The sequence below is a fragment of the Chelmon rostratus genome, chromosome 22, assembly GCF_017976325.1.
Source record: "Chelmon rostratus isolate fCheRos1 chromosome 22, fCheRos1.pri, whole genome shotgun sequence".
NCBI lineage: Eukaryota > Metazoa > Chordata > Actinopteri > Chaetodontiformes > Chaetodontidae > Chelmon > Chelmon rostratus.
In genome coordinates, this window is record NC_055679.1 from 13622533 (window position 1) to 14073098 (window position 450566).

Below are 450566 nucleotides of genomic sequence, written 5' to 3' on the forward strand. Positions count from 1 at the left end.
TTGTTCAGCCTACAACTGCAGCCACATTAAAATGATGCTTGCATGTTAAACAATAATAGTAATCCAATATTTGGAATAGAAAACATACTGACAGGGGCCATATTACTGCCAAATGGCAACCTTTTGTACTTAAATACACTCTGGTGGTACTTTTACTCAAATAACATTTTGAATGGAGGACTTTTACAATGGTATTGCTAATTTTACTAAAGGATCTGATTGCTTTATTCAGTGTTAATGTTAATCTCAGTAGTTCTTGATTTTTGTATTGTTGGTAAAATTGGCTTTTTTAGCATGACAGATTCCGTCTCAGAGGATTCACAGCAACGTATGTTGTGAGTAATGCATTTTTTTAATGGTGTTTATTGTGATGTGTTATTTACAGAGCACATCTGGTGCAGACACAGTGCATGCAGAGTTAGGTGGATGCACAGGGTTGAAATAGTAACCCCTGATTGAAAACTTAACGCCTTCATTTTCCTGTACTTGGAGAAACGTTGTGCTGAGTTTAAGCAGCGGTGTCTGAATTTTGGTCACATGTCAATCATGTAAACTGGATTAAGTGCACTGAAAATTTTATCCACATGATCAGTTGCAACGCAGGCAGGAAGCAGCGTGTAACGAAGCGTGGCCATGGCCGACTCCAGGAAAAAGTCTGTAAAAAATGGATATAACAGTAATTACTGTAGCTTCCTTCTGTGTGTTGTACTGCATACAGGTGAGGAAACAGGACCAAGTTCAACCAGCATAACAGACAGCTGTTCTATTTTAGGCTTTACCAAGAATTCATGGGGTCCCAGAGGAGAATGACATGGGTTAAAAAGAGGACTTTCAACTCTTACTTCATTAGTTACTGTGAAATCTAATTAGAACAGTTGTATTTAGTGAGAAGCAATCTGTTAAGAATATAAAAAGCGTTACCAAAAATTGCTCAGTGCACACCCACAGTGCTTCCTGGAGACAAGGGTTGGACAGCCACTTTACTTTCTGGCAAAGGGAGGCAACATAAAACCACACATACTCTCCTCTTTCCAGCATTGCAGTGCACAGGCGTGCACGTTCACATTCCTTGTCAGAATGTCGGCATGCCTCTCCTGTCATCGAACTGCCAGCAGCACTAATAGCTGCGATGACAGAGAAGCACTGATGCTTTCGCACAACTAAAAATGTTAGGGTCACTTTTGTCACCTCTTCTACAGCGTCGTGGAGCAGAAGTTCAGATTTAAATATGTCACCACCATGTTTTGTCACGTGTGCTGCCAGATAAGGAGGGACATGGTTTATGTCTTGAATTACATCAAAGGGTATTTTTACTTGAACTACAGGTAATCAAATCCAGTAGTCACTTTAAATAATCTTGCATAATCTCTAGTTTGTGCAATGCGGCTGCTGAAGATGGCGTAATAAAACACCTGCATATCTCTCTGTCAGAATTTAGGCTTCCGGTTGCCTTCAGCTTTGGCAGGCAGTATGTCAGACATGCATTTTGAACCTACTGTCTACATATGCACAGAATATTTAATTCCATTTGTTTAATTCTACATTACAGTTCAGATATTGAAAACAATAGAAAACCATGAGGTCTTCCCTGTAAATCAGTATGCCTCACAGTCCTCTCTTGTTCTATATTCATTTTAGGTTCCTAGATATGTCTGCCAAGGTGACTCAGGGGCATCCGTTTTCCCACTCTGTGTTTGTGTCAAATTAAATGTGGGTCATTGCAGATATGGGTCAGTGGTTCCTTTATGGCACTGTAGCTATTCTGAGCAGTTGATTCAGCCGTGTTTATCCCCCCTGCAGCACCCTGCTCACTCCTGCCTTGATGTTGCGTTGAAGAATTGTCGGTGTGCTCACAAGGGGCAGGAGGGCCACATTAAAAATAGCACCTGACAGCCTTTTTTGTTGTTTTTTTTAAATAATTTTAGCATATGCTCATAAGCCAAAGGTATTAACTTGAGGGCCTTCAAACAAGTGAAAAATTAAGTGTATCAATCAAAGCAAGGGATTTAACCTCAAGGGCATTTGCAAACTGATCTAAATGCAAGTGTGTGCTGACGTGTAAACTGACCCGATGGCATGAAGTTAATTTACATGCGAAGCCTTGTGAAGGCACAGGCAGTGAAGGCTGGACTGACATTATATTGTGATTCTATTTCACATTGGATATTGGCACTGAGGGTTAAAATTATTGTGGCCTTTATATCTTTGCTTTTGCATTTTAACACTTGTCTTTTTAGAACCAACACTGATCATAAATCTGGAAATTCTGGAAAAAATTCGACCTTTTATTCAATTTTGTGCAGAACTCTCACACTAGCAGGTAAGAAATTAATTTTGCAGCAGACAAATAGCCTCAAAAACCATTTCTGACACATTCTGCAAATATAATAAAACAAATAGACACATTTTAAACAAAATACTGCTTTAGTTATACCGGTGGCTCATTCTCCCAGTAACTCACCTCTCCGGGCCTAGACCAGCCTGGATGCGGGTGGCGCTGTATCTCTGGCCTGCAGTTTCATATCTGTGGCCATGCGAGGTTTGACGGACATAACCTTCCCGGGATGAAACGCTGGTTCGTGGGACCTGAGTGTCTCCCACAATTTTCCGATAATCCACCTGCTGGCTCTCCTCCTCTCCATCTGCACCAAAGTGCTCATAACCATACCCCTCCATGGTGCGACCAAGGTCAGTCTCTGAATCCCGTGACTGTTTCGCCTTCCTTTGCAGCTTTTCAAAGGTAGCTTGCCTTTAAGCAGACTTTCCAAAGTCAGTGAAAATATCCAGCTGAAGGTTACATATGAACTTCATAACCCAGGTTTAGTTAAAGTTATCTGAAAAACAAACTCCCTAGTTTCTAAATATTCTCATCTGAATTCCTGTGTCTGCTCTATTTACTCTGTTGGTGCCCTCCAGACGAGATACTGAGCTGCACAGGTGTTCCCACAGAGAGACGAGCAGAAAAAAAGACCTCATCAGGCTACTCCGTCTGCCCCTGCACGGGATGCACCTGCCTACAAAAAGACACCAGCCACCTCTAGGCGTGTCAACGGAGGGCGTCACCTAGGAGATTCTCCCACTGAGAGGGCGTCGCCGTGGAAATGATGCCAGCAGCAGAGCATGTTGTGGAGAGGCTGTTGTGCTGATCTCTTCGAAATGTTGGAGGAGATTTTCTGTCATGAAGGCAAAGGCTAATGGACAGGCTAGATGAGCACACAGCGCAGCCCTGTATTGTACTTATATGTGGGATAAAGCAGTCACAGCCCTGAGCGCTGCCAGTTCAATGGAGTGAGTGGTACTGTCCTGCTGAGTGCTCTCTATGTCTTGCTCCCTCACTATGTATGGGTTAATCCTGCTTTCTATCGGTGGCACCACGGAGCTTTCACAAAGAGGATTTCAGAATTAGTATATGAACAGGACAAGAGATGAGCTCTGCAAAGAGAGCAGCACGTTTTAACGCAAGATCGTCACTGAGGAGTGTTATTTTTATTCGTCTCAGTGGGCTTCTGCTAAAACCCAAACGTACAGCAAATGTAGCATCTCTGCAAATGTCCACATTTTTTTTAACGTCTCCAGGCTTAATGATGAATTTAGCTCCTGACACCAGGACCTACTTGCTCAAGCTTTGTGCAGGCCTCGCAGAAAATGTTGGTTTCCAGTGCATAGCTAAGCAAAACCGGGGCCAAACAAAATGAGCCTGTATGAAAATAAGCTCTGGTGTAGCCACTCCACCTCCTAAAAAAAGCCAGAGGCTGCAGAGGTTAGACCCGCGATCGAACACAGCGTGTACTTGTGCCTTGATGCTGCTGAGTGAAGCTTGCACCAGAGTGTCAGAGTGTTACATGAATTAAAGAATGTTTCAAAAGAATAACCCCCACGGTCTGCAAGCATGTGTCTTTGCACACACCACCACCTCCTTCACACGTCAAGGTGGTCCTCTTTGGCATCACGGTGTAATTTCGTGGGATGTACATACAGTGTGCAATGCAAGGAATTACGTTTTGGTGTGAAACATTTGAACAGCTTAGCCAGTGGAAAGGATTCCCCTCCACACACACACACACACACACACACACACACACACACACACACACACACACACACACACACATACGTGGGGCCTCACTCTTCTCAAAGGGATCACCTCCAGGTGACTGACTGTTTGTGACAGTTGGCGAGACGTTAAGATGGAAAATCCTCTTAGCTGGTCCTCCGAGGCTCTGCCAAGTTCCCCACTCACATGGTTAACAAACAGCAACGGAAACCCCTCACCAGCACAATGTGATAACAGATCAGGAAACTGCCTTTCAGCACCAGGAACGCGTTCAGAATATAAACACGTGTTTTCTATCACTGCCATAGTACCTTGAAATCATGGTCATGATGTGTGACATTAAAAGGTTAGAGTCTCATGCAGAAGGCACGAGAGGACACCGCTCTTAATTTCACATGTGCATGTCCTCAGGTTGTGCACGGTCCCGGCTCTCATTCAATTACCATAATGAACCTCATGTGGACAGTGTGGATACTCATTGACTGGCTGAGACAAATCAGAGTCACAGGATTTAACACAAGGGTAACCATTTCCAACAAAAGAGCACTCCTCGTGTGTGAATGACTGACCACTGAAGATATCATCTGTCAGATGATGGGAATCGCGCAGGGAGTTGTAATTAATTTCACGTCATAAAAGAGTAAAAGTAAAAAGAGGACTGCAATCATCTGCTGCTGGTTTACTGGAGTTAGTGATATTTTTCCTCAGCTGTGCAATTGATCAAATTACCAAAACCCACTGACATGCAGAGAACCTTTTGGGGCCCTGGGGGGTCTTTTTTGGTTTTAAGCCAGGCATGAAGGTGTTTAACAGGAGAGGAGGGTCTAATGAAGCACTGCTGTCCAGCTGCATTAGGGTTCAGTGTTTCTGGACTAAAAGCAAGTATAACTCCACCTCTGCTCCATCAGTATTGACCACATTATCAAATCCACCAGTCCTGAGTCCCCCCCAAATTCTGCAATCGCTGCACTAAATTGTTCAAGTTGCCTGAAAATTAGGAAGGTAAATGTTTGACTTTTTACGTCTTTGCTTCAACAAAGAATAAAAGCATTGTTAGAATATGTTCAAAGCATGCCAGAGTTGATATAAACATGAGGCAATGCATGTGTTAGGAAGCAAGCGGCAAGACAAAGGACGCAGAGCAACTTAAAACGGACCTCAGCAAAAGAGGAAACTGACCTAAGTGAATATCAAACAGGGGGAACATATATACTGGCTGGCCAAACCATGTAACAGACACAAGAGGGGATAAAAGGCAATAATTAAATTAACTACAAGTAAACACTATCGAGACAGTTTGCTACTAACTTCATATTAAATATACCAAAAGTAACTTTAAGATAAACTTGCAAAATTAACTGTAAAATACAGAAACAAAAAGCTCTCTCCTCAAGCCCCCCTTGCTGTGGTTGGTGCTTGGTACAGTCCGGGGCCCAGGTGTGGGCATTTAACACTGCTCCTTGTGCTCAGTCACTTACATGGTGAAGTCCAGATGTGCCAGCACAGGTAAACAGCACAGTTGCTAAAAAAAGAGCACGAATGCACCTTAAAGATAACAGAACTGTTATTTATGTCAAATAATCAAAAAATGCAAATATATTTAAATGTTGAATCATAATTTGTTGGTTGTGTAGTGATGAAAAATTGTCTGTAACTGAATGTCAACTTGATTGAAAAGGTGAAATTAAAATGGAAATGAGGGTGAGGGGAGGCTGTGGGCGCGGTGCAGCATGTTTTATTAACCTATAGACCTTAATCACATCAGATATTTAACTTAGCTGAAAAAGCACAAGTTGGACTACAGTAATATGATTAATAATAACGTACAAACATGCACAAAACCTGGAACCTGCCGCACCTACTTTTTAATTGCTGTGACATGTTGAAATTACTATTACGATATAGTATAACAGACAAAGACAACATACAAACAATAATGCAATCGGCGTTTTCCACAGAACAATAAAATAGTAAACTGAATGAAGGGTGAATCCCATTTAGCTGTTTCAAGTTTCAGGGTTCTGGTTTTGTGCATGTTGTAACACAGTCGCAGCTCACCGGGACACGAACAGAACATTGTTAATGTTACTGCCAGCAGCTTTTCCACCGTGACAATCTGTTAAGAAAAGCTCTACTATGATACATTATCCTATCATAATATTAAATATGATACGTTGCAAACAGTATCGTGAGGTTTTGAATGTTGAATATTGGCCTTTACTAAGCTGTACTAATGCAGGACGACTCTTCAAGCCTGAAGCCGTGAGAGAGATCTGACCTCTAAACTGTCAAACACTGACATCTAGTGGATGCTATGTTTTACTGCCCCAAAACACCATCATAGTCCTTCATTGAAAATGTAATTTTTTTTTAGTATTATCAGGAAAATGTACTTAAAATATGAAAAGTAGTCAATGCAGAAAAATGCCCCCTCTGAGTGTTATTCTATTATATTTCATTACATTATTATCACTTGTGCATTCATGTAAAAGCAGGATTTTACTGTTGCAGTTGGTTGAGATGGAGCTAATTTCTAACTATTAATGCAAGTAAGGATGATTTTAATTATAGATTAATCCGTAAATTATTTTCTTCATTTATCAGTTGATTGCTTGGCTTTCAAAACTGAGAGAATTAATGAGAAATGCCATCACAATTACCCACAGTTATGTCCAAATTATTAAAGAATCTTTATGCATCGCTGAGGTGGAATGCATGTTTTAAGCATTAAGTAATGCTTGTACAGTATAACATGATTTATAGGTTAGATATAAGTTAAGCAGTCTTCTGTCAATGGAATGGCTTATTTTAGTAAGCACATTATATTTATTAATATCTCAATTAACATCTGAAGCCCTAATAAATGTTAACAAGGGACATTAGTTTCTTAACTTAAATGCTTCTTATTGTATCCAATAACTGTTAGTTGATGCATATGACTGGATTATCTAATGTTAATTAGCAAACTCTTATTGTAAAATGTTACCAGATTAGACTCAAGTAAAGTACCTCAAATTTGTAATAAGTACAGTACTTGAGTAAATGCAAGTCCCACCCAGAGTAATTGTATTATTAATTACTAGTTTATTCTGAGTCGGTCACATAAATCACCATAATGTGCTCATTTCTTCACTCTGAATGGTCGCCTGACAGCAGCTGGGTTAATTCTGTGTCAAATAACTAAAGGGTTTCCTCTGATTCACGGTCTTGTGCTCTCATTGTTTGCCAATCGTGCTCCGTCAGCCGCTCAGTGTTTACACAGTAGTGTATTCAAAGTAGCCTCTGATTAAATCTCATGAAATATGCCATTGTTCCTCCTTGAGGCTTGTTTTAACTCCGGTCAGTGAAATGAGAAACAAAAGGATTTAATGCCTGTGTGTGCAGATGAGTAATCTGAGCTGCTGGCTGCCTGTCAGTTGTGGTCGTGGGAGCAGAAAAGTCTGGCGGAGAAGAGCAGACTATCAGCTTCAAGTCCCAGACTATAAAAGCTGCTTACACAACTCCATGCTTTTTTTAACCTTGGCAAAAAATAAGCCTCTATCCTCCGGAAAGCAACCATTATTAACAAATAATCAGCACACAGAGGACGTCATTTCCACCTCTGCAGGCTTGTCAGAGTTAATATTTTACATCATGCTCAACTTTTTAGAAGATGCCAAACTGGAGACCAGGACAGAGTAGTGAGGAAGTGTAGGGTAGTGTGCCTCATATCACATGTTTGGCTTTGATTTGAGAGTTACTCCTACATCTGTGTTATTATCCTTCCAGCGAAGTGTCTGCTTTGTGCTGGAATTTCCTCAAAAACCCAGGCTGCCCTCAGGCAGCTGAAATGATCACTGCTATATGAAACGCTGCTTTTTTGCTGTGCTCATTCTTCAGAGTGGGGGATTTTCCATAGTGAAAATCTGGAGTTTCCGCTCTGGCACATAAATAAACTATTACATCAGTGGCTAAAGACTCCTAACAAGTCTTCTGACAAGTTTATCCAGTGTGGAGAATGAGCGTGGTGGGGTAGGAACAGGTCTGAGCGAGCCTGTCGAGCTGTGTGTGTGTGTGTGTGTGTGTGTGTGTGTGTGTGTGTGTGTGTGTGTGGCAAAAATGCAATGAATACAGAATCTCCCTTAATGTTCTTTTGCTGAGTCGGTGAGAACAAATGTCAAACTTGTTGCTCAACAGCCAACATTTTCCTCTTATCTTCAGAGTCTAACCCAACTGATTAAACAAACACGTCACCGTCACTCACTGACTAACGTCTAGATCCGAAATAAGGAAGTGAAAGGTATTTCACGAGGTATCATCTCACCCTTAATCCTCTCGGTCGCCTGTGGGACAGGATTTTCCATCAGGGCCTAAGCCTTTGAAACACTTAAAACAAACTACAGCTGTGACCGAACAGGAAAACCTAAATGACAAATAAACAGGGCTCTATCGTGATCACATCTAACAGCGCCAACAGCTCCCATTAAGAGCGCTGAGGTCACGTCCTCCATCATTTTAGCCATGCTAGCTGTGTGTGTTTAGGGTTAGCAATGCTGGTTGTTCGGTCAGTCTGTCCACTTATTTTCTCCAGACTGAAATATCTCAACAACCATTGGATGGATTGCCATAAAATTTTGTACATTCATTGTGCACAGAGGACGAATCCTGTTGACACTGATTGAAGTTGGTATTTGTGGTTTTAGGTGAACTGTCACAACAACTACGGGAGTGATTATCATTAAATATAGCTCAGACATTTATGTTTGCCTCAGGACCACTTAAAAACTTTGGTTCCTTGAAAGATTTCGTAGCTCGAGCCACTGCTGCACAGCCGCACAGAGAGGCTAGGGTGGCCTAATTTGGGATCATGGGATGCGTCTCTGCCGCCGCCATCTTGCGCTGCTGTTCTGACCAACTGTGAACCCACTGTGACGTCACCCACTGGATTGTGGACGACCGTTTTGAAGCCTCGAGTTTGGCATATGGCCGTGGCCATCTTGGTTTCCTGGAGGGTGGACGAGTTGGGACAGGAGCAACAAAAGACTGGGAAAGTTGTGGAACGCTCCAAAAACACCTGTTAGGATCATTCCACAGGTAAACAGGTTGATTGGTAACAGGTGATAGTATCATGATTGGGCATGAATGGAGCATCCTGGAAAGGCTAAGTGGTTCACAAGCGAGGATGGAGCGAGGTTCTTTGTGAATACATGATTGTATAAAGGATGTTACGATGTGAGCTCAGAGTCACTTTGTAAGACTGTTGTCAGCAAACAGTTTGTTTGCTTTCTGCTATTATTTACATTTTACACAGCATGACAGCTGTTTTGGAATCAGGGTTTTATTACAGATCCTATAAAAACATGGTATGAAATCCAGATCTTTCCATTATAAATACCTGAACACATAAAGACCTCCTGCTTTACAGATATGCATGCGTTCCCCCGTACCAATATGGCGGCCTCCTGAACGCATCACTCCACTGATGGTATGTAGGTGAACCTTTTTCCCAGGTGTCCTCATCTGTGACAGAACCACAGTCTCAGGAAAGAGTGCACAAACGAAGCATTTAATCCTGACAAGACAGCTGCAAAACACTGACACCACATATAAAGAGATTTAAGCATAAAATACGGCGAGGCAACCCACGGGAAATCCCAGAGCCCTCCTCAGACCACAGACCGTGAAGATTCAGGAAACTGCCTCCTTGCGCTTACAACGTGATGTCACCATGACGCATCACAGTTTCGCATTGGTTGACGCGGAGCTGACAGCACAGAGGGAGGCAGAGAGCAGCTGGGACGACGGGTCCGTGAGCGTTTCACAGGAGAAAACTTGTTCCCGAGCGACAGAAACATCAGCGGATCACTCCTCAGGGGCGACGACAGCCTGGACACACTGGAGACAGAGAGGGAGACATCGCAGATCGGTTGGTAAGTTTTGACACCAAACGCACACGGTGCTCCTGTATCAGTCGTGGTTGAAGGAGAAGGACGGACCGAGATTCGGGCTCGTTTTCGCCGTGTGGTCCCGTGTTTTGTCGTCTCCAGAAGCCATGTGCGCCGATACCGCTCGGCTGCTGCCTTCAGGTCGCCTGCGTTTGAGTTGCGTCGGTTTGAAGTCGAATCGGTCAAGACGGCGAAAACGACAGTGACTCTTAAAACAACTGGTGAAATGCGACTGATGTTTTTGGAAGAGGAACAATAACAGAGTGCAGGATGTGTAAAATCCAAATGAAGATAGAAAAAGAGTCGTGTGCGTCTCTTTGACATTCAGACACTGAATATTTTCTACTTCCCGCAAACTAAACATTAATTTCGGCATCAAAACATTTTTCAATCAAACGCGGTCCAATTTGGGTTGCTCATCATTAAATTTCGATATTTCCAACAGCGTGTAAATGCACCAGTAGCTCTTCCTGTTGATGTGGTCTGTCAACTTGCAGTTTCCTAGCACACTGGTTTTGTCCATAGTCCTTTTTGCTGAATCCTCTATCGATTCCTGCACTGAATGCACTGCAGAAAAAAAATAATTTAGCATGTGCATGTTTAAATATATCCGAAAAATGTGTTTTTGCATGTATGACTTCCTGTAAAACTGTGACTTTCTATCTATCTATCTAATCACCATAAATCCAGGTAAAATAACAGCCTCACTGTGATTAATCTGTTCATTCTTTTCCTTTTGCAGCCAGCTGTCCTTCACCACAGTAGCCATGGTGACAGCAGTCCTGAAGCTGTATTTTATTGGAACGGCGCTGAGCATCCTCGCAGTCCTCTTTGGAATAGTGGACTCCTTTGGTGGTCTCATGTACGTCCAGGACCATCACTACACTGTGGAGCTGGACCACCAGTCAAAGACACAGAGGGAGGCCTCCTCGAGCAGCCACGAGAGAAGCGCATCCGTGGCTAAACACATCGGCTCATAAGGGGAACATGTTGGGACTTTATAAAAAGAAATGGCTGCTGGATGCACATGCTGGATACGCTGGATCAACAGAATTGTGCTGCATCTGTTTCCAAATAGCTCTGCTCAGGACTAGTGTGACGGTTTGGATGCAGAATCCCACAGCAAGCCTCTGCCTGAGCCACTTCGGACCACCTGCTGTCGAACACTGTAGCAGCAGCGTAGTGTGTGTTATAGCAATTACAGATGTGATGTAACTGCACTATACTGAACAATCATTTGCACTAAACACGAGGAATGTTTTGTCTCTTGTCAGATAAGTGTGTGTGCTTTGAGTTTTATATAATTTTTTAATAAAAGGAATGATGAGTTGCAATGGACAAGTGCACTGCAGCCTCTTACAAGAAACAAAGAGGTCACACGCTGCTGGTTAGCTGGGAAATGTATTCCTGGGAAGCGAGCTGACTCACGACCATCAAATGTTGTGAAAATTTCCCGAAAATACTGAAACCATGTCTGGAGTGATTGAACTAAAAGGCTGATGCAACAGAGCGTCACACCATTGCCCTACAGTCACCACATAGTGGGTTTAAAACAAATGACCACCCTCATGTTTTCAAAATAATGAACATGACAGGTATATTCGCTTTAAATCGAATAGTCAGATCAGACAAGTACAAGCCTGGCAATGACGCTGCTGTGCAATTAAAAGCAAGTGTGTAGAACATACAGCAGTCAGGTTGTGTCAAGTTTTATTTGTACTGATTCCACCGATATCTCTTGCAATCTCTTAGATGGGTTCACGGATAGAGGGACGGGTCCCAACACAGCCAAGGCACAACAACATGTAAGAAAACAAAAGAGGGAACCTGAGAGACAGATCTAATTGCTCTGCGGAGCGATTTAGCCTCTTTCGGGATCTGTTTTTTTGGGGTTGGTTCAAGTGTTCCTTTATGGGTCTCATCTCTCTCACTTGACCCAGATATTTCTCACATGAGTTGGTGAAGACAAAAAGAGAAAGTGCACACTGTGCTTTCAGCGCATCCATCAGGCAGAGGTGTTAGTGCATGTACAAACTAAGTGTTTAACAAAACCTTCAAGCTGACCTGTGAGTCACTGTTGACTCAGGACCGGCTGGGTTACGGCGGCCCGCGCTGCAGACTGAAGGCGCCGCTCTGAACTGAGCCATGACACAGTATGCAGCCTCCTGGTTTCGGTCAGCGGTGGAGGAAGTATTCAGATGCTTTAAGTAAAACTAACACCACACTGTGAAAATACTCCATTCCAGGTAAAAGTCCTGCATTCAAAATCTCAATTAAGTGAAAGTATGTAAGTATTCTAAGCAAAATGTGCTTTAAGTTGTTAAAAGTAAAAGTACTCATGCAGTTTAATGGTCCCTGTCAGTGTTTTACTATTAACTAACTACGCTATATACTGTTAGCTAGTTTAATCAACAGCAATGCATCATCCTCTATAAGGCCATCATGTGTTTGAAGCTCACTGTCCTGTGAGAACCATGTATCTCTGATAAGAATAAACAGCCTGTTTTCATCTTTGTGAGGATACATTTTGCAGCTAATCCAAGAGGGTTTATTGAGCTTTTTTTTTCAAACCCATGAAGGAACACTTAATCTTTCAGTTTGTCACAAACAGTCAAAGTCACCATATTTGGAGATGGTTTTCCCTGGACGGGGAGATTACGCAAAAAAAAAAAAAAGCCTCTGAGATGTGGTGGAGAAGGTAAAGGTCGCAGTTTGAATCAGCCAAGTCCCCTTCCATCACCACACGGACAGAAACATGGCGCACATGAAGGCTGACGCTGCTTCGTCTCCTGTTTTTTAGACTAAATAAGAAAGTAGGCCTTTTGTTAGTGCCTGTCAGTGCGGTCCGTGTGCTTGGTTTGACCTGCTTTCGCTCTGTGTTTTCCGTCTCCAGGCCTGCAGGGCGGCATTAGTCAGTGGCATGGGACGCACCTGGCCCGCTGCGCCCCGTGCGTAAAGGCTGGAGCAGCGGCCATTCCGGTTGACATCTCCTCCACACACACCTCAGCTGGCATGTGCACCACCAAGTTGCTGTGAGTAAGCTGTTATTCACCGATCTCTTGTGTTGGTCCCTGTCTAATATTTGGGCTGTGTTTCAAAACAACACTTTTCCGATCTAAAGCCTTTGTTGGCAGGGCGACAATGTTTGTAAGAGCCTTCCAAATCTGTTACAAACGACCCATGCAAAAGCATTCCATATGTCGGGTGAAGCCCTCCCCAGTGGACACCTTCCTTCGTCCTCTGTCCGCAGTCTTCCCTCTGCCACAAGGGCGAGGAAGCGCGCCAGCTTGCTCCGAAGCTTTTTCATCACCAGGGGTTCCAGTAGTAAGACCAGCACGTACTCACATCCTACACAAAACAGAGCCATCCAAGGTGAGTCATAACAAGCCCGTTATGGCTCATGTTTTGACATAATGCGCCACTCGAAGTTCTCACAAAGTCTTTGCGGATTTGAACTCTTCTCGTTTTATGCGCGGTTTCCTTTCCTCTTACCAGCATGAAACCAACAGGCCTGCAACAAATAGACGATAATTATATACTTTGGTATCTAATTGGGTCTCATATTATTTCAGAAATTAAACATCTGGATAAGATTAAAGTGTATATGAGCTGAGCTGCGAATAAACTTCATTCCGGTTTAAAGGGCCAAAAACAGTGTTTGTTTGTTTTTTTTTGCTGTGGTTTCCTCTTCATCCTCCTGCTCTTTTATTTTATTAGAATTATTATTCTTATTATTTACACCACCTATTATTATTTCTATTTATTATTTGGGCACACAAATGCAAATGTAAAAAAGACAAAAACTCAACATGAAGGTTGATCAGTTTCCACGGTAGTAAGATAAAATTAAACAGCTGGATTTCCAGATCAGCCCGCGGCTAAACAGCTGCGCCTCATCCGCGGCGCGGCTCACACCGCTGTCTGCAGCGTCCACCGCTGTTCTTGGGAGGAAGCGTCTTCAAGCACACACTGCTCGTTTGACTTTCGGGCACTGGCTTGAAAGATATTACAGCTGCACTGCAGGAATAATAAACGCTTCGTCGCGCGTAAAAAGCGCGAGACTGAGGCGCATTGGCACATGACGGAGTCAGGCGTCCACTCAGCTGTTGACGTTATGAGATGCATGACGTCCCCTTGTGTTCAGTTGTGCCCACTCGGAATAAATCAAGGAAGAAAACTCCAATATTTTTGACAACATTGAACGCACCACTCGTTATCCCCTCAGTCCCACGCTCCCTCCTCGCTTGCATTGGTTGCAAACGGCCACAAGGCGCGTTTCCATCAGAAACACTGGAATCGTAAATCCTCCCAGCAGCTCAGGTCACCTGGATGCGGGCAGACACACCTGCTGGCGGAGGACGCACCACTTCACACAGCACTTTTTATGTTAATGACCCGTCCAAGCACGTCCCACCCCGACTCGCCTTCACAGCGCAACACTAAAAACAGTCAGTACAGGCAGGCTTTTCGGTCACTGGAGCTTTTTAGTGAGCTCCTCTCATTTCGTCGCATCGGATATGATCTGGAGACTTCTGGTGGTCTTGGGCGCGGTGGGCGTCCTGCTGCTGGGTGCCGAGGGCAGAAGCCGCGGGGGGAGGACGGTGACTTTCCGTCGGACTCAGCAGGATGAGAGCCAGGGCAAGGCACGCGCACGCCCCAGGAGGGATACCAGCGGCTCCTCCGGCACCTCGAGGCCTTCTCACGGTCCGCCCTTCACCCCCTGCCGGACCCCCCTCACCCCCGCAGAGCACAAGGTCCTGGATGACAATACGCATGAGGTGAGGTGTGTTTGAGTTAGACATTGTTCCGAAGCTGAAGGGTTTTGTGAACAGGCGGGAGCGAAGTCCACCAAATAAGTCACGTAACCTGTGGAGCCCTGCACTGATGAGCTTTATTAAACTGAAAAGAATGAAAAAATGAGCACAGATAAACGTTTTCTGTGACAAATTATATTTTTCTTGCTTTATCTGCTTTTTTGCATTGCTTCAGAATATTCAAGATTATTCAAAACAAAAACATAAACAAGTGAAACTGTAATTTGTAATAAGTGGACACCAAAATAACGATTTTAAGCCTAAACTTGACACTAAATGGCATGTGTGCAAAGTGGTGACTGTGTTAATCGACCACTGAACATCAAACATGTTTGAGCAGCTCAGAAAGAGGAAATTATTTGAATAAATGCAGTTTATTTTGTAAATTTAGAAGTGATGCTGCTGTATGTGTGAGTGTCTCCTCTCTCTGTCACTTAGACCGGGTTTAACGGTGATGACGGCTCCTATGTGATCCTCACATGGGTGGGCGATGGCACAGGAGTGAGTATCTCAGTATCACAGCACCACAGCTGTTTTACTTTTACCTCTACATTGAAAACTCCTGTTATTACTCACATTGAAAGAACTGAGAGAAGTATCTTCAGATAATTTTCCATCACTTTTAACAGCCTTGCTGCATTTCCTAGGTCGTCCTGGTGCTGTCAACATTTAGTGCTCCAATAGATTCTTTCTTCGAGGGAGGCTCCTCGCGCCTTTATCGGAGGTGAGTCAGTATCAGGCGTGCAGCGTAACACGAGCAGCACGTCCAGCTCACCCAAACGTACAGTCAAAACCGGACTCTCTTTCTCTCATCAGCACGGATTATGGAAAATCGTTCCATGACATTTCCCATCGGATCAACAACACCTTCATCCAGGAGGAGTTTGGAGTCAGTGTTGGACCGGGGAACTCTGTGAGTGAACAGCAGGGCAGTTACAGTGAAGATAAAGAGAATGCATGACATAAGATGGAAACTAACACCACTGATTAAGAGTAATAGAAATATCTAGCGAGCTGCCTTCAGTGATATCTGCAGGTGGTGTGTTCAGGAGCTTTTGGGCTGTAACTGACAGTTGGCCGGCTGTGTTGCATGTTTCTAGACGGGGGGAGGAGTGAGTGATGTTGCCTCACGTAAGTGTGAAGACATCTCTCATGCTGCTCCGCTGTCTGACCGACTCGTGCCACATCTGTACTGTCAAAAACACTTTTGCTCTCGTCCTCAAAGCGCTGCGGCCGACAAGTTCTTAAATGCACCCACATGAACGCACTGATGTGTAGACATTTTTTCCCAAGAACAGCATCATGAAACAATTTGGATGTGTTTTTTTTTCTTTTTCTCCTCATTGTTTTCAGATTTTCTCCCCCACATAATGTCTCATGCTCTTGAGATGAGGGAGATTTGTGGACTGGGGGAGGTTTTGCTGTTACAAAATAGGCGGAAAAACATTTGAAAATTTGTGAATCGATTTTAATTGACAGGTTATACTGACGGCAGACATACCGGTGGTGGACAACCGAGGCGGGATCATCTTCACCTCCACGGATGCCGGCGCCACCTTCAAGTTCATCCAACTGCCCTTCCACCTGGCTCAGCCGATCACGTACCACTTCCTCAACCCTGACTACCTCGTGGCCCTCAGCATCGATGTGAGTCACGCGGCTGACTGCTCTCTATCTGCCCTTTAAATGCTGCCCCTCTTTTTTATTTCGACCTCAGGTCAAGGGTGTCTCCTTTGCTGTGTCCTCGGCTGAAAACCCCTGTGCGCACACACTCATCGAGCACACACCTTGATGTAAAGGTAAACATTCCTCTGTTCCTTCCTGACTGGCAGGGCGGCCTCTGGCTCTCTCTGGACTTTGGCGCCAAGTGGACAAAAGTTCACGATGGAGTGCATTCTTTCTCATGGTGAGCATAAACAGGAAACAAAACCAAGAACCAAATCAAAGCGAGGGAGATGAGGCATACGTACTGTAAAATAATGCACATTCACCGGAATGATTTGCACATTGCTTTCTGTGTTGTTCTGGAGAAGCTACGTGGAAAAGGTTGTGACATTTTGGGTGTTTGTGACATGTCGTGAACTTCCTCTTTCCATCAGGGGGGGTGGCATCAATTTGTTCTTCAGCTACAGTCGAGTAGACACAGGTAAGAAGCTGCGAGAGATCCAAACAGCTTGGGAAAGATGAGACCAGTGATTAAATCTGAAGGACAAACATGCAAATGTTTGTCTGTAGCATCTTTTAGTTCTATGGTTTTTGTTTTATTATGTTGAAAAATGGGCAAAAAAAACCTCAGAGAAACCTGACAAGTGCAATCAAATTTCATCTAATGTTAAGCTTAACACCATCGTATCGCTGCTTGTCACGTTAGATCTTTATTGTCCCATTAAAGCAAATCCTCTCTGCAGTCAGGCAGCATCAAAATTAAAAAACACAACAAAACAATAGATCATTAAAAGTCTCATTACTGCATGCACAATAGAAGATACAATAAAAAAGTACATAAAAACTGCACTTGATAAGAAAAAGAATAAGATGTTATTGGGGATCCAAGAGCAGTTTATGGCACATATCTAATTATCTCTGATCAGAGGCTCCCCTCGAATTCGTTAAGCAGAGGTTGGTGTGGATTCACCAGCTGTGATCAGAGAGCATCAGTCTTCACCTCAAAGTCTTTCAAAATAAGCTTGAAACAAGTGGTCAGTCTTACAGCCTGAAATCCCACATTTGCCTCAGAAGGCTTTAAAATCTGTGCAGCATATGACGCCGTCTATTGTTAGACCCTCAGTCCGCATGAGGAAGTACTCCCCCCAACTAAAGTACCAAGGTACTTCCCAAAACTTCTCAGCCTTTGAAAATGTCAGATCTTTTGGTTTTGGAAGTGTTCTTATCACGCCTGCGTACAAGCTCATTAACTTGTGTGACGACTCGTTCTTGTTGCTGCAGTTGAGGCGGATGAGAGGGGGGATTTAGTGCTGAAGAGGACCAGGGACCTGGGGAAGACCTTCACCACGATCCACGAGGACATCTACAGCTTCGGCTACATCGGCGCCTTCCTCTTCTTCTCCGTGATGGAAGATTCGGTAAGCCGACGCGAAGCCTCGTCCTCACACACATGCCGGCATCTGAAGTGTTGACACAGTGCTGCCTTGTTTCGCAGAGGTCCCCCCGCGTCATGTACTTCTCATCAGACCAAGGAGACACCTTCAGTCAAGCGCTGCTCCCCTCTGCCTCCAACGAGCAGGTGAGGAACAGGTTCAAGCTTCTTGTTTATTACGACTTCAGTCTTATTTTCGTTGTTTTATCCAACCATTCAGTTGGTTATGATCACAAAAATAAGACCCAACTTGTTGTCTTTTATTTTTGAGTGATTGTGATCATTGAGTTGTAAAATGGCCACATCTCCTAGCCTGGTTAGCATCTTTAACTTGAAGATTGGTTAATATTTGCTAAAATTACAGCACATCAAAAGAAGAAATGTCAAGTATTTGATCAGATAGTTCCTGATTTCAATCAAAATTTCATCAAATTTAGACGTTTGGTTTGTTGGTTTGATTGTTAGCAGGATTACAGAAATACTGCTCTCCCGATTTTCTTGAAATTAGCTAAAAAGATGTAGCATAGGCCAATGAAGAATCCCTTCTATTCTGGTGCAGATCCAAATTACGGGTTGGATGCACAAAGTATGTTTCACTTTGAGTTAGCATTGCGAGATAAGGCATTTGGCCCTGGAGGAATAAATGCCATACATCTCAAAGTCCTGTAGATGGCAGTAAAGTTCAGTAGCGACAAATTGAAGCCAATTGTTCAAATACGATGACAATCCAGATACACGGCTACATGTAATCCTCTGGGGCAGCCCCACATATGCAGTTGATAAACTTTTATACTGAATCTGCAATTAAGTCCACCAGAGATGTTCATTCAAAATGTTTGAACTTCACGCTTCAGGAAAAGAAGCAGTAATATTGACTGTGAAGTTCGTGCTTGGAGATTTGAGTGAGTTGACTGTTGGTCTCTCTGTTTTTCTTGTTCTGCTGCTTCTTTTGTCAGCTACTGGCTCTAGTCATGTTTCAAGCGATACCTGCTCTACCTCTGGAAATGCACGGATGTGAACATAACACAGCTGTCAGACTCTGAGGTTTTAATCTCTCCTGTTGAGTCCTTCAGTTTCACACACACATGCTTTTGGTGGTTGGACGTTGTCGAGGTGGGCTTGCTCCGAGTAAAAAACATCAGTGGCGACATTTCCTTTTTCAACACCAACTGAGCACACATCTGTTCTGTTGAAACACCAACCCACACACACACACAAACACACACACACATGCGCGCGCGTGCACGCTACATCTTGTTTACAGCACAAACACACACTCTCTCTCACGGTGATTAGACAAGGTTTACAGCAACGATTAAATTAGTCATCACAAAGTTGTCTTTTTTTTTTTTTATTCGCAAGTCCAGATTGTCTCACGCACATGTACCCTATCTCTCCCTCGATGTGTGTGTCTGTGTGTGTGTGTGTGTGTGTGTGTGTGTGCAGTTCTACTCCATCCTGGATGGAGATGAAGATATGCTCTTCATGCACGTGGACAACCCGGGAGGTAACGGGCAAAAAAACACACACACACACACCTTTTCACCCGCTTGCCTGCACAAAGACTACTTTAAAAACACTCTTGACACATATTTGCAAAAGCGCCCGTGTTGTGAGGACGACACGGCAGAATTTATAGCTCTCTCAGCCCCTTTTGTTGTAATGGAAAAGCTCAACGGTAAAGGCCGGACTGGTTTCACAAGTTCTTGGCGCTGCTGACAAATCATTCCATCATACCGAGTGTGTGTTTGTGCATGCGAATCCAGCTGCCCGGTCTTTGTTCCTGTCCCTCACCCCTCCTCCCACGCCTTCACTGCCTCTTTCTCATTCACGTCTATTTCTGCTTCACGTTATTATTATATTTCTGTGTCCCCGGCTTTAGCGCTGCACGGGTCAGCTGATGAGACTGTTGTGCTGCTGAGATAAATAGGGGAGATATGGGGCAGAGGGGCTTTATCTTTTGTTGGCTGGAGGGAGGGAGATTTAGTTTACACTGCAAAAGCTGACAAACATATCTTGGGATCAGGGTGTAACACAAGCACACACACACACACACACACACACAGAAAAAGTAAACCACGTCCATCACCTCCCTCAGCTCAGCTTGTCCTTCATGGCTTTAGCTGACGCGAGTGCGAGCGCCACACAGGTAAAATATGATTGATGATGACTTGTTGTTGTTATCGCGCGGATGTTGAAAGGTTTGTGTCAGCTGTTCTCAGGTCAAATCCTCCCCGCGTTCAATCAGAGGCGATCATTCGCCGCTTCTGCGTGCTGTTTCACCACCTGTGCCAGCGGGTTTGTTTCGGTTAGAAACTTGCTGGATGGCAAATAAAACTGAGGCGTTTTCCGTCACATCCTTGTGAACGCGATATTTCAGGAAGGCAGTGAGAGAAATTCAACACCATTACTCAAGAGCAGAAGGCTGATTGGGACCATAGTTCACATTTTGTCCGATACTGAATCGGTGACGCTAATCTTTGTTGACCGCCTTTAAACTGTGCTGATCGCACAGATCCTCTGTGCTGCAGGGTTGAAGATAGGGATGCACGATAACTGTTTTTTAAAACCCATACCGATAACCGATAACTTTCAGCTCCTAAAGTCCGATACCGATAACCGATAACCGATAACACACACATATACCTAACATCATGACATCAATACCACGAACAAAACCAAAAACAGTTTTGACTCTTTAAATGAAGAGATATTTATTTTTCCAATGAAAAACTATTGGTAAGCCTCTCAAACATGTTCTTAAAGCTATCAAACAAACCTATTTGATATCTCACATCAATTTAAATAAGGTGCATTACTTACTGATATAAAAAATAAAGGCCCCTTAAAATGATGCAAATACATGCATCAGGATTACAAACTGAAAAAGTGTATTCCAGAAGTTTACAAAAAATAAATATACATAGAAAATGAATGCACTGGCACAAGTTAGATTCAAACATTTCTATTTAAACAAACTGAAAACGTGCATTCCTCAATGACAACAAAAATAATGCACAGTGCATATTGTACTGACAGGAGTTAGAAGACGGCACTCTTGAATGCTCAATTCTGATTGGTCAATTGCGAAAATTCAGCGGTGCTCCTAACAGTCACAGACTAAAGGGGCAATCCCTTAATGTACCAAGCTCAATAACACATCGCCAGCTGATTTGAGAGGCAAAATATGCAAATTTCTTGGACTTTTCGAAAGCCTCGCCGTCGCGTAAGTCCTGGTGGCTTCTTTGCGGCTGCCTTGCTAACGTTAGCGTCTTTAGCAGGCCGGGCGTCCTCATACACTTTCAGGTATTAAAGCTCGTGCCATTTCTCGCTCCTAGTGGAACTCCCTTGGAACATTTGTTACGAATAACCAGCGAACAATCTTCTTCGGAAACTTTGAAGAAGTCTGAACTCTGTTCATTAGCACGCTGTGCCGCATGCTGCATTCAAGGTGTAACGTACCTTCCCTCGTTTGCCAGTCGTTCTTTCGGCCTATTTAAGTTCATGTTTCTATTTTTTGTGTGTAACATGTGGAAAAATACTGCGAATATTAATTCAAGTCAGCAACTAGCAAAATTATGACCGAGTTAACGAGTTGTTTTCTGGCATGTGGGGGTATTCTTGATTTTTCCCAGTGAGAGAGTTTTTCTGATTATGCCAATGTCACTTGAACGCAGCATTCACTGCAGGCCATTTGGGTCTCATAGTGGGAGCTAGGCACTGCCGTGCTGACAAAAACATATATGTTATCGGGGCTATTCGTGATGATATCAGACTTATCGGAATGACGTCATAATTTCTTGTTATCGGCCTGATAATTATCGTGCATCCCTACAAACTAAGATTTAAATATCTCAGAATGATATAATTAGAAATGACCATCACAGTGACATCACACAGTGACATCACAGTGTGACATCACACAGTGACATCACAGTGTGACATCACACAGTGACATCACAGTGTGACATCACACAGTGACATCACACCCTGACATCACACACTGACATCACACACTGACATCACATGTAACAGTCGCAAACTACAGCTAAACTAGCCAACCGCCGCAGAGTTAGCCGTGTTGTGTCTGGTTGCTCGCAGTGCCCGCCGCTCGAAAATGACATCATCCACGTTAGAGGTAGTTTCCTCGAGACTACACATGGTGATGTCAGTGACATGACACGCTGTGACATGACACGCTGTGACATCCCATCACACGGTGACATCACACGGTGACATCACACGGTGACATCACACAATGACATCACACACTGACATCACACACTGACGTCACACACTGACATCACACTGTGACAGCTGGCCAAAATAACAACAAACGGCTGCGCGTCCACGAGAAAACGGCAACTGGTGGTGTTCTTGTGGACAATGTTCATCGATGACAACAGAGGAGGAATGCCTCTGTTGCTCAGAGTGGGACTTGCGGCCAGGAAATGCGTTTGTTGTTGTTTGGCCAGCTGTTCCTCTCTCTGCCTCCGCATCCTCCTTTCAACGAGCTCCTCGTCCGTGTACTCTAGCTCAAAATGGTAAGGACGTCCATCGTAAACAAAGTCATCGTCCACCACCTCAGAGTCGGAAAAATATTCATCCATTTTGTGGAAAATAACAGTCGCAAACTACAGCTAAACTAGCCGACCGCCGCAGAGTTAGCCGTGTTGTGTCTGGTTGCTCGCAGTGCGCGTCGCTCGAAAATGACATCATCCACGTTAGAGGTAGTTTCCTGGAGACGCTGTATATTGATAACATGCCATCAGGGCTCAGAGGGGAATAGCGCCAGCATATCACAACAAAATATTGGAATATGAACGAGTTTCGCCGCAGATTATGCGTTTATAGAGGCTACGCACGGATGCCCCGATTACTTGCATTATACGGATATACGCACCGCCCCTCTGGGGCTAATTTCTTCAAAACGACTCCAAGTGCCACCAAAGTTGTCTGGGTGTCTAAATGGTCGTAATTAATGCTGCAAATAAAGTCCAGGTTGTAAAAAGAAAGTTATCCTTTAATGTACCAAGCTCAATAACACATCGCCAGCTGATTTGAGAGGCAAAATATGGAGCAGTTTCCGTGCATTATTTTTAATTTGTTTGGAGAGGACCAAACACTTGGCTGGAGAATGATGTCCCCAGCAAAAAAGACGAGAAAAGTAAAAAACAACGCTGGACCAACAGGAGGAGCGATATTAAGACACAAAAGACTTGAGGACGCAGAGATTGACCAGATTGAAGCTGACAGACACGAAAAAAACACCAAAAGAAACACAGCATGGACGATCGGTCTGCTAAAAGACTGCTTAGTGGAGACAAAACTGGAGTCAGATTTTTTAATGTCTGACGCTGAAAGCAGAAATCAGCTGATGCAGGACTTTTATCCATCAGTCATCCATCAAAAATAGCGGTAAACCAAACTCTGTCTCCAGCTACGTCTCTCTCAGGTCTGGGATATCCTGTCACTTCTCCACATTTGACATGATTTCGCTGAATAGCTGTAAAGAAATAAGTTTTCCTGCCAGCCTGCGCACAGTGACAGGCGGTTGCTAGGCAACATACGTGTTTACTTTCAGAGCCGCTGCGCAGTGAGAGCGGTGACAGGCAAGAGTAGACTCATTTTAAATCAATAAAATATGTTTTAATCAGTATTTTGTGTCACACTATTGAATGCTTTAGTAATAAGCCGTGTTCTAAGCGCTATAATGTATAGTGAGCAGTTTCCCACGGAGAAGCGTCACGTCGGGCTTCTATGTCATCCTGAAGGAAGATACATGATCCCTTACTTCGACTTATCTATGTAGACAAACTGAAGAAGGGCAGTCCATAGTAAGTCAAGCACCATCACGTCCATGATTAAATCTTCAATAACCTTACCCCGTGGGTCATCTTTGGCAAATTTCTTGGACTTTTCGAAAGCCTCGCCGTCGCGTAAGTGGGCTGCCTTGCTAATGTTAGCGTCTTTAGCAGGCCGGGCGTCCTCATACGCTTTCCAAACTCCGTCAAAGCGGTGGTTATGTTTCAGGTGACTGATCAGGTATTAAAGCTCGTGCAATTTCTCGCTCCTAGTGGAACTCCCTTGGAACATTTGTTACGAATAACCAGCGAACAATCTTCTTCGGAAACTTTGACGAAGTCTGAACTCTGTTTTCATTAGCACGCTGTGCCGCATGCTGCATTCAAGGTGTAACGTACCTTCCCTCGTTTGCCAGTCGTTCTTTCGGCCTATTTAAGTTCATGTTTCTATTTTTTGTGTGTAACATGTGGAAAAATACTGCGAATATTAATTCAAGTCAGCAAAATTATGACAGAGTTAACGAGTTGTTTTCTGGCATGAGTGGGTATTCTTGATTTTTCCCAGTGAGAAAGAGTTTTTCTGATTATGCTAACGTCACTTGAATGCAGCATTCACTGCAGGCCATTCGGGTCTCATAGTGGGAGCGAGGCACTGCCGTGCTGACAAAAACACATATGTTATCGGGGCTATTCGTGATGATATCAGACTTATCGGAATGACGTCATCATTTCTTGTTATCGGCCTGATAATGATCGTGCATCCCTACAAACGATGATTTAAATATCTCAGAATGATATAATTAGAAATGACCATCACAGTGACATCACAGTGTGACATCACACAGTGACATCAAACTGTGACGTCACAGTGTGACATCACAGTGTGACATCACAGTGTGACATCACACTGTGACATCACACTGTGACGTCACACAGTGACATCACACTGTGACATCACACTGTGACATCACACTGTGACATCAAACTGTGACATCAGAGATAACACAGTGACATCACACAGTGACATCACACACTGACATCAAACACTGACATCAGAGATAACACAGTGACATCACACAGTGACATCAGAGATAACACAGTGACATCACACAGTGACATCACACCCTGACATCACACACTGACATCACATGTAACAGTCGCAAACTACAGCTAAACTAGCCGACCGCCGCAGAGTTAGCCGTGTTGTGTCTGGTTGCTCGCAGCACGCGTCGCTCGAAAATGACATCATCCACGTTAGAGGTAGTTTCCTGGAGACGCTGTATATTGATAACATGCCATCAGGGCTCAGAGGGGAATAGCGCCAGCATATCACAACAAAATATTGGAATATGAACGAGTTTCGCCGCAGATTATGCGTTTATAGAGGCTACGCACGGATGCCCCGATTACTCGCATTATACGGATATACGCACCGCCCCTCTGGGGCTTATTTCTTCAAAACGACTCCAAGTGCCACCAAAGTTGTCTGGGTGTCTAAATGGTCGTAATTAATGCTGCAAATAAAGTCCAGGTTGTAAAAAAGAAAGTTATCCTTTAATGTACCAAGCTCAATAACACATCGCCAGCTGATTTGAGAGGCAAAATATGGAGCAGTTTCCGTGCATTATTTTTAATTTGTTTGGAGAGGACCAAACACTTGGCTGGAGAATGATGTCCCCAGCAAAAAAGACGAGAAAAGTAAAAAACAACGCTGGACCAACAGGAGGAGCGATATTAAGACACAAAAGACTTGAGGACGCAGAGATTGACCAGATTGAAGCTGACAGACACGAAAAAAACACCAAAAGAAACACAGCATGGACGATCGGTCTGCTAAAAGACTGCTTAGTGGAGACAAAACTGGAGTCAGATTTTTTAATGTCTGACGCTGAAAGCAGAAATCAGCTGATGCAGGACTTTTATCCATCAGTCATCCATCAAAAATAGCGGTAAACCAAACTCTGTCTCCAGCTACGTCTCTCTCAGGTCTGGGATATCCTGTCACTTCTCCACATTTGACATGATTTCGCTGAATAGCTGTAAAGAAATAAGTTTTCCTGCCAGCCTGCGCACAGTGACAGGCGGTTGCTAGGCAACATACGTGTTTACTTTCAGAGCCGCTGCGCAGTGAGAGCGGTGACAGGCAAGAGTAGACTCATTTTAAATCAATAAAATATGTTTTAATCAGTATTTTGTGTCACACTATTGAATGCTTTAGTAATAAGCCGTGTTCTAAGCGCTATAATGTATAGTGAGCAGTTTCCCACGGAGAAGCGTCACGTCGGGCTTCTATGTCATCCTGAAGGAAGATACATGATCCCTTACTTCGACTTATCTATGTAGACAAACTGAAGAAGGGCAGTCCATAGTAAGTCAAGCACCATCACGTCCATGATTAAATCTTCAATAACCTTACCCCGTGGGTCATCTTTGGCAAATTTCTTGGACTTTTCGAAAGCCTCGCCGTCGCGTAAGTGGGCTGCCTTGCTAATGTTAGCGTCTTTAGCAGGCCGGGCGTCCTCATACGCTTTCCAAACTCCGTCAAAGCGGTGGTTATGTTTCAGGTGACTGATCAGGTATTAAAGCTCGTGCAATTTCTCGCTCCTAGTGGAACTCCCTTGGAACATTTGTTACGAATAACCAGCGAACAATCTTCTTCGGAAACTTTGACGAAGTCTGAACTCTGTTTTCATTAGCACGCTGTGCCGCATGCTGCATTCAAGGTGTAACGTACCTTCCCTCGTTTGCCAGTCGTTCTTTCGGCCTATTTAAGTTCATGTTTCTATTTTTTGTGTGTAACATGTGGAAAAATACTGCGAATATTAATTCAAGTCAGCAAAATTATGACAGAGTTAACGAGTTGTTTTCTGGCATGAGTGGGTATTCTTGATTTTTCCCAGTGAGAAAGAGTTTTTCTGATTATGCTAACGTCACTTGAATGCAGCATTCACTGCAGGCCATTCGGGTCTCATAGTGGGAGCGAGGCACTGCCGTGCTGACAAAAACACATATGTTATCGGGGCTATTCGTGATGATATCAGACTTATCGGAATGACGTCATCATTTCTTGTTATCGGCCTGATAATGATCGTGCATCCCTACAAACGATGATTTAAATATCTCAGAATGATATAATTAGAAATGACCATCACAGTGACATCACAGTGTGACATCACACAGTGACATCAAACTGTGACGTCACAGTGTGACATCACAGTGTGACATCACAGTGTGACATCACAGTGTGACATCACACTGTGACGTCACACAGTGACATCACACTGTGACATCACACTGTGACATCACACTGTGACATCAAACTGTGACATCAGAGATAACACAGTGACATCACACAGTGACATCACACACTGACATCAAACACTGACATCAGAGATAACACAGTGACATCACACAGTGACATCAGAGATAACACAGTGACATCACACAGTGACATCACACCCTGACATCACACACTGACATCACATGTAACAGTCGCAAACTACAGCTAAACTAGCCGACCGCCGCAGAGTTAGCCGTGTTGTGTCTGGTTGCTCGCAGCACGCGTCGCTCGAAAATGACATCATCCACGTTAGAGGTAGTTTCCTGGAGACGCTGTATATTGATAACATGCCATCAGGGCTCAGAGGGGAATAGCGCCAGCATATCACAACAAAATATTGGAATATGAACGAGTTTCGCCGCAGATTATGCGTTTATAGAGGCTACGCACGGATGCCCCGATTACTCGCATTATACGGATATACGCACCGCCCCTCTGGGGCTAATTTCTTCAAAACGACTCCAAGTGCCACCAAAGTTGTCTGGGTGTCTAAATGGTCGTAATTAATGCTGCAAATAAAGTCCAGGTTGTAAAAAAGAAAGTTATCCTTTAATGTACCAAGCTCAATAACACATCGCCAGCTGATTTGAGAGGCAAAATATGGAGCAGTTTCCGTGCATTATTTTTAATTTGTTTGGAGAGGACCAAACACTTGGCTGGAGAATGATGTCCCCAGCAAAAAAGACGAGAAAAGTAAAAAACAACGCTGGACCAACAGGAGGAGCGATATTAAGACACAAAAGGACGCAGAGATTGACCAGATTGAAGCTGACAGACACGAAAAAAACACCAAAAGAAACACAGCATGGACGATCGGTCTGCTAAAAGACTGCTTAGTGGAGACAAAACTGGAGTCAGATTTTTTAATGTCTGACGCTGAAAGCAGAAATCAGCTGATGCAGGACTTTTATCCATCAGTCCGAAAAAATAGCGGTAAACCAAACTTTGTCTCCAGTTACGTCTCTCTCAGGTCTGGGATATCCTGTCACTTCTCCACATTTGACATGATTTCGCTGAATAGCTGTAAAGAAATAAGTTTTCCTGCCTGCCGGTCTGCGCACAGTGACAGGCAGTTGCTAGGCAACGTGCATGTTTACTTTCAGAGCCGCTGCGCAGTGAGAGCGGTGACAGGCAAGAGTAGACTAGGCACTGCCGTGCTGACAAAAACATATATGTTATCGGGGCTATTCGTGATGATATCGGACTTATCGGAATGACGTCTTATTTTCCTGCTATCGGCCCGATAATTATCGTGCTTCCCTAGTTGAAGATGCGTGTGACGCAGCCACGTTTTACAGTTTGTAGCTTCTTTGTGGTCCAGCACAAGCTCATTGGACAACATGAGTAACAACATCCTCTTTGCACCAGAGAGCAATGTGGTTTGCCACTGACATGAAATAGACTCTTCTAATAATCTGGATTTCAGATATGAGTATTGGCTTCATACTGGTGACTCGATGCTAAGATATGCTACATGATCTCCCTTTCTGCATTTCCAACAATGTATTTCCATTGAATAAGAAAATATGCTACTGGCTAACTGTGACCCTCGACGTGTTTCTCACTTCACTTCTTTCGCAGACACCTTCTTTGGGACCATGTACACGTCGGACGACCGCGGCATCCTGTTCTCCAAATCGCTGGAGCGCCACCTGTTTGACGGGCAGAGGAAAAGCGATTTCACCAACATCACCTCGCTAAGAGGAGTCTACCTCACTAACAAGCTAGACGACGGTAGGGTTTGCAGCCTGTGTGTCTGGCCTTCCAGCACACAAACACATCCTTACAGAAGTAAGTAAAATACTGATGAACACATGATGTGGTTTGTTGCAGATGGCCGTATACGATCCGTCATTTCCTTCAACAGAGGTGGGACATGGAGACAACTGAACAAACCGGAGAACGTGGACTGTGGAGAGCAAGTGCAGAATGTATGTCACATGGAGGAAATGTGTTGTAAGGCTTCATATTAACGTTATACGCTACCCGTTAGTCGCTAAAACTTTCTCTGTGTTATTTTACATCAGTGCAACCTTCATATTCACGGAGAGCACAGTCGCAACAACCGCATCATTCCCATGCTGGCTCTGTCCGAGCCGACTGCTATCGGCCTGGTTATCGCTCATGGTAATTATTCTCCGTGCAAGACCTCATAAAAACAAATGGTGTCAAACTTTAGCTGCACCTTTTAGCAGCTTTAAACATCTTTGAGTCATTTTCTAATGCAGATAATTGGTTATAAATGCATTTAGCTTGTCTGAAACCGAATATAATGATGATTTAAAGCTGACTTTATATGATCTCCTCTCTTCTCCAGGTACTGTGGGTGACTCTCTGTCATCGTCTCAGCACCCAGATGTGTTTGTCTCCTCAGACGGGGGTTATAACTGGAGGGGGACACTGAGGGGTCCTCACCACTACAGCATATTGGACTCTGGGGGTCTCATTGTGGCTGTGGAGGCCCAGCGTGACAGACAAGTCAAGACCATCAAGTACTGAGCAGACAGTTTGTTTTATTTGGTAATGGCGGGAGAATGTGTGTGTCTTTAAAGTCGCCGTGCTTCTGCTGTCACCAGGTTTTCCACAGACGAGGGCCAGTGCTGGAAGTCCTACAACTTCACCGAGCAGCCCTTCTTCTTTGCCGGCCTGGCATCCGAGCCGGGCACCAAGGCCATGAACGTCAGCGTGTGGGGCTTCCGGCCTGAGGAGGACGGCCAGCCCATGTGGGTGGCCGTCACCATCGATTTTCAGAGCCTCATTACGAGAGAGTGTGAGTCAAGATGCCATAACTCCGTCTTATTGCTGCTATCTGTCCTTCCCAGGGCTTGCCACGCCTTTACATTGCATGTTTAACGCCGGGGGCATCTCGCTGTCTCCAGTGAGGTGGAGCCTCGCAACAGTTTACTATTACAGAAAAATCACAGCCCGTGAGCCGGGACTTTCCATGACTTTTCCATAACTTCTAAAAACCCATGACTTTGGCTCTATGTTCCTCTCTTTACGCTCCACGTTTTACAAATGTGTACAAACATGAGACAGTTGGCCAAAAAGGCATCCAGAGCGTCAAACTATTTCACATTTTGCTGTCAAGTCTTCTGCTTGTCTTGTGGTCTTTCGGACCATTTTTTTTTTTTTAAAAAGGCCTTGAAAACAGATTTTTTCAATCAGCTTCTTATATTGAGCGATGGGATCTGACAGGAACACAGGATTTTATGCTCAAGTTGGAACAGCTTTGGTTATTTCTTATGTGAGATTTCTGTTTATATGTTTTTTTCTCTGGTTTTGAAAGGGGCGGGACTTCGGTGGAAAAAGTGTTTCCGTGCACCAATCAGGATTTGAATCAGGCTCTGATGACAGTTGAACTAGCTTTTGACTGTTAAACTCTTAAGAAATAATACCTCAAAATGATTATATTTTGCTTTCTTGCTTTTTGAGTCACCCATATTTAATGTTATGAAGAAATACTTTCTGCAGATTTAGTAGTTTTATCTGCTCACATTTATCATGTGCCTACAACAGAGGTTGCTGAAGTCACTTTGCGCGTCATTTTACCTGACGTTTTGAAACGATAGCCGGTAACAGGTGTATTCTGCCCTGGTCTCATTCATCAGGTAATGACCAAGACTACGAGGAGTGGTTTGCTCATTCCACAGATGAGGGAGACCTGGAGAGAAACGGCTGCGTCCTGGGTGTCAAAGAGACTTACAGGAGGCTGAAGAAACAATCTGTGTGCAGGAATGGGCGAAGCTTTGTGGTGAGCAGGAAGCAAAGCCCCTGCCTGTGCACCAGAGATGATTACTTATGGTACGTCAGTTTGTATATTTCCTAAGGAGACCTGGCTTCTGAAACGCTTGCATAGGAACATGCAAGACAGCGTGAAGAATATTCCCTTTCTGATGCTCTAACCTGTCCTTTTCAACAGTGACTACGGTTACTATCGTCATGTGAACACCTCGGAGTGTGTGAGACAACACGGCGCTCCAAATAAAACCTTGGAGCTCTGTCTGAGCGGAGAGGAGGATGAGCTTCTGACAGCGGGGTAATGACGCTCACGCCTTTTTGAACGTGAACAGACACACCTCCTGTGGGCGCTCACACGCTTCTGGTTATGTCTGCAGGTACCGTAAGGTCCCGAGTGATAGGTGTGAGGGGGGCTTCACTCCCCAGCTCGCAGTGCAGACGGTCATCAGACCCTGTGGTGTTAAAACCAGCCCCGGCCCGCCTGCCAGGTCCTCGTCTTCAGTCCCGCACTTTGACACACCGGTGAGTAGATTTGTTGCTCGTCCAGTGTGGAATAGTTCATGTGTAGTTTTTGGGGCTATGACAGCTGTTGCATGTATTTTTCCAGCGGGAGAGGCTGGTGTTGATCCTGGTGTGCGCAGGAGCAGGAGTCATTGTCGTGGTGGCTGTCATTTCCGCCGTCTTCGCTGTCAAGAGGGTGGTTTACAGAAACAGGTGAGCTAGATGCACATCTGTGCTGGGTGTACACCTCCATACGGACAATATCAGCTGACCACTGTGATTTAATGTCGCCCTCTGCAGGACACCGGCGTATCGTTTCTCCAACCTCCGGATCCAGGATGACGATAGTGGCATCACAGCCGATCCCGAAAGCGCCACCAGCAGCAATGGCAGGGCCTGCCAGCAGGACTCAGATGATGTAGGAGTTGTTGAGCGCTTTTGTTTTTAGTTTTTTGTGTTGTTATGAGCTTTTAAAAACATTCACATGGTGTGATTCTCCCATGTTGACCCACACCATTTTTGTCCTTTTCTTGACAGGATCTCATTGAATGACACATGACACATTTTAATGGAGGCAAAAAATATTCCAGATTGAAAGCAGCTGTGCTGAAAAAGACTGCCAATGGCATTTCGTTGGACTTATCCCTGATTTTCGATGGGAGCACCCTTCGTGGCTAATTCTGAAGATTTGAATGACAAGAAAGAAAATGTTTTAATTTATTGATCGTGCTTCATTTCATCGCTTTACTTTGCTTACTCTTTGACTTGTACAGTATTTTTTATTTGAATTTTATTCTGTGTTGCACCACCTTTTTACTTTCTGTTCAATGTGAAAACAAACAAGACAATCCTGAAAATGTGCATTTGTAAAAAACAAAAACAAAAACAAAAACACAAAACAACACGCAGCATATTATTACGTGTCCTTCATACCTGTGTGTGTGCTATGGTTTAAAATGTGCCACGATCGGGTTAAATGATGAATAAACTTTTCGAAGTGTCTGTCCATCAGAGGACACTGGTGGCGCTGCCACGTCTCCCATCTGTTTCGAATTGAGAGAAGAAGAAAAATGAGGAAGTTGTTGTGGCGGAAACAAAGATAGATTATTTGTAAGATGTCTCACTCAGATCATTGCTTTACAAACCAAAGAATTATAATTTCCCATATTTCCAAATTGCAAATAAACTCATTTTGAAATTCTAAATATATTTCATTCCAAAGAGTCATTAGACTCAGATTTAGACTTGGATTTAAATAACTGTCTTCTGTGAATCTGCTATAGAAATATGAACTTTTTCACACTTTTAATTTCCATCAAGAATATGTGATGTGTACTCATAATTTGACGTGAATTATAGAATGTTGAAGTGTTTTTTTTTAATAGATACAGCTTATTGATGAAAAGGGCAGATTTTTATGGCGTATTGGCTGTAAGTAAATCTTCATTTAAAATAATGGATAAATACTCTCTGAACCGGCTTGTTCGTCTTCAGTTTTTTGGACAGAGTGGCGCATCTTACCGTCTCTTGGCCCACTGTGCAGCTCAGATCCCTAACCCTACTGCACGAAAAACTACTATCTGACCAGAACATCCGGGATTGGTTGAGTGGTTACCGTGACGATTAAACAGGTAAGCAGGTGCTAACGTTTGTCCTTTTTATCGGTGCTTCCAAATGTTGTCTCCCGTTAAGTTTCCGCTGGAGTAATTTCGGGGTCCGTCGGCAAACTAAAGCAGAGACGAGGAAGTGAAGTGACACAGCAGACGAGGCGACGTAGCGTCCGTTTTAACGTTAAATGCTAACTTAACACTTAACACGCTTGGTAGCTAGCTTGTCAGAACTTCACAACTCCTAAACTGAACAGTATCTCTCAGTCCACTAACGGGTACCGGTAATCGCATTATAATGGCCTACAGCCGTGTAATAACTAATCCAGTCATGCTAAAGTGACAGTATATTATCCAACTAACTTTCTCCGTATGTGTCAGCTAACTTATTAGCAGCCGAAGCATCGTCGGCGAAAGTTAAGGACACCGTCTATAACCCGGTCGCCGGACGCTGATAAATACTAATAATCTGACACACGGTTTGGTTTATCACGACAGGTTGTTAGCTGTGGAAAAGGTGGCTGGAGGTGCACGATGATGGTCAGGGCTGGCGGTAAGGGCATTGATATACAGTTATAATGTTAACAACAATAGTATAAAACCATGAAAAGTCTTAGTGTGGTGTTAAAATTAGCTTCAACGGGCATGATTAATGGCTGACAGTATGTGTGTTGTGTGTGTTTTCAGGTATTTTGAAGTTGGCAGCGCTCGTCTTTGCCTTCCTCCTTGCTGTCTTTCTGACTTTTCAGCTGCTGGAGATAAACATGGATTTTAAGATGGGCAGTGTGTTGTGTGAGTAACGTTTCCAGTATAAGGAAACTAAATTACAATTTCAGATACTGCCCTGCCCTGCAAGAAGTGGGGGGAAACACGACACCTGTTTCTGCAGCTATTGTTAGGGGATATTTTGTGCTAATGATGTGGCCTTTACGTGGCCTGTGTGTTATGATCACATTACTGAAAGTAAAAAGGGTTTAGTGTCATGTTCTGTTTAGAACAGAGCAGTGGGTGACCACTGAAAACCTTCTTTAACATATACATGTTTATATATTTGCTTTTCAGCCAGATCTTTGCCAGTGAATGAAGGCTGTAAGTATGCTTTAATTATTGTCATTTCATCCTTTTGCTTTATTTTCTCAAAGCTTGATCTGTTTTTTTTCTTTTACATTTTCTTCCATTTTTTTTAGTCTCTCTGTACCAGTCGACACGATGGTAAATAAGAGCTTGTGTCACACAGTGCAGTGGTTATGGCTAAATCTAAATAATAGAAAAGTACGACATAGTTTGTGGTGTCTGCTTGGCTTAGTGCATTGCGTTTACCGTTCAGGTTGAATAGTCCGTGTTTGCTGTGTGTCTGCGCCTGTTTGTGGATAGGCTTATGTGACAGCACCACCTGCTACCTGATACATTTCACCAGTTAAGTAACGTGTAAATAATCTTTACTAATTGCAGCAACAAAGCCAGTCAGGTTCAAGTGTGGGCTGTCCAAGCCATGTCCTCTCGGACACTTCGCCTTCAAGATGGCGAGTGGAGCGGCCAGTGTGGTGGGGCCCAGAATCTGCCTGGAGGACAAACTGTAAGTGATACTTACTTACAGGAGAACAGATTACTATTTATGTTACATTATGTTACCAGCAACACAGACAAAAAAAACTTAAGGCTTAACTCAATAGCCTAATGGATAATGACATTACTCAGTAGTTGCAGTGATAGCCGATCCATTGTGTACACGTATCAGCATTGCTATAACAGCTCAGCTTTGAAAAAACCAGGCTGTCATAATGTTTAATGAAGGCGGCACAATGGAACCCACGAACACCAAGTACAGGAACTAAAAGTACGTATGTCTCGATTAGGTAACACCTTCCTTAGAGCTCTTCTGCTGAGCATTTCTAAGCCCTATATAAACATGTAATGAATTCTGTCAATAGGTGTACACCGCTGTGAGCACATTTTAATGTGTTTCTTCATGTGCTGTGTTTGTTCACAGCTTCTGCTATGAAGACATAATTTGTATGACTGCACTTGGGTTTTGCAATATTGTTCTTCATTACTTTTTTGTACACCAGCCTCTACTTATAGTTGCCCTCAGGAGGAAATATAGTTGTTAACAGATACCTCAACAAAGCTTATATCTGCTAACAGAAACCTTTATGGTGTGTTATCAACCGCTAATAAAAGAGTTATATAGATCTTATAAATGCATAAAGTATAGCCCTCCTCGGCTATAAACGTCACTAGCGTGTGTCTTTTCCTGAAGCTCGTGTGCTGCACAAGTGAAAACACCCATATAGGCTCATCTCTCATTGTCCTTGTTTGCTTTGATTTAGACTAATGAGCGGCGTAAAGAACAACGTGGGGAGAGGAATCAACATCGCCCTGGTTAATGGTAACGTTACGAGCTGGACTTCATACTTTGTAATCAGTTTGCTCAATAAATAAGCCACTTCTGACAGTAATATAATACTGCAGCTGTGATTTTCTAGAACGATGAATGGAGCCATTTAAAAAGACATCATGAACCTTTGGGCCAGCAGAGTAATGTGGTTCCACGTGTAGATTCTCATTATGTATTGTTACTTGTCGATCAGGCTGGTTCACATGCCGACCCTGAACCTCTGCAAAGAGTGTGTGCTTGTGTTAATTTAAGCTGTTAATGAATGGTAATTTGAAACATGGTAATTAAGACTGTAATTCTCATACACTTTACATAGAGAGAATTAGACTTAAAGTGGTCTAAACTGGGATGTTTTTCCCCCCACAGGCAGAACAGGGGAAATTATCAAGACAGATATGTTTGATATGTGGGGAGGAGGTGAGTATGTTTCAGAACCCTTCTGTTTTGGACATTTAAAAGCACACATACATTATGCTAACCATGCGTGTTCAATGCTTGTTTAGATGTAGCTCCCATGATTAAATTCCTGAAGGAAATTGAAGAAGGCACAGTCGTGATGATGGCCTCGTTTGATGATCCCTCAACAAAGTAAGGACTTTTACCACAATGTCCCCTCGCTCGCTGATACAATTTAGATTGACACGATGAATGTAATTTGCTTTAGTCATCCCTAATATTGGCTCTGATGTTGCTGTAGATGTGGCCATGAAATAATATGTGTCTTCTTTGTTCTTTAGGCTCAATGATGAAGCCAGGAAGCTAATTTCTGATCTTGGCAGCACAGCTATCAATAATTTGGGCTTCAGGGATAACTGGATCTTTGTAGGAGGGAAAGGCATCAAGACCAAGAGTCCATTTGAGCAGGTAACACAAGCCACAAATTGTTTAAACTCACTTTAAACAAAGTTTCTGCTGAATGATAGAGTAAACTTGCCTTTATACAACTCTAAATATTTACATTTAAGGGGATAATTCATCCCGAAATCAGCCTTACATCAAATGAAGCTATTTATGTTTGTACTACGAGCAAATCCACAGCACATTAGCTCAAGAGTAAAATATCAACGCTCATCCCAACAACTGCACTAAAGAGCTCCCTATCAGATGCCTCCAAAGAGCTCTGAAAGAGCTCAGCAGCATTGATGTTTATCCAGTTTGGTGAGTTCCAACAAATCGTTCAAAGCTGCCAATTAAACAATGTGACACACCCAGTAAGAAAATGTGGCTGTTGCTGGATCAGCATGCTGCATGACAATAAAAAGACCTGTTGTGCTTTGAAGTCCAGTTAGAGTAACGGTCTGTAATGCTCCCAGGATTATCTGACGTTGGAAAGACTCAGACACAACAATCGTGAGACCAACAGCAGAAGTGTAACGCTCACATCACAAAGTGATCAGGATTCTGTGGTCGAAGGTCACTGTGACCTCGCAAAACACACGTTTGGCCATCATGACACAAATGCCTCAGAGCATGAAATGATGGCATTTTTAGTCCAAAAGGTTAATAATAATTTCGTCATAATGTTTCACAAAAACACCTTTCTGGCCATTGTTCAGCACCATAACTCAGGAACAGAAGGGGAGATACTGACCATGTTTCACATTTGGGCCAGATACTGAACTGGCGACAGTTAGCTTCAAGCTGTGGTGATTTTATAGATCATCTGTGTGTGAAGCATCGGCGCTGCAGCAACATTCATGTTCGAAACGTTGTCTACTGTCATGGAGCTTTGTGTCATGTCAGAATCAGCGCTTAGTATTCCTTTCATGGAAGGAATTTGACTGTGAAGTGAACTTACACACTCTTGCACTTGCATTAGTAAAAGGTCAAAATGCAGGTTGAGCCGGCCAGGTTTGGGGAGAATGCTTTGACCCACATGTCAACCAGGCTTTAAATGCATTTTTGCATCAGCAACATAAAGACTGTTAATGTAAACAGAACCAGTCTTGCGTTACCTAGCGTGATCTGTAAGGTAGAGAACACTTGTGATTCAGAAGCTGGTATGTGCTTATCAGAACAATGAACAGCCCGATCCTGTTTGCGTCAGTTGTTGGTAGTAAAAGCAATCATGTCTGTCATCCACCTTTTCACCTGTCAGCACACAAGAATGTCGCACCCCGCCTTTGGTGCAACAGGATGCTGTATTCATTGGATTACAAAGACCACGGGGACTGTTTGGTTTCCATATTAAACATAACACGAGCGCTTGTGTTTACCTCCTCCAGCATATAAAGAACAGCGCGGACACCAACAAATTCGAGGGATGGCCCGAAGTGCTGGAGATGGAGGGCTGCGTGCCTCAGAGGCAGGACTGATCGGAGCTCTCGTCCGCCTTGTCCTCCTGACATTCCTGTCCTTGTGAGACCCCTTAGTGGTGACACTTCTCCGGGCTGAGAAGGGTCATTTTACAGCTGCCCCCCCCCCCCCCCCCCCCAAGCCGTTTGTTCAGATTTCCCAACCAGAACATCTCAGCTGAAGATATTAGCGGGAAAGAGGAGCTGGCGTGAAACTTCATCCCCGGGCCGGAAAGTGAAGCTCGCGCCTCTCGCTCTGTTTGGATCCCATTATGTAGATGCTTACTGGGGCTTGCAATTGGAATGAAGTAGGTAGAGTGCACTGATTAGAAGGGACTTACCTTTGATTATTGGCATACTATCACGCTCTATCTGTAAGGGCCACAGACGTAGCTGTGATAGTGTTGCATTGTTGCACTGTTGCTGATGGAAGTGGATGTCATAGCCCAGTTTTTTTTGGGGGCTAAATTTCCATAAGCCGTTACCTGCCTTAACCTCCATAACCTAGTCATTTTTTTTAACTTTTCCTATGGCTTTATGATAACGTTTGTTCCTCTCAGAGTTAATTTTGATGAAATGATTATTAACAGGGTTTTGAGGACATTTCCTTTCATGATATTATAACCAAATGTACCACATCCACTGTGAAATTTGTAAATATGTGTTTAGAGGAGGGTCCACATTTGAAAAGTCCTAATTTAATGAACATTGTAATAATAATATAATTTCTTAAAATAAATGAGTGAGAATGAGAACAGTAAGTGTGTGGATTAAACATGTTTTGTTATATCTAGTGGTTAAGTAGTCATTTCTTTGCACTGCACTGAACAGTACATGAGAACTCTGAGCAGCTGTGGATCAGCTTAACATTCAGTATCAGTTTCAGCCGAGGTGTTAATCATTACGCTGTTAGATTTCCATTTTACGAGCTGTTCTTGTTCAAGCAGATTAAGTTCATGTATTTCACGGACACACACCTGTGACTTCCTGTCTTATTATCAGGTCACAGTTTCTGTGGAAGTCCTTTACACGACAACGTTACAGTTCAGCAATCACATTACTTAAATTGCAAAAACTTATATTTATATTTTTTATGCTCTAATGAGCAGCATTTAAAAGTTAGGAGTAATTAAATAAATAAATTCTCTCGCTGTTTCCCTTTACTTTTTCCATCATGTGTCTTGATGTTGAAGGACTGTAGTGGGCACATACACATGTTCACAGCACACATACACCACTGAGCTACTTCAGTTTTTAGAGAGTGAATTAAGCAACATCACACTGTGTTGTCGCAGCTCATTTTAGCACCTTTATTTGAGTCTGGACCGTTGTTTTTTTTTGCGCTGAACAGCTCTGGAGCATAAAACACAGACCTGCTCGTAAAGAAAAAAAATGTTTGTTGTCTTGCAGAACTGTGGAAAAAAAGGAATGTGATATGTTTATGTTATTAATATTTTGCACAACTTGTTACTTATATGTGCAGATATCTTTGTCACACCCTTTTCCTTCCTTATTTATCACCCTCACAGTGTTCCCCTGCTTGTTTTAATGTGCTTCGCAAGAAACTCACTGGCCGTGTCTCCTTATTTAATGCACTCTATTGTGCTGCCTAAAAGTTGACAAGCAGGGGGCGCCATTGCCTCATTTAAGCCAGCCCTGTGTGCATCTTGAGGCACGGTGTGTGCAGTATTCGCTGTGTTTGAAGTTGTGCTTTTGCAACTCAGTAGATCAAACATGCCCCAGTGGCTTGTCTTCTTCTCATCAAAGCGTATTTTCATTGTAAACAACACAATCACCTGCTTGTGCTCTGCAGGAGATTTTATTAGCAGATTTTGCACCACCTGTGTAAAATCAGCATAATTGTGGCCTTCTTTTGAATAAGAATTGGGTCAAATTTAAACTAATATTTGATATCTGCTGAGTGCATAATTTATGTGCCAGACATGAGAAAAGTAATCAGAAGTATGTGCTGTGAGTAGCCTTGAACAGAGAGTGTGAGAGAATTCAAGGCTCGGCTCAGGCCTCTGTTTGTGTCCTTCATATCGTACATGTGCTTTGTGTGGAAACAGTTGACCATCACTGTTGCTCTGCTGCACCATAACAGGTTGGACTGGACTTCTGCCTCAACCTCACGCAATGTAACGGGGAATTTTCTCCTCCTACTCAAAAACACCGACATCGTGATGCCTCAGTCACCATCGATCTGCAGTAATCCAACCGCTCCGACATGTACTTTCACTATCATTTGTGTATTTCTAGTCAGTCACACAGACACACATTATGTACTGCATGTGACTCCTCTCCAGGTTTGTCCCTCAGCCAGTGGAGTGACCTTCTGAGTTCCCCTCAGCACAGAGCCCTTCCTTATTCCAGTGAATGAAAAAACACCATGGTGCTCTCCCTCTGAGCTCCATGCACGACAGCCCTCTGACATTTCATACTCCCGTGTGTGTTTCCACTCTATGTATTGTTTATGCTTCTTGCATGTGGCGTGCTATTTGGGGTTACCGTTTGTCTCTGTGCAGTTAGGGCTTGTGCAGCCTTCAAAAAAGTGTATGTTCGTCAGCATTCGTGTAGGCTGAACCTCCTCTGAGCTCCCATGTTTCTGCACCGAGAGAAGAGCTGTGGGAGTGAATTGTCTCTAGCCCGTCTTATATAAGACACGTTATGTGATGCATTATGTATGAACATAGAATATCTCCCATCGCATAAACTCCTAATGATGAGACATCTCGTGGGAGCCTGAGGGCAAAGCTGTATAAACACAGGAGGACTATGAGGATAACGTGCACTCACGAAACAAGAGAGGAAGGTACTTTTTTTTTTTAATTGTTTTGAAGTTTTTCTCTTCTTTCTCCCCCTCTGCCTGCTTCCCAAAATAAATCTGCCCACTAAACAAAGCCTCTCAAAGAACCTCTGAAGAGCTCAACTTTCCAATTCCCTTCTGCCTCGGTGTGACCTCTGACCTCTGACCTTTCACCCCGTGACCAAGTCACTCTAATGCTTCTGTTTGCTCCAAAACAAGCCTCAAAACAGCTCCGCTCACCATAAAGCTTAAAGGCATTAAAATGCATTTCCTGTCGACTTTTATTGCCCAACTTCTGTGATCTGTGATTAAAACACACTCATGGCCTTAATTATACAGCAGAAAACCATCTGTCACGCTGACTGTAAAGCAAACACTATTAGCCTCGCAGCTGACCACAGGCTAAAATGCACACGCCGACACAGTCCCAGACACCCATTTACACCCAACACCTGCTTCATCTCCTCTCCTACGCCGTGCCTTCCCCCAACCTCCACCCCATGAGTCAGCTGACCAAAAATCCCTTGGTGACCCACGACCTTTTCAAAACACTCATACACCTACACCACAAATACTCTACTCCGAAACCCAAACATCTATTTAATTCAAACACCTGAAACATGGGAACATCACGCATATCATGACCACTGGTGGCCAGAGGTTATATTACAGCAGACTACACTCCAAACATGAGTGTTTTTGCAATACAGTTTCTGGCCAGCAGTGGCAGCAGAGAGCATGATGCTGCTTCCTCGCTCCTCTCATTGAGAGAGGAGGAAACCTTGCAGGTTCTTATGTTGTTGCAAAGACTTAAAACGTAAAATCAGAAACTAACCTTTTCTGTTGCATTCATTTGGTGGACATTCAAATCCAACAAGAGACAGACTGACACCAGACTTTATTAGACTTTGCACCTTAATGCTCCCAATAGTTTGTATCTTCTACATTCTTAAATCTCCAGGCTCCCCCTGATATCCACATAACATGTAGCATGAAGGTCCTGGAACAGTGCTACTGCTTTCCTACCATAAACAGTTATTTGTGAGTTCCTGTATTGTCTGTAGGCCGTGACCACCTCCCTAATCTGTCTCTTATCTGTTACTGAACCGCAAACAGAGCCCTGCCCTCTTGTTTACGCCCAGCTCTGCACATTAACCCTCCGACTCCCTCCAACTTTTCCCACAACCGTTTCTCTCAGGCTCCTGAAGCACCATGCACAAGTCAAGTCATCACTAATTAGCCTGAAGGGTTTCACAAGCACCCTCAGATTAGCCTCTATGCTGTGGGTGAACAGTAAACAGCGGCTGGGGATGCTAACTGAAAACTTTGGGTAGTGGAGTCTCATATGACTAGCATGCATTGTTTTTAACCCCGTCAGCCAGGGTGGAAAAGCAACACAGGCTAACTAGCTGCTAAGGCTATGCCAACAGTGAGCACAAACCAATCATAACACAGTTAGCAAGGGTTAGCTGTAAGTGACTAGAGGCTAAGCTAGTAGGCTCGGCTAGGGTTGGAGCTAAGATACCAGCTAACTAAGAAGTTTAATATGATTTGGACTTAGCACAGAGAGAGTGACACAGTGAATAAGTGAAAAGGTAAAAAAAAAAGAAAATTGAGGAGAAAAGATTAAAACAGAAAGCTGGATATTGATCTGACTCCACACAGGAAGCGGCGTCATGGCGCCGACGCAGCCCTGCAGAGGTGCAGCGCCCCCTTCCCCCTCTAGCTCAGCAACGACCTCACTGCCCTTGCTTTCCACCCCACCTCCCATCACATAATTGCCTCTGCAACACACACACACACACACACACACACACTGGTCCAGACAGCTGTGTTTACACTCTGTGGGTCTGTGGGAACTTGCTGCTGACCTCAGCACAGACACACAAACACTAGGCAGCCCTCAAGACGCTTAACCTGATCGATAGATGATCATATGGATCCTTTCACACACAGTCTGCGGAGTTCAGAATGGACGACCACAGTCACACAGGCCACGCTTAGGGTCCCTGAATGCCTCACAGTCAGTTTCTTTGTTGCTGTTATGACAGCACATGTTTTTGCTCATGGGTTCATATAATCCATTCAAGACCTTTACAGGCAAACCTGAAAACCTAATCAAGTTTTTCCACTATGACCTGTGGAACAGCACGAACCTTTTCACCCTCATTTATGTCTAACAAGGCTCACACACAAATACACACATGCTCCCTCTGGTCTTGTCTGTAAAACAAAGGTCTCATTCACACTCGTCCACTCTGACTTTCTGGGACTTGCAGCTCAGGGGCAGGAAGTCGAGGTGGATCAGTTCACCGCCGTTGGAAAATAGACACATCCCGTTTTTTCTTTTTTCTTACTGTGGACCAGTGGAAACCAGGAACCAGTATGAGCATTGCTTCCCTGGTACGTTGTTACATCTAACTCCCTCAGAGTGGCATTTTTTCAGATGCAAACTGTGCTTTGTAAACTTTTATTGTATCTATTAACAGGATCATATTATATAGAAGCAAATGTAAAAATGTGTGAATATTGTCTTTCTTCACAGCTGGATACTATTATTGTGGCTGCACGATATTGTGACTACAGTATGAATGCAGTCCATGTGGAGTTTTCTTCTTCATGTTAATAAATGGTGTGTTCAGGAACTGGATCAAATCTTTTCTGACATGCAATTCCAGTAAAAAAAAAACCTCCAACACAAATCCACAGACACTGTATGATAAACCTTATTACTACCTGACTTTATAAAACACTCATTTGACTTTTGACATGCTAAATTGATCTTATTTGAAGTGTTCAGAGAGCTGTGCATCAGTTTTGGGGGTTACAGGCCTCCATTGTGTTTACATTTGTACATAAGCACAACTTTTTTATACCTACAGTATGTACACCTGGTTTGTAAGTGAGTGCATGCAGACATTAGACCACATAAAAGCTGTCTGGAAGAATATTGTTAACGTGACCACAAAGCCGGCTTCATTCATTATGCAACAGTCTGCATGCAGTCTCCTGCGCTTTCCCTGATTGAGCACTATCACTCTGCAAGCTGCTGTTCACTCCCAGAGTAAATGCACAGCGCTTTAGGTCATCAGTGCACTTGACACTCCATTTACTATCTCGTTTGCACAACCGGTATTAAGTGGCTGGAATGATCACATGCTGTACATTCATTTTGGCCGGTTTATTCACGAGGCTGTAAAGAAAAAAGCAGGTGAGAGATTAACGCCATGAACGCAAGTCAACACGTGCAGAGGTGGAGGAAGCATTCAGACACTGTTATCAAGTAAAATCACTCATGTTACATTGGAAAAATATTCTGAAATGTTGCTACGCATAATTATATCTGGGAAGTACGAAAAGTGTCAGAGAAGTAATCTATCTAATGCTATATATATATATATATATATATATATATATATATATACTATATATATACAATTATATTATGTATATTATCATTATTGCATGACTATATTTTTATCATTATTGTATTGTTGTATGCATGCATGAATGTTTAAGTAGTTTAAGCAGCATTTTGTTGTTGCAGCGGGTTGAGATGGAGCTCATTTTTAATGATTTCATGTCTGTCTTTTGTCCTGTTTCAGGCATTTTTTGTATGAAAAATGACATAAACGATGAATCTGTTATTGAAACAGTAGCCTGTTTTTTTTTTTTTTTTGGAGAAACAATTTATGTTTAAGCTAAAATTGACATACTGTTGGGTAGTGTAATATTTTAGAGTGCATCAAAATGTAAAAGTTCTTCGCATGTTTTATATGTAGAAGTTTGTAACCAGTAACTACAGCTGTCAGTGTGCACTGGAGTCTTGAGTAAATGTACTTAGTTACTTCCCACCACTGGGAACATGCGGCACATGAGAGAGTTGCTGTCCTCACCGAATCAACGAGCGTGACCAGAGTTATTACGCTGTTATACGTATCTGTGGCATAACAAGTCTCAGAGTGATTACATGCTTACTCACAGAGCTGCAACTGTGCCAGCCGGTCCCGAGAACAGAAAATCACATTATGTTTTTCTGGCGAGCCGCTGCAGCCTTTTCCCATAAATAAAGCCACCTCATAAATTTCACTGCATCAATTTGCATCTTTCATGACCTTCGCTTCGCAACACATTCTTAAGCACAGCATACCATAAAAACTGATGCAGAGCTACAAACAGCAGCACTCTGAGCTGGCTGAATGTCACTCCAGTCAGTTCATGCCATCGTACGTTCGGCGTGATCGGAGCAGAGACGAGCAGCAGCAAGGCCGACTTCAGCCTTTTGACTCATATTAACCTCAAATGCTATCAGCTCAGGATAAAAGTGTGTGGATTTAGTGTGGTTGAACGGAGAATAATCATCCAAAAGATTCTAAAATTCTCAAACAAAGCATTTCTTTATTTTTTCATTAATTTAATAGGGACATACCACAGCATTTATAGCCTAAGTTACTGCACAACGCCCGTCCCTAGATGAGTTTTACATATTGTAAAAGCACAGCAAGAAAAAACACACAAAACAGTCCAAAACACAAACAATAAAATGATCAGAAATGATTCTTCAGATTGTTTTTGAGGCTACTTTTGGAACATATATTTTATTTAACTTGCCTTTACCTGCAGTGCACCTTGGCTACGACTCTTACTTTACAAAACTTTTTTTTTTAGAATCCTGAACTCAAGAAATGATATATTGAAAATGTGGCAGAATTACCCATCTGCCTTTCAGGTCTACTGTATGCTAACTGTCGTCATAAAAAAATAACTCCAGGTCAGACCCCGTGGACCGAACGAGCCCTCGCGACGAAAACACCCGTCTGCGAGCGTGCTGCTAAACTTTGGACCAGTTTCTGCCCCAGCGGCCTTGCGTGAAACCTCAGGAGCAAAACCACGTCGAATGTGAAAACACTGGTGCAGGGGAGCCACCGGGCAAGGGTGGGGTCCTGCGCCACGGGTCGGCCCTGCCTCGCGGTTTGGCTGCAAGTGTTTTCGATGATGTCCATATGTGGAGAGAGAGGGGATGTATTGCCTGGATAAACAGTCCCTTTGCAGCATCATAGCAACATTATGAGCAGTATGAGCGTTATGTATGTACCTCTACTCTGCACAGTAACGTGTACATTTCTATTACGCCCATGGAAAAGTCGCTTTAGCTGTGCAACTGTGACATCTCACTCTACTGCATTACTGACGTGGTATTCTTTTACAGTGTAACTCCTCGAACAAAGTGCAGTAAATCGCACCTTGTGACCACATTTATCTGTTCTGAATCTGAGGTCGACTGTTTTGAATTCACAACGTTTCACACAGTAAAGGCTGCATAATTCACCTGAGATTCAGGAGAAACAGAACCTCAAGGGAACATGATTCATACTGATGAATATGCTGCAAGGATTTCCTCTCATTGTACCACTGCCTGTCTTCTTAGAGCGACACAGAGGGTGTTTTTGTCTTCTAATCCCTTACTATATTTCACATGGGTGTGGGCACAAGATCCAATTACCATACAAGGTGTTAAAAGTAACAGGATGTGGCTATTTGAGACCAAACTTTGATTCTCTCTTTACCTCATACGTTAAAAGATGTACTGTAATAAATATACTATGGCATATTGTTTGGGCTATACATATATTTAACGTGGTGTTACTTCCATGGTGGTTTCATTCTGTGAAAAACAATTTCCTAGCAGGCAAAATTACATGGTTTCCACACCAGAGATGTTTTGACTGGAAAGACCTCAGACTTTAGAGCAGACTGAGCAAACAAAGTCCACTATTGGCGGCCATGTTGCTTTACCATTTGTGCGTGCATACTTTGAGACGCTGCCAAGCCAACTGTATACACTGTAGGTGACGGTATTTCACAGCATCCACCCCCTCTCTACAAACGTGGAGCTGTCTGCCGTGTGTTTTTGCTTCCATAAAAAGGACGCAGGTGTGTAGGTTTAACCTGCACCTACACCCCAACACACACAGACACACACATTCATATAGATCCTAGAGTGGTGTTGCCTCACACTCCCAGGTGGATCCCTGTAAAAAATAACTTCAGGCTGTTCTGAACCCTGAGGGTGTTTGAGCGTCGACGGAGCCTCACACCTCCATAGCCAGGAGTTGTTTTTATTCAGCAGGTTTGGTCTTACTGTCCAAGTGTGCATGCGTGCAAAAATACATTCACACACATGCATGCAGAGCACGTCTGCATGCTTTGTTTTGGAAGTTATATCGAAAAGAGTCAGAACTGAAAGTCAAACAAGCTGCAGAGTGTGCAACCCTACACATTACACTTAATCTGTACACATCCAGATAGTATGTGTGTGTGTTCCAGCTGAAGCTTTACCAAACAAGTGCCTTCTAGAAAAACAGCATTAGTCACTCAGCTGACTTCTCTCTGAGTCACTCGTCAGATGTTGATGTTTCGTAGTAACGCCGGGATCGGAGGACAATGAACCTGCGGAGGGTGTCGCAATCTCTCTCCTCAGGTGACCAATGGGAATCCAGAAATACCTGGTGATCGGAGAGCAGGGGGGAGGAGACGCACAGCTCTCGCTGACAAAACACTTTGTTATTGTGCATGTATCAGAATGTATGTCAGAGGGTGTGGTGGAGGAGGGGGTGGCGGCTTACGGGATTGATAAGGTGATGGAGGAAAACACAGTCTGAAGGTGATTGGACAGCTGACGGGGCGCGTCAAACTGATTCCAAATGTTTTGCCTGAGCTGGATGTGTGTGTGTGTGTGTGTGTGTGTTTATCTTTGACCTGTATGTGCAAGTCTGTGTTTGGGTTTCATTGTCTGCCTGATTGCCTGTGTGCATCCGCCGCCGCTGCAGCCATATGTGTTGCATTTCAGAACCAACACAATCCCTCTCAGATCGCTTTTCATAACATCTCTGATCTCTGCCCCTCGCGGCAAATGGCCTCCCATGTTACACGAGCCGCGTGGAAACACAACACCGTTTGGCCCGAAGCTGTCCAAATATGGCCCGCAGCCCGTTTGGTCACGCCGGCCCACGACTCGACGGCGAGCGAAAGAAATCGTTCATCATGTTCCTAATTCAATCGGCAGCAGTTTCATTACTGGAGCACAACAGAGACAGATAGTGATGGTTCTTAGTTTCTCTTTTCAAACCATTCAAGTGTTTTTCGGTGGCAAATGTAATTACCAGCAGCACATCTTGTGCAAAATGCAAATAGCTGCCAAGGACAAAAACCCCCTCTGTCTTCACTGGCGAGGCACGGGGAATGTTTTGTGAGCCATAGAATCAACTCATTTAGGCTCTATTTGCCTTTATTATGTGACCTCAGTATCAAGCCTATCATTTTCTCTGCCATTGTTTGAAGCCCTCGCCGCTGTTTCTCTCACTCTCCCCCTTCTCCAGTAATCTGCGTCAGTTTGGTGATAATTATAGCTTACTGGAAGAGATGTGGCTGGCTGTGAGCGCTGCCTCTTGGGTAGGAAAAACAGCAGGAGAAACAAGGAGACTTCCATTTTTCCTCACTCCCAAAGGAGGCAGGACAGTGTGAGTGACTTTGGGGTGCAAAGGATACTGCTGCCGCTCTTCTATCCCCTTTTCTTGCATTAACTTCCTGCCATTGAGGCAGATGCTCGCTGCGGTCATAATTTTATCCTCTTTCTCCCTCAATCGTGCATCCATATACTCAGACACGTACAAAAAACTGAAGGGAACAGCGGTAATGGTTTCCAGTGTGTCTCCGAGTGTGTGCACATATATGCATGTGTGCAGTCAGTCTCTGAGGGTCTCAGTGGTCTGATCCTGTTACACTAATGGCTGTAGTCCTGCCATCCTTTAATGGCATACAGAGTTCACCAGGGACGGATGGATGACATAGGAAAGACACACACAAAAACACACTTGAAGACCAGCATGTCGCATGCATGCTCGCAGTGTATGAAGTAACAAAGGAACGCATCTCCATTACTGGGGACTGTTACTGAGAGGGGCATTTAATCATAAAGATAACGTGTCTTTCACCTAACAAGATCTGGCAGTTTAAAATCCCATGCAGCCCTTCTTCCTCTTCATATTTCCCTGCCCTTCCTACTCCTCCTCCTCTTAGAGGACCACTTTATCAATTTAAAGCAATTGCCCTGTGGACTTCTGCATATGGGGCCTCCACTTGTGTATGGTATATTCCTGATTCCTCTTTTCTTTGAAAATAGATCACAATTCCAGCAGAATGGAAAGATCTCTTATCTCTTAAATCCACTTCAGTCATGCAGTGAGGGCGCAGATGATGTGGGGGATATGCAGGGATTCAAGCTCAGTCGGTAAATGCTCCTCATATAGGGGTGTTTTCCTCATGTTTGGTACAGCGCGTGCTGCTTTTTTGTTCACTTCCCCTATATTACTATTTATAACTTTCCGGCTCCCTTGCCTCAGAGGAAGAGAAGTACATTGTTGTTGTTTATTTACACAGGACGGGAAAGGCTCACGTACAGTATTCCTGTCATGAGGGAGCGGCTGCAGCCTTGAGGTTAAAGAAGGGGGGATTATGGTTGAAAAAATTACTGGCAAGGCTGGGGAGACGTCAGGGGGAGAGAATGTAAAGCTCTCCTGTCCTTCAGTAAATAATTTTAAGATCCACTTGAATCCATGGTTGCTTAATTGCAAACATTAGTATAGGGGATGAAAATTTGGGATGCAAACTTTCCAAATTTCCTCCTTGAGGTTTCTTATTTTGAAGTATCCTGGTACACTTTTAATCCTTTGCGTTGCTCTTGGACACAACAGGATGTAATCATCCATCTGTTCTTGCTCACATATGGAGAAACACCTTCCTGGTGGTGCAGAGGAGCTAATAAACATTTTTTTTTAGTCTCTGGGATTAGCTCTGTTTAACAGTTTGACAGTAAGCTATGACCTGTGACCTTGGTTGTTAGACAAGACGAGCTCCTCCCTTGGTGACAGAGTAACCGCTCACTTGTGTTTTGCGAATGTTGACATAGTTAACCATTTTACCAGCGACCCAGCAGAGAAGGGAAAGGCTCCACTATGGCCATAAAACACAGCTTAGGCTGAAGAGGGGCCTAATAAATTTGGGTATTTGGTTGCGGTTTGTGTGTGTTTCAGTTCCAGCATGTGAGTAGGTGTTCCTGTACATGTACAGTACCGCACATACAAGGACACTTACAGATTTATGTACATGCGGCATGTTTGCAGGACTCGTGTCCACGCCCTTTTAGTTTAAAATTGAACAGATCTTTTTAGTCAGCCGGGGTGGAAATTTGACTTCAGCTCGCCAAAATACAAAAAACACAGACAAGCAGTTAGTAAACCAAACACAGTTTATCAGGTGTCAGCGAGCCAGAACTGCATCGTTATAGGCTGTATAAAAAAGCCCAGGCTCAGCTTCCACAGCGGGGGCTCACTGTTACGACCCTGAGGTCCTGGCTCACAACATCACGGAGCAACCCCAGAACAGAAGACAACAGAAAAGAGCAGATTGTGACATGACACATCTCCTAGAAAAGACATTTATATGCTATAATTTGTTTTTCCAGTTATGTTTTGAGAGTAACATAATTGTGTTTAGGCAACTAAAACACGGTTACGGTTCAGGAAAGATCACTATTTTGGTTAAATGTTCATAAAATAAACGTGTCTCATGCTCCAGCTCACTTTTCACTTTTTCAATATTTAAAAGGAAAATTCCACTGATTTTTCACACCAAAGTCTGTTTACAGGTCTTGGGGAGTACTAGTCTGAGTCTGAGGATTTGCCTCAGGTGATGTCACTAGAGGCAGCGTCGGTTGCGGCCTAAAGTTTGAAAATGAAAGAAATCTGGAGGTGTGGTGTCAAGAGGAAGTGAGCTTATCAGACCTCTGTGGCTGGCTCCTCATGTCTGTATGAGGCTAGCAGCTCAAGGCTACATTAGCCGCTACTAGCATCACACAGCAGAACTTCCAAATCAACTGTGAGTGGTTGAGTTGGATTGTGGGTAATGAGGGCACGGAAGATGAATGGGTGGAAAAACTTACTTGATTTCAATTTTGATAGTCAAAACAATGCTATACGTGTGCAATGTTAGGCTAAATGGAGCGCTCGTTTAAGACCACGATGCTCCCTAACCTTAAAAAAGTCATGACTGCTCAAACACAAGCATGAAAAAGTTGATTCACGCTTAAAGGTGCAGTGTGTAGGATTGAGTGGCATCTAGTGGTGAGATTGCAGAATGCAACCAACTGACCGCCCCTCGCTCGAGAGGCGTACTCTCGAGCCAGTGTTTGGTGTGTCCTTTCTGGGTTACTGTAGAAAAATGGCAGCACAACTCCAATTCCGTTGAGGAGACAGAAGATGTTTAGAGCTCCTTCTAAACAAAAGCAACGATTCAATCCTAAAATCTAAATCGTTCACACTGAACTTTTAAGTCATCTCACAAAAGAGGATATTATTGCAAAATGAATGAAATATCTTGCCAGTGACTGATTTGCATTTATGTTCAATGTCAACATTTTGCGACTTGCAAGACATGTTTATTAAATTTCCTCAATATGTTGACAGAGAACATTATCTGGGCAGCATTATCTTTCCTGCAAAATATATTTGCTGTTGCAAATTAGTGCAACACAAATCTAATTTCTGGAAGACATGGTTGCAGAAAAAGTGGCTGGATTGGAGAAAAGATGTTTTCCTATAATTTGTATACATCTGGAATGCTATCCCATGATCATTAAGTTGTTTTTGTCCTCGTAAATTGCATTTACGTCCTTTTCCCGTCAACATAATTTCAGTAAATGTCAACACCTGTGTGTGCTGTGTACAGTAAAGTCGCATGTTCCAGATTTCCTGGAACATTAGCAATAGTGAGTCATAACATACTGAACATATTAAAGCAGCCAATTACATTTGAGTTGTGATACCAAAGAAGGTGACCCTCTAGAGACCAAAATCACTCTAAACAGGTGATGCACGGGTGGAAAACTCGTAATGCCAGAGCAGCTGCGACACTCGCTCCATTCATGGTCACCTTTGGGTTCTAATTTTGTCACTCTTAATGGTCTTGTCTTGTTTGTTTATCAGCTCTTTCCGACCCATGTTTCCATTTGCAAAGAGATACGCCTGTGCTATCAGGCTACTTAGGCTCATCCAGGAGCCTTAAACACAGATCCTCTGTCTGTCACTCAGGCAACACCCACATCACTCGAAACCCCACTGCGACCACAGCTGCGGCGAGTGTGCGTCTGCTTCGGATTTGCAAGGCCTCCCGCTAATCCGCTGCTGATCACCTCCTTTTATCCACACTTTCCAAAAATGCCACACACCCCTCTGCTCTCTCTCGTGAAGTCATTCATAACTAACCCCTCAGAATTCATGCCTCACATAAAATCGAGCATGTCGCTAGGTGGTCGTGCAGATCATCAAATTTTGTACGTCATATTTGCTTTTCGCACCCACAACCCCTCCAGTTCACACACTGTCGAACAGGTGAGGTCGGTTCCCGCTGATTACGCTGGGAGAACAAACAATGTATTTAATTTGCTTAGGGAAAATTGCCTGGCCTTCTGGAAAGTGGATAGCTGATGTTTGTATAGTGCGAGATGTGGAAAAAGGACTCCAGGTGGCTTGTTCTCACTGTTTGATCTGAGTCTAGACATGAGCAGTCGCACCTCAGTGCACGTAGATTGACTGTGAGACAATAAGAATACGCAGTACAGGCTCCTGACAAAGCTAGCTGTTTAATAAAATGCTTTGTGGGTAAGTCACAGAGCATTTTGACCATATGAGGAGCTGAAACATGTTTTTAGAGGAAGGATTTCTGGTTTTATCAAACCGATGTGTGGGAGCACTCGCAGCTTGAAATAATAGCGTTTGCTTGTTGTTTATACGCTTTTTATCTTCTTCTGCACGTCTCCGCTCTCATTCAGCTCCCGGGCCCCACTCGCTGCCTGTAATGAAATTGCTCTCATACCCTTTCATTCATCAACTGCAGAGTCACTAAGAGTAATGGTAATGAGGTAATGGGTGATGTCTGTCTCTCCTTCCGTTGCCTTTCCCAACACTCCCCCGTTATCCATCTCCCTGCCTTCTATTACGCACCAGTCACTGCCTCTTTAATGGAGTGAAACTCAGTGTTGTTAATTACCTTTTTTTTTTGCTTTTGCTTGTTGCAAACTTTAATGTATGATGCTGATTTTATTGAGGTTTGGGCTTCTCATTCAACTCATAACAGCAGCTCTTACTTGTGGGGTGAAATACGATGAAGACGGGGCCCCAGATCTGAAGAAGCCACCAAAAATCACAGGTGGAACTATTATCCTGTCAAATGATTAAACGAGTTTTAATTTTCCCATTTGTGCTTCTTCATCAGGAATTAGCCTATAATATAACCAATAAAAATTAACTTTTCGCTAAGATGCTACATGTATCTGCCCATTCTAGTGCTACACGTATATTCAGTTTACAACGTTAGCAGTGGCAGATTAATTACTTGAAATTCATCCTAACTGTTGAAACAATGGGTCCTTTACTTTACAAAAGAATAAACAAAAGCAGGCTTCTCATTTTTAGATGCCGACGATCAATTGTGGCGTCTGAAATAACAACAACAACCGCTGGCAGATTTTATTAGCAGCAGCTAGCTAGCTAGCTAGCTACCATTGCCTGTAAGAGTTGGTTTAAAACTCTCTGAGACCTCATTGTTTTAGGAAGAAACAAGAAAATCAGAACCCTGCAAAAGGGTCTTAGATATGCATTTGCTAGGCTACATACACGATATGATGCTAACTCACCCACAGGTCCCAGGTTAAAGGTTAGCATCTGCAGTTGATAATCCATGAGAAGACATGGAAATAAAGAAACAGTATTGTTCTTGTACTGCAGAACAGCACTACTTAGCATTTTAGCAAATTAGCTAATTAAAGTTACTTGGACGAGAACAGAAAGATAAGATTTCCGAAATGGGCTTTTTCTAGCATAGCCACACATGACAATGTAGCTAGCTTTATGCTAACTCTTCCTAACAATCTAATTAGCCAACATGCTAATATTTGCAGCTTGGAGCAGACAAACGCATTCATTTCTTGCGCTATCCCTAATTTATTTTCTGTTTTGCAGGGGTGATTTTTAAAAGAAAAATTCTGACCATCAGGAAGCTGCACACACAGCAAATTCACACCGCTGACGACATGACATGTAATGAAGAAGGGACGCGTTGTAAGACTTCTGGATGATTCTGCATCTCGCTACCAGCTGTTAGATTTTGGAAGAGGCAGCATGGTGTTAGTTTTTATGAAGCAATGCTAAGTGCAGCCTGAATGTTTTCCTTGGCATAGCTGAGAAAGAGAACAACGACTGCCTGCTGCAAAATGACTGCGCTCCAACTCCGAGTCACACTACATCGATGGCAACCATCGCCTGGCCAAAATGATGCTTCGAGGAAAACACTGTCAGCCTGCGCTCAATACACTGAATTTTATATTCCCACAGAAAGCACAAAAACACAACAAGCTTTTATAGACCTTCCATGTTCATGCTACCCAGTAGCTGCATCAGGATGTTTGCCTGACGTGTTTTTCCATTGTAAAATATATTTGTTTTTTCAACTAATAGCTGAATGACACAAAGGGTCCTTATTAGATATCAACATTCAATTCGAAATTGACTGCTGATTTAAAAGAAAAATCCACATATAGAGCACAATATCGGGTTAGAAATGTCCTCATGTGGATGCAGAAGCACTGAAAATATCAGGTGCTTTTGTATGCATCACATTCCTCAAAATATATTTCACTTCCCCTTCTCTTTTAGGTCATGAATGCTATCTTTACGGGACAAATGCAAATCTAATCCATAAGGCATTGTGTAGCAAAGAAAGACACAGCACACCCAATCAGAGACAATACACTTGACTGACACACTGTTCTTGTAGGATCACATTTCCATGGCTTTCAAAACCAAAGACGCTAAGCTATGAGGCATCCCGTATTCTAATGTATGTAAAACCTCTCGTTCTTACAGAGAACGTCCTTGCAGCAAGGTGAAGACGTGCAAATTGTGTTACAGTGTGTCCGTAGGAAATCAGGTTATTATTGAGACTGGAAGGGGGGGGTTCAATCATGGTGCTGATTGCCAAGTGCAAGTGAAGAAGGGCAGAGATTGATCACAAATGTAATTTTCGACATATGTGATTCGAGCAGAGAGAGCTGATCTGAATATCTCAAATCAGGTTGTGTTGAACTGCCGGCTCTATTTGCAAGTGTGATTTTAGCATGTGTGCACGTGCATCTATTCTTCATGTGCAAGTGCAGTTATTTCTGGGTGTTTCCTGTTTCAGCATGTCATTATTTTAGGCATGAAAAAAGGTGTTATAAAGCTTGAGTGCTCCTTCTGTTTCTTCACCCAAAGCAGACTGATAACATACAATCAGAGGATGCAAGTGTCCACGCAGAGGAATATGAGTTCATGCATGCGGGGGAAGCGCGTCCCAAAGGTCATTAATAAATCCATCGATTTATGAGGTCAAATGTTGGTTTCTGCTGCTCAGAATAAACGTTTTTCAACCAGTGAATACTAACAAATAAAATGGCCTACTTTTCTACATCAGTGTCGATCAACAACCCCAGCCAGAGTCTTATCTGGGAATGATAAGGTATCGCAGAGGCAAAGGTCATGTATCATCACAAGCCCCCCCCCCCCCCCAACCCCGCCCTCCTGGCTGGTGTCGGAAATGACTTTGTGCTGACATTCATGACAGTTTTTAAGTCCTCCTGGTGGACTTTACTGGGACAATAACATCAAGATTTGGGATTCAAAGTTGCATCTGACCTTTTCTGACTTATATGCATGGAAAAAAGCACAAATAATTTAGACTGTAAATACAACAAAATGAGGCACCTTTACAATAAAAATTATGCTTCTTTCTTCATATAAAATTAGAAAATGTGACCAAACTCCATAGACCGTCCTCTAAAGATTCAAAAGAGGGGATGTCTGTCATCACTTTATATTATTTTGTGAAACTTTCTTTCGTAAATGACCAGAAAAGCTTGAGTGGAGTGGTTTCCAATCTGGGTGCCAGCACACCCTCCCAAAAAAGAGACAAGACAGATGATTAACAGGATACAAAAGAGGATAAATCCATCAGACAAGGAGGGATCAGGAGGGTCAGAAGGCAAAAAGGATGGGAACCACTGCTTGAAGTCCCCTAGAGGCAGAAAAGCCTACAGGTCCTCTTTAGGTCTTTTATCTTCCTCTTCTTACAGCTCTCTTCTCTTTTGTCCAGCTGCCTCTGACTCACTATACATTAACTAAATTAGTGGTCAGATTGATAGCGTGGATAACAGACGTGGCATCGTCCCATCTGAGGGACCTATTCACCAAATGACTGCCCATGTGCATGTGACTGACTGCGAGGCCAGTTCTGAAGACCCCTGTGCTGTCATTCCTCTCTCTGAGAGGCCCTTGAAGAGCCACTTGCAGAGCCTATCTGAAGTCTAAGAGGCTGGTTGCATACTTATCAAAGTATGCACTTTTCCCTTTCATAAGCATAAAAAAACCGACTTGGCCTACTTGTTTTCATCTCCAGAGGAGTGGTAGTTTTCTCTGTGTGGTGGCAGAAGAGCTGGTTTCTTCTTTCAGGGAAGTGTGGGGATTTTGATTTCAGTGATCCAGCTTTGGTTTGTGGTGTAAATACATTTAGAAGAGGGGAGTTTGAGAGATGAAAAAAAGGGAAACCGAAAAGCCAGAAATGGATTTGCAGAAACGGTTCATTTCAATGGCAAAATAACAATAGCTAAAACAACAAAACCACATTATTCCCTTCTGCTAAGGTTTTTTTTTCTCCCTTACTGTAAACTCATGTCGTGGAAACATCTTCTCTTTGGCAGTCAAACAGCGACACACAGCATTCTGCAGAACTCTCTTTGCAGTGCAAAGGTCAGCCAGTCTGCAACAGATGTTAAAAGGTCAAATCACAAGCCAGCGTGAGTGTCAGGGTGGTGAATACGCTCCAGTGTTCCTGCTCCATGTCGGCTGCCTGTCTCAGCTAAACTTGGATTGAATCATGTGAGGACCAACGCAGAGAGAAAGGTGGATGAAGCAGACAAACACACAGACTGTTGTGGTACCCTAACTGTGCTTTCAGACGGTACACAAAGTGAATTTTAGAGTTAGACCTTAGACTTAAATTCACCCAATGCGACACAAAGAGGCATCTGTCTAAAATATAAAGAGACCAGAGGTAAAATAGACTGGAGGCAAATAACAGAAAGAACTGGAGTTTCTGGAGGCTGAGCTGAAAACAAAGGCTCACTGCCACAGATGTGGTTGGTGCGTGTGTTGCTACCTAGCTTTTTGCTAATGTCTGTGCAGTTAGATTGCAGGTAGATTGGCTGCTTGGAGTAGATAAACACAAATCATCAAGTGGTCAAATGTGTGTGAGGAAGTCAGTGCCAAAAACTGCAGTTCCTCAAACGGCCACTTGAGGCTCCAGCTCCAAAATCAAGTCAATCCTCATAGACCTTCACCTTAAAAGGCCCAACTTTACAGCAGAAATAAGCATGTTTACAGACTGGTACAAACAGTTTTGGTCTCTACAGCTAATTGTCTTGTTGATGTCATGTTTCTGTGGCCCCAAACCCTTAACCTTAACCTTTCTAACCTAACCCTTAAAAACAGGTCTGAACCTTTAAAAGCCCTTTGAAGATCTGTGAGGAGCGGCCAAAAGTCCAGACTTTCCAAAAATATCCTCACTACCAAGGTCTGAAACTGAGGCTGGTTCCAAGCGACAACCTCCAGAACTTAAAAATGAAGCCAAAAACTGCAGTTCCTTGGATGGCCACTTCATGCTGGCTCCAAAGAGTCAATGGAACACACGAAGCCCAACTCTAACCCTAACTGAACCCTCAGATCACCCGAAGATCATTACATGCAGTAAAGAACAGCCTTGTTTCCTCTGTCCTCACATATCGAAAACAGCACTAAAGGGAGATAAAGGCCATGAAATCACCAACATGGGTGGCTGTAATTTTTTTTGGTGAGCTGTTTATGGCTCTAAAGGCCTAAAAGGTGAAATGGCAACAGTTGCAGGTATAAAGGAACGACCAGTTTCGGGCAATATGGCTTCCAGGCTATCAGCTGCTCATTATCAGATTCCTGGCCGCCACAAGACACTTACTCACCCACCTTTGAAGCGTAATAAACAATGATTTCATCACGTGGGAGAAAACCAGCGAGCAGCTACGTTTGGTACGCTCCGGAACGGAATCTGCCAGAGTTACAGCTTCTCATTCTGCAGAGCGAGCAAACACGTTATCAGAACGCGACGACTCCAGACTTGGAGTGCTTTATTTGTTCTTGAAGGGCGAGTTTCATTCAAACTCCTCCAGCGAGTGAGTTCATCAGCATCACATTTGTTTTTAGGACTGAAGGCCGTCCTTAAGGACAAGCGCGAGTTAACCCGAGAGCTTTTCCCTCTCATAAACCTTCATCTTGTGGTCGCATTTACTAACAGCTTCTACTTTGATGCTACCAAACGCTAAACCTCAGGCTTCAGGTTGTTTTCTGTGTCGCGATGAAAGCAGCTCGCCAAGCCTACATCTCACTGATCCACCTTAATTGTGATTCTCCTGTCTGCGAGGCAGCTGGAGAATGTGAGCAGACTTGATAACACTCAAATAAGCACTCCCCAAAATATCTCTACACATTTTACTGACATATCTACACACACACAGACACACACGTGTGCTGGATCAGGGTCCACAGGAGGTATTTGGCCTCTAGCTCTGCAGTCAGAGACCTACCAGGCTGCACGGCTCATTACAGCTCCTTAGCCCTCCTCCTTAGCCCTGTAATTATAAATCCCCTGACAAACCATCCACGTAAAGCCTCTCATTAGCATACAGAAGGAGGAAACTATGAGTTCATCATTGTCCAAGATTTCCATCGAACCACCCCCGGCTGTTCTCAATTTGCATGGGGGAAAACGGCCTGTTTGTTGACGGTGCAGCTGAAAGGGGAAGTCTGCACCGGCTCAGATCTGCTGTGTTTGAAGCGTTGGCATATCACATGTCTGTGCAGGGGCTGCGCGAGTGTTTAATGTGTGCGTTGCCTCAAGAAGGGGCAAGGCCGATTTGGTTGGAGAAGGCGAAAGGAGATGTAATCAGCGTAGGCAAATGCTACAGTCTGAGAGGACTGTTTACGCTTATCAGCCGCACACATGGACACACAATCCATTTTGCACACACTCATGCAGATGCTCTTACCCTTTGCTCTCATGCACGCATTCAAACACACACTCCGTCTTCAGCAGTGCAGGGATTATCAGGCCAACTTGTTATGGTACACAGAGTGACAGATAACAAACTGAAATCCACACATCGTCTGCTGTCATTAGTCGGCCTTTGTTGATTCAGAGACAAGTCCTTGGTGATACAGTCAGCTGTGTGTTTTTCCAACAGACTCGCTGTCCCTGGGCTGTTTTGTTCCCCAGCATGCCCCCCCAGGACATGCAAACACAGCAGATACTATCTCCCCACTCAAGGCATCCCTGTGGATCCTCACGAAACTCGATGATTTGCATCCCAAATGGACGGCCATTTTGCGACGCTGGTGTGGATTACAGCCTCATACAAGCGGATATTGTATAACCTCTTTTTCTTTTATGACCTATTGCAAATCCACTGTGTTTTAAAAATTTGTTTTTTTAAGGAACTAAGAGTATGTGTCACTTTGAAGCCACGTTAACTGTATGAAGGCAACAGTTCATCACTCAGGTTCAGAGAAATTACCTTGAAATTTGGTACAAAGATTGATTATCATTGTCATTCCTCAGACAATGATTCATAACAGGGTTTGTCACCTTGTGGCAACACGAGCAGCATAGTTCCAGCTGATTGGTCAGTCTACTCTGATTCATTCACAGCTGTTGTATGAACTGCCATAGTCCTGAATCACTCTGACGCTGGTGATCCCCACTCTTCAGCAGCGCCGCCAACAGGTGAGGTTGCCTTAGCAACAAGTGCCTTTCTTGGGGATATTTGCTCTCAGACTACAGAGAGAAAAATAATTCAACTTCTCTATCGCAATCAAGGTCCAGTGTGTAGGATTTAGTGGCACCTAGAGGTGAGGTTGCAGATTGCACCCAACTGAAAACCCCTCGCCCCCCCTCCCCTGCGGTGGCTGCTAAAAACATGATCTGTTCTGGGCTACTGCAGAAACATGGTGATGTAACATGGCGGACTCTGTGGGAGAGGACCGGCTCCCTCTGAGCTCTTATATGATCTCTTCATGTGATTGTACACCAATGAACACATACCCACGGATATTAAATTCCATATCCATATAGAATTGCTTGGATTTTACACACTGGACCTTTCAGTACTAATAAATGAAAACCATATGCATATGCAACATTAAAATAAAACACTTTAAATGGGTTGACAGCTAAAACAAAGTAACAATGATAATCTCAGTTCATTTAAACATCCACGTTTTGGAAAAAGATGAATAAAACCTGTTTTTCTTATTTATTTTGAACACGTATTGTTTGAAAAAATCTCTTCCGTAAAGTGATAAGGATAAAATGCCAAGTGTTACATGTTCGCGTACAACCCATGGGCATGTTACTATTGTTAGGATGCTATTTTTAGCATTCAGCTGAAAGCACGGCTCGGCCTGATCAGGCTGATTGGGTACATTTTTTATTTTTCGGTATGCTTCAGACAAACTAGAGGCATGTCATGTCTAAAGTGAAAAATATTTGCACCTGTATCTATCACACTCAGAGGCAGAGTGAAAAGCCTGCCGTCAGACAACAGACGTGATGATGGCGCACACTTTTGGATGGTTTCTGTTGGTGTTGCGTTCGCTTGCACATGTGAAACTAATGTGAGTAGTTGTGTGATGAGTGAAAAAGAAGGCCCCGACCAACTGCAATGTGAAGTGTGTATGAAAGCTGGATTGTCAGTTTTTGGAAAGTTGCAAAAACCGTTCGATGCAGCAACCCCACATCTGTCAGAAACGTGTCAGACAAAGAAGATCGTCCAACAAGCAGTCCAAATGAAGCACACTGACTCCTTTACATATACTAAAATAATAAGAAAACAACCATTTCTCTTCCACCACCCCCGGGCCAAACTTTGCATTATCTTGGTTGTTTGTTTTCGTCCTCACTATTGGTGAATGGCGAGCTGTCTCTCCATTTTTCTTCCATTCACCAGTTTTGTTCACGGCTACGAAATGAGCATCGTGTCACATGGGGCCGCGAGCACAGACTTTCCCTCCAGACTTTAATCTATCAATTTTGTCTACTGTCTGCCAACACCCCCATTTAAAAGTCATTGTGTTGCATCACGAGACGAGCGGCGGATCGCCCATGCTTTTCCCACGTGCCCACACTGTTCCCTCTCTGTGCCAGTCTTGTTTTGGCACTGGCTGTTTGCCTCTGCAGATATAAGAGGCCCATTGAACTGGCGAGGCCGCGGCAGACAGTTCTGCGGGGGTCGGGACAGCTCGCTAATAACAAGCCGCCTATTATGAGTCCGAGACAGATGCAGGTTGTGGCGTAGTATGTTTGCTGGAAAGTGATAGTAGGCCTGTGTGTGTGTGTGTGTGTGTGTGGAGAGAGTTGTTGTGGAGTCTCATCAAATAACCATTGTTGATTATGTCTAGGATGTAGGTCAATGGAGTTCTCCGCCCGCCCCTACTCACTGGACTTTTTGACCTCGTGCTTTGTGAGGCTCCTTTTAGAGCCACTGGCCTGTGGAGAGGGCGGCCCAGGAGGGGGTTTTGTGCGTGTTTGTGCGTGTGTGTCGCCCCGCCGAGAGAATGAATGATGTCACCGATCCCCGTAGTACAATCGGCCCCGTTGACGTCTCCGGGCAGACTGAAAAGAAAGGCAGCGTTCATTGTCCCACCCTGAGGCTACACTACACTGTTATTGCCCACTCTGGTCACCACCCAGGATTAAGACACACTATAAACTGTACTTATCTCTTTGCAGCAGCAGACAACGGTGAATTAACCATAAAGGAATATGATCCCTTAATGGGTTGGTGTAGCATGTCTTAAAGTGACTCAGCTGAATAAATCAGGTGCTGGTGCACAGAAGTGGAAACTACATCGCAACACTGCATGAGAAGATTTCTAAAATAATTTCTGGGTGCTCAGAACTAATTGTACTTCATTTTGAGACATTTTAAAGCACGTACTCCTCCTTTTACTCGCGTGAGTTATAATATGACTAGCGGGCGCTGTGATGTGTCGTATTTATGCTCCATTTTGCTCTGAGGTGGAAATTACTGCTCTCATTATTTCCGAATGTCTTTAATTTTCAAGGATAAATTCTGACATGAGAAGAAACGAAAACAAATGCTGGTTTTCTCTCAAACTTTTTTAGCAAGCAAACTAAGTTTTGTTTACTTTTGACCTGTCATAACAGGATATGGCCATAGCGTGGACAAAATGTGATTTCTCCTCCTCCAACTGCATAATTTGAGGCAAGAAGAGGTGTAAGTGTACATAATTTCACAAGAAAAGACAAAAATAAACATAATTTGAGGTAATTGAATGTTCCTATTATTTTCCTTTTCTATCCCTTTAATCTTCTTAAGATCCTTCGGATTTACCCCCAGGTTCACTAACCTCCAGCTTTATTATTCTGATATCCTTGAATGTGAAACATAAATGAGAATGCATTAAAGTTAATTGCCAGTTATGATGCAATAAAAAGATGAGTCAACTTTGGCCACCAGTCAGGCTTCATCTTCATCAGATATAACCAAATGACTTAGAATTTATGATATTATTAACACTGTGTCCTCTTTAGCATGTACAAGTAGTTCATAAACAGTGTTTATGTTTTTATCTGCAACTATAACTCTTTTAGACAATATAGTGTGTTATAAACCATTTACTCATTGTGATTCAGAGTAAAAATTAAGTAACATCTTCATGAAGCTGCTGTAAAATACAACCTTAAAATGAAAAATAACAACCAGCTAACCAACTCCTTTCGCAAACAAAAAAGAACATGATCTGACATCCTTTCACCTCGCTATTGACTTTTAGCGTCTGTGTCATGTGATAGCATGAGCGCACAGTCAAATGAGAACAGCCCGGAGAAACCCTGAGAGGACGTTTGTCCCCAAGTACCCTTTGTTTACTCCCCGGAAAGCTAATCTTTTACCATCAAGATGTTCTGCATAACACTAAACTGATTTATGGACTGTAACATAGTGGCCACTTGTGTGCACACAACAGCATGAATAAATCAGCAATGAGTGTTTATGTATGCTCCTCCATGCACATATGCAAGTGTTGGTGGTCAAGGAGACTGGAACTTGTTACTCGCCGTGAAGGTCGTTTTTGCCTCTAAACTGCTCTCCTACATGTAATTAGGCTTGATGGAGTGTGACACATTCTTCACGATGCCGTGAAAGGTCAGACCCGCCGAGGTAATGGGACAAACCTGATGACCCCTGCGCATCGGGAATAACAAGAAACAAAAGGCGTACACATGTAAATGAGCATAGACATATGAGTTCTATGCCATGAAAGTCCTCAGCTGGTCTTTCAAGGCAGGTCATGGCCACCTTCTGTCTGCTCTATCAGTGTAAATCCCATATTCCTTGAACCAGACCCCCTTTTATCCCCGTAGCTAAGAGACACTAGGTGACATTGGGATGTGGTTAGACCCTGGATCCCACTAATCTCTGGGCATTTTTGACCCCTGGCCACCCTCCAGTCATGACTTAATCATCAAAATCCCGCTGACTTTCTCTTTATCCTCTTCCACAAAGTTACATATGTACATAAAGCACAAGCAAGTGTGCCAATATATACTGCACACCAACACATCAATGCATATAGCATGTGGTGCACATGCCATGCAGGCTTTTGTGAACTGAAATGCTGAAAACCTCCACACGTACTTTATGGATAAATGATCATTAATGAGTTGATATACTGTAATCACCTCTACTGTAAAACATTTTCTTTTCTTTTGTTATTTCGTTCAATGTTCCAGGCCAGCCCATCAAATATTCAACACAGCAGCAATGTGCACTCTCTTCTCTGTATATTTATGAGTTTTTTTCCACTGTGTTTTTGGGAACAGGTGAGTTTTTAAAGCCGATTTGTGAGCGCAAGTATGATTTTGTGTAAAGATGAACGATGCTAAGCCATGCTACAGTCATGCTAGCGGGTTTGTGAGGCTGCACTAAGGCGCAGTGCTGCTTTGAGCTAAATGCTAACACTAGCACGTTGTTGTTTTTGGCATAACATTTACCGCGTTCACCACTTTAGCTGTGTGTGAGCATGCTAACATTTGCTAATCACAAGTTCGGAGATGATGTTCATGTGCACCAAATTTCTATCCATCCAATAATGTTGACCAGCAATGTCATGCATAGGGCTACAATGCTAACGTGGCTAAAAACATAGCAAGGAGAGGATGATTTTCAACATGTTGCACCATCGGATGGACTATTTGAAAGCAGGTTCTGTTCTGGTCATGATCTCAAGGTTTAGCTTGAGGATACACACCCGAAGGCCCTGTAAACACACTGACTCATAATGACGCGCAGCCATATGCTGTTGCTTCACTCAAACACAGTTTAACTTAATTAATCTTGGCACGTGGTAAAAAGCGAGATGCAGACAAACAATGAGCTCATATGGATTCAATCCTCCCTCTGGTCCCGGACCATTGATAGCTGCCCCGCCCCCTGCCTGCTCTGAAGCATCTGACGGGTTTATCTCTTATTTATAAGACTTGGAGGTCAGCACCGTTTTTGTGTTTTACTCTTTATTTTGATGACCTTTGGGTCCGACAATAAGTGATTTTCTTAACGACAGCATGTGACAATCCATCAGTATATTGGCATTTTCTGACGCACCCTGTCCTCTATTAGAGGAGGGCATAGATGTGTGCGGAGGACATGCAGTCATGTAACCCCCCCGCTGCCACTCGGTTTCACCCCAGAGGCTCCTGCGGCATATGATGCTAATAAATTTAACAGAAATCACATCAAGCAGACTCCCTGCTCCATCGATTGCAAGGATGACATCATCCCTCTCACCTCTCAGCCTTTTACTTCCCCAGAAAGAGGAAGCAAAGTCTGGCGGGGAATCTTTAGAGATCCTCTTTCAGGAGGGGGTGGTGTTGTCTACGCTCATTTTCACCACCTATATGTGCACGCTCGTGAGCATTCACGCTATGGGGGATTTTGCTCTGGAATAGAAGTTTCCATATTAGTCCGCTCGAGGCAAGGAAGACAGTCAATGAGACAATTACATTAGAGCGCCAAGAGCCTGTGGAAAAGCCTCTCACACACTTAGGGCAAGCTAATGAATATGAGCCTGTGGGTGTGTGTTGGAAAAGAGGTTGGCTGGTGGTGATGTTAAGGGCGAGCGAGCGTGCAGCTGTGCTTATTTTCAGCCTTATAAACGTTCTTGTTCCATATGAAGTTTTGCAACATATGGACATTTAGAGCTAATTGGTTTTGAACGCTAATGAATGAAGGGCGTTTTGAAAGGGTGCGGGGCGTTCTGGCTGCTTGGAGGGTTGAAATATTTTCATTGGGTTTCAGGCTTGGGCCGAAGATCACGTTTTTGTTTTGTTTTTTTTTTTGTTTTTTTAATTGAAAGAAACGTCAAACATCAATGAAGAATCTGTAAAGTAGCCGGAAAATGTTGAGCCACGGATTAGCCTACCCTTGGATAAAAAAGCACACTTGTGTAATAAGAGACACAAGCTAAATAAAGGGTGTGTGTGTGTGCGTGTGTGTGTGTAGGTGAGAATTTACGACCTGTGATTTTACAGTAGATTGTGTTACCATTGCTATATTCTCTGCGTTACCCCTCTGTTACTGAGTGTGGCTGCGTTTGTGTCTTGTGTGTAGTTTCTGTGCAGTTGCATGTTCGTCCCTGTGTGTTTGCGAGTTTGTGCGTGTGTGTGTGTGTGTGTGTTCAGAGTGCTGGGTGACTCATCCAGGGCGAGCACACCCTGTTCTGTTCCCATCAATCCCAGCCTCATCGACTCTCCGTGCCCAGGGGAGCTGAAGAGATCTTGTGCCAAAATGCACGTGACCACCTGCACTCACAGATACTCATCGAAGGCTTGATCAGCAGAAGACTCAAAAACCACCTCAGGTTACCGTTTTCAAAGCCGACAGAAGGCAACAGTTTTACTCGCTGGACGATTTAACCTTGTTTTATGTGTAGATTTCTTTTTGACAGTTGTGACAAAAAAGAAAAAAACGCAACACAGACCAGCAAGACTTCCAGAACTGTTAAGAAAACATGCTTACCCGCAAATCCCTACTTGAAATGAATTCAGTTCGATATGATAATAAAGTTCAGCTCATTTAACTCAACTCAAAAAGTGAAAACAAAAAAAGATAGACAAGAATTACAAAGATAAACAAGTAAAGTGCTAAAAATCAGTGACATAGAATAAATAAACACAATGGATAATAATGCACGAGGAACATGATTTAAAGCTATAAGGTGGCAAATGATGAGGCACCTTAAATAAAAGCCGGGCTAAAAAAGATAAGTCTCAAGGCTTCTTTTGAAAATGTCCCTCAGATCCACTGATTGTCCGCTCCAGAGAGCAGGGCCACGCTGGCTGAAGGCTGACTCCTCGTGTGCTTTTACTGAAGTCCTTGGGATGAGTAAGAGGCCAGCTGCACAGGATCTGAGAGCTCTGCAAGCCACATATCTAAAAAGCATGTCTGAGAGCCATTCAGGCGTACAAGAAAATCTTCAAATCAATTCCAAAACTGATAAGCAACCAATGCCATGACTTTAAAACAGATGTTATAGGTGCTCTCACAGGCTGTAGGTGGCCAACATCTGTTTTAGGCAAGAAAGTATTACAATAAGTAATTTACATTTCCTATTTTCTGCTCTTTTTTTTCACATGAAAGGGTAAACGCCATCTCAGCCACACACCCAATCGTTGGCTGAAGCGTCTGAACACATCTCAGAACCAGCTCCAGAGGTGCTGGGCCACGGCTGCTCCTGACCTCTGAACTATCCATTGAGGGGGGCATGGGAAAATAAATGCTTTGGCTGCAGTCAGACTGACATTAGCATTGCGTCAAAGACACGCTGCCCTCCGCATTAATTTCGATTATACCACTGTGTTGGCACAGCGGGGGCTCCAGATGCAGAGGGCTGAGAGGCACGCAGAGTTAGCCGAGCACATGCAAGCACTCATTCCAGGGGGGCAAACTTCATAATCAGCACAGAGATCTGTTATCATCAGGATGATAATGTATTATCATTATGAAAATCTGTGTCGCTCTCAAGCCAGGAGACAGTTAGCTTAGCCTAGCGTAAAGAGCAGCAAGCTTAGCTCTGTCTGTGCTAACCCTGGATGCTTGTCAAACAAACAGAGACAGCAAGAAGTCACTGTGTCGGGCCATGAAATAGTCCCTTAACCCACAACTTGTTGTTTTTACGCTTTGCATTTGCAATTTGATGCAACGTGCCGACTGGTTAGCTTTAAAGGTTCTGGTCAGCTGATTTCTTTTTACCTCTGGACAGAGCCAAAGCTACAGTTTCTAGTGTTTATGCTGACCTAACAGCTGCTGGCTGTAGTTTCACATTTAACAACGAATCTGAGAGTGGTATCGTCTTCTCTTCTAATTCTCAGCAAGAAGGCAAATGAGCATGTTTCCCCCAAATGTTGAACCACTTCTTGAGTCACCGACACCAAAGCAGCTGCTTGTGTTATTTTTGGTCCAAGGTGCAACTTGCTAGATAATTGTCGCTAAAACATAGGGAAACTGTATTTCTATTTTTTTACTGCGAACATGGTGGGAGACAGTAGAACAAAGCAGCTGTCGATACGCAGCATCCAGTTACACTCTCCAAAGCACAGCTTGCTGAGAAACATTTCAGGTTGCAGTTTGGTTAGATTTAGGCACCAGAACTACTTAATTAAGTTTGGGAAAAAATCATTTTTTGGCAAAGTCGTGTGTGTGTGTGATCCACCACTCCACCCTGACCTCCACCCCTGAATGGACTTTGTTGTTTTTTATGCTACATTCGTCCTTTGCGTCCATCATTATCGCCCCCTGCTGGCACCTTCATACACGTTTATACTTCTCATGCATAGGCGAGGCAAGCAGTCACGCTGACGCAGGTCTATCATATGCTTCAGCACGACACTGGGCTGTAATATTTGTCTAGTGCTATTGGTTGTAAAGCCATACTGACATGAATGCCGCTCCTTTGTCTACATCAGCTGCGTGCATATATGTTTTTTTCTGCATTACATGTTTACACCAATCTGTATTAGCTTAGCTGTGATTTCTATCAGGGAAATCTTCTTGGTCTGTAGCCACGTACAGTACTTGAAGGGAAAACCCTGTTAGAACTGTGCACCTCCAGGAGAGGACGACTGGTGTGTATATCTATGTGACCCTAAGATTAAAATGCTCTGACCATTCGTCTCTCTGTCACATCTATCAAATATAACAAAGACACACACAATCCCTCCTCTCAGTTCCTGTGTCTCTCCCATACGTCTGTTTACATTCCTACAATCAATATTTGTTTCTCTGCCCACCATTTCTCACCTTCCTCTTTATTAATCTCCTCTCCTTTAGTATATATGACATTTAATTATAAATGGATTACGAATTCAGGTTCTGACGATGGGGTATGGGGGAGGAAACTAAATAGGCCGAGGGCTTCACACACACCGTGACACAAGACGAATGGGCTTTGTGTAGGTTGTTTCCATTAAAGCCTAATGCAGACAAATTATGAAGAAAGATTGATTAGCTCCGCTCTGAATCACAGTCGTCGGTAACTCTTTGGAGTCAGATGATTTCTTCAAAGAGTCGCTGTGAGACAAAGCCCTGTGCAGGACAACAGAGTCCTCTGTGGTGGAATTACTGCCTGGTTTAAATCTGCTGGAGGAGCCTCTGGTAGCAAGAAGCCTCTATCATCTTGTTCTCCTTTTCATTTCCTCTTTTTTTCTCCCCTTCACTGATTCAGATGCCGAATTAGAATTCCCGCTCAAAGTAGGTCAGCGCCCCCTCTCTCTCCTTCTGTTGCCCCGTTCTCTCGCTGTGTCTCTCTACCTCCCTGGCACGGTTCCCTATGTAATCCCTATCCAAAGAGCTTCTGTAAAAAAAAAAAAAAAGAAAAAGAAAAAGCTAGAGATGAGAGCGCTTTGATTCTACTTACTCCGCTTCAAGCTAATTTCTTCTTTCCCTTTGTGGCTTTCTTCCCCGTCCTCCTCTTGATGTCTGCTTTGCTTATCTGCCTCGAACCTTTCCTTTTCTTCTCCCCTCTCTGTGTCCATCAGACCGTCGTTTCTCCTCTTTACCCTCTCCTTGGGCTATCCATCACTGTCGCAGCGCTCCTCTCCAGAGCTGCTGAAATTATGCATCAAGGCTGACCCCGGTCTACATCTCTCTGATAGCTCCTACACAGCAGTTCAGACAGTTTAGCTAATGCTCCTATTAATGGGGCTCTGAAGGACACTTTGGCTGGATAGCTGTGGCTGCTGCAGCGATTGAAAGTTAGATCATTTAATCATGGGACTATGTTTATAACCACTGCTCTTAACTCTTATCCTAAGCATAGCTCTGTCATAAGCTTAATTATAGGAGTTTTGCAACTTTTGACCACAGTGACCAGGACCACCTCAAGGCCAGTGTTCAGCAAATTCAGTAATCACCCCAGAGCCCATCCTGCGATGGGATCAGAGCAGCCCGTCGTAATGTTGATGTTCTGGCCTGTCAGTAGTTTGCAGTCATTACTTCATTATTACATGAGCACTCAGTGCTTGTGGCTTCTTTGAATTCAACATTCATTTTGATCTCAACAAAATAATAACTGTCAGGTGATTAGAAGAACCAATCAATCAGATCAACAAACCATATGACTTAGTATGAGAGCAAAACTCCTGCTCCTCTTCCTCAGTGCCGTTCTTCGCTCTTCTTTCAATGAGCTAATACTCTCCAGATATGATGAATTTATTCCATGGCATCATCTACGCTAACTGCTTTAGGACCATTGTTGTTTTCAAAGAGTCGCGCTGTCGCTACATCTAAACCCCGCCCACCCCTAGCTGCCAGGTGTTCCTTGCGTGATGCCGAATGGGATGAAGGACTGTCGCTGCGTGATCACGTGTGATCTCGTGAGCTCACAAATCCAGCAGCCTCGCAAGGCAAGACAGACATATTAACACCTGTCAAAGTACCCAAACCCCTTCTGTGGACAGACCATGACACACACACACACACACACACACACACACACTCACAAGGTGAAAATAATACCAGCCATTCTGTCACGGTTGATAATTATAGTTACTAATCCCAGTGATCCCTCTGTTACTTCGACATTTTGGGGGTTGACTTGTTTGCTGTCTCCCTGGGAGTTTGAAGGAGGATTATCTTGACACAGGGGCTGCAGATGTGAGGAGGCAGCTCGTCTTCGCTAAAGGGGGAGAAATGCACTTCATGGTAATGAGGCTCCGAAGTTCACCTTTGGCTAATGGTAAGGCTATTTTCAGGAGTCATCTGGTTCTGTATAAAGCTGGAGTGTGTTGGGGCCTAAGGGAGTTTCTGGATTCTTGTCATCACCGTGAGGTTGCTGGGCAACCAGGGAAAAAGCCTTAAAGCTAGCTGTGTCCACATTTCTAACAGTAAGCTAACTAGGCTAAGCTAACTGGCTGCAGCTCATGTGTGGTATCAATCTCCCCATCTAACTCTCAGCAAGAAAGCGAACATGTGCATTTACTAAAATGTCAAACCATTGCTTAAACCTCATAAAAGTTAAAACACATAATTTATATTGACCGTAGAACTGGATCTTTTAACGATCCATCCTGCTTGCGTGTTTTAGGGTTAAGAGGACATAAATGATTATGACCCTCTTTTGATAATTAATCAGTTTGTAGCTGTTTCTCCTTCAGCGTATTTTGATTTGCATTTTCAAGTAATGCATTTGAAAACGCTGACGGACACGACGAAATTCTAGGAAAAACGTATTTTCTGAAAAAGAGTTCAACCGACATAGTGAACATTTATCCCACATGACTGATCAGCTGTTTCTGCTCCGAGAGAAGAAGAAAAAGCTGTTTCCTCCATTGGCGACTTCCTATATGGTACCAATGTTCCTATTACACGCGAAAATTTGGCTTGGAGTAGCAACAGGTGAGTGCGGTCCAATGAGGAAACGTAATTGTTCCTCAGCCATGCCTAACATAGCCAATATTGCCGACTTCTGACAAAACTAGGCTTTACGTAGCCTATCTTATTTGCTCCAAACCAGCTGATGTATAAACGTATAATTAGTCTTTTCTTTTTTCCCCTTTTTTTGTGACATTTCAAAAGTTTGCCTCAAATTGACAATTAGATGGAAACACACCTACCGTCTGTCTCTCTCTCCTACTTTAATTGCTCCAGTTGAAGCCCTCTGTAAACACTGGAAGAGAATGTACGTCTAAAAGAACTGCAGAGTGGGGGGAACCTGATAATCCATTTTAATTACAGAGAACAATAGCAAAACACAGTCACTTGAAGGTGACGCAGGGACGTTCTTCAAAGGGCCCGTCGCCATGGCAATAGCTGCGGGCCGCGCAGACCCCTGTGGCGCGCATCAGCCTGTACATGGTGAGCTTCTGTCGTGGTCTTGGGAATGCTTCAGAGTGTCATAGATGTCATCAAATTAATAAAAGAATTAGCTTGAGGACGCCTTAAGTGTAAGCTGTACCGTACAGCTCATGAAACCGACTTGAATGTTTAACTTATATTCCTCAGTCGCAGTTAAAAACAGACCCACAACAGCTTTCCAATGTCCATGAAGAATTCAAAAAGCATTTGTTCCATTGTTAATGTGACTTTTTTTTCTTGACAGCCCTCTCTGATGGTGGGTACAAATTGCAGAGTGTTCCCTGAAGGCAGCAGCGCCACAGAACTAAGCTTTATCTTTTACAAACACATGCTGTCTCATTTCTCTTGCCTGTTGCCGCACATGGTTGGATTTCCTCGGCCAGCCTAACTCATGAATTGGCTGCTGCTAATGAAGGGCTGTGTGGTGATGTGTGCACAGGTGACATCATGCCACTTATTATATGATCCATAAAAGAGCAGGTATCTTCCCTCGACTCGCCTCTCCCTGTAATTTCATGCTGCAGTTTGAGGAGTCTGTGCCACGTTGCTTCATAGATACTGTAAAATGATTCAATGAGTAGAAGTAAAACTAGTTTTGATCTTGTGAACATTTATACCCAGGCTCGTATCACTGTCTTTATCTCTTCATTTTCAAAGTTAAACTCTGACATAACAGCTGCGCTTGTTTTTTTATATGTATTATTTTAGAGCAACCAGTAAATCCACAGGGGTCATGAGTACACATGATACACATTCATATGCTTCTATATTTAGCAATGCCAAATACAGCTAGCTAGCTGCTAGTATTACTGTTATTTTGCCAACACATAGAGATAAAGTTGCTTTTATTCTAATTTTATGAGAGTAGAGAGAATTTAATGAAAATGTTTATTTAATTGTGAACTTTTTTCATGATGTGCCATATGTATTATAAAGTGCAGACACTTACCCGGATGTCTTACAGTAAAACACTAGTTCTTTGTTTGCTTTCTTGCTTGCACATTACAAAATGAACTTAGAAATTATATTTAATATGTTACTTTTATGGTCTTTGGGGAGTGTTTTTGCAGGTTACAGTTTAACTTTGTGGGAAAACGGAGTCACATTGGAAACCATCTTTCCAGTGAACGAGTTAATGTTTGCCTGAGTGGAAATGTTCCAACACACTTGATTTCCCACAATCAAAGAGCTTCTTGAGTGGAGGCACTGGAATGCCACTGCCTGAGCCAATTACAATCAGCTGTCTCTCTTTTTCGCCACTTTAATCATCCACTTTTTGACACTTGCTAAACCACACACACACACCTTCACTGACACAAGCTCTTATTAGGGAACTATTGGCTGCAAAATGCGATTTTTTTTTATTTCAGGTGCACACACTGCAACAAACGATCTTCACAGAACAGCTTTGTTATACACGAAGGGGGCATTTTACGCTCCGCTAACCTGTTCCTTCCCTTACTTAATACCACGTGCTAGGAAATACCCTCACAAATACAGAGGGCTCAGCTCAGGCTAGACACGGGAACAAGGAACCCTGTTCTTGTACGGCGATGACAGATTTAGTCTAGACCGAGGCTGTGTCTGGCTGCCGCGGCAGGTGTGTTTTCTGGTCTGTATGCTGTAAATGTAAACATGTGCACATGTGAGATTTTGTAGGCGGCAAGCTAACAAATGAAGCTGCTGGAAGTTGTAGTTGTTGTTAACCCATCCTCGCCAACCAACGGCCGAAACGAAAAACAACTTGATAAGCCTCCGGGCAGCGGCTGGACACTCACAGGTGTGTTACAGCACTTAGACACACAAAAACTACTTATTGAGAGAATCCGGCTCTTAGCTCATTGTTTTTCAGAGTATTTGCGGTATCGCCTTCCATGCAACATGTTTGTCATGCTGTGGAGGGTGTTAAAATGATGCAGGCAGAGTAGGAAGGGGTCATTTTAAGATGTGAATTAAATGTGATGTACGTGTCATACATATGTGCTTTTAGCCTTAAAGCTGCCCCGATTTTTTCATCCAAGCCTATTACCCTGAGAGAGAGTGACACGCACGCACATAGCACACGAACACAGATACATAAAGGTATGCATGAACACATTTTCATATCCTGCACGTGTACACACTGTACATATAGTCACAGATAAATATACAATTAAACAATAAAGGCACATATGCATTCATTTACATTTTCATACACATGGATGCAAACGTGCACGGATAAAATATGCAATAAATACACCCCATCATATACTCACGCGCACGCACAAACATGCAAAACGCAGGTATGCACATGTCGTCAGTCTGTGCACATCAGGTCAGTGATTGGTCCGTTATTATCAGCTTATGCTAATGACACATGTCGACTGGAGTTAGGAGGACAGCTGAAACAAAAAGACACTGGCTTCCAAGCCCTGACCTGTACACGACACTGCCAACGCGCCCTGTGTTCGCTTTCATTTATAACTCTACTGTCATTTGTATTGTGTGTATTATCTGCTAACCATCGGGCTACCACCTCTTCTTGCTTTTTTTGCTGCCTGATTGCTTTTATGCGCTCCTTCCCTTATTAGGCTACAATTAGTATTTTTTTCCCTCCTCCCTTTGTCTTCACCTTTGTCCTTTTCTGCTCTCCTCCACTAGCATTTAGTTAACAGGCCACTTGATTTCCCTGCCTCTGCTCTGCATATCACCTTTCACATCTCACGCCCTCTGCATCTCCTCACCGTTCTTTTATCTCGAAGCAACCTTGACATTTAATCATTCCTCGTGTCCACTGACCACCAACCTCTTATCCTATTAAAAAGGAATAAATTAAATAAACGCGCCGCGTCTTATCTGATGATCGAACACCAATAACAATAGCAGAGGGTGGCCTGTTCTGATACCATCAGCAAATCCTTACATAGTGCGAATATGTCTTGCCTCCCAAGGCGTGCAGCGTGCCAACACTTGATCAACAGCCTTGCCGCTGCAAGTAAAGAAGCCAATTAACTTCCTCTGTCACCTTACAGCTAAGTGGAGCCATCGCTGAAGGGTGTACAAATTGCAGCCAGGAATCTAATTTCAGATGAACACACACCTCAGGCCCTCTAGAAGAGCAAAAAAAATCCAATCTGAAGAAACATGATGACTTGCACTTGCTGCCCAGTCCTGGGTTTGGCCCATCAAAGTTGTGAAGGCTGGGCAGCAGCAAAGGGAAGGGAGTCCGAAATCAATGCAGGTACAGTTATTTTAAAGGAGCAGCTCAAAAACATTCAGTACAGAGGTTGGGCCATGAAAATGTGTAGCTTAGCTTAGCATAAAACCTAAATTGCCAGGCTCCAAATTGACACCTTCCTACAACTGCTGCTAACAAGCTAAGCTACGGTACAGAAAGAGGTCTTATAAACTGTCATTTGCATTTTGTTTACAAAGTTTAGAGAGATCACAAGCCTGTTATGAAGAGAGGAGTTTTGCAATGCTGCATGCACTCAGTTTGCTTAGCGGTTGTTGGTCTAAAAATAGCTCCATCAAACTGCTCTTAAAACCGCAATGTGTTGTTCTTACATTTCTAAATATGTCAAAGGAACAGTTTGGGAAACATGCTTTTTCACTTTCCTGCCATGATTTGGATAAGAGGATTGATACCACTCTCACGTCTGTGGGTGAAGCGGGAAGCTAGAGCTAGGAGGCGATTAGCATAGCTTAACATAAAAGGTTGGAAGGAAGAGAAAACAGCTTGCCTGCCTCTCTCTAAAGTTCAAAAACAAGCATACTACTTGTAAAGGCTCGCAAATTCACAAGCTGTATACTGAAACAGAAACGTAGCGAGATACATGCTAACGGCTCTGTGAGGTTGTGATGGGGAACACAGGAGCTTTGAGCTAAGCATGCTAGCATTCTCACAATGACAATGCTCGCATGCGGATGTTGAGCATGCTTAATGATCACCAGATTAGTTAGAAACGGACGCTGGTGGCAGCATCTGCTAATTAGCGCTAAACACAGTGCACAGCTGACTGGAATCACCCAGTCTCACTCACAACAACAACAATATCTTTAATCATTTAATCACATCCTTTATGACCGGAGTTCAGAGGTGATTAGACAGTGATGCAATGCTTTATGGCATTTATTTTACTGCTTGTTTTTACAGTTGCTTTTACTGCAGCTAAATAGCATCCCTCTGCTCTGACTCTTAAGGCCACACTCCCCGTCAGCACGACTCGATCGCTCTCTCCTCTGCAGTCGTCTCGCTAATTCTGCAATGACAGCGGGTCCTTCTCTCCATTACGCAAAACTTCACCTCACCCTTGTCCTCAAAGAACAAACTGACATGCGCACGGAGGCACACCACCAGGCTGTCACCGGCCGGGATGTGGCATCACTTTAATACTCTTGTGAATGTACAAGTGGGACGGAGAGCGCTGTGACATTCACACTTCCTCCGCAGCGCGCCCATTTCCTCTCAAATCTCGGCGGACGTTTCGCGCAAGCTCTTCGTCCCTCGATCCAGATCGTCTCTCGATTTGTCACTCCCCTCCACCTCGCCTTGTTGACGTTCCCTCGTTCGCTCTATTTTCTACCTCGCAGCCATCGACCTCTGCCGCTTCCACCACCTGTGCCCGCCTCCTGAAAACACTGACAGCAGAGACAGGAGCTGCACAGGGCCAATTTCCTGAGTGCTGCTCACCACTGGCACTCATTTAATTACTGCAGAGACAGAGGTGGGAGGCAGGGCCTGTCACAGCTTAAGCCTGGATCAGTGTGGTCCCTCTGTTGCTGTCCTAGGGGATGGCGATGGGGGAGTTGGTACCTGTCATATTCTATAGCTTCTATATGGGCCTCAGCTGACAACTCGAGATTAGCTTTCTTTGTTGCAGTCCTGAGAGGCTTGCTAACCATATGGCCAGAATACTGGATGAATGGCTTTGATTTTCAGTTTTTTTTCCCCTTTCTTTTAGCACACTCACATATCTGAACCATTTCTGTGGACACCTACTGAGATTAAAAATGGTGTCAAAGAGGAAGTGAAATGTGTCTCAGTGGGAGCAGTGGCATCATGTGCAAGCCTGTGGCAACAGCATGTGCAGATAATTCATTTACCATAGTCTCTGGATCCCTGTGCAGCTCTAATTTACCAAAATTAACACAAATTTAATTGGATAAATAATCAGCTTATCCAGTTTGTTTGTATGCACAGTTTACCTAAATAAAATAACCTATTTTATCCTACATTCAGTTTAATACCAACATTTTCTCAATGTTGACAACGATTATAGAGCACTCGTGTCCCCTAAGCATAGTTTTCCCTTTTTTTTTTTTTTTTTACCTTACTTATTACCTTTATTGCAATAGCATATCAGTGAATATCAGTGTGACGCGTACAGGCCATTGGATCCTGGAGTTTGTGCTGCTTTCAAAAGATAATTGTTGCTCTCACCCAAAGTGCTTCACAATTTGCTTCTCACCCATTCACTCACACACTCACACACTATGCAGACTGCAGCGTCTTGCTCAAGGACTCCACAGCATGTGAACAGGAAACTGCCAACTCTGTGGTCAGTGGACGACCTGCATTTTTAACGGAAAATTTCATCACACCAATAATAAATGAGCAATAAAAAACAATTGCGGCATATTCAAAATCCTGTTATGCTGCAGCCATCACAGCTCATGACTGCTTGTTGTCATAGTGATGCAAGCTTTCTATTGGATGGATTGGCATAAAATTTTGTACAGACATACATGACCCCCAGAGGAAGACTTGGGTAATCCTCTGATGTTTCCCACAGGGCCTGTAGCAGATGAAAGTTTGCACTTATCCTGAGAGTCTTCTCACGTCTATTGGATGGATTGGCATATTTTGTACAAATAGTTATGGCTCCCAATTTGGCAATATGGCAATCCTGACTTTTCCTCTTGTGCCACCACAAGTCGACATTTGTCGGCTCTGAGTGAAATATCTCAACAACTATTGGATGGATTGCCATGAAATTTGGTGCACACATGTCCCCCTGAGGATTCTCTGAATGTTCATCTAACATCACCATTATGACGAAAGACTTGAAAAACTAATGAGCCTTGGCTGTACTTTTGTGTAATTAGCAAATGTTAGCATGCCAGTCTAAGATGTGACCATGGACATCATTATAACTGTTAAACATTGCCATTTTAGCATTGTTATCGTTAGCATGTTAGCATGCTGATGTTAATATTTAGCTAAAAGCACCACAGTGCTACAGGACAGAGGCACAGAGCTGCTACCATGGCTGGAGCCATTAGCTTTGTTTTACAATGTTTGGCTGCCTTTTACATGTGTTTTCCATATATAAACCAAAGCTAACATGCCATATTGTTAGTATTACTTTTACAATGTAATTTCTATATATAGGTAACAGGGTCACGTTGTACCTGGACCCCCCACAGTGCAAGATTTCCATGCATTTCCATTCTAAGGAAATTGAACCACTGAGATAAAATAAAAGAAGTAAGTAGAGAGATGATGGTAAGCAAATTAGAAATGAGAAGAAACGAGCTTTAACATGGAAAAAGGGTTATTAAAAAGCAGTTTTGGGGCTTTTTATGATTTTTCAATAAATTTTTTAGTCTCAGGGGCCACATGACATTCATTGTAACGGCACCACATCCCATTGTTGAGTCTGTACGTGATCACATTCATTCCCTCTGCGTGGTTTAATTCGTCCTCCCGCAGGAATGCTCTCCGCGACTGTTCTCATGTGTCTCAGCCACGGCTTCTCCGTCGTCTCCTGGATTGAACTCCCTCTGTGGATGGGAGCGGGATCTGTGGACATCGCCATGGCAACTGAGACCACATGTTCTCCCTTTGACACACTGAAAAAGCAGTGTTTGTTTGCTCTTTTGAAAAACATTATAAACACGGCCACACATCATTTTGAAGATGGCTGATGCTGAGTGTTGGTTTGACAGAGAAACTGTCGCCCCTGCTGCTTCTTTTTCTGTGAACTCTTTAACCTGACACCACAGCGGCCTGTTTTCCTTAAACATGTCGCGGTTTGGATCCAGCCTGTCGAGTCTTCACAGTATTGTGTCTGTGATGTCTAATGAAGTCGAGAAGTTAGACAGGTTGAAGGAACCGAAGAGTCATTAACACCTCCTCTGCAGACAAACACACACCATACTCACATACACCTTCGGAAACTCTGTTGGGCCAAGTCCCAGATTCAGCTCAACATGTCCTGACATAACTCACCAACACACCATCCTGTAACTAGCCAGAGCAGAGCTTGAACTCGGGTTGGAGTTCAGTAACACCTCTTCACACTCACACACACACACACACATACACACACACATGCTAAAGTCTGCTTACAGCAGAATAGGAAAACATCTGCAGATATATTTGATTTGTCTATCACCCAGAATCCTGTTATCTCACCTATTAGATTCTAAGATCACAGCGTGGTTGTGACCACAGAGGATTAAAGTGAAATTTGAGCTGATTGGCTCTGAGTCTCGTTCACCGCCCACCACCCACTTCAACCCCAGCCGTCACACAGTCTAACCATCAGTCTGGCAGGTCCTCTACATGCCCTGGCATGTTTCCTGATACTGAGTCAACCAGAAATAGCCTTTACTTTCATACAGTCAAGTATGTTCTGAAGTGCTTGTCACCAAAATAAGATGGAAAGTTATATTTCTAAATGGTAGAGAATCCCATATACGGTTGTAGTAAAGTTCAAACATCTTGTTTAATTGCTATCCTCCTTATTTTTTAGTTAAAAGGATAACAGTGACCCAGGGAAAGTCCAAAATCAACAATATGCCAATCTGCTTCCTCTGCTTCCTGATCTCTATCCTATCTATAACTACTCTAAGAGTAAAACATCAAATACATACTTTAATTTTAAAAAATGCAAAGTGATTTCCTAAATCAGCTGGGCACTGTGGTTTTTAGAGAAAGTTAGTCAAACACAAGTTAATAGTGTATTTGTTGGGAACTATTTTCAGCTGCGTATTAATACACATTTGGTGCAGTAATATTTACAGCAGAGGGACAGTTGGTGTGGGGCTTATTCAAAATAAACTACATTGTCCATGTTGGTGGTAATGTCAGCCAGAGCAACAGTGTGGTTAATTAATGTGACTCTGATTAAGCTCTTAAAGTACGCAGACTGTAGGGCTTGTTGACAGTAAGAAAAAAATCCTAATGTAAAACCACCACACCACATTATCCTTAACGTGTGAGTGTAAAGAGTGATTAAATGGTTAAAACAGGATGGCTGAAAAAAACAGCAGCAGGTCAGTGTTGCTTGTGTGGCGAGAGAGGCAAAGCTTTGACAAACCACCGATTTCTATGCATGAAAACTGTACAACACTGCTTTAGCCAAACATGCTTACGCTGCAGAAGCAGCTGCAACTTCAGGGTTCCTGTTAAATCTTAATACCAAATCACATAAATCTCCCTCTCATCGTGCGTGCATGCTGACGTCTATGCTCTCACTTCCTTGATCCGAGTTAATGTTTGCCGGTCTCAGCTAGCTGGCGAAGGCACGGAGGCAGTACATATAATCAATAACTGGTATTCACTGGTTCCCAAGCATCATTAATTCAAAGTGTCTTCTGATAGGCTGTGACAGGCGGCCGCTGGCTTATCAGGCTGCAACAGGGTCAGAAGGCTATGTCTAAACCAAACCTATGCAGCTTTAATGATACGCTGTCAGTAATTGTAGGGGAGGAAAGCTAAACTGGTGTTTAGGTGCATGATAGGACTGCTTGGTATTTTATTGTGCAGAGAGTGAACACTGGAAATAAAATATTAGCGCATGAGTCAGTGCATTTTATTTTACATGACTAACATGGTGTATAATCCATAATTAAAAAGCGTCCTTTACAAAAGGTCAGTGCTTACAATTACAGTGTAGGCTGTGAGTCACAAAGTAATAATGCCAAATCAAACAGAAATAGTAATTATAAATCACAAAAATAATCAGCTCCTTACTGATATAAGTGTTTTTTTCCTCTCACTAAGTAAGTTGCTCATTTGAAAGTCTCCTTTTCAAATGACCATTTTAGTCGTCGTGAGTCATTCATGTCAATTCCTCGTTAATGAACAAAAGATCCCAAAATTTCCAACACAAAAGGCAGTTAAAGCCAAAATTGTGCTTGTTTCGACACTGGGTGATTTTGACTTTCCTATTCCCGACTCGTTTCAACACCAGCTCTTACTTCTTCGATGGACTTCACTTTCAGCAAGACCGTCTGATTTAATTTCATGCAATTTGGTTGATTGCTTGAATGAAGTCATGAAGTGGCTCATGGCTCAGACAAAGGAAGGAGAGCACACAAAAGGCTGGATGTCAAAGGCGTATTGAATAAAGCTATTTTTGAAGCAAATCCACACAATCAGTAACACTGAACTCAATGCATGTGAGCACCGCGGTGGGTGGGAAGTAATATGTGAAGAAGAAAAGGCGAGTCAAAACAAGGCAACCAAACCAGGAAAGCATGTGGGAGCTGAAGGAAAGCCAGGCAGGCTGAACTGGCCGGCTTTAAAGGCTCGTCAGCTCGTCAGCCCAGGTGAGCCGGCTCAGTAACCACCTGCGCCCTGCCAGCCCTGCAAGAGTAGGAGAAAACATGTCCTTCATTCCTGGCCCATTTTGTTAACTCTCTCAAGTAAAAATTCTTGTGGCTTGTCTAAAATTGTCCATCAAGTAAATATCTTGCTGTTCTTTTTAAAATAATTACTGCAATACGAGGGAACATGCAGGCATGAACCGAAGCAAACAATTAGTGGTAAAATACGTTTAGTGCGGTGAAGCCTTGTGGACAGAACATTTACACTGCTCAGTATTTTCATGGGAAACATGCAAGTGCCCTGCAGGCATGACTGATACTGCCTACAAGTGTTTGAGAGCCTCTATCTTCCGTGCACTCCATGACGGTGGCAGCACGGATACAGCACGGAAAATCCAACTAACTCACGACGAGGTGTCGTGGCCTCTGGTCGGGACAGCGGCGGGCTTATGCCTCTGCTCTGGGTTCAGCTCGTCTACACTTACGGCCCCGTGTAACTATAGCTTGTGTCGTGAATAGCAGCTCGCAGTGAAATGACAGCTTACGTGGGCCCAGACTAGATTTGATCCCCAGCTGTTTGAGGTTGTTTAAAGTGTGAGTCATGCTGAGGGCTTTAGGCGGCACCGCCACTGACTCTCGCTGACACATGTACACGCTTGCTTTCTCTCCCTCTTTCGGCCTCCCTCCCTCTCGTTTTTAGCTCTGAGAGAGGGTGGATCCAGGTTGGCAATATTTCCTTCAAGTTGAGACACAGTATACTGACGCGAGTCAATGATAAACCCTGTGTGTGCGCGTCTGTGTGTGTTCCCTCTTATCTACCTGAACGATAAGGTTATCATACACTTTCAGTTGGTGTTTGAAGTTATACTGTGTGTAATCTTGTTACTAGGCAGACAGAGAGGCTTCCTGGTAACAAAAGGGAGCGAGAAATGAACATGGCGAATCTGAATTAAGCTGATTTTGTCTTCTTACACTCTCTTGCGATCTAAGATTATGGGGTTATTGTAAGGTGTTTTTTTTTTTTTAATGAATAGTTCAACATTTTGAGAAATGGTCTGATTTGTTCTCCTGCCAAGAGTTAAATGAGGACATTGACATCTGTCTCATGTCTGTATGGTTAACATAAGGCTGCAGCCAGCTTATCTTAGCATAAAGACTGGAAACAGGGGGAAGCAGCTAGCCTGGGTCTCTCCAAAGGTTACAAAGTCTGCCTTTCAACACCTCTAAAGCCCACTGCACCCTGTGCACACTATGTCTCATATGTGTAATGTGCACAGCAAACAAAGTGAAAAAAATTACATAATGTGTACTTTTTTATGCTTAATTCAGAGCCTCTGTATTAATTTTGCACTGGCTTGTCTGCACAGGAATCCTATCTGTTGGTCATATAACAGTATTACTCACAGTATAACTTGTAAAAGCATATTTCCCAAAATGTCAAACTGGTCCTTTAAATCTTTTGTGATCCCATATGGACATTAGTGGAAACCCTGATTCATGTGGCTTTGAATTAAAATTTCTAAGGACCTAGAAACACATTTAGCCAAGGTAATACTGTATGTGCCCTCTGTAAGAGTCCATTTCAGCAAAACAAAATAAAAATAATGGCCTGCCTTCAGCCAATCAGAATTAGATATTCACTTCGGGCTTAATATACTATGGCATTAATCTAGGCTGAGCTGCAGCACACAGGATGCCAGAGTCTAACTCCTCACGCAGCAGAGTTACATTCAGTATGTGTGAAGACGCTGTCCCAGATAAAGTGCGAAGAACATGTATGTAATATTCATTGAAATGTTACATATTTATATCTCACACAAACGTGCTCCAGTCAGACGCTGTGCTATGTGGCTTGCTCAGGCTCTGTGTGTGTGTGTGTGTGTGTGTGTGTGTGTGTGTGTGTGTGTGTGAGTGTATAATGACTCAGTCGTGCAGCACTGAAACTTTGCCATTCCACCAGGGAAAGTCAGTAAGTCACTGCACGAGACCAGCAACGTGCCACATGCAATATGCCACATACACACCAGCCATCCAGCGAGTGCACTCTCTCTGCAAAGCTCCACACACAACATGCGAAAGTCAGAAATCATACGACTTTTAAATGGGGTTGCATCTGTTTACACGGTGAAATAATCAGACAGAAGGCTGAAGAAGTCACAGAATGTGGCGCTAAGACACGTAGCCACGTCTTGCCTGGAAAAAATGGAAATGCTCAATCTTGAGGGATGTGCTCCACCAAAAATCTGAGTATCAACCAGGCTGCGACTCTTTAGCCACGCTGGCAGCGATGTGAGACTGAACTCAGGCACAACGGTGCTTTGACCTAAATGTCAGCGTGCTAACGTGCTCCCAATGACTAATGTGAAATGCCATAAACCGAAGTATCAGATTAATTAATAGTTAACTAATTTAGACCAGATGATGACATTCGATAAAAAGTCAGGGGATCACCAAAGTTAGTACATTTGTCTGCACCAAATTTCACAGCAAGTCCTTCCAACTGATGTTAAGCTATTAAGCCATCCCTAGAGCCATGTAGCAGACATGGCTACAAAGTGGTTTGACAAGTTTCTAAGGATTTTATTTTGCCGTGGCTCTGGCTCGACCATTTGAATCCAGCGCAACTTCTGTACAGCCTTTCCAGAGGCAGCTTTCACGGCTGTGGGCAGCGTGTATTTAATCCTCGATAGATCGATTTTCGGTGGAGTATTCCTTTAAGGGCACCGTGCTCGGCGTCTGGATCTTCTGGTGGTGCGGGAGAAGTTAGGCCTTTTTTATTATGCAATGGCACAAGCTGAGCCTCCTTAAAAGGTGATGCAGGTCATCAGCAAATAAGTTATATGCAGCCAAGCAGGTGTGTCTTACATCATGATCTTGCAGTTTGGAGCCTGGACGATTGCAATATGGCAGCTTTGACCGTACAGTAACTGCTGGTGGGATACATATTACAGTATGTGTGCAAACCTCGACACAACAAGACTATTACACATATGCTGTGGCTTTTATTTGACGACAGATCATTAGAGTTTGAAATGTACACATTTATCACATGAGCTGTTCAGTTGAGCTATGTGTCTGAACCTACCTGTGACTCGCAACACATGAAGGTGTTGAAGGGAACATTCGAGAATCGTCTTTCGGTACTGGGCTCGACTGGTCTTGGCAGGCCCCTCGCTATCTCAAATGTCACTGCTATAAATACCCATACAGACACACAGGGGCATACGCACACACTATAGGGGGTTATATTGTTAAACTCAAAGCGCATATAAAGACACGCAGAGTATGAGTCCTCTCTTTTGCCTCTGGCCTCAGAATGCTGAGGAACTGAGTCACCTGGCGTGGAGAGCTTCATGTACCGTATGAGGTGGAAAAAGGAACTGAATAATTTGTACATCAATATGTGCAGCTACGGACAAATTTAATCCTTCCAACTTAAAGCTGCTGCTTGCAGCGTATTTTGTCCTGCCAAGCACAGAACATGAATAACTCAAGACGTTCTGGAGAGCTATGAGTGTGAGACGGAATAATGGAGTTTAGCTACAGCAAAAAAAAAAAAAAAAAAAAAAAAAAAAAAAAGCCATATACAGTGGTGCTTATTCTCAGGGAAGCTTTGCTCGGAGGATCCATCTGGTCTTAAACCTCAAAATGAATTAAGTAAACACGGAGAGTTAAGCCGAATCAGAAGTAGGAAAACTATATTACAGGAGAGCAGGGAGAAGCAGGGCTCCTGAGGCATTCAGTGTGCACGTCGCTCCATTTTTTGTGAACATGTCAAGGCCAAGCCACAGCACACACAGCAACAGTCCAGCGGTGAGCGAGGCTGGGACAGCTTCCTGCTTGAACTAACATCAGCAGAGAGCATCATGGAAAGTTTGTGGCTTTCTCAGATGAGTCTCTTCCTGGTGACTGAGGTTCAAAGTGGGAAGGGCGGCGAGAGTTTCTCCGACTTGTTTTTCTGAAAGGTGATTGCCCTGTCTGGGCCACACCCAGCACAGTGACATCACTCGAGTTTCAGACCTATACGTACCGATGTCGGATGCCGTTTCACATTCTCCGAGTCACACTCCACGAGTTGTTTTGAGGTTTTTTTTTATGTTCACATTGGTGACGAGCACATCGGCTGCTCTTTGCTCCCCCAAGCAAACAAGAATACACTGTTCCAGCCAGGACATAATAATGTTGTAATGTTAGATATGAAAGCTCCTATGAAGTCAAAATCCATGTTTAAGTGTTTTTTACTATATGTATCTTCTGCAATACGTCACATATACACCAACATCTGGCTCAACAATGGCAAAAAAAAACTTGTTTCGTAGCTATTATTAATGTACTTTTAGAGGTTGTCATTTCCTGGAAAACATTTTTAAAATGTCGATGACTCATCCTGCACTCAGGGGCGTATATGAATTTTACATCCAAACACTTTCTGAGTTAATATGATGCCGCAATGGATGTGTAAAGAGAAGGATGCCTGAGTTGAGTGTTTCTGGGGGCCAGGCCTTATGGATTACTGTCCAAAAACACAACTTTATAACTGTAGTCACTGATTTGGGTGAAACTGGATCCAATTTTATAGAGAAAACACTTTTTGGTTTTCCCTCTGATATCCTCCAGCTGCTCTGCCTCAACTCTAGACAAATAACTTCACTTGTAGCTAAAGTAGCTGCTAACTGCTGCTAATTTAGCTGCCGTTAGCTAGTTGGTCCGATTAGCTGACTGAGCCCCTGGGTGCAAGGAGCCAAACCCACTCGGTTATGGGATAATTGCAATTGGCTAAAACATTGTGTTCGGTAGCATGTGAGAAGAGTTTGAAATTCCTAACTCAGTAAGGCCGTTTATACCACATCATCTACTTAAAGTTTGCTAATGTTAGCTAAAATAAGCCACTGGTCAGACCGAATAGAGCCATAAAGTCCTGACTCAGTATCGTCAGTTATACAGCAACATCTGGCTAAAGTTTGCTTATGTTAGCTAAGATCAGCCACCATAACCTACCGGATACGCAATTCTACCTTTAGTTACAGTGCGAAGTCCACACTAAATGATGCATTACACAAACACATAATGATAGCTTACACTGGCAAACAGTTAGAAATTAGTAGCTGTTAATTAGAAAGCTATCTAACTCTTTATATTTGCTTACCAAAACTACAGCGTTAATGTCTTTGGTGGATGAGTCAAGCTACCAGTTTAGCGAGCCCTATAGCAGTATAATGCTATGTTGACATTGACATATAATTGCCGGTATAATTCATCCTCCAAGTTATCCCACTTTTTGAAATTGCGTTCAAACGAGGCTACGTTTGAGTGTACACCTGGCTGGTGCAACCCAGTGCTGATTCAGTAATGCCCTTGCATGCTGTTATCCTACAGCATCTACCTAAAGTTTGTTTCCTTTAGCGAACATTATCTTGGATGAAGTATCCCACTACAGTATCCAATTATAATTACTGTTCTGGGTGCTTAATAATTCATTAACCTGTAAGCAGCATTTTAATATTATAGCTGGTCAAGGTGGAGCTAATTATGACTGTATACTGCTGGATAGTTTAATTTGTAAAACATGCCATATTTTATAAAACCATAATAGCTAATTTTTAGAAAGGCTACATGTAGTGAAGCAATATTTCCAGCCGAAATATGATGGAGCACTTATATAAAGTTGAATAAACACAAACACCTCAAAAGTGTACTTAACTACTTGAGTAAATGCTTATAGTTTCCACCACTGGGAAGGTATAACTGATGGTTAAGGTACTGTATAATCAGGTTTCAGGTTTTTGTACAGTGGACACAAACATGCTAAGTGGGTCAGGAAGTGAGGAATCCCAATTATTTTACTGTGCAAAGGCACACACGCTGACTCTGCACTCAAATGATAAGCTGGATCCTGCCCAAAGATGTATGATTATCTGTCAGTGTAACGGGAATGTTTCTCAGATGTGTGTGCTGGGAACATCAGGGGAGTTGTTTTGACTTGAGCAAAGCCTATGTTTACTTAGCTTTTGTATGACCCGCAGATGCTGGCGTACTTGCTGGTACTGGTTTGTGTGTGTGTGTGTGTGTTTATGTCTTTGTGCCCTCATGTACGTCCAAGCATGTACGTATACACCCTGTGTGTTCACCACCATAAAAAAAAAAAAATTTGGAAAACTCTGTCCACGCTGGTGCGCAGCCAAGGCCTCTCTCTTCATTGCCCAGCCTGACATTCTTTCCTGTAGTTCACGTGTGGTTTCATGATAAAAGCCTCCATTCATTAGTCTAACTCAGGGCCCAACATAACGACAGGATACCCCACCCTTGTCTGGCAACAACCAGGGCCATATTTTACCCAGTGCTGGTGGCCTTCACATTAAAAACAACCAGTAGTACAGAGCATTTTCTGCAGTCTGCGTGTGTCTGTTTCAGGTGCACTGTGTCCACAATACTTCTTGTACTTTAAACATATCAAACAGAAGCAGGGAGGTTCGGGGTTTTCCAGGTTTAATTGCTCGCCATGAGCTTGCTCTGTTGTTGCAAGTACTTTCTTTCTCTTTCTCTTTTATCCTATTTGACTTTTATCTCCCCTGCAGCCAAAAAGTCAACCACACACCCCCACACGCTGTCAGTAATGAGGCATTTTGCCTGTCTACAGTTGTGTGTGCGGTGCAGATGTGTCCTGTCGTGCTTGCTTGCAAATCTCCTGCTCGCTCCGCTGCTGCTGCCGCCGCCACTGCGTTCCCAGGAGGAGAATCCGGCAGGGTTAACAGGGACAGAAGCTGACTTCCTCCAGCACCCAGTACCATGTGGTGCTTGTCAAGTGATATTTAATTTGAACTCAAGTTTCAAAACTGACCAATTGTCATAATGCAAAAGAATCAAAAAGTGCACAGAAGCTTCGCTATCTCAAACAAAAACAAACAAAACAAGTCAAGAAAGTTCAGAAATGTTGCACTTTTGCTTTAAGATCACACATTTGAGTTACAGCCATATGATCTTTCATTGGTTTCTATCCATGCTCACTCATTCGCCAGACTAATGAACGCAACTCCTGGCTTTTTCATTTGTCTTAATTTGCCATTTGCAGGACCGATTGGCTCTCGGGTGCCTCACGAAAACAGTTATTTCCTCTATAAACAATACAAGCCACTAATGAGCTTCTCTGAGCTGTGCATGAGGATAATGATCAGAATTACTGCTTGGCAAAAATATCAGCGTTTGCAGAGAATAGATGATGCTCAATGAGTGACTGAGAAGTTTATGCAGGTTTTTTGAAACTTTTTTCAATTGTGAAACTTCTTATTTTCTTTCATTTTTGTTTGCATCTTCGCATAAAACATTGCAAAAACAAAGACGTCTGTGCAGTCTTGTACACTGATGGCCGACTAAGTGGCTTTGTCCCTGGAATTAGCAGACTTCTGTGTCTCTGAAACACGACTACCAACAAATCCAGGTTGCCTCCTGAAGCCTTTGCCTACAAGCTGTTATTACAAAAATATTAAGTACACAAAAGAACTCCTGATATTGTAAAGTCAGTGGATCCAAAGAGAGAAACAGAACAAAAGAGACAAACAGCAGAAAAAAAAACACAAAATGAGAAAAAAAACTAATTTTCAAGCATAACCTGAATCTTTAAAGCCACAATCTACCCATTGCTCCAGTGGTCACACATATGGTCAGATCTCTAAAGTAAAACAGACATGTGGAACATTAAATTATCAGCTGCATTCAGGGGTGTAGCACTTAAGGGAAAAAAAGCTCCAGGATTTTGTGTTACGCCCCCTGACTGTTTCAAACCACAACACATGGTGCATGTATTAGTTCAGTAAAACAGAAATATCCGGGGCCTTCTGCAACACAACAAAACTCACCACTATTTCAGAAAATAGCAAGCCGGTGCGTAACTGTGGGTGAAACTGTGACTGTGTGTGGTGGAGAGATGGGGGCTTATACATGTGTGAACTTGCACAGACTATCCTGAGCATATGAGTAGACCTTAATGAAACAAGACCAGGAAGAGAATCTTTTTTTTTTTTTTTGGCTGTGTGAGGCATTTTTGTTTTGTGTACAGGTGCACTGACACCATTTACAGAAACATTTAGTATTTCTCATCAATAAGTAAAAACCAGAACCTTAACGTCAAATAAACCCTTTAACTTTTTATAATTATCTTCCTATATAACACATGTGTGGTGTGTGACACTGTGGTCACAATATTCCAATATTTTGCTAAATGGATACTTAATCCAACTAACCTTATAGTGCATGTATTCATACACAAAGTTCTACATACATTTGCCATATATTTCGGGTGTGAACAGAGCACAAATACACTCATTGTGTGTGAAGTAGCAGTGAAAACTCACACTCTTGGGCTTCATGTCAATTTACTGAAGGGATTTAGACTCAAAATGCTCTCAAGACAGTTGAGTGGTCAGATGAGTGACAGGAGGTCAATCCTGGAGTATATCCTGATTCACTGATAGCGACCGTGTGTGTGTTCTGGACAACACATTTTGTTTCTTTACACCTTAAGGTCAGTGGTTGAACCAATCAGTGTGGCCCTGGTCTGTTTGATTGCATCATGATTGGAGCACACAGCGGGTCATCACTGGCTGTGTCTGCAACAAACAAAGCACAGCAGCCTGTACTTTTCCACTGATTTTAATGAGCGCACAGGGGCCGGCCTCTGAAAAGACAGCAGATTTCACTGCTTCCTGGCACCGTGTCGCCTCCTCGCCGTTCGACGGGGTCACGCAAGATGTGCTTTTCCAGTCGCTCAAGAGTCGTCCTGTTTCACATCTGCGAACTGCCACAAATCTGCTCACCTGTTGACACACACACACACACACAGAAAGAAAGAAAGCAAGATAGAAGCACCGAGGTGATAGGCTGAACGACAGCCTGGCTCTTTTCCTATCTCTGTCCCACACACACACACACACACACACACACACACACACACACACACACCTTGTTCTCTAGCCTGCCGACCATGCCCTGACCTCAAAACAAGCAGCAATAAAATCAAGAGTTTATATCTTTGGGACTAACAACTCCCGATCTATATAATGAAATTTTATTGGAATGACATACTGCTTTAACATATTTCCATTACTTCCAGATACTAATTACGGATGTCTGTGAAAAGTTGGAGAATTGCTGCGCAGGGAATATTTTCAATAGGACGATGAGCTTTCCAGTGAAAAACTACATATTTCCATATTTGATGGATTTGAATTTTCAAATAAACTGATGGATGAAAGTTCTCCTACTTCCTCAGCAAAATAAATTGAAATGTTGGATTATTAGAAAAATGCATTGCCACAAAGCTGAAAACAGGGTTGTCCTTCTCTGCTCATGAACAGCTGATGTCCTGGAGATACATGGTTGTCTCAGCAATTAATCAACAGTGAAAATAATCATGAGTTGCAGCCCTCATTTATACAATTCAAAACCGATCCATGAAGGATACTATCCTCTCCTTATCCTTAAAGTGATGCAAACTGTTTTTTTAGACATAATTCTTCACTTTTATCTAGACATTTTAAGCAATCCAAGACTAGTTTATTTTTTAGCACATTTCACAAACAAGTCAAACATGAAATGTTACAGAAAAGATTAAAATCAAAAAAAAAAAAAAAAAAAAACGACAACAAACAGAATCGGGTTTTAAGAGGAGTCAAACTGGAGTAAATCTCGTTTATTCAGAGAATTTCTTACAGCTCTGAGGTGCATAGTAACTTAATGCTACGTTTCCGTGTTTAGTGAAACAACACCAGACCATCAGAGACGCTCTGTTGTTCCTAAACCATTGAGAGACTGGATTTTAGGATGAGCAAATAAAATGTAACTTTGTGGGCCTACAGCGATACATTTTCTGCACAACAGGCCTAAGTAGTGTAGTTTTAGTGTATCCTATTAGTAGCCCTGCTCCAACTTCTTCGACCAAGATCGTGTGAGTTTTTCTTTGTTGTCGTTTGCTTTTGTTTCCTTCTCTTTTTTTTCTTTTTTTTGTGCCCCCCGTATTTCCGACAGCCTGTGAACGCAGCGTTTCATGCTGCGTACCACTGTTTATTTTCAGCGCGGTGACGTGAAGGCCGCACTCCTCCTATATGTGGCTCGTCAGACGGAGGCCGGCTCGTGATTGGCGGGCTGTTGTTGCTGTAGCAGCCTGTGTCGAGGCTGTGGGGAGGGAGGGGGCGCTATAAAAACGGGCTCCCCCACACCGAGAGCCTCACTCTGGAGGAGGAAAGTAAGAAGGGAGGGTTGGACAACGTGGCACCAAGGGACCCCCCCTCCAACCCCCTGTATTTACCAATAACAGGCGTCTGTTTCCCAGCACTGAACCGTCCTGGCGCACGGACTCCCTCTGAAGAGACAAAACATCCTTCCCTCTACCTCGACTAATAAATGCCAAGAGACACAACACAGCAGAAAAGGATCGCTGCTCAGAAGTGGAGACGAACAGTCGGACAAACACGTCGAGAAAAACAACAAACGCGCGCGGACCGTCGCCGTTGCCTTTCTCAATGCATACCCTTTGTGCCCGGGGAACCATGAAACCAGAGATCAACGCCGCCGTCGGATTTCTGTCGAGATTTCTGAGGGTAAAAGGACACGTAAACGATCGACAGGTCCAAACATTCAGCCAAAGCTTACAGGACATTTTGGCAGGTAAGAAAACCAGAAAATTCCCCACTTACGCGCACTAAAACTCACTTAAAAACGGCCCACATGCTAACGCGCAGCTCCACGCGTTGAGTTTAGGTTTTCTTCAAGCTTTGAGTGCTTAAATTCGGCTTGAGAACGAGTCCGAAGAAGCCTCTCTTTGTTCTCCCAACTATCACTATCAGCGATACGGACGCGCAGCGCTGTTTGCGCACGTCAGCGAGGGGGGGGGGGGGGGGGGGGGGGGGGCGTCGAAGTGTACAAACGGTGATGGTACGTCGACGATTAAAAACGCTAGAATCGAGTATTTTTGACGAAGAAAGCGAGTAAAGCGGTTAGATGAGTTACTTTGTTTGGAAGAAGAGGGGGGAGGAGGAGGAAGAGGAGGGGGTGGGGGTGGAAAGAGACGCTTGGCTCAAACAAGGAAGTGCGCCTCCGTCGATAAGAGCTCTAAGAGAACTCAGCAAAACAGCCCCCAGTGAGCTCAATTACGTAATGCAACGGATGAAATAGGTTAATAATGAAAACACGTCCGATTTTAAACCAAATTTCAGGAACTGGGGTTGAAAATATGACTTAATTTATGTTCTTTTATGTACACAAAGCCTTTAATCAAAAACGCCACAATTTGTTCCAAGTAATTTCGAGTTCTTGGTGACCCCATTCCTTCCCATTAATTTAAATGCCGCTAATTACAGTTATTGTAAGTCTAATCACCTTCTCCCATTAAATTGAACCTATATGTCCTCCTTGCTTTCACCCCCAGGCCTCATTTGACTATTTTAGTGTTTTTAGAGAGCGATGCTGCTCGTGGCCTGTGTCTGATTTCCTGTTGTGAACACATTCCAGTCTCGAGGCTCTAAAGCTGCCATATATCTGCCTCACTCCGTCCACTGGCCACATACGGCAGATGACCTACATTTCCTACATAAGGAGCTCACTTGTGCTGGGTCACGGCTGTTTGGTTCTCAGAGAAATGTATTAGAGCCGCCAGCCAGACAAAAGAGCAGCTCGGCAGTGTTTTAAGTGATGTGCTTGTTGGGGACGAGCAGATGTTGGGTGATTTGGTAGCAGCAGATCTCCGTGAAATGCCGTCTGCGAGTGGTCCATTCGACGAGGTGTTTGTAAACACACAAAAGTTGGGTTTGCATGGAGTCCGCTCGGAGGCCTGTGTGTGGGGGAGGGGATGTTTTGGTGGGCGCCTATAGGACATTTAAGATGGAGGCAGCGCAGGCGAATCAGAGGGAAATGAGGGGGAAATCCACTGAAACAAAGCTTAACCCGCTTCTATATTTAGTGCACACAAGCAGTTCTCTCTGATTGAATACAGCAAAATAGTAGTTTAAGTAGAATTAAGACGTTTTATTTTGAGCACAGGGACACTGGGGGGACACAAGTGAGTGTGTGGTTGGACCCTGTGGGGTTCGCTGCTCCTGAAGTAGGCCAGCCAGAGCTCTTTTGTGCCTGGAAACATCACAATCACTCACTATTGTGTCTGCGTGCTGAAAAGCAGTGCCTCGCTCCCCTTGTTTTTGCTGAGCGGAGGGAAGTGCCGAAATTAGTCCCAATGACCAGATTCAAACCACGATGGTTGCCTAATTGCAGCGAGCAAGGTTTTGATTCTTCCTGTTTATCAGCAGCAGTGTGTTTTGATGTTCTGGAGAATGTCTTTAAGTGGTAAATAACCAAGTATTTCTAGTGGTCAAGGTCAGCTGTGTTGAATAACAACCCAGTTTCGTTAAACTCTTTAGGTTAAGCGGACACTCGCCTGCTTACTTTTCCGTTTCCCATTTCCTCCCCCCCTCCTCTTCCTCCCGTGTGCCCTCGTTTTTAAGAATAGGCCCCGCTGAGCTGATCCCTCCCCAGCTGCTCCAGGGTTTGTAGGTGGCTGCCTTTGTGGCTCACTATGAGGCTGAAAGATCATCCAGCCCCTTGTGCTCCTTTGGAGTGACAGCCTTCTGTTGTTCTGCAGATGCATACAGGTGGCCTCCGGGCCCCAGCTTGAATGCTGGCCTACTTCATGTACCCTGTTTTTCACTGGCCACAATGAAATTAGCATCAATGGGGATTCACTATGAATGAGCTGTGTCAGAGTAAGCGGTGGGCTGGTCAGAAGAGGAAGGTTTGAGCTAAAGAGAAACGATCCAGCTATCCTGAGTACCCTAAGTGAACTTGCAGGGAAAGAATGAGCCATATTTCACTTCCTCATACACCCAAAAATCAGGCAGCCAACAGTCTCATTTTCCTCCCATCATCTTAACCACTAGAATGCCTGAAGCGTTGTGCGAGTGGCGTCACTCTGAATCACCAGTTTCACTGCACTCAGAAAAACTTCCACACAGACAAGGGGGAGGGAGGCGAAAAACAGGATCCTCTCCCTTTAAGAGGCGGAGCCCGGTGTCCCAGATGGCTGGCCAGGACTTCGACACTTTTGGTGTTTTTGTTCAGCCAGTCATGGGAGACTTTGTGACACTGATGACGGTCAGGGGGAGGGATTGTGCAATTCAACGGGCCTCTTTTTGTCACGTAGACCCAGGGAGCTGTAGGCCGCCTGTTTATGGCTGCTTATCAGGCCCGTAACAGGTGGTGATGTTTTTCTTTGCTTTCTTGGACTTCTGCACACTGCTACGCCCTGGACTTCGGTGTAAATAAGAGCACTTATTTATAGCCTTTTCTTAATAAGCCAGAGGCTCAATCTGGCATTTGTAAAGCATCCACAAGAACAGCTTGTTATTAGAAAATTAACACAAAGGATAGATGTACACAGTGTTTGCCTAGCAGAATTTTCATATTTTAATGTATTTGATTTAGTATGGCACACTCCGTCTCGATTTATAACCACCTAAATTGCCTCCTGGCAAAAAAGCAGCACATGAGATTAAGATCTACTTTTCTTAATCATTAAGCCTTTTTACTTGTTTAACATTGGGGGACGGCCCAAATGTTGAACAAGATAAATTATCATAATAACTTAAATGAGGACCTGTCACATGTTAGGCCTTTCAAACATGATTTGGATTTTTATGTCTTTTTACAATCTTCCCATCAGTTTTTACAGCCATATTATGTTTACCAAGTCACATGGACTTACCTAACACAAAGTACAGCCTGTCTACTGTTTTGACCTTTGTTCAGCCTCGCATCACTCCTGATTTCTCCTGCACAGTTGTCTGTAGTCCAGTGTTTCTGCTACTCAGCACTCAGCAATACTTTTCTATATGGCCTCTCTTCTCTGGGTCTTCATCAGTGCACATGATGTGATTACATGTTATTGAAAGCCGCCTGATTTGGCTCCAAAGCTAAACGTTCTCTCCATCCTGTCCTCTTTCCCTGCAGAGCAATATAAGCACCACTGGTTCCCAGACAGGCCCTGCAAGGGTTCAGGTTACCGCTGCATCCGTATCAACCACAAGATGGACCCACTGGTGGGGCAGGCGGGCCAGCGCATCGGCCTGACCATCCAGCAACTCTACCTGCTGCTGCCCAGTGAGCTCACGCTGTGGGTGGACCCTTTCGAGGTGTCTTACCGCATCGGCGAGGACGGCTCCATCTGCGTCCTGTACGAGTCGCAGCCCTGCCCCCCAGGAACGCCGGCGATAGCCGCCGCCGGCCCCCCCTCAGGAAACAGCGGGCCGATGAGCCCCATGGTGGACAGTCACATCAGCTGCAAGGAGGAACTGATGGTGCTGGGCAGAACCAGTCCCTCCAAAGCCTACAATATGATGACTGTGTCCAGCTAAAGAGGCACACCGTCACCCCGGCCTACTTTTGTTCAGGGTCACGCCATGGCTGGTCATGTCACATGACCAGATCAGGGTGAGCCTTTTTAAAGCTAAGAATATGAAATGAAATAGTGAAAGAAGAAAAAAGAAAAAGGAAAAAAAAAAAGCAGAGGATGTGGCCTATCGTCCAGGTGATGGAAACCTTGTAGGTTTGATATTTTTTACCCGTTCTCCCCATTATCATCTGTTCTGTTGTGTCATTGGATCAGCTGGGCACTCCGTTTTTCTAGGAGAGGCTTTGTGGAAATGGAACTGTTGGGGCAGCTAACCAACCAACCAACCAACCAACCAACCAGGAACCCCCATGGAGACTGGCTCCGCCTACCCCCCTCGACTGTAAACAGCATGGTGATCAGCTCCATCTCTAAAGGGGCTATCATTGACTTTGCACTTTTCTTACTTGTGGTTACTATGGGTACATGTTCAACACACCACTGCAAAACACCAAAACCTAAATTGTAAGGAATTTTTACAAGGAACTACCCCTCGAATTTCAAAATCCAGAGGTTATTCAGTTTGCTGTTTTTCATTAGTTTTATTTCCTGGGTTGGGGGGAGGAAGTTGTGGTTTAGACCGAGCCTTTCGCCATCCAAGCTCAAGGTAAAGAAACACCCAAATGAGAGCATCTCTATTTTCTATTAAAAGACCCTTTTTGGACCACAGGGAATTAGCTTTCTTTATCTTGTAGCTGGAAAAAAGGCTGTCAGTCCCCCCCCCCCCCCCCCCCCCCCCCCCCCCCCCCCTTCCCCTTCTACCATCAGCACCAAGCTTCAGAATAAACCCTCATCTCAGCCTTCTCTCGGCCTGTATGTAAGTGCAAGTGGAATGTGTCAGGACACCTGTTACCTATGGATACCAGTGTGTCCTGTTGCACTGTCACCCTTCCATCACCCATGTATGTGTAGCTTTCCGGGGGAAGGGCAGGGGATCCGTCTCCTCCTCCCGCCCCCTCCCCTTAGTTAATGAATGTTGTTGAAATTCACAATCAAGTTCCTGTGTTGTTGATTTTTTTTTTTGCCCCCTTTTCCTTCCACCACTTTGTCATCTCCTGCATCACCAAAATTCAACGTGTAGCAAAAGGGGGGCGTTATTTTACCCAGTTTTTGGTCTCGTGGCCCTGTTAGGATTGACATTGAATGCACTTTGACGTTAGATTGTGTGGGATGTGTACTTTTTAGAGAAAATCGCCTGCATTCCATCCATTCGAATGTCACCTTTTCACACCGTTTTTATTGCCCTCCTCATTTTTTTAGCCGTTTTGTTCATACTGTAGCTCCCACGTTGGGATAGACTGATGTCTATTAGAGCGGGAGTGTGCAACTCTGGATTTCAAGACCATTTTTTTACACTGTATTTGTGAACATTTCAGAGCTGTTGATTTCTAGGTGGAGAGTATTTTTGGTGGTATGTTAGATCCGTTCTGTCATCCGTTCATATGGCACTATTCGCTCTAGCAGGATGAAGAGTTAAGCTGTTTCCCCCTCAGACACACACACAGATGGCGATTTGTGTTGCTGATAGAGAAAACAAGTTAGTCTGAAAGGTCTGGACTAAGTGATGACTGTGTGAGACTTTGGCCAAAGGGAGGTCTGGAGCACCGACTGTTCAGAGATTAATTTTAACTTGAATTTAAAAACAACACCAGGCCTCGTCAGCCTTCTGTTTTCATTTATACATTAGCTATTCCCAAGGTCTTGTAAAAGATCCTTATGTGTGCATTGCAGGTGCATTGCCTTACGGAGACCTCATTGTCATGAATTGCGACCCATTCGTGATTTTTTTTTTAAACTAACATCAGGCATATATGAGCCGGCCTGGTTCAAAGTGCTGCCCGGACCCTCACTGAAGGCGTCCTCTTTCCAGCCTGGCAGCGTCAGATTCCCCGCCCCATCACACCACCTGGTGTGTGTGTGTGTGTGGGGGAGGGTTAAGAGTGCCTCAAGTGCCACATATCACCCCTCAGCTCAGACCTCCTGTTCAGCCAAAAGCAAGCCAGCATGCTGCTAGCTGACCCCCTGTGGATGCAGGTAGACTTAATGTGACACATATCATCATCCATCACCGTGGGGAGCTGGGTAAGGAAGGCGGGGACGGGGGGAGCTGGTGTGAGAGAGGAGGGGGGCCAGGGCCGGACTCTTTTTGTCCAGGGCAGCTAAAATCCCTCCAGCCCCCTCCTCTGGACTTATTCAACATCCCCCACCCTGACCAGAAGCCCTCGACCCTCCCTCAGCAGTGATGGATAAAAACAAATCTAGGAAAAAAGAAACCAGCACACGCGCTTGGCGTGCTCAAGCTGCACTAGGGGGGCTAGTGAGAGACGAGGAAACATGGATCAAAGATGAAGAATTGAGGGTACTAGGCCATTGTTTTCTGTTTTCATCTCACTGGATTGCGCTGCACTTGATTACTGAGTTTGAGTAGCGACTTTGTTTACATGCATATGAAAGGATGTGATGGCTGTCTGACGTACCCCCACTCCACTCCTGGTTCTGGGGCTGAGTGGCTAACAGCGAGCTGGAACAGATGCCGGGGCGGCTTCGGGCGTCGCTCGGGCCTTAGCCGCTGGCCAAATCTGTCACGGCAGGCTGGTTCACCGCTCATCACCAGACCTATGGGTGTTTAAGCTCCCCTAAGCCTGAGAGGATCATGGGTAATAGAGCTACAGCCTTTGACGCACTGCAACCCCCTAACCCCTCTCCCCTGCTCTCTGCTGATACTCCCTTCAGCAATCTGTGAAAAGCAGTGATTCCATGTTGGCCAGATGGAGAGGAGCTTGCTGGGATGGGAGCCCAGAGCTTTGGTTTCCATGGTGGACAGCAGTTTTCAAATCACGCTGCTCCATTATAGCTTTTTGTGTGTCATGTGACAAGATGTTATGAGATTGGTCTATATTTCGGACGTGAGATGATCGTCTCGTCTCACTTTCCTCTAGATGTATTTTATGGTCACACTGGTAGATTTTCTCATCTTCCCACTCTGCCATCCCCATTTTCTCCTTTTCATCCTCTTTTTAAGAGGATTTTTAGTCTGGTGATCTAACCCACTTTTAACGGGCCTTGTTTTTAGAGCTACAAAAATTCCAAAAAATTCAACCCAAATCCCCTTTGACACCTTCGCAACTGTACTACCACCGCCGCCCAAAATGGTTTAAGTCCTCGGTAATGTTGATTATTTAAATGGCATCCATTCAGCTTGTGCGCACATAGGTTACAGAATTGTCGTGAGAGTGCTTTGAGTAGTCAGAGGTAAAATAGCACATAAAATGCACTAAATATGTCAAGTTGAAGTCGTGTGACATTTTTTTTTTTTTGAGACGCGAGGAGTCTCTCCTGGAATGTATTGCCAAACTCAGGCCTCGGACATTCAATAAATACCCTTGTGGAAAAGTTGTGCATGTTAAGACATGAAGCAGGAAGGGAACAGCAGTTTTGTTGTTGTCGTCGTCAAAATTGTCATTGATTAGTTGAATTATTGCCACTTTCACATTTGAGGTGTTTTACATATTGTAGAATGTATTGTAACTGTACAACAAATGGTAGAGTACATAACATTACACATGGGAAGTGCCAATAATTGCTATCCTGAGGTGTTTTTAGATGTATTCCTTTTTGTATTTCATCTTTTAACATGGATGACGCTTTTCGTAAGTGAAGCCATTTGTGATGGGAGTGTTGGCAAGGACCAAAGTTGTTTTGGTAAAAAATACTAGTTTCCATGATCTGTAAGTGTAGACGTATCCTTTGTTTTTTTTTGTTTTTGTTTTTTTTTCTTTCTTTTCTTTTCAGTTTTTTCTTTTTTTTTTCTATTTACCTACAAAAACCAGAAAATAGACAAAAAAATCTGAGCTTACCCAAGAAGAAAAGCTGTCTATCTTGTGATCTCATGTCAGTACATCTTTATCGTGTTCAGTTTCTTTTCCTTGGGTATGTTGTGATGAACTGCTGTAAATTTGTACAGTTCATGTAAATTGATTGTGCGGAAGTTGTACAGATTTCTATATTTTGGAAGAAAAGTTTTTTTTCTCTGTAATAAAAGATTTCCTATCTTGGCATCATATCTCCTGTGAGCTGTGTCATTATTTACTCAGTATCATTAAATGATTACACTTCTAAATCAAAGGCACACATAAATCATTAAATTCAGCCGTGAAGGCTTTTACTTTGCATTTTACGGTTGAACTGGAGGATCTGTATCTTGTACATAAAGAGCTGCACAAGCTTAAACGCTGATGTTGTGGCCCCACTGGAGCCCAGACTGGAATTTGACCTCCAAGTCTTGGAGGACTGAGTAGGCCATCTGTGCCAAAAGGGCTGGAGAGGAGATAAGTCAGCAATTCTCCTGCCTCACGCACATTCATGCCTCTCTTGGGATCGTAAACTGCACTTTGTGTAAAGAGAGATTTTAGGTCACACGTTCTATGAGAACCTGATGCTCCTACACAGGCTCTGTTTTCTAAATCTGATAAAGAATTGCACCAGAAAACTGTGAAGCACAAACATGCAAACTGAAAATCTGCTCCACTGGGATGACTGTCAGTAATGTTGATGTAGCTCCATATTTTGGGAATAATTGTGGAACATTTCGTAAGCCCTTTGCTGCTTTCCCTTAAAAGGACTGTTGCCTGCCCTGATCGGCAAATCCAATCACTTCCAGTCCAAATGCACACAAATTTTTTTTCTCTCGCACATTTGGAATAAAACCCAGCGTTCCCTTCTGCGTCCAAATGGAGCTGCCTGTGCTACCACCTCCTAAATGATCGGATGCGACAGACGGTACCGTTAACAAGGATTCTCTCAAAAACTCCCCCAAAAAAGTGCCAAGTATGCCAGGGCACTGATACGCACAATACCGCTGCATCCGAACCAGCTGACTCTGCAAAACCCAGACTTTGGATTAAGACTGCAATCCTTTGCAGCACTCTGAATCCCCGAGGTTGCTTAGCAGCAGGCAGAAAAAGAAAAACATTTGGCTCGTTTGGACACACAGACAAAGGAGGGAATGAGAAGAGCTGGTTTAGCAGGAGCCGGGGGCGCGGGGGTGGAGGGCAGCGACAGGGAAGGTGACTGGGCTTGTGTTTAAGTCGGGCTTTACCTCTCCAAACACTGGCTAGCAGGCCTCAGCAGCTGGGGAGTGTGGGTATTGTAGTCTGTCAGCATGAAATACATATCTATAATAAGAATGATAGATTTCATTCTTATTTAGGCCTGTTTTCTTAAATTCCACAGGCAATTATTCATGCAGCACACTGTTAACTTTCCTGGTTCGACCTCTGCGGAAGCTGGTCAAAGGCTCCCAGGGTGTGTCCGACTGTATGTCCCAGTGTGGTTTCTTTTGTATGAAAATATCATCTGGGTGGAAATAAAAAATACGTAAAAAAAACATTCAGCGCAAACACAAAGCACAAGTGATCCAGATTTAACAGGATTTTGCAATCCTCCCTGGACAGGGTTTTGCAATGACTCATTTGAGCAAGATGTTTTGACATGTTTTTCATCTCTGAAAAACAAGAAGTGGATAGCAGCTTGTGCAGAATAGTCTCATTTTGATTGTACCGTGATTTTTGCACTTTTACCTTTTCTTTTTTTAAAGGCTCAACTTATGCTCCAGTTCATTTTCAAATTCCCTTGAGAGAGGCCAAGATATGGAGATGGAACTTCATTGCAATTTTATGTAATTTAAGAGATAAAAGACACTCGTCACCTTATTCAAACTCTATTGCAACGTATGTCAGAGCATCGTCAAATTGTCGTCTAAGAATTGCATTGGAGTTTCAGGCTGGCACTGATGAAACAGCAGTGTAATATTTTCTGCCCTCTCCTCCCACTCACATAGCAACAGAGCAGAGATAGTTTGATTAGGTAGAAAGATGGAAGGTGTGGCTGATTACCACGGAAATATAAGCAGATTACTCAGTGAGATTATTGTCTGATGCTATGATACACTAATGCTGGGGAATGATAAACAAAGCTAGGTCACCTTAGTCTACAAAGGGTTATTGACCTTAAAATTGACTGAATTTCTGCTTAAGCATGGTATAGACACATTTTTTTTTTTTTTTTGCCAAAGCACTAACATGTCATTGTACTGAGTCTGAGGCAACATTTATGTACACCGTGTCTAAATGTTGTGCACAGGCAATATGTTACTGTCTGAGAACAAAGCCATGGTGAGTGACAGTGTGAGCTTGTGTGCCTGCTAACAGGGAGAGGCAGACATCTGGGACCCGCTTTATTGCCAGCAAGATGACAGGGTAGCCCTCCTGCCGAGTGTGTGTGAGTGTGTGTGTTTATGCTCCCCTGCTTTAAGGACAAAAGCTATGCTGCAGCTGCATAAGTCACACAAAACGCGCCTCACACTGTGGGCTTTGTGCACGTTTTTGGGTACTTCACCGCTTCTCAAAGTCAGGTGCAGGGATGAAGAAGGTTGCCAGGCACAGATAAAGTTTGATTTCGCTCTTTTATTATCACTGTTAAATGGAGATACCAAAAAAAAAAAAAAAAAAAATCAACAGCTGCAATCTTTCCCTGCAAGTATCTGACACAAATTCTTAGCAAATGTGCTTGCATGGCCAAATATTTTACGGTCTATACAACTGAAAACCACAGCTGTGCAGTACTTCAGTGTGTTTTTTCAACTTTATTAGTATCCTTGTGCTACTCCAGAGTGTGCATCATTCAGAAGCCAAGGACAAGTTGATTCCACTTTGAAACAGATCCCTGCCCTGCCTGCGAGGGTCCCCAGGGTATATAGGCTATACCAGCTATCTCTCGCCTTCCCCTCAGGGCACTATTCATCCTCAGCGCTGACGTCTGCTTTGCCCCCGCTGCACACGCCCTTCCCACCAGCATCCATCCAGGGACAATGAACGACACAGAAGACAGCGGGGACAAAGACCTCCAGCTTGGGCCGCCCATGTCACTAATGCTGGGTGGACTGACTGAGGGAGGGGTCTCTTGGGGAGAGGTTACTATAGTGTGACAGTTAAACAGTGGAAAGCCTGTTTTTGTTCTGGTGTCAAATAGCGACTTTACATACTTCCTGAAATCCAATCAAAGCTGCACATGTATTCTATACATACAACACAATCACTGACATTTTTCCATTAATGACAGTTTCCTTAAATTAAATAGAAACAGTGAATGCCTTTAATACTTATTTCATTTAGCACCACATACTTGTTTTGTATTATCAATAAAAATGGTACTGTAGCTTCTGTACAGCCTGTGTTTTGTATATAACACAATGCAGTTCTAAACTAGCATACAAAAAGAAGCTAGGCTAGCTATGGTGTAAGTTAAGGTAGTAGTTAAGGTAGTTGGTTGCCTGATATTCAGACTGAAGGTACAGTAGTACAGCAACATGTTTGTGTCAAGTTTTGGTCATATTTGACATGCAATTTAGCACTGTAGCATGCTAGCTAGCACTGACCTTTGGGGGAGGAGAGAGACAGATAGTTCAAAATGGAGCAAGTTATCGTAGTCTAGCTTATTAGCTATTAAGGTAGATATTTATGAGGCAGGAGTTGTTGATAGCGATGTCTTTTCTGTCTGAAGCTGTTGTCCTGTTAGCGACTGGGGCAATGAGTTTGCTAACAGTTAGCAACCTGACAGGTAGCAACCTCAGTCAGAGGGCTTTTTCCCCCTCTAATAGCCTTTTATTTAATGAAATTATGTGCAATCCTGAGAAGTAAGTAAGTAAAAACAAGTTTGGACAGCGATGCCTGGAATGTTTGCGGCTTGCTAGCATGCTAGCTCGACTGCTACAGCAGGGCATCAAATCTCTACTTCAACAAGAGCTTTCTTGATGGACTGTTTGCCTGCGAGATGATGTGTTGTGTGAAAGATGTTGGTTTAATCAAAAATGCAAGTGAGTTGCACATTGAATTTACTGATTTGTGTGTTTACATATCTTACATGTATTATGCGTAAAGTTTGTTTTACAGATCATGTTGCGACATCTGTCTGTCTTTCTGTAGGCTAACCAATCAGGTCTCGTGTCTTCATTGTGGAGTAAAGATTCCTTTTTATGGCAACTGAGAGAAAGAGGTAAAGTAAGAGAAGGTGATTTGATCTTCACAGTCTATCTTCAGCAGCCCTCTACTTCCTCATGCAAAAATAGATTACCTCATTACTCACCATCTCCCTCTTTGGTTATGTCTTCTCTTTTTGCCCAGATTCTTCTCATATCACTTCCACACCCCCTCCCTCTATATCCTCTCCACACCTCGCCCTCCGTCTATCTTTATCCCCTCTTCTCCAAGTCGGCGGTGTCACCTGTCAGCTCACACTCCCACAGCAGAGGAATTCATTCCAGAGTCTGGCACCAGGCCTTATTGGGGTGAGGTGAGGGGACTCGGTGGGACTCATGTGATAGAGTATGCCTTTGTATGCACGCATGCCTGTGTTTTCATGGCTTATGTGTTAGTGTGTGTGAGTGAGGAAGAAAGAAAGAGAGAGGGAAAAACAGCAAAAGGGTTGCAAAGCAGGAAGAGGGCGTTCAGGAAAAATACAAGTTCATTTTCTGCATAGACCGTGTTAGGCGACCGATTGTTGGAGCACCTCCAAGGCTCTTTGGCTGAATCATCAGTACAACAGATGAGCAAATGCTTTAGAAACAATCTGCTTCTTTGACACAAGGTACAAGGGTACAAATCTGTGCATACCAAAACTTAGAAAGTCACCACTGCTCCTAATGAGAATCTCAGCAAGAAACATCCAATCATCAGGCTTGATATTTTATTGCATACTTTACGTCACTGGCTAGCAGTTTAAAAGCGGATGAAAGTCCGCCTTCAGTTTCTTAGTCAATTTTGGATGAATTTGGCAATTATGGTTAGCTGCTTTGTGCCAAACTTTGACAAAAAGTTGATTTTGCTACAGCTCTAATTTGTGCTACTACTGACTGGCTTCTCTCCACAGCAAAAGAGGTTCAAGGGAATCAAGCGTCTAAAGCCATCTGTCATACCAAACTGACGAAAAAGAAACAGAGATGGAGCTGAAATAATTGGACTAGCTAACTAAGGACCAAAACTTTAATTTAACGCCTCGTTAGACCAGTATTAATTGATTTTGTTGGTATTTGGGGGCAGCAGAATAAGCCGTAATTGCAACATTATTTTTATTATCAACTAATTAAGTCATTACTGCTAACGTGCTAGCAAACTTTTTTTTTACATATCCAGCACTCATGTAGCAACATTAGCATTAATTTTGAGTCACCTTTTCGGTCTCCTGACAAAATGTCCAATAATCAGTCGCCTTTTATCTCTGCTTTGGTCTCCACTCCACTAGGGCTCATTAGCAGCTAAATACTCACACTGTGTTTACCAACTATAACATTGCCGACAGTTAGCTGAAAGATGCTAAACTGTGCTGTAGATCTGACTACGACCACAAAGTTCGGTGCTTGTATGTACACAAATAATGAGATTACCAATAAAAATCCTCTCAAGGGGAATTTACAGCGGTAAAAAAGTACATCCGGCAGCTCTTCCCACTTCGCAACTCTTTTAGGAAAACAAAATTCTGTGTTTGTGTTTTCAGCGTCTGTCCCACGTTATGCTACGAGCCAGCAGCAGTGATACCAACAAGCTGTGCGTCCTAATGATAAGCTAACAGGCCAACCGCAGCTGATGTCTTCATCCATTTGTATTCTCCCACATATGGTTATCTGAAAGTTGGTGGTCAGACATGGAGGCAACATATTCCTGTGGTCGGCCTCTCCCAGCCAGTAGGCATCGCTCTGAACCACTCCGAGGGAGAGAAAGAGAGAGAAAACCAGCCACCTAAATATAGCCTAGCCCTGGGGCTCGGCAAGAGGCCCTCTGCAGGAGGTCTGGCCACACACACAGAGGTGCGAGTGTGTATGTATGCACACATACGTCCAAACACACACACACACACACACGAACAGATTTATTTAGTTTGAGCCCAACAGGCAGTCACGATCAATCACATGCTCTTTATATGTGTGCATACGGCTCATTCAAACACATATGGATTGAAGGTCGCTTCCATCAATGGCCATTTCGCCTGACGTGGAGAAAATCCCCCAGTGAGAGCCGCTGGGACAGAAGCCATTTCGCAAACGCCCAAGCACGAGGTTCACATCCTCAAATTCTGCACCTAAACTGTTTTTGCTAAGCTGCTGTTGCATTACTGTTTTTTTTTTATCAAGGTTTCAGCACAATGGTTTGAAAACGCTCTGCAGCAGAAGACAAAACAAAAAGCCGTTTTACGTGTTTTACCAGAAAGCACGTGTTCATTTAAAGCCCCCGCTGCCTGTAAACACGACGCAGCCTGCAAACCTCCAACCACATGATCAGCCTGCTGCGTCGGACTTGTTTCGCTGCACGGCTGGTGGAGATGCTGGCTCCGCTTCTGGTGGTTTGGTTTGGTTTTCTGTGAAACTGACAGGAAAAGACAAGAGAACACAGCGCCTCAGCTGTTTCCTGTTTGTGTTGATGTGAAGATGTAATTTGCGAGCACGAGGCAACACCGAGAGATACAATGAGGAGATAAAGGGCGGTTTAGCAAAGGGAATCGGGAAGGATGAGATCAGGAATTAGCGTGAATTAGAGATTAGGCGCAGACATAAACTGGGAGCTCGAGCAACCGAGGGGAAGTGTGGAGCAGAGGAGGGATAAAAATACGACGTGAATACGAGAAAGAGTGCGAAAGACAGAAGACTCATTTAAAAAGAGAGTCTGATGGAGAATTGAAGGGAAATATACTGAGAGTGCAAGAGAGAAAACAGCTGACAGGAAGATCTGTGCCTCTCCTTCTCCACACAGCTGTGTGAAAGCACACACCCACACACACACACACACTTTGTCAAACAGCTTCAAAACACCCACAGCCAAGACATAACAGTCAGCAGCAACCATGTGTTAGTGCAGACACACAGGCGTAAAACGTACAGAACATGCTGTGAAGGTGAAAAAGGGTACACAACTTATTTACGCACAACATGCGCAAAAACACACACACACACACACGCTCATTCTGGTAGCCCTACACACACTTGGCCTTGCAGCCAAAAAAAAACAAAAAAACATTTGAGATTGAGGCCCATACGCCCGAAAACACTCGAGCGTGTCTTTCCCATCAACAACGGAACGCGCTCACCCTGATAACGTGTTATCAATTAACTGATCTTCAGAATGAGGACGAGCTACCTCTCTACCAGCATGGGACTTGAGACAAAAACAGTTGTATTCTGACTGCCATGGTCGTGAGATATGGATGATAAAGCGGCAGCAAAACATTTAACGTGCAAAAACAACCATGACCTACATAACATGGACAGCTTAATGAGTAACTGCGGCTGACTAATTTCCCTACGAGACTAGTATGTTACTCATTACCAATATAGCAACCTGACAGGTACACAACCAGGGATTGGATAAATAATAAAGGTTATGTATAGTAACTCTAATTCTATGAGCGTAGGTGGGCGCTATAGACTTTTTCCAGTGTTTGAGGTTTGCATCCCCTTTTTTTGAGGCAGTCAGAGCATTCCTTTTTCCCTAAGATCATTTATCAAGTGTGATCTTGTTTCCACCAATAGCAGCTGACACTGCTCCTTTTCTTAGATAGCCTCTGCCTCACCAGCCTACGAACATTCAATGTTTTTCTTTCTCCTATAGTCTCTCGCTGGTTTGACCCTTGAATGGGGACCCACTATCAGCAGCTCTAAGGGCCGATTTGATCTGATACAACTCAACAAAGCAAGATGGCGCAGCTAGCTCCCCTGTTAGCCTAGCTGGCCTGTTGGCTTTTTTGCTGGTTATTGCTGTTTTCTTTTGGACTGTCGTCATGTTCCTACTATGTTGGGCCCGTGGCGGTAAGTTTCCCCTCTCTACCTGGGTCTGGTGTTGCATCTCAGTGGGATCCTGAATCAGAGAGTAAGTTTTCTCCCCGTTCCACTGATATGCTGATTGCTCTTTATCTGTCCTCTGCCGAACAGATAATTAAATATGATGTTCACGTTACACATGAACCTGCCAGGAAAGTGCACTTGCACAGCGTTTTGCCAGATGAAGTCATGCTGCGTTTCGGCTAAAGTTGAGCCAACTTTTTTGCAGAGCTTTGTCGGAGCTGCTGCTTTGCCGCTCTGGCCTCATTCAGTTTTTTCACTGTAGGTTTGAATGCAGCTGTAGCCATACATGCTCTGCTCTAATTTATGAAAATACTCATTCTTTTATCCGTCTTAAAATGATAAAGCGTGTGAAATATTACTTGCTAGCAGCAGATGCCCATGCAGCTTAGAATATGGATAGATGATACTCCTGTGTAGTGCTGCCGCTTTTCAGAAAGAATGATGAAAGAAGTCAACTATGAGGAATTACACTGAGCAATGAAATCCAGCAGAACAGAAGCTAACTCGGGAGTGTGATGAGACTCCTGCACTCCAGCCTGCACATGTGAAATTGCCTATAGTGGAGAATAAAACTTATCTTCCAGTTATATATGGGGCAGCAAGGGGAGGGATCCAGAGAGTGGGTTAATAGAGGGAAGGTTTAAGTGTGCCATGGGATGCAGATAGAAGAAAGTGTATTTCATGTCACCGTATACAGTCCATTATCATCTCCTCCTGCTATTTTGGACCTTCAGCACTGCTCGTAAACCATTTGCAGCATTGCCAGAGTTATAGAGCTGTCCAGAGGTACCTGGAGACAGACGGAGCAGCTGGAGGACACTGGTTGCAAATAAGAGAGAAAAAGAATGACGATGTGGGAAAAAAATACGATAAAGGGAAACAGCCAAGAAGCCACAGGGAGGGGACTTTCCTCTTCATTCACTCGAACAGGAGGAGATATTGGAGACACCCACTCTTTTTACTGATGTGCACTGGTGAGATGGATCCATTATCCCTCATTGATTTCACTTATTAAAATTATATCACAGAGGGGGAGTTGCAGAGAAGGAAAGGAGGAAATAGAAAAGGACTCATAAGACTTGATGAATGGAGCTGCAGTTGTGCATTCAGTGTTACATTCCCTGTCTTCACAAGACAGACACAATATCAACAACACATCAGTTACTGGTCGGCTGAGGAGGACACACATACTCCACCACCCCCAGCTGCAGCTGTTGGGGTGTGGTTTGGGGGGAGATATATGCCACAACCCCTCCCCAAGCATTTGGACCATTTCTAGTACGATTTGGGGCAGGCTTGGCTGGAATGGGTTGGACCCATGCCACGCATTCCTGCGCCGCCGTCCGTTCTCCGTTGGCCTACTTGTGTCAGGGGTTGGGGTGGGGGGGCACGTCCAGAACTCCCACTCAGACTCGAAACCACCTCGCTGTTCCTCGCTCAGACCGCAAATAAAGACTTGAAAAGAGGAGATACGTGGTAAAGATACACGTAGGCGAGCGCAGGCACGCGGGCGCAGGCATTCCCACATCACATGCACTCACATGCTGCTTTACTCTGAAAACAGCTTTGAATTCTCTACACACACACACACTATACATGCAAGCACACACACAGACATGAAAGTATATGTATGTGTTACTGATTTGCACACACAGACTTTGCACGCTTGCGTAATGTAAGCAACCGCAGTGTACAGTGTGCTCCACTGGCCTATATCACAGTGAACACATGATTGAGAGTGTGTGGGTAGAGGGATTCAACTCTTAATAACTCTCATAAGGGAAACATCTGCTACCCTTCAAATCCGCGTCCTCTCTTCTTCCTCTTCTTCTTTTTAATCTCCCTTCTCCCTCTCTGCTCTGTGAAGTTGTCTCCCTCCTGCTTTTCTCTCATCTCTTTCCTTTTTTCCCCCCCCTCCGTCCTCTTCTCTCTCAGCGTGGCCCCAGCTTTTGGCTCCTCGATGACCCTCCGCCGCAGCTGGGGTTGTTTTTGAACCGCCGAGTGCATCAGCAACCGAAAACAACTGCGCCGCATTTCTGTGAAAAGCCGCTCCACTCCCTGGGCTGACCCCTCCGAAAAGCACAAGTCGCTCCCGCTGTCCTCTTGTTTTGCTCGGGCCTTCCTCGCATAGCTCTATTTCTACATGACTGTCGGGCCTGAAATGCACAGTAGGCTAAAACAGCTGTGGTTCACATCCAACATCCTGCCATAGCTCACTGCGCCAAAACACAGAAATCCAGGGTGCGCCAAATGAGCCGAAAAGGAGACAACAGATTTTGGTTTTCTTGGAAATGTCAAATATAGGCCACTGTGACCATCTGAGAGGGCTGGCGGGGGCAACGAGCTGCTAGATGCATGACAAAATGATGTTATAATCACAGTTAAACTGGAATGATCTGTGCACCTTGCCTACAGTTGGAGCTCCAATATAAAAGCTCCTCTTACAGTTGGGTGCTTTATTCCTGTTTGTCTCTTTTGCCTCTCCGTCCTCATTCCTCTATGAGGATAAAAATGGAAATGTTACATTTTGTAGATCCACCATGTAAACTGCAGTGACAATTCTGGAACATGAAAGCAGTGTTTGATTGTGGCTGCGCATACGCTTGGCCTACTTTTTGATTCCATTAAATTATTGGGTGGGTGGGAGGAAAGGCTGCGCTTAGTGTGTCTCTCTTCGAGGCAGAGATGCTGTTTATGTGTGCTTGATTACAGGCCTGTGTGTGTGTGTGTGTGCCATAGCATGATATGTATCTATTACGGTTTTAACGTGTATTAACTCACTTCCCTGATTAAGTCATTCACATTTGTCACCATTTACATTTCACACTTCATCTTTATATTATAACAACACTTGTCCTTCATGTGTTTTGCCATGACCATCAAATCTGCTATCTATAGCTGTGATTATTAAAAGCTATTGGTGGAAGGCTGATGAGTAAGAGAATGAATGATGCACTGGTGCCGGAGTGAAAAAACACTGAAATCTGAATGAATGAATGTGAGAAGTATCTGACAAAGACAAGACTCTTAAATCACAATGCAAAAAAACTAAAAGCATAAAAAAAATAATAGTGATGAGTTATTGGAAGGGTGACAGTGACTATGGAGCTTTGTTGAGGGTTTTTTTTTTTGCCCTTTGCAGCAGTAGCCATTCAGTGCATTTGCATTCTGAGAGCACTCCTTTATTTGCACATTTCCACTAGTTCTATCAACTTTCCTGGCAAAGATGCAAATTTAACACACACAGGATATGATGCATGTTGAAAGTCAGAAGTGATGTGTTAGCTACTGGCTATTGGCTAATGGATGGATTATCTAAAACACAGTAAAAACACTCTTGATTGAAACACTTATATATATTATTTAATATTTGGACGTGTTTTTAAAAGATGAAATCTCTGTTATTTAAGGCAAATCTCTGCCTGTCACCCTGCACATTTTCATTTAGAATTTAAAGATGCCCCTTAAAGTTAAGTTAAAATTCAGTGTTTCCTAACAGAATGCATTATGTGTATCTTTGTGATTGAACAGGAAAGCTTTAAATTTAGGCATCTCTTTGTGGAGTATTTGAGAAAGTAAAAAGTAAATAAAGCATTACTTTTAGGCACATTTAGAGGACTTCAGTTTGTCCTTTGTAACAGTAAAATGGAGGCAGTGTGAGCAGTTGGGTTGTTTTCGTCAAAGCTTTCCACATTTTATGATGAATATGAGCAAAGAACTGGCTGTAGGACACTTGTTGTGTTGGGAACCAGATCAGATTCAGTTGCTTCTGCCTGCATTTGTGCCTGCCTGTCAGGAGAGAAATACAACGTGACCACGAGCATGATTGTCTGCAAATGTTCAATGCCTCGAGTATTTCGCAATGGGCTTGTGTGAGTAAGACAGAGCTTGTGCGCACGTGCTCAGTATCACGTTTGATGTGTTTGTGTGTGTGGACATCTCTTTCTCCCGGGAACCGAGTCTGCACTTATCCAAGCGCCTTTAATTTGCCAGCATGGAACAAACCTGCTCAAGTAATTTCATCAGTATCCACAGCGAGGGTGTTTTTATAGGGTTTTTTTTTTATACTTCACAGAATTCAATACGAGAGCCAAACAAAGGAAGACCCACATGGCTCCTGCCAACAACAAAACCTGTTCAAAGAAAAAGACCAAACCTTCCTCTCCCGCATCCCTGCACTTCACCAAGGACATCTTTGATGTCATCCAAAACAATGTTTATCTTCCCTCTGCGTACCACAGCTTTGTTTATGAGTTATCCCTATATGCTGCACTGATAGATGTCTGTTCCTGGGTGTGTGCCACAGGGAAGGGAGGAGACGGCAGTCAGCAGCAAATAACACTGTATACATTGGTGGGTTTTTTCTTAGCTGCAGCAATGTTTGAAGAGTTGTGGCTGGTTCACAGTTGAAAATTATGTCATGGAAAAGAACCGTTGCAATAGGTTTTAGCAGTTTTTTTTGCATTTTGAGAAATATACTCATTCACTTATTTGCTGAGAGTTAGATGAGACGATCGATGCCACTCTCAGGTACAATAGATAAATAGATAGATAGATAGATATACTTTATTTATCCCAAGCTGGGAAATTGCAGTAAGTATGGACCTAGAGGCAGGAAGTGATTAGCGTAGCTTAGCGTAGCCAGCATAAAGACTGGGAGCAGGGGGAAACAGCTAACCTGGAGATTTAACACTACAGGCATTCGTTTGTTCAATTTAGAGGTGCTGATTTGTTTAACTTTGAAGAGAACCATTCTGACAGTGTCCCCCTACGTGCTTTGAGTATTCATGCTAGGCTATGCTAGCTACTAAGATAAGCATAAATATATGTATATATGTGTGGTATCAATCTTCTCATCTAACTCGCATCAAGAGAGGGATGAAGCATATTAACAGCCCTTCATTCATTTATTCTTTATCTTTATGTTTCTTTTATCGTTTTCTTTGTCTGGTGATGCAACTAATGACTATTTCCCTGAATTAACAATACATCATGTGATCTATAACGTGCAAAATGAAAAGTAAAAAATGACCTGCAGAAAAACCCTGAAGCTCACTGATTCCACATCTGTTAGATGGTTGCAGCTTCTCAAATCCTCAAATTTAAGAGGCTGAATGTTTCATATTTTTTACATCTTTTGTATTTTGCTTTCTATCCTCCTGCTAATTAATTCTGCGACCATTTTCAGCACAAATTAAGGGCACCCTCTGCCCCGAACGGCATCTGATGCATATCAATGTGTTTCTGGTTTGCGCCTCCAGTGCCAGCAGATGCTCACAGTCTGCGTGAGTGTATACATTGTAGACACAGGCAGGCAACTGTGCACATATGTGCGTCGTGCATGCGAACAATGCCACCAGTTGCTGTGGGTGGAAGCCCCTTGGTCGTCTGCCAGCGTGCGGGGAGGGACTGACCACAGTACAATGGAGGGTGGGAGCTGACGGCGGGGGAGGGAAGCACAGGAGGAGGAGGCGGAGGAGGCGAGGCCAGGGGGGTGGTAAGCAGCGATAAAGCCAGACAGATGGGGCAGACAATGAGGCATAGACACCCACCCTTGCATGTCAACAACACCCCCCGGCCTCCTTCAAACTTTAGCTATTTCTTTATCCCATGTGCACAAGTTTCTTCTCCATTTCCCGTCTTAAAGGTTGAATAAAACAGCACAAAATCTTGCAATGAGTTCAATTCTTTCGCCTTTTTTCAAAACAAACTTTCTTCCTCCTCCTGTTTGTTCGCCGATCCTCCTCCTCTTCCTCTCTCTTTCCTTATTGTTCCCTGATCTGATAAGAACCCTGGACACAGAGCGGAGAGAGTGCAGAGTCGGGGGGGTTGTATAGATTGCGTGGACAGGCAGAGCCGTCACCTGTTGTGCTGAAACCCCCTTGTTTAGAAAGCTGATCCCATCTCCCGTTCCTCAGGTTTCCACAAACACCCTCAGCTGTCGGGGAGTCATGGAGCTCTCTGTCTCCCTCCATCCGTCTCTCATCCATCTCTCACAGCCCCCGATCACAAAGAAAGGTCGGCTTTCATCAGCCCGTTCTCTGTTTGGGCCTCAGCGGCTTTGAACGCCTCTTTGGAGAATGCTTTAGTTTAGACTTCTGCACGAATATGGATCGGAGTTGCCAACAAACTGGTTACATAAAGAATTTCACACCCATTTCTTATTAAAACACAGCAGAATAATGCTTTTTTTGTGGGTTACATAATCAAAACAGATGACTTTTATCCCCCTGAGATAGGCTGGAAAGTGTTTGCTTCTTGTGATTGCAGCATCAAACTGACCGCATGACGGGACTCCAGGTAAATACACTGTCAAATGCCGATGTTTGTGAAATTTCCCGAGTGATTGATGATGACTCAATCAAAATAGCTGGTGATTAAAATAACAAACATACTGTAATAATCACTGTGCATGTGATCCCGCATGACAATGGCGAGGAATAATTTCCAAAACCTCTCCTCACACACACACACACACCCACAACATTTCAGAGCTGCAGCTAGCATGCACAGTGTGTTTTGTGTCCTTTTCCATCCACAACCATGTGAGAACGGAAAGGTGGGCGCTTTGCATACACTTATACGACCGCATCTGTGAAAAGGTCACACAGCGTGATGAGTTGGTGAGGGGACAGGAAGCCCTGCGTGTTCGCACTGCCATTCCACATGAACAGAGCGCTGATCCCAGAGCAGTGAAAGGATGAGGCCTTTATCTGTAAATGTGGCCTCTGACCTGGAAAAAGCAGCAGTGTCAGAGCGTCTCCAGAAAATGACAGAAGAAGTGAAAATGAAAAAATACCTTTTTCTACAGAGAGTTGATCCAGGAACAAATAATTTCATGACTGCGATGCGGTGACAAAATGAATAAATCAGGGTCAAATCTACATCTTTTTACTCATCAATTTCTTGTTCCATTTTTCTTACGACTTCAATTAATGATTAAATAAAAAAGGTTTTTACAAACTAAACCAAAACACGTCAAAAAAGTAGGTAATAAGTAACTTTTCAATTTAAGACATAGAGATAGTTTTTCAGAATAAGTCTGAAAGTTGGAAATAAGGTAAGATGAAATAAAACTTTATTGATCCCATGTCGGGGAAATTGAGTTGTTACAGACAGCAAGAATAAAAAGGAGACATAGAAAAAGAACAAAAAAGACAAGAAAAAGGATGCAAAATAAAATGCTAAGTACATGATATACCAAAGAGTATAAAAATAAAAATACTATCACCATGAGAAATACTGTTGCCTCAAACTGTAGTTTGAACAAATAATCCACTTCAGACCCTTTTACGAGCCACATCTTGCTGTCGTGGAAAGACAGTAAGATGTGTTTGAAAGCTTTTTGATCGAACTGCATGAGCATTTTACAACACATACCTGTGTTTTACATCATTTAAACTCTCTCTGTTTGTTCCTTCTATTTATTGTCATGACAACTGATTTCACAGTGTTCTGCGTTAGACGTGACTCATGTCCGTTCATATCCTGCTGACGCGTATGGACAGGCCTGGGCTTTCCACACATTGCAATGTATTGCCAAATACATACAGTGTGACGCTATGGTCAGTTAACTGAGGTATATGTCGTTCATTCTAGGAGATGAATGAGAATCCCACTTGAGAGATGTGTCACACCTGCTGTTTGCTAGTGGAAAATGTGTGTACCTGAATGTGTGTGCAGATGACTGAACTCTGACACGACCCGAGTAACACCTGGTTACCCACTGTGACCTCACTCTAAATGTGTATGTGTGTGAATGTGTGAACCTAATTACACATGCAAGTTCCTTTAAAGTAGATCATTAAATGTATGTAAATGTAAATAAGTAGTGGTTATGGTTAGGGTTAGGGTAAAACTCCAGGAAATTAATTTAAGTAATGACCCTAAAAGTGACTGAAACACGTCTCTGTGTGTGTGTGTGTGTGTGAGACTGTGCGTGCGTGTGTGTGTGTGTGTAACTGACTGGCTAAGCGTGATGCAACATCTGCATGCTGCACCATTTTTACGCAATGGCAACGTTGACGACGATGGTTAGGTTTCCCAGCGTGCCCTGAAGTGGCCTCCCCACAGCAACAGGTGTTAGCGTGTGTGACAGTGTGTGTACTTGCGTGTGCGTGTCTGTATGCGCCTGTGTGTGTTTGCATGTGTGCACAGGTGCTGCTCTGGGACTCCTTCAAACTATTTTCATGATTTACTGCCACAGAAATAGAGCCAATGGTGAAACAAGGGCGACCATATATGGTCATATGGGTGTGGTGATTGATCACTGATCATTGCCACTGATGTCTCACTAGATTTACATCTAATAAAAGTTTACTTAAATCTGTTCTGCATCCATAGTAATTTTGCTTTAAGTAGAAACAAAATTAATCTAGATTCTTTTTTTAAATCACACTTTGGCTTCTTTACCCGAGCAGCTCAGAGGCTGCTGAGTGACATAACATCACTGTCATGGGTGTCAACCAAGTTCCCCTATTATGTAAGTGTGTCATGACTGCAAATACACTGTCAGCATGTAGTACGTCACTCCAGAACAGTCATGTACTCAGTTGTGGAAGTGCTCATCTCTTATACTACAGTAAAGGGAGCAATAGCACAGTGTAGAAATGCTCTTTTCTTAAGCACAAAGGTATTTGTTTGTATATTATATTACTGGATTAATATTATTGGAGCATTAATTTGTTCATCACTAATGTTCTGGCTGGTAAAAGTGGAGCTTATTTTAATTACTAACTTGAATCTGCAAAGCAACTAGTAACTAAAATGATTAGTGGAGTAAATGTATTTAGTTCCTTTTCATACATCAATGTACTTTAACATTTCTGTTTTAACATTACACCCTGATGAATGGTGGCTACATCGTAGTGAGACATAGTTGCACTGTGTTACAGCGTTTACGAGGATCTGCTGGGTAGGAGAAGAGATACAGAAAATACAGCTAATATCTGAATCTCTCGTTTCTTTGTCTGTTTTTGTTTCACATCTTTTCTGGCTTCAGGTTATTGAGCACAATATCGAAGACCTTTATTGCGGGTTGTGCGAGGAAAAATGTCATTATTACTGTAATAAAGATCAATGCCGTTTTAGAACTCGAGTCAATACTTCGCAGTTTAGTGAGATGAGACGTGAGGTGGGACCTGCGGAGAAGTTGTGGAACCGGTTTGGAGTATTTATGGGATTTCTTTTTTTCTTCCTGCTAATAGTGCAGTAGGAGTGCTAGAAATCAATTCTGACAGCGGAGCAGGGCACTCCCTGGAATGAAAAAGGTAAATAACCAGAGGGGAGGAGAGAGAGGAGAGAAATTCTGAAGTAAAACAAGCTAAAGTGACCTCACCCGACGGTAACCATAGACTGGACACATTTCTCCTCATTCTTCCTCAGTAATCAGCGTGCTTCCCACTCCATAATCAACACTTAATGGTAGCTTTGAAGTGATTTTTGTGTGACACATATTGTGCGACTGATCCAATAATTCAGTCCCTTCCTGCTATCTGTGTGTACATATGAAGCCATTACTTGTAATCACGGATCGGCGATAATCGCTGACCATTTGGCGCACGTCGCTGCAATTTCTTCCGCCACTGCATTTTTCTTCTCTCTGTCCAATCAGGGGGTGATTATCTGTCATTACAGGCCGATTTTAAAGGAGGAAAAAAAGTGCGTCAGTGCAGATACGACGACAGAGGGGCGGGATGATGAAGAGGAGGAAGGCAGAGGCCCAGTTAGTCATGGAGGTCAGGGGAACTTGCTTTCTTGTTGTTTGTCGAGCAAAAAGAAGGCGTCTCGCTTTCCAAGAGGAGTCTGCCAGGTAACCGGGCGGCGCTGCGGGCCAATCAGATGGCTGGGATTTAGAAGTTAGGTCAAAGGTCAAGAAGTCAGGAGATCAGGAGTACACACAAGTTTTCGTACAGTCTGTGGACAGTCAGCGCAGATGCATCATTGAATCATTAAATGGTGTCAGTGCAGATGTGACTGAACAGGTGGGCCTCGCCTGCTAAAAGAGGATTAAGAAGCAAGATTTGTGTGTGTGTGTGTGCGTGTCTCAGTGGTAATGCGACCTTGTCCTGAGCTCTGGCCACGGCAGGAAAACAGATCGGCTGAAAAGAATTGGAGGAAGTACACAATACACTCCCCACAGACGCACACACACACACACACCCTCACAAAGACATGGTGTGAGAGGATTATACATACACACAGCACATCTCCCTGCATATACACAGGCTGAGCGCAAGCCATTCACAGCGCTCTGTGTGCCTGTGACAACCCCAATCATCTCGCTTGTCAGTCAGAAACTGAACATGCACACACATGCAAACACGCAAAGAGACATTTAATGTGAAAGCTGCAGTTTAAGACGTCCAAAGTGGGGCGCCGCAGTGCCCATCACTCAAGGGCGTCACACAGCAGGAGAGCTTTCATTGAAAAGTGCTGCGCAATTACCGGCATAGAAATAGCCTCCATAGCCGTCCACTTTTGTCTTCCTGTGCCGGACCTGCTCCCCCGACGCACTGATGGGTCATTATCGGTGCATGGATGGAAATGACACCACCTGCAGCCACTGAAGGCTGAAATACCCTGCCAGTTACCTCAGCGAGGGACGGTTGCATCACCCTGGCGAACAGGAACATTGCTGGCTATATTTACCGTCACTAATGGATGAGATATTAGATGTTCTGCTCTGTGGAAAAGTGGCCAATTTGGGACGGATTTAATGTGTTCAGTGGTGGACATTTGAAACACTGATGGTTATTTCCATGCAGCGTAGGAGACTCTGAGTTTAATCATTATGTGATTCTGTTAATTATTAATGAGAGTTATTCATTGAAATATCTGGATATTGTTAAGACAATTTCCGGGTTTTTGTCTGTGTTCTTGTGCATGTGTTGTTTGATAACATGTTCTGAATTTTTTTCATTTTTTTTAGTCACGCTGGTCATGTGCCTCAGTGGATGCTGGTGTGTCCTATAGCGCCATCATCAGGCCAAAATTTCAGTTTGCTTAATACTTTGGTTTATGAGCAAATGCCTGCAAAACTAATGACACTTCCATCAGCTTCAGCTGTGCTTTGTGTGTGTTTAGTGCTAAATAGCAAATGTTAGCATGCTAGTATGTCCTAATTAGCAAATGGTAAACATCACATCCACATGTTATTGTCATTGTGAGCAGATTAGCATGATGACATTAGCATTTAGCTCAAAGCACCACTGTGCCCTCTGCAAGCACAGCCTTGCAGAGCTGCTAGCATGGCTGTAGATGCTTAGCCTGTATGCTGTTCAATATGTTGATAATTCTCATTGCACATGCTCACAAATATGTTGTGCTGCTGTGATTCAACAGCAACACTCGCATCCGAAGGGGTTACAATTTAGTTTTGAATTTCCACTAGAAAAATGAATGAAGGCTTTAACATGCTTCATCACATCCACCAAGCATGAAGAATGAGAGGGACATGAGGGGAAGTAGATGTGTTTATACTCTCTAACCTTCCCGACATCTAAATGATTCTAACTAATTCAAGCTGTTTTAACTGTGCAATGTGAGAGGTGGTTTTTTTTTCCACATTTGGCCTCAGACGCAAGCTTTTCAGACTGTCGGGAGGGGGAAGTTAACAAAGAGCGGCAAAACAACAACAACAAAAGAACACATAGTGCGAGGGAGGATACCAACACCTGCGTTTCTGTGCCTTTGGAAAGTACCCCCTCCCACACACACACACACACACACACACACACACACACACTCCTGTGAAGAGAAGTGTTATGTTCTTTCACTCTCATCACCATAGATACCCAGCAGAAGTTCTCCAAAGGGCCCTCGCAACCCACAAAGTAGCCAAATCCTCGCCATTCTGCGTAACCGCCGGCAACAATACGTACACTTGTTTGGCCGATTCGTTTTGTAGGTCCCCTTTGTGTATTAGGATGAAGAGAGAAGGAGGGGCTAGGCGGGCTGTGTGTGGGGTGGTGGGGTCCGGGTTGTTTTCTGTGCTGGTTTTGGACACTTTCTCGGGGGCAAAGATGGAGGGGCACGTCTGAAGCTGTGCCAGGAAGCGGCCTAAAGCGGCGGCGAGCGTGTTTGTGTGTGAGTCTGGACGTCTCTCTCTGGTGGCTCTACCTGTGTTTGATTTGTTTGGCTTGATAATCAGAGCCTCCCTGATCTGCTCTTTTATTTTGCTCCTTTCTTTTTTCTCTCTCTCTTCCTCCAATCCCATGTCTTTCTCTCTTTGGTCTGACCTATAATCCCCCTATCCTTCAATACCCCACTGGCCCATTGTCCCAGACGCCAGAAAAACTGAATAACACACACACACGCACGCACACACGCACGCACACACACGGCCTTGCAGCCTGCTCCATTGTCCTGCCACTGCTGGCCTAAGTCCTAATGCTGCATTGGACTCATGCCCATGTAAACAAGCTCCTGTCTGTCTTTCTGCCTGTCTTTCTGCCTCTCTTTTGCATCTATTCATGTCACTGTGATCACTCTTTTCACTTCATCATGCCGCCCTCCGTCTCTCCTCCTCCTCCGCCTTTATGTCCGACTCTTCTCCCACTCCTCTCTCCGTTCATGCTGCTGTGCTCTCTAAGCTGGGCTGAGCAATTAGTTAATGTACCCTCCACCCCAGGGGTGATTCTGGCACTGTCGACCGACCGAGTGCTTGTCTGTATCTGCGTGTGTGTGTGTGTGTGTGTGTGTGTGTGTGTGTGTGGCTTTGGCACTGCCACCGAGTGGGGTTGCTGGGTTAACGGCCGCCCATCCAGAGTGTTTTTGGCACTGGCAGCGTTTTGGACAGCCCTCACCTCTTCTCTCTGCACGTCCACTCAACCATAGTGGCCAGCCCTCTGTCTGGGGCTCTAGTAAACAGCCTTTTAATTACCATGGGGAAAGACCCAAATGTCTAAGAGATCAATTCATTCCAGTGATACACATTTTTGGCCTGTGCTGACTGATTGCACTGTGCTTTTTTCTTTTCTTTTTTTTTTTTTAACTACGTTTGGCCCGTTGTCGTCCGGTCTAAATGGCCTCCTCGTCTGAGGAAATATTTTAAAACCTTTTCAAAAACAAATGTGAGATCAGACTAGATTCATAACCGCGGCTATAAAGGCCGGAGTGGTGTGTACACAACTGAAGCTTTTCTCTAAGTCAGGGATTAAAGTCAATTTTAGGGCCATTTCAGCAGGAGTTAAACAGACTATATTGGGAAAACAACATGCAACCGACAGCAGCGGAGGAAGAAATAGTCAAATCATTTACTACAGTAAAAGTAGACCTACTGCAGTATGAAACAACTCCATCGGGATTAAATGTCCTGCATTCAAAATTTCACTTCAGTAAAAAAGTGCTAGTGACAGTATTAGCAATATTATTGATATATTCATATGGAAGCTGCACTTCAATGCTTTTGCTGGTCAAAGTGGAGCTAATTTTAACTGCTTATTTTTTGGTAGTTTCATCTGTGACAATCAATTGTATTTTATAAACTGATGGAACTATAACCCTTAAATAAATGTACTGAAGTGAAAAGTTCAATATATCTCTCTGCAGTGTAGTGAAGCAGAAGAACATAAAAAGGCATGAAATGCAAAAATTATATGTATGCTACATCTCATCTCTGTAAATCTTGATGTTTCTTGATACTGTTTCCAGGCAATATATTGTAATTTTCTTTCTTTGTGTAATACTAGTGCTGATCTACTGTGGGGAAGCCTGACCAAAACGGCTGGGAAGGTTGTAGGCTCGAGAAACTACACAGGTGCTAAAAACAAATAAATGAAGAGATGACATGACTTAACATCACACAGCTACACTCTGACATCCAAACCAAGCTACAGTCAAACAGCAACTGCTTAAATAGCCCCTTCCACCAGCAGGAGCCAATCTGGTCTGTACCACACGTGATGCAGGTGACGACAGCACCTCTCCTGACAACAGGGACATGATTAAGTTATTTATTCTCACTCACCACCAAGTAGAATCACTTCACATGCTTAACATGCACCATGCAACTGCAAACATACATACACAGATCACAATCAACATAAAAAAACATGTACTTTACCTAATGTACCCCCCACATACTTGGTATATCCCAGTATCAATACAGGAAGTGTTCCTTTTGTCCCTGGAACACATGGTGGGGTTGGCAAAAGAGAAAAATATGAACACAGAACTAAACTTAACAATACTTGTGTGTGTTTTACTTTAAATTATGGTGTGTTAACTGTAAGCAAACATGATGCAAAACATAAGCAAACGCAGGAGAGCATGTGTGTGCAAATTACAGATCAACGATGGAACTAAGGCCAAACAAACAACAAGCATGGTTCAATCTAAAGCAATATGGCAATGATGGTGATTATGGGGACAAATGGCAGGTTCATCACACTCACACAGCAAACACATGAAGCACAGGTGTTAGTAAGCATGACATCCACACGTTCAGATCATTTCTTCGCTTTATTGCCTTTGTTTCCCTCACGCATCTCCTGTTACATCCTTAAAAAAACAAAAACATATTCGCAAATTCCAGTCGAGTCGACCCTCCGCGACGCGGTTTCATCTCAGCCCCGCTTTGGTGCCTTTCAAGCCGCGTTCGGCCCTGCGAGGGTGTAAAAGGGCAGGCAGGCGCCTCGCTGGACACCTCTGTACTTTTCCAAAGGCCTTGAAGGACGCCCAGCATGCATATCCAGTCGGCACAAACAACAAAGGGGAAGCCTGCGTCACAAAGGGACACCAGCATGGACAAGACGGTACCGCGGGGGGCGAGTGGAAACGCGTGAGAGTGAGCCTCTGTTTGTGTGTGTGCGCGTGAATGATCGTCAGCTGAATCCCATTAGCAGACCAATAAGAGCGTCTCAGAGTTACTGGATGCAACCAGTTCAATATATCTCCAGCTCAGTGTGTAACCGCACAAGTGAGGTTTTGATGCGAAGTTCTGCCCTCGGCCACCTTGTTTTGTATGTGGGCGCCAGCTTTAACCTCTTTTTTTTTTTTTTTTTTTTTTGCATTGACGGCATTAGGTCATGGCTGCGCACAATACATGTAGACAGTTAATGGCCAATGGCTAGGTCAAGTAGGGGGATATGGTGCTTGTGCATGTGTGTGTGTGTGTGTGTGTGCGCGCATAACGATTAGCGTGTGCGCATTTGTCTGAAATGTAATGCAAGCGGGCATAGCCAGAAGGACAAAAGACGAGACAGCAGCTCGACCTATTCACCTCTCCACCCCCATCCTGACACACACACACACACACATTAAAATGTTTACTTGCCAGCTCTTCCCGAATTCATCCATTTCATAAAAAAGAGCAATCTAGATGTTCATGCCCTGAAAACAGCGATGCGTGCTCCAGCCCCTCGCTGTGTAATTACATTTGTGCAGACAGACAGTGGGATGATTCTGACAGGACGGAGTTATATTTATATATTTCTGTTGTTATTCTCCTGCCCCATAGAGAGATGACCCACTTCCGCTGCTCAGTCTGTGCGTCTGCCGAAGCTCACTCGGATGGTTGAGGCAGTGCGAGCCCGATGTGGATGTTTCATAGTGTGTGTGTGTGTATGCAGAGGCGTACGGTCAGTGTCCGCCTGGGATTCTCTTCTCACCTTTGCATTCTGCACTGCTGTTGCCTTTCTGCACATGTGCTTCACTGCAAACACATCAATGTCAGTATCAATTATGAAAAAGACTGTCAAACCAATAAGAACTGCAGAAGTTAGCACAATTGTCAGTGTTAATGTATTATATCAAATATAAACAAATACATTTTAAGACTGAAAATTATGTGTATTATTGTTCTGTTTTTGCAATGAACAGACTACATTTTCACCTCTTTTCTATCCAGGGTTCTCACACTCATCTGTAACAAAAAGCTGTCTCCATTAGCTTATCACGTCTCTGGTATTCATGCATCTGTGTTTGTGTGTTTCAGCATTCTGTGTGTGTACAGTACGTATGACTGTAGCCGCTGTCACAGCGGCGCTAGCCTGCCCAAGCCGTTATGAATGAAAATACAGCTCAGAGCGCAGCTGAGGGCAACGTGCACTCTCGTCCGAGGAGTTTCATCTTGTTTCTAAGGAAAACAGAATCATGACTGGTGCACAAGCCTGCCAGCGCATCCGTCTCCTGACAAAAGTGTTGTTATTTTGATGCATTGCTCATGTTGTTTTTCTCTCTGGCGCTCGGTGTCGTGGGTGCTACCCTGCGGGTTTGATTGCATGCAGCAGCTGAAACAGAAGCAGCAGTACATGTGTGCTGGGGGAAGTACTCTTTATGATGAGATGAAGCGAGTGTTAAATTATGGAGGCTCGAACGTGTTAATGTGTTATCGAGGTGGTGTTAGGTATAAAAACTTAAGAGTGCAAATTAACGACAGTCACCAGATATATAAGGAGTGTATTTGACTCTGCTGAATAAGGTCACTTTCTTGCCTTGCATCCTGCACACACCCCTGTCTTGTTGTGTGTGTGTGTGTGTGTGTGTGTGTGTGTGAGTGTGTGTGTGTTATCTGTGCCTCCGTCCATGCGGATGTGGCATCTGCTGTGGTCCAGGAGGTGACAGAGAGGTAGCAGCAACCTGAGCCAGGCTGGCTGATGGCGGTCTCTGTGTCCATATGCCTGCTCCGAGGACACACACTCTCCTGGCAGGACACAGTCCCACACAGGGGATGCTTCGTTACCTCACACACACACACACACACACACACACACAGACTAGAGCAAACTGCAGTTGAACACTCACAAACAGACACTCAAGCAACACCACGTGTGTGGCGCCACATCATCCATGCAGGAGCGCGAAGGGAACGAAAGGGTAGCGGAGGTAACAGTCTGTACGCTGCCAAATCACCACATAATGGACTGTTCCGGGACCATCCAACCTGCCGGCCATATGGACCCAACACACACACACACACACACACACAAACACACACAAAGACGTACGTATAAGTACCTACAAACACATGTGTAAGGATAAGTCCTGCGCAGTCCACACTCACATAACACTATGCTTTATGAAGGCATATTAAGCTGAACTTACACTGTACAGGCGTAACTTTCATTAGCTTTAATGCGTATTTAAAGAATGAGGCAGGTGATATTTTACATTTTTCTTACTGTGAACAAATCCCATTAAAAATCCTTTACCATAATGAATGCATCTTACCACCACGTATTGTCTGTGTACCCAAAGGATGACATATTTTAATTCCGCCGTGCCATAAGAGCTCCATTCTTGTCCAAAAACGATTGAAAACTCATCAGTGAGCCACACGGTTGCACTGGGTGACTGCGTGTTCACTGCCAAGAACACGAGTGCTGCAGTTTTTTTGAATGAATTCCACGCACACTGTCCTCGTGCCATAAATATTAACTGGACCACCGAATGTGTATCCATTCACGGCTAGAATTAGTCCCCATTAAAACACCATTCAATAACAAGAGGCCCCCAGCTGTCCGTTAGCATGTTAGCTAAGCTTAATGGCTGATGGGACAAGTCAGTTTATTCAAAAGACGTATTTGTACTATATATTCCTGCCTTATGACTGTTTGCAAACCATTGCTCTTTTGTACTTCCAGTCTGTACTTCCACATAAATTAAACAAAAGTGAATGGTGTGACAGAACTACTAACCCAGCAGTTTATTTATGCAGTTTATTCAGGTGTGATCACAATTTTCTAAATACTGCCAGCAGTCTACAAAGGAAAAAAAAGGTGAAAGCTGTAGCTAAAAGTTGATTCTGAACTTGCAATTTGACTCAAACTTCCGATCAGTTTTCAAGTGTTGCAGTTCTTTACAACAGTGTTGTTTTGTGGATGCACATGACGGTGGAAACAGGTGTTCCTACCATTGTCCTTTCATCGCTGACAGCCTTTGTTCTGCGGGTGGTATCATCTGTGGAGGGAGAGTTGCGTCTCCTGGTAATGTATTTCATCAGCTACAGCTGTATCGGACGCTCTCCATTGGTGTGGAAATGAGGGTCGTCAAGTCGCCAAGTAGCTCCTTCATCCATATTAGAAAGACTGGGAGGAGGGGGGATGCTCATTTATTCCGGCTCAGGTGTGAAAAGCGTGTGTGTGTGTGTGTGTGTGTGTGTGTGTGTGTGTGTGTGTGTGTAAGACAGAGTCCACAAAGTTTTTCTCCCTGAAGTCCCACTATGAGGATGGATGGCCCCATTATGGAGAGTTTTAACCCCTGACTGAGCGAATGAACCATCACAGTGCAAAATTGCCATAGAGACATAAAGAAATGCTTGTCATTGGTGCAGAGATTGCACGGTGGTGAGATGGGAAAACATCTTTTAGCAAAGAGTCAGCTCCTATATGAGAACAAGCTGACATATTTTTAGCCACTCGGTTGACTGTAACTGACTGATCCACCACTTTGGTCATCTAAACAATTATTAGATGGATTGCCATGAAGTTTTGTTCAGATAATTTTGGTTATCCTTTAATCTTTCAGCTAGCGCCATCATCAGGTCAAAGTTTTCATTGTCCAGTACTTTGGTTAATGACTGAATAGCTGCAAAGCTAATGCACGTCAGCCTATATCTGTTTTAGTGCTAATTAGCAAATCTCAGCATACTAGCATGCTAAACTAAGATGGCACACATGGTAAACATGCTTAGCATCAGCATGTTAGCATTGTCATCAAGGACATGTTCACATGCTGATGTTAGCATTTAGCTCAATGCACCACTGTCCAGCCTCACAAAGTTGTTAGCATGGCTGTAGACTCTTAGCCTCGTCCTACAGACTGATTTCACTGTATGACACAACACAACACAACACAATTTTACACAATTTAAATATGAAGTCATGTTAAAAAGAGCCAGAGCGGGATTTGCACCTAATTGTTGCATCTTGTCTCATTATGTTTTCTAAGTTAAAAATCGGAGACAACTGTATGTAAATGTGTTGCCTACTGTGCCGAAAACAGCTCAAGTTGCAAAAATTTTGATTCTAAAAGTTCTCCTCAAACACCTAAGCTGATTTCCCTAAACTGTGTATTATGACAAAAATAGCACTCATGCATAAATAAAGTTTTCTGCTGCAACCCTTCCTCCATATGAGATCTGTCAAGTTGCTGCAAACACAACTACTCCAGCTGAATTTCTCTGCCGCTTCCAGAAAAGCAGCTCTAAGCTCTTAAAATTGAATATGAGATTATATGATTACGATTTATTTGTAGTGTGTTGGATGCTTTTACAGAGGGACCTCCTAATCCTCAAACCTGATTGGTTTAACATAAGATGTTTTGGAATGGATGATGTTACCAGCAGCTCCTCCTTTGTCTCCAAATCCCTCATCTTGTAGACAGACTGGCCCAAACAGCTCAGCGTTCACACTGAAAAACACTAAATTCAGCCCTTTTTTCCGGCGTTTCTTGTGTCTTTCAGCACAAACAGGACTGAAAGCTTATGGCAGAGGGTTGTTTAGCAGTATTGTTTGTGCCGATGTCAAGCGTGATATACTGCTTGTGCATTATTTGTATGCTGATGTTTCTGACGTTCAACCCTACTTTCAGCCCCATTTTCATTTTTGCCTGAATCCCGCTGACTGTTGGAAAGTGCTGAGGCGCACAAACAGAACAAGAGATGGAATTTAAATGCCCTCTATACAAAATCATAGAGCAGATTGAAGTGTGCACGCTCCTTGCTGCTTGGCTCTAGTTTGTTCTTTTCATGCGCCGACAATGCTCCGGCAAGCAAGCAAAACAAAAATCCTTCCAGCGCAGCAAAAAATAAATTCTGTGGAAGGAGTAGAAAGGCAGATGATGGAATATCATAAATACACAGTGATCCGGTGTTGCCTTTCAATAATGGATGCAGCTGAGGGTGGCGACTTTGATTTTGGGCTCTCCTGTTGATACAGGTAGCATGTTCCGCATACTCATCTGTTTCGGGGGGATGGGACGCCACTTGTGCATGTGCGCTCACGAGCAGCTGCGCACCCTCGTGACCCTGTCTATCTGCTGGCACGTCTGTGTCCACACCATATAGCCTTCACCACCTATAGAGCGATAAATCTTTCATAAGCACCTCGCCTCTGCACGCACGGCACATCCCACCACAAGCCGCACGCACGAACCGTAGCGTTTTATCTTAATGGCATATATGATTGATGATGAGTGCATCCTTTAATTATTCTGTCCCTCTATAATTACTCTATCTCAGTAGTTACAGTTATCTGTCTCATAAATCTCTAAGCATGTTGTGCCTAATGTGAGGAGGCAGTGAAGTACAGGGAGGACACTCCGGTTGGAATAGTGCAGTAATTTAGTGGAACTGCAGTCAAACATGTCCTCTGGGGTTAAACTGTGGGCATCGAATCCTGGGCTAAAACAAGCAAGCTATAGAAAAATACACCAACTGAATGGACTTTGACCTGCAGCTTTTAAGCCAGCGTGAGCAGGAAATTCTTCAAGTGCTCTTAAAATGTGAACATCTACAACCCGCTGACAGCTTGACAAATGTTATCTTCTGTCAGCGGGTCTGGAGAACCAAACATTTGACCAAGAGATGCTGATTAATTTCACGTCTGCGGGAAATATAATGAAAGCATGATGTGGTCTGATCACATATCCATCTGGTGTTGCACCAGTTTTATCCAGGGATGAAAGCTGATGTTGAATCAAACCCTAAACCTGCAGGTACCTACAGCTTAAGCACAAATCTTAAAACATCCTGCTTCCTAACACCTGATAGTTAGGAGCATCACCTGGAATGTCTAACGCGTAACTCCCGCCCCCTCATCGTCATACACACCTTCATGCAGGTAAGACTTGTCCTCTTTACTCTCTCCTTTAGTAGTTTTGTTCAATTCAAGCAGATTTCTCTACATGATAATATCTTTATTTACTGTTTTTTAGCAGTTGAATCACAAAAAACAGCCACAGCCCAGAGGGGGGGAGCAGGGCTTTGTGGCCCACATTTGCAAAAGCTGATTATTTTTGTTTTCGTGCTTGGCTTGTGTTGCTTTTTCTTGTCTTATTGATGCTGTGATTTTGGGTTGTTGTCGCCTTTATTGTTGCTGTTTTTGTGTGGACCCCCGGGAGGACCAGCGACCACTTTGTGGAAGCTAATGGGGGATCCACGGAGAGAATAAAGAATGATGAGCACCTTGGGCTAAAAGCCGCTTCTCAAGGTGGCTGAATGAAACAAAAAGAGGGGAGGCACGCCCTCTCAGGGGGGCTTTTTCATGTGCTAACACTGCAGCGTTAAAGCCTAAGGAGGGGACTCAGGTATCAGACGCATTCATAGCTGAAAAACATGTGACACCCATGAGGGACTGCATTGTTTCTAACAGCGTAAACAAAACATTCAGACATATTATCACCTCTGCCATCTCCGGAGGGAAGTATCTGGCTCTCCAGCTGCTAAAGGCTCCGTTATGTTAACCAGCTGACTTTGTCTGCCTGCCATTCGGAGGTGGGCAGGTAGCGGACGTACTTTGTGAAATGGCCGCCTGCTGCATCAAGAAATGAACTGAATGAGAGCAACAAGACTGAGAGAAGATGAGCACGGCTTAGGTCCAGTTTGCAAGGAGGTCATTACAAACCGTATTGCCGTATTTATTGTTGGCGGCCTCTAGTGGCTTCAGTAATTATGATGCAAGCAAAACGTTTGGCCGAAAGTCAACGGGTGATCTTTTCCTAAAGCCAACCAAGCAGCTTTGATGCCTAAAACTGCGACCATTTCATAATGTGAACGACTTGAGGACATAAGATTCAAGATTTCTTTATTGTCACTGAGCATAACATGTCAACGAAATTTGCATTGCAACCCCCATGTTAGAAACAATAAGAAAGATAATAAAAGAAAATATAGATACTAGAATAAAATAAACCAACATGCAGTTAAAATATGCGTAAATGCAATAAAAATATACCAGAAATGAAAATATGCTAAGACAATAACAATAAAATATACCAACAGCAGCTGAAATATACTAAAATGTATATACTGAGTGCAAATGGCTGGCAATTTAGTTAAGCGTGTGTGTACTTAAATGTTAAGTACAGAAGGTGCAGGTGGAGGTGGAGGTGAAGGTGTAACAGTGTGGTGTGCAGTGGCTCATAGTCCTCACAGTCTCTCACTCCAGTGAGGGGCTGCTGGGAGTGATAGCTCTGACAGCTCTGGGGAAGAAGCTGTCCCTCAGTCTGTTGGTGGTGTTCCAAGACCTGGTACAGTTCTGTGGCCCGGATCTTGCCCTCTTCCTGACCCGGCCTTCATATATAGAGTCTAAGTCAGGAAGGGGGCAGCTCACGATGTCCTGTGCAGTTTTAACCACCCGTGCCAGTTGTTTCCTCTCCTGTGCCGTGCAGCTGCCGTACCACGTTGGTGATCGACCTATTCAGTATGCTACTTTAGGGACAAGCTGTCAGGTCGTTAAACCAAAATGATGAGCCAAAAAGAAGCGGTGGGTGATAATTGTGCGGCGACCCCTTGTCACGTCATCATTTCATCTATTCTTGATGCAAACATATTGACGAGAGCAGCTTTACGTTTCGTTGTCGTCTTTAAACTGGAGCTGCAAACCTGTTCAGTTTGCACTCTGCTGCCTCTCCTATTGTCTCTGTGCTAATGCAAAGCTGTTATTTACAGTTTGAAGCCACTGTGTTCGGCATTATGTAATGGCAGACTCCAGTGGAGGCTGCTATTTGATAGACTTATGTAAACAGCTCTCCTGCCGTTCGCTGGGTGACTCATTCCTGCTCAAACCTTTGTGGGCGGCCGTGTGTTATTTAGTGTATTATTATGTCACGATTGCACCAACGGCCTCGGATGACGCTCGCACAAACCAACAATCGCCGCGCCGTCGTCTGCGCCCGTGTCGTCGTAACAGGGAAAACACACGTGTGCACGTGGGGACCTGTGACCTCGGCTGTAATTGGTTTTTCAGGGGGGACTGCTGTCGAGAAACTCAAGAGCACGACAAGGTTGCCTTCAATTCCCGTTTGATGCTCGTCACCCCGCAACACAAGACAAACACTTTAAAATAACACGTTCCTGCAGTTCTCTGCGCGTCCCTCGGCCCTTTGTTCCCCCTCCTCCCTCCTCGTCTTTGTCCCTCCGCCTGTGCTTATGTAACTCTGTCCTCAAGCGGAGGTGACCATGTTCTCATTTATGAGGAGGAGACGTGACTATTAAAAGGAGTTGTATGGTGGGCGTGCAGCTCGCTCAGCTGCTCCCAACCGGCCAGAAACTCAATTAATGCATGTTTATTTTGCATCATCATAAAACGGTTTCAAGGCTACGACGGGGAAGAAATTGTTTTGAAATCGGATTTGCTGTTTGAAGGTTAAGTGGATGAAAAAAGCAGCAACTCTGCTGTCACATGATATCTGTTGAGACACGCTGGATATTCCATTTACAACTCGGACAGCAGTTTTACAAAGCGTTCCCGAGCCTTTCATACAATCATGTGTTCACAAAGTGGTGAAACTCGCTCCATCCTCGCTTTGAGCGACTGAGCCTTTCCAGGATGCTCCTTTCATACCCAATCATGATCATGAATCATGATCAGCCTGTTTACCTGTGGAATGATCCAAACAGGTGTTTTTGGAGCGTTCCACAACTTTCCCAGCCTTTAGTTGCTCCTGTCCCAACTTGCTTGAAACGTGTTGCTGCAGATATTTACAAAAATCAATGAAGCCGAAGAGGTCAAACATTGAGTTTATTGTCTTTGTGCTGTTTTAAATTGAGTATATGTCAAAAAGGATTATCAAATTATAACAATCAGTTTTATTTATGTGTATTTTTCTTATTTTTCGAACAATGTTTCGAAACCACCAAAACCGGATCAGATGATCAGACGGTGAACTCTGTGAACTCTTTGCCTCAGTGTCCTCTTCTAAATCATCTTGACTAATGTTTAAAACCCGCGTGACCCTCCGGCTGCTCATGTTTCTCGCCCTGTTGGCCGGTTGCATGAAGAAAGACCCTTTTGAACAATCTGACAACATACTCTGCATGTTGCCGCCAAGTCATGAACGTCTAATCAAGACTTTTAGCTTGCAGACTTTCGTCATGTGACAAAACCAAATCTTCGCAGTTCGCATCTATACAACATTTAAATGCAGCAGCATCCATCTTATGGCCTGATTTCCATCAGCAGCCATTTTGTAGAAGCTGCTGCTGTTTGCACGGCCAGACAAGCCACAGATGTCACTGTTGTGCAATTGTGTTAATTGCTTTAATTACTGTCTGCTACACAAGCGCACACAGTTATATACTGTAAACACAGAGCCTCTGATTAGTTCTGGTTCATCCATATTACTGAGGCCTAATGGATTTTCTCGCCATCTTTAATCTCATCTTTCCCTCTCTGCATGAACACACACGCGCCATCACCGAAAGTGTGTATCTGACAGCCCTGTGATTACAGCACATTGCATCAGACTGCTGTTTATGCAGCGCTCTACGATTCATAGACATCTTCCCCCTCTCTCTCTCTGCCACCCGGTTACTGAATCGCATATTCCCAGACACTCACCGCCTGTCCGATGATATCAGCGGTTAAGAGGCCGCTTTTTCCCTTCAGACTGATTGAAGAATAACATGGATGTTTTGTGGAAAAGCACTCAGGGGAGTAAAATCCGAGACGCGTAATCAAGCGAATATGTACATGACGTCTTTAATATGCAGTCAGTGTATGTGATGCTTGCCGGAGCGCAGAGATCCATCATTTGGACAAAACGGCATCAAGTTTGATGGAATGATTGAGAAGGTAAAATCAAATTCAGCCCCAGTGCAGATCAATGAGGAAACCATTGTCCAAATAATCACAGTATACGAGATTATGTTGTTAAATGCAGGAATTAGATTTATCCTAGTTTTGTATAGCTCAGCTAGGAATAGTTATTATTTGCTTTGTTGAGCTCAACGAAATAATTGATACCACTCTTGCACCTGTACACTAAATATGAAGCTGGAGCCAGAAAGCGGTTAGCTTAGCTTAGCATAAAGACTGGAAACAGGGAGAAACAGCTAGCCTGGTTCCATCCTGATGTAAAGTACCAGCTCACTAATTAACAACAAGTGTAAAAACAAGCTGTGGTTTTATATCGGGGATAAGAGGCGGACTACTTCCTGGCACGGCAACATTTCCCCAAATTATTATGAAAGAGATCATTTTATTAATTAGGCACTAATTGTGTTCTTGAACACACATAGTTCAGAGTTGCAGCTCAGCTCAAATGCAGGGAAATACACCTTCACGCCAAACTCCATGTTATAATTTACAAATCAAACAAAGTGTGTGTGCTTTGTAGTTTGGCACAGTGCAAAATGAATGTTCCCACTTTTTGAAAAAACTAAAATATCTCTTTAAGTGAGGGTGTGTTTTGCATCGAGAACGCCTACGTTTTGTCCTCTTGCCTGAAGTGGTGAGCAGACAGACAGACGGACAGACGGAGAAAACAGAGTGGTAGTGGCTGATCATTGCATTATTCATGCTCATGCAATGGCCCCAAGCTCAGTCCGTATGGCAGCTCGACCATGCAGCGTTGTAGCGGGGCTAACTTAGCCACAACAGAGAATGTGTTCCATGTCTGAACTGGCAGTCTGAGATCTGCTCTCTACCTGTCTGCTCCTGTGCATTCACACGCAGGAAATCACATGCCGACTCCTCGCTCGCTGTTCAGCCTCCTTACATCACAACATCCCACTCACGTCCCCTTCTCTTTTCCACCCCCCCACCCACCCCTCCACTGAGCTTTTGAAGCACTTTCCCTTTTCATCCCTCCTCCTCCTCTTCCAGCCCTGAAAGGTTGATCTGTGACTGAGCTTGTTGCGTCTTTTATCGGCGCCTCGCAGCAGCCCGGGGACAAAGGGCAGCTGAAATGCCACAATGTCTCTATATTCCGCCTGTGCGCGGATGCGAACGCATGAAAAGAGGCTGACATTCAATCATCTGCGCTAAAAAGCTGGAATACAGTTGAGGACGGATGGAGGCAGACATGGAGGATGAGGACGAAGGAGAGGAGGAGGAGGACGGGGGTTCGTTTTCTAATTGATTATGCTAAATCCCAGGCTAAACGAGAGGCTAGACAGCGGATAACCAGGGGACAGACAGAAACCTCAGTGGGGTCTTTATTTGTCCTTGACTTGTCCCCCCTCACCAAAACACACAATTTTAAGCATCTTTCCGTCCATCACTTTACTCAATCCTTTGTGTGCTTCAGATGCAATCCTGTCTCAGTTTAGAGGGCAAAGGTCAGTTAGCCGCCACGTCTTAAATCTACTGTATGTGTGTGTGTTTGAGTGTGTGTGACAGTGTGTGTTAATCCTGTATCCGTATCTACAAATCTGTCTTTGCTGCCTGTCTGATCCCTGACTCCCCTCACATCTAATCTCACCATCCTTCTGCACACCAAACACTCTGCTCCTCTATGTGTGTGTGTGTGTGTGTTTTCTGGATTAATATGTCAAAATAATACTGAAAGCAATCAGTTCCATACACTAAATGAGCATATTTCAGCCATCCACGATGGATTAGTGTTAATCTACCTCTCTCTGCTGTCCCCATGAAAGGGTTAAACCCCTTTCCAAACACAAATCAATGCACCAATGAGCCTCTGAGGGCATTTCACTGTTACCTCTTTGGGAAATTATTCTAAACTATGTTTGACACTTTCAAAAATCAATAAGATAATGCTGTCTTCACTTAAGGGAAATCCTGATTACTTTACCAGCATTTTCTTTTTATTTAAACATGGCGAACAGTCGACAGGTATTCTAACAGCTCTGTGAGGCTGCATATCGGCACCGCGCTGCTTTGAGCTAAATGCTAACATGCTGATGTTTAGCAGGTGCAGCGTTCACACCCTTATTTAAATCTCGATCATTGCTCTCATTTCCAATATATAATAATGCAGTTAAAACAGAACACACACAAGGGTAATTCAAGGGAAAACAAACAACAGAACATATTTTTTTCAGTTTTCCCAAATTTTAGCTAATCTCATTGGTTAAATAGTGACGATGGGACTTGTTTAATTAGGAAGTGATATGTGACCGCATGTTGGCATTAACGGCTTCATAAATAAACAGAGCTTTATACATAAATGCAGTATGTTAGCATGCTAGCATTTGCTAAACAGCACTAAAAACAAAGTGTGGCTGAGGCAAACAACGTGAATCTCATAGCAGCGCTGAAGGAAAACTCAGGGGGTCGCGGAGTCAAGTCAGCATGATTAATCCTCTGGAGACCATGAATTTACCGACAGTGCGTCCAATAGCTTTTGTCATATTTAAGTCTGGATCAAATCCCGAAAGACCTTTATTGCTTGAGGTTAAATTCAAAAATTGCCAGTAAACAAAACTGGGCAAGGTCCTCTTGTTTACAGACAAGCAGCACTTTCCATTTTCCTGAGTGAAAACAAAGCAGAGACAATTGAAAATGTAAAATCTTTCATCTCTCATCAGTTTTTCCAGCAAGCTTCATTAACAAGTCCCATTTCAGTTACAAAGGAAGACATCGCCTTGCCTCTTTCTAATTGGAACGGGGGGGGGTATTTTGAATAAATGCGGGACACAAAATCAATGGAGCTTTGATCAGGTCGCGGCTGTAGTTCAGAGAATGCTAATGTCACGCGACTCGCCTGCTCGCTGCTATGGAAACTAAAGGGCGTCCGAAGGTCGCTTCACTTCAAGGAAGCACTAATACATGCATGCAGTGGGCTGTAGTAGGCCCACCTGGAGATGAAAGGAGACGGGTGGAGATGGAGATAGAGATGGAGGGAAAGGAACGATGTGGGCAGATGGATGCAGCGCGCTCATCCCAAGAGGCTCGCAGCCTCCCAGACTGTGTTTTTGTGGATTCAGTGAGCGTGTCCTAAAAGACAATCCCATCTTTAGCCTGACTGCACCCACACCTCCGCTCATCCTCTGTCTGGAGCAAAACAAGATTTGAATATTCTCAGCTCGGCATGCTGGGACTTTGTGTCTTAATCCCGCTACCCATGGCGGAGAAGCCAGAGACGCCGGATCAGCCCGTGGAGCACAATAAAATGCTGGCTCGAGCCACCACAAGTCACAGAGTTCTATAACAAGCAAATTTATCACATAATCTGGCATAAAGACATTCATTTCACTAAAAAGTGAAAAAAATCAATAAAATTAGTAGTCAAGAAATAATATCTTGCCTCTAACGCACTTAATATAACATCTGTGTGTGTGTGTAGGTGTGTGTGTGTGTTTTGTTTAACTCAGGCCCTTTTGACCCTTTCTACCTCCATCACCATGAATATTGAAGAGCGAGAGAAGCACTCTGCCCATTCAATACATTCCAGACATTTACAGTGGCATGCTCGCTTTATGAAGATGCATTGGGCGCCGTCCGTGCTCGCGAGTGTGTGCACGTGAGCGTGCGCGTGCCGCTGCGAGGCTTCTGGGGGCCGTACGGTTATTTATGCGCGTGTCCGAGCGCCGAATCAATCAATCTGCATCGTGTCACGCGTAAATGTGATGTAAAATGAAAATGGGCCCGACCCTGAGGTCTATTGTCCCAGCGCTGCCTTTACACACCCTTGACTGAAATGGTTCACTAAATCACAGGCACAGACGCGCCCTGAGAGGGGGGAGGAAAGTTTTACTGTGTTTTCATCCAACTGTCCGGCCGATTCTGTGCGAACACTTCAAACACTGCAGACAAGACAATAAAATGCTAATTTTTCAGTGTTAGCATCAGACACACAGGCTTCCCGAACAACTGGAAAATTGCAGTATTTCAAATTGTGAAGGTTATTATTGTTTTGTCATGATATCTTATTCCAACGATCCCAATGGAGCCGTCTACGTTCACCATTTCCTGCACAATAAACCCTGAAGATTACATGTGAGTAGTAGTCATTTTCAACCCGTTCTCACTTCCAGTGTGTCACTTACAGACGCTTGGTCAGGACCCCTCAGCATCAGTTTTTAAGGCATTGGGAACCCCTTTAATGTCATTTGTCAACATGCTGGTGGACTCACTCCCAACCCATTAAAGGACGTATATGTATGTTGCATATATATCATGGTCTCTCTTTTCAAAACTGGCTGTAACAGACAATGAAGCTGTAGAAGTGTGTGCTGGTCCATGCTGAGGTGATAATAAAAATACTTCAAAAATACTTAACTGAAGTACTGCTGTCCTTATATATCATACAAACAGATGGAAACCTGTGCAACAATAGCAGGTTGTCCTCTTCGCTCTGGCTGCATATTCTCTCACAACACCCATAGGGCCCGTACGTTTCTGTCTTTAATTACTAATTAATTTGTCTCTCTGTCCGGCTGTCTCAGGACGCCTCTCCTCACCCTCCCGACTCCGCTCCAGCAGGCAAGGACAGGCGAGGACGATGGGATCCTGTGGTCCGCTCAGGGATTTCATCGTGGCTTCCTTCCAGAGGAATGAAACAGCAGCAAACAAGGACTTACACAAGGACAAACAACATAACAGGCCGAGCTGGAGTTCTTCACGCTGTATTTTCTGGAGGTGACAATATCACACATGCCGCCGTGCCCGGGTGGGGGTGGATACCGAGTGCTGTGAGATACCTTTTCAGAGTGCAGTGTGTGTGTGTGTGTGTGTGTGTGTGTGTGTGTGTGTACCATTATGTTGGTTGTGTGGACCCCAGACCCAGCGCCATCACTAATGTATGTCTGTCTGCAGCCTCCCCCACACTCACACTGAAATGAGGTCAGATAGTGTCATGAACGTCTCTGCTGTGTGTCCTCCAGCACGTCATGCTGCACTCTGCATGTGTGTGTGCACGCGTGTCTCACACGCATTCTGACTGAATTTGGTCATGAGCATCGGTGTGTGTGTGTTTGTGTGCGTCTGTGTGTGCTGGTGAGGTTACTGTCAGGGCAAGGGTGGTCGTCGCAGCGTGTTGTCTGATTGGCTGATTGGAGGAGTTGTTTACACTGTATCTCTGTGCCCAGTGAAGAGGAACAGACCCCCTACAGACCGTAGCCTCCACACCAGACAGTCATCACACACGCGCACACACAGACACACACACACACGTACCATTATTCCCCATGCTTTGGCAGGCCTTGTTACTATGCAGACACACTCCTGTGCTCCCACTCTGCCAGACTCACTTCCCGGACAGAAGTATGGTGTTCTTAACAAGTTGACAGATGTAGGGCACGATGGGGGCAACTGATTAAACAAGCTGAAATATTACACCAAACTTTACGCAGGCTTTGCATCATGCTCATGAATTTAAAAACCACCTGTGACCTGTATTTCTTTCCATGAATTCTCTTTCTCTATGAAGCTTCCAGGCTGTCTCTCAGCCTTTCTGTGTCAATGCAAATTCAGATCTGCAGGGAAACACATTTTAGTATTGAATGATTCATGTGCGATTGTAAAAATTCGCCCAAAAAATCTTGACAAAATGGAAATGTAGCAGCGGGCGAACATGAGCACGCAGGGCCGTCGGACAAAAATACTCTTTAGCCATCTATGGAAACACAAAGAAACAGCAAATGATGGAAAAAGAAAGATGCATGAATAATCTTGTTTGGCGGTCGAAATATGGAGAATCTGGGCAGAAAAGTGTGCGTGTGTGCATGTGCGCCTCTGCATGCATGCAAGCATGTAAATAGATTGCACTCGTGCATACAAGAGGATTTATATGTTGCTTTGCATGTCGACGTGCCAGACGATGATGCTAATTGTGCAATCGTGCATGGATAACAGATTTATCCTGTGCACCGCAGGACGCTCGCAACAGCGCTCCATGTTCTCAGCATGTGGTAATGATGTGAGTTTTCTCGCGGAAAGTGTGTGCGTGTCTGTTTGGATCATGCACTAGGGTGAGTATTACCCTTCCTCTGTGGCCAGGATGATGTGACGATTACTGCTTTGTGTATGGGACGTGCATCCGCGTGCAAGTTCGAGTAAAACACCTCCTGTGTGTTTAAAGTCACGCGAGAGTGACTGCTCGCTCGCCGCATTTTGTTTCACAAAGCAAATGAATTAAAGGGGTGGCCTCTGTGTGAAGTTTGTGCCACTTTTTCATGACTGATAATAAAGGTTAAAGGTTTGGACAAGCAGAGAAAGTTGAGAATAAGTTCAGTCCATGTGTATTAGTTCAGTGCAAACTGTAGATAATGCATGGTAAAGGCCTGTTTAGAATGAATGAAATCTGCCTTGATTGCTGGCGGTAAATTATTCAGTGAAGCTCCCGTTTTCATGCAAGCTTCTCCCGGCGAATACATGGAAACCGTTCCCCGCTCATTAATACGTGGAAATCCGAGAATCCATTACAGTCACCTTCACCCAGCAAAGAACTGCAGATCACTGCTGCTCCATTTCTTCTTCCTGGAAAGCCAGACTGAAAGACAATAAAGCACTCACGCTGTGTAAATATGAATCAACAAAGCGCATAGTTGGAGTGAAAGATGAGCTGAAAAATAACAAGGATGACATTCCATAAATGTCGGCCAGGTCAGCTGGTGGTGCTTCCTGTTTGCTCTCACCCCCATATGACAGCATGAGTGCAGGGAATCTTCCATTTTCACCTCTACGAAATGGTCACGCCGCTTCAGCTCTGATGTTAGCACCTGGTTTTGGCCCACTGAGACACAGTCCGGAGGAAAACTACTGAAGTAACTGAGGAAAAGTTCCAGGCATGGGAGGCAAGGATTTGTACCGTCTCGGGGACAGAGATGAGTTTGGGTTCATGAAAACAATATCTGTTGTTCTGCACTTCTTCCAGTCTGAGTTTAGTAAATAAATTAGATGAGAAATGGCAGAAAAATGTTATCGCTCCAGGTTTAAATACTGCAAGTGCTTTGACTCATTAAATAAAATGGGCATCAATCAATGTGCAACTTTTGGTATTTGAGCAATTCCAATTTTGAAGGCACAAGAGAGTGCAAGTAAGTAATGCAACAAAAAACAGAAAAATCAGAAAATTCTCTCTTTAAAACCACCAGAAAACATGAAACATCAGTATTGAGCCAGCGTTCTGAGAGACAGATCCAGTCTTTATCTTGTACTGGTACCCTGTTTCCCACTCACCAACTTCCAGTAACTCACTTTCATAAACACACACACACACACACACACACCGAACAGTTAAACAATTAAGCTTTGAGGTCATTCAGAGAAACAGATTGTTTTCCAGTTCAAACAGGATATCCTTATTTGATTTTGCTGAGTCAGACATTGACGCAAGAGGCCGTCGAGCCCAGTGTTCCTATAATGACCCTCACCTTGGGGCAATGTTCCCTCATTTAAAATGTGATATAACCGCCTAAATTGTCCAATTGCCTAACCTTGTTGATCCGGCTTGCCATTTGGCAGTTGTTTGTTGTCACTTTAATTAAGCTTCTTTACTGGAAGCACAGGAAAAGGGACGAAAGTTTTACTGAGCACAGGTTGGAGTTTTCTCTGATTTACCAAATGTTCTAGAGGCTAAAATAGAAAACCCATTTTCTTAACCCACATCAAGTTAGGGGTGATTACACAGCATCCGTGCAGACGCTTGCAAAGGTAAAATATAAAAGAACAAATGTTTTTTTCTTTCAAATTTTCACCAAGATAATCATGATCTTGGCACGTAGCATGAAGGCTAACTAGTTAATTTATATGAGTGACTTTTGCTGGGATAAACTTTTATGCTAACAAGCTAACAGAATAAAGCTAACACAACAATCTGAGGCTCACAATGGCAATCCTTATACCAAGAGTGTGTTAGCATGCTAACATTGGCTAATTAGCCCTAAACACAAAGTAGAGCTGAGACCGACGGGAGTATCATTAGTTTTGTGCACCGGATTGGACGGAAGGTTTGACTTGTTGATGGTGCCAGTTGAAAAGCTGGGGAGCCACCAAAATTATTACAGTTCATCCTGAGGGGGGCATGAATGTTTGAGACATTTCACACAAAACTTTATGTTGGCAATAGAGGAAAAGTCATTTGGATTCAACTGAAAACAATTTGGTGCATTTAGTGAAAGTTTTGACCTGCTGGTGGCGCAACATGACAAGTCAATAGGGTTCATCCTCTGGGCACAATAAATGTCTGTACCCAGGAAAAAGCAATTATATTGTCATGTTAGTTTGTTGGACTGACAGACCAACATCATGGCTGAGAAATTATAAGGAAAATGTAATGAAGGCAAAGAAAAAGCTGAAAAAAAATGAAGGATTTCATGAGACGTTAAGCTGAAGCCCAGAGCCAGACTGAGGCCTTGGGTGGTCCTGAGCAGGAATGTTTGTGGCCTCAAAATACCATAACTCCACACCAACACCACACTCCCACCATTGCTAAAAATACTTGTATTGTTTGGCCCTGAGGACAGAGCCATGACCTTTATGGAGAACTTCTGCTGAGGGTGATGCACGAGCATTTTCTCCACAAAATGTGGCATAAAGTCTGACACTGTAACCACGACCTCTTCCTGCACAACCTTGTCAGCGGACTAAAAGGTGGAGGTGGTAGCTCAACATGCTTCTTACCTTGTTTCCATAGTAGCACAGTTCTTCCAAGGTCAGAGCCATGACCCTTGAAACAGTTCAGCGGAGTCTGCTGCAGAGGTGCAAATGAACTTCAAAACTCTGCCAACGTGAGCGTGCTCGTGGTACCATTGAAGGGAGGGTGAGGGAGGGAAGAGAGGAGGATGAGGGGGAGTGCAGCAGGGACTGAAGCCACCACGGGGAGAAAGGGATAGAGGAGTAATGAGTGAGGACGCAGGGGAAAAAGTAGGAGGCAGTGAGTGACAGGCAAAATGAGGACGAGAAGGGGCTAGCAATCAAACTGTTGGAAATATAAGAGGACGGGAAATTGGTAAAAGTGAGCGGGAGCCACTGAACAGATTAATGGAAAGAAGGTCACGGGCGCAAATGGATCTGAACACAGAAATCAAATGTGGTCTCCGCTCATTACACACTCTGCGGAATGAGACGTCTGCATGCCTGGCTGCTCGGTTCATGAACACAATACATACATAGAGTTAATGCATTTTGGCTGTACGGAAAAAAGTTGTTTGTCATCTTCTCTGACTGAAATGTATATAAAAGAACCTGCATGTTTGCAGACATGTGCATTTCTTTAAACTTTCATGTTTGATATTACAGCCGTTTTCCTTGTGTAATTCTCTATATATTTTTTTCTCGCTGGTCCCTCTAAGCAACAGCTCAGTTATCCGGTTTTACAGCGTCTCTGAAGGCATTGAAATGTGTTTATGCAACACTTTTCTCATCCCAACATTTCCATACTCCCCCAGAATGAAATATTTACTGTCACAATCCAAGAGATTCGTCAGGAGAGATCTGAAAACTCCCACAACGATGGACGGGGATTGTGTTTTGACACAGAGCTGGACTGAAAGCCACTCGCTCTGTCATCGGCTGCTGCAGGGATGTAATCAGACTGGCTACCTGAGAGCACGCTGTGTTGTAATGACCTCTAATCACTCAGTATGTTCTCATGAAAGCAGCCGCTGGGATTATTCTCTCCCTTTTATCTATTTAGATAAAAAGTGTGCCCGTGTCTGTATGTGTCTTTGACTGTGTCTTTTCTGAGAGTGTTTGTGTGTGTGTGTGTGTGTTTCTGACAACAGGCCTCCCCTCCTTTCGCACCAAACACGCCAGATTCTTTTTGTGGATTCCAGATGTCATGGCAACAGCATGACAGTAGCCTGGAGCCCACGCAGTAATCGTCACTGATGAGGTAAATATATTCTATACTGCATGAAGACATGTCAACACACATCACACTGACGTTTGGGAGTACGAAACAACCTAATTCTCCCGGCGGTAACGAGTCGTTGACGTGCAGTTGCTTTCAGAAAGGATGCAATGTCTGATTTGGTCTCGAGTCGAGGCAGAGCAGCGACAGGAAGTGGAGCAAAAAAAGCTGCATTCAGTCTCTTTAGTGTAGCGTAAACCTGTGCAGAGGCAGATGACAGGGATTGCCCGGAGAGAGCAGCGACAGAAATAGAGAGCAAAAAGGGGTGATGTAAAAGCCTCCCAGATTCATCCATGGATTATTTAAAGTGTTAAACCCTGTCACCTGCGAAACAACAGCAGTCTGTTTGCATAGCTGCTCAGTTCCACGTCTGATGTGCTCACTTTTCCTGTAAGCGTGCCAGACAATTCATAAAAGCCCCGGCGTGGAATATGCGAATACGTCATCGATAATGGTTTTACAAAAACCCGCTGCAGCAGTGAACAATGAAGCCTCGGGCCCAGGCAGACAGACAAGATAGACAGCTGGAGAGACCTGTGAGGCGTCCTCAAGCGTAGTTCTGCGCCTGGGAGGCCGTGTCCCTGGGTGGATTCACAGAAAACCGCCTGTTCCCTGCAGACTGCCACATTCACATGTTGATGAACCCGCAATTGCAAAGGTCAAAAATTTGAAAATCAAATGTCACTCGTCAGCATGCAAAAAACTTTGCCTGGATACAGTCCAGTTTTAAAGCTGGTGTCTTACTTAGCACAAACACACACACACACACACACACACGCACACACACTGAGACGCAAACAGCTGGAGGTAAAACGTGCCTGAGGAACACGGTAACCGACTGCAGGGCTGGCTGTGTGATTCTGGCAGTGATCCAGGAGAACGGAGCGCTTGTTTGTGCCTGTGGTTGTATGCATATGTGTATCAGATAAGTTCAATAGGTCAGTTGTGGGTGAATATTTATGAATATTTAACAAAAATAAGGCTTTTGTCTTCGATTTATTTCTACTGAAAAATATGCTTTTCTTTAAAGGAGGCAGATCTGTTAAAAAAAAGGGATTTCCACCCACAAACACCCAAAAATTGTTGCTGCAAGAAGACAACAGTCAGGTTTAAGGATAAAAAAAAAGGTCCTCTTGTGATGAAAATGGCTCGGAAAAACAAATCCAGGATGAAAAGAAATATTAGAAAAATAACTCAGCTCAGTTAAACTCCACAGTTCTTCCATTACAAACACTGATGCTGCAGACTGCGTTTTTTATTTAAAATGGTTTCAAATCAGATTTTCTCTTTTCAGTATTCAAAATAAAGTCCAATTATTAGATAGATAGATAGATAGATAGATAGATAGATAGATAGATAGATAGATAGATAGATAGATAGATAGATAGATAGATAGATAGATAGATAGATACTTTATTCATCTCCAAAGAGTAATTTGCTTTTAAGTAAAGAACAACTTTCAAGTGATGAACAACTTTTAAGTAAGTGGCAAAAATACAATACAAAATACAAAATGACAATATAAGAAAAAATAGTGAAATAGAAAATTGTTTTTTCACATTAAAATGGAGCAAACGCTATAATCAGAAGCTTAAAATCCATTTCAAATAAGGCTCAGAGTATTAGAATAAGAAAGGTATGAAACACTTTAATGTATGAGTTCTCAGCCAGAGTATCTCCAGTGAGAGTAACAGAAAGGATCGACTGAAAACAAAGTCATGATGCAACACTCACATTCCTCATTCTGAAAACTATTCTCAGCACTGCTTTGTTCTTGCAGTCGTTTGGATTTGTTTTCTGCTGCTGTCAGGCTATATTCTGCAAGTACATTTAATGCTTTTAAGGAAGCCTGTAAGCACAGTAAATGCAGTTCTAGCTCCACCAATATTCAGCTGTGTGGGAAGCAGGCGATGTCCGAGATGAACGTGGTTATGAAATCGTGGCTGAGTGGGTTATGCAAACACACACACACACACACACACACACACACACACACACACACACGAATAGGACAGAGTGTATCGAGGGCTTGATGAACAGAAGTGACACAGGTCTGTCCCCACAGTGATCGCACGGTCCGGCTCATTGATGCCGAGCAAAACTGGAACAATCAAATTCCATTATGTGAACATATATAACAGCTCAGTAACAAGCCAATCACAAGTGACCCTCAGACACCTCATCTCACAATATGAAGATATGCCAAGAGAAAGTGAGGAGAGCATAGTAATATCCTACATCTATGCAAATAGTAGCGCTGGTATTTCCTGCATTTACCTGAAGGCAGCATAATTCATCAGGTCAGCACAACCAGTTTGTCATCATCAGCGCACAATGTGAAAGACTGCAGCATAACAAGCCAGCAGGGGAGAAAAATCAGCCTATGAGCTGTGATAAATCTGTGAGATCACCACACACGCAGACACACACACACACACGCAGTCCTGTTTCCATCACTTCAGAGGAAATTACAGTGATGCACATTTATTTCTTGAAGATTTATAATCACTACTTAACCCTAACCTTAACCTTTACCTAAACATAACCTTAACCCAGGTCTCCACCCTAAAATGCAATGAGTCACACTTGCATTTTGTCCCCATTAGGCAGGCGACTCCTTACAATGTGAATGTGCAGACAGCAGTAATACACGTCCACACCTACACACACACACACACAAAGCTGGCCTGTCTTTTTGTGTAGTTAAACTCATTGATGACCTTCATGTGGAGTACCTGAGGTTTTCACACATGCAGGAAAGCTTACTTAATGCTGAGGAGGAGGCCACCTCTGTGCATATGATTTATGTGTGTGTCTGTGTGTGTGTGCCACTCTCTCCGCAACTTTCAACCATTTGATGAATTGTTCTTTGCATCCGAGGTCTTGCTATTCCTGTAAAATAAAAAATAAAAAACTACATCACAGTGATTAAAGAGAGGCTTTAATAATGGAAGCCACAGCTCCATACACTATTATCTATTATCTAGAGTGCAGTTGCATTGGCTGTTTATGCAGCATGCGAGCGCTAATGTTCCAGCATTTAGTCAGTGAAGCCTGCCAGTGTTCATCTATCACTTCAGCTCTTTGTTCGCTGCTCATCCCAAGTTACGTGATTGCACTGACGTCAGCACACACACGTATGCAAGCTGCCTATGCGTCCTATTCTGTGTCTATCAGCCTCTGTTTTTCTGTTGCGCTCTACTTGTCTCTTGTTGTTTCCCTGACACACACACACGTTCCAGATATGAGGACAGGATGTTCTGGCTCTGCCTGTATTTGATACACGTTTTAACGTGGTGTCTCTGTGGCTGCACAAACTGTGAATGTTACAGCCAGACAGCACTGACTTGTTTGTATTTTCTCTTTCTTTTTTGAGGTAGTGAAAGTGTGCATGACTGTGAATTGGGTTGCATGCACCTGTTGCAGCGAGAAGTACTCTTTAGATCTGTTGTCTAACAGCAACAAGAAACCCAAAGGAGTGACAACATTTACCAAAGATCATATTGTTTTGGAGGAATCTGTTTGTTTCTTTAACTTGAGCTTTAAGTGAAAGACTTTCATGCAGTCAAAACCTATTTGATGCCATTTTTGATGCTATTGTTTTTTCTGCAAAATCAATTCAATTCTATATAATAGTTTTTATTGTTTGCTGCAGAGTCTGCAATTCCTGCATTGAGTTAAAATTGCCTTCACATGCATTAGGGATTCACAGGAAATCAAAACTGACTGTTAATGCAAATCACACATTTCTCCCTGCTGCTGCTTCATATTAAAAGTCTTCTGCTGGCTTTTATTGTGAAGCAGTTGCATCAAAAATGCATCTGCAAAACACGACATTGTTACTCGTCAGTGGACAGTTTTTCATTTTTTGCGAGGGAGCGATGGAGCGAGGAGGAGAAGCCACAGTGAGCTGCTAGATTAAAAGCTGCAGGAAACAGGCTGCACACCTCCAACTTCTCAGTGAGGTGCAAACTCCTCTTACTGTGGCCTGCTGTTGTGTGGAAAAGTCTGTAGGCTGTGCGCAGCATCAAGTCAGATGCAGTCATTATTGACTGACTTCATTATTAAAACGACATGAGTTTTTGTGGTTGCACAATAAATAGTTGCTCTTTTGATGCATTTGTGACAATGCTCAGAGAGGGTTTGCTTTAGTATTTAACCATTGCCAAAACAAGCAAGTGTGAAATCTGAAGGGTTACAACTTCAAATTACAGATATTCTGGATGTATTTTTTTTCCATTTCAATGCAACATTCTCTTATTTCTTTACAGTCACCATATTATTCTGAATCAGATGACTCCCTACAAACTTTCTTCTTATTTACTCTTCAAACAGAGCAATCTTTAATTAAAAAGTTATTTGAGCTCCACCGAATGTGTGCGCTCTACAGTCCCACTCATGCATACACACAAACGCACACTCGAATGATTCACAGTGAAGTGTCATGCAGATTGAAGTCGTGCAGCACACACACACACAAACACACGCTGACATGCTATCTCCCCACACACACCAGTTCGCTGAGAGTGGCAGGAGGCCTTGCTGATGCACTCCGCTCCTCCATACTCTGTGATCCATGTCAGTGCTGTTCACACAGCAAACACACACCTCTCCAAACACCCAGAGATTGTTTATTCCCCTATCTCTGCACTTTGCATATGCAAATAAGGCCCTAAAGGAGTTTTGCGCTTGGTGAATTAGTCACTAAGCAACCAGAGATAACAGCTAAATTGCTGCATACAGTTTAAATATCTGTCCCTCTATATGTTCAGATAATTCCCTTTTAAGAGGATTTTCACAAGGTGTCAACATATTTGCTCCATTCACATGTTTGCATCACATTTCCACATGGCAGGTTACTCCATAAAATAATCTCTTCGTTAAGAATTAATCCTCCAGATTATGTTATTGCAGTTCTGGTGGAACGATATGACTGATATGAAAGATACGTACAGAATATAACCTGATGTTATTTCATATATTAGCTCTGTATGGAGCCTATGGGAGAAAGGAAGGAATCCAGATGATCCGATGACTTGTGCAGGCTCTGGTTTCTATTTTACCAACGTGTTTTCGTCTGTGTTTGTGTGTGTTCTGTGGGAGCCGTAATGTGACAATATAAACTCCTTTATGTAATGATGTTTTTCAGTGTGTGGGAGGCCACTGGGAAAAAAATGCTTGTGAAATACACAAGAAAGCACACGAAAACACTGGAAATATCATCTTTGGTACTGTCATGTTTGTTCAGCTGCCTGTTACAGTTTGGAAGCAAAAAGTTTGCGTTTGAAAGCAGAGTTATGAAATGAATTTATTGGATATAGTGTGCATAACAGAAAAAGATGAAGAGCAACATGAGGAGTCTTTGTCAAGTAGATCACAGTGTAGTGCTGCTATTACACCGGGGGGGTGACGCCATGAGCTGCACAGTAATATCCCCCTGATAGAGTTGAGACACTGGAGGGACATGAATGGGATGGAGGTCGGTCACAACAGCCTGACACTGAAAAGACAGCATGACAGCAGCAGACACAGGAACAGTTTTTAAAGTCAACAGCAAGATGATTGGCTCATAAAGATCATGGCAAAATCTCTGCGTAAGGCCATACATAAAGCAAACATGCAACATATGCTCCTCTTAGGTGACCTATTTCAATGCTTGCATATCAGTTTGTTATCTGTGAGCACTAACCGTCAGTCTGTTGACTTTCCTGGCCCTGTGACGCATTGTACACAGATGCATGGAGGTAAATGGAGGACAGGTTATTGCTGTAAAAACTGGAAGTGAGTTAGCTGCTCTCTGGGATACCTGGATAGCTTCTGTATACATTAGTAACACAGTTTATCCAGCTCTGTTTGTCATTGTTGCAGAGATTGTACCGGCACTGATGCGCTTTGTCAATATTTTACCAGGATTATACCGGGCTCAACCCATAATCCTATACAACTCATTAGTCCTATACAAAACTGACTTCTGTACAGCAGGGGATCATTTCTGTTTCATTTGAAATCATGCAAATAGATATCAAATTTCTAAGCAGTCACACCACAGAACTATAAAAACTTTCACCCGAATGCACCTCCACCGCTCGAGGAACACCTCTGGCTGTATAAATAAATTAAAGCAAACGACTCTGAAGGCAACGTACATGTTCCCAACAGTGTTTGTTAACTGTGCTTCAAAAGTCCAGTGCAGCACTTTAAATCTCTGGTCTCTTTGAAGAGGCGTTCGCGTATGAGCCATGATCGCAGCCAGTTTCACAAATCACACCAACCTTTGGCACGCCGAAGTTTTAACTCTGACAGTAATTGGGTGAGATTTGCTCTAAAACCTTCTGGTAAACAAGGCCTCCTTCTCTGAGGATCAGAAGGTTGGTACGCAGCGCCCAAGAACTGAAAACTATATGTGCACTTACACAAACATGCAATCTCCCTCAAGAAGACATGCATTTTAGATTTATTTTCATTAGGATCAGCATTAGCTCCCATCAAAGTGACCACTCATCCCACTAGAGTTCATGTGTGCAAGAGGACACAGTTTCTCCTGCATAAAATTATAATTTACATACGTCCACATTTCCACACACGCTCCTCATTATTTTGAATGTGCCATTTCACTGTCTAATTATAGAAAAAAATACATTGCCCTTTAATGTCTATTGCCTGCAGAGGTTTGCAGGGGCCTGCAGACTGAGGGGGAAAATACAGCTTCTGAGCAGCCGGGGAATGTGTCTGGACCACTGAGTCCTTACCCAGGGATGTAAATCACTGTTTAAGTCGGAATCTTTTACACAAAGCCACTCATCATCCACTTCTACAGCGTTCTGTGCTCAAAGATAATGGCGAGAAAGAGTGCAAACGGCTGGAAAATGCAAGCAGGAGAAACACTATTAAGAAAATTGGAAAAGGAAGGCATGGTTAAACGTTCTGGAATGGTTGGTGCACTTTTGTGTGATTGCATGAACGCACAATCTTACATTTAAGGTTGTTAAGCAGATGAATTTCGACAAATCATACACCAGAGCCTGTTTGTTATATGTGTCTCAAAGCTTGGAATCTATAAACTTTGCTGGTGTGGTGCCTTTCACACCGGCAGTCTTATATTATGTATATTCCCCCTCCTGCCTTTGAGGTCGGCAGCATGCTCAGCTGTACTTTGCATCTCCTTCTCCAGCAGTCCGTCAGAAGGCGCCTCCGCAACTGAAATTCTTTCATCAGCCTTGTTTTCCAGCTTTAAATGAGCCTGGAGCGGCTGGCAACGATATATTCTGTGTAATTTTGTAATTGATGAACGAAAGGGTCAAGTGAACCAGCATCGCTAGCAGCTGCTAGCTCCGCTGCTCCTGGTGGAAGGCCGGGGAACTCTCCTCGCAGTTGATCTTGTTTGGTTTTCTTGGTATTTTTTGATGGCATGGTCTCAGAGTAACTCAGCATGTTCTCAATGCTCATATTACTATGTCAGATGAAAAATCCTGCCTGCTAAGCCACCGTCTTGAAAGTAAAGTCAATGCTTTAGTGTTCTGCTCAAGCTTGAGACCTCCTTGTGTCTGGGGTGGCGTAACTGCTATTTTATTATTGGTGCATGATTGTAAGCACATGGGCGTGCCTTTGATGTGTATAAATTAGCACATTTCATAAGTAGCTCCATGCATGTGTGTATGCTGCACATGTCAGAGCACCTTTCCTGTCAAGTGTCACATTTTGAACAGCAGTAATTTCTCACCTGCACACTCATTCATTTCCAAGTCATTCAGTTTTTTGATTTCAAAGCCTCCGCATGAGCTCTTCTCAAAAGCTTTTCTTGCCTGTGGTGGAAAAGGGGGGAAAAAAAGCTGGTGGAAAGTAAGGGTCGTATGTGAACAGAGACCAGATCAGTAGTTCAGCATGTTTTTGCTGGATTGAGAGAAGAAAAACAAGACCAACGGAAAGATCACATGGCTAATGAAAGTTCTGCCGGAGCCGGCGGTGCTTCGCCGAACCATGTGCTAATAATATGGCTGTCATCTAGACCGGCCCGTTCAGAACCATTAACACACACGCTGAAACCACTGCACACGAACACGCACAGAAAACACTGGCACACGCTTGCCTTCAGGTGCAGATGTAAAAGACGCATTCACAAAACCATCTGCCGGAGCTTGAAATCACGAGCCCGCACAGCACAACCACCAAGAAGTAGGTATCACGGTCACTATGGCAACATGTTCCCATGCACCAAACAAAACAATTCTGCATTTGAGAGTTGCCATGTTGTTCCCACTGCTGCCAGATAAGAGGAAATCAGCCTAAACGCTTTGTTTGTGTTGTGTGGAGCTGATTTTCTAAAATCTACTCCGCGCCAACTAATCTGGGGGAATGACAGGTGTAATCACTGTTTTCAGGACAACAGAAAGATGTCTAATGAATTTTGCACAGGTTTTATGCTTGGAGTCTGTCTGTGTGTGTGTATGTGTGTGTGAGAGTGTGTGTGAGTTCGTATAATCCCGTCTAATTTCCATAATGCGGAGATGGTGGGTGGAGCAGACATGGTAATCCAGGACTGGACTCTGTGGATTAGGCTGGGATTGTCTGGGCACCACAGTGGGAGCAGATTGAAGCTGTTTTCTCACACATGAAGAGCTGCGGTCATTATTGATCTGCAGCGTGATTGGTCAGTTTGGGTAAACTCCTCTCAGAGTTTTGTTACACAGTGACGGCAGCTTTGGGTTGACGTCCTGTGGACGCCCCTCAGTTTCCAAACCACACATATGTGTTCTGAATAACCCTAAAATGATGCCAACTGCTAATGTATTCTGGTACATATAAACTCTTCTTGCACCGTCCCTTCAGGTTCCAAGTGTGCAACCATTATGAACACACACACACCAAATCATAGATCTGATTTCTCATCTGATAAAACCGAGATACTTCCAGTTAAATTCTGTGTGTATGCTGTATGGTCTCCTCTGCTGTTTTAGGAATTCATGATTTTATCCATGATTCACTTACCAGTCCTGTAAAATGAGCATAGAACGCCTATCCAAGGTGTACCAATTGTAAATTGAAAGCTGTTCTTGAACTATTTGGAGTACATAAATGGTTTTGGTCTCTTTTGAAATGCTACACTCTGAAGTTTGAGGCCCTGCAGTCAGAATCATTCTTAGTGCTACTAGCATCGAGTAATAGAAGGCTGAACACATTTTGTTTCCACCTGAATATTTCTTTGCAAACAGATGCTTGTAGATGACTTTAGATCAGCTGGAAAACACAATGGGACCACAGTATGAGGCCTTACTCTAGCCCAAGCGCAATAAAAATGGACAACACTACCATAGAAAATGAATATTTTGCATACGTATTTATAATATCTGTTTTTATATGCAGGCAAAGTTTATTTAGATAATCTATTCTGGGTATCTACACTTATATTGAGGTTATATCTTTATATTGAAACCATTTATTGCAGTTGGTGGGAGGGACTTTGTTTTAACTTAGACTCTAGTTGGCTACTGTCGGCTGTGAACATGACACAAAAAATCCTAGTTGGTCAAATGAGGTGTCAGTCGAAGCTGAGTCGTGTTGACTTGTTGCAAGAAGTTGGTGTAAATAACTAAATGTAAATATAGATTTTCTAAAGAATGACACAGTGGTTAATCCTTAAGGAGGGCAAGTCTATATTTAAGGTGTAATTGCCCGTGTGCTGAAAAGCCCACAGTACTTTCATTTACAATAAGCAGGAAAGGAACTGAAGGATTTTCAGCTGTAGCCCCGCAGGCCTGAGGTTTCATTAGTCTGCAATCATCTCACTGACAAGTGGGGCAAATTTTGCTTTACCTTTATGTGAAAATTGCTCGCCACAGGCAAGCTCCCTAATAAACCTGCTTCTCCTGCGAGTGAAACAGAATGAGTTCATTCATGTATCTTTTTGCATGTCAGGGCATGTCTGCAGTGCACATGACAGACAGAAAGTTCTGCAGATATTACACAGTAACAGCACATATGCCCAAAGATCAAAGAGATACCCTGAACATGCACTCCATTACAGTACATTTCTATCATTTATCCGACAGAATACACCTGCATCCTGCGTTTGTTGCAACAATTAAAGGACAAACACCCTGAAAGAAACCAGAAGATCCATGAATCTAACATCGGTTTAGAGTCTAACATGACGTCTTCACATTCAGTCACGAAGAGGTTTTATTTACAGTGAAATAAACTGGAAGAAAGCTGCAAATTCTCACATTTTAGCAGATGAATTCGTTAAAACTGGCATTTACTGACTAACGACTTAAACAATCAACTAATACATTAATCTACAAACCTGTTTGAGCACTGTTTACAAAATAAAATGCTAATTTGTGCAGCAAAATTTAGGTCACTTACAAAATCTCTGTGGCAGATCGTTATGAACCGTGTGTACTATGAGCTGTGTGAACCCTGTCAGCTGTATCTTCACGCTGTGGTGCTGCTGGTTGTTATCATATCCACTGACTCAGACTCGCCCACCAGCTCGCCGTGTCAGCATATCGTCCTGTCGGTACGTGGCTGTGTACATATTTCACCCCTGCGACAAATGGCTGCACGCTAACCCTGCTGATGTTTATGTGCATGTGTGTGGGATGGGTTAGCGTGTTTGTGTCTCTGCCGGCGTGTCTGTAATTAGGAGAGTGTTTGCACATGTTTTTTTTTTTTTTTTTAAGTAAGCAGACCTGTGCGGTTTATAGCCGTCTTCTTTACCACATCACACCGGCTGCGTCGGCCTGTCTTCGCGTTTCTGCCTCTTCGCAGGCCGCTTGTTGTTTTCGGGGGAAACTGCAACTGAGATTTCGTAGGAAGTGTGACCTCCAGGGGCGAGAGGAGCTCAGAAAGATCTGCAAGCTGCTTTGATTGGTAATTACAGGATGGAGCCCACCCACTGGTCTGCAAAACACACCCGCCGCAAACACATCCGTGTCACACACTGGATTCATAAAGGTGAGACACACACACTCACGTAGACGCACTTGTTTATCCGCGCCCCCCCAACCTTGTTTTTTCTCGTCTGTCGACCTCACATCTAGCAACCGCGTACGTCACAGCTACTGTAAAACAAACAGCCATTATCCCCAAGAGATGTGACTCAAATCCGCCAGTAAAGCCCACTCAGAGCCCTGGAAGCGCAGGTTTTGCGGTGGCATGTCTCGGCCTGCCGAACACAAGGCCGACAGCATCGGTGGAGAAAAGTCACCACCTTCTTGTTGCTGTTACATCTTTTCACGTCCTCATTTCAGGAAACTTCACGCAAATAAAACTGTTGTTTGTCTGATTTAAAACAAAGGGAAGGATTGGCAAAGTTGAAAAAATGGCCGCGTAGACTTGTTCTGTTGCAGAATTGTTGCATTTGCATGTGAAAAGGTGAAAGAATAATAGAGCAGAACGCTGGACGGCATTTGAGAAACGTTAAAAGCTTCTCGTGCAAATCTGCTAGGAAAGAGGTTAAAGCTTTTAAAAGGTCTGCCTTCTAAGTGTGATCGGTCTCTTTGCTCTCATTCTGCTTTCTCAATCTTATCGCTCCCTGCTGGAAACATGAGCTGAAATCTCTCCTCGGCTCCCCGCGTGCTTTTCACAGCAAACTTTCTCACAATCCTTTCTGTCCTCTCCGTCTCTCTCTGTTGTGTTTTTCTCCCCCATTCACTTCCTCACCGCGTGGCCCGCGTGATTGGTTGGAGTAGGTGGAAAGTTGGCCAATGGGAGGGCAGTTGCCAGGCAGCCCGTGCCTTGTTTGGAGGCAGCTGGAGGCTCGCACAGCTGTTCCATTGAAAAGCAGCGGGACATAATAGTAAGAGGCCCCTCGCCGCGCTCACACACACACACACACACACACATTCTCACACACAAAGAAACACAAAGTCGGCTGAAGTTATCTGCACCATCTTTTTTGGCATCTGTTCTTAATACACGACAAGAAATTACATTTGAAATTTGATGTCTTTATGTTTTCTTCTCCTTTGTATTCATCGTCGTGTGTTGAATGAAGTTGGCTGCCCAAGCCTTGATGTAAATCCATGTAAATAGCATCAAACAAGTGTATATTATAGGGTTTTTACATGAAATTATATGACAATGAGTTCCTTTTGTTTAAAACTGGCTTGAATATACATACTGGTAGTTGTTTGCCTCATGTTTGTGAATTTTAAAGCTGTTTTTTTACGGCCAACAGCTGTAAACACATGCATATTATCACCTTATGTTGACAGGGTGGATTTGTTAGCATGCAGTTGCCGGTTTACACATCCGGCACGTAACAAAACATCTTTAATATCATTTGGAGCCATGTTTCTTCAATTAGCTTCTAATTTTTCGCGAGCTAGTTGTCTGTCTGGCTTTCGTTGCGGTGCAGAAAACCAAAACAATGAGCTGAAAAATGCTAAAACGCTCCTGAGCTGATGGGGAAGCCTGTGTCAATTCATTGCTACCTTTCGAGAGCAGCTTTAAGTACATTCATGACAATAGAACAGTAAAATAGTGGCTGAACATCAGTGCCGAATGGTTTATTTGCCATCCTGTACTGAGAGACAAAATCAGAGTGGGATAAAAAATCCAACTGTGACCTCGTCTGTCAGCCCACGGCCTTGTCTTGCAGTGTGACAGATCGCCTCATAGCACTGGAGAATTGTTAACCAGGATCAATGACCCACATCACCCAGCAAAACAATGTTTGTCCATCTGTCCCTGTGTCCTGCTGACACAATGCAATCCCTACATGCATCCTGGACACTTCTCCACCCACACATTTCACACTTGTTGCCTCCAACGCAGCCTGCAAATGCTGCGTGTGGAGGTGCGTCCACGAATAAAGGCGGAGTGATGTCGAGTTTAACAGTGCGGACCGGTTGATCGACCGGACCGACACATGCGTCACGTAGCATATGGTGAGCTTTTCTTGGCTGATAGCATCAATAAACCGGCTAAGCGTGCACGCAGGCGCGCACGCACGCATTGTGCAATATCATCATAGCGCTCTCTTCAGCAACATGTGAGTCACTCCGGAGGAACAAAGGAGTAATTTAAAGGACAAAAGCAGCTGCTCGGCTACAGAGCTTCAGTGTTGCTCCTGCTTCAGCGCAATATGTGGCGGACAAATGTCAAAGCGGCCTCAAATTGTTGCTTTTGTACTCCCTGCTCTCCACATGGAGAAGACAGAGGATCCATTACTTGTGTTTTCTCTATGGGAAACATCAATTGTGAGGATGCAGAGGCTTGTGTGTGTGTGTGTGTGAGCGATCAATATGCTTCCTGAGGTGTATTCTTCAGAGAGAGGGTCCACTTTAGAGATGAGTCTTCTTGGGCAGACAGGAAGACAGAACAGCTCACAGAATATTTGTTCATCGTTTAATTTGGTTTCTAATGAAAAATAACAGCCTCCTTTATATTCTCCTCTGTTTGCTGACTGAGCTACTGTGTAAACCATGTTGATATTCCTGCCACCCCGGGCTTTCCTGACCTGACCTTGTTTTGATCAGCATGTCCTGCCCGCGAATGCGCCGCTCACGAGGAGCTGACCGACCTGCAGGCCGGCCAGATAAGCTTCATTAACGCCAAAGAAATAACTTCTACGCCAGTTTGAGCCTTTGATTTCAAGGGATTGCTCGCTCAGACTTCAAAGAGCCCGAGAGCTGAAGTCTAAACTGTTGTTTCTCCCCCGTCTTCCAGCTCTCCGGCCTCCTCCTCACCCCGTCTCTCCTCCAAAGCTTCATGCATTGTTGAAGTTTCACTTAAACAAAAACACAGGTTCGATTTGGTGGAGCTTTTCTCGGCAGGGTTAAGACAACACGGTGTTGCAGACTGCTGTGGGGCCTTCGCTCACGGGGGCTCGTGGCCTCTGTGGAGGATAAGCAGGAAAAACATTTGGACGTAGAAAGACAAGTACGCAAAAGTTAAGACTAAAGCTCAGTTTCTGTCACTGAAACACAATTGACCTGATTCGAGTCTTTTCACTCTTTTCAGCTCATCTCGGCATTAAGTACACGCCTGAACTGGAATGCTCAGCGTTTGTCAATGTTGACCTTATCCTCACGCGCCCAATAGCACAACTGAAATACATGTGTCAAAACCTACAAGTGCCTCAGTACAAATTCAAGGTGCTTGTTCTTTACTGCCATCTCATGCAGCTTCATGCTTCTACTCCACCAAGTATTTTACTTTTTACTCTGCTGTTTAAGTCACTAGTTACTTTTCAGGCTACAATTTTTCTTCCTGTCCAGTGATTCCACGTAACTGCAAATGTGGTGATTTTGAATTATTCTGCTAAACTGAAGGATTAAGTGTTTCTTTATGGTTTGAGGAAAGTCTCCTACATCGTAAACTTAATAAACTCCGAATAAAATCCTCACAAAGCTTTTTTTTTTTTTGGCACGCGATGCAACAAACACATGATCTTAGAGAATATGATGCATTGCTGCAGATTAAACTAGCCAGCAGTATATAAAGTAGTTAAAATGAGCTCAACCTTAAACGTCTACAGCGGTAAAATGCAACACATTAATGCAGCAGTAATATTTACACAAAGATCATCAGATATGATAGAAAAACTTTTACTGCATAATGAGTACATTTACTTTTGGTTCTTCGAGTAAATTTTGGTAATAAACCGACTTTTACTTAATGCAGGACTTATACTTGTAGCAGAGTATTTTATTATTATTAGTACGGTAAAGGATAAATATCTTTATAGTACAAGATAATGCATCAAAGCATTTATTCTGGGCTTGTCGCTGTTGTTGTTTTCAGCGTAAATACTGGCACATATTGTACGGTGCAGCAGCTTCGGCCATTACAGTTCAGACACTGAGGAGCACATGTGAACAGAAGGAATCTGCTCTTATAGGAAAGCAAAGTCCATTTCTGTTGTGAACTGTTGTCCAAAGAGTCTCGCACCGCACACAAATGTGGGTCTGACGCTCTTAGCCAACAAATTGATCACAGTCTGTGACCTTTGCCCTTGTTAACCCCCCCACCGCCGCCGTTCCTGCCACCAGTCAGACTGCGAGCAGATGGGAGAGTTTGGGGGAGGGTTTGTTTTTCCACAGCCGTGTTGTCACTCAGGCCTTCTCCTTCTACTGCCTGAGCTCCCACTACCTCTATTTACTCCATTTCTCTCTTCCTGTCATGGATTTATCCCCTCCAGTCACATAATATTGATGTTTGGTGTGTTTACTGTAAATTAGATCTTAAAAAAGAAAAAAGCAAAAAAAAAACCTCAGGGCAAGCATTGTTAATGTCGTCATCAATTATCTGTCCAATTACCATAACCTACATCGATACACAGCAGAAGCCCTGTGGTGCCCCGCGCATACACACAACCATAGACACACACATAGACCTATTCAGACCAAAAACTCATGCAAATTCCACACCGGACTGCGAGGCCACCTACCTGCCCTGACCTCGGTTTTTTGGTGACAAACTCGTGACACATGCCTCTCTTTCAGCTTTCTCTTGACCGCTGAGGTCATTATTTGTCCAGCGAGGCCAGTGGACAGACTATGAATAGCTTCTTTTCTAACAGCCAAGCCACAAAAAGCAAACTTAAAATGAGCTTTTTAGGCACAAAAGAATGATCATAACCCAAATTCTAGCTTTTAACCACATCTGTAAATCCCACCAGAGACCCTGCACTGATTCCAATCTGTGACCTAGTTGGAAAAAAAAAAAGATTATTCTTTGATCATTCAAAGTGATTTTCCCTGCGTTTGGTGCTTTGCCAAAAAATAAAAAAAAAACAGAAGGGCAACTGGTGAGGCTGCTGGGCAGCTGGCGGGGCATTTGGATGCACTGGGGAACAATTATTCAACTGTAGAAGTGATTTCGCTGGAAGGCAAAAATCCAGACAGACAGATTTTATATCATGAGCTTTGTCTGTGAAAGGGATTTTTTGAAGCTGTAGATGAGATATCAAAGCACGAGAGGTAGATAAACCGGGGTTTTTTTCTGATGGGGGAGGGAAAAACAACGTTCCCTTTCAATTTCTCTATAAGGCAGGAGATGTGTGCCATTTTTTGTGGCAAAAGGAATGGCACAACATTCAATAGGCCTCCATACACTGAAAAAAAAAAGATGAAGGTACTTGTACCCTAAACAGGTGCAGGTGCAATAAGAAACCACCCCCATCCCTCGCTTCTTCCATTATTGCCGCTTTTCACACCCCCATCTCCTTTACATTACGTCACCTTCGACAGGAAATGAGATGCCACAGCTCAAGGTGTTAAGAGGCTCCTCCAGTTCGTCTTGTGGGCTTTTTTTTTTATTTCAGGCTCCTTTTCCTGCCGCTCACTGTTCATATGGATGATGTCATTTATTTTCATGGTCCAGAGACACAGAAATAATTTGGGAACAAACACAGACAAAACATTAAAACCCATCTGCTGTGTTTTCCCATGCAATGTTATGCAACACAAGGCTCTCTCGGGGGGCAAACCGTGCAGCTATGTGTGGGCGTGTGCTGCCCCTCTGTGGTCTTTACAGGTATTGCAGCTCAGTTTCTGTGCGCTCACAGTTTGTGTTTTGTACACTGGATGTCAGCGTTTAGCATGTGGGAGGACAGATCTCTGTTTCAAGGAGAACATCTTCGAGTTTTGCATTCTTTGGATTAACGGATCAGGTGATCTTAGCATCAGTCCATGATCCAGATTAGAAGCGTTCCTGTTCCTGTTATCCAGATAACTCTGTAAAGGACCAAAGTCCTGTGCTCAGCTCAGGAGAACCTCATTTTGAACACAATAAATTAACAAGTCACCCCAATAAAAAGATGTAAAACTGAATCAAAAGACTTTAAACTTTTTTCTCTGTGGATGATGCTTATTGAAGTTATGTTCAGTTTGTCTTGCGTATTCAGTATCTATGGTTCTGATACAGATACCGCACAGAAAATAGCAGAACTCAGCCTTGTCAGGAGCTGACTTGATGCACGATGTGATGAAAACATGAACAAACACAGACAAGAACCTGATATTCTGAGGCTCGGTGGGATGTCCAAAGGGCGCTTGATTGTGGGAACTAGACAAACACTTTTTCTTCCCACACAAATTTATCTCATGCAGCTGAGAAGGAAGAAAAACATTTGTTTGATCGAAGCCATCTGACATCTGCAGCGTTACACACGGCACTTTGTCAAGTGGTTTAAGACACTGAGGAGAAAGCCGATTAAAGTATTGAAGGATGAACATCTGATGAGTGATGAAAAAAGTATTAGACCAGAACTAGAGCTGAAATAATGAGTTGATCGGTTCCTCATTCATTTTAAATGCAAAAATTTCAAACGTTTTATGGTTTCAGCATCTCAAATGCTCATTTTAAGATGTCCCCTGTAGCATAATGGGCTTTTTTCTGTACTTTCTGACATTTAATCGACTACAAATAATGGTGGGAATTATTGGCAGGTTCAGATGATAATGAAAACATACCTTAAGTTTTGTCTTCACCACTGAAATCATTTGTCCAGTGAGGCCAGGGACTAAAATTAACTATTAAATACATTTTTTACATCAGTGAAGCTCTTATACACATTCAAATCTGTGCCCTCATTGGATGAAGTTAGCCTTATTTGATAATTTTAAGTAATTTTCCTCACGTTAGGGCTTCAAAAACCAGATCAGACAAAATGGATTTTTTTTTATTCCTTTCATGAGATAAAGCTCATTCAAGGATCCAACTTCAAGCAGTTGGAGGAGAAAATGAATTAAAATCCTGTTGCATGTTCAGGAAAAGAACATAAAACACAACCAAATATAAAACTACAAGAGACACGTTTCTATAAAGTGACTCATTAGCATTAGCAGTCCCCAGACTTCCTGAAGTCCGGCAGATTATTCGCATAAGGGTCAAAGGCCAAGCAGTCTCCGGGCGCTACTTGTCAGCCCCATATAACCACTGGGATGCTAATGTCCCCCCGCCGCGGAGCAAACAGTAGCCACTGTAAAAACCAACCGTCACCTCTGACCCCTCTTCCCTGAAAGTTGCCCCGCTTTCCCGCTATTGATCCTTCAGATTCCTCTGACGTTGAGGGTAAGTGCGACAATTCTCTTCCAGATAAAGGCATTTGAGGGGTCATTAACCGCGGCTCGCCCGGAGTCTGTGTGTGAAAACTCTCCATGCAGAAAGGGGCACTGAAATAGATCATTAAAGTCATCTATTGCTGCCGGTGGTGGTGTGCGGTTCAAAGGTTGCCCCATTTCTGCTGGACTCTCTCGGCCCGTGCAGAGCGGCAGGTGGAGGGTCACCAGGATAACAAATGCAGGAACTCCACTTTGACGTATAAGGAGGCTACAAACAGGTCAGGTAAGCGACATAAATCAAGATGATTGGACAACAGCTTTGCTGTATTATCTGAAACGTTTCATACTGTCTGTTTGGGCTTTATTCTGATGGCTTTTAACCATTTTTCTTTGTTTTCGTTGGCCTTCCTTGTTTTAGGGCTCCACAGACCCCACTGCTGTATATTTAAATGTAATAATTATGAAACAGTTTCTTTCATTTCCTCTGACATTATTAAACCCCAATATGGAGGAAAGTGGGAACCCTTCCCTTTGAGCTTCCACTATAAAGCATTATTGTGGCAAGTGTAATAATTCCTGTTTTGTGTTATTTGGGTGAACAAATACTGAGTTTATACTTGTTTTATTTGCCAGAAATAAACTTTACAGACAAAGAAATGTATGTTTGGCATTACTTACAACAACAGAATTCCAAAAAGATCGACTTTCAAGGGGTAGTGGTGTGAAAATAGCACTCAACACCAATCACTGATACAGCATGTTTTACATCTGGGGTCCAAAAAGAAGCAACGCATCATTTTTTTATAAGCAATTCTGGTAAAATCAGGAAGAGCCCAGGATCTCCAGGACCCCCCAAGGTTAAAGATGATGAAAAGTTATTTGTAGGCTAACTTTAAAAAGACTTTCCTCTCTACAAAATGTTCATTTTTAATTCTGCTCTCACCTTAAATCCCCTCCAGGTTTTTTAAAATGGAAGTGCTCACTCTGCTGCTCATGCTATTCACGGTCTCTGGATATTCATACGTTTTGCAGCCCAGTAAGTATAAGATTAGGCCTTCTTAACATTACAGGCATCTAGCAAAATGTACTTCAGTCATAAACACTTCCATGCTAATTATTTAATGAGCTTTTCAAAGGGAATGCTAACTGTTGTAATGCTAATGAGCTACTAATTTTGTTATGTGTTTAAAGCATGGACTGTCTTTGATTGAGAAAAAATGTGCTATGTTGTATATGTTCGGTAGGAATGACAGTCACACATATAGCTGAGCTGGACAGAGACCACCAGCCTGAGATGCAGCCAAGAAATGTTTCACTATCAGTGGAGGAGAAAGAAAAGGCTGCAGAATACACTGAGAGAAGGAAAACAGAGGAGGAACAGAGGAGCGAAGGACTGACTCCAGAGACAAACCCAGAAAAGAGGAGGATGCAAGAAAAAATCACAGGTTTCACTGGGAATGTAGGAGAAATCTTAGACATCAATAAAGGATACGGGAAAGGAAGCGAGGGAAGGCTGATGCCTCTCGGGGGAGAAACAAAAACAGAGTTCTCTGTAGCCGACGTGGTGAAAGATTTAGATAAAGACAAAGGAGGTGAAGTGGAGAGGAGAGAAGATCTGGAGACGAATGAGGAGAGCGAGACGGCAGAGGACACAAAAACACTCAGTCATCATAATACATGGAGACGGGAGAGGGGAAACTTCGAGAAGAGGGAACAGATGGATAAACTGAGGCAAGAAATAGAGGAAGAGGAGAGAGAGAGGAAGCTGGTTGCAGGGATTAGTCTCCATGAGGAGAGCAGAGGCGGAGAAACTGTAAATCAAGAAAGTGTGGAAAGAGAGAAAAGAGAAGAAGAAGGGGAGAAGATAAAAAATGCAAACCACGATGAAAGAGAAAAGGAAGATCACATCGTTGTTAGCAATCTGACGCCTCCTTTAAGCACCTCCTCCATTCAATTAGTGCAAGAAGTCAAGATTCCTGCCACTATTCAAACTATCACTCAGCCTCAAAATGCTCCTAGTTCCCCACCTCCTCCTCATCATCATGATGTCCCTCCATCACTCCGTTTTACACCCACACCTCACGCCACAGTCAGTCCTCAGTTCCTCCTTCCCTCCGTCACGCCTCCAAGTCCCATCTCAGTCTCAACAGCAGCCGGTGGCCAGGTGAGGTCCGTCTCACTGCTTGAAGGTCTCCTCACTGAGGTGTTACAGAGTCCTGGACGTCATCTCAAGCAGAACGAACTGGAAGTGAAGGCTAGCCCAAGCTTGGAGGATGTGATGGTTAAAAATATGTTGTTTAAACCTGCAGAGAAGCTCCAAACCACAGGGGAAGTAAGCACTGAACGACCCAAAGAGGCTGAAGTTATCCCCAAGGTGCGAGCGGCAACGCCAAAACCCAAAGAAGCAAAGTTTATGACCAAAGATTCAAAAACTAAAGAGGCAAATTCTACGCCCAAATCGAATGAAAATAATCTCACTGCTAAACTGGTCGAGCTCACGCTGGAACCAAACGTAACACAGCCCGCAGAACTGATGGAAAATGACACCATAGCTGTACTGAAGCAAAATAAAGCATCTCCTCACCCACAGCTGACCAAACCTCCAGCCAAAACGCAGCTGACACCCGCCAAAACACCTTCAGTGAGGCCAGTAAAAATCAATAAAAGTAGTAAAAATAAGACAATTAAGACATCAAAGGAAAAGAAAAGGAAAAAAGACAATGAAACCAAGAGGCCATCAGAGAGGAAGAAGGAGGTCACGCCAACATACTTTCCTTACTTTATGGACAACTACTGTCCTCCTGAGTGCGCCTGCTATGGAAGGTAAGACAATAAACATACTGCATGATGTTCATTAGATTTCGTATGTGCCAATGTCATAATTGCCACTCGTTAAATATATCACAATACATTTATTATATTTCTTCTTGAATCCACATTATTCAGTGTTGTTTTCAAACGTGAGAAGCTACAGGTTTTATATATTTTTAAAATTAATATTTTGGGGACATTTAGACTGTTGGTCAAAAAGATTTTATAGATTGAACTATTCATGAAAAAAAACTCATAAGTCATCAAAGTTAGTACTCATCGTTGGATTTATTTCTTATACAGTAAATATGACACTACAGCCAGCTAGCATACCTCAGCACAAAAGATTGGAAAACTAGCTAGCCATGCTCTCTCCAAAAGGCAACAAAATCTGCTTTCCAGTACCTCTAAAGCTCACTGATTAGCATGTAAATTAAAAGTTTTTTTTCTAGTTTATTGCATTAAAAAATGCTAAAATATAATTTTATGGTTAGGGTTCGTGTGCTGGACTATTTCTTGGCTGGAGTAACTGTCGAGCAAAAAATTAAAGATGCAGGCCTAACATGTTGAATTGTGAGTTTTGGACAGAGCCGGGCTAGCCATTCCCCCATGTTTCGAGTGTTTATGCTAAGCTAAGCTAACTGGCTGCGGATGATAGCATCATATTAACTGTACAGACACGAGGGTGGTGTCACTCTTTTCTGCAGCTCAGCAAGAAAACGAATAAGATTTTCCAAACCGTTCATTTAATGAAAACCATGGTTGTTTTACATATTTTGACATTTGGGAGCACTGGGTGAGAAAAGGATCGAAGCTCAATCTGGATGCTGAGTCTCATTGTGTGTTGTGTTCCAGGGTCGTCCAGTGCTCGGACAAAGGTGTGGATAAGGTTCCTTACGGTATTCCCTATAACGCACGCTACATCCTCCTCATGAATAACCACATCAACACCATCCAGCTGGACCTGCTCAACGAATACGTCTCTATGGAGTTCCTTGTGTTGAGCAACAATCAGCTCACAGATGGCGCCATCGAGGGGGCCTTTGAGGGGATCCCAGCTCTGAAGCGCCTCTACCTGGACAGGAACCTCCTAGAAAGCGTGCCGACTGACCTTCCACTTTCTCTCGAGGAGATTCGTTTGGACAATAACCAGCTGAGCGTGATGTCTGAGGCAGCGTGGGCCCGCTGCCCCGGCCTCTTGGTTTTGAGCCTCAGCAACAACAGCCTGGGAAATGGATCTGACTCTCTTCCCGATGCAGTGCTCTCTCCTTTGTCCAACCTGCGCACTCTGAACCTGGATCACAACCAGCTCGCATCAGTTCCCCTGGGCTTACCACTGTCCGTCAAGGAGCTCTACCTCAAAGGGAACCTCATTGAGCACTTCCGAGGAGGAGCCTTCAGTGGGATATCAGAGCTGGTGGTTTTGGATCTGAGTGCAAACAGACTGACAAACAAGGGTCTTCTCAAGGATTCCCTTCTCAATGCAACACACTTAGAAAGCCTCAACTTAGAAGGGAACAGACTAAAACAAGTGCCACGACACCTTCCCCGCTCACTGAAAACTCTAAATCTGGAGGGCAACCTCATTTCTTCCATAAAGAGAGCGACTCTTTACCTCTTGAAAAACCTGGAGCACCTGGGTTTAGCACGGAATAACATCTTCAAAGTGGCACCAGGGGCGTTCAAGGCATTGCCCGTCCTGCACCAGTTAGACCTGTGCCACAACACCTTGCGCCAGGTGCCCAGACAGCTGCCGCAGGCTCTGCACTCAGTGGCACTCACCCACAACAAGATTCAATCAGTGCCCCGCGACGCTTTCTGCTGGGGCAACACAAGTCTGAGTCTCAGCGGGCTCGTACGAGTGCAGCTGGAACACAATTTAATTGATATGAGGAAGTTGGATGCACAGGCTTTTAGGTGCTTACGGGGTTTCCAGGTGGTGCACTTCTACTGATCCTTAAGAGGAAAACATACAAACACTCATGCTGCAATCTGGCAGCACTCCTGAGTTCCTCCCATACTTAAAGGCCATCTACCTGCGCCCTCCTCTTGCATGTATGTCTGATGTCACCCAAGTTTCCAGGCATTGATGAAGCATAATGTCAAAATATCTGGGCAGGACGTCGTTCTACCTAATAAATCTAAATACTCTTCCCACCAAATAAACCTCCCACACTCTGAAAACTAAATCTTGGCAGGTACGATTTTTAGAATACTTACTCCCTGACTTTATAACCCTCATCCATGACCTGTGGTGAATGCCACTGCTGTGCCAGGAACCAACGGTAAAACTGACCAACGAGTGAAAAAATATATTTATTGTGTGTGAAATTCAATTTTCTGTTGGTAACCCACCCAAGCCTCACACTTTGGCTACTTTTACGACATCAGTTCTGTTCCCACAGACTGTTCCTCCCAACATCCCTTGAGGGTTGGAGAACAATGGATTCCTGCACATGCAGCAGGAATAGTCTAACCACATTATCAGCAACTAAAAGTTGCCGTGTGATTGCCAGACTTCGATCTATTACGGATCTTGCTGGAGGTTTTCCCAAGACCATTTTCCAAAGCAGAACCATTTAGAATAATTTCCAGCAACATTTGGTTTCCATTCATTGCAGTTGCATAAAAATAACTTTGTAGAAACTTGCATGAGATAGCAATTGTAGACACATTCATCACCTTTATCATCTTTCTATCTCTAATCTATCCCTGATGGTACATTTGAATCATCAGCTGCTCTAAAGAATGTATATTTCTTTTGACAGGGAATTAAATTAAGAGTGCTTATGATAATCAGACATGGATAATATGAAAAAGATGATGCAAATTATGCCTCTTTTTTGCAGCGTAATGAGAATCTCAGATGGGTTTTTGGCTCAGGGTTTTCTCTGCTGCTCCAACAACAGGAAGAGTTTTCAGAACATCGCTGCTCGCACTTTGACAAAAATAAACTGATGTGATCCTCTCTCAAACACATTTTAAGTGTATGCAAGGTGGTTTTAGGTAAGGCTCAACCTGTTAATGGTGTAAATATTGTAAACTTGGTGTGAATTCAGTGAATTTCCATATGTCTGCAGGTTTGTACAAACAAGATCAGCTGGTTGTTACAATGTTGGAAACTTTAAAAGTCCACAAGTGAGGTGGGAAGGAGTTCATTATGGATTATGGTCCTGTGTGCTAAACTTACCTGAGTAATACACTTACTTTCACTTGTATTTGTCCTGTTTTTTCAATGTGGACCTATATGAATATAGATGCTTTACTTCAGGTTATGACAGAACTCTCTTTTGACTTTCATATATTAATTCCTCTGTGAGCTCATTGATTCAAATCACCCCGTCACTGTATGTCACTTGATATTTCGTAAATGGTGTAAATATTGTAAACTTGACATGGATTAAATAAAGATCTTAATGTGCAAATCGGATTGTCCAGTGGAATCTTCAGTCCGTGCCACAACTTTGCTTGTGTTTGTCAATTAGCGCTGCTATGCTAAGCTAACTCGTTGCTAAGTGAGCTCCAGGATTTGAAGCTCATATGATGAATTTTTCAGCGGGTCGGGAGCTCAAACAAAACACTCTTTTCGAATTAAGCAGACATGTAAGAATAAATGTACAAGACTCAGCTATAAGCTATATGCTATATGTAATATATAAAATAATACAGACAGCTCATTTAAATCTATTTAACGTGAAAGATGCATATTGCCTCTTGATACACAAACAGTAATAAATGTTTACACCTGAAGTCTTTTGTGCGACATATCCTGCATAATTCAGTCCAAGTTAAAATGAAACACACGTTTGCTGTTTGTTATTCGAGCTCTCCTCAAGTTGGGTTTTATTTGAGTTTTGTTTGTGCCATCATTCCTGGCTGGTACTTATTGAAAGGAGAAAGGCTGTGGAAATAATTAACTGGCAGCAGTGAGATGCAACAGTTTTAAAGTCAGTTTTCCCATGCTCATAAACGGACACTGGTCCAAATGTTCCACTGCAATGAGTTTTCACCATTTTCCATAAACAAATCAGCCCTGGCTTTTGGGTTTGTAACGTGTTTGTGCAGTACAACGAGAACAAGAACATCATTAACTTGTCAGGATCTGCTCAACGTCAGGGGATGAAAATGATAAATGACATACAAAAAGGTGACATGATGATACACTTAAGACTAAACTGCACCTGAAATGCATGTTATTAAACCCAATCAGTTTCACAAGATAAATAACTGTTTATAAATCCAATCAGCAAGATAGAATTCTGTTTAGCCTCCATCATACCGAGGTATAAAGAACAATAACAGCGAAGCATATGAAATTACATAATTGCAGACTTCATGTATAAACAAGAAAAATGAGACGTGCTAGGACATGTCTTTATGTGCTCGTGCAGCACATACATGTGGTGGCTGCCTATGCAGTTAACTCTCTGTGGACGTACCAATATGAGAGGCTCAGTAATGAACTGTAAATGTGTTGTGAACAACATATCCACTAGGTGGCAATAATGTATAGGAAAATAGTTTTCTGAGGGCCACCTCTGTTTTCATGTGTGTAGAATGAGATAGAGAAAATATCAGGGGCTTGAAATTGGCTCTATTCCAGTTGCCAAATAAGAAATGGTGGCAATTAAAATGCACATGCATCAGGACGTTTATCTTGTGGGCGAAATTTGTATATTTAAAGCTCACACCAGGCTGGAAACTCAGCAATGCAAGCGTCACACACATCTGCACACACAGGCGTGAGTCGTAAGATTTTCACAGCGAAGCAAAAATGTTCAGAAACTTCTTTTGCAATTACGTGAGAGTATTCGGCCACAAGGGTGGAAAGAAATGTATGTAAGAAATGACACGTGATGAGCAGATTGTTCCTGTCAGAGAAAAAGCAGAAAGACGGCAAAAGTGGAGGAACTGCATTAGCCCACGTGGAGGTGCTTAGCATTTTCTCTCTTTTTCCCTCACTCTAATAAGTTCACTCAGCAACGTGGCACTGCACCCATAGGGCCTGGGAAAGAAGAGCAGGAGGAGGGGGGTGAGAGGGAGGGCTGGGAGGAGGAGGAGGGGGTGTGAAGAAGAAGAGAGAGGGAAGGGGAGGAGGGAGGGCTTGAAGGATGGATCCAGGCTCCACTGGCTCAGCGCGTGTCCAGAAGGGAAGAGCTTCGGCTGGGCAGGGAGCTCACCAGCACCTCCCTACGGTCCAGCAGGACCCTGACCCCGTATCACAACAGCACATGTCCACCTGGATCCCCTGGAAACCCTCTTCTCCTCTTTGTGTCTCCTTTCCCTCATTTTTCCCTCTTTTCTTTTTCGCCCCTTGCACATTTTCTTCCTTTCACTCAGTCACATAAGTTTGTGCGTTCATTCATACATGTGTTTCCACAGTCGTCTGGCGTGTGCGCGTGGGAGTCGCATACGTAGTGATCATGTGAACTGCTCCCTCGACAGAGTCTGAACCCATGTGCTCATTTAAGCAGTTTGGCAGATGGTGAATTTATTTGTGTACGTCTGTATCCTGTGCTGGATGCAGCCTGATATTGAAGCTTATCCGAACAGGAGGTTTGCAGGATTAGTCGTAGTAAGGGCGCTTGCTGACTGCCAGCCTCTCTCAGGAAAGCTTGCCGTCTTCTGTCAGTGAGGATCACCTATCTGACAGAGTTACCTGTGTTGTCTCGAATATTAAAAAAAACGTTCTTTCTGATTCTATTTTACAACATCTAAGGCAGTGCGATCAGATAAAATGCTCGCGCCAAAACCACAGCGCCATCAATCAACCATCGCTCTTCTCCTTGGAGAGAGATGGCATGAAGTGGTAATACTTTAAGGTTTCATCTTTAGTATGTCTGCATTCCAATAGGTGCACACAGTGTAGCTGAAACGACATAACTCAAACCATTTCGTGATTCTTTTGTTCTAATGCTGACCACATTCAGTAAGCTCTTACAGGAATCGGACCACGCTAAGAGAGAATAGGAAGACAAAAAAGAACAGAGGGAACAGGATATTAAACCACACCCTGCATGCGAGCCAGCCAGACAAACAGACGGTGCTATTCAGCCGACGTCCCTCTGCTCATACTTATGAATCTTGGAGGCCTCCTTCCCATGATGCACCAGAAGCTGAAAAATAGCTGGAAATTTGTCAGTTTTGTTAAAATACTCTCCATAACTTTTTGGGCTTGTAAATGCTGCGATTCTAAGAAGCAACTCAGTGAAATTTTAACTTGTGTGTTCAAGGTTTCATGAGCTGCGGCAAGAATTTTATGGAGAACACATAAATGGGAAGTGGATATGTTTAAATGACGTTCGTGATTGACAGCATGTAATTTGTGGCTGTTCTTTTTCACATACAGTAATTGAATGCAGTTGTAAGAAAGGCACACACATACTGTAGATGCAATATTGCTCTGCATAGGGATTAGGGATGCTTGCCCATCTCTTTTTTTCTCTTTCACACACACACACACACACACATCTGTTTGTCTTACTGTACTGTACCATGAAAACTTGACTACTTTCAGCCCAGCCCTGAAGCTATCTCAGCCAACTTAACCTTAAACCTTAAATCAAAGCGAGCCTAATCTTAACGCTGACCTTAAGCCTGAACTCCAGAGTTAGGATTGACCACAACAACCTCACTATTCTCTGCAACTCAAGCTTAATCCCACAAGGATATATAAGTCCTTGTGAAGGGTTAAAATGGCTGCCCCAGAGTCAGAGCAGAGTGCTATTGCACGTGTGAGAGGGAGGTGGCGCTTGAGTTAGCCGAGCGAAGTGGGTGAGGAGGAAAGAAGGGAAAGAGGGAGGGGAGAATGGGAGGGAGGAGGGGATAGAGAGAGAAACCATGGGAGCCAGAGGGACCTCTAGACACACACACACACACACACATAGCCCATCATCTGCTCCTGGTCTGGACCTGTGCTGACAACACACACACACACACACACACACACACACAGACATGCAGGAGCATACATTCACAGACTTTGCGTCAGCTCACGCAACAAGCACATATGCAGAAACGGCATTCTGCGGATCTTCAAAATGTACAGTTTTTGCATGTTCAAGCACACAAACTCATTTAATGAAGACATCCAGTGAAGCCTCTCTGCTGCCATTACACACATGCATGCACACAGTGTTCGCATATCTGTTATTCAGGGGCTCCACAAGGGGGCCTATGAGTGTTCCTCTTTTGCAGAAAGGCTGCACATCTTGCTCTAAAGCACAAGCAGAGCACATTGCATTCCTAAACACACTTAAGTCAGCCATATAAAGAAATAAATCATTAACAATCATTCTACATCTACATTTATTAGTTGGCTTTCTATGGAAAGCAATGAGTCTGTGTGGTGGGCTGAGGGAGAAAGCACCACTTTAAGGAGCTAATTTTGTTTCTGATTTAGCTTTTTCTTTCTTTGCTTTCCTCTTAAAACGGTTGCTTACTGTTTTGTGGGTTAAACATTCATTTAAATATTACAGAGATTGCAAACCTCAGCCTAAACTACCTGGCAGTGAGAGGAGACAGGCTTCAGAAGTCATTTCCAGTAACACAGAACCTTGCATGCTCAATCTAAATCTCCAAATACAAGATTTGCGAGGTTATAGGAAGTAATGAAATTTAATGACGTGAAATAAATTTTCAACTTGTTTTTAAATTCTGGAAAAAAGTACACAACAGTAAGATCTGCCAAGTCAGGAATGCATCTAGGACATGCTCGCAGGTTAAATCTCAGACCTGGCTAAATACTAGATGGCAGTTAAATTTACATAAAATAAAGCTGCTCAACCTTCAGCCTCTAAGTATGACATCTGATGGTTGTTTACCATTAAGTCAATATCTGTTTAGCTTCCAACAGATTTTCCTGCGGTTGGCCATTTGTTTGAGACTGTTTGCACAGGGACTCCTGCAAATAGCAATTACTGTATGTGGATGGAGCCAACCCGGGTTCTCTTCAGGATGAGGACTTGGATTCTTTCTTCATTGTCTGTCTGCATCATTTATTATTGACTATATTAAGTTCTGCTTTTTAGAAATCCTGGAATCATCAGTCAATTAGTTAAAAGGCTCTCCTCTTGCAGTCACTTGAGCTCTTCATCAGTCTGGTTTCAGAGCCTATGTCTCTGCTGCTACATAATAAGATTTAATTAGTTTTTAAGATGTTAAAAATAGTTGGGACCCAAGAACAGGAGATGGACATGGTGGAGTTTGGTAGGAAAGGAGTTTGCTTTTATTGAAAACAGGGTTTGGATGGGGGAATTATGGCAGAGAATGAGATCCAGTGGCTGCAGGACAAGGTAGGAGGATGGAGGAGTGTGGCTGGGTGTGAACATGGAGGGAATGAAGGGGAAGTATGGCTGGCAGGGATTGCAAAAAGGCTTGGAGGTGTCTGGCATGCAGGTGAGTGGCGATCCTGGACCACAAAGAGACAAGTTAGCAAATACGAAATACGAGGAGAACAATCACAAAACTAGATTTGGCCTTAAAGAGTAAATACTGCAATGGTGAAACAACAGTCTTGGGAAGAGTGGTTGAAGAGCTGAGGTAGAAATACTGTGAGCTGATGAGCTGATGAGAAGCAGGTGTGCAGACTGGGAGGGGTGATGAGCTGATTGCAGACAGGTGTGTATGATGAGCTGAGCCAGGAGCCAGGAGAACCAGGAAGCAGGACCACACCAACATACACACAGACAAGACATAAACAAAGGGGAAGACAGACAGGGGAGCACTGGGATCACGGGGGGAGGAGAAAACACAGCAAAACACTAGGAATCTTCTGGGGACCATGGCCAGGAGCGTAACAAAACAACAATTTTGCCTTTATATTTATTTGTAGATCAAAAACCTGTGATACAGTGGACAATTCCTTACGTTTAGAAAGATAATCCTCTGTCTTCGTAGGACTGCCTGGACCTGTGTCAAGAGTTATTTATGAGACACACAAGCTAAATCCCTGCTGGTTCGGTGTGTCACAGGAAACAATTTTAATTCCTGTGCTGTTCACCCTTCACTGGACGTAAATGGTCTTTTCCATGCAAAATTTGCCAAATACATCTTTATGCAGATGATACTGTCCTATATTTTGTGTCTTATTTAGTTACATTTCCAGTCAGGACACTATATGTCTCCTTTTTCTAATGCACTCTATCTCACTCTTGATTTCATTTACAGCAACATTACTTGCTGTAAAAAGTACTCATTTTTCATAGATTACAATAATTTGAATATCACCAGTGTGATATGTCTTATTAGTGAGAGTAATGTATCATACTGTCATCAAAGACTGATATATTGTATTTATGGATGCACAAAATGACCACAAAGATTTGAATCTTATGAGCAACTGAAAACCTTAAAACAGAAATATTTGATTTTCAAAACCATCTTTATAAATTCCTCTCTTTGAAAGTTTCAGTAGTTCAGTTAATTTCAATGTGTGCTTGCTTCCAAATGAAATCACCAGAGGCTATTTATTCATCTTCAAATGAGACCTTGATGTTTGAATTAAATTGGCATCTTATATCTTTTTTTGCTGGTCTAGACCTCTGACTGCATTTTCTGCAACAATCTGGAAAGGCACCTAAGAATTAGATCATTTGTAACTACAAGGCTGTTCTCAATATCTCTAATTATCTGCCTGTTAGTGCTTTGATTGTTCATTATTCCATTTGTCTGCATTTCTACAATTCTATATATTGTCAGTATACATATGAGGATGGCAAGTGGTGTGTGCAAAAAGTGTGTTGCTCATCACTGTGAGTGTATGTGTCCCTTTCACAGGGTTGGTTTCTAGAATTGAAGCAAATCTCTTCATTTAGTTCATGGACAGTTCAGGGGTCGACCCATCTCAGTCAAAATCCACCTAAAATGTCTATCCAATCTCAACATTTTTCATCTTCTTCAGCTTTGATTTGATCGCCTGATCTGTCAGTCAAAGGTTAATCTTCTCTATCGACTTTCTGAAAATTCCTGGCTTTACACCGGCAAGCCAGTGAAACTGAAAGCCCCTTAAGCCTTCAGGTGTCCACCAAACGTCGATGAAAACAAGTAAAAACCACAGACAGGCTTTAATGGCATTCCACTTGGTGCTTGTAATACACTTTATAGGGTTCATTAAAGGACCAACTTTTAGTAACTCCTATTTAGGAAGAAGATTTTGTTTTCATAATCTAATAAAACATCACAAACTCTATCTGTGGCGTCAGAATGAGCCAATTTGTCTTGATCAGTTTTCACCCTGCAAGCCGCTGACAGTTCAGGTGGTCTTATACAGCTTTTTTTTTTTTTTTTTGTCCGCAACCATCTGTCTGCCCGAGGCACAGGACACTCAGAAACTGTAAACCAGGTCACCACAGGAAGCATTTCCCGTGTTTCTTCTGCTTCCTGCATTGGCTATTACCATGGTAACACCCTTAATCAAAGTCTAGACAGGTTAGTATGAGGCAAACCAGGTCACCAAGAACAAAACATGGTTCAAAGAGCCTAAAATAGTGGAATAAAAAGACAGTACAAGCTCAATGAGCAATTCAAATAAATAATTAAGGATTTTTCACTTGTGGATGAGAGCTTGAACACAGTGTTTTCCATGCTAAGCAGCAGACATTACCTAAGCAATCATTCCCCCACTCCCATTTTTACTGATGTCTGTTTGGAATGTCAATGAGCAGAAAGTGAGGCAGACAAAGCCAGTTGAGTCATTAAAGAGGATGTGGGGAAAGAACCAAGGCAGCTTACTAACATTTTTCTGGACCTCGGCTGCTGCAGCGCCATATTACACGACCCAAATATATCACAAGGGCCTCATATAGTAGCCAGCAAATCACCTGACACCACAAATCACTTTCTATCATCACCTAGCACTCAAGAATCTGAGATGGAAGTTGGCTCTTCTTCCTGTTTTGCCTCTAATTCGACAGCCATAAAGTGAATTAGTAGCACTGGCAACAAGACGGCAAATTAGAGGTGATTCCGCTCTCTGATCACAGCGGGTATTACACAGCTTTAATGTGAACAGAAGGGGATGTGATGTCGGATAAAGGAGGTTGGTGAACGAGGGGCACCGGTGACTGCATGCTTGGATGAAAAGGAGGCAAGTCTAGACACAAGAAGATACCATTCAAGGCAGAGTGGAGCGGTGTGTATGAACACCGCTGTTTCACCAGGGAGATTGTCCAGAAGTCACAGCCAATTTATTTCCATCAACAGCTATAACTGACTAACTAGATCATCTGAATATCAATTTGACAGCAAAATTAGTTAGGTGGATTTCATTGAATGTGAGGTTAATCACTCATGACAGACACTTAGGTCAAAACAGTGGCTGGAGGATGTGAATATTAACTGCATGAATACATTCACGCAACTCAAAGGTAAAAAACGTTACTTCAACCAAGGCTACTCATGTTATCCGACTGAAGCTAACAACACCACAGCGGTGTTCGGAAAGTATGGAGCTCCCGGACTTTGCTTTCCAACCAGTTTATTGACATTTCCATTTCATTGCTGTTCTTCTTTTTTTGAGTTAGCTGCTAACTGCATCCTGCCAGCTAACCTCTTTTCACAGAAGTCAATTTGGTTCTGTTGCCACCTCCACTGCTGGTTTAAAAGTGGAACAAAAATGCCCCCTGTTCAGTGTTTGTACATTTTATACAGAATAATGGTGCAACAAACAGGCTGTGCAAAAGGGGCTCATAAGTCACCCATGCTAGCGCCCTACGAGGCTAGACCTGGGGGGAACAATTTGGGCTAATGCTAACATCAGCGAGCTATCCTACTGATAATTGAAATGCTAACAGCCAGATTTTTACCATGTTCACCATCTTTGTTTAGCGTGTTAGCATGCCAACATTTGCTAATTTGTACTAAATGTAAAGAATAGCTGAGGCTAATGGGAAAGTTATACCCTGGGCAAATGAACAAAATGAGGTAAAATCAGAGAATAGCCAAAATTATTATAATCCGGAGGAGAAAATGAATGTATGGCAAAATTGCAACCCCATGTTGCCACTGCTAGAAAGTCAAAGGATTAACAAATTCATAGGCTTCAGTCATGTCAATCCATCCAAAAGATGAAAAGATATCTTGGTTTGGACCTAAGTGGTGGACTGAGGGACCTGCATGTCCTTAGAGCCACGCTGCCGTGTAGTGTGGCTAAAATGGATATCTGACTTGGCTTGCATTGCCTTAATATATGTAAAATAATAGTACTTTTAGCATTTCATAATATCTTAAATACTACAAAAAAGCAAATATCCATGTTTTTTGCCCAATTCTGCCCAATTCTATGTAATTATAAGTTGTTTCTTGGTTATAAAACAAACACTGGCGCCTTCAGCATGTGATTAATGATTATTTCTTCCAGCTTCCTGTTTGTTACTCCTAACTCTATGTTTTGTATTTGACATTGTAACCCCAATTGCACACATTCACCCGGGGTCACGGCGACTTTGATCGCCTTTTCAAAGACTCACAACTCTTGCTGCATCAGCAGGGACTGAAGCAAGTCTTGGCAACAACTTAATACACTTAACTCTTCACCACTGGGAAAAGTTTCCAGAAAGAAGGAGACAGAAAACAGATGTGTCAAATTTGTGACATCTAGCTTCCATAGACACGAGGCCAAACCAGTGAGTGACATCCTCCGCTGAAACAAAGTTATCCAGTCTAACAAGTCAAAGGTATTCAGTAGAGAGTCATATTTTATCACTATATTAACCTTGAAACTATTATAGGTTGCTTTCGTTTTTAGCATCATTTCACAATATCACAAATAAAACCATTAAAAACATGTGGACCTCATGTCATTGGTCTTAGTCATTTCTACATAAGTCATTAACATGGACCGTAATAACGATTGACAGTTTTAAAAAAAGACAAAGTGAGATGCCTGATTTGTGAATTAACAGTTCCCAAATGCATTTATAAAGCATAACAGCCAACTTACCGTAAAAAGTAGCAAAACTGGTGTTTCAAAAAGGATTTATGGAACGGCTGGCTGTTTGTGCCAGGTATTGTGAAACAGTGACGTGTTGCCAGACTCTTTATAGCAGTTGTACAACAGTTTGCTGATACTGAGTGCTATTTAAATCAGACGTTTCATCCGTGTTTTGTGTGGAAATGCTATAGCCAAGTGCAACATCTGCCCATTTTTCTGTTCCAGGATCTTCAAAGTGTCTCAAAGAAGGAATGTTAGAGAAGGATTATGGGAAAACACCCCAGTGGGTGACCTGGATGTCTTACATCTCACGCCAGTGGATCATTTAGTTTTCTTGACTGTGACTAAAGTTCAGGTCCAAACTTTTGTGGTGTCTCTCGTTCCCTATTCACATCTGTGGAAACAGACCACTTTGGAGACTGTTGTTGTAATGCTGATCAAAAGCAGCATCAAATCACCTGAGATCTCCAAACGTGATTTACTACAACACGACCGTAGTGTCCAAAACATATATGATCTGGTTTGGCATTTGTGGCACACTGGGTTCATGTTTTAGTCCTGCTACAGCAGCTGACTTGTTAAAACTTGTTAAAATTGTATCTTTTACATCTTTTCTGCCAAGTCTTAAAAGGACCATGAGTTTTCTACTAGAAAAGTTCAAATCTTATCAACAAAACCAAATATAAATCTAAATGAATGTTGTTTGTCTTGTCAGTTTTCCAATTGTACATTGAATGAACCTGATGTTCTCAACAGTGTCCACAACACATAAATCGGCCTTTTAGAGCAGCAATAATGGTTTTTTTGGGGCCATTTGGGGACAAGATGTTAGCATGAAATCAACAAATTATCACCATATAAAGTTTTTATGTTGTTCATGTTAGCATTTGTATATTTACAGATGTGGAATGTAACTAAGTACATTTGCTCAAATGCTACTTAATACCTCTTCTCTGCTACAATTCAGACGGAAATATTGTATTTTTTACTCAACTGCACTTACTTACTTTACAAACAATGATTTTTGTACATAAAACACATGGACATCTACAAGTCCAGCTGAAACCAGCAGAAAATTGAGTGAGCTATTGACAATCTTTTAAATATTTTCTCACACAGCTTCTCAAACGTGAGCCTTATTTTAATCACTATAGTTTATTTTTAGTCCAGTATAAAATAGTTCAATTTGAGCTCCACCTCCTCCAACTTATGTGGCTAAATGCTACACAATGTTCTCCTAAATAATTTGGCTGCCAGTTGGTGCTGTGCAGGTGGCATGCAGTGTTTTTAATTATTAAACCGGAACTTTTTTGCTGAAAACAGCTGCCTTCTGCTTCAAGGCTAATAAAAGCAGTGAGACTGAACCACAGCAATGAGCTGAAAGCTGCTAAAATGCTTCGTAGAACTGAGGGGAACTGAATTGTTTATATTAAACTTATTGATTACTGCAGCTTAATGAGTCTATGTCCATTTGGCATATTTACACAACAAAATGCAGCATAATATTTTCGGATAAACACTCACAACGCTTTGTTCCTGGAGTTTTAATCATTTACCTTGTTAGGCTGAAAGGATGTGTGTGTTTATATAATTCCAATGTTCTCACTCTGGCAGCATCAGAGTCTGTTTTTCGTGGTACCGCCTCTTGTACCTTTCCTGATTTCCTTGAATTTTAATCAAAACATGATGCTGTCTGACTCAGCTCCACTGCCATCCATTACCTCAATGGTCAAGGTCTCTCATAATGGAGACGTCTGAGCCACAGCGACTGCAAAATGGTAGACTGTATGACAAGAGGAAAGCAGGTATCCTCTTCCATTAGTGTATTTGTTTTTTACAGCCTGCTGGAGAAGGTATAAACAACTCCATTTTGCTGGCAGGGTTACCAATACAGATGGTTTTAAGGTGGAAACATTGTGACCACACCTTTGCTTTTGTGTGGCCATCTTTCCCATCTCTAGTAGACTATAAAGAGTATAGACACTGCAAAGCCACCCAAACTTGGATGTGAAAATGTGAAGTATGTGGAAAGAATGGGGGAAGACTCTAGAGTAAACTTTGACTGATCCAAGAGCAACTGAATGATCCTCTGGCCTGCTTGTCTTTTAAGAGCTAGAATATCCAGATCCAACCAGCCAGGCAGCAGTTCTGGATCAGAAATGCTGCACTCAATGAGTAAAATCTTAGACTTCTCCCACCCTCTGATTCCCTGCCATACGCTAGCTGCAACAGCACCAGTGAGTTGGTCAGAGACGGCCACTCCAAGAATATTTAATTTCATTTTACCCTCAAATGCACATGGACTTTTTAAAAGTTTTTGGAGGGTTCACTGTGCTTTGGAAAGCTTCATGAGAACACTGGAGAAAAGTCTGACCACATCTCATCCGTTCCATGCAAAGCTGGTCTGCCATTGACCACAGATAAATTATCAAGAGTCTGGGAGGGAACAGATGTGGCCAACACCTAATTGGCTCCACCAACACTTATCCTTTTTCCCTCCTGTTTCGCCCTGTTCTGCTACTCCCTTCCTCTAAAAGCAGCTCGACAGTCTCCTGTGCACGTTGACGGTGACCTTAACGTGTCTTATGTTCCCTTGCTTCACTGTACACACTGTTCCTTCCACCTAAAATGCAATCACATGGGATATCGAGGGGGTCCAGCCAATCCCGTATCTACCCCTCATGAGTTGTGGAATTCATGAAGTGTGGATGCATGTGTCGATGGGATATGGCTTCATAGTTCTGCTATGATGTCACTGCAGGAACTGCAGTGAAAAGTAAGCAAATCGAAAAAAACACTGAGAAAGACAAAGACTTTTTGCTCTTCAACCAAAATACACAAACATTATTTAATGCCGTTGGTTGTACTGTGAAGAATAATCCAAAGAATATTCATTGTATTCACAGAAGTAGCAAACAGTGTCGGGTAACTTGTTAAATTAAAAGATTACCAGCATAAAAAAATAACTTGTTTGAATACTTTGTGGAATTCCTTGAGCATGATTGTTGTATTGTCCAGAGTGTGTAACATCTACCTTTAAGTGTACTGACTCTACCACCATTGCATAGCCTAGTTTAAGGCCCATAATGTGTAACTCTGTAGGCTAATGGCAGACACAATACCCCCTTTACAGCTCTTTACTCATGATAACCAGGGCTCGATGCAAATAGCCTGACACGTTCAACATTTAATTGTTCGTTGCAAATCAACTGCAATGAAAAAGTTGAGATATTTGAAGCACACAAAGGTGAACAGAAACTGAGGGCACCTGAGTGTTGTGCAGCTGTGTGCTGCCTGCAGGTGTGAATACTTTCAAGGCTGTCCTCTCCACCATCTCGCTGGCTGAGCTGCACTCTGATTGGATACCTTCCACAAGTTTGCAGCTACAAGCAAGAAGTAGCAAAGAAACCATGAGAATTTGTTGGGTGTTTTCTTTTTTTTGTTTGTTTGTTTTTGGGGGCGACAAAGGAACAGGGAACTGCAAAACTATTGCAGGACTAACTCGTTTCAACAAAAAAGTAATCAGAGCACTTCCAACATCGGTAGCAAACAACAAAGGCGTCTCAACAAGTGTCTCCTGTGGTGTTTTTGTCCACTTTCTTTCCCCCGAGTCACATACTGTTCTGTCAAAAGCCTGCAGGTTCCTGCCACACTGTGGAGAAATAAACTTTGAAGCTAAAAGGGGAAGTTGGACTTGCTACTCCTCTGGCACACAAAATGATAAATGTGGATGAAACAGGAGAACCTTTCTCAGGAAACAGTGCCATCTGTCTGTCTTAGTGTCAGTCCGGCTGCAAACAGGCCTCCAACGTATACAAAGGAAGTGTTTTGTCTGGTGAAGAGAGCTACCCGGCTCTGTCTGTGCAGTCAGGATCAGTGCTGGCACTTAAGACTCATCTGGCTTGAATTCACAGTGAAGAAAGACGGTTGACCTTCTTTTCACCAAAAGCCCTGACACATGTTGCTCCTGCCAGGGCAGGGTGTGGACACGATGATGGCTTATGAGGGACTATGTAGGCCAGATACCACATTTAAGTGTTTTGCTATGGACATGCCTGAACAAGAGGCAGGAAAATTTTCAAGTGAAGTTTCAAAAGTTTAGGTATTTTTCTAGTTCTAGAAAGTTTAAGACACTAAAGACAATTAGAAAGTTGCAAAACTTCGATTTTCTCCACATTTTGATGATATCAGCTAATTTGTTTTTGCAACGGCCTCCTCCGAGAGCAGGAGTCAGCTATTGAGGCCTATTAATAGATCAACACAGGCTTCTCTTTCCGTGTTGTTGTATAATGGTTCAAGATGTTTGGTAAGAATTTTCCAGTGGATCTGCTGAGATTTTCGCCAAATATAGCAAATGCTTTGCCAAGTCAGTGATAAAATCAATACAGCCTGTAGCGGTCTGCTTGCAATACCCAGGCAGGAAGACTCAAAGATCCCCCTGAAACGGCAAAGTTAAGGAGAAATAAACTGAAGGCATCCGTAAAACATCCCGAATGCACGGCTGATTTTTTTAAACCTACCTGGAAATTCTGGCTGCCGTGGTTCTGGTTTCTGAGAGCTGCTGCAGACTTCTAGGAAAGAACAAGAGGAGTGTGGAAAAAACATGACGACCCAAAAGCCTTTTAAAAAGTAAATAGGAATAAGCTAAAAGTCATTATGGCTTATTAAGTACTACTGTAGCTCTCCAATTGCCTTAAAAAAATCGAATGACAGTTAAAGAGGTATCTAGGTATCTACAGCCAGGAGCTGGTTAGCACAAACACAAGAAGCAGGGGAACACAAGTCTCCTCGCTCTGCCCAAAGGTAATAAAATCCATCAACCAGCATCTCCAAAGCTAACTGGTTAACGCTTTACATCTCGTTTGTTTAATCCAAACAAAAAACAGAGTAAAAACAACGAATTGCCCGACACGTTTTCACTCCCAGCTCATCTCATACTTGGTCAGGACCCCTTAGCTCCCTGTTAAACTGCAACATGTCTCTCTCACACTTATGTTTTTGCACAAATTACATTAATCAGTGACCTTCAGAGATATATCAGGCAGCTTTTTTATGCTTGCACAGAGCCAGGCTCGCTTTTTTTACAGTGTAGGCTGTAAGCTAAGCTAACTGGCTAAGCCTCATATTTACCACATGATTGTCGGGTCAATCATCTAGTTCCTGATAGGAAAACATATTCCTCAAAATGTCTAACTGTTTTAAAGCTGTAGTCAAAAACAAGCTGCAACGCGATCAATACAATGTTTGTAATATCTCCCACATTCACTGGATGCCATGGAAATAATGAGAGGGGGGAAACTAGATAGTTTATTTGAGGGGAATGTTGTTATTTTCCGTTCGCGTTGTAATTCTGTGTTTACAGCCACTCTGTTATTTGCACAAAGAATGATTTCTTCCACCGGCCTCCCGCTGCTGCGCTGGTCAGAATCCTCCTTCCAAATGGATGACGAACAGATAGCAGCGACGTCTGCTGTTGTTCAGATCAGGAACATTTTGGCCTCGTCTTGTTGACAGCGTGTTTATAATCCGTGCTGTTCGAACTGTACTGGATTTTATGTGCTGCTGTATTTATGCAATGATGAAAAATGCTGAAGATTTTTGGACATTTTAAGAAACAACTGGCCGGTCCTTCGTACGAGCATCTGTACGAGCCAGACCGGACTTATCTCTGTTGGAATGGTGCATTAAATATTGCTTAATACTACCGTCCATGAGTGTGTGTGTGTGTGTCCACACCTGTTTATCTAGTTATTTGGCAGTCGTGTTCCCTCCAAAGTCACAGAGCTGGCTTTCTAAAGTAGAAATAGACACAAACTTATTACATTTTACTATAATTTCATAGTCTGAGTTATTAACAGTGGGGAGGTTTGTGACTTCTCTCTAATATCATCACCACATTTGCACTCTTTATGTCCATAAACGCTCCCTCTGGCTCCCTCAGACGTACAGAGTGGCAATCAGACACAAGCCAGTCCTTGTTGGGGACGGGTGTCTCTGCCATGCTCAGCTGATGATGCCATGGTGGGGTTTGGCTGGTAATGTCTTTCCCAGTCAGACACTCTCCGCCTCAGGCCGGCCAAATGACACCCGAGAGCTTTGGATCGCCTGGTGAAGACATCACCCGTTTAACAGCCAGCCTGAGTCTCTCCACTAAAACGCTGTTGTATTCTCACCAAAGGACGTAAATCTGCATTTAGTCTAAATAAAAGCTGCATTCACAGAAAGTATATCATATTTACTTGTGAAAACTTGTAGAACAAGTGATATATCGAATGAACATAATGTGCCAGCATTCACATTTTATCATCATAAATGTGATAAACTCATTAACTTTCCCAAAGTCTCCATTAGCCAAAATCTTAAAATTAGCTTTTAGATGCTAATACAAATTGGCATTTTCCGATTTCGTGCCTTCTGCTGTGCACAAATGACTTTGCAAAACACGCTTGGAGGAAAAAAAACACCGTAAATCAATCATTCTGTAAAGTCTGTTTCATCTCAGACTGGCTGTCTTTTGATGTGTAACCCTGATCCAAGCCAAGCTTTGCATAATAAATGCCATTCAGGCGTTTAATGCATCAACATTCCTTGAAATCATGTCAATTTTTTTTTTTTTGCACAACCAATTGCATGATAGCTGTTAGATATGAACTGAAAGGTTAAGACAGATTCAACTGGTCTTGGAAACTGATGGGACAGTTTAAATAGAGGGTGCAGAAGGACCAGACACTCCCTTTAATCTGACTTGTATGGGCACCAAACTGGGCTGCCATTGGATGAAAACTTCAGGAAAAAAATGTGTTTAATGAGCCATAAAGACCGAGAGGTAAAAAAAAAAAAAAATGCATAATCTAACATAAAAGATCATAAAAGAACAGCTTTTTGGTGAGTGCTTGAAGAGCAGTGATCTAATCAATCTTTTTATCCATATATCAGGTCATGAATGAGCTCATATTGGCAGGATCCTCCAATTCACGTATCACATGACACAATGTCATCTGACAGTGAGCTAACCACAACCACATCACACCATCTCTCTGCACTGATTTGGCGGCGTGTTCAAAGTCCTTCACGCTCATATTCACCGTATGAGCCTTTTGATTATTGACTCCTGCTTTGATTCCTCTCTACGTGCAGCCATCTGGGATTATTCACAGTGCTTTGTGCATCCTGTTTTGCTCACGAGTTGCTGCAGCACGTCGATGTGCACGGCCATCTGTATTTTTTTATGTATATGACATGAGCGATTCTGACAGGATTTGTCCTGTTTAGGTCGATTCCCCACCCTCACAAAATGCTGACTAGGTGCTGCCTTTGCGTACTGCATGAGCTCTGTCAGGATGGATTAATGCAACTTCTCAATGGGATGCCATGATTTAAGTCTGGACCATTAGCGATCGTGCCTGCTATGCTGACACTGGGGAAAATTACACGTTTGGACATGACATGCAGAGGAAATGCATACATAAACAAGTACTTTATGTAACAGAATATATTAGTAGCATTACAGAGAAGATATATGTTTATATACAGATGTGAACAGATGTCTCATTTGAAACCAGCTTCTCATTTCTAATGTAAATTTGAGAATGAACCATGCTTAATAAAATCTAAGGGTACAATTGCAAAACATGCATGTGATTTTAGGTGGATAGTAGAGGAGCACAAACTAAAATGTGCAACCCTGATTCCAAAAAAGCTGTGTACAATGGAAATAATGAAAGAAGAATGCAATCAGTTGCTAACAAACTGTGTTTACTGACGGTTTTACGAAGCGTTCCTGAGCCCATGTAGTAACATCCTTTACACAATCATGTGATCACAAAGTGGTGAACCTCGCTCCATCCTTGCTGTGAACGACTGAGCCTTTCCAGGATGCTCCTTTCACAACCAATCATGATGCTATCACCTGTTACCTATGAACCCGTTTACCTGTGGAATGTTCCAGGTGTTTTTGGAGCGTTCCACAACTTTCTCAGTCTTTTGTTGCTCCTGTCCCAACTTTGAAATATCTGGCAGCATCAAATTCAGAATAAACTTATATTCATAAAAATCAATGTGCCATTTGACCTTTGCTGGAGCTGTATGAGTTAATGTTGATACTTCAGGCCTCAGTGATAAGTTTCCAGCACAGAGATCTTTAAAGAACCAGTTGAGAGCTGTTGTGCCTCATGAATATAGAATATAAAACTTAAGTTGAAGGCTTAGTCGCCTATAGACTTTCCATTTTATGTGTTATTAATGATGCTGCTGGCAGTGGCAGTGAAAAAAACATCATATAGACATACTGGTGTGTAGCATTTGGCAGGTACAGAGTTGTGGGGGTCATCATCATCGACTGTAAATGCACCACACGCTACACTTTGTTTTGTTTCCATGACGTCCTATTATAAAGATCGAGGGAAAATGTAGATATGTAGATCTCAAAGCTCGTTTCATTTAAAAACTTGGCAGCTAACATATCGTACTTGCTGTTTCAACCCAAACGGTTCTGGGAGGGTTGCGCTCGCTTTGCTGGCACACAAGGGAGCCGCTTGGCTGTTCACCTCGGCCCAGTAAATCAGAAACAGACTGAAATGGAAAAGAAAGGAAAATGCCCACCAAACATATCCAGACTCGTACAGGAGATTAATGAAGTCTCTCGAAGGCCCGGCGAACACTTACAGCGACTTATAGAGGGGCTTCATGGAATGCATATGGACTCTGGATTGCAGATTTGTGGACACGAGTAATGACAAAATTATGTTCCGCCGCAGTGAAAGGAGGACTTGACAGCAGCACAGATTGTACACCAAATGTGTGTGTTCATCATATAAAAAGGGTAGCTAGCAGCCAAGCTTAAAGGGGAACAAAGCAGCTCTGGTCAAGGTTACAATTAGAGTTCGGTAACGTAGACCACATCGGTCAAAATTAAAGTTAATGACGTTATTAAATAAGAAAAACAAGTGGTCACTTTGACCTCCCCACAAGCAGTCTCACGATATTTTGGTGTCAATTTACTGCCTTTCTTTTAATTGTGTGTCCACAGAGTAATTCCCTTGTGGCGTGAAATTGTTATAGAATGGCTGCCTCGACAGAAAAGTGGGTTTTTTGTTGTTAATTTATGGTGTTCCTCGACCTAACACCTGCCAATGGACGTGTGCGTTTTCTTCTAATGAGCTTATTTTCCCGCTGACCTCCAGCCACACTGAGATTCAGTTGGTTGTTTCATCAGTGGCACAAAGCTGGAATAGTGCTTTTTATCCTGCTGAATTTACCTTCACGGCAGTCGCACTTCGAATTCACCCGATGTGATTTTCCAGCATACACTGCAATTGTATGTCATGTGTTCACAGGCCTCCTTCACATGATTAACTGTACTGTAAGCTCTTGTGTTTATTCATGCTCATCACAGCTACTCAAGCAGTTTTCTGGCCCTCATTTTCAGTAATTGTCATCAGGCAAAACAGCACATGGAAAAGTGCTTTCAAAAAATAAAAATTACTGACAAGGAAAACTGCTCCAGAGTGAAAAATTGCCTTCATTAATGTGCATTTGCGGAACTATAGAAGATGCAGGCTGGCTTATTCCAGGCAGATTGCCTGTAAAAAATGACTAAGATTACAAAATGTCTTTGTTTGCCTGTAATAATTCCAATGAACTTGATGCAGAGATTTGAAAAGAATCAAGAGCTTAGAAATTGGATCCAACACTGCAGACATCTCCAATCACATCAAACAAATGCAAACTTTTCATTAGATGTGGATTTTAGCATTGGTGGACCTCATCCCCTTCCTTTTGATTCGTGCTCATATCAAATTAACAAGATGTGATCTGGTTAATTGCTTGATCCGAAGGAGGGATGCATTCCGTTCTGGTCGCGTTGATAAGCCTGGATGTGTGGACTGACGTTCCAGCCCAGCCTTGCAGCATATTTCGGAGGTACGGGCTGCACACCCACTAATGCCCTGCAGCTAAAATTCAAAATGCATAAAGGTTTTAATTGGTACAAAAGTGGGCTGCAAAGACCAGAAAATAACCTGAATGCAGGAGTGGGATTTTGTTGAATATCACAAAAGATCCACACAACGACAAGGTAAAATGCATTTGTTTGCAAGCTTCCTTAAGATTAATCCACTTTGTAAACTCTCTTTAACGTCTGCTTTAGCAAATACTGCATCGCGCATTGCAAAACTGCTCTTGTTGTTCATGAACCTAATCCCACTTCCACATCTGAAACCATGCAATCACATTAACTCCGTGCTGTAATGCCATAATATTCAGCCGCGTGCCAGCTGTGTTTGACAAGGTATTTATAAGACTATGTGAATGTTTTATAATGTGACGGCTGCACTGGGCAGACAGCGATGGCCATTAACTCATATTTGTTCTCATTCTGTCCTTTTTTTCCTCCACACTAGGTTAGTAAACGCTCCATCTATAATAACATAGATGCATCTCGTCTTTTTTAAACCATCGTGATTAATCAGTGTTTTAATGCTATACTGCTCACCAGCCAGGCAGCTGTGTTTGCCTATTACACCATATCCCACTCCTTTATTACAGGGCACGATGTAAACTTGGCCCGTTGTGAAGTATTCTCCCTCTTTCACTTCGCTTTCCGCCGAGCAGGAGTCTGTCACCATGGAGACAAAAAGTCCTGCCGGCCCTGAATGGCCACGTTTATACCAAAACACCACTTGAGCGAGTGTTTCCGTCGGCTGTGTGCCTTTTTCTTTCTTTTTTTTTTTTTCTAGAGCCATGTGGGGCCGAGGGGTGAGTGAGGAGGAATGGTGAATGCCGGAGTCGCCTCTCTGAAAAGACCTTTGTGTGGGTGTACATTATTATAAGAATAGGTGATGAACGTTTCCTTGGGTTTGCGGAGATGCTGTTGAGCATTGTTATCATCCACGTTCTTACACATTCTGTGAGACTAATTTGGAGTAAATTCTAAAAACTGACATGGAACAAAGAGTCAGATCTGTAATATAGCAACATGTTTTCACCATATCTTCTATTCATTCAGGGTCTTTTCAACCTTCATGTCCATTTAACCCCACAATTGAATACAAAGGCTCAAGTTTTGGATGATAAATGGCTGCTAATGGAAACAGCATGGCCTTCAATACTTAAAAAAATTCACTAGGCCACTAATGGCAGAGTGACTGCTTTTTATTTTGCAGTAATGGTTTATCAGACTGGCAGCATGGCACTCATCTCACCTCAAACATGAAAAATACCCATTAAAGCTGGCAGTTGACTGCCCAAACTTGTGTGTGTGTGAGTGTGTGTGGCCCCTCGTGACTTAAAGGAAAGGCTGTAAACAGTGAAACAGACTGACGGGATTCCTCACAGTGTGATTATCATATGAATTGAAGTATCAACACACAGCCTCACTTTGATTGGTCCAAATAAGGTCATTTCCCACAGTACTGCTGGCCCAGAACCCAATTGTCGGCCTGTCACTGCCATCATTGGTGCCTCCACTCTGCATTCGTGTGTGTGTGTGTGTGTGTGTGTGTGTGTGTGTGTGTGTGTGCAGGGTCTGTTTTGTCCATCACGGCTCAGACACTGCAGTCAGGGATGGGAATGACAGAGCTCCTCCACCTCACTGCTGGTAGAATACTTAGAGAGTCTAGGATGGGATTTGTGTGTACAGTCCTGCACTTTAAAGGCTTCCGTTGGTTTGTCATTGAGATGACAAGCACATGACAAACAAAACTCTCTTTGTGGAGGAATATTAGCAATGTGCACGTTTATTATCAAGACATAATGCACGAAACAGGTGCTGTAGGTATTTTTATGTCGATCTAAAATGGTCACAACTTGGAACGATTATTTAAAAAAGAATGCTAAATGCTAATTTTGTGGCATTTTTCTGAAAAATGCAACTAATTAAACCATACTTGCAAACTGGGAACCCCATTGTGTGCCATCTGGCTTTACAGTTTCACACATACAGCAATTCAGGGTCCATCGCATGCCCTCGCGACTGCTAAATCAAGCCACATCAAGGCTCCCCTCGCACTGGCTCTCTAAATGAAACATCATTTTAGCTCGTTATGGTGAAGTAGAGTTAGCCGTCTCGCTGACCGCAAACGACATGCCGGGTCATTCTCGGTATATGAGAACATGACAAGGATTTTTTCCCAGAGCTGGCGGCCCTGTGGGCTGCACAGCTGTCTTGTTGCAGTCACCGTACGGCTATGGAAAAAGGGGATTTTGATGGGAATGCCACCATTGTGTGTCCACCAGTAGCTGATACATAAGAACAACAAGCACTTAAGTGGCCTTCCCATCACTCTGTGGCTGCCCGCAAAGTACTCTTGAGCAAGGCAATGAGGCTGCACTGAGGAATACACTAGTGTAGTACTGAGTTCCTGAGTTGTTAGCATATGTATTATCCTCTATTACACCAAAATTAATTTTTTTTTTATTCAGATTTGATAGGCCGTTGACATTGGCAGTCACTTTTGTCTACCTTTTACTTCACTCTTTCTTTCAAACTCAGACTAAATGATGTTTCCTGGCTATTCACACACTAACATTCAGGACTTTAAGATGCATCGCAGCATTGCGCTGGAAAAAAGGGCCAAAACTAGCATGTCCACCCGAGTGTCATGTTTCCATCACTGCTGATCAGAGCTGGAGCCGATAAATACCTGTGACCACTGCAGATTGTACCATTTCCCACCAAAGACAAAAGCCAGATGTTAGTGGGTTTTTTGTCCACTGTAAAAAAAAAAGGGGTCTACATTAGTCCAACTCCTCACAAAAGCCGCTGCAGCAGGACAAACTCAACGTAACTTTAAAATGTTTTATGAAAAAGAATTTTTTCCACTAGTTTTTTGCCTTTTATCTGCTGTCATTATATTGTCAAAAAGACACCCAATCCAATGCATGCATTGAAATTAAATACTACAAAAGGGCAAGGTGTTTAAACAAGTTGTCATCTAGACATCTCCTGAGGCTACATCTTTTATCAGAACCCCACCCTTCGTCTAGCTCCCATCGATCAAACTTGTTGAGACCTAAACATATATCCCGTAATAGCTTTTTTCCATCGATATAAATGCTTTGTTCGTTTAACTTTAGGGTGCCGTTGACTGACTTTAATGACTCTTAAATGGTTTTGTTTTTGCTCATGGGTTTGTAGCCACGCTAGAGTTTGTGTGAGAATGGTAGTAAGTGGTGTTTTAAATGGTCCTGCAGGATGGGATGACTTGTGAAAGTGTGTAAATGGTGGGCAGAGGGCCAAATAATAGAGAGATACAGTGGCTACATAGAGGTGAAACAGAGCGTAGATATGGCCTGCAGCTCTTTTCAGAAAATTCTGTGCATGTGTGTGTTTGCATGTTGAATGATGGGATAATGAGGTGCAGGTTAGTCTCCTTCTGCAAGCATGTACAGGCAAACAAACCTACAGAAGTGTCTCTATATGTCACTCTCTCACACAGCAACTACTTAACAGATATATCTGAAATATAATCCAAAAAAAAGACTCGTAAATCTTGAATCCTGTTCTGGAAATTGACCTAAAGCCTAATTTCCAATGCTATCCTCCTGATATAAAGTGCACAATCAAGGCTGTAGATTCCTTAAATCAAGCTCAAAGGATCCTTTTCTGATAGAGGATCACAACTGTTGACGTCTAGATGACTGCATTGCCCTTTGCTTTCGGCAAATCCTCTGTCATTTACAGCAAAAGGAGGAGATGCTGAGGTAACAGCTTGGTATGGACCCTTTGACCTCTCTCTGAAAGCTCTTTTCTTCTAAGCAAAGGTAATAATACCTGCAAACCCCCCTGCATCTCCCCCCATTTTTTCATTCTCTCTTCCAGACACACACATAAAACTTTAGGCTGCCTGAAATCCCACTTTGAACAAAGTCAGTTTCCTTATAACTTTTTCTCTTCTCTTGCCTTGACATCCCTAAGCTAGTTTTTGCCTCTTGATCCCATCATAGCCTGTAATGTCCTTTTTGAAACTCCTGTCTCTCTCTTCTTCTTTTGTTTCCGCCGTTGGATATTAACACCTGAAAACAAAGGTGAGGAGGGTAGCTGTGATTAAAGGTTTTGTAACATGACACTCTTTTGATTCTGCTCTTGTCTGCCTGAGGGAGGTGAGACACCAGCTTCAGCAGCAACATTCACCGTTTGTCCCAGAGGCTCTTGGCCTTCCTGGAACCAGAAGGTCACAGGTTAGAGCTGCGCAACACGTCTTCACAGCAGCCACGTGTCGCGGCAAAACCTCCTCCTCGCTCCATTAAAAGGGGCCTGCTTTCCGTCATCTGCCTGCGATTGAAGGATACAGACAGGTTTTTCTCCTCTCTTGATCCCGTTATTGCAAAATGTGCCAGGTATGATCTCACCGTTTGCGCTGGACACCTGGCGTCATCCAGTTCTTCACATCATGCCGCAATCCTCCTGGCCTCTGACCTCTTTCCATGCTAGTGTTTTCCTCTCCTTCCTTCCATCTGTGCCGTCGAATTGAACCTCTCTAAGGATTGCTTAAACCTCAGGCGAAAAAACGTTAGCTAAGGTCATTATTTTGTACACAAACCTGAAAAAGCATAGTGTTTATCCACCCAAAAGAGGAGTCGTCCTGAAACCGAGGTGGACCATTTTGACACACTTGGGGCCACCACGTGTGTGGTCTGCCCTTTGCCATCTGCTGGGAAAGACAGTCAAGTTGTGAGAGGAAAAGCCAGACAGGATGAAACCTGCTCTTCTGCTATCTGATCCTTTTCAGTCTTGAAGAGAAAAAGATGGAGAGAAAACGGAGAACGAGAGCAGCCGAGGGAGGCAGACAGTCTTTCTTCCACACTAAACCTCATCTAGTCATTGTCCTTTTGATCAAAATCAAGCGTTCAGTGAAGGCTGAAGAGGAACAACACTGAGTCTGAACAATCTGAAAGGATGAAGCAGCTTCAATCACTGCAGGTCTTTCATTGACATCCCTGCACTGCTGACACTCATTTAAAAAGAACTCCTGAACAACAGCGAACGCATCCCTGCTGTAATATAACTATTCCTATAATGTGCAAATACAAGCACTGACGTTTTAAATCAAACCTATTCGAAAGAAAATCTTTTGGGATGAAAGGATTGAGAAAGATGTCACTCAAATGTGTCATCTCATCTTGGGGTTGCACCTTCAACAACTTCAGTTCATGACTCAAATCTCAGTTGTGTGGAAATTTCAGGCTTTATTTAAAGTATAAAAGCGGAACCAAGTCTGGATTTACACAAGAAGAAGAAGAATTACTGAAATGCATCATTATTTCCATTCAAAGTTCAATATCTGCTTTTTCTGATCCAGAGTGAATTACAATAAGGAAGCAGATAAAGGCCGAGGCTTGCCTGCCAGCTGAACACATGGCTGCGTAGGGGGACGTTGGCTAATGCAGCAGTTAAACTTGTGACCTTCCTGCAACAGCATGACACGGTCTCTACAGACATTTCGCCAACCCGATGCCTTCCAGTCATGATGATAAGATGAGGTGTGGTCACTCGGGGTTAAAGAACAGTCCTCCTCAACCTCACTCTGATTAGATCCAGCTTTGCAAGGTCTGACCCAGAAGGCGCAGAGTCTAGATTTAAAGAAACTTTGCTCAGACATTCATGGTTCCCATTGGATGCAGGTAATGTTAATGGCTGTATAGATCCCTTGATCATTTGTGGTCTTGAACGAAATGACAACTATTGGATAGATTCCCATGAAATTAAGCACAGTGATTCATCTCAGGATGAACTGTAATGGCATTTGTGATTCCCTGACTTAAATTTCATTTAACGCTATCAGCAGGTAGCTTTTTTAATGTGTCCAATACTTTGGTTTATGACAAAATAGCTGCAAAACTAATGACATCGATGTGTGTTGTGTTTACCGCTGAGGAGCAAATGTTAGCACGCTACAAGCACAATGAACGTGGTAAACATTAGCATTGCCATTGTGAGCATGTTAGCATGCATGTATTAGCATTTAGCTCAAGGCTCACAGAGCTGTTAGCATGGCTGCAGACTCTCTCACTTGTTATCTACTCTAACCACGATCTTACTAATCTTATCCATACAGTAGTTTCCATGCGCATGTACTGCAAAGTGAAAAAATCTTAAAACGTCAGCATTCGGTGTGAGGAAAAACATCACCCAGAGTATTCTGGGGGTTTGGCAGAAACGTCCAGTATCAACTTTTCTAGTGATAGGGTTAAAAAAAAAAAAGACCATAATGAGTAAGAATAGGAGCCTTTCTACCTCCCACATAGTCCCCCAAAGTGCCACCTCCTGTGTTTTTGGGCAGCGAAGTCCAATACACCCAAGAGTCTATGAAGGCAACCCAAACAAACCTAATTAACATTTGGGGAATGGGATTGAAACAGAGACTGAGGTTCACTGGGGGGAGGTGGCAATCTGAATAGATTAGACAAAAGTGGGCAAGTGTGACTGTGAGTGTGTGTGTGTGTGTGTGTGTGTGAGTGGTGTTTTTCCTGGGGTTAGTCAGGATGGAGGCTGAATGAGGATGAATGACAGAGTGTGAAAGAGGCAGACTGAGAGTTTGTGTGCAGCGTTCTCTGCTCCACCGGACCTATCATTACCAGATGTCACAGTGAGGGTGGCTGCCAGCCGAATCACTGCTTACTGCCTTAAACCCCAACTCTCTGCCTCTTTCTCTTCTTCTCCTTCCTTCTTTCTTCTTTTCCTCCCTTTGCTCCCTTTTCCTTCTCTCTCTCTCTCTCTCTCTCCCCCCTTTTTTTTTCTCCCAGCCTTCTCCATTTCCAGCTGTTTCTGGAGCACGCAGCGAGAGCGGGGCAAGTTCTCCACCAATTGTTTCGGTCCTGAGAGGAGCTCGGCGGTCGGACCCCTCCCTCCTTCTATCTCTCTCCCCTCTCTCTCCTCTGTCTCCCTTCCTCTCTCGCCCTCTCTCTCTCTCCTCCCCTTGTTGTGACAGAGCACACCTGCTTGATCTTGGCTACACGCGCTCCGAGTCCAATTACCCCATAGGCCCTCGCAGCCACCTCGCAGTCTCTTCCCCCCACTCGGCTGGATTTTTGGGAGTCAAGCTCATCTCTGCTCTCTTTGCCTTGTTTCTGCTGAGAACAGGTAAGTTTCACTCTGAGAGGGGAGAGAGGCATGAGTAATAATGGGCGAGGTTAGGAATGGCTGGGTTTTGACTGGATTGTGGCTTTTTGTGTTAAATGCATGCATTCATGATTTAAAACTCTGCTGATGATGTTATTTTAGAAAGAAAAGATGCTTTCTTACTTTTGCAGTTACGTTTGAGCATATGTGTGTGTGTGTGTCTTTCTGTTAAACTGGATTTCAGTGTGTTTTGTTCACTTCTTCATGCATCCATATGTGCCGTGTATGTTCCGGATATGTTGCCAGGTCTTGTTCCCACAGCTGTCTTGGCTTTACGATGAGGGACCTTAATCATTTCCAGTCCAATCTGCATACGACTCCGTGAAAAGAGCAGCGGCTTGCTAAGGGGGTGTGGTAGCACAGTTGATGCTGGTACCTCACCCCTCTGCCAAAAAAACGTATTCATCTGACCCATCGTTAATCTCCAAAGCATCCACCGCTGAGCGCCATGTGATGCTTTCAGCAGTTTCTCAGTTTACGATGTCAGCTTGCAGGTTTTTTTGACGTGTGGCAATTGACCAAGTGTTTGGACACTTGTTTGTTGATTGTGTGGATGTAACCCATATGGACGTGCGTTCCTCAAGATAGTTTTGTCAGTGTGGAGAAGTGAATCTGATCCATTATGTTAGCAGCATGTTAGAGGTCGAGTGAGGAGAAAGCAGAAAATTTTTAAATTTTCTACTTTCTAATGAAGTTGTTTGTTTCTCCTTGTTATCATTTGCTGACGTCTGTGGAAAAGCTCACAATTTGTTGCATTAATTTGTCCCTTTTCTCTCTTTGTTTAGCTTTCTTTTTCTCTCTTTTTTCCCCCTGTGGTGTTTGGGCAGTCTACAAGCAAATGGGGGGGGGGGGGCTGAGACAACAATGAGGATTTCTTTGTGTTGATTCAGCCCATTATTGCGTGTCAAGACTTTGATTTGGAAAACTTGTTCCCGCTCCTTCTCACACTTTCCATTTCAGCAGCTCATTTGAGACTGCAACCAGACCGTTTCAACCCCAATCTCTTATCTGTCGGCTCTGTGGCCCTGTTTCTTCTCAACACGACCCTGATCTGCCCACTGTGGCATTTTGCTGCTGTGTTTTCACAGGAGCAGAACAGGACCCAAATTGCTAGGGGCAACTTAAAGTGAGAGGCTTTGAAGAGGAGATGAAAAAAAGCTGTACCTGGCAACGCACAGTGCCATTAATCCCGTAATGGTACAGCTTCCTCTATCAAAGAGAGGTCTGAAGGCTTCCCGGCAAGCCACCACACAACTCTCAGCTAACTCATTACATCCTTTTTGCCAGCAGGGAAAGAACCTAATAAGGCTCAGCTGCACTGAATTGCATTGAAAGAGCCAGAGTGAAACTGAACAAGGGGAGAACTCAGACAAACAAAACAGAATGCCTTTTCTTGGCATTACAATAGAGGCTAAACGTGGCATAAACACTGTACTGAAATACACTTAGAGCAATAAAGGCACTTCACCAGTTCATACCTCAGAGTTGAGCTGAGCAGATGTTGAACATTTGAACCAGGAATGACTGAACGGAAGGTTTGGGGGAGACAAGGCCCAGATTTGTACTCAGGGGCTGCATTTTTTCCATCTGGACTTCAACTATCTGGGTTAAAAAAAAAAAAAAAGAGCAAAAGAACAATGGAATTGAATGGACATCAGCCATGAACCCCCCACCCCCTTTCTGCTCAGGAATACCAGAAAAGTTCCACATGTCAGTCTTCCTCGCCAAAGTTTTAAGGGTCAGACAGAGAAAGAAAATACCATAAGCTATGGGAGAGAAGCTGTGGAAGGAAAGAAAGAGCCCAAAAAGGGAGGAGGAGATGGAAAGAGAAGAAAGGGAGAGAAGGTTGGGCAGTTCGTCCACGTCGGTGCAGTGCAGACTGTTGATAATGGGACTGAGGTTGATGGCAGGCCGACAGCTCTTCTCATGGAACAGCTGAAATGTGGTTTAACCACTCGCTGGCTTCCTCATGCTACGGCTCCAGACACCAGGCGAGCTTCAGGGACCCTAATGCGATCGTCGCCTTTTTCCTTTTTATCTGCATGAGGAAATGATATTGATCGTAGTGGTCAGGAGAGCGTGTGTGTGTCCAATGCAGACATACACTGGGAGCACGTCAGCTATCTCCCAGACTGATTCGGTCTAACTCCTATTACAAGAATGTTTTGGCTCTGAAATTGTTTGTTGGCCGTGTCCGTGCATACTTTCAGATACACACACTCTCACAAAATCCCCCGATATATCAGAAACTCGCTGACGACCACCTACTCCTCGCCAGGCTGCCAAAGGAAGAGCTCTCTCGGCTTAGCATTAATTATTAGCGTCCAACCGTACGTGTTTATGCAACCACGTGTGAGGTGAGCCCAGATTCATTTGCTGATGGGTTAAAAGGGCCACACGTGTTTCAAACGTCCTGTGGCCTTGTAAATACCTTCCAGTGATTCATTGCCGACAGACGCTCTGCAGAGGCAGACGCAGGCCTGGGGAGAGTTAGAAGGGAGGGTGAGGGGAGTAGCGGACAGGGGTGGAGGGCGGGATGGTAGTTGGTGTCTGTTTTATGTTGTCTCCTTCATTGCGACATGATTAGATTTGCTAAAATCAAGACACCATGGTGCTTAACGTTCAAGTCTTTTCCTTTCATGCTGCAGAAGTTTTAGTAAAAGATCTCTTGAATTTGGGTGATATGGTTATCGTTCCGCAAGCATTTCATTGCTTTTCTACATTTGAAAGTTTCAATGAAAGGCAGTGACAAAGAGGAGAAAGTGACAAAGCAAAGGAGGGAAAATTACTTTACTCCCTCATGCGAGCTCCGCTTCCTGTCTGGGAATCATTAGTAATGCTGGGGCCAGACTTGGGGGAAAGTGGAGGGAGGGAAGAGAGAGATGAGACAAAAGAGGGACACGGGAGAATTGACAAGGATGCCGCCGCCACAGGAAATGTCAACCTCCACCCCTTTTTTTCTTGGTCAGACACAGGATGATGAATCGCAGGTTTCAGAGACACGAGAGCAGAAGATAGAGATGGTTAGTGTGCCATTTACCACATGTCCTTTTCTGGGATGTGGTAGATTGTAAATCTTTTGAAAATACAGACTGAACTTTCTCACAGATGCTCATACTTTGTACTTTTTGATGCATCTTTTCTGGAGCTACCATAGTTCCATGTGCAGTACTTCAACAGGCATCTGCTGGCCATCCAAAGCCCTTTCAAACTCTTTGGTGGGCCTTGAATAATAATGACTTAGCAGAAGAACTTTCAGGAACCTTCATCACGGATACATGACCATCCCCACCCAAACCCTTTCAGAAAAGTCACCATAAATCCAACATCACTCTTTACAATTGAGTCAAAAATAAAAATGCTGAATTCATCATCCTCCAGTGTGACGCTGTGGGATGATTGTCTCTTCAACACTGTGTGAAGTTCACTGTCTTCAGGATGACCTGTTTTGTCGTCCTCGTGCATCACAGCTTGCATTTGCTTGAAGGCTTTTACAGTGACAGTCTTTCTTGCAGGAAACTAGCTTGTGTACCATGTTTTTTTGGAACATTTGCACTGATTAGTGTCAGTCCACTTCTTCTGAATAAAGCCTGTCCCAGTTCCATCTTGTAATCTGGCATACAGCCGTGCCATGACGTGATAACTGGCCATGTGCCCCAAATGAAGCCTCACATAACTGATACATTATGCAAACAACATTGGAGAGTTTCTAATGCAAATAACACCAATGTTAGATTCAATAATTGGTATCCACAATACTCAAATATTAAAGCTATTAGTAAATGATAGGATGACCATGGTCTGCCTTTAATAGTTATTAGAAACAAGCTGAGATACACAAAAACTTCCTGCAAAATATGTCAAAGTTTCATTTCAGTAATATATCAATTTTAGGAAAAGGTCGTAAAAAGTCAGATCATGTTTTCTAAGCTGCAGGGCACTAAATGAAACCATCTGTAACATCAAGGTTTTTATTTCCAGATCCGGGTTGATGCCTCTGTTCAGTGAAAATGATAAGGAGATCACCTTTTATGGCCTAACAGCAAGCTGCATCTTCTCTGAGGGGACTGGAAGTGCTGACAGTGATGATGTGGAGTTTGCATGGTCTTGTCATGTTCCAGCATGTTCTGTTGACAGCCCCCCGGCTTTAGCATGTGCACATACACAAGGAGCCTGTGTCATGTGTTCAGTAGAGTCTTCAGGTGTGTATGTATCAGAGCAGGCCACTCTGCAGGGCCTGTGGATGCATCTGACCAATGAAAGAACCAACACCTGGGGCACAGCAGGTTGTCTCACGCGTCTCCTCAGAGGTGAATCCCAGCTGGGAAAGCCTGGAAAAGCCTTGAATTTTAACTGCATTTAACCATAACTCCTTGTGTTGAATTTAGAGTGACCTTCGTGTTCGCAGACAGATCTTGGTTGACCATGTCCTCATTATTTCACCACTGTAATGTAGACACATAGCAATGAATCTCCACAAGCTACAACCCTCCATCTCCAAATCCCCTAATGTAATAATATTAATCCCACTTCGTGCTGTTTATTCTGCAGCTGTGGTCACAAATTGATACTTAATGTCCCAAACAATAATCCCTGAAAATGTCTTATATTCCTTTTTCCTGGTTTTATTTCAAAATCTCGTTTTTAGTCTCGTCATCAACAATTCCTGCGCCTGATTATGACTCACAATGCAGCAGTAATTCTTGTCTTTTTACCAACGCTGAAGCCATTAAATGCTCATAGAGCTTAGTTTGAGATGACTTTCTTCTTCCTTTTGCCTGTCTGGCTCACATTAAAAGCTGCTGAAGTGTTTATGGACAAAGGTTGATGGATTGATGGCAGGACACATGGAGGGCCATCTGAAATCCTGCACCAGTGCACATGTGCTTGTATATCTGTTTATGTGCTTGTGGCTACGGGTCAAAGCAAGGAGATAAGGTTCAGTAATCAGCAGTGAAATCTCTGTTATTTTGTGTGCATTGCTGTTCCTTTAAAAAGAGCATGTACCCTGGCTCTGTAGATAGTTCTGAATGTTCTAGCCTGCAAGAAGTGCCAGATGTGAGGAGGTCACAACACCAGTACCTCTATGAAAAGTGATGAACTGACTTTCAAATAGTTTCCAGCATTGGCAATTAATCTATCATACTACAAGATAGGCCCAACCCATCTGGCATCAAAGCCAGATAAAACAAACCCTCAAAGGCATCGACAAGCACTACTTGACCCAATAGTGCTTTATACCCTAAATCCAAAACGACGGCAGACTGCTGCAGCCAAGTCTGCAGACAAGGTTTTCATTGGATGGAGCTTTCAGTGGCGCTTAGATAAGAGCATCTGACACAGCCAAGATTACTCAGTCTGTCGAGAAGACTGGAACAACGTGTCCTCTGGATCTACTGTATGTTCAGACCGGAGCTCTTTGTTTCAGCGCCTCCCACTACAGAGCGTACTCCATGTTTCCAAGTGAGACAAAATGGCAAACGCTTTGCATGGAAAACTGCATCCAGACATTAAACATTGTGTGATGCGGTTCCAGGCTCTAAGGGCCGACTTATGAAATCACCCTTTTGAGTTCAGGTTTTTCTGCTTCGTAGCAACAGAACAAGAGTGAAAAAGAAACATTAAGAGGCTATGCAGAACTATCCCATCCAGCACAATCCCTTCTGAATGGAAGTGATTTCAAGTTTGGTCATACTGTATGCAAGCACTGTAACCACTGGACTGAAGCTGTACAGTGTGTCAAAGTGGTGGCTGTTTTGTGGACAGGGACTGTAATTACTGCTTTTGTTGAGAGGGCCTCAGAGCTGTGATCCCTGTGACCTGACGTAACCTGGATTTACACTACATCAGCACATCTTCTCTCACTGTCTCGCTCATTCTCGCACGCACTGTTTAAAACTTTTGAAAGATTTACGTGTGCATTTATCCCTCAAATTCACAGACACAGTATGCTGCATAAAGCTACATGTGCAACTTGCTTTGCACTTTAAGTGCTTTAATGCACTTAAAAAACACAGACTAATGCATTATTCATATCTACAAACATGCAAATATGCACTCAAATAGCAAAGCAAACAAAGATACAGCACAAAACCATCAAACACATGCACACAGACCTTATAAACCAGCCCGGAGTCATTTCAGCTACGGCCAACTGATGGTTTTGGGTGAGTTTCATCATCGTGGTCATGATGCTCAGGTCAAGGTCTGCTACAGACCAGCTGCGCCCAAGTCATTTGTTAGCAGCTGTGGCTCATATCTGCCCTTCAATTATTGTGGCACCAAGTAGGGAGGGAGGAAGGAGCAACTTTTGGCTATACCCATGACAAGCAGATTGCTGGGTCTTTCAGACTCTGCATGCATTTGTGTGTTGCTGTGTAAAAGGTCAGGGAGTTTTGTGGATCTCCACAGAGAGAGTGTGTATGTGTCAATTGGGTTGTGGTTGTGTTTAGAAATAGACAACTGCATAAGGCAGCAGGATTCTCCCATTGACTCCAGTAGTACAGTAGACACATGCTACACCAGTGTATTTTTGATTCACACTGATGATAAAGTACTTAAACGGCCAACAATTATCACTGTGATTCATGACTTTTGAACAGAAAACGTAGCACAGTTGTATAAAGTGGCAGCCATGGAGTTCCCCATGATACATCCCCTGAGTATTACTGTAAAAGCTAATGCAGATGTTGTTTATGCAGCAAGCAGTCTTGTCTCTGTCTCTGCTGCAAAAGCTAATTACACAAGCACACTGTATTATGGTATCCAGATCATTAGAACGGAAAAACAATGCAATGCAATTAGTACATTGTTTGTCTTCCACTACGGCGATTCCCCAAACAGAGGAATTTCTTAGAGCAGCTCAAATTAAAAAAAAAAAAGAATACAGTTCGATTAAATCTACAGCCACACAGTCACCTTTAACATCTAAACACTACATGTTGAGACTGAAAGTGCATGAAAGCTAGTTAGCACGCAAAAAGCTAATGCTAAAGTTAAAATGAATAAACTGTTTATATAGTAGGCCAAAAGTAACGGGTACACAGTAGAAATAGTTATCTTAACATGGTGGATGATTGATCGGTTGGCAGCTTAAAATAATGGACAAAATAGTTAAGTAAAAATTGACAAATGATAAAATAACTAAAAAAGCTTAAAAGAGTTCATTAAGATTTAATGATAAATTGTTGATAGCTAAAATGGATAAATAATTAAAATACTTGGATAAAAGCTTATGATTACCAATTGAAATAGGTAAAAGTAATTGATAAATGGTTGACACATCCAACTGCAAACTCACCTAAATATTATATGTTCAATGTAGTTCAATAGCATAAGAACAGTATGCTAACAGTATTCGCTAATAGTGTAACATTTCAGTTTAAAGTCATTTGAACGCATTTGGAGCGTGACAGTATTAATGAATTAAAATATTCAGACTTATTATCTTTACTTTTGGAATGGGTATTTTTGGTTTGCTCTGTATTCCTCACACACACATCAGGAACCCTTCGTACAAAGCAACACTGTGTGATTCTCTCATTTGGGTTTGACCCCCAGCTCTATGACCTTTCACCTTCTGCCTAAAACTGACCAGTCAAATGGCTTATTTGACCAGCCACACGAAATTGTTACACCCAAGTGTTTAACCCTGCAGCCCTCCACCTTTCACCTTTGCCCTTTGCCCCTCTGGACTTCAATCAATGTCTCTTGTTCTGTCTTTCCCACACTGCGTCCTTGTCTCTACCTCTGATTCGCTGCCACATTGAAAGTTTGTTTTGGCTCTTCTCTTCGCTGACTTTCCCTCTGAGTACAACGGTGAATCAGAAACAGTTCAACAGAGTATGGTAGTTTCAAAACTAATGATAGACAGACTGTTTTGAAAGTGTATCCACCCAAAACCTTTGAACTGTGTCCTCTCATCCTCCAGGCTCCCTGCTAGCAGCACCATGAGGTCAGCCTGTCTCTCTCTGCTCCTGGTCACTGCCTGCTGGGCTCTGCCCTTCCGCCAGTCCGGCTTCCTAGACTTCATGATGGAGGATGAGGCGGGATCAGGTCTGCCTGAAACGACTACAGATTTAGGCCTCCCTTCCATCCCTGAAGGACCCAAGTGCCCATTCAGATGCCAGTGCCACCTGCGTGTGATCCAGTGCTCTGACCTCGGTAAGACGAGACACCTCCCACTGATGCTTCATAACGTGAATAAAGGGAACGTGCAGCATTTTAGCATTAATGAATCATTAACCCCACTGATTCTAAGGCAAAGTTGTCAGAAACTACTCACACTCACCTAAAACACCCAAAGATATTCACTTTCACGATGATATACATCAGAAAAACAGCAAACAAAAACTACAACACAGCCTCAAAAATCTGCTGCTGGTGTGTTGCATCCATAATACATACATTGGTGTGCTTTTAATTAGACAGGAGTATCATAATGTTCAGAATCATTTCGTAACCTCTCATTTCGTAACCTCTCTCTTCATATCCATGTTTTTCGTCCACTCCTCCATTTGCTGTTCTGGCCTGGATTCCAAGCAAATGAGCTCACTGTGATGGATCAGATGCTGAGGTCAGATGGGTGTCAGCACAATAAAAGAAGAGCAAAACTACAACAGAGTGATAATACAGGTTTTAAAGAGCAGAGAAAGTCACTGACTTTACAAGTTAGTGCGTCTCCACCGTCCTCCCAAACCCACAGGGTCATTCCAGGGGTATATTATGTCCTCCAGAGAACATGACACCAGCGCTGATACCTTAAATACTCACAGATGCTGTGAGCCATACTTCACTTCCTGTAACAATTGCATTATATGCCCTTTCTGGGTTAACTGTTTTTTTAAACAGCGGTGGAGATTAAAAGGTTGGCCCTCGCACAGGAAAGTCCTGAAGAAATCCGAGTTTTAACGAGTTCAGATGTTGCAGAACCTGTTTCACAATGTAAAGTTTACTCACCCAGGTTGCAAGACCACAATTACTTTGTCGTTTTTTTGATCCGGCACAGTCACAACAGTTTACTCAGTTGTCATCTTGGTTGTTTGGAGCTTATCCACCGTAGTTGTCTGATCTGATGTATAGCTTATACAAGAGCTTGAGTCATCTCGCAGACTTTGTCATAGAAAAGTCCCCGACCTCATTTATTCTTGTATATTACATAAAAGCGCTTCGCTACACAGTTGGGTTTGATAATTTGTTGGCTCTTCGTTTGTTTGGAAAGGAAAGGGCACGAGCCTCAAGGAGACAGATGAGGGAGGGAGGGAGGGAGGGACACAGACGGACAAACCGGGAGGATAAAATAAAAACAGGAGTGGATTAATCAGCCCATAACCACTTTGGTTTCTTAAGCTCGAAAGCGCCAGAGTTGAGGCAGTGTTTATAGATTCAGGACAGCAATCACACAAAGCGTAAAGTGTAAGCAGAGCATGCAGACAGACGGCCATCGCAGATATGAAGGTGGCTCAACAGTCAGAGCGACAGACAGCTGGAGAGAGTGATGTTCAGGAAAGGGCAGGTTCCATTACGTCAGTCCTCCGGCTGGGGCCCCAGTCAACAGCAGCACTTCCCCCCCCGGAGACGCAGCTCCATGGCTGGATTCTCAACTCCTGCATCAGCACTATTGGCCCCAAGCCTCCATCTGTTCCCCAGACCTGCTGGCATCCACACAAACACACACACACACACATTTAGACATGCACAAGATTAAAAGTTACAGGTAAATGCATATATTTGGACACACACACGCAGGCCTGGGCAAGACAGAAGAGTCTGCTCGCCATCCCAAAGCAAGCTTTTGTAGATGTGGAGTCTGCAGCTGGCAGGATGACAGCTAAAACATTCTGCGGAGAAAATTTAGCCTCGGGTACAAATGAGTTGTGATTATGGATAAGCAAAACCTCCTTCTACCAGAGTTGGCTAATATAGAGCCGCACAACGGCCTTTTGTTTTTTTTAAGCTGAACAACACAATCGGCGGCTTCTTCCATTGAATGTCTCTCTTTTATAAGCTGCGATTGTGTAAGGTCTGCGGCTGGCGGGCACGCACATCACGTCTATCCACACTTCTGAGTGACCAGGAAATCCAAACTTACTCAGTCCCATGAGGCAATCACGTCTTTGCTGGTGCAGCCAGATCAACTCCACTTGCCCGGCCACAGCGCCAGACAAGGAGAGGACATTACATAAACACTGTCAATAACGCCTGGAAGTGCTGGACATGAGTCCAGCTCAGTCCAAAGCAATCACACGCTTGATATCCCAACCATTCCACCTTAAAATTAAGTGATTACTAGTGACTATAAGAGAGGGGGCAAGACTTGAACTCCCATTTCGCTTGTTTGTTTCCTGCCAAGTGGCTATTAGCTGAAAAGTGAGATGCAGACCGAACGTGACATTCGAATAAGTTATATACACTAGTCAGTTCATGTTATCGCCATCATTGCATTGATTTTTATTACAGCGCTCGTCATTTTGTTTCACATGACTGAGTACTAATCAAATATATATGTATATACCTAATCTGTTTGTCAAAAGAAAACCTAGTTTACTGTAAATTGTTGTGAAGAATGTCTTCTAGCAGCTGGAAATGCAACAAACTAGATGCACAAGGACATAAAATCTGGGTGAAGTTTTGGTTTTAAGGCTTTTTTAAAACAAATCTGAGTGTTACTCTGCAGAAATCTGTAATAACTGAAATGGTTCAAAACTCAAAACTGATAAAAAAAACTGATGCTACACACACAAACGGACTAATTTTAAGGCTAAACATGTATTTTAAAGGGTATTCCAGCTATGTAGTTTTGCAAGATAAAAAAATACAAAAATAATATTCAAAACTGAAGCAGCAAGGCTGAGAAAGTTTGACTTTTATGATACAATACCATAAAAAAACAATGTGTGTGTAAGTATAGAGGTATGCAGTGTGGTGCTGTAATGATGGCGGTGACCACAAACAGCTGTGATGGTTTGTGGGTCATCCACGGCCGAGTTGGAAAAGCTGACAGAGAAGCAAACCTAGCTGGAAGTAATGTTTGGGTGACCTGAACAGAAGTCGTCACAAGCTTTTAGGACAAAATGTGTCCAGACATGCATGTGGACTGCAGATACAGAGTGTAAGCTTCTTTATTAAACAGTTTATTGTACGTCGCCTCTGAAATGTAAACTGCCAATCCTGAATATATTTTTGTGCGCTACCACGGATGCAGAAGCGCGTACGCCGTGACTTCCAGCTGTCCTTGCTCAGTTCTTTTTTTAAAAAACAGTCCGCTCAACCAAACAGTCTTTCACTACAGATGCCATTTTCTGTGTCACATCAGCCATGACGTGCCACGAGGGAGTCCAAGCAAAACGATTTAGCATGAGCTCAGTGTCCAGGTATGCAGTCGCTTACTTACCCCAAAGGAAATTTGTTTTAAGGTCCATTTCCACCACATGTGCCTTGGAGCACATCAAATAGTTATTTGGTCTGTTTGGAATGTCACCATAAAAGCCTTTCTGCTCTAAGTCCCTATCATTGAGATTTTATGTACCATACTACGTTGACAAAGCAGACTTTGTTATTTCAGCGTGTCGCTACTATAAACTATAAACTCTTTCTGCTCATTCAGGTTTGATACTGTGTCTGTGTGTGTGCAGTCCATAACAGTTTTATACAGCTTAAAGCCCTGAAGCTCAGTTTCAAATCTAATGTCTCTAAAGCATTAAATATTCATCACTAAATAAGGTGAGAAAAAAAACCTTCTCAGTTACTGCAAGAGTTTAATGCTAAAAACTCAGCTAATACGCTTAATCACGACTGTTTTGGTGTAGTTTGATGGACAGTGCTGCCAGCATAAACAAACAACCTAACAACTGCCATCCCATTTTGATTTAGATGTTGCTAAAGTCTGATTTTTGCACGGAAATGTGTGACATCACCTTCTTGCTGTTCCAGTTTTGGCAGGAAATTGTGTGTTCAATGCTCAAAGTAGGAAACTTAATGAGAAAATATTGTTTTGGGACCTTTAACATTCAATACAGCGACTCTAACCATGGTCGTCGGGGACAAATAAGTGTCCATTTCCTGTTGAGGTCGGAGTCTGGTTAACCTCTCATCACCACAACTACGGCTGTCATCGCCTCACCTCAAACTCAGTTTTCCATCATCCATCATTCTGACGGATTTATTGGATTTGTATGCTTCTAACTCTCATACCCTAGATCTAATTAAGTAATTTCTAATAAAAAATTCCCCTTCAGGTCTGAAGGCAGTTCCTGGGGACATCCCAGACGACACCACCCTGCTGGACCTGCAGAACAACAAGATCACTGAGATCAAGGAGAACGACTTCAAGAACCTCAAAGGACTGCATGTAAGAGACATTTTACCTCCATCTCTAGAGCTGTCTGTGTATTATTCTTCAAGTTATGTAATGTGTTCTTATGTAACCGTAGCACTCACTCCAACCCTCCCTCAACGAGAACCCTTGGTGATCTTCATGAGAAAACATGTTGTTTTTAGATGATTTATTAATTATCAGTTGATTCCGAACGTTCTCCAGTAACTGCCCCTTCCAAAGCATGGGCCCCACTTCAACTCCCAGCCAGAAACTGTCTTCATCCTCCTCCATACAGCCACTCATAGCACTCTATTCCTCCCATCTTTAACCATCATTACACCACCACCACTCCCCCAGTCACCAGGTGCATGGAAAGTATTCACCCGTAGGCCTTACACCCTCACGCCTCTCTTGCAATAAATACCTCTGTCTGACGGCCAGAGCTGTTTCCACTGTAATGTAACTGCCCTCTCAAGGGAATCAACCACATACCTCACATTGCCTTGTGTCTGCTTACATGAGAGTGGAGCAGCAGGACTGAGATTCCTCTGAAAATGCATCAGGGATAACTCCAGAGCGGACTTGAACTTGGCCCTCCGTGTTGACAGCGCAGGCACCGGGCTGGAGCGTCTAACATCTGTTGAGCTCGAAATGCCTTGTTTTTTTAGAATCTCATCTGGAAAGTACAGATTTTTTTGCTGTCCCATGGTGCATTTGTAGCAGAGAATGTTTCTAAGTGGAAGAAAAAGCAGTGAAAGCCACTAAGGTGTAAAGTTTCAAATAAAGTTCGGATTCCATAACAATCGAACTTTAAACACTGATGTGAATTCAAACAAGAACAGACTGTTCGCTAGTGCTGTGGGGGTAGTGGTAAAAGCTCCTCTACACCATGCAGCAGGAATAAAAAATTAAATTTGACAGTAGTAGCTCATCTCCCTGGTGTTCTTCCTTGCAGGCTCTGATCCTGGTGAACAACAAAATCACTATCATCCACGCCAAGGCCCTCAGCCCTCTGACCAAGCTGCAGCGTCTCTACCTGTCCAAGAACATGCTCAAGGACATCCCAGCCAACATGCCCAAGAGCCTGCAGGAGCTGCGCATCCATGAGAACGAAATCACCAAGATCAAGAAGGCCTCCTTCCAGGGCATGTCCCATGTCATCGTCATGGGTATGAAAGTAAAAATGCAAATATTTATTTGGATAGCACAAGCAGTTTAAAGAGGTACGACAGTGGATGGCACGTATTTTTCAGCAGTAGGTCACATCATTGGAGGAATGTCTTGATACAAAATTTAGACGTCTGTACTAGTCGATGCCGCTGAAGATGCAACCTGCTGCTGCAAAATCGGTAAAACAAGCTTTAGATGTTTTCTGTCAGCTTGTTGTAGGCAGTACAACAGTACTTGCTTACAAGCTGTTTTTGTACATTTTGCAGAGCTATTGCAATGCTACATATAAACATGCAAAGATACTCTTCGCCTCTGTTCAATGATGATCGACCCGCTACAGAAATAACGTTGAAATAAATGAGAATGAATAAGTGACAGTTAATTCAAACACGAGCATTTACATATATTGCAGTGGCGCTTCATTAACTTTTCATACAATGGGCCCACTTGAGTGGTGAAAGTAAGTCTTGAAAGTAAGTCACACTGGTGCACTTCAACATCTGTAACAAGCTGTGGCCTTCACTGAGGAGGATAAACAATCATTTCATCCAGATGTTTTTATTTATTTATTTACATTCAAGTAGGTGCTTGCATGTGAATGGCAAATTTGATTGATTCTTGTTTGTAGAGACCAGAAGGAGAGTTTGCTTCTTGGCGTTTCACTATTGAAACAAGATGTACACATCACAGTCTGGAAGTGATGAGACTGTTACGGACTCTGGTAGCCTGTTAATGCATGATTACACATCTTTTGTTTTGTTTTGTTTTCCCACAGAAGAATCACAGATTATATGTCCTTTATCTTCTGTCCTCTCCTTTTGCTCCACTTTAACAACTCAGCTCTGACTTGTGAAACTTCCTGTTCCACAAATTAAGAAGTGTCACTCTGTCATTGCTCAACTGAAGCTCAAAGTATGGATTCAGTCATTAAAAATGCAATGATAGTGGAAGAATAATCCGTGACAAATCAGGGAATCTGGCGTGGAGAAAGGCTGCATTGCAAACACAAGCTATTCTCTTGCCAAAGACTTTGTTTACTCATGACTCAGCTATGTTCCCGTAACACACCAGGAAAGGAATTAACTTCATAGATGCGATCAATTACCGCTGTTCTCTCTTTCTATCCCGTTCTTATTTCCTGCGATCTCATTTGTTTTTTCATTCATTTTTTTCAGAGCTTGGGTCCAACCCTCTGAAGACCGCAGGAATCGACGCCGGTGCTTTTGCTGACCTGAAAAGGGTCTCTTACATTCGTATTGCAGACACTAACATTACAGATATCCCCAAAGGTAAAGCTCTAATATCCGTTTGCACAAATAATTCTTAAATAGGGGAATTTGACTTAATACAGGTGTCATACAGTCGGGCTCAGCCAAACACAACCATCTCCTGTCAAAAGAATGCTTAGATTTAAGTCTGCAGCAAAACAATGGCCTCAATATGAAAAAATTCACAAACTGTGCTACATCGTAATTCAAATATGCCAGGGTGGGAACATGTCCGCTGAATGATAAATGAAAAAAGTATCCTTCAGATTTAATAGGCTTGGAAACAGCCGCTCCTTCATCTACACTTTTTGAGCTGAAATTAAATGTTGCGAATTGCAAAGTAATAGTGGCCTCATAATGTCTTATACTATAAGCCTCTGAGGTAAATGTTACTTAAATCAACACTTTGTTCATGGTGGTAATCTTTGTCTTGTGGTTTCGTCAGGTCTGCCCAGCTCTCTCTCTGAGCTCCACCTGGATGGAAACAAGATCACCAAAGTGACAGCCAACAACCTCCAGGGCCTGAAGAACCTGGCCAAGTAATAAAAACTATGTTTATTATTAACCCTATCATTTCTTTTTGTATGATTTCATATGATTTAAAACAAGACTATGCAACTATGGTCGAATAGCAGCCACTGTGGCCACAAATACGAATTACAACATGCTTGTGCACTGAATCTTAATTTCCTGAGAGTCATGTCTCCTGGTGACATGTGGTTATTTCTTTGTGTTACTTTTTTATATAACTGTTATAAATGTTATAATATAAATGTTTATCTACCGTGCTAACAAGTAGCACATGAAATATAAAGTCATTAGATTGACTGAATAATGTCAGTCACACAGCTCTGACTACCATAATGCTACCATTAGCCACCATTAGCTACTGGTCCAGCGAAAGTATGGTTGTAACAGAAAACCCCTGAATGGACTGAATTTAGCATGGTGCATTTTATTGCTAATGAATTCAACTAGAATAAGATACACAGCTGCATCTATCTTAAGCTTGCTAACTGTGGCTAACATTAGCTATATGCTACTGGTCATACCAGACTAAGTAAGGCTGTAGTGTGAAAACCTCTGAGTGTATTTAGCAAGTTGCATTTTGTTGCTAATTAACTCAGCTTTTCATTTCTAAGAGGCAGTTTGTGTTATTAACTTGAATAATGTCAGATACTGTGTCTTCAAGTTAGCTTTGGCCAACATTAGCCATATGCTACTGGTCATACCAGACTAAGTAAGGTTGCAGTAGAAAACCCCTGAATGTATTTAGCAAGTTGCATTTTATTGCTAATGAATTCAGCTTTTTGTTTGTAAGAGGAAGTTTGTGTTTATTTTAACTTGAATAATGTGCGATACACAGCTGTATCTATCTGAAGTTTGCTAACATTAGCCACCACATGCTCACTAGTAGACTAAGGCTGTCCTGTCGAAATCTGAGTATATGTAGCAAGTTGGGTTTTATTGCTGGTTAATTCAGCTTTTTTTTTGTAAGAGAACATTTCTGTTACTTCACCTCTCTAAAGTGACATAGCCCCGCTTTTAAAATTCCCCTTTGGAAACACAGGAACATCCACTTCTCATTCTGTTGATGTTATCTCACAGTTTTTCATTCCCTGGTTTGACTTCTATTAGCTTTACTTGGAATGCCAGTTCTGGTATTACTGTTTAAGTGATTTACTGCATAACAAATCCTAAGACCTAAACAGTAGTTTTTGGATAATCAAAATAACTGGTTTGCTCATGAAACCTTTCTGTTTATAAGACTGTGCCAAAGATGGCATACTAAACTAGAACAAAGAAGGCTTTGATGCAGCATGTGCAGAGTCAGCAAGGCGAAGAGGAGATGAGTGAAGAAAGGTTTTTACTTTCCATTCACTCATTATTAAGAAATAAACTGGGAAAGTAATGTGACAAGTGGATATACTTTTCGGTATTTTCATTTCCTCAGCCTCCCCTTTTCCTACTGCATCATCTTGGCAGCTGACATAAATGCTGATGTCACGATGCTGGTTTCTCCACTCGTGTTCCTGGTTTGTCTGCACATTTTCACACCACCACGTCTCATCCCGCTTGCTGATTTTTTTCCTGCAGGCTGGGTCTGAGCTTCAATGAGATCAGCTCTGTGGAGAACGGCACGCTGGCTAACGTCCCCCACCTGCGAGAGCTGCACCTCGACAACAACGCTCTGACCAGCGTGCCTCCTGGCCTGTCCGACCACAAGTACATCCAGGTACACTCTGGTTTGATTAACATTATAATAACAGCACTTGTACATCTCAGTGTTGTTAATCCAGGGTTGAATGCACAGCCGGATCACAGGAAGATTGTTTTTGCAACCATTTAGTTCCAGCAAATTACTTTTGCTTGAGCGTTATACTTATGTTTCTCATTTTCTTACGGTGCGATCACACACAGCTCTTTTTCCCTCATCTGAAACATACTGGAAAAGTTTACTTTGCTGCATTTTTGCATTTGGTTTGTTTAGGTTCACAGTGCCCGATTACAAGTCAACCAAGGCTTCCATAACAAAAGTCACATGGATTCATTTAGTTTGTTTATTGAGTAAAGTGTTAGTAGCCTGTCATACTATAACGTTACAGATTTTCACAGTAGGGGGGAGTGCAAACAGAGCTGATTCCAGGCCTTTAACGTTAGTTTGGCTTCAGTTTATTTCATCGTTTTATTAGGCTTCTGAAGCCGGGGTAACTGCTGCATCAATCCCATCCCCATAAAACCGTTTTGAGGTAATTTCCTGTAGTTGGTTGGGATTAAACGTGCACTCCTAATGAACCTCAGCACTGCACACCTGTCAACCATCTTATTGCTGTTTTTGTGAGCCCCCGGGTTTTAATGGCATTGTCGTCAGCAGCCATGACAAACCGAACTATGGGAAAACATGAGTTCTGTGAAAGAGCTTCCAACAAGCTGTTGCGAACAGTTTGTGCTAAATCGAGGTTCCTCCCAGCACCGACTGGGACACTGAATAGAACAGAAGACCAAACAAAAAGTCAAATTCAGAAATGAACTATAGCTTCACAACTATAATAGTAGGGGATCAGGCCCTCTGAACGAGACTACAATGTGGTTCTACTGAAGGCAGGTGCTCTCTAGGCTTTTTATTTTATACATACCTAGAGGGACATAATGAGATGCTGCGTTTTTGTGATTTTTTTTTTAGATTTGGGCTGTTTTTCTTCTTTGTCTTCTGTCTTTCACTTATCCCTTTGTGTATGATGGCAATTGTAATTAATTATGACTTTATATAGTTTGGTGTTTTTGGATGTAGCGGCTTTGGAATCTGTAATTAGCATTATATTGTCTGTCCCACTGAGTTTGTGGCTCTTCCCTCCTTTTGTTCTTTGTTCGAGGATCTTTCTGAGCAGTGCGTAGCCACATGATTGCTATCAACAACTCTTACATTCATATATGCTTTTTATATGATTTTTTTTTAATGCATTCAAAGCCATGTTTACTCTCAAGCATCAAGCAGCATCAGCTCTTTGTTATTTTGACAGGAAGTCCTTTTCCCACTGTTTTAGCTAAACAGAGACAGAGAAAAAAAAATCTATTTGGCTTTGTTGAGCTGTTATTATTCATTTGGTGACTTATTATTATCTCCTTTATCTGCTTTATTTTGGAAAAATTTAATTGTTGCCATGCACATCCTACTCAGCGACTGAAGATTGTCATTATTTAAATCCCTTCTCCAGGTGGTCTACCTCCATGCCAACAAGATTGCTGCTGTGGGAACAGGGGACTTCTGTCCTCCCGGCCTCAACAGCAAGAAGGCCATGTACTCTGGCATCAGCCTGTTCAGCAACCCTGTGCCTTACTGGGAAGTTCAGCCAATCACCTTCCGCTGCGTCTTCGACCGTTCCGCCATCCAGCTCGGAAACTACAGGAAGAAGTAGAGCGTCCTGCCCGCCCTCTGCGAGGAAGTGTGTGTTTGTAAATGAGTGTGTGAAAGTTTTGTAAGCGTGCGTGTTTGACCGCAGCCCCACAACACTGACCCCTACCGACACTGCCTCCCCACAAACGATGATGTCATTAATCCACGCACTCATTTCAAAACCTTAGTGGACATGGACCTGAAACACAACATATCATATTCACTATTTAGCTTCAAGGTTGGTGCAACAGTAGTACACACAGCTTACAGCAAACACCAGCATACCATGGTGATGCTCTCTCACACACAGCACATCGTTCATAGAAGAAGTTTCGCATTGTTGTGCATAATACGGGCAATTCATTCAGTGGGCAAATTGAAATTCAGAGGCGATCCCTAACCAAAAAGATCTGACATCTCACTCAGTGGAAAATGTTTTAAATCCCAGTTTGGTAAAACTTCTCAACCTTTAGCCATTGTGTGAATTCTAAGGAGCTGGCCTGTAGAGCAGGCAGCAAGGGGTTAACTTGTGTTTTACAATACCTTTAACAACTGGTATACTAGAATGTACTAGATATTACCTGTGTACTAGGAATAGCATTCAGAGTGTAACATTACCACGCTGCACTCCTTGAAAGAACTCTGAGTTTCTATTTGTATTGTATTCAATTCAAGTAGAGATAAAAGCAACCGTGACTTCTATCACATTGTGATTTCTTGTGCTTACTTCAGTGTGGATTAAGTTCTGGGTGTTTTGACACTTTTTCTTCGTCACATTTCATCCCTTGTTCCACTCCTAGTGTATGTTGCTCCATAAAACCAAGGTGAAAATAGCGTCTAAAAAAATGTAGAATAAACCATATATGTTTTAAACAGAAGCCATTCCCAAAGATTTATATGCATGCTCTTATTTTTTTTTTCCTTTCAACTTGAACCTGGTGCTTTCTGGAATCTCTTGTTAATGCGTGTATGTATTTCTCTTCATGTTTCCCTGCCCTTTATTTCCTTTTTTTAAAGATTCAAGAAAAATTGGAGGGTGTATGTGGATTGGCATGCCCACTGCAACCATGTTGGTGTGAATGTTGTATGTATAGACGCTGTATATAAATGCTGTATAAAACCTCTCATTGCTTAAAGGCACAAGCACTTACCATAGCTCAGACTTAATATATCAGCTACAAAGGTGTTCCTCTTTTTTTCCGGAGCAGGGGCTCCAGCTAAGGTGTCCTGAACAAAATAAAAATACTAATGGAAAAAGTAGCCGTTTTTGATGGATGTAATGACCAGAAGTTGCGTTTTTATCAGTAATGTGGAGGAGTTTTGAACTCCTGGTCACTGGATGGCGCTGTGATAATCAGAGGGCAGCAGCTTCCTGGCGAACAAGGTCAAGAGGAGGCACAGGTAGTGTACTGAGATCAGGTGAGACACTTTCACCAATACATACACACAACAAACATGCACATTAGGCGAAAGTGCTTCAGGCTCATGTTAATCAGACAAAACCCACTGATGAAGAAAAGTCCAATATGGTCGCCCTGGTTGACTCAATTAAAGATATTCAAATGTTTAGAAAATGTGCCTTTTCTAATGGATATTTAATGTTTAGTTACGGCTTGGAGTTGTCAAATGACAATACCAACAGCATCCATTGCCTCATTTCCACAGATATTTCAGAAATTGTCTGCGCAGCTGATGGATGATTTCTGGAATACAAACACACTTAAAAAGAAACCTGGCTTCAAACATATTTCGGCCTCATGGGCACTTTGAAAAGTCATCCATCATTTTCACTTTTATCAGACACTTCATCCGGTTTCTTTTAACAGAGCGCTGGTTTCTTGTCATCTGGTAACAATAAGTCACATTACAGATGTTACAACACACATTCGAGACTGTACTCCTGTCAGAGAGTAAGCGTGGGTCGGATTTCTCTTCCACGTCCAACCCAACCAAAAAAGATTATAACATGGGGGCTATTCATCAAATTCGCTGGCTCAGGATATGAATTTTATGGAACGGTAAGTGTCAGTCTTGCAGGAATAGGTGCATCGTAGCTACTTTTTTGGCTTTAATTAAACCAACAATGTAAATCATATCAATGACAATGTCCTGTTATAGACCCAAGTGTTTCAAACTACACTGAAAAACTTTTTCAGCAATTCATTTCATCCCATTGAGAATTTGTGAACTATTTTTCATAAAAAATGAATTATATTACCACTGGGCGACATACAGTACTTGTTCCAAGTGCAGTTTCGCAGCTATTTTCTGTATTGCCTTATGTGAAGGGTTCAGGGGGCTGGAGCCATTCCCAGCATGTACTGGCCAAGAGTCAGGGTACACTCCATCACAAGATGTACTGTATGCATTTACAGGACACATACTGCATGCATCTATATATACAAATAAACAGACAACGCATTCAATTTAGAGTCTCCAGTCCCCCGTGTCTCTGGTTTGTGGGAGGAAACCGGAACTCCCTGAGGAAATCACACTGACACAGGAAGAACAGACTCCACAGAGGCCAGCCGGTTCGATAACAGGCTTTCTTGCTGTGGGGAAACAATGGGAATCACTGAGCCCTCGCACCAAAACATCCAGGTCCCACAACCATTCAGTGGACAGTCTAAAGAAAGTTTAAAACTCAAACTCATGGTAGATTAATTTGCTACCTGTGCAGCCTCTAACTTATATTGATGGGTTTTGTGGACTAAGGTAAAAAAAATATTTGCACAAGGACCATTTCTGGACTCTGAGGCCCCGGTAATTTATAATCCCTCAGTCATTTAAAAGACTGTAATGGGAATATTTACATTGAAGAAAAAAGAAATGGAAGTCCCTTGAGACATGTAGCGGCTGAGGCTCCTGCCTCTGGAAGCAGGTTTTACGGTGTCTATTGGTCAGTGCTCATCACAATCTAGTTTTTCTCAGTGCATTTGTTCACCCATTTTTCATTAAATTGTATGGTATGGAGGCCCAGAGGTGACAAATATCAATAATATGCTATCTGATTAAACAAAATAATAAGACAACATACAGTGGATGCATTTTACAGCCATAACTTTGACTAGTGTTTCCTTTTTCTGGTCCTGTGTTCCCAAGGTTAATAATTTATGTTGTGTTTGTGTGCCTTGAAACTTTTAAACATTTCCTCTGAACTGTTTTCTCTTTTTAGTTCAGCAAAACCAGATTCCAGTATCAATGCAATCAGTGCATTACTGGCACCAACTGTGTATCTGAACCTTTTTTTTTTTTTTTTGGTATTCACCACTAATATTAGTCACACACCTAGCCCAATCAAACAATCCTCAGTATTATATAAGCAACAGTAAAAATGGGAAATGTGAAATAAAGTGGAAATGTTACAAAGAAAATGAGGCAAATAGATAAAATACTGTGGGTAAAAATAGGTAAATGAGTGGATGTGTGCTGAAACTGACACGTTTATTTGAGCTTTCATTTGTTTTATCAACTTAACTGTTAAAATAAACCATGAAATTTCTCTTGTTTGGGGTGCCATAGAAAGAAATTCCCTCCTGCATTTAAAATGCTAACTCTGCGGAGTTAAATTACAAATAAGGCAAACAGCCTACCCGAAAAAAGAAGCGATGAAAAAAAAAGAACATTTAAGAGTTATGATTGGCTCAAAATCCTCCGCTCTGATACGACTTGGGTCTCTTTTTTTTCCAGGACATGGACAGACTGAAAAGCATCAGTGTTTGAGAGCTGGCGCTCATCCCAGCAACTCACAGTCAGTTCAGTCCAGCAACATGAATGTACTTCAATTTGTTGCCCCCATGTGGTGGTTATTAGAACAGCACTTTCTATTATTTCTCCCCCCCGACACACACGCATGCAAAAGAATGGTGCAACTTGATCTCCTGAACAGACGTCTATCTTCCAGACCATTATTGCTTCAGGCCGGTTGCCAGTATTTTTGTGTATTGGTGCATGTGGATTGAGATGTTTGTCCGTCTCCAAGGTTTCAATTTATGCGTAATTCTGATTTACACACTTGATAAGAAATACTTCACAATCAGTGGGCCGCACATATGTTTCCAGCGGCATAATGAGGAGCATATTTACATATGAACTCATAGCTTAGTGTGTTTTCTTACGCACATGTGACTGTGTGTGTGAGTGTGTGTGTGTAGGTGCAGTGCCTGCCTTGTGATGCTTATGCAACTAAAGTAACTTGAGCTGCTTCACCATGTCGAAGGCAAAGACCGGCGAGATCCTGCTGAAAAGCAGATGTCAAAGGTTTACGCAGATGGTTAGCTCAATCTGCAAATCCAAACTTAATCAAACGCAGCCTACACACTAACACCTGGGTTTATACCTGTCTGACAACTGTACCTGCAATATGATACTAAATTCCTCACTCAAATCTCCCAATCAACACAACAGCGATGTGTTAGAGACTTTTTATATGAAAACAATATACTTTAGCTGGTGTAGTTTACAGTATATCCCTTAATTCCTTAAAGGGATTGTGAGAAAAGGTTGTTTGTGTGATACAGGTCGGCGATTTGAGCATAGAGGAACGGAGGTGTGTTGTGGTAAGCAGATCTTCTCGTCTCATTTTAGTGCCAGTCCACTGCACATGTGAGCCCATGAGGGACAAGGTGAGAGAAACACTTGGCCTGCGTTGGGATGAGTCTCTGTTTTAAGTACAGTGCTTACCACATGGCCACATGGTAGGAACAGAAGGTGGTGTCTGGGTGCTGTCTGAGATTTTATTAGAAGCCTCTCTGTGCCTGTGCCAAGAAGTCCAAGAATATCCCTGTTTGCTAATATGCTTGCTTGGATCTCCATCTGTGTACTACCTCTGTCAGAGCATGTGCATGTGTCTTGGTTGTAAAGTTTTTTCCTTCGCTCGTGTGCTCTTATTTATGTGTATGTGTCTGTTTGAGGGGTTTACGAGGAAGATTTTTTTTTTTTATCTTTTATGTTTAATCTATGACATGCATGATATATAGATTTATATATGTGTAAATCTTGAAGGGTTGAAGAGAGGCAGATGTTTTTCATTTGAAAAAAGTCAAATCTTTTTTTATTTAAAATTAAAACCATGAGCATGTATAGTTAAAAGAATCTCTTCTAATGCAGAAAAGATAATGGTCCATCTACAACTGAATGTATGAACGTGCATGCCGTAATGAGATACAGTATAGGGCCCAACATAAATACTGTGTCGGGTCAGTGTGGGCTACGTGAAAATGTCACTAATCTAACACCATATGTATTACAGAAAGTACTGTAGGTAACTGACAAGGACAGAGGATGACAAAAGCTTGTTTCTTCCCAGTGACCATCCGTTTTGCAGGTTGAAATAGCGCCTGTCATTGGCAGCTTTCATCCAGCTAGCTGGTGGTGGCTAGCTAGTATTTTACGTTGGCTCCGTGAGTATGTTGCAAATGCTGTGTCTGTCTGACTTTATCTAAGCAGCTGACATGTTATGAAAAAATAACTCTATAAAAGGGGTTTTAAATACACCCTTAATGTCTACATGGAGATACCATGCTAAAACACTGAGGCTAAAAATGCAAGTCCTGAGCAAAATGTCAACATGCTCTCCAGCTGACAGCCAGTTAGGCTAGCTGACAGCTAACTTGTTTAAACTCAAAATTTTTACGTTAAATATTACAGGAAAAATGGGTTTCAGGATGAGAACTAACCGATGTGATTAGCAATCGCAGGTGATTACTAACTGTAAAGAGCATGGCTGCTAACATTAGCCTAAACTCTGATGAACTTCCAAAGGTTTGGGAAATACTACGCTGTGCAGTGGTCGTGACCAGGGCTTTTTGTTGTTATTGTTGTAAACATAACCTTGTAACTGCAAAAAAAAAAAACATAAATTTTAAAAACTGTAAAAATTAAGATAGTTAGTTAGCTAGTAAGCTAGTTAGCCAGACATGCTAGCAGACAAAAAACACAATTTAATCTGTATTTTAGGCCTACACTTTTATATTTTTGGTTTTGTTTTATTATGATCTTTTAAATGTCCAAAATATCAACTGCAGTCCATGCACACCACTTCAGCGTGCAGAGAAATCCAACACACCGACCACGCCTAGCTATGGTTCCTAAGATAAGATTGGTTGCTAACTGTTGCTCGGGGTAGGGGTTCAGCTAACACAACAACTATCTCAGTTAAATTTACAGTTCTGGTTATCTGACTTTTGCTTGCCTTTGATTACAATTAATTGATAAGGAATTTCCACTTCCTAATGGTAGGATTCCTTAACAGTCTTCTTGTTATGTAACTACTGACAACCGTTTATTGTTTTTCAACAGAAGCCCAAAGATTTGTATGCACGCTGCAATTTTTAGAAACAACAGTTTCCTTATATTGTAGACCATGCACAGATCGACACCACATGTTAACATAAGAGTAAAAAGACAAACACATATTCTAGCGTAGGTCTTTAACAAAATTGCTTTGTTTTGAACATAATTCTTTATCTGTGCAGAGAAAATAATCCGATTTGAAACATGAGTGGGTTTAGAACAGTTCAGAAGCCCAGACCTCTGACTTTTTTGTTCAAGGATGTCGTCCATCACTTGGCACTATTACACGGCCCTCAACAAAATTACTGTAATAGGGCAAATAAATTGTGAGAAAAACATTGTTAAAAGCCACTGAGAACACATTTGAAGGGAGGAAGCAAAATGTCAGAATGTGTGTTTCCCAGCCTGCATAATGAGATCAGTTTGGAACAGCTCTGGTTCACAAAAACACTGCCAGGAACACAGTTAACGGCAACCAACCAACCCTCAAAGAAACAAACATTCTGAGCAATTTGCAGATGAAGGGCACAATGAGAACTGTTTGTTCAGAACTCCTTTTCTTTTATCTCAGGGTTTTGTCTAAAGTTAACCTCTTGAGGCAAAAAATATGCATATCCTGCCACTTTCATTGCATCTATAAAAAGTACACAAGTATGAACAGCTCTCAGTCAGTTTTGTCCAGTATCCCAAATTTAGTTTGAATCCATTTCAAATCAATGCTCAGGAAATATGCGACAATCCTTTAAAGAACACAGACGTTGGCCTTAGCATTGTGAAAGAAAAACACTCTGCAGGTCATGACCATGGAGAAGCTCTCCATGGATTTGAAACTCTACTATACTGACAGTGTGCAATTCCATGGTCAGTATCTAAACTCTAGGCCCCTGGGGCACCCCTTCTTATTATTGTTCTGTACAAATCATGTCAGTAACATTGCAATCTTGCTTTGGGAAGTGCAGACCTTGTTTCACATATCAATGCAACAAGTACTTGCAACCAGTAAACACACCAAAGTAAAAAAGAAAGAATGATGGACAGGCTGCAAACTGCATTTTAAATGTATCTGGGTCAGCCACTCAAGGGAAATATATGGGAAACAGGTTTATGTGTTTGTTGTTCCAAAATATGTATGTTTCCTGTCCGTTCTACATGTAACGTGTAAAAAAAACATCACTGAAGAAATCCCAAGACAACTGTGTACTATCCACAAATTTATGTTCTAATATAATGCATTACTTGGCATGACAGGGAAGTTAAACAAGTTACACTTCAGTACAAACAAAGTATTACGAAAACAGCGTTGAAAGCCAATGTCTGCCATCTGGCCCAATGGAAAGGATATGAGAGCATAAGGCAGACATCAACACATTCAAGAGGAGTGCAGTGACTAAGCACAATGACAAAATGTCTGTTTTCCAGCCTCCAGTCTGGAACAACTTAAGTCTGAGTTCACACAAAAACACTGCCAGTAACAGAGGTAAAATCACTCCAACCTCAAGGAAATAAATATTGTGGGTAGTTTCCTGATGAAGAGCACAAACCTGAACTGTGTCTGGACCAATGGAAAGCTGTTTTTATTCCGTATGTGAGGGCTTTATCAATTCATCCCATTTTGAAATATATTAGGACAGATGGTTGTACACATAGTGTCTCCTGTGATCAACAGTTTGATGATTAAATGATTAACATGAAAGGTGCTGTTCATAGTGATGAACCCTCAGAGAATTATCACCTAACTCTGCTGTTCCCATCGGCTCTATGGTGCATTTTGTGCAGCTCAATGGTAGTTTTGGATTTATGGCCCACAGCTTACTGCCTATATTCAGTCTCGCTCTTCTCATCAACTGCTTCCAACAGTGCTAAACAGCTTCATTAGCAAGAACAAGAAACAGCAGACAAAGTTAGCCACTGGCTGGTGAACACTGTGCAGCACTTAGCAGCTAACAAGTTCAATAAGAGTTAATTTTTGCCAGGTGGCCAGAAACTCAACTCCAAATGAATGCTAGTGTCAGCCTGCAACTGATGATTGTGAAAACTGGCAACTGTTCACCACAACAACTTTACAAGGCGATAACGTCAGTCTCGTGTTTACATCTTGTTGCAGTGTTCCCAGGTGGCCAAATAATCTGCTAGTGCAAGTTTAAATGAGCAATTTGTGAGCACAATTTTGCAATCACTTGCCTAAGTAGCTGGAGCAACTGCAGTAATAACTCTGGTTGGTCGGGGCAAAATCTAGGGTGAACAGTAAGCAAGTTAGCCGCTAACTCCCATGTGTTAGGATGCATTTGGTGATACTGTGTGTCACAGATCTCTCCCCAGGTCACCTGGCTATACAGACTGCAGTGCACAGAGATCTGGGCCTTCCAACCTCAAGAAAAGAGAGAAAGAATTGCTCAAAAGGAGCCTTAACGAGTCACCTGTGCTGTTTGAACATATGCTGCACCAGGTGTTGCTCATTAACTGTAATGAAAGACTGGCCACACATTCAACTTGTCCCTCTACTATTTTGCACTGGGCAGGTAGAATATTCCTGTATAGGTGTGTATATCAAGGGCTGGAATCAGACGTGGAGCCTTGTTTTGTTAAATTTGGAGACATGAATTCAACTAAAATGCTTCATTTGCAGCCCGCAGTGTCCAACAGTCCACTGTGCACCAGTCAGCTGTTTAATGGAGAGTTCAGACAGTCCTCATCAGACAACCAGGAAATGTTACATCACTGTTTAATCACCAGGTGTTTGTGTAAAGACAGTAAATACAGGGTATCTCTACAGCTAGACTAAATTCACTGCAGGCTGAAAATAATAGAAGACTTGAACTCTACTGTTTGTTCTAGCTGTTCAAACACACTTACTTCAGTTGATGGAGACCAGCGATTTGAAATGAGTGAGCTGAAAGCTGCCGAATGGGGTGCTGATTCTCAGTGGAATTAATACACTGCAGAGCCGTATCATTAAGAATGGATGATTTATGCACGTGTTTGTATGCTGCTCATTTAAAAAAACAACTTAGACAGAATCAGGAGACTTTATAGTGGAGTTCAAGTAATGTTTGACACATGTTCAATACGCTGACAATCAGCCATAAACAAGTTTCAGCTCAGGGTTTAGAATTTACTCTTCTGTTTACGTTCTGGTCACAGATTGTGCCTGTGGCTAACTAGAACCAATAATCAGCAGGGCCATGGTACTCCAGGATTACCACTGTAAGACTTTGAGGACGGTGATTGATGCATGCAGGTCAAAATAAACCCAATATCACTATGTTTGGTTTGGTTTCGTTTAAATGAAGCCAGAAAACAATAAAAGAAAATGGTATTCATGAGAAAACGTGACTTGAGTGTGAGGTTTTCTGAGATTCTAAAGGTTTGTGCTACATGTTTAACACCTTCATTGTTTCTGAGTTGGTTGAGTGCATGTGCTAAGTTACTTTTAAGGGGGTTCTAAACTACTGAGCCAACAATGCGAACACCTTGCTCCCATGGCCTTTGGGGCCATCAAGTCATCTATCACTGTATGTCAGTAGTGACGTACGAGCGAGCAAAAAAGGGAGCTGTCTCTCATCTATTCTTCAGAAACAAAGTTCTCGAGAGAAATGACTCAGAGAAAGAGAAACACAAACAGAGAAAAAAGAAAAAAGAGGCTTCATTGATTGCTTCAGAGAGAGGAAATAGTTGTAGGACAGTTCTTGCCTTCTCATAACAAAAATCTGAGATGCTGTAAGTTTGCTTAGGTGACTGGCTGTTGGAAACTACCACATGCCTTCTCATTATGGAGGCTTTGAGATGCTTTGTGTACTTAAATGACAAACAGCTTGTTTTCGACATTAAAGGAACTTTCCATTCTTTTTCAGCCTCCCAGTTTGTGCAATCAATCCTAGCATTTCTGATTCAGCAGATTTTGGAGATGCATGGGGAGCCTGCTGAACGCTGTTTTTACAGCAGCATCCTCTGGGCCAATCAACACAAGTCTAACCCCCCGTTCGTCTTCCACTTTGTTGAAAATGATTCACAAATTTCCTGCAGTGCTGTGTTAGTTGATTGCACCACATTGCGAAAGAAGTTACAGGGAAAAGAGCAAAAAATCCAGTGAGTCATATGTTGTTGAATCTATCTATATGTATCTATAAGATTGGTGGTGTTATCTTACAAATGCATAAGTTAATAAAAGATTTAGTGGGTCGAATGAGCCTACAGATGCAACAAGAACATCATTCTGAAAAGATTTTGTTCAACTGATTATCTGGTGTGGGAGGAAAAGAAAAATGTGCACAATAAGCACATACATTTTTTTTTCTTACATATCTCGGGAAATCAGATATCTCGCGTTAGAATGTGAGGTGTGGAGAATTTCCACACCCGTGAAATGCGTCCAAGACGGCCTCTAAGAATGTGAGCAGAGTAACAGACCGAACTGCGACCAATTAAAGCCAGGCGTCAATTCCCAGCATGCTGTGATGGACGTCCACCAGCAAATGGGGGAAACATTTGGCCATTTATCTCCCCCAGCCCCCTTTCCTGCAAATAACATAGTGGAACACCACCCTGGTCCTTTTTGTTCATGTGTCTCTCTGGTTGTAGAGTGGAGTATATAACACAGAGGGTAACTGCGGGGCTTTTGGAGAGGAAAAATGTGGGGGTACAAAAATGAAAAGTAGAATAATTCACAGACATATGGGATCAATTGGGTCTGCTTTAACCTGCAGTTACAGTGCCATGCCTTCGGTCCAAAACAGAGCAGAAGAAATGTTTGCGTCAAGTGTTATGCAAGTCTTCTCTGGCCGTCTCATAACCTTTTTGTCAGATTTTCCAACGGCTTATTCACAGCTCGAGAGGTACAGCTGAATTTATTCGACTTCATAACCAGCGTCTGGGTTCAATGGCTGCCAGAGATCGTTTTCACATTTTTCCACACTTCACTTCTCCGACTCTTTTGATTTTTCCACAAACAGCCGACCCCACTCCAGCTTGAGTTTTTGCTTGCGCACCCTTTGCTGTTGTTTGGAGGACAGTCACCAGAATGCACTGTGGTGGTTTGTAGAGGTGACAAACGGTAGAAAGGGTGGAGGGAATACTAACAGCAGACATTTGGTTTAGCTTTTTTTGCGGTGAAATATTCCTGCTCCTTGCTGCACCTGCTCTTTGTTAGTGAACAGCAGTTTTTGGATGATGCTCCTCCAGACATTCTGATGACACCTTCAATTTAAATGACGACCTGACTCCAGCTCGCTGGAGAAGCCTCCCCCCTCCTCCTCCTTCCTTTTTTCCCTTACTGTTTCTCCATCTACCCCTCTCTCTCTCTCTCCTCCCCCTCTCTCCTTCTTTCCCTCTGTGTTTTTCTCCTGAGACTTCCAGTTTTTGAACAGCACACTGTTCTTACCTACTGGCCCTTCACCCCACGCTCACGAAGAGAGAGAACCACAGGTAAGCTCGCACATGGAAGCATGGATTTGTGATTTCCTGTTTGATTATTCCTCTTTATTTCTGTTTTCCGGATGGGATTATCAGCTGTCACTGCAAGGCTTTTGGGCAGTGGCTAGTGCTGCAGCACAGAAGGCAAAAATACGAGTGCATGGAGCAAAGAATAAGGGGTAGAAGTCTGATGATTTGCTCATTGTTTTAGGAAAACCAGCAACAGTGTACTAGCCTAGATCTTTCATGTTTATATGGATCTACAGTGCTCTTTTAGGACTGTTTTCATAGATTTCGTAACTTTAGACTTTTGAAAGCAATCTCTTGCACTTGGATCCAGTTTCTGTCTATATTTTTCATGTTTTTGGAATTAATCATTCTGGTTTTGCATGTTCTGCAATGCACATGATTTTGCACATGATCCCAAACTAGTTATATATCTGCTTTTAGCTCCTTGTTCTTTGTGTTATGCCTACAAACATGCCTTTTTGAGTGTTTAACACATAAAACATATGTTGAAGATTGATGTGACGCTTATGTATGCACATCTATTGTGTGCTCTTGGACCATCTGTGTTGCATTACTGCTCCCATAGCTGGTGTATGCAGAAATGTATCCCATCTATCACAGTTGATAGATGAAGTGGTGCTGGGAGCAGTGCAGTTTGGTCCAAGCTGCAGCTGTAATGATGTGGCTCGACACAGATAATTGAATCAAGGAGTGTAGGACTCACTGGTCTCCAGTCAGTTTACGTGAACTCTTGACCGATTATATAATACTCTTGGGAGTGGGTGTGGTGGTATGGTGTATGCAGAGGGGGCTAGATTGACATCTTTTTAGCATAATTGTTTTGTTTTGTAGCTCTTTTGTCTTTTGATTTTCTTTATCAGTAAATCCCTGATAAAATTTTCGAAATGCCCATTTTGACACTCATTCTCACAAGCTTACCAAACAAATTAATTTATGTCTCACAAATTTTGTTGTTCTTGATCCCTCTAATCTTTCTCTTATTCCATGCCTCCTCTTTCCTTCTCTCTGTTGGATCCTCAGAAGCCATGCTTCCTCTCCGCCTACCCCTGTTGGCCGTATTGATCAGTGTGGCCCTGTGCCAGTATTATGACTACGACTACCAGCCTGTCTCCATGCTAGGACCCTCAGGGCCCAACTGTAATCAAGAATGCGAGTGCCCAATCAACTTCCCCAGTGCCATGTATTGTGACAGCCGCAAGCTCAAGTTTGTTCCCATAGTCCCAACAGGGATCAAGTACCTGTACCTGCAGAATAACCAGATAGAGGAGATCAAGGCAGGTGTGTTTGATAATGTTACTGAAGGACTTCGCTGGCTGGTACTTGACAACAACCAGATTACCAATGCTAAGATAGCAAAGGGCACAATCGACAAACTCACAGGCCTTGAGAAGCTGTTCTTCAGCTACAACAACCTGACAGAGCCAGTCATCCCTCCCTCAAAGTCCCTTGATGAGCTGAAGATGATGCACAACAAGCTGTCCAAGTTCCCCTCTGGGCTCTTGACTGACAAGGAGAATTTGACCTCCGTCAACCTTCAGCACAATCAGCTGACCTCCGATGCCATCTCGGGGGCATTCAAAGGGCCCAAGAAGCTGCTGTCCCTGGATGTGAGCCACAACAAGCTGAAGAAGCTGCCAGCCGGAGTCCCCAGTTCGCTGGAGATCCTCTATGCTGACTACAACGACATTGACGGTGTCGGAGCAGGATACCTGAACAAGCTGCCCTCGCTGCAGTACCTGAGGATCTCCCACAACAAGCTGGTGGACTCTGGACTCCCCGCTGGAGTGTTCAATGCATCATCACTGGTGGAGCTGGACCTGTCTTTCAACAAACTGCAGTCCATCCCTGAGATCAACGAGCAGCTGGAACAGCTCTACCTCCAGGCCAACGAGATCAATAGTGAGTAGCAACTGGCAATCTTATTCAAATTATATGATACTTTCTTTTAAAATGTCAATTTAAAACTCTTCTCATTGTTTTATCCTGAATGTCTTATTTGACAGATTTATTTAAGGTGGCCTGTGGTCTAAAAATTGTGTTTACATTTAGCCTAAGCCCACTGCGCGTATCCTTTCAGTCAAACAAAATTTTTCTTTCTTTCCATGAAACATTTGCAAAGCCTACTTTTTGAATACTTCAAACCACGCATTGTTTACATCCATGCAGTCTTCTTCGCTACCTCTGCATTGCCATGCTTCTTCGAGTGTTATCGCCACCCACTGTCAGTCAGCAGAATAGCATGAACCCACAGAACACATGCACACTGAAAACAAACAGGATACCTTTGACCCCCGAGTATGAGGGTGTTGAAATGTAATGCATGTAATAACTTTTGTGCATTTTGTTTTTCTACCAACTTCTATAACGGTCTTTCTGTTTTTGATTTTCTGCAGAGTTTGAACTGGCAAGTTTCTGCAAGTTCACTTCACCCGTCAACTTTTCCCGCCTGAAGCATCTGCGTCTGGACGCCAACAATGTCACACATAGCAGCATGCCCCCTGACTATGTCAACTGCCTGCGCCTTGCTTCAGATATCATGTTTGAATAAGGACCCCCCCCAAAATCCATGACCTTTCCATGACCCCCTTATCTGCAGCTCAGCCCAAAGCCTTCTGGATTTAAATGTCATAGTATCCCTTCTTTCAAAGTACTCACATGTCTTTGCACATAAGTAGTATGCACATCTGGGATATTTTAATGGGATCTTACGTACATTAAATATATATTTTGAGTAAATCAAGAGCTGAGCAAATCTGAGATACAATCAATGGAAAGACAAGCTATCAAGAATTTTGCCAGCGTTTTTGCAACACATTCAATCAGATTGTTAAATTCAACAAGAATCAAACAAGTGTTTCAAATATTTGGCTCTAGATATGAATAAATATTCTCACTGTTGAAATAAGTATGAAGGCAAAAAAAATGTAAGTAAAAAAATAAAAAAAATATATATATGAAACATAAATAGCCAAAAGTTCTTTAAATAGAAAAGAATTCATGGTAAAACACACACTTTAAACATTCCAAACATTTGATTATAATGAATACAGACACACTGGAGTAAACAATGGCTCCAATGTCTCAATTCAATGCTAGTGTTATGTTGTTGTCCGTTTTGTGTGTTCCAGTGTTTAGCATGTATAATATAATGTGGGTACAGTAATTAATCCATTGCTGTGCAAAGGACCAGCAAATAAGGACTGCCTAATGTGAGAAATGATGAACAAATGTAAAATAGCAGTTACATAGCAGTCACATTTTCCACATCTTGAACAAATCAAAGTGGCTTTAATGAAAATACCAGTGCTATTTACTCATGTTTGCCATTGAATGCCTTCTTCAAATTCAAATGGTGCCAAGTCCCACTCATTGACGTCTTGGAACTGTTAAGTAAAATTTCTGTTTATGAAGTACTTGGGGTTGAAAGGTACAATAAATGACACATGATTAAAAGACAGTGGTTATTATCTTTGAAACAACTTTGCTCAGTTAAACCTTGAGATTACAGTATGATGTTTTCTTGAAATCACAAGTCACGTTGTTTCTTTACTTTAGCTAATTCCTAGCTGTCTACTGTCATGCGCATTGCTGATTTGTATACAACATTTGCATTACTTGCATGCAACCAATGGTACCATTCTTTGATAATAAACTACAGCTTTTGCAGTTAAGGTGCTTTCATTGTTACGTTGTTGTTTGCCATGTCTGATAAATGCTTCTTACCATTACAAAGTCAACTTGGCAGCAGTGTCACGTTGACTGAAGTTATGCTATTAGAATAATGCTGTTTCGGTAATTTTTCATTTCATTGATTTGTTTTCTGGCCTTTGACTCAGTAACTGGATTTGAACTTGGAATTACTGTAAGGAAACCAAACACAGTTGAATAAACTATATTTCCAACATATTTGTATGATATCACTTTTTAATCCTGCTCTAATTAACTTCTAGCATGTACTGAAAAACCAATTAATAAAGTCACCTCATTTGACTGAGCAGAAATGCAAGTTGCATATAGCCACAGTAGCCAGGCATCCCTTATCCATTATATTTAGCTAATAGTTTATGATTCATTAAATGCTACATTAATTTTTTGTAAATCTGTAATTAGCCCCTAATAAAGACTTTTTTTTTTTGCTTGATTGGTGTAATAAAACCACTACTTACACAATATAAACTATTTATGTGCTTTATTTTAAAGCGGTACTTTATTCTAAGGTATGCTGTGAATGAAGTAACCGACTTTGGGTATTCTGTACAAATCTTTGCATCAATGTCACTGACTACACAGTCAACTTATTGTACCCAGTCCAAGAATACTGAGAATATTATCGCTCTATAATGGTTCAAAACATTAGAATTTTTGGAATAGAGTTTTAGGAACAAGCTGAAGCCAAATTAAAGGAGCCAACAAACAAAAGGCCGCACAGTCTGCAGTCAGTCTTGTCCACAGAGAGAATACAGTATTTGAAGCAGTTAAAGATGTGTTTCACCTCATTACGATGGTGCATGATTAGTTGCAGATTGCTACTTGCTCTTTAGACTGTGATGGCTTTTGTTGCTGGCCTAACTCTTCAGGATGAAGTCATAATGATCACAAAAGGAAAAAAAGCTGAGTTTTATGAGGTATGGAAGATCCGTTTATTTATTCTCCAACACCTGTTGGTGTGTTTCACATATACTGTTTACATTCGTGGCCCAGCTGTTTTCAAGGAGCCATACATTGTGGTCTTAATTTGTATCTAGTATTCTCCAGACTTTACTTTGTGTCTGTCAAGTCATTAATTTACAGTAATGACATGGAGAACCCATCATCTTTGTTCTGTCCTATGTTTCAATGTAGCTGCAGAGTGAAGCAAAAAACCCAGCTGGTCCTGGAGGGATGCAGGGGTTGCAGGGTTTTTGCTCAATACCGCAGCTTTAAGATATTTTCTGTGTAAATGTACCCTTCCAACTGTCTCGGACCGAAACCACAAACGTCCCGTGACGATTTCAAAGTATTTTATTTTTTCAGTAAAGCTTCCCCGTGGAGCTTTAACACAAACATTTAAAGTTTCCTTAAGAGAGTGGTCTCCTATAGTGGGCTGTTTCCAATGAGATAGATTTTAGTGTGCATATTTGGCTTGCCAAGGGATACTCCGTGTGCACATCGCCACTTGTGGTCAAAATTGATAAAATTGTTGTCATTTTTCTACAACCCTCTGTTGAAAGTTATATTTTAGAGCCAATACTGAACCGCTTTTAAGAACGATTCATGCAGGGTCAACGAAAGGTTTTGCATCAGCACAGCTATTTTCCTGCAGAAAACCAAAGCTAAACATTTTTGCTCCCATGTTTTGTATCTCGACAGGCCAAAAACAATTTGAAAGAAAAAATAATTGTAGTGATTTCTGAATGTTTTTGGTCCCTTCATGAGGGTGAGGTGCTCTTGTGATTGGAGGAGTCTGAGAAATGTGTGTTTTATGGTGTGCCAGAGGGAAATAAAACAATCAAATCAGCACATTCCCTTTGGTTTCATCTTTCAAGATGGTACCATCCATTTTAGCAGGATCAAGGCAGAATACAGAATGTTTTATTATATTGTTTGTATTTCTTTGTCTTAAGTGTTTTTTTTTATTTTTAAGAGCATGTTAACAGGCGTGAATAACAGACGATACTGCTGCACCATATGTTAGCACACTCAGCAGTTACTGTACAATCTGTATTTTGAATATTTATCACTTTCATTACTGACAGTTATAACTAATCCACAATGCAATCACACACAGTTAAGTTGTCAGACTTTTTGTGTGTTGTGGACCCTTACTTTGAGATTTAACTGCACCTCAAAACAAGCTATTGTGCAAGTATGGTGTCGTATTATTCATTAAGGCTACAACTGGACTAAACTGTGGCTACGTCATCAGAAAAAGCCTTAAAAATCTGCTTTTCATTATCAGTTCCTGTGTTCCAAACAGTGTCAGCAAGTCTGAAAGCCACAGCAGAAAATTCTCAAAAGACACGAGCTGTACTCTTTTTGCAGTCATGAGATTTGAAATAATGCAATTTCTTCTCTTGTAGATCTTTTCTTCTCATCCCTTCCCTCCAGTGTATATAGCAAAATGCAATAAAGACACTAACTGCTGGAGATGAAAGAAGAAATTGAAACAACTTTACAACCCCCTCTGATATATCCTCTAAGATGTTCCTTGTGATACATGAATGCAGTGACACTGTGGATAATAAATCAGGAGTTTCGTCATTGTCTTTGCATGTGTACTCGACATTCACTTGTCACTTCTATTTACAGTATCGAGAGTGCCTAAACTGTAAAAACAGTTCTTGATGATGTGCACCACATGTGCTGGAACCTCTACTTATTACTCACGAGTTCCTTATTAGAGCAGACACTACTTACAGGCAGTAGGTCAGTTGGTTAGATACGTGGCATTCATAGTCATTACAAAAATGGCTTCCAGATGTCTCATTTGATTCCTGCTAGGTGTTTTGTAATTAGATCCAGCTGTAAAGTTCGGTTAAACTTCAAATTTGACCCACTTACTGTGTGTGAATGAAAGCCAGTAGAAGTCTGTCTATCAGTCGGTGCTGGGAGGTAATTTAAATACCAGCACTTCCCCATGCCATCCAATACAAGTCAGGAGTTAGCAGTCGAGTCACTTCCACGAGCATTACAACATGTTACATGTTTGTTTTAACATTTTTTCACATTTCACATGTTTTTATATGGTCATTTGTACAGATTTTCAATCTAAGACAATTTCCTCCTCTTCCTCCTGAGTCGCCCTTATTTAAATCCTGAGTGGAGCTCCTGCTGCCCGTGTCTAGACAATAAAGCCCTTTATAAAGACTTAAGCCTCACATCCTCCTGCTTGAGACTGTGAGTGAAAGTATAATCAGCTGTTTCAGCCTGGCAGCACAAGTCCAAAGATCATCCTTCAGTCCAGACCTTCTCCAGCTGTTCCATCTCTTTATCTCTCTGCTTTTATTCATAATCTTTGTTCCAACGTAACCCTGATCTGGTCTCTAACTTTTATCTGGAGATTTTTCACTCAACTTTAAATTTCCAGGTCTCTCGTAGCTGTTGTTAGATATTTCCCTTTCCTCTCTTATTTCAAGCTCTCGCCCTTGCCCCCCAAAACTGTATCCATGGGCTCCAGATGTCCCATCTGTGGTCTTAACGCAGACACGCACAGAGCTGAGATGAGATCAAGGGCAAGAAGATGGGGAGTGGTGACAGAAGTAAAAAGTAACGGCCTGAAGCATCAAAGTAAACCTGTGTGCTTCTCCACATATCCAATTAAATTCGATTTTTTTTGTTCATTTGTTTGTATTACAATAATGAATTCCAACCACCAGCCACCACAGAGATGAAGGTTTGCTTCAAGATAGTTGTAACAACAACTTGGTTGTGCTTTTAATAAATACAGCTGACCGTGTTCCTGGTTACACAAGGAGCGATGCTGGGCTATGAAGCGATTTTAACATAGTGGCGACACGTTCTGCACGTCATCCCAAAAAGCATAACATAACAATTGGAAAATGGTGTCACAAACCCCCCGCAAATGCTCTTTATTTTGATCCATTTGGTCCAATACATTTGAAAAGTCGTGAAGAGCCATATGATCAAATTAATAAGTTTGCAGGGAGCCAACAGGAAGTCAGCTGACTGCACATCCTCCAACCAGCTTGACTCCAGTGCTGTTGTGGGCCCAAAAACGCAGATGCATAAGGTTGTTGTTGTTATTGTTGTAGTTGCATGAGTGACTCCCACTGGATTGTCAGGATGACTACAGGCACTGGGGCCAGCATGAACCTATGTGAAGCTCTGAGTCACTTGTGACATTAGCAGTAACAATGACCATATACGTAGGCGACTTAATATTCAAAATTTACAGAAATATAAAAAAAAGAAACAGTACAGGAGTATCAGCTGATATATCTCATTCTAGAAGACTCTACAGTACACTTAGTGCTCTGTGAGACTGTATTAGGCACAGCAGGACTAACTGCAGGATGCTAACATGCACACAATGACAATGGCGTGCTGATATTTAGCAAATATAATATTTTTCATCATCACCATCTTAGTTTAGCGTGATAGCATCATTTATCCTGAGGGGAACATGAATCTCAAATTTCATAGCAATCCATTAAATAGTTGTTGAGACACTTTGCTCAAAACCATAAATGTCAACCTCATGCTGGGACTGGAAGAAAAGTCATTAGAAATCATCATCTCAGAACCATGTCTGGACCAAAATTTCATGTCAATCCATCCATGACCGACAGTCCACCTCCTGACAGACAGACCAACATTACCATCCTTAGCATCGCAGCTAGCATGGCTAAAAACATTGAGGAGAAACACCCAAACAGGAGCACCCTTGCAGATATCCTTCAAATACAAAATAAATCCTGGGACTACAGTACAGTTGGCAAGTATGTCTTAAGATAAATATCAGCAAACATCAAACTAGAAACGCACACAAATTATTGTGCTTGTCGGATAAAATGTTGTCTATTGCGGCAGGTTTACTGAAATTAGAATTTTCCATGGTATCTGACGGGTGAGTCACTACAAACTTTTACTTCCACATAAGTGGTTAACTGTAATTGTGGTCTGGAGCTCCTGCACTACCACAACAGACAGTGTTGCATTGTGAAGTTGCTTCTGGCAATGACCCCGTGTAAAAACTCTCTACAGTGACGTCAGTGAGTAATATATGATTGCTGATAGGCCTGATGGGAAAAACTACAAAAAGACGCCTTGGGTTGTAAAAAACAGGGAATTTCCTGTAAAAAGTTGGGTGTGAACCCCTATAAGCTCCTCTCTAACATCACCTGAAAGTCTTGTAAACACACCCCAAGGCCTTTGTGCTGAAATGAGCCATAAACTGGTCATGCACCCATCCCCCAGAGTAATGGGTTAAACAGCATATCCTCCACTGCAGACCAAATGGTTAAGTTGGGTGGAGTGACAGCAGTTTAACCCTCAACACTGATGACTTCAATCTCTACAAAAGAAAAAGACGAAACAAGACGAAAGAGGCGGAAAAAAATGCTGGGCTGGCAGAAAAGTAGGCACCACAAACTCTGAAAGGACATCCCAACTCACACACGATCGTCCTCCCACCATCAAACATATGCTCCATCCTCTCTGTTCAGCTGGTGCATGTCCAAAGTGCAGCCTTGGGGGAATCAAACCAACAACAATACAAGTCTAACCGGGCTGGCTTGCAGCACTGACCACATCCGAGCCACTGACGCTGTGGACAATCATCAAAGCTAACCATTGGAGAAGCAGAGGAACCAAACCTCACCTGGCTGCATGCAGACCACTCACAACAGTTGGAGAAGCAGGTAAAGATGAATTGTTTTTCTTCAGTAATAAATCTGTTTGAGAGAGGAGGAGTGAAAGGCTTTGACAAGAGAGGGCGAGTGCATTTTTTTATATGGTTTACATCTCATTGGACTTATCTTTAGTTTTGATGTGGCGCACCTTGCCAGCCTCTGTTTCAAAACTTACAGGTAAAAGTGGTGTAGCAACCTTGCAAGTAAAAGAAGGCTCTGAAGGTGTTTCATGTAAATTAGTTACATGCAGTTTTGTCAGTTTATTTTAGACAGTTTGTTTAATGAATTAGGATGCTTAACATCAGCACCTAGATAGAGATACAGATAGACTCTTGTCATCAATCAGTTTACAGCGGTTTTACAATGAAGCTTTCACCTTAAAATGAATGAACTCAGAAAAAACAACATGTGGCTGTTTGAGGTCTGCAAATGACACACATCTTTGGAAAGTCACTTTTACTGCCAAACATGTTTTTTTCCACATAATAATCATCCATAAACAAAGTTATGCTACTTTCTCATCTATGGATGCAATAAGCCATGCAAACTCATGAAGTGGATTTCAGCAAAGCCATCAACTGGAACCGATCCCACAAAACCGATGCAGTGCAAATGCAACCCGTTGTGTAATTAACATAGCTGGCTCTGACACAAAGCCCCTGGCAGGAAATTGGCATTATCATATTCCTCTGCATGTGTTTTTCCTTAGTCTGTCAAGCAGATCATAGACAACATTTGTTTTCAGTAATATGTTTTCCATTTTGCAGAGATATGTGAAGCCCTGACACACCATTCTCAACAGTTTGGATATTTACTTGTAAATCCTGACACACATTATAAATGGCTATTGTGTTTAAACATGAATTGAAGGGTGCCCCATCTGTTGTGTGTTTCCATCAAATCACAGTCAGTTTAATTAAATGTAAAAAAAAAAAAAAAGAAAAGTAGCGTAACCATGGTTCAGTTCTTCACAAATAATTAATTGCATCTGTAAACTTTATCCACATTCCTGACACCTAGAATAATGGTTTTAGAAGCCTGTAAAAAGACAGATGTGGCTACCTTTGTTCTAACTATAGAACAAAATCCTGGCTTGACTGATTCTTGATTTCATCCCAAAACCTTTTACAAGTCTGCTGGTTGGCCATAGTTGTAGAAAGGCTGATTGGAAGCACATTCTTAGTTTAAAGGTTGCAAGCTGGCTGTCCTGGTCCTGAACAGACTGAGTTGCATGCCAAATAACTGTACGGACAGCTCTGACAGCAACCTGCATCATATTCAGAGACAGGACAGGACATCTGCCTCTCATAGTTTACTATGTGCTCAGGAAGCCACTATATGCCTTTTACTCCCAGAACGAGGATTGGACATATTTCTAAGTATCTTGACTCATATGGAATCAGATGCTACCTGGAAGTTTTATTTTTTGAGACTAGCTCTAACATTAAAAGATGAAGGCATGGAGAACAGCATGCAAAGAAGCGAAGTCACCTTAGGCAAGTCAAGCTTGTTAGGACAGTACAGTGACTGAAACAAATGTGTCCATTCATCAAGTTTGTAAATTGTCCTTGACGTACAGTTCCTATAAATGGTCTCAGGACACTTGTCTGAATGTGTAATTGATCATACAAGATTACAGACATGTGCACAGGAATGATTACTGTTCACAAACGCACCCTGGCAAACACAGGAGGAGCTCTAATGGGATTGCACGGCTGATCGTGGATAAGTGTTGCCCCTATCCTCACACAACTCAGCTGGGATTATCCTGTTGCATTCAAGCCTTTGCCGTCATCACTGGAAATTAGCGCAATCTCATGCAGGCATGTCGAAAGGTCACCTGACACTAGCTAGCGTCTACAAAAACAATTTGCATGTCCAGCGTTCAATAAAATCCCCCCCAGTTTAAATCCTGATCTCCATCCCATAACACCATTACATCTCATGCCTGAAGACAATGTTTTGTACAGTAGGGTGCGTCATCTTTGTTCTGGATGTGCTAGCAGCCTATGTACTGATAACTCACCATGAAGCGGAAATACATCAAGTACCTAATTGTCATTCGTGCAAGGATTACCTTTAGAAAACCCCCTATGCTCTATGCCGGCTTTGTAGCACTTTGCAGTTGCCTGACATTTTTCAGCCAAATATTAATAATGCTCCTCTTCATCCAAAAAGTGCTTTGGAGTAAACTGAAGGTACTGAGTTCACATAGCTGCCTTCAATTTAGAGACATTGATCTGTACATCACAATTACACTGAGCTGTGTTTGTGTACTTTTTGACTATCCCACAGTTTCTGTTGACTCCCAGCACTGTAAGACTTATAATTCACATAAAGCAGATTAATGAATCCTGATGGCACCGTGGACGGCAGCAGCACAAAATTAGCACAAAGGTCAGCAAAGGACTCTTAGGGATTTGTGAGTGGTGTTAAATAGTGATCAAGCATGCCAACCAACTGGAGGAAGGGCTGTGCATGTGGATGTCACCAAACAAAGAACAGGTAGGCCTGCATTAGCCTGTTTCTAAGTGGGCCATGTCTCAAGCGCTGAAAAGGCTTAGCACACTATACACCACCCTTGACCTCTGATCTTGGGAGAATCTGATTGGCCAAGAGAAGCTTTGGTGTCATCATGAGTGACAGGCTGGCACATGGTGAATGAAAAACTAGTGGTACAAATAGAGGGAAGTCAGAGGTACAGCCTCATCATTTGGAACTACGCTTGAGACTTTGCTGAGAAGGGACAATTGGCAAGAGGCAACTTAAACTGAGTTTAAGGTAAGATGCATTTCTGGAAGGCAAAGAAATTGATACCTCTGGATGACAGAGTTGGAAATTTGATAAATGTTTGTCTTGCAACTTCAGCTTTTGGGGTTTTATCTTTATGGAAGCATGGATACGCTTTTATCATTTGCACTACACATTGTACCCCAAAGCTGGGTCGAGGAGTTTTGACACTTGCACAGTGAGAAAGCAGGGGCACTTATCTCAAAACAGGTGTGTCGACTTTGTCTTTGAAGTGAGGCCATCCATGGAAAACCATGGCCTACCCGAAATGAGTTCCAGACAAGCATGGAGTGCATCAAGAATTTAAACAAGCACCAGATGGCAACTGAGAGGAATCAAGTAGTGCCTCAAGAGATGGGTGGATAGAAGATGGTAGCTGACTACAGATTGTGTTCCTTTCAGCTTTTGTTTTTGAGCTTCTCTGTTGCATAGCGCACTGTATATATTGTATCCCACCTTCACTTTTTGCCTTTTACAAATATTAGTGGTTAGTACCAAGACATCTGCCCTTTCCCTGAACTGTCATCCCTAACAAGGAGAAGAATTCAGTTCTCCTCAATTGAATATGTGCAATGCTGAGCAGAAATGTATGCATGGTTGCATATGTGTTCAGTTGCATGCATCATTGTGTCAACTGTACAAACCAAAGCAAATGGAATTAGAGTTGTGTGGCAGGCTTACCCATATATTGTGCAATCAGTCTGAGGAACAGTATGCATCTTATAACTGACATGCAACGTCTCCAAGTCTGAGCTTCAATGTTCTCCTAATGCAATTAAAGTTGACCTGGCTCTGCATCCTGTCTTTGGGGCTTTAACTGTCATTGGCAGGCAAAGCAATGACCCAGAAAGGGCAGGTTTCCTTGCTCTGTTGGCAGCTACCTTTGGAATTTAATGATAATGACATTAGTGGTCGAATAGGCTACATACGCTGGTGGTGGTAAATTTGGGACAGAAGTTTGTGAACACTTAGTCATTCGATGCCATGTGATCTGCAGTATTTTAAGTGACTGAATGTTTCTGTTTCTAGAGTGTATAAGGCCCGATCAAGACTGTTGTTAAACAAGAATCATGAAACAAGACATGTCCTCAAAAGCAAATAATTGTGTTGTTCTTCACTACAGTGTGGTCTTAATTCCTAAAGTTCTCAGTCCTCTGCAAACTTTAACATTTTATCTGATCTTTATGTTGGATGTCTTGAGCATTCCAGTGTCTCTTTGCCCTGTGCTGATTTAAGGCCTGTGTAAAACTTTATAGCACATTGCACAGCTTTCTATAATGTTGTGTGTCCGTTTTCATCATAGGTCAGGCAGTGAAATGGCACTTCTCCTGAGTCTTCTCTGCATCCTGTGCCTGGTTGGGGTAGGTACAGGCCAGGACATGCCTTATGAGGAATATATGGCCCAGATCCAAGCCTGCCCTAAAGAGTGTCGCTGCCCACCCAACTTCCCTCGTGCTGTCTACTGTGATAATAAAGGCCTGAAGAGCATTCCCAGAATCCCGCCACACACATGGTATCTTTACCTGCAGAACAATCTAATTGAAGTGCTGTCAGCAGATGCCCTGCGTAACGCCACTTCGCTGCGCTGGCTGAACCTAAACCGCAACAAAATCACAAGTGAGGGAGTGGAAGAAGGTGTCCTGACTGCAATGCCTCACCTGGCACACCTCTACATGGATGAAAACCTCTTGTCTTCAGTGCCATCTCCCCTGCCAGCAAGCCTGGAGCATCTACGTCTCTCTCGCAATCGCATCTCCAAGATCCCTGCTGGTGTCTTCATTGGTCTTGATAAGCTTAACCTCTTGGACCTCCAGGGTAACAAGCTGATGGATGATGCTGTGACTGAGGTGAGCCTGAAGGGTCTAAACAACCTGGTACAAATCAATCTAGCAAAGAACCAGCTGAGTAACATGCCTCTTGGCTTACCACCCACCACCACCCAGCTTTTCCTTGATGGCAACAACATTGAGAAGATCCCAGCTGGCTATTTCAAAGGTTTGCCAAAAGTGGCATTTCTGAGGCTCAACCACAACAAGCTTGGCAGTAGTGGAGTTCCCAAAAATGTGTTTAATGTCTCCAGCATTTTGGACTTGCAGCTGTCCCACAACCAGCTGACTGAGGTTCCCCTCATTCCCTCAGGCCTTGAGCACCTTCACCTCGACCACAACAATATCAAAAGTAAGTCTGCAACATTTTCCCAAAGCAACTTCTGCAAGAGAATGTTCCTTTTATGAATCTATTAAACAGAAGTGTTTATCAGAGAGGGATGCTATGGTAATAGCAAACCATAAAGCGATGGTAAGTCTATAACTTAAATCTCTTTGTGTATTTACCAGGTGTAAGCGGCTCCAGTGTCTGTCCTGTCGCTGTCGACACTGTGGACGACTCCGTCAATGACAGCGTTCCTCGTCTGCGCTACCTCAGACTTGATGGCAATGACATTAAGCCACCAATTCCCAGGGATGTAATTCTGTGCTTCCGTCTCCTGAGGTCCATTGTCATCTGAAGAAAAAAAAATCCTCAGCATGTTCTAAGCTAATTCTGATTTCGGAAAACTAATGACTCAGTAATGTCGACACTTCGCTGATAAATGAGATCTGTGAATGTATGCAACAAAAAATGGTGACGTGTAATATTTGCATGTTTGTAATATTTGATGCTAGTTGGGATCAACTTGATTTATTGCTGTGACTTAGGGAAAAGTTAATTCCAGTTCCAGAAAACATGGATTTTTCAGTGGAATTTTAACAAAATCTAAAACAAAGTACAAATTGACAAGGAACTGGTGGGTAAGAAGCTTTGGTGAGGATGCAATCTGTTGACCACTAGTTGTGCCTTATGTTGACGTAAACATCTGCATGTACAAGTCAGACTGAAAATCTGATTAGAATTTAGCATGACAGTGATTTAGACGGATAACATGTATTAATGGCATGTGGAGAACTTTGCGGACTCATTGTCATTATGCTTCTTTGAGCAGGAGGCAGAGCTTATCAATGTGTAGAAAAAATATCACTTTTAATTTTTTTTTTCTATTGTTTCAGGTAAACCTTTGCTTTATATTTGTAGACTTGAAGCCAAATTTATGGTCTTGTGTTCTAGGTTTGTGGTCTTACTTACTTTTTTTAAATTACTCTATTCCACAAATAAGCATATTTACTGTAGGTAATTTATTTTTATTTAATATTGGAGAAAAATGAGCAGAAACCTGACAGTCCTGTGAATATTCATGGCCAATATTCCTTGATGTTTTGTATACAAAAGAAATGTGATAACTGTTTTCAAAAAATGCCAACACACTTTTTAATTCTGGTCATTATTTTTCTGAATAAACTGAGCAAAAGATTATATTTGAATTGTCTTCAATTTGAATAAAACGTCTGAAAATAAACATGTGTCCCGGTGCAATTTTGTCATTTTTCATACCTCCAGCAATGACTGTAAACTAAATGTAAATATTTATCACAAGCCTGCAATTTTTATTTGCTAGAAAATTTGAATCAGGCATTAAAATTTGTTTTTTTTCCATGACGTTTTATTCAGGATGCATGTAATGGATACTTTAGGGAATTAATCTTGTCACCAGAAAGCGAACATACAGTAGATCATCATCCACATAGTGCCTGTCTTCATTCATCCAGGTAACAGTAGAGTCACATTAGATGAACTGTGTAGCTGTGTACTGTCTTAAATGACTCACTCACACACTTTTGAGCTATGAAATTACATTAGTGCCAAATGACATGCATGAATCAGTGCTTCAGTAATTTCTTCATGATCATGATCCTGGTCCATATATATGGGTATAATAGACTTCTTTTTTTTTCTGAAAAATGAAAAACATGATTAATACATTAAAATTTATAGTGCTTTGTGTGACAGTTGAGCAAGAATAACAAAAGGCCTGCAAGTTATCTCAAGTGCTAGATGCTTAAAATAAGTAGTGAACAGATATCTGTGCAAATAATGAAAGCCACAGCCAGCCAGCCACCTGGGCTCTGTAGACACCTGGAGTCTGCAGACACCTGGAGACAGAACAGTCTGGTAAATGGTGGCATAGTTGCACTATATATGCGTCTGCCGCAGTTTATGAGACTGTCAGGATTTAAGACAGTCATAATGGCCAATGTAACCAGTTATTGTCTACATTACTTTTTGACTAAAAGTAACCTTTTATATATGTTCTAATAACTTAATTTTTATGAAGTAGACATTTTACTTTACAGCAACCCTATGTCCAGAATTAACCGTCAAATATAATGCATGTTTCTGCCAGCATAAAATTTCCACCTCACCGTCAGTTACTATATGAATGCTTCTACAGAGTGGACCAACTCTGCAGGACTTCTCAGGATCATTACAGTACACTCTGCCGTATACTTTGCACATCAATCACTGTGTCAAGACATTTTGGGATAAATCGTATTCAGTTCTTTGCCTATTGAGAATGCTTGGCAGAAGAAAAGTGCTGAATATAAATCCCGGCTTATATGGCGGGTGCAGAAGGATGTCTGGCAGTCCCACTACGTCCTTTTCCCCTCACTCATCAAAAGGTCTAGAGTTACCATGGGAGGGAAGAGAGAGGTGGACAGGTTGAGGCAAAACCGTGGCCAAATAAAGCTGACAAAGTAAAGCTAGCCAGTAGCTGTGTGTGTTGTTTTATGTTCAGACAATGGACACTGAAAACAGTCTTCAAGTGCATGTAGCATCTTCTTGACATGCACATCAGTACAGAACTGCAAAACAAGCACTTGCCTTGGGTGTCTTCATCTCTGGCCCCCCTTCACATCAGCTTATTCTGAGTCAGACTGACTCTGTAGTTAAGGCAGAACGTTTAGCGATCGACGGTGTAAAGAGAAAGCTGCTTCAACCAAAAGGGAGGGCAGAGGCCTTCTTCCAAGCGGGGACTTCCTCTCAGCACCATGCTAACAGGGTCTCCTCACAGAGGTCCCATTGTGTACAAGGGCCCCGTGGATCCCCCCCATACATGAAAGCAACACATGCCAGAGTTTCACCTCAGGAAAAGGCAGACAAATATTTCAGTCTGATTGAGCCACACGCTTAGAAAAATAAAGGATACTCTTGTAAGGGATGAAAAGGTATTTTGCCATTGGGGGGCCTTTGCTCTCTCTTTCTCTGTATGTCTGGTGTCTGTATGTGTGTGTGTGTGTGTGTGTGTGTGTGTAGTGTTTGAGAGGGTCGTGCATGTGTGTTTACCGTGTGGGGTGGGTGCACTCCGAGTGACCAAAAGCAATCTGCCCTGGTCCAATCAGTCTCAGTGCCTACCTTCACACATAAGCGGCAGGGCACTCAGGTCTGCCAGAGCGCACAGACCTACACATACACACAGACCTACACACTTGTCAGATTCACACTCACACACACACACACACACACACACACACACACACACACACACACCTTTCACACACTTAACACACCCACCCTCCCCTCTTCAAGGCACCCTGCGCGACCTCTCACCATTGGCCAAGTCCCGGAGCCCTCAGCATCTCCATCACGGCTGAAGGGACCATTCGGGAAAGCAGGAGACAGAGGTAAGCGTTCTTGGTGCTATCTATCATGCTGGCTGAATGGCTCTCTGGTGCAGGGGATTAGGCTGCCACAGTGGCTCGACTTGCCCCTCCAAAAACACTGCTATCCTGGGTTTGCATAGGAGCCACTTGGCTAATTGGTTGGTGGTGCAGCTGCATTACTTTCACTCAGGGATTTGCTTTGGGAGCTTTGCAGGTGATTGAAGTGTGGAAGTCTTTGTTGTCCTTTGGCATTCTTAGTGGTTGTGATATGTTGGCTTGTTGTTTTTTAGGATACTGTAGATGTGATTCAAGTGCAAGTGTTCAACTGGTGTTTTCTTGATTAGTGACAACCTTGGTGATAGTGACTTATTTTGCGGTTGTGACAGCATAATAAGACAATATCTAACCAAGCAAGATGAATTTCGCTTGAAGAAATTTTTAATTAACGAACTCTTTTGTCCATTTTTTGCTGAAATTACCTTCTGAAATTTCAGAAACTGTGACGAGAACCTTATTACTGTTGATATAATTTTTATGTATTTGTTCTCAGGACAGAATTATGTGCATGTATTATTTCTGTTGATAAAAATTTTTGTCACCTGCTTGACTGTGCATGTCTCTTTAAACATTTCTGTGATGCAAATATGCGAATTTGTTCTGCAACCTGCAGCAAAGGGACGTCTGTCAAGTTTGTTTATGGCTTTTGAGGAAAAAAGGTAGAATCACTGGATATCAGGAATGCCCAGTGCAGAGCCAAACATAACACGGAGGTAGTCTAGAGGCTGCACTCATACACACATACACAGTCTCCACACACTGTACACTGTGATGGCCTGTATAAAAGCACACCTCTGTCTTTAGTATAGTCCCTCTTTCAGTGTGACCATGCAGGATTTCACAGCCTCATGACAGAAAGTCTATTTCAGTAGGGATGCTAACCAGTTTTTTAATGGGGTGCACTCAGTTCATGTTGGACATTCACAAAAGACAATGATGGGATTTACATAATAAGTCTATGACTCTGATATCAACAAAGATTAGATTCATGACTGAAATAACCTGTGAAGGTGTTTTTTTTTTTCTTTTATATCTGTCCTCATCCCAAAAATAGCAGCGGAGGTTTCTCAGTTTTCTCTCTCTGAAAGATTGGAGTGTTAAGACAGAGTATGCATCTGTGAGAGGATGTGTCATTCCAAGTGTGTTTGTGAATGTGTGCGTGTGTGTGCATGTGTGCGTGTGTGTGTGTGTGTGTGTGTGTGTGTGTGTGTGTGTGTGTGTGTGTGTGTGTGTGTGTGTGTTTGAGCACCCTCACTGCTGAATGAAGCTTTTCCTTGCAGCCGTAACTCACTGCCATCCTGTCCACAAACCTCGGAGGAATTTGGAGTTTGAGTGCTGAGACAGGCAGCGACCGGGCCTCATAAAGGCCCTCTGTAAAGGGCGAGGGGTCGAGTTAGCTTAGAAACCTGTCTGTCTCTCTCTCTCTCTGTCTCTCTCTCTCTCTCTCTCCCACTCAGTCCTTTCCTCGCTCTCTCCATCTAACCCTGAGGGCCAGCGTCTTGTCCACGTCTCCCTCCATCTCACTCTTTTCTTCTCCTCTTCCCTTCCCTTGCTCTCCATTTCTCTGCCCCGGCCTGGAGGGCTCTCTTTAATCTCTTCTGCCTTTTCTTGGACTGCACATCTTCTATCTCAGACCAGCTGAGATGCAGATACACCTGCTTTTAGTGTGCTATGAAATTCCCAACAGACAGATGATTTATTCCTAAACCTAATGTCAGCTGTGCCAACTAATTAAGCGGTAATTAACATATGCTAATCTTAATAGCAGTTCCCATTGGGGATTCACACTCATGAACTTAATCAACCTCGTTAAGCTTAGCAGATCATCTGCTGCTGAGGATATGAACACGATTATGAAGAGCAGCTATCTGGGTCAAGGCAGTGCATAGTAGAACTGCACATTCATGCTAATTTTAGATTCAAGAAGAAAAGGACCCTATTTCCTGCGCTCTCATTTCAAGTTTGTTGCCAAGAATTTTCTGCCAAAGCCTTTTTGGTGTGATTGGGAAAAAGAATAGAGGCACTGGCCAAAAAACACAGGAATTCAAATGCAGCTTTAACAGGAAAAGAAGCAACCCAGAAATCCCTTCTTGTTTAAATACATTTAAAAAGATTTGCAAACTTCCTTATCAGATCATCTCTGACTTCTGACCTCTGACACACCACAGGCAAGCACTGTTTTGGCCCTAATGTGTCGATCCCTTGAGCTGTCTGCGCCTCAGTAATGAATTCACTGACCTTAGTGATGTGGTCCAATGTCAGGCCCTGGTCTGTGGTACTGCAGGCTGGTTATACAGCCAATATCATGAAGACATGCCTTGTTGAAGAGCACCTCTGTGCAACTATATATTAATGTGTGGCTTAATACGTAGCATATTTGAGGCAGTTTGTCAAAGGTCCACGCTTATATCTCAAGAATGTCTATTTCTGGACGTTTTTCAGTTTGCATTTTGCTACTTACACAAGAGAAATGACAATAAATAACAAACCGAACAAGAAAAAAACTCACCTTGTGAGAGTTTAATGTCCATGCAATGTCCCGTACTGCATCAAATCTGTGAATAGTCGTCCCCCATTTGACTTGACATCTCTCTGTCCGTGTCAAGGTGGACTATGAGGATGCTCGTGCGGCTCGTGTTGGGACTCTTCGTCCTCAAAGCGGTGGTGGCCAGCCCCAGGTTTTCCCGACAAGTGGACTTGGACACATACGACAGTGCCAACTATGACGTGGATCTAGACAATTTAAATTTGGAGAACCAGGATATCTACGACTACGAAGATGGGCTGACAATTGATGATCCTCAGGTAAGAAGCTGTATGGGTCAGTCAGGAAGGAAATGCCCTGGCCTTTAATTTACAGTTCCAACTGTCATTACTGAGGAAACCCTTGTGTTTTCAGAACACAGTTATTTTCTGTCATTATGATATATTACATTTATATAAATTCTTCACCCCTGAGAGATCTGCACTCTGTCCTCTTTAATTAGCCGTTAAGCTAAATAGGTTGTTGCTATTCGTGCTTCCTAAGTAAGTAGGCTCTGCATGATCCCTTGTAGTGATAATAAATCGACTTTTATAAATGATAAGGGTTCACATGGTTTGTTTTATGCTGTACACTGCAGAATGTTTTACTGAAGGACGCTTAAGACAAACATTTCTGTGTAACGCTCATGTCACTGATGTGAAGTTGAGTGATCTCCAGAAAACATGTGGAGACAGACAATAAATATTAATGATGCCACATGGACGTGATATGCAGCACACATTTTAATGTTTTAAAATGTGCAGGCTGTTACAGTTCCCAGAAGTCTCCATTTTCTTCAGATTACACAAATCACAGCAATGATTGGCTGGTTTGGAACCAAGGTCAGCAGGTTCATGGAGCAGACAGACATCCCACTGATACCAACTGAGGCGCTTTGGAAAATGGACAAACTTCTTTCCAGCTTTATGCATTATTGTGGCCAAAATACTTCACTTTTATATCTTGGACGGCCTCCATTTAAGTTACATGCCCCAGAATCTCCACGGGCCGAATTTCTTCTGCAACTGGAGTCGCTTTTGTGCGCAGAGTCCAGCGATATTTACACCCCAGTGCTGGACATACTTTTTATTTGCCTGCAAAAGCTGAGGAAGGAACAACTTTTAATCACGCAGCAACCAAACATTTTGATTTCTTTTTCTTTTGGTGTGCAGATTGCAGAATTCGTTGCAGTAGCAGGCAAAGAGGGAAAACCCAAGAAACACAGATGGAGCTTTATTTGCATGTACCATTTTCCCACACTGAATGTAACATATAATCTCTTCATAAAGCTGCTGTGGGATCATTTCTGCCGTTACTTGTTCAAAATATGTTAAACAGAGTGAAAGGCCTGCTGTGAAGTGAGCTTAACTGAAGGACTGTTGTGCCTTCTGGGACTTTTCTCATTCTACTCAAATTCTGCAAAGTACAACGTGTTTCCAAAGATGACTGGAGAACAGAGGCAGATAGGGTTACACACTGGATGATGGATTCCAGAAGATCCTTTAAATCAGCTCAAGTCGTGTGTGATGTGGCAAGCCTGCAGGGCATGCTGGCATGGCAAGCTTTAGTGAAATTTTTATGTTCCCGTTTTGTAACAAGGAAATTAAGCCAAGGCGATGTCAAGATGGCACGAGGCGAATCGTCCACAGCGGATTTTCAGCAGGTTTCTTCTGAGCCAGCGATTTAAGTTAAACCTGATGTGGGCTGCACTCGCACCACCGATCCAAGACCAATCCCACAATCAAACGCAGGCTGAGCAGATCGGACAAGATGTAGTAGGAGAAACAACATGGAGTAGTGAATTATTTTGTCATCCACCGTGGCAAAAAGGTAGAACCACAGCGTTTTGCCTAAATTTGACATGATTGAGCTCTGGTGTCCAAGTGAGTGTTACACATGACAGCACCCAGTGTGGGAAAGTTGTAATGTGTTGCAGGCAAATGGCTTTGATAAGGCCTGGGTATGACACAGCACATTGCGTAAGATTTTGTGGGCGTCTGTGGGAGCAGGAAGTGGAGAAACAGAACAAACAGATTTACTGGAGTCCTCATCCTGAACAAACACAAAGTTTTGATTTGCAGCACTGCACGCTGAGAAACAGCACACCGCAAGGATCCGTCGTTTTGTTTTGTTGACAGCGCAGTTAGAGGTGAGAGGGCGGATCCTGAGAGAGACTGATTGCTTAACAAGAGTGAGGATTAAATGGCTTTTATCCACACACACATCAGCTGTCAGGGGAGAAATGAAGCGATGATGAGCTCCATGCCTCTGGAATGCTGACTCCTCACTTTCCACATCCATCTGTTGGTATTTCTGTTCTCTCTCCTCGGGGCTTGTCTCTTTTGAGAGAAGAAGAGGCTCATCCTCAACGTTATCCAAGCAAATAGTTTTCAGTCTGCTGCGTTCAAAAACATCTCTGCAAATGCTTTAATCACTGATTTCAGATTAATTTAGGCGTCTCCTTCGTTTGACTAACACATTCAATATGTCTTGAGTCAAATTTTAGAAACAAGCTAGTTTGCATCTGTTTATTATAAATTGCAATGTTGTCATTTCTGCAACTGTTGTTCGTGCTGCTGTTGGACTGGATTGTATTTTTGCACATAGTGAGTATTTTGTCATCCACCTGTACTTCTTCATTTGTTCCACAACTGAATAAAAACAACATACATGTCTCAGTCTTACCCAACAATTAGTATTATAACCGTGTCTGTTTGTATTAAATAATCTTACTTGAAAATACAGGATTTTTTGTCCCTTTATATGTCTTTTCCAAGAGTTGGATGAGAAGATCAATATCTACCCTTGTGTGTGCATTAAACATGGAGTCAGCAGTCAGCTAGCTTAGCTTAGCTTAGCTTAGCATAAAGACTAGAAACAGGGGGAAACTGCTAGCCATGCTCTGTCCAAAGGTAACAAAATATGCCTAGTAGCATAACATCACTCATGAACATGATACATCTAGTTTCTTTAATCTGTTAAAAGTTTAAAATCAGCATGTTGTGGTTTAACAGGGACGTTATGTCTCAGACTATTTCCTGGTTGGGTGCAGTGACTTCCTGGAGTCTTGCCATCGCTGCAAGGTTGTCAAGCAACCAGCGCTGTCTCTGGGATGTTACTACAACTGCTGTTCAATTCGAACGGACAGATCTGACTTGTTGTCAATCTTCTCTTCTAACTTTCACAAAGAAAGCAAATAAGTGTCTTTCTCAAAATGCTGAACTGCTCCTCAAAGCTCCACAGTGCAGACATTTTCTTGGCATTCGCTTCAGGCTGGACAGGCTCATAAACGTGACTCAAAAGTTGCCACATGGCATTTCAATGGACTCAAGGCTTTATGGTGTCCTGGTACCAGTACTGTGGTGATCAATAGTTCAGCAAATCGTTCTGTCAACTTTTATGTTGTAAAGGATGCAGCTGGTAAACCTGTGTGAGATTATTTAGGAAAGATTGAATGTCTGCTGTAGATCTTGTTAAAATTATTTTAGCGTTTTCTAGCTGAAACTGAATTTACTGATTGATATCCTACAGCAGCAATTTGGCGTCAGCTTGGTGTTCACATTCAACGTCTCTCCCTGTGCATTCTGTATTCCCATGCTGCTTCCAGAGCTTTTTTTTTCAGTATTTTTGGTTGCCAGCCTTTCGCTTCTCTTTCCCCCTCGGGTGTATATGTTTGCTTTGGGGAAAGGGGGAAATGAAGGGGAGAGCTGCAGCGAGCTAACTCTCTGCAAAACTTTTCAATGGCCTACCTTGTTGTATCCCAAACTGCATCTCTGCCAAGCTTTAAAATGTGACTTTCAGTGCTGGGTATCCCTTCATTACTGCATTTAATGTCTCTGCGTTACATTTCTTCTAACCTATCACTTAAAGGCTGCACTTAGTTTGACTTGCATGATTATACTGATATGCATTCATTTTTGATACCTCTTACCTTATCGACATCTGATTGCTGTGGTTGACAGTAGCTGAAAAGACTAAAAATATGGACTCTTGCAGCTACCATGTGAGTCTTGGTTCCACAAGGACCATTCCCTCTTTGGAGGGTTGAGTCAGCCTTGTTGGGCGTAAGAGAGTGTCAGGTATTACCTGTGGCAGTGTGTGGAGGTTCATTGCCCTCGTCTGGAGAATGATAGAACTGCACATTGGAGCAAAAACCAAAACATCAAAGAGCAACTGCAATGACTGTAAATGCTATTATAATACCAGATGGATTTACATGAAGCTTTTAATGAGGGGACCAAAAAGCACTGTAATTCATAAAGCTAGGTTGGTTTGGCAGAGCTATCTTTTAATTTATTTCCCCACATAAAACGTAAACTCTGGCCTACTGGATAAACCAAGGTGCTAAGTCTTTGTTTATGAAGTAATTTGATATTTTGAAATGAGGTAGAAGAGACATTTACATGGCTGAGCACTTAGTCCACTTTGCAGTTTGTCCAGTCCTCAAGTTTATCAAAGGGAATCCTAAACTGACTACAACCAGGTGGAGCATTTGGCACAATGGCCAGTGTGTAAAGGTAAATATATATACATATATATGTTTCTTCATATAGCTGAATGATAAGAAAACATTTCACTAAAGTCTACAGTATTAAATGTCAGAGGTTAACATTCGATTGTAAACATTTTTTTCTGTTCTGAAAGAAAAAAAATTATTTGTAAGCATCCCTCCATTCGAGATCAGTTCATAACTAAAGAGATATAAACAACCCTGTAACTGAATCCATATGAAGTCCAAACAAGAAGATATTTTCCCTGGGGGACATTAAATGCCAAGATATCTGCCCATGTTATTTTGTATATTGTATTTATAGTCTGTGGCAAGTGAAAAAAAATCACCACTGTGGTTACTAACTGGTGTTTCTACTTCAAAAATGTCCTTCATAGCATTTCACAGAGGTTTGATCTGAGTAGCTGCTGAGGTCCCTACTCTGGACACTTAAATTGGGAAACTTTGCTGCCATCTAGTGGTGAATATTGTGTAAACACTCATCTTCTCACAGGCAAACTGTTGTATTGCTGCACCAAGGACTCAGATCATAGTGTCCTCTCCTCCTCTCTCCTGTTACTTGATTTCTTTTCTGTTCTGTGTGTGTCTTTTATTTTCTCTTCTTTTGCCTTTTGACTGTTTTGAGTCTGTTACAGTCGAGAGAGACAAAGAACTGAGAGGTGATGAGATGCACTCAAGGTCCCAGAACAAATCTGAAACCAGCATTTAACTCGTGCACAGAATAAATGCAGACATTCACAAACACTAATGCCCTCATGTGAAAAAAATTAGCTGTGATGAATGCTAAACCTTTTGCATGCCAACCAAGCACCACATAACTCCCCTAATACCTGCAAATAGAATGGATCAAAGTTGTACAATGGACAAGATAATTTTCCCAAAAGATGGATTAAATAGCAAATGGGATGGTAAAATATGCTGGTGCTGGTATAGTGTGAATACAGCAGTGATTTCCATGTAATATGAAATTCTAGGACCCAAAGGGGAAATAGAGAAAGATGTTTAAAATGTCCTCACACATTCTTAATCAAGTTTACTGTTGAGATGATAGTTGGCATCAACATCACTGTCATTTAAATGCTTTACATTTCCTGACTGTTGGCATCATAATTGCCAATTTAGCCTCATGAAAAGCTGTTCTTCCTGCTGCACAACATACTGCCACTTTTCATTGAGTTGCCAAACATTTTGCACGATTCAGTATACACAAACTGTACAGTTTTTCTGTCATATTCTAAAAATAGTCAAGAGATGACAGACTACACAAACTCAGAGGAATACAGGAATGTCGGTTTCCTGATTATGCTCTTGAAATCAGTGGTGGACTTTTTAATGACAGGCTGTATCATCTGCTCAGAATCATGGTTCATTATACAGTCGATCTGTCATTGTTATGACGTTGGCTTCCTAACAATTCCTTTGTTCAGGTGAGATCCTAGAGTTTCCCAAATATTGAAGTGTGAAAGTTAACTATTTCATTGTGGAGCAGAGCGAAAGGTCTTGGCCTGCATTTTCCACAGTGATACCAGGATATGATTTGTTTACTTAGTTTCAGCAAAAATGGAACCAACACAAAGCCAAGCGCTTACTTTGACTAGTTTTTAGAGTTTTATTTACAGATTAAGAAAAACATTATGTCAGACTAAAGACTTCTTTTCTGATGCTCGAGTCAAATTCTCATACATTCTTGACTCACTGCTGCTGTCTTTTCCTCAGATAGAGATTGGAACACTGGCCCCACCCGACTATAACTACCCTGTACCCAGAGCCTCATTGGAAGAACAAGAACAAGAAGAGGAGGAGGAGGAAGAGATGCCCTTAAAACCCCAGCTCATCCCTCAGGGTTCAGGGGGATCTGGGGTTCTCATGGGCCCAGACACACAGAAAGGTCTGAAAAGGCACACACCGTTGGGTCTGCACACCAATGAACCTAGAGTTAGTTGATATCAAAGTTCATTCAGTGTAAAAGAGGGCCTTGCTCTTCTTTGGTCCTGAGGAGTTGGAAAGCAGCATCAGCCAAATTGACAAAATATCCAAAACAAAGATACACTAATCTGTTCTCTAATCTACATCTTCTACAATCATCTTGTCTTTGTGCATGTCTTCCATTTAACTAGCTGTTAATGGTTAAATGTGTACTTTTCAATCACTGTGTCCATTTTTCACAGACTACTTAACCTAATCATCGTTGTGAGCTCCCGACCTGATTACTGATCCATTTCAACTTCATCTGTCTGTTTATTAATACCTAATCTTGTCTCTAACAAGAGGTGGAGCTGCGTCTGACGCCCATTGACATCCTTCATGTCTCCGGGGATTTTGGGGGCTCTGTAGGGTCTGGGGCCTCAGGAGCTTCTGGGGTTTCTGGGTCTGGAGGCTCAGGAGACCTGCTGGTCTCCGGCACATCTGTGGGTTCTGGTGACATTGTCCTGATCTCCGGAGCCTCTGAGGAGCTCCTCAGCTCTGGCGGATCTGGGGAATTCTTAGTATCTGGGGATCTCTTGATATCTGGGGATTTCTTGATATCTGGGGATCTCTCAGGATCTACGGATATAATGGGATCCGCAACTTCTGGAGCCTCTGGGGAACTTGGCTCTGGAGTAATTTCCATTGAATTCCCCCTGGGCTCTGGAGGGTCTGGAGACCAGTCTGGTTTTGAGTTCTCTGGAGATCTCTTGATCTCAGGGGCCTCCGGAAGCTCTGGGGTTTCTGGGGACTCTGGTGAGTCCGGGGACTCAGGGATAACGTTGTTATCTGGAGGTTAGTACTTCTAAAGAGCAGATGTCTGGAAACTCTTTTTTGATCTGTGTAGCGATAACCTTGTCTTACTCTATGTGATTTATGTTGATGTATTGTCTTAAATTCCATTTAACTGTGTTAAATGTTGATTTTTTTTTTTTTGCTTGTCATCTTACTGATTTGTCCTACCGTGTGCTATTGTGTTTGTGTTGCTCATAACCATGCTTCTCCTAACCTCCTGTCTTATCTAAATTGTGTGTGATTGATTGGTTCATGGGTTGATTGATTGTCCATCTCACTCCTCGCCCTCCTAATCTCATGTCTCCTAACCCCAAACCTTGGCTCTAACAAGAGGAGGAGCTGCCCCTCATTTCCGAGACCATCCCCAGCGAGGCATCAGGTGCTTCTGGGGAGTTCTCAGGAGCTTCAGGAGCCTCAGGGGCCTCTGGGGATCTTGGAGCCTCTGGGGATCTTGGAGCCTCTGGAGAATTAGGGTTCTCTGGAGACTCTGGAGATTCTGGTGTCTCTGGCTCTGGAGACGCAGAGGTCCCTGAGGTAACTCTGGTCCCTGACACTGATAAAGGTCAGTATCTAAACTAGACTTGTGTGAGATATATTAAAGTCAGGTTAAAAACTAAAATCCATACCTCACATGCCAGAAAGTATACCAAAAAGTGACCAAGGTGTCAGTACCGATGCTGGACCAGGGAGCCAATGAACCTTTTTATGAATTGGTCCTTGTTGGGTTTTCCCCGCCTTCTAAGTTCTAAGTTCTTGCTTAGTTAGAGAACAGCGGCTTTGAAGGTTCCCTGTGGATTTTGAAGATTTGTAGTGCGATGGAGCATTGTTTTTCCAAGTGGGCCCCATTTGTTTGTATCAAGCACATGCTTGTGCTACATGACGATGCTTTTTTACACTATCGCACTGATCGGTGGCGGTGAAGCGCAAGGAAGTTCAGCAAATGCATCAGGAAAGACAGTAATGAATAAGACCGCTAGCTAGTGAACATGGATGTAAACCATGGGTGCATTAAGAGAACTTTGCTGCCAATTTATCCCAGTGGCCACTTGTGGTACTGCAACAAAAAAAATCCTGCTGCTCAAAAAGCATCTTCCCCATAAAGCTTTTGACATGACACCTCCACCAACAGACTAGGTCAATTATTTTTGTACTATGATTTTTTAATCTGTTAAATTTTTATACCTGTTAAAAACTTTCCTAGAGTTTAGAAAACCATGATGTCTTCCCAATGTTAAGTCTATCAGCTGAGTAGGAACACTTATGCTCAAGCACAGTGAGCCATTTATGTCCATGATGTAAACGTTTACATTTAAATCAGCCTTGTTTTATGAGATAGTAAATTAATTCATCACGTAGGTTACATAACTTTTGTTTTTGTACAAGAAATTCTACAGAGGACCTTTGAAGTGTTACAGTTGTCAGGCAAGATTTTTTTGAATATGGAAATGCTCAGAACAGTGCAAGATTTATTGTGGGAACTGGCTCCAGCATTGGTACCTTGTCTGCGGAAAAGAGATAGTAGCGTTATTTGAGCAGTGATTTGAGTTATTCACTGCAAGAACTACTTTCACGTAAATGTTTAAACCAGGTGGCAGTCCAGCCCTCACCATGGAGGAAATTGAAACTCTAAAGACCAAACCCAATTGAACTGGCTTCCCTAAAAGTGTTTTTTGTGCTTTGCTGATGAGCGTATTGTTTGTAACCACTCAGCAGATCACATTTCATGTCATTAACACTAAACTTTCATTTAACTTCAGTTCATCAGTTAAATGCCATATACACTTTGGTTAACATTGCTACCATACTGTATGTAACTTATCCCTGCGGCAAACAGCGGGCTGCTGTTTGCCAGGCTTCCTGTTCCATGTCCATGCTGATCTAACCTGTTTCTGTAACACCTAATCTTGTCTCTAACAAGAGGAGGGGCTGCTTCCGACTACACCAGAAACCCCTCAGGAGGGTGCTGGCAGTGTAGAAGGGTCAGTGAGCTCTGGATTGCCAGAGCCTGATGAGCCTGATGAGCCTGATGAGCCTGTGATTGACAGGAGAGGTAAGTATTGAACAGCAGAGGCATTTAATACTGAGAAGTATGATAAAAAACCTCAGTTCTCTTTGGAAGTCATGATATCCTGAACCCCGGTTTGATTGACTATGAACGGGATTAAGACCTGTTGGGTTTTTTAAGTCTTACAGGCTGATTGTCTTAACCACCAACTGTCCTCTGAAATACTTCCAACCTCTCATTTTTGATATTTTATTCCCTCCCTCCCTCATCTTCTTCATACCCGTGTCCTGCAGGTATGCCCACTTGCTTGCTGTGCACGTGCCTTGGTGGTTCGGTCTACTGTGATGACTTGAAGCTGGATAGTGTACCACCTCTTCCCAAAGACACCACTCACTTCTATGCCCGCTACAACAGAATCACCAAGATCAACAAGTCCGACTTCGCCTTCATGAGTATGTTTCCTGTTTTTACTGAAAATATATGAGTAGTAGAGCGAGGAACTAAACGTAGAGGGGAATGTCAGGCAATTAATCGTGCCCTTAATTTTGACTGATGCTGGAGTGAGTTGTCACCAATATCAGCATTTCAGACTGTGTTTATTCACCTCCTTGCAGACAAGCTGAAGAGGATCGACTTAACTGCCAACGAGATAACGTCCATTGATGAGAAGGCGTTTTTGGGTCTGCCTGCGCTGGAGGAGCTGGTGGTTCGAGAAAACCACATCTCACAGCTGCCTGCTCTCCCAGAGACCATGAGCCTGATCGATGCCAGCCATAACAACATTGGCAGCAAGGGTATTCACAAAGAGGCGTTCAAAGTATGTACACCTTCCACACTTAGAATTAGTGAACACAGTCAAGCCCAACCAATAAAGGTTGATATTAGCTTGTACAAGATATATCACATTCCATGTTTAAGTTTGTTGTTACTGAACTAATTTATAAAGACATATTGTCATATCAAAAATGTTTATATTATGTAAAATGTAAAATAGTTGATAGACCATAAACTGCTTTAGTGCTTTTAGTGGTGGATTGCACATTTTACCTTTATATACTTTCAGAGTAATATTGCGATATTGCTATTCTGTCCATGACTTAATCCATGACTAAAGGTAGTAATTTATCTTTAATTCCTTTAAGTTTCTTTCACAACAGTGACACAACAAAGACTGAGCCACTAATGATTGATTGATTCTTCTCTCATTGCATCCAGGATATGACTAGCCTGCTGTACCTGTACCTAACAGACAACCACATTGATTACATCCCCGTGCCTCTACCAGACAGCCTGCGATCTCTACACCTACAGGTATAACTGCATGAAACGCTGAAAGTGAAATGCTGAGAGCATAAAGAAGGTCCTTTGCATTCTTGGGTTTAAAACATTTCTGGTTCTAATTTGATGTGACAATCTGGAGTAAATGAGTACAGGTGTTTTCACTTGTGGTCTGATTAGACCTCTGCTCATGTTGAAGTGGGTGGAGTTCAGATGATCTCACCAAACTTCAAGAACAAATAAAAGAATGAGAAATGTGTGACTTCCCCCACCCTCACAGGTGCAACAAAATTGATAAAAAAGTGTCAGTTACAAGCACACAGACCCACACAGTCCTGACAAGCAGTCTGGTTAGGCAAAGTAATGGAAAACACCTCCGTGGGAGGACCACTGTTGTGCACAGTCAAGCTACAAGCTCGTTGAGCAGCTCATGAAAACAGAAGTATTTATGGCTTCTGGAATATCAAACTTATTAACATCCAACCCTATGAAATTTGAATCCTTTCAAATTATCTTAGAGTATCTATTTGGGTTTTGCTTTCAACAAATCAAAATAAAAAAGTTACATGTAGCTTAATTAAAACTTAAAGATTCACAGTCAAACAACTAAAAGTTTTACCACAGCAATGATATGTTTGATGCCTAGTTTAATGACTTCCCTTATTCCAGATATTCTTGCTAACCCAGCACCAAACACTCCTCTGAGAATACCACCTGACAGTAAACACTGTAACCGGACAGTAGTTAAAACATTTAGGACATTTAGCTTAATCTCATTATCTTGCCTCCTCTGTCTCCCATTGCAGCGTAACAATATTCAAATGATGCACGAGGACACGTTCTGCAACCTGAGAGATTTCAACTACATCAGGAACGCACTGGAGGACATCCGTCTGGACGGCAACCCCATCAATCTCAGCAGGACCCCGCAGGCCTACATCTGCCTGCCCCGTATACCCATCGGGGATCTCATTTAACCACACAGACACAATACCTACACTCTTGCACACTGACTCCCACAAATACAACCACATGCACACATCTTTGTACATATTGACACACACACAACCACACACGCAGACATGCACACCATTTATCACCTCCTCAAACTATCGATTCATTACAACAATGTATTGCAAAACTGTCATAAATGCTGCTGATGTGTTCTACAGATCAGTCAAACTCTATGTGGAAACTTACGTTTCGTGAACATCCACAAACACATAAAGTGTGAGTCAGATTCTGGTGATCAAGCACATATACACTGCTCCGCTGCAACTTCTTCCAGCAGTTCAGATTTTCATGCCAGGTGTAACACAAACACACACAAACACACACACACTGAAACAGTCACACTCTCATTCCCTCGCCCACCAAAATGCATGTGCACACACATACAAATACACACACATACAAGAACTTTCTCAAAAGCCAAACTGTTCCACAACTTGATTAAGAGTAAAACAATAGGTGACATTCGGAGAAATCAGTTTATTAAAAACCCTCAGTATGTTTCCGCTCAGTGTCTGTTCATGACTGGCAAGAAAGAACAACCAGTAATATTGTTTAAATATGTTTGTTTTGTAAAAATAAAAAATAATATTAATATTAATGACAAATCTAACACTTTTGGAAATGTATACTAGCATAAACTTATTGAAGCTGGAGCTTAATGAAAGGTAAATTGAGTATCTAATGCAATAAAAGACGCATTTAAACACAATCATCTGTTGTAAAGTCTGTACTGTAATATAAAAATATATATTCTGAAAAAAAAAAGATTTTTTACATGAACTGCAATATTTGGTATATAACATTTCAAAAAGTGATGTTTTAACCGTGCACAATAGCATAAACCAAAGACTCTAATGTCTGGAGTCGATCAAATAAAGACTATTGTTTGATTTGGGAGGGGGGGGTTGTTGATTTTGATTGTGGATGGGGTTAAGAATAATGCTAATAGCTTGCTATTGTGTGCTCTGTATGGAATAACCACAAGTGAATAAAGTTGTTTTGAAGACCTCTCCGAACTGGGAGTGGCTCAACGTTTTTATTGACAACTTGTAGGTTAGTATAATGTGCATTATGCGCAGATGCAGCCAAGGTGGAAACAACTAAGAAATATATATATATATATATATATATATATATATATATATATACATATCTTTTAAAAAAGTTTTTTCGGGGAAGTTTTTGTGCAGTAAAACCCAAGGAATCAAAAATGTTCAATCAGTTTTTCAAACAGGTTGAGGAAGCGCTCCTTCCTGTCCATGACGTCTGAGTCTTTCACCTTGCTGCAGTCCCCTGTAACCTCCTCAGTCTTTTCTTTGACCTCACAAAGTCTCTCCAGCCTGGCTTTCTCTCGCTCCAGAGCCAGCCGCTCCCTGCTCAGAGCCTCTCTGTCTTTCTCCACCATCCCCCTCTCCCTCTCCATCACTGCCTTTTCTCTCTCCATCGTCGCCCTCTCCCTCTCCAGCAAAGCTCGGTCTCGGTCCAGAGCGGCGTTCTCCCTGTCCAGCACCACTCTCTCCCTCTGCAGCACCAGCCGCTCCCTGTCCATCACCTGTTTCTCCCTGTCCATCACCTGCTTCTCCCTTTCCATCACCTGTCTTTGGCTATCCAGCGTGTTTCTCTCGTCATCCACCTCTTGCATGATGCAGTCTATCTCTTGGCTTCCCTCCTGCACCGCCTCCTCCTCCCCATCCTCATCTCTGTTTTGGGAAACCTCGATCTCTGGCCCGTCTACTAATGAAGCCGTACTGGAGTTTATCACCATGGACACCTTCCTCGTCTTGGGTCTGGAGATGGGTAAGAAACCGCTGCTGTCTTTGTCGTTGGAGAAGACTTTGAGGATGGGGGCGCTGCCTTCCAGCCGACCCTCCATGGCGTCGTCCATCAGACTGAAATAAGGCCAGACCTCAGGAAACACTTTCACACCGTCGGGAGGGCTCTTTAGCTCCTGAGGAAGCAGAGAGAGGGAAACAAATCAAGAAGGAAATTTGTCAAAATGCTTGAAAAAGTGAAATTACCAAAAAAGAGCACCTTGTATCTTTTCTTCATGTTTTCCCATTTTTTGGATGCTTGACTATGGGTCATCTTGTGTTGCAAGCCCATATGTCTCAGGATGGTTCTGAAAATATAATCATCATCAACAAAAAGGACAGAAAAAGACCAAAGTTTTTAAATTAATATCAACAATTAACAAATTCAGCACCACTAGAAAAGGTTGAGCAGAAAATTTAAATATTAAAGGTATGAGAGAGAAAAACAGATACCGCTGTAGTGTAAAACCTCCTGAGAGAGACAAATCTGAATAGAAAATATCCCATTATGGTACTTAGACCCTTTTCTATTTTCACACAGTAACGCCACAACTTGCTGGCATACCTCCATGCCCACATCGAAGTATTTCTCCTTCCAGAAAAGAGGTAATTATTTGAAACCCTCAGCTTCACAAAGGCTTCAATTTCCTTTGAATTCACTAAGAGAGAGACAGAGACAGAAAAAAAGTTAATTTGAAATATAATACATATATATGTAATACATATATTCAATATTGGTTGCTATTTAATGTGCAGACTCTATCCGCCTATTGTGACCTCAATTTCCCAGTTTTTTCAAAATTCACTGGGATCTTCCCCTTTCAAACAAAATGAAATGAAACAAAGTCATGTACAGAATACTTGGGTTTTTGTCTTTTTAATTCAACTGAGAAATTAACAATATCTTATCTTTCAAGGAGTTCACCCATTCAGACGAATTTTACAACAGGTGTTAAAAAACAACTAATTGGCTGTCGGTATTAACTTAGTTTGATGTAGTCTTTGGTTTGTTTATGCACAACTTTTAGTCTACACAACAAATACAACTTACATTACCAGCGGGAGCAGCTTGAAAATGTTGACTAACTACATCCACTTTTTATTCTTATATGAAAGCGTGCTTAGAGGGTACTTTCACTGTGAAGCCTACTTGCTAGGTGCCCTAGCTAACTGCAATCAGCCTAAACTATGTAAATGCTAGCTAGTTAGCTTGAATAAAACATGACATTTCCTGTTGTCTGTACTTACTTTTATATGTGAACTCCAAGGGGGTGACTTTATCATAAGTGGAGTTCGTGTAATCGTGATCCTTGAATTCCATTTTTATTTTATTTTGCGTTCTTCGTTTTAGCCTTTTTATCAAGTGCCCTTCGTAGGAAAAGACTGCTCGCTCGTTCCTCCTTCAGAGGGACCCTATCTTCTTCTTCTTGTCTTGCTTTTAAGAGAGCGCGTTACCGCGGCCTGTCGAAGGGGCGCCGCCAATGGCGGGATTAGCTCACTGATGCCATCCAGCGCCCTGGAGGTTTACTACACTACAAAATCAGACTTCAAATCTCCATTTCCGGGCAAATGCACAGCATATTCCAATATATAATATTGTGATTAGATGGCAGTATATTTTGCGTATACCGCTCTGTTTATATTATTTCATAAATCGTATTTATACCTGTTAAACTCCATAGAGTTTTCAATAACACTTTAACCTTTATATAGACATTGGATGTTATTCCCCCCTCCCCGTATTTCTATTCCCCAGTACCCTAGCTCACTGGGGCTTGGATTATCTGCTATAGACCTTGGTTTTAAACACTGCCTCTCTATTGTTTTTGAAACACATGTTGGTTAATAGAGAAAAATGTATTTTCAGCTCATTCTAGGTCCAGGGATTTTTGGAGTGTAGATGTGCATCAAATATGTGTAATCACTACTGCCTTATGATATTACCCCGCTTATTATAGCCCCAACGTACAGATGGCAGCCAAGCCTGTGGGCGTGGCATAAATATGACAAGTAGGACGACGAAAACGAAAGTACTGACATCCACAGAATGGCGTCCGCCTGCAGTAAGTACCCTTTAGCCTGACTCTCATTTATGCACTAGTGTTTATCTGCAGTGTTAATTGTGTTTTAACCACATGCGGTTTACCCTCATGAAAAGTGTATGTTTATTTATTTATTATTTATCTGTTTACTTGTTGACATGAGACATTTAGAGTTATAGAAGTAGATCTTGATATTAAAACAAAACCAAATAGAATTTCTGATTCTTGTCATATTAGAAAAACAAACAATGGGCTTGACGGAGGTTTGAACTCTTGTACATAGATTTATCGTCTGTCATTGATCAGAAGTGATGGTCAGCGTTTCCATTTTGAAATCTTACTTTCATTTTCGTTTTTTATGAAGCTCCCATTGCAGCTTCTACGTACAACTGCAGCCCAAACCTGTATAATAGAAATAGGAATAGGAAGATCAGACAGGAATAATACTCATTGTCACCCATTGTAACTAGTGCAAAAATACTGAACTGGATGTGAGAACTCCCACACTTCAATCTGACAAATGTTGAAATAGCATTGTCACCTATTATTTAAGGGCCGCCTAAAGTGTGAATAATAGAAAACAAGCTTTACTTTGATTTCCCATTGACATGCCGTTAAACTGAAGGAAGGCACGTTATCTAACTTTCATGTCTCGACTATTTTCCAACGAGAAAGTCATGGCCTTTAAATGGCCATGATGTTCTCGTTGTAATTAAAATTTCCAGCAGGGGGCAGCAGATGAACATGTTAAGTTATGTGTTATTGGAGACCTGCACTTGCACTTTCCTTTTAACTGTTTCCAAATATGAAAGCCTATCATATGGAGTTTGTTAAAATTTCATTATTTCATTGAACAATTATCATTGCAGACAAATAGTACTGACACCACAGAACAATACAGCATGAGGTATTATCTGCACAGCCCCACCCTACCTGGATGTAATCATAACATTGACTAAAGAGAAACTTTATACAGACATAACATCCCAACATCATCATGCCCAGGAATAATCATGACACATTGTGTTTGCTTATTTTAACTATCTGAGAGCCAAAGTGTTGTATGTGTCAAGCACAAATTGGCTTGAAAAGGCTGGTGAAGAGCCAAACATTGTGCTACAGCTTGTTTCTATAATTTCTTTTTTCTTTTTTCTTTTTTCTTTTTTTTTTTTTTGGACTCCTGGACATGAAAGCTGTGTGTGCTGCACATTGTTCACCAGTGTCCAATCTCATTCGAAAACATGAGGATAAATACACACATTTATAACTTCTTTCACGCTTCAAGGAGGGTTTCCCATAAGATTGTGGATTCTGGCTGCAGGGATTTGCTTCCATTCAGTCTCGAGAGCATGACTGAAGTCAGTCGCAGATGTTGGGAGGTGAGGCCTGGCTCTCAGTTGCTGTTCCGGCCTGAAAGTTTTGCCGAAGCACATTGTTGTACTAGAAGAGGAAAGGGCCTTTCCTAAACTGCAGTCACAAAGTTAGAAGTGAATCATTACATATTGTTGCACTGGAGCGATCGGACGCATCATCCAAACAATGAAAGCATTACCAGAAGTTGGAAAAAGTATTTGTCCATAAACATTTGGCCATATTAGTGAATATACAGATTGTGTGCAGGAATATATGGGATGGCAAATGTTCTCCACCCTCTCCAGAAAAAGATCATGCTCCATCATCATCACTGGGGATTCCAGAGTCTGATGAGGAAAGAGCTTCGGAAAGCAGATCTGATGTCAGCGACGAGTCCGACAGTGACGGATATTCAGATGTGGAAACTGATTGTCAGGTTTGTTGGTTGGAGCCAGCATCAATTTCGTAAACCCATCAGTTTTCCCATGTTCTGAAATGCTGATGCATTTACTGCTGCTTGTTTTTCAGCTGATATTGATTTTAATCTGCAGTGATGAAAAAAAAATCTGTTTTTTCCATTTTTAGTTTCATGAGAAAGAGCCCTGCAAGTTTTACAACAGCGGTGGCTGTCGGGATGGTGACAGGTGCGCTTACCTGCATGTCTGCAAGTACGCCCTGAAAGGAAACTGTCGCTACGGGTCTAAGTGTAAGCTGAAGCACAGCACAAGTGAAGGGGCGTCATCTGGTGCAAGCAACAGGATGAGATATGAGGAAGAGGAGGAGAGAAAAGGTTGAATGCATGGTTTCTTTCCTTAACTTATTATACTCAATATATACTTTTGCATGTCTGTCTGTCCAGTTTTTCCATCACACATTTGATTTTGAGCTACATAAATAATATAAACCTTGCAAAGCAAGCTGTTGCTTATTATGGAACATTAGTGTCCATGTTTCTGGGAACAAAACGATTTTAAGGGAAATATTCTGTCTCGTTTTAGCTCTTTTTTGGTCTCCACCACCAAGTTTAGCTGCTAAATGTCCTCTATGTTCACAACTCTGCATCTGTAGCGTACAGTCAGTTTATCAGAGCTTTTTAGCTGGAAACTGAGTTGATGAGAGCAGATTTGGGAACCTTTCACATTACACACAGTCATCTGGTCCATTATTGATTTAAAAAACTCAACATTTGGTCTGTTGTTGTGTTTTTTAAGCAGACCCAAAGCTTACTGATGGCCGATGCTACCAGTGGCAGCTGAATGATGGAAACACCTGGAAGGATATTAAGAACGACCACATTATTGAGGCCCAGTACTCGCTGCCCCACACCAAAGGCATTAAAATCTATAACACACCATATGGGTAAGAGCTGAAAACACAGCATTTAAACATTCTCAAAGCACAGATGGACAGAAAGTGGTTGATGATATCTCACTCTGTGTCTGTCTGCAGGGCTGTGAGTATAGATTTTAATAGGATGAAAGTCTATGGAAAGAGTCTGAGAGTGAGGCGTTTGGATGATGGAAACACTGTGTGGATCTGGTACTGCATCTTGCGTCGTAAGTGGAGCAAGTATGGAGACAAGGTGGGTGGAATTAAACAATTAAACCCTTGTTTTTCTCTGTAAAAATACCCTGAGCGCCATCTTTATTGTAAATTTAAAGTGTGACATAATCAAATTTTAACATGTGAATAAATGTTGCTCTTTTCAACAGGATTCGAAGGGCAACATGAGTTCTGTGAAGAGCTCGGACATCGAGAGGAAGTTCCAGAGTAACCCAGCAAGTTCTTTTACTTTCAGCATCGGTGCTGAGACCATAGAGATTAGATTCAGAGGTGACGTACAGGCTCGTCACAAGACCCTCGCAGAATACTGTCAATGCTAAAATCCACGTGTCGAAAATAGTTTCTTCTCAAACACCAGCTTTTTCTTGTTTTTGTTGGTAGAAATGCGACAGGTGAGTACAAACAGGAAGAGGAAAGTTACTCGTCGACCATTCTACCAACGACAGCAAGCAGGAGCAGCGTGAGTTTGGATTTGATTTGGGTTCAAAGAAGTTGGAATAAATATAATTATATATATTTAATATTATTAAATTCCGATTTTTTGAAGAATTAATTCAGCATTTTGGGATATTCACTTATTATTTTTCTTGCTCAGAGTTACCATACCACTCTGAGTCACCATTGTTACCACTCTGAAGCTACAATATGAAGCTACAACCAGCAGCAGTTAGCTTAGCTTAGCATAAAAAATTCACAGAGCAGACCTTCCAACAATATAGAATAAGCCCTTACATATGTTTTGTGTCTCTAGAGTTCAGTGTTCAAAGAAAATTTACGAATTGATCATTACAAGTAGCATTTGCTGTATATACCCTCAAAAAAGGTAAATGCATCTCTGTCATGGTTTTCTTTTTTCTTTTTTTTCTTTTTTTTTTTTGGTCAGCAATCTATAACAAAATTAGATGCTTTTGCTATATAAACTATTAAAACTATACATAAACTGTATAAAACAATTATTCATTTAAATAATTGGCTCCAGGAAGTTACTTGTCCCATTAAAATGAAGTAAAACTTAACCTTTAACCTCACAGTAAGCTAACATTAGCCTTAACCTCAACCGTGGAGACAACAGTAACAGAAACCTTCTCAGCCCCATATAAAACCACAGCTTGTTGTTTTTAGCTGTCGTATGGATTAAACAAACAAGATATATTTTGTTAATTAGTGAGCTTCAGGTGAGCTAAAAGGCAGATTTTGTTACTTTGTTCGGACAAAGCTAAGCTAGCCATTTCCTTTCTTTATGCTAAACTAGGCTAACCTGCTGCTGGCTACAGCCACATATTTAGCATACAGATGTGAAAATAGTATCAATCTTCTTATTTAACTCTTAGCGAGAGAGCGATTAAGAGTAGTGACAAGAATTTGATGCCGTCTCTACAGAGTCACAGCCTCAGCTTTCCAGAATATGTCTCTGGCCCCCAAACCGCAATGGCAGTTTGAGGGAGACGGCGGAGCCTGGCACGAGTTCAAACACCGGGTAAGTCATCAGCAGAGCGGAGGGTACATGTAGCTAAGAGACTGTCTTTAAACAACAGTGCTAAGCTAAGCCATGACGATTTGGACGGCCTTGTCTCTGCAGAGAGGGACTCAAAGTGAATGCTCACTAACCAGCGAAGACATTGAGAGGAAGTACCAGCAAGACACCAGCGGCAGCATGGCCTTCAGAGTGAAGGGACAGTCCTACAAGCTGGACTTCGGAGGTTGTGTTATGTTTTAAATTCTGTGATGACACCTGTCAGTGGATTTTCTTGCTTTCAAACAAAGCCGTCTAACCGTTTCTAGTCTTAATGTTAAGCTAAGCATGCATGCTAACTTCATATTTACACACAGATAGAGAGTGGTATCAATATTTTCATGTACCTCACAGCACGGAAGTGAATATGTTTATTTCCCTTAATGTCAAACTACATCTTTAATTGGAAGTCTCATTGTTAATTGTGCCCAATTATATAGTTCTAACCTGGGAAGACATTATGAGGAATTTATGGCCCTTTAAAATGAAGCTTTACAGAATAAACTGTAACTTCCTTAAACAGTAATCCTGACATATAACATAAAGGAGAGCATTCATTAATTTTATGTAATTTTTTTCCCCCCACAGTGATGATACAAACCAACCTCAAGACTCAACATACACGCAGGATCAGACGTGTGTTGGTGTGAGCATTGAAGGGATTTGGAAGGAAGCCTAAACAACTGTGCAATACCACACATTAGTGTGTAGTTGTTTATTGTGGGTGTTTGGCTTTAGTAGATTTGGCTCTACACTGGCCTGTGTTTACTTCATTGAAATGCAATAGTTGACTTGAAGTCAGATTTATGCACTGTGCCAACCTGCCTTTACCAAAACTGCTATAACATATATACTGAGTGACTGCATGCTGCCATACCGGAGGATGAAAATAAGATATAGAACAAACACTCCTGAAAGTAGCAGGAAAAAAATGTGTGATTTTACATTCAGCAACATATCAAAACACTGCCTCTTCTGATGTGAATGAATAGAATTGACTCATTCAGAAGTAGATCTAATGCAAATTAGAAGTTAAACAGCATTGTGCTGCATATGCAGATTACCTTTGAGGTGTTTTACTCAGTTACATGGTTACATTATGCAATTCTTTGGTCATAAGGTTAGTATAAATGTATTTTCCTTCGCACTACTGTACCAATGTGATTCTGTTTGGCTGAAGATTGAATGTTCTGTCATGGGAATTGAAAATGAAAATAAAGTGTTTTGAAAAAAATGCACCCAATGATTTTGCGTGTGTTTCCTTTTTGAGACAACAGAGCCCAAACCACCTGAGCCAGTGTTGCAACACTGTTGCCCAGAAGTGAAAGTGAAAGAGGCCGTTTGTGAGATGACGAGTGAAACCTTCACATCGAACACAGAGTGAAGGAGACTGAACATAATGCTGTTTTGAGAAGTGAGAAGTAGATTTTTTGCTCTTCTCTAGTTTATTTAATCAGCCTTTTTCTCGTTATCGTTATTAGTAGAGTGTATTCTCCTCCATCATGGTGAGTCTTCATCACAGAATCACTTTGGATTAAAGAGAGGCGTTCACACTTTGAGCTTTGTATGTTTTTACTTGTCACTTACAGGAAAATGAAGAGGAGTTCAACCATTTGCGGGGAAATCCAGGTCTGTAGTTTGACTTCCTGATATTATTGTTTATATTCTCACATTATTGAATTACTTTTATTACTAGCCTTTATGCTAATTCTGATCAGGACTGACCTCAGCAGCTAATGCTTCAAAGAACAGAACTTGAAGAGGTGAAACCGTATAAAAGAGTGACTTCAGGAATGACATGGAAACACATTGGACATATTGTACATTGAGTCACATTAACTCAGTTATCTGCCCAGATTAACTTCCTGTTTGTTCAGATTTTATGATCTTTACAATTACTTCCATAAAAATACACTGAACACAGGGCAGGAATTACACTTGTTCCAGTGGAGGAAGAATCATTCAGATCCTTTCTTAAGTACTAATACCACACTGTTAAAGAGACTGCTACAGTAAAAGTCCTGCATTGCAAAGTGTTACTTATGTAAAGTCATATAATCAGGGAACTGTACTTAAAGTATTGAAAGTGAAAGTAGTCTCAATGCAGAAAAATGTCCCCTGTGACTCTTAAATTATATATTATCTCACTAGATTAATATTACTCATGCATTAATGTAAAAGCAGGATTTAACTGTTGTTGGTTGAGGTAGAGCCCCTTTTTAAAATATTTTGGGACTGTAGCTAATGATTTTTTTCATTATGGATTCATTGTCAGGCCGCGACTTAGATCAGGACTCAGACGCAGAGTTCAGTTCACACAGTTCTTTATTGAAAACTCAAGTACCAATTCGTTGAGTGTTAAACAAACTGGCTAAAAAATAAAAATTATTCTAGGCAAAAGACTATATTAATAATTATATCTATAATAAGAAAACAACTAAGACACAAAAAATCGCTCACTAGGAGGAAAAACACTCGATATTTACAACTATGAAAACTAAGAAACAAAAGACGCACCCGAAGGAGGAAAACACAAAAGGCTAGGAGATGGATTAGCGAAACTAGATAAGAAATACTACAAACTCAAAATGCACTCCTAACTAAATGGAGGAACTAGACTCAAGGAAACAAAATAAATCCAACAGAAATACTCTCTATACTGAGGAAAACAAATCGGCTGGGAAATATTCTAGGAAAACAAATCAGAAAACTAAATTATCAAAATTACAAATCAAAACACTCACGAAGAGGAAACAAGGGCTTACGGACAAAACTGTGGCTGTGGCAAGGACAAGGGAGAAGACAGGCTCGGGTGAATCGCCGACGGACAAAGACACACTGGCACAAGACAAGGGAGACGCAGACTATTTAACACATGGAGGGTAATCAGGAACAGGTGGAGACAATAGGTAATCAGGGCGGACACACGGGACACATGAGGAAGGGCAAGTGCTCTGAAACGAGAGGAGAGTTAGACCTTCAAAATAATCTGATGATTATTTTTAATTAATCGATTGTTTGTTTTTGTACAACTAATGAACATAGTGAGAAATGCCACCACAATTACCCAGAAAGTGCTTTGTTTGTCCTGCCAACAGTCCAAAGCAGTTCAACTTATAACTTATTTAAGAAGCTCTTTGTGGATGCAGATTTAACTTGTAAAGTGACGAGTAACTAGAGCTGTCAGATAAATGTAGTGAAATAAAAAGTACAATATTTCCCCCTGAAATGTTGTGGAGTAGAAACAGAAAGTGTCATGAGAAGAAAAGCCTCAAGTTAAGTACAAATACCTAAAATTTTCACTTAAGTACAGTACTTGAGGAAATGTTAATTATCTCACTCCCAGACAGTAAAGAGACCAACAGTCAAACTGGCTTGAACTGACAGCAGATCAGTTGTCAGACCTCCTTCAGATAATTAAGAAAATACACAAACTCGTAATATTCTTCTATTTCACAGTCAATGAGAAACATTATGAGTGGCAGCTGTCGGTTGGACAACAGTGGCTGCGAATTGACAACGACCATGTGATTGAGACCCACTACTGCCAGCCTGGAGCCAGAGGAATCACCATCAACACTCAGGACGGGTCAGTGTCAGTGATTGTTACTGGTCTCACCCAGAAACAGAAAGGGGGCATTCAACAGCAATTAAAAGGTTCAGGTGTCTCATCTAAGAAGCATTTATAATCTGGAGGAATCTGAATGGAAAGTGCCATAAAGGGTTTTTTTTTTTAATAATCTCTGTATGCAGATATCTGCATTTGAAGACAAAATCTGCAAGCAAGGGACAAGATTTTAGTGTCGCAAGTGTTCTGGTTTCCATTTGTAGAGAATGGACCAATCACGTTTGAGCAGGCTTTGTTTGCATGTTGGCAAACAGTGTTTGGAGAGCAAAAGAGGCTGAAGGCCTCAAATGGGTCTTCAAACCCATCTGTTATCATCTGGAGACCATGTAGCTGTTTGTTAGCTTATAAAGGGAATAAAGCTGTCAGTTTAAACAGGGGTTTGTAGCAGAAATGCTAATATTAAGAAGATGAATAACATATTGATAGAATATGTGAATGGATGGAACAAAATGTCACATTAAAAGAAGTGTACACTTTCTCAAACTGAATCACGTGTGTCCTCCGCAGGCCGGTGTTCATAGACTTTGATAAGTTACAGACCCTGAATGCAGCTCTGAGGGTGCAGAGAATGAGCCTCCTGCCTCAGGGCCAGACGGAGGACGTGGGCTGGTACTTCAGAGACGACCAGCTGTGGCGTGAGTATGGATCCCAGGTGAGGAAAATCTGAACCTCTATATTCATTTGATTTTCAGGGGGGGGGGGGGGTTTGCTCTGAACGTCTCCTCACTCTCTTCCTCTTCCCCAGACCTCCAGCATGTTGGCCTCCTCAGTCAGCAGTAGCGATGTTGAGCATCAGTTCTCTCTAAACCCTCAGGGATCCTTCAGTTTCACAGTGGGCTCGACAGGCTACACACTCAACTTCTCCAGTAGGGGATACCTCTAGCATGTGTGAGCTTCACCAAAAGTGTTTTTTATGCAGCTAAATCTCACTGGTTTTGTTTTACCCGGCAGCCATGACCCAAACAAACTGCAGCACAGGCCTGCGCAGGAACGTACGCAGGCGACCGAAATTTGTCTCCAACACAGGGAGGTGAGACTTTTCATCTGTAGGATTCATAGTTTTTAAAATTTCCTGCATTCAGCCAGGCAAATAGACAAGTTTCCAGGCAGCATGAACATGCATGATAGTCTCTTCATGTCTCTGCAGCCTTTGCTCCACCTCCGTTTCTCCAGCGGCTTCCTCCTCCCAGCTCACCGATGGAGGTTACAAGTGGGAGTTCATGGGGGAGGAGGGGCAATGGACAGAATACCAAGCACATGTAAGTAGGGCATCCAACAAATTCAGGTAGTTGTAGCAGAGGCTTGTAAAACCTTTGACTTTTGATATGTAGTGCTATTTCCTGTTACATCCTAAATATTTACCTTTAATTAATTTTCTCCCAGTAAATGATGTCAATAATGTTCTCATGAGAATTAAATATGCATATTTACAACAGGTTTAAGTGAGTTTATGTGCATGATTTCTATCATGGTGTTTTGTTTCGGGACAATGTACATTCCTCTGAAAGGTGGACTCATTTCCGTATGTGTGCAGGTATGCTCATTCGGCAGCGCTGCCATTGAGAGACAATACCAGCTGAATCCACGGGGCCAGCTACGCTTCACGATCAAGAGACACTCGTACACCCTGGATTTTTCAAGTAATGCACGCACATACAGCTGCAAAGCGGCTCTAATGCTACGACTGTAAACCAGACAATCAGCCATGTTGCTTTTGTTGAGGACAGCGTTTTAAATTGCCACTAAACCACGGTGTACTCTGGTTTATCACAGGAATGCAGCAAGTCAACGACAAAATCGGGACTGTAAGAGCAGTGAGGAGGACTGCTGACTGTGGGAGTCTACAGAACAGCAGGTCAGAAGCATTTCATGAGGCCCTTAAAATAAAACAAATTAATCCTTAATTTACCCGTGAAAGCATGCCAAACCAAAGGCCTCTATATCAGAAATGTGCAATATAAGCACAAATCTATTTAACAAACTGATATATATGAGGGGGGAAGGCAAAAACTAATCACCTTAAAACAACTTAATAACAGCTCAAGTCGATTTGAAGGGGTCTTGTCTTTTCTCCTGCTCTTTAGCTTGTAAATGAATTGCTGCTCGGCTGCTTTTTAATCTGTTATCCTCTGTCTCTTATGCACCAAATCTGCATAGCAACACCAGCTCAATTCATTTGACCGTAACTTAATATGTGAAAAATGTATGTAGACTACAGTAAATGTTTAAATTCTTCTATTGTTCAGCAGGGGAACGCTGCCCCGATGGCAGTTCAAAGATATCGATGGAATGTGGAAAGATTATTCCAGAGTAAGACGCGACTTCCTTTTGTTGATGTATAAATCCAAGTGTTGTTGATCAGTAACTCTTATAAATCAGTAAATAAGTTAGTAAGAGTCTGCAGCCATGCTAGCGAGGCTGCACTCAGCACTAGCTAAATGCTAATGTCGGCATGCTAACATGCTGATGTTCAGCTAGCATAATGTTTAGCATCCTATTATTCGACATCTTGGTTTAGCTTGTTTGCATGCTAACATTTGCTAATTAATTAAAGACACAAAGTACAGCTTATTGCCATCCCTTGAGCTGTACAGCTAGCATAAAAAAAGCAGGAAGTTCAAAGTAAAGGGTCCATTTGTGCTAATCAGTATCACAGTAAAAGACGCACCACATTTTCTGAAATAACAAGCTGTTGTTGTTCTCTCTGTCGTCGGGACAATACCAGTGCACCATATCCAGCCAGGACATCGAGCTCCAGTACCAACAGGACCCGTCCGGCTCCATGATGTTTACCACCAACAACTTCAGCTATGAGCTAAACCTCGCAGGTGAGCTGGAAACATGGGCAGAGATAGTGCTGGCAGGCAGTATAGAAGTCTTTCCTACTTATAATGTTACAGTAATGGATGAAATATGCCTTTTGCAGCCATGACTCAGAGGAACTTGTCCACAAACACCACCAGATCAGTGCGAAGACTTAACCAGTGACTGCGGCACAACAGCAGACCCGCAGGCCGGAGGTTAACTTAATTAACTCAGGTCGTCTCTCACGCTGGAATGATTCGATGCCGTTTTTCACAAGCTGCCTTGGTGATTGTATGGACCTACACAACAGTTGTTCAAACATGCACAGGGTGTTTGCTGGGACTTTTTTTTAGGGGAGCATTATTTCATATATGTGCAACAGCTGATAAATGGCCTCATGTGATATCACCCGAGTCAGCATTGGCTGGGGCTGAAAACTACAAGTTTGACAATTAAAAATAATATATATAGTGGTGTGGAGTTTGAGGCAATCCTCCGCTACTAGCATAACGAACCCAAATCTCACTAAATTGTCAGCAGTCAAGTTGCACTGTGGGTAATGTAGGCACCAGGTTTTGACAAGGAAGACGGATAGATGGAATAAAAAAAGATATCACCTCTGGTTCAGATGCATAGATTTTGATCATTTTGTTTCAAACTGTCCATCATGACTCCAGCAGTGTTGTAGGATTGAAGTACTCTTAAGCATATTCTATATTATATAACTAATATTTAGATGCAACACCTCCTCTCAATTAAAACCAAAGGAATGTTTACCAAAGTTTAATCCTGCCTGGGTTTTGTGCATGAAACATCAGTTGAAACCTTAAAATTAATTAATGATTCAAGAACACTGCCTTGTAACCATGTTTACGTTTTGACAAGATACCTCCTTTTAACCCAAAGTAAAAAAGGAAATTAACTTTTATGTTTTATTTCACACTGCCTACAAATTGTGTTTGGAAGTCTTAAAATGTTCATTAATACCGCCATATAATAAGTGCACTTTGGCTTGTTATTTTTTTTTCTCTAAATTAAAGTTACATACGCTTCAGTGTCTGATGTAGTGTTTTAAAACCATCACACAAATAACAACAACCCTTTGAGAGTATTAGATTGTGTACTTTCCTTTATATGTACAGATTTTCATTGGACCACCTCAGAGACCAGCACCTCAACACATAAAACAAGGGCCACACTACACATATGACAGCAGTGGTATACAAACAATCTTGTAGAAGAATAAGCTTCAATTTTCTTTGCTTTGGGGTTCTGCCAGGATATCCACTTTGAGATGAAATCAAAACTGCTACGCACTATATGCTGATCTACAGATGAAAAATCTCCAATCACAGAAACATTTGTAGTCCTGTCTGACAAAAATCGGGAAATAAACAGAACCTGACACGTCAAATTCACTAGCGGGTAACACTGCCATGCGGCTGGAGAGAGCTCGCCTCGTATAGGCGGCGTCACTCTACAAAAACAAAAGTTAACCCAATAAAAGACGTTACACTTCAGCATGTTAGCAACAATCATTGTCAGCAGAAACACAGTGTGACCAAGGTGCATCTAAAAACCCTAAAATGGTGTAATTTTCTTCAAAAATGTAAGATTTAGAATGAGTACACATTAATGTTAAGTTGTTTAGAAAATCTGACAGACCTATGTAATTATTGTAGGTCAGTGGAGATGAAGGTGAGGACACGTCAACAGCTGCTTGAGCCAATCGATATGCTCCCTTAACAACCGATAAGGATTATTGCACACGACTCATCTAAGGCCTCTTAACCATTATCACAAGGACATAAAAATGCTAAGGCCCTCACAGAGCAATCCATTTTTAAATAACTATATATTTACACTTCAAAATAATATGTCACCAGCACAAGTCCTCTGACAGCTGAAAAGTGCTGAAAGCTAAATATATTGTGAAAATCTTCATCATTGTACAAACTGCTCAACAGAAATGGTGCACGGGAGGATTCTGAGCCCCTTAATACATCAGAGCAAATCCAGCTGGATGTGTGAAGTAAAATATCATTGGTCACTGGAGTCATTATTAGAAAAGATGCTAAAATCAAACTTTAGATCATTTGTGGTCAATTTCAGTAACATGCGACGAAGCAAGGAATTTGAGAAGCAAAGGCCAGACAGCTGATTCAAAGAGAAAATATTAATACTTGAGTAACAAATGAGTGCTGTCCATCTAGTTTTATACATGTACCCACGTAAGGCACAATAGCCTAAAGCAGTGCATGTGGTCCTCGTTTGCTGCCTTTAGCATTAGCATCTTGTTTGAAAGGACACTGCTGTAATAGCTACGACACACATCCTAGTCCACTAGCATCAGTCACGGGTAAGTCATTCATACTGCCATTTGAGGAAACTGATACAAAGGAGGCGTAATGGTCATTCAAAAAAAAAAAACAAAAAAAACTAACCCTTCCCTTTTCAGCATGCTAGCTTTGATGTAAAATTAAGAAATGGAAAAAAAGAGCAACTTTTGCAGCCTTTGAAAGTGGTGATTAAAAATTAGACCGAAGGGGGGAAAATGAAGAACAGACTGGATCATCAGTCCAGTCTGTGTCTAGAAAATGGAGGTTTCTGGTGCTAAAGAGAAACAGTTACCATGGAGACGGACTGCAGTGGGGCTACTTGGTTTTTCCCCGTCTAAACCGGAACCGCAGGGCTGTCAGATTTCTACACCCCCTCAGATTTTTTTGGATGCTGATCAGTGTCTGCAGGCTTGTCGGTGCTACACTTCAAGCTACCTCCCACAGGGCTCAGACATTTTGATGTGCGTCGTATTTGTTTTTAAGCCAACTCTCTGATCACTTTAGGCATGCAGCAAATCCTAAAAAAGTCTGGAGAAGCAATAAAGATACAGAAGCCTGAAACTGAGCAGATGTGAAGCATGGGAGCCACTTTTTTTCCCATCTTCAGTTTTAAAGTGGTGATCTGACGCAACCTGTTTACCAAGTGAAATCCACTCCATCCATTCAATCATTCACGATATGAACACAAAATCTTCCTGAATAAGCTGAGTCGGGATTCATCTCAACCCATGTTATTTGGACTCGCAAGAATGTCAAGTACAAAACAGTAGGAAACCCCCAGCATTTAAAGAACACAGCATAGAGAAGAAGTTCCCACCCACCCCCGAACCTTTTGTCCTTCTAGCCCAGTAGAAATGGAATTTAGGTGCAGGTTATTTTGCCAGCTGAATGTGAGCGAGAGTCCGAATTTTGACCAGGTCGGATTAAAAAATACAGACAGCAACACTCTTGAAAGGATTTTCAGCGTTTTGTTCTGTGAGAATTCACCTCTCATCAATCCAAAGTTATTAAAAGAATATACTTAACCTGCCATCTTTTTTTTTTTTTAATTCATGTTTAGCCGAATAAGTCCTTCAGATCATTGTTGACAGACGCACTATGTTTAACTCCACTTTGGTTCAGGCTCGGGGCAGCAGCGGGTTGCGAAAAGTTCTGCGGGCTGAAAAAAGGGTTTGCTTGCATCCCAAACCCGCTGGGCGCTCCTCCCATCCCTGCTGACGCACCCTGCATCGGAGTCTGAGCGTTCTGGGGTGAACCAAACTGATTGAGCCAAGGGGTGTTGGTGCCAGGCGTAGCCTTTGGAGTCATTTGGTTGAGGGTGACTTTGGGCTGGCTGGGTGTAAAAAGACTGTCTAAGGCTGACATGTCAGGGGCTTTATTTGTCTGTCCAATTGATCCTTGATTCTGCATGAGGGCTCCAAAGTTTGGGGTGCTGGTGGTGGTGGCCATGCCGCCATAGAGGCCGGGGCCTGCGGGCCGCATGCCCATCCCCATGCCCCCTGTCTGAAAGCCCATGGATGTGTTGAAGCCGTTAGAGACCGGGACGCCCATGGGGCCCAGCATGGGGCTGGAGGAGGGGAAGGCAGCGATGGTGGTGCCCTGCACTGGGGCAGGTCGTGCTGTGTTGGCCATAGAAAGGCTGTTTAGAGATGTCATGTTGTTGTAAAGGCTGCTTGTCAGATCCTTAGTCTGCAACATAAAATGGGGTAAAATTTACCATCACCAGCCATTGAGCGTTTGTTTGTGTACACAGAGGCTTTCTGGCGTTACCTTTGTGTTGGTGTTGGAGGCTGGTTTGATGGTCTGTGGTGCTAATGGCTGCTGGTTCCTCAGTTTGGCTGCCTGCTCCTGCTCCTTAGCCAAACGCTGTTTCTCCTCTAGAGTCAGAGACATCTGGGAGGTGCAAACGAAGAGAGACCATGAACAAATTGGACTGCATGCGAAATGAACAAAGGTCAAGGTTTGCATAAATGAGGTGTGACATTGTTTCCATACTCGATTAGGCTGTGGGGCCGTTGGTGCAGATCCATTCTCTTTCCCATTAACCCCAGTGCTGCCAAAGATATCATCAATCTGAAAGAGAGAATAGATGAAATGGAATCACTGCAGCACAGAGATGTAAAACATAACATTTCCCGTCTATTTCAGGAACTCTTAAGGCCAAAGAGAATATTTCTTGCACAGAAAGCACATTTAATATAAACCTCTCACCTGGTTGCCAGCGCTGGGAGGGCTCTTGGTCTCCTCTGATTGGCTTCCTGGGTTTGAGATGTTTATGCTCCTGTTGGGGGAGACAAAATCAGAAAGCCTGTTTAGTCATAACATTATCATATTCATGTGGCCAGTATCAACTGCTAATTGCTTTCAGATCCAATTTCCCTAGATGTTCTAGGGTATAAAATCACCATTAATATGTAAAACCATTTCATATTTAATCAGCTGGAAAAAAGGGGGTTTATGGTACAGAGTGACTTAAAGTTGTGACAGACACCTCTGCTGCTCCTGCATGATGTGCAGCTGCTCAAGCTTGGTCTTGTGTTCAGCCTCCATGCGACTCAGCATGTCCCGTATGACCACCATGAACGAGTTAAACTGAAACAGAACATACAGACAAGAGTAGGTAAAAAAAGAAAATAGAAGATGAAGGAAATAAGATTTGTTTTGCACAGATTCGCAGGTTAAAAAAATGTGAAGGTGTGTATGTTTATTTGGCTGTGTAGTACCTGGTTAAGGTTGAGATTGTTGTCTATGCTAAGAGAGACAAGGTGGGGCAGGCTCTTGGTGGCCAGGTGCTCTTTGGGGATGCCCAGCTTCTTGTGGCTGAAGGTGCACTTATAGATTCCTGAAGTGAGGAGTGGGAAAAGTTATTACGCAAACCAAGAGGTCGCTCAAGCGTTTCAATTCACACGCACAGGAAGTAGAGTGTGTCTAGTTTTTTTTACCTAGAATACCCATGAGTACTGCTGGTTCTCTGGAGGGGATCTGTTGTAGGAAGGGCAGGATCTCATCAATGACAAACCACTTGTCCAAATATTCCAAAATCTTCCCCAGACACACCAGAGAGTTCACTCGAACCTGCGCAGTAACAAAGGAAGACACACGTATACACATAAGTCAAAATGCATGTACAGTTTCAAAGAGGTTACACTTTGACATTTCAGTTGGTAAAACCCCTGATTCCATAAAAGCTGGGACGCTGTGTCAAACATGAATTAAACAGAATGTGAAAACTTGCTAGTGGCTGATGGAGACTCACAGCGAGTGACGAGGTCTGTAGGCAGGCTGATTTGATTCGTGGAATGAGGGAGTTCTTCATGGACGGGTACTCAATCAGGTTGGCAAACGTCGGGATGATGTTCAGGCACAGCTCCTGCTCGACCACAGATAAGATGTCATGAAATCTAACGTTTTTTTATGATGCCAAGTGCTTTTATTCTTACTGTGCCCTCAAGGCAGCGCTGAAAAGGGAATGAAGAGCACAGCAGCTGGGGAAAATCATGTTCCCAGTGGACTGCTAAAAATATACACCAACAAAGTAAAAAGTATTAAATCATGATCATCACAATGTTCGTACCTCAAAGAGGTGGTGTCTAAAGCAACAAAGCAACCACAAATGTCAAACAGGTCTAAAAATATTTTTGACACAGCATCTGGCTTTTTCAAAATATCTAGCATACAGCTTGAGCTCCTTCAGCAATTGATCTGGTGCATGTTTTTGCAGTTAAGACTGACTGTGTTGCATTAATCTCAACAGCAACTCAAATTATAATCAGCCCCATTCCCCCCCCGTACCTGGATCTGTACAGAGGGGGCTTCCAGAGCTCTGTAGACCATGGGCAGCACGCAGTTCTTGATATCGTCTGCCGGTGTCTTGGTCAACAGTAGATCCATCTTCTGCAGGAATATCAGCAGGATCTGCACAGCACAGGCACCCAGTGAGGAAAACAAGAGTCAAAAGCAAGACAATTCTATGCTATTTTCAACATGATGAGTGGAGTAGTAAGTGGAAGTTAACGGAGGCAGTGCTTTCAGTGGCTTAAGGTAGCTTTTAGTACGACAGACAACATAATAAACAAACTAGTTGATGTGACTGGAGCATATTCACAGCAGAGCCCACTCACCATATTACTAGCCTGAAGAAGCATGGAAAGAAAAATACAGAGAAAGACAAGTCTTGATAAATTGACAGCCCGAGCACAAACAGAGCATGCTCTTTACTCGGTTACATGTGACTGATCAATCTCACTTTCTAGTCTCGAAAGGGGAGAAAACATCATGCAAAGGTTTAAAGAGAAAAATTACATTTTTCTGAGTGTTTTTACAAAGTGCACGTCATTACTTGAGTACACTGCTAGCTTACAAACACACGCTTAGGCCACAACAAAAATGCTGAACACCAAACTTAGTTTCGGGCGCGTGCAGAAGTGTACAGCATATGCTGAGTGCTGAGTTTCTTTTTACCTGAATGGGCTCTTGCTGCTTGAAAACTGGCGTGAGGTCAGGCAAGATGAGGCGCACATACTCCTCCTTGGTGCACTCCTCGGCGATCAGCAGCACGTTGGGCAGCACGAAGGGAACCATGTCCAGGTTGACAAACTCAGAGGTCAGTGCCGGCAAGATTCGATACACCACCACTCTCTGAGAGGAAGGAAAAACGAATGGGTTCCAGAAGCTGTGTTATATTTTTGACCTAAAAACTGATATTTCCTTTACAACATACAACATGGAAAATGAAATGACATTTAAAAAATAAAAAACACATAAGAAATGTTAGTAACATTGTTGCATATGGTACATATACGTTAGAGGAAAATGCATGCATTAGTGTTAGCTTTGAATATGCAATTTTGGTCTCATGCAGCCGTTCTTTATATGTAAATTTCAGCAAACATTCTGTGGAGAGGATGAGAATAAAAACTACAATATTAATATTTTGAATATGTAAGGAATACATTTGGTTTTACTACCTTGGGTAGTTTGGGCAGGACTTTGGGGAGGCCTTTGTAGAACTGGGACTTCTGTAGGTTGTCCCTTTGGAAGAGGGAGTCAAAGTACTGCAGGGTCACGGCACCCACGTCGTCAAAAAATGGAATCTGAATTCCACACAACAAAATAAGGAATAACCAACGTGAGCTCATATTGTAAAAAATATGCTGTCCTTTGTATCTTCATGGATGTCGGAACAATGCAAACCTTGGTCATCTGGTCTGCATCCGGTCGGACATTGGGTGTGACGCTCAGCAGCATTTTGACATGCTCCCGCACCTCCTCTGGGATCTTGTTTAGCACTGCTGGACTCATTGTGCTCAGCTGCGGTTGAAAAATTGAGAAAGAATAGAAAAGAGGAGAATAAAATCAGTGTTTACTGGTAATAATAATAACACACATTTGAGCTACAGAACAAAAGTTTTCGTTGATCCTGGAGTGTGTCAAGTCACCATCATCGGGATTATTTCAAACATATTTCCATTTTACCACTCAAATCAAATCTGAACAAGACATCCTTCAGCCTACAGAAGACATCTGTTGGCAACAAGACCTAATGTCTATCCCAAGTTCAAGTGATATTGAGTCTTTAATTTGCCATGCTCTCAAATTTGGCACGCCTCCACTCACCTGGTCCAGTTGCCTGCTGAAGCTCTTAAAAATGTCATGTTTGTTGACTTGGAAAACAGGCTTTCCCTCATTGAAGACGGCATGCATAACCACGCCCAGCGAGTACATGTCGGAGGCCGAGTCACAGCTGACAGACAGGATGTATTCGGGGGCGAGGTATTCAGGGTTGGGTAGGCAGAGAGGAGGGAGGTTCGGCTCCCACTCTTTGCATGTGTATTTAGGCTGAAGAGGATGAGAGAGCATGAGAATACAATGATGAGACAATACTGATCGACATAAGCACTGCCTGACAGACTGTACTTAGGGAACAAAAGTCTTTCAACACACCTCAGCGTCTGAGGGGTTGGTAGAGGAGATGCTGAAGTCAAAGCCCATGATCTTCCAGGATCCACTCTTGTTGAGGATGATGTTCTCTGGACACAGGTTGCCGTGGACCATCTTCACACCACTGTGGAGGAAGGACAAACCCTCCGAGATCTGAGGAGAGAGAAAAATGAAAATATCAGGGGAAATTAGAGCAAGGCAGACAAAAAAAGGGGTGTCAGGATTTTGATTCTAAATCATATTTTGCTGAGTCAACGGAAGCCTATCAGACATAAATGATCGAATTTCAATAATATACTGTAAGATGTGGACAAGGCAAGATAACAGAAATAGCAACTAATGTGGGTCAATGTGGTAAAAAAACAAATGATGACGCCCAATACCAAATTGATTGACAGTGCATCATGTTGGAGTCACAGCATAACAATAATAGGTGAGGAATGGAATTGCACTGGTTCAACTGGCTTTGAGAACAGCACACAGTACGAATGCTTATTGGACTTCCAGATGTGGCCTACACAGTTATAAAAACCTGCCAGACAACTAAGATTTAGTGTGCGCATAATAACAAACCAGCAAGTTCTCACTCAGAAATGTCTCATCACACATCTGACAGGTGCAACTAAATTGTCACTTATGAAACTTACAAGGTAAAACAAAACATACAATTTCTACTCTAAATGCAGATTCATTACAGGTCCAGTGTGTAGGATTAAGGAGGAATATAATATGGAATGGAATGGAATATTTATAAGTATGTTTTCATCAGTGTATGATGACCTGAAAATAAAACATGTCAATCTACAGCTGAAACCCCATTCATCAGTTTTTGACAATACTGTTATGATCATTTCAGAAACTTTTACAGGCAGAATGCTTAAGATTCACTGATTCCAGCCTCTTAAATATGAATATTTGCTGGTTTCCTTTGTCTATTATGATAAGATTTTGGGGATTTGGACTGTTGGTCAAAATAAGGCTTTTATCAAGCAAGCTAACCTGTCTGCACTCTTACCTGTAGCAAGCCATACTTGGTCTCCACGTCATAGAGTTTGTACTCCTTGATGTCGGTGGGCATGGGGCTGGGCAGGTTCTCCCACTGGCCCAGCACGTTGGACAAACTGGCAAACACCGGCTCTGTACAGAACGCCAAGCAGTCTCTGAGGGCCAAATACAGAAATAACATCAGTATAATTTGAAACAACCGCTTTAAGTTAAGTTAAAAACAGAGACAAAGGAGTGTTTTGAATTTAGAGCTCCCATGGGTGAAAGTTTAAGAAAGACAGAATGGTAAAAAGAAAGTAAGCACAAGCCAGGCTTAACCTATTTCATCCTCAGGAGACATATATTATTCAGAGAGCAGTCTACAGAGTCTTTTGATCATGACAAGCCTCTGCTCACACATGCACACACAAAGGCAGACAAATAGATTTGTTATGCAGCTTTTCCCCTTGAATGTCAAGCCCCTCTCTGAGCTCTGACTCAGATATATGTGTGTGCTTGTGTGCGTGTGTATGGGTTACTCACCGTGACTCTTCCAGAGGATGCTGCACAGTCAGGAGACGGGGGTGACGCAGTCTGGTCAGCTGTTGCACCCCTTTTTTCAGCGAATCAATGATTTGGTCCTTCTCAAATTTCTGATACTTATCAATCATCTTCTTATCAAACACAAACACTGCCACTTCCTGGAGGGTCAAAGACAGCAACTGACATTAACTTTATTCAGTCCAACAGAGACACCTGGTGTGGGAATATCTCAGCTGACTTCAACATCAGCACAAGCACAGTCAGTTGTCCATCCATGTAAATCTAAACTTTTAAGAATTGGACATGGTCTGGTCAAGGGGAGATTAACACACACACACACACCTGTTTGGTGGACTTCTTGGTGCCATTGTAGATCCTCCAGCACAAGCCAGGACCCCCACTGGCAATATGTCGTCCAACCTCAAACTCCCGTGTCACTGGGTTGCCCATGACAGCGCTGGTGACATCCGCCGTCACCTTTGTGACGGTGCTTTTTAGCTTGTTCAGCATAGACTCCATGTTCAGGTCTGACCTGGCAGCTGAAGGTGGATGACAGACCAATCAGGACAGGTAAGCAGCTAAAGAAAAATCTGCTTTTATCTAAGAGGTGTAGACCAGACAGTCAAATGGCAAAATAACATTAGTTTAAGTAATCCCTGAAAGAGGCAGCTGTAGCCTAACCCTTTCCAGCTAAACAAAAGCCTTCAACAATCCATTAGACATGCACTCTATTGCACCTTCTTGAAAATCTGCACATCAAAGTGCCCACCAGTGTCCTGCCTGTGCTGGCTGAGGAGAATGAGTATCAAAAAAACCCAAGCTGTCCCCAAAAATATGAAATGACTCAGAGCAAAAGCAGAAACACCACATTTAGGTTCTCTTTCAAAATACTCCACAATGACTTGACAGCATGTTAGGCAACAGGAAGTCAGACGAAAGAACATGGCCAACAGTAATAAAGCCAAATAATTTCTATGTGAATATTTTCTTCAGGGTTTTGTCTGTCTTAAGTGGGCTTAAGGAACTTTGATGTTTACTTCACTGCACTGCAATAAGGTTGAATAAGCCATTATCCAGAAATTGAGATGCACATGGAACAGTTTGCATAATTAATTCCTTACAGATTTCTAGGTGGGACAAAAATGAATTTTGTACATTTTCTACTACATCCAGATCTACTTGAGTCAAACCCAGTATACAGTATAATAACACAGCTTCATTTGAAGAAGTGGAGCTGTGCTGAAACATATTGCAGGACTTCTGTCCTGATGACAAGAGAATCCGCTGTACTCAATTGCCAACATTGCGGCATAACTGTATCGTGAATTGAAGGTCTAAACAGACTAAGATCTAAGTCCAAATGACATAAATGTTAAACAATATTTCGCTTTGCATGAAGCAGTGAAGAGCTTAGATCTGCAACAGGTTCCAGGAATGTATTTGGAGTACCACTATTGCAACTACTTTATCTTGTGATGGCGGTCAAGTTGCTTTAGACATCTGTAAACATTAGTGGTTAGCTAGCTAGCGCCCAGACAAACAGAGGCAAACTGCGAGCACCGTTCTGGACACTCACCTCACCAACAGCACCTGCACACAACCTTCCTAGCACAGTCGTTAGCTAGCTAGTTAGCCGTCAGCACACCAGGCAGTTTAATCAGCAGCAGTTTACTAACATGGTTATGTTTTCACAAGCTATTCGTGTTAGGTTAAACAAGAATTTTAGCATTTGGACAAAGCATTTGGATGTGATATTCGTCACACAGCGATGATTGTCATGTCTGGGAAATAGCTCGATGTTAGCTAAGTAATCATCTTGTATAGCCTGTAACGTTGCGCACGCACACACAACTAACGTTAGCACAGCACAACAATACTAACGTTATCGTTAAGAGCTATCTTTCCAAACCTTCTTTTAACCCCTCATCTACCGTTGTAGCTCTGGAAGGCTGACATCATCGTTGCAATCTGTGGGCTACCGCCAAAGACTTTTTAGGCAAACAGATCACGGTGGCTACCTAACCAAGCTAAATAGCCAACAATGCGTAAGAAGACAGTGACGTTACTGTCATTACAGTAAAAGACCGTTTGTTTCGATCCAAAACTGTCACTCCGAAACCCTACAGCTACCTACCTTGATATGAAAAGGGCTTTCAGTTTAATTTCTTATTATAAGTAGTCTCTCAGCTGCAACGCTGTCAGTTATGGCTGTGAAACACAGCCCCCATGTCTTCCCGTAGCTTACGGAATGAGGTAGCTTAGTACGCTAGTGAATGAACAACCCTACTTCCGGGTTTTTTTAAGAGTCATGTGTATCAACGTCACCCGTGTTTTGTTTTGTTTTTTAAACAGACTATTTTGCAATCAATTTCTGTACAAATAAGGTGTACCTCAAATCTCTTCATTCACATTTTTTTTCAAATCGCACAAACATCCTGAACTGCCTTTCAGTAAGTGTTGCATCTTATAAATTATACTAATGAAGGACATTACCTCAGGGCAAATAGGACACCACAATAGACAGCACAGATTTTTAAACAAAGAGTAGTTTAGTTATATTAGTTACAAGAGTAACCTACAATCTATTTTATGCTATTTCATACTTTAATTCCATCACAATACAGAGGGAAACATACTTTTTACTTGATTTGACACTTGCAGTTGCTAGTTAATCTTTACATAAAACACATGATATACTTATTTATGATGCAGTAGTATACTACCAATTTACCAGGTGGTGTACAAAATCTCTGACTCCACATTGACAAACTGCTTCATGGATTTGTTAGTGATGAAAAGAGAATAATACAATGTTCTTTAGTCTATAATAACATAACACTATGAAATAGACTATTGTGCATACTGAGTATTTTAACTTTGTTTTTGATTTGAAGTACTTTATCTTTATCTGTTTGATAATACTCTTGTCCTTGTACTTTGAATTTTTAATTGAGGCCTTTTACTTTTATGTCTTACATTAGGGGACACCTGGGACCAGCATACATGTACTTACAGGAATTAAAGCAAAGTTGTGTTTGAGAAAAGATCAATTAAACTTTTATTAAGTCTTGTTATTCCAAGAAAAAAATAGAGCATGTTTCAGCATCATAAAGTGCATCCGAACATGATTTCAGTGTACGTAAGGAACAAAAGATGCTGACTAATAATATGACATTTGACTGTAAATGACTTTTGTATGACCATGGCTTCATGAATTAACAGAATAAAATCAAAGTGAGCATCATGCTTAATCAAAGATTAAATTAGTTGCCTAAAATAATATCAACTCATTATGTGTTACACATCGTCCATCAAAATACATAACATCCACCTTTCAAAAAAATTCAAAGAAGTAAAAATTGAAAAGACATTCAGTCAAAATACTGGAACTAAAATTATGTTTAAACCCCTAAAATTAAAACATATTGTAATAACCTGAGTAGGTTAAACTCACACAGTACAGTGCCTTCTCTGTTTTTATTTCATATTAATTTTAATTTTGAAATCTTCAAAACAAGATCTGTCTTCATCTATAACTAAAAACAAATTACAAACTGTGTTAAACTTTATATAGCTACATCAGTAGTAGAAGTAGTATTGAAGTATTTTTCCTTAAGCATGCTACAGTAAAACTGAAGAACCAAAATAAGAAACACAATGGCTGATATAATATTGTTATTCTTCATCTGTAAGTATTCATGCTCGATGTAAGTGCACAGCATTACTTCTGCAAACCGCAGATATATTTCCAAAGCCCTAATCAACTTAACTTAAACATCTTTTAAGGATAACACATTAGCTTAATCCAAATACAGCACCAACAACACAAGCTCTTCACTGTCAATAATCCCTTTTAACTGTTGATACTTCACATATACTGTATTGAACAGTAATGCCAGAAGAATCTAGCGTACAACATTAAATGTCCTCTTTAAACATTATTCAACTTTACAACATAAAACCAGTGTCACTGATGTACAATTTACTACTATCCCTGATTAGGAACCTGATATCATTGATGAGATGCTATTTAATTGTTTAGTGAACTAGTGCAAAACAACTATTATTATGCCAATGACTTAAAAAAAATATATCAAAATGTTGCACCAAATTGTAACATTTCTAAGAGAGATAATGCATCCAGTACTACAACAAAAGAACTATAAAAATAATAAATCTTGCGACTTAAAGGAATTTGGAGAGGCTACAGCCATGCTATTACGCTGTAGCAGCCTGATTTGTATTAATTATATCTAGTAAATATCTGCATTGATGTTGTCAGTCCCACTATAGACTAGATATTAAACATTAGGTGAGATCTGAGGTGTGACTGTGTTTGAAAATATCCTACATCATGAAGACTGTGTGTTTAATTAGAACTATGTTGTGCATTAAAGTATTGGCTTCTTCAGTCTAAGTGCCATATAACCTCAAACTGACTTTGTGAAGGGCAACTAGGAAGTCAAACCAATACCCTTCAGTTGCATGTTTCAGAAGGTGCTGGAGAGATGCTGGAGGAAGACCACGGGGTGATGCTTTTCAAACTCTTTGAGCAGCCTCCTCCTCTCCTTGGCAGGTATGGTTTTGCTCGAGGAAATGTCATGAAGAAGCTGTTTGAGGCTCTCCAGGGTGGTGGCCTCTCGCTGGTCCTCGTACTCCTGTGGCGTCATCTGCTGGCAGAAGGTGAACGCTGCAACACACAGTGGGGAAGAGGACATACATTTTTAAGTAAGGCATTAATGCACCGTGTTCAAGGGACAAGTGGTCCATATTCGGTGTGGCTCTGGACCAATATCCCACCATGTGGTAATTTAAAAAACATCTGACATTTTGTGTCATAAACTGTAGTAGTTCTCCGTTCAAGATAAATACATACAGGTTTATTTTGGAGTAGATCTGGATACAAATGCAGATTAAAAATTTTCATATAGTATGCAGACTTGCAAACATACAGTTACAAACTTTAAGGATGTAGGATGCAGGATGCTATGCAACAGATTGTGGACTGATGTGTTTCTGTGTAAAGTTAAACATACAAGAGGGGTTCTGTATAACTGTGTGTGAGTGTTATTTTATGTGATGGTGTAATGTCTAATGTCAGCTAGAGTGTGCATATTTAATTGTAGTTGTATTTGATTTACTGGCAATTGAATCAGGGTCTTTTCCTTGCTGCATCGTCCTCAGTGTTCTCCTCACAACTTCAATAAGGGATTTAGGAGTCTGCATTCAGGAAGAGGAGTAACAGGAATAAACAAAATGTTAAATCCAAAACTGACCTACCACTAACAAGTATCTGTAGGTCTACAGTTCACCGTACATCTATGTGTAAGATACAATAAACTGAAAATAAAGTGGAGCTTTATGGATCAAATAACTGGTCATCTGAGAATAGTTTTCTTTGTCTTTAAAATAGCATGGTAGTGATGCCTAAATGAAAAATTGTACCTTAAAGAGCTCTGTGCAATTTTCCATAAGAAACAGAACCAGGGTTTCACTTTGGGATCGATTAAATTCATGATTCTGCACAATTGCTCTCTGAAATGTGCGGCAGACCAAGGCCCTGTTATCAGTCTGAAAGAAAACACACCATAAAGTCAACAATTCACACTGACCGTTGATCCAAACTTAGATATAATACTATAAAATACAGCTACACTCAAATCCATCAATGCACAGCGTGGTTTACATTCAAGCTGCTTTCCACAGTACATTTTATTTCTTTTATTTTTAATTAATTGTATTTGTAATTATAATACACTAAAAGTTTGCACAAAAAGCTAAAGCTGACTGCGGTTTGGTGAATGAGGCAAGCTACCTGTTTCTGAAGACGGCAAGCGTCTGGGTGAGCTGCTGTGGCCATAAAGACCAGTAATCTCCTGAGTTCATCTCTCACGCTTGTCTCCAGCAGTCTCAAACACAGCTGAGATGCTTTGATTGCATCCTGCACCTTCCCTTCATCTGGAAAGAAATAAGATGTGGTTGAGACAGGAGACGGAAAAGGACAGAGATCTTCTTGTGGAGACAAACAGCACTGACCTTTATAACAGGAACAAAATTGTGCCAGAAATTGAATTACACACCTCAGAGGCACTGTCACTTACTGCTTCATATGAACACACACCAGTGTGCCAGAATGGGTTGTCAAATCTCTCTCCACAATTTTCATTATGACACAGACATAACCTATAGAATCCCAGTAAACCTTATCTAGTCTCACCCAGCAAATTCAGAATTGCAGCATGTATGTCCAGGTGGCGTCCTGAGAGAAGTGGGGCCTTTTCCTGTCCGCTGTAGTACTTGGCAATGGTGTCAAATAGCAATCTCTTTTGGATTGTCATCTGCTCTGCCTGCTGATCTTCTGAAAAGGCACCGCCAACTTGTTGACTGAGCTGTTCCCCTGCAACCACGATCAGCTGGTCGGGAAAGAGCTCCAGACAGTCTGCCGCTGCTGACAGCCACCCATCAAACCTGAAAACAAAGGGTGACAAAACAGAACATGTTTTTTTTTTTTTTTTTTGTAACTGTGAGGACAGTAAACTGCAAAGTTTATTAATCACAAGGAATTTTCTGTCCTTTTTGAAAATGCAGGAACAGGATCAGTTTACATAAACCTAGTTTCATCTCCACTGTGCAAAAAAGATTGAAAGTATTAATCAGAGCACTGACTGGGGCAGATTAAGAGTGTCAGGCAGCTCTCGCTCCAGGCATGTGTTAGAGATAACCAGGTCCTGGGTGGCCAGAGGAGCTCTGCAGGCCTGCAGCTGAACCCTGGCAGGAGAGGTCAGGATGCAGTCCAGCATGGGCAACTCTACTATCTGTAGCAGCTGCAGCAGCGTCTGCTGCTTCCAAACCTGATCCACCACTGGGGAGTGAGGAAAGAGTAGAAAGAGAGGATAATAATAATAAGATAATATCAAGGACAGTTGTTCCCTTGTATTGGAAACCCACCATTTGGCAAACACTGACAGATTAGCTCAGGCTTACCAGCTTTGGACAGGAAGGCAGAAGTAGTGGTGGTTGTGTTTAGAGGTGGAGCCAAGGTTGGTCGCAGGTTGATGGTCTTTAGCAACATCTCAACCCTCCTGTCTGAAGGTCCAACAGTAAGGGGATTTGAGATTGTTCTCAGTTCCTTCAACCTCCAGAAACAACAAGCATTATGGTGATTAATAAAGACTCATGTCTGTGTAGAGGCACTGGGTAATAAAGCTGTGCATCATTAGGAAAATAAAGCTGTAAAAAAAAAAAAAAAAATATTGTGAAAAAAAAAATTCTGGCAAAATGTTTGGTGTCACTGCATAAAAATGTTTACTTTGGGGTGGGTTTATCTTCAAAGATTATTATTACTCAATTATAATGCTGCCTTTTAGGACCCAGTAACCAAAATCAAAAAAGTTAGCTCTATGCCAATATCAGTGTCATATCATATATATTTATGCATCGCCCATGTCTGCTGTGTATATGAGTGTTTCATTTCAATGCAGTGTTGCTTTATTTTGCAATACGGCTTCTGTATTTAATAAAATTAGTCAGTTCAGCAGTACTATTTTAGCTAAAACCAACCTGGAGCTCTTCTTCCTCTTTAACTCCTGCTCCTCTGGTGGCATGTTTTCTGTGTCACTGCTGCACACCTTCATGGGAGAATTAGGTAACACTTTATATTCCAGAAAACGGTAAAGGCTGCAGCTGCTGTCCTCAAAGGTCACTTCCTTGTCTCTGCGAAACAGCTTCGTACCCACTGGTTCAAACACCTTGGCCTCCATCAGAGCCTGGCAGAGTCGAGCAGCTTTGAGGCGAGACACTTCACTTGTGCAAAACACCACATTCTGCATTAAATAACTGAGGACAGCATCTACAGCGTCCGAGCCTGTGAAGCATTCTGCATGAACACGGAGATGCCTTCTACAGCGGCGCACCTCCACCTGGGTTTGCAGGGCCTGGATGATGTTGTGCCACAGCTGGGTGGCACCGAAGGGCCCAGAGAAACCTATTATGAGACACGAGGTTAGAGGAAAAGGGGTTGAAACAAGTTCTGACTCAAATCAAGGGTAAACATGAAGCACAAATGCTGCATGGTGAAAAACAAGACAGTGAACAACGACGGTGAAAACAGTGTAAAAGTAGCGAAAACGATAGTAAGTGCTGTAGTTAAAATTTGCTCCGCCTCGAACAACAACAACGGTAGAATGCTGAATCCGTAATAACAATCCCTCAACATAATTTTCCTACGGTTACGTACTTTGTTACGTCCGTAAATAAGTCACGCTCTTTTTAACACTTAAATCGTTGCTGGGAAAAGAACACGTATATTTTTAGCGTTTCTAATGTAGTGCTTTTACTTGTCACGTGTTTATAACGTTACAGCTTGTTATCGCTACTTTTATGTAGAGATTCTGAATACTTCATACACCACCTCCAGAAAACATATGCGGACTCTTTAAGCAAGGTCCATCGAGCTCTATAAAACATTTTAACAAGACATAATCAACGGCTAACAACATGGTCGTGGCGTCTAAGTTACGTTGCTAACGTTAATCTGTCAATGCCAACGTTAGACTCCACGTCTTAGCATTTATTTACACAGCTGCGCTTTGTCTGTGTGGTAGTATTTATGTAAAGGCGACATTAGCGAACTTGGAACTTATTTCGCGTTATTACTCGGATCTTACCATGCTGAATATTTTCACGAAAACTTCGAGTTTGGCTGTTCAACCTTCTGAACCGAGGAGTCAAATCAACCGCCATCACGAGCTCTCCATCTCACGTCATCAACCTGTTCTTCTTCTTCTAAACATTACTGACAGAGTGCTGCACTGCTGCCCCTACAGGCATATAAGACATACTGGGAGCAGTTTCTGAAATAAAAATCTAACAAAAATTGCGCTTAGACCGATTTCGTTCGTCATTGTTTTGAACAGAAAACAATGTTTTAAAATAAATAATAAAATTAACAGACACGCCAAAGAACGATTACATGTTTTTTATCTGTCTTTCAAGAAACTGTGCTGTACTGACTCCACCTGCCACACATTTACCACCTGGATGTTTGCTCATGATTTCCGTGCGTTTGTACTTTGTACTTTGACATTCATAAAGCAAGGCCACGTGACATTCTGCCAGCCAAAACTCACAACTTTCCTTCACTAAAATTTTCTAGTTCCCGTTGTAATCCACATGTACATCAACTCTACAAACATATTAACATAATAATATAATATTATATATACATATATACATATACATATAAGTTAGGCACCTCTTCAGTTATTGATTTTGCTTTACTATAATTTTACAATCCACCTGCATATTAGCTCTAAAAGAAAGTATTTAACATGTTAACCAGCTACTTTATTTCCTTGTGTGCCTCATATATACAAATATTTGTGTCTAATACACAAAACCACAAGGTATCAATGTATATATTATTGTACATTTCTACTATGCTGCTGTCTGATAACATCATTGTTATGTCTGCAGTTGCAGAATGTCCTCTTTATGCTGTTGGCTGAACATAAAACTAGAGCAAACAGTTTTTTCTTCCTGCACCCAAACAGAGTGGAATCTTCTTTGGAGTGTGATTACTGCTCTGAGACCAGTGTACTTCACAAGTCAGGTGACCGTGCGAGACATCTAATCACCATAGTGAAGTCAAACGAGGACGGACATTTGACACTCATGCTCAGCGTTCAGAGTGAACGTGGCAAGGAAATTTCTTGTGAATGTGGCATTTAGAGGAATACACATCAGAAAAAAAGTTTTGTGCTATTTTTTTCTACTACATTGTTTTTCTACTTTAAGGTGAGATTGTTGCTCTGTGTTTCTTATTACGATATCAGCTGATCAATTGCCTCTTATGATTTGAGAATTTTTTTTATCAACCTCTAATAGTGTTGAGTATCATGCAAGGGATTCGTCAGTTTATATCTTAGCACACAAGCAGACAGAAACAGCAACGTAATTATTCATCAGGTACAAAAATAGGCACAAAGAGTTGTCCTGAAACAAAAAGTATAGATTTAAAAAAAAAACACAAATGATAGTTTAAGATGAATGAATAAAAATGAAGGCAATTTACATCCACATCACAGCACCACCGACACCGTGGGTTTTGGGTGGATGCTTATTTTTGAGTCGAAAATAAGCTTTTTCTTTCTGAAATTGGAGAGGATTATTAATGCTTTAACCTTTTTCCGAACTGATGCACTTTCAATTGATTGCACTCTCGGTTCGTCGACTGGGCGGAAACACACATTTATATACTCGTCTCATTCTCCAAAATCTGACCAAAAAGATCCAACCCTCCATTTTAGCTGCTTTCTGCCAGCTTCAAATTTGACTTTAAGATTTTACTTATCACATAAAACTTTTAAAGCATGTCTGGCCCCAGCATACACTTATAAGATTTTATGACCAGACACACAATCAGAATACAGAACAAAGTTCTATGATATCCTTGCATCTTTGATTTCCACTTTTATACTTTTATATGTATGAATGTGTATGTATGGAGGGCAACAGCTTGCAAATGAGAGCCCCTGTAACTTCTGTGGGAGTGCAGCCCAATCTGCCAAAGCACATAATAGACCCATTTATCCACAAGAAGATAGCATGTTGACGTGTCAACATGTCAGCTTGCCTCACCTCACGTATCTGACAGGGTGATAAGTGTCGTATAAAGGGCAACAAAGTCCATCAAACAAAGTCCAAACCACGTACTTTTGATGCCTAAACCTCACCAAACTGCAACTATGACCTGAAATGTCAACAAGCATATTTTTAAAAGTGCAACTGGACATTTCATATTTGCTTAACTATACCATGAAATGGCAAGGTGGTGTTTTCACACTTATAGGCGATGCAAAATGTAACAGAGACACTGGCCCAGCGTAGACCGGCAGGTGTATTATATGCTTTGGTGTGTATAGTGTGTTGGTGAGTGATAGCGATAAGGATGGCACCACCACTTCCTCACAAGCAGACGCCACAGTTTATTGTCATATCAAATGTTCTGTCTTTAATCAATGGCTCTATTGTCTCTCCAAAGGTGAGCCATGTCCTCCTCACCCTGTAAGTGGACTCTTCGGCAGCAATTTGTCTTCACCAACATACTGCTGTTGTGTTCTGTGTTTTTTTTCTGCACACACTACAACCTTGAACTCAAGTTCCTCATTTATAACATTTACATGGAGAGAGTCAATCATTGCTGCCCTACAGCTGTGTGTGCAGAGGGACGGCAAAACCAGAAATCCAACTGCTCCACAGAGCTGCACATTAATCCAGATCTCAATGACAACCAGAAGGTCCAGACTGCAGCAGTGGACACTGAGCCTGATACTATTGTATTGATCTGGATGTGGCCATTTGACGGAAGGTTTGATCTCAGCTGCAGTATTTTTAATATCAAAAGATGCCACCTGACAGATGACAAGTCTCTGTACCACAAAGCCCACGGGGTCCTCTTCCACCACAGGGACATTTATCCATCAAGATTTCCACAAGGTCCACGTCCCTGCTTTCAGAAATGGGTGTGGTCAAATATGGAGTCGCCTGCAAACTCAGCTCCAATCCCGCATTTTAATCACATATTCAACTTGACATGCAATTATCGGCTTGATTCAAATATTCCTGTGCCTTATGGGTATCTGGTGCCAGTGACACCTGAAGATGAGAGTTTCAAATTGCCAGCAAAGGACAAGCTGGTCTGTTGGGTTGTGAGCCACTGGAAGTGGAACCATAAGAGAATTGGTTTCTACTATGAAATGGCAAAACACATCAAGATTCATACTTACGGAAAGGCATTTGGCCAAGATCTCAGCGAACAAGAGTATTCAAATACAGTTTCTAGTTGTAAATTCTATCTCTCCTTTGAAAACTCCATATACAAAGACTATATCACAGAGAAGTTATACAGACCTATGAGTTTAGGAACTGTACCAGTAGTTCTGGGCCCTCCGAGACAAAATTATGAGGACCATATCCCAGGAGAGTCTTTCATTCATGTCAATGACTTTTCTACTCCAAAGGAGCTGGCAGAGAGGCTCATTTACCTTGACCAAAACAAATCTGAGTATATGAGATACTTAGACTGGACAAGCAAGCTTAAAGTAAAAATGTCTGTGTTTGGCAGAGAACAAGCTTGCAAAACTTGTCAATATTTACAAAATCACAGAGGTTATGAAGCTTTTTGTGATCTCAACAAATGGTACTGGGGTTAACAGTACTCTAACAAAAAGAACAGCTGCCAAATTACATTTCAGTCTGGGATGCTGACAGTTATACTCTCAAGCAACACATAGACATCAGCAATTTCACCTGAATTGTCTCAACTTTTATTGTGACCTTAGTTAAGTTATTATAGGACAATATTGAAATTTGTAGTTTTTGCAATTTGTAATTTGTCTCAAGGTTAATTGAAGTTTCACACCCCAACTCATTCAAAAGGGGAACGCAAGCACGAGGACATGAATAACAGAGGAATTTTTGTTTATGAAAATATGGGGGGAAAAAATGAAAGACCACACGCTTCAAGAGTTGATTTGGACTACATCGCCAACTTGTTTCGGCTGATGAAAGTATATATTTTCCCCATTAGTCCGAGTAAATTCAGACTGCTCTTTCAAAAAATGGCTCGACATCACATCATCCGAAAAATAAAAACTAGAAACTCATTGGACTCTTGGCCTCTCTGCATGGGGCTTGTCACTTTTGAATGAGTTAATCCAATAATAGCTCAGAGAATCAGATACGGTATAATATGTTTGATTAGTGTCACATTCCCCTCAGGAAAACAACACGCAGACCCTTTAATCACCACCAGTCTAACTTCTTTCTTTTTGCACTACCAGATACATTTGCACTACTTTTGATGTGTCATTGTTTAGATTGTACAGTTTTTATTTATTTCTTTCTCGTCACAGAGTGAGAGTGACATAATTTCAATTCTCTGTCTTGTACATACTGCAGAATTGACAATAAAGCTGACTTTGACTTTGACTTTGACTTTGGAAGAGAAGACTGGGTCAAGGGTAAAGGGCAAACTACTGATTTGTCACAGCTTTGCAGCATTTTTGCCTTACTGAATATGATCTGTGAGTTAAACATGGAATTTTAAACATGATGTTGTGTTTTTTTTTCTACTAAATAATGGAGCAGCCCATGTCACAGACTACAGCAGTACATTCTTGCAAAGCACATCATTAAATAAAGAATTAAAAAAGTAAAAATACAGCCAACAGATGTGTCACTGTCTACATTAAACATACCACAAATATTAAAAATCTACATTAAAAATATTTTTTCTACCTGCCTATCACACACACACACACACACACACACACACATATATATGTATAAACTGTATAAACTGTATATAAAGCACAGAGCTATGCCTACACAGATTACCATCATCATTATGTCCCTCTATCATCATCACCTGTCCCATTTAATTGCTTTTACGAATATTTTTATTGCATGTTGGTTTATTTTATTGTAAGTTATCTTAATTTTATTCTTTCTAATATTTCTTAGAAACTCGATGCATGTATACAGTCCATGATGCAGCTGGGGCTCAGGATCCTCAGTTATCCTGACAATTGGCAGGTGTGTGTGATCTCAGAGAAGCAATAACGCCATCATGTGGCCCTGTTCTTTAAGCGCATTCAAGGCTGGGCTCTATGCCTGAACAATTAAGAGCAAGCTCCAGCCTTCCCAGATGTCAACATTTCTGTGCAGGGTTCTGGACTCCAGGAAGATGGCCATTGTACTAACTCCCTGCTGTACATGCAATCTGTCCAAAGGTGCCTCCTGAGCTTGGGCCTTTGTCCAAAAGGGTCCCGCCAGACCAAGGTAGTGGTTTGTCAGGCCCTCTGCAGTTGGAAGGACTCAACCTAAATAGGAAAGGGTAGTGAAATCAGTGAAATCTACCAACAGCAGCTGAAATATACTAAAATGCATATACTGAGTGCAAATGGCTGAGCATTTAGTTAAGCATGTGTGTACTTAAATGTCAAGTACACAGAAGGTGCAGGTGGAGGTGGAGGTGAAGGTGTAAAAGTGCAGTGTGCATATGCAGTACATTTCACTGGTATATTTTATTGTTTATTGTTTAGTATATTTTAATTGTCTTAGCAAATTTTCATTTCTGGTATATTTTTATTGCATTTACGAATATTTTTACTGCATGTTGGTTTACTTCATTCTAGTGTCTTTATTTTATTTTATAATCTTTATTTTTCTTATTATCTTGTGGGGGTTGCAATGCAAATTTCATTGACATGTCATGCTCAATGACAATAAAGGAATCTTGAATCTACTGTTGTTATATGAAGATGTGGAAACAAACGTTATGAACAAAGCAGCCAATTTCTCTGTTGTTGGTTGCAAGTACCAGAACAAAAGTTCTGCCACCATCTGAGGATAGAAGTGGTAGATTAACTTTATATTTAAGGGAAATGTGATGGAAATGCCCCTGCAAAGACTGGAAAACTTGTGGACCATTTTACTTCGCACTGCTTTCAGTGCCAATACAAAGCCAAGAGCAAAGCACAGGTCTGTTGTTGGCTGCAAGAGCCAACACAAAAGTCCTCATCTACTCCCACTCAACGACAGGATTTTCCCAGTTAATGTTTTCTTAGTCTGTATGTATGAGTGAGCACCTTGCGCAGCTGGTTTTAGATCTGGTGTAGCTTACACCACTTTGAATTTTGCAAAAGGGACATTACGATGTCCCTCCATTCCACTGCTTTTGCCGCCTTTTCCTCATTTCAGATTTCAGAATTAGGCACCTCTTTAGTTATTTGTTTTGCTTTATTATAATTTTACAATCCACTTCACACAAACATTTTTGTTTAACATACAAGGCCATAAGGTGTCTTTATCAATGTCCATATAATTGTACGTTTGTACTTTTGTACTATGCTCCTGTCTCCATCGTTATCTCTGTTTTACCTGCGTGACCCTACCTGTTTTGATTGCCTTGTCTTACAGTGAAACCACAGCTATTTTCTCCACTAATGTATATAGCCCACTGTGTTGGATGATGTTTCTTCCTTTCGTTTATTCCCTGTATGTTATGTTGTCACCTAATTTAGTTGGAAAGTTTGTGCAAAAAATGCATTAAAATAAAGGGCAGAAGGCCATAAAGACACAGAGCAGTTTATTATTATTGTAACAGGTTGCAGATTCTGGAATTATTAGTTTGTCTGTGTCTATTTAATTCTGAAGATTTTCGCAGCCATATTCACTTCCAATATTACAATAAAAATGGAACGCTACCGCAGCTAACAGCTGCCAGACTGTTCAACTCCAGCAAGGCTTAATGTAGCACTGGGTCCATATTATTAATATATATTAATATTACTTTTTTCAGTCTCATTAAGTACTCAACAAATGCATTCTACTATTCTACTGTGACACATATTTATTTATTACTGTGCAATAGTGAAAATGCTGTACTTACTTTATCCATACCCACCATGTGCAATTTCTACCCATGTTCAATTTGTATGAAAACTGGGAAATTCTTGAGAATTTTTGGCAGTATATTTTTATGGCAATATTTCTCATAGCTCTTTGTGGCAATATATAGATTTTTTTATATATATATTTTCTCTTTTATATAAATTTGTACATATATATATAGTAAGCTTTTATTTTGTATTTTATATTTCTCTATTCTGTTGCTATTTTTTTCCTACTGCTATTGTCTGCTGTCTGTAACGCCCAAATTTTCCCTTCGTCTTATCTTATCTCTTACTTTACCGAAATGCACCCAAAATATGTCTTATTATGAAGATTTTTCATCTTGGTGTCATGTACAACATTTCCTCTTTATGCTATGACCTGAACATAAAACTAGAGCAAACAGTTTTTTTTTCCTGCACTGTGATCGCTGCTCTGAGACCAGTAAGCCATAAGTCAGGTGACTGTGCGAGACATCCTATCACCACAGTGAAGTCCCAGCATGTGAAATGAGCACGGACATTTGACACTCATGGTCTGGGTTCAGAGAGGAGGCAACAAGGAAGTTCTCTTCTGAATGTACCATTTAGAGGAATACACATCAGAAAAAGTTCTGTACTATTTTTTCTACCACAGTGGTTTTCTATTTCAAGGTGAGATTGTTGCTCTGTGTTTTTTATTACGATATAAGCTGATCAATGGCCTTTTGTGATTTGATAAATTGTTTTATCAGCCTCTAATAGTTTGAAAGTTAAAGTGTTGAGTATCCTGCAAGGGACTCGTCAGTCTATATCTTAACGCACAAGCAGACGAAACAGTAACGCAAATCCTTTTCGAAGTATTTTTAATTATTCATCAGGTATTCAAGCCTTTTCATCCAACAAAAAGTATAGATTAAAAAATTATGATAACTTAAAAATGGAGAAATTTACCTTGACGGTGGCACCACCACAATTTAAGGTTTTGGGTGGATGTTGAGAAGAGAATGAACTTTTTTCTGTATGCTTCTCCAGCTTGGAGATGATAATTTATGCTTTAATCTTTTTCAGAAATGATTGTCATGACTCTCTGTTTGCCTACTGGGCGGTAGCACCCACTTATTTGTTCATCTCGTTCTCAACAACAAGAACAAATAAAAAAAAGACAACCCAACCCTCCAGCGAAGTCTTTCTATATTAGCTTAAAGTTTCCCTTGTTATATCAAATTACTTTTGGACCTTTGAACTCAAACCTTGATGGCTGTAATTGCAGTAACTTCCTGTGTTTAAACGATTACCTGATAACACACTTCTTCTTCCAAGCAGACATCACAGTTTATTTTCATATCAAATGTTCTGTGTATAATCAATGGATCTACTCTCTCTCCAAAGGTGAACCATGTCCTCCTCAGCCTGCCAGTGGACTTTTCTGCGCCCATTTATCATCAGCAGCCTGTTGGCGATGAGTTTTGTAGTTCTATTCTTTACATACTACAAGCCTGACATCAAGTTCCCCACTTTTGACATTTACATGGGGAGAGGCAATCATTCCTGTCCTACAGTTGTGTGTGCAGAGGGACCACAGATCCAGAACTCAAACGGCTCCACAGAGCTGCACATTAATCCAGATCACAACGACAACCAGAAGGTCCAGACTGCAGCAGTGGACACTGAGCCTGATACTATTTTATTGATCTGGATGTGGCCATTTGGCCAAAGGTTTGATCTCAGCTGCGATATTTATAATATCGAAAGATGCCTCCTGACAGATGACAAGTCTCTGTACCACAAAGCCCACGGGGTTATCTTCCACCACAGGAACATTAATCCAGCAAGTTTACCAAAAGAGCCGCGTCCCTGGTTTCAGAAATGGGTGTGGTCAAATATGGAGTCGCCTGCAAACTCAGCTCCAATCTCTGATCTTAATCACTCGTTCAACTTGACATGCAATTATCGGCTTGATTCAAATATTCCTGTGCCTTATGGGCATCTGGTGCCAGTGACACCTGAAGATGAGAGTTTCAAATTGCCAGCAAAGGACAAGCTGGTCTGCTGGATTGTGAGCAACTGGAACCAGCGCCTTAAGAGAGTTCAGTTCTACAACGAAATGAAAGATCATGTCAAGATTCATACTTATGGAAACGCATTTGGCCATCGTCTAAGTAATGAAGACTATTTAAAGATAGTTTCTAGTTGTAAATTCTATCTCTCCTTTGAAAACTCCATATACAAAGACTATATCACAGAGAAGTTATACAGACCTATGAGTTTAGGAACTGTACCAGTAGTTCTGGGCCCTTCAAGACAAAATTATGAGAACTATGTCCCAGGAGATTCTTTCATTCATGTCAATGACTTTTCTACTCCAAAGGAGCTGGCAGAGAGGCTCATTTACCTTGACCAAAACAATTCTGAGTACATGAGATACTTAGACTGGAAAAGCAGGTTTAAAGTGAAAATGTCTCCGTTTGGCAGAGAACATGCTTGCAAAACTTGCGGCTACTTACAAAACCACAGAGGATACCAGGCTTTTCATGATCTCAACAAATGGTACTGGGGTTAGCAGAGAAATAACATTTGCCAAGTCTCAGTCTGGGATACTGACAATAAAACTCTCACAGCACACGTAGGCGTCAGCAATTCCATGTGAACTTTCTCCAATTTCTACAAACAAAATGCCATCACAATAATTTGGAAGATGTTCGGATCACTGTGAATCAAAATATTGATTTGATCAAAACTTGTCTGTGTGGCTGAATATATAGTATGCAGTAGGTTTTTGTTTGTTTTATCAATTATGAGTTGTGAAACACTGCATAAATAAAAAAATAAATAAATGTTTTTTTCATTTTTGAATTGATTGGTTTTGTAAATATATTCAAATTGGACCAAATTGAACCACCTAGTATTGATTTGATATCAAATGTAATTTCATATGACAATATGAATACATATATCTAGATTTAACCATTAATTGTTATATTATATTAATAGTATAACAATTAAAACCCAGGTTATCAACATTTGTTTTCATCAGCAAGTGGTTTGTATTTACAATCAGCAATGAAACAAGCTCAGACTGAATTTCTTGATTCAATAATTTAATTTCTCATTTAACTTCCACAGTGATTTTTTCTTTTCTGTGGCATCACACATTCAACTTTCAGAGACTTTTCAGTCACTCAGCTCAGACGTTGCAACTCAACTTTAGACTGTACTGTTCATGTGATATTACAAATTCAGATTTATATGATGAAGTCAATTTGTACTTATGCTGAAAAGCTCCAGGTTTGTTTCTGAATCTGAGTGAAGGTACCGGGGGGTGTCGTAGCGCAAAGTAATTTAGACGTAGCCGGGCTTTCTTTGCGTGAGCTGGCTCGACAAATCCTAAAACCCCTCTCAGAGATAATGGGGAGAGAGAGAGAAAATTGCCCTGAAAATAATTATTGGTGCTTTTTAGGGCCAATTTAAATCTCTGAACAGATTAGTTGTGCAACATAAGTTCCGATAGCTAGCTGGGTTTAAAGACCCACCTTTGCCTGGATTTAGGCTGAACATACCTCTGTAACCCAGTATAGTACACCCCTCTGGTCTCTGTCTGTTTTTGGTCTTAAGCAGCCAATAAACTGCATCTTATAGTCAATAATTTACCAGCACCTTTAGATTTTATGGTGCTGTCCTAGCAAGTTTCCTTTCCTGTGAACAGACAGCTTATCTTGCTGTATTTCATGAGGAAGGTTGACTTACAGTGTGGGAGAGTGACCAACAACAAGAGGAAGGCCATAGAGATTTTTTTCTTTTTTTTTCAACAGGAGGAAGGCCACAGAGATGGGAGAAGCTCTTTTTTCTGACACCTCATCTCCTTTTCTGGTATATGAAAACTGAGGGGCCCAGGCTGTTATGAGATGTTACAATTATATATCTCCAGCATCCTCTTTCAGATGGTTGTCTATGCAGTCTTCATCTTTGCCTCTGCAAGGTCTGACAAATAAACAACAAAGAGAAGAAGAAGCAATTCTGTTCAGTTTTTAATCCCAGAAAACGAACCTGATTTTTTATTTCCTTTTCTTTATGTGTAACTAATTGTCACGTTTTGAAATTAATTACGTGAACTCCATTTGCCAAAACTCTGAAGAAAATTCACATCAGCACACATGAGCATTTGTCTGGCAGAAATACCTAAAATCTATTTTTTTTTTAAATGCAATCGAGTATTTAAAGATATGAATAAGAAACATTTCATAATGCTTGCAGTGCTTTTCTGCTTCAAGGTGAGACTGTTACTCTGTTTCTTGTTACAGTTTTAGCTCCGCCTCAAAGGCCTCTGATGATGGAATAAGTTAAAGTTTTATCAGCTCTAACAGTTAAAAAAAAAAAGTTAATCATGTTAAACATTTCTTGCCCGTTGCACTGAACACATCTGCGGTTAGAGTGTGCTGCAGGTGCAGCGGCAGCCCTCCCCACGCATCAGTGTCCTGTTTCTATGAAGCAAATATATCAGTGAAATTAAATTCCACTCATTGTTACTTCAGCCTCTGGATGGGTGTGTCGGAGAGGGGCTGGTCAGTTTAAACCGAACTTACAGGTAGACGGAAACAGGAACGCTTCTCCTATACGTCGAGCACGTGAAGAGCGGATGTGCCGCGGAATGCACCTTTTACCTGGCTTCACCTGCAGCGCAGGTCCGGCGCTCCCCTGCGTGAGTGGAGACGGTGAGCTCTCGATCCGGGTCTTCAGTGTTTGGACAGCGCCTGAACCTTCCGCTTTCTCACCGAGTTTGTGTCACAGACCTGCGGGTAAGTTAACATCTACACCTACAGGAGAATATGTGAGGCGTAAAGTTACTAAGCAACCAGCTGGTAAAATAAATGCCGGCAGGCTGATGTTAATCAGGGTAATCAGGGGGTTAACGCTAGATCAATAACCTCGAATAGCTCATATCTTCTTTTTTAAATTAACTTTTACAATTTCTCTGTCATTCAGGCTGCTGTTTCAGTCTCTGCTGTCGGCTATGATCAAAGGGCGCAGGTGACAGGAGGCAACAGATAATAAGAGAAACTCTCAAAAGCAACCGGTAGATTAACACTTTGGTGTGGCGGAGCGGGTTGTTTTTTTTTCTTTTTTTTTACCTGATAATCCGGCTATTTCCTTCCATATCGCATCATTTTGTGAGGCGTGGCTCCACCTGTAAAACCAGTTAGGTGGGTCATACAATCCGGGTGTGTTTCCAGCTTCCATCCACCTCGCCTCGCCATTGTTTGCTCCTACACCTTCACCCCTTTTTTTTTTTTTTTTTTTTTTTTTTTTTTTTTTGTTGCTGTGACCTGACCTTCACCTGACAGCCGTGGCCGAGGACCTCCCACTCATCGCAAATCTGCATCCCTCCTGCGGCCTGCAGCGCCGGTGTTTTTCCGCATGTGCGCAGGTGTGCTCTGCATGTGCAGGCTCTGTTAACCAGTCCTGAATTAACTCCTCGTTTTAACGACAGGCTGCTCTGCTGCGTCGCACCGACTTGGTACAACGAGGTTCTTATTAAAAGCATTTTAATGCAGATTGCAGGCGGTTGCAGGTTTTTACCTTTTTGGAGGCCCGCGCGGGGAGAAAATCCGAATTAACCTGCTGCCATAGAGACGAGCAACGCGATGCACAAGCGACACTTCCGTACTGAGTGACTCACAGGGGTGGGGAACTGACAGGAAAAAGCTGTCAGTGTTTCATCCTTCCGGGTCCTTTCTGCATTATTTAACACATCTCAGCGATGGCTGGAACTGCTTCTCCTTGATGATGATGATGATGATGCGACTCACAGCTGGTTTTCCAGGTTTGGGTCAGTCAGTCTTGAGCGGAACCGAGGAAGTCTTGAAACGAGCTGCTACTAGGTCGTTTCCTTGCAGCTAACTGAATGCTGGAGGTTGTCAGGGTCCTCAGCACGTAGCAAATGCTGTTCTTTTCCTTGCTTTTCAGGTAACGTCTGCCAAACGCCTGAGGGGTTCCCCACTCAGCAGCACAATCAGTTGTCATTGCAGGCTATTGCTCTTGCAGAGCAGGAAATGAGAAATCACTCTCAAAGTAATTCTCAGTAAAGGGTGTTTTTCTATTTAACAAAACGGAAGTCATTACCTCAGTGGTGGAAATGATTTTGCATCACAAAAAGCATGATGAGCCAAGAAATATAACACATGCATGGAGATTATTTGACAGCCCCTCAGCTCTGAATTATTCGAGACAAACTGAACTTTTTTTTTTGTCTATTTCTGAGCTGCTTATTTGTTGTTTTTAAAATTGTGGACTGAGCTATAATGGAGATTTGGTGTTGCAGCACAGACAAGTGCACAGATAAAACCCTGTTGTTTTGCCCTCAAACTCCATTAGTGGCCTCTTGGCTGCTATTGATTATCTTACGCTGTCCTTATTGTTTTTCACTTAATATATTGAGTGCAATGTGCACTAGAATGAACAAACTCAGGGTGCAGAGGCTCTGCTGGGTGTGTTGGTCATGCATTTCATCAGCTCTGTGCAGCTGAAGAAGGCGATGTGCGGCGTTATTTTCCTGGCGTTATTCGACAGTGCGCCCCAGCACGCACCTCTCCAAAGTCCTTTGAATGTTTCAAACAGATACTGTTTTCTCCAGAGAGTAGAAATGTCAAAGATGATATAATGATAGACCTTTACAGTAACTTTGTGATGTCAAATTACCTTCGGACTTTTGAACTCTAACCTTGATGGCTGTAATTGCAGTAACTACCTGTGTTTAAATGATTACCTGATAATACACCACTTCTTCCAAGCAGACACCACAGTTTATTGCCATATCAAATGTTCTGTCTATAATCAGTGGATCTATTCTCTCTCCAAAGGTGAGCCATGTCCTCCTCAGCCTGCCAGTGGACTTTTCTGCGCCCATTTGTCATCAGCAGCCTGTTGGTGATGAGTTTTGTAGTTCTTTTCTGCACATACTACAAGCCTGACATCAAGTTCCCCACCTTTGACATTTACATGGAGAGAGGCAATCATTCCTGTCCTACAGTTGTGTGTGCAGAGGGACCACAGATCCAGAACTCAAACTGCTCCACAGAGCTGCACATTAATCCAGATCACAACGACAACCAGAAGGTCCAGACTGCAGCAGTGGACACTGAGCCTGATACTATTTTATTGATCTGGATGTGGCCATTTGGCCGCACGTTTGATGTCAACTGTGGTATTTATAATATCGAAAGATGCCTCCTGACAGATGACAAGTCTCTGTACCACAAAGCCCACGGGGTTATCTTCCACCACAGGGACATTCATGGAAATCTTGCAAGCTTACCAAAAGAGCCGCGTCCCTGGTTTCAGAAATGGGTGTGGTCAAATATGGAGTCGCCTGCAAACTCAGCTCCAATCCCTGAGGTCAATCACCTTTTCAACTTGACATGCAATTATCGGCTTGATTCAAATATTCCTGTGCCTTATGGGTATCTGTTGCCAGTGACACCTGAAGATGAGAGTTTCAAATTGCCAGCAAAGGACAAGCTGGTCTGCTGGGTTGTGAGCAACTGGAATGCACAGTTTAAGAGAGTTCAGTTCTACAATGAAATGAAAGATCACATCAAGATTCATACCTATGGAAAGGCATTTGGCCAAGATCTCAGTGAACAAGATTATTCGAAGATAGTTTCTAGTTGTAAATTCTATCTCTCCTTTGAAAACTCTGTTTACAAAGACTATATCACAGAGAAGTTATACAGACCTATGAGTTTAGGAACTGTGCCAATCGTTCTGGGCACACAAAGACAACAATATGAGGACCATATCCCAGGAGATTCTTTCATCCATGTCAATGACTTTTCTACTCCAAAGGAGCTTGCAGAGAGGCTTATTTACCTTGACCAAAACAATTCTGAGTACATGAGATACTTTAACTGGACAAGCAGGTTTAAAGTGAAAACTTCTTGGTTTGGCAAAGAACAAGCTTGCAAAACTTGTGGTTACTTACAAAACCACAAAGGATACCAGGCATTTCATGATCTCAACAAATGGTACTGGGGTTAACAGAGAACATTTGCCAAGTTACATTTCAGTCTGGGATAGTGTCTTTTGATTTGCTGAAGGGGTCATAATGCGGTCAACTGTGATATTTCTAAGAAGTTACCCAAAGTCTGCAGTGATGGTACCCTTGGATTCTGTGGTTGTGCATGTAGTTTCACGGGTCAGCAGCTGCTTCATACTTCATTTATTGTGGATATATTGCTCATCATAACTTTTATACTTAAAACATAACACAAGCTATTTCAGGAAAATTCAGCATTTTGTAAGAACCACAGCAGAGGAAACTTAGCCACAGCAATCTGCCAGAAGACTGTTTCTGGTATCACTATGTTCAACGAGGCTCTTTGTCAAATAGTGATATTGTTTTCATTTCTTTCAACACATTTTTTCGTGACTGTTGCGCCCCATCGTGATGGAGATGGAAGGAATTTTGTTTTCATTGTTCAGTAGTAGTGTTGAAACACGTGACGTGTTTCTCAGACACATCTCAGAACCTGTCTGCATGGCTGGAGATGAGTGGAGGGAAGAGACAATGTGCTGTATGTTTGTTTTTTTTTTTGTTTCCTGACCTTTAATTGTGCACAAACACATGAAGAATTAAATCAATGTCTTCTTTTCTTTTCTTTTTTTCATTCAATGGTTTTGTAAGTATTTTCAAATTGGACCACCTGGAATTCATTTGAGGGATTTCAGGTGCAAACATTGTTTATTTTTCATTGGAAATTATTTATGTTAAGAATCAGCAATGCAACAAGTTCAAATAGAGTTTCTTGAATCAATAATTTATTTTGTTGTTAAAAATTATATTCATTGCAAGCAGCCAATAAAAAAAACTGCATCTAACTGTAATTTGTCAGTCAATAATTTACCTGCTGCAGTTTTTTGATGCTCCCCTCAATATGCTTCCTTCACTGCAAACACGCAGCATTTCCTCTTTCATATTGAGGTATGACACTTCATTGACATGTCTGATGTATGCAGGTTGCCACTGACAGCTACAGTGGGATATGTGAGGGGTAAAGTATGGAGATTGACCGTTTGGATCAGAGTTAACCGCAGGTCAATAAACCTCTTTAATCAGCTTTCATCCCTGTCATTCAGGCTGCTGTTTAAAAAAAACGAGACTTTCTAAATCCATTTCTGTACCATTTCTGTATCCTCTTCCTCATTTTTCTGTTAATTGGTGTTGTGACGTTCACGAACGAACTGGTTCTTTTGAACGGCTCGTTAACATGAACGATCGGAACCGAGTCGCAGCTGGGAACCGTTCGTGGTTTACATACATACACAGAATTTGTGCACAGGGTAATTCACGTCACTGTCAAAGCAGAGTGGTATGGCGCCACCCTGTGGAATATTTACAATTAATCCAGATCAGACTTTAAAACCTAATCCACACATGTCAAATAAGGTTATAATCAAACTCAGATTGATGGGATATCTAAATTCATTCCTTCCAGTGCCTTCTTAAAACTTAATAAATATAAAAAAGAGGCAAGCTCACCAACATCCGGCTCCCCTCAAAGAGCCATAAATTCCATCTCTACTCTAGTTTAATTTTAAAATCTATATATAACAGCCAGGATCGGTTACCTGGGTCATAATAGCGACGCGGCATTAGGCGGGGCGGTTCCCGGACAGCCTTGAGAAACCTGAGAAAAAAACGTTTTGATGGCTCATCCGATCCGAGCGTTTTTCCAGCTTCACCTCGTCCATCTTTATGCCTTCAGTAAGATGTGCCTGTGTGTCTCTGTGACCCCACCGTGGCCGAGGACCCTCCACTCCCAAATAAACTTCCTGTCAGTTCTGGAAGATTTGGAGGCGTCGGCTGCACATCATGCGCATTGATAATGTTTCATGTGAGACAGAAAAAATGCCACAAGTTTTGCGTTGCTTTGGTACAATGAAGTTTTTATTTTAATCATTTTAAGACAGATTTTATATATATATATATATATATATATATATATATATATATATATATATATATATATATATATATATATATATATATATATACACCTGTCTTCTCTTATTGCGGAGAGAAATAATAATTCACAATGTGTCAATTTTTTCATTTTTTATGAATCTACCGGTACACAGAAAATTACTCTTAGGAAGGAAATAGATGATAATGTGAAATATCAGAGCGTGTAATCTTGAAAGTTTTAGACTGAAGAAGTGAATCTGTTGAAACTTTAAAAAGACAATTTTAGACACATTTCTGCCAACAAATGCTCAGTTTGGGTCATTGTGAAACACAAATCTTGGTACTTCACACTCCATTGGTCCATTTTCAGGAATGAAACATTAAAATTGAACAGAATTTCTTCTTCTTCTTCTTCTTCTTCTTCTTGTCTTTGTCTCTTTGCAGACTTTGCAGAGGCAAAGATGAAGATTGCACAGACAACCATGGGAATCTATTTGAAAGAGGATGCTGATGCTGCGAGAGCCTGTTGGAGATTCCGCTGCCAGATTTGAACTTTTTAGATAATTAATTATAATATTTCAGCCAATTAGGCCCTCTCAGATGCCATATAACAGACAGGTCGAATTATCCCACATCTTTGGCCACCTGTCTGACGAGTGACGCTCTCCCAGAGTAAAGGAAGTAAGAGAGTGCCAAAAAAAACTAGAGCAGTCTGTAGGTAAATTGCTGACTTCTGCATGACTACAAGATGCAGTTTACTGGCTCTTTCCAAAGAGGAAGAGAACAGATTACATCACAACAGAAACAGAGCTGGAGCTTTACAGCATTAGTTCAACCTGAGTCGATCTCATTGATTTCCAATCAACCACTGACAGCTGAATTACAAAGTCTGATGAAAAAAACAGTCACTGAAAATATGTGAAATCAAAGAAGGCAATTAAATGAGGAATTCTTGATTCAAGAAGTTCAATTTGACCTTGTGTTGCTAGTATATTCATTTTTTTATGTGTTTTCTGGGTGTGTAATGTGGAGGCAGCTCCACCTGCATTTCACTGTGGAACCCTGTATTTTATGACAGTAAAGCTGAACCTTGTATGTGTCGTTTCAGATGAGAGGGATTTTCTCTTTCCTTCCCTCTCTCTCTCTCTCTGATATATATATCACAATATAAACTTCCCAATAAACAATCTAATAATCACAACATAAAAGAGTGAGAGGTTATCACATTCAAAAGGATTATCAGGAAACGGCTAATAACATCTTTCACTTTCCCACCTCCAATATGTCCAGTTTAAAAAGGGGGGACAGAATGCGACTGCTACACTGTTGGCTCATGCACGCCTCTATTTCCTAAGAAAAATAGGTTTTTGCATTCTGTATTCGGCAATTAGAAAATACTCCCAAAACAATGCAGAATAATGGATAAATGAATCAAACAAAATCTGGTCAGCAGGATGGCAGAATGAAAAAGTTGGACAGCTGAACGGTGGGAGAATAACTTCAAACCTTTTCTCATGATTTTCTCTGATCGAATGACGGAGGTCATTCTTGCACTCGCAACCCAAGAGCAGGAGCAGGAACCAAAGTGCCATCAAGCTCTTTCACCACCTTTAAGTCACCACATTTCAGATCTGGATCATGGATTCTGTGCCACATAAGATACATGTTGACTGAAAGGAATCTGTGCACCAGTAAAGCTTCTTTATAATAGCAAGGGTCATATCCATCTATTGTGCGGGAGGGAATGTGCAGTCCTATCATTAGCATACCCATATGAGAAGCTGGACCAAGTCCTGCTTTGGCCAGACACATCCCCATGTAGACATCATCAATGGGAAGAATGGGGATGGACTGGGACATAGCGTATATGACCAAAGCTGTATAGCCAGACAAGAGGAAGCCCCCACCACTACAGTAGGGGGGATATGATTCTGACTCCTGTACCTGAACTGGGATGAAATACTTGCTCCATGGTGATCTAATGGGTCCAACATTCGCAACCAGGTTGCCAGTAAAGAGGTGCTTGCTTCCATCGTTATCCTTGAGGCCTTGGAGATACTCGACCATGTTGTCTGTGTTGGCGAAGACGTCATCATCACCGTTGAGCAGGAAGCGAACGTTCGGACAGTTTCTTTCCATCCATTCCAGGAAGAGAATCTGCTTCAAGGTGAGGTTGTAGAATGTGTCACTGAAGTCCCATTGGAGGATATCTCTGTGCTCACGTTGCTCCAGCTCGAGCAGTTTGTTCAGTCTCGTTTTCTCAAAACCAGAACCCGTCGTTCCCGTGATGAAGAGCCTTCGGATCCGCACACCGTTGTGTAATCGCTCTTCAGCCCAGGTTTTGCGCAGCACCTCTCTGCGGTCGTAGTTCACAGGGGAGCTTTTAATGACCAACAGAAGGAAGATGTCTGCTGATTTATCAGCTCCTCCACATTTGTCAGGAAAGTCCAGCAGCATGGGGAAATGGCGACAGTGTCGATAGTATAGAAAGTCTTTTATACTATCAGGAAGAGAGCTGAAGTTTGTGGCATTTGCAGCAGATGTATTTTGTTGACATCCTGGCCAGGAGTATACATAGGAGCTGTTGGTGGGTCGTCTTCTTTGAGTGTCACCCTTTCTCACATATGCATAGAGGTGACTGCTTTTGAGGTCAATAAAATCTTTACAGAGGAGAAAGACCAACAGACCAAGAGATGCTGACAGCAATAACGTTTTTGCTCTGATGTTTCTCATCCTTGAAACTCTGCAGTGACAAAACAAAAACACAGTTTTCTTATTAGAATACCTCAGAATGACTTAAAGCTTCTAATAAATCTAACCAAAACTGAAAAATGATTGAGTATTGAACCTGAATTTGACAAAGCATTTAAGTTAGTATTAGTAAGAACTTGATAAGATGATGTAGTACCAGAGTTATTGATGTTTAAGTGCAGTTCTGTCTACTAGCCTAAAGATAAATAAGATAACAGAAAGTGGCTAACACAGTTTAAACAAACAAAAAAAAGGACTAGTTCATTCATGTCTCATTGTCACATTATGTTGCCATGTTGTCTGTATCATCTCACCTTAGCTTGTATTTCCCAGAAATGAATGTAGCCCATTTTTATATTGCTCGACATGCTGATGGCCAAATCATAGAGTTTGGTAAATAAGGTTAGTGGTCAGTTAATTCTTATCTTTGCATATATAATAATGCTGATTGTATGTGTATGGATATTCTATAGCATGTATAATTATACTGATGCCAATAGATTTACATTTTTTGTTTATATTTCAGAACCACATACAACTTCATATAAAAACTTTTCATACACCTGGCATCTTAATAAATATTTCTGGATCACAGAGTGAGACATTTCGGGTTAAGCTGTTTCATCACCTCATTCTCCTCACCTGACGTCTGCCCATCTGTGGCACCTGGACCTCATTCCCTTGTCAGTTTAACACAAATAGTAATATACTAATAATATAAATGCCTTTGCATTTGATCCTGTCTGCCTGCCTTTTTGCACAGTTGGGTCCACTCAGCATTCATATTAACAGTTAAAAGGGCAACAAAAATGACCCTTCATATTATACAGCCTAAAATATTTCCCAAAATATTCCCAACAAATAGGCTACGCAGTAGTGAAATAAAATCTGCTGCTTTACCCTTCAACTCCATGATATTCCATATATAGATAGATAGATAGATAGATAGATAGATAGATAGATAGATAGATAGATAGATAGATAGATAGATAAATCTTTACATAACACTAATATGTTTCTGTTGCCAGATTTCTAAATTACATGGAGATAGATTTTTTGGTCAGTAATTACATGTAAAGACTTCTCTTTCAGTTCCTGTATGATGTTCCTGTTGTACATCCGTACACGTAGCCATACATCCGCACTTTAGAACGGATGTATGGCTAGTGTCAGTGCAGGATGATGCTCATGTCAATACGGACAGAACAAAAACGCACATTGGTTTCCTGTCCGCTCCATCAGATTTAACCAAAACAATTACATCCATGTTTTTTCTCAACCACATCGTATGTCTCACAGCCATTTCTCTGCTGGAAATAAAAACATAATGCTTCAGGAGCTACCCGGGGGACCTGCTATTTTTTCAACTGTATACACTTAAAATCATAGCTGACCAGTCTGGTGTGGACAAAACCAAATACGTCTGTGTACTTCTGAAAGAAACACTTGATTGAAATAAGCATCCACTCTGGATACGTGCGTGCGTAATTGCGCATCACTTCGAAAACGCGCACCACTTTCTCAAACGAGACAGAATGTCAAACCGGTCCTGCTGCCTTCGGATGGCTACACATACATATATGTCACCTTCACTGTCTCTTTCTCTCTCTTTATCAGCTGGTTGCTACTGTAGTCTATATATGTTAACTTACCCATAGACCACAAACTCGCGGTGATGAAAATTCGCGGGGCTACGGTGGGTCCAAAAACTGAGGACACAATCCCAAAACGAGAGTTCAACGTAAAGCCAAAGCGTTACTGATTCCGTTGACCTTTGAATTCTGTTTAAACTGAGCAGCGCCTCTCTGACACGCCCATCCAGAGACTGATGCAAAATGACTGGGTTTTTATTTATATATTTGCTTCATAGAAACAGGACACTGATGTGTGGAGAGGTCTGCACATGCAGAAAGACTGAACCCCCAAATGCGTTCAGTACGGTGAACGCATCTGTTCAGTACAGTGAACGCATCTGGGGTTGGCACATGATTAACTTTCAAATTGTTAGAGGTTGATAAAACAACTTTGACTTATTCCATCATCAGAGGCCATTGAGGCAGAGCTAAAACTGTAATAAGAAACACAGCAACAGTCTCAGCTTGAAGCAGAAAAGCACTGTGCATTATGGGATGCTTCTTTGTGGATAAAAATGTTGCTCATATCTTTAAATAGTCAAAACTATTTCCTTCGACAGGCAGAAAGTGTGCTGACAATCCTAATATTATGTCTCCGTACATGTATTTAAACTATTGGATTTGATTGATGTGAAATATCAGAGTGTGTAATACTGAAAGTTTTAGGCTTAAGAAGTGAATCTGTTACAGTTTAAAAGAGAGCATTTTTTCCCCTTCCTGTCTCGTGACACTCTCCCAAATGGATAAACTGATGAACATTCCTTTTAATGTGAAGCACAAAATGTGCTTTTACTCTTGTTGGAAGTTGTTTTATTTGACCTGTTTTGCAGTAAAAGGTGCAGTTTACTTGCCCCAGCAGTATGCTGCAGGTGAATTATCTGTGGGAGGATTATGCAACATCTCACAAGAGGAGCAGTTGTCATCCTTAGAAAGATATTAATCTGGCACGCACTTCTCTATGTGTAGTGTAATACAACTGTAGTAACATATTTTGGATACAAGAGGGCACCATAGTGCTGTCTTCATGCAGACCTTCTACACATCCCCACCGTCCTGCTGCAAATACAGTGTAATCCCAACAGGTCATCATTTTATTTTGATTTAGGTTTTACTTCACTCTCTAACCAGTCTGGTGCATCCTTGTCCTGGAACGAAATACTACTACTACTAGTACTGCAACACACACACACACACACAGTGTTCACCATCCAGACAACAAATGTGTTCATTCCTGCATCATCAATCAATCATCAAACAATGCTATAGACTGTTATAAGAAGGTAGACATCTGAGAATAAAAGACAGCTTACAAAATTCACAATCCTACAAATATGAACTAAAACAGCAGGGATGATTTGGATACACTCTTCTTCTAATCGCAGACTTGTTTTGATTCAGCTTCTGCCATGTGTTAGACATGAGATAGGACTTTATTAATCTCAAAACAGTATTGACAGGTGCAAATGAGAACAGTGAAAACATAAAAATAAATTAAAAAATGAGGTATAGTGAATGCAAGAAAAACAAAGAAGTATATAACAACATTCTGTTATAACTTGATGAGATTTCCAACTAAAATTTATATTTTAATAGAAAATTAATAAATTATAATTTACACATCACATTTCAATCTAGCTGTTTTCAGTACAAACATTAAGTCCTTTACATCATTAGCTTTAAAAAAAAAAACCTGCAGACTTATTTTTAAATGATAATTTCTCTACAATTGTGGACACCACAGTGTACCTTGTAGCTCTGCACCATTCACACCTGCAGCTGGGTATTGTTCAAAAGGTTAAACAATATTGGTGTACAGGTGGACTACATGTTTGCCTATATACAATAGAAATACATTTCTAAAATGTGTTTATTTACAACAGGAATTGCTGGATTTGGAGGTAACACTGGGTTAAATAGCAGCTGTATCTCAAGCTAGTTAGCTGGCCATGCTAATGTTGTAGCACATTCTTTGGCTCAGGAAAGGCTAAAAAAAGACACAGCTCTCCAAACGTTTGAGTGTCACATACAAATCCCACGCACACCAGTTCGACGTGTGGAGAAATCCAAAGCTTGGTTAGCCTGTTGTGCCAGTGGTGGGTAAGCTATGGAGAAGGGAGCGGTTTGTTCTTAAACTGTGATGACGTGGCTTTGGGTGGATTGTTCCTTTATAGGGTTGCTCATTGTCAACCCAGCCCTTCATAAGCTGTTGTTAAGCATGTATTAGCATTTATATCTGTGCATAGTTTGGCTTCACCAACAGCTTAAGAAACCTTGAATGATTTTTTTAAATTATTTATTTAATGTGAAATGATGTGGAGAGAAGCTCGTATAGTCGGCCACCTCAACAGCTCTGATGAGCTTTTAGTCTCTTTGGTTGTTGCTGTGGTTTCGATTGTCTGGCTCTAACAAACAACTCTATGGTACCTGCACAACAACACACATCAGACAAACTGGTCAAGAAAAGTGTAGCATGATGATGATATGATGATTGTAAGGCCCCATGTGTGCTGGATGGATTTGTGAGCAACAAGTTTACTTGTCAAAACATCTTAGTGTGACAGAAATCTATTGATAAATCTAATTAGTTTGAAGAAAAGAATATGGGACACCAGTCCTGACCTCCAGCCAATCTCCAGAACAGTTCTGCTCATCTTGAAAGAAATCTTGGTCGAAAATGGCAAAGTAGATTTACAGTATTTACATTTTACAATGCTTAATATTTGTACTGTACTATTCAGATCAATATTTTACTACTTCTGATCTGACTTCAGAGGGGCCCAACACCTAAATTGGGGAACCCCTGGATTAAACTACCTAACCTATCCACAGCAGATAAACTAGTTCAACCTCAGCCAGCGACAACAATAAAATGCTTCTTACGCATTGGTGCATCAGAATTAAAAACTTAATAAAGTCGTGTTTAACTGATAAAAATGTAATATATCAGTCACAAGTGACATTTTACTGCAGAACTCAATCACATGCTGGTGGCACGTCATTGAATTTAGGTGTCCATTCTGGATGACGCGTGCGTAATTGCGCATGGCTTTGAAAATGCGCACCACTTCCTCAACAGAGACAGAATCATATACCGGCCCCGGTGCGTTCGGATGAAATGCAATTAGCCGTAAGAGAGGGCTGTCATGCATCCCACAGGCAGCAGTGGAGGACAGATACTGCTAAACCTTTAATCTAACCCAGCACAGACTGTAATTTAAATATTAGTTTTGATGTGTTCGATGGGATATATTTGGCGAAATGCGATAGCGACGTTTATCACCACTACCGAAAATCCACAGAACCGCTAACACATCACACAGCCGGCTGACATGCTCCACAGGGATATGGCATTCAGTTCAGCCTTGTTCAGTCAGAGGGCTTCTAATTTTAGGTCTTGATCACCCTGTCGGTATTTATTTTATCAGTACCAGCTGGTCACTCAGTAATTTTATGCCTCACATATCTTACTGTAGTCTGTAGATGTTAACTTACCCAAAGACCAAAAGCTCGGTAAAAACAACAACAACAACAACAACAAAGTTTCACAGCGCTGTGCTGGCTCCAGAAACTGAAGACACAATCCCAAAAAGACAACTCACTGTCTTGTGTTGTCTGACTCACACTGTCACTCTGTTGTCTGTGTCGCACCTGCGCCTGGTGGAGCCAGTAAAGTTAGATTCCGCGGCACGCCCGCTCCATGTTACCTGTTTAATGTCGCCAGAGCGTCCCTGTTTCCGTGTCCCTGTGAATTATTATCTCAACTGAGCAGAGACTGGAGCAAAATGACTGGACTTTTATTTCATTGATGTATCTGTTGCGATCGATAATTCCATGTTTGTTTCAAAATTGGTTTATGCAACTGTCTGTGACATACACCATGACCGTAAGCATTGCTAGCAGTGTTTGCAGTTGCACCGGTGATGACAACTTCTTCTTCTCTTTGTCGTTTATTCATCGGACCTTGCAGAGGAAAAGATGAAGATTTAACAGACAACCATCGAATCTATCTGAAAGACGATGCTGATGCTGGAGGAGAGCCTGTTGAAGATGTCTGTTGAGTCCTGAATGGATAAACTAATCAATAGTCCCCTTAATATGTAAATGATGTGCTGTGTGTTCAAAGTAAACAAAGTCAAAGTCGAAGTCACCTTTATTGTCAATTCTGCAGTATGTACAGGACAAACAGAGAATCGAAATTGCGTTACTCTTCAACCCTTTGTGACAGGACATATATTAAAAAAGAGATAAATAAAAACTGTACAATCTAAATAAAAACTGTACAATCTAAACAATGAAACATTGAGAATGTAAACGGTAGAGCAAAAAGAATTAGCTTAACAACTGGTGGTGAATAAAGTGACAGTGTGTTGTTTTCCTGAGGGGAGGGGTTCACATCAGTGAGAGTTTGTAGAGTCCAGGGTGTATACGTGTGTGTGTGGTGGGGGCATTTCAGAGTCCAGGGTGTGTGTGTGTGGTGGGGGGCATTTAGAGTCCAGGTGAGGCGGGAGGTGTAGAGGTCGTGGAGGGAGGGGAGAGAAGCACCGACGATCTTCTCGGCTGCTCTCACGATGCGCTGGAGGTTCTTCCTGCAGGACGTGGAGCAGGCGCCGTACCACACGGTGATGCTGCTGGTCAGGACGCTCTCGATGGTGCCTCTGTAGAAGGTGTGCATGATGGGGGCCGGGGCTCTAGCTTTCCTCAGTTTGCGGTTCGCTTTCTTGGCCAGCGATGTGGTGTTGGTGGTCCAGGAGAAGTCCTCAGTGACGTGCACACCCAGGAATTTGGTGCTGCTTACCCTCTCCACCGTAGCACCATTGATGGTAAGGGGGGCATACTGGGGGCGTCCAACCTATAGGAGGAGCACACCAGGCTGGAATCAATTAATCAGCTGATCTCAGTCTTCAGCTGATAACTAAGCGATCCCTTGATGTTGATTGGTTGGCCTGGTGTGCTCCTCCTTGGTTGGAACAAAAACCTGCAGCCACACGGCCCTTTATGGAATGAGTTTGACATGCCTGGCTTAAAGCATTGAGTCAGGTTCCCATTACACTACAGATATGTTGTTGCTGTTCTCCTGAAGTCCGCAACAATCTCCTTCATCTTCTCCACATTCAGAGAGAGATTGTTGTGTTCACACCACAAGGCCAGGCGGCTCACCTCGCTCCTGTAGTTGGCCTCGTCGTCGTTGCTGATGAGACCCACCACAGTTGTGTCATCGGCGAACTTGACGAGGAGGTTGGAGCTGTGGGACGGTGTGCAGTCGTGGGTCAGCAGAGTGAAGAGGAGGGGGCTCAGCACACATCCTTGGGGGGGCCCCGTGTTCAGTGTGGTGGTGCTGGATGTGTTCCTGCCGACCCGAACAGCCTGAGGTCTCCCAGTCAGGAAGTCCAGCAGCCAGTTGCACATTGAGGTGTTTAATCCCAGCTGGTCCAGTTTTTCGATGAGCTGTTGTGGGATGGTTGTGTTGAATGCTGAGCTGAAGTCTATGAACAGCATTCTGACGTAAGAGTCTTTTTTGTCCAGATGTGTGAGGGCTGAGTGGAGGGCAGTGGAGATGGCGTCATCGGTCGAGCGGTTGGGCCGATAAGCAAACTGGAAGGGGTCCAGGGAGGGTGGGAGGACGCATGTTAAGAGAATACAAAAAAACTACACCAGTCAGTGGTAAATTATGTTCAATCTCATCATGTGTGTTAATGTGTTTTGTTCACTGGCGTCATGTCTTGTTCTGCACTTCCTGTTTTATTGTGAAACCTAACTCGCCGCTCGTTTCAGACTTGACTTCCTGGTGTCCTTCCCGCCTGTCTGATTGTCTGCCCCACCCTGATTGTTTCCACCTGTTCCTTGTTACCTTGTGTATATATAGTCCGCGTCTCCCTTTATCCTGTGCCAGATTGTCTTGTGTATCTTGTCCTGTGATTCAGCCAGTTTATGCCCTTGTTCTGTCACTTTAGTTTTGCCTTGAAGCAAACCTTAGAACTTTTGTTTGCCTTGTCTAGTTACCAAGTGCTTTTTGTTTTGCCTTGTAAGAAACTTAGAGACCTTTTGTTATTAAAACCAGCCTTTGTGCTTTAACTTCTTGTGTTTTGAGTTTTGCATTTGAGTCCAAGAACCTCGAGCCTGAGAGCCTGTTAAATTATTGACTTATAGATTACTTTAAGATGTAGTTTATTGGCTGTTTACAAGGATAAAGTCCAAAAACAGAGAGCTGGTCCATCATCCATCATACTTCAGATTTATTATAATAAAAACAAACCTGGTTCGAACTTGAGATCATATCACTTTAAATTTGCAATAACAACTGGCTATAAATTTTAATTTTCGACCAAAGTTGCAATTTCTGATATTTCTGATTTTCAGTAAACTGGTGTCTGGAATCTACATCAGAATGATAAATGAAGCTTACCTGACCAGGTCATCATTTTCCCTGACAGGCACAGAACCTGCCTGCTTTCCAGCCTGCACACCTGTTCCATTGCAGACACCTGCGATCCATCAACTCATCTAATCAGCATTATATCAACTCTGGGTCTTCATCCACTCATCCTCAGACTGTTGTTTGAGCCACAGTGGTGGATCGCGCATTCAAATCTTAGCCTCTCTAACCTTGAGCTAAGCTTGCAGCCATGTGCCACAGAATCACTGCACTACACTTATTTTCCTCCTCATCTGCCACTGAGGTCGTCCTGTTGACCTGTCTTGTACCTTCCAAGCTGGCTTCGCCCGGTCAGGCTCACATCCATGTTTTCATCTGTGCTCTGCCCTGCGTCATCAGTCACCAGCCTCTACCTCCTCACCTTTATCCCCAGCAAACAAGAAAACGCCTCCAAAGTCTGTGGAAAAAGTCACTGAAAGTCTGCTTAAAGCATTGAGTCAGGTTCCCATTACACTACAGATATGTTGTTGCAGGACGAGTCTGTGTCCTGGATTTTGGCTCCCCCTGTTGATAAGTACTGTTCATAATACCGGATGTCACCTGTTTTATTTGAATACAATTGGAAGACCTTTTGACTGTAATTAAGGCTGTGCTGCTTTGCTTTTTTCCCTCATTTCCTGTTCTGGTTGTTTATTATAAGCATTTTTCCTCATTATGTTTTTTCATTCTTTTCCAAATCTGTCTCAAGGATCAAGAAATAATTCCATTGTTCTATTGCAATGTCTCTGTTTGTTCCTTGATAACTCTTGTTTTTTGAAAATGATGCTAAAGGTAAGTGTTAACAGAAAAAGAAATCCTGGAAATAGGAGTCATATTAACAATTGGCTAGATCTCAGAAAGAGGACTGCATGAAACAGTGTGCCGTCCAGGTGCCACCATTTAACAATCTTACTATTAGAAGATCCTTAGCACAACTGTTGCTCCAGAGCCACACAAATATGAACCATTTGTCCTTTGATCACTGGTGAAGACTGATGTACTCTTCACCTCTGTGTTGCAGCATTCAGCTTCTGTCAGCAGGTGATGCCACAGGAGCATGCAGTGAGAAGTCGTGATCCTGCCTGTGCAAATAGCCCAACAGTTTAAGAGCATTGTTTCTCAATGCACAGTTGTGAGAAATTTGGCAGTTTAATTGTCTACAATCCATAATGACGTTAAGAATAAAGATCAAGAGAATCCAGAGAAATCTCTGCACCTCAGGGGCAAGGCTGAAAACCAGCACTGAATGCCCATGACTGTCGATCCCTCAGACGGCACTGCATTAAACTGACATGACTGCATAAAGGGTATTACTCCACAGGCTTGGGAACACTTCACACTGTTGAGCAACTGAAGTGATGCATCAGGCAAGAATGGGAAAGAAGCTTATGATTACACAGCACATGTGATTAAAATGGACAGGCATGTTCATAATAATAATAATATAATAATACATTTTATTTGGAAGCGCCTTTCAGAACACTCAAGGACACTTTACAGAGCGGGTAAAACACAAATAACACAGGATAAATACAAGCACAATAAAAACACAAATACACAGGATAAATACAAGCACAATGAATAAAACCCAATGTGAGTGCAGGTGACTCACGAGGGCCATGAACCTCGAAGTTCTTTCAGACGCGACACACATTAGAAATAAAAGTCTTGAAACCGAATCTTCAGTTTGATGTCTTTCTTTACTAAAGCTTAAATTCAAAATACATACAAAACAAAAGATGGGTCCATAACTTCTAAATAATTACTTCTAGTGCGTTGTGTAGCCAGTCAAAAGACTGTGATGCTCCAATGGCTCGTGGCTTCTGTTCTGGCTTGCATCCTGACGGTTTTATATTATACCAATGGCCAATCAAAAAGCATCACAACACTAGTATCTAGGTAGAACTCAGTATTTCTAAATAAACTCCTATTATTACTACATGCATACAAATTCTGTTATACAGTTCTTATATTTCTACATCAACGTATATTCTGTTAAAGTATAAATAGTATAGTAAGCAAGTATTCATTCTAAATATAAAAATTCAATCTAATAACATACATTTTCCATCAAAACATAAAAATGGCTCTAACACCCAACAAGTAAAAACAAGCAACAAGGAGAAGTGGAGTTATAAAGATAAGGCAGTCCGGAACAGATGAGTTTTCAGTTTAGATTTGAAAGTGGGGAGAGAATCAATGTTTCTGATGTCGGGCAGTAGTGAATTCCAGAGTTGGGGAGCAAAACGACTGAAAGCTCTGCTCCCAATGGTGCTGAGACAGGCGGAGGGCACAGAGAGGTGGAGAGAGGAGGATGATCTGAGGGAACGAGAGGGGGTGGCTATGGAGAGGAGGTCAGAGAGATATGGGGGGGCGAGGTTGTGGATAGCCTTAAATGTATACAGTAAGATTTTGAAAGAGATTCTGTATTTAACTGGGAGCCAATGGAGCTGCTGAAGGACGGGGGTAATATGGTGAGAGGAGGGGGTCTTGGAGATGATGCGGGCTGCAGATTTTTGAACCAGTTGAAGTTTATGGAGGGACTTGTGAGGGACACCGAAAAGGAGTGAATGAGACACCGAAAAGGAGTGAATTGGTTCGGATAACCAATCCCATTCCAATCACTGGCAGTGGCAATACACCTGTGAATTTGAATATATCTACAAAATGCGTGTAATGATTTATGCATTGGGGCTGAATCAATTAATAGATAAACTTTACAGTCCAGCATCTTTTTTTCACTGTTTATATGATACAGGCCTTCAACCAATCAAAAATATTACCCAAATATTGCCTATACAGAGGATAACAGTCTGATTCAGTGAGTCTGAAGACGACAGCAGATGACTCATCTATTGGTTTCTGGTTCCTCTGAGGGCTCTGCAGAAGCTCTGCTGGGTTCTTCTGTCAGCTGTACCCCGAGGCTGTACCTCCTCTCTCCTCTTGGTAGATCCTTGAAACGCGAGCCCAGTGCAGAAGTCATACTGGGTCATCCATTATTGATGCCAGCCTGCCGTTCGGATAGATAATTCTTGAAGGCGGCGCTGAACCTCTTAGGCTGGGTTCTCATCTGAGACCTGAGCTGAGTTTGCAGGTGACTCCCTTTTCGATATATTTCTGAAACCAGGGATGTGGCTCTTTTGGCAAGCTTGCTGGATTTCCATGAATGTCCCTGTGGTGGAAGAGAACCTTGACGCCTTTATGGCACAGAGACTTAGCAACTGTTAGGTGGCATCTTGTGATATGATGACAGTGAACTGTGTTGTGTGCTTGTAAGTGTGTTCTGGGCCAATCATTGAAACACTGGAACTTACTGCAATTAGTCAAGTTTTGAGTACAAGAGGCCAAAAGTAATTTGATATCACAAAATCACTGTGAAAATATATCGCTTACAGCCACTGTCAAGTTGATTCCCAGTTTTTACATTTATGTAGTGAAGTATTTCTATTGACCGTTTAAAGTTTTTTTATCAACATCTATTAGCTTAAGTTAAAATATGGAGTATTACTTCTAGGGGGAAATGTTAAACATCTCCTGCCCACTGTTATAAGCAAATCTGGGACTAGTGTTTTTCTACAACCCTCTCCACAGTCAGTGGATCAGTGTAATTCCGTAATTCTATTCAGCAATTTATCAATGAAATAAAAGTCCAGTTTTTTTGTTTGTTTGTTTTTTGCTTTAGTCTGTGGATGTGTGTGTCAGAGCGGGTCAGTTCAGATGGAAACAGGCTTCATTAAACAAGCCCAGCGGGATGTAGCTGTGCTGACCTTTAGGTAAATTCAGATTCAGCCCACCAAATCATAAAGGAACCATTGGTTCAAAAAGGTGTCGAGCGCTGTGGTGCGCAGAGTGCAAAGGATGAAGTGTGCAAGAAGCACCATGCGTGTAGAGAATATCACTCTAGTCCAAAGCTCTTGCACACGTTTTTTTTCCTGACTAGCGTGTTAAAACGGGTTTAATTTATATACATATCCTCCCAGCTTATTTCCAAGATTTTCAATGCGTATATGTTGGAAAGAAAAGGTGCCATCCAACCAGATCCCACTGAATGGAAGCCCTGTTTGATTATGTATATATATAAAAAAAAGCCGATATACATTTTTCTGCTTAGAAGAGTCACTATTTAACAAAAAAATATACAGACATTTTATCACAGATTTCGGTGTAAAAAGGCCAAATAGAGGACGGGCTCATTTTGACGCTCGTACAGCGGGTCTCCGTGATGCACACGCACCTCCAGTCCTTCTGACCATCTGAAAAAAAACCCGAAAAGTCTAAAAGACTAAAATGTATTTTAAAATGATAAAAATAACACTTCAATGTTTTTACACTGCACATTAAAGAAATCAATCTATGGTTATTTATTCAGTATCGATTAACATAGCACAACCACATGCATCACCGCGACTTGGCGATCATATGTGGAAAAACACGGTTCGCCTTCAGGAAGGACGCAAATTTACTGGAAGCGGGCCGCGCTGTCAGATTCGAGCTGGGTCACAGAGAGATACATGGATGCAGGCACATTCAACTGAACACACAAACATGAACGTGGTGAAGCTGACTTCTTTTTTGATAGTTACACCTACAACCCCTCCCCGCTCCACCCAGCATTCCGTGACTCATCGAGGCAGTGCTGCGCCGGGTGGGACAGGCTCAGCCGCGTGCTTTGGTCATATTTGCATGCATATTTGTGGCCGTATGAAAACACTGATGATGATGATACGCGCTGTGTTTTTTCCTGGAATATGTGACGGTTGCGCACACACCTGTCCCAAACAACGTGATCACCTTCTTGAATGTTAAGCTTGCTTGTCTGACGCAGAAATTTTAAAATATCCTTAGATCAAAAATGATACTGGAATTAGAATATGTGCTGTGTTGTATTAAGAGCATATTATCTGTTCTCATAGCTGCCTGTAGGATGTATGGCAGGCTTCTCTTATGGTAGTGGACAAAGTGGTGGTGGTGCGCATTTTCAAAATCACCTGCAATTATGCACGCCTTATTGAACAGCGTTCAATCATATGCCACCAGCACCAGTTTTTTGCAGAAATGCATGGACCTCTTTAGTTTTGTATACACCAAACTAACTTGAATAAGGTGAAGTGTATATTGTGGAAAACATCAATCGTCAGTCTGCATCTTCATCCAAAAACGCCAGGGAGCAACCGACAGTGGTGGGTAGAGAAGAGAAAATCTATACTCAAGTAAAAGAACAATTACTCCCATAAAGAAATGGCTCAACCTAAACTGAAAATTACCATTAAAGAAACATAAGCAAGTACAAGTTACTTTCCATTTTAATATCCTCATCAGGTACTTGTCCTGTTTAGATTTTGGTATGAAAATTGTGGCCAGGTGTGGGCAGGGATGGACACTGGAAGCTGCCTCTTGTTCTGGGTTTTGCTCAAACATCATCGCATCGTGGTCAGACGACAGTTGGTGCTTTGTCAGGTCAAGAAGTTTCTGCAAGCAGCTGGAAACTTGACCTTGAACAGGCACAGAATGCGTTTGCTCATTCTCTCACATGCTGCTCTGAGAGAATTTAAAACAGCCAACCCCATTATGTAAAGTCTGCGAATTCGCCTTACAGTATTTCGGTTGGTGGCCTAATCATCTGGTGTTGCTGGCAGTCGAACCAGCCGGGCCACAGGACGGATGTGGGTCCGTTCATGAACTTCATATGATCTTATACATCTATCAGGGCCGGCGCTGACCTAAACGGCCTTTCATACCAGCCAAGAAGCATGGGAGACTATGGGTCCACAATCATTACCGCAGAATATAGGGTAAGTTTTTATCTCGTTGCAGCCATTTCTGCTGTACCTGTAGGGTGGGTATTTAGTTCCTAATAAACTGGATCCTTTATGTGGTCCTGCATATGTTTCTGCAACATATATTGCGCAGTAGGGGCTGTTTGTGGTCCCAAAATGGCAGGACCTGCTACTAGTAGACATCTGGTGGTCCGTCTCTTCTCAGGTGCCTCCAAATAAATTACACAAGGGTTTGGTCCTCATGTAGAAGGCATACCTGATGAAACATTGCCTTGATGTCTCTGTTCACTGCCATCGCATGGGGGATGAACCACGATTCAAGCATTTCATCTACTCGCTACTGATCCTTCTCATGCATCTGTAAAAGATGCATTGCACTGATCTGCAAGAACCAAGTTGCGAGAGGTGAAGGCACTGCAGATGAAATGTCTCATGTCTGGATGTATGGTGGACGATATGTGAAAATCAGCTGCTGCGCCACTGCCCTGAACTATATTGTGACGGATTGCCCTTGGTGCGATGGTCCTCAGAATGATGGTGTGTCTAGTTGACACAAGCAACCTTCAAGTAAACTCCTGCACCTTGTTTGGTAAGGGTGAGGGAGGTTCTCTCAAGTGGCCAAATGAGGTATATCTCTGGACTTGGCTCGATGAGAACGTGTGAGTGTACAGGCTTCAGGTCTGTGATTAGTGTGGCCACACTTTGAAACATCTCCTTCCTTCTGCAGTCCATGTCTGTATCTGATCAGCAGTCTGTGTGGTGATTGTAGGCCACTGTGAAAGATAGTGGTCAGTACCTTTACAAAAAAGACAGCTTCTTTAAGTTGGGATTGGAAGGAGCTGACTGGGTTTGGAAACAGATTCCGCTGTAGAGGTATCACATCCATGATAAATTGCCAAAGGTGGTTGGCTCCTTGGCTTCTGTACATTGGAGTGTTTGTCCCCTTTTACTGTTACTGCTCTGCCATACTGTGACCACAACAAAAACAATTCTAGTCAGGTTTAGAGTTCAGCAGGCCAAAAGTAATTTGATATCACAAAATGGCTGTGAAAATATATCACTTGCAGCCACCTTCATGTTGATCCCCAGTGCATTTAGTGGGAATCGCGATGCTGAGCAGTTCTACAGTGCCTTTGGAGAGGTGTGTTCAACACAATCAGCTGAGATCGCTGCTCCACCAAGCTGTACCCACTACACAAATAATTGCCAGGACATTGGATACTTTAACTTGACAAGCAGGTTTGAAGTGAGAACCTCTTGATCTGGCAAAGAACATCCTCCTATGACAGACTTGTTTGACTCATACATTTTCATTTCGAGATTGTGTCTTCAGTGTTTGAACGCATCACATCGCTGTCAAACCTCAACTCTTTCACCGAGTTTGTGCACCTTTGGGTAAGTTCAGATCGTTGTATTTGTTATCAATGTTGTTTTCAATGAACCAGGAAGTCTCTTTTCTGTAGAAATAAAACACAGATACAAACATTGAACATATAAGGGAGAGGCTGAATCCTGCTCAAATAAGGCAGTTACATTTCTTACTTACTTTCAAGGACTTTTAACATGATTTTAAATGTACTCAAAGGGACAAGATTATTAAGATGCAGCATGCTCTGCAGATTATTCCAAGTCCAGGGAGCCAAGTAGGAGAAGGCTTTAGATAAGATAAAATAAGAAAAGATAAGACTTTATTAATCCCCATCTGGGGAAATTTGGGTATTACAGTCAACAGGTGGAAATTGATGCGTAGAATCTAAAAAGTGGAGTGTACAAGAGGCAGCATGCATGTAGATAACATCACCACTATCCAAAACACTGACAAAAAAGTCTGCACAAGACTTTTTCTTCCTGACTAACATGTTAAAACAAGCCTGAAAATAAAAACACGTCCTTAGTTCCAGCTTCTTCCGCTGAGTCACTATTTACAGTGTGGAGAATTTCCCTATTGAAAAAATTAAGGAAATTGCATTAAGAACTACTTAAGCCCAGGTAGTGAGACTCGAAGCTGTTGAAATGCTCCCTGAAGCGCATGAATGGCTTGGCTCAGAGATGGGGTAACAGAGTCGTCTGAGTAAAAGTGCGGTCTAGCAGCAAGAATCGAAATTTGGACCTTGGAAATGTCTAAAAGCTCGGAGTCTTAAAGCAGCACAGTGTTGCTTATCCAGGGTTATCCAGGGTTTTGATTATAGGCTGTCATTTGATAATTAAACTAAGGGTGCTGCGCCATGCGCTCATACCTGACTGGAGGCTGTAACTGTTACAGCGCCATGGTCTGCCAGAAATACCTTTGGTTGACAGTTGCACTGAGCTGCCAACACTATCTTTTCTTTTATCATCTTTTAGCTTTTCTCTGTCATCCAGGCTGCTATTTCAGTCTCTGCTATCAGCTGTTATCAAGTGAAGTTAGTAATTAGTTACACTTAGTTATTTGTTTTTTGTTCTTAATGAAAAGGACCAAGCCGTCAGGTGCGCAAGGGAGAAAACGGAGAAGGAGGAAAAGAAGGCCAAATATAGAGGTATGTCGTCTTGTGTTTACATTAAACTAATGCTGGATTTAACAAGCCATGGCCTGTCATCTTGATAGCTGCTCCTTCTTAGAAAGGCCGCTTGAGGGCACCTAATGTTAATTGTTATTTAGAGTTCTGCTGTTGCTCACTTTTCTCCGTTATGCACCTGCTTGTATTTCCAGGTATCGTGCAAACCTCTTATAGTTAGAGAACTCTAACAGAATTGTTTTCTTTTCTTTTCTCATGCAGATAAACATTTAATTTACATTTGTATATTTATTACGTGGATATAAAGTCACACAGTCAGTCTCACTATTTTCCATCACCAACATGACCATGACTAACAGACGTTTCTAGTAGTTTGAGTAAACTACACAAGGTAACCTGAAGAAAACCACGTTTCACTGCTGGATCTCATTGGCTTGTTTTGGGAGTTTAAGCTTCAAGGAGATTATGTAATGAAATAGTATTTGTAAAGTCTTTTTGATCACTAACATTAATCACTGCAAGAGGTTTCCACTGTACAAGGTTTAACATATGTGGGTGGCCACCTGAACTGTCACTCTGCCTGTGACAGTTGCCACTGCAGAGAGGAGCTTCTCAAAAAGGAAGCTGATTAAAACCATAATGACTGCGGCCACTAGAGGTCGCCCCTGATAATAAACGCCAGTATGGATCGCAATAACCTCCACAGTCAGCATAGATAGGATTTGGTCTATTTTTGTGGTTCCACACAGTTATTTTTTGTAGGCTTTAAATTAAAACTTCACTCCTTCTGTGTTCTACCTTTCTGACACCTGTTTAATCTCTTATGCATGTCTGTACAGTATGTATGGAGAGTTACAGCTTGCAAATGAAATACGGTATCAAATAATATAAAATGTGAAAAAAACATCCAAAACATTACTAAATGTACTATTGTGTTGGGTAAACAGAATAACTGTATTAATCAGGTCAATTAAATATCACATAAAACTGGTAATTTTCCGGATAGTCCATAAATGTTGTGGCGATTACAATGATAGTCCCAGTAAATGATGTAGCTTAACTGTGACTTTGTGATATCAAATTACTTTTGGCCTATTGCAGTCAAACTTTTATGACTGTAATTGCTGTAACTACCTGTGTTTAAATGATTACCTGATAACACACCACTTCTTCCAAGCAGACACCACAGTTTATTGTCATATCAAATGTTCTGTGCATAATCAACGGATCTACTCTCTCTCCAAAGGTGAGCCATGTCCTCCTCAGCCTGCCAGTGGACTTTTCTGCGCCCATTTGTCATCAGCAGCCTGTTGGTGTTGGGCTTTGTAGTTCTTTTCTGCACATACTACGAGCCTGACATCAAGTTCCCCACTTTTGATACTTACATGGAGAGAGGCAGTCATTCCTGCCCTAAAGCTGTGTGTGCAGAGGGACCACAGATCCAGAACTCAAACTGCTCCACAGAGCTGCACATTAATCCAGATCACAACGACAACCAGAAGGTCCAGACTGCAGCAGTGGACACTGAGCCTGATACTATTTTATTGATATGGATGTGGCCATTTGGCCATAAATTTAATCTCAGCTGCCGTACTTTTAATATCGAAAAATGCCATCTGACAGATGACAAGTCTCTGTACCACAAAGCCCACGGGGTTATCTTCCACCACAGGAACATTCGACGAAAAAGTTTACCAACAGAGCCGCGTCCCTGGTTTCAGAAATGGGTGTGGTTTAATATGGAGTCACCTACAAACTCAGCTCCAATCTCTGATCTTAATCACTCGTTCAACTTGACATGCAATTATCGGCCTGATTCAAATATTCCTGTGCCGCATGGGCATCTGGTGCCAGTGACACCTGAAGATGAGAGTTTCAAATTGCCAGCAAAGAAAAAGCTGGTCTGCTGGATTGTGAGCCACTGGAACCAGCGCCTTAAGAGAGTTCAGTTCTACAACGAAATGAAAAATCATGTCAAGATTCATACTTATGGAAAGGCATTTGGCCAACGTATAAGTGATGAAGACTATTTAAAGATAGTTTCTAGTTGTAAATTCTATCTCTCCTTTGAAAACTCCATATACAAAGACTATATCACAGAGAAGTTATACAGACCTATGAGTTTAGGAACTGTACCAGTAGTTCTGGGCCCTCCAAGACAAAATTATGAGGACTATGTCCCAGGAGATTCTTTCATTCATGTCAATGACTTTTCTACTCCAAAGGAGCTGGCAGAGAGGCTCATTTACCTTGACCAAAACAATTCGGAGTACATGAGATACTTTAACTGGAGAAGAAGGTTTAAATCAAAAGTGTATGAGATTGGCAGAGAACCAGCTTGCAAAACTTGTGCTTACTTACAAAACCACAGAGGATACCAAGTTTTTCATGATCTCAACAAATGGTACTGGGGTTAACATAGAATATTGCCAAGTTACATTTCAGACTGGGATAGTGTCTTTTGATTTGCTGAAGGGGTCATAATGCGCTCAAATGTGATATTTCTAAGAAGCTACCCAAAGTCTGCAGTGATGGTACCCTTGGATTCTGTGGTTGTGCATGTAGTTTTACAGGTCAGCAGCTGCTTCATACTTCATACATTGTACATTATAACTTTTATGCTATGCTTATTTTGGGACGACTCTGCATTTTGTCAGGGACACTGAGGAATGTTGTCCTCTGTGATCTGTAGCAAGGTTATTACAGGTATCACTGTATTGCTCTTTGTAACATAATTATATTGTTTTAATTTCTTTGTAAATGTGCAATTTGTGTGAAATTCTACAGAATTTTTGGAGGTATATTTTATGGTAATGTTTCTTATAGTTCTTTGTGACAATATATATTTTTTATGTATTTTTTCTCTTATATAGTCCCTTGTATAATATATCTGTGTGTGTGTGTGTGTGTGTGTGTGTATAGTCAGTTTTTATTTTGTATTTCTCCGTTTCTGTTGCTATTTTGTTCCAACTGCCATTACCTGCTGCCTGTAATACCCGAATTTCCATGGCTGGGGATTAATAAAGTCTATCTTATCTAATCTAAAAGGCTGTTCATGGCTGCTGCCAACTCCAGTACAATGGAGGTGGACAGAATGTTGTTTTCGTTGTTCACTGGAACTTACTGCAATTAGTCAAGTTTTGAGTTCAACAGGCCACCATCATGTTGATTCTCAGTGCATTTATGTAGTGAGAATCGCGATGCTGAGCAGTTCTACAGTGCCTTTGGAGAGGTGTGTTCAACACAACCAGCTGAGATCGCTGCTCCACCAAACTGGACACACTACTCAATTCGCAGTACATTCCATACTTTAACTTGACAAGCAGTCTTGAAGTGAAAACTTCTTGGTCTGACAAAAAACATCCTCCTACAACATACGTTTTCATTTCGAGATTGTGTCTTCAGTGTTTGAACGCAGCACAGCGCCGTCAAACCTCAACTCTTTCACCGAGTTTGTGCACCTTTGGGTAAGTTCAGATCGTTGTATTTGTTCTTTTCTATGAACCAGGAAGTCTCTTTTCTGTAGAAATAAAACACAGATACAAACATTGGACATATAAGGGAGAGGCTGAATCCTGCTCAAATAATCTTCCTGACAAGGATTTTAATATGGTTTTAAGTGTGTCCAAGGGGACAAGATTATTAAGATGCAGCATGCAGATTATTCCAAGTCCAGGGAGCCAAGAAGGAGAAGGCTTTAGATAAGAAAAGATAAGACTTTATTAATCCCCACACTGTAAAGAATTTCACTGTAAAATAACAGTAAGATACTGGCAGCAGGGACGCCAGTATCTTACTGTTATTTTACAATCCACCTTCTGTAATTTATTTTAACAGTATAGTACTGTATTTTGAATTGCAGTATATTACCATAGGATAACAGTGGGTGGTGTGGTAATTTTACAGTACATTAGTATACTACTGTATTTTTGGCCTGTACCGGTCCGTGAATCAATTGGTACCGGGCTTGTTAACAAGTTCACGAACGAACTGGTTCTTTTGAACGGCTGCTTAACATGAACCCAGTTACTTGGGGAAGAGCGCAGTGCTTACTAGATATGCAAATAGCAACACGCCACGTTGTGCACCCTGCCTTCAGGTCAGGTGAGCTAGTATATAAAAACAATACATCCAAAAGTAAAAGTGGCAGAGGTGAGAAGAGAGCCAGATGACTCAGATAATAGTGACAATGAAGTCTCTGAAAATGCCACCAGTCTATTGAACAGTGTATTTGTTTTGTTTTGTTTTGTTTTGTTTTGATGTTCTGTATTATTAACAATGTTCTTGTATGAAAATCTTTGCACCAAAAGCTGTTTTGCACACAAATTCATTGTAGCTTGCTTTGTTTTTTTTAATGTTTATACGTGTTCAAGTCATGGTTTACATACATACACAGAATTTGTACAAAGGGTTATTCATGTCACTGTCAAAGCAGAGTGGTATGGCGCCACCCTGTGGAATATTTACAATCAATCCAGATCAGACTTTAAAATCTAAGCCACACATGTCAAATAAGGTTATAATCAATATTTCAGAATAATTCAAACTCATATTGGTGGGATATCTAAATTCATTCCTCCCAGTGATTATTTCCAAGATAAAATGAGTAAAATGAGCCAGACTGCCTTCTTAAAACTTAATAAATATAAAAATGAGCCAAATGAGCCAGCTTTTTTGAACGGCTCTTTGAAAGGAACAGCTCACCAAGATCTGGCTCCCTTCAAAGAGCCATAAATCCCATCTCTAGCACAAGAAATAATTAATTATTTCCGTTTTATTCTTTATCTGAGTCTGAACGATCTTTTATGTTGACAAATCTTTTATTTTGAAAAATGACCGCATTTCCTCGGTTACCGGTCACTTGAGGGTTCAAATTTAACCCACAAGCTAGACAGACGTGTTTGGAAAGTTTCTTTGCGAAGGGGAAAAGGCCCAGTGAAGAGACAGAAGAGCGACGACTTCCAAGTAAAAAAAAAAAGCTTTTTACAGACAACACCTTTGTCACACCGTGGTGAGGTTTGTATCGTCTTGGGTTTGCTGTCTTGTCATTTCCTGTTTTATTTTGAAAGTCTAATTCTCCTCTCGTTTCAGAGCACTTGCCCTTCCTCATGTGTCACCATTGTGTCTGCCCTGATTTCCTATTGTCTCCACCTGTTCTCCATTACCCTCCATGTGTTCAAATAGTCTGCGTCTCCTTTGTCTTGTGCCAGAGTGTCTTTGTCCGTAGGTCGAGTCCTCCACGCCAGTCCTTGTCTACAGCCACAGTATTCTTCCACGTAAGCCTGTTTTCCTCTTTGAGAGTGATTTTTGTTTGTAAGTTTCATAGTTTAGTTCCTTGCCTTCTTGTTCCTTGTTTATGTTCATTTCATGCCATAGTCCTCCTTATGAGAGTTTTCTTTTGTTTCTTAAGACATTGTATTTCATTGTAAGCTTTTTGCCTTCTCGTTCTTTATTTTGTTCATAGTAGTATCTTAGTCCTCGATTAGAGTGTTTTTTGTTTCATAGCCATTGTTGTATAGTCTGTTGTAGATCCTCTTTTGTTTCACCCTAGTGTATTTGTGACTGCTTGGAAAGACAGCTGACAGGAGGGAAAAGACCCCACAGGTGCTGGTATGGGCTAGCAACCCATGGCAGCAGTGGCAAGCCTTAACCTTGCTACAACCAGACTTAGCTACAACCAATATAAGGAAAATACCCCAAGAGTCAGCGAGAGCAGGGGTGGAAGATGACTCACAGGTGGATTGCATGGTAACGAACAGGATAACGGATATGACTATGCCTTGGATACATGACTCAGTGAGGGATGGGGGCACGGACCCATCTCTTAGGGCCAGAGGTAGCAGTCCTCAGGTGACAGGGAAGGCAACTCAGGAGAGCAAAAGTTGTGCAGCAGAGGATAAGAAGCTTCAAGTTTGCCCATGTAGCTGGCAGAAAATAACATCAATCCGAGGCCTTAGAACTCATCAGGGAAGGAGGAAGTGTTTAGCGGTGGAAGGGCAGAGTGGCCGCATCGACCAGTATTTCTTGAGAAGTCAGTCGAATCAGTCGGATGAAGTCCAGCGACAGGTAGAAAACCACAGTTCGCAGGACATCAGTAACACTATCCCTGGAGAGGAGGAGGTACGGAGAGGGGATGCAGTTGGTGTTGAGGGCAACAGGCCAGCCAAGGAGAGAAGCATGGAGCAGAAAGCTAGAGTTAGGTGGCCGAGGGCTAATGATAGCAAAGAGTGGGAGGCAGTTGATAGAGATTTATCAGTCATATTAAGCAGGCTTAGAGGAGATGTAGTGGAGAAATTGGATAAAATTGGAGATGTGATCTACTCCTATGGTCGAGAGAGATTTGGGTGCTTGTCAAAAGGAAAGGCGAGAGGGGTGCAGGTCGGCAAGTCTAGGCGGCAAAGAGAAATAGAGAAGTTAGTAAAGGAAAGGAGGCAGTTAAGAAAGCAGTGGAGGAAGGCGACAGAAGAAGAAAGGGAGGGAATTAAGGTGTTGCAGGAGGAACTGATGAGCAGGTTAGCAGTACTCAGAAGGGCAGAACACCTTAGGGAGAAGAGAAAGAAGAAGGAACGTGCAAGGTCAGCATTTTTTAGGAACCCCTTTAATTTTGTGAAAGGCTTGTTTAATCAAGAAAAAGGAGGGCAACTTAAGGCAACGAAATCAGAGATTGAACAGTATTTGAAGTCGACGTATTCAGATTCAAAGGAGAATAGGAACATAGGTCTTCCACCTGACATGCCACCATTAGGGGAAGTGGAGCAGGAGATGGATGTGAGCCCACCTAGGTGGAGAGAAGTGGTGGAGGTGGTTAGGCGTGCAAAGGCTTCTTCGGCCCCAGGGCCTAATGGAGTCCCCTACCGTGTCTATAAGAGTGCACCTGGCATCTTAAGGACACTATGGAGATACCTGAGAATAGTTTGGGAGAAACAAAGTATTCCAAGAGCATGGCGCAGGGCAGGAGGTGTCTTCATCCCTAAGGAGAAGGAGTCATCGGACCTTAGCCAGTTTCGGATGATTTCTCTCCTAAATGTTGAGGGAAAGATTTTCTTCAGTATCGTAGCACAGAGGCTGGCTAAATACTTAGAAAGGAATGGTATGATAGATACGACAGTGCAAAAAGCAGGGATACCAGGATTTGCGGGATGCTTAGAGCATACTAGCATGATTTGGCATCAGATTCAGACAGCTAAGAGGGAGAAAAGAGACTTGAATGTTGTATTTTTAGATCTGGCTAATGCGTTTGGGTCAGTGCCACATAACCTTATTTGGAGTTCCTTTGACTACTTTAAAGTGCCGGAGATAGTTGTTAACTTGGTGAAAGCATATTTCCAAGACATCAGACTGTGTGCAAGTATCGCAGAGCTCACAACAGGCTGGCAAAGATTGGAGGTTGGTATTATGGCAGGATGTACAGTGTCCCCGCTAGCTTTCACAATGGCTATGGAGGTAATTATTAGGGCTTCCAAGTGGGTCGTAGGTGGAGAGAGACGGCAGAATGGAATGCGTCTTCCACCAATTAGGGCTTATATGGATGATATGACACTGCTAACTTCAACAGTGCCATGTACAAGGAGGTTGTTAGATAAAGTCAATCAGAATCTCAAGTGGGCTAGTATGAAGATTAAGCCTAGTAAGTCAAGGAGTATTTCAATATACAGAGGGAAAGTAAGTGATAGAAAGTTTGCTATAGATGGTGAGGAAATCCCAACAATTAGGGAGAAATCAGTTAAGAGTCTAGGACGGTGGTACAATGTGGACCTGAATGATGTGAACAGGTTGTGCAATTTAGAAAGGATGTTGCAGAAGGGCTGGAGAGAATAGATAAATCAGGGCTCCCAGGAAAACTGAGGTTGTGGTGCTTGCAGTTTGGCTTGTATCCTAGGTTAATGTGGCCAATGTCAGTATATGAAGTCCCATTATCTGTAGCAGAGAGAATGGAAAGGCTAGTTAGCTCTTATATTAGAAAATGGTTGGGTGCTCCCAGGTGCTTAAGCAATGTAGCTTTGTATGGGAAAGGAATGCTTCAGCTGCCAGTATCCAGTCTAACAGAGGAGTTTAAATGCACTAAGGTTAGGACAGAACTTTTATTATCTGGGAGTAAGGACATGTTAGTTAGCAATGTGGTTCCGAATCCTTCTGGGGGAGGAAATGGAACCCAAGGGCAGCAGTGCAGGAGGCAGAGGCAGCTCTTAGGCATGCAGAAATAGTAGGAAATGTTCAATTTGGCCGGGGAGGCTTGGGGCTTGGCCCAGGCAAACCAGTGTGGAATAAAGCAGGTCTAAAGGAGAAAAGAAAGCTTGTAGTGGAACAGGTGCGTAGGCAGGAGGAGTTGTTAAGAGGGGCAAAAGCAGTTGGTCAAGCCAAACAGGGACAATGGTTGAATTGGGAAGGTGTTGAGAAGAGGAAACTTAGTTGGAGGGACCTGTGGAATATGGAGGAAGGCCGTATTAAATTTCTGATAGGGGCGACATACGATGTGTTGCCAACCCCGCAGAACCTAAGTCTCTGGGTACAGGGCGATCAATCGTGCCCACTCTGCTCAGGTACAGCAAGTTTAAAGCACATTTTGTCAGGTTGTAGAATTAGCTTATCACAAGGCCGGTATACATGGCGGCATAATCAGGTGCTGAGAAGCTTAGCCGCAGGCATTGAAGAGAGAAGGAAGCAGGTGAATTCTGGAAGTTCTAGAAAGGAGAGGTTAGATGTGCAGTTTGTTCGAGAGGGGGAGAAAAATAGAGCTGCTAAGTCAGGGAGAAAGCAGGTAGGTGGCTGCCTGGTAGGGGCTGATGATTGGCAAATGCAGGTCGACTTGGGAGGAAAGCTAGTTGTGCCCCAGGAAATAGTTTATAGTAATCTGAGGCCGGACATTGTCTTATGGTCCATGAGTAAAAAGACTGTGTATTTTATTGAGTTAACAGTCCCTTGGGAAAATTCAGTGGAGGCAGCTTATGAAAGGAAGAAGACTAAGTATGCAGATTTAAAGACAGAATCTGAGCAGAGGGGATGGAAGACCAGGGTCTGTCCGGTTGAAGTGGGGTGTAGAGGTTTTGTTGCAGGGTCAGCTGTTTCACTGTTGAGGGAGCTGGGAGTGCATGGGCAAAATTTAAGAAAGACAGTGAGGGAGATGTCAGATGAGGCTGCTAGGTCTAGTCAGTGGATATGGATCAGGAGAAATAATAGTAGTTGGGGGGTGAAATAGGGACGTGGGGGGGGGGGGGGGGGGGGGGGGGGGGGGGGGGGGGGGGGGGGGGGGGGGGGGGGCAGGCAGAGGACATGCATGCCTAACCCGGCAGAGAAGAGGTTAAAGTCTGAACAAGACACCTCTCCTCTGCTCTGCTTTCCCCGCCCCATCTTCTCGCTCTGCCAATAGGAAGAGAACCAGGAAGAGGAAGTTTAGATAAGGTTGGGGGTGTGGCCAGCTAGAGTCTCTCTTTGGGACCATGCGGCCTGTTCAGGTGAGTGTGCGTGGTAAGATACAGAGTTGGCTTGTTTTTTGATCTTTTTGGTTGTTTTCCTGTTTTGTTTGCTTCTTGAAGGAAATGTTAGGGTTTGTTTTCCTGCTTTGTTTGCTTTTTGAAGGAAATGGTAGGGTTTGTTTTCCTGCTTTGTTTGCTTTTTGAAGGAAATGGTCGGGTTTGCTGCTTCTTGAAGGAAATGTTAGAAGAGGCTGTTAAATCTAGTCGGTGGTTTAGGCCTCCACCTTCAGCACCCTCTAAATTTTCCACCCCCTACCCGAACAAGGGTCTGTATCCAATCCCTACTTTCATCTCTTGACTCTACCTCTTTATTTTCTATCCCCTACCCGAACCAGGGTTTGTATTCCCACCCCGCTTTTTCTTGGTGCAGTTGGTGAGAGGCAGGGTAGATGATGGTAGTGTGGCAATCGGCAGTTACATGTGGCATCTAGGCCTGTGGTAGCATTGTAGCAGCTAACAATAGCTAAAGCGGTGAGAGTATGATAGTATCTTAGCAGTTAGTATTGGTAGCTAGCAATTAACATTAACAGTATAGGTGAATCTAGCTTTATTGTCTTCTTCTGTTCCTCTTAGCAGGTAGCGGTTAGCACGTAACATTAGCTAATGGTAGCATCGGAACTGTATTGTCTTCTTCTGTTCTTCCTAGCGGTTAGCATTAGCATTAGCAATAGTTAAATGGTAGCATCGGTACTGGCCACTACCTGGAGCATCTCTGGGTCAGTTGAATGTGGCGGTGCTGTTTGGATTGTGTAGGAGCAGTGTGAACTGGCACTAGGGGGGTGACTCTGGGACGCCGGAGTTCACTGCCTAACCTCCTGGAGGTGTAGTGGGACTAAGTAGGCGAAACACTGTTGAAGGGAGGTTCCACCTGATGACCCCCAGAGACGTGTTAGGAATCACTGCTCTTTGGCAGGTATAGAGGCAGATTAGAGCTCCAAGGTTCTTCACTGAGAATGAATCCTCTTTTTGAGCACAAGTATCTTGTGTTTAAATTAACTAAGTTTACTAGTCCTCCAGTCCGAATTCCTCCCTTTTGGAGTGTTTTGTGTTTAATAGCCTTTAGAGTTTCTTCCTCCATTAGGAGCGTTTTTTGTTATCTAATTTCTTACTTTATTTAGTGAGTAACTTCTGCTACTCACTTCCCCAGAAACAACATCATAGTTTAATTTCATAGCCTGTTTGTTTGGTCACTCTTTGAAGAGATCTGGTTATCGTGCTTAATAAACTTGTGTGCTGTGAAAACTCTGCATCTGAGTCCTCTATCGAGTCCTGGCCTGACAACCTTATCATCAATCATGAACTCTGACCGTGAATGAAAATCAGATCAGACCTTTAAGTATCAAGTTTGAGAGCCCCAGGTATAAAACACAAGAGAATATATATTCCATAACATTGCTGTACTTTAATACAACCCACCAGCAGACTTTTAATACGAATAACATTTAGAACATTTTTACAAAAAGAAAAGGTGTTCCATTACCTATTGAGAAGAAACTGCATATAATAACAAAATCCTTAATGACAGGCTTTACTAATAAGCATAACTTCAGACACTGCATTAAAATAGCATCAAGAACAGTGTAACATTGAATTAAAATAGCATGAAGAGCAGTGTAACAGAACAGTTTAGCTTGTAAACAAGGCTTTTGCACATGTAGATGTGAACAGTAACAGTGAAAGTGGAGAAAGAGAAGAGGAAGACAGAGCAAACAGTGAGAGTACTTGACTGCAGCATTTGGCTGGTATCCTTGATAAAAATAACACTTCAATGTTTTTACACTGCATATTAAAGAAATCTATGGTTATTTATTCAGTATCGATTAACATAGCACAACCACATGCATCACCGCGGCTTGGCGATCATATGTGGAAAAACACGGTTCGCCTTCAGGAAGGACGCAAATTTACTGGAAGCGGGCCGCGCTGTCAGGTTCGAGCACAGAGAGATACATGGATGCAGGCACATTCAACTGAACACACAAACATGAGCGTGGTGAAGCTGACTTCTTTTTTGATAGTTACACCTACAACTCATCCCCGCTCCACCCAGCATTCCGTGACTCATCGAGGCAGTGCTGCGCCGGGTGGGACAGGCTCAGCCGCTTGCTTTGGTCATATTTGCATGCATATTTGTGGCCGTATGAAAACACTGATGATGATGATACGCGCTGTGTTTTTTCCTGGAATATGTGACGGTTGCGCACACACCTGTCCCAAACAACGTGATCACCTTCTTGAATGTTAAGCTTGCTTGTCTGACGCAGAAATTTTAAAATATCCTTAGATCAAAAATGATACTGGAATTAGAATATGTGCTGTGTTGTATTAAGAGCATATTATCTGTTCTCATAGCTGCCTGTAGGATGTATGGCAGGCTTCTCTTATGGTAGTGGACAAAGTGGTGGTGGTGCGCATTTTCAAAATCACCTGCAATTATGCACGCCTTATTGAACAGCGTTCAATCATATGCCACCAGCACCAGTTTTTTGCAGAAATGCATGGACCTCTTTAGTTTTGTATACACCAAACTAACTTGAATAAGGTGAAGTGTATATTGTGGAAAACATCAATCGTCAGTCTGCATCTTCATCCAAAAACGCCAGGGAGCAACCGACAGTGGTGGGTAGAGAAGAGAAAATCTATACTCAAGTAAAAGAACAATTACTCCCATAAAGAAATGGCTCAACCTAAACTGAAAATTACCATTAAAGAAACATAAGCAAGTACAAGTTACTTTCCATTTTAATATCCTCATCAGGTACTTGTCCTGTTTAGATTTTGGTATGAAAATTGTGGCCAGGTGTGGGCAGGGATGGACACTGGAAGCTGCCTCTTGTTCTGGGTTTTGCTCAAACATCATCGCATCGTGGTCAGACGACAGTTGGTGCTTTGTCAGGTCAAGAAGTTTCTGCAAGCAGCTGGAAACTTGACCTTGAACAGGCACAGAATGCGTTTGCTCATTCTCTCACATGCTGCTCTGAGAGAATTTAAAACAGCCAACCCCATTATGTAAAGTCTGCGAATTCGCCTTACAGTATTTCGGTTGGTGGCCTAATCATCTGGTGTTGCTGGCAGTCGAACCAGCCGGGCCACAGGACGGATGTGGGTCCGTTCATGAACTTCATATGATCTTATACATCTATCAGGGCCGGCGCTGACCTAAACGGCCTTTCATACCAGCCAAGAAGCATGGGAGACTATGGGTCCACAATCATTACCGCAGAATATAGGGTAAGTTTTTATCTCGTTGCAGCCATTTCTGCTGTACCTGTAGGGTGGGTATTTAGTTCCTAATAAACTGGATCCTTTATGTGGTCCTGCATATGTTTCTGCAACATATATTGCGCAGTAGGGGCTGTTTGTGGTCCCAAAATGGCAGGACCTGCTACTAGTAGACATCTGGTGGTCCGTCTCTTCTCAGGTGCCTCCAAATAAATTACACAAGGGTTTGGTCCTCATGTAGAAGGCATACCTGATGAAACATTGCCTTGATGTCTCTGTTCACTGCCATCGCATGGGGGATGAACCACGATTCAAGCATTTCATCTACTCGCTGCTGATCCTTCTCATGCATCTGTAAAAGATGCATTGCACTGATCTGCAAGAACCAAGTTGCGAGAGGTGAAGGCACTGCAGATGAAATGTCTCATGTCTGGATGTATGGTGGACGATATGTGAAAATCAGCTGCTGCGCCACTGCCCTGAACTATATTGTGACGGATTGCCCTTGGTGCGATGGTCCTCAGAATGATGGTGTGTCTAGTTGACACAAGCAACCTTCAAGTAAACTCCTGCACCTTGTTTGGTAAGGGTGAGGGAGGTTCTCTCAAGTGGCCAAATGAGGTATATCTCTGGACTTGGCTCGATGAGAACGTGTGAGTGTACAGGCTTCAGGTCTGTGATTAGTGTGGCCACACTTTGAAACATCTCCTTCCTTCTGCAGTCCATGTCTGTATCTGATCAGCAGTCTGTGTGGTGATTGTAGGCCACTGTGAAAGATAGTGGTCAGTACCTTTACAAAAAAGACAGCTTCTTTAAGTTGGGATTGGAAGGAGCTGACTGGGTTTGGAAACAGATTCCGCTGTAGAGGTATCACATCCATGATAAATTGCCAAAGGTGGTTGGCTCCTTGGCTTCTGTACATTGGAGTGTTTGTCCCCTTTTACTGTTACTGCTCTGCCATACTGTGACCACAACAAAACAATTCTAGTCAGGTTTAGAGTTCAGCAGGCCAAAAGTAATTTGATATCACAAAATGGCTGTGAAAATATATCACTTGCAGCCACCTTCATGTTGATCCCCAGTGCATTTAGTGGGAATCGCGATGCTGAGCAGTTCTACAGTGCCTTTGGAGAGGTGTGTTCAACACAATCAGCTGAGATCGCTGCTCCACCAAGCTGTACCCACTACACAAATAATTGCCAGGACATTGGATGCTTTAACTTGACAAGCAGGTTTGAAGTGAGAACCTCTTGATCTGGCAAAGAACATCCTCCTATGACAGATTTGTTTGACTCATACATTTTCATTTCGAGATTGTGTCTTCAGTGTTTGAACGCATCACATCGCTGTCAAACCTCAACTCTTTCACCGAGTTTGTGCACCTTTGGGTAAGTTCAGATCGTTGCATTTGTTATCAATGTTGTTTTCAATGAACCAGGAAGTCTCTTTTCTGTAGAAATAAAACACAGATACAAACATTGAACATATAAGGGAGAGGCTGAATCCTGCTCAAATAAGGCAGTTACATTTCTTACTTACTTTCAAGGACTTTTAACATGATTTTAAATGTACTCAAAGGGACAAGATTATTAAGATGCAGCATGCTCTGCAGATTATTCCAAGTCCAGGGAGCCAAGTTGGAGAAGGCTTTAGATAAGATAAAATAAGAAAAGATAAGACTTTATTAATCCCCATCTGGGGAAATTTGGGTATTACAGTCAACAGGTGGAAATTGATGCGTAGAATCTAAAAAGTGGAGTGTACAAGAGGCAGCATGCATGTAGATAACATCACCACTATCCAAAACACTGACAAAAAAGTCTGCACAAGACTTTTTCTTCCTGACTAACATGTTAAAACAAGCCTGAAAATAAAAACACGTCCTTAGTTCCAGCTTCTTCCGCTGAGTCACTATTTACAGTGTGGAGAATTTCCCTATTGAAAAAATTAAGGAAATTGCATTAAGAACTACTTAAGCCCAGGTAGTGAGACTCGAAGCTGTTGAAATGCTCCCTGAAGCGCATGAATGGCTTGGCTCAGAGATGGGGTAACAGAGTCGTCTGAGTAAAAGTGCGGTCTAGCAGCAAGAATCGAAATTTGGACCTTGGAAATGTCTAAAAGCTCGGAGTCTTAAAGCAGCACAGTGTTGCTTATCCAGGGTTATCCAGGGTTTTGATTATAGGCTGTCATTTGATAATTAAACTAAGGGTGCTGCGCCATGCGCTCATACCTGACTGGAGGCTGTAACTGTTACAGCGCCATGGTCTGCCAGAAATACCTTTGGTTGACAGTTGCACTGAGCTGCCAACACTATCTTTTCTTTTATCATCTTTTAGCTTTTCTCTGTCATCCAGGCTGCTATTTCAGTCTCTGCTATCAGCTGTTATCAAGTGAAGTTAGTAATTAGTTACACTTAGTTATTTGTTTTTTGTTCTTAATGAAAAGGACCAAGCCGTCAGGTGCGCAAGGGAGAAAACGGAGAAGGAGGAAAAGAAGGCCAAATATAGAGGTATGTCGTCTTGTGTTTACATTAAACTAATGCTGGATTTAACAAGCCATGGCCTGTCATCTTGATAGCTGCTCCTTCTTAGAAAGGCCGCTTGAGGGCACCTAATGTTAATTGTTATTTAGAGTTCTGCTGTTGCTCACTTTTCTCCGTTATGCACCTGCTTGTATTTCCAGGTATCGTGCAAACCTCTTATAGTTAGAGAACTCTAACAGAATTGTTTTCTTTTCTTTTCTCATGCAGATAAACATTTAATTTACATTTGTATATTTATTACGTGGATATAAAGTCACACAGTCAGTCTCACTATTTTCCATCACCAACATGACCATGACTAACAGACGTTTCTAGTAGTTTGAGTAAACTACACAAGGTAACCTGAAGAAAACCACGTTTCACTGCTGGATCTCATTGGCTTGTTTTGGGAGTTTAAGCTTCAAGGAGATTATGTAATGAAATAGTATTTGTAAAGTCTTTTTGATCACTAACATTAATCACTGCAAGAGGTTTCCACTGTACAAGGTTTAACATATGTGGGTGGCCACCTGAACTGTCACTCTGCCTGTGACAGTTGCCACTGCAGAGAGGAGCTTCTCAAAAAGGAAGCTGATTAAAACCATAATGACTGCGGCCACTAGAGGTCGCCCCTGATAATAAACGCCAGTATGGATCGCAATAACCTCCACAGTCAGCATAGATAGGATTTGGTCTATTTTTGTGGTTCCACACAGTTATTTTTTGTAGGCTTTAAATTAAAACTTCACTCCTTCTGTGTTCTACCTTTCTGACACCTGTTTAATCTCTTATGCATGTCTGTACAGTATGTATGGAGAGTTACAGCTTGCAAATGAAATACGGTATCAAATAATATAAAATGTGAAAAAACATCCAAAACATTACTAAATGTACTATTGTGTTGGGTAAACAGAATAACTGTATTAATCAGGTCAATTAAATATCACATAAAACTGGTAATTTTCCGGATAGTCCATAAATGTTGTGGCGATTACAATGATAGTCCCAGTAAATGATGTAGCTTAACTGTGACTTTGTGATATCAAATTACTTTTGGCCTATTGAAGTCAAACTTTTATGACTGTAATTGCTGTAACTACCTGTGTTTAAATGATTACCTGATAACACACCACTTCTTCCAAGCAGACACCACAGTTTATTGTCATATCAAATGTTCTGTGCATAATCAACGGATCTACTCTCTCTCCAAAGGTGAGCCATGTCCTCCTCAGCCTGCCAGTGGACTTTTCTGCGCCCATTTGTCATCAGCAGCCTGTTGGTGTTGGGCTTTGTAGTTCTTTTCTGCACATACTACGAGCCTGACATCAAGTTCCCCACTTTTGATACTTACATGGAGAGAGGCAGTCATTCCTGCCCTAAAGCTGTGTGTGCAGAGGGACCACAGATCCAGAACTCAAACTGCTCCACAGAGCTGCACATTAATCCAGATCACAACGACAACCAGAAGGTCCAGACTGCAGCAGTGGACACTGAGCCTGATACTATTTTATTGATATGGATGTGGCCATTTGGCCATAAATTTAATCTCAGCTGCCGTACTTTTAATATCGAAAAATGCCATCTGACAGATGACAAGTCTCTGTACCACAAAGCCCACGGGGTTATCTTCCACCACAGGAACATTCGACGAAAAAATTTACCAACAGAGCCGCGTCCCTGGTTTCAGAAATGGGTGTGGTTTAATATGGAGTCACCTACAAACTCAGCTCCAATCTCTGATCTTAATCACTCGTTCAACTTGACATGCAATTATCGGCCTGATTCAAATATTCCTGTGCCGCATGGGCATCTGGTGCCAGTGACACCTGAAGATGAGAGTTTCAAATTGCCAGCAAAGAAAAAGCTGGTCTGCTGGATTGTGAGCCACTGGAACCAGCGCCTTAAGAGAGTTCAGTTCTACAACGAAATGAAAAATCATGTCAAGATTCATACTTATGGAAAGGCATTTGGCCAACGTATAAGTGATGAAGACTATTTAAAGATAGTTTCTAGTTGTAAATTCTATCTCTCCTTTGAAAACTCCATATACAAAGACTATATCACAGAGAAGTTATACAGACCTATGAGTTTAGGAACTGTACCAGTAGTTCTGGGCCCTCCAAGACAAAATTATGAGGACTATGTCCCAGGAGATTCTTTCATTCATGTCAATGACTTTTCTACTCCAAAGGAGCTGGCAGAGAGGCTCATTTACCTTGACCAAAACAATTCGGAGTACATGAGATACTTTAACTGGAGAAGAAGGTTTAAATCAAAAGTGTATGAGATTGGCAGAGAACCAGCTTGCAAAACTTGTGCTTACTTACAAAACCACAGAGGATACCAAGTTTTTCATGATCTCAACAAATGGTACTGGGGTTAACATAGAATATTGCCAAGTTACATTTCAGACTGGGATAGTGTCTTTTGATTTGCTGAAGGGGTCATAATGCGGTCAACTGTGATATTTCTAAGAAGCTACCCAAAGTCTGCAGTGATGGTACCCTTGGATTCTGTGGTTGTGCATGTAGTTTTACAGGTCAGCAGCTGCTTCATACTTCATACATTGTACATTATAACTTTTATGCTATGCTTATTTTGGGACGACTCTGCATTTTGTCAGGGACACTGAGGAATGTTGTCCTCTGTGATCTGTAGCAAGGTTATTACAGGTATCACTGTATTGCTCTTTGTAACATAATTATATTGTTTTAATTTCTTTGTAAATGTGCAATTTGTGTGAAATTCTACAGAATTTTTGGAGGTATATTTTATGGTAATGTTTCTTATAGTTCTTTGTGACAATATATTTTTTTTATGTATTTTTTCTCTTATACAGTCCCTTGTATAATATATCTGTGTGTGTGTGTGTGTGTGTGTGTGTATAGTCAGTTTTTATTTTGTATTTCTCCGTTTCTGTTGCTATTTTGTTCCAACTGCCATTACCTGCTGCCTGTAATACCCGAATTTCCATGGCTGGGGATTAATAAAGTCTATCTTATCTAATCTAAAAGGCTGTTCATGGCTGCTGCCAACTCCAGTACAATGGAGGTGGACAGAATGTTGTTTTCGTTGTTCACTGGAACTTACTGCAATTAGTCAAGTTTTGAGTTCAACAGGCCACCATCATGTTGATTCTCAGTGCATTTATGTAGTGAGAATCGCGATGCTGAGCAGTTCTACAGTGCCTTTGGAGAGGTGTGTTCAACACAACCAGCTGAGATCGCTGCTCCACCAAACTGGACACACCACTCAATTCGCAGTACATTCCATACTTTAACTTGACAAGCAGGCTTGAAGTGAAAACTTCTTGGTCTGACAAAAAACATCCTCCTACAACATACGTTTTCATTTCGAGATTGTGTCTTCAGTGTTTGAACGCAGCACAGCGCCGTCAAACCTCAACTCTTTCACCGAGTTTGTGCACCTTTGGGTAAGTTCAGATCGTTGTATTTGTTCTTTTCTATGAACCAGGAAGTCTCTTTTCTGTAGAAATAAAACACAGATACAAACATTGGACATATAAGGGAGAGGCTGAATCCTGCTCAAATAATCTTCCTGACAAGGATTTTAATATGGTTTTAAGTGTGTCCAAGGGGACAAGATTATTAAGATGCAGCATGCAGATTATTCCAAGTCCAGGGAGCCAAGAAGGAGAAGGCTTTAGATAAGAAAAGATAAGACTTTATTAATCCCCACACTGTAAAGAATTTCACTGTAAAATAACAGTAAGATACTGGCAGCAGGGACGCCAGTATCTTACTGTTATTTTACAATCCACCTTCTGTAATTTATTTTAACAGTATAGTACTGTATTTTGAATTGCAGTATATTACCATAGGATAACAGTGGGTGGTGTGGTAATTTTACAGTACATTAGTATACTACTGTATTTTTGGCCTGTACCGGTCCGTGAATCAATTGGTACCGGGCTTGTTAACAAGTTCACGAACGAACTGGTTCTTTTGAACGGCTGCTTAACATGAACCCAGTTACTTGGGGAAGAGCGCAGTGCTTACTAGATATGCAAATAGCAACACGCCACGTTGTGCACCCTGCCTTCAGGTCAGGTGAGCTAGTATATAAAAACAATACATCCAAAAGTAAAAGTGGCAGAGGTGAGAAGAGAGCCAGATGACTCAGATAATAGTGACAATGAAGTCTCTGAAAATGCCACCAGTCTATTGAACAGTGTATTTGTTTTGTTTTGTTTTGTTTTGTTTTGATGTTCTGTATTATTAACAATGTTCTTGTATGAAAATCTTTGCACCAAAAGCTGTTTTGCACACAAATTCATTGTAGCTTGCTTTGTTTTTTTTAATGTTTATACGTGTTCAAGTCATGGTTTACATACATACACAGAATTTGTACAAAGGGTTATTCATGTCACTGTCAAAGCAGAGTGGTATGGCGCCACCCTGTGGAATATTTACAATCAATCCAGATCAGACTTTAAAATCTAAGCCACACATGTCAAATAAGGTTATAATCAATATTTCAGAATAATTCAAACTCATATTGGTGGGATATCTAAATTCATTCCTCCCAGTGATTATTTCCAAGATAAAATGAGTAAAATGAGCCAGACTGCCTTCTTAAAACTTAATAAATATAAAAATGAGCCAAATGAGCCAGCTTTTTTGAACGGCTCTTTGAAAGGAACGGCTCACCAAGATCTGGCTCCCTTCAAAGAGCCATAAATCCCATCTCTAGCACAAGAAATAATTAATTATTTCCGTTTTATTCTTTATCTGAGTCTGAACGATCTTTTATGTTGACAAATCTTTTATTTTGAAAAATGACCGCATTTCCTCGGTTACCGGTCACTTGAGGGTTCAAATTTAACCCACAAGCTAGACAGATGTGTTTGGAAAGTTTCTTTGCGAAGGGGAAAAGGCCCAGTGAAGAGACAGAAGAGCGACGACTTCCAAGAAAAAGAAAGCTTTTTACAGACAACACCTTATCGTCAATCATGAACTCTGACCGTGAATAAAAATCAGATCAGACCTTTAAGTATCAAGTTTGAGAGCCCCAGGTATAAAACACAAGAGAATATATAATCCATAACATTGCTGTACTTTAATACAACCCCCCAGCAGACTTTTAATACTAATGACATTTAGAACATTTGTATTACAAAAAGAAAAGGTGTTCCATTACCTATTGAGAAGAAACTGTATATAATAACAAAATCCTTAACGACAGGCTTTACTAATAAGCATAACTTCAGACACTGCATTAAAATAGCATCAAGAACAGTGTAACATTGAATTAAAATAGCATGAAGAGCAGTGTAACAGAACAGTTTAGCTTGTAAACAAGGCTTTTGCACATGTAGATGTGAACAGTAACAGTGAAAGTGGAGAAAGAGAAGAGGAGGAGGAAGACAGAGCGAACAGTGAGAGTACTTGACTGCAGCATTTGGCTGGTATCCTCAATCACCGATGATGAGTGTCTGTAAAACAAACAGACAAACAAAAGTTTAGCAACACAACGTCACTGGTAAAATATAAAAATGTGAACAGGCTCATGGTGGGAGGTACTGGTGCTTGATGTACCGTTCAGAGCCGTTCTTTCCATGTTCTCCATGTACAGATTAGCCACAATGGGGGATACTGGTGAGCCCATCGCACACCCATGTTTTTGCCTGTAAAACCTTTCCCTAAATTGAAAATAGGTGGTTTTTAGGCAGAGTTCCACTAAATGGCATATTTGCTCTGGGTTGAGGGTAGTTCTGTTCTGCACAGTGTTGTCTTGTAACAACTGCTGCCTCGCTGTCTCCACAGCATCCTGAGTTGGAATGCATGTGAACAACGATGTGACATCGAAGGAAACCATTGTTTCTGATGGGTCTAGTTTTAAGTCCCGGACCTTATTTACAAAGTCCATTGAGTTCTGGATGTGCTGTAGCGTTGTGCCAACCAGTGGTGCTAAGATATTAGCCACAAACTTAGCAATGTTGAATGTCACAGAGTTGATGCTGCTGATATTAGGTCTGAGAGGCACTCCTTCTTTGTGTATTTTCGGGAGACCATAGATGCCCGGGATGGACTCTTGTGGGTATAACCGGTGATATGGCAAACACTCAATGGCTCCATCTTTCTGCAAACTTTGCAGATATTCTATGATTGTTCTCTTGAACCCGCTGGTTGGGTCTCGTTTCAGGCATTCATATGTGTTACTGTCATTGAGTAGTGAAAGAATCTTGTCCTGGTAATCGTTAGTGTTTGAAATTACTGTGCATTTCCCTTTGTCTGCTGGCAAGATTGTGACGTTTTCATCCTTGCTCAGTGATGTCACGGCTTTTCTTTCCTCATAGGTGAGGTTAGAAGGGGGAGGTTTAGCGTTGGAGAGAGCTGCCGACACTTTCAACCTGAGCTGTTCGCCTTCTGTTTCCGTTTTTCTGTTTTTCTTTATAGCTGATTCTGTTGCCATGATTGGGACTTGTTTTGGTGTCATGGCAAAGTTCAATCCTTCAGCTAAAACCTCCTTCTCTGGCTGGGTAAGTACTCTGTCAGACAGATTCTTAACCCATCTATTCTGTAACTCATTTTGTGTTGAGTCTTCACTTTTTTGCCTCCAGGTGAGACATTGCATCATGGAAGTGTTATGCCTTGACTGCAAGTTCTGAAATTTCTTTGCTTGTCTGTCTTTAGTTTTGTTGTGCCGGGCAAGTTGGGCTTTCTTTGGTTGTAGTCCACATGGACTGCTAGGAGTGATGAAGAAGCTGTGCTGTCCAAAGTCAGGTTCAGGAATATCCTGTCACATATTGTCACTCAAAAATGACTTGAGTAATGTGTAAAGTTTGAGTAATAAAGAGGTGTTATCATCAAAACAGAAACATCAGTCCACAATTATCAGTAAGATGCTGACGGATGGTGACAAGACTTGTTAGGAATGTGGTGCCTATCTACACCGCTTGACAGAAAATACTGTTTAAAACTGTTAAATTACAGTTTGTTATTCTTAACCAAGCATTAACTGTTAATTTATAAGTGGGGATGAATATTTAACAGTATTTTACTATTTTAAAAAAATTACAGTAAAATACTGTTGTAAATTTACAGTAATCCATAGTTTTATGATGTTAAATTATAGTTATCTACTGTTATTGTTAGCTGACTGATTTAACTGTTAATTTACATGCTGTGAATGAATATTTAACAGCATTTTGCAATTATTATAAAAAAAACCAGTAAGACACTGTTGTAAATTCACTGTAAATTTACAGAAATTCATTCCAGTGCTGCTGGGGAAATTTAGGTATTACAAGCTGCAGGTCATAGCAGTTGGAAATTGGTGCATAGGATCTAAAATGTGGACTGTACAAGAGGCAGCATGCATGTAAATAACATCACCACAATCCAAAACACTGAAAACATCTGCACAGTCTGTACAACACTTTTTCTTCCTGACTAACATGTTAAAACAAGCCTGTTGTCGAAAATAAAAACATGTCCTTAGTTCCAGCTTCTTCCGCTGAGTCACTATTTACAGTGTGGAGAATTTCCCTACAGAAAAAATTAAGTAAAATTGCTTTAAGAACTACTTGAGCCCAGGTAGTGAGACTCGAAGCTGTTGAAATGCTACCTGACGCTCATGAATGGCTTGGCTCAGAGATGGGGTAACAGAGTCGTCGGCATAAAAGTAAAAAGACATCAAGTTCCCCACTTTTGATACTTACATGGAGAGAGGCAATCATTCCTGTCCTAAAGCTGTGTGTGCAGAGGGACCACAGATCCAGAACTCAAACAGCTCCGCAGAGCTGCACATTAATCCAGATCACAACGACAACCAGAAGGTCCAGACTGCAGCAGTGGACACTGAGCCTGATACTATTTTATTGATCTGGATGTGGCCATATGGCCGTAAATTTAATCTCAGCTGCCGTACTTTTAATATCGAAAGATGCCTCCTGACAGATGACAAGTCTCTGTACCACAAAGCCCACGGGGTTATCTTCCACCACAGGAACATTCGACGGAAAAGTTTACCAACAGAGCCGCGTCCCTGGTTTCAGAAATGGGTTTGGCAAAATATGGAGTCACCTACAAACTCAGCTCCAATCTCTGATCTTAATCACTTGTTCAACTTGACATGCAATTATCGGCCTGATTCAAATATTCCTGTGCCTTATGGGCATCTGGTGCCAGTGACACCTGAAGATGAGAGTTTCAAATTGCCAGCAAAGGACAAGCTGGTCTGCTGGTGTAGTGAGGTAGCGCTTTTGAATGCACCTCCAGACTCCAGTCCTCAGTAGCCACTCCCTTAATTACAGCCAGCCTATATAAGGGATGAGTGAGCACATGCTCCTTCTTTTGGCTGCTGGTTCCTGTGAGTGGTGGCTGCTGTTTGCTGCACTGGTAGGTACGGGAGCCTTTTTCAGTTTAGTTGTCACGTTTTATTTCTTCCCTGCACTTTTATTTAAAACCCCTTTTTTCCCTCTTAGTAAGGCTGAAGGTAGCAGTGGTGTCTGAGCCCTCTCCCTGCTGTAGTGGTCTGGTACTATAGGTGGTAAGTAGGGTTGTGCTTTTTAAACTTTCAAAAGCAGTGTTGTGAACTAGTATTAATCTCATTTTCACTATATTATAGGTTCACATTACTGCTGTTTTGCCCTTTTAGCGTCCTTGTGATTTGCCCCTTTTAGCGTCCTTGTGATTTGCCCCTTTTAGCATCCTTGTGTTTTGCCCCTTTTAGCGTCCTTGTGTTTTGCCCCTTTTAGCGTCCTTGTGATTTGCCCCTTTTAGCGTCCTTGTGTTTAGCCCTTCCAGGGCCTTCGTGTTTTGTCCTTTTTAGAGCCTTTGTGTTTGGCCCTCATTTTGTTTGGTTGTTTGGTTTCCTGTTTTGCTTTCTTGTATTTTGTGCTTAGTTTCTCATTTTGATTTGCTTTTACATCATATTGAGTTACTACTTTGAATATATTAAAACATCTGGGTTGCTGTATTTGTTAATTTTGTTACTAGTATGTTTCTTTTAGTGAGGTGGAGCGCCATTTTTGGGGGGAGGCTAGCTACCCCGGGTCAGGGTCCTACACATTGCATGTAAGTAAAGGCACCAGGACACGATTGTTGAGATTGCTGTGAGGTTTGCTGTGTTTCACTAGTGGTGGCACCTTTAGGCACCCCTGCATAGTCTGCCTCCCCACTGATGGCCTCTGCTCACTTTTACCCTTAGGTTATGTTGGGCTGAGTTTTTTTAGGTATTTTATTTGTTGTATTTGTTAAGGCCTTTTTTAGATAATGTTGCAATAAAGAAATGTTTATAATCCCTTACAGTGTTTATTTAGTTTTAGTTTGATTAGTTAATTTTTCCCTTTTCCTCTGCAGCTTCAGCCCTGCCTGTTTATATAGATTTTCAATAAATAATTCATTTATTTAAAACAATACGTCTTTGTCCTGTTTCAGAACGAATCTGTGCGCTTTACGAATCTCCCAACTGTTAATATTCTTGAGGTATTTCCTGGGGTGCAATTCCCCAGGTGGCGTTGTCGGTTCTCCCCCCTCATACTACTTTGTGACCTTTCTCCCCTCACTCCGCCACACTGGGTTGTGAACAACTGGAACCAGCGCCTTAAGAGTTCAGTTCTACAATGGAATGAAAAATCATGTCAAGATTCATACTTATGGAAAGGCATTTGGCCAACATATAAGTGATGAAGACTATTTAAAGATAATTTCTAGTTGTAAATTCTATCTCTCCTTTGAAAACTCAGTTCACAAAGACTATCACAGAAGTTATACAGACCTGAGATTAGGAACTGTACCAGTCGTTCTCCAAGACAAAATTATGAGAACTATGTCCCAGGAGATGTCAATGACTTTTCTACTCCAAAGGAGCTGGCAGAGGCTCATTTACCTTGACCAAAACAATTCTGAGTACATGAGATACTTAGACTGGACAAGAAGGTTTAAATCGAAAGTGTATGAGATTGGCAGAGAACCAGCTTGCAAAACTTGTGCTTACTTACAAAACCACAGAGGATACCAAGTTTTTCATGATCTCAACAAATGGTACTGGGGTTAACATAGAATATTGCCAAGTTACATTTCAGTCTGGGATAGTGTCTTTTGATTTGCTGAAGGGGTCATAATGCAGTCAACTGTGATATTTCTAAGAAGCTACCCAAAGTCTGCAGTGATGGTACCCTTGGATTCTGTGGTTGTGCATGTAGTTTCATGGGTCAGCAGCTGCTTCATACTTCATACATTGTACATTATAACTTTTATGCTATGCTTATTTTGGGACGACTCTGCATTTTGTCAGGGACACTGAAGAATGTTGTCTGCTGTGATCTGTAGCAAGGTTATTACAGGTATCACTGTATTGCTCTTTGTAACATAATTATATTAATTTCTTTGTAAAGGCTGTTCATGGCTGCTGCCACCTCCAGCACAATGGAGGTGGATGGAATGTTGTTTCATTGTTCACAGTATTGAAACAATGTGTTTCTCAGAGATACATATCTCAAAACCTGTCTGCACGGTAGACATAATATGCTGTATGTTTGGGTTTTGGTTGTTTTTTGTTTAATCTGTAATTGTACATTTTTCAAATCATTAAGTCAACCAATATGTAACTAATTAATTTTAAAATGAAGTGATGTAGTAAATATATTTAGATTGGACCAAACTGAACCATGTGGCAGCCAGTAAACTGCATCTTATTGTCATGTAGAAGTTAATAATTTACCTACTGACTGCAGTAGTTTTTTGGTATTCTCTTAATACACTTTTACTTTGAACACACAGTATATTGTGCTTATTAAGAGGAGGAGTCACTTGCCAGACAGGTGGTCAAAATGAAAGTCAGCATCAGCATCCTCTTTCAAATTGATTCCCGTGGTTGTCTGAAGAGGCAAAGATGAGGATTGCACAAAGTCTGCAAAGAGGCAGAGACAAAAGAAGAAATTCTGTCCGTTATTTAAATGCATGTAAATATTGGGGGCTCAAGCACACTTTCTGTCTGTCAAAGGAAACAGTTTCGGCAATTTAAAGATATGAACAACACATTTTTATCAGCAAAGAAACATCCCATAATGCACAGCGCTTTCTACTTCAAGCGGAGATTGTTGCTCTGTTTCTTATTACAGTTTTAGCTCTGCCTCAATGGCCTCTTATGATGGAATAAGTTGACGTTTTATCGACCTCCAACAGTTTGAAAGGTAAACTGGTGTGTAACCCTCTCCACACATCGCTGTCATACTTCTATTCAGCCGTTATATCAACGAAATTAAAGTCCAATATTTTGTGCTTCGGGCTCTGAATGGGTGTGTCAGATAGGGACTGGTCAATCTAGATCTTCATTCACAGTCGGACAGGATCGGCTTCGGCTGAATTGAACCTGTGCAGCGGCTGAGCGGCGGAATGTCGCCGTGCTGGCTACACCTGCAGCGCACCTTCGACAAAGGTTTGTGTGACTCATAAAGGGCAGCAGGACGAGGAATTTTCTCTTCGAGATTGTGTCTTCAGTGCTTGAACGCAGCACAGCGCTGTCAAACCTCAACTATTTCACCGAGTTTGTGCGCCTTTGGGTAAGTTCAGATCGTTGTATTTGTTGTTTTCATTGAACCAGGAAGTCTCTTTTCGGTAGAAATAAAACATAAATACGAACATCGAACGCGCAAGGAAGAGACTGAATCCACAACTATGCAAGTAAAACGAGATTAACAGGAAGTTTGATCTGCAGATTATTCCAAGTCCAGGGAGCCAAGTAGGAGAAGGCTTTAGTCCCAGCTCAGTGTCGACCCATGAGACCTGCTCAGAAAGTCACCAGGTGGAGCGAAGCTGAAGACTGCCGGCGGTCTGCTTCAGGAGGTTACACATAGACGAGGAGAGTCTACCCGGTATGGCCTTGGACGCAAACACAAAAATGAATTTGTCTCCGTAGATTTAGTGGCAGCCAGCCGAATCATAAAGGCACCAGAGCTGGTAAACGGTGGAGTGTACAAGAGGCAGCATGCATTATAGATAACATCGCCACAATCCAAAACACTGACAAAATAGTCTGCACAACACATTTTCTTCCTGACTAACATGTTAAAACAAGCCTGTTGTTGAAAATAAAAACACGTCCTTAGTTCCATCTTCTTCCGCTGAGTCACTATTTAACAGGAAATTGCATTAAGAACTACTTGAGCCCAGGTAGTGAGACTCGAAGCTGTTGAAATGCTACCTGACGCTCATGAATGGCTTGACTCAGAGATGGGGTACCAGAGTCGTCTGCGTAAAAGTGCGGTCTAGCAGCAAAAATCGAAATTTGGACCTTGGAAATGTCTAAAAAGTCTGACTGAGGAACTTTTCTGAACCATTTCATGCCAGTGTCCATTACCTCAGTGTCACTTAATGTCTTTAGCGACAGCTCGGAGTCTTAAAGCAGCACAGTGTTGCTTATCCAGGGTTTTGATTATAGGCTGTCATTTGATAATTAAACTAAGGGTGCCGCGCCATGCGCTCATACCTGACTGGAGGCTGTAACTGTTACAGCGCCATGGTCTGCCAGAAATACTTTTAGTTGACAGTTGCACTGAGCTGCCAACATTTTCTTTTTTACTATTAACTTTTAGCATTTCTCTGTCATCCAGGCTACTGTTTCAGTCTCTGCTGTCAGCTGTTATCAAAGGGCGCAGGTGACACGAAGCAACAAATAATAATAAAAGCTCCAACTGCGAATAAGCTCGACTCCTGTCCTGTCTAGTTTAATTTAACGAAAATAAACAGACACTTTATGACCAGTTTTTCTCCAAAACGGCTGCGCACACCTTGTGGAAAAATATAAATACAAGACAGGCCTATTTTTACGCTTGTGTGGCGCATCTCCGTGGCGCATACGCTTTGTTTCTCTGCGTTTACCTGCAACAGGTAAAACTGCATAGAACTGTGTTCATATAATTAAAACAAAGACCACATCGCACCAGAGGCAATGCAGCAGAGCAACCTAGTGTTTTTTTTTTTTTACACTGCACATTAAAATAAATCACATCAATATGTATCCATGACTGTATCGTTGAAACGAACTCGGTTATTATTTCAGTATGAGTTAACATAGTTTGCGCCTCAAACCCCTGCATAACCTATTGCATTATGGAAAAACTCCATATACAATCTGTGAGGCCGGTGATCTCTGTGGAAAAATACTGTGGATGTCGCCCGCAGGAGGAAGATCCTGCCACGGTGTCAGTGTCGGGTGTGTGTCACAAAGACAGGCATAGGGACAGAGCCATGAGGCTAATGGCTGACGTTTAAAAGGTATTGCATGACCCACCTAACCGGTTTCACTCAGGGAAACGACGCAACACGCTACAGTGACAGAGTCCGTGGAGCAGGCCCTCCGCCCCGCCTCCGTCACACGAGGCCGGGCCCTGCAGGTTTCGGCCCGAGCGGAGTGGCTCAGATGGGCGCGCTGGCCTTGCGCCGGAATATGGAAAAGCGATACGCGCTGTGTTATTTGACACCCCGGGACACACCTGTCCAAAATCACGTGATCACTTGCTCTTTTTTTCACACTGAAACGTTGAAATATCCCAGCCATTCTATAAAAGTATTTTAATTATAGCCTGTGCACATAGAGAGTGTTTTTCGGAAGTTCTTCATCATGTAATCATGTGCGTTACTTGTGGTGCCCTCCCCTTTCTAACAGGTCTCGAAAAACACCTCCTGGAGCATGTTTTTATTCCCGGCAGAGAAATGGCTGTGATAAATACGGCGAGGTGGAGCAGAGGCACTGCTGCATTTCTCTCCGGAAATCAGAACAATAAATGAGGCAACTTGAATCAGATTCATGAGGCCTTTTTCAGTTTTTCACGTTTTAATGTTGCTTTATTTAAAGCATTTTCATGAAGGTTTAACTAATACAAATTAGTTGATGTTTGAGTTAATTCGATTATTCATTGAATTCCATGAAATCGTTCAAGGAAAATAAATTCCAGGCAATAAAACTAAACCATGAAAACGAGGTTTGCTGCGCTGCAAAGTTTCTGGCAACTTCACTGAAACTGCATGAATTATTGTCCTCTGAGATGTGAACTCCGATTCGCTCTGCAGGGAAAATACGGTGACCCGCCGTTCACTGTCAGCAGAGACGGAAACTGCGTGAAAACATGAAAATCCTGCACTCGTTTGACCCAACCGTCCACCCCAGCTTCGCCTTCATGCGAACTCTCTTCCTCCTTGAAGGCCTCCTGGCGTCCTCCTTTACTTCCGTCATAATTACTGCGACCACTAGAGGTCGCCCTTGATAATAAACGCCAATATGGATCGCAATAACCTCCTTGCACAGTCAGCCTTCAGTTCACTCCATAAATGTTGTGGCGATTACAATGATAGTCCCAGTAAATGATGTAGCTTTACTGCGACTTTGTGATATTAAATTACTTTTGGCCTATTGCAGTCAAACTTTTATGACTGTAATTGCAGTAAGTACCTGTGTTTAAATGATTACCTGATAACACACCACTATTTCCAAGCAGACACCACAGTTTATTGTCATATCAAATGTTCTGTGTATAATGAATGAATCTACTCTCTCTCCAAAGGTGAGCCATGTCCTCCTCAGCCTGCCAGTGGACTTTTCTGCGCCCATTTGTCATCAGCAGCCTGTTGGTGTTGGGCTTTGTGGTTCTTTTCTGCACATACTACAAGCCTGACATCAAGTTCCCCACTTTTGACATTTACATGGAGAGAGGCAATCATTCCTGTCCTACAGTTGTGTGTGCAGAGGGACCACAGATCCAGAACTCAAACTGCTCCACAGAGTTGCACATTAATCCAGATCACAACGACAACCAGAAGATCCAGACTGCAGCAGTGGACACTGAGCCTGATACTATTTTACTGATCTGGATGTGGCCATTTGGCCAAAGGTTTGATCTCAGCTGCAGTATTTATAATATTGAAAGATGCCAAGTGACAGATGACAAATCTCTGTACCACAAAGCCCATGGGGTCCTCTTCCACCACAGGGACATTAATCCAGCAAGTTTACCAAAAGAGCCGCGTCCCTGGTTTCAGAAATGGGTGTGGTCAAATATGGAGTCGCCTGCAAACTCAGCTCCAATCTCTGAGCTTAATCACTCGTTCAACTTGACATGCAATTATCGGCTTGATTCAAATATTCCTGTGCCTTATGGGCATCTGGTGCCAGTGACACCTGAAGATGAGAGTTTCAAATTGCCAGCAAAGGACAAGCTGGTCTGCTGGGTTGTGAGCAACTGGAACTCGAACTATAAAAGAGTTCAGTTCTACAATGAAATGAAAAATCATGTGGAGATTCATACTTATGGAAACGCATTTGGCCATCGTCTAAGTGATGAAGAGTATTTGAAGATAGTTTCTAGTTGTAAATTCTATCTCTCCTTTGAAAACTCCATATACAAAGACTATATCACAGAGAAGTTATACAGACCTATGAGATTAGGAACTGTACCAGTAGTTCTGGGCCCTTCAAGACAAAATTATGAGGACTATGTCCCAGGAGATTCTTTCATTCATGTCAATGACTTTTCTACTCCAAAGGAGCTGGCAGAGAGGCTCATTTACCTTGACCAAAACAATTCTGAGTACATGAGATACTTAGACTGGACAAGCAGGTTTCAAGTGAAATTGTCTGCGTTTGGCAGAGAACATGCTTGCAAAACTTGCGGCTACTTACAAAACCACAGAGGATACCAGGCTTTTCATGATCTCAACAAATGGTACTGGGGTTAGCTGAGAAATAACATTTGCCAAGTTACATTTCAGCCTGGGATGCTGTCAATAAAACTCTCACAGCGACACGTAGATGTCAGCAATTCCACCTGAATTTCGTCCATTTTCTACAAACAAAATGCCATCACAATAATTTGCTGCCACCTCCAACACAATGGAGGTGGATGGAATGTTGTTTCATTGTTCATAGTGTTGAAACAATACGTGTTTCTCAGAGATACATATCTCAAAACCTGTCTGCATGGCTAGAGATGACGGAAGACATGATAGGCTGTACGTTTGTTTTTCTGTGTTTTTTTTTTGTGTGTGTTTTTTGTTATTTAACCTGTAATTGTAAATCATTAAGTCAATCAACAAGTAGCTATGTAATTAATTAATTTTAAAATGAAGTGGTCTTGTAAATATATTTAGATTGGACCAAACGGAACCACGTGGCATTGATTTCAAAAATGTGATTCATGTCTTGTCATTTTAAAACCCAGATCTACTTTTTTTTATCATGAAGTGTTTGTATTAAGAATCAGCAATCAAGAATTGAATTTCTCATTTTATTTCCACCCTGATTTTTGTTTTCCATGACGTCACACATTCAGTTTTCAGTGACTTTTATATCTCAGAAATTACAACTGAACTGTGAATCTTGTTTCCATTTGTCTGTCCATGTGATTTTATCACAAATTAAAGCTATTTTTATCAACTCAATTTGATCTCCAGGTTTGTTTTGTTGTGATGGAGTAACTCTTAATACTCTCTTATACTTCCTATACTTTGGGAGAGTGTCACTTATTAGACAGGTGGCCAAAGAGGTGGGAGAATTCTTCCTGTCTGTTATATGGCATCTGAGAGGGCCTCATAGAGGGCCTGATTGGCTGCTTTGAAATAGTACAATTAAATATTTAAATATGTCAAATCTGGCAGCAGAATCTTCAACAGGCTCTAGTCAGCATCAGCATCCTCTATTAAATAGATTCCCATGGTTGTCTGTGCAATCCTCACCTTTGCCTCAGCAAAGTCTGCAAAGAGACAGAGACAAAGAGAAGAAGAAGAAATTCTGTTCACCTCACATCACTGAAGCCTTTCAATATCACACACTCTGATATTTCACATCAATCATGTCCAATCATTTAAATACATGTCAATATTGCGGGCTCGTCAGCACACTTTGTGTCTGTCAAAGGAACATCCCATAATGCGCAATGCTTTTCTGCTTCGAGGTGAGACTGTTGCTGTGTTTCTTATAACAGTTTCAGCTCTGCCTCAAAGGCCTCTTATGATAGATAAGTTAAAGTTTTATCAGCTCTAAAAGTCTGAAAGTTAATCATATGAAACATCTCTTGCTCGCTGCACTGAACACATCTGCATCTTTTCTACATGTGCAGCCCTCTCTACGCATGAGTGTCATGTTTCTATTAAGCAAATATATCAATGGAACTAAAGTCGGATGATTATTGTTTCAGTTTTTGGGTGGGTGTGTCGGAGATGGGCTGGTCAGTTTAAACAGAACTTACAGGTAAACGAAAACAGGAACGCTTTGTCTACATAAAACACGTGCAAAGCGGATGCGCCGCGGAATGCATCATTTTCCTGGCTTCACCAGGTCCGGCGGTGAGTTTTGGGACTGTGTCTTCAGTGTTTGGACCCAGCACAGCGCCTGAACCTTCCGCTTTCTCACCTAGTTTGTGTCACAGACCTGCGGGTAAGTTAACATCTACACCTACAGGAAAATACGTGAGGGATAAAGTTTATTAAGCAACCGGCTGGTAAAATAAATGGCTTCAGGCTGATTAAGACCTCAAGGAGGAAGCCTTGTTTGATACAATGTGGAAAGAGTTTGGATGCTGATCAGAGTCAGCGGGGAGTTAACGTTAGATTAATAACCTCTGATCGCTCATCTTTTCTTCTCTTTTACTAACTTTTATCATTCTCTGTTTCAAGTTCAGGTTTCCGTGTCAGTCTCTGCTGTCAGCTATGAAACTGCGCAGGTGACAGGAAGCAACAGATAGTAAGAGAAACTCTCAACAGAAAACTTCCAGTAAGAGTCATTCAGTAATTTGAGTGGTGTAAGTGGTAGTTTCATGTGTGTGTGTGTGTGTGTGTGTGTGTGTGTGTGTGTGTGTGGACGGGATGAGTCCTTGAGCGCGACGGAGCACAGCGTCTTCAGACTTTGCGGATGCGTGTGGTTGCGTCTCAGTCGTGCTTTCTCAGGAGATTGGAAGGTTGTGATCGAGAGGCGAAACGAAAAGAAATCGTGAGGCGGACGGTCGATCACCCGCTGCCCCGCTTTCCTTTCACAGCTCGTCCCTTGCGTCCTTGTAAAACCGGTCAGATTGCTAATTTAATCCGTGTGTTTATCCAGCTCCAACGATCGACCTCACCCGGTCCGTGCTTATGCCTTCAGTGAAATATGGCCGTGTCCCCGCGTGTGTGTCTGCGACCCCACTCCCACCAGGCACCGTGGCCGAGGACCTCCCACTCCCAACAAATTTGCATCCCTCCCGTGAGCGGCGTGAACAGTGTTTCCCACATGCTCGGTGTCACTGTGTGCACATGCAGTTCGCAATGCAGGATTTGTTCATTTTAACCATTTTTTGTGGTTGTTTTTTTCACTTTTTACCTGTTGGAGGGCCGTGCAAGCGCCAGAAACTAAAACACACACGCCACGGTAGAGACGAGGAACACCGTGTCCACCGGCGAGTGCGCGGCTTTCCTGGTCAGTGTCGCAGCCTCGGTTGACGCGGTCATACGGCGGCAGACGTGTTGCGCCGCGTCCATGCCGCATTTATTTCGGCATGGAACGCGGAGTGGACCGGCTCAGCGGGGTGTGTTGGTCACGCACACCCGTTACGCAAACAAGCAAAACCTTGGCTCTTTGTTTAATGGCACAGTCTGTCGGTTGCGCCCAGGGACACGCCTCTCCAAACTCACATAAAGGTCATCTTAAATCTGTGTCTTTCGCACCAGTATCTTCCCTCCAGAGCTCCCTGTACGATGTGTGCAAGCTTTGTATTATTGTTGCATTTTCACAGCCACCTGAAAGCAGCAGGACCGGTTTGACATTCTGCCTCGTTTGAAGAGGTGGTGCGCATTTTCAAAGCAATGCGCAATTACGCACGCGTCATCCAGCGTGGACACATACATTCAATCATATGCCACAAGCACCAGTTTCTTTCAGAAGTCCACAGACTTCATGGGTTTTGTACAAACCAAACCGGGGCGACTACACCTTGAAGTTTATACAACTGCGAGATACGGCTGCGATAAAAAGAGCATGGCTCTAAATTGTTTTGCGTAAATTTGATTGTAGCGGACAGGAAACAAGTGTGCGTTTTTGTTTTGTTCTGTGTTTTCACCACGTTTCTCTCTGGAAATCTGAACAATAGGTTTGCCTTCTTAATTGCACAGAGTCATGAGGAGGCTTTAAATCGCCATCTATCCAGAAAATCTCAAAACACTATTGCTATTGCTAAAGAAAAGGGATTTTTGGACTGAACTGTAACCGATCTTTGAGTCGTTACTTTGCTGCTTTTCTGTTTCACCTCTCTGACACATGTTCAATCTTTTATGCATACTAGCATGTTAGTGTGTATTGTGTGCACAGGATGTGCAGAGGGCAACAGCTTGCAAATGAGAGCTTCTCTGTTACTGCATGGGAGGTAGTAATACTGCATCACACAACCTAAAGTGGAAAGAAAAAACATCCAGTAACATAAGCAGATGTGCCATTGTGTAGTCAGGTATACAGAAGAGCCTGTAATGATTAAAAAAAACAATTATAGTCTTAGTAAATGATGTAACTTGACTTTGTGATTTCAAATTACTTTTGGCCTTTTGAAGTCAAACTTTTATGACTGTAATTGCAGTAACTACCTGTGTTTAAATGGTTACCTGATTGCACACCACTTCTTCCAAGCAGACACAACAGTTTATTGTCATATCAAATGTTCTGTCTATAATCAACAGATCTATTCTCTCTCCAAAGGTGAGCCATGTCCTCCTCAGCCTGCCAGTGGACCTCTCTGCGCCAGTTTGTCTTCAGCAGCCTGTTGGTGTTGGGTTTTGTGGTTCTTTTCTGCACATACTACAACCTTGAAATCAAGTTCCCCACTTTTCATACTTACATGGAGAGAGGCAGTCATTCCTGTTCTACAGTTAATCCAGATCACAATGACACCCAGATGGTCCAGACTGCAGCAGTGGACACTGAGCCTGATACTATTGTATTGATCTGGATGTGGCCATTTGGCCACAAATTTAATCTCAGCTGCCGAACTTTTAATATCGAAAGATGCCACCTGACAGATGACAAGTCACTGTACCACAAAGCCCACGGGGTTATCTTCCACCACAGGGACATTCATGGAAATCTAACAAGCTTACCCAAAGAGACGCGTCCCTGGTTTCAGAAATGGGTGTGGCAAAATATGGAGTCGCCTGCAAACTCGGATCCAATCCCTGAGGTCAATCACTTTTTCAATTTGACATGCAATTATCGGCTTGATTCAAATATTCCTGTGCCTTATGGGCATCTGGTGCCAGTGACACCTGAAGATGAGAGTTTCAAATTGCCAGCAAAGGACAAGTTGGTCTGCTGGGTTGTGAGCAACTGGAAGCCGAACTATAAAAGAGTTCAGTTCTACAATGAAATGAAAAATCATGTCATGATTCATACTTATGGAAGGGAATTTGACAAAGATCTCACTAAACAAGAGTATTCGAAGATAGTTTCTAGTTGTAAATTCTATCTCTCCTTTGAAAACTCCATATACAAAGACTATATCACAGAGAAGTTATACAGACCTATGAGTTTAGGAACTGTGCCAGTAGTTCTGGGCCCTTCAAGACAAAATTATGAGGACCATATCCCGGGAGATTCTTTCATTCATGTCAATGACTTTTCTACTCCAAAGGAGCTGGCAGAGAGGCTCATTTACCTTGACCAAAACAATTCTAAGTACATGAGATACTTTAACTGGAGGAGAAGGTTTAAAGTGAAAATGTCTGCGTTTGGCAGAGAACATGCTTGCAAAACTTGCGGCTACTTACAAAATCACAGAGGATACCAAGTTTTTCATAATCTCAACAAATGGTACTGGGGTTAGCAGAGAAAAAACATTTTTGTTTGCATGTGGCTTCACAGGTCAGTGAAACACAGTGCTTTATGTTTCATATGTTGTGGTTATGGTTTTCATAATATTCTTATTACAGTTGTTTGGGGACAATTCTGCATTTTGTACGGGACACAGAAGAAATTTGGTCACTGTGATCTGTTATGAGTTTATTCAAGGTATCACTCCGTTCACAAACGTCATATAATGATATTCTTTCCATTGCTTTGGACATACCTTCACATGGCTGCTGTAACCCCAACACAGTGGAGGTGGGTGGAATTTTGTTTTCATTGTTCATGGTGTTGAAACATTATTTCTCTAAGACACACATCTCCAAACCTGTCCACATGGCTTGAGATGAGCAAAGGGAAGAAATAAAATCCAGCATGCTTTTTTTTTTTTTTGTTATGTCATCTCTAATTGTACATTCTGCAAATCAATCATTTATGGTGCACAAACATTTTTAATTAGTTGGTTTTGTAAGAGAAGAAGAAGAATTGCTCATTTTCCATCACAGAAAATGGACCTCAAGAGTCAGAAGAAACAAGATTTTATGGGTTTTATTTCTTTTCTGTAACAAATCGTCATGTTTTGAAGGGAACTGTAACGAAAACTACATTTGTGCAAGTCAGCCATCAATTCATCCAAGTGTTTCTGTCTGGAATATCATGTTTTTATGAAAGGACTGGCTCTGCTGCTGATAATACAGTCTAAGTACACCCTCTGCTGGTGATCGGCCAGACTGGTTTGGAGTTGTGTTTCAAAAGGTGTAACAAGTCAGCCAGTGTTTGACTCGAGTATTAACGATCATGTTTCTCTGTGGAAATGGACACGAGCGTGATTACCCAAAGCTCTCTGAATGAGGATGGTCACTCAGCAGGTGCAGCCACACTTCAACAATCAGCTTCTTCTGGTCGATCTGAAAGTCTAGTCATGAAACAGGAAATAAACTTGACATGAGCACCAAGCTGGAATCTCTCCCGCCATCTCCTCTATAGAGTAAGTAATGGAATCACTGTAAAATAACAAAATACTGATTTAAGAGTAATTGTTAATCACAACGTTACACTGGAGAGACATGCCTCTCGCTACTGTTCATGGCAGCAATAACCCCAAAATGTCCAGTTCAGTTTAAATTATCCTTCATAAACAACACCTACATTTATTCAGCCTAAAAGCTAGCATTTAAGATAAGATAAGATAAGATAAGATAAGATAAGATAAGATAAGATAAGATAAGATAAGATAAGATAAAACTTTACTGATCCCATGCTGGGGAAATTTACTTGTTACAGACAGCAAGAATAAAAAGGAGAGGTAGAAAAAGAACAAATAGACAATAAAAAGAATACAAATTCAAATCAGCATTATATATCTACATCATATACAAAATAGTATAAAAAAATAATATTGCCTTGTGAAGAATGGTTCAACTTTGAATTGCACATGAAAACAATGTGAATTCTAAATATTTTTTCTTCTTAAAGTAATAGAAATTTTGATTCAAAAAAGTGATTGGACTGTATTTCCTAGCAAATTTAGGTTCAATTTAACTTGCGTATCTCACATATCTGATGACCACCAACAGGTTTTTACACTGCAGATGTAAATTTCAGGGTTATTTACCAATTGTACATCTCTGGCGTCCATCTTTCCTCATGGTCTGACGTTTGTACTGAAATATTCCAAGTTGGCCCAAAGATGGCGATGACAACAAGAATAATTAGTTATCCACAGCCCCCCATGCAGGCAGCTCTTAACAACAAATGGAATAGCATGTTCAATCAGCAGCATCTGTTAGATGTTTGTTCATCACATACTTTTTTTTTTTTTTTTTTTGCTGATGCAACAGTCACAGGTTTGATGCAACAGATAACACGACCTCTGTGTTTACCCATAGACATTAAACTCCAGCAGACAGGAGCTTTCGCTGAATACACCTGCACTGCAGAGGAAAACCATGTCCAGTGAGCGCCGAGCATTCCTGCAGCGAGCTGGGGGACTGTAGTCGAGGCACAATCAGAGAAAGTTTCAGTGGTTTGTCTTCCTTTTTCTTGTGGCGAGAAGAGCATGTTCACACCATCTCAGATCAATCAGCACTTTTATTTTAACTGTTGGTTTTAATCCAAGCTGAATGTTAGTGCTATGTGATAATCAGTGTGGTTTCATTTGATTCAGACTGGTCAAAATTTCAAGTATTTCACTACCATTAAACCAGCAGCGTGAGAATAAAGAATAAATAGTATTTGGAGGTAAAGAGTGTGTGCAGTGGCCACTTTCTGTCCATAGACTGTCTGCCAAGAGAGCTCTCTGATGGGCCTGAGCTGATGTTTTCAGGTACAACAGATCTATACCAACAGCTGACATCCGGACTAACAGGCAAAAACCACGATAAACTGATAAAATAACTGTAACACTGTAATATTAATATTACTATACTATGAACTGAAATGGCTTTTTTAACTTTACACATTTCAGCCTTAATCACTACATCACATATTCCCGTTTTGCAAATATTTTGGTGCCTAAACCCAAGTAGTTTTGTTGACGAAAACCTAGTTCAGTACTTTTGATTCCTAAACCTAGCCTAGTAGTTTTGGTGATTAAACCTAACCAGTCCTAATATTGCCACTGACGGATGTATTTTACAGTTACTTGAACGAGTGCCTGCAATAATATGTCTTCCTGGATGTTTTCAACGTTGAATTTTAGCAATTGCCATCAGAGTCATTTGAAAGACAAATTTCACAATTGAAATTCTACATATTGTGGCTTTTTGTTTTATCATTTAGTCTGCAGCAACAGTAACCCTCTGTGCTGTGTGTGTGCACATAGTTGACCAACTGCTTCATATTTATATACTGTGAACTTATTGTAGTAATGCAATCCTCACAAAGGTTACCCAAAGGACAAAACTGCATTTTGTAAGCGGAAGAGTCAAAGAAATTTGCCCTCAGTGATCTGTCACAGGGTTATTTTATTTACAACTCTGTTCACAAAGCCTCTTTGTCTGTTAATAATACAGTAACTAAATAATCACTTTGTATATACTCTTCCATTGCTGCTGCCAACTCTAGTACAATGGAGGTGGTTGAAGTTTTGTTTCCATTGTCAATACTGTTGAAACATTATATGTTTCTCAAAGATACATGGCTCAAAACCTGTCTGCATGGCTGGACAGGACTGCAGGGAAGACATACTACGCAGTATGTTTGTTTTGTTTGCTTCTAAGCCTTAACTGCAATTTTGCAATTGAGCTTGTGAAGCAGCATGAATAATTAAATATATTTTCATTTCAAAATGAAGTAGTTTTCTAAATATATTCAAGCTGGACCAAACTGGCATTAATTTGATGCAACTTAATTTGTTAACATTTAAAACCCAGAGTCAACATTTTTTGGAATTTAATCATGAAGCCTTTTCATTCAACATTAATTTTTGGTGATTTTTATATATCAGAAATATTTGAAAAAATAAGCAATGATTTATGATTTAAAATTAAATATTAACAATTAAATATCTTAAAATTTCTCATCTTGGCTGCAGAATCAATCATCAGTTATAACACTGGGCTTGTCAACACACTTCTTCGTCTGTCAAAGAAAACAGTTTTGGTTATTTAAAGATATGATATTGTGCTTCTCTACTGTGTTTCTCATTGCAGTTCAAGCTCTGCCTCAATGGCCTCTTATGATGGAATCATTTGCAGTTATCTTATCAATCTCTAACGGATTCCAAGTTAAAATTACCATCAATATCAATGAAACAAAAGCCTAATCAGTTGCATTGTCTGGATGGGCGTGCCAGAGCGGGGCTCGTCAGTTATTCGCAGATACAAAGAACCTGTACCGTGGATGTGCGTCGGCATGCAGCTATACTGGCTTGACCTGCCGCGTATACTTTCAGACGCTGCGCGGTTGTGTGAGTCACAGGCGATAGAAGACAACGACATTTCGTTTTGGGAAACTCTGTCATCGGTTGTTTTAACTGTACATGTCAGCACGGGGTGGGGTGGCTCAACAAGAGTTGGCCAGGCATATCAGTGGATCTGCGCAAATAAAGAAGGTGGTATGCGCTGTTATATTCCTGGCATTGTTCGACGGTGACGTGCCAGCACACACCTCTCCGAAGTCACACGAAAGCCTCCTTTAATGTTAGACAATATTTAAAAGACGGATTGTTCAGGGTCCGATTAAGGCTTTACCGGTATCGTTGGTTCACAGTATGTGGATGTATGACATCTTTCTATTATGGTCGCTTTTTTCACAGCCACCTGAAGGCATCAGGACCGGTTTGACGTTCTGTCTCGTTTTAAAAAAGCGCTGCGCAATTTCAAAGCAATGCGCAATAACGCACGGGTCATCCAGCGTGGGATCCTATGCCACCAGCACCAGTTTCTCTCAGAAGTCCACGGACTTCAGTAGTTTGGTACACACCAATCTGGGCGACTGTAATTTAAACTTTACACAGCCAAAAAAAACATCACCATTCACTGTGCATCTTCATCCAAAAACGCCTGGGATCAACTGCCTCACACTTTCTGTGTAGTAATTGTCCTCTAAAACACTGCATAGGCATCTTCATGCACGGAAAATACGGTGATCCACCTTTCACATCCCCAGATACGCAGACGCATACGGATGATAGAGTCTTGTTGCTGGTGTTTTGGTCCAGGTTGAACATTTTGATCATTTTTTTCATTTTGATCATCTTTTGTTTGCAGGGAGAGGAGGGATATTAATATTCAATCATCAAAAAGTAAAGATTGAAGTAAAAATCATATTGATGACTAAAGATAAAATAATACAAGTGAAGGAAAGTTTGCGCCACTATTTTTTATTGACCACAGCAGCACTTAAACTTCAGGTTTTGGGTGGATGCTGAGCAGAGGATAATCTTATTCTTTATCTTCCTCTGACTTGGAGATCATTTATCGCAGCTCTCTATTTACCAACTGGTTGATAACGCCTGTTTGTATGTTAGAAGATGATCTAACCCCAAATTTTAACCTTTTTATTATCACTTTCAAGTTTCATGTGAAAATTTTTCTAGGCTTTAAATTATTCCTTCACTGCTTTTCTATTTTACATGTACCTGACATATGGACAGTGTGAACGGAGGGCAACAGCTTGTTCCTGTTACGAAAAAAAATCCAACTGGTTAGCCAGACGTACAATTGTGTCGTCATATCAACAGAACAACCTGTAAAACAGAAAACAGTCAATAAAAGGCCACAAACGTTAACGTTCAGACTCCCTCCACGTCTCATGGGGACAACCACCCTTTATGAAGCTCCTACGGCAAACCAATCTCCATTCTCATAGAGGAGACTAAGACTGGTAATGGTGTTAAGAAAGTCACATATAGACCGAGCTGCTGATCAGTTTATCCCGTTTGAGAGAGTGTCACTCACCAGGAAAGGAGCCAGACAGGCAGGAGAAGTTTTTTTTTCTGACCCCTCATCTACCTGTCTGTTAATTGGCATCTGATGGGCCATATTGTTGTTTGGAAATATTACAATTAAATATCCACAGAACAGGCTCTCGTCAAGCGTCGGCATCCTCTTTCAAATAGATTCCCACAGTTGTCTGTGCAATTGACTATTTAAAGATATGAACAACACATTTTTATGCACGAAGAAGCATCCCGTAATGCACAGTGATTTTCTGCTCCAAGGTAAGATTGTTGCTGTGTTTCTTATTACAGTTTCAGCTCTGCCTCAAAGGCCCCTGATGATGGAATAAGTTAAAGATTTATCAGCTCTAACAGTCTGAAAGTTAATCATCTCTCGTCAAACATCTCTTGCTCGCTGCACTGAACACATCTGCATCTTTTCTACATGTGCAGCCCTCTCTACACATGAGTGTCATGTTTCTATTAAGCAAATATATATCACTGAAATTAAAGTCCAATCATTATTGCTTCAGCCTCTGGATGGGTGTGTCAGGGAGGGGCTGGTTCCGCAGACGAGCATGGTAGATGCAAACCGTAACCATTTAACGTGTAGCGGGTGTGCCGCAGAATGCATCTTTTTCCCGACTAGACCTGCAGCGCAGGTACGTTGCAGGATTGTGTGAGTCACAGGACAGTGAGCTGTCGATCCGGGACTGTGTCTTCAGTGTTTGGACCCCGCACAGCGCCTGAAACTTCCGCTTTCTCACCGAGTTTGTGTCACAAACCTGCCGGTAAGTTAACATCTACACCAACAGGAGATTATGTGAGGGGTAAAGTTACTAAGCAACCAGCTGGTAAAATAAATGCCGACGCGCTGATTAAGATCTCAAAGAGGAAGCCTTGTTTGATAAAAAGTGGAAGATATAGAGCTTGGATGCTGATCAGAGGCAGCGGGGAGTTAACGTTAGGTCAGTAATCTCTGATCGCTCATCTTTTCTTTTTATCAACTTTTATCATTTCTCTGTCATTCAGGCTGCTGTTTCAGTCGTTAATGTCGGCTATGATCAAAGGGCGCAGGTGATAGGAAGCAACAGATAAGTAAGGTAGAGTCACTACCTGTACGCCGGTAGATTAGTTTTAAAAATAGCTTGAGCCCCTGTCCTCTGGTCATTAAAGGGGCTTTGGTAGCCTTGTAGCCAGTTTGGATTTCAGTTGTCTGGACTGAACGCCAGGACCAGGTGGAGTGGCTCAAATGGGTGTTTTCGCACGTCTGTCAGTGACTCCTTGCAAACACCACCATGATGATATCAAAACCACATCAGCTAACACGAGGTCTAATAGAGAATGATGTGCACTGTTATTTTCCTGGCGCCCCTCCAAACATCCCATTCACACCTTCTTAAATATTATGCTTGCTTGTTTCACACTTCTCCAGACAGTAGAAACGCAGAAAATATCCCACCAAAAATAGCAAAACATGATATTTCAATGTGAGTCTGTACCGGGTTATATTTAGGGTTTACCAGTATCTGTCCTCCGCAGCTGACTGTATGTAGGACAGCCTAGGCTAGTGGCAAGGGACTCCAAACGTTGAGTTTTTTATATCCTCTGAGGTCTCCCGCATATGAAATGGTTCTCGTATAAAATTATTCTTTTGCAGAAGATATTGTGACACAACCCAAAAATAAAAGAAGTGCAAAATAAAGCCTGGCCGAGTAGGAGATGATACAGCTGAACGCATGTAATTTCATAAGGCAAGCCTTGATTGATGCCAAATTTAGACAGGGGGTTCCTGTACATACTGAAGTCATAGAGTACTACAAACATCAATGTAGCTACCGTGAGAGTAAATACCAAATATGAAGGTCTATGAATGGCTTTGTTGTCCGCGGTCTGAGCAGTGAAGGAGCAAACTGGTGGCTACAGGTAGAAAGCTTAGTAGACCTATACAGTCACCACATGCAGACTGCTAAAAGATGATTGGAGTTACATGCAAAACACCTTGCAGTCACATTCTTGCCTCATCATCAAAGGCACTGGTTTTGCATGTCTACTATGAAGGCAAAAGGACGTTTGCATCGTCTACTCTCTCCATGAACGCTGGACATAGTAGGAAAGATTCGTCCCAATCAGTGCTATTTCACAGAAACTTGCATGCCACGCCCTTACAGGCTGTGACATCACGAGCAGCTTGTGGGGAAGACAACAGCTTGCTGATTGCAAGAAATGTCAGGCTATGAGGAAGCCTAACCTCACAAAACTGGTTTGGGTTGTTACACTATGGAGATAATTCCAGTCAGAGAGTCCTTTGTTGCTGGGAAGCTTGTTTATTCCCTAAACATGAGTTGAACATGCAGGTTTTGCATAGGTGTGGACCTACCTGTGGTCTGAAATATACATAAGAGAAGGATAATATAAGAGATTTGACAGTTATTTCTGTGACACAGGAGGCCATATTCACACAGCAGTGTTACTTCAGGGCTGGAAGCTCAAAGGCTGTTATCAAAAAGGATAACGTCACACTGCTGTGGACCAGGATGCAAGTCTCGTAGAAATAGGAAATCTGAGAAATTGTAATCATTTCACTGCTTCCTGATTGATCACTAACTGAAAGGGGTCTTTAGGGGTCACAATATCTGTCAATTTAACCAGTTTTTCAGGGAAGTATGAATCCATTTCATACGTGGGAGACCTCAGAGAATATGAGAAACACTGCTGTGCTTTTTTTTCTACCTCCAGCAGGGGAAGAACAAAGGCACTTATCTTATTTTGACCCTAACATGCTTTTTAAGTTTAGCTAAAACTCTCAATATATTTTCATTTCTGGAGAGAATTGAGATCTCACCTGTCTTGTTACTCTTGGAAACAAACCTGCTGTGTTGATGACAGCAAGTGGAAATCCAAATAAATAAACTATAAAGTAACTTCTTAACTGTAAGCTATGTTTTTGTGTGTGTGTGTGTGCAAAATATATACTAGATGTTTTTATCGAGTTTCCTAGCAGAAGTTCTTATAAAATTTTCAGATCATTTCTCAGTTATTCTTTTTTCTAATTATGACTTAACAGTGTTGGAGTAAATACTCAAAGTACTGATTCAACAAAAAATACTCAGTTACAAGTAAAAGTCCGGAATTCAAAATCATACTCAAGTAAAAGTACAGAAGTACTTTTAGCTTAATATACTTAAAGTATGTAATGAAAAACAGCAGTTCCTCAAACTGCCACTTGAGGCTGGCTCCAAAAGCAAATCAATTCCCATAGACCCCCACACTAAAATGGCAAGAAATGAATGTACAAGAATAATAATATCCCTTCATGACAACTGAAAGATATCCATAAGATTGAACAATGACACTATAGTTTCCTTGTGATTGCCTGCTTAGCCATAATTATGATGATTAAATTTATTGTGTTTGATTAAACTTGAGCCTGATGAAATAGCAAATAAGAAACAACTGACTTTTTGGAATCAGACTTTTTGATTTGTCAAATTCAAGTCCAATATTCAATCATCTTTTACGTTTGGTTTGATCTGCGAACTCCTGACAAATTATCTGGGTCTTGTTATCATGGTATTATGCAGTATGTTCTTTTACCAGCAGCTCATTTACTTTGCACCGGCCAGGTAGTGTACATATCAAATCAAATTAAGTCATACTGAGATGTTCTATTAAAAAAACTGTGTTTTGTTTTGTCACTGCAGAGTTTCAAGGATGAGAAACATCAGAGCAAGAACGTTATTGCTGTCAGCATCTCTTGGTCTGTTGGTCTTCCTCCTCTGTAAAGATTTTATTGACCTCAAAAGCAGTCACCTCTATGCAAATGTGAGAGAGGGTGACACTCAAAGAAGACAACCCACCAAGAACAGCTCCTATGTATACTCCTGGCCAGGATGTCAACTAAATACATCTGCTGCAAAAGCCGCAAACTTCAGCTCTCTTCCTGATAGTATAAAAGACTTTCTGTACTATCGACACTGTCGCCATTTCCCCATGCTGCTGGACCTTCCTGACAAATGTGGAGGAGCTGATAAATCAGCAGACATCTTCCTTCTGTTGGTCATTAAAAGCTCTCCTGCAAACTACGATCGCAGAGAGGTGCTGCGCAAAACCTGGGCTGAGGACCGATTATACAACGGTGTGCGGATCCGAAGGCTCTTCATCTCGGGAACGACGGGTTCTGGTTTTGAGAAAACGAGGCTGAACAAACTGCTCGAGCTGGAGCAACGTGAGCACAGAGATATCCTCCAATGGGACTTCAGTGACACATTCTACAACCTCACCTTGAAGCAGATTCTCTTCCTGGAATGGATGGAAAGAAACTGTCCGAACGTTCGCTTCCTGCTGAACGGTGATGATGACGTCTTCGCCAACACAGACAACATGGTCGAGTATCTCCAAGGCCTCAAGGATAACGATGGAAGCAAGCACCTCTTTATTGGCCATCTGATCCAGAATGTTGGACCCATTAGATCATCATGGAGCAAGTATTTTATCCCAGTTCAGGTACAGGAGTCAGAATCATATCCCCCCTACTGTGGTGGTGGGGGCTTCCTCTTGTCTGGCTATACAGCTTTGGTCATATATAAAATGTCCCAGTCCATCCCCATTCTTCCCATTGATGATGTTTACATGGGGATGTGTTTGGCCAAAGCAGGACTTCGTCCAGGTTCTCATATGGGTGTGAAAACAGCGGGACTGTACATTCCCTCCGGTGCAATAGATGGATATGACCCTTGCTACTATAAAGAAGTTTTACTGGTGCACAGATTCCTTTCAGTCCACATGTATGTTATGTGGCACAGAATCCATGATCCAGATCTGAAATGTGGTCCTTCCGAGAAAAGGCTTTAGCGGCAATAAACAGTAACTTAAAGATAGCAAAAGAGTGACATTGACATTATAGTTAGCTGCACCAAATACAAATACAGACTTTTTTCTAACATACTGCATATGTGATGCCTGATCACCTCATCCATTGTTTGTTGGGTAAAACTTCAAGGTTGGCTACATCTGAGCTCATAGATGCAAAGCACTAACAAATGATTAACCACAGATCTGCTTTTTGTATGGCTATCGATATTAGGGTGAAATTGACCTGTGCACAGATATAAATCATGCTTAACAACAGCTTATGAAGGGCTGAGTTGACAGGGAGTTTGCAGATAAAGGAACAATCCACCTAAAACCCTTCGTCACAGTTTAAGGACAAACCGCTAGCTTGTCCATAGGTTATCCACCATTGGCACAGCAGGCTAACCAAGCTTTGGATTTCTCCACATGTTGAGCCAGTGTGTGTGGGATTTTTTTTTTAGCATTTCCTGAGCCAAAAAATGACTGTGTTTAATCTGCTCTAAACTGCAAACATTAGCATGCCCAGCTAACTCTCTTAAAATACAGCTGTTATTTAACCCAGTGTTACTGTGAAATACAATGTGCATTTCTTCGTAGGGTTCGGCTACAGCATGCGAATAAGAAAGCTTTGTTCATGACTAACACAGCCACTGTGCGCTCAGTGTGGAGCAACGTTAGCGTCGTCTGCTCTGTACTGGACAATCAGCTTTAGTCAGCTAAAAACAGTTAGAAATCTAGTCTGGTGACAGGATTTTAAACTAACTCATGAAGCTAACATTAGCTTAACTATTAGCTACAGGTGATCAAGTATGAAAGCACTTATGTGTTTGACATGAAGGACCTATTTTTTCAAAAACCGAGAATTTTGAGAGGAAAATTAATTCACGTTCATGTTTTAAAAAAAATCACATAAAGCTAACAGTGTGTAAAGTACACAAGAATTTTCGTGTGTCAGTATTTTAGTAAATATTCATATTTTTGACTAAAGCTGGGTATTAATGCACAATACATTCTGACTGCCAGCTGAATCGTGTGCATTTTACATACATGTCCCAAAAACAGCCAATGACCAAAAGTTAGCAACAAATGCTTCTTAGTCGTGTTTGTTTATTGATCAAACAGATATTTCCTGTTGTAAATAAATAAATTTTAGAAATGTATTTATACAGTGTACAGGCAAACATCTAGTCCACCTGTACACCAGTATTGTTTAACTTTTCAAACAACACCCAGCTGCAGGTGTGAACGGTGCAGAGCTATAATGTACACAATATTACAGAAATTAACATTCGAAAATAATTATGCAGGGTTTCTTCAATTAATTATGTAAAGAACATAATTTCATGTCTTAAGTTCATAACTTAATAGTTTTCTTTAATTTGGGGGTCGGGGGGGTTATCTTGTGCATCTTTATTTGTGTTAGAACAATATGTTCAGAAAGAGTGCTGTTTTGTTTTTCTGCCTTACATCAGTGCTTCTTAACCAGATACCACTGTTGGAATTGTTAAGAAGAAAAAAAGGTGTTTTTGAGGACTTACAGTACTGTCAAACACTCTTCACAAAGGGTCTCCAGTATGTACAACCCCCATTCCAAAGCATTTGGGATGCTGCATAAAATGAAAAAAAAAAAAAACAGAATGCAATCATTTGCATCATTTTACAAAGTTTTACAACATGTTCCCAAGCCCATGTAATATCCTTTATACAGGTGTGTTTCGCAAAGTGGTGAATATGGGAAATGTTTAACTTATTTTCAGACTGTATCTCATAATGTGTAATCAATAAATATTGATTGATCATATTTACATATTTCATATTTACTACCACCATAATTACATATTTTTTCATACATTATGATGATATATGATACCAGGGGCAAAGGAAAGCACTGAAAGCCAAACAGTGGTGTCATGACAGGCCAAATTGAATATTAATGTGAATGGCCTTCATTTGAAGTTCCACATTAGGAGGCATTAGAATATGTATAAATGAGTGTTTCTAAGTTATGTGACCGAGGCCCTGAACTCATCTGGCCAAGGCTTGGGTTTCAGAACATGAACACTGCCCCATCCTCGCCTGTGAACGACTGAGCCTTTCGAGGATGGCCCTTTCATACCCAATCATGATACTGTCATCACTCTTTTTTTCCTCTAAGATCAGCAGCATCCTTCATTGACTGATTAATATCTGCTTGCATGTCTTTATGCATATCTATGTATGTACACATACATGCAATAGCCCTGTGCACAGCTGTATACAGTCCAACACCAATAGTTTGTTGCAATTGACCTCAAATTAAAGACAATTAAACAGAGATGAGGAGCACAGGGCGTCTTTGCCATAATACGTGTCAGACTGTATGAAATTCCTTTAAGGTTAACTTGTTAGTTATCAGCCAGACTTACTAGCATCCACCATGTTCTCAAAATCCACAACTCTGACCAGGCCATTAGATGCATGTAGCTAATGATGTACTTGAAGGGATGTTTTCCTCCGAAGACACTGGATGTTCTCAACCCATCATTTCTGCCAGCCATGCATCTTACCGCTCTCCCCATATATTACACTGGATTTATAGCGGGAGGGTGGGGATGTGTTGAAAGTCTGTATGAAGACAGCACTGTGGTGCCCTCTTGTATCCAAAATATGTTACTACAGTTGTATTACACTACAAATAGAGAAGTGCGTGCCAGATTAATATCTTTCTAAGGATGACAACTGCCAGTCTTGTGAAATGTTGCATAATCCTCCCACAGATAATTCACCTGCAGCATACTGACTGCAAAACAGGTCAAATAAAACAACTTCCCACAAGAGTAAAAGTACTCAGGGAACATTTCAGGTGATAATACTAAACCTGTTACTGATAACAATAACAGCAGACGGTTGTGTTTCAGCAGTGATGTTCTGGATCTGTGTACTGTGTAAATGAGGTTTCCAGGGAGCCAGAGAACAGGGGAATGGGGAGCCCTCGTGTGGACAAACAATGTAACTTCAGAACTAAATGAGAACATTTAAAGACAAATAGAAAACTCGATTGAATCAAGGCCATACTGTAAAATCCATTTTCTGAACTCTTCCAGTGGAGAAAGCGCAATGCAGTGCCACATAAGCTCCCCAAATGAATGCACCTGGAATGTGGATGCTCCACATGCTGTTTTTCGCCCCTGCACATCAGACAGCCGGAGTCCAGCCCTGCCCACCAGGGTGTGTGGGGTCTCTGGGTTCAGCAAATCGGGAGAATGCATCACAGGGTGGTACAGTCGAGGCGGACTAACACAATGCGCAGAAGTAAGTAGGCTGAGGGCTATGGTGATTATGGAGATTGCATCAGAAAGAGAGCACATGCATGTGGCCATGTGACCGTGCATGTGAGAAGTGCAAGGAGGGATGCGGTGGTCAGAATGAGGAAATGGTCACATTTGGTAACGGAGAGTTTGTCTGTCAAGCTGCTTTGTATTAGAATGAGGTTCATCGTTTAGCAGCTTTGTAAGGAAGCTGCAGACCTGTTCAAACCAAACCAAAGGAGGGAGGAACAGAACAGGCTGCATCACAAGTGTCCTCAATTGCGTCCAAGTTTCCCTCGCTTGCGTCTTTGGCGTGCGTCCCTCCCACAGAGGATACTTGCAAAGACGCAAGGGGCTTTTCTCATTTCTCCTGCCTGTTACCCGGAAATCCCTCTCAGCACGCCATTTTGAAGGATAACACAAGTTCTTAAACGTATCTCGAGGAGAGCGGAGAGAGGGGAGTGGAGGTTGGCCCGAGGAACTGCGACCGAGGGCGCACAGGTGTGAAGTGTTTTTGAGATATGAAAGAGGCGTGACAGAGCCGGGATATTCACAACGTGGTTACTCCTCACTCCATGGCGGCATGTCACACCGACAGACACTGTTCTGACCGCATTCCTCCATGATATTTCACCTTGATATCCCTTAAGGTTTCACCATTGGGTGCAGGCCACACCCAATTTAACCGCTACGACCGTGACGCAATGTTCACAGGTGCAAACAGCTCCTAGCGTCAAATTCTTGTATCAACACGACGGTCTCTGCCATTCAGCACTCCTATCCCGCACTTCATGGTGTCATGTAGTCGTCAGTTGTTATTGTGCAGCTGGGCTACATTAGAGATCAATTTTACTTTGTCATCTTCAAGAGGAACTGAGAAACGCTCACACTGAGGAATGACGAGGGAGAGGAAGAAAGACAAAATGTGGAACTATACATAAATATATATACTTTGTAGATATTCATACAGTATGTTTGTGTGTGTGTGTGTAGAAGTTGTCGTGCTCATCTGATAGAGATCATAACATACAGCTGTAGACTATTTAACTCAACAATGGGAGGGACGAAGACGCGCGAGGACAGGAGGCGAGGAAAGGGATCGAACTGAAAAAACGAGGAGACAGGTGAGAGGTTGGGCCTGCTCTCCAGGTGTGGAGGAGGAGCAGGAAGTGGGAGGTGTCTGGCTAGATCAGAGCCTGGATATATAGGATTAAGCTCATGCATGAGTCCTTTCACTACCTGTAGCAGGGCCCTGAGCTCTCTGCTGTTTGTCTGTATAGAAATGTGAGTTTCTGTTTTCTTTATGTGTACAGTCTCTTAATGCTGGAGTTATTTGTATTAGGTCAGAATGATTACACATTGTGTTCATTCTTGTCAGTTACAATGTGGCCAAATGCAATCTCCCTGTGTTTGTTGTGGGCGCCCTAATATGGTGATTTAGTTTACTGTGGGGAATAACACATGCCACATGTTTGCTGTTCACAGATAAAACCAGCTATGATTGCTGCCAGACCTGTTTTTTCTGCAATAAACCATAGCTGAAGCAGATCCTCCCTGTTACTCATTATGCAACCATGACCATTATGACCACAGTATGAATTATGAAATCTGGTAATTAACATACTCCCCATACCATCCATACTAGTCAATTTCCAAGTGTTTCTGTTAAGAGTTAGCAATGAAACGAGTTCAGCTTGAATTCCTTAAATCAAGAGTTCTCATTTATTTGCCTCTGATTTTTCTTAATCACACATTCATTCATGAAAACCTACTCCAAAGACAGTTAACTGCAATATGAGCATTTGTCTGGCAGAAATCTATCTGAAATGCCCTTTTTAAAGTTTCAACTGATTCCACTTCCTAAGCCTCAAACTTTCAAAATGATGCATGCTGATATTTCGCAAGAATCAAGTCCAATCATTTAAATACATGTGAATACTGGGGGCTCGTCAGCACACTTTCTGTCTGTCAAAGGAAACAGTTTTGGCTTTTTAAAGATAGGAACAATGCATTTTCACCCCATTATGCACAGCGGTTTTGTACATCAAGGTGAGACTGTTGCTGTGTTTCTTATTGCAGTTTCAGCTCTGCCTCAAAGGCCTCTCATGATGGAATAAGTTGAAGTTTTATCAGCTCTAAAAGTCTGAAAGTCAATCATGTTGAACATCTCTTGCTCGCTGCACTGAACACATCTGGAGCTTTCCTCATGTGCAGCCCTCTCCACACATGAGTGTCATGTTTCTCCTAAGCAAATAACAACATAATAGACCAATCATTTTATCTTCAGCCTCTGGATGGGTGTGTCGGAGAGGGGCTGGTCAGTGTAGATAATAATTCACAGGTAGACGGAAGCAGTGCAGCGCGTTGGCCATACATTAAGCACGTAACGTGGAGCGGATGTGCCGGGGAATGCGTCTCTTTCCTGGCTTCACCTGCAGCGCGCTGACGGCGCGGGGTTGTGCGAGTCGCAGGCGACAGAAGACGTTGGTCTCTGGGATTGTGCCTTCAGGTTTTGGAGCCAGCACCGCGCTGTGAAACTTCCACCGAGTGTGTGTTGTAGACCTATGGGTAAGTTGGCATCTTCAGCCTGCTGTAGGATATGCGAGGGGTAAAGTTGATAAGCAGCCAGCTGGTACTTGTAAATGCCGACAGGGTGATCAAGACCCGGAAACCCTGTTTGATTCAAAGTAACCGATAACAGTATGGCTACTTATGAGGCTCATCAGCGATTAACGCTGGGTCAATAAACTCTGATCTCTCATCTTTTTTTTAAACTCAGGATGCTTTTATCATTTACTGTCTGCCATTTCAATCTCTGTCAGCTAGTATATCATCAAAGGACGCATGGGGCAGGAAACAGTGAATAATAGAAACACTCAAAACCAAATTGCCTGTACTCGAGGGTCATTTCCTGTCCACCGGTAGCTTTTGTAAAAGGGTCACGCGCACCACGCGTAGAAAAATTATAATAGAATCCCTAAAAATAAGCAAAAGGTTTATTTTTGCGTTTGCGGAGCGGAAGAAGGCGCCTATCAGCAATGACGCGCCGTTGGGTGTAGCCGACCTCACTGATTACAGTGGGGGCTATGTTACAGCAGGCAGGGGCACAGACAGACCCTGAGGGGGGCTCGAGCCCCTGCCCTGTTGCCCCCACTTGGGAAGGTGCGCTACCATCAAAGAGGACACGTTCTCACAGCTGGGCCTCTACTGCGTGCAGTTTTCAGTAAGGCTGCAGAGGATGGGGCTCGGACTATACTGTAATCTCCCAACTATGCTGTGCAATTCCTTCTTGCGGTGTAGCCTTGGTGTATGAATCAGCACATATAAAATTCCCACCCCTTCCTACTAATTCTTAAATGTGGGTAGGCTATACAGTGGCATAAAGGAGTTGCAATAGGGCATTATAGAGAAAAGGAGGGGGAAAAAAACATCCTAAGTCTTATAAACACTGAGTATCTGCATGGGTCTGGCACTGGCAAACAAAGCAGCTGATAACAAACTACCTCGAGTCAAGATAATGTAGGCTATTTCTCCGTCACGATGTGTACAGAGTAAAATAAAAACAATGCTTTTCCCCTTTTCTCATGCTGTTGTTGTGACAATCACGTCTTGCAGATATGCCTTTCTCTGGCTAGCTACACCCACACTCCAGGGACTTGTCTTCTCCTTCATGCTATGATTTGGAATAAGACCAAGTTTATAAATGGGTCTATTCTTAGTTCGTCCAGCACTGCAGCAGCTCATATAAGGGGCTGGAGGAGAAAACAAAGTTAGCCTCCCTCGAGTGCTCAGCTGCGGAAAATAATGTAACACAGTGATCTAACGTGGATCAAACGATTTTTAACTCGGGTGTTAAATGTGTCTCTATTGTCTTTCAGTTGTACAGGCAGAATGAGGCATGCAGGCAGTTTTTGATAATCCTTTTGTTACCCGGTGATTACGCAGGACTTCAGGGGCGCAGGCCGGCGTATGCACAGTCCTTCCTCTCTAATCACAAAGGAACAGTGTGCTTTGTGCTGTTTTCCCTTTATCTCGCTCTGTTTACACATAAACAACGAGGCATGTACTGTCCTTCCATTCTTAATTTGCCGCCACACATAAGCAACAAGGCGTGTGGGGTGGACTATAAAAGCGTTTTATTCTGTCACTCATGTGAAACTTTATTTCTCTGCTTGAGTTTTTGTTGCTCCTCTATTTGTCCTCTGATCAAGATACAAGCAGCGAGGTCCAGAAGGAAGCTGCTCTCCCTTTCCTTTCCGCTTTCATCCATAAGAGCAAAAAACAGGAATGGTTTTAGTTTTCACATGTGATTTCCCAAAAACAAGTTCACAAAGTGAACAAGTTTGCTTCTTAATGGCAAACGGCAGCAGTTGGGAGCTTTGATTCCTGTCAGTGAGAATAATTTAATCTGTGACTACATTTCACACTGGGAATGGAGTAATTTAGATACAAAAATACTCTTGATTACTCCATAAATAACAGCCTTGAGACATTGGCAACTTGTTTTAATACAGCCAAAATAACAAAAAGGTTAGCTTTTCATGTTCAGTTAATTCCTGAGAATGCTGGTGATATATTATATTCTTGGATTACAATACAAGCCCTCCATAGCGGCGTGCTTGACAAAGGTGCGAGGAGCACATTTACAGAACTATAGACCCATTTCTTGACTTGCTGCGCAAGCGATCCGATGATATGTTCTTCTACAAATTATTATTATTATGCCGTGTTTTTGGCATCAAAATATTCAGCTCAATTAGGAGATGCAGGACTTTACTTTTTGCATTCATAGCTTTCAAAACGTCCACAATATTCAGCATTTTGATGGTAGTTTTTTCTTATTTGAAGTAATGGACAGAATATTCAGAGGCTAGTGGCTGAAGTCACACAGAGTGGTAGAACGTGTTAAAAGGTTTCTGTTTAACTCGTCCTCACAGCCAGAAATTTCTCACTTCACACACTATTTTTGTCAGAACGCAGGCAAATTTGTCTTCTTTCACACAGTGTAACTATCAAAACAAACCCACGTACACATTTTGCGCCGTGATCTTCTGAGTGACAGGAGCGCCGTCCGACTGCTCCATTGACTCCCATGTTAACCCAAAAGGGGAATTTTCAGAGTAAAACAGAAACAACTTTTTTTTTAACTCGCTCTGTTTTGTATGTTTTTGGATCCACAAGCAAACCAAACGTGTCGCTGCATTCAGCGGAGCCTCCTGTCTTCTCGTGATGTAGTGATTTATTTATGGGAGTTACAGTCTTTGATAAGCCAGGGTTTGAGAGGTGTGTCTCAGCTGAAATCCTTGTCTGAATCAGTAGAAAAGTAAGCACTTACCATCACCATAGCAGCCTCAAAGTGCAGTTCAGCACGCACGCATGCACACACACGCACACATTCAGATCGGTCGATTAGACCGTGGTGCTTACCAAACACTTGCTAGACGTTTCTGTTTCACCCACACAGCTGCTAAATACTGTTTGCACACGACACAAATGGATTTAGAAACATTTCAGCAGTTTTCACAGGAAATGGTTTTAGTGCATTTTTAGTCATTTTGTAGATAATTTCAGTCGGCGGGTTCTAGCTGACTCACACACTAACACACACAAAATAATGTTTCCATCAATGTAATGTTTCCAGACGACATTACACTTGCTTACAACCTCTGGGGCTGAAAAATAAAGTCCTCCATATTAACTTTAGAGCAGAAATAAACACATTTACAACCAGGTACAAAAATGTTTTTAGTTCCTACAGCTGATTTCCTACAGCTGGGGGGATTTTTTTTATGACTCACTCATTAACATTATCAAGTTCCACATAATTAATAGCTTTGAGTGACAGCTAGCATTGACTCATCATCATTTTCTGTAGACAGTCAAACCCATAGAATAACTGCTGCCTGCCTGTCAACAGTGGCGGAAAGTAACAAAGTATGTTTACTTAAGTACAGTTTTTAGCTACTTGTGCTTTATGTGACTATTTCCAGTCTTTGCTTACTGTTTTTTTTTTCAAAATAAAAGCCTTCAACAGCCACTGTATGTTAAAAGGAAACTAAGGATGGACCTAGTTTTCAAAATGAAAACCCAAGAAAGCAATGATGAGCATTTTTTTCCTTCAAAATAGAAGCCCTTTAAGAGTAACTGTCAATTAATGTTCACAGGAAATTCCAACATAAAGGCCACAGATGGCAGCTATCTTAACAAGGAACTCAGGATGAGGCATTTTTTTATCAATAAAAGGCCAATACAGAAACAATATCTTCATTAGAAACAAGCGATGGACCTAGTTTTCAAAATAAAATTAGCCCAAGAATGTAATTGTGTCTTACTAGGGAACTCAGGATGAGCCCTTAGAGTAAAACCCCATGGAGTAAGTGTTTCCTTACAAGAAGCTCAGGATGAGGTGATTTATAGATTCATCTTATTTGCTAAAACCTGAACAAAGAAAGACGCTGACTTAACGCCCCATCATAGCCTTTTTATGTCAGTTTAAGAGTTTACTTATTACTTTTAAAACACTTGCAAAGCCTGTCTGGCTTTGTGACCATACATAACCACACGCAATCTTATAGCATTCAACAAGGGTCTACTACACCTTTGCATCATTTATTTCCATTTTATACATTTATTGCTTTAGATTATTACTTCACTGCTTTTTTGTTGCCCTTTTGGCAAATGTACTGGCAATGAACACTACAGTGTCAATAAATTATATAGCTTTACAATGACTTTGTGATGTCAAATTACCTTTGGCCCTTTGAAGTCAAACTTTTATGACTGTAATTGCAGTAACTACCTGTGTTTAAATGATTGCCTGATAACACACTTCTTCTTCCAAGCAGACACAACAGTTTATTGTCATATCAAATGTTCTGTGTATAATCAACGGATCTATTCTCTCTCCAAAGGTGAGCCATGTCCTCCTCAGCCTGGCAGTGGACCTCTGTGCGCCCAGTTGTCTTCAGCAGCCTGGTGGTGTGGTGTTTTCTTGTTGTTTTCTTCACATACAACCTTTACTTCAAGTTCCCCACTTTTGCCATTTACATGGAGGGAGGCCGTCATTGCTGTCCTACAGTTGTGTGTGCAGAGGGACCACAGAACCAGGACTCAAACTGCTCCACAGAGCTGCATGATAACCCAGATCACAATGCCTCCCAGAAGGTCCAGACTGCAGCAGTGGACACTGAGCCTGATACTATTTTATTGATCTGGATGTGGCCATTTGGCAACAGGTTTGATCTCAGCTGCAGTATTTTTAATATCACAAAGTGCCACCTGACAGATGACAAGTCTCTGTACCATAAAGCCCACGGGGTCCTCTTCCACCACAGGGACATTTATGAAAATCCAGTAAGCTTACCAACAGAGCCGCGTCCCTGCTTTCAGAAATGGGTGTGGTCAAATATGGAGTCGCCAGCAAACTCAGCTCCAATCCCTGAGGTCAATCACCTGTTCAACTTGACATGCAATTATCGGCTTGATTCAAATATTCCTGTGCCTTATGGGTATCTGGTGCCAGTGACACCTGAAGATGAGAGTTTCAAAGTGCCAGCAAAGGACAAGCTGGTCTGTTGGGTTGTGAGCAACTGGAACCGGCACTTTAAGAGAGTTCAGTTCTACAACGAAATGAAAGATCACATCATGATTCATACTTATGGGAACGCATTTGGCCAAGATCTCAGTAAACAAGAGTATTCAAAGATAGTTTCTAGTTGTAAATTCTATCTCTCCTTTGAAAACTCTGTTTACAAAGACTATATCACAGAGAAGTTATTTGGGCCTATGAGTTTAGGAACTGTACCAGTAGTTCTGGGCCCTTCAAGACAAAATTATGAGGACCATGTCCCAGGAGATTCTTTCATTCATGTCAATGACTTTTCTACTCCAAAGGAGCTGGCAGAGAGGCTCATTTACCTTGACCAAAACAATTCTGAGTACATGAGATACTTTAACTGGAGAAGAAGGTTTAAAGTGAAAATGTCTTGGTTTGGCAGAGAACAAGCTTGCAAAACTTGTAGTTACTTACAAACTCACAGAGGCTATGAAGCCTTTTGTGATCTCAACAAATGGTACTGGGGTTAACAGTACTCTTACAAAAAGAGCCAATATACATTTCAGCTTGGGATACTGCCAATAATGTTGATAACGAAAAAAAAAAACACTTTAATTGTATAACGCCTGTCATACAAGAAGTGCAGCATGTGAGTGCTGTACGACAACACATGCACCAAGTGCGTCAAATAAAAAAGACAGAAAGAATGAATGAATAAAAAGCTCAAAACGGAGTACAAAGGAAGCATAAAATGCCATAGAATACGACAATTTAAAAAAAGTGCAGCAGTGTAGATGTGCGAGGCAAAGCACAAGGTTAGGCCTTTATCAGGAAGGTCCAAGCTAGTTAAAGATTAATCTGAAGACATAAGTTTTTAGCTTTCTTTAAAAGGTATTCAACAAGCTGTCTTCCTCAGATCTATAAGTAAAAGTGTTTCAGAGCTTTGGGGCATAATTGATAATTGGCTTACATCCCTGATTTTCTTTCAGCTGTTTCTGGGAGCCTCCAATAAACCAGCAGCTGATGCTTGTTGTGTTCTTGAACGCAAATAGAGAACAAGGGAGTTAGCAATGTAGCTTGGTCCTAGTCCATTAAGGGCTTTTGTATACAAGGAGTAGGACCTTAAAATCAATTGTGAATGTAACAGGAAGTCAGTGCAGAGCAGCTTAAACCGGACTAGTGTGTGCTCTCCTCTTGGTTCTGGTTAATAGCTGAGCTGCAGAGTTTTGAATGAGCTTAAGTGTGCCGGTTTGTTTTTTTCTTTGGGAGACCAGTAAAAAGTGTGTTACAGTAACATAGTCGGCTTGAAACGAAGGCGTGAATCAGTCCTCTCAAAGCAACAAAGACAAAAAGATCGGTGATTCCACCTGAATTGTCTCAGTTTTCTACAAACAAACTGCCATCAGAAAAATTTGAACGATGTTCAGATAACTGTCAATCAAAATTCACTGGTTCATGTTTCATATATTGTGGGTATATTGTACATTATAACTTTTATACTATGTTTATTGAAGTTTTTTTTAGGACAAAGCTGCATTTTGTGAGGGACACAGTAGAGGAATTCAGCCACTGTCATCCATTACAAGGTTATTTCAGGTATCACTGTTCACAAATGCTCTTTGTCATATAATGATGTTGTTTTAATTGCTTTGTAAATACTGTTCATGGCTGCTGCCAACTCCAGTACAATGGAGGTGGATGGAGTTTTGTTTTCATTGTTCATAGTGTTGAAACATTACGTGTTTCTCGGAGACACATATCTCAAAACCTGTCTGCATGGCAACAGAGAGATAATATGCTGTATGTTTTTTATCTAAGCTTATTTGTACATTGTACAAATCAATAATTAGGCATGTAAAAATGCAAAACTATTTATATATAAGTTGTTGTATTTTTATTTTAATATGAATTAGTTGTACATGACCTGGAATTAACCTGATATCAAAAATATAATTTCATGTGTCGTCATTTAAAACCCAGGGAATCAACTATTTATCTTGAATTGTTTATATTAACAATCAGAAATGCAACAAGTTAAAATTGAATTTCCTAAATCAAGCATTTCATTTTTCATTTGACTACCACTTTGATTTTTCTTTTCCTTTTTTTTTACATCACACAGTTAATTTTCAGTGACTTTTATGTCTCAGAAATTGCAACTCAACTGTTTCAATTTTTGAGTTGTTCCTGTGATATTCCAAAAATGCACTGATATTAGGAGCTCAAATGGTTTCTATAGTGATGGAATCTGTATTAAGATATATGGGTGATGAACCTGTTCTCTACCTGTTGTGGGGGTAGCTATCTCAGGAATTTATTCTCTGCCAGCAGCCAATAAACTGCATGTTAAAGTCATAGTAGAAGTCAATAATTGGCCAGGAAGGCCCCCCTCATATACTTGTCTGTTAAACGGCATCTGAGTGGCCCATATTGGCAAGTAGGATCTATGACAATTAAATATCTAAAAATCTCAAATCTGGCTGCAGAATCTTCAACAGGCAACAGCATCTGCATCCTCTTCTAAATAGATTCCCATGGTTGTCTGTGCAATCTTCATCTTTGCCTCTGCAAAGTCTGCAAGTTCTGAAACAACCATGATAAAAAGAGGAAATTCTGTTTATTGTCCATTTCAGAAAATAGGCCTCTAGAGTATAAAGAAACAAGATTTTGTGTTTTGTTTTTTCTGTTATTTATTTATTTATTTCTTTGTGACACACTGTCATACTTTGGAGGGAATTGTAGTGGGAAATAAACTGTCAGAACTTACATTCCATTACAATACTGCAGACCCCTATATGAGCATTTGTCTGAAACAAAATGAAATGCATCTAAAATTACAATAGATTCAACTTCTTAAGCCTCTCTGATATTTCAGATCAATCATGTACAGTCATTTAAATCTATACAAATACCAGATTAAATGCCTTTCAACGATTTTTTTTTCAATCAGAGAAATCAGTTTTGGCTAAACCTTATTTTTGTACTTAGAGATCCCCCAATGTGCTGTATGTCTAGTTCTAGAAACTCCATCTAGTGGCCGCTGGCATAATAACTCTCCATATTTCACCATATAAGAAAACACGCAACCACAATTCATTTGCTGAAATGAGGTCAATGCTGTATCTTTCACTGTGAGTTCAAGAGATCATTTCTACAGCAATTTTAACTGTGCCATTATTTGAATGCTTGAGATGGACTATGTGTGATGGCACATACAGGCACATATTTGTGTTTTTGTCACTTTGAAAGACATTGCATGAACTCACATTAATTCTAAATCCACCATTGTGTTTTATCATGAAAGATGTGTCACAGCAGGAAAAGCACAAGTGTCAAATAATAACAAAATGACGAATGAGTTATATTTAGCTGCGTCAGTTTCAGGGTCTTGGTATATTGCATACTGATGCACTGTCACATTGTCAAGGCTTACTGGGATACTTGAATAAAACGGAGCCGTCCTTAATATTACTAGTAACTCTTGTGCTTTTCCTACTAAGACAAGTTAAAATGTATGCTGTGAAAAAAGGCTTTTTGGCTTAACCATAACCACTACTAAGGGTCTTAAGGAGAGTTGTAAACACTTTTAAATGTAATCCTAAAACACATGTTTTGAACATGGTTTTAACTTGTCTGTTTGTTTCCCAATTACATGTATCCTGTTTTTATGATATTCATCCTTATTTTATTGAAAATTTCTCAATAAAGTTATTGTTATCATTCTTCCTCCTCCTTTCTTCTTCTTCTTTATCAATTTTCCCCAGCTGCGGATGTCTAATCTTATTTTATCTTATTCCTGTTATTATTATATTTATAAAATATATAGAACAATTGAGTTTTGTTCTCATGATACCCTTAACATGGTTCAGAAACACACACATACACTGCTGTAAACATACTGAGGTCACATCCGGTAACAAAGACGGCGCACGTGAAGCAGTGTGGAGTGTACCATTTGCACCAAGGGTGGTCCAGTGTCGAATATTGCATCACATCACCATTAGCGTACTAAATGCGCGCATTTAGTTTTATGAATACCTGTTAAAATCTTACATTTTTAATCGAAACACTTGAATCGTAGTTATTAACCATGCGGCCGCCCTTACGCGGCCAGTGAACACCCCTATGTATGAAATGGTTTCGCCTGTTTGTTGTTAAAGCTAGCTGGGGCAATGACGGACCTTTAACAGAGAGACTAATTGTACGGGACGACGACGGATCTTCATTTCGAAGCGGAGCTACTATTGGTGTCACTCTCCCTCACCGGAGATTTGAATGAGGTAAATGTCGCAAATGTTCCCTAAATGTTACTGTATTTGAAACTGTGAATCACTTCTGTTGGTAATTTGAGTTTGGCTTTTTGTTGTCAAGCGGAAACTTGGATGCAGTCGTCGAAGGTTCCAACTAGCATGTCAGCGCTAATGTCGAAGTGTAACGGCTACGTGGAATTAGCCACTTTCATGATTTATATTCGGTTGTCATAGGCAGAGCGTTTAGTCAAGTTACATAGATTGCCGTGTTAACGCTGCTAACAGTGAGTTTGGCAGTTATTTACAACAAATGTCCTCTGCAGTAAGAGCGTATGTTAACATATATCGTCTTCATTTTTTGTTTGGGCTCTGGCAAGGACATAGAACTAAAATTTACCATTTTACATGTGCATGGAGTCCTTGTTTTGGTCTGCTGCTCAGATCACGTGTATCCACTTTGTGTGTGGATGCTTTTTGTTTTTTTTATCCATGTGCATAGCAATTTAACCAGACATTTTCCATGTAGGAGTGAGAGACAGGGAGCTGTAGCCAATCACGAGAGTCCCCTTGTAGCTAGCCCCGCCTCCGTGAGCCACTGCTTTGTTTACATTATACTGCAGTCAAATCTGGATCCTTGAAGGCTCTCTTTGTTTCTTCAGGAGTTGCTGTAACACTATCTAGTCTATACCAGAAGACCTGTACAGGAAACGAGATTTCCTGTACGTTTTTGCTCATAAAACCGTTATCCAATACACCTAGCAAGATCTAAAGATTCATGCAGGCATATTGTTATCAGCACATTGCATTCCAGTGCTGTATTTCGTAGTGTACAATGAATTTCAATTCAGTCAATACCATTCCAAATGTTTTTATAAATCTTCTCTCTAAAAATGTACGTCCAATGTTTAGGTTTTAGCATTCTGCTTTGGCATTATGGGTTGGTTGCAGCAACATACTGGTCTTTATTTTAGACAGCACTCAGACTGCTTTAAGAGGATTTCTCATAATGAAGCAGCAGATGACAGAGTAGACGTAATCCGTAACCAGTTTTCTGGACTGTCCTGCTCCCATTGCTCTGGAAATTGGCCTGCTGCGTTTCTGTGACCTAGCTGTCAAGTCTAGCAGATGATGTAATGAATGAGCAGGGGTACATGTAAGTCACACACACACACCCCATCCCCCACTCCACCCTCACCCCTTGAGCTATCTTTAAACTAAAAGAGCAGAGAGGGAGTGTGTATTCATTTTTGGCAGATAACTGAGACCAGGGACAGGAACACCCAAGGGTCACCCTGCCAGTACTGTATGTCTCAGATAATATTAGACAGCCACAGGCCTACTTAATTAAATGTGTTACAGTTATCATGATTCATTTCTGTGGGTTTTATTTAGCCAGGTGTGGTGATTTGTTGACATATTTGTAATGTGTTCCAACAACTTTCATAGTGCATGAAGTTTGAATTTCTAAATTCAAGCCATTTGGAAAAGGGTTTTACCTGATCATTTTGAAGGTTGAAAAGTCCCTCTGTTGTTCCATGTTGCCCTGGAAACACAACTGACCTCAGATAGGCCTGAACGTAGTGCCCTTTTTTACCCTCAAGGAATACAAGCTATTGTTTAAACCAAGTTATGGAAGTGAGTTCTGTTTGTGTCCTGACTTTAAATAGTGCCATTTACCCCTGTGGCAGTAAACACTCACTGAGTCACCAGACAGTGTTTTTCCAGTGGATTACTTCATGCACCATCAATAAGTTTAATATTAAGATAATAAGATGTTGACATTCAGAACTGTGCAGCAAGGCAGCCACCTCCATTTCCATGGAGACTGGCCTGCCAACTGTTTTATTGAGTGTGAGTGTCTGGTGTTTTTGTTACACACTGTTAACAGCCTAGCAACAGAAACTATTGCTAAAGTGAAAAATGAATGCTCTCTCACTCACTGGCAGTCACACACTCTTCCTGCCTCTAACACAAACACAAATAAATCTAAAGTAAAGCTTACTTAGTTTGATTTCTTCTCACTCAACTCTAAGAAATTTCTTTTAAAAGAATTGGCAGCTGATAGTTTTCTTGTTGGCAGCAAATCCCAGGAAAAGACTCTCAGCCCCAAGCCCGTTTGTATGTTGAGAACAGCAAAGGAATTCCCTAAAACAACTGGGCACTATAGTTTTATCAATCAGACAGGAGTAAGTAGCAGATATGTTTTGGACAATTTTCTTTCATCGAATAATACATATTTGTTCTTGAGTATTTCCAGCACCAGGATGGGTATATGTGTGATCAACTCAGAATTAACTACAGAGCCTGTTGTCATGGAAAGTGCAAATGTGGCACATTCAGTTGTTTTTAATAGTTTAACTGTGGCACTGAAATAAAAAAAGTTTCATCAGACTTTGGCAACACAGACAATATTTGTTATAGGCTTAAATCACTGTTGGTTTTGGGTCTTTTTACTGATAATAAAAACACAGAATTTCACCAGACATTGAATGTCAGATCTTTTACTGTTGTGGCAGCTCCAGTTTTAAACTAAAAGGAACTAAAGCTTTCTTGACAACAACATCCAATCAAAGGCGGAATGATAAACTCCCACTTAATGTGTACACCTGTCTCTGTGAAAGCAGTAAAATACCCATTAACTCATGACTTGCTGGATATGCTGAGTTAAAGTGTAAGGAAACCAGTGACTTTCTGTTGAAGTTTTAGTCAAGCTAAGGGTAATAACCAACTTCTCATGTACAGCTGTAGCCCAAAATGCCTCTAAATGATGAGAGACCCTCCACCAGCAAGGACCAAGGCAGTGATGTGGAGTCATCATCAGAGCGCAGCGACAGCATGACGTCGACCAGCGACCTGGACTGTTCTCGTGAAAGCTTCACTAGCGACTCCTCCAGCAAACACTGCACTCCCTCCTGTGAGTTTGCTCTGGGGACCGCCTCTGACTTACTGTTTTCATTTCGGTGCCCATGATTATTTTCCTGTGTCTAGTTGTTTTTGCTTCTGCGCTATTTTAAACTGTAGTTTGAAAAATGACATTCATAATGCTATTCATAGCATCGTTCATACACGTTTAAACGCCTTTATATATCTGTAATAACATTCCAGGAATATTCACCCGCACCACTGTCATCATGCAATTCCAACAGTTGCCCATTTTTTCATTTAAGCTCTTATTTGTCTAATTACAAAGCTTGTTCCATATTTGGTTACCACAGCAAGCCCACCAAAAATCTTAACCTTTGACGAAGTCATGAAGTCTGCCAGAGACCTGTCCAGTCTCATGATTGCCCATGAGATCACAGTGAACCGCAACTTCCATTTGGAGCCACACAGCCCACCTCAGGACAGGTATACTATGAAAAAGATTTTGGGTCTCCATTTGTTCACACCTTGATCATGTTTTGTGGATTATCAGTGCACCTAAATACCAGAAAGAGCTGCTTATTGTGTCTATGCTTTGTATAAAATATAGAGTTTCACAGTTTTCACAAAGTGATGTGTAGACCTCATTGTTACTGTGTTGACTGTGGAATAGCTGTAAAAGGGGCCTGGCAGTCGACACTGATATGTCAGTTTTCAAAGGAACACGAGACAGCGGAAATCCAACTAAGACACCATTAGTTGTTGCCAAACTTAAATAATGCATTATTTAAACGTTGCAGCTGGTAAACATAGGACTTATTTATTCATAATAACACATCCTAATTTATTTATGGATTATGTTTTGTATTATTAACGTGAATTTGCAAAGTAACTAGCAATTAAAGGGATTAAAAAGCACAATACCTTGTGCTGAATTGTAGTGGAGTACAAGTATAAAGCAGCATAAAGTGAAAATACTCAAGTAAAAGTACCTCAAAATTTTACTCGTTGTATCTGTCTCTGTTTATCTTGCAGCTAGCTGAAGTGAACAACAAGAGAGTGAAGAGGACAGAGACAAAGAGATGAGGGCAAGAGAGGAGAAGAAAATAATTGTTTAAGTGGGAGGGTGATGAAAGGGACAGCAGCAGATTACGATGGACATCAATGTACACTGTAGTTTGTAATCACTGCACAGTATTACTGTTAGCATCTCAAAATTATTTTCCATGCTCAAAAATATTTTTAAGATGTATGTCAGTTATTTATTGTTAGGGGAGGTGGGAGACCAGAACTAAACCCCTCATTTCTTTTTTAGTATCTGGAAGATCGTTAGAGATAATGTCCACAAGGCCTTCTGGGACATCCTGGAGTCTGAGCTAAACGACGACCCACCTGAGTACGGACAAGCCATCAGATTATTGGAGGAGATCAGAGAGGTCAGCACACATTATCAGATATTTCCATCTTCACTAGGTCTGTACAAATGACTTAAGTGCTCTGACTGCTCTTCTCACGTTTATTTGCAGCACTTTTTCACGATCCTCTGAAATTTTGAGGATCCTTTTGCAACACATCTCCTTCTCCTTATGGCCACCTCCTCCTTTGTGACTGTTATATGTAGAAAAGCAGTAACAAATCCCGCAACATCACTGATTAAGTTGTAAATAAATACTTTGCTAAAATGTCAACCATTTTCCTCTTTACAGATCTTGCTATCATTCCTTAACTCGGGTGCCAATCGGATGAGGACCCAAATCATGGAGGTGCTGGACATGGACCTGATTCGTCAGCAGGCTGACAACGATGCTGTGGACATCCAGGGGCTTGCCTCTTACATTATCACCACCATGGGGAAGTTGTGTGTACCAGCTAGGGATGATGAAATCAAGAAGCTCCACGATAACACAGATAACATAGTGACACTGTTCAGGTAAATACACTCATGGGATTTAAGATATTTAAAAGCGTTTATGTGTATTACCAGAGATTGAATTGTCTGTCTACGAAAATACATGAAGTTTGGAATTTTTCTTGTCTTAGTTGTTTTATTTACTCACAGCTGCTCTTCTTTTTTTTACACACCAGGGAGATCTTCCGTGTGCTGGACCTGATGAAGGCAGACATAGTCAACTTTACAATAGATAATCTGAGGCTTGTGCTGCAGAGCCATGGTGTCGAATATGAGAGGGCACAGTTTCAAAGCATCCTGGACAAAACACCCAGTGAGTGCACAATTTTCTCTATAGCTTTTAGTACTGTGTTTTTTAAATAGTTACAACATGTGTTATCTGCCATGTAATAGAAAACACACTTGTGTCACACTTGTTGTTTATTGTGTAATAAACAAATAATTTTCTGGCCACTGCATCTTAAAGAGTATTAAGAACAAACTCCTCAGTCAGTATTCCTGTGAAAAACTTCCTCAGGTGCTTTGGACCACACCACCTCATGGATCAAGTCAGCACTGGAGGAGCTGCAGACTAAAGGTCAGGGGACAGGACAGCGAGTGCTGCCAGGGCCCTTTCAGATTCTCAACACTGCCTTCCTCGGTATCCTTATGTGGGACTGCAATCAAAGCCCACTGCCTGAGGTGAGACACAGAAATCTCAACACTTTTGGTAATGTGCTTTGGTAATGTTTGGTGCCTGGCTAATTCTTGGTGGTGATTTTCCACAGTCTTGTTAACATGAGCCAAGTGGTGAGCTTTAGAGGTGTTGCTTGGTGGATCTATCAACTGTGGACAGAGCCAGACTAGCTGTTTCTCCTCGTATCCAGTTTTTATGCTAAATTAACATAATTGCCTCTCAGCTGTGGCTTCATATGTACACCAAACAACAAGAAATAAGCAAATTTTCCAAATATCAAACTTATCTTTTAAGTATCTTTTTATTTTATTTGTTTGTTTGTTTGTTTGTTTGGTTCTCCTTCAGACCTGGATGACGGATGAGACACGTCTGCGAGAGATTCAGCAGCAGCTCCGGCAGGGCCAGATGGTGAACGAGGTGCTGCTCATTGTCTACAGAACCGTTGGAGGGCCCATCCAGGATCTGCCCTCCCTGTCTGACCGTCTGAAGAGGATGACCAGTGTGCTCCTGGATGGGATGCACAGCCCGTCAGTTCACTTTTTTGAAAAATTTCTTTTAAATCCACAATCTTTATTGAACGATGCAGCTGGTTGTCACAGGTTATTTACTATCTGGAGCTCAAACCGAACCTCTCCTGTCCTTGTGTCTTTAGGGGCTTTAACCTAGAAGAGGCACTAGAGGCCATCAGTGCTCAGATCTGCTGCGAGCTCAACAAGTCTCTAACAGAGAGGAACTACCCTGCACTGACCCCAGCACTGCAAGCCACCCTTAGAGGCCAGATCTGCAGCATCACTCAGAAGGACAATCCCATCCGCACTCTCGTTGGTAAGATTGAGCCAGACCTAGGATCTCAAATTATTTTACCCAAACATAGAGTTTTATGGCATATTCTAACATAATTTTCTTCCCGTTATTTCCCTTATTCTCATGATTCCTGTGCAGAGGATCGTGTGCAGCAGTACTTCATGGCTCTCATCTGTGATCCTAAGTCCCAGGTCGAACTTGTACCTGTGCCAGCCGGCCTGACTGCAATCAAACCTGAACTAGCATTGATGGGAGCAAAGTTCATCTCCCTGGTCAAGTACAACAAGGCTGTCTATGCACCTTTCTACACGGATATCATCAGGAAGCTGTTGTTCAGCAACAACCCACCAGCAGCAAACCCTCCTCAGGACACAGCTCACGAATCTGTCCCCTCCAGTTAAAACCAAACTTTGGCTCATGCAGTCTAAGGAGTCTTTTTGTTTCTCTGTATGGCTAAAGCTAAGGAGGTACTACAGTAGCTAGGTTTTACTACTGTTTGCTTGGGCAGTGTGCTCCAATAGTGGGAGCTGCCTTCAGCATATTATAAATGTAGTTTTTATCACTACATTTTGCAGTGAGGGCACTGTAGTGTAGGTATCATGTGGTCGACATTTAATGTGACCTTCGTTCTTTGTGTCAAATGCTCTAAAATATCCTTTCCTGTGAACATTTACAGCTTCAAACCGGAAACACCAGTGTTACAACGATCAATTTCTGAACCCAGTAGTGATCCCTGTATTGTAAATTTGTCTGCAGTCAAACTGGTATTGTGAAGGGAGACCATGGAGGAAAAGGGCAAAAGGACAGTGTGTTTAAAGCATACAGTAAGCTTTAAGAAGCAAAGAGGAAGAAGCTTATATATTTAGAACAATAGCAGAGTAGCAGATATTCTTTACATTTAACAAGCTATTTATCACAGGTAACTATATAGTATGACTGCAAATAACTATGACCATCTTGTTACTGTAAAACATGATATCCCTTTTTTGGTGGGATTAGTCCTTTTGATTGTTTTCCTTGTAACTTTTATCAGCCAGAGAACTAAACTCTATGTATTCTGTTTAATCCACTGATAGTACTATACAGCAAAAAATAGAAGAAATTTAAAAAAAAAAATTGGGATTTTGATTTTACAAAGAAAGAAAAAAGTTTTCTGCATGAGTATCTTTGTATTAGGGTTAAGTCTTTCAGTCATTAGCTTTTACTTAAGTAATTTCTTAGAGTATTTGTCACATGTGGTATGTTCTATACTTTCACTTACTCTCTGCAAGCCTAATACTTGTTATATTGATTTAGTTGCTATGTTCATTACATTTTGAGCTACTGTTCTCTGTGTTGGCTGAACCTGTGTGGAAAATGAAAGGTGCTGAACTCAAAAGTGTGTCCCACATTTCCAGCGGACCCAATCATGCACAAAAAAAGCAATTATTTACATGAAAGTTTACATGAAAATGTATGAAAACGCTGTTATTTTCTTGTGTACCACAGTTAATATAATAAAAAGAAAATTGACCCCAGCTGAATCATGATATAGAGCAAATCTATGTTGTCTTCTCTGTGTGCAGGGAGGATTATATAACGTAATGAAAATGATACTGTATATGTTTGATAAAGGCTATCTCGTAAATGGCTTTCCTTCCATACTATCAGAAATATCATAATCCTGAGTAAAGTATATCAAATATTTGTATTCTCAATATTTTTTAGATAAAGCCATATGGTTCCACCACATTCCAACAACAATTTAGTCATGTTAATTAATTTTTTATCTGTTTTGCATTTATTAAATAGCACAGCCAAGACACAGCAAAGGACTGAGCCTTGGTACATGGGGCACACACAAGGTAAAATATATAAAACTAAATATACATTAAAAGTGAGGTATGTCTAGATACATAACATTAAAGCATAATATATCACATTAATGCAAAATAATTTTTTGTCTCTAGGCAACATTCAGATTTTTAGGAAACATTCAAAGATTCCTGCCATGAACATCCCTGCAGATAATGTTGCTGAAGTTTAGGAGGAATGTTATGATCAACATCCTGGAAAAACATTTGAGATTTGCACACTGCTTTCTAATGAAATATGGACCATCATAACAGGTAACTAATATTTTCTCTAAATGGAGATACAGTGGTAGAATTTGCATTCACAGACTTCCATTGTCTAACTTTTTTTATTCAGAATTCAGTTACTTCTCCAGCAAGCTGATTTGTTCACAGGATTATACAGTTAATCTATTTGTACCTACCTATAATTGCATTATCAGAGCATCACTGCACAGTGGAATAAACAACATGCTCTCATCTCTTGCTGTCACTAGGCAGCAATGTTAACTTTAATTACAGTCCGGAAATCTTTGCACTGGGAGATGCAAACACGAATGGAGACTTTTGGATTGCCTAGCAATGTAATATTTAGCAGATGGAGATCATTAAGACAGTGTGACGAATTTAGAAGAGATCTGCTGTACACAGCATCTTTTGTTCAGGCTATGTACAAATGAATAACTGACTAAAGTATCGCGCCTCTCTCTAACTTGTAACCGCAAATCTGTAACAGCAACACATAATAGCTCTGTCCTGTTCGATTTCACAAATTAAACTACTGACATTGGGACACAATCTTTTTTGTGGATATTCTTAGTTATTATATTTTTGGTTATTACTACATACGCTAAACCGGATTTTAATTATCGAACGTTCTTATTTCCGAGTATAGACGCAGTCTTTGAAAGCAGCATCAGTTTGCCCAGTTACCAAATTCGTTAAATGCATGACCTCACCAGTCACGTGGTTTTATTCTCGCCACGCCATTGGCTGTTTCACACCGGGGTGGTTGTTTTTGTTGTGAACCAGGAAGCTCCCTTTCAAAATTGGGCGTACTGTCCAACGTTAACATATAAATTAACTACCTTCTTACACATTGCATTTCTTAAAACGTGACTTCTCCTGACAACCATATACTGTTCAACAAATAACGTACTCGTTAAAGAAAAGAAGATATTCGTAAGTATTCACAAGTGGCTTCTTTCTTTGTTTCATTTTCTGTTGCAGGTTAGAGTGAGTGAACTTGTCGAGACAAGTGTTGAAACAAGCAAAAAGTGATAAGATGAAAGGTCGCCATAAGTTATGGCGAAGAAGTTTGGTCTGTGTTTATTTTCACCTTCACTTTCAGTGGCAAGCACCACAGAGTTGTCAAAAAGTAGGTAGCTGTGCTCACACACCATATTGTTGATACTAGAAACTGTCAAAGGGAATGAATCGATAACGCAATGCTAACCGGGTCGCTAAGCTATCTAAACTTTTACTGCATTATTTTAGAGCAAAATATTATGTAGAGTGTTTAATGTCAGTTCTGTGTTTGTCTTTGGTGTTTTCACTTTTAGGATCTTCCTGTTCCCCTTTTTACATTACCAGCATGTCGTTCGTTACAAGTGTACTCTTATTTAATTTTGGGCTACTTACATTTTTTCATGCAAGGCTGCAAGAAATACTTTCGTTATCTGACAGTTATATTCTACTGATTTACATAAAATGTTAAAAAAAGAATTTCCTAGAGCCCAAAATGTAAAGTTCTTTAACAGCTGAAAAAACAAAGATGAATCAATTATCAAAATAGTTGCAGATTAATTGTCTGCCTCTCAATTGTTTCAGCTCGAAACAATGTATTCAAAGTATTTTGCCTTTTATTGGAGTGTAGATATTGGAGATATGTCAGGAATGGAGGGCAATGACATGCAATGAAGTTCTGGATCTGAACCCAGGATTTTGCATCTACAGGGTCAGTGTTTTAGACCTCTAGACCACCAGGATGCTCCAAAAAGTATATAAGGATAAGTCAGACAATAGTGCGCTTCCAAATGAGCACATGTGGTTCCAGGGCTTGGGTGTCCATATACTTTTGGCCAGATAGTCTTGATAGTTTATCGCTGACGTTCATCAAACTTCCTTACATCTCCTCCATTATTTGGCGGTGCAACAGGATCCTGCATGGTTGGTGTGTTGCGCAGAGATGGTGCTGGAGGAACGGGCGCGGAGCTGTCTGCTGCGCTTTCGCCACAGACTGGAGCAGGACATAAAGCCCTCCTACCTGATGGACCACATGATCAGTGATGATGTGCTAACTGTGGATGAGGAGGAGAGAATCAGGACCCAGGTGAGCCTCTGCTTCACCTAAAAGGGAAGCAGGTTTGTAATTTGTAACCAATGTTACGTAATGCATTCTTTATTACAATGCTGCTTTTTGCTCCTGCTTCCTTCAGTTTTGATGAATTGAAGTTTTTAAATATCACTGGCTTATATGACTTCAGGAATATTAGGGGATTTTACTGCAAACTTTGAAGTAATATTGCATTTTTTGCAGTTTATTTCACGCTTTTATTGTATTACATGGTGGATTTAAGATATTTTTCTACATTGTTATACATAGTTAGTTATCATATTGTCAGCTCATTTAAGAATCTTCTGAATAGCAGCATGTAAAATGCACATTATGAAGCCTCTAATATTTCTCTCTCTCCAGCCCACCAGGAAGGATCAGGCTGTGGCCCTGCTGGAGCTGCTGCTGAGGAAGGACAACCGTGCCTACATCTCCTTCTACAATGCCTTGGTCAAGGAGACGTACAATGATTTGGCCAGTCTGCTTCACGTTGACCTACCGTGCATATCGACTGATGCACATAAAAGCTCCTCTGACGACTGCACGCCTTATGGTGATAATGGTGACAGGCTGTCTAATATCTGGAAAGCTAAATTTTTAGTCTTCGGAGGTGTCATTTTGTGCACAAGGAAGGCTGAAAACTGTCTCTGTTACTCCCTTTCCTGTTTGTCTAATAGTCCAGGCAGTGCTCAGTGAAGGCGGCGTACCACAGAGGCCCGTGGTGTTTGTCAACAGACCAGAACTTGTAAACCGGGTCAGGGAGAAACTCTACTGGCTACAGAAGGAGCCTGGCTGGGTTACCGTGTTTGGCATGGCTGGCTCAGGCAAATCCGTCCTGGCTGCCGAGGCTGTCAGACACCACGGGCTCATTGAAGGTGAATAATCTTTGACTGGCTGTCACTGTTATGTTATGTTATTTTGAAACATTTGAAAATGTTGAGAAATTGTAAAAATCTGTAATAATCTCGGATTTTCTGTATCTTCTCACCTCTCTGACCTCTGTCTCTTCCTTCCCCCGCCTCCTTCCTCCGTCAGAGTGCTTCCCCGGAGGGATCCACTGGCTGTCCATCGGGCAGCTGGACAAACCAGACTTATTGGTTAAGATCCAGTCGTTGTGCTTCCGGCTGGAGCAGAGCCTGGATTCCCATTCCCTCCATCGGCCCCCCAACTCTCTGGACGAGGCCAAAGAGCGTCTGCGCTTCCTCATGCTGCGCAGATATCCGAGGTTGCTATATGTTTTGATTAACATGATCTGCTTTGTGTTTTTTAAAGGTTGCTACTGTTCAAATGCTGCTGCTGGTTCAAGATAAAAAACTGCAACCCAAAGCAAATGAGCTTGTTGATTTTAGCATGGACTATAATTACAATGCAAATAGCAATATAAAGAAGGGTTAGCAACAGTAAAAGTTAAATTAAAATGATAAATGTGTCATAAAAAAGTGATTTGAAAAGGATAGAAATATGAAAACAATGGATGGTCTACTCTGAATTAAAAGACAGGTGTGTATACTAGTGTTAATAAATAAAAGAAGAATAGATGATCCGTTTGATATATTATTTCCTTTTTACTCAGCTGTGTCTAATACATTCTGTAACAAGCATAAAACTCTCATGTCTTTTTCACTGTTTTCTTGTCTTTGATCATTTGTCTGTGTCTATTTTGGCTTCAGAGCACTGCTGATTCTCGATGACATCTGGGACAGCACAGTTCTGAAGGTGTTTGATATTCACTGTCGGATACTTTTGACCACCAGAAATAGAAGCCTTACTGATTCTGTTAGTGGTATGTGTCCTATTTTTTACTCCGACCACTATGAACATGCAGTCTTGAATAAATTAAACCTGCTGTGATTATTTTTATTTGTTGTATGTGGAAAAGACTGTCTACAAAAAAATGTTTTGTCCATACATGTGCTTTTACTTTGTAGGTGCTAAATATGAGGTGGAATTGGAGAGTGGTCTGGATGAAAACAAGGGACTGGAGATCCTCGCTCTGTACACTAAAACTAATACTCACGCACTTCCTGAGGAGGCTCGCAGCATCGTCAGAGAATGTAAAGGTCTGTAAGTTGAAACATGTGCTCCGTATTTGTTTATCAATATAAATTACACATACTGTCATGTGTACAATATGGCATTAAGAGCTGAAATATTTTTCCCAGGATTGTCAAATAAAACAAAAACCTGATTCAAGTCTGCATTCACTAATATTGGTGATGTAAATACGCATTAAATAGCATTAGAAAATATTAGTAACTCACTTGTAATTTTTGTGTTCTTCATGCAGGTTCACACATTTTGTTTTATGGTGTAATAGTTCACATATTGTGCCTTTAGCCCTCTGATCCCCAAGCAGTTTCTGGACGGTTTGTTGCCCCTGTCACATTCAGTCCTTCACCTCAGTGGAAACCATGCAGCTTTAAGTAGAATTAAAAATTCTTTTTGCAGTAGAACACATTTGTAATGGCATAAGTCATAAAAAAAGAAAAAAAAAATGCAAGCTGAATATCTTTGGCTATTTAAGACATACTTCATTTGCATCTTTTCACTTGTACAAATATCTCTTGTCCTCTCCTCCTGGCTGCTGGCTTCTCCTGTAGTTCAGTGTACTGTTTGCTCAATTGTTGTCACCAGACTGTAGGTCTCAGTGTAGACAGTCAGGGCGTTCCACAGTGCAGAATTGAATGTTTTCTACAGGATCTGGTTAGTGCAAACGGTTTATTTTTTTGGTAAAATTTTAAATGAGACATGTAGAATTAAGTGACCCACCTTGAAGGAAGCATTCACAGCATGTGATTTATTCAAGGGCTGTCTGAAAATGCGACCATAAGTTTTGTTTTTACAGATTCTGGCTGTGATAAATGATGGAATTTTGGTGATATTTACATTTTTTTTTAGAAAACATACCTTCAGGGGTTCAGCGGATGAACACTCAAACATTCCTGCTTCTTTGTGCCCCCATCCCAGGCTCCCCTCTGGTAGTGTCTCTGATCGGGGCTCTACTCAAAGAAAAACCCAACCGTTGGCGTTACTACCTCCGGCAGCTGCAGCAGAAGCAGTTCAAGCGTATAAGGAAGTCATCGTCGTACGACTACGACGCTCTCGATCAAGCCATGGCTGCCAGCATTGAAGTCCTACCTGACGAGCATCGAGAGTTCTACAAGGACCTTACTGTGCTGGAGAAAGACATCAAAATCCCTGCAAAGGTTTGGCTGCACATCAAGTCACATGACCCTCTTCATGTTTTTGTCCTTGACCGAGGCTCTTAACTTTGTTAATGTCCCAGTATTTGCACAAATTCTAGTATTATTCTTTTCTAGGTGCTGTCTGTTCTGTGGGACTTGGAGCCGGAGGAGGTGGAGGACATTCTCGAGGACTTTGTCAACAAGTCTCTGCTTTTTGTGGACAGTCATAATAAACCCTACCTGTACTACCTCCATGACCTCCAGCTGGACTTCCTGGTGGAGCAGAATCGTACCCAGCTGGAGGTTAGTTTTAATGCACGCTTATGAGACATAAAACTGTTGGATTTCAATCCTATTGTTAAGTGGACGGACTTGTCCATTAAGCAAGAAGCCTTAAGAGGCAATGTTGATTGGAAACAGTGGTTTGCAAACAGCTAAGAGGTGCTGGTAGGAATTGTAAAGGATTGGCCATATATTCTGGTTTAGCTTAATTGTTTTTAAGACATGATAAGACTTTATATAAGACATTCATAGTGATTTTCCAATAACCTGCATGGTCTCTTCTAAAATTCTCATTGTATCAACACTCTGTCACTATAAATCTATGGCATCTAGACAATTGTTAATGAAGTATTGTGTGTGTGTGTGTGTGTGTGTGTGTGTGTGTGTGTGTGTGTGTGTGTGTGTCAGAGCCTTCATTCTAAGGTGGTGCATCAGTACCAGCAGCACTACAGAGACGCTCCTCCCACCTCAGGAGATGAGGAATGTCTATACTGGATCAGATTCCTGACCTATCACATGGCCAGAGCCAACCTTTCGCAGGTAACCCCCACAAACACACCCACACACTCACCTCTTACATTGATAACTAATGAAATCAGTGTGATAATTTGACATATCATTTGGCCTTTATTTGTCATATCAGGTCGTATATTGATATTGGACTAACATTCTTGCTCAGCCAGTGTAGACATTAAACCCAACAAGAGGGTCTTATTTTTCCAGCTTCTGTCTGTCTTCTTTCTTGCTCACCATGCCTCTGCTGGTCTCTTCCTCTGTCGGTGTCTGGCTGTCTCTCTCCATCCAGGAGCTGTACTCGCTCATGTTTTCTCTGGACTGGGTCAGCATCAAGGCCCAGATAATGGGCCCAGCTCACCTCATCAATGACTATGTGGAATATGGACCTATTCTGGACAAAGAGGTCAGCAGACAACAAAACTTAACTGTGTATGAAACAAAGCCAGTGTGGTTATTTTGTGAGTTGATTTTTCATTGCCACAGGGTAGATTTAAATTATTCTTGGTATATTCAGGTATGTGGTCCTCCTCAGCTGCAGCTTTAGAAGTTGATCTTTCTTTTTTGCCCTTGCCCTCTCTTTGAAACTTTGTGAATTAAATTAACAGTGTTCCCCTCAATTATCTCATAAACACAAGCGCATTGTCCTTCCATGTTTTTGCTGTCCCCCGTTCCCTTTCCAATTTTCATCATTACGAGAAGGCAGATTTGGTAATTGGCAAATGGTTTATCACATCAGAGCGGGGAAGCATGGGACTGCGATGTGTAACTCCCTCACCTGTTTCACCAGGACCTGCACAATAAGAAGGCACTGGCAACACTAATTTATGATTCTTATGCCACAGTAAGATTTAATCTTCTGTCTAATGCGTGTGCAGTGATGCATGAAGATTTTATCAGTATTTTTCAATAAGTGGATTTGTGGATGATTACACTGGAAAATGACGAGATTTAAAAAGACTGAGTTAACATTCATGTAATAACAAGCCCTAAATGGCACTAGAAAATGTTCATAAGCTAGATTTGGAGTAAAGATTTTCCTTTTCAAAAGACAAAAGTTTTCCAAATGGTGAGCATGTGAGGAAAAAGGAAAGAGAAAACAAAAAAAGATAACTGGTGCAAAATCAAGAAATTATTCAAAGATTAAACTCCTTACATTGCTTTGAAGAATAGCTTTGCCTTAATGATGAGTTTTACATGCCGTGGACTTTCGTCCGTGCTTATTTTCTCTCCCCACAGAACAGTGAAGTGCGCAGTCAGTTCCAGGAGTTTCTGTCTCTGAACGGCCACCAGCTGGAGCAGCGTCCTTTCCCCGACGTGGTGCAGCTTGCTCTGTCTCAGCCACAGACGTCGGAGGTCTACAGACAGGCTCTGCTGCAGGCGCAGGAGCGGGCCAGGGCAGGGAAGCTCTACTTCAACTCGCTGTATGCAAGCGGCCGTATTTTACTACGATGCTCCAATAATGAAGTTAAAACCAAGTGATGCATCGACCTTGTTGTGCATCTATTTCTGGGGCTTATTATATATGCTAATTAGATGCAGTTTTTTTCATTTTCACGTACTGTATATGTCTGCTGAAAACCTTATTTATGACCAATATGTGTAAATTGACAAAAATCTACATTTGTCACAATTCTGTGCAACAGAGTCTCTTATTTAAAGTGACTTAGTGAGATAATTGTGTTCAGTTTTCTCCTTGGATTTGATTCATCCAGTGCAAAATTGCTCTTGTAAACAGTACAATGACCTGTTTTAGCCTTACATTCAGCCATTATTCTAAAAATAGTGATCATAGGCCGTGTGTCCCAGCTTGGAATTTTATTTGTGTCTTTTTTGCTTTCCAGGAATAAGTGCAGTGTAGAAAGTCTGTCCCGTCTGGTGATCCAACCCCACCAGGGCTCCATCTACTCCGCCTGCTTCTCCCACGATGGAACCAAGATCGCGTCCTGTGGAGCCAGCAAGACACTCAAGGTATCAAAGCAGACTTGTTTCTTTGAGTGTATTTGTGCATCTGTGTGTGTGTGTGTGTGTGTGTGGTGAAAAATATGAGTGCCAAATAGTTTCCATGGAGACCAAATACTGGAAATCATGAAGGGCAAGCCACATTTTTTGCTAGATGTTGTCAAAGAGACTGCATCCACCTGTGGTACACTGCCCAAAGTGTGCAAATGTGCATCTTTTGGAACCATATTTCTGTGTCTGTGGCAAATACAACACAGGTTCAGTTCTGTCTTTTCTTTAGTGTTGCTTTAAATGCTATTGGACGGACGCAGCAAAATGTCCAGAAAATGGATGATACAGCACTTTAACTCAAAACACGGACAGTACTGTGCAACTGCTGTCATCATATCTTTGCCCCCAGGTGTTCAAAAGCACCTCAGGTGAGAAGCTCACAGAGATCCAGGCCCACGATGACGAGGTGCTGTGCTGTGCCTTCTCCCCTGACGACCGTCTCCTAGCAACCTGCTCTAGTGACAGGAAAGTCAAGGTAAGCAGCTAGCTGTCTCCTCGCCTATTGTGACCGACAACAAGCAAAACACACAAAATTCAGCACTTTTTGTCATTTTTTCTTTGTCTTACTCTTTTTTAGTCATAAAATTCTTGTCCCCGTCTGCCTCTTAGGTGTGGAATGTGGAGCGAGCCATGCTGTTGAGGGTCTTTGAGGATGAGCATGAGGAGCAGGTCAACCACTGTGAGTTTACCAACACAACACGACGCCTCCTGCTGGCCACCTGCTCCAACGACAAGCTCTTGAACGTCAAGGTGTGCGAGTGTTTGTTTTGCCTGTCTTGTGACTTATTTATATGTCTTTCTTATTGCTCTCTCCTCATTCGCAGTGGAGTACAGTATATGTTTTTGCCATATATTGTAAGAGTGAAGTAACTGTATGAGGAGAACAGAGAGAAAAGTAAGCTACTTTACAAGTTGTCTGTCCCTCTCCTTCTCAGTGTGTTTCTCTCTGTCTCTGCAGTTATGGAACCTCAACAAGCCATCCTCCCAGAACACCATGTTTGGCCACTTTGAGCCAGTCAACCACTGCTGTTTCTCCCCTGATGACAGCTATGTGTCCACTTCCTCCAACGACGGCACCATAAAGGTGACTGCCATTAAACTAGATACTTGTAAAGCGGCCCTTTCCTGAGGCAGTAAACATCAAACTGTACTTGATTTATGTGAGTTGGATGCACTATAACATATTTATTGTTATTTGTAACTTCAGTGCAAACAATGTTTTTGCCATTAAAAGAGTCTACAACTGTATACAGTACACTGGTGGGATATGTGAATTACAACAGCAGTGCTAGTATCAGACATGAAGAAAATTACGCTAATTTAAAAAGATGACTTTTGTCTTTGTCATGTTGATGGAGAACATAGGGAGACTGAGTTGTTCTTTAGTCCAAATTATGCAAACTACAAATAAAATGTCTCACTTATCATAGTGTATATAGATAGATAGGACAGATCAAGGACACCTTCATGGTGGCAGTGAGGGAGCAAAAAGTGCTGCCTTTTCTCTTTCCCGACCCCCATTTATCCTGCCAGTCCAGGGAATTGAACCGACGACCTTCAAGCTTGCTTCTCTTCAGGACACATTATGCCCCGTTTACTGCCTGTGAACACACAAAGTTGCTTAAACCTTTCGAAACTAACTGGGTTGATTGGTTCCAGCAGAGCTTTCACTCACAACGAGCGAAAATTAACTTAATTATTTAATATTTACTTTGTTATGTCATAATTTACTTAATTACTTACTACCGCTCAGATAATTTGCTTAATAATTTGCTTAGCTAGCATTTTCCTTAATTACTTCCTAACTTATGCAATAACTTAGAAATTTACTTACGCAGGAATTGACTTATATATAGTTTACTTTCTTACTTGATATTACTTCTTTCATTACTTAGTTACTTAACTATTTACTTTGCAAAGTAAATTATTAAGTAATTGAGTAAATAGCCACTTTTTCTTCAGTTAAGAAGTTGAAAATAATTTATTCTTACTATTTATTTAATTTTTTCTTAATACGTGTATTCTTGCCATTGTAGCAAGTAAATTTCCCCAGCTTAGGATCAATAAAGACTTATCTTATCTTATCTTATCTTATATTGTATCACTTATCACTAGTGTCTTGTCAAATCGAGATGATGACGCCAAGAACTTATTTGAATTCAAAACTGCACCTTCTCTAGACTTTGTTCAAAAATGTGCTGCCTTTTCTGCACATTACACTCAACAGTATTCATATTGTACATATGTATATATACACATTATACATACCTGTATGTAGATTTGTGTTGACAGATGCTTGAAGCTGCAGTACTTGTAGACCTTTTTCTGTACTGACACGCTTTCATCGTTTTTTTTGCGTGTTTCTGCATGTGTGCAGCTGTTTCAGGTGTCGTCCGCCAACGAGTGGAAGACAATCGACGTGAGAAACGAGTTCGCAGAGGGCGATGAAGAGGTCCTCGTCAAGTGCAGCACCTGGACGGCTGACGGCAAACGCATCATATGTGCAGCCAGGAATGCTGTTCTGGTGAGCGTTTTGTTTGAAAGGGTGTATTCATGTTTTGAACGCAGAGATCAGAGGCAGCCGTTTGTTTGCTGTGTTGTTGTGTTGCCAGTGCTGAATGTGTGATAAAGAGGGTGTGAACAGTTTGGATGTGGATTTGTCTTGTCTTACGTCTGTATAGATAAAAATACAACACCGCAGGGTCCTCTGTCCTCCCTGCCCTTGTTGTTGGTGTGTTACTTCATTTAAGGAGACGGGAAAGAGAGGCAGTTTGTCCTCCACACGGTCTAAAGAGCGTGTGTCCTGGTTGTGAATGCGAGCAGCCCTGAGCTTTCCAAAATCAGTCAGTCTTGTCCTGTAATCAGTCTGTCTGTGTCCTCTACGTCTTCATTCGTTTGTATTCTGGGAAACAACCCAAACACCGCAGAGATGTCTGAGCTTGTCTCTTTGGCTTTGACAAGAAAGATGAGACTGTAATGTTGCAGGTTTTAATCTCCAGGCTCAAGATAATTATTATTTTAATTGTACATTATAACTCACTATGCTTGATGTAGAATACATAATGAGTTAATTAGAGTTGGGACTAATCAATCAGTTTTGCATGTCGATACTGACTTAATGCACTATTTGGATATCACGCTTTCAAAGACTGATGTTTTTATGAACTATAAATGTGTAATGATGTAATTTTAAAAACCAAAATCTTGTAGCACAAATTCATCAATAAATTAGTAATTAAATTGCTCTAGAAAGCTATCCAGTAGAGGTAGACATATCGGTATTGGAGTATATAAATTGTAGTGCGAAAATAGTACACACAGAAAGGAAAGAAGGGAGAAAGGCTCATGTTTCATTGTCTATTATTCAAAAGTAGACATATGGCCCAGACAGAGTAGACTCTCATTTGTTGTCTTGCTGTCGCCGTTACTCAGGTGTTTGATGTGGAGACATCGGACATGTTGTTGGAAATCCGAACGAATCGTCTGAGCACGGTGCAGTACTGTCACGCCTGTCCCACCAGTAACCTGCTGGCTATCGCCTTCTCAAATTACGCTGTGGAGGTATGAAACATACACAAAGTACAATATACCATGCTATATTTTTAGTCCAGTGTTTATGAAACTTTCTCTGGCACGCCCCTACTTCAGAAGCCGAACTTTCTTCTCTTTCTGACCCCATTTTTTGTACTTATATCCTATTAAAGTGCTATATGAGACTGAGGGTGTCTAAAAATAATAATGTGCTTAAATGAATAAGTGTACAGCGCTCCGTATGTGGTTGTGTTCCAGCTGTGGGACTTGGAGGCTAATAAGAAGATGGCTGACTGCAGTGGTCACCTGAGCTGGGTCCAGCGTGTCCAGTTCTCTCCTGACGGCTCACAGCTGCTCTCCTGCTCTTATGACCAGACTGTCAGGGTAAGGCTGCGTGTGATGCACTATGTTTGACTAATTACCTGTTGTCACAGCAAAATCAAAGTCATGCTTACATCACAAGTTGATTTATTGCAGCTGTGCCTCCAACACCAGCTGCTAAGTTTCAGCCTCTAATGAGGAATGCTCAAGGATTGTGTCGTAGCTTTTGCTGCAAAGAGTTTATCTAACTTTATTTTGTATGAGTGAAAGCATTGCATACTAACCGTTTTTTAAAAAACAGAGCTCTCTGTCGTTGCTGCCTTGACTTGCTTTTGGCTTTGTCCTTGTCATTAAGGTTATATAAACATGAGTTGTTAGCTGATTTGCCCTGACTCATTGCTTGCTTAAACAAAGCAATATCTACTATAAAAAGCCTAAAAACAAAATATTATATAAAATATCTCTGCAGTTTAGCCTTGTAGGGTGGACCTTTTGGCTTTACAGATATTGTAAATTACGTATTGTAGAAAAATATTTAAATCAAGGATGAGTAAGAGTAAGAACTAATCAGCATTAGGGTTAACTAGAAAACTTTAAATTGAAATATATAGTAGAAATCTTGCTTCTAAGGGTCTATAATGCTCGAACTACAACTCTGATTCCAAAAAAATAAAACAGAATGTGATAGCCTGATAATCCTTTTTGGCATGTGCTCAATTGAAAACAGCACAGATACAAAATGTTTAATGTTTTACCTCATGATCTTCATTGATTTTTGTAAATATGTGCTTATTCTGAATTTGATGGCAGCAACACATTTCAAACAAGTTGGGACAGGAGCAACATAAGACTGGGAAAGTTGTGGAACGCTCCAAAAACACCTGTTTGGAACACTCCACAGGTGAACGGGTTCACTGGTAACAGGTGATATGATTGGGCTTGAAGGGAGCATCCTGGAAAGGCTCAGTCGTTCACAAGCAAGAATGGAGCAAGGTTCACCACTTTGTAAACACATGATTGTATGCAGGAGATTAATACATGGGCTCAGGAACATTTAGAAAACTGTTGCGGCAGTTTGTTAATTAGTCTTTTTTTATTCACATTTTACACAGTGTCCCACTTGATGGACTTTATTATTGACCCCTTAAACATCCACCCCTGACAGCAACCTAAACCTTCCTTAACAGAGCAACTAAAATGCCAAGTAATTTGTGAGAAAATGTGGGTTAAATTAACCCGTTTCTGAACCATAAGAAGAGAAGTCCCACCTGACCTGGTAAATGTTCTCGCAGAGGATAGGAAACCATCTTGTGCCGCTTAGGCGTTCCATTACCAGTGTGTGTTTTTCAGCTGTTAGACCATCTGGAAATTCAGTTTGATGTGCCAAACAAAAAAGTAAGAGACAGATACTGATGACTTATTTATTGCAACAGACAGGTTATTCCCAGTTTGTCTCAGCAGCGTGACAATGAAAAGGCAAGAGATTATATAAACGGATTTGTAAACTAACAAGGCTTTTTCACCCAAGATCAGCTCCTCTGCATAAATATGAAGTAATTTAGGAGGAAAAGTGAAACCTTATGTCGTTCACTGGAAGTTCACATTATGTCCCACTCAAGCATGTTTCCCGCCTTGTGTTAATGTAGTTATGGGAGACAAAGAAGGTGCACACCTCCTCAGCCGTCTGCCTGAAACGAGACTCTGATGTTCTCTTCAATGATGAAGAAATCTTATTGTCAGCTGCAGACAACTGCAACAGACTGCAGGTGAGCCGGCGGGGAAAATGAAGCAAGAGACTGAATGAATGAATGAAATGTGTCGGGCTGGTCGAGGCAGGAATGTGAAGCTGGAATTACTGTTTTCCTTGAGTGTGAGTTCATGTGCAGACAAGTATTAGTGTACTATGATGGGGTCATATCAGGTTCTCATAGAGAACAACGTGTGCGTGTTTGTCAGGTTCGGGATGGCAGGACAGGATCGGTGCTGTTCCAGTCGGAGGAGAAGCCGTCCAGGGTCCGGTGTACGTGTTTGTGCAGGGAGCCCCGTGCTGTGGTCCTGGGCCAGGAAGATGGCACCGTACAGGTAGAAAACCCATTCAGACACACGGTGCGCACTGCATATGTTTATGGGCATGTGTAACACGATGCTGCTTTTGCTGGACGACATGTTGTTCCAGACATTTTCCTGTTCACTCGGCTTAGGCGCCGCACTCGAGTCTTATAATGGTCGCTAAAACCTTGCTGCTCATTCTGGCATCATGTTGGTGACATACGTGAACAAACATGCATGTAAATACAACGGGCAATATTGAGGTCCATATATGTCCATATATTGTACAATTAGTCGATAACGTAATTATCATGCAAGGCCTCGTAATGGGGCAGTGAAAGTGAATTTACTTTGATTTTGCTTCGATTTGAGTCAATTATTGAATAAATAATGACCACTGTTTGACTACATTAACACGATTTTATTATTTTAATTGAACTATATTAACTTTAACCCAACAACAAGCTTGTGTTTATTAAGCAAAATGACTGGTGCTAGCTTCTAGAATATAAAGATTTTCTGCATTTATTTGACTTACTGTGTATTATTGTAAACTGAATGTGTTAAGGTTTTGGGCTGTTGCTCACACATCAGAAAACTTCCCCCTGGACACTCAGAATGTGCAGAGCTGCAGCTAGTCATTATTTTCATCATTGATTAATATGCTTGGCCCTCAAAATAGTGAAAAACACAATTTCCCAGATGTGATGTCTCTAAATTGCTTGTCTTGTTCAACTAACAGTGTAAACCCCAAAGGCATTCAATTTATTATCATATAAGGTCAAGAAGAATAGCAAATCCTCATGCTGTTGGAACTTGGAAGCTGCAAACATTTGGCTCAAATCATTACAAAAACAATCGCAGATAAATTTTCAGGCGATCAGCTACTGGATTAATCGACTCATGGCTTCAGCTCTAATTGTGATTCATATATCTTAGTAGCTAAAAAAAGTCAACAGATAAAAAATAATCCTTAATTGCAGTCCTTCCTCATTCCATGGCCAAACAAAATCACGTCTTCAAGAAGGAGTCCTGAGAAATGCGCTTCTTCACTTTGTTGCTCAGTTAGCGTTAGATGACATGATCGATACCGCTCTCATATCTGCAGTGAATAGGGAGCTACAGCCAGGAGATTTGCCTCCAGCGCCTCTTAAGCCACTAATTAACTTGTATTGAACCCTTGAATTAATTTGTTTAACCCACACAAAAACAGAAATGTAAATTCTGCAACTTGTGATTCCCCCCTCGAAGCCGCTTGTCGTTTTGAGCCAGGCTAGCCTTTTCCCCCTGTTCTCAGTCTTTATGCTAAGCTAATCGCCTCAAAAAGCCCTGAAAGCAAATAAGCGTATGCCCCAAAATTTGGAACTATCCCTTTAATAAAAACACACATTTTCACGTGTTTTCTGCAAATTTCCACGCAGCGCTTTCATGTATCCCCACTTGTGCACTTTCTATGAAGAGACAGACAGTTCTACACTTAAAAAGAAGCCCTAACTTTTGCGTACGTGTGTGTGCGAGGATGTGTCTTTGTGTGAATATCTCTGTTCCGTGTTGTGGAGGAGGTGCTGTTCAGACCATGTTGAGTCATGAAATCTGACATCACCACTGTCGCCCTTTTTATCTGTCCTGTCAGCTGTACGTCAGGTCAACTCAAAACACCTCTTTCATCTCCCTCCGCCCCTCACTGCTCTGCCTGTCTTTTCACCTGTGATTTGTATTCTCAACGCTCTTCCCTCCTGTTCTCTATCTCCATATTTAACATCTCTGTCACACTACTTTTTTTAATTCCCCCTTTTGTTTTGTTTATCTCGCGTCCCGCTTTTGTTCTGTCTGTTCCCCGGCACCCCTTGCTCCGCTGCTCTTTGTCTTGATGATAAATTGTTGTTCACAGGCAGAGAATGAGGTCCTCGTCTGAATTGTGGCAGGTGTGTGTTTTGGTGTGTGAGCGCATGTGTTTGTTGCATGTCAAGCGCATATGCGACGGTAGAGGACGTCCCAGAAAGTTCCCGACCTATATTAAAACGCATACTTACACGCAATCCCCCGACATATCCCTGCTGTTGCCAGGCCAGCGCCCTACAGCAGAGAGCACCTGTAATTAATTAGAAGGTCCTACAGTCTAAATGAACACAGGGGTTAATGATATTAATTACAGCTCTTCTCCTGGCCCCAGAGATATGAGAGGAAAGGATCAGTGTGCAGACTTAAAGAAGCACAGATGATTAGTGATCTGACTCCTTATAACTAAGAGAGTGGAAAAAAGGCAGTGGAAAATATTGATAGAATTGCAGTTAGTGCACACAAAATATACAAAATTCTGTTTTTTCCTTTATTTTCCCACACTGCCTCAGAATTTGCTCTGTGCATCGCTCTGATTTGAGCACAAGATTTCTAAACCAATAATGTTGCAGAGTTAGTAGCAATGCCACTACCTAACTGGCTGCCAACAGTCAGTTGTTCTGCTTGGACAAATCAGCCGATGACTGACTTGGGTTGGTATGGAACTGCAATACTTTTGTGGTAAAGACTGAAATGTGTTTGCAGCAGCAAGCAGCAAAAACTGTCGAGTACTGAAAGCTGGTATTGAATGTCTGCTCAGATCATCTTTGTTTGCTTTGGAAGACACCTCGTTACTTAATTACTGTCATTGCCTTGTACTTACCCACAACAGTTCACACGCCGTCAGATCACTATGATTTGATGGTAATGGTCCCTGTAAGCACTACCATTCTGCTGCCTTCCTGCACATTATTAGCATCATCATTCATTTCACGATAAGCATCCAAAATTCTAATATCTGTTGAACTGAAACCAAGGTTGCTCTGTTGCATTTTTTAGTCCTCCTTTTAGAGATGATTGGTATTCCTTGTTCAAGCATTCCTTGAGGTCTGTTAGTTATATTTAATGTTTTATACTTTATCAGTGACCTCCAACAGACTTAGATACATTTTTAGTTCTTTTTAAACATCGAGTCTGCACGGCTTTTGTTGCTGTAGTATCCAGAGCAAACACCAGAGGGAGCCCTGGTGTTTGCTAGAGGTGGTCCTGGTGACCACTGCAGTGGAAGCCATTCATTCCCTTTTTCCCCTCATTCTGAGTTATTAACAGGCAGTTTACATCAACAACATCTAACTTCACGTACGATGTGCAGGCAAGGATGGAAAGTTTCTGTGTGTTTCTTTATGATAGAGAAAGTGCAGCTGTGTGCGTGTGAATGTGTGTGTTCTGTGCCAGGCAGCAGGGATGAAGGCTAGTCAGGTACTGAGGACGGTTTGCTGCAGGATCCGACGATTGCTGACCTCCTTCAGAGGGTTGATGGTGGCTGTAGGGCTATTCACAGGCAGCGTGCAGGTATGGTAGGAAAAGGAGTAATGTCTGTGTGTGTGCGTCTCTTGAAGAATCACTCACAACAACACACACAAGTACAGCAAGTACACTGTAAGTGTGTAGGTATATCTAAAGATACTCTTAATGACTCTCAGAGAAGAGGCAGATCAATAATTACAGAGAGGATCTTACTGTTGTTACTGTATGTATCAATAATATCAGGTCTTGTTATGCTGGACCATTTTCACCACTTTCATCATTATATTTTGATTTCACATGAGTACTGCAGTACTTCAGCCACTTACTTACTCCCTCGGTAGTGGCATTTTAAACAAGTGTCCTCTTTACATTAGCCTGTTTTTATTTTTGTTTATTTTATTTTATTTTTCTACCAAACAGCCTCAGGCCTTTTCCTGACTGCACCATCCCAGAAATCCTCGAGCAGGACGTTTAAAGCTCTCCAAAGCATTCTCTCTCAGGCTTTGAAGCTCGCGTCTCCGTCCGTGGAGCTTGACAAACATGGTCGGCGTGCCCCGAGGCTTGTTCTGCTCAGGCATTTCAGCCTTCTCCTCTGAGATGTAAATATTTTAGTGTCTGGTTAAAATCCCTGGCATTATGACCCTTTCTTTTAGACTTTCAAAACTACAGGTGCTCTGCTGGAGAGGCAATAATGCTGTGTTGTACTTTATTTTATTTTATTCGCTTTCTGTGATTTATTCGCTGTTTTTAAATTGGTTGAACGAGTGAATGATTGTTTTTGTTTGATTTTCAGTAGTTTATCGTTTATGAAGTTTGAAGTTGCAGACTCAGCCACAGCAGCATAAATTTAATATTTATTGCCGCTGGATGGATCTATCTGGAGGTTAATTAGAATAATGGAGGTGCCACAGACGGTTTTATAATTGCACTAGAAAAAGTTGATTTCAGTTATAAATCTTTTGAAAGAAAATGATTTTGTTGTACTAAGGCACAGCTGTGTTTTAGCTAAATGCTAACATCAGCCTGCTAACATGCTCACAATGACTAACATGCTGATGTTTAACAGGTATGTTAGTTTAGAATGTTTGCGCTTCTGCTAATTAACGCTGAGCTGCGATTGATGGCAATATAAATAGTTTTGCAGGTATTTTCTCATAAATTAAGGTAAAGTAAAGTCTAATTTACTTCTGTTAAGCCCTAGATGAAAAGTTAAGAGATAATCAAAGTTATGACGGTTCATCCGGTGCGTAACATGAACGTCTAAGAGCCAAATTTCATGGCAGTCCATCCAACAGTGGGAGAGATATTTGAGTCTGAGCAGCCGCCATCCAGAGAGCCACAACACCAGTAAGACTGAACACCTTTCACCGTTCCTTCCTGGAACCCTATGAAGGACTTTTGGACATCTCTGGGCTGTAGTATTAGCGACCGTCCCTTTGACCTTTTGTGGCCATTCACAAAATCTTTCCCCATCCCATCTCAAGAGCCTATTACAGGGATTTGTGCAGCAGCAGCAGCAGTTACCCCAAGTGAGAACGCATGATGACATTTTTTTTTTCTTCAAGCTGAATCTTTTAAGCATCAAAGCTATTTTGTTCTCTGACTCCCCTTGTAATTTCTCCAGGGCTGTCAGAGCGCCAGCAGCCGGACCGAACAGTCCTGCAGACTGCTCACACTTTTCCCCCAACTCTGCCTTCTTTTTGATGTGCTTAGCGCCATCAAGCCAGCAGCTGCACCTAAAAAAAAGTGACCTTTTCTCAGAATTTTTAAGTAAACTTTCCTGGATAGTTTTCCTCCCTGAGTACATCTTGGCAAACATAGCTATCATTTGAGTCTTGCACAGATATTCTAGACTCTGGGTGTGAACCTCGCATGACTTCCTGGTACAGTAGCGCTCACACACAAGTATACAAGTATACACAACCTCATGTCATACAGTAGATTTTAGCCACACTAGCGGCGTGGCGCTATGGATGGTAACGTCAGTCTGTCTTTCTGTCTGTTGGTTGGTCGTTCCACCACTTTGGCTCAGGCTGAAATATCTCAGCAACTAAATATTTTGTACAGCATTTAGGGCGCCCAGAAGATGAAACTGAATTTTCCAACATGAGATTCACATTTTTGGTCCTTAGTGAAATATTTTAAACGATTGGCTGAATTGACTGTTGGTGATCCTCCGACTTTTCCTCTGTTGCCAGCATGAGGTTGAGATTTTTGAGTGAAAACGTCTCAGCAGCTACTGGATGGACTGCCATGAAATTCGGTACACACATTCATATTCCCCTCAAGATGAATTGCTATAACTTTGGCGAGCCTTTGATTTTTATTGTTGTGCCATCATCTGGTCAGCCTTTCAACCAGTTGCAAAACTAGCAACATTCCCATAAACCTCAGCTACACTTTGTGCTTGGTGCTATTTAGCAAATGCTAGCATGCTAACAGACTAAACTAAGATGATTAACATGGCAAACATGGCATGTTAGCATTGTTATTGTGATCATGTCAGCATGCTGACGCTAGCATTAAGCTCTGACTAAAGCCGCACAGAGTGTGGCTGTTGACTCTCAGTCTTGTTGCTGTTATTGTGGCTTTTGTGTATTAGCATTTGTGGGGATAACGCTTGTTTCTTCCCCCCAGGTGCTGGAGGTGCCCTCTGGGAAGCTCTTAGCCACTTTGCTGGGGCACACAAAGACGGTGCTGCACTGCCAATTCAGCCAGAATGGCCAAACACTTATCACATCCTCCGAGGACACCACCATAAGGGTAGGCGAATCCTGTCTGCTCCCCCAGTTTCCCCCCTTCCTCTCTTTCTTGCTTGGTTCTCCTGTTGGTCTTTCTCCCATTCATCACCATCTCCCTAATCCTCCACCATCTCTTCTTGCCTAATTCATGGCTTGTGCTTTCACCTCCTCCCACAACCTGCTTCCCGTTTTTCTTCTCCGCTATTGATTGTTCTTCTTGCCCCTTCCCCATTCCTCAACTTGACTAAAACTGCCTGCTCGGCTGAATCACTCATCCTCAGTGCTCCGGGTCTCTTTGGTGCTTTCACCTTCCCCTACCTATTACACACTACCAGCGTCTCTGTCGGCCCTCTTCACCTCTCCATTCTTCATCCCCCTCTTTTGTCTCCTCTCCTTCCTTTCCCCCTCTCTTCGCCTTCGGCTATGCTGCTTTCGATAGCTCTTTATCTCCCTCCCGCTCTCGAGTTTACTGTGTGCAACTATCTGTGTTTGTGTGTGACTATGAGTGTGTATTTCGGGCCGTTACGGTCTGTCAACCCCCACCGTTCATGCTCTGTTGCTCATTTCCCCTTTCCTCCCCTCTCATCTCCTCCTCCTCCACCTCCTCCTCCTTCTTCATCTTTTCTCTTTGCTGACAGACCTGTCCACTGCAGTACTTCCTTCCCTCTCCGACAACGCAGCACCTCGTTCCGTATTCATGCGTCTGCTGCCTATCCCATCACTATTCTCGGACCATCCGCCGCTTATTCAGAAGCTATTCAAATTCATGCTGTTTGACATGTGCTCGCTAGGAAATGGTGATGTGTATTTAGATGTTAATGCAGACGCAGAGTGAATGTAATGAGAGCTAATGACACTGATGTTAGCTGGTGAAGGATTGTAGCCTCTGGGCCAATGACAGGTTCTTTTCAGAAGGAGAAAAGGTCCAACGTCTGTCCTGCCCACATCTTTGGCCTCAGTTAAACTCCTGTCTCTGGTCATTTACCTGCCTGCACACTGTCATAAACAAGCACTCTGTAGACACATGTGGGCCTCCAGTGTTTTAACCCCAGATGCATTAGCATATACAGAGCACATCTAAGCAGAGATTTGATCAGGGAGAAGGAACATTAAAAATATGCACAAAGAACAGTACAAAATACTGTGATATGCTGTACCACTGGTGGTGTTGTACAGTGCACACAAAAAGTTACTGAAATATGACATCCCTGTTTATATTATAGCAGCATATGAGGCTACACTGCTGCCTCCACTGCTCCCTGTCAGATGACTGGTGGATGCTACATGGCTCAGTCTTGTGCCGAAGAAACAGCCTGTTGTTAGAATGCAGTGTTTTTTTCTTTACATTTATTAATTGATCCTCACGAGTGATGTTGGCATTTAAAGGAAAATTCTGGTGTTCTTGAACCTGGGTTTTATTCTAATAATTGTGTCCATTCTGACCTCGGGTGCAAACATGTGACCCAGCTTGACATCTGAATTTAGTCAGAATGTTATGAGAGTCATGAGAGTCAAAGATGTTTGTACCTTCCCAAACTTGCTTAAACATTTTTTTGTTATTGGAAGTACAGAGAAGTTTAACTTTTCAATTCCAGTTGCAATGTCCAGCCTAAGCTTTAAGTTATTAAACCCTCACAGACTTTAATCGATGTCACAAGCATTATCAATGCCTGAGTGAAAGAGGGTGCCAGGGCTGCAAATGCTGCATGAGGGAAGCTTCACATATTACCTGCATATACAGAGGCATTTCAGTGGGCAGCAGACTGTGAGGCTCTAAGTAGAATGCTATGGATTGTGGGTAATTCTTCCAGGAAAGTCTGCAGAATTTGGTATTTATGGAAAGTTTGCCTGCTGAGTTCACTTATCGGGAAACACTCGTCAAAGTCTGTGAGTCAGTAAGAGCGGATATTGGAAACTGAATTAAAATGGATTAGTTGTTAAAAGATTCCTTGTCCTTGTTTGCCTCTCTGTTGCCCCCTGTAGGTGTGGAGGTGGCAGTCTGGGGAGTGTAAAGTGCTGCAGGGTCACAAGGAACAAGTCAGATGCTTCTCGCTGCTCTCCGACTCGCCCGCCGACGCGAGACTGCTGTCCTGGTCCTTCGACGGCACTGTCAAGGTGAGGCTCAAACACACACACACTTTAACTACGTTTCCACCCAAAGTACGCAGAAGTTTTAGTCCCAGGAACTACTTTTTGCTTCAACCTTTGAAGATTAGGACTGATATATGAAAGCGTGACATCTGTTTGTACACATCATTTTTGCCCACGACTGTACAACAACAGATGGATTTCGCCGTTGGTCCCTCTGTCGTGTGCTTCCTCTGTAACTCTGTGATGATGTGTTGAAGCACAATGAGCAAGAGACAAACTGGCTAGCAGCTGCAGATTTTTAAAAATGGTGGCTGAGATAAAAGCACTTAACCAATCAGACATGTTTGGACTTCCACCAAAGTTTCCAAGTCCCTGGGCAAAGTTCCTGCGGTGGAAACGCAGCTACAGACTCACAATACAGTCAACAGAAGCTTGAAATCAAATATGAAATAACCTCCCTCTTTTTCTTGCTCACTACAAGATGTGGGACCTAGAAAGTGGCGAGAAGCTGCAGGACATCGAGGCTCATCGGGGAGCCATTCTGTCCTGTCATGTCTCGCCAGACGGATGCCTCTTCGCCACCACCTCTGCTGACAAGACTGTTAAGGTTCAACACTTACACACACGCACACGTACTCATGGGATGAGACATATCTGTTTGTGCTGCCAGTAATAGCGTGACCTATTACACATCAGCGTCTTCCCTCAAACCTCCTTCAGAACTCATTACTTACAGCACATACACATGGACGCATTGCTGTGGGTGATGTCTGAGGCTAGAAGTTTCTCTGGAAGGGAGGTGAGGGACCTCAGAGATTAGCATGCAGCAGATGGCCCCGGGCAGGTCAGTCTGTCCTCTTATACCCACATCCAGTGATCATTTAGTCTGACTGCAGCCCGTGGACCTGCTGACCCACCAGCCTGGCAGGCTGGCTGGCCCGCAACTGACCCACCTCCCTGTCTGGATGTAGTTTTTGCCAGTTTGCGGTTTCCCAACACCGCTGCGTTTGACTTTGGCCTGACTTTGACTGGCTCAGTGGGCTGGAGATGCGGTTGTAACCTTTTTCCTCAAGCAGCTCTAAAATCATTGCCTCTCCAACCCGCCATCCACAGGAAAGGGAACTCCATTGCACAGCACTTTGACACTGGCTCCCTCTCAGTGTCATTCATTTTCTCAGACCATGAAGACGACCGCGGGTTCTGTGTTAAATTTATACTTCTCTGCCCAGTATTCAACCACAGATGACAACTGGTGTTCCTGAGTGTCCAGCATTAGCAACAATGCACAGCCGCTCTCTCGGGCATTTGCTAAAGCAGCTGAGCCAGAACCACTGCCACCAAGTTTCACACGGGAATTTGGATTTAGCCGACACTTACTGTAGAGAACAGCCACTGGGTCGGCAGCCAACCTGGCTTCCATCAATGGATGGTAGTGAGAGAGAATGTGTGTTTTATGGATTTGGCAAAGATGATAATTGAGGTTTGTGTGTGCTGTGGGGCTGGTGAGCAGCCAGTCACATAGTCTTTGCTCTCCAGACCGAGTTGGGGCTTTGGTAGCTCAAAACACACAAACACAAGTCCCCGGTCTCCATCTATCTAGAGGTCAAACCAAAAGGCTCAGCCGTGAGTGCTTTTGTTGAGAACCACAAAAAGGAGGATTCTCCCTCTTTCTGTCCTTCCATTTCCTCTGTTTCCTCCTTCTTCCACTGACCTTCAGATGAATGGGACTTTGTGTGCAGACGTAGTTAGCCGGCTGCCAAATGAAGTGTCTAATTATGAGCTGTGTTATTTTCTGTGCGGCGCAGGATGTGATTGGGGTAAGGAAGGAACACAGAGAGAGGAAGAGGTGGGAGGAAAGAGAGATAAGGGAGGAATATAAAGAGGAAAAAATGGATGAGAGACAGAGAGGAAAGAATTGAAATCCAAACAAAGTGAGAGAAAGAAAACAGGAGTGAGAGAGCACTCATTACTGATGCAGCACTGTAACAGCATTAGCTCTGCATTTGGCCCAATTATTTGTCCTCATAAGACCTATTAACGAGTGATGATTGGTTTGAGCAACAGAAATAAAGCTTTATTCTAATTATTAGCAGTTATTCCCATGTAAGCACTGCTGTGTTTATTTTTATAGTTACATTTCATCTACAGTATATCTCACCTGTGTTACAGAAACAGGTGGCTTCTTCTAAATGTTGAATAAGTAAGTGTTAGGCACACATTTCAGCTCTGTAGCAGTGTGAAAATGAAGTAAATGTATCCAGTACATGGTTAGTATGGTATGGTTAGTACAGGTTTTTGCACATCAGAATGTGTAAAATCTGTTTTTGGCTGTCATTTTGATGTACTGGTTATTGCTCTGCAGTCCTCTTGATGCATTGCTTTCTGCTCCTAGCTGTGGCACTGCGAGTCCTGGCGCTGTGTCCACACACTGAGCGGCCACCAAGACTGTGTCCGAAGCTGCCGATTCTCCTGGGACAGCCGACGCCTCGCAACAGGAGATGACAATGGAGAGATTCGGGTGGGTGTTCGATACATTCAGGGTTTTCTAAACGGTGCATTGTGTAAGATATGGACAGAATTTCAGTTTGAAATATTCAAGAAGTGTACAATATCAACAGAATGTGAAGAAGTGACTAAGGTCTTTAGTGCTGTGCGATATCTACTGATGTTAGCATGCTAACCAGCTAGCTGCACCTCGTCCTGTCTCTGGACCACTAGTAGTCCAACAGTATAGCTCAGGTGTGTATGTGAGCGGTGAGTTTGCTACGTTTTACAGGCTCTCGCTTTTACAGTCGAATAAATAAGAAAATAAGCTCACAAAATGTCAAGAAAGGAAATATTCTCATATCCATTTTCCTTGCCTTCTTAGTATCGGGTGTTGTGCAAGGAATTCAGGCTCATTAGGCTTGTTCTGCTGTCAACGAGAAGGTGGGAAGTAGCGAATTTTTAGAACTATGAGGAGAATGAGGTAGTTAAGAGAAGACTGCAATGACTGATGGAGTTAAAGTACAGAGGCTGCAGACGAGAGGTGAGGAAAGATTTCCCACTGAGCCTCCAGCCTCTAGATACTCATATCAGGGTGTCCATACACCAAATGGCATTATGGTACCGGTATGAGAAGTGATGACAATGCCTTAAACCATCTAATTTGCCGTGCATCACACAAAAAAATGCAATTACACCAGTCAACATTTATTGCAGAGATCACCCCATAATTACATCTCATCACTCATTTAGATAAAGTGCTTACTAATGCATCGAGATTGCTGCAGTGCACAGAGGAGGCATGAGATGAAAGGAAGGAGGCAGGGCTCCATCCCAGATGAGGCAGCAAGGAGATGGTGGAAGGGTGCAGGTTGTGTGAGGAGTTGGGATGAAGAGACTAGGAAGAGGAGGAGATGTCTGACAGTGGGAGGTGAAGGAGAGGCCTCAGGCTGCCAAATTGGATCCCCAAGGCTTTGGAATGTGCACAGCTCATACACAAACACACGCAGACACACACACATATAAATGAAAAGTTAGACTGTGTGAGAGGCAGAGAGGAAGATGTGGAGAAGCCATCCAGCGCTGCTCCGCCTGCAGCCACGAGTGCCAGCGCTGCACCGGCCAACAAGGGGTTAATGCCCTCTGGTGGCCTCTGAGCTGAACTGCTCCATTATCCAGAAATGGGCGAATCCATCAGATCCAATTACATAAACCACACTGATATCTCACCCCTGTTTCTATGGAAACAAATGTGAGTCATTCTGCACAAAAGCATGCCAAGTGTTAAATATAGCTGTACGTGTGATGTGTCATTGTCAAATGTGAACAGTTGCATAACAGCTGCAATCGACATGATGTGGTGAACTGGCGGTAATAGAATCACAAACCATCATTTCAATACACACGTGGTGCATTGTGGGTAATTTCCCATTTAGATTTGCACTGTACTGCTGTGCACATGTTTTTATTTTCCTCGCTGTTTTTCCATAATATTGAGCTTAAAGGTTCATCTTGACCTGAGAAATAATGACAAACAAAAAAAAATATTATCACACGGTCAGCTTGTTTTCAGCCACATCTCATGACCTGCACAAACAGATGGTGTTTATTCAGTTGTTTATCACGCGACCAGAGCATGGAGTTTTAGTCACATCTGATGCCTGAGACGACCACCTGTTATCACGTGATCAAAACTTAGACCATGTGATTAGAACTTAACCATCTCCATGGCAACCAAGCTCCATCTGCTGATACAGGCCACAGAATGGAATTGATCCAATGCTTAGAGTTCACCAACAATGTAAAACATATAGTTTTTTTTATATCTGGGAGTGTTTTATTTGATGAGTCTGGTCTTGTTCGGCTGTCCGTCACAGCTCTGGAGTGTCAAGGACGGCTCTTTGATGAAGATTTGCTCCCGGGACGGTAAAGACGGCATGGACTCACTGCACGGAGGCTGGGTGACTGACCTGCACTTCTCCCCAGACAACTCTCTTCTGGTCTCGACTGGCGGCTACATCAAGGTATGCAAGCACATACTGTGGCTCATATGGATACTCAAAGTCTCCATTGGTTGTTGTATGGACTCACAGGGAAGTGGAAGCCACAGTGTGTTTGGTAGGTTGAAATTAGTCTTTTTTTAGTGTATTTTATTCTGTCTACAGTCCATGGTTGGTGGCACATTTTTACATCTTTAACCCAGTAGCTACCAGGACGCCCCAAAATATTTACTTTTCAAAGCAAACATGAATAGTATTGTTTTCCTGTCACAGATTCCTCATATTAAGTGGCAAAATAATGCCACAGATTTTAAATAATGGAGCGTGTCGTGATGCATTTACTCCCACGTGGCAGCAGTTTTTAAAAATGACCTTTATATGACTGCTTTATCATGCATCGCTTACCTTCACTACATTAGATATGATACAAATGGTTAGTTGGCACCTAAATGCACCGTGTGCCCCTTCCTGCCCGTGTTTGAACTTGAGCGCATGAAGACAAAAAGTCGGGCAGCACTTCACTCCTTTGCTCTGCCTGCTATTTGCTGTCCTCAACAACACGTACATGCATATGTGAGAGGGAGAATTGTTGTTTGAGATATGTTTTAACGTAAACGTAACGTAAAAAAACAATACAAAAACACATGCACCATTGTTACATTAACTAGAGGAGCATTGCAGTGGCGCAGGTTTACATAAAAACACTCCATACCTGAGAGAATGGTATCAGTGCCTCCCTGTGACTTGACTGGAATAGTGTGTGTATGTGTATTTGTGTGTGTGCAGCTTTGTCTTTCTGCCTTTACTTTTACAAGAGATGGGGTCACAGAGCGGGCAGTCTCAGCTGTGCTCTGATTGGCTATTTGCTGGGCAATGGTGTAATCCTCAAGGGAGAGAGAGAGCAGTTCTGATCGATGAGGCTTTATATCTCAGATTACTCCTGATACTGTGTGCGGGGTTGTGTTGTGTGCGTGAATATGTGCATGCGCGCTTTGTGTATACCTTCTTGTGTGGGTCGACAGAGATGTTGCTACTGTTCAGGCTTTTTATAGACAGATGGCCAAAAACGCATCATAATCTCGTCTACGGCAGGTTCCTGTTGACAAGATTGTAAAACCTGGAAATGAGCTCAGACATAACAAGGGCCTGAAAATGTACTTTCTTTTACTCTTCTTGTGTATTTTATAGTTTTCAGAATGAGAAGATTTTCAGAAAACTCTGAGCTGTCAGACCCATAATTTCTTTCTCTAGGTAGACGCACATGCAGTCTTAGGGGCCAAGTTAAAGCCCTCTGTAGGCTATTAAAAAGAAAGATGAGGTGCTAGAGAGAGCACCAGACGCAGTAGCATGACATCATATGTGAGAATTAAAGGTTTGAATTAGCTGCCTTTCCAACAGAAAGGAGCACAAGGTCATACTTGAGTCATCGTCGAGCAAACAAGCCAACTGCTGAGGATGTCGATAGGCCACTTTTGGCTGCATTCTAGATTAGATGATATACCATAATAACTCATCACATTCAATATGTATATCCTGCACAATATATCATAAAGGCAGTATTTCTGCTGAGCTGGAAGATTCCCTGACACTTAAAGGAACTGCGTTTTGGGAAATACTCTCATTTGCTGTCTCGATTAGTTGGTTTTGCTGGATTATTCGTACCTGCGGTGTTTCTTTGCTGTTTGCATCTCTTGATATGCTTTTTATCATAGCGTTTACTTGTTGTTGTTTTTTTTAGTAGACTTTTTTTTAGTAGACTTCTCTGTTTGACCCTTTTTAAACTCCAAACTGGATACCAAACTGTTAGAGCCCTTAACCTCCACTAATATACCCTTCAGTTTGTTTATGAGTAAACTTTACAGACAGGGCTGCTCTGCTACATCGAATGCAGCGCTCATCAGCTTCATTTTCCATTACACCATCATGACAGTCATAATTATTCCCGGAATCCGCTAACAGATCACTTCATTACTCTATTTCACAGGCGTTTTTTCTGCTCTCTCTCTCCTTCAGCAAGGCGTGTTGACTTGATGGATCAGCGTGTGGATGTGAGGAGCAGTGATGGATTATTATGCCTGTCTTAAAGGGTGAACCCCCCCGAGTCGCAAGCGTTGATTGATTTATCGTACTGCGTGTCGGCTGGACAGCTAAGAGAGGCCATCTTGTCTGTCATAGTAATTACCATGGTAATTACCATGACAGAGTGTGTACCTCTTATGACAGATAATAAAACAGAGTGAGGGAGCAGGATAATAATCTATCTGTCTATCTGTTTTAATGATTATTGCCAAGGCATGTCTGCGTGCTCATCTGTTTTGCAATCAGCAAATGTTTTAAAACTAAAACTTGGCAATTTTGCTCGGGCACTGTACTTTAAACAGACTTGTCAGTAAGTAAGATGATATTTAAAAAGCCTCTCTCATACCTCAGCACAGCTGAGGATGCGACAACTAAAACAGAATAGTGCTTCCGCTTAGATATAAAGCAGGAAAACCAGTGTGGTCAAATAAAATATTTACTATTCTAAAAAAAAATCATGGATGGGTGTAATTATTTTTCTGTCAGTCTTGGAAAAAGGCTTGGCAGTCGTCTGAACGTCTTCATAAGGGTATTTGGTTTGTATTTATCCTCAGCTGGTGTAAGAGAGCGATTTCATTATGAAGGATCAGTGGGATTGTATTAAATGTGCATTTGGATCATAGATGTAGACTGATTGATATTGAAGTTTGGCTTACCACCATAAAGGCTGTGAACAATGGTGCAAACTTTTTTTTGTTCTTAGTCGAAACTTCACCACATAACTTGAAGTACTTGATGAAGTAATGTTGAAAATGAAGATAGAACTTAAGTAGTGTGTGTTTATTATATGAACTAAGCTCCCATTGACTTCATATTCCTGCCACTGCAGCAACGTACTGTACAAAGACTAATGGCTGAACGAAAAACTGACTTTCAAATGGCTTCAAAATTGTCATGCTTCTGCTTCCAATACTTAAATAAAAAAAAAATTCTTCCAACTGAAAGCACCTTCTAGCCGTGCAATATTTAAATCGCTATGAAAAATTGGAAACTAATGGAACCAGAATGCTTAAAGCTGCACTAATCAATATGCTTAGATTAACAATGGGTCAAAAGACCATGGCATGTGAAAGGTGTGGCTTATGGTGATAAACCCAGCGAGAATGACACCCGACTCTGCAGTTCCCTTCAGCTTTACGTTTTAGCACCTTTCAGCTCATTGTTTTAGTTGTTCGGCCCCGCAACTTACTGTTTTCAGGTGGAGACCAAAACAGAGCTAAAAGGGGAGAGAATACTGGACTTGCATTGCTAACATGTTATCCATAACAACTTTATAAGGTGATATGTCAGTGTTGTGTTTATAGATTGATGCGCTGCCGACAACAAAATGAAAACCGCTTTAAAATGATAAATGTTCTAAAAATGTTCATGTTGCAGTGTTTGAGAGTTATTTCAGTTCATATTTTCTAATGACTTTACTAGGCAGCACAAATGAACAATAACATAAAGCTCTGAGCTCCAGTGAATTGTTTTGCATATGCATAAGAACAAGCAAATCAGACAAACTGTGGCAAATCTGTTTTAGGGGCTATTTGTAAATCGCAGCAAGATGAGATTAATTTGGATTATGTGTTAACATAAACACAACCCCTTTAGGCGTTAATTACTACAATGATTATTTCATTGATTACAATCTAGATCCATTGAAATTCTCTTCTTTTCCAGGAGAGGTACGACAGTCCTCTAAAAGATCCTGACACTAACTGTGGCATATGTTAATGCACAGCTCCTCACTGCTATGTCAGTATTTTTTGAAGAGAGTCTTAGGAAAAATACATAAAAATAAGCAGCGCAGAGCAGAGAAGACATGTTTTTCTTATCGTGATGCGATTCAGTGGAGAGTTTTCAGCTATCAGATCCTCTCTGATCGCAGCTCTAAACATCAGAAGCCTTTTCTACAGACGGGCTCAGTGTGTCTGCTTTTGCTGCAGAACAGGATGATGTTGTTATTGGTCGGATAAGAGCGGGAGAAGTGACAGCGGGTGATGTCTCCCATGGTTCTCTCGCGGTTGATGGGTTGATATGATGCAACGTGAGGCTTGTAGCATGAGGAGTCCTTATTGTTTGCCTCTTTCTATTTGTCTCTTTGGCTCCCCGTGTAGAATGATGTTTTCTTGTTTGTCCCAGTGGTTTATTACTCGTCCCTGTCAGTTCTCCTGCTTTAATCATCTCTCAAGATGCTTTTTCTTCTTTCTTTGTCTCTGTCTCTTATGTTCTCTCTGTTTTATCACTCCCTCCCTCTCTGCATGGTCGGGTGAATGGTGTGAGTGTAATTAAAAGCAGCGGGCTATTGTGTGGGGGTATATGTGCTCGTACAATCCCCTGTTGTAGGTACCCGTGTAGAGTGTTTAATTAAGCATTTCTTATGCTTCTTATCTTTTCGCTTAACATAATAAAAAGCATAACAAGTGGGCTCGTTTCAGTGCATTTAGTTGTAAAATTGTAAGCATACATGCCTGCGAGCAGATGTGTGTGTGAGTGTGTGTGTGTGTGTGTGTGTGTGCGGTTGTGATGAAGTGGTGTGGTCCAGCCCTCTGAGAGAGGATGTTACAGCCTACAACGACTCCCATCAGTCCTCCATCCTTCTGCTCCAGATACTGCCAGAAAATGCTGTACCTGTCTCACACCTGGCTTTGTTTCTCACACACACACACACATGCTCCAAACGCCGGTGACCCAATCTGTCACAGTGCCATGAAGCGGGAGGGGAGGTGGCAGGTGTGAAGAGGCTCATCCTCACACACACTCCCAGCAGCCCAGAATAATTCACACCAAGTCGTCATGTTGCAAACGAAAACCGCAAAGCGCTCAACAAATTTCTTTCGATAAATATTGACAGAGATCTTCATAGCTGCCTATTTTTATACTCGGTTTCTAAGTGTCTTTGCTGAGGGAACTTAGTGTCCTTATTTAGCCTTAATCGATATCTCTGGGTACTTCGAGCTTTGTCTATTTAACTAAGCCAGCTGTCAAAAGCCAGACTGATTTGCCGTTCCATCAGCAGAGACGGCAGATCTGTTCTGTTCTGCTAATCCTCCTGTTTTAGTTTGATTGGACTCACCGATGCAACCATCACTCTGCTTATCGATTTCTAAACAAGGTCATTACCGGTGAATTCAGAATTTGGGATGGGAATTCTTTAACCGTGTGGGCAAAACCCTTGATGTTGCTAGTTAATCTTAAATAAGAACATGTTGAGTGCACCGTCAGCACCGTGTCTCTTGTGCAGTTTCTTTCATTTTATAAAAACAAATTAAAATGATACCAACCCATACTGAAGAATTTCTCTCTGCTTTCATGTCTCCATTGTAGACTAATGAATGAATGAATTTGAGCTTTTTCTCCTGTTTTCTTTGACTCCAACCAGACGCCAACCCCTCCTGTAGTTACTTGTTTGTGCAAAGCAGCACTCAAACTATGTTATCTAAAATTATGACAATTTCACTTTACCTCTTCAGTGAACGTGCTTCTTTCTTCTCCCTTATTTGCAAAGCGGTATTGATCGTTTCTACATGGAAATTTGGAAACAAATGCAGTGTGTCCTGTGGTGTTGGTAGTTGCTATAGGCTCTGAGGAGAGCGAACTGGTATTCCGGTAAAGCTGTGGACAGACGGTGAGACAGTGTTGCTTCTTTGCTGCTTTGGTAAAAGCCTTCCTGAAGAGGACAAACATGTTAGTTTGGCCTTTTACTTATTCCACCATCTGTTACTGCAAGAAACCCATCTCTGCTTGAGCAATCCACCAAATTTCCTGTCAGATCAGGCACATAATATGCAGCCGAATGCAGTCCAGAAGCTATAATGGATCTATTCTTCTGAGATTGGTAATAATCTCAATGAGACAGCAAGTTTTATCTGCCCCAGTATTCTCACGTTGGCCGTCTGAAAACTTGGTGCTGATATGTCCCGAAAGCTAATGGGCTAGATAAGTTATAGAATTATTTTGGCAGCTAGTTGTTGAAATTCTAACTTTCTGCTCATTGTCGCCTCCTTCAGCAATGAGACGTCTACAGCAAAGACGTGTGATTGTGAGGAAGCCGGGCAGAAAAATGTGGAAAATGTGTGATATCGCTGTACTGAGCCTCCCGATCTCCACAGCAGCATTGTGTGCTGCGATGTCATCTTCAGGGGCAGCTAGCTACTTCATTTCAAAGCATTAAAGTACAAACACGGTGTCAAATGTGGGTCTGTTTTCACTCTACCTTTTGTATTGTCAGGTCAGGTGAAGCTGATCTACACCTTAGCAGCAGAGTACACTGAGAGTCTCCATCCATAAGCCGTAGACCTTATTGAATATGTGTTTGTATTATTGGGTATGTGTGTAGAGGGTATGTGTACATAATGGAATGGGCCAACTTGTGTGTTTAATGGTGTGTTGCAATGTTTATTGGCGAGCTACTACCCTCAACTGTTGATCAATGCAAAGGCCTGATCACAAACAGCAATGGAGAATGGTTCTTGAGGACAAAGTAAATCAAGTTTCAACTTTAGTGAATTCTGTCATGTGTACTTGTACTTGTTGGCCAAACGCAACTGGAGGAGGCTATTGTCGCTTCTTAACTGTGTTGCATCTTCTTATTTTGCTCTACAAAATAGGAACCTTTTGTAGACAGTTAAGAGACACAAGTCGATGGTGCTGATATGTCCCGAAAGCTAATGGGCTAGATAACAGCTAGCAAACATGCTAGGATGAACAGATATTGTGACCATGATTGTGACTGACTAGCGCTAGCGTGTTCACTAACCATCCCTGTGAGTTCCTTGCAACTCTTGTAGCACTGGCTTTTTCACAAAGGCGTGACTTCTTGCGTGACCAGAATGATGTCATATAGCTCGTATGCACTACACCTTTCTGTTACTGCCGTTTGCAGTTGACAGGAATGTGTGTCATGATGGCACCATGCTTGTACATATACACGTGGGTCCTCATGTGCATGCTAGCAGGGCTGTAGCGGTCGGTGTAATCATGCCGAACTGTCACCTAAGGGGGGTTGCGGTCCGGTGCATGCAGACTACACGCTATGTAGATTGTTGCACGGAATGTGGCACCAAAGTTCACAAACTTGAGTTCTGCTGGGAACTGCTGGGAAACAGCCGTACTCCATTTGCAGTTTTGGGGACATTGTATAGACTTGCGAACCCTAAACCTAACCTAACATTACCCGAACCTTAACCCAAGTCTTCACCCTAAAATTTAATGATTTAGGTTATGGCCGTTTTGTCCCTATAAAGAAGACGAATCCCCACAATGTAAGAGATTTATGTGAGTAATACACACGCACACATCTCCAAACCGTGTATCCCCGGATGGATGGGAGTGCTTTAGATGACAGTTCTCCCCTGCCACCAGTGTTGTCAGGCATCACTTATCAGTGAAGCCTGTGATGGAGGAGAAAGGGAGAAACACAATTTCACCTTATCTCACCTTCTTACACTCCCCTCGCTTTCATTGTCTGCTTTCCTGTCCTCGAGCTCCCAGCAGACCAGCTCTTTCTGTGCTCTCCTCTAATGTTAGCTCCCCGTTTCACGCCTTCATTTGTTTTGTGTGTTTCTCTCCACTGTCATTTTCTTTCAGTCCACTTCGGTGACCTTTGGCTTTAAAGCCGTTCTCCCTCGCTGGAGGCTAAGGCTCACAAGCTTTTTCGATTTTCACACGCGTGCACTGTGTTTCTCTCCGCGATGCTGTTCTTAAAATAATCCTTACTTTGTACAGTAGGTTAGAGTCAAGCCATTTTAGAACTCTGGAGATTGCTTTCACCCATCAGGTCTGTCTCTCTCCTGATTTCTCAGCCTAAGCCATCATTATTAAGCGCATCCTAACGAGGCCTCGGCGGCTAATGGACTGCTACAGCCTGCCATCACTCTAAGCAGGACTGAGGCAGGAAAGGAGGGCAGGGAGACGTGATGAAATGAAGGAGTGAAGGTTGCGCTGACCTTCCCTCAAGAGACGTTTGATGGACGGAGAATCTGTCAAAGATTAAGAAACAGTTGCGTAGCAGCGAGCAGTTCAGGACTGAGCGAGAAGGACAGAGTGGAAAGTAAATGCAATCACCTCTCTGAGGGATGGATGGGGTATCAGGCAGTCAAGATTCTTGTATAATGAGATTGACTAAGCCATAAGTAAATGTGTCTCCATTCTCCCCTCGCTGGCAAAGACTGCAGTGATTTCTCTCAAGGCTGAACATCAGTCAGTCCAAGTATTCATTAGTCTTTCTCAGGCTAGAGTTATGTTACCCCAATCTGCCCCCATCTGAGCCCTTTTTATGTTTCAGAAGTCCTTAACATGACTTGTTGCTTATGTAATTCTTTTGATTGGAAATACCAACAAAGCAGACCATCAGCAATCTTTTGTTTTAGGAACCAAGTATGCCGGAGTAAGTTTGTGATGTTTGTATTGTCAGAACAAAGAACACAGAGCGAAGGTCAGTCATTGCAATTCATGTTTTAATTAGCTGTTTTTTTTTCTTAATTTGTCAGCTGCAGTGAGAAACACAGAACAGCTGTAAAGACCTGCGAGACAATGCCACATGATAAAATTCAAACATCTCTCTTTTTTTTTTTTTTTTTACATGGATTGCATCTTTACTTCATCAACTTCAATGATTTTTGCAATTATATGTTGACTCTGAATTTGATGCCACGTTTCAAATAAGTTGGGATAGGAGCAAAAAATCTGAGAAAGTAGTAGAATGCTCCAAAAACACCTGTTTGGATCATTCCACAGGTAAACGGGTTGATTGGTAACAGGTGATAGTATCATGATTGGTTATGAAAGGAGCATCATGGAAAGGCTCAGTCGTTCACAAGCGAGGATGGAGGGAGGTTCACCACCTTGAGAACACATGATCGGATAAAGGATGTTACTACATGGGCTCAGGAACACTTCGTAAAACCGTTGTTGGTGAACACGGTCCTTTGGAGAATAGCTTTGTTGCAAATCTTGCACTATGAATTATTTCCAGGAGACATGTCGGAAAACGTGCACCATTATCCCTGTATTTAAACAGCATCAGGTCTCCTGTATCATCTGTAGCCGCTGGAAACAACTATAAACACCTTTGATTTCCCACATGGTCGGATAGCACGTCTCAGGAACTAGTTCTGATCGAGGCCCACTAACTCTTCATTCCACTAAGGAAAAGACCCTTTAACAAGTACAAAAGGAAAAATCTCTGGGAAGAGCCACAAAGGAGGGAACTATCTGTCAGAAGTACTCTAATAAAATCTAATATGGAGAAGCTGCTTGACAGTGTTGGGTAAATAAATGCATGAACAGTATGCAGAATGTGGGCTTCCAGGTGCTGCCAAAACTGGTAGGACTTAAAAATGAGAATATTTTTTCAATAGTAGGCAACAAACAAGAGAAAGTGTAGTCAGTAATGTGTGTTGTCCCATCCTAGTTGACATTTAGCTGCTACACCTACTGTATATTCATTGAGTGCTACAAAGTACCTCTTTAGATGGTTTTTTCCTCCAAAGATAAATTTTCATTTTTTATAACCACTCAAACGCTCACAGTAAAGCTGCTGTTCGCAAAATCACATATTTAAGCAGCAAAATGCAACTTGACATATGTACCGTTTCATGTGTCCCTCCCCGCGTAGAGAAAAGCCAGTTTTACTCTCCAGATTTACACAGTCAGTCTTTCACCTCTGCTGCTCAAACTGCGTGTCAACAAACTCGTACAAGCCCGTCCTTCAGCAACACACACTCGCATTCAGACCCGAGTGGTTTGGGAAACATCATGGCAAGCTTTTAAAGGCAGCTGTGCTGTAAAACTGCCACATTTTCTGAGTGAACTGGACTCGGCACAGCTCACCTTTCATTGCTGTGTCCCAGCGTTGACAGTATGGCTGACTTTGAGTGCCGTCTGTATCTTTTATCCCCTTGTGTCTAAGTGTTAGCCGGCTGTACAGGACAGACCTGCAGGGGAGCGTTTGACACGTCCGATGCTGTAGCAGAGAAAGTGTGTGTGTGTGTACTTCAGGGTCCAGTTTTCTATTTTTAAACACATGGACGCAGGATGCTTTATAAATAATCTATTAATATGATTTAGCTCCTTATTAATAGCTGCGTCGGTTCAGCTGACTTTCTCGTTTTCTCTTTTTTTAATACTTTGGCGCCACTTTGAACAAAATGTATTATTTCCCACAGCAATGACTGACTTCCCTCATAGGGTTCATTAACCTTTCATCTGATCCTCCAGCAGCACTTCTCTGTACATCCAACCTTTTCCATTAGCGTAGCAACATAAACACCCTCTCGGCTATTATTGCTGCTGTGTGTTGGTTAACAGGCTACTTGCACCCCTTGGCTTTTCCTTCCATTTTGCTCCCCCGCCTCCTTCACAATTGGTCCAGGGATGGAAACAACACATTTTGATGACTGCCACTTCTGAGAGGACTTGTATGTAAATGAGGCAGCGTAACAGGGCCACCGCGCTGGTTCAGGCAGCGTTCGCAGTTTTGATTTCATTCAGTGCTTTTCTTCCGTCGTGCTGTTTGAGAAGTAAGCACCCCGCAGTGCTGCTCCGGCGTAGCAGCAGACCTGCCTCTAAAAATACCTGCACGCACTCCTTAAGATGCAAAACAGCTCCTGAACGTGCATTTATCTTTTTTTCTCAGAATCTGTTGCTCTGGTTTTTTTCATCGTTTTCTCTTTTTCGTAACCCAGAGACTGTAAAAAGCGCGTAGTTTAACATGCGCACGTTCTTCCTCGCATGCTTGAAATGCAGCCAGAGTAGATATGTTTTCCATAGGACCTTGAATCTCTGCTTTTGCAAAGCAAGACTGAAGAACTTTAAAAGAGTTAAGCTTGGAATGAACATGGCCTGGTTTCCGTGCTCTTGTTGTCACGCTTGGGGTATAAACACAAGCTGGTGAAATATTTATCTGTCTCTAGGAGGCAGTCGCTTCCCCAGCGTTGCTCATTAAGCCGGGGTTAATTGTCTCTCTGGCTGGGAAAGAAGGGCCTTTGTGTGTGCGAATCATACCGAGACGAAATGAGGCAGAGTAGAGATGGGAGATCTGTGATAGAGGGTGAGGTGGAGAGAGCTGGTGATGGTGTATGCTTTGTAAAATGTGTGGACACACACACACACACACACACACACTGACTCTCGCTTACTTTATCTCTCTCTTTGTTTCGTCTTTCCTACTCGCTTTTACAGTCTTTGTAATAAACTCTCTGCTCCTTTGTCTTAACCCCCTTTTCTGAACTTTTTCAGTCTTATTCTGTCTGGTAGGCCGTTTTCACGCTGGATTCATTGACTTGAATCTGACCTTCCACCCTTCGTCCTTCCATACCCGCTGGGCTGCTTTCATTGTTGTTTACCGCTGTTCTGACCTGTGGTGCATCTGCAGACTTTTTAAACATGTTTCACAGTATTGATAAAGAGAGAAATTAGTCCTAAAACTGGTGATAAATGCTATTTTTATAGCCCACAAATAAAACATTTACAAATGTGTATCCAACTTTTGTGAATAAATGATGTCATTCGCATATGCCTCTTATTTAGAAACCCACCCAATTTGAGTAAATCTAGAGTAATTTTACAAATAAATGCAACCCTATTGAAGTAAGTATTATACACATGTGCTAATCCATCTAATAGCATTTGCTTTTGACAGAAATCTGCATCAAAATGTGTTAAAACGTAAAAGAATTTTTAGCATTTATTTGCAGATTGTCAAATCTGTGTGCTCAGATCACCTGACACGTGTGGATTCTAGGTCAGTTGCCAGGCAACAAGCGAGAACGAGACTCCAGGAAGTTACTGGTCCTGGCCAAGAAATAGTCTGGTACATAACCACCGGTAAGAGGGTGAAATGTCATTTTTACACTGGTTTTTGTGCAGCTTAAACAAATGTGCGCTAATGAGATAATTACTTTTTATTATGAGATACTTGTAGGTGGATTTTGTTAGCTTTGGACAGAGACAGGCTAGTTTCCAGTCTTTATGCTAAGCTAAGCTCACTGTCTGCTGGCTCCACCTACTTATTTACCATACAGACATGTGAGTGGTGTCAATCCTCTCATCTAACTTTTGGTAAGAAAGCAAATGAGTGTTTTTCCCAAAATGTTCCTAACTATTCCTTCAACCTGGGTTCAGTGGTCTGAGAGCAGTTCTTCTCCTTTTGATCCACATCAGGGTTTTTTAAAAAACGTTCATTTTACCAGATTTCACATTGCAGGCTTCAGCGTAAACAGCTGGTGTGAAAGACTCTGTGCTTTGTCTTCTCTCCAGTCATCGTTCCCTTCTGTCTGTCACTCACATGATCTTTTTCTTACTCCCCAGCTTCTCTTTTCCCCACCAGCTCAATTTTTCTCCTTTCATTTTTCGATACTTCTTTGTTAAGGCGTCTCTCTCTAATGTTTTCTTTTCATGCATCCGTCTCCTTTTCTCTGCGTGCTGTGACGACCGAAAGAAAAGAGACATGTGAGAGAAATAACAATAAATGGAAAGAGTAACAACCTCTCAGATCCAAGGATATAACATCTCTGCTTCTATCCAGTTTTCCTGCTCCCTGTAATCCATATTAATTCCTGTTTCCTTGCTTTCCCCCCCTTTTTTTCCACCTGTGATAAAAGCGTGTTGCCGGTGGAAATAAAGGAATACAGGTGAGAGGAAGTGAAGAAAGAAAGACTGTGTGTGAGGGAGAGATGTGTAGAGGATCGTCTGAACATCAATATTTCAGCGGATGGAACCTTGGATGAATAATTCAACCTTGGTGTCACGCTGTTTCCCTCTCAGCAAGACTCTTGGCCTGGTCACACACACACACACACACACACACACACACACACACACACACACACACACACACACACACACACACACACAATCCCTCATTTTTTCTTCCTGAAATGGAGGTGGCCTTACAAAATCGCCTGAATCTACTCCAGCTGGTATCTCCTCTTTCTTTAATCCCCCTCCCCTCCTGCCTCCATCCATTGTGTGCGTCCTGCTGGCTGTAGAGTCCTAATAATTTCTTTTAAAGCGCAGAAACTTCACCTATTCCCCCTGGACTCTGCATCAGAGCTATTTATGTAAGAGGAAGATGAATTACTGCGCGCTTGCTCACACCTAAGAGTCGCTCTGGCCCTCGCAAGAACACACATGGACAGGTATTTCCGTTATGTAAGTGGCGCAGACTTTCCCTCAGGTAGCCTGAATAAGCAGACCTATTTAGCTCGAGGAGAGCGAGCGGCGAGGGCCCGTCGGAGCAGATTTGGCGCTCGTCTGCCGTTGGCTGAAATGAATCAGGGTTCCCGGCTTCCCCAGATGTGATTTTGACCCCGTGCGTATGTGAGCGTGACGCTCGGAGGGAGCTTATCTGAACACGCAGAACGCTGTGGCTTTGCAGATAAGGCTTCGCTGGCCCGTCTCGTTTTCTGCCATCACGTTTCCACCAAAGCAGATGACATGTGTGTTCTCTCCACCCTGCTCTCTTTTTACTCGCATCCCTCTTAAAGGTATAATGTCAAAGATTGTCATTAAAGTCACTATCTATCGCTAAATGAGGGAACACAACAGCGATTGAGCCTATGGCCCACTGATGAAAGTACTGCATTATTTATGTATCTGCAGTATTACGAACTGGGTGTCGTTTTCACATTCTTGGAAATAATGCTAAGTTGCTGCTAAAGCAAGCCGAATGTTTCCTGCTGCTGCATTTAAAGCATTTAACTGACCACAGAAAAAAGCCAATTATTAACTCTTTATTAGTATGACAATAGTTTGTTTTGCTGCCCCCAGAATGACTGAATGTGACCTGTAGTGTTGCTTCTTCCATGATGTGTCACGTTACCATCAGGCTTTATGTTGCTTTTTTAGTATTTTCTCTCCTCTTTTTATCATGTTTTTGCTTGCTGGCTTAGTGTTATATTTAGAAATTATTTTTTGCTTGTTTTTTATGTTTTTTTTCTCGTAATCTCATCGTGCCCTATATCTTGTTATTGCACTTTATTTGAACTTTCACTGGAGCCCAGTTCTTGTTGAGAATTGCCCCAAATAGAAGAATTTTGACCAAACAGGCAAAACAAAAATTATTCAACAGCTAATTCTGTCAGGTTTTGATTAAGAATGAATAAATGAATCATGTTTCCATCTGAGATTGGTGTAAATTTAAGGGATGCTGGCTCTTCTATGGAATAATTTCAATTATAGTAATACCCACATTTTAAATTATAATCTGTACACTTAAATTACGAGTGTGCCATTTTCAGGCTAATGCTTTCATGTATTTTCTCAATATAGTTCCACTTACCGTAGTCCCACCTTCCTCACATTAGTATTCATGTAACATAGAACTGAACATTGTCATAAATCCACTGAGTTAATTCCAGCCGCCTCAGCACAGAAGGAAGCGAGCAAGCTCAGAAATATCTCCGGCCGCCGTAAAGAGAAAAAACAAAAACCTTGATGGTCACTCAGACACACGCAGTAAACACGCCCAGGGGTATTGTCCTCTCAACGGCTCAGAAACACACACACACACACACACACACACACACACTGTATAGTCATTTAGCGTCTAAGCACATCACTAGCTCTCCCATAAATCAATGGTCCCACAGTGATGGTGTTGATATCAGCACATCAGCCATCTGCTCTGAGGATATGGCCCCTCGGTGCCACACAGCAACACACAAAACACTGCTGCGTATTCCCATAAGAGAGAACAAACCCTTATGGAAAGAGGCGTATTTGTTGTTATGATAAATGTGTTTTTCTGCTTACTGCATCTTTACATTTTTAATCTGATGCAGCTCCTTTGTTGAGTGCACCCGTCTGCCTTTTACCTTCCCCCTACACACACCATCGTTTCCTCCTTTTTCCTCCCCTTTTCTTTACCTTGAATCGGACAAAGACTTTATTCCTCTGTCTGCCGCTCATGCAGAGGCATAAATCCAGTCTGGTCTCATCACTGTCCTCCGTTTTAAATGATTCAACATAGTGATTTTCTGGCCTTTTTTCTCCCCCCTCTCACAGAAAATCCAGCCTCACTCTGAAGCTAACATAATTTTCACACTTCGTGTCCACACGTCTCCCTCCGTCCCGCCGCAGAGCCGACTGACTCTGTTAAACATTTATTCTGCACCATTTCTCCGTGCGTCGCATCTCTCCGCTCATCCTTTTTTTTATAATCGGCCGGAGTTATGGAATGTTTCCCGCCTCTTATTTTCTGTTTCGTCACACACTTTCATCATTCGCCTGTTGCCCGTGTTTGTCGTGAGTTTCGGTCGTGTTGTTCTTCGACTCGGCTTGTGCTCTCCCTCATGTCAGTCTGTCTGTGTATTTCTGTATTTATATATATAAGTGTGTGTGTGTGTGTGTGTGCGGGCATCATAGTATTGTTTCCTTGTTTGAGCTGCCAGTGTTTTGGCAGACGGCAGCCATCTTTCCTTTCATTCCGATGCAAATGCACTGTAACCAAGTGTCTCATTCCCTCCTCTGATATGTGCTGTGTGTATCCTTGTTTTACCCCGCCACCCCTCTATCGATCTCACCTTCATCTTATCTATCTTTCTTTATCCAGCCACACATCTCTCCCTCTGATGTTCTGTTTTATCAGCCTTCACAACATAATCGCCATTTGTCTTTGCAAGGCCAACAAAGCCACTCATGGTGACATTTTAGTACTTCAAATTGAGGCTGGTAAGACGGTGTTGGTTTCATTCTGTGACCTTGGAAAGTTCTTTGCTCATGCATGAGATGAAAACCAGTATTTCTTTTGCAGATTGTCAGTTAGCTTCTCTGTTGTTACCTGTGCAGTGTATTTAACCAATTCTGCATAATCATCTGATTTAGCTTCTCTGGGTTGACCTTTTCACACACAGTCAACCTAAAAATTGCATAGGTCACAGGGTGTAATTAGCGTATTAGATGTGGATGTTTCCTGCAGTATTTTGTAGTAGAGAAAAAACGAGGCTAAATCTGCAAACACCACACACACAGACCCAGCAAGCAAAATCGGTGAAGCAGTGAGCTTTAAGAAAACTGAGCTGTAAAGGCCACATATTTAAGAAGATGTAGTAACTACAACCCAGATTCCAAAACAGTTGTGTAAAACATAAATAAAACAGAGTGCAATAACTTGCAAGTCATTTTAGACATACACTTAATTGAAAACAGCCCAGAGACAATATATTTAATGTTTTACCTTTATCTTCATTGATCTTTGTAAATATCTGCTTATTCTGAATTTGATGCAGCAACACGTTTCAAACAAGTTGGGACAGGAGCAACAAAAGACTGGGGAAGTTGTGGAAAGCTCCAAAAAAACCTGTTTGGATCATTCCACAGGTAAACAGGCTGATTGGTAACAGGTGATTGTATCATGATTGGGTATGAAAGGAGCATCCTGGAAAGGCTCAGTCGCTCACAAGCGAGGATGGAGCGAGGTTCAGCACTTTGTAAACACATGACTGTATTACAGAGATAACTATGTGAGTCAGGGTGAAAATCAGGTGCTAAAGTGAGCAGATCTGACACCAGGCTCAGATCGATATCCAGCAGTTAGACACATATTTAACCCAACCTTTCAGCTGGATGTGTATAATTAATGGCTGTGGTCAGACCAGGGGGAAGTCTGATCACTAGTTTCTTGGTATAAATATGTTTATATGTATTATGTGTCCGCTCGTAGAGGCAAAATACAGCATTAAGAAACCGTTGCTGTAAACATAAATTATCGCTCTGCAGTTGTTTTGCATCTGTTTCTCACCCTGAGTGAATCAAAGAGCTCATTCGCTCCACTAATCTTCAGAGGATTCCGTTAAATAGCGCATTAAACAACGTTCAGCCGCAATGATTCAGTCAATATGTTTATATGTACGAATCATGTAGAAACATGAAAATGAATTTGTTTAAGTAAAGGTCGTCAGATCACGTTTATGCTTTGGGGCGGCAGCAAATTACATACATCGCTCTGATGTTGAAGTAAACATCACGCAGATTCATCCTGGCACCGCACACATAAGGTGATAAGCAGTGTTATGTAACGCAGCCTTTACATTAGTTCCATTTCATTTAATGTCTTGCACTAATTTAAGTATTTTCTCAAGCGTGCTGTCCTGTCTGATTACAGGGCGATTCTAGGTGACGCCAGAGACGGACACACATATGAGGAGAGAAGCCTCGATCTCTCTTTGCACAGTGAATTATTGACACCTGTGCGTTTGCCGGCCTCTGACTCTTACAGTTATCTCCGGTCCTTTTTCGAACAGAACATTTCTATGAGTTTATCGCCGGATCGGACCTGTGTAAATATGTCAAACCAGGAGAAAGAGAGCTTTAAGTAACTTAACGGTGACCCAGCTTGTGGACCTAAACATAGGCCTGAGTCAGACACTGTTCACGTCCAACTGGCTCAACATCTGTAGAAAACATCTGACGTCACAGCAGATGTTTCGGACAGGTGTACCTGGTCGCGGGGCTACCGCTCGGAGCCTGGAAGTCACTTCCCACTTACCTTTGAATGTCTGCTGTCATCATTTATGACATCATCGCTCTAGAAATAAAAATAATCCTCGAGCAGTAAATAAACAAATACAGTGATTCATCGGATTAAATTAGTCATTTCTTATTTAATTTCTAATCAGCTGTCTTTAATGAATAGAAGTCCTCGGCTCCGTCAGCATAAACATATGTAAATACACTTTAATATACTGTCGCTGAGAAGCCTCTCCACTTCCAGTTAACCAGCGGATTTTAGGCAAGCGAACGTGTGTGTGAGTGTGTGTGAGTGTGTTATGATGGGGGGCTGTGGAGGAAGTCCAATCTCAGCAGAAGTATGGCCAACCCCCTGCAGCAACACAAATATACTGGGCCATTTTTCAGCGTCCAGACACACACACACACACAATATATTTATGTTATAGCATAGCAATCTCTGAAAAAAATGAAGAAAACTTGAAGGCATACAGTGTGTTTCAATATCATGAATATGCAAATGAGGCCTCCTTAATGTTGTTGAATGGTTTGTGTGATTAATGGACTCGTTTTGTGTGTGTGTGTGTGTGTGTGTGTGTGTGTGTGTGTGTGTGTGTGTGTTGGGATTGTTCTGTAAGCTAGGCATCTGTTGCCGCCACCTCTTCTGTTGCAGTCTGTCTGCCTGACTGTGCAGGGACTGAGGAGTTGGCCTGCTTTCTATCCCAAACACACACACACACACACACACACACACACACACACACACACACACACACACACACACACACACACACACACATATACTCACAGAGCCACTAATGCTTTAAAGCAAAAACATACACCACTAAAGCTTCAACCTATTGATTTAATTCATGTCATCTTTTATTCAGATGGATGAGGTACAGTTTCAATGTGAAGTTATCATGGTTACCATTGTCAAAGTTGAATGTGCACGGACACACGCACACACATGCACGCACACTCACACTCACACAGGCTCATACCAGACTGTAAATGATTGACTTGATGTGCCTTTGATGATTCATCCCAGTGAGATGGAGCTTGAATGGAAAATGTCAACTTTAAACCGAGATTAAACGGAATCACTCTGGAAAGCTGGTGGGGGGTTAGTGTGTGTGTGCGTGCATGCATGCATGTGTGTGTGTGTGTATGTGTGCGTGCTTGCGTGTGTGTGCGCATGTATCTTTGTCTCTGAGGGAGCCTGAGGGTGTGCGTGAGTTTGAGTCTGGCAATATTATGCTATTAAATTCATCGCGGTCTTCTTGGCAACCAGTCTAAAGCTCTCTGTCAGTCTCCCTCTCTTCCTGCCTTTGTCTCAAGTTCTGATTCAGATAAAGCCGAGTGCAGACTACACGACTTTCACCATTTGATTTTATCGTAGCACAGCAGAAGCACTACAGCATCTTAAAGCTTCACTCGTATGAAAAACCATAAGGATAAACATGCAACAGGGCTAAGCAGAACACACCCTCTGTTATTAAGTTTATGAGAATTACACACACTTTGTGCCTAAATCTGCTCAACAAATAGCATTCTGGGAAATAGGCTTATTCACTTTCTTACAGGGAGTTGCATGAGACGAGTAATACCACTTTCATGTCTGTGTGATAAATGTGAATCTTGAGCCAGCAGCCTCTTAGCTTAGCTTTGTATAAATGGGTGGAAACAGCTAGTCCAAAGGCTACAACATCCGCCTACCAGCATCTCTAACGTTAACTGTTGTTGTCACTGTGATACTCCAGGAAAAGACTGCTCCCAGCCAAGAAATGACCAAATAACCAAACCACAACTTGTAGTTGTTACCCTTTTTTTTAAAGACTGAGGTATAACTTGTTAATCAGGGAGCTTAAGAGGTGCTGCCAGGTAGATTTTGTCACCTCTGGTTTCAGTTTCCCCTTGTTTCCAGTCTTTGTGCTAAGATAAGCACCACAAGAATTTGTACACAATTTTTTCTTTAATTTTGGGGTTTTCCTTCCCAGTTACTCTGCAACAGTTTCGTCTGTTAAAAGCACTTCAATTGTCTCTGTGTCCTCCTTCCTCTGTCTGTTGACCAGTGGTGGGACGTGGAGAAAGGCGAGGCCCTGCAGACCTTCTATCCGACGGGAACCGCCTTGAAGAGGGTCCACGTCTCGTCCGACTTCTCCACCTTCGTCACCATTGACAACATCGGCATCCTCTACATCCTGCAGAGGGTGGTGTGACGTTGCGAACACTGCTCCAAAAACAGATTGCCGTGATGTAAGCACACACTACATTTTTCTCGCAAAAGATTAGGTGTTGCAGACTGCATATAGAAGTAGGCATGTCTTGTTGCATTAAGGACTCTGGCAGAAGGCTGAACTGCAAGCTGCAGCATCCCATAACCACACACCTTTCAGATAAGTTTACATTTCCACTCACTCTGTCCACATTCAGGCTGACACTAGCCAACAGCACCACAGTGGAACATTACAGATGTTCACTTTCAGGTCTGTGGGGTCAAATGTCTGATGCCCTGTGGAAGCTCAAATAGTCCAAAGAGTCCTGCTCCAATCTGCCTGTTTCACACCTAAAGACAGACGATGCCAATCCATGTTTTTCTGGATAAAACACGCAGAATTTCAAGAAAAGATGCATTAAAAGCAGCAGATTAAACCTAAAAAAAGAAAACAGCGTTTGTGACGATCAGGTCTTCTCAGCAGATCTTTTGAATCATTAATACCTAATAAATAGATCAATATAAATAGATCTTGCACAAGCTCAAATGTGAATAGTGGATTTTAACCTGTGTTGCGTTAGTGCTGAACATCATTGCATGTGGTGTGAGACGTTTTCCAATTCTGCTGTATGTGATTAGTATAAGCTATCCTGCACGTCATGAAGTGCGTTTGACTCATCCATGCTGTGACGGTTTTTGAACTTTAATTTTACATGTTTGCGGTTGAGGGTAAAACTGCGTCTGGTGGAAACCTGTTCGTTAGTATTAACAGTTCTGAGCCTTTTATTTACACTGCAGCCTTAGTCTGAATGAATACTGTAGGTACCAGAGGGCATGTGTGTTTAGTGTACTTGGGTTTCTCAATCCACCAGCATAGATAGAACTTGGGGTGCACTTTGATAAGCATTAAAAATTAACAGTTTCAGATTAAGTTTTAATGATTAAGCATTTAAAATTGAATCCAAAAACTTTTGAAAGCCTGTGGGGTCTGTTTGTACATCCGAACTATTTGTACTTTTGAACTCAGATCAAAGGTAAATGTTTTCTACAAAAAAAATGCAAATGTGATTTCTAATTTATTTCCGCTTGCTTATGTTAAACGGTGCTTTTTGTGCTTTATTAAATGCAACTTTTTTGATTTTGTATTAGTTCTTTTTAACTCTATCTGCCACTTTTTACATACATTTATATCTGCATGTTGTTGAACAACTGAGCCTTTTCCTGTTCTGAGCACTTTGAAGCAGGAGTTACAATCTTTCATGAAGCTTTTGCTAATGTCGCTTTGTTGAGAGACATGAAAATGGATCCTTACTTTGATTTGACAACACAGATGAGCTCTTATTCCCTAAGTGTGTGACAGAGCGGCAAGCGTCCCTTCACATGCTGTAATCTATTCACTGCGGCTGGTACGATACAGACTCCAGGTCCAGCAGGAGTAATAAGCACATAAAGAGAATAAATGAATAAAAGTGAGGATGCATTTCAACATATCTGATCAACAATGTTGTCATTTTCACATTGTGCTCTTTGCGATTGGTGCTTTCATGTTGGCACAAATTCAATCAACAGATTTCCTTCCAGCGAGGAGGTCTCTGTCTAATAAAATTGCAGAAATATTGGCGTGTGCTCAGGAGGTATTGATACTGTCATACGGTGTGGTGCAATGTGAGTGTCATTTATAAAGGATTAAATTTCACACGCTATGAAGATGCCATGTGTCTGTCTTCATTTTGTTACCTGCCGAATTATCACTATACAGTAAGTTCCTGTTTGATGTTGATTCTATCTGTTTGTTGACTGATGAATCAATTAGTCGTGCATTTCCTGTCTCCTCCAGTGTTTTAGCTGCTGACTCGACATCAGTCCACTCCAAATGTCTCCTCGTTGCTGTGAAAATGTATTCATGCCTGAAATAAAGTGAGGGAAAGTCATACCTGATGTCAGGACAAATGCATGTGCATGCATGTGGTTCAATAACCGGCTGAACAGGATAAACAAAACTTCCACATGTGTTTGCATTGCATTATAAAATGTTGTATATTCAGGACAATAGGTGTTCATATCTATTGAAGCAGTGTGGCTGCATGTATGTTTCTTCAACACACCCTAGTGCTTTTGTTGAGCAGGTGAACTGATGGGATGCATCACATGCTGGTAAAGAAACGACTGTGTTTCTTGTAAAAGCTTAAATCAAAATTCTTGCCAAGTTCTTGTCAACTTTTACAGACGAGCGATAGAGGGTCAGGAGGGCTCTGCAGCGGGTGATTAAAAACTCCCAGAACATCATCGGTACCCGTCTACCGAACAGTCAGTGAGGTGAGGTGCCTGTGTAGTGCCCAGAGGAAACTGAAAGACAAAACCCACCCCAGCAACAGCCTGTTCACCCTGCTGCTGTCTGGCAAGCGATTCAGGCCCCACCAGACTACAGAGCAGCTTCTTTCCTGAGGCTCTTCCACCGCACTCCACCGTGAAATAGAGCTGTTCTTGTGTTGTGTAGGTACACAGTGACTGATAAAGCTCTACTGTAATTCATTATAACTAATTAATTAATCAGATTTGTGATGGGATGTGACCATGTTTAGGATCAATCCTAATCAGGGCTGAAGCCCTGAAGTCACATTCAGTGTATTTTTTCTGTGAATTTAGAGGTCCTGCACAGACTTTACATTTAACACTGGTCGAATATATTATAGTCTGCTAGCAGTTTTTTTTAGACTCAGTATATTACATTTTGGCTATTTTTAGACGAACGAATAGATAAATAAATAAAAGATTTGATATTGCCAAAAGAAGCTTATTCCTGGCAGTGAGCACAGGAAGCAGGAAAATGAAATCCACATATCTCTATGTATTTATTTTTTATTTTTTTCCATATTCTTTCATGAGTTAAGAAGATTCACCCACTTTTGAAGCTAAATAAATCATCTTAAAACCCACTGGATCACTTGAAAATTGCTTTCACAAAGCAGACAACAGTGCTTTTCTTACCTCATGTAAAGTTACCATTTTAGAGCATAGCCTAATTTTCACAGGACAAAGACCTTCATGTTATGTCATGATAACATAACTAAAGATAATAATGTACCACTTAAAAAAATAAAATGTATTGAAATTAATAAAAAATACACTTTTGGACTTTATTTTTAAAATCTCCAATTTTATCTGGAGGTGGGTACGACCCTAATATTAATAAAAATATCAGCCATTTTTTACTTAATTAATATTGGTAGATGAGCACCAAGTGAGTTTTATTCTAAGCACCACAGCCTCATGCTTTTACTCTCCCCGCCACACGGGGGCGCTGCTTTAACACGGTGTACTGAGCACAGCGACCTTCCGGTTGATTTCTGATGGCGGGCTAGCCAAACTCAAGTTTGTGGAAACAAGCATAGGAATGGTCAAATTTTCTCTAAAACGACAAGAAGCGAACAAAGAAACCTACAACTACGATACGATGCAATAAAACTGAGAAGGACAGCGACAACGTATATTTTGAGAACAATTCTTGGGGGAAAAACAGCCAGACAGTGAGAGAAAGTTAGCAAGTGACTGCTAATACGAAATTCGTTTTGGAGCTAGCTAACGTTAAGCTAACGCTGCTAATGTGACCGCGGACCCTATAGAAGCAATCAACTGACCTGTGTGAGCACCTGTAACGCTCTTTTTCAAAGTTGGGATTTATGGCCGAAATAATGGACTAACCACAGGATAAGCTTCTGCACAAAGACAACACATGGTTTAAGGTAAGACAGCTTGCTTTTTCGCTGCTTGTTATTGTTTTGTTTTTGTTTGTTACTGGAAAGCCAATGCTGAGCCTGGGACTTGCACGTAGCAGTACAGAAATTCAGGTTTGATAAATGTGGCACCCTGATACATTTGGATGGGAAGCAGAGAGTTTTGTTGTGATTTATTGGAGAAAGTCACCATCAGATATACTGTATGGCTCCTGTGTGTCGGCTCACAGCCTCTGTGCTGTTAATCTGGCGTTGGTGGCATCCTCATATCCTCATCGTGGGAGGTGGACATTGCAGAAATCAAGTGCATATTAGCTAGAGGTTGAGTGTTTTTGTGCACATATGTCTGTCTTTTACACATCTATAGTTATTTGTGAAGGAAGGTTAGGTAGGCCTATCTCTAAAGCAATTAATTGTATTGTTTAGTGTTCTAAATTCAGAAGGCTATTTAATATAATAAATATAACAATACTTACTAAAAGGACCAGTGTGACCATTTGTGTGTTTTCTGAAAGTTTATGATGATAATTTTTAAAAGCATGATTTATGCTGCAGGCATGCCACTGCTTAGTCCAGTTTTTATTTTAAATATTAGATGTAGATGTAATAGGCCAATCTAAATGTTGGCTTATCCAAATAAAAACTACATTATTGTAATGATCCTGGAGCTGCCACTGGTGATACCATTGTGGTTGCGTGAAATTAGACACAACAGGTGCAGCTCTTATTCCCCATATGTATATACAAAGTATATATCCTACATACTGACATCACACTACTGGTTAATATACAGACTCGAGGAATGTCTGGACTGACGTGAGGTGTTCACATTCACTGAGGCACGTAGCTGATGGATGTTTTTGACTTTGCCTTGTCATCACATCCATCAGTTGGCTTTGCGTAAACTTGTATCGCTGGGTGAAGGCTGGGATCCAACTCTCATTAGGGTTATGTGCTATAGCACTGATTGATATAGCTGTAGTGTGCTTTATCAGTACCTAATTAATTAGATTTCTGTGAGGTGACAGAGCTGTGCACAGATCTAACATGGGAGGTGAGCATGACCGTCAGTAGTTACCACATCCTACTGGAGGTAAAGGTGGTAAGAGTGTGGTATCAAGGCTTGATGCAGGAGAGTTTATGAGAATTCACGCCACTTAACCGACTTGAAGTTATCGACACAGTAAATAAAGTCCTCAGAAGGAATTTTCCGTGGACATTATGTAAGGACGGAAATTTTTCATCGGCATGGTCATAATAAATAATTGAACACATACCACACTAACTTCTGTGATGGCTGGAACTGCTTCTATTTGGTGAGGCGTCTGATGTCAGATTGTATAAATAGTTACTACTTTGAAAGAACTACTCATTTATGCAATTGACATTTGAGTAGTGTCAGCCTCCAGAAATCAGTTTGAGCAAAATCAAACCTACCTCTTGCTGGAAACGAGGCAATGTCAGAAAACAGCTGTTCAGTATGAAAAACAGGCCACTCAAAAACCCCCAAATAACCTTGTACCAAGATGGGCAAAATATGGCTGTCGTGACCTCACCACCTGTTTTTAATCTTGAGGACCAGCTCTGAGTAGTTGTGGTAAATCTGCCCTTTATATAAATTTAGAACAACGATGAGCTCCAGCGCATAACAAGAGGCCTTGTTATCTGGCCAAAACAGGACGGCATTACGTACTTATCCTCTGACAGTAAACTTGAAACCATTTGTCTTGGGGTCTTTAGACATTCTGGGCGCTGCAGAGCATCATGGCTGCCAGTCAGATTTGGGACCTGGTCCAATCATGGTGCAAGACTTGGAGCCATATGACATACTAATGCAATGTTGCCAGCTGTCATTTAGACTTCAGTGCTTTCTATTTATACACCGTTATTTTGTGAGTGATGTAAAGGCGTCCTGTTTTTCTGCTGCACATGCCTTAGCCTATTTATTAAGTAGTGTATTCTCAGTGACGTCTGAGCTGAGTCTTTCCAGGATTTGAAAGTGGTTTCTATAGAGGAAAGAAAAAAAAGCCAAATTTAGGGTGTTGTCTTTCATTGGTGGTGGATTGGATGTATGCTGCATGAAACAAATGATTTCGAGCTTTTAGTCATGTTCCAGCTATGATTAGACACATTTGAATAAGAGCATAGGTGTTTGATTTAGCATGCAGTTAGCCAAGGGCCTATGTGAGGAAAGAATGAGCATGTGAAATTGTTGCTGATGTCATCTTTTTTTTTTTTTTTTGGAATTGCCAAGTTCAGATAATTGGCTGCGATCCTTTTGCCTTAAAGTGTAAATTAAACGTATCTGATACTTTCAGCCCTTGGAGGGGGGATTACTTTCAGGAATCTGGTTTGAAACACTAAATTTGTCTGGATTTGCAAGCTTTAAAAAGACCCTTTTCCTCTTGGTGCATATTTGTGTAACAACATATCTCATGTGGCTTTTCTCAAAACTGAAAAACAGGGAAAATATTGAATTCTATGACTTGTTTGCTTTTCTTTGTGTGCGTCTCTGTCACCACATACATTTACACACCCTGCAGTCTCCACTGGAATGGTGGGAACTTTTTAAAGTCTGGTTGAGGTGTGCGCTAACCTCATTAATTCTGCTCTCTCTCACTTAATTAATCTTTGTCTGCTGCCGAAGTAATTACAGCTATCTAGCTGTCTGAGTGTCTACACAATACTGACACCACCTTCCCCTCTCAGTTGCAGCTGGGCCAGGATTTCCTTCTCACAGTCTCTGATGTCTGTCATACTATAAGCACTAATTCACTGTTGCATGAGCAGGAGTAGAAAGGGCCTGAACTCCTGAATGTTGTCTGCCTTTAATATTTTATGAATTAAAATATATTCTGCTGCTGCACTCATGAGTGGCAGCAGAATGTTTACAATTTACCAAAATTGTTTCCCTGTGTTCTTTTGTTTATTTAGATTTAGAGTTAATGGATTTTTTAATAATAAATAAATGAAATAATTTTGTCCTCAGAGTGAAGGCAGAAGAATGACGCTGAGCCCTTTTTGATTTGATAACGGGAAGTTGTTTTAATGGAAAAAAGCAAAAACGGATAACAAGTCATTGTAAAAATTAAAACCAGGTTATTGTTTTGATGTTAAGTTTTAATATTCAGATTGCAAATTGCACCCTGGATAACAGCATCTGCTTTTAAAAGTCATTTAAAATGTAAAGTTCAGAGGCCCACTAGCCTAATTAGCCTGATTTAGTGGCAGTATCTGTTTTGGGGTGTAGGCTAATGCAAGGCTGATATTTAAACCTTTCTAGTTTTCCCAGTGAGAGGTCTGCAGTCACACGTGGACTCCCAGGAGATTTAAAAAGGTTCTGTTTCAAAAGAACTAAGCTCCCCTCCGGCTTTCCGTCTGCTGTCTAAGACTTTCATTTTGTTTTCATTCTCTCTCTGCTCTCCCTCTTTCCTCTCATTAATTTTTCACTGCTTGCTATTTTTCAAGCTTGTGGCTATGCATCTTGCAATTGTGCATGCAGATTTTTGGGGCAGCCAGCCAAACACACCGACACACTCATGCACACTTACAAAAAGTGATGGACGACGAGCCCTTTTTTTTTTTTTATATACAATCAGCAAGGTGGTGTGTATGGGATTTGTTCCATTCTCATCCAATTGCGATACCTGAATTTGCAGCTACAATAATGACATATTGGCTTTCTTTTCTTTTTTATTCACTCATTCTTGTACACTGTTTTTTTGTAAATTCCTTAAATTTTCACAATTACTGTGGCTTCTGAGATTTTTACAAGTAGTGGTAAATTTTACAGTTGAATATTGAAAAGTTCTCAGTGATGTATGTATTTTACACTTCTGTTCTGCAGTTTCTTTTTATTTATTGGTGGATGCGGATACATCTGCAATAAGCTAACATCAGCCTGGTAGATTTATAATTTGAGCTCTACAACTAATCTTTTCAGCACTGCTTTGTATATCACAGAATGTGCATTGATGCATATTTATTCTTTATGCCCAGATGAGGATTAGGAACACATTAAATGAGCAGTTGATAACTTTGCCAAGAAAGGAAACTGAGTAAACCCCTGTGGAAGGCCTTATCTACAGTGTGTGTGTCTGTGTGAAAGTGTGAGTGAGATCTCTACCTGGTACCTGGTGACACCTGCCATTGGTAGCAGCTACACTGATTACAGGACTCTCTCAGTTACACCCACGTGTTGCCCTCTGACCATTAGATCTCTGACATCCCTTGAGTATTGGGTTGCCACATTATCATCTCCCTGTGTTTTTTGACCCTGCTTTGCTGTTACATCCTCACCCTGTGTGTGTGTGTGTGTGTGTGTGTGTGTGTGTGTGTGTGTGTGTGTGTGTGTGTGTGTGTGTGTGTGTGTGTGTGTGTGTGTGTGTGTGTGTGTGTGTGTGTGTGTGTGTGTGTGTGTGTGTTCCTCCTGACCTTGGCCAAACATTGGTTCCTGTTCTTGTCAGCTCTTGGCTCAGCTGCGCTCCACCTTTATTGCTTTCCCTTGTGGAGCCAGAGGGCTGAGAGCCAGAACTCGTTCCACATTGGGCCGCTTCCCATTTCTCCTTAGCTGCCTTACCTTCCCTCACCCATCTGTCCAGACGGTTTCAGCTGATTTTAGGAATCAGCCACGGCTGCGTCACACGGAGCAGGACTGAGAGATGTCAGAAATGTAGACACCAGTTATTGTTGTGTAAAGTAGTCAGCATGCGAGATAGAGGAATGAAGTGGAAATTGAAATGGAACGGGGCCCAGGAGGAGCAGATGCTTGTGTCACCTGTGCCTCACCTCGTCCAGTAGCTCACCCGGCCAGACCAGCAGCACCCACACTGACACACCACAGGAAGAGAGGGTGGGAGGCTTACCTCTTCTTCATCTGTCCAGCTGGAATGAATGACAGTCTTTTTTTCGTACTCTATGAAAATATTTATTGTAGCATTCAGGGTCATATATACATTAGGCTGTTTTTACGCAAGACATTTTTGACATGTCACTGGAGGAAAAGCAGGTATAAATGATAAAATTAATGACTGAATTGAAGAGGCTCTGATTATCTAGAAGGGAGGCAGAGTGGGAATTAATTAACTGCCTAGATAATATGAAACAATACAAATCAGCTTGATTTGATGGAAGGCGAGAGGAGACACACGTGATTATTTGTCCTGTTGTACTTGCATTGTGCACAAGCACAGTTTTTATTTCTTCGACCACATGAACATCTGACATTTTAATAATATGTTAATGTTAGATGCCACTAAGGGGCACGAAGGCCTTGGTCAGACTGCCAGTCCAGGTCTGTTTTTTGGCATATCCAGATTGGATCTAGATTGATTTTAGAAAGCCAGGACAGCAAAAAAGCTAATGAAATGCAATGTTTGCATTTGGAGGTGGTATGAAATGTAAGAAAAACAGTCTTCTACAATGCAACATGACAGCACGATTGATAAGAGGGCGACATGATGGATGTCCATTTGTCATGCTGACGTGTTGGAAAGCCATATCAGCAGTGCACATAGTTACCGACGCCTACGTTGTTACCACTGCAATCCATATAGGTTAGTGATGTGTGGACACACAACGCCAATCTGATCACTTACAAAAAAGCACTGTGGGCAGTCTGTCTTAAAGATCTGATTTGAGAAAGTCTGCTTTGCCTGCAGTCTGAACGTAGCCTAAAACATGAATACTACAAGAAAAATAATCTACAGCTATCTGGTAACTGATTAATTGTTGAAGTAACGTTTCTTGCAAAAATGCCAAATTTTCTCCAGTTGTAGCTTCTAAATTGTGAGAATTTGCTGCTTTCTTTATCTTATTTGATAGTAAACTTATGTTTGGGCTTTGAAGTGCTGGTTGGGCAAAACAAGCCATTTAAAGTCATCATCTTGAGTTTTAATGAATTGTGATGGGCATCTTTTGTTAATTTCTGGCATTTTATAGACTAAAAAATGAATGGCCAGTGAAAATAATTGTTAGCTGTAGCCCTACTGTAGTGTACCAGGGCAGAGGCCATGAATGTTAATAGTATTTATCATAATTCTAGCTAAGGTGAATTGATAGTAAACATCAGTAATGTTGAGTATTTTTAAAATGATCTTGACATAACAAGCTTCATTTTCAGCACAAAATACTTTTTCAATTATCAATTCAATGACAAAAAAATTCTGGTATAGTCATGAGAAAACTGTTATGAAAGCATGTAATCATTATCATCCATATCCTCTGCATTGTAGGAATAACAGCATTGCTAAGACTACAGTAGCTATATCAACATGGCTCCTGTGCTTATTCAAATGCAATTTTTCTTACTTTGTTTTGTGTTTTCAGCCCATTAAAACCTGTACTTTGCTGTGAGTGTTGGATGAGGTGTTATGTAAGCAGCAGTAAGTAGACACAGAAGTTCCACTCATCCAGAAAAAAAACACGTCATTGTCTTGCTCAAGGGCACCTCAACCAGCCTGTTGATGATGTGTTTGCATGCACGGGCTGTTTGCAGGGAATGCTTCTGCTTGCAAAACAGTTTCACGAAACCACTCCGCCACCCTGCAATCACACATTATACAACATGCTTTCGAAGCAGACAATCAAACTGTCTTGCTTGACAACTCATTTGTCCCCATTGTATCCCCGCTGCCTCTTCAATCACACACTCTCTGTCACTCATCCGCGTATTTCAGCTCTGATGCGTTCAAGAATTATGAGGCTGGAATCATCCGAACCTTCACAGCAGCAGTTTTTAGGATGAAGCAAGGTGCTGCTCTCAACAGATAAACCCCAAATACACACCACGCACTCACACACACGATATTCCAGACAGCGTTTTATGCTTTAATCTGGTTTTGTACCCGTGAACAAGATTCGTGGCATGAGGGAAAGTGCAGGCCACCTAAAGTTCAGCAGCAGTTTTAAAAGCCTCTTAAGGCTGAGTGGAGTGACAGTCAGTTTTATCTTGCCAGCATTATGGCTGGGATATACTGATCAGATTATAAGGTCCCAAGATGCAAGTCCTAATGTTTTACAGCATATGTGTCTTCTTAGGAAGAGCTGAACAAAACTGCACTTCAATATAAAATCTGAGCTCTTTAACTTCTCCGTCACATGCTGTGGTTATTACATAAAGAGCTTTCATGAGATGGATGAAAGCAGATGATCTTTAAGTCTCCGGAGAGTTATTATCAGAAGAACATCGCAGGATGAGTG

The 450566-nt window shown here is 42.1% G+C and overlaps 26 protein-coding genes, 1 long non-coding RNA gene and 1 pseudogene across 44 annotated transcripts; 23 read left to right on the forward strand and 5 right to left on the reverse strand.

Annotated features, from left to right (window-relative positions):
• Window positions 1–9598: 9598 nt before the first annotated feature.
• LOC121625957 lies at window positions 9599–11316 on the forward strand. The gene is made up of 2 exons (XR_006007932.1): window positions 9599–9963; window positions 10721–11316. It is a non-coding gene; the product is annotated as an uncharacterized LOC121625957 (long non-coding RNA).
• A 2916-nt stretch (window positions 11317–14232) lies between these two features.
• On the forward strand, window positions 14233–32522 carry si:dkey-159a18.1 (sortilin). Its single transcript, XM_041963735.1, has 21 exons — window positions 14233–14756; window positions 15231–15293; window positions 15440–15516; window positions 15609–15705; window positions 16272–16439; window positions 16625–16698; window positions 16892–16938; window positions 17739–17875; window positions 17953–18036; window positions 19336–19396; window positions 28615–28767; window positions 28867–28964; window positions 29061–29160; window positions 29351–29525; window positions 29610–29803; window positions 30645–30837; window positions 30956–31072; window positions 31152–31296; window positions 31382–31488; window positions 31576–31693; window positions 31813–32522. The coding sequence occupies exons 1-21, from the start codon at window positions 14496–14498 to the stop codon at window positions 31825–31827; spliced, it is 2484 nt and encodes an 827-aa protein (XP_041819669.1). The 5' UTR covers window positions 14233–14495; the 3' UTR covers window positions 31828–32522.
• A 253-nt stretch (window positions 32523–32775) lies between these two features.
• Window positions 32776–38357, forward strand: fam3c (FAM3 metabolism regulating signaling molecule C). Its single transcript, XM_041963736.1, has 10 exons — window positions 32776–32906; window positions 33381–33435; window positions 33570–33674; window positions 33945–33971; window positions 34335–34458; window positions 35213–35271; window positions 35647–35697; window positions 35784–35868; window positions 36018–36144; window positions 37506–38357. The coding sequence occupies exons 2-10, from the start codon at window positions 33417–33419 to the stop codon at window positions 37593–37595; spliced, it is 687 nt and encodes a 228-aa protein (XP_041819670.1). The 5' UTR covers window positions 32776–32906; window positions 33381–33416; the 3' UTR covers window positions 37596–38357.
• A 52396-nt stretch (window positions 38358–90753) lies between these two features.
• On the forward strand, window positions 90754–99012 carry btg1 (B-cell translocation gene 1, anti-proliferative). Its single transcript, XM_041963868.1, has 2 exons — window positions 90754–91180; window positions 94511–99012. Exons 1-2 carry the CDS (start codon window positions 91036–91038, stop codon window positions 94912–94914), a joined length of 549 nt encoding a protein of 182 aa, XP_041819802.1. The 5' UTR covers window positions 90754–91035; the 3' UTR covers window positions 94915–99012.
• Window positions 99013–160387: 61375 nt separating this feature from the next.
• On the forward strand, window positions 160388–165702 carry LOC121626089 (nuclear receptor corepressor 2). Its single transcript, XM_041964450.1, has 3 exons — window positions 160388–160587; window positions 160796–162374; window positions 163218–165702. The coding sequence occupies exons 1-3, from the start codon at window positions 160521–160523 to the stop codon at window positions 164314–164316; spliced, it is 2745 nt and encodes a 914-aa protein (XP_041820384.1). The 5' UTR covers window positions 160388–160520; the 3' UTR covers window positions 164317–165702.
• A 26378-nt stretch (window positions 165703–192080) lies between these two features.
• On the forward strand, window positions 192081–212336 carry dcn (decorin). Its single transcript, XM_041963662.1, has 8 exons — window positions 192081–192373; window positions 200343–200575; window positions 204649–204761; window positions 205684–205897; window positions 207074–207187; window positions 207612–207705; window positions 209264–209402; window positions 210883–212336. Exons 2-8 carry the CDS (start codon window positions 200362–200364, stop codon window positions 211081–211083), a joined length of 1089 nt encoding a protein of 362 aa, XP_041819596.1. The 5' UTR covers window positions 192081–192373; window positions 200343–200361; the 3' UTR covers window positions 211084–212336.
• A 9835-nt stretch (window positions 212337–222171) lies between these two features.
• Window positions 222172–226935, forward strand: lum (lumican). Its single transcript, XM_041963865.1, has 3 exons — window positions 222172–222776; window positions 223815–224693; window positions 225188–226935. The coding sequence occupies exons 2-3, from the start codon at window positions 223820–223822 to the stop codon at window positions 225340–225342; spliced, it is 1029 nt and encodes a 342-aa protein (XP_041819799.1). The 5' UTR covers window positions 222172–222776; window positions 223815–223819; the 3' UTR covers window positions 225343–226935.
• Window positions 226936–232047: 5112 nt separating this feature from the next.
• kera (keratocan) lies at window positions 232048–238266 on the forward strand. 2 transcript variants are annotated; one of them, XM_041964227.1, is made up of 3 exons: window positions 232048–232153; window positions 236238–237112; window positions 237271–238266. In XM_041964227.1, the coding sequence occupies exons 1-3, from the start codon at window positions 232122–232124 to the stop codon at window positions 237438–237440; spliced, it is 1077 nt and encodes a 358-aa protein (XP_041820161.1). In that variant the 5' UTR covers window positions 232048–232121; the 3' UTR covers window positions 237441–238266. The 2 variants fall into 2 exon arrangements, with proteins under 2 accessions (XP_041820161.1, XP_041820163.1); XM_041964229.1 differs by lacking the exon at window positions 232048–232153 and adding an exon at window positions 234864–234925.
• A 2114-nt stretch (window positions 238267–240380) lies between these two features.
• Window positions 240381–254808, forward strand: epyc (epiphycan). The gene is made up of 10 exons (XM_041964451.1): window positions 240381–240489; window positions 243132–243330; window positions 249276–249447; window positions 249828–250319; window positions 250651–250881; window positions 252238–252369; window positions 252618–252776; window positions 252939–253141; window positions 253540–253635; window positions 254409–254808. Exons 2-10 carry the CDS (start codon window positions 243139–243141, stop codon window positions 254577–254579), a joined length of 1848 nt encoding a protein of 615 aa, XP_041820385.1. The 5' UTR covers window positions 240381–240489; window positions 243132–243138; the 3' UTR covers window positions 254580–254808.
• Window positions 254809–255660: 852 nt separating this feature from the next.
• On the reverse strand, window positions 255661–257816 carry si:dkeyp-38g8.5 (uncharacterized protein LOC568385 homolog). 2 transcript variants are annotated; one of them, XM_041964277.1, is made up of 4 exons: window positions 257676–257816; window positions 256993–257086; window positions 256648–256735; window positions 255661–256564 (listed from the first exon to the last, which is right to left on the reverse strand). In XM_041964277.1, exons 1-4 carry the CDS (start codon window positions 257746–257748, stop codon window positions 255821–255823), a joined length of 999 nt encoding a protein of 332 aa, XP_041820211.1. In that variant the 5' UTR covers window positions 257749–257816; the 3' UTR covers window positions 255661–255820. The 2 variants fall into 2 exon arrangements, with proteins under 2 accessions (XP_041820211.1, XP_041820212.1); XM_041964278.1 differs by lacking the exon at window positions 256648–256735 and having other exon boundaries at window positions 257676–257694.
• A 636-nt stretch (window positions 257817–258452) lies between these two features.
• Window positions 258453–264131, forward strand: si:ch211-244b2.4 (uncharacterized protein LOC541512 homolog). 3 transcript variants are annotated; one of them, XM_041963934.1, is made up of 10 exons: window positions 258453–258490; window positions 260128–260258; window positions 260408–260612; window positions 261034–261181; window positions 261272–261404; window positions 261535–261655; window positions 261767–261845; window positions 262766–262862; window positions 262965–263085; window positions 263487–264131. In XM_041963934.1, exons 1-10 carry the CDS (start codon window positions 258475–258477, stop codon window positions 263546–263548), a joined length of 1113 nt encoding a protein of 370 aa, XP_041819868.1. In that variant the 5' UTR covers window positions 258453–258474; the 3' UTR covers window positions 263549–264131. The 3 variants fall into 3 exon arrangements, with proteins under 3 accessions (XP_041819868.1, XP_041819869.1, XP_041819870.1); XM_041963935.1 differs by having other exon boundaries at window positions 261037–261181; XM_041963936.1 differs by lacking the exon at window positions 258453–258490 and adding an exon at window positions 259694–259848.
• Window positions 264132–264240: 109 nt separating this feature from the next.
• si:ch211-244b2.3 (uncharacterized protein LOC557230 homolog) lies at window positions 264241–270385 on the forward strand. 4 transcript variants are annotated; one of them, XM_041963781.1, is made up of 12 exons: window positions 264241–264403; window positions 264488–264527; window positions 266358–266487; window positions 267034–267178; window positions 267272–267392; window positions 267478–267556; window positions 267674–267785; window positions 268061–268166; window positions 268300–268381; window positions 268773–268836; window positions 269237–269354; window positions 269453–270385. In XM_041963781.1, the coding sequence occupies exons 1-12, from the start codon at window positions 264401–264403 to the stop codon at window positions 269512–269514; spliced, it is 1062 nt and encodes a 353-aa protein (XP_041819715.1). In that variant the 5' UTR covers window positions 264241–264400; the 3' UTR covers window positions 269515–270385. The 4 variants fall into 4 exon arrangements, with proteins under 4 accessions (XP_041819715.1, XP_041819717.1, XP_041819716.1 ...); XM_041963783.1 differs by having other exon boundaries at window positions 269252–269354; XM_041963782.1 differs by having other exon boundaries at window positions 268776–268836.
• On the reverse strand, window positions 270296–281384 carry scyl2 (SCY1 like pseudokinase 2). The gene is made up of 18 exons (XM_041963780.1): window positions 281272–281384; window positions 279480–279676; window positions 279138–279295; window positions 278626–278770; window positions 277614–277763; window positions 277287–277508; window positions 276864–276980; window positions 276638–276763; window positions 276132–276308; window positions 275463–275585; window positions 274927–275040; window positions 274613–274745; window positions 274394–274512; window positions 274162–274262; window positions 273882–273951; window positions 273666–273743; window positions 273441–273563; window positions 270296–273359 (listed from the first exon to the last, which is right to left on the reverse strand). Exons 2-18 carry the CDS (start codon window positions 279654–279656, stop codon window positions 272727–272729), a joined length of 2766 nt encoding a protein of 921 aa, XP_041819714.1. The 5' UTR covers window positions 279657–279676; window positions 281272–281384; the 3' UTR covers window positions 270296–272726.
• Window positions 281385–282208: 824 nt separating this feature from the next.
• Window positions 282209–287907, reverse strand: depdc4 (DEP domain containing 4). Of its 2 annotated transcripts, XM_041963618.1 has the most exons (10): window positions 287804–287907; window positions 286874–287121; window positions 286698–286765; window positions 286122–286273; window positions 285804–285999; window positions 285355–285605; window positions 284953–285095; window positions 284583–284708; window positions 284279–284357; window positions 282209–283827 (listed from the first exon to the last, which is right to left on the reverse strand). In XM_041963618.1, exons 1-10 carry the CDS (start codon window positions 287877–287879, stop codon window positions 283628–283630), a joined length of 1539 nt encoding a protein of 512 aa, XP_041819552.1. In that variant the 5' UTR covers window positions 287880–287907; the 3' UTR covers window positions 282209–283627. The 2 variants fall into 2 exon arrangements, with proteins under 2 accessions (XP_041819552.1, XP_041819551.1); XM_041963617.1 differs by having other exon boundaries at window positions 286698–287121.
• A 2410-nt stretch (window positions 287908–290317) lies between these two features.
• Window positions 290318–291349, forward strand: LOC121626091 (4-galactosyl-N-acetylglucosaminide 3-alpha-L-fucosyltransferase 9-like). The gene has a single exon (XM_041964452.1). The coding sequence runs from the start codon at window positions 290318–290320 to the stop codon at window positions 291347–291349; it is 1032 nt and encodes a 343-aa protein (XP_041820386.1).
• A 3779-nt stretch (window positions 291350–295128) lies between these two features.
• LOC121625531 (4-galactosyl-N-acetylglucosaminide 3-alpha-L-fucosyltransferase 9-like) lies at window positions 295129–297427 on the forward strand. Its single transcript, XM_041963647.1, has 2 exons — window positions 295129–295246; window positions 295964–297427. The coding sequence occupies exon 2, from the start codon at window positions 295971–295973 to the stop codon at window positions 297132–297134; it is 1164 nt and encodes a 387-aa protein (XP_041819581.1). The 5' UTR covers window positions 295129–295246; window positions 295964–295970; the 3' UTR covers window positions 297135–297427.
• Window positions 297428–299126: 1699 nt separating this feature from the next.
• On the forward strand, window positions 299127–303439 carry LOC121625530 (4-galactosyl-N-acetylglucosaminide 3-alpha-L-fucosyltransferase 9-like). Of its 5 annotated transcripts, none has more exons than XM_041963645.1 (2): window positions 299127–299645; window positions 301429–303439. In XM_041963645.1, exon 2 carries the CDS (start codon window positions 301436–301438, stop codon window positions 302603–302605), a length of 1170 nt encoding a protein of 389 aa, XP_041819579.1. In that variant the 5' UTR covers window positions 299127–299645; window positions 301429–301435; the 3' UTR covers window positions 302606–303439. The 5 variants fall into 5 exon arrangements, with proteins under 5 accessions (XP_041819579.1, XP_041819576.1, XP_041819580.1 ...); XM_041963642.1 differs by having other exon boundaries at window positions 299128–299367; XM_041963646.1 differs by lacking the exon at window positions 299127–299645 and adding an exon at window positions 299932–299996.
• Window positions 303440–306074: 2635 nt separating this feature from the next.
• Window positions 306075–312539, reverse strand: LOC121626092 (N-acetyllactosaminide beta-1,3-N-acetylglucosaminyltransferase 3-like). Its single transcript, XM_041964454.1, has 2 exons — window positions 312410–312539; window positions 306075–307275 (listed from the first exon to the last, which is right to left on the reverse strand). The coding sequence occupies exon 2, from the start codon at window positions 307263–307265 to the stop codon at window positions 306075–306077; it is 1191 nt and encodes a 396-aa protein (XP_041820388.1). The 5' UTR covers window positions 307266–307275; window positions 312410–312539.
• Window positions 312540–322414: 9875 nt separating this feature from the next.
• LOC121625669 (4-galactosyl-N-acetylglucosaminide 3-alpha-L-fucosyltransferase 9-like) lies at window positions 322415–326533 on the forward strand. Its single transcript, XM_041963861.1, has 3 exons — window positions 322415–322501; window positions 323559–323622; window positions 324848–326533. The coding sequence occupies exon 3, from the start codon at window positions 324855–324857 to the stop codon at window positions 326016–326018; it is 1164 nt and encodes a 387-aa protein (XP_041819795.1). The 5' UTR covers window positions 322415–322501; window positions 323559–323622; window positions 324848–324854; the 3' UTR covers window positions 326019–326533.
• An 11064-nt stretch (window positions 326534–337597) lies between these two features.
• Window positions 337598–341724, forward strand: LOC121625657 (4-galactosyl-N-acetylglucosaminide 3-alpha-L-fucosyltransferase 9-like). The gene is made up of 3 exons (XM_041963841.1): window positions 337598–337684; window positions 338742–338805; window positions 340030–341724. Exon 3 carries the CDS (start codon window positions 340037–340039, stop codon window positions 341198–341200), a length of 1164 nt encoding a protein of 387 aa, XP_041819775.1. The 5' UTR covers window positions 337598–337684; window positions 338742–338805; window positions 340030–340036; the 3' UTR covers window positions 341201–341724.
• Window positions 341725–343872: 2148 nt separating this feature from the next.
• Window positions 343873–346476, reverse strand: LOC121626093. Its single transcript, XM_041964455.1, has 2 exons — window positions 346408–346476; window positions 343873–345576 (listed from the first exon to the last, which is right to left on the reverse strand). The coding sequence occupies exons 1-2, from the start codon at window positions 346474–346476 to the stop codon at window positions 344314–344316; spliced, it is 1332 nt and encodes a 443-aa protein (XP_041820389.1). The 3' UTR covers window positions 343873–344313.
• A 1896-nt stretch (window positions 346477–348372) lies between these two features.
• Window positions 348373–349044, forward strand: LOC121626094 (annotated as a pseudogene).
• A 1065-nt stretch (window positions 349045–350109) lies between these two features.
• LOC121625783 (4-galactosyl-N-acetylglucosaminide 3-alpha-L-fucosyltransferase 9-like) lies at window positions 350110–355214 on the forward strand. Of its 2 annotated transcripts, XM_041964040.1 has the most exons (3): window positions 350112–350347; window positions 350503–350659; window positions 353348–355214. In XM_041964040.1, the coding sequence occupies exon 3, from the start codon at window positions 353355–353357 to the stop codon at window positions 354516–354518; it is 1164 nt and encodes a 387-aa protein (XP_041819974.1). In that variant the 5' UTR covers window positions 350112–350347; window positions 350503–350659; window positions 353348–353354; the 3' UTR covers window positions 354519–355214. The 2 variants fall into 2 exon arrangements, with proteins under 2 accessions (XP_041819975.1, XP_041819974.1); XM_041964041.1 differs by lacking the exon at window positions 350503–350659 and having other exon boundaries at window positions 350110–350347.
• Window positions 355215–356033: 819 nt separating this feature from the next.
• Window positions 356034–360368, forward strand: LOC121625784 (4-galactosyl-N-acetylglucosaminide 3-alpha-L-fucosyltransferase 9-like). Of its 3 annotated transcripts, none has more exons than XM_041964043.1 (3): window positions 356036–356214; window positions 356454–356550; window positions 358498–360368. In XM_041964043.1, exon 3 carries the CDS (start codon window positions 358505–358507, stop codon window positions 359615–359617), a length of 1113 nt encoding a protein of 370 aa, XP_041819977.1. In that variant the 5' UTR covers window positions 356036–356214; window positions 356454–356550; window positions 358498–358504; the 3' UTR covers window positions 359618–360368. The 3 variants fall into 3 exon arrangements, with proteins under 3 accessions (XP_041819979.1, XP_041819977.1, XP_041819978.1); XM_041964044.1 differs by having other exon boundaries at window positions 356459–356550; XM_041964045.1 differs by lacking the exon at window positions 356454–356550 and having other exon boundaries at window positions 356034–356214.
• Window positions 360369–365646: 5278 nt separating this feature from the next.
• LOC121625737 (N-acetyllactosaminide beta-1,3-N-acetylglucosaminyltransferase 3-like) lies at window positions 365647–371538 on the forward strand. Its single transcript, XM_041963976.1, has 2 exons — window positions 365647–365811; window positions 368725–371538. Exon 2 carries the CDS (start codon window positions 368735–368737, stop codon window positions 369872–369874), a length of 1140 nt encoding a protein of 379 aa, XP_041819910.1. The 5' UTR covers window positions 365647–365811; window positions 368725–368734; the 3' UTR covers window positions 369875–371538.
• A 3975-nt stretch (window positions 371539–375513) lies between these two features.
• On the forward strand, window positions 375514–381341 carry LOC121625844 (4-galactosyl-N-acetylglucosaminide 3-alpha-L-fucosyltransferase 9-like). Its single transcript, XM_041964135.1, has 2 exons — window positions 375514–375729; window positions 380073–381341. The coding sequence occupies exon 2, from the start codon at window positions 380080–380082 to the stop codon at window positions 381244–381246; it is 1167 nt and encodes a 388-aa protein (XP_041820069.1). The 5' UTR covers window positions 375514–375729; window positions 380073–380079; the 3' UTR covers window positions 381247–381341.
• Window positions 381342–384875: 3534 nt separating this feature from the next.
• tcp11l2 (t-complex 11, testis-specific-like 2) lies at window positions 384876–392729 on the forward strand. The gene is made up of 10 exons (XM_041964105.1): window positions 384876–384996; window positions 387709–387880; window positions 388182–388314; window positions 389144–389264; window positions 389535–389758; window positions 389914–390050; window positions 390255–390418; window positions 390759–390940; window positions 391066–391238; window positions 391356–392729. The coding sequence occupies exons 2-10, from the start codon at window positions 387721–387723 to the stop codon at window positions 391616–391618; spliced, it is 1557 nt and encodes a 518-aa protein (XP_041820039.1). The 5' UTR covers window positions 384876–384996; window positions 387709–387720; the 3' UTR covers window positions 391619–392729.
• Window positions 392730–394086: 1357 nt separating this feature from the next.
• apaf1 (apoptotic peptidase activating factor 1) lies at window positions 394087–441333 on the forward strand. Of its 3 annotated transcripts, XM_041963668.1 has the most exons (28): window positions 394087–394231; window positions 395208–395381; window positions 395748–395937; window positions 396062–396259; window positions 396420–396609; window positions 397055–397167; window positions 397313–397444; window positions 398352–398590; window positions 398705–398872; window positions 399260–399391; window positions 399657–399770; window positions 400604–400788; window positions 401209–401335; window positions 401727–401852; window positions 401987–402127; window positions 402336–402461; window positions 403755–403901; window positions 404810–404938; window positions 405167–405292; window positions 406876–406995; window positions 407186–407311; window positions 410513–410629; window positions 413222–413347; window positions 415309–415440; window positions 415898–416023; window positions 417809–417934; window positions 419778–419924; window positions 439490–441333. In XM_041963668.1, exons 2-28 carry the CDS (start codon window positions 395238–395240, stop codon window positions 439634–439636), a joined length of 3894 nt encoding a protein of 1297 aa, XP_041819602.1. In that variant the 5' UTR covers window positions 394087–394231; window positions 395208–395237; the 3' UTR covers window positions 439637–441333. The 3 variants fall into 3 exon arrangements, with proteins under 3 accessions (XP_041819602.1, XP_041819600.1, XP_041819601.1); XM_041963666.1 differs by lacking the exon at window positions 410513–410629 and having other exon boundaries at window positions 395748–395946; XM_041963667.1 differs by lacking the exon at window positions 410513–410629.
• The last annotated feature ends 9233 nt before the right edge of the window (window positions 441334–450566 follow it).

Excerpts from the sequence above, each read along its gene's own strand:
- si:dkey-159a18.1 (XM_041963735.1), top strand. The coding sequence starts at position 14,496 with ATGATCTGGAGACTTCTGGTGGTCTTGGGCGCGGTGGGCGTCCTGCTG. Across the intron at positions 19,397-28,614 it reads GCACGTGGACAACCCGGGAG|ACACCTTCTTTGGGACCATG; the intron begins GTAACGGGCAAA and ends CTTCTTTCGCAG. Across the intron at positions 29,161-29,350 it reads CGGCCTGGTTATCGCTCATG|GTACTGTGGGTGACTCTCTG; the intron begins GTAATTATTCTC and ends TCTCTTCTCCAG.
- fam3c (XM_041963736.1), top strand. Across the intron at positions 35,698-35,783 it reads GTTTGATATGTGGGGAGGAG|ATGTAGCTCCCATGATTAAA; the intron begins GTGAGTATGTTT and ends ATGCTTGTTTAG. Across the intron at positions 36,145-37,505 it reads CCAAGAGTCCATTTGAGCAG|CATATAAAGAACAGCGCGGA; the intron begins GTAACACAAGCC and ends TACCTCCTCCAG.
- btg1 (XM_041963868.1), top strand. The coding sequence starts at position 91,036 with ATGCATACCCTTTGTGCCCGGGGAACCATGAAACCAGAGATCAACGCC. Across the intron at positions 91,181-94,510 it reads CTTACAGGACATTTTGGCAG|AGCAATATAAGCACCACTGG; the intron begins GTAAGAAAACCA and ends CTTTCCCTGCAG.
- LOC121626089 (XM_041964450.1), top strand. The coding sequence starts at position 160,521 with ATGGAAGTGCTCACTCTGCTGCTCATGCTATTCACGGTCTCTGGATAT. Across the intron at positions 160,588-160,795 it reads TTCATACGTTTTGCAGCCCA|GAATGACAGTCACACATATA; the intron begins GTAAGTATAAGA and ends TATGTTCGGTAG. Across the intron at positions 162,375-163,217 it reads GAGTGCGCCTGCTATGGAAG|GGTCGTCCAGTGCTCGGACA; the intron begins GTAAGACAATAA and ends GTTGTGTTCCAG.
- dcn (XM_041963662.1), top strand. The coding sequence starts at position 200,362 with ATGAGGTCAGCCTGTCTCTCTCTGCTCCTGGTCACTGCCTGCTGGGCT. Across the intron at positions 205,898-207,073 it reads GTCCCATGTCATCGTCATGG|AGCTTGGGTCCAACCCTCTG; the intron begins GTATGAAAGTAA and ends CATTTTTTTCAG. Across the intron at positions 207,706-209,263 it reads GGCCTGAAGAACCTGGCCAA|GCTGGGTCTGAGCTTCAATG; the intron begins GTAATAAAAACT and ends TTTTTCCTGCAG.
- lum (XM_041963865.1), top strand. The coding sequence starts at position 223,820 with ATGCTTCCTCTCCGCCTACCCCTGTTGGCCGTATTGATCAGTGTGGCC. Across the intron at positions 224,694-225,187 it reads CCAGGCCAACGAGATCAATA|AGTTTGAACTGGCAAGTTTC; the intron begins GTGAGTAGCAAC and ends GATTTTCTGCAG.
- kera (XM_041964227.1), top strand. The coding sequence starts at position 232,122 with ATGCAGACCACTCACAACAGTTGGAGAAGCAG. Across the intron at positions 232,154-236,237 it reads CACAACAGTTGGAGAAGCAG|GTCAGGCAGTGAAATGGCAC; the intron begins GTAAAGATGAAT and ends TTTTCATCATAG. Across the intron at positions 237,113-237,270 it reads CGACCACAACAATATCAAAA|GTGTAAGCGGCTCCAGTGTC; the intron begins GTAAGTCTGCAA and ends TGTATTTACCAG.
- epyc (XM_041964451.1), top strand. The coding sequence starts at position 243,139 with ATGAGGATGCTCGTGCGGCTCGTGTTGGGACTCTTCGTCCTCAAAGCG. Across the intron at positions 252,370-252,617 it reads GCCTGTGATTGACAGGAGAG|GTATGCCCACTTGCTTGCTG; the intron begins GTAAGTATTGAA and ends CGTGTCCTGCAG. Across the intron at positions 253,142-253,539 it reads TTCACAAAGAGGCGTTCAAA|GATATGACTAGCCTGCTGTA; the intron begins GTATGTACACCT and ends CATTGCATCCAG.
- si:dkeyp-38g8.5 (XM_041964277.1), bottom strand. The coding sequence starts at position 257,748 with ATGGAATTCAAGGATCACGATTACACGAACTCCACTTATGATAAAGTC. Across the intron at positions 256,736-256,992 it reads ACTTCGATGTGGGCATGGAG|AACCATCCTGAGACATATGG; the intron begins GTATGCCAGCAA and ends TTATATTTTCAG. Across the intron at positions 256,565-256,647 it reads ACATGAAGAAAAGATACAAG|GAGCTAAAGAGCCCTCCCGA; the intron begins GTGCTCTTTTTT and ends CTGCTTCCTCAG.
- si:ch211-244b2.4 (XM_041963934.1), top strand. Across the intron at positions 261,846-262,765 it reads CGACAGCAAGCAGGAGCAGC|AGTCACAGCCTCAGCTTTCC; the intron begins GTGAGTTTGGAT and ends CCGTCTCTACAG. Across the intron at positions 262,863-262,964 it reads GGCACGAGTTCAAACACCGG|AGAGGGACTCAAAGTGAATG; the intron begins GTAAGTCATCAG and ends TTGTCTCTGCAG.
- si:ch211-244b2.3 (XM_041963781.1), top strand. Across the intron at positions 267,393-267,477 it reads CTACACACTCAACTTCTCCA|CCATGACCCAAACAAACTGC; the intron begins GTAGGGGATACC and ends TTTACCCGGCAG. Across the intron at positions 268,837-269,236 it reads TGTGGAAAGATTATTCCAGA|TCGGGACAATACCAGTGCAC; the intron begins GTAAGACGCGAC and ends TTCTCTCTGTCG.
- scyl2 (XM_041963780.1), bottom strand. The coding sequence starts at position 279,656 with ATGGAGTCTATGCTGAACAAGCTAAAAAGCACCGTCACAAAGGTGACG. Across the intron at positions 276,309-276,637 it reads TCCTGCCCAAACTACCCAAG|AGAGTGGTGGTGTATCGAAT; the intron begins GTAGTAAAACCA and ends CCTTCCTCTCAG. Across the intron at positions 275,041-275,462 it reads CCCCCTCTGTACAGATCCAG|GAGCTGTGCCTGAACATCAT; the intron begins GTACGGGGGGGG and ends GTGGTCGAGCAG.
- depdc4 (XM_041963617.1), bottom strand. The coding sequence starts at position 287,879 with ATGGCGGTTGATTTGACTCCTCGGTTCAGAAGGTTGAACAGCCAAACT. Across the intron at positions 287,122-287,803 it reads TCGTGAAAATATTCAGCATG|GTTTCTCTGGGCCCTTCGGT; the intron begins GTAAGATCCGAG and ends GTCTCATAATAG. Across the intron at positions 284,709-284,952 it reads CTTGCCGTCTTCAGAAACAG|ACTGATAACAGGGCCTTGGT; the intron begins GTAGCTTGCCTC and ends GTTTTCTTTCAG.
- LOC121626091 (XM_041964452.1), top strand. The coding sequence starts at position 290,318 with ATGGAGAGAGTCAATCATTGCTGCCCTACAGCTGTGTGTGCAGAGGGA.
- LOC121625531 (XM_041963647.1), top strand. The coding sequence starts at position 295,971 with ATGTCCTCCTCAGCCTGCCAGTGGACTTTTCTGCGCCCATTTATCATC.
- LOC121625530 (XM_041963645.1), top strand. The coding sequence starts at position 301,436 with ATGTCCTCCTCAGCCTGCCAGTGGACTTTTCTGCGCCCATTTGTCATC.
- LOC121626092 (XM_041964454.1), bottom strand. The coding sequence starts at position 307,265 with ATGAGAAACATCAGAGCAAAAACGTTATTGCTGTCAGCATCTCTTGGT.
- LOC121625669 (XM_041963861.1), top strand. The coding sequence starts at position 324,855 with ATGTCCTCCTCAGCCTGCCAGTGGACTTTTCTGCGCCCATTTGTCATC.
- LOC121625657 (XM_041963841.1), top strand. The coding sequence starts at position 340,037 with ATGTCCTCCTCAGCCTGCCAGTGGACTTTTCTGCGCCCATTTGTCATC.
- LOC121626093 (XM_041964455.1), bottom strand. The coding sequence starts at position 346,476 with ATGTCTTTTTACTTTTATGCCGACGACTCTGTTACCCCATCTCTGAGC. Across the intron at positions 345,577-346,407 it reads AAGCCATTCATGAGCGTCAG|GATATTCCTGAACCTGACTT; the intron begins GTAGCATTTCAA and ends AATATGTGACAG.
- LOC121625783 (XM_041964041.1), top strand. The coding sequence starts at position 353,355 with ATGTCCTCCTCAGCCTGCCAGTGGACTTTTCTGCGCCCATTTGTCATC.
- LOC121625784 (XM_041964045.1), top strand. The coding sequence starts at position 358,505 with ATGTCCTCCTCAGCCTGCCAGTGGACCTCTCTGCGCCAGTTTGTCTTC.
- LOC121625737 (XM_041963976.1), top strand. The coding sequence starts at position 368,735 with ATGAGAAACATCAGAGCAAGAACGTTATTGCTGTCAGCATCTCTTGGT.
- LOC121625844 (XM_041964135.1), top strand. The coding sequence starts at position 380,080 with ATGTCCTCCTCAGCCTGGCAGTGGACCTCTGTGCGCCCAGTTGTCTTC.
- tcp11l2 (XM_041964105.1), top strand. The coding sequence starts at position 387,721 with ATGCCTCTAAATGATGAGAGACCCTCCACCAGCAAGGACCAAGGCAGT. Across the intron at positions 389,759-389,913 it reads AACATAGTGACACTGTTCAG|GGAGATCTTCCGTGTGCTGG; the intron begins GTAAATACACTC and ends TTTACACACCAG. Across the intron at positions 390,941-391,065 it reads CTGGATGGGATGCACAGCCC|GGGCTTTAACCTAGAAGAGG; the intron begins GTCAGTTCACTT and ends TTGTGTCTTTAG.
- apaf1 (XM_041963668.1), top strand. The coding sequence starts at position 395,238 with ATGGTGCTGGAGGAACGGGCGCGGAGCTGTCTGCTGCGCTTTCGCCAC. Across the intron at positions 402,128-402,335 it reads ACAAGCTCTTGAACGTCAAG|TTATGGAACCTCAACAAGCC; the intron begins GTGTGCGAGTGT and ends CTGTCTCTGCAG. Across the intron at positions 403,902-404,809 it reads CAGCCAGGAATGCTGTTCTG|GTGTTTGATGTGGAGACATC; the intron begins GTGAGCGTTTTG and ends GCCGTTACTCAG.